This window comes from Corvus hawaiiensis, chromosome 5 (genome assembly GCF_020740725.1).
Source record: "Corvus hawaiiensis isolate bCorHaw1 chromosome 5, bCorHaw1.pri.cur, whole genome shotgun sequence".
NCBI lineage: Eukaryota > Metazoa > Chordata > Aves > Passeriformes > Corvidae > Corvus > Corvus hawaiiensis.
The window spans coordinates 40,778,407-41,355,122 of NC_063217.1; the positions used below are offsets into that span (position 1 = coordinate 40,778,407).

General features: G+C 37.8%; 5 protein-coding genes and 2 long non-coding RNA genes across 15 annotated transcripts; 4 read left to right on the plus strand and 3 right to left on the minus strand.

Moving 5' to 3' along the window:
* The first annotated feature begins 79,179 nt into the window (after positions 1-79,179).
* On the plus strand, positions 79,180-108,025 carry LOC125326360. The gene is made up of 4 exons (XR_007203782.1): positions 79,180-79,288; positions 81,155-81,211; positions 103,887-104,075; positions 106,835-108,025. It is a non-coding gene; the product is annotated as an uncharacterized LOC125326360 (long non-coding RNA).
* A 10,431-nt stretch (positions 108,026-118,456) lies between these two features.
* MARCHF1 (membrane associated ring-CH-type finger 1) lies at positions 118,457-349,597 on the plus strand. 7 transcript variants are annotated; one of them, XM_048303001.1, is made up of 9 exons: positions 118,457-118,537; positions 195,524-195,602; positions 218,902-219,110; positions 301,802-301,852; positions 313,961-314,040; positions 314,324-315,055; positions 326,823-327,003; positions 343,024-343,171; positions 345,440-349,597. In XM_048303001.1, exons 3-9 carry the CDS (start codon positions 219,012-219,014, stop codon positions 345,739-345,741), a joined length of 1,593 nt encoding a protein of 530 aa, XP_048158958.1. In that variant the 5' UTR covers positions 118,457-118,537; positions 195,524-195,602; positions 218,902-219,011; the 3' UTR covers positions 345,742-349,597. The 7 variants fall into 7 exon arrangements, with proteins under 7 accessions (XP_048158958.1, XP_048158954.1, XP_048158960.1 ...); XM_048302997.1 differs by lacking the exon at positions 218,902-219,110 and adding an exon at positions 258,719-258,858; XM_048303003.1 differs by lacking the exons at positions 218,902-219,110; positions 314,324-315,055 and adding an exon at positions 258,719-258,858.
* Positions 349,598-355,296: 5,699 nt separating this feature from the next.
* On the minus strand, positions 355,297-373,238 carry TMA16 (translation machinery associated 16 homolog). Of its 2 annotated transcripts, none has more exons than XM_048303006.1 (7): positions 373,142-373,238; positions 371,853-371,965; positions 364,572-364,609; positions 363,704-363,788; positions 362,433-362,581; positions 357,018-357,060; positions 355,297-355,662 (listed from the first exon to the last, which is right to left on the minus strand). In XM_048303006.1, exons 1-7 carry the CDS (start codon positions 373,142-373,144, stop codon positions 355,491-355,493), a joined length of 603 nt encoding a protein of 200 aa, XP_048158963.1. In that variant the 5' UTR covers positions 373,145-373,238; the 3' UTR covers positions 355,297-355,490. The 2 variants fall into 2 exon arrangements, with proteins under 2 accessions (XP_048158963.1, XP_048158962.1); XM_048303005.1 differs by lacking the exon at positions 373,142-373,238 and adding an exon at positions 372,268-372,549.
* A 6,218-nt stretch (positions 373,239-379,456) lies between these two features.
* Positions 379,457-395,964, minus strand: LOC125326787. 2 transcript variants are annotated; one of them, XR_007203998.1, is made up of 3 exons: positions 395,228-395,964; positions 386,417-386,508; positions 379,457-382,947 (listed from the first exon to the last, which is right to left on the minus strand). It is a non-coding gene; the product is annotated as an uncharacterized LOC125326787 (long non-coding RNA). The 2 variants fall into 2 exon arrangements; XR_007203997.1 differs by lacking the exon at positions 395,228-395,964 and having other exon boundaries at positions 379,457-381,079; positions 382,801-382,947; positions 386,417-393,270.
* A 5,255-nt stretch (positions 395,965-401,219) lies between these two features.
* Positions 401,220-408,905, minus strand: NPY5R (neuropeptide Y receptor Y5). Its single transcript, XM_048305251.1, has 2 exons — positions 408,365-408,905; positions 401,220-403,584 (listed from the first exon to the last, which is right to left on the minus strand). The coding sequence occupies exon 2, from the start codon at positions 403,573-403,575 to the stop codon at positions 402,244-402,246; it is 1,332 nt and encodes a 443-aa protein (XP_048161208.1). The 5' UTR covers positions 403,576-403,584; positions 408,365-408,905; the 3' UTR covers positions 401,220-402,243.
* A 7,007-nt stretch (positions 408,906-415,912) lies between these two features.
* NPY1R (neuropeptide Y receptor Y1) lies at positions 415,913-432,352 on the plus strand. Its single transcript, XM_048304902.1, has 3 exons — positions 415,913-416,246; positions 418,201-419,035; positions 419,156-432,352. The coding sequence occupies exons 2-3, from the start codon at positions 418,337-418,339 to the stop codon at positions 419,612-419,614; spliced, it is 1,158 nt and encodes a 385-aa protein (XP_048160859.1). The 5' UTR covers positions 415,913-416,246; positions 418,201-418,336; the 3' UTR covers positions 419,615-432,352.
* A 33,259-nt stretch (positions 432,353-465,611) lies between these two features.
* On the plus strand, positions 465,612-485,450 carry NAF1 (nuclear assembly factor 1 ribonucleoprotein). The gene is made up of 8 exons (XM_048304327.1): positions 465,612-465,856; positions 467,558-467,690; positions 469,581-469,674; positions 472,718-472,800; positions 473,744-473,904; positions 477,572-477,623; positions 482,088-482,193; positions 484,753-485,450. The coding sequence occupies exons 1-8, from the start codon at positions 465,642-465,644 to the stop codon at positions 485,160-485,162; spliced, it is 1,254 nt and encodes a 417-aa protein (XP_048160284.1). The 5' UTR covers positions 465,612-465,641; the 3' UTR covers positions 485,163-485,450.
* The last annotated feature ends 91,266 nt before the right edge of the window (positions 485,451-576,716 follow it).

Here is a 576,716-nt window from a genome sequence, read left to right on the forward strand (position 1 = left end):
AGCATGATGCCATATGGTCTGGAATATCCCTTTGTTTAGTGAGGGTCAGCTGTCCTTAATGTGTCCCCTCCCAGCTCCTTGAGCACCCCAAGCCTCCTCCCTGGTGGGGTGGGGTGAGGGGCAGAAAGGCCTTGGATCTGTGCAAGCCCTGCTCAGGAGTAACAAAAGCATCCCTGAATTATCAACACTGTTTTCAGCACAAATCCAAAGAACAGCCCCACATCAGGTAGTGTGAAGAAAATTATCTCTAGCCTAGCCTAAACCAGCCCAATCTTTTATCTGCATCTCAACAGCAACAAATTTGGTTTACAGTTCTGTAGATAAAGAAAATACTGTATCATTTTCTCAGTGTGTGTCAGTAATAATCTCAGATAATGGTAAAATAAGGAAACCTTTATACTGCAGATATATTTTTTCCTGTTTGGTTTGTATGAGAAGACCTGAGAAGAACCCAAATAAAAATTCAAGGTTTATTAAACTCTAAATTAAACTTAAATGACTTATAGTGTAATATTTATAGAACTGTGACTACACTTTTTATATAGAATTTTTGTAGAGATTTTAAACTTCTTAGAGATTTGCAGCTATGTTCTTGAAATACATTATTTTCAGCACTTGTTGCAGTTGTTACACATTAACTTAGATTGTTCTAACAGCTAGGTAAATGTTTGGCAACTGATTAGAAGCCCTAAATGACGTCATAACATATGGAGAGGTGCTGAGAGGTTACAATTCCTGTGTGTCTCAATTAATATTATAGCTAGTAAGCATTCTTTGCACCTCATAGGGTCTGATCCAAAAGTGTGCTGGAGTGGAAGTGTATATCTAAGCCAACAACGCAATAAGTAGATCTGTCAGCTTCACTGACGATGCTCATATGCTTAGAAACGTGTTCAGGAATGAATACTTTGCTGGGTCAAGGTATCTTGGAATAAATAACTGTTTGTTGGGAAAGCTTCAGTACAACAAGCTGAAAGACTTGAAAAACATCTTTTTCCTGAATGCTAAGTTGCAGCTCATCAATGCGTGTTAGCAGCAATAGATTTCCTTTATGAAAAGTGTTGTTTTCTATCTGATCGCAGCTCATTTAAGCATGAACACATTTAATATATTCTTGCTTTATCCTTGCCTAGAAGTTATCATTGTAGCTGACGTGATGAAAGCAGAACTGTAAAAGTAATGATTTTAGGCTAATAGGCATATTTCTTATGATGTTAAGCTTAATTGAAAGCCAGCTATTCAGCCCAGCATTTCAGAGGGGTTAGTTTATGTTCCTTTCACATCATCTCTCATTGTTTTGATATTATTTGGATCAATGGATTGACTGATGTATTTCAGTGGCCACTAACTGGCATGATATGTAGAAATGCGCAAAAAATAAGCACCTTTGTTTATTTTTCCTATGAAATACCTAGGTATTCTATAGGAAAATACTGTCTGAAGTATTTCATTTTAAGTAGAGAATATCTCACTCTTTGCAATTTGCACTGGAAAGCTGGTGACCAATTCTTAAGATTGAGCAAACCTAAGAGAAATGAAAATGTGACTTATTTGGACATTTGTATGAGGTGCCTCTCTGAGCGTGTTGTAGAGACAACAAAAAATACTGTTAAAAACACAGAAAAGTATTTTCTTGAGTTTTTGCTGACATACTATCAGTTTATTCAGAGTTTCATTATCTCTTCTGTTATCAAACAGGAAATCCTTTCTTTGCTTTTACTGCCCCTGAAAGCTAGTCTTATCAACCAACTGTTCTTTGCATGTGGCTCCCCAAAGTTTCTTCCACTTCTAATATCTCACAGAGCGATTTAGCTCTGACAGAAGCATGCAGAGCCAGACTGTGTTTAGCACTTGTACACACCACTGGATATTTCATTTGCGTGAAGACAGAAAAGATTAGTCTTGACTCACTGAAGCTGATTAAGAGTGGCCTGGTTTTCAGTTTGTTCAGGATTCCACTTACTGAAAACAAAATCACTATTTAGAAGGGGCCTTGCATCAGAGAGGTCAGAACCATGTTTAATACTACCAGTTTTATCATAGTGAAGTACTAATGGTATTATTAGGTATACAAAACCTACTTACCTGTAGTTACACATCTTGAACTGTAATGATTTTGGGAATGTGTTTTGGGTTTTGTTGGGTTATGAGTTTGATTTGGGGCTTTAATCTGGTGACGGTTGTTTTCTTGAGGTGGTGTCTTTTTGGTGAAGGAAAAAAAATTGTCTTAAATGTAGGGTACTTTTTGGGTCCCATTTTTCATAGATCTTATTACAACTGAGATTTTGTCTTTTCATGAAGGTCCAGAATATATTTTGAGGGTGGTTTTTTTTTTTGTTGTTGGGGTTTTTTTAACCAAACTTAAGAAATTTTCCATTGACTTAATAGTGTTTTTTCCAACAAAATCATTTAAATGAAAATCCCAGTAACCTTTATTTATAACTAATTTCTCCCGGGATCAATATATAGGTATAACCCCATACTAAATAGCAACCATGAGCAGTGCAGACTTGAAGGATGAATATGAAGCTAAATCCTCATAATAATTTCATCACGGGTTGTAATGGGTAATGCTCATACTTATTAGCTGTTTGTAGCTCCTTCGTTCATGTAGAAAGGCCAGCAGAAATACAAAATCAAATGTGAGATAGATCTTATACTCATTGACTGCATTAAGACTGTCCCTTTACTTGAAGGAATGTGTGGAATTGTGATTTTTACCAATAAATACACATTTTACTTCACACTTGTAAATTGCAAAATATCTTAATTCTGTAATATGGCATAGTTGTGCACCCATTAACTTGGCATTTAAGAACTAGCTTTTTACAGATTTCAAACAAACAGCAAAGTTCTAATTATTTTCTTGATTCCCCCCACTCTCCTTGGTGTTCTTGTCTAGCCATAAGCCCAGTGGGTATATTCAGATAGCATAACAACTTTGCTTCTGTTTTCAGTTTATCCTGTAGATGTTTCCAGGTGATGAAAGGAGACCTTTTGAAAATTGCATGTTGCTTTCTTTTTTGTTAAGTGATGAAAAGCACACCACGATGCTGACAGAGACTGCTTTTGTCTCGTTGACATGTACACATAATTTATACGGCCTTATAAATCTTGGCTTTATGGGACCATGTGTCTTATAAATGAGATGAGGAGTGTCCCTTTCAGAATGGATTTGTTAATGCTGAGAGAGAGTGATATTCTCTCCCTCTAACCTCTTGGCCACCCCTGGGTAAAATAGCATGGTTTAGAGTTAATGGACTAATTTCATGTATAGGAAACATCTTCATTTCCAAAGTCAGTGCGAGCTGACACCTGTATCGTCCTGATTAAAAATAGGGTGATGTTTCAGAGAAAAGAAATAGGGAGGAAAAAGTTGGTAGGGTAACTTATACAGGAAAGTATAATTTGTTTAACAGAGTAAACGTTGAAAGGCCTTGCCTGTGTTTACATCTGTTATGATAGTTATAGATGATTATGGGTGTAGTAGATATGAGACAATTATATCCCTTCTAAAATATTTAAGAACTCTTCAGAAAACTTTCCATTTCTTGATATATTTTTAGATTTTTTAGATAAAGGGTAGCTTAGATCCCTAGTACTTTGGAACTATTCTTTCCAAAACTAGCTACAGTATTTGAATTTTTATTTTATTCAGATCAATTTAGATCAATTTAAGAAGCATTCTGTATGGAGATAAAATCTGTCCAAATGACAATGCATTTTTTTCCTCTATTTTTGTGGAAAACTGAAAGAACTGGGGTATCCATTTGTTTTAGTATTTCACAGTCTTTTTTTCTTTTGCCAATAATTATCTTTGACAAAAGTGGGGGATCTCAGCATCACATATTAAGCAGAGTGCCCCAATTAATCAAAGACAACTCTTTTCAATTCAAAACATATACATTTATTTTTTGTTAAAAGAGATTTAACATTAATATGTTAAATTCCCCTCTGAACACCTATGCATTAACAAACATAGTAAAAAATATTTCCAATGCCCTTTACTAAGTCATCAAAAAACTGCTAGAGGTGAGCTACCTTCAAAAAAGTAAACATAAGTGAATATTTGATACCCTATATAAATAGAAGGTTAGAAAGAAACAAAAACATTAAACACAAGTCTTTTAATGAGAAAAAAGACTCCAAACCTAATTAAGTAGTCAAATTCTAATTATATATTAAAAGTTAAGATTCATTGATTCCTTTTTCTCTATGACTTTTTTAAAATCAGTTTGCTACAGTACTGCTTCATTGGGTTTAATTGCTCACACAGACCTAGAGAATATGTTCATTTGCTGTGATTCTTGTTTATACACAGCAATTGTGCTAATTTAATTCATTTAGATTCTGCTGTAAATTGTCACCGCTCCTTTTTATAACAATAACAGATGATTTAATGTTTTCTTATAACATCTAAATGCCAATTAGCTACTAATTTATGCAATTCCATGTGTTTCTCATTAGATTAGGCTTTGATTTTTTTTGTCACAGTTGTTGGTCCTTGGCTATACAAACCCAAAAGCTTTCAGCTTTAGGAGGTGTAACAAATTCTGTAAGAACTCTGCCTCTTGGCAGCATTGGTCCATCTAGTCCTATGTTCATCAGAAGTTTATCCTGCATCTGGAAGACCAGTAAGTAGGAAAGAAGTGATCAATGGAAAAGATGATGTCACGTTTTGTGTGTATAAAAAGTACAGTGCCTGAATATATTCAGTGAGCATCAGGGGCACACTCGCTCTGGTGTAGCAGTTACACATGCCCCAGCAAAGACAGCTGAGGAGGTTTTTATACTGTGACAAAACCTCATTCAGAGCAAGAGCTCCCAGTAAGGTCAAAATTTCTGGTGATATTAGCAGTCTAATACCTCTTCAGCTTAATATTTTGGTTGGGTATTGAAATGTGGCTCCTAACTCCTCTAATGAGATGCAGTGCTCATCTATAAGTAAATGAGATTACAAAGAGGCAGTTGTAAGGACTAGTGTGGATGCATACAGCGAAGGAACACGAGTGGCTGCCTGGTTCTGTCCTTCATGCAGTTCATCTGGGGCTGCTTACACCTTGAGCCACAGAGATAGAAGTGCCCTCAGGGAAAGAGGTCTCTTCCTAATCTGTCCTCACTATCTCTAATTCATGTCTCTCCTGTTACAGATTTTTCACAAGGTACTCTTTGCTGCCTCCCTTGTTTTCCTTTTTTCTTGCTCTTTCTGAACTGCTCCACATAGCAGTAAGATAACAGTAGAATGTAGGCATTGGTAAACTTTAGCAGTATCTGCTGAACAGATTTTTAAACAGCTCCTGAAAGGTGGTTTCTAAATACTTGAGATATTAATAGGGGAAAAACTACTATGTAAAGCAGCCCTGCCAAACTTACCATCATGTGTGCCAATGTGTGAAATGATTTCTCCAAAATTATTTTTCAAGTAGGGTAGCAATTTGTGGCTGTGTCATGAATTTTCTATATGCATCTGATTGGATATTTTAGAATTTGGATTTTCTCTCTAATCATTATGTTTGATGGTGGCTGGAAGATAAGAAAAAAATCATTGTGAGAATGAACTGTATTTACAGTTTTCTAGACTTTTAGTTACCCGGACTAGAATGCAATAGTTCTGCATTTTGCCTTTTCTGTATTTTATCTGACTGGAGATCAGCCTGAAATGTTCTGGATGCTGTTATTCCTACTCCACAAAACTGATATGTGTTGATGGGACAGATTAGTATAGAGATACATGAGTCTGTTGGTAAACACAAAATTGGGATGCAAGCTATTTTGCAACCTACTGAACTTTTTTTGGTTGATTGTGTTTGCTGGTTTGGTTTTTAGGTTTTTTTTAATGTTCAACATACACAACCAGTTCAGACAAAAGGACAGTAGCAGATGAAAGTCAATGACACTTCAAAAAGAGTCTAAAGGTGGGAAAACTATTTCAACCAAGAAAGGTAACCACTGAAAATCTAAGACTTCTGGAAATCATCACTATAATTTCAGTTATAGAGGTGCAATATTGTCATTGTCTTAGGGAAATATCCAGCTTGAGTGGAGCTATGGTTGCTCTCAGCCTCCTTTCAGTGAGCTGTCCTTGCTCAGTAAGCATCTATGGCATATAATCAAGGGCTTGCTGAAGAGAGATCAGTTTAAGGACTTGCTTAACAACCTTCCTGTATGAGGACTTTCAGTCTGAATCTGCATTTACTCGTCTGGCTTCCTTCGCACGGTTTTGGCCAGTCCTAGTTCCCTCCAGTGGCCAAGTTAAGAAGGCATTGTACGAACTTGTCAAAATCAAATAGGTGACACAAGTTCTTGGGGAAGACCTGCTAAAGTCCATGCACCTTTCAGGCGGTCACTCTCCTAGTCAGTAATGCTTTCAAGTAAGGGAGTAGGGTTCTGTGAAGAGTAATAGTGAGAAAGGAGCCTAAATTGGAAAAGCTGTATCACAGATTGCACGAGCCTCAACCCCTTTCCGAGGAGAGAGGACTGTTCAATATATTTGTTATCTACAGCCAATGCAGCTAAGCAATAAATACTAATGCTTTAGTGGGACCACCTGCCACCAAAACACCAAAAGCTACCTGCTTTTTAGATATCCACCTGAACAAAGCCAAATATTTTAAAAGCAAACCACACATGAATATGAATTGCTCGCAGTGGGAGGCATGGACAGCTACTTTCCATACAACGAGGCATTGATAAAGACACATAATGTAAGAAAACTAGTTGAGAATTGCCATTCATATTCCCACTGCACTTTTTATGTCCTTTCCTACTTGCAAAGTCAGTGAAAGATATTTGGGAAGAGGAAGTGTAATAAGAGATGTTTTGAATGCAAAACATAAAGAAATTGATGAAAGGAGATAACTAAACATAGGAGATAACACATAGGCAGTTTTTTGCCAAAAGCAGGGGGAAATAATTAATTAAATAAATGGAAAATAGAAAAGAATTGTGGAGAATTTGATGAGTATTAAGGAATGAGGGAATGTTGTACTTTCTTCAAGCACTGAACTTCCTGCACTATGAATGAGCAGCAGTGAATGCTGATGTCCACTCCAGTTTTCTGGAGTATGCAGAATGTGTCCATTAATTGTTTTTCAAGAGGTATATCATATCTTTTTCTGTCTCAGTTTCTCTTTCTTTTTACAGTGATTTCTTTCCTCTGCTAGAATTTCTTCCTCCATGTTTTTTAGTACTGCTGAGTGTGTGTTCTGGGACTCGTTTGGTTTTGTTCATGTGACAAAAAAAGAAGCTATTGTACTTGCCAGTTGTGCCTTCTGGCAGCGCTGGCAAGGAAATGTTATGCCTGGCTGAAACTAACTTATGAAAAGAAAACCAAAGTGGCACAAAATTTTTCCACTGCATGTATTTAAGGGCAACTGTTTAGTCAAGGATGGTAGTGCAAACTATTTCACTGAATAACAAAAAAAGAACTCTAAGAACCTAGGAATACAGACTAAGAGCAAAGCTGTAAAGAAAAAATCTTAAATATACAAGAGTCATTTAAGTGATGCATTTTGAAGAAAGGTAGTTCTTTTACTAAACAATTAAAAGAACTTCAATATAATTGTTCCTTTTTTTAGTACAAGATCAGGAGTAACTACTGATTAAAGGGATACAATTGAGTAAAACCTGTTCAAAATCGATTTCTTTCTTGCTTTTCTGCTTTTTTCTTCATTGTGTCATTTTCTTCCTTCCCTAATCACTCTATCCATAATTCTTTTTATATTTTTCATTTATTCTTGTCCTTCCTCTGTCTTCCTCATTTTGTGTCTCCAACTCTCATCCTCCTTCCAGACCCCATTCTTCTAGTCATGCCCTTGTTTTCTTGCCATTTTCTGTAACCAGTTCAGATGTGCCAAGGCCACAGCAACTACCGTGATAGTAGCTTACGTCATCCCCAGTAACTCAACTGCAGGACTTAAAAGGAGAAGTAAACCCAAATCTCCAACTTTGTGTCGGTTTTGGGCATGTGACTATGCAGAGGTTTGTTCTTCATTTGGTGTTCATTTTTTAAGTTCAAGTGTTATCATTCAAGGATAAGCAGTGTTATATCTGTCAAGTAGGAGGGGAGCTTAAGGAATGTTCAGGAAGAGCCAACTCTTGGAGTTTTTGTTTTGAACTTAAGTCATCTTTGGCTATTTGTTTCAAATTTACAACCAAAAATTGTTCAAACACAAAAATGAGTTTAAATCAAATATATGCTGACTGAAAGCTTGTTACTTAAATTTCAACAAATTTTCTTCTAAACCATAAATGAATCAGATGTAATTTATTACAATTTGAAACATCTTAATAAATACAGTAGTTGTAACAACTCTAAAACTTATGATTTTTTTCTTATACAAAAATACATAAATTAATTTGCTTTCACTACCAGTTTGGATCTTAAAAAGATAAGATAGTATTACCCTTTACTATCATTCAAGCTATACAACTAGTGTTAACTCAGGGATCTGAATGCTTTTCTGAGGCAGGGGTAGAAAAAAAATGAAAAAGATGCTGTTGAAATAGGGAAGTATTTTCCTGAGAATTCATTCCTGCAGAAAGTTAGAGATTCATAGGTGCTCACAGAGGCTGTGAGTGGGATTGAGATGGGTAACTATGGCATCTATGACTACAAATGTATCTGACTGAAGACTTCAGGTCTGAAAAGGAATTAATGCATGTGCATGCATAAGTGGTTCAGCACATTACAATGTCAATAGAGGTGTTCTTAAACAGGTGGTAATGGCCAATTTTAAGAGGAGCTAGATGTTCTAGCGTGGTAAATGTGTAGCATAGAAAAAAAATCATGAGTATTTGCTGTAGAGAAAGCTTTGTTTCAAATACCATATTTAAGCAGAACCACTAAGTCTCAGAATGATAAATCTTGCATACAATAATTCAAAGAATGGCAAGAAAATCCACACTTTTTACTTAAGGGTTCTAAAAAAATACCTTTGCAAGACTGGAGTAATAATTAAAGGTTGATAAAATTATATAAAGTGTCATTTTGGCAAAATAAATATTTTATATTAAATATATAACAAAACAAAAAGCCACTGCAGTCTTTCAAATCATCTCTGGGAAGAGTGAAAATTTTAATAAATTATAAATAAAATGCATTCTTGTTGATTGGAAGAGGAGGAAGAACAAAGAGTGTAGAGGAAGAGAAGAAGGAAGTAAGAGGAGAAGAATTAGTGGGTGCCCAAAAGCACCTATCCATATCATGACCCATAATACCTTTGTAAATATGTTTTTGTTACCTTCATGTTCCTTGCAAGCAGACCGTAGCATGCTGTGCTGTGCTGTTAGTGCTGTACTTTCATCTCTGTGGGCCTGGAGCAACAACATCACAGAATTTATATCTGCATCATTGTCCTTCAGGTCTGCTAATCTTCCTCAGCAGGGTTGTAAATAACAGCACTCAGATTCCCTTTCAAATAAAAAACTCAATGAAAAACAGAAAGGGAAGATCTGCAAATAACTCCTCCCAAGGCCATGACCTCCTCCATCTATCACAACCAGAGCAGGTAGATAAGGAGGTTTGATATGAAAGCAGCCATTCTGAGTGACTACGTGTTAAATCAACCTGTAGATGAAGCTTTGACAGGTGCTGATATGAAGGGCTGGCAGAGGCCACGTGAGAACTGTGTGCTACTTATCCGTTATTTTCCTGCTTCCTGAGGGTATTTGGAGGAAGCAGAAAAGATGAAAGTCTTCCATCTCTGTAAGAGGTTCTTCACTCCTCTCTCACCAATGTCTGTGCAGCTCTTCTGAAGCATTATATTGTTCTGAAGCCATATTTCACTCCAAACAATCCTTTGCTTGAGAAAAAAAGACACAGGGACATACAGCTAACATCTGAAGAGCTATGTTTTCATCAATTATAATTCCAGTCATTACTTTGGGCTCGCATCCAAGTGTAAATTGCTAACATTTTATGCAGTTTCCACATTAACAGATAGCTAAACGTTACATCTAATAAATCAAAGATAAAATTATTAAATTCATAAGAGCATTTCTTTGATGTACAGTTCAAAATTCTCTATGCTTTTTTTTGATGCTATATTGAACCAATATGACCTTTACGACAGTCATCGTCCCATTATAGAAATGAGCAAACATGAGTAGTAATAAAGAAAATTTCTTATCAACAAACCCTGCCACCCAGAAAAAATGTCAGGTTTTACATCTGTTTCACTCAGTTGAAGAGAACATACCTTTGAATTTGATATATTATGTCTTTGTAGAAAACTTTTATGAAGAAGGTTATGGGTAGATTAAAAAAAAAGAAAATATACATCAAAGAGTGATCTTAAAGTCTAAATCCGCAGTAGTAGCCCAAATGGAATATGCAAATTGAGTTTTAAGCTTCCAGCATGACTGCTTCCAAGACTAATTTGAATTCAATGCTTTAGAGCCAGAATATGTGAAGCAGAGTAAAATGTCAAATTTTAGGGCTGAGTACTTTGCGTGAATTCTAACAAAGAAAGTAAGAATATTAAACTTCAAGTTTTTGTGCCACTATGTTATTATGTGCATTCATAAAATCATACCCTGTCCAGGTGCTTGCTCAATTTGGGATTTATATCAGGAGTGCACTTTTAAAGTGGCTATCCCAGTCATTCCCAATTACTGTGCTTTACTTCGTGTCATGAAGCAGTATCAGAAATTGCTAACTGAATTCTTTTTGAACTAATTGTGAATTGAAGATGAGTACAACAGTTGCAGTCCAACTGTTAAGGGGCATTCTATCTGCAGAAGCTGATTATCAACCAGTCTGAGTAAACACCCCTGAAAGACACGTAGTGTGGATGTTGCATTCCTGGTACCAACAGGTTTGCTCTACAAGTCTTCTCCCATGGGGCTGCGCTACTTGCTTGTGCAGATATAACTTCAGTCTTCTGAATTAGAACTTTGTCTTTTTGCAGCCAGCCAGCCTGCTTGTTGGGATTTAAAGATAAAATTTGGCATACTCCCTTATAGTCTATGGCAGTGAGTCTTAAAGAAAATTAGAAAATAACAAGGAGCCCAAGTACATTATAGAATGAGATAAGAAAATCCCAGCCAGGATATATATATATATATATATATTTTTTTTTTTTTACACAATACTCATTTTGTGATTGGTCTGTCTTGAACAACCTCAAAAAATGGTACAGGTTGTAAAGTTCAAGCTAATGGCCCATATGTGCACTGCATGGCTTCAGTATTACTGTACTTTGAGTGTTATTAGGAAAGGAATGAGAATATATCTTGAATTCTTTACCTTAAATATAGGTGAATGCTATTTTTAGCACTTTTATATGACCTTTTTTTAGAATATGTAAACATGTAGTCCCATGAATTTACATCTGTCAATTACCTTTTAATAAACACAAGATTTACATGTAGTATCTAAAACAAAGAAAAAGGCTTAATCTTCCAAATAACTCATTCAGACTAACATACAAAGTTTGGTTCTTAGTTGAATTAGATATACAATTTATGTCTATCTTCTTTCTTCTTGTGTGGCTTTTTCTTCTGTGTTCAATTACAACAACATCATCTTTGAAGACATTATTGCTGGAATTAATTACTTTGCCATATACTAGAGCAGTGGCATCCTGAATTTGTTACATCAAAGGACATTGGCTGAGAAGACAAATAATTAAATGACCCGTAACACAGGTAAATGGTATTCCTGGGATCAAAGGGATCCCCTAGGAATACTGTGTGCTGCTCTGTTCAGCCAGTCGTGGAAAATGTCATTTGGTTGCAAGGGCTGTAGTGAGGTAGCTTTTGTCAGTCCTTCAAAGTAAGAGGTTTCCAAACAGGATCTTCCTGTTTGTTTCCCTTGTTTGCTAATTGTTCAGAAAATACTAAGATGAATGTAAGACTTGGTCAAATATCAATTCATATGACACGGGTACTTTAGTACTTGTGTGCCAGGCTTCTGAGCCACTTCCAGTGAAAGAGAAGACAGTCAACAGTGGTCTGTTATGGAAATGAGTTGCATGGCTTACTAAGAATTTTCTGGTGCAAAAGGTATTACCTTTAAATCTTAAATTAAACCAAGACCATTATTTTTAGTCCTATTAGTCCTATACTGCTACAATGATAATCTGGTATGATTAATTCTTTACATAATTTCATGTAAAATAGTTGTTCACTTTTTTCTTTTTCTTTCTTAGTGTTTTTTTATTACCTCATTACCTCATTTTTATTACCTCTAAGATCATGGCTTAGATACACACTTTTGGCGAGGTACTTCCCATTGCTTTCTGAAATTAACTTCCTAAACTAATGGTACTCTTTTTTTTCTTCTTCTTACTGTTAACAACCTACTAAAACTTAATAAGGAGGACAACAATTAGAAGGAGCTAGACTTGTCAGTCAGCGCAGAAATAGTACACTTTATGAGTACAACTAAGGAACAGTAACCACTAAATCTCAGAACAGGAAAATACTTACTTCACCTCTATGGTGTCTCTTGGAAAGAACTGCTTCCCCTATGGGGAAGTCACTATTATGGGAATTTTTAATAAAATACTAATTTACTTCAGCCTTGAGGATGTGGCCATCAAGCTGAACAAGTCACTTCCAAAATTACAGGTCCTCTTCCGTAACTTGTGCCCTGAGCAGGAATGGGCTAGTAAGTCTAAGTTGTTCCCTAATTAGATTCAACTTTAAAAATTTTCTGACTTCTACAATATCAGGTTTACACTATATGAAAGACTTGCCTAATGCCAGGATCTTTTCTTGGGTCCACTACAGCTGGAAAACTTTGCCATGTGTCACAGAAGTTATGGTTTTAATATGGCGGGAGAAGAAGGATAGTCAGGAAAGGCAGAAACTGCCTGCAGGGAAGTTTACAGCTTCAGTGTGGTAGATGACGTTATTATGTCCTCTTACAGAGCAAAATGAAGCATAATTAGAACAATATCTTGGAACTGTGCAAAAGACAGCACAGAATTTTAATCTGATAAAATATAACTGCATGTTCCTAGTAAAACATCTGCCTCTCTACTGTGTGTGCATAGCTGCTTCCTGTTTCTTAATGTTAGACAAGTAATTAGGTGAGGATTCTATGATACATTAAATGTTCCGATGTTTATACCTACAAATCATTAAAATTAGGTTTGTTGTGACTGGGCAATAATGCAAGAAGTGATTTTATCTCCATATTTGGGATTTGCCGCTGTGTCTGTGAAAGACTCAGTCTTTGCCTGTATAAGAAGGCTAAGTTGATTTACTATGAAAAGTTTTTAAAGTAATACAACTCCTGTGTGGACATTCTTATTTCAAAGTAGTTTCTGCACAGTTCAGCTTAAATGGGTTTGCAATCAGATTTTTAACTAAGAAAGTGTATGATGATCTCTGTTCAGAGGATCTCCTCATGTGGAGAGAAATTTCTTTGTAGTATTTAATCCTAGTTTTTGTCTAAAGAGAGTCTCCAAGATGAAGTTGAAAATTATCTCCACTTAATAGCAGCTTCTGTTCGCAATAGCGGTTTAGTAATAAGAAGAGCACAGTATTTTTTGCACACTTATAACTCTTTTCATTGTATCCATGTCCTATTATACTCTCCCCTTTCAAAGTGGGATTTTAAATCTTCTTAAAGCCATGACTCACTTAGCGTGTAAAATAGGAACACAGGCCACTGAAAACATTGATTGGGAGCATACACATAGATTTTCAAAATGTTAAAAAAAATATTATAATTTAATTAGTACACATGATGTTTTTAAATGCATTTACTATGCTGGGAGGTTGATCCTGTAGATCTTCTATTAGTTAAAAGAAAGTTCATTTTAGTTTTGTCTAGAATTTATGCAAAAACTTGGACCATTATTCCCAAGAAGGACTGAACGTTTATGCTTCCAAGCCACGATTCTGTTAAGTGCCCTCTTAGCTTTGTGTTAACACTGAAGACTTTTTTTCCTGATTTATCTCCCTACAAACATGAGTCGTTTTGAATGAGAACACTGGATGAGAAAGAGTGGTTTCTTTTTAATCAAAATAAACAATTTGTAGATTAAATGTCATCGAAGCTGTAATTAAAAAAAATCAATTAAACCCCAAAGAAACTAGGTTTACAAAGAAATACACTTTACAGTTGCTTTTAAATATGAAGTGTTAGAATACGGATGTGTTAGGTTCGTTCATCCTAGAATGACTTGTAAACAGCTCATGACAAATGCCTATTAGAGCACTTTCTCTTAGAAAGCTTTGTTTACATAGAGATCCCCCACTAAATATGTTTATGACACCTTTATGAAGATGAAAATTATTTGTTCTGTTTTATGTCCCCTATTTACTGAAGTAGTATTGAGTTGAAGGACGTTATTAAAACAGTGGGTCTTTAAAACATCATTCACCTGTTCCGTGGGTGGTTTATTGACTATGTTGTTTATGTTCTCTGAATATGTATTTGCAAAAATAATTTGATGTTTATACAAGGCAGATGGTATTTGCAGCAAACACTATTTCAATAATTTTTAAATTTTGTGACTTTTTAAACTTCTATTTTATTTTTTCACTAGTTCGACCATGTTTTCAATACCAGTAACATTTAATGAGCTCTAGGAAGGTTAAAACAAGAAACGAACAAGTGAAATAATGAAGACAAACCTGAACTTGTCTTAATAATAGTGTGTACACTAGTAGAGACAGTTTCAGGGATTTTTGTTACCAAGACATTTAACACAGTGTGAAGCACTTTGTTTTTTTTAATTGAGAAAACTTGGCTAGAATAAAATGGTTTATTATTTAAACTGCTATTTAGGCTATGGAAAAAGTATTATAATACAAAACTCTATGAGCTGCTTCCCTTGAAAGGCAATGACTCCCAGTGAGGTCCTGCACATACCACAGACACTTCCATGTGCAGGAGCAAACTGGACTCTTACTTCTCAATGGTGGTTTTCTTCCAGTTCAGAGTTAAAGAGGCACTGGCTGCTGAGATGTCTTTGCTTATTATAAAAAGAGAGGAATAATGTGTTTTACTGTGGGAGGCTTTGACAAGGGCTATGCTGGACAAGGATTCCTGGAATTGTCTGCTATTATCAAAAAGCAATTGTAACCTAGATAGCAGTTTTCATAGTGATTTGATTAGTTTTGGGAAAATTTTTGTGCTAACACTGTATACACATCAGACCTTGGCTGACCAATAATGTCGTAACAAAGTACACTCTTCTTCCAGCAAATGGCTCTAGCAGTTATTTGGTCATGGATTAATATGCGGATTGACTGTTTTTAAAATTAGTCATTAATATCAGAAGAAGGCACACTCTGCTTTCCTGAAGAATACTGACAGTCTGAAAGCATCATAATTAGGCTGCTCAGCTACTGCCATCTGAAGTTTTGTGATACAACAGGGTCAATTTTGTGGTATTTTTATTCATGTCACTGGGGTGAGGAAAAAAATTACTTCTTTCCTGTGCATATTATACCTTGTAGTCCAGCCCAGAGCTCTTCCAGTCATCTCCTAGTATGCAAAAGGGAGTTTTCTAACAATTAGTCTATGAGCTACTTTGTCCTTCCCTTTTCTTCTTTTTGCTTGTGGACAGAAGGAGCAGTGTGGGTATAGCACTGGTTGAGACCTAGGGGAATGAATAGGATCCAAAAACTGGAAAACTGCAGAAGTACTTTGTCCATAAGGCAAGAAGGATCAGTTCCAACCTCATCCTTAGAAGTTCAGCAAATATTCTGGACTTCAGGGAGGAAGAGCTATCACTTCATTAGTTATTTCTGCTCTGTGAAGAAGCTGAAGACGTCAGTACCAAGTCTAAGTGAGGCACTCTGCAAAAGCAGCAAATCAACCTGGTTTTCGTAAAGCACACTATTCCTAAATACCTGAAATCAAAGGCAATACTTGGATATAGATGCCATTGTACTGGACAAACAACACATTTGCCTGGTACTTTTCAGTCAGCTTCAGCAGCTTATTAATGCTAATGCAAACTAAATAACTATTACAATAATATTGTTTTGTTGTAAAAAAATTATCTTCCAATTCTGACATTCTGTTGACTGAACAGATAGAAAAGTAAATACATTGCTGTTAAACATTCTTTATACATGACTTAAAAGTGGTGAAGAAACAAAAAAATAACTTCTGAATGCAAAGTTTCTCCTTTGGGAATTTAGAGCAGATGTGCTCTGTAAAATAAGCCCTGGTACTTTTACGGAGGCCATGAAGTGGGGCTGTAAAAAGGTGCTGAAGCTGCTTCATGGGTCGTGGTTCATTAACTCTAATTGTCACGTCTGGATTCCATCTGATGGATGACCAGGTCCTTCCTTTCTCACATCCGTTTTCTCACTGTCTTCAGTGGACTTGGGTAATATTCTAAACCACTTCAGTCATATTTGAATGCTTCTTTTTCTTGCTGGATCTACTCCTTTTCTTGTGTTCTTCCTGTGTGTAGCTTTCCTCTGGAGAGAATAAAGCCATCATTAATGAAAAACATTTTAGATTTTGAGGGATTATGTTGCAGAAAAGTTTTCCTGATTGATGAGACTTATTTTTGAAGGTCACACAACATTTTTACATACATCAAAAATAGAAAATGTAAAAAGCCTTCTCAAGTAGCACGTGCCTTCTGATTTCAGGCTTGCAACAAGGGAGTGAAGAAGCAATGTTTTACATACCGCCCACGTAAGACAACCACATAATTTATAGTATGGGGCCATCTGTGTGTTTCCCAAGTTCTTGGTTTTTTATTAGAATTAGCTCTGAGCCAAAAGCAGAACATTAACTCTGAGGGAGAGGAAAAGATGTGGAATAAGTGAAGAATGTTCCTCCCTTTATTTCAGGCTATTTGTGACTGAAACTTGTGTCATGATTGTTTGGAAGAGGAAGGAAAATCAATTAATTGAATTAATGGAATTAATTAAAGTAATTAATGCTTTCAGACCAATGTTGAACATCATTTCTCTTTTTAGCAGTGAATTTATTTCATATGTACATAAAACTACCTGTTTTCTCCACTGAAAATAGTAAAAAAATTTCAGAACTTGGAATTTTTTTGGCAAGTCTAATTCCAAAGCATAACCAAATCCTCATGTCACGGTAACAGAAGGAATAATCTTTCATTTCTATGAGAGATTACAATATGATTGCTTTGCAGTGTGGCTTAATTACTGTTCTTTAAATTAAGTAAATAAATAATGATGTGGTTTTAAACAATAATTTCATTAGCATGATTGGTAATTGGGAATTTTCTGAAATTAAGAAAAATAACATCTGTAAATCTGAACACATTTTCTGTGTGTTCAAAGTCTAAAATTCCATAAGGTTGTACCTTCTTGGCTGTTAATATGGTCATAAGTATTCAAACCATCTTTAGTTTTATATCCCTGATATACTGTGCCAAAACAAAAAGTCAGTAAGCTCTGTGTGAAACAGTTGCACCACTTCACATATTAATGGTTTTAAATGTATCAAATTGTTTATGCATGTAGCTAAAGTTTTGAAAAAAATTCTTACAAATCCATATCACAATTAATAGCATACCAATAACTTTCTAGAATTTGCCAATATTAAATACCTGTAAGTGTATTTATTGTTTCAATTTTTTTTCAAGCATATTCAATTTTTGTTAATGATTTTTTTCCCCTCAGAATCCACCATCATAGGGTATGTCTATCAGAATTGTCTGATACTGATTTCTCAAAATCCTTTCAGCATTTATATTTCTTTAAAAGTATTTCCTGTATTTTAAAATGGGAAGAAATATCACAGATAAACGGAGTATCTGACTTCCCACTTCTGTTAACTTGTTAAAAAGTTCGCTTTACTTATTGATCAATGCACTTGCATATAGCTCTCTATGTAACCTATCAGTGTTACCACAGTATTATTCACTCTTTGGGGGTCTATTACCTGAGCAGTGTTCTAATGCTTTTAGTTATAATCCTAAAAAAACACAATATGCCTAACAAAATAAAAACAGCGTCTCTTACCTCTGTTTCATTGTGTCTTGTGACTTTTATTTAAAGAACCTTCCTATTTTCTTTTGGTTCGACTCTGTAGTATAAAGTCACCACTTCATTCTGGGCTCTATATACTTATTTAATTATTTTACAGCCTCCACTTTTTCTTTATTTATTCCAAGTTGGGATCAAACTAATCCTGGTTTAGCCATGGCATGCTAAGCGCATTAATTTTTAAGTCTGCAGTTTTCTACAAGGTGTCCATGTGCCAGAGGGCATTAAACAGAGATGAAAGCTGGTGACTTATTCAACAGCATCTCTGTTCTTTATTCTCACCATAGTTTTGTATTTTTATTGCCTGAAATTGACTTTTTGTTCTTCTGTGTTTTGTCTATAGGTACGGAGCTCACTGACTATTTTCACACTGCTATATTTAAACTTCAGCCTGTTGTGGGCCTTTTGAATTTTCTTTAATAACAGAAGGGAATGAGAGGTGCTTAAATGTACTCATAAACCATTTTTATACAGAGCTCTCACTTCTTCAATCTCCAGTGTTAACTTATTTCTTTGGTTTCCACTTTTCCTTTGGGAAGCTCTACTACTTTGCTTCACTTTACCGTTTCATGTGCATCCCAGTCTATGTTTTCAGATGTTTGACCTTTATTAGCTGTATAAAATAGAATATAGTTTCTGCTTTGATAGCATTCAAATCCTGAAATTTATCATTAGGGACTTACTCCATTTCCAGCTCTCTTCTTCTGGACCACCTCTAGTGGTTTTAAAATTGCTGTCTTGCATAAGCTTAACCTACTTTAACTCTGATATCTGATCTATACAATCTGCCATCAAAGAAAACAAGGCCAATATATATATTTGACCTGTTGCATAAATTTGCAGCTGGGAAAAATTATTGTATTTCCTGAGAAGACTGCTGGTGCCTTTAGATGTTGTGAAGTCTAGTTTGAATTTCTTTCTTTCCTTTTTTTTTTCTATTCTCTCATCTCCATCTACTCCTCCATACTTTCTCTATAACTAACTGGTCCTGAAGTCCTTAGGCATCTATGTTCATACCTTTAAAATATGCACTTTTGTTTTTGCAGCCTTCCAAATCACAGTTATTCAATACTTAAAATATTTGTCTAACCTGTTCTTTAATTATCTTCTCCTATATTTGAACTGTTACTAGATGGAGGTCTTTGCTCTGGCCTTGGTAACATACCTTTTTAGAATTGTTCTCTCTCTTTGGGCTCATGAGTCTCATTTGTCTCCTTTAGGCTATGGCCTGAGTCAAACACAGCTGATTTATGTGAGCAAAAGAAGTTCCAGATGAGCCATCCTACCTGTTCATGTAGAAGGGGGTGCTTGGGATTAGATAATTAGTACTAATTTCTAATGCCTTTGTTATTAATTGTCTCACAGTGTTTCCAGTTTTTATAAATATTTTTGATATGAAGAGATCACTGAAAAACAGCTGTGCTTTCACCATAAATTCACCTGATTTTGCCTTTTTGCTTTTAATTCTGCCTCATTGAGGGCTAGTATTTTCCCTTTCTCCTTCACTTCCTGATCCATTAGGTTATCTTCCATTGAAATCACAGTAACAATCTCTTAATGTTGTTGTTGGTTTGGGTTTTTTTAGAACTCTCTCAGCTTCTCTCAGGTTGAAAAGTTTTCTTGAGGTCCTAGAAGTCAGGAGCATCCTTTTACATGGAACAGAGAGTACAGAAATCTTTAACTTAGAGGTTAGTAAATTTTGCCCTGTATTTCAGTGAAAGTTGCCTGAAATTCAACCATAATGAGGAAATATATTGCTTTATAAGACCTCATATATTTAAAAACATGTTTTATAAGTAATTTTTTCTACTTAAGCTTAGGTATCAGTGTTAGTAGTGAAATTATCTACAGAGAGGGAGATTTTATTTTTAAGCAATGCCACAAACCAGTTTAAGGACCGATTCATTGCTTTTTTTTGCAAAAATCTTACCCCACCCTTTCTTCCCACTCCATCAGCCACAAACAAAATCTATATCAAACTCAAGGCTGTATAGTGAGGAATACAGGAAACTAAAGAAAACAAATTTTATTTTGAGGTATGTTTGCAAGATTCCAGCCAGGTCAGGCAAAAACCTGCCTAAGGTCACTTATCTATGTTTCTACAGTTGCCTCTCCACTTCACAGGTGCAGTTAAGGGCTGGCCTGAGAGAGTTGCATGGGGTCTGTGGGGACAGAGGCAGAATGAGAGCTCAGGGGAGTAGGGAACAGCACATGGGAGCCAAGCAGAAGCATGAACTAATTTCAAATTTCCCTCACATTTCAAATGTTTCTAACTACAAGATGTGTCTGAGTGCACACTCACACACATGGCTTTTTCATATTTTAAGAATGTTCTAGGGCACAAAGCCAGGAGACATCCCTGAGATTGGTCAGCCCTTTCTTTCTATGTTCTTTTAGATGTGAATTCTCCCACACACAGACAACTACTTGTAAAGCATAGTCTTCAAAAAGTCTTTTCTAGACACCACTCATATAGATGGGGTGCAAGAGTATAATTTTTTTAAGGGGAAAATAGAATTAGTAGACAGAGAACAGGAGCTGGTGGAGTAATCTTATTTATTGCCTTCTTTGAACCCAAACTTATTTTTTTAATTTGGGAAGGACTACTTAACCTCTCTGGCACTTACTTTGTTATATATGTATATATCAGCAACTTTTACCTCTCAGGGAAAGAAAAACTGTTGCATACTTCTGAGTTTACTAAGAATATCATCCAATCCATGAGTGTTACAAAACATTTTAAAAGCAATCCTACGACAGCAATAAGGCCTGAATTTAGTCCTAAAATAATATATGCCAGTTCCTTAGGGATTCCTGGGAAAGTCTTAGTGTTCACTCTAACTCCCACATTATTAGTTTGAAAACACTGGGCTGTTTTTTCTTTCTTTTTTATCCTCCCATGTAGGGCTTTTCAAAGGTGACTTATTTTCCCTGAGTTTTGCCACTGAAGGGAGTTATTGAGCTTTAAAGTTTATATGTTGGGAGGCAAAGGAGTGACAGGAAAGCACCCTGGTAATGTTTTTGTATGTGGGAAGACTTGCTGTAGGCCTATTAGGTTTCTCCAAAAGTTTTCTCAAAAAAAAAAATCCCAAAAAAACCCAAGAGAAGAAATAGAAACATCTCCCTGATCTCCCTGGTCCTTACATTGAGTGAACAGGAGGCAGGGAGGAAAAGCACTTGTTGTTACAGGGTTTTCTTCTTGCCAGCTGAATTATAGAATTTTCACTTTCATCTACCTCTTCCTTTTCTGGCCTCTAGACCATTAAGTACTTTCTCACTCCTATCAACTAAAATTTTTTATAAATTACATTCAGACAAAGGAGTCACTATAATTATTTCAGATTAAATATGCTCTTTTATTTTATTATTCAGCAATTAGCTGCAAGTTTTCACCTCTCAGACCATGCCTGTGTTGCCATACAGATGGTTGTGCTTCACCAGTTCCTGTAGTTCCATCCAGCCAAGGTGTTACTGTCACTAAATCTCTACACTATGAGTGGCCCCATACAGATTTTTTTATCAGAGTAAAAAGCCCTACATTTTCATTATGCAGTGGTAGTCTGGTTTTAGTAGTACACCTGCAAATTCTGCTATAAGCTATATTCTTTCCCCCAAAGCTTCATGACTCTTAAGAGAAAATTCTGTATGTGCAAATACATATAGTACAGAAAAGAATATGAAATATAAAAATCCTCCCACAATAGCAGGTTTAATTCTCTACCATTTTTAAATACTTCATTTTAAGTAATGACATTTGGAACAGAATTATAATATAGTCTCCCACTTTCAGTGTCTTCAAGTGGTTGAATATTTGGGTTACTTAAATTTTGAGAATGTCCTCTTTTTGCACTGATCTTCTATTATGTGTAACACTAGTCTTAAGTACACATTTGCTATTTTGGCTTTAGGGCTAAAAATTGTTTTTCTGAGCATAAATCACATACACTTTTATTACTGATTTGTGAACGGGAAATTCAGATCAACACAAGCTATCTCTCAACTTGAGAAATTGTAAAATGCATACCAAGCTTTTTAAAAATTACTTCAGAGGGAAATTTATAAGGAATCTTTAAATTATAAAGCAAGAAATGAGGAAATGCTGGAATGTACCTCCATCCTCTCATATATCTGAGGATGTCATAACCACTTCCTTGGTGTTCTGATAATATTCTTAGGTGACACATGCTGTGTTTGTGGTCAGACATAAACATGGTTCTGGATGGATTCTTATTCTGAAGCCCAAGTGAGTCTTTACCCCCATAAACTTAGAAATTAAGTGCTGCAAGCAGTAAAAGGGACATATGGCACACACTGAGGGGTCTTAAATGTTGTCGTGATTTCATTCAATTTAAAAATCATTATTAAAATATCTGCTGTGACACCTAAGTAATACTTCTAAAATCCTTGATGTAGTGTAAAAAGCAGCAGAGTTAAAAGTTATTGAAAAATACCTTTCCTTTTTTTGCCACATTTTCAAACAAGGTGGTAAGGAGCTCACATTCATGGTTGATTTTAAAACGAGGAATATAAATCCCAATTTTTCTTTCATCAAATTAACTGGAATTTTACTGTAATCTCACTTAAGTAGGTAGGATACTTCTGAATAATTTATAATACAAGTATAGTTTTGAGTTCTTATTAGAGAGATACACAAAGTATTTTAAAGAGTTTTCACACAGGGCAAGATCAAGCACTAATGACAGAAGGAACACAGGTGCTAAAGAGAAGTGCTAATTGTAGCAAAGCCTACAAAATACTAATTACATTATTCTAAGCAGTGACACAATCTTTAATAAGATGTGAAAGCAGCCTGAGAACAGTTAGGCAGCAGAGAAAAAAATCATTAAGTGACTGTGTAATCTCACAGTCTTTTATATTATTAACTCTGCCAACCCATGGGGTGCAAAAAAAGGCCCCAAACTAAAGAGCCTAAACCTGATCATTTTGCTGGTTTAGAGTTTGAAAATATTGACCTCTAGAGCAGAATGCATCAAGCATGTGAATTGTGCTATTGCCCCTTCTCATGGAATGAAACAGATACTAAACTATCAAACCAGTGCAGGTCACTAAGAACTGTCCCCAAGATGGTGAAGTGTCCCTTTGTGAGTAAGGGAAGGTTAAACATTAATTCTCCAGGCTTCCTCCTGCAGATCTAACACTGTTGTTATGTGCTTTAATTTTCCCTAATAAGAACAGGTGCATAGCCAAGGCTTCTTATTCCTGAAATTGTACTTTGTAGGTAATGTACAGGTGAAGATTGATTCAGCTGGGATGAAAATGTGTAGAAAACTTTATCATTTCATGCAAAGCTTTTTATTCAAAATTATTCAGGAATTCCTAGTAATCAGTTACAAAAAATTGTGGTTTTGTAACATGATTACATATTTCCTTTTTTATGGTGTTTTGTTCTCCAGTGTGATCAGATTTATTGATTAGTAGGAAATAATGTTACTCTCTTTCTTTCTTGCAGTGCTCAGGACTTGGCCCATACCCATCTCATTCTGTGAAATAGTAGCTGATGTACAACATTCACTGTTCCCTTTGGTTTGATTTTGAAAGTTTCAGCAGATGTCATTTTTCTAGACATAATCTGTTTGTAAATGAGTGATCATTAAGTTTACTTGAGCCTTTGTTTTTATAAGAAAGAGAAATAGAAGGAGCTTTGTCTGCAGACTTGGGTGCTTGCAGTATTCCATATGACTCCACAGCCTCACAAGGCTTACCAGCAGTTTGTAATCAAAATAAATTTTCTTTAGAGAAATAATGGAAATATTAAACTTTCCTAATATACAACATATTAAAAATATTAGACGTATCTTAAACATCAGAGGATGTGAGTTCTTGAGTGCATTATTGTTTGTACTTATCACTGCTTAGTATGTCAGTACTCAAATCATTACAAGTGGAGTCTTCAAAGGGGTCAGCTCAGACACCTCAGTTTTTAGCATCACTATTCTTAAACATAGAAAAGTTTAAGTAGTTTTAAATGTGAGTAAATTTTTAGAATACTGGTTTTGTGTAGGCAATCCTCCCTTTATTTCCACTATATGTATAGTTGGGGGGTTTTTTTCCTGAAAAAAAAAATACAGATAAGGAAGAATAAATTTCCTGGGGGAAGGAGTTTTTCTTGCTAGTATCTTCCTTGTGGTCTTACCATTTGGATTATGCTGTATAAGTGGAGCAAACCAGTAAATTTCTTCCACTGAAATTCAATTAGTGCATAGGAAATCAAATTTCCCTGAGGCAAAAATCTGCTAAGTAGAACTCCCTTGTGTGCACCTGTGTTTGGAATAGCTTGTCACGCAATGGAGATATGAATGGCAAAACAGGCATTTTAATCTTCAGACTTGAGATTTCAATTCTATCAGATACTGCTGAAAGCAAGACTTCCCGGAATTCATGTGTTGCTTCTGCTCTTTGCAAGACAATTCTTCTCCAAACAGCAGAGCTAGTGGCTCACGGTGACTAGACAACTCCCTCCAGTGGGGGATTTGTTGCATAGACTCTGCTTGGAACTGTTCTAATGACAGTCTGTTCTTGGCAGCAAATGCACCACAAGTTCTTAAAATCTTGCTCTCTTTTACCTTTTTACAATAAATCTGTCATCTTTTATATTTCTTAGACTAAAACTCTATATAGCACATTGTACTTCCTTTAAGGAGCTGTTGTTTTGTTCCATGCTGGTCAAATAGTGGAAAGAATTAAAGTCAAGGCTTACCTGCTACGCATAAGAAAGAATCCTAGAAAATCAGAAGACTGCTTCCTCACTGTTATTCCACATATAAAAGAGCTACAGTGGCACTGGGGCACGAAAATTCAGTTCCATATAAGTTGTGACAGTGGGTTTAGCCTCTTCTGAAAGGGCAGCAGGAAACACATGCTGCAGCCTCCTTCAGAACATCCCACCACTATAGATTTCCAAAGAGTTTCCATCCTTGTCAGCTTTTACTCTAATCTGTGTCCTGCAGCTTATGCCAGATGCTGGCCTGTTGGCATCTAACTGTAAAGAACAATATGTAAGGTGAGCAAAAAAGGCTTTGTAGCACGGGCAATAAGTATATTCTTGATTTTACATTTAGGTTTTCTGTAGGCTTCTGTGCTACTTCCAGTGGCTACTATTCTGCATAGTATAATGATACACGCCTTAAATTTAGTTTTTCCTTATGAAAAATTTAGTGAAGCATTTCTGCGTTTTTCAGTAGTGTCCTTCTACTTGTTCAGTGCCCTTCCTCAAGCCTCTCAGTTGTCATGTTAATCAGGAGTTTCTCTTACTTCCACCTCAATTAATGAATAAATGCTCTCAGATTTCTTATTTTTCTTCCCTGAACAAGGGAACATTATTCCAAATACTCTGCTTCTCTTCTTCAGATAGATACAGGCTTTTGAAGAAAGGCATTATTTACATTTGCATGAATTATTGCATTTGCTCAAAGGTAGAATAATCTGACAGAACATACCCTCATTTTTCTGAGGGAGAAAAACTCTTGTCTTTTAACAGAAGGTGAGCATACTTCTCCTCACTTCCTAATTACTCTATTTGACATGTCAAGTTTGCCACACTTGGCCATGCACACTCCTCTCTCCCAGTCCCTTTCCTCCATTGAAGTGGCAAATCTGAGCACTGGCTTTTGAGCTGGAACAGGAACAGCTGATTTGCACTGTATCCTCTCTGCTATATATTACTATGATAAAATACTGTAATACGTGGTGAGATAGTTTTTTTAGAACAATATCCCTCAAAACTTGACTTAGAAGCTTGAGAAATACAAGATAATATTTCAACTTCTCATTTCCTTAATCTAAATAAATATCTGAAAAATACACACTGTGTTCTGTGTTGTGGGAAAAGCAAATGATGTGCAAACTTCCTGGCCACAAGAGAAAATAAACCAGGTACAGTCATATTCCCACAAAAAAAGTACAACTATCTCCTCTTAAATAACTGAACTAACTGGAATATAAATTGGAATCCTCCTGTAGCCCTCCTTTTCTGTTCAGACAACATGCAAGATGGCAATCAAAGGATACTTCTTCCAGCTGTGAGTAGAATGTGCTGGCCCAGTGCTGTATGAGTGTGCTAAAAGACCGATGAAGGACATCACCTCACTGAAACATGTCTCACTTAGCTTTTCTAACCATCTGTCAATGTTAGTGCAAAGAGGGTGTATGGTTCTCATTCTCCTGTTGCCACTGTCACTTAGGCAGCAGGCTTTTTATAGATTCCCTGCTTTCTGGTCTTTCCTCTAAATGCAGATTAAAAAAAACATTGTAGGAGAAAGGCATAAACATGGTTACAAAGCTCTGTTATTGCAGAAGGAGGTTGCCTGAATTCAGGGGTTATTTAACTAGAATAGTAAGCATGATTTGTTCTCACAACAGTTCTGTTCAAAATCATTGCATACAAAGTTCCTTGAATATAGTTCTAGTTGGGAATGTAAGAACTAGGCCAGCTACGGGCACACCAAGTTTTTTGAGATGTTTGGCACCTATGAGCTCTTAAATCAAGATTCTGCTCTTATATAGTGCTCAGCAGAAGATTCAGCTTTCTCTTTGCAAACTGAAAGTGTGGTTGTGGTGGTATAAACAGGACAAGTGAGAAGTTCTCATGCGGTTTTGACACTAAGGAGATGCTGTCAGAGGTACTCACTCTACAACTCTGTTGTAAGTTATTGCAGAAGCTGAGGGCAAGGAAGGGGACCTAACCTTGTCTTTGCACAATGGCAGACATAAGCTTAAAATCAATGATTCTATTAATTTTCCTTTTTTATCTTGTAAGATATATGTCAGTTATAGACCAGTGAAACAGGGTCTCATTTTGAACTTCCTGCCAATGCAGAATTTGTTGGCTGCCATGAGGACCGCGTGCCTTATAGCACATGCTTCCCCCATCCTCCTCAGAGCATGAGGAGTTGCTGTTCTTGTCAAGTCAGGACAACAGACTTGTCCCAGGAAAAACGGCCTGTGTCCACGCTGTCTGAATGAGGTCAGTTCTCATGGCAACCACACTTTATCCACAGAAATGTGCATTGTTTTCAGGCCCTTTCCCCTTCTGTGTAGAAGTGATGCAAAATCCAAGGGAGCAGAAGAGCAAGAAAGAAACCTAATTGACATGCAAGCGACGAGCGCTGCGATGCTTCCTTGCCTTCTATGCTGTTAGCTATTTTTTCACAAATTATTAGGCAGGCCAGAGTTTTACAATATGAGACATATGTTAAGAGCATTCCACTAGGGTTGCTCATAAAATGCTCGTAAAATAAATATTTTATTTCAGACAGAAATCAAGGTAACACACGATAAGCTTCTGTCAGATATGGCAGAAAAAAACAGCTATATTGCTGTGGTCCTCAGGAGTTTATTTCAGTCTCTTTCTCCCTGCCTCCTTTCCTTCCCCCCTTCTCCAGTTCAAGGAAGCTGAGCAGGGGTAGGGTGATCCCATGGGAGGCTAGGAAGAAGAGAGGAACTCCTCTGTTGGTAGCGATGGCCAGAACTCCCTGCTCCCACTCCACTCCAGCAGCCTCGATGACACTCCTGCCAGCAAGAGATTAGATGGCACGAAGGTGTCTGTGACAGTTCCCGTAACACGGCAGTTCTCTGCTGATGGTGTAAGGTTATGTTAAATCTCCTTTGTCGAAGTATCAGGGGATTTGGTTGGGGTTTTCTTTCAGATTTCAAAACCTTTTGAATGGGAGAAAGAACCAACCCCCCCCCTCACCCCCAGCCCCCCACCGCGCTTTTAATGGCATTTCCACTCTCCTAAAAGGGAGCAAATACTTGGCTTCAGCCTGATGAAAACAAACATTTACCTTGATTACAAGAACATCCTCAGTTTTGCCAGCCTAAGCATTTCATAACTCCTCAGACCATGAAGCAGAACTGCTGCCACGAGAAAATCTTCCCCTACAGAGAACAGAGGTTGCTCACAGCACGGATCTCGGCTGTGTGGCACAGCTCTGTCCGAGTGGGCAGACCCAGCTCTAAAAGGTCTTGTTCTCACACCTCATGCAATTTCTATGCTTGTGACTTTTATTGACTCCTTAACCACTTACTCTCTGCCCTTCGTGGGGTATTCCTAAAGCTAGTGCCAGGTACTGTAAGTCTACCGGCAAGGTAAATCGCAAAACATGTAATTAGAGTATCAGTTAGTAAAACCTGTAAAGTACGACATTTATTTTAGATCATTACCTTTTTTGTTGTCATGGGAGTCACTGTAGATAGAAGCCAGGGTAAACAAGGTGAAAATGACAAAAGCCAGCAAGATGAAAGCTGCTTCAAGGTTTGTGAAGGGCAGCTCCATGAGCTGCTACTGCTTCGCCTAGGAAAAAGTGTAAACGTTTGCTCATCTGACTGGCTGTGGAAAGGGACTGCTCTCAATAGAGTAGTTAAGTCTTTACTCAGGAGGATACTAGATCCTGGTCAAACTGGTTAAGTTACTTTGGTGGTTAAGAGAGAAACAATGCTGCTGGCTCATACAAGAATGTAAGCTCAAACCCTTTTTGCCGAGTCTGTGCTGTTGCTCTAGGGGACACTTAGAGCAGTTATTAAAGCAAAGCTGCACTTAACTATACGTTCAGATACATCTATATGCTATATTTATTTTATACGTTTTTGTGTGCAATGCATTTAGTAAGAGAAACGTACTTGGACTCTGAAAGAGTAATAAAAACCCACTTACTAAAACAAAAATAATCTGTAATGACCTGTAGGAAAGCATAGATTTTTCTTAATAGAAAAACTCCTGGAATATAAAACCCCCTGCCTTCTGTGTAGTGGAAAGTTTAAAATGTATGAGAGAAAGCCCGAACACTACCACCAAATTGCTAATCAAATCCTAATAAATAGTCCAGGAATTTTGAAGCCAGTGGAAGTTTAAAGTGTTCAGTTGCCCACAGGATTTAGCTCTAAAAAGCACTCTCCCGGAAATCTTAAAACCAAGGAGTTCAATAAATTTCTACCGAGTTTTGTGGGGTAAAAAAAAAAAAAAAAAAAAAGGAAAGAAAAGAAAAGAAAAAAAAAGAAAAAGAAAAAAAGAAGCATTAAAGAAAAAAAGAAAGACAACAACTTGTAGTAAATCAAGAGAAGCTGGCACTTACTGATTGCCAGCAATTTGTGTGTATATTCCATTGGGTTTTCTTCAAAAGCTTCCCAGTTCTATGAAATGGACTGAGTTAATCACCCGAAGCTGGAAGGATCTAACGTAATGTGATACCCTGATGCTTTTCAGCTGCCGCCTCGCTCTCAGCAGGTACAGTCCACACCAGACCCCAGAGGGTGGTGAGAGCGGCAGGAGAAGCACAGCGCGACACGTGTTTCTCTTGTACCTGCCGACAGGATGCCGGGATGTGCAAGCAATCTGAAGCCACAGAAGTTGTAGCAATGCCTTTAGGGCAGTCAAGACTGAAGTTTGCACCTTATAAACTGTGCTGAATTTTAAGCCCTAGTGAAATATTAACATGATTGTAAACATGACTAACAAGTATAAGAAAGAAACCCGGCTCAGAAAATGTATCAGCAAGAACTTTGAAATTCAGATCTACACTGATATAAGCAATAATTATTAGAATGATATCATTGTGTCAGCAAAAATCAAACCTGTATAGGTGCAACTTATAAGAACAAAGATCCTTTCGAAGGACCTTTCTGATCGATTTGTGATGTTCTTTTGCTGTCGAGTCTTGGTTTGAAAAATACAAACATAATTTATACAAACTAAAGCATCAGACACCTTGGATTGCATTAACTACCTGTTAATTAAAAAGGATTTCTAAACTATACTTTTAATAATCTGATTACTCTGTTATTTAAAAATATAAAGTATTTTGATATTGCTATTTCTGGTCTTTTGTATAGTGATCTAAGCTGGAATATTTCCACAGCAGGCAAAGGAGGATGCTTATGAAACCCCATGTCAATACACAAAAATAGAATACATAAAATAGAACCAGTCTTAAATTAGGAGAATATGGATATGATTTGAATATTGTCACACCCAATGTATCTTTCACTGGATCATTTTTACAACAAATATTTCACTAATAACTGTAAATGTCTCTTTATGGTTTCTAGGAGTGAAAATACAGTTACACATATCACAACTTCTTTGTCTATATGATGGATTAGTTACCCCATTTTATTAAATAAACTAAGAATTACCTATTCCAGTCAGAGGATAACTTAGACCTGTGTAAATATTGAAAAATCTTTAATTGACTGTATTTATGCATTCTTGCTCTTTCCTACAGATATTTATATCTGCCTAAAGTTAGATGTGAATTCAAAACTTACAGCTATACAGAGAGTTAAATTCTCCCCCCACTTCCCTTATCTCAATAAAGCTGCTGAATCTTTCACGCTCTGCTTAACTGATACAAATAAATTTATGTGCATTTAAAGAAGGGGCCTGTTTCCTGAAATCATGCTACAGTTGATGAGAAGGTTTTATATAATAGCCTGCAATTTCTTTAAGCAAAACTGGTGTATATTTTATTGCTGGGCATATGTGTAGCATATTCATTTATATAAATGAATAGTTTACCTATACATCATTAAATAGTTAAATGTCAGTCTGTTGTGGTTTAACCCCAGCCAGCAGCCTGGCCCCAAGAACTTGCTTGCTCACTCCCTCACCAGTGGGATTTGGAAGAGAACCAGAAGGCTAAAAGGTAGAAAACACATGGGCTGAGATTAAGACAGTTTAACAGGGCAACTAAAAGCTGCACGCACAAGCAAAGCAAATCAAGGAATTAATTCATTGCTTCCCATGGGCAGGCAGGTGTGGAGCCATCTCCAGGAGAGCAGGGCCCCATCACGTGTAATGGTGACTTGGGTAGACAAACAAAATCACTCCAAATATGCTCCCCTTACCCCTTCTTCCCCTCACTTTATATGCTGACCATGATGTCACATGGTGTGGGAATGTCCCTTTGGTCAGCTGGGGTCACCTGTCCTGGCTGTTGTAAATTAGCATCATTTACTAACTTAAAGCTGCTGGAGGATCTGATGAGCAGCTTCTTCACTGAATTATAACCTGATCAGTCACGTGCTGTGGAAATAAAGGAGATAATTTATTTAAATCTTCTTGGCTATTTATGCAGCATACGTATGTTCCTGCTCATTAGCTCAAGAATGAAATGAAATAGAAAAAAATAAATGAGCTATCATGAAAAGGTAAGAGAATGGCTGTGGAATAAACAGCCAGAGAAGTACCAGTAGAAAAAAGTTGCCAAAGGAGTAAATGACAACATGTGTAAAATGTATGTATCAAAGAGGATACAGCCTTTGGATATACATATCTGTAGCTGCCTAGTTATCTCAGTATACCCTAAGTTCATAACGGGTATGTTCTAGGCTCTTGTTCGTTGAATCTGCTCATTTTGTTTCCTTGTGTTTTAATCTATCAAAGCATAACTTAAGCCAGGTATGTTAGCTGTGAAAAATGCAATAAGGTATAACTTTAATATGGTATACTGAAAAAATAACTAGTCCCATGTAAAGCAAGCCATTTATGCACTTCACAGGCTCTATCTTTTTAAACAGTTATGTGAAAATGTGATATTATAGAGATTAACTGGCTTTCTCCCTGGGCCTTGCCGCTACTATGGCTGTTGACTGAGGGCATAAATCCTTCTTTGTTATTTCGGTAAAGAAGTGAGCCAACAATGTTAGTGAGTCAGCAAGAAACATAAAAAAGCTCTTGATAATAATAATAAAAGAGGCTGTTGTATAACTATAATGTTGTTACCAAAAGTATTGAAGTTTCTCTGAGTCTGCCTTTTTCTTACCTATGTTTGCAGCTAGACTGTGTTCAGTTCAGGGGTGTTTTCTGTTTGCAGAAATTGCCAGTGACAGGTAGTTTATCTAGATACCCTTTTGTGGGTTTTTTTATTGTGTTGGTTTGTTGGTTTTCTTTTGGCTTGTATTTTTGTTGTTCTTTTGGTTGGTTTGTTTATTATGTTCTCCACGTTATGTGCATTGTCTTTAATATTAAATAGACCTATGTGACTTAAACTTTGCTGTCCACATGTTCCATGTTTTCACCTGCCTAAGGAACTAGCACAGATTAAAAGGTGAAAGATCCTGCTGTATTTTGTATTTATTTCTGTGATATTGATGACTTCATAACAGCAGCGAAATGAAATTTTGTTTGTAAAACTGAACCTAACACTGCTGATTTACAGGAACAATTCTAAATATGAGCGATTACTTCTAGTATTTTTTGTTAATAACAGCTTGAAATCCTCATAGATCTGAATGCAGATGAGTTCAATGTAAAACTTGATTACTTTTGTTCTGGTTTATATGCCATTTCAGCTGTACATGTAGTGTTAAGCACATCTTTATAATTTCTTTCATAATGCTTGAAAACATTTTCTGTGCAAGAATATAATGATAAATAATTGATACATATTCTATTACAAAGGAAAGACATGTTCAATGTGAAGTGAATATGTTGTAAAACTTTTAGAGTGGGAGCAAGGCTTTCCTTTAACCAATATAGGCTTGAAAATGTCGGGGTTTAAGCCACTTGAAAAAAAAGATTTGTCAAAATGGAATTTTCTATATCCCAGTGACAGTCACATATTACATAAAAATTTGGGAGGGGCTTGTACACAGAGAGGATGGATCAGCTCAGGGCACCTCAGCTCCACAGGCCAGGAGAGTGCAGCCCATCCCTGTGCATGTCTTTCCAGAGCACCTTGTGGTAAACCAGTGCCAAATTGAGACTGTCATCATAGCCTGAGATGTTCAGCTGGTTTTACTCCAGGAAGAATCAGTCAGCAAAGCTCTGCCACAAATACACCTGCAGGGGAAAGGGAAGGGTTTCTTTGTCCTCTGTAACAAATAAAATTGCAATATTGTTTTAGCATATGTTTTAACCAAAGTGAGCAGTGGGACTGTTACTTTGTGTGCAGCTTCCTTTAGTGTGTTTTGGAGTTATACTGAATTCGTATGGAGTGATATTTCCAAAAGTATGTGTACCAAATATTCTTTCTTTTGAAATACTATGAACAAAAGAGCAGACAGTAGACCTCTCTTCCAGGGAAACTCTACCTTTCAAATTAACTAGGCTTACTTGGTCAGAATTTTCCCTTATTTGTTTTTTGGGGTTTTTTTGACACTAGCAATAAGGATATATAAGTATCTTATTTAGGAAAAGAGTAACTTTAGTTTAAGTGAACTATCAGGAAAGAAAGAATTCAAAATGTTTATTAAAATGTTAATTAAAATACAAGATCTTGTTTTCATTCAGAATCTAAACTTAAAAAGGAAAAAATGTAGTTAAAAATGTTTTCTAAATCTCTTGTTTTGGGCTTGTTTCTCTTTCCCTTTTAGCAACAATCAGAAAAAATCTCTTCCCATGTGTTTAAGCATCTGGAGGACTCTACTTCAGCAGAGGTTCTTAGTGACCCAGTCAGCCTTTCTAAGACAAGCTTGATGATTTTTAATAAGCTATGTGTAAATTGTGGGATATAGGGTACACCAACAGCTGAAACCCAGCAATTTGCCAGTTGTGATACTTACAACTGTGATACTGTTGAAGTATCCTCTCTCCAGTGTGCATTTCTTTGGTCCAGCTTTTTTAGGGTGTATGTATCATTCTTATCACACTACATTAGTCATGGGCTTTCCATTGAACAGCAGGACTGTAATTCATCCTCTGCCCCTCCCTTGATTACAGGTGAATAGCATGTGCAGCAGAGCCTGGGTAGGGCTTTGGTTTGCTCCTTTTCTCCAGAGACACATTGTTGCACGTTTCTCTTTAGAGAACTTGTATTAAATAGGTGGCTCTAGGTCATTCCTTGGGCAAAAATTGGTAAGCTTTATGGTGGTACACATGATCTCTTGGGCTTCAGTAGAGGGACTTTGACAGTTGCATGAGGACGGCTTTCTGAGCTCCCTTCAACATCCTATGTGTTCGGTTTTTAGGTTTTTCTTTTTTTTTAGTCAAGAGAGAAATCTGAGGCCATATCAGAAAGCATGCAGATCCTATCTTGTGAGATATTAGAAGCCATAAAGGGGAACTACATAATTTCCCATTCCAAGTCACTGCTAATTACTCAATCCTTTTAATATAAAAGTTGAAAAATATAGAATTATGACCTCATTTTGCAGGGCAGGACGCACCTAGCTTAACGCTGTGGTGAGGTGGGGAGTTGGCTTTGTCTCCCAGGCAACTAGCAACAGGCCAAGGAGAAATGGCCTCAAGTTGCACCAGGGCAAGTTTGAGTTGGGTATTAGGAAAAAATTCTTCACTGGAATAGTGATAAAACATTGAAACAGGTTCTCCAGGGAAGTGGTGGAGCCACCATCTCTGGGAGTGCTCAAAACTACAAGTGGTCATAGCACTTCGTTACATGGTTTAATGGCCATGGTGGTATTTGGTAAAGGTTGGACTTGATGACCTTGGAGGTCTTTTCCAACCATAGTGACTCTGTGAATCTATAATAAGAGCTGCTGTTCGTCACTTTACGGGGAGCATGACTCACATCCCAGTAAACAATTTTTTTTCAAAGTAACTCATCTGAATATGAAGTTTTATGGCTTGTGTAATCAACAGATAATCTTTACTTTGCCAAATCAGGTGACTGCTTATCTACTGACATGACTAGGAAGATTATGCTTAATTTTTCATGGCTAGACTATTTATTTGTGCAGCACATCTTGTCTGTGTTTAAAGCCACAGCTAAAATGAAGTAAGGACTTGGTAAGAGCAAGTTGAACTTGAGTTCCTTTTTTCCCTTCTCTGTTTTCTCACAGTTGTCTAGAATCTGATTTTGTCTCACTAAGATTTGGAACTGAGAACACTTCATAGCATGGAGAAATCTGCAAGTATTTAACTGCTTGGAATATACATTTACAGATACATTTTCATATTCACAAGCATATCCATATGCAATGCAAGTGATGTGTGTATATCACATGAAAACAATATTTGAGTTAGTAAGTAGATGTATGTCAATTTTCAAGCTCATCGTATCACTAAAATGATGAGGTAGAAAAAAAAAAGCCTGAAAGGTGAATTTTTTTTAGAATTAGTGGCGAGTGACTGAGGTTCAGTTTGACTCATCTGCTTATCTCAGGGGTGTGGAGAAGACATAAAGTAGCTGGATATGGACAGCGCCAAATCCTCCTGTGCTGGCAAAAGACAGCAAAAATAACATATTTGCTTCCATTATTTGGATTACCAATAGTGGGATATACATGCTGATTTGATCTTACAGTCCCACACATTTCTTCAGTTGAATCCCTCTTTTCATAAAACATTATTATACCTGTCAACACTTTGATATCTTATAACTAGCTCCGGTTCTGTAAAAGCTTAAAGGAGAAATTTTGGAAACTTGTTTTATGCCTTGTACCATCTGGACTCTAGTTTTCACCTTTCTGACTATTTTAATGGTAGTATTTTTCTGGTAAATGAATATGAGGGAGCATTATGATTTATCTACTTCTCTGGGTGCTTAAAATATACAAGGATATGAATTAACATGCTGGATTATCTACTCTCCTTCATTTATTGCCATTATCCTAGGAACAATAGGTAAAGTAATAGTTGACATAAACACATACTTTATAGTTTTCTCATAATGCTAAAAAAGTCTGTAATTATTGGCATAACTCAGTCTTGTGTTTTTATATATATTTTGGTATCTCAAAAGGAAGTCAGGCTGCTATCTCCCCCAACTCAATGTTTTAGAAGTTCCCTCCTACATCAGTCTGTGGTGTTTTAATACAAATACATGGTTTTTTTTTTTTAAGGAGCTTGGGACAGCCTATCAGTTTAGGCTCCTTGCTAAGATAAGCATCCCAAGGTTAATGTGCACATTGAAATCAGTGAAATAAAAACAGAAGCAGCGCCCAATTATTTTCGTACTCTAGTTTCCCTTTTTTACCTCTTTATAGTGCATATAGCCTGTTGTGACCAAAATGCTTGTCCAAGGTCTTCCTGGACTGAAACTTTGCAGCCATAAGAAATTTGATCGAGATAGCTGGGGCTTCAGATTGGCTCCAGTTTTAGCTCTGCTGCTGCATCTCTGATGGCAAATTTGTTTGGAGGTGGTTGCCTTCTTTCGTATCCGACTGAGCAGATCCTATGTACCTTGTTCAAAAATACATAGCTGGTGATGCTTTTATAGAAAAATCTGTTTCCATTTGACCCAGTTTAGATGTAATTCTGTGTGCAGTCATAATTTTTGAGCTATTACTATAGAAATTGACACTAAATAAGCTACAAGAAGGAGTGGTAGTAGGATACATATGTTGGAGGAATAAACACCTTCATGTTTCTGTTGTGAGAAGTAACTATCTGGAGCTGATGAAAGCCTTTCTTTTCCACGAAGACAACATAGTCCCAATGTTAGATCACTTGAGGGAGGCAAATTGATAATGACAAAATGGAAGAACACCTACATTTCATGCAGCCAGCTATTGGATTTAGATGTTATTTTAGGCATACACTATGGTATGCCAAGCTTCTTGACACTGACTAAGTCATTCAAGTTACTCTGAGCTATCTGTATGCATCTTTTCAGTTTGGCTTTTATGCTAATACTTTCGAGTCTATGTCATATGCAGTACCTATAATTGCAAATGACCAAACCAAAATTGAAAGGGATAATAAATTTTGTATTACTACAGTACTGACATGCTCTAATCAGCTGAAAGGGCAGCGTGTATTCAAGTAACCTTCTGCCTGCAGTATGTAATTTCCATTTTCAATTAGTTTACATTTCAGGCGGTGGGTGAAATTTGGTTTTGCAGATGTCTATGAGAGCTCTAGTTTTGTTCCTTGGTTTTGACCTCTGAGAGGAGAAAGCATGTAATTCTAGAAGAAATGTTTATTCAGGAGTCGCAAATTTCCTAATGCCCACAGACATTACTGATTTTGTTTTCCATGATCTTTACTTAGGGAATTAAATTAACTTAAACCAATATGGTGATATTTTTCTATTTGCCTGAAATCAGAGAATGGCATTTTAATTATTTTTGAAAGGGAACGAGACAATTTGCTCTTAATTAAAGGATGTATTATTGGAAACTTTGTAGAAATAATTTTGGTAAGTGCATGAAAAGAGAACTGAATTGAAATAGAAGCAGTTGTTTAAGAGCTCTGTCCATACATAAGCACTTTGGAAAAAATTCCAAACAAAGATGTTGTCATTAGTAAACCCTCATAAGTACAATTGTATATATTTGTTAAAACATTCATATTATTGACACCAGGCTACTTTACTTTATATCCTCCTGAGCTTTTAATTATTGGATTTTTATTTATATTGGATTTTTATTTAATAAAGGTATAGGACTCTTCTCATAATTCTTGTAACAATCCACATTTATGTGAACAGTCATGTCATTGCATGTGTTTTTCTTCCTAACTTCAAGGTTCTCTGCATTTTTTTGCATAGTTAGAACAAGTGTACACATCTCCAACTTCCAGGACACAATCCACTTGACATTCCCTAATGGCTTAGTGAAGCATTTCCACTCGTAAAATAATAGTCCAGTCCAATGCCTCAGAATTAATCCAAATTCAGTACAGTATCACAAGAGGGAGCCCTTGTCAATACCAAAAATTCACTACCTGATTTTGCAGAGCTGCATAAATCACCTTCCAAGTAAAATGTGGGTTCTGTGCACTCAGAGTAAAAGTAGTTTTGCACTAGAAGAGAACCTTCCAAGACAGGTTATATACAAAGATTGTTACTTTTATTTTTGGGATAATTCAATATTACTCTTTTGTCAGTTGCAGAGTATCAGTGGGAATCTAATCTTTGTCAGTTTAAGGGATTAATACATTCTTAATTATGTTTCTTTAAAAAATTCTTTAATTAATTTTTTTCCTACTTTAGGCACTACTCTGCAGGGGTAAGTATCCAGTCCGGTTTAAGTTCAATTGTTTTGCTTTCAGTGAAAATAATTATACATCTTACAGTGTCATGGTGCTATCTTAGTGAAATTCTGCATGGTGTTGACTGCAGAATAACTTGAAAATAGAAGAAGATAGTTTTAATTTGCAGGTTTCTTAAACGTGTATCTAACCACTTTGCTAAAAGAGGTCTTATACTAAAGATTTCACGTAGATTCCAAGTATTTTACGGAAAGTCAGAGCATTTCCAGTGTCTCCTCTCTATCAAGTCAGTAATGTTTCCTCACCATAGAGAGCTATTTTTCTTCAGAAAATTAAGGTGAGGTTCCTCTTCATCTAGACCAGAAAAAAAAAACCCTGGTGCTTTATCTTTTTGAATATTTTAATGTACTGTGAGTGTAAAAAAAACCACTGCACTAGTTTGAAAACAAACCAGTGGGAGATTGCAAGTCAGAATTATAATTTAATAAGAAAATTAAAATAAATGCAACAGTGCAAGAACACTGACAGAGTCAGGATACAGCCTGACACCCTGTTAGTCAGGGTGGTGGTAGCAGTCCAGATGAAGTGGTCCTGTTGAAGCAGTGATCCTGTAGAAGGGTCTGCTCTTCACCTGAGAGTGCAGTGGTAGCTCTTGTCCTCTGGGAATCCGCTAGGTAGGGCTGACTGAGGTGCTCCAAACCCCAGATTATATCCGGGTAGGAATGCTTGGTTCCTCCCCCTGGGTGGAGCATCTCACAATGGGATGATGTAATTCTATGAGTCATGCAGTGAGGCTTGATAGCCCATTAAACAGAGATAGTCCCCAGAGGGAGTTATCAGGGATGAGTCATGGTAGGAGATAACAAACACTGCCCCACCTGCTTTAACGGCTTGTGAAGATGATAATAGAATACATGCTTTTGGTTACATCTTACATTGTAACCTAGGACAAACACAAAGAAAGAAAAAAAAGGAAATATTCTCCAGAAGTCCAGAGGTTTGGTGGCTGTTGTTGCTGTTTGCTTGTCTGTTTTTTTAAAATAACGTTTCATTTAAGGTGTCTGAGGGAATGATTTTCTCACCTAGATACTCTTCAAAATCACTGTGATGGTGAATGGACCAAAATGTTGGTGCAAAAATCATTGATAATGGACCACACTAGCAGAGACTGAAACTGATGCATTGCAGCAACTCCGGAGGAAACATTATGCTGCTTTCTCCTTTGTTTGAGGAAATTATGTTGTTAATATGGTTGTAACCTACAGCATAAATTTAAATAAATTGAAGTGTTACTCTGTCTATACAGTAGAAAATTTAGTTTTAAAACACTGATTATGTAGCAACTTCATTTTTCTTTTCACATTTTCACACAATAAAGCAAATTTTGAGTGTTGACTTTAGTATTAAATATTCATTCTGAGGCAAGGAGATTTAGTGATACAATTTCTTTTGTTATTTATGGGAGATTATGTGGTTAACCTCTGTTCAGGTGTCATGATTAATTTACTTTTGTGTTTCTGAAAGAATCATTTTTAGTCTAGGAGAGTTAAAGGCTACAATTCATTGAATTGAAAAGAGAAAGAATTACAAGTGACTTCACTTAGAGGTAAAAAACATTTGGAGAAAAAATTGTTTTGACATTCTCAAGGAGATGCTGAAGCCAAGTAAATATTAGATAATAAACTGTTTTAGCTAAGCTTCTTGCACGTAATTTTATATTTTCTCCTTCTTTTCCAGAAAATATGTACATTTCCCCACCAATTTTTCAAGGTCGGAGTGTTTGGATGTAGAATCTGATTCTTTTGGGTGATGGTTTGGGGTTGAATTGCAACATTAAAATTTTTTCACCTAATTTTTGTGAGTTATCCTCAATGGCAAATTTATTACAACGATCTAGAGCAGAGACAGATATGGAATACACCACTATGCTACTGGTAAATCTTTTGCTTCTTCCCTCCCTTTCCCAGGCCTGGACTTTATAATGTGTATGGCTTTTACACTGAAGATTTGCATGCTTTGGAACTTAAACATTACCTAAGTGTCTGGTTTCCTGCTTTCAGATGGGATAAAGTTAATTTTCTTTCTAGTAGCTGGCACAGTGCTGTGTTTTGGATATAGGATGAGAATAATGTTGATAACACACTGCTGTTCTAGTTGGCACTGAGCAGTGCTTACTCTATGTCAAGGATTTTTCAGCTTTTTACACTACCCTGCCAGCAAAGAGGGTGGGGGACACAAGAAGCTGGGAGGAAGCATAGCCAAGACAGTTGACCCCCACTGACCAAAGGAATATTCTACATCGTGTCATTGTTCTGAGCCATGAAACCAGAGGAAATTGGCCAGGGGTTGGGGGCTGCCTGGGCATTGGTCAACAGGGGGTGAGAAATTGCATTGTGCATCACTTGTTTTGTACCTTCTTTCATCATATGTATTTTCATATCTTTTTCTGTCCTGCTACACTGTCTTTCTCTCAATGCACAAGTTTTACCTTTTTATCCAATTTTCTCCTGCCTTGCACTGTGGGGAGTGAGTGAGCAGCTGTGTGGTGATTGACTCCCTGCTGGATTAAACTGCACCACCAGATTCAGTAGAGCGTAGTTTGGCTTTTAGCTGCATTTTGTGTCTTCTTACCAAGGATAGAGACTGCCCTAACTCCACGTGAGTGCCATATCCATCACACATACTTTGTTCATAGCACTGACTGCACGGAACAGAGACAAGTCCTCCTTTCCTCAGCACCAGGTCACTGGGAGCAGCTCTATCATGAAGCAAAGTAGTGACTGGGGGGTTCATTGAGGAAATGGGTCTCAGCTGCCCTCAGTTTGGCTCAAAGTCCTGCTTAGAAACAAGACTGGCCCTACGGCCTTCTTCTCTGGAAGCTTATGATTAAAGAATATATATGAGGGAAACTGGCTCTGTGTGCTCAAATTGGGCTTATGATCTCAGAAGCTGGGCTGTGTATTGTGGAAGAGGAGAGCTGCTTGGCTTGGCTCACTGGATCTTGATGGGAACCATGCAGAAGAGCAGGAGGCCTTACACGATCTGTGCCATTGACTCAGCTCCACTAGGGAAATGTACACTTGAGCAATGGGAATCAGGAGGTTGAGTTGATACCTTCTAAGCTGCCTAAGCTCTCTGTTTATCTCTTTACTCACACACAACATGATAGTATTAAAAGGAACAGATGTATACATTGTGTTCTTAAAGGTTACCAACACTTTTAATGAAGGGTAAAAGTTTTTCATTTGTTACAATTGCTGGAGTAAGGAAACCATACTATGCTATCATATGTGCACAAGAAAAAAGAGAAGAAAAAGTGGTGAGGTTTCTAACAGAAATACTTTATGTTTCTTCTTTATATCTGTGCCTCTGTGGAGGAATTTTGCATGTGTGGGAGATGACAGAAATATAATATAGATGTTCAGCTGAAGGGCCATGACCAAACAAAAGGAATATCACAGGACTAAAATACAAAGATTAATAGTAGCAGAAGGATGGAAAGGTCTAACTACAGTTATTATAGTTAAACATGAAACATTTTTCTCTCAGGTTTCTGTTTTCTGAAGACAGGGATGGTAACTCATTCCCTAGCCACTGTCACACCAGATAAAATGTTCTTTTTATCAACTTCAGATCCAGCCAGTATATCTCTTGTAAACTTGCTTCTTGTTTGTACTCTGCACAAAATCATTTTCCAAAAGAATGACTTCTGGGAAGATCAAGTGGGAGTTGCTTTTTTGCAAGCTAGGATCAATTCAGCTATCTTTTTCTGAGCTAGTTCAAAGTCATACTGTGAAAAACATCCCTTTAGAAAACTTAATTTTTCTTTGGATAAAGACTTAGTTAAAATTTTAAATGAGATGGCTTGATCAGGCTTACAAAGTACTTGTCAGAAAAAGACAGAATTAGCTACATTGTGGGCCATATCTTCCATTTGATTTAATTTGTGAATTCCATGTTGTGTATTTACCCTAAATAAGTGAGTAAACTGGATTTGTCTCAAAAGCTGTAGATTAAAGATATATCTTTAAAAATATATCCATATAAGCCACACTTTTTAGTATATTTTTTGAAAATTGTTTCCAGTTTTATGAACACATCAACTCCAATTAAAGGGCCTGAATAGTGTCTCAGTATTCCTATGTAAATCAGAAGGTTATGCTGCTAAATTCTATCATTTGGTTGCCTACAGTAGCTAGTAAAATAACTCAGATTGAATTAATTTTTTACTTTTCTTAAATTTGTTCTTGGTTTTACTAATATAGGTTTTTCAACTTACCTAATTTTTACTGTTACACAAGGACATAAAACTTCTCTAAAAATGATGAATTTAATTCAAGGGTTATAACCAACTTAGGCACCAGAGATAGAAGATTTCAATCTCTTAAACTCTTTGGATGCTTAGTTCTATTTGGTTTTATGGTCTGTACCACTGCAACAACATTCACATCCCATATTACTGTTGCTCCAATGATCTGACTAATTACAACAGATAAAAGGGGGATTCTAGTAGCTGTGGATGAATCTCTGAATTTTGTGAATAGGGAACTAAATTTAAAATTCTTCATGCCACCACGTTCCGTTGTATTTTCACTGTAGATTCCAAGTATAGCAAAGTGGACAATTTTCATCACAATAAAGATAATGGCTGCCATTTCAGGTCCACATGAGGCAAAAAAGTCCTTTTGTCTCTTGAAAAATGCGAAGCAAAAATGGTGTTTACTGTATAATTTTTACTTTTTAAAAATATATTATATTTAGAGATGCTCACAAAAATTAGTCTTAAGAAGTGGTACCTAATCTTCTATACTAATTTCCAGTGATAAATGTATGCTACAATGTCAGATCTTAAATGGCAGGGTGCACATTGCCAGGTGATTCTTATACCCCAGGGTAGATAGAATGTCAAGAGATGATCTTAATACTCTCCTCTGGCATTAAAATATGAGTCTCTAAATTATATATGAGTCTCTAAACCCCCTTCAAAACGGTGTGAACATCTGACTGTACTCATCATCTACTAGTGGAGCAGAGATACATTGTGTATTTAGGCTTAGTTATTAAAAGAAATGCACATGAAAGAACAAAATATAATTTCTTTCATTTGATTCTCCTCAAATTGTGACTGGTAGCAATACAGAACGCTCACTTTTCTTTCTAGTGAGCATGCTCAATGTTTCCAGTTTCCAAAGCACTATTTAAAAATAAATATTAAGGGAAAAAAAGGAATAAGTATCTGAAACAAAAAAATGATTGAGGATAAATTTCCCTGCCTACTGAGTCCTTGCAAGCTGATACTTGTCCTCAGTCCAGCAGCTCTTCAGTGGCTTCATGAGCTGCACAACACACACACAACGCTGTATAGGTCCTACAAAAGGCTTCTTTACGCTGATTCTCATTTGTGAGTCTTTTCCGTGTCACAATTAAACCTATTTCCTGTCAGGAGTATCTGGCTCTGTCAGTCATGGGGGAAACCCCTGTCAGGAGTATCCTAGGCCCAACTCTTGGTGCATGTACCCATTCTTCTTTGCCCCACACACCAGAAGTGTCTCTAGGCTGTGTATACTTTTTGTTTGGTAGCCTTGTTGAGTAACCCTGTTAATACATTGGGTACAACACAGAAATCAATTGAATCATTTCACAACAAGATGTATTCTGTAGATACTGATACAAGACTTAGACATTAAAAAGCTGTAAATTCAATTATTCCATATGCTGTGCTTTCCTAGAAAGGAAGGTACACAGATTAGGTAGGTTAAGGCCAAATGAATGATGAAAGTATTAAATCCCTTAACTGAGATAATGTCTTAACCACTGTCTTATGTGTGCAAGGAAGGACTGACATATATAGCACTTTTGGCAATTGAAAAGGAGTTGATCTCTTCCTCAACAGCCAAATCATAGAAGAAAATAATGCTTTTCAGTAATATGACAAAGGGCTTCTGAGAGACAAATATAGAACATAGTCCAGATTTCTTCCAACCATTTAAAAAGGGAAAAAAGAGAGTCTCTCTAAGTGAGAAACTTTCAGTATTATATTCTCTTTCTACCTAACATAAGGGAGAGGGAGTATGTATGACCTTCCCCTTTCACCATTTTCTTGGCTGTTAGTGTCAAACCACACAAAGAAACAGAAAAACAGCATGAAAAATCTTTCAGAAGCAAAGGTACTTTAAATCTTGTATTGTGCTGATTGTTTTCCTTGATTTACTTTTCCCATCTGCCTCTAAAGGGTTGAGATAATGATGCTAGCATGTAAGAGGTCAGCTTTGGAAACATTTCTAACTCTAATGCACATGGATGCTCTTTGTTACCATGGAGGCAGCTAAAACCATTGATTGAGAATATCAGCAGTTACCAGTGCAACTACCAGCCCAATAAAATAGTTAGATAAAGCAGCCAGTAAAACCAAACAACAGTGCTGGAAGATGCTGCAACAACTGGTATCTGATTTGCCCCCTTTGTCTCAGCTGTTGTAGCAGGTTTCAGGAAGTTTTCTCAAAGTGAAAAATTATCTTTTGCAAAGTCAGTTGTTGTAAGTAGTTGTCCTTTGCTTTCTGAGGGCATATGCTTCTTTCTTCCATAGGAATTCCTAATTCCTGATGGTAATCTGGATTATATCATCTGAGGTCAGATTAAAGAAGCAGTGGAGATGTTGCTATTATACCATATAGATACCACCAGAACCCTTCTTGGGTTCTTGACAAGATTGAAGTGCTAAACAAAACAGATGTGTGGGGAGTTGGGGTTGAGATATGTGAGGATAGGTAAATGCATATATTGTAATAAAACAGTTTTAGATTGTGTTGTGTACATTTACAGGCAAACATGACCTAGGCCACAGGGACACTATGGTTAGTTTAAGCACCTGGTCTTGACTAGTGAAAATATTTTATTAAGATTAGTGATGGTTTTCAGGGTTTTTCAGGGCAGGAATCCAAGGTAGGCGCATTTGGATTTCTGCATTAAGCCCTGAGTGAGGTTAGTTCTAGGAGGTCATCATGGTGTGCCATAACTTATGTTTGACAAAGTATGACTTTGCTGTCTTGAATGGTTAATTCAAAATTTATCAGTAAAAAAATTTCTGAGGAAAGTAATAATAGAAAGAGGAAATTGAACAAAGTAGGAGAAAAGAAATTTGAATCTGAAATAAAGACAGAACCTCATACTTCTATCTCATCTTCTCATTTCTTGATTGTAAGATAATGAAGATGTCAGAACTTTTCCTTAAAGACAAAATGTTCTTTCTTTCTTTCCCATAGAAGTTATAAAAATGTCAAGAAAAATCAGAAACTACTCAGAGCCCATAAAATAGGACTGTTATAAACTCCTTGACACGTTTATGAAGATAATTATTTATTTAAAATATTTTTTTTGGCTCTAACTGCCCAGATTTCTCTGCATGTGATATTATAGCTATTTTTTGATGATTTCTCCCTTAGCCTCAAATAGTAAGGTTCAGAAAAGTAGCTACCTTTTACCAATGGGCAGCTTTTAGAAATGGGAATTCAGTGACCTGAGCAGGTGAGGATCTCCTTTCGCATCATGATGCTAACATACGAATGGTACAGTGTAAAATGAGATTTTCCCCAGCTACAGAATCAACCCCTAAATTATTCTTCGAGTTGACTCTTGTGCTGGGTTGAAACACAGCTGGATGCCAGGTGCCCACCAAATCTGCTCTGTCACTCCCCATTTGGACAAGGGAACAAAAATACAATGAAAGGCTCGTGAGTTGAGATAAGGGCACTCACCTATTACTGTCATGAGCAAAGCAGACTCGGTTTGAGGAAATAAGGTTAATTTATTGCCAACCAAATCAGAGTAGGGTAATGAGAAAAGAAACCACATCTTACAAACACCTCCCCCCGAGCTGTCTCTTCTTCCAAGGCCTGACTTCACTCACAGTTTTCCCTGTCTCCTCCCCATCAGTGGTGCAGGGGGACAGGGAGTGGGGTCTGCAGTCAATTCATCACACATTGTCTCCACTGCTCCTTCCTCCTCAGGGGGAGGACTCCTCACAATCTGACCCTGTTCCAGCATGGGGTCCCTCCCACAGGAGCCAGTCCCCTACAAACTTCTCAAACACAATTCCTTCCCACAGATTGCGGTTCTCCACAAATTGCTCCTGTGTTGGTCTCTTCCACAGGGTTCAGTCCTTCAGGAACAGGCTGCTCCAGTGTTTGACCCCATGGCGTCACAAGTCCTGCCAGCAAACCTACTCCAGCTACTCTCTCCATGGGTCCACAGGTCCTTCAGGAGCCTGCTCCAGTGCAGGCTTCCCAGAGGGTCACCCTCCTTCAGGCATCCATCTGCTGCAAGGGCACAGCTGCCTCACCATGGGCTGCAGAGGAACCTCTGCTCTGTCACCTGGAGCACCTCCTGCCTGGCACTGTTCACTGACCTCAGTGTCTGCAGGGCTGTTTCTCTCACATATTCTCTCTCACTCCTCTCTTCACTGGCTCAAAGTGCCATTTGTGCAGCTTGCTTCCCCCTTCTTAGATCTGTTAGCCCATTGCTGATGGGATAACAGCCTTGGCCAGTGGCAGGTCCATCTTGGAACTGGCTGCCATTGGCTCTGTCAGACATGGAGGAAGCTTCTGGCAGCTTCTCACAGAAGCCACCCCTGTAGCTCCCCTGTCACCAAGCTCTTGCCACATAAACCCCATACAACTCTTTTGGTTTTAAGCTAGCCAGCTGATACGTCTTTAGCTGTTAGGTTTCTCATCAAGCTGGATTTTATTAATGGCGTCTCAATATATGTGTGAGAGTGCATTCTGTTCCAAGATCACTTTTAATTGTTTATGATGTGTAAGCGGAACATCAGTGACATCCTGTGGCAGCACACAGACAACCTGTGTTTTGGACACCTTGAGGGATGAGTTTCATGAATTTGCCTTTGTTTTCTTATGATTTGGCTCAAGGGCTATTTCTAGAGACCTCAGGCACATTTTGGCAGAATCTGTGTTTTCTGGCTTAAATAGTAGGTGAGCAAGCTGTTACTGCAGCATCATTTAACAAATAGTAAAGGATGAACAAGATTAATCTCAATTATCATATACCAACTCAAAGAATAAGTCATCTCATATACAGTGTTGTGTCATCCTGGGGATTTTTTTTTAAATACTTGAGCAGAATTTAACAGAATTGTCAAACAATAAAGAACTGTGTTTCACAGGAGTGTGTTGGAGAAATGATGAACTGTGTTAGAGCTGAAGTACTATTTGGCAATACCATTGCAAAATTTTTTGTTTATTTTCTTAAGGTGACAGACTTTAGAGACTTGAATGCAGAGTATAGTAGCGCGCTATTTGAAAAAGTGATATTATTTTAATGAATAAATTTATATGTCTTTCACCAGACAGTGGAGGCCATTGTAAACATGGTAAATCAGTAATTTAAATTATCTTCTAAAATAAGAAAGCCACAAAAAATATTACATTAAGCATTCAGGTACGTACCCTGCTGTGTCTGCATTTGGAGAAGAGCTGATTAACTACCATGCAAGTAAAATGCAGTTATGCTGCCCAGTTTGCATAAGGAGAGGTATCAGATACAGTAATGTCCCTAGTGCAGGCAGCAAGTCAGGACTATCAGATTTTCTTTCTCAATAATTTAGTCTGAATGCTGTCAATAAGACTTGACTTCTCTACTTCCATTATGAATTATTTAAAATGTTTTTAATTCAACAAGGGTAGGTGAAAACAAAGCGGAATATGGCTGTTAATCAGTGATTATTTTGCTCCTAAATTTTTCTATTTTATGCAAATAGGGAAATATAACACATCCAGTGTATTATGCCCAAATACTTTGTTTTCAGTTTTTATAACTACATATTCCTCGCCGCAAATTCAGATATATTAAGAATAATTTAAAAAATAGTTTTTATTTTATTTCAGTAAAGGACACCTACTGTTCTCTTGAGTCAATGTAAGCTTTTTGATATCAATGTAAACAAGGAGAAATCCTCTGACATCAGCATTAGATTAATGAAAATGAGATTGTTAGAAGAAAACAGAGAATAATATTTAACTAACATAAATTTTTCTTCAGGAACATTGCTCCAGCTCAGCAACAATTTGTCCAACAGAAAAGATCAGGAGATATTCCCGGTACCTAGAGGCTGTTTGTCCTCTCAGTGATGGAAAATGGCCTCCACCCATCATGCACTGAAAATTCTCTTTCCAGGATATCTCAACAATCAAAGTTTTGCTGTTCTTGTTGGGAGGAAAAAATAAAAAAGATAGTTTTGCAATGATCAAAAAAATGGGTAAACTAGACTACTTTTATGTTCCCAGAACCTTTTGCTGATTCTAAAAGAATGTGCAAGGTACTTCATAGATTAATAAAATGCTTAGAATAAATTGTTCTGTGTTGGCCAAAAAACATGTTTGGCTGACATTTTTCTTACTGTTGTTTGGTGTGGCAATGATGCAAACAGTGATGTATGAGTGGGAAAAAGATCAGATTGGTGAATTGAATATAAATTAGTATCTTTTTAGGTATCAGAGTATCAGAATAGAGATTAAGGAAAAAAACATGCCTTGAAGGGAAAGTCAGAGTAAGAATGAAACACCACATGTTTTTTCACTCTTCTGTTTATATTGCAAAAATACATAGAAGGCCAATCTAAGGAACCAGTTCTATTTTGCTAGAGAGGCTCAAGCTGATACAAAAGATGGCTGCAGCATGGAAGATAAGGTAAAAGAATGTGACCACAAAAATGGACAGAATAGTTCTACAATATTTTAATTTTTATCAGAGCCAACATCATAAAGGAAATAAGCCCATGAAAGTTCATTTCTCAATTCTCAAGAGAACTCATGGTCAGATTTATTCCATGTGCTATGAAGATAAATTCTATTTTTCTGTGGCAAACCACTGTTTCTGTTTATAGGAAAGGAAGATGCAGTCAGAAGAAAAATTCCGTGTTATAGCTGCATTTGACAGACTCCTTGTTTTACTCAGATTTATTTGAAAGAGTGAGGAAATAATGCCTGATGAATCCATATGAATATGATATTATGTGACGATGCAGAAGGGAAAATTAGAAGAAAAATCCAAAACAAACCCCCAGGCAACAACCAAGTATGATGCAGAGGGTGGCAGAAGCTTTTTTAGGGAGTGGGAAGTTCATAAAAATATTTACTAAAATTGTTATCCATCTGTATTTCTTTCACTAAACCAAGGAAACACCTTTTCATTTTCTTGCATGTAAGGGGAAAATCTTAGAAACACACCTGTCACATCTACTCTCCCAACTGATTCATAGTTTTTACTACAAATGCTTAGCATCTGATATTGTAAATTTTAGACTGTCACTGTGATTTCCCTTCTTTTCCCCCCTACCCTCTGCTGAATCAACCTATATATGTAAAAAAAGAGTGGATTTTGAAGGGTTCATTATCAGTACAACTTAGTTTCTCACTGTATAAGAATTCAGCTTCTAGAATTTGCATCTCCTATTTTGCCAGAGAGGTTGCCCAGAGACATTGAGGACTCCCCACCCCTGGAGATGTTCAAGGCCAGCTGGATGAGTCTCTGAGCAGCCTGGTCTGGTGGAAGATGTCCTCTGCCCATGGCAGGGGGGTTGGAGTTAGAAGATCTTTAAGGTTCCTTGCAACCCAAACCATTCTGTGATTCTATAATTTTTTTTTTAGATTCCCACAATTTTTCAGGTTCAGAGCATGACTTGCAAAATCCATTTCTGAGCATTTTGAAACATTTTGTTTCTGCAGGAATGAGTTCCTTTGGACCTTTTGTCACAAGGGAAAAAGGCTGATACTGGTCATTGCTTCATAGAAAGCATTCAATATCCATACTCTCACAGCACAGCTGAATTGCCTACATTTTCCTAGGTGAAGACAAACTATCCCTTTACAGCTGCTACCAATGAGGGTACCTGACTACATTGATCAAGAGCAAGTGGAAACCACATTTTAATGCCTTGCCCCTTTTTCAGGTGTATTTCTATTTTTCTGATGAATGCTGTCAATCAGCTTCTGATATGTAGACTGTCACAGCCAGAGGTGATCCTGTCCTCTGTTCTAGCAATATGAAAGCTGTGATATCAGAGCCATTTTTATTCAAAGCTTGATATAATGAAGCTTAATCTAGATGAATTATTGGTGTTACCACAGCATTCCAGAAAAATGTGACTGGGAGAGATATTTTCAGCCTGAAACTCTTTCTGTTCATTGTGGTGGTTCTGCAATCATGTTTGTCTCTCTAGAGATATAATTTGTTGGACTATGAAATTTGGCCTCATTAAATACACCTGTCAGGGAATTAGCTGGAGGGGTGAAAAAAACCACAAAATCCCATTTGAATCTTCCTAGGCCATGTCTTAAATAATCAAAGGCAAAGCATCACACCTGGAATGCAAGAAGACCATTTTACTTTCTGTAGGTGCTCTTCAGGTAAGAAAAAAGAAACTCTGGATGCCTGATAGCACAGTGTCATGTGATTTTTGCATTATCCACATCATCTTTAGATGTGGCTTGTTAAAGTTATAAGCTTGAAGTACAGTACAGGCACTTTGTACACTTCGTACAGTATGTGCACTTTGTACAAATAATAACAGACACTCTTTATCCTGAAAATTGGTAAATATTTCTTAAATGTATAAGTTCCAACTTCTATGTTGTGAACTATTTGTTATGTTTGAGTGCTGATAGAGTCTCCTGTAGGTAAAAGAAAGTACTTTTGTTAGAAAATAGTCAACTGTATACCTGAATAATAGAGGTCAGAGTGAACTGGAAATCAATTATAAACCTTTTGGGAAGTCTCTTAATTTATACTTGATTGTGGCTCCTTGCTTTCAAAGATTTAAGTAGAGAATGGACTGGAGAACTTGTTTTCCTTTTAATCCACCTAACTTCCATCTGTCTGTGCATATTTTTGGTGAAAGAGCATTTCTTTGCGCAAATCCGTAAAACTGCCTCTCTGCTGTATTTCATAACCCTGACATTTAAGAGATTATTCTGCAAGTTACTTTCTTTCTTCTAATAATTAATTTTTTAAAAAATAGCCTTTTAGTCTAAAAATAACCTTTTAAAAACATATTTATTAAAGATATGTTTAATGTTAGGTGAATGATGGCTCATAGTGAAAAAACTCTTGTGCAAGAATGTAGGTGCTGAGCAAGATTTCTATCACAGTTGTTTCTTGGGACAGCTGTAGCAAACCACGTTATTGAATTCTTGAAAACAAGGAGGTGTGCTCCCTGCTTTTACTCATCTCCTTAAGTCTCATTAGAGAAAAGGCCCTCTTGTCATATTGCCATAAGGAATAAAAGACAAAAACAGGTGAGAGGGAAAGGTTTATATTGACAAAAACATCATAGTATGTTAATGGTTTAATGCAAAACAGGTCCTGTAACTAGCCTGTGCTAGGAAGAGAAAAGCATGAGATGCTTAGGTTTGGAAGCAGGAATAGGAGAGGCTAAATGTCCTGGTTCAGAGATGGAAATGAGAGACACTGAGACTGGAGTAGGAAATCAGCAAAGGAAAAAAATGTTCAGAAAGGCCAGAGTCTGGGTTAAAAGCAGCAGAAAGGCTCATTACTGGATTCAATACTCACATCCAAAACCTGTATGTAACCTGACTTTTCACTTGTCACTTCTCTTCTCCAAAAGAGTATTTTTACTGTAGGGAGAAGTAGTTCCCCCACCTCCTTTTTGTGACTGGTTTACAGTAAATATTCTACTACTGTAAAACCAATAAAATTTGCTACTGTTATAAGTTGTTTTATCTGATTAAGTAAGAAAGATCTGTGCAGTGGTTTTAAAAGTTGCATAGTAAAGTAATGAAACATATAGGTGTCAATGTGGTACATGAAAGAATCTGAACTTTCAGTATAGTGTTTTGTAACATATATGTCTGAAGAAAAACTTCATTTAAAGAACACATCAAGACTGAAAACATTGGAAAGATACGAAATGCAGAACTCAACATGAATGTTTATTTTCCTCTCCCACTTTAACTGTAATTACATACCTTCTCCTCAGGTCTCCTTCCCTCCCTTACTGGTGGGAAGACTGAGTCTGATTATAATTCATAACTCTCTCTGTGAAAAGAAAATGTGCACTGAATCACACATTTATTGCAGAAAAGCTAGGCAAGAGCCCCCTCCCTTAATACTTACCAACTTTACTAATAATGAAGAGACAGAAAATACGCATAGGGGAAAAAACAGTTTTTCTGATTCAGCAAACTGTGTTCCTCCTCATTCAGGACAGCCAGTGGTACCAGGGCAGTGTTTAAGTGACTAGAATATTCCAGCCTTAAGTAGTTCATCCTTTGGCATTTGAATTGGATGGAAGACACAGATTGAAATGTTTTGAGATCACCATATCAGTGAACACAAGTTACATATCTAAAGAGTATGTGTCTGGATATCTTCCCTGATTTCAACCAACATGATTTTTCAGAGACCTAGCCTAGATTCAAAGCCTTCATGATCTGAGGCTGAAACAGAAACCTTACCTTCCTGACCCCCTGTTATCCAGATGAACGACATTCCTTATTTACCTTGCCCTCTGGAAGAGAGGATTCCTAAAGGCACATCTGTTGGACTCCAGTGTTTCAGAATGGGACGTACATAGGCTTCCTTGTGGTTAAAATGGTTCTTTGTCATAAAATATCAGAGGGTAAATTTAAAAGAACCCTTAAACATTTAAAATAACTTTCTCCTGCTTACCATGAGCCCCATTCTAGTCCCATCAAAGCATGGCAAAATCTCAACGACTTCAGCACCATCAAGAGTAAGATCTGCATGTGGCTTTAAAAATCATATTAGTACTATCTTACACTTATACGGCATAAAGATTCCCCAGATCCCACAGAGCTTTTCTGCAAAAAACCCTGTTTTTAATCACAAGTACAAACAGGACAATAGGATGATACATAACCTGCAGAGCTGAATAGAATAGAACTTTACATGGTCATGCCAGTATAACAGTTCTCACAGCTTGCAATTTGCCGTAGATACTGCTACTCCAATAAAGAAACAGTGCTTTTCTCTTCAGAGAGCACAATACCAGCACAGAACAGGAGGCTGCCACACAGTCTTCCTGCAAGATGGAGGGAGACTGCCACTGGATAAAGCTAGGAGCCATAGGTACCTCAGTAATCATGCTGTGAGCAGCGACATCACCTCTCAGTCAGGATTATGTATCTACACCTCCCATCAGCTCCTCAGGAACCATAGCACATTTGAAGGGCCATGATTTTGTGGTGATGTATTTGGAGAAGATGAAAATTCTTAACGCACTGCAAAACTGTGAGGAATATAGATGTGGTGACTCCCACTGAGAGAGAGAGGTTTCGTATCTCGGCTAAAATAAAATAATAAAATGGTGAAAAGTAATGGAAAAATCTCATAGAGAAGGAATCTCCAAAGTCTAGTTTTTCAGTATAAATATGATTTGGGGGGGGATTGCAGAAGGGAAATGTAGATTTCTTAAACTTTCTAGTGTATTAACACTCCATTTTTTTTTTTTTTCTATATTTCCATCACATGAAGAGGTGAAATACAGTTACTCTAGCCCAGCCACTTCATAAGTTTGTATAAATATACATACACAAAATTCTTTTTAAAAGTATATAAATATTTGTAAGTCTCTTTTATAAGTATAATTTACTTACACAAGGTGAATTAATGATTACTTGATGAGTAATACTACAGCCAGTCCCATCAATATCTCATCAGAATATTTTACAGGCCAAGTATTAAGTTAAAGCTTGATATAGTGTGGAATCATCAATAAGAGACAAAATAGAAAGTAACTCGTCAAAATATTCATTTAATAACTTCAGTTGTTTACATCACCCATGAAAACGCATTCAGAGCAAAAATTTCTATAGTCAGATTAGAATTCCTGCTCTGCCCTCCCTTTGTTTTGCCCTGCAGCATCCTTTCCAAATCCAGTGTATCAAAACAGAAATGGATAATTGTCTATACTGGTCACTTGGACTGTTCAAGGTACAGACACAGGGAATTTGTATGGGATTAACCTGACAGATAAAACCTGTTTCAGTTACCACTACAGGCTCTTTTTCAGGGACTCGTAATGACTTTGAAATGGCAGGGATTTTGGATAGAGTTTTCAAAACAAAAGATTATTTACTGATCTTTAGGAATATAATAAGCCTGAAAGATGGTTAAGTAACAAAAGCTGGTGTGTGCATTGTCTTAATTAAATTGCTAATTAAATCTTAAATATATTTGAGCAACCAATAGTGGGACTTAGAGACATATATTTCTCTGCTGCTGCACATTCTTTTCAAGACTGACTTCTTGTTTTGAACTTTGTATAAATCCATCTCTTTCAAACATGTTTTATCTATCTCAAGGTCTTTGCCAGAAGGTTTTTTAAGATCCTGACGAGGAATTTTAAAGCTGGTCAGACTGTTTTACACAGTTGATCTAGACGGCATATAAAAATCCCATGGCAAATCTTCATTTTGACAACTTGGATAGCACACATTTTAAATAGTTGCTTTGAGATTTCTGCATAATCTAATCTTCAGATTAAATTCTGGAGTTCAACCTCTGGATTCACAGAGCTAGCTGAACAGAGACATTCATCTCACTAGTTTGATTTTAAACCATCTTATTAAAAAAATAATAACAATTGTTCACTCAAAGTCCTAATCATGCTCCTCATTTTGCTGTGAAAATAAGTCTTCATAGAACACACGTGGAGAAGACATGCTTATGTTATTGCTTTGGTGGATCTTTCTGAATCAGTTGTTCTCTGCATGGCACCAGACTGCCTAACTAATGGCACTGCAACCTGGCTTTGCATCCTGCTTCCTGTCCTTAGGAAGCTGGGGACAATATTTCACTGTAGCAGCATATTTCTGAGCCTGAGAAGGAGGCAGATACATCAGACTTAAAGTGAGAATTATTTTGAACTAATTAAGTCTCGGATCTTAATGGGTTTAAGTATCAAACTTTTATTAATTATTGATTATTAATGACTGAATAGTGAGACATGTAATTCACAGATTGCCTTGAAATCACCTAGGTAAGGCACATGATTTTTATATGCTTTTTTTTTGAGAGAGAATTCCTACCATGCAAAAGCCACAACTAACAACAGAGTAGTAAAGCATCAGTTAAATTTTTCCTTAGAAAAATCCTGACAGAAACTTACCCAAAAACCAAATATTGCTGTTGGCTCAAACCTGTCCCAGAGGGTTTTTGGCTAAAATAGCAGAGCTTTTTAATTATTCTGAAATTGATTTATACACAGATTTATGCAGCTGGGAATTTTGCAGGTCTCTGCACCATGACAAGCAGTTGAATTCTGAGTAATTGCTTCCCTATAACTAGCATTCTGAAAGAATTGGGTTAATTTCTCCTCAGTCTTGAATGAATGTTTATACAAGTATATCTAATATTTGGGATAAAATTCCCATTTTTAAAATGGAATGCCAGAAAAATAAATGGTCCCAAAAATTCTCATGGTAAAAAAAGTACATTTTTTGAAAATCTGTGAATTTCTTGGAGAAACTAATCGCACTTTTTTTCATTTAATTAATTTTAAGTATACCGGATACACATTGTAATTTCTGTTATATAATTTGCCTGATATTATATTGATGTGTATCTTGGGAAAGGTCATAAGCAAAAAAATATGGCTGGAGACAGCGCTTGGCTAAAATGATTATATTACTTGTATATTTTGGCCTATTTAAAACCTAGATTCAGAATAGAGCTCAAGACAGGTCTCACGAGAGACCAAACAAAATGTGTGTAGTTGACACTCTTCCAACTGATCGATAACTATGTAGGAATCTAAGGAACAGACTTTTACAGGGACTTTTCAGTCCGATTCACACTTGCTGATGCATCCTGAATACCCTGAACATCCCTGATACTTACTTTCTAGTCTTCATTTGTTCTGTTGATTCATGCAGTCCAAATAGGAGCCTTAGGAGAACAGAGCTCTTTACCAGCTCTCACAAGTGGGACGTGTTCCATTCCTGTGTATAGCTTTGTCTCTAGGTACATCACAGCCTATGAAAGTTGACAGTGGCACCACAATACAAAAAAGACCTTAAGCCATTAGAGATCATCCAAAGGAGGGCCACAAGGATGGTGAAGGGCCTTGCAGGGAAGCCGTGTGAGGAGCAGCTGAGGTCACTTGGTCTGTTCAGCCTGGAGAAGAGGAGACTGAGGGGAGACCTCACTGCAGTTACAGCTGCCTTGTGAGGGGAAGGGGAGGGGCAGGCACTGATCTCTTCTCTGTGGTGCCTGCTGACAAGACCTGAGGGAATGGCCTGAAGTTGTCAGGGGAGGTTTAGTTTGGATATTAGGAGAAGGTTCTTCACCGAGAGGGCGGTTGGGCACTGGAACAGGCTCCCCAGGGAAGTGGGGACAAGAGTTGTCAGGAAGCATGACAAGAGTTCAAGTGTTTGGACAATGCTCTCAGCCACATGGTGTGACTCTTGGGGTGCCCTGTGCAGGGCCAAGAGTTGCACTTGATGCGGGTCCCTTCCAACTCAGCATATTCTGTGATTCTGTGACCAGAACCGAATTGAATTTGAAGAGTGGCTGTCCTTTATTTTTTACTGTATTACTGTAGTGAACTGTATCTTCATCCCAAAAGCTAAAACAGAAATGTTTTCACCATATTAAGTATAAACTAGGAAAGAATATTCTTGTTACATGTAACATGAGCCTGCCTTTTATATTTAATATATCCAGCAATAAATTGCCATCAAAATCCATAAAAATTAGTTTGTAATTAAGAAGCAGCTTTGATTCCATGAGTAGGTTATTTCTAAGTGTATGCATATACTGATCAATAGTCAGTAGAGCTCTTTCCCTTCGTGCCTACACAGCCAAAACATCCAACATTTAAGCGTGTTAAGTTCAACACACACTTCAGCAGCAGTTTGCTTAAAAATACGCAGGTAGAAGACAGGCCAACAAAGGTCAAATGAATTCAAGCACTTCAACTGAGGAGCTAAGGACAAGAAAATAAATGTTGCTCTTCAACATGGCTGTAAAGTAAAGCAATGTAGGGAAGACAAGATTATCCGAAAGGGTGCCCTGAGTGGATTGCTCTTATGTCACTGTATAGCTCATTTTCACATTAAACTACTGAGTTAATGAATAAAAAAAGACTACCTACAAATTATAACAGTGCATTTAATGAATTGTAGGATGCTGAAAACACCATAATTTTGCATCTGAAATGTTGGATATAATGTTAGAGCAATGAAGAATTATAACTTGACCAGGCATATCTTAGAATACAAATGAAAAGAGATGACTTACTACAAATCCTATCAATGATACAACATTGTTTAAGTCAATTTTAGGGACAACATTTTAATTAAAAATAAAGAGAACACTTGGCTGTCTTGAAAAATGAATAAACTTACGGTTTGACCTGTATAATCACAACTAATTGTTTTGACAACCATTAATGCTACCATAAGGAACACAGTGGTTTTATGCTCATCACATTTAATAGAGGAAGATGTATGTGGTCATTCATTTGGAGTTGTATTATTCCTTCATTTTGATTATAACTTTCCCAAGTAGCATCCAAATTTGACACATAGAGATTTTGAATGTGCAGATCTGTGGTAGTGAATTTTTTTTTACTTAAAATTCACAGAAGGGGAGTTTGGTTTAAATGCTGAACACATTACCTGAACAACCCCAGGAGACATCAACAGAGTATTTAACAGAAGCATGGTTCGGTAAGCAGAGTAGAATCTGCCTTGTCCCTTTTCTCTCCTTTTGAATGTAGAGAACAGTCTATTCTTACAAAACTTGAAATATCTAAATCTTGGCACACTGTTACAGTAAAAGGAATCATTCACTGTGCATTTGCTGGAAGTAGCCCTCCTGTTACCATTCATGCGAAATCCCTTATATCCACTAAGATATAAACACATTGGTTTAGTCTGCATCTGTATTTGCTAGACAGGTAAAAGGTGACAATGAAAAGAAAAGAAAGAAGGCAAGAGAGAAGGTACAGCAGTCTAAAGCAAAATCCGAAATCGAGCTGAGGACCATCCTGCCTTACCTGTTACCACTAGCACTTTTTAGTAGTCCTCTACAAAATCCTCCTCTTCCTCTTTCTCCTTTTTTGACTGCTCCCTTAGATATCTATTACCCTTCCGTTGTCTCTGCATCTCTATCCTGCCTTCTGTACCCATCTTGGTTCTTGCTCCTCTCTCATTCATACTCATAGCCCATTTCCCTGCTCACTCCCCTCATTCCTTCCTGTTTCTTTTCTACCCCAGCCTTTCCCTGCCTTCCTGATACCACCAACCCACGCTGCCCACTCTCTTTATGAGTGCTATTTTCTGTTGCCTCTCAGTTTTCTCATTTCCTTTTTTTTCTGGACTTTTTACTTTCTTCCTCACTCTGAATTTTCATTCCGTTTTTTATATTGTGTCCTTATTGCTTGTCTAACTTCTTCATCAAGGTTCTGCCTGTTATCTTCCTTTTACGCCCTTTATCAACCCTTTATGTTTTTATTCCCTGTCCCCATTCTCTACCAATAACTACACAGGTTGTTTTCCTCTTTTTCCCTGTTATCTTCATTCTTTAGTAGAAAACCATTGAAATATAGGGCAGATTTTATCAGCACAGTTATGTTGCAGACCTGGTCCCCTCTGTTAAATAGTAATTTCCATTTCAGTGTATGTAGCCTTTTACTACTAATTCCTTTGAAGTGTGAAATCTATTGTTCTGCTAAAATACTGGAGTAATGCATTGTAGGGGGGAAAACCTATCTGTAATGAAATTTTAACTCTCTAAATCAACATCACAATGTTGGACAGCTATGTAAATAATGAGTTATTTATGCTACCTGTCACTCTACCTTATCTAGAAAATAATTCATTAGTTCTTATACGCAATTGTGCCTGGTATGTATTTTGATGTGTGATAACTGTAAAACATTATCAGTGTCAGGAACTGTGCATACTCACATCATTTTCCACTTTAATGGAGCTGAAAGTGCTGAGAACAAAGCCTCACAACTGATGCAAATCTTGTGATAAACACAAAGTTTGAAGGATGCTGTGCATGAGAGAGACTGCCCAGCCTTGTTTCAGAGCCTTGTTTCTGTAAGCATCTGAAAACAAGAAGGAAAAAATATCTAGTTTTTGGAGTTGATTAGGCTTGTATCTAACTGGTTACAGGTGTTCTTTGTGTGCATTAAAACTGAGCAGTCAGAGAATGAGAAGCATATTGCAGCAGTTTGCTAAATATTTGTTGTAACTACATTTTCTTTCCTTCTATTTAAAAAACCCACCATAATGTAGACATTCTGAGTAATTTTATATGTTTGCAGAGACTAAAAGTTTGCTGCATTCTTGGAACATATGCTCAAACAGTTTTATCATCTACCCCTAGTTTTCTTCTTTCCCATGTCTGTTTGCTTACAAATGTTGTCTACACTAGGAAGCACTAGGAAACCTCTGTTAAACAGGTCATGGAAAAGGATAATATCAACTCTCAAACTGTGACTACATATGTGGGAAAAGATCTCTATGTCTCCCTGTGCAAAGAATACGGGCTATCTTGGCTCATTTTGTCTTTGCACATGAGATGAGGTAATCAGGAGAGCAGTTTGTGCTGTGGAAGGACATGCCTGGATGAGTTCCACATCCACTTGCTGGCATGAGCTGCAAAGCCTGCTCCACATTTCCTCTGCTCCACACTCACTGGGTGCAGTTACTTTTCTCCAATGCTGCATCTGTAAGAAAAAGACTGATTTAGGATGTGAAGAGGTAGTGCAACAACATCAGGGCTGCAGATTTCTGCTAAAATTTAACAGTAAGGGGAATGTTGAGTGGAATGGCAGAACAGAATTCCCATGTGTTGTCCTCTGGTGAACGTAGTCTCCTCTCCCACTGCCCATTTTAGCTGCCCGTTTAGAAATATCCAAATGTCATACAGTTGATGCCGAATCTTAGGAGTGTCATATACCTCAGGGGATAGATGGCATACATGCAGAATCTTGGGAATGCTATATATCCCAGGGGACCAGGATCAAGATGGAGCTGGTCCAAAATGCTCTGAATCCCATGAGGTTTTTTATATGCACTCTAACACCAATTTATAGAGGTAAGAACTTTACACAAAGTAATTATACTGTATTTTAAATATCCTGATTGGATTTCTTCAATGTCACCCCACCTACTGTGTTAAAAGTATAATCAAGCCAAAGAATCTAACCTGGAAAAAGAGAATAGAGAGGCAAGTTATTGAAATGATAATTCTCCTGAACAGCAGCAGAAATTACTGGCTTCAGTAAGACAATTTCAGTCCATAGTCTTTATTTTGAAATACACTTCTAGGCTTGTTTGTGGCTTTCATTTACAAAAGTTGAAATATTTACTGTACAAAAATTATTCAACAAAGGATTGTTTTTCTCTTACACTTTCTATTACAATGGGAATGGTGCAGGAACTTGTGCCACCCCTCTACAGAAGTGTATAAAATGAAATTTTCTGATATGTGAAGCATTTTTGAGATTTTGAAGATTTGTTGATTTGCCTTCATACTCTTTCTCAAGAGAGATAAGAATGTAATTTCAGATTAATGAAATTAGTAGCATGGCAGGTTCCCACTATCTCAGCTACCTATGGAAGAATCAGATAGAGCAGAGATAAAAGATTTACAGGATGTACTAAAACACCTTTGTTTTCTTTAGTGTGAGGGTGCCTCGAACAAACAAAAGAAGTACAACTATATTTCAATAGAAATGTACAAAAAATTTTATTTTTTGGAATTAGTATTTTGTTTCCCAAGGTCTACTCTTGATTCTAACCTGCCTTCTCTTGAGTAGGTGTGTAATCCTTTTTGTGTAGCCATGCAATCCTGCATGGCCCAAGACAGTGAGCAACTTGCAGAGTGCACAGGATTGTTCTCTCACTTTGAGTATCTTGTGTCTTTTTTTGCCTCCAGTCCAACAAAGCTCCATGAGAATACTTCTGTAGATAACTACCGTAAGTTTGTGTGTCATTGTTTTAATTTTTACAGGATGCGCTTTTTCAAAAAAATACGTGAGTCAAATCTTTCTCACACCATTTTCACACTCATGCAGCAAAATTAAACTGTCACAAAATGTTTCTCTGCTTTCTCTGCTCTGAAATGGAGAACTACATCTATTTCTCCTTTCATCTGTTGCAAAGATGCAAAATGCCCTGAGGTTCAACACAGAGATTTAAAACCATAAGGAGTTTCTTGTGAGCTCAGAAATGGTTCTTATGTGTGTGAATATATGTATGCATGTGTGTAGGTGCATCCTGTGAGAAATGAACCTGAAGGAAAAAACTTAGCATGGGATTTTCTGGGTTAGCATCTGCTTTGCACAAAGGGGCAGCCTTATGCACCATTTCTTGTTTTACCCAGATGTTTGTACGAACTCCCATGCTCCCTGTGGAACAAGGTCGTGATGTCGGTCAGTTCCTGGTCAGTAAAAACTCATCACTTCACTTTTCCCCTTCTTTTGCAATAGTGCCCTGGTGTTTTTCAAGTGCCTTCTGCTATGCACTAGATAACACACAGCATTAAAGGCAATCATTTTTAACTCAATGACTTCCTCCCACCATTCTGTTCTGCTTGAGATAGGAGACAGAACTGTTTTCATATTTTTCTGACTTATTGTCAGCTGAAGTTGAAGTTATAGGCACCTCAGTAAATGTACAAATGTCTCTGCTATACTCTCCTTGAACCCACGAAGTACTAAAACCTAGACATCCTGGGAACACCACTTTTTTTTGTTCATATTTAGAGTGATGAAAAATTAGGATGGTTGGCTTAAGTAACAGTAGGAAATATCTGTGTGAAAAGTCATCTACTGTTTTCTTCATCTGTGCAGGATGAACTCTGCTTTCCATGATGAATCATTTTGTTGCTTTGCAGTTTTTTCCTCATATCTCACAAGATCCCACGCAAGCTTTAAAAAACTCACCAAGAAGGAAAAAAAAAGCCAATTCAAATAACATACCCAAGGCTTATTTTCCTCCTCCATTTGCTATGAAATCCCAGCAAAAAAAAAATTATGTATGAGCAGTTTCCTATAAATCTCATGCTAACTAGCTGTTAAACAAGAGGACTAAATTCCTAAGGACGAGAGCATGCATACCCTAAAGAAGTTACTTTTTTCTGAGAGATCTTACGAAGTTCAAGGAAACTTTCTAAAGTTTCAAAGTACTTTGAGACAGAATATCTTCTTGAAGTATCCATGCTGCTGCTAGGCAGCAGTCATAAATTGCAGAAGGCATAGATTTTCAGTTCTCACACCATTTTTATGTCTGACAGAATAACTCTATCTGTTATATCTTGTTGCTACCCAAGAAGATTTACTGAGGTAAAAAGCATTGTATCCCTACTGAAAGAATATAGAATACACTGACTATATATATATATATGTCCTATCTAAAGCAGTTTATATTTTTTCAGGAGGCTTATACAGTGTATTTTGTCCTGACTTAAGTGATAAATTTTTGAAAGTTCTCAGGAATAATGAACTGGAAAATGTATTTTCCCCATAAGGCTCTAGCATATTTTTAGCTGGTGGTTTCAGGATTCTATAAATGATACACATTTTTAGCAGGTATAAAGCAGTTTTGGAGACTGACTGGTAATTGCAAGCCGTGCACCGAAAGATGAGATAAAAAAATCCTACGTACTTTTTCCTAAACTTTTAGTGTTGTGATATTTTGTCAGAGGGTCTGAAAACAGCCAGGACCAAAATGCCTTAGGATATTCCCCGGGGGATGTGCCTGAGATAATCATAATTTTGATGATAGTAATCTTCACCAGCAAGATAAGTTTCTAGGAAAGAATTGGTTAATCCTCTTGTGCATTACAATATGTGGTGAATAAAATTATTGTTCTCAGCTGTACCTACTCCTGCCCTTTTCCTGTCCCCATAAAGGTGACTGGAACAATACCTTTTGGGAGGTAAAATAAACTAAGACTAACTTTTGATTAAAATGTACAGTATATAGCTTATGTTGGTGTCAAGATGAGGTGGTTAATATAGTTAAGTGACAAATAAGAACTGAGATTTTTTGATTAAACTGTTTTATTTGAAAAAGTGAGGGGAAATACTTCCCCTCATTTTGTAACTTCTCCTACTGTCTTTTCAAAGAAAATATACTTCTTTTGCCTAGGAGCCGATTCTCTTGTGTAGCATCTATTTAGCATAAACTAAAGAAAAATTAGAGAAAAGACATTGACCAAGAAAATTAAGATTTCTTAGCTTTACTACAGTTCTCTTAACTACTAATGTAGATTTGTCACCATCCCTGGAGGTATTTAAAAGTTGTGTAGAGCTGGTGCTTAGGGACAACATAGTGGTGGATTTGGCAGTGTTGTTTATCATTGTACTTGATGATCTTCAAGGTCTTTTCCAACCTAAATGATCCTATGATTGTGTACAACTTATTTCACAAAATATTTTGTTTATTTTTCCTCTGCACACATCCCCACAAATCACTCAGTTGTTGGGCGGCATTTTAATTTTTATGCCTTCTTCAGTGCCTGCTTGCTCTCATTGCTAAAATATATATTTTGTCATATGAAGCACAGTTTTATAGGAAATACTTAAAAAGCTAAATGCCAAAATGGTCTTGAAGGCATGACAGTTTTTCAACTAGACAAATGTGCTTTCTGTATTTTTCCATCTACGTCTCTTATGGAAAATGAGAATGTTAAACAGCAGTAAGAAAAAGGCCATATGGAATAGCTGCCTTGAGAATTATTCTTGAATAGTTTTGCCCTGATGAGGTATTTCTTCAATACATCAATAAAATGCAATTTCTCTGAGGTGGTTGCTTTTCATCAAATGCTGCATTCCAGGAAGTAATCTCTGCTTGGTTGCAGCTGAATGATTTGGGGAGGAGAATGTTAGTGGATAGGCTACAGAGTTCTCCCAAATTAATTTTTATAAATATGGTTGATAAGAAGGCAACTTTTCGAATTTCAGACACAGTCCAAGAAAAAGCATATAAAAAATTTAGATGATTAAACTATTTTTTTGTATTTACTAAGCTGCGTTGTACATACATTTCTCCAACATAAGTTATAGTGTGATGAAGTCAAAGATGGATTTTTACAAGCAAGCTATTGCTTGAAAAATGGTTTGATGTGAAATATGCCCTGAAAAAAATTCCTACCTGGCCTTTTAAATATCTTATAATCAAAACATAAATAGATTTTAATACTTTAAGTAAAACTGAGGCTACATTTCAAATGGCATATTGTACTGTGTCCCAAAAGAGGCTCTGGCTGACTGAGGTAATTAATACAGGTTTGCTCAAAGTAACCCGATGTACTACTGATTATTTAATTTAATAATGTCTTAATTTTATAGCACAAACCAGAAGCAGTGATGGCTTTACTTACAATTAATTACTTACAATTGATCTCTTTTTGATCTCTCATGCTTTCCTTCTTCCATATTCACTCTTTTCCCCTTACTGCTCTATTGGCTTTTCCACCAAATTGCCAGTCTTATCTCAGCCATGACCTCTGTTTCCTATTCTTCTAGCAATTCCACCTTCCTGTATGTAGCTAGAAATTCCCACATGATATCACAAGAAGTGCTTAAGAACAGTCAAGATGGTTATGCACTTTCTTGGTTTAGAGGATTAGTTTATCAAACAAAGATGCCTGATTAGTCTGTCATCATATAGCAATGAAAAACTGATATAATATTTAATCCTTTTTTCCTATTAACTTTTATATTACTGCACACAATATATCTGAGACTTGCCTACTACTAAGGTCACATTAAAAGACATGTGGGATCACGTTCCCTTTTTTCAGCTATAATTTCTATGCTTACTGTTTAATAATTCTATACCTAGTTCCTGATTTGGTAGATTTATTATTAGCCCTAATAGGTGATTTAAAATTATACTAGATTCATTTATTGTCTTGAGATGGAGAGTCTATGGTATTGTCAAGAGACGTAAAATCCTCTTCAGTTTGATCTTACTGTATTATAATTTGGTTTTCAGTGTTATTAAACTATTTGCCCTTGCACCTTTGACACCCCATTGGGCACCATAATCCTTATGAAAAACTGATACAAAGTTTTAATTTCAATTCAAATCATAAACCTCAATTAACTTCAGGTTCTAGGCTCTTTACTGAAAAAATGCCCCAGTTCTTTTTTTCTTATTATTTTCTTTAGTAAATTGACCACTTTCTTTTAGCTTCTTTCACACAGTTCAGTTCAGCTTGTTCTATAGTTACTTCACTTTCCATATTCAGCTTTCATGGCACACTCTTTTTTATTTTTTTTAGTATTCTTTTTTCCATTAAAATATATTTCACTATCTGTTTGTTGAGATTTTCAGTCTTCATTTAACCAATTTTTGGTTTTAAAATTTATACTTTGCAAATGTAGATGTTTAATTGATAATTTTTTTCCTCTCTGTACTAGTGTTGACGACCACATAGATCTTTTCAATATAATGCAAAATTCTCTCTGGCTATCTACTTTCTTGAAACAATATATTTGCTCTGCCTCTTCCTACATGGCTTAATGGCAAAACAGGATGTCAGTATAAGAGTCAGGAAACAATACATATGTGTGTATATTTTCAGGTGTAGTAGGAATGTAAAACAAATAACTAAATTATGTGCATTTTCCAGGTGCATAGTAGATGGAAAAAAGATTAAAATAACAAAAAAATCACTTTTTCTTCTTTATTCTAGTAACTGTTTGATTCTTTCCCCCCATGAATAATATATTGGTGATACTTGATACCTCTATGGGAGAGAAAATTCAAATACTTTAGATGTATAAAATTTGTTCTGTTCTACCCTGAAAAGTATTAGCACCCTGAAAAGTATTATTACTCTGCATGTTGACACTAGAAATCTTTTGCCTCCCCTAGGTCCAAATAACTTACAAACAATGAAATGAAATTAGTTAATCACTTGCCGCTGAAATAAATATAATGGAGCACACCTGGGAATTTTTGTATTAATGTCTGGGCTTGGATCAGGAGTGTGCTTTTGAAACACATTTCTTGCTCATTCTCCCCTATTGAGCCTTGGCTCACATCTCACAGCAATCTTGGACCACACGCAGTGAATCTCTTTGGGATAAAATTAAACTGGAAGCTGTGATCTGTGAGCCCATGAAGTGCACTCCAGATACAACTGGGCATGCAATCCATTGCACCATGTCCAAGATAAAGCAGCTCTGGTGTGCAGAGTACAGACCTCAGCTCTTCAGCTCCATTGTTCCCTTCCTCCTGGCCTAGATTATGAACTAAGGTAGGCAGAGATGCTGATCCTTTGGAAAGCAGAAGTACAAAGTTTATTTTAAAAAATCCAGGAAGGAAACATTTCATAGGAGACTAAAACACTCAGTGTTAGCCTCATGACCATATTTCTGTTCTTCCAGAACACTAAGCTGTTTTCTGAGGTGCACTATAGGCTTTCAGAAGCATTACTTTAATTATGATCTTGTTCGAAAAAAACTGGAACTTTCCCTATTCAGTTGAATGAAAATATTGATAAGTGAAGTACTGACTTGATATCTGTATTTTCAACATTAGATTTAATGGGCACCAGTATTTAATTTTATGTTCTTAAAGTAAAAATGCTTTTTCAAGCTCTTCAGGTCAGAGAAGGTGTAAGAGTGAGTAGAAGAAGGTAAGTGCAGGAAGGGAAACAAAATCTCTAAGTGATATGCTATGTTTAAAACAATTCCTGCATTCTAAAAATCTCTGTAGCAACATATTCTTTTAAAAATGGAATCTATGAAACATCTAATAATCAAATTAAATGAATTAATTAAATTGAATTGCATGGTAGTCTAATTATAAATGGATGCAGACTAGAACTACCACCTCTGAAAGGTATTTGAAGCCTGAATACAAACGTTTGTAGTTCTGTATTATCTGAAGTGTGAGATAAGTACAAAAACAAGTAAAAACATGATCAGGAATAGAAAGATTTTTTTTTTATATAAGATCTTGCTTAGATTAGCAGCTTTATTCTTTTTGAAATGAAGGATTGGTAGCTAGAGAATACTGCCTGAACTTGAAAGAGTATACAGATTGTTTCATGGTCTGGGTAAAATCTTGATTATATTGCTATCTCATTCACCTTATTCACCTATGTCTGTATCAGTGGCATGTATGTTGTGAGAAAAAAAAAAATCACAACAGATTAGAACAGTGACAGTTGTAGGGAATAGATTGCTTTCTAGATTTTTGGAATATAATATTTTGGGGAAATTCTGTAACACTACTGACTGACCATCTGTAGGGCTACTGAGAAATGTACTGCAAGATCAAAGCAACTTAATTTTTATATTGATCAGAGCTTTTAATTCTTCAGAATAATTTGTCCTTTGATTGTGAGTTGTGCTTTTCTTTCTGTCATGGGGTTGAAAAAAATGTACAAAAAAACCCTCATAGAGTTGCAGCGATTATTTACAACATAAAGTCCTCAGAGATTATTTACAATGTCTTCAATTGTTCAAATGTACACATAGTGTGTTATTTATTATTTCTATTGCTCCTCTGAGTGATCAGTGGTCTTCCTTACTGACCATCATTTATCAGTGATCCTGCACTTCATTTTTACAACCTTCTAGATAATGAAAAGCAGTTTTTAACCTCCAGGATGAAACACAGCACAGTCAAGGCTTCACACTGCCATTCTGGGGCAGAGGGGAGGTGGTCAGCCTGCCCCTAGTGCTGCCCAGGAAGGGAGCAGCTGTCAGAGGATGTGGGAATCCTCATGGGGATTTTGTGGAGAGGAGAGGCTGACTGGCACATCTGGAGGGTCAGTGAGAGACTGGGGGAATGTGGAGGAAGGCTGGAGGCCTCGAATTCTGATGGAACAGGGGCAGCTGCTTGTCTGCCCACAGACCTGTGGCTGCAGGCTGGGCTTGGTGAAAGCCAAGGTGCAGGGGTGCAGGAAAGGCAGGTCCAGGACTGCAGACATGGGCTGCCTGGGTCAGAACCATGCACCAACACAAAGAACCCTCACTCCTGGTTATGGGGCTGGAACTTGGACCTGCAGGGGACCTATGGTCCTCTGCAGACCTGATCATGTCACCTTCAGAGGTATTTTTCTGGCCAGAGGCTCAGATCCAAGACTCTGAAGAGAGACTGCAGAGGTTTGTGGGGCCCTCAGACTGTTCATTTTCCTCTGTGCCTGTGTGGGCACCAGTGATAATGCCTGGGGAGAGCTCAAGCTTACCAAGAGTGACTGCAAAGGTCTGGGGAATGCAGAGAGGTTGGGAGGAATCTGTTTGTTCAGCCTGGGGAAGAGAAGACTTTGGGGAGAGGAGTAACACCTAACAGCAATTGCCTGGTATGCACAACAAGGTCATCAAGAGGGATCCAGGCCCTTCAGAGCAGGGCAAGGTGGGAGGATGTGAGACAAGATTGTAAGCTGAAATTCAAGACTTGGGTGGAATAGATAGAAAACCTTTTCCCTCATGGTGAAAAGTCAAGCACTGGAATAGGTTGCCCACAGAGGTTGTGCAGTCTCTGTCTCAAAAGTTTTCAAGACCTGAATGTGTAAAGAAAGCCCTGAGCAAAGTTGTCTGACCGTGTAGTTCACCCTTCCTGAGCAGGAGGTTGGACTAGAGAGGTTCTGAGGTGCCTTCCAACCTGCAAGCCTGGTATTGAATCATGATCCTATGTACTGTGTAGGAGTAAAAAGTAAAATAAAATCTCTGAAATGCAACAGGATAGAAATGATATGGCATGCCAAGTGCTGTTAGCTTAATCTGTCGTGTGTTGTCATATCACAATGAGCCATAACGTAATATGACTGAAGCAATCCAAAGGTACCTACAATTCACCTCACAAGGTGATAGATTTGATGGGAAGTATGAAATTTGACTGGTTTTCTGCAAAGTGAAAAGCATCTTTAGAACAGCTTCTATTCTAAATACTTTAAAAACAGATTTACTGTTACAAAGAGAAACCCCTGCAAGCTTTCATATTTGCTGCAGGATTTAAGTTGCAGTCTTCCCCAATGTAGCATGTTTTCAGTGCTGCCTATTAGGGATGTTTTCAGCTGAACAGTTAGTTCTGGCAGGAAAAAAAAGTCACTTCTCACAAAGTAAAAGGTTTCTCTTGACTCTGTGAGCAAAGCATTACATAGACTAAAATCTGGGCTCCTGTTAGGGAAAAAAAACCCCACCAAATTTCATTGGTTTCACAGGAATAGTTTGCATTTAATGTTCCTATTGAATCAGCATTGCCCTTTCACCAGAGTTGCAAAGAACAGACCAAGTACACCACCTGAAAGTTACTGTAAATGTGTAGCATTGAAAAATTATTTTTTTCTTGCACTAAGTAAGTGTCAATAAGACAAGTTCAGGTTCCACGGTAATCTTTAAATTTGCTTTCTTTGGGGAACCTAGTAGACTCTGTGTGTCATTGTTTGGATCTGTGAGGAGCAGTTTAAGACCAAGGCATGGAATCTTGACATATGGATGATTTCAGCTTACCTATAGGTGGAGCAGAGTGCACATACCTTCCTGCATGATAAACTCAACAGCTGCATACCAGCTGGCCAGTTACACTGTATGCTCACAGCATGCCCACTCTCTTCTTTTCATTAAATGAGTGGGAGAGACTTTGGCATTTAAAACATGTAGAGATCTTATGTGCCTGTCCCTTACAGGCAGTGGAAATTCAATTTTTGTGCATCCTTGAATGACTAAAGGGCTAATCACAATATTAGATGGTCTTGTGTGTTTCTGGACGGTAGAACAAACTGACTGAAGTTGCCATGAGTTATGGTAACATGGAACTTACCCCAGTAAATTTTAATTCTTTTTGTGATGGTAGATGGATGTATACATCATCTGCATGTTATTACTTAGATATAATAAAGAAATTACCCAGATAGGATTATGCATACTGTAGTCAGACTTATTTGTTTCTTCAGGAAACAGTTTGATGATTCAGAGGATCTAAAGGACCCTATATAGGCATGCTGTAACCCATGCACTCAGAAGTTCAGTCCTAATAACTAATTGTTAGCTAAAACAGTTAGTGTATACATTAATTTTCTTGTGTATATGGGCAGAAGATAGCAGAAAAGTCCTGGAAGTTTTCAAAGTTACTTGTGCTCAGAATTTTATGCATTCTTTACTGATTCCAATATACATATTTTAAACACCCAAAACAGGAATTTGTAGTAATTTAACCTCCTATGATTTCTAAGTTTATAGGGAGCACCTTACTCAGAAATTCAGACTGGACTTACCAAGAGCATGCCATACAATGTGTAGGTATGATTGGGTATATGTTTTTCTTATTTATGAGAATTCCAGCTGTTTCATGCAATTCTTTGACAATCTCAGAGCACCCACTCACCCTTTCACAAAACCACATAGGTACAAAACATTATTAGTCAGTAGTTGCTCAGTGTAATCACCAGAAATGCTAATGCTTTCTTCTTTCCTAGATGCCTGTAACATGCTAGGAAGATCAGCTATTTTTGTGACTTGAATGACTAAACTGACTGGATCACTAATAAAATACAAGGTGACAAAACACAAACAGAAAATATCTGTGGGTGTTTAATTGGAGGATTTCTCAGGATTTACATTTTAGTTAAAAGCAGAAGCAGGACCTCAAAGGGAACAAATAACTGCTAGGATGCTGTTCCGGTTTGGCCAAATTTAGAAATATATATATATTCTGAGAGAAGGCACAACCACCCCTCCCCCCACCAGGTTCGGGAAAAAAAAAATAAATTTTCCTCGAAGGAAAGTGAAGAAGATAAAACTATTTATTTAACAAGCACACGGGAAAGGAAAATAATGTTAAATGGTAAAATCTTTCGCTGTAGAGGAAAAACCTGGGAAAGTGTTCGAGTCCTCCCTTTGGTCTCCTCGGAGCTGGGGCTTGGCCCAGGGCCAGGCCCTCTGTGCCCGGTGGAAAGTCCTCCCGATGTGCTCTGATGTTACAGCAATCAGGCAGTCCAGTAGAAAAGGGAGAAAATCCGAAATTCCAGAGAAGGAAAAGTTCAGCTCTCAGCCTCTCTCCAGAGAACAAGGAACTGGAAAAAAACTGGCCAAAAACTGACTGGAAAAGCTGCCAGCCGGGTGCTTCCTCGCTCCCCCCTGCCCCAGCTGGAAAAAAACCCCTGCTATCTTTATGTGACCTTGAACAAGTTTCAAACTGCTTTGAGAAAGTTTTGCTCAGTTTTTCTTCCCCCTCTCAGGCTCCGTTCAGAGGCATAGAAAGGCCAATAATTAATTTTTGGGCATAGGCAGCGATATGGGATACACATCATAAGGTCACCCCAAGACATTCCACCCCTTATCCCATATTGTTGGCTCAATGTCCAAACTAAGATATTCTAATTCTCCACACACACATTAATACATAAACTTATATATATACACAGCTATGTACGAACAGTGACAGTGACACTCAGCAAGCAAGGGTATTCTGGCATTTCACACTACAGGTGGTTTTCACACAACAATCAGATCTCCCTGTGGTACACAACGTGTTGTGCCATCTTTCTGCATTACCCACCATGTGCAACCAGGTCCCTGAGCAAAGACAACCCCACGGATGGGTTTGTCTGTACTCGAGGCAGAATTTATCCACACAGTCTTTCCTAACAGACCTCTGACATGCACTACTGGGACCTTATCTCCATCTGTTGTATGCAGGGATTCAGATTGGGCTGGACCAGCTCTATTGGTGGAACCTCGGGTGTTAACTAACCAGGTGGCCTTTGCTAGATTCTGTTCCCAATTTTTGAAAGTTCCCCCACCCAGTGCCTTCAAAGTGGTTTTCAACAATCCATTGCACCGTTCCACTTTGCCTGCAGCTGGTGCATGGTAAGGGATGTGGTACACCCACTCAATGCCATGTTCTCTAGCCCAGGTATTAATAAGGCTATTCTTAAAATGAGTCCCATTGTCAGACTCGATTCTCTCAGGGGTGCCATGCCTCCAAAGGACTTGCTTTTCAAGGCCCAGGATGGTGTTTCGGGCAGTAGCGTGAGGCACAGGGTAGGTCTCCAGCCATCCAGTGGTGGCTTCTACCATTGTGAGCACATAGCGCTTGCCTTGGCGGGTTTGAGGCAGTGTGATGTAATCAATCTGCCAGGCTTCCCCATACTTGTATTTGGACCATCGCCCACCGTACCACAGGGGCTTCACCCGCTTGGCCTGCTTGATCGCAGCGCATGTCTCACAGTCATGGATCACCTGGGAGATACTGTCCATGGTTAGATCCACCCCTCGGTCTCGTGCCCACTTATAGGTGGCATCTCTGCCCTGATGGCCTGAGGCATCATGGGCCCATCGAGCTAGGAACAACTCTCCCTTGTGTTTCCAGTCCAAGTCTACCTGTGACACTTCTATCTTTGCAGCCTGATCTACCTGCTTGTTGTTTTGGTGTTCCTCATTAGCCCTACTCTTGGGGACGTGAGCATCCACATGGCGGACTCTCACAGCCAGCTTTCTTACTCGGGCAGCGATGTTTTTCCACTCTGCAGCAGCCCAGATTGGTTTTCCCCTACGCTGCCAATTAGCTTTTTCCCACTTTTCTAACCATCCCCACAGAGCATTGGCTACCATCCATGAATCAGTGTAGAGGTAGAGCTTTGGCCACTTCTCCCTTTCAGCAATGTCCAGGGCTAGTTGAACAGCTTTGAGTTCAGCGAGTTGGCTTGATCCACCTTCTCCTTCAGTAGCTTCTGCAACCCGTCGTGTGGGGCTCCATACGGCTGCTTTCCACTTTCGTTTCATCCCTACGATGCGACAAGAACCATCGGTGAAAAGAGCGTAGCGTGTGTCTTCTGATGGCAGTTGGTTGTACGGTGGAGCTTCTTCAGCGCGTGTCACTTGTTCTTCATCAGCAAGACCAAAGTTTTCACCTTCAGGCCAGTTGGTAATTATTTCCAAAATCCCAGGGCGATTCAGTTTTCCGATTCGGGCGCGCTGTGTGATGAGAGCAATCCATTTGCTCCATGTGGCATTGGTGGCATGGTGGGTAGAGGGAACCTCTGCTTTGAACATCCACCCCAGCACCGGTAGTCGGGGTGCCAGGAGGAGTTGTGCCTCAGTGCCAATTACCTCTGAGACGGCTTGGATTCCTTCATAGGCTGCCAAGATCTCCTTTTCTGTTGGGGTGTAGTTGGCCTCAGACCCTCTGTAGCTTCGGCTCCAGAATCCCAGTGGTCGACCTCGAGTCTCACCAGGCACCTTCTGCCAGAGGCTCCAGGACAGGCCATGGCTTCCGGCTGCAGAATAGAGCACGTTCTTCACTTCGGGTCCTGTCCTAACTGGGCCAAGGGCTACCGCATGAGCGATTTCCTGCTTGATTTGGGCAAAAGCTTGTTGCTGTTCAGGGCCCCAATGGAAATCGTTCTTCTTGCGGGTAACCAGGTAAAGAGGACTCACAATCTGGCTGTACTCGGGAATGTGCATCCTCCAGAAACCTATAGCACCTAGGAAAGCTTGTGTTTCCTTCTTGTTGGTCGGTGGAGACATTACTGTGATCTTATTGATGACCTCAGTGGGAATCTGACGCCGTCCATCTTGCCATTTCACTCCCAGGAACTGGATCTCTTGGGCAGGTCCCTTGACTTTGCTCTTCTTAATGGCGAAACCAGCTTCCAGGAGAATCCGGATAACTTTCTCTCCTTTCTCAAACACTTCTGTTGCAGTGTTCCCCCACACAATGATGTCATCAATGTACTGCAAATGTTCTGGAGCCTCACCCTTTTCTAGTGCAGTCTGGATCAGTCCATGGCAGATGGTGGGACTGTGCTTCCACCCCTGGGGCAGTCGGTTCCAGGTGTACTGCACGCCCCTCCAGGTGAAGGCAAACTGAGGCCTGCACTCTGCTGCCAGAGGAATGGAGAAGAATGCATTGGCAATGTCAATAGTGGCGTACCACTTCGCTGCTTTGGACTCCAGCTCATACTGGAGCTCCAACATGTCTGGCACGGCAGCGCTCAGCGGTGGAGTCACTTCATTCAGGGCACGATAGTCCACAGTCAATCTCCATTCTCCTTCCGATTTGCGCACAGGCCAGATGGGGCTGTTGAAGGGTGAGTGGGTCTTGCTGACCACCCCTTGGGTCTCCAGCTCGCGGATCATCTTGTGGATGGGAATCACAGCATCTCGAGTTGTCCGGTACTGTCGGCGATGCACTGTCGAGGTAGCAATTGGTACTCTTTGTTCTTCCACCTTCAGAAGGCCAACTGCAGACGGGTTCTCTGATAGCCCAGGCAAAGTGTTCAATTGCTTAATGCCCTCTGTCTCCACAGCAGCTATTCCAAAAGCCCACCTGAGTCCCTTTGGGTCTCTAAAATACCCGTTCCGGAGGAAGTCTATGCCCAAAATGCACGGGGCCTCTGGGCCAGTCACAATGAGATGTCTCTTCCACTCCTTCCCAGTCAGGCTCACCTCAGCTTCCACTAAGGTCAAATTTTGTGATCCACCTGTTACACCAGAAATAGAAACAGATTCTACCCCCACATGCTGCGATGGAATTATTGTACACTGCGCACCAGTGTCAACCAAGGCATCATATTTTTGTGGTTCTGATGTACCAGGCCAACGAATCCACACAGTCCAAAAAACACGGTTTTCCCTGACCTCCACCTGGCTAGAGGCAGGGCCCCTCTATGCCTGGTTATCCTTCTTTCCCTGGGCCTGCACCTTAGAGGTTCCTTCATGGGAATTGGACATGCCGTCGTCTTTTCCATCATTTCCGGCAATTTGGCTACAGGCAACTGGAGCTACTTCCTTTTTGGTAGATCCTCCTTTCTGAGACTTGCGCTCCTTCAATTCACTCACTCGTGCTGCCAGAGCAGAAGTGGGTTGTCCACCCCACTTCCTCATGTTTTCTCCACTGTCACACAGGAAATTCCACAGCTCACTTCGTGGGATGTACCTTCTCTCTGGGGAACGTCCACGGAGAAGGCACTCTTTAATCTCCTGGAGACTCTTTTTCATTTCATCTTCCATTTTCTGCATATGTGCTTCCACAGCTGCGATTCTTGCATGTGTTGGGCCATGCACAGAGTCTGCATATGCTCTGAGCTTCACTGCCATATCCCGCACGGTCTCATTCGCACCGTAGTCTGGTTTCATTATTGCTAAAGCAGAAGCGTATTCTGGTGGCCCAAGCTGTATGAGTTTTCGCCACATGTATGGAATAACTCTGGCCCGGTCTGGACTCCTCAATCCTGGGTCATGTGTGAAGACAACCTCTACCACCCCTAGTTCTCTCAGGCGTTGGATCCCTTGTTCTATGGTCTTCCACGGCGTTTGCTGCATGTAGAGATCATCTCCACACATATATCTTTCCATCACGCCTGTCAAAACTCGTCTCCAGAGACTGGTAGAGTTAGCCTCCCTTTTCATCTCTTGGTCGATCACTGGATCTTGTGACAGGGATCCCAAATGCCTCGCTTCAGCACCGTCCAGCATCACATCATCACCTGCCGCATCCCAAATACGGACCATCCAACTTATTATGGATTCATCGGACCGTCGGGTGTAATCCTTTCTTAGGCTGTGAAGGTCCTTTATGGACATGGACTCAGTAATGGTTTCTGTGCCTGAGTCCGTTGGTGGTTTTGAGGTTCCTTCCCCTGCATCTTTTGAGGTTCCTTCCCCTGCATCATCATCATCTTTCACTGGGCGATCAGTTTTGGTTGTGTGCTTTTTCCTCGTGACAGGAGCCACTGTCAGTGGCTTAGACTCTCCATCTGTTTTGGGCTGGCTGTCTGGTTTATCTGCAGCCTGAGTGACTGGGGTGTCTGCAGGCTTTGCTGATTGATCTTCTTGCCTCTCTACCTTTACTTGCTGCTGCAGTGTGCGATAGGCATATGCCAAAGCCCAACATATTGCAAGGAGCTTGTTCTCATTAGAATTGTCATTGTATCTCTCTTTCAGATATTTTCCCACCTCAGCTGGTTTCTGAATTTGTTCAGATGGGAAATCCCAAACTATCGGGTCAGAGAATTTCTTTAGGGTTTGGCCGATGTCCTCCCATTCCCCACACCACTCAGGATTTTCCACCTCTGGGTCAGGTGTCTCAGCAGTCACCCTGGAAATCTGAGCTCTTATTCTAGACAAGCTGTGAATCATATAGAGGAAGATTACCAGATTAAATACCAGGAGGGTGGTCTCTTTAACATCCAGGGGATACTGAACATTCTCAAAAGATAACCTGTCAAATTTAAAGGCAAGGGAAACCCCATCTCCTCCTCCTCTAACAATCTGGGTGCAATTACTAATAAATTCCCAAAACAGGCTACTGAAGCTAGGACTGGGGTTAGGACGGAGAAACCACTTATCATACACACCTCGAACAGCTGCCTGTACCTCTATCAACTTCTTATAAATCATTATCACTGAGCACAGCAAAATAGAAATCCTGATTCGTCTCCCTTCTCTGTAAAATTTACATACCAGGGACAAGATTGGAGCAAGTTGTGGATAGGCAAACAACCCTAGGGACCAAAAAAGCACTAGTACCTCAATGAAGCCTAAGGACCAGAAAGACATGAGTACATCGAGCCAGAGAGACATTATGAACTCAACCAGCATGGTGACTACTTTACTCCAACACAGAATAAGTAAATTCAACCCAAAATGTAATTAGCACAAGTTTTTTCACTTTCCTTCGAGCCACACAGTTGGGTGCCACTAAATTTGTTCCGGTTTGGCCAAATTTAGAAATATATATATATTCTGAGAGAAGGCACAACCACCCCTCCCCCCACCAGGTTCGGGAAAAAAAAAATAAATTTTCCTCGAAGGAAAGTGAAGAAGATAAAACTATTTATTTAACAAGCACACGGGAAAGGAAAATAATGTTAAATGGTAAAATCTTTCGCTGTAGAGGAAAAACCTGGGAAAGTGTTCGAGTCCTCCCTTTGGTCTCCTCGGAGCTGGGGCTTGGCCCAGGGCCAGGCCCTCTGTGCCCGGTGGAAAGTCCTCCCGATGTGCTCTGATGTTACAGCAATCAGGCAGTCCAGTAGAAAAGGGAGAAAATCCGAAATTCCAGAGAAGGAAAAGTTCAGCTCTCAGCCTCTCTCCAGAGAACAAGGAACTGGAAAAAAACTGGCCAAAAACTGACTGGAAAAGCTGCCAGCCGGGTGCTTCCTCGCTCCCCCCTGCCCCAGCTGGAAAAAAACCCCTGCTATCTTTATGTGACCTTGAACAAGTTTCAAACTGCTTTGAGAAAGTTTTGCTCAGTTTTTCTTCCCCCTCTCAGGCTCCGTTCAGAGGCATAGAAAGGCCAATAATTAATTTTTGGGCATAGGCAGCGATATGGGATACACATCATAAGGTCACCCCAAGACAGATGCCTACACCGGGATTGCCAGGGTTGAGGTATTCTGAATAAAAATCATAAGAATAAATTTCCCATTTTTCAGATAAGTGGGGTTATTGTATTTTCTAGTTAGCTTTTTTCCTAATGAAGGAGTTTTGGAAGGACACTTATTTTGATGTGGAACAAATTATAAATCAAATCAGCTGAACTTAAGAAAATAGTTCTGTACTTCCCAAGTAACTCCTCACTGAAAACCACCCAGTGCCCGAGCTGCCCCTGTGCACCCCACCTGCCTGCCAGTGCACCTTGACTCAGATGTTTCCAGCGCTCTTCTTTTTCCCTTCAGCCCATACCTGAAATGCCAGGAGTCCACTCCCTCCATGTTTCCTTTGCTGTTACTGGGGAGAGATGGGCTGATGAAACCTGTTCTCTGGCTAGTGGCAACCAGCCCAGCCAGTGGCTGCAATCTCAGGGCTCATGCAGTGACTGCCCAGGAGGCCCTGATATCAAGGGCCCAAATTTTGGTCTCTTGTAGTTGAAGCACTGAGGGTACTGAATTCAGCAACTGAACTTTATTAAATATGTGGGAAACCAGAGATGGTGGGACCTCTAGATCTGATGAAATTTGAATGTGACTGGTCAGTGGATTTAACAGGTTTGCGGATTTCTATGAAAAACATTTCTGGGATGTTTCTAAGCAAAATATCTGGGATCAAGTTAAGATGCCAGTAAAGATGATTGGAGAACTGGAGCATCTCTCTTATGAGGAAAGGCTGAGGGAGCTGGGCCTGGTCAGACTCAAAGGGACAGCTGAGAGAGGAACTCATCAATGACTACCAGTATCTGAAGGGAGGATGCCAAGAGGATGGAGCCAGGCAATATGAGCAATAGGACAAGAGGCAATGGGGCAGAAATATGATGTGCAGGAAGTTCCAATTGAAGAAGAACTTCACTCTGCGGGTGACCGAGCACTGGAACAGATTGTCTGGAGAAGTGGTGGAGTCTCCCTCACTGGAGATATTCAAGGACTGTCTGGACCCAATCCTGTGCCATGGGCTCTGGGATGACTCTGCTTGAGCAGGGAGGCTGGACCAGACCCACTGTGGTCCCTTCCAAGCTTGCCCATTCTGTGATTCTGTGATCCTGTCTCCTGTTTTTCTAACAATAAATGTGAAATGGTCACAGCTGAAGAAGTGATGAAAGAGCAGGCATGGTTCTTCACACACATGTGCACTAACATTCAGTCTATGTGGGAAGCTTGCTGTGTTGGGAGGAGGAAAGAGGAAATAATGTTTTCCAATGTGTAGGCTTGTAGTGTCTGGAAAGCAACAGTTTGTTGTAATGGGTGATTCAATGGACCTTCACTGAAGCAGTAGCCATGGCAACCCCTTTGCACTGGACTAGTAGCTCCAAAAACCATGAGAGCTGAATGAATTTATCCAGGATATTTGTATGCATTTGCTAAATTCATGAAGATTTCATTTCACGTTTCAAAATTAAGTTTCTAGTATTGGTATTTAAACGCATTCAATTGTAAAGATATAAGGACATTATGTATTTTTAATCTGATAAATCTAGCTCTAACACTTTTCCCAGCCATGTATATTCTGGTGTTTGTTATTAACTGAATTAACATTCAATCTGTCAAGCAACTGAAAAAGGAATCCAACTTGTAATTTTCTCAACCCACTTCTCTATGTATAACTCCTTGTGAAACTGTCTCAGGATGTCACTTACTGGCAGTCACCATTCAGTATTGTCCACAACTTCTGTAATGTGAACCTTCTGTAATGTGAAGCCCTTACTCGTCCTTATGATCCCCTGCCATATGAAAATTACATTAGTGTTGATGCATGCAACCAACCTGTAGAAAATCTACCTTATTACTGATTACTAGAGCTGCCATTAAAAAAGGAGCCCTGAAGTGAATGAACAGAAAGTAGTTCTATTTTTCCTGGTGTTGTACATGTAGTACGAACAAGGGACCAGAAATATTCTGAACGTATTAGTTCTGATAATCCATTTCTTTTATGTTATGTTTCTAGTGTTTTCTGTTTTGTGCAGGAGGTAACCAGCAGAAACACTTCTGTATTTTATTTAATACAATTACCATTGAAAGAAAAAAATTTGAGTCTATTGAAAACATCCCCACTTCACTCCAAAAACAATCCTTGAGGTAAGATTGTATTTTTATGAGACATTTTTCATGTTTTACTCTCTTGAGGTCAAAGAATCTTCAGCACACAATTGTCTTTATCATCCAAAAGTAATTTACATTTAACAGGAATATTTAATTACTTCATTGCTTAAAAAATAAAACCCCAAATCAAATACAGTGATTTATGCCTAATCTGACTGAAAGTTTTGCTTTTAGTTATTCCCTATAATGAGCTAGAGATCAACCACTGTTTGAAATTCTTAGTTTCAGTTTTATTTTTTATTTTCCTAATACTCTTTAATGGTTTCTACTGTAATCAAGAAATGGAAAACAATTATATTTAATGGTGGAAACCCCTTTATTTACAGGTAAAAAAATGGAACTTTCAGAATTCTTCATCTTGCATCTGAAGTAAATATACAACAAATTTTTTAGCTTCAGATCTTTTTTCTATACCTAGGCAATATCTCATCTATGTTTTTATTTTACTTCCATATAAATTTAAAGGTTTTGCCTTCAGAAACGTGCATTCCCCACTCATGCATTCAAGTGGTAGCTGCATGGAGTGGCTGAGTTGGAAATTTAAGATCTCAGTTGTCAGCAGAAATAAAAGGTCACCTTTCATTTTGTGGAGCAGGATTTTGAGGGCTAAAGATGTCTGTGGTGGATATTAGGCTGTGTTTCCTTGTTTGTTAGAGCTTATGTAATGTGAAATCACTTGCTTTGACTGTTCCTTACATGTTCTGCGTGACAGTGATGTTGATCGTAAAACCTTCCAGAAAATATAGGAGAGGAAAATGGGCAGGGAGGCATGCAGAAAGCTACTGCTGATTGTGCTCCTTCACCAGTCAACATCTGTTAAAAATAATCCAGCCCCAAAACAACCAAACTTGAAACTGGATTCTAAGTTTTAAACAAACTAATCTGTTTGTGTGTGCTCATGGGCATACCAAGTAGGGATTCTTCAGGGCTCTCCTTGAATCTGAAAAACATAATGAATTGGCATGTAACAGAAGTTGACAACTAATTTTTTAGCTGATATTTGTCTTCTAATAGCATAGAAGACTCCCACATAGGATTTACTGTAGATAATACAATGCAATTACTATCCAAGTATTTTATGGACAAAGTACCGTCTTGTGGGGATAGCTCCATACCACCTGAATTAGAAATTCAGCATAGAAAGCTTTGTGCTATTAAAAAAGCACATGTATGTAGGGTCCATGGCTTTGCATATGATAAAAGTCAGATCCATCCTCCACCTGGATATCAGTGTCTGACAGAAGAAATGTCCTACAGGACCAGAAACATGGCATGTTTGATCATTTGCTTCAAATTTGGGACCATAACAGCTCCCGTGACCACAGTAGCAACAATTATAATGCCTTTATTCTGAATTTTTGTTGCAGGAAGCTGCAATATACTTTAGTGTGTATTGTGGTAATGCAAGTCACATTTTCTTAGCATCAAAATTATTTACTGATTCCTTTTTGACCTAGCCTGGTTTTGGTTTTTATTGCATGTGAATGAAACGTTTTGATTTGATATAAAGCATGGGAGGTAATACATTGGAGAGGCTATGCTGAATAAACTATTTTACACAGAGTTAAACCACAGCAGGTTTAAAGCTTTTGTCACTTTGGGTTTGATAAAAAATAATTATGTATGTCTTCCTTGATTTTTCTGACTCAATGAAGAACTTAGATCTTGAATTTGCTAGCTGGACCCTTTAGTCAGACTGTGTCAAGGGTTTTATTTACCACTGTGATTGAAAACCCTTTCTTTTCTGCCTTAGGGCTTCTATGCATAATTTTGACAACTTGCTCATCATCAAACAAATTGTGTCAATCTTTAAAACTGGTGCTTTCCTTATTTACTTGCAAGGTTTGAATATCCAGCTTCAAGAAGAAAGAAGAAGCCACATGTAAGAAAAATGTCAAGGTAATTTAAAACCAAAGGGAGGAGGTTTATATTTTTCAGGTCTTTACAAGATTTGCTATTCACTCCTGTTTTACCTTTCAGTTACAGCTCTTTGTGTTCCCTGTGGGCTATGCTGGTGCAATATTCTCTGCACTCTACCTCGTGTTTCACTTGTTCCACCAAAGCAAGAGGAAATCATTATTGTATTTCATACGCATGTAATCTCAAATCCATCAGATAAGCTTCTTATTTAGCGGGTTTTCTCACTGGTCTCCTTGCTCAGGACTCCTTGACTGCCTCATTACAAAGTTTCCTGTGAAGCTAAGAGTAATATTTTTGATCCTAAAAAATCTCACTTGATCTGGAATCCCATGCACAGTGGTACTGCCAGTTGTGTAATTAATGAGTAACTGGCTGGGTATTCTGTGGTCATAACTGAGGAAAATAAGTGTATAATGGTTCTTAAGTTGAGATCTATGAGAAAGCACTGATTTATGCACTGAGCTTTCATTGATTTTATTGGAGCATTTCCTTTTGAAGTAAGGATGTGTTCCTGAATCAGGGTCGCCCCTGTTCCAAAATAGTTTGAAATCCAGCAGCCCTCAGGGTTGATGATATGTTGATTTTTCTGTAAGAAAGATTCCTTGGCTACCACAAGTATTCTCAGTCACAAATTAACCATGGCTTGTGTGAGCTAATTTGCTGTATATTTCAGAGCACAAGCATTACACAGTAAATGACTATGTCTGCCACAGACTAACTGCTTCTGATGCCCACACTTGTGGTGTAGATATGGTCCATACAAATCCTTGAGCTTCAAGCTGTGCTTCAAAATCAACTTAATGGGGAGGCATTTGTGGGAGGCCAAAATACAGAAGTGCTCTTTGAGGAAGCAGTTGGGTGTTTTTATTATTGCATCCTTTCAGTAGTGTTCCTGTCTTATGAAAGATCTGAAGTAACATTGCATGGTGATTCGATTTGGTTTTGTGGCTAAGAGCTGATTTCGACAGATGTCAGATCACTCTTGGAATTTTAAAAAGTTGTATCAAAACATAAATAAAACTGAAATCAGTGTAAGGGAGGACTGATAATTAAATGATAGTAACAACATTTCTTTATTTATTGTAGTAAAGCTAAAAAGTATATAATGAATTTTATATACCTGAACTAGTAACATCAAAGATCATTCTGTGTATGAATCACATGTGTGATGATACAGTCCTTGTCTTAAAAATGCATTAAGAAAAGGAAGTAAGTGCAGAAGGTAGCTGTAGAAGTAGTGCAACTCTTTTTCCCTTTGCTAGATAACAATGTATGGAAACCGAGGAGACTGACTCAAAGGCAAATAATTGTAGATAGTGATACTGATAATGAAACTTTTTAAAGTCTATATTTAAAATTGCCACTTTCCCTTAGGCATGTACCCATCAAATTCTAAGCCTATATTATAAACCATTAAAAACCTGTAATTTTCTTTCCTTTTTGCAGTTCTTCCCTAAAACGAAATTTTTATAAAGACCAAATATGTAACTAATATGTAATTCATAAAAACGAAAATTAATATTATGTTATATATATATTATAACTAATAAAAATTAAATATTTTTCTGTTGAAGGAGAAGGGATGGGAAAGAAAAAGAAGGCATCAGTGGTACCAGGTACAGTCATAGAAAAACTTATTTTAGATACCTTTAAGTAGTATTGAATTAGACCCCATATCTTGATGTCGATACCATGACACAAAATATCCTTGCGTCATCAGAGTGATATGAGAAAACTCTAGAATTTTCTGTAACCTGAGTCTGCTCATGCAGTTATGTTAAGATGTTTCCTTATTTCTCTGCATGTCTCTGTGTGTGTGCGCATGCTCATGAATGTTTCTGTTTTTCATACTGGTGTCAGCTCAAAGCAAATGTTAGGAGCTAATACCTACACTCCTGGAAAAGAAAGCTTTTAATTTTTTTTTCCCCTAGTTCAATTGGAAAAGTCAAATCAGTATTGGATGAAATTCTGAAACATTTTTAAGTTGTTTTATTTTATTTTGCTCTTTTCATAGTCATTATTTGGTAACCCCTTGCATTACCTAACTGCACGCACTGAATCCTCTTCTCATTGTAATTTATCACTGCTGATTTATTAGAAGGAATTCAAGGTTAGTCATTAGCAAACACTAGCCATATTTTCTTGCTGATACAGTACGTAGTTTTCAGCAGTGGGAGGAAAATTCCCCGACAGAATTGTCTGCTCTTTGAATGCCTCCCATAGAGAGGCAAGAGGGAGAGAGAGATTCTCTGAACAAAAGAATCAAATCTGCTTTGACAGCTGCCAGTGCAGCAGTGTAGACCACACCACTTCAAAGCTGTGATGCTCTCTCCCATCAGCATCACTATCGGTGCTGCTGGGCTTTCTCTGGTCACTCTGCAGGGAGAGGATAAGTACCTGAATTCTTAAGTATTTTCTATTATTCTCCCTTCCTCCTGGCTCAGGTGAAGACGTGGTGCAGAACTGTTATCTGCAGTCCCCCCTCACTGACACAGGCAGGTAGATTTGTAAGGCTGGTGTGTTAGCTGGTGATAAAGACTTTTTCTGGGCAAGCAAATAAATGGCAGGTCCAGGACATAAACTCTAATAATGAAAACATTTTTCACCAGTATAGTTGATATCAATAATAATCTATATTCAGCTACCTAATAGAAAATATTATTTTTACTGTGAAATAGTTGTAATTTCTATTCTTCCTTTTTCTGTCTTGCGTGAAGAGCAAAAATGTTTATTGGCAATTAATTCTTTGAGTAACTCTCCAGTCTTCATAGCTGTGTAAGTTAAGAAACTACAATGCAAGCTGCCAAAATTGTGCAGTGAGCCATGTCTACTGGCTCTCTTAAGTCCTTGTAGTGAAGTTATCAAGGCAGGAGTGAAAAACACCCTAATGTCTTCTGAACTGCAAACACTGCATTGGGCTCACATTACGTCACTGTCATGCTCTCCATCTATGCTTATGAAATATAAGAGAAACACAGAGCATTTGTCTCTTTCATCACCTAACTCAGCTCTCTCAACATTGCCAGTAGCATGAAAGCACGTTTTAAAAGAAAAAGGAAAAAAGAAAGAACTGTGACTAAATTCTAACTATCTGTGTGGCTGAATCTATTCCTGATATTTGTCAGACCTGGGTATTTTCCAGCATACTTTTTCAGTATTTTCAACTCCATTGTGAATAGACTGGCTATGCCAGAAAAAGGAGATCGATATAGAGGGGCAAAAATAAGGGAGGGAAAGGCTCTGATTCAGAGATTCTTATTATTAAGTATACATATGTAAAAGTAGGGCAAGTTTAACTGGCATATTACTCAGACCACAGAGAGTAAAAATGACACTCATTTCTTTAGTGGAAATAGCTAAAGAAATCCAAGGTGATCTGAATTACCTTCTGTAAGATATGCTAGTAAGTAGATTAAACATTTTAAAAACCACACATCTCTGCATGCAGTATAAATACAGAATCCTAGAACGTTTTGGGTTGGAAGGGATCTTTAAAGGCCATCTCTAGTCCAATGTCCCTTCAATTAGTAGGAACACTTTCAACAAGAACAGGTTGCCCAGGCTCTATCCAGACTCACCTCAAAGTAAATATGAATAATGTGAACACCCTGAAATTGTCAGTTCCTGGTGTCGTTCACTGTAGGGAAAGGCTGCATAGCATGTCTCTTCTGCTTGGTGCTTGAGATTCTCGTGCTATGAGAGATTCAGGTTTGTAAGTCTCCATGTATTTGTTTGCACTGGATCCACCCTTGGGTGGAGCAGCATATCCTGGTTTTGTGTGTAGGCTTGAGTATTCCTGCACCGTGTTCCTCCCACTCTTTCAGTTCTAGTGTTAGTGGCAACACTTTCTGCCTCCGTACACACTAAATCAATATATGTCTCTACAACCAAGAGGCTGACAGGAAAATGTAACTACACTTGATAGAGCCTTCTGGTGTTCCACCGCTCAGAGGTGTTACTTGGAAAATGGATCGTAGTTACTTTTTTGCTTGATGCTAATAATGACTTGGAAAGAGATTGTCACATGCAAGGTATTATAAATAAAAATGTGTTTTCCAGTATTCAGTATTATCCATGTTTTCTAGATCATTAACATAGGAAAAACTATTTGTTAAAGAGAGTGATTCTCTGTAGAAAAAAAGAATATCTAAGGCAAAGCTTTTCCTTAGCTTGGTCTGTGGGGTACAGTGCTGTTTGTTTCTGTATAAAATGCTTATGTTTGTATTGTGCTGTAAATGTATTTTGAATTGGGTTTAATACATCACATTCAGTTCGGAGTTGTGCTGTGTGTAATAGCAAAGTGACCTGTCTGTGCAGGAATACTGCCTGCTTACACCTGGAACTCTCTTAGGGCTTACGAAATAGTTTGTGTTTCTGAATTTATTCTTTCCAGAGAGCTAGCATTTCTCTGCACTTTGCATGCCTAGAATGTGTAGAAAGGATATTTAACTGACGTGTAATGTAAATAATATGTATTGTTAGTAGATGTCAGGATAGTGTGATACAGAGTACAATGGAAGCTGAAAAGCTATAGCTTGGTGCTTCTCTTTTTTTTGCCTTGGGATTCAGGAGATGTAGGTAAGTTTGGGGGTTTTTTTGTTTGGGTTTTTGTTTTTCTGTTTGTTTTCTATTTCATGTATTATCTGTGTGCCTGAGCACTGCTTTTGAATCCAGGACTTGTTTTAATACCACCAAGATAAATGCAAGTGTTCATGTTACCTTGGCAGGGCTTTGTGCTTAAGCTTTTTATCTGTGAAACAGAGATGTTGAATAATGGCTCACCTTGTAGGTATTATAAGGACAAATGCTCTAGCCTTTGTGAGGTAGAGGTACATGGATAACTTCAGGTTTTGGTTGTAAAGTATTTTTTAATTTTATGTGTAATGAAAAGCTGGTTGTCTTAAACCGTGTTCTTTGGGGAAAAAGTAGTGGTTAAGAGCACAGAGATAATCTTCATTTACATCACCTTTGTATTCAAATCAAAAGGAATCTGCAGCTAGAAGTGGAACATGATTGGTCATCATGCTGTGATCAAAACAGACTTGGGACAAGGCATGCAAGATGAGCTGTCAGGGTGTATGACTAAACACAGGAACAGAGAGGGGGTAGGTCTGAATTGCCTCTGGTCAGCTGTAATCAGGAACAACTCACAGTCCTTTAGCAAACATAGTTATCTGTATTACCTCTTTCTTGCGACTACAAAGGTACAATGGGTTGTTTTAGCTTCAGCAAATACACCATGCAAAACTCCCTGCTGGAGAGTGCACTGAGTGTATTTTGAGTCCATTTCCAGCTGTATATTTTGATTACTATTGACTGAATCACAAACCTCACCTGGTTAGTGGCTGAGGCAGGTTTATCATGGAAAGTGGATTATGCCCCACAGTACAGACATAAGCAAACCCTCCCTTCACCCCATCACATGTGCAATTTCTATGAATATATCATTTTATCTTTCTAGACTTTTTAAATCTTGACATATGAAGATGGAACACCAACCTCATCTCTGAAAATTGTATGCCAAGAGAAACAGCAATACGCTCTACCTCCTGTTCCTAGCCCTAGTTTGCCACGATTATTTCAAAAGATCAAATTCATCCAGAAACCCAAGTATAGGTCTGCTTTTGTGAGAAAAAGAAAATATGATCCAGTTTTCTTTCAAAGCAAAGGACAGCATAAGACTCAAGTCACAATTGCATTTTCAAATTCTAGTTGTGGCTGTAGTACAATTAATCAGTAGCTGGAGATAAAAGTAATTGCATTTTTCTGATTTTCCTAATTTGTCAGAGCACTTTTGGCAGTTACTGTTAGCTGAGCAAGAACTGTGTTCTCAGAAATTATTCACTGGGGTATATTCCAGTTACAAAGATGCAGTTCTGGGTCATCTAAAGGGTGTGCTGAAATGAAGTGAGGGAAGCATACAAAAGTTGCTGCTGAAAAATAAACTTACTGAACCAGAATAATGTGGTGTTCAGAGGAAGGGTTTTTTTAAATGTCTAACTTTAAACATTACTTTCCCATGGATCAATGACTAACTGTTTTCATGATATAACACATCAGCTATTTTTTATTATCTCATAAAAAGAATTATTTCACAGAAATACTGAAATTAATTTTATGAGGCACCCTATTTTTTTAATTTTTAAACTTTACTGAACAATAAATTTACATAATATATAAATTATAAAATATATAATTATATATATTATATATTATAAAATATATAATTTTAATAGAATTTATAATAAATTATATTAAAATTATATAAACCCAATTTTATCAATCTACTGAACTGTGGAGATCACCTCTCTTATTTGTGTAAAAAATTCTATTAATTAAGATTTGGCCATAAATTTGATGATTTTTAATAGGTGTATATATCAAAATATGGAAAAGGATCCTCCAAAGAAAGAATCTAGGAACTTTCCTCTCTAAAGTCTTAATAATGCTGACAAAACAGGTTTTTGGTTCTTTTTGTTGTTGTTTTGTTGTTTTTTTTTTTTCCCTGGACCCTCATCTGAAATAGATTATTTCAGAGTTAGGATTATTTGTTAACTTTAAGAGCTGCATTTTAAAGAGTAAAAGATTCTAGAAGTCTTTCCTTTTAAGAATATGATGGCAGAAGGACTTAAATATTCCTGCAAAAGAAATTCTATACTTGTGTAAATAATTCTGACTGCTTGTTTACAAAAGGAGCAGACTCTTAGGAGAACCGTGATAAACTAGAAATTCTTTCACTTTGCAGTCTATTTTGGTGGCTGTAACTTGTTGCTAACTGCCTTCGTGTGGCAACATCCTCACTTTGTGGTGCAGGAAGGAAATAATTTGCTACAATTGAAAGGTCCCTTAAAACACTCTACAAACTTCCAGCCTCACAAGGAACTCTGTGCATTAAACAGTTACATCAGATTTTAATCTTTGTCCCTTGCCCGTGACTTCTGAAGAAGTTGTAATAATTCATGGCCAGTTTGCCATGCCATTCTGTGGAGTGCAGAACATCTGATAATTCTCTGTCTGCATCCTGCTTGGATATATTCTGAATAGATGTTGCAATAAGATTAGTAGCATTGTTATTGCAATCCACACGTGGTGATTGCTGTACTTCCTTCTTCCGTAGAACTGTCCACAATTTTCACAAGTTCTTTGGAAGTGTGTGAATATAGTGTAATATTCATGAAGTAAGGCAATTTTAGTTACTACATCTGTAGTACGAAAGAGAAGTTCTTTATTTGGAGTGTTGAAAAACTGGTGCTTGTGTTGGGCAAGAAGATGTTTTCTTCAAAGAAGTTTGATTTGAATCTTGATATCCTAAAGCAAGTGTCTGGGACCTTGAAGTGATTCACAAAGTCTCACTCAACCTCTTGTTGAGGAAACAAATACCAATTCCAAAGCAGTGCCTAAAAACTTGTAAGGAAAATGCGGAGTGGGGTATTGCACAGATTGAAAAGCACTGAATGCAAGCACAGAGTCTGGAGGACTCTAAATTTGAGTACTCATGTGACCCCTTTTATTCAAAAATATGCAGTTCCTGTTGCAGTGTGTGGATCAGCATACCTTGCTGATCTGTGTTATCTTGCCTTAAACCACACCAAAAGAAACAGATTCTAAAACTAGAATGTTTTGAGGTAATGCTCTAATGTGTAGACAAAAAACAGTTTTGCAGGCTGAAGCTACTAGGTCTTACTTGTGATATGATACTTGAAAAAAAAAAGATGCTTGTTATAGTATCCTTCCTTGTTTCAGATCCTAAAGGTTTCTAGACATGATATTACATCTATCAAAAGTTTGTGTTTTCACATGTGTAAGCCCTTTATGCATTTGTTGCATTAAAAAGGCATAGACAATAGAAAGGTATCTGAAGATACTTCATGTTAGGTTGATTTACAGGTTCTAACAAAATTGCTGTAGGTTTCTCTTTGACAGAACTTTTGTTAATTCTTTGTGCTGTTTTGTATTTGCCCCATGTGGCTATCACATTCAGGTTTACTCAAAGCAATTTTTTCTTCTCTTCATTTACACTGAGTGAGTTTCCAGGTTTTGTAACTTGACTTTTATGAAAGCAATAACATCTGGCCATATTTATTACCACTGTTGGCACAGTCTAGGATTTCTGGAAGCAAAAGTTTGCACATGCATTTCTGTCTAACTTATATTTTTACATAGATTCCCTTTCAGTTTGGAGGGGGGAATATTCTTGTAAAGTCTAAGGGGATCCCTGGCTCTGCTATAATCTTTGCCTTTAAATTCTTTGAAGAAATGTTACTGAAAAAAACGCAATTAGTCTCTATGGATGAAATATAAGTGATAGTTTACAACAGAGATCTAGGATATATGATAATTATGCAATATATTTTAGCCAGTAATAATAAGGCTATATAACTCAATAAGTATTGTAACAGGAATAGTAAGGTCAAGGCATTTCTTTATGGCCCAAAGCAGGGCAAAAATCAAACAAATATTTACATTCTCATGTTCTCTGTCTACAAGACAAATGTTCTTATTTTTCATAAATAAGAACAAAAATGTACTTTTTTGGCAAATATCTGGTGTCCTAAATGTAATTTTGAAAATAGCTGTTAGATTACCATATAACAGTAAAAGTCAAGTTTATTTAAACTAGCAAAGCAAGTCATCACAGTAAGAAAGAATGTTTGTAGAGAATATTAAAAAAGAGACAATTTTCAAAGCAACCTTTATGAAAAGTTTATAAGTTTTATAACATACTAAACTTCTATAACATACTAAAACACACCTGGATTCCCTGGATCCTGTAGAACTGATCAGAGGGATCCTAAAAAGGAATAAATTTTTTTTCTCTCTGGTGTAATGGATGAGATAGAAACAAAGGAGGGGAAAGAAGCTTACAAGCCAGGAAGCATTCCTTCTTGACAGGAGTCAGGCTGTCTGGGAGCCAACATTCAGGCTTCTGTCTTAAATGCCCTGGTGTCTTGGGGATGCAAAACATGGCATTTCCTCTCTTTCTGTTCTTGCAGATAAGACGCTCTTCTGTGAGGAATTCCATCTCCTGTGTATGTCCTGCTTGGGAGATGTGATCTGAATGTCTGTACAAAAAATAAGTACAGTAGATATCCACATGCACTGAATGCACAAGATGAACTGGAATAATTTTTTAAACTAATCTAAGACAATTTCTGGACATTATTGTATCTGGTCTGCTAACAAAGGATTTTAGAGTTTAATGCAATGGTTTTTATTCTGTTTGAGTTTGTTGTTTGTCACACTGTGGGGCTTACAACACCCCTGACATATACACAACAATCAGTTAACTAAATATTTTTATTATACTGATGTATTTTTTCTCTCAGTTTCTCAAAATTCATACAGATTACAGATCAGGAAGTGTATTCCCTTGGTGTGTAGATTTATGGTGAGGAAAACACATAAATGATACATTACATGGCTATTGTTTCCTTTTTTCTTTTTTTGAAAACACCTCTTATATTTAATGTCTTTTACTTCTCATCACTCTATTAGGTTAATGTTTTTTAGTACAACCACAGTTACAGTGTTGGCATCTACACTCTTAAGTTCCATGTAGCATGGATGAACAATTTTCAGCTACTGCTTAGGTAATTTTTTTTCTTTTTACTTGCCAAATGGTCCTACTTTCATTTTAGTTAGTTTTTTGGTAGACAGATTTGATCAGCTATGAACCTACCATCATTACTTGTGTCGGTAATGAAAGGCTTGCCAGGGCTTTAATACCACTGATTCCTGTATTTTAGAGTTTACTGGATGGCAGCTGTCCTAAAGGATGTTCCAGAATCTTGCAAGGGAATTATTTTAATTTACCGTCTTGGCTTAGTGCAGATGATGCTTACTATGTGGGAACTGGCAGATGTGTGTGAGAAGGCATAACTTGGCTTGCCAAACAGTTTAGAGCTCTTTATTGGGTAGAGATACAGTATGTCTCTGTTTGCCACCCAGCCTAGAAACCAGATAATGCCCTTAGGAGCAGTCTGTGTGTGACACAAGAGGGTTTCCTTCAGATAAACCTGTTGTTCACTTCAAAAACAATAGTGAATTTTAAGTGTCAGTTTTTATTCCTGTCTTAAATGGAATTACCAGAGGCTTTGCAGTAGGATGGACTTATTATGAATGTTTTTGTTGTTAATTTAGGATGGGGAGAACTTTCCAATTCAAAGAGGAGATAAACATGTCTTAGTGAGAACGACAAGAAAAAAAATCACTATTTCCAGAATCTGAATTTTTCAAGTTAGTTTCCAGATCCTTGGGTACTCTTGGGCTGTGAGTTTTCTCAGATTATGTTCAATTTAACCTAGAAGCCCCTTCTGGCAAAGTGCTTACAAGTAGCTAATATTTAAATGCACATCCTCCAGCATATATAGCAACTTTGCAAGCCAGTGAGTTCCATCCAGTGGTCCCTTCCTTGTGTGCAAATGCTTGGTAGTACTGCAAATTACATCGTTATTCAACTCTGTTTTGGCTGCAATGAGCCAATTTGTAACCATCTCATTAGGCAGCACTTTTGCCTCAACTTCCATGGTGGTTAATCCCACATATTGCATTGGGTGCTAAGATATTACTCTACATGGCTTGGGCAGAGGTGAGGGAAGGGTGTTACTAGCAGTGCTGCTATCAACTACCACATTCTAGTGCTTAGATCTGCACTATTATTTGGGCTAAATCCATCTGGAAATACGTTCAACTTTGGCAGAGGGAAGCCGAAGCATTCTCAACTCTGCTGCACATGCTTATTGTGGGAATTCAACCTTGACCAAATATTTGTCAAAAACAATCTGGGGAAAATTGAGGAACTCTAGGCAAACAATAGGTCGAAAATTCCTATGATTTTGGGAATGGGGAGGCTGTTTTATTCTTTTTACTAGAAGATGTAAAATTTACAACCAAATGCACATTTGGTTTTGCAGTTAGTAGCCATGCATGGTAGCACTGCAATTTAATACTGCATTCACCGAAGATTAAGCCTGAAGTTGATAACCAGAAATAAACACTTTTGGGTTATATGAAGACTCCTGTAAAACATTTTATTAATTCTTTAAGAGTGACCATAGGAGACAAGGTGTACCTTCCAACATCCTGTATTTCATACAGCTGAAGTAAAAAGCTTTTCCCTACTTCTAAGAAGAATACAAAATTCAAATTTCTGAAATGTTCCAAGAGAAGTGGATCACAGAAACAATAGTCATTTCATTTAAAATTGTTATGATATTACTTTAAAATTAGGTGATATTTATGTAGGAGTGACTTACTCTAAATCATAACATTACCCCAGCCTCATTACATTTGCTGCTGAATTCAGAGTGCAGGGATGGAGGGGAAGAGAGAGAGAGAAATCCTGCAGAACCTCAGCATAAAATTTGTAAGCAAATGTGTGTGTCCACGTGCTTACGTATGTATGTATGTATGTATCTATCTATCTATGTATCTCCACAGTTATTTTGAGATCAGATTATTTTCTAGCTGCTGCAAGAAAGTTTCATTTGGTTTCACATGTAGCATTTGGTTTTACATGTAGCATTTTAAAAATCTTCTACACTAATGGAAAGCAGTTATAAAAGTGCTTGAAAATCAAAGTGATCACTGAGCTCATTTTAAACAGCTCTACAGTCAAAATGGTTTGAAGATACCTCACTTGATTTAACAATTAAACTCAAGAGTTAACTTACATTCTAGCCCATCATGGGTTCATGAGGTATAAAATAAAGTACAAGGGACAAAAGTTTTCTTTTAGAGGTTTAACAGATATGTCAACTGCTGAAGGTGTGAAGTTATTGGAGGACAGAAATAATCTGTGCCCTTGGGTTAGAAAAGTCATAGTAGTACTCTTCTCTTCTTTGGTGTATATTAATAATCTGGCATTCAGTACCACTACTGTCTGTGTTCTGGCCTGCAAATTTTCTGTCAACATGCACAATGGGAGCCCATGGAAAAGTTCATAAACAGCTTCTCTTCCACCAGCTGCAATGCACATTGGGTTAGAGAATTTTTCTTCTCGTAAAGATGCATGGTGATGGCTATAAAAACCTGGCAATTTTATGTCAGTTAGACCACTGCATTTAACAGATGCAGCATCTGCCTTCATTTGCCTTGGGTAAGAGCTTTCAACATCTGAGTTTTCTAGGTATGTATGCTATGTATTGCTTTTTTGCTTTTGTTTATTGCTTTTTTGCTTTTGTTTGTGTTTCCAAAATTTTTCTGTGATCTGTACCATCAGATCACAGAAAACCAACTATCAGCATTGATCATAATTCTGGTGGGTTTTGTTGTGTTGTTTTTTTTTTTTTTAAACTCTGATAAAATGTCAATAGTGATGCATACGCTGAGTAAGCTGGCTATATGAGTATATGCACCTATGCACCTACTTTTCTCAAGAATGTTTTGCAAGAAAAAGATTTTCTGTCATCTGTGGTTGCTCAGTAAAATTGTCAGAGGGTTGTGCAAAATTGGTTACAAATTACTCCAAAGTAAATGATATAAAGGTTGCAGAATCCAATCAGTAAATGTCAAAACCTAAGGACCACGTTTGAAATGAGATAAATAAAGTTAATTACTAACCTCATTAATTCAGGTGATTTTAGGAGGATTGTCTCCATGGCAATGCAGTTTGTGAATAATTATTATGATTAATAGATTTGATGAAAATACAATGTTTTGCCTACCTTTTATTGGCTACTGCAGTAGTGGCTGGCATCACTCTGTGGTTTTAAATTGATCTGTGGATTAACCGCCAAGCAATTAATAATTCTGTTAGGTATCTATCACTTTTATTAGATTCAAGACCATTAAAGGAAAACAAATGATCATCAGTTTCAAGGGAAAAGAAGGTAGTACAAAACTTTGGCCATGGCATCCACTGAGTTTTCAAAGCACAGGCAACACTATGACAGGGAGAACAGAGATGCACCTTGAGAAGTGGTGGGGTTGTGGTTGATATGAAATACAGCTGAATAACTGCCACATGGTCGATGAATCTGATGGGTTGGTTTAGGATTTTTCTAGTTACCTTGATATCCTCTTTATTCCTTCCATTACTGCCTGAAATCCTAGTTCTGGCTGTATCAAAAGCACAGGATGCTAACCTTGTATGCTTGTGCTTTGGGGATAAACCTGCTGTACTTCAGCAAGAAATCCAGTAACGATGGCCTCTCTGTGGAGACTGATGGAGTGTCTGTCTGTCATTCTGTGACCTTCTGCCTTCTCTTTGAATGACAGCCCTTTGTTCATCCTCTCTGCTAGATTCATTCCTAAGGGAAAACCCTGGCACACTCACACCCACACTATACGGAGCAAAAAAAAAGGAAAGATGGGGACAGAGCAGTAGCCTCAGAGTCTTGTCCCATCACATGATTATGTGATTATGCTAGAGGGAAAAAAAAAGTATTGAATGTGATTCCGTGGCCAAAACGGTCCTTCTCCTCCTTCATACCATCTGCATCATCTGAGAGCCAGGCTGTTTTGAGTTACAGAAATTTGAATTAACTATCTCAGATAGTACTTGTTTTGAGCCTTCTAAATTGTGACAAAATTTCTCACTTTAGCAGGCAAAAATGATAAAAAGAAGCACAAAAATCTGGCTTCCAAAATGTCAGAAAAAGGGAGCAAATACTCTGCTAGGATTTCAGCTGCTTGAAGTAGAAATAGTAAATTCATTGGAGTAGTCAATATTTTTTTGTAGAAATTTTTTCTCACAGCCCATGTATTTGACTCAACTTTGGCAAGTAAAAGTAAACAAGAGGATACCAAGTCATTTGTCCAGATGAGGATAATATTTATTTAATGTAGAATAATCTTTCGTGTGATCTACCAGCAGCAGGCACCTATATGTGTGCATTTTCTTCATTTTAAAAGAAGAGAAGAGGGCCACACATTTTAACACATTTAATGTGGTTTGGGGTTTTTGGTGGGTTTTTGTTTTGTTTCCTTTTGGTTTTTTGTTTGTTTTTGTATTGCCAGATGTTTAAACTGGCTGGCCTAATTGTGCAGTGTTCTTTTTGGGTGTCGGGGCTGTTTACAACCTTGGGGAATCTTCTCCCTCTCTCCCTCCACATCACATTGGCCATCCCCTCACAAACACAGGCTCAATGCCAGTCATTACATTTTTATGTATGTTTTATATTATATATATATATACATATATATATATGCACAAAAAAAGATGAAGCTATGGGTCTGTGAAATGGTACTGTGAAATTTCTTCTTGATTTTTTTTTTTTCTGAAAAAAGCGATAAAATTAAGTATTTTTAAAAGGTTTTATCTTGCCCAGTTCCAATCTCAGCAATTACCTTGTGGTGGAAAATATTTCGTGGTATTATCATAGGACAAGCATTCAGACAAGAACTTTGTGCAGGTATCCTCCTGTACTAGTGCAAGTTCATGAAGTCATGACTAGACTGATACTAGAACACACATTTAGTTTGGGGTCTTATGCTGCAGAGATTTGAATATAACAAGGAGATGTGTTTTGAACAAAACATGAGTGCCCATGACAGTAGCCAGCATTAAGAGTAGAGCATTAAGGAATATAAGTGATGTCTATAATGGCTGTGGTACTGATGACCGATGAGAATTTGAAATTAATGGTTGTTTTTCACATTACTGAATGTAAAAGGTGCTCTTAAAGCTCTGCACAGGAAATGGTAGTCCTTAAAATATCTCTGTTTAAGATGTATCCAGAAGCAGAGAAACTTTCTGTCCAAGAGGCAGTAACCATCAGGCCTAGACTGTATAGTCCAAGAAGAAAAAAAAAATCCTATGAAATTTTCCCTAGGAAACTCTGAGTTAGAAAATCTGTTATCTAAAGAGAAGGACTAAGGAAAAGATACTAGTTTGACATAGGGCCATCTATAATCCTCTATACAGTGGACTCCTATGAATTATTTACTATGTATGTAAATAAGGGAAATGGAGCATGTAGAATATTGTTTCTTTTAGTAAAGTAACATCTTGAAAAAACAAAGTTTCCTCTGTGACCCTTGAAGTACTTCCATGAAAAGGTAACTAGCAAACAGGTAGGTAGAGGCAAACTCCAAATGTCATAGGCCATAGTAAACACCAGAAGGATGCTAAAGACTAATCAGAAGTCTGATGTATTCTGAATTTTTTTATAATGTGGTAAATCATCCCTAGTCTCCCTGCTAGATGCAACAATATGCTACTTTCCTAATTAAGCAATTTAATATAAGAGATTAAATTTACTCACATCTGGTTCAGCTACTAAAAATGTAACTGGTAAATTCTGCAGATCTTTTGACAACTGGGAAAATATTCTGACTGTTAACAGGAGGATCTGATTAATTTCTCAGCAAAATATAAATACTTTTTGAATATGGGAAATACTGCAACCTCATTTTGCGTCTAGAAAACTTTAATCAATGGCTAAAAATTAGGTTAAGCAGTATAATTAAAAATGTGCTAATTACCAAATGGATGCCATGTAAAAATATGAAGTGACTTTTTCTGAAGGAGAAAGTGAACTGTAGTTTCAGCTGAACACCTACAGGGTACTCAATGAAAGCTACAGCTGGAGATCTTGATAACATTTCTGCTGATCTTTAATCCTTTTCTCCTGCCACTGTCTATGTTATGCTGTGATACAGATCAGCTAAAAATCAATGTTAAGGCTGAAAATTCATGTCTATGTGCACACATGATTTAGGCACCAAGTGGACTGCACTGTTTATGATGACAGTCATTGCACTGTGGAACTGAAGCACAGTGTGGATGACAGAGGCAAAGATGCTGTAACTCTTGACATATTTTCATACGGGTAGAAGCAGCCAAGGAAAAAACTTGAAAGACTATTTTAACATCCATATCTCCCATCCCACACTCCTTCAAAATGTTGGGTAGAGAGCTACAGTGTTGGAAAAGTAATCTCTGCAATAGCTGAGGTACAAACCTTTGCATATAGCAAAACCTTGCAGTCCAACATTCTGATCTGTAGAGAAATAAAACATTATTTGCATTGGTACAAATATTTGGCAGTGTACAAGACATCTGTAACACTAAAAAAAGATAAAAATTGATCAGATTGAGTTCTTAAGGACAAGATGGTATCATGATATCAGCATTTGACATAGTAGGCAAAATGAAGTGTCCACAGCTTTAGCAATCCAGACACTGTGTAATAGAAATCTCAGAAATAGAACAGTATTTATAATTGAGTTTATTATATTAATTAGATAAAAATCTATTATTACATCTCTATACTGATATTAATACATACTTAACAGTAATGTATTTATATTCATAATTAATTTTTATATCTAGCTGAGAATACATTAATTGCAATCTGTAATACAGGAAAACATCTGAAAATGAAACATGCAAAAAACCGCTTTTGTTGAATCTAGAAACAGTAAAGGGAAGTGGAATTTAATAATCTCATAATCATGCTATTTTCCATCTATTATGTTCTCCATAATGACTGTGATGAGCACTTCTAATATTCCAGTATCCAGAAGCCAGTCTGAGTAGACTGGATTTCTCCATCATCATTTTGTGGTTCATTAGATTTTTATATACTGTAGTAGCCAATAAGGAAGCATTGGTAACTCTTCCAGGAGCTAAATCAGTGCTTCATTAATTTTAAGGCTGTCTTTCAGCCTCATGCGTACTTGTAAAAAAAAAAAAAAAAAAAGAAAAGAAATCCTTTTTCTCTGTGGAGTAATGAAAGAAAAACCCTCTTACCTTTACAAGGTTGTATCTTTTTTTTCCCAATAGTATATTCTTTTCTGAGCTGAAATGTACAGAAAATTGTGTCTGGCTGGAATTCTACACATCCAGGTTATGGCCTTAAATATAATGTCCATTCAAGTAATTGAGCATTTGATATGAAACTATCAAAGACAAGTTTACATCCAGAAGTGTCAGTGGCATTATAAAAGTCACTGTTCTTGATGCACAGTTAATGGCGTTACAACTTACTGAGAAAACAGTCACAACTGAGAAAATCGTTGTCTGTGAGCACCATGCACACTTTCATTAGAAAGGAAATGAATGACTCTCCTTCAGCAAACTACCATGGGATGCATGATTCCCCGCCCTCCCCCCTTCCTCTTTCTCTACCTCTGGCCCGCTCTGCACCTCCTCTAAAGTTTCAATAACCTGCTATCAGGCCTTGTGCAAGAGCTTGGTGGTGAAGCATGCCTTGATTGTACTGGGAGTTCTTGCAAGGCTGAGGTGCCAGCAGTACTGACAGTACCAGGAGCTCCTGCTGCTTGGACAAGATGGGACATGGGAGCAGAAATGGTGAGAGTCACCCCCTGATAGCTTTGGAACTTTTCTGAACTGGAAGGGACCACAGTGGGTCACCTTGCCCAACCTCCCTGCTCAAGCAGGGTCATCCCAGAGCACACGGCACAGGAGTGCATCCACTTGGTTCTTGAATATCTCCAGTGAGGGAGACTCCACCACCTCTTCAGACAATCTGTTCCAGTGCTTGGTCACCCACGCAGTGAAGAAGTTCTTCCTAATGTTCAGCTGGAACTTCCCGCATCAGTTTCTGCCCCATTGCCTCTTGTCCTATTGCTCAGGACCAGCAAGCAGAGCCTGGCTCCACCCTCTGACACCCTCCCGTCAGATACCGACAGACACTGATGAAGTCCCCTCTCAGTTGTCTCTTTTCATGGCTGAACAGGCCCAGCTCCCTCAGCCTTTCCTCATAAGAGAGATGCTCCTGTCCCTTCATCATCTTCATTGCCCTCTCTGGAGCTGCTTCAGGAGCTCCATGTGTCTTTTTTACTGAGGAGCTCAGAACTGGACACAGCACTCCGGATGTGGTGTAATTATGGGTGAGTAGAGTGGGATCCCCTGACTGATCCGTCGCCTGAGAGTAGCTGGACGGGTCTTAGAATGAACTCTGTGTCAGAGTTTTTCAGACTCTGAATAGGCATTTTTTCCCCCAACTCCTCAGTATGTGACAAAGCCCACTACCATTTGTTAAAAATAATTTTGAACAGAAAATAACCATTCTGAGATCCCCTTTTGCTAGTTTTTTTCCAATTCTTTGGAACTAGAAAACCTGGGCTAACATTTCCCTTCATTCTAGGGAAAATTTTGGAAAAAATAGGTAACAAATGTAAAGGGTTTAGATATTGAGTTCTGCACTGAAATCCAAATATCAGAGTAAAAACTCTGAAGAACAGCAGTTGCATCCAGTGCACCCCTAGCGTTGTTTTGCCCTTAAAACTCACCTTAATTTTGCAAGCATAATTAAATGGTATTATCTCTCTGAAAAATATAATCTTTACATTTTTGCTGAGGTTTACTTAAATTGTCAGTGACAGTGCTGAAATATTTAAATAAGGGATTCAGGGTTTTGACACTTGCCTCGCAGTCTATTCTATCAAGTAAGAGAAAGATAATCATGATGGTTAGGCATGTTCAGGTAGTGCACTTTTCTGATAGCTAATCATGTCAGAAATATTTCACCATGACTTGAGTATAACCATCAACTATAATTTCCGTTCGGTTTAATGTATTTGGCTCTGAAATAGTGATGTAACAATTTCAGAAAGATGCTCTCTTTATTTAGTCAACTATGTGAATTAGTAAGAACCCTCATGGGTACCAAGAGGATGTGTATCACTCAGTGATGTAAATTCATCTTTGCATCCACAGAGTGAAGATAATTCTGGTGGCAGATTAGAATAACATTGTTGTGATATTTTCTCTCACAAAAGCATGAAATTTGTCCTCTTTACTTCACTGCAGTTCACCTCTTTGCCTGAGCTTCACTTGAAAAATTATGAAGAACAACACACAAACCCCCAAATTTTCACAGAAATAGTTATCATACAGTGTAGCAGCCTCCTGCTTCCTTTGATATGGGTTCTGTCTCTCACTCTCAACATACAGGCTTATAAACCTTATTCATTCATATATGTTTTGGCTGTTCTGTCAGGGAATTTTTTTCTCATTATGCTTATTTTAACCTCCTGAATTCATCTTACTAGACAGCAAAAGTGTACCTTATTCCAGGTGAGGTTTCACCTCACCTTTTAATTTTACTGAAAGCATCTGTAAGATTAAAACCAAGGGTATACCATTTAATTTGTCTTTCAACAAACACATGTGTACCCCAGGTTTTTTCTTCGTCACTTCCCTTTGACAGGAGGTTTTCTTACTTATTTTGATGCTTTCTATTCAGAAACTGACACTTAATACTGATAGTTTAGATACTGTAATTCTGGCTAATGTCTGTTTTCTCAGTGAGATGGGTCATATTTGGCAGGCCTGTGCATGGGCTGCTGTTGACTATAGGATACGGTTGCTTACCTACCTGTGCTTGTCAAACAATCAATGAACATTTAATAGTGTTTTAACAGACTCTTACAGGTGTGAAATGTTCTGTAAAACAATGCATTTTCCATTCTATATTATGGGAGTAATTCCAGCTACATACTGTTTAAATATCCCCACCAGCATCATGCAAAGTAAATACATACCACACTTGAAACTGGTGTCAGAATTAGTTGTGTTATACTGCTTGACTCCTCAAACCTCAAGATACTGACCTTATTACTAAACTTCCTACAGGGAGATTGATGCTCTGGGGCCTTTTATCAACCAGGCACCTGCAGTCATGGTCATGATGCCAGGCCAGCTCAGAGCACAGGCAGAATTCAAGACTAGGTATCAACCTCTTCAATTCTCTGTGTGCGATGGCTTCAGACCATGCTGAAGATTTTCTTTGCCTTCTCCCAGCCCTTTTTTTACCACAGATTTTAGCCTCCCTTTTTGCCTTAGCTCCCACTTCTCCTGTGTTTATCATTAATGTAGTAGTATCTTAAAAAAAATTGAAATATAATTGAATTATGTACATATAATGTATGTGGGGTAACTAACACTTCAGACTATTTCCTGTGCCAAGACAGTGCTACTTTTCAGGAATTCAGCCTAGTTTTTGAGACTGTGCTGGTACATTCCTGGTTGTATTCTCATTCTCCCAGCAGTGTCTTCCCAATTTTCATAGATATCCTATTTTCTTCCTGTAAGTATACAATCCTCTTTGGCAAATGACATAGTATTATATGCAGACCATTATATAGCCTTATAAACAAAAATTGGCAAATTTGTAATGATTAAAGGCATTTACATTTAACATCACTGAAAACCAGGCTCCTACAAAGCTCATACAGCAGTTCACTTACAGACTCAGCATCTAAGTAGAATAAATCATACAAATTGTCCCACCTTTAATTTTCAGAAAATGATTTAATGTAAAATGTAGTTCAAAAAGAATGTGAGGTGCCTCTGGTTTTCTCTCTAAATGCTTTATTTTCTTATTTTCAGAGATCGTGAGTATGCTTTTTATTTCAAAGTAGAACTTTGGAATGTAAATCTTACTATGTGCTGCATATCAAACGGCAAAGTAACACTTGCTAATTTCTCACATGTTGGGAGATTTATACAGTTTTCCACTGCTCCTAAGTTGCAAGTATTTGCATTACAAATAATGGACTGAAACCACACTAAGCAAGAGTTTCTCAGAGCAGAGGCCCTGCAAAATGCAGTTGTACAAAGGGAATTAATTAGCCTTTGTTACTGCTGTGTTCTATAATATGAAGACACATTGCCAGAATGGATTGTAAGGGGCAAGGAAGTTTTTCTTCGTAGGCAAAGTGTCATGCTCCTCTGACGCTTTCCTTATTGATAAGATTTAATTCAGATCTTCAGGAGGTGGCAGTTTTGCTTTCATTTAATATGAGACATTTGAAATCACTCCCCAGAAAACAACCATGGTATGGTAATTACATAGATGAGTTGCTGCCTCTGTAATTGAACCAATAAAGTCTTTGTCAATTTTCATGCTTTTAACTGTTTTCTTTTTAGAGTTGCAAAAGGGAGGATTATGTTATTCTAAATGTGGCCTTAAGTAATGCACATTTTGATTCAGAAATACACTAATTTGAATTGTTCCCTGTGGTGTCATCTCTTTGTGTTACACACTGAAAACAACAAGTAGTTTGTTTCCATAGGTTTTATTGTTTATATTTACAAGAAATAATGTGACAACAAAAACTTCAAACAAACAAAAGTGTAGATATTTTAAGGAAGAATGTTAGTCACATACAATTACAAGCCTGTTCCTTTCTAAAAGATGTTTTTTATGACATGGTGTTACTTTTCAGCATCAATAATTTTTGAGCCCATTTAATAGATGATCTGTGTTCCACTCAAAAATTATAGAAAAGTGTCCAGTTAGAGTAGAATATTATCAGATTTTTCCCTTGGGTTTCTTCACTCGGAGAGAAATCGCATAATATCCTTATTTAATAAACGATTGACCTAAATGTTTGCAAGATAGAAATTTCATGCTGTGCATTCACTTATTTGTATAACCCCCTGGTCCTTTTAATCAATACATGGCATGGCCTTTTGGAATCCAAGGTGATTTCTTGATTTAGATTTGCAGCCCTGCTTTTCATATCTACCGCCTGTGATAATTCTGGTTTATTCAGGCACATTTAGATAGCATTTGGCAAAGTGAGAAACGTGTGTAGCACATAAGGTGTCTCTCAGGCAGATTAAGTACAACTGTTCTCTGGAGCTCCTGTGGTAAATTTTCAGACTTGCTACAGAGCTGCCTTAACTTGGTGGTGAATTGATCAGGCTGGTTGAGAAAGCCATGAGCTGGACCCCTCAGTGATCTTGCACCTGGCTCAAGCAAGGCTGGACAATGGAATGATGTCTAGAGGGAAGCGGAGGCCTTGCAGCCCAATGTTGGTTCAGTGAGGCACAAAGGAGCACCCATGGTTCTGTACCAGCCATTGGCCTCACTCTTCCTTCACACTGAAAAACAAGACTTGTTGCAAATCTGGTCCGTTAAGGAGATAGGGATGTGCACAAAGGCTCTGGTGAGGCAGCCTTTACTGCTGCCTCAGTGGGTGGAGGAGGACCAAAGTGTTTATTTTACCTCTTATATTGACTATAAATTCAGACTGAAAGTAACCAAGACCCTCATTAAGCCCTGTTTGCATATTGACTTTCACACCCCTTACAATGCAAATGAGGAATGACATGAGACATGTTAAACATGTTTGACCAAAGTCACCAAACACCACCTATAACATGTGATTGCTCCATCCAGCTGGGAAGGGCCAAAAAAATTTGTAGTATGAAAAGAAGGGAGATTGCAGGGCAAAAAGTGAGATGAGGAAACATGTCTGCTTTCTTGGGATCAGTAGATGGACATTGTCCATCCTTCTCCACTGAAGGATGCCTTTAGGTGAGCTTTGCATATCCAGTGGTGTTGGAGTAGACCTGGGAATATTCATTTATACATATATAGCACTAAAAGATGTCTGTTACCTTAACTCCCATTGCAATACATACTAACACTCTTTAGTTAGTGCTTTTATCACTGGCAATCCTGAATCTGCTTTCCTGTTCCTTCAATAAACCATCCTTTTTAGGAATGTGGAGTAAGATCTTACTGAATTTAGCCAGACCAGTGTCAGATTGGTAAAATACATGTGCAGGTTTTGGCTGGGGTAGAGTTAATGTTCTTCACAGTAGCTGGCTAGGGGCTGTGCTCTGGTTTTGTGCGGGAAACCCTGTTGATAGTACACAGATGTTTTTGGTTTTGCTGAGAAGGGTTTGCACAGGTCTAAGGCCCTTTCTGCTTCTTGTACCATCCACCAGCAGGGACTTGGGGTGCACAAGATGATGGGAGAGGACAAATCCGGGACAGCTGACCCCATCTGACCAAAGGGATATTCCATGCCATATGGCCTCACGCTCAGGATATAAAGACAGGAAAAGAAGGAAGAAGAGGGAGTTATTCAGAATGATGGTGCTTGTCCTCCCCAGTAATCGTTACACAATAGGAAGGTGAGAACGAATTGCTTGTTTTGTTTTGCTTGTGTGCCTAGCTTTTGCTTTACCTATTAAATTATCTTTATCTCAACCGATGGGTTTTTCTACTTTCCAGATCTCTCTCCCATCCAACTGGTGGGGGAATGAGCAAGTGGTTGTGTGGTGCTTGTTTGCCTGCTGGGGTTAAGCCACAACACTGCACTATTTGTGAATCTTGTGCAAGAAACTTGTGCAAGTTCTTACTGAGCTCAACCAGGCCAATAATGTCAAATTAGCCATAATCAGAAATTAAGCCAAGCCACATGCAGCCCTTCTCATGTCTGAGTACAGCTGGAATGCTGGGGGGTTTATTTTCTCCTAAAATTCAACAGCCTTAATGCAACAGCTCCCCTGGGTGAACTTTAGGGTGTCTGTTGTAACAGAGGAACTACTGGGCTACATGAACTGCTTTGGCTCACCCTGCACAGTGGGACTGCTGGCATTTGCCATCACCTAAACCTCCTTTCTTCAAGGCTTATGGCTTCAGTTATTCAGAGATTTTGATACGAAATATGAAATGCAAAGCATTAGGAAAACTGCTTATGCCTAGTCTAAGGACTATTTAATCTGCACAACTAGTCAAAAAAACAGACTTTATTTAAAAAAAAATAGAGGGAAAAAAGGATAATTCAGTATTTGGATAGGACAGGATCCAAAAGGATTCTTTCTTGTAAGTGAAGGAATCTGGTTGACAAATATGGGTAGTGTAACCAGAAATTAAATGAGTTTAAGATTCAGAAAACAGATTCAATCATCTCAGACAGTCCACAGCCTGAAAATACCCTTGATATTTTGTAATGAAGGGTTTGTTAAACATCTGGTGTTTCTTTTTAATATTAGTGTTTGTGGTTTTATATTATGGTATCTCAGTGCTGTTTCTGACAAAATGTAGGTGGTGCAAATGGATAATAACATTGTAAGTTAATAACAATTTAGTTGGAAGGTAGAGAAATAAATTGGTGAAGAAAAAAAGATAGCTAACATTAACTTTTCAAAATAAAAAAATGTTCAGCTTGGGTTTGAATCAGGTTTGAACCTGTTCTTATATTTTTAAAAAATAACTGTTTTCCATTCACCAGTTTTACACAAAAGGGGAAAAGCTTTTCGCTGATGAAATATAGAAAATCTTCAATATTATTAATTGAATTTATAGTACATTAAAGGGAAGATATTCTAATGAAAATCATTTATTTGCTTTGAAGTTAGTGTTCAAACTGATACTGGAAATAGATGGCAATAAACAGGGAAAACTTATCACTTTATCACTTTATTCATGAAAGAACTAATTTATCTTAGCAATTAGTAATTTAAGGGAGGTGGCAGTAACTCATATGTCTTAAAATAGTTTTATTTAAATATAAAGTGGTTGGAGGGAGATAAGAGGTTTTTTCTCCACACTATTATATCCCTTATTTCATAGTCAATACACAAAGAAAACGTAGGAATTTGGTTTTTTCTTACTTTCTTTCTGAACAGAGTTTGGAATTAACCCAAGGTTTTTGACATATAAATGGCCACTTTCAGCTGCAAAAAACTGTTGTGAGTGGATCCCAGCCAGCAGCTGGGCACCCATGCAGATGTTCACTCCCTCCACCACAGCAGAAGTTGGGGAGACAGTAGGAAGAGCAAACTCAAGAAAGCTCCTGGGCCAAAATACAATCAGTTTAATAAGAGCTTTGCTTAGAGTTATAAGTTCTTCCTAACAAGAATGTGGTGCTGGTCCCTAGCTGAGTATAAAAGGACTGTGCTCAGAAGTTTTGTGGCAGCTGTACTCTCACACCTGAATTTTTAAAACTTAAAAAGTATTATAAGTGAAAAAACACCTCTTGATTTTAGATGTATATTAATGATGAGTCATTTATTTTGATATTGTATTCCATAAGGGGGCAAGAGAGAGTTTCTATTAGGCTTGTAAGGCAGCATATGAAGTGAGGGCTGGATATGAAGTGCTGTATATTGCTTGTATGCTAAGAGATCAGCTATATATTTTTCAAATTAAAGGTGAAGTTAACTGGCACTTCTGACATTAATTTTTTTTTCCTTATCATGTAACTCACAGAATAGAGCAGCATAAGTGTGCTTGAAGCAAAGTTCAGCATAAAGAACAAAGACAAATATATGGAATGAAGTCTAGAACTGTAAATCAAAACTCTTCTCTCCTTCTCACGCCACATAAACTCTGATTCTATAAATGCTTGCCTTTCTTTCTACTTTTAAGATCATAGGCTAACAAGAATATCACCCCACTTGAAACAGTTTGTCTTACCTCCAGCAAAGATCACGATAGTAAGTGACCCTCTTATTTGAGTGTTGATACAGGTCTTCCTTTTCAACACAAATGCTTTGAGCAGGGAATTTTTTTAAGTAGAAAGGAGGGCCTGAGGTTCAAGCCTTGCCCCCAGATACAGCAATTCAAACTTGCTTTTCAACACAGTCAACACTTTGGGTTGAGACACTTCCTAGCTATGAAGTACAGCAGTTCTCTAGGCTCTTGCTGGGGGACAATGAAATCCCAGACTGTGACTTGTGCTTCTAGAGCTGTTTCATGTATCAGACACTTGAATAAAATATGTGCTTGATACTGGCATCAGGATTGTGTGGTTTATAGTAGCTTGGTAATCAGATTACTCACGTCAGCGTTTGTTTAATTTCTAAATCTCTGTTGTTTTAGTCTAATTGTAGATCTGTTGAGTTTTGGTTTCAAGTTTTTCATCCAAGACTCTGTTTCATTATAGGTCAGCTTAAAATCAACAATAAAACTCCATCTGCTGACAGGAGATGCAGGAATTTCTTTTGAAGAAGCTATGTTCTGCCCAGGCTGCACAACAACCATCCTACTCCTGTTGGGATTTAAACCATAGTGGAGTTCCTCATCAAGTGATTTTCAATGACAGATCTGAACTCTCTCCTCAGGAACTTATTTGGAGCATGCAAGTGTACAGCAAAAAAAGGCATGTGTTTCATCTTTGCCCATGAAACTGAAGTTCTCCCTCTGCTCATTATCTGATGAGAAGCTCTCATCTTCTTGGGCTATTATATACTACAGGCTGTTAAGCACGGAAATGCATTCTTATCAGCCTTTACTGGACACATGGAGAACAGTTTCACTTTTGCATCTTGATAGAAAGCAAATGAGATTGACTGAAAGTATACTGTACTGCATGCATAATTCTTGTTTACTTTTTTATCTGTCTGCATTGTTTGGATTTGGCTGAGGGTTTTCTGCAAAAGGATGGTGGTATTAAATGTTCCTCAAGGTAAATAGAGATTTGAGAAAATGCGTTAACATCGGAATACAGTTTATCAGAAAAGTTCCCACATAGTTCAACATAGGGTGGGGGTTTTTTTAATGACTGTAGAAGCCTCCCACTCCTTATAAAATGCTTGTTACGTTAATTATGGGGTCTGTTAGACAACTGATTTCCCCCATATCAAAACAAAGGAAATACTTCGGAGAACATGAGACAGTTTCTGAAAATCAGTATCTGTGCATATCAGTTGCCATGCAAACTAGTACTCCAGTACTCTGACAAAATCAACAAGCAATTAACTAATTAGTGTTTGTTTCTCAATATGTATGAAGCATGTGGATAGGAAGAAAACTGGCTACAAAACATTCAAAACAGCATGTGCTTTGTAATACAAAACAAGCTTATAAAGGTATACTAGTCCAGAGAAAGAAAAATGCTTTAATAATTCATGCCATGACTAACTCTTTCAGGGTTGTTTCTACACAGCCCTTTTCTAGAGAAAAATTTGCCTTATTAATCCTTCTGTCATTAGCTCTTTATATCTTTTGTCATAATTTTATTGGGATATCAGCTGTTTTCTCCATATATTTTCATGACCTAATTTTTAATTCTTCAAGATGGAGCTTCACTTTGTAGTGTATGCTTAAGGCAAAAATAAAATTAAATATACTTAAATTAGATTAAATGTATTAATTGAACATTATATTAAATATTATTAAATTACATTTCTCAATCAAATAATATACTTAGATCTTTTTGGTAAGAATGGTGTGTATTACATGGAGATAACTTACTGTCAGAGAGCAACTACATTTCTGTTCATCAGTAATATATTTGCAGGAAAGAAGATTCACAATTCTCCCTACACACATAGGTGATGGCTTGGCATGTCTTCTAATTTAAACTTCTGTTGGGCATAGGCTTAGTTTTGCATGCCCAAGAGTATGTAAACACATCACAGTGAAATTGTGAACACAGAAAAGAAATGACAGTGAACACTTTATGCAGTCTTTTAAAGTTTTAACCTTGTAGTGAGCAACACAGAACCGTGATGGATGAACTGGATCCATACTGTCATATTAAACATTAATTAATAATTAAATTTAAAATTAATTAATAATTAAATATTAAATAAAATAAAAAATAATTAATATTAATACTATCATATTAAACAAAAAAAACCACAAAACCAAAAACCAATAAAGAAAATACTAATGGAAAAGTTTGGATGCAGTGATGCATCTTTTAATTGATACACATGAATTCTAGTTCCCTTTGAATCAACTGGAGAAAAGAAAGGTTCTGGTTCCAAGAAGCACAAATTATGTATCTCCAGCTTTTGAGTTGACTGTGCTGTTTCTTTATAAAATGTATCTTTTTAATGACTTTTTGAATTATCATTAGTGTATTAAGAAAACCTGTAAAACTTGAGTCCAAATTTGGATCCCATTAAAAACCGTATCTTTCTGTCTGAGCCCTATTTCCTACAAAATGGAAGAGTTAGGGCTCTTTCCTGCAGTTCTGCAGGATGGGTAATAGCTCTGCTCTTAGGTCACATTTTTTGTAACCTGCTGTGCACAATATCTGCCACATCATTAATCTCAACAACTTTTTGGGACCTGGATTCTGGAGCAGGTTCCCCTCTAAGGAGCCTTCCTGCGGTGAGTAAATAAGTTAAAAGATCTCAGTGTATTCCAACATGTTTTTGACTTGTGGAGGCAAGGAAAGGTCAAAGAAAATGTTTCCCCAAAAGCAGTAACACAGATCCTTTAGTATTTTCTCATGATTGGAATGAAGAGGAAAATGGACATTGTATACAGTGAGGATATTTTTTGTGTTCTCTGCATGAATTATTAACTAAAATGATATTTCTAAGAATACCAACAATATTGCCACAATCACAGTAGAAAGGTCTTATCAAAGAAGCTACAAAATTGGACACTGAAATATTTATTTGAGGATAGTTGCTCTAGCTTTCAAAGATTTGAATGTAAACCAATTCAAGTATCTGAAAAATTCAGCATCCTTCCAGTGGTTTTCAATAAATTCAGGTGTGGTAGACCAAGAAATTGGAGGATGTAGATGCTGCCTGCAAAATCTTTATTCCATTCTGTTTGGGCATTGCTTTCTGTGTCCAGAACTATGACAGTCTCCCAATATTTGATCTGCAAAGACAAAAAACACCTTTGAAAGAGTAAAATACAATAGCCATCCCCCAAAATGGGTCTGTTCACCCTTTTCTACCACAAACTTTTGCTTACCCCTCAAACCCTAAGGACTTTCACCACTGCTGGAATACCATGTGCCATTGAATAACCTTTCTCTCAGCTACTGAGGTTATCTGTTCCCATGTGGGCATGTCAAGAAAATGGTGTGAGAATTGATGTGTTCTACTTAAGAAGCTGGTTTTGGTTTGCTTGATTATTTTTAATGAGTTGTATACGTCTGTAAAGCTGGATACTACTAGGCAGAATTTTTCTGAGGGTTTTGATTTCCTCTTCGATTAAACTGTCATTGTGTATTGAAATAATATGCATTTGTAGTGGCTAATGGTGGGACTGTGAGAAAGAACACCCACATAGCTTCTTCTCTAAAACCCAGATTCCTGTTATGTGATATTTGCATTATCCAGAAGATGCAGGGTGTCTGCATATAATTAGACCTTAAACCAGGAAGAGAAAAAATTTTTCTTTGGTCAGCCATGTACCTAAATCTTAATAAGACACTAGATCTCTTGGGGACTTGTTGAACAAAGGTTTCTCCTGGGCACAAACACCCTCCAAGCTTTAGCTTTGTTTTGAGGACTATGGGGAGAAGGAAGGCTGCAAAAGATCAGGGATCTGTGTTAACTATTTTAAATGACAGAAAACAGTTACTAACTTATTCCTGAAAACTCTAAGGTAATGATAATAGCAATTATGGAGTCATTAAAAGCATCAGAAGTGACAGTTACAGTAAAATTGTTTGGAAATCTAACCTGTTTTTAATTAGGTGATGCAGGTTAGTACATGCTTATCCCTATAAGCAAAGCATGATATATGAATGTTGCTTTGTGGGTATCTGAAGCCACAGATGCTGTATTTAGAATTTGTGAAATAGCTCATCTGTTGGTTCCTTCTGTGTAAAATAAAGATGCATTTCATCTGTCTTAATAACCAGCTCAACTCACTCGGGGCTTTTGTTTTGATTTATAGGGTGATATTAAGGCATTTGTTCTTTAGCATGAGCATATGTAGTTTCCTAGGGTTACTTGTGTGAGTGATATTACAGCAATCAAACCAATGAATGTGTGGCAGGTTCACTCTTCAGATAAATTGTTATTATAGATTTTTTTTTTAGGTTTTGTTGTGGTCTGAAAATTATTGTCTTCCACTGCCTGAACAGTGGATGAGTCTTGTCAAGAGCGGGAAGAAAACTGAGCTTTACACATCAATTCTCAATACAGGCGGACCTAAACGAAAATACACATCTGAGCATATTTAAATGAGTTATTGACAGACCTTTCCTTTCTTTTCTGTATCTTGCAAACTTCGTCAGGGAGCTCTTTTTCATGTAGTATTGTGTTGTCAGGCTTGGTTACATTTTCACCAACAGGTAAAGATGAATGGCATACTTTTTCAATGAAGAATTGAACCTCAATTATCTTTAATCAATTCAGAAAAAACTGATCAATTGATTTTCCAAGACCCACATTCATAGAATATCCTGAATCAGAAGGGATCCAAAAGATCATTGAGTCCAGCTCCTGGCCCAGGACATGCAATATCTCAATAATTACACCTAAAATAGTCATAGTAACATGAAACGAAAAGTGATTCCTTCCATATCTTTCAATTCTGGAGCTGTGAGCAAGGCAGATCTATGAATTCTGGGTGAATAGGCTATTAGGCTTCAGTAAGTTATATAGGTTATTAGGCTTCAATTATTACCTTTCTTAAAATGAAATGAGAACAAGGCATAAAGGAATACTGAGTTATCTCATCAGCAAGACACATATACAAGAAAGACTGAAGGGGTTTCTGTTGCCAAAAAGACCCTTTTAATTGAGGAAAACAAATCTAATGAGAATCAAGCAATTTCAAGTATTGAATCATAGTGAAATGCAGTAAAAGAGGCAAATTGGCTCATGTAGATCTAATAGTACTCAACTCAAGAGAAAGGAAAACATCACAAACTGTGAATGCAGTAGCAGCATTCAACAGTTTAAATTACAGCCCACTGCCAGAGTAGTTAAACTCTTTACTTTACGGGATATTTATACATCTTCAGCTCAAGTACAAATGTGAAAATTAGAAACCAACCAAGTGAACTACACCACAGGTGTGTAGCCCATCTGTACACAGGACAGTAAATCCCAATTAAATGAAGTTCAGTGGCCAGAGTTATACAGTGGAATTGGTCTTCCACATCTGAATGAAAGGGAAACTGGAGTATCCAAATAGAGACTTAATCCTGATAATGTAAGTGCCTGAGAGAACAAGGTAGATGTGACACTTGCAGATGGAATTTGGGCATGCAAGTGTTTAGCAGCTCCAGCATAATGACAGCCTATAAAGAGTTATGAAGGTCCTGTAGAGCATTGATTTATTGTTTCAACACAAGAGCCGCTGTCGAATTCTTGAATAAGATGTGGTTTTAAAAAGCACTTTTTATAGTGCTTGCTCTGATTTAATATGAAGAATGAAACCAATAGAGCTGCTGTGGTAGTCTACAGCTTAGCTTTGGAGAATGTATAAGGTACCACATCTTTGACAGTTATGGCATGGGGCAGTACCTCCTTAGAGGAGACAAGCCCCTTCTCCACGCATGGCTGGCAACATGGTGGCCAAGGGCTGTCTGGAATGATGACCCAGACGTCTTGCTGGAATGCAGATATGACTGTAAGCCACTCTCTCTTACTCCATCAGTAGTGGACAGCCCAGGGCCTGCTGAGCTCTTCTTCACAGCAGTGTATTGCACAACAGGAACTCCCCTTGAGCAGGAATACCTCTCAAGGTACTCCTTGAGGCTGAGGGATTCCTTGCTACCACAGATTCTTGGTAAGTGATTAATAGCATGCTAAACTTTGAAATCTTAGCTAAGTGATATAAAGGATTGATTGTGCATATGTAATTCTTTAGGCATAAACTGCTGACCAAGTCTGGGACTAGCAGTGGCTCCATCTGCACCTAGACTCCTCCCTAAGAAGGAGTTTCGACCACAAGGGGGTCCTTTCTGAACCACATGACTCAACAGAAGGGTCTCAATTTTGTCTGAACCTGTCCTCTATGCAGTGAATAATCAAGCTTGCTGTTGAATCTTGTTAAACCACTGTCGCATTTACCACTGAACTTTGTTAACTCTCTGTTTTACATCAATGCATTCAGAAATCTTGATAATTGAGCTCTGTACTTATAAAAAAAATAATACAACTGAATAGACAGTACACTTCAACCCGTTGCACTAATTAGCCACTTTTCTGAATCATAGTTTAACTCTTCCCCTTAAGCTGCTAAATGCAATGTAGAGGACAAATAACCCCACGAGAAAAAATCAGTACAGTGTACTTGATACCTACCTTACCAAGAAATCAAGACATGAAAACACTTGCTAGTAGCTTTGGTAATACCTAACTTACTCTTTCCATTAGATCATAAGCGTTGCTCAGGAGCAGAACATTCATCCTGGATTGTCATGATAACTAATTTTTTTTTTTTCAGTTCTGTAAAATCTGTTCATTTTTATTCACTGTTTGAATTAGGATTTCTTTGTGAAGAAAATACACATTAGGAACTGTGTCATGGAGTGAAAGTTCACAAGACAGAAAAGAGTACAAGTACCAAAGTGTGCTTACCTCATAGCATTGTTTTGCTCAGTTTCTTATTTTTTTTTTTTTTTATTACTTGGTTTCGGTGGAAGGCAGGATTTTTATTCCTTTTTGTCGAAATGTTTGGTGTTTTTGTAGAATTGGTCATCTTGAGCAACCTACCAAAACACCATTATATTTGCAATCCAGGAGTAAATGCTCAGAGAAGAAAACACTTGGTGTGATACTTGTAATGTGAATTCTGGTACGAGAGCAGAGAACAAACTGGCAGCAGGAACAGCCTGAGGGATAGGGAGGTCTCATGCCTCTTTAAATGTGAGTGACAGATATTCAACACACCTGTTAGTGGGGAACCAGTGCAGCATCTTCTCATCGTGCGTAGAACATGAAGATCTGTAGGTCTGAGTTAAAATCATATGAGAGGCAACTTGAAGTGCAATGCTTGTAGGCATGGTATTGCAAGGATAAAAGGGGAGGGCAGCTAGCAGGAGACATGATATTTCACACTTGTGATTCTAAATTACCAAGACACTTTTCCTGTTAGAAAGTCCTTACATATGTGGATTTATGTATGCTGTGTTTTGGTAGTACATTAATATTCATACTGTATCTTTTTATTGAAATGCCTTTCAAATTGCTAATAAGGACACTTCAACAGGTAACACCTTCACCTATAGAACTACATAAGGTACAGATTTTGTATTAGCACAACAGAGATGACTCAGTCCTCTTCAGAGTGGACCTTGCATTGCTACACACGACAAGTATTTCCTTACAGCCAGATATCCTCTAGTCCTCAGTTTGAAGTGATTTGTTTTACAACAAACCAATGTTTTTTGCATTTTGCCCCTTAGGCTCTCAGTAGACATTTGTAGAATGAGGAAAAGCATATGTCTGGGCTATACAAAGTTAATAAAACCAGATGATATTAAGAGTTCACTGAATCAGTATTCCGTGCACCAATGTAAGCACTGGTTTATGTTGTTTCAAGAAGAAGGAAAAGGAAAGAGCTAGTGTTAGGATGAAATGGAAAAAAATGCATAACTGGGCATAAAATTTAGAAACACATTTTATGAAAGAGATGATAAATTAATTATTTGTATTAAAAATGCTTTGTGTAGGGATGTCTCTGTTCCAAGAACCATTGTGAGGAAACCCATCAATCCTTCACAGGCATAGGGCTATGATGGTGGTCACATAGACAAGGACATCACTTGCATAATTGGCCAAAGTAAAACTGGCTCATTAATGAGCAGCAATCAAGGTCAAAGTGAGAAACCAGAGTTACACCTTAATATTATCATTCAGGTAATTTGACATTCCCTGTTAACATGGTTAGTTCAGGCAATGGGCAATATGCTTTTCTGTTGTTGAATGTATTGCAGGAAACAGGACATGAATTTGGTAGAGTTTTCTATTTGGTAGAGTTTTTACTCAGAGGAGTGAAAAGAACAATGAAAGCAGCCTCTTTCTTTCCCCTGTTGAACCTCTACGGCCATTCTTTGTGATGTGCAATAGCTCCACCTTTCTGCCTTCTCTCTTACCTCCTTCTCTCTTACCTCCTTCTTCTTCTGAATACATATAAACTCATGCTTTAAAGACTTACCAGGCTAGGGGGAGCAATCCAGTAAAGCTGGAATAAGTGGCTGGCTTCTAGCTTGAGGGTTTTTGGTTTAACAAACACCTTTTTTTCTGATCTTGGGGATATGTATTTCTAGCACTGTTTCACTGTTAGCTTTTATCTGAAGTCCAGTGAGACCTTCAACGTGAGCAAATTACACATATTTTATTTCATCCTGAAGAAAATCCTCAATGCAAAAGTAATTACAATGGAAACGAGACTTTATTTTTCTAAAAGCACAAATTCAAAAGTAATGAAAATGATGATGTCGTGAAGTTGCTGTAGGTTCACTAAACGTCAGGAAGACCTTTTCTCTCTTTTTATCTGTTATCTCTGTGACTAACATGCTGGTCCAATCTAGATGTTAAACTTCAATTCCTTTTTCTACATGAAGGTATTAAAAGTTGTGTTCCTCATTTTAGCTTAACTGCCAGGGTGTGGTCAGCTCTGACCACAGCTCTATCTTAGTCCTTCCCATTTTGAAACATTCTCCTGGAAGGTAGGCTCGGTTACCAAGATAGCTATTTTCAACTTACTGAAAGAAGGAAAAATGGAAATCAAGAGAACTCTAAATCTCTGCCTGTGGAGTAACTGCTTCACTCTCATGCATTTTGTAGTTGGCTTGAGTTAGTGTTGCCATATTTCTGCTGGAGGCTTTCCCCTTCATTTTCTCACCTCCGGGCTGAGCTAAGCTCCTGTGACTCTTGTGAGGGCACCAGCGGCTGGTGACAGCTGGAGAAGGGGGTATACATATAAATTTATAAAACATCCAGATTTGTTGGCAGTCTGATAAGTAAACTCATGTTGCTCACCTCATCAGCCGTATATTAATGCTTATACTGGGAGGCTTGGGTATACCTGAAAAGAAAGTAGAGTTACTTTAGGTCAGCACATCTTACTGCGGTGTGAACTGGCAGTGTACCACATTGCGTATGGCAACACCTTGCACCATGATGTTTGCTATTTTTGCACCTGAAGTTTGCTATTTTTTAATAGAAGAATAGTATGGTTGCTGTCTTTCATTTAATGGATCAAGCCTACAAAATCTGACTCAAATTTTTATTACGATCTTTGGGAAAGTTAATGTCATATTGTTATGTAAATTCGAATTTTATTGTAAAATTATAATTAGATACTCATTGTAACTTTTCCTACTTCAATTCCCTTTCTAATTGTATATTTTCCCTTAAATAATGTGCTTACCATGATTTATCCTTTCTTCTCTTTTGCTTGCCATGTCCTCCATGTTAAATGTGGTTTTATATATTTGTTTTTAAACTGAGAATTTGACAAAGAACTTTTATGACATGTAGCTGTAGATGTTTGTTGCTCACATAGAAAAAGTTTGTAAATACAATATTAATTTTTGACATTTGAAAGGATTAAACTAGAAAAGATTACTCTTCTATTTAAATTCTATGTTTCTGAACTCATAAAGCTGCTTTCAGGACCTTCTTCAGCACAAATTCTTCCTCAACTTTAATATCTCTTTAAAATTCTAAATATACTGGCTGCAAATAGACTGCATATTGATGTCCAAGGAAAAAATTCCAGGTATGGTAAGCAAAGAACTCAGAGATGTTTGGTCATAATAAACTACTCTGGTGTGTGGCTCTTGGTTGTGTTAGTCATATGGCATCACGGCAGTTGTAATTACAGAGTTGTTAATGTGCTTAAGGTGTGAAGGAATCTAAAAGTTATTTTTTGCTATAGAAAGCTACAGCTCCCTGTGAACAAGTGTTAACTGATACAGTAGCAGCAATTGTAACTCGCCTTTCCCACTGACAAACTGATGCTCTGCTCTCCTGAGGCATTCACTCTGAAGAAACTGCTTTGCAATGGCAAATTGAGCTCATCCTTTTATATTAACTTCTCTGAATTAATTGCCTACTATGCATATTCTCTTTAGTGCACATCTTTTTTCCGGTTAAACATTACTATTCAAATGTCAGCCTGCCCCTTGGTTTTTGTTGGTAGCAGCCTCATTATTCACTCAGTATCAATCATCCATGTATGTTTAAGGTGTTTTTTGTCTTTTCAGTTTTGTGTTCCATAGCACTGGACTCATGAGATCAGTAGCCTTTACTAGACCCTGGTGATTAGTCCACTTATGCAGAGCAATGAACAAAGGTTTCATGCTACTGCCCCTGCCTGGAACTACAGGATCCCAGGTGGGTGGAAGACTTTTGTGGAAGGGGAGTCTTCATTCCTGCATGTGTGTTCTTACTGATCCAGTTTTATGAAAAAGCCTTCTGCAGATAGCAAGAAACAACACCCAAAAACTTTCTTTGGAAGGGAGGAAGGGATGTATTTTGATGTGGTGAGCAATCATGAAAGTGTGTTAAAATGGTGAGGCAAAGCTGCAATAATTGAGGCTGCTGTAGCTCCATTTTCAATTTTATTTCCAGGGTAAAGAAATAGCTGTTAGAAGCCTGAATAGGTGAGATCTCAATAAGAAAAAAAAAAAAAAAAGATGAATAAGGCAAGATAAAGATTGCAACAATGAGTGAATGTACCTGTGTATAGCTGAGAATTAAGGGAATTTTTAAACTAGTGCCAGAAGGTGAGAGAATTTTGAGCAGCTTTATTTCCTTTTAATTATTTATCAGAAAAGGAGAAGAAATACATAACAAGCAGATATAACTTTAGAAAACCTCTCACGTTTTGATCTTCAGGTCATACACCATGACCCAGAAAAAGAGAAAAAATAGTTTAATCTGCTTGAGTGAGCTCCATAATGCAGAGGTATCTACTTAATGTTTTGATCATGATTAAGGTGATGCTTTGTTTAGACACCTGCCCTTATGGAAAGGCTTGGCGGTCTTCAATCTTTACAGTGGACCTCTCTGGAGAAGCCTGAGGCTTGTACTACCACTCCTTTCACACTGCAGCTCAGACTGATGTTTTCTTTAATTTCTAGGTATGTCAATTGAGCTCAACTAGTGAAAAAAAAAAAAAGTCTGTATGTCCTCTTTCTGCTCTTTCTTGATAAATAGAGGCATTATTTAGATCAACCTGGAATGGTTTATTCTGGTGATGAAGCCTGTATCAAGATAGGTAAATGGCAGAGGTATTGTGGAAATTTGGTCTAAGCTGGATGTTTAATTTTGTTTTATTTTGGCAATCCCACTCTGGACCGCTGCCTCAGAACCTTAGTTTGTTAAGCTGTCTAAACCGTTCAAACTCAGACTCATTTTCAAAGGTGAAATAAGAATCATGGCACAACATGGATTCTAAGCAATGGACATACATGTTGCCCTGTGCCCCCTCCGGTCCCCCGCCCCATTCTCCGTGCCGAACTAAAGGCTGAGGGATGCCATTTCTGCACAACCCTCCGAGAGGAAGGGGAGAACCCAGGCGACCACTCCGGTTTTTGATGCGGAGAGAAATAAACATGCAAATAAGCCCCCTGCCTCCCCTCGCCGGGAGATTCCACGCACGATTTCTGTACTTGCAACAGATTGATTTTTTAGGCTGTTTCACGGCAAAAGCGGAAAGCAGGGGAGAGGAGCGGAGCGGAGGGGGCGAATCCCCCGGCGCGGCCGCTCCGCACGCCGCGGCGCTCTCCCTGCGGGCGGAGCGGGGCCGGGGGCGCGGCGCTGCCCGCGCGGTGGGCGTGGCCGCGGGGTGACGTCATGGGGCGTGGCGGGGGCGTGGCGCGGCGGCGGTGCCGCGGCGGGCGGGCGCGGGATGGGGCGGGGGGCGCGGCCGGACCCGCCGCCCCGGCACCCGGCTCCGTGAGGCACCCGGACCGCCGCTGGTGAGTGCGCGGGGGGCGGCGGCTCGGCACCTGCGGGGCGGCTCGGCTCGGCTCGGCACCTGCGGGGTCCCGGCGGGTACCGGTTCTGCCTTTTTTTTTTTTTTTTTTTTTTTTGGTTCAGGAGGAGTACGGATGGGGTTTGGTTGTTCGGTTGCGTGGTTAGTTTGTTGGTATTGTTTGTGTTGTTTTGGGGTTTTTCGGGGGGAGAAGCGCATCAGGGCAGCCGCGCGGGCTGGTGCTGCTGCCGCCGTCCCCTCGGCCGGTGCCGGGTGCGGGCACGGGGCGAAGGTTTCCGTCAGCCCCGTCGGGCTGGCGCTTGGACGGCAGCGGCCCCGGCTACCCTCGTCCCTCAGGGGCGACTTCACACCCTCCTTCGCTTAACATCACCGTAAATGCCGCTTTAATGGTCAGGGATTTCCGAGTAAGTGTGGGATGTCGCGACAAGAGGGAACCCAGGTTAGAAAACCCTGGCGTGGGAACGCAGGCGAACGTGGCCTTTGTTTGTAATCATGTTTCAAGTAATTTCTTTTTTAGTTGATGCTCTGTGTGTGGGAAGGTGGATAGAAGTACCAGCCATCACAAAACGAGACACTAAAAGCTGTGGAAATGTGAACGAAGTTGTTCAGGTTCCCACTGCTGTCAGCGTATCTTGCTGACTCTATCTGGACAAGGTTCCTCTTAATCTGGCAGTTCTCACTTTTCCTCTATCCCATACATTTTGTCCGGACTTCTTGAGAGCACAAGCGTCAAATGCCTTCTCTTACTTCTTCCCCGTCTTCTTCTTTCTTGTATTTGCAAGTTGTGGCCAGGAACGAATTGACAAGAAGGAAGCACAACCTTATACTTTAATGTGATGTAAATTGTCTTCATTGCCTAGCAGACAAGTAATGAACTGCCTTGTACTTCTCAGTTCGAAATGCTACAAAGTTCATTTATCTTAGTGTGTATGGAGATGTATAAATCTGATAGTTATTGTTGTGTGTTTTCTTAAATCCCTCTGACAGTGCATGGATTGAAGTAAATAGACAAACTGATGTACTACCTGAGAGAATGAGCTTATCTTGCAGAGCATTTCCTTTTTAATACTGAACAGCTAATATATACTCCACCACAGTACTTCATTAAAAAGTTGGGAGCTAATTAGCTGTTTCTTACAGCTAGAGTTCCCGATTTTAATTAGAGTTCCTGTCTTTAAGTTTAAACTTATTAAAGCAATGCCAAAGCCACTCTGGTTGTTTTCAATGTTTGTTTAAAAAAAAAATAGGAAAAAATGAGCAAGGTCTTTGTGCTTCATGTTGAAAAACAAACACTTCTGTTTGGGGTTCTGTCCCCAGTTCTGTTGGGTTTGGGGGTGAGAAGACGCATGCTGTGTTTATCTGTGTTTATCTTGACTGAGGAGGGAAACTAACGAACGGCAACGAAACTCCCATGTTTGTTGTTCAAGGGTTATTGGTTTCAATAGGAAAATCACTACTTGAGAAGGAAAACTAGAATGCGTTAACTAACAAAGATGTGGATAACCTGTAAGCACTCAGGTGGATTTCGCAATGTTCAAACAATGTACAAGAGTATGATTGGAGACACAGTGATGGTGATTCCTAGTAATGGTGAAAACTCTACTGCTGTCTAATATTATTGTCCAGGAGTCTCATCCAAACGTACATAAATCTGTCATGGTGGTTAAATATTGCCCTCCATTATGTCCTCTGTTAATCTCATGTGTATACTTCAGACTTCATTCTGCTGAAGAACAGTTACTTGCATTAGACTTAAAAAAAAAAGGAGTGGCGGGGCAATACATGGCTCTTTCATGGGTACCCTGCTATATTTTTAACAACATTTTAAACCCTATTAGGGGTTTGAGAGATTTGCAAATTGATAATTCCTGAGGGAGTTGTTATGCTGATAAGACTTACAGTGTCTTTATTCTGAATATTTCACAGCACTCTTGACACTCTTTATGGGAAGTCTTTAATGTTTGTCGCACACTGCTAAGCACTTGTGACAAAATTTAGCAATGGGTGCTTTAAAATACAAAAAATGAAGTTCTGTAAAATGCACAGCTAAATGAATGAAAGCTTTTAAGGTGCATGGATGGACAAACTAGCAGTGCTCAAAACTCTCCTGTAGACTGACAGCTGACCTTGACCTTAGCTCTGTGAACTTGTTTGCTTTCGTGTTTGTTTGACCCAGTCAGCACTGTGATAATACTCATGTTAAGACAGAAAGTTCTCTTGTCTTTTCTGACATTTAAGGGATATTGCTGTTATTATGATTTCATAAGGACTGAATTCTGTGCAAAAAAACTTCTTTGCAAAACCTGTGGTGTTAATTGGCCATGACTAGATATTTGCATTCAAGGTGCTTGAATGCCCTGGTGTCAGGTATGCTGCCAATGAAATACAATCAAATCTCTAAGTAATTGTGACTAATTCTTCCATACTATGATTTCCCAAGTGTTTATTAACTACAGAGCACATGAACTAATATGATGTCAGCATGGATGATGAGGTAAACTGTCATCTGTGTTTTTATATTTGATGTGGCATGTTGATATTTGGCTGCTGCAATTTTTAATATTCTCAGAATAACTGTCTGACTTAGACAACTGGCTTTTCTTTTGTGGGGGAAGCAAGTTCACATGCTAGGAATACCTATGTGCAAAAATTAAAGCACTTTGTAGATATTTAGGAGACTTCATTGGTTAGACAGTCCTCACATATGATCTAAGAGAAAAATGCCCCAAATACGTATTGCTACATGGAAGCATGGAATGATTTGGATTGGAAGGGATCTTATGGATCATCTAGTTTCAAACCCCCTGCCATAGGGACATCGTGGGAATTAGAAGTTTCTCTTTAGTCTGTGGAGTCTTACTGGAACGGTCCAGCTAGGAGTCGATACATCTGCTGGTAGTCTGTCCCAAGCTATATGCATCTCCTTGTAATTTTGGTCCTCTTCTCCTTTTTCAGTTCTCTCTGGTTTCTGCTGCCACAGCCGTGCTGCTGCCAGATGCTGGTTTGCTGTTTTTGCTGCCTGTTTGCATTGCTGCCTTACCCCTTCCAGTTTTTAAATTTCTATTTTTTTTTTTTTTTTGTATTTATGTAATACATTTCTTAATCCAATAGATGTGCTAATTGTGTCCCTGCCCATGGCATGGGGTTGGAACTAGATGATCCATGTCCCTTCCAACTTAACTCATTCTATGTAGCATACAAGACAATGCAATTATATATCTTGACCTGAAAAAAATTAGGATCTTTAAAGAGAAACATCTTGTTATGTGAAATTAAATCCAGAATAGTCTCATCATCTTAATAGCAGTGCAAATTCAAATAATGACTTAATAGAGGAACTTAAACCTTTAATGTGATGAGAATAACCTTGTTAATTATCAGGGTTAATGAGGTGCATTCCTTTAAAGTGAACCAAGTGATCATAAGCCAGAAAAAAGGATCTCTCTTCTGCTGGGTAGTATTTTTCCAATTCATTGGTAATTGAAAAGGGGATTTTGTTCCAGGCAGGGGTGTGATAATACAGCAATTTATATCAGATTCTTCAGGAAAGAGGGATAAACACCTGTTTAAAAAGTAGACTTAATGATACAGTTAATGCAATAAGGAATGGTAAGCCACCTTTACCTTGTTTTCTGTGCTATTTTGATGGTTCAATGCCTTTTTTTTTTTTTTTTTTTTTCAAATTCATTGGCAACCAGGCATACAGTGAAACTTAAATCTCATTGACTGGAGTTGCATGATTTGGAAGTAGTAGGGAGTTTGATAATATTGTATTATTCAGTGTAATTTCACTGCTCCTTTGGGTATTTCCGTACTGCTTGTAACTTTTCTTCTATGGAATGATTTTTGGGATGCAGAGGCATTAAAGGTGCTTTGGGTGATTGTACTGCCACAGGTACTGCCACAGGTATTGGTTTTGGGACAGGTGTACAAAATAGGTCTTGTACTGTATTGTGAGAGGCTTTGGCAGTGCTGAGCTGTGGATGGGTGTAAAGTTAATTTCAGACTAGGTGACTATTGAGAAACAAAGTTTCTAATTTTACAGTGAAGATGACACTATATTTATGGCTCTTTTATAATCTTATAAAATGAATATTTTTTCATGAGGAGTGTTGCTTTCAAGGTGTTGAAAGCATTTCTAGTACCTCATGTGGAGGAGGAGTTCTAATATTCCTGCCTGGATTTTTTCCCATTAACTTTGCTTGTCCGTTGCCAGATTGCTTCACAAGAATGACTTCCAGAACTGACCCATCTATACCCATCCCTCTGGCATGTGAACATGCCTGCTTTGGGACGGTGGTGGGAAGTACAGCACACTGGGAAACCCCAGCTTGTTAGATGCTGCCCTGTGCTGGCTTGGCTGAACTCTTTATGCTTTGGGGTGAGGTAGAACTTCATCTTGGTCACAACTGCATGCATTTTTGCAAAGGCAAACTGCATGATATCAAGTTGGCTTTGTTTCATTGGTAGCAACATGGTTGTGCTTTGTAGAACAAAGAATGGTAGTCCAAACCCTCAGGTTTCATTAGAATAAAATATATAATTTAAGTCTGGGAGGTCAAGAAGAATGTGATGTACTGGGAATGTTTCTACAGTTGCCCACCAGCAACTAAAATCCAAGTTTGGTCTCTGACTTTCAGGTAGACAAAATTAAATGTCAAATGTGATTTCTTCAAAAATGTTATGTTCAATTTGACTGTATTAAAAAAGTGGGCAATGTGGGGTACAAAGTACTTTGAAACACTGAAAAATTTAATTGCTTCTAATCTATTCAGCAGGTGAATTTCACCGTCTAAAAACCAGAGGCTTGTTTCATTTGGAACAACATTCTGCCTTGCCTATTTATCTCCATTGCAAAATTAAGTTCTTTAAACGAGGTAGTGGTCACTGACTGATTTCTGTTTTTCTTATAGGAACAGTTTCTCTATTTTTTTATGTCTCTGGAAGTATTATAATTAACTGATCTCTTGCATTGCGTTATATTTTTTACTTCATGTTGTGTTACACAGCTGTAGGGGGGACATGCTGCAGAAGGGAAATGCATCATGGTTCTGCAGGAACTTGTGCAAATGTCATCATTGTGGCATTGTATGGTTAGGTCTGCCAGTGAGGAAATGCAGCTTCTGTGCATGTCAGAGTTGTTTTGGTTGTGCTGGGTCATTGAGTGAAAATGTCTTTGAGGTCAGGAGCTTGCTTATCCCAGTTGTCCAGTTTCTGCCTGTTAGCTCTCTAAAGCAGAGAAGACATTCCAAACGGAAGCATAGTGAGGGAAAGCCAGGCCATCTTTGCAGTCATGGGAGCAGCTTCCTTGGCCTCCATGGAGCGTAGTTTACATTGTGATGGCCTGATGACTGTGGGTCTCATAGGAGATAGGCTTCTCTCTCCCTTCCCCAAGGTCATCTTCTCTGAAGTCTTTCCCAGAAGGAAAAAAAAAGTACCAGTGGTATTAAGGAACAAAGGAACTTGTTTAGCATGGAGGAAAAGTTCAAAGCTGAAGCAAATTATTAATACATTGCTTCAGAAGTGAAACTGGTGTAATGTGAGCCAAGTTAAATACATACCTAACCTAAGGGACAAAATTTTGGCATGAGCTAAAGTAGTAATAAAATAGGGACTATGATGAGATTTCTAGCCAGTGGGGAAGTGAACTTTTGGAGCTATCTTCTGTCAGGACAGAATGCATGTGTTACATGCTTTCTAAAACTTCCTCACTACAGGAAGTAGAGGGAGGGTCAGGCACTGATCTGTTCTCTTTGGGGACCAGTGACAGGGCCTGAAGGAATGGCATACAGCTGTGTCAGGGGAGGTTTAGTTTGGATATTAGGAGAAGATTTTTTTCACCCAGGGGGTGACTGGAATAGGCTTCCCAGGAAAGCAGTTGCAGCGCCAAGCCTGCCAGTGCTCTCAGGCACATGGTGTGACTTTTGGGGTATCCTGTGCAGAAACAGAAGTTGGACTTGATGATCCCTGCAGGTCCCTTCCAACTCAAGATATTCCATGATTCTACATGGTCAAAGTTTTGTTCTGTGTAAGACATTTTAGGACTTAGTAAGTGTGATGAAAGGAGACTGGGAGAATAACAAGGAGTGCAGCATTAATCCTGGTGTATTGCTGGAAACCATCAGTTGGTACCCTTTTCTGTAGCAGAAGGACATGGGGTGAACTCCAGATCTCTGATTTTCGGGGTTGGCTGAGTACAGAGGCAGCCATCAACTGGAGTAAGGAAATAAGGAAAAACCCTTGCTCAGAAGCAAGCTGCACAGTGAAAGTCCAGCGTGCTAGCAACAAAGCAGTGTGTAACAGGATGAAATCTAATCATGCTTCCCTGATCTTGGGTCATCATAAGAAAGAGATGATTATGGTTCCCAAGGGAAGACCTTGTACTTCAACAGTTCTAATGTGTGAAACTGGCATCAGTCCTTGCCGTGTAATCTATGAATGCAGGCACGTTGCCCTCCTGGCCTGTGGTGGATAATGTGCTACTTTACCTCATTGCTGCTTTAGGCTCAGAGGGTCTGTGCTGCTACTTTGGAGAGAAACCGACAGCATGGCTTCTGAGTGCTAACTCCCTTCCAAAGATGTTCACTATCTCCTCACAGTGGTGTGATCTTCTCTATTTAAGGTCTGTCTGCCAAGTGCAGCCAAGCACAGATCAGCTAATGTGACTGAGTTGTTTCTCTGGTGAGTACTAATAATTTCAGTGCCATGTAGAAAATTTCTTTATGCAATGTCACTATCAAATTGTCCTTGTCTGTGCTTGCTCTCTGTGTGGGTAAATGGCCATTAAAGAGCCATCTGATGGGTATGAGTTTTTGTGGAGACAGATGCTTTTCCATAAAGTTGATAAACATAACTCTACAGGATTGAAAGTGTTTACTGTGGAAGTTCCTTGTTTATATAGTACCTCCTTGAAAATCAGACAGTAACTTCAGTACCTTAGGTTAGAGGAAGTCCTAACAGATGATATGAGGTGTTGGCTGGAAGGTGTCATACCTGCAAAAAGGCCAAATTAATCCCACCTCCACATGCCTCTCAAATGCTGGTCTTCACAGCCAGTGGGAGGCAGTATTCTGTGGAGCTGGGAGGAAGGGACTGACTGTCTACTGGAGGCAAAATGCTTCAAAAAGTTAAAAGCTCTTTGATAAACTCCTACTAGAGTGAAGAACTGAATGCAACTCTGCAATTTTACATGGATAAGCTGAAGTTGGCAAGGTGGGCGACTTAAGGTAGAGCTAGAGCAAAGCCGGAGAAATTAAATTCTGTTGAATTCTATTCTTCTGCAACCACACAGAGTGGAGGAGGAGACAGGATGTAGATAACCCCTGAGTGTTTTCTTGGTAAGTTTGTTATGTGAACAGTCCTTTGCACTTTGTGAGTAACTTTTTCCCATCTTTTTGTGTCTTTTGAGCAGCATTGATAGTACTAGTCTGCTGATTCTATTCTGTCCTCCTGTGAAAAAACCTTAATGCAAACCCTGTTCAGTCAGTAAGTGTTTGAAAATAGCTGTGTTTTTTTTAACTATGAACAAGAGGATTTCAAATGCATGTGTTTTGCTTTGAAAGAGAGTGGAAGGCAATGTTACAAAGAAGGAATTTTGGCCAGCGGAAAGAATGCTGAAGGGAAGTGATAGAATGTGTAAGGGGCAGTTTTTATCCCTACTGAAAGGGTGGTTGAGGAATTTAAAGAGGAAAGGATAAAAAGAATTTTGTGGAGGGGAAGACAAAGGTAAGATTTTTGGAAATGGAAAAAGACCTAAACAAGCTAAAGGAGAACAAACTGATAAAATCTGTAATGGTATTGGATAGAAGCAAAAAGGAGGAGAGAAAATATTTATGGTGAGATTGATAGAAGTGGATGAAATGCCCAGAGTGGAAAAATAGTGGAAAAAGGAACAGAATCGAGATACAGAATGAAGGATGATGATCACTATGTGTGGAACATGAAAAGAAAATCTTGTTTCAAACACGTGCTGTGTTTAAATTTTCAAAACTCTTTTCTTCCCTTGTGCTGGAGGAAAACATTGGGCCAGTTCTGCAGCCTGAGAGGGGTGAGACTGCCACAGGTCCATGCGCCAGTTCCAGCCAGCAGCCAGGCAGAACACATCCTCTCAGTACACTCACACAGTGACTGTGCTCCCACACCTGCTCCAGGTGCTGCACTGCAGACAGGTGTTCCCATGGCCCAGCTCAGGCTGACACTTTCAGTCACTTGCCCCAGTCTCTCTGGTGGCTGGCAGTCATCAGGCCCCTGTGCTCACATGCAGAATGAGCAGAGCCACTCACCCAGAAAAGAGCTAGAAGGGGTTTAATAAGCAGATAGGGCGGACTATGCTAATCAGGGCAGTGCGCAACCAGGCAAGTGAACCAACCACCAAAATATTTGCATGCAACTGGCCCTTTTTATCCACTTACTCCTCTGTTACCTTGTGCTTGTTCTTCCCCAAATCCTGTAAATCCATCTCCGTTTCTGCCTTTGGTTTGCCCTGTAAACATCCCGTAGCAAGTCCTGTGCAATCCCCAAATGTCCCTCCTTACGTCTCATGGTACATCCCGCACCCGTGGGCGCTTGTGATGGATTTCAAAACTGGACAGTGTGACTGAGGTCCTCTTTGGGACTGTGCTGGAAGAGTGTGGGTGTGGCCTCCCTTCCTTCAAGTCCCTAATTTGTGTTCCTGCCTGTCATTCTGCTGCCCCGTGGTCCTCTGGCTTTGTGGAGAGAATCCCTTAATGGGCTGATTGCTCTTGCAGTGGGCCTGGAAGAAGATGGGCAAGGCATAATTTGTACTTCCCCACTTGCTGCTGTCTCTCTGTGCTCTGTTATTGGGATGCAAATGGGATGTTATTGTATAGTCTTAACTATATAAAACCATCTTTATTTGCTATGGGAATTTTAAAGACTAAAATTGTGATGAAAATTCTTTGTTAAATATGTAGGAATGAAAAAAATGTAATTGTTACAGAGCACGTGATTCTTGCCTCCTTGTTTGTCTTTGTGCTATGGAATACTAAATGTAATGTATGACCTGTGAAATCTAGTCAAGTTAGATTTTTATTTTAAAACTTGAAAGGGATTATTGTTCAGCTAAAGGACTAGTCAGTAGTAATAAGCTACAGCGCAGGTTACAACACTACTTAAACATCTGTGAGGAATCTAGGTAATGGTAATTGTTACAAAACAAAAACTGAGGGAGTCCTTTTGATTGCCTGTGGCGATGTTGTACCTAATGGAATAGAACTAATTTTTTTTCCCCAGAATCGCCACCAGCGTTTCTGTATATGCCTTTCAGAGCTTAGACTACTTCTAAAGGCTGTAACCATTATAATTACTTCTTTTTAAACCACGATTAAACATATGTGTGTTCTGAAAAGCTGTCATTAAGATACTCTTGAGTTCATGAAAGAATGATTGTGTTCATCATTGCAACTGCATTTTTCAGAGCCTTAGGACTGAAGACAGGAGCCTGCACAGAGAAACTGTCAAGCTGAGTTAGACCCTGCTAAGGGTATTGGGGACGATCACAAAGTTCATCAGAGATGTTTCCAGGAGTGGGAATGGGAAACACTAAAAGTCTAGGTTTGTCTAAAAACTTCTTTGAGTGCCGTGTTTTACACCAACTGGTTCCAGTTGCCTACAGGAAAAGGAATAGAAGTATGGAAATGGAAATTAAGGTGGAATTTGAATGCAGATTGGCTGTGAAGTGAGGCGGCTAGCTAATTAGGCATTAACAGGGCAGTGTACTTTTTTTTAAAGGGGGAGAAACTAATCCAAGGAACTGCAGGATTATGGTTTTGACGTCAGTGTTAATCAAGTTCTTAAACTGCTTTTGTAGGAAGGGATATTTCTGTGCATAATGGTAAAAGAAAATTAGGAAAAGGTACTAGGAATTTATTTATCAAGGAGAGTGCCACTATAAGGAAGTGTGACAGATCAAAGGCCCCTTTGCCTCAGCTGTGCTTATATAGCTGTTTTCATCGCTAAACTCTAAATAAGATAAATTTTGTTTTTAAGAAACAAAATGCACTGTCAACCTTTTCTGACTTGTATCGTATCATTATTTGGAAGCTTGACTTCTTTGGCAAGATGAATTTTATAGAGTAAGTACTCTATAAATGTGTGGGGATAATCACAAGGAAAGAATTACCTGGAATAAGACCATGCTGATAGCAGAGCAAATAACCTTGTTGGCTGTGTATAAATTTATTCTAGAAATTAAAGTAGGATTTCTAATCAATAGAATAGCCTCTCAATTGAAGGAATTTTATGTCTAGCTATATCTTACTGCATAAAAAATACCATCTCAGAGATTTCCGAAGAAGGTTCCATAAAGATCATGAGATGCCTGTCAGAGCAAGGAACTAAATTCATGGAGCATGGAAACTATTTTCTGTAGTATTTTCCTAAAACAACGTTCAGAAAAAGTGAATGCACCAATATCATAGAAAATATATTTGACAGCAGATGCGTGTCTCTGTCCATGGTGGTATGGAGAAAGGTTTTTCAAACAGAAACAACCAGTTTCAACAACTACAACAAAGTGAAAACAATTTGGAGATAACAACGTTTTTCCTAAAGAGGTGATTTCAACGTGTAGAAATTTTAAATTGCTAAAAAACTAGAAAGGAATTTTCTTAGGTAAAAATTCTGAAATAGATAGTTGAAATGATAGTTGAAGAATGTAATGTGATAAATTATGAATACCCTTCTTTTACCCTAATCATCTATTTAAAGTCAGCTCTTCTTGATATATGTTGTTGGTCATTGTTACTTATGCCTTGTGTTGGGCTTTAAACTCCCTGTGTGATGTCTGCTAGTCTTCTGAGTAGAAATTTTTGAAGGTTTTAGCAAGGTTAGAGAGCTGAGCTGGCAGGCAGAAGATAACTGTCAAATACTTTTTGAAACTCTCAGACGCTGATGTTTCAGTATAGGGGCCTTGAAATAAAATAGATTGATTCTTGTTCAAGGAAAGAGTTTCTCCCCTTCCTAAGAAGATTTATTTGCTCGTGGAAAATAGTAGACTTCAAAAACACCTGTTTTTATGCTCAGAAGACTTAGACTTTATTGGCTAAAGCCTCTGTAACATTTCATGGCTGGGCCAAAGGAGGATTACTCTGAAATCACAAATGTGAGTCATTTGGGCTGTGGGAGATGAGGATGTGAGCAGACAAACTGATGCTGCCTGCTGCCCAGGAGCTCTGGGAGAGAAAGCTGCTTAGAAGTAAAAGTCCTGAGGAAAAAAAAAACAAGGAGGAGAAAGTGATAGGGAAGGGAGCAAAAATCATGAGGAGATGAATGCTTGAAACCTGAGGAATCAGACTGTGCAATGGGGAGGTGATACTCAGAGTCTAGGCTAGAAAAGTGACATCCTAAAAAATAAAATAAGAATTAATCTGGTAGGATGTGATTCAGATGTGAATACTAATGAGAGAGGATGACAAGGAGCTAGTTAACAAGAACAATACTGCTTGTGTGATTTTGAGATGTGAAGGCAGATAGGCAGGTGTGTCCAGCTGAAGCCAGGTTGAGGTGCTAGTGTGACAACAGTGTAGACAAAATGCCCCATCGATTTGGGCTCTTGATCACAGGGGTAGTAATGCCTTGGCACTGTTGCCTACTTTGGCTGTTACAGCAGACCCCAGTTACTCTGCAGGTTTCTTTGGTGTTTGTGGGTATGTATTACAGCTGCATGTAATGCCTTTCTCCACACTTTTCTGTCCTCTTTCTGTAGAACCATTGCTCAAAATTCTGATGTGCTGGGGATAAATCAGAGCTGTATGACATTTTTATCTGTTGAGCTCTAACCTCATTTTATAGTGCATGCTGAATACACAATGGGGGAAAAGTGTTTTTGGTAGTTAGGCAGCTAAATGTTACCCTGGAGATATGGCTTATATGGCTTATGCCTTCTTTAGCTACATAGGTCCTGTTTGAAGCTGGAGCTATTTTTTTTTTAGATTTTTTATTATTTTTTTTAGTTACAGATGTGCATTTTCATTGTGTCATTCTCTCATTTTCTGGGTGCCCAATCTGAAAATCGGGAGCTAATCTGTAGAAGAATTAGATGTTTGCTTCTGAAGCCAAAGGAGTTTTAGTGCTTGCTTGCTGTAGAGACTGTACCAGCTCTACCTGCTAGTGTCTGGAGATATTTCTGAGCCAGGTAGCCTGTCTGTATTTAACAATATTAAGCATTATTTAGGAAATGATGTTTTATTGTAATATATAATTTTTGTTTAGGAGGTTCATAAAAGAGAATTCTGCTCTCACTTTTAATAATTTCGCCTCAGACCTATCTTCTTACTTAAATACTACTGTAATAATATTAGTAGTTCAAAGCTTTCTCCAGTTCCCTTTCTGCTTTACTCTGTAGTATTATGGTCTGTGTAGGACTGCAGTTGTATGAGTTTTGCTTTTATTCCCTGGAAACAGTCATTGCAGAGCTGGAAAGTTATCCATGCTTTGTTGCTGTATTGGCTATGCAGGTCCATAATGGTGCTTCATGCGTTACTGTGGCTGTAATTCCTTGTGCGAGCGTCACAGTTCTTGCTGCATTACTTTAAATGCACAGAGAGAATGCAGATGGCTTTACTAGAAATGGAAAAAATAACCCGTTTTTCTTTTCTCCAGATATTACTTTTCCATTTCACCTTTAGTTAAATAGGAATTGAAGCCTATTTTGGGTCTCTAAATTACAACTTTATGCCTCACCATCTCTACAGTAATACTGTTGAAGTATAGAAAACTTCGTTATTGCAAGGCCAGTGGATTACACTCTTCTGTGCTGACAAACAAGTAAGAATTGTGACAGGCAGTGTTGCTTTTTAGGCTAATAATAGGATAATTTCTTTATTTCATGAAGGAACAAATAAAATAACAGACATCTGAGAACATGATCATTAAAATTCTGAGGGAAGGGTTTCCTTTGTCAATGTTATAAACAAAAAAATAAAAACGAGAATAAAAATGCTGTTCAAAGTATAATTAATATCCTGTGTTTTATTTGCATCTTAGGATGATTTAAATCACTTGCCAAGAGGGGAATGCCAGGAAATAAAACAGATGATCGCTTGCAAAATTGACAGAGAAACTAGGCAACTTCTGGTAGTGTTTAAGTGGTAGTATTCTGGGAGAGCAACAGTGAACCTGATGGGATCCCTTAACTTCACAGAAATTCAAATGGAGTGACTGTTAACATCTCAACAGCTAAAAGTTGCTCATGGTTAAGACTTTTTATCTTGATTGCTTTGCAGCACAAAGAGATTAATAATCCTTTGTGTTAACAAAATATATAGAAATAAAGTCATTTATGGTAAGGTGTTTTGGAAAAATGTATCCTATACTTTCTTAAGCTACTTATAAAGTAATTTTTTAAGGAAAGATTTTTGAAAAAATTGGATAAGACTATAAGAAAGAGAATATAGGGATGATGTGAGCTTATTTGCCTAGGCTATAAGATGATGAGCTGAAACAAGATGTATCTTCCCTAATTAAGCACATTCAACTTAGAATTCATGATATTTTTTCCCTTTGATATTAACCCTCCCCTCCCACAACTGCAGTTATTCACATCTCATGCATCTTTTTTCCCCCCTTGGTAGAATGATTTCTGCAGCGTGTGGTGCATAAAATAGTGTTAAGCAATGCTTATTGTAAGCCAGGAAGCTTAATGAAATATTTACATGAACACTTAACTAACAGACATAACTTTTAAGATTTAACAGACCCCCTGCTCAGCAACTGAAATAGAGCAATGCTGTTTTCAAAACTAGTTAGTTATTCATGGCCAAGGAAACATCCTGGGTAGAGCTCCCAGAAAGCTGTTTTCTCATCCCATTAATTCTTTTAAGAGTTTAAAAAAAATCCAACAAACAAACTCCAGAAAAAAATTGACAAATGATAAGGCTTCCAGAGAAAAAAGAAGAAGGGAGGTAGGGAGGAAAAGAAAGAGGAACAGAAACCGGTGAAGAAATGCAGTTTATAGTAGCATCCAAGAGTGCATTCTCTTAACAGGGTCAAATCTTTCAGATCTATACCTTATTTAATAATTGGCTACTTGAACGCATTGTTCTTCTCCCCGTATTCAGAGCTGTCTGTGCTCTGCCTTCAGTCCAGAAGCTATATAAAGCTCTGTTACTGTAACTGTTACTTAATTTGTTGGTTCCTTTTCACAAGCCTGATAAAACACAGCTAGTGCTGGTTCTGAAGCAGTTTGTGTGTACTTGTCCGTGTAGATGTGTTTTGTGTACTGGAGAGGCATGTGCTAAACTGAAGTTAACCTCAGCCATTGCTGTGATCAGAAATATCGCTGCTTTAACAGCTGAAATTTTTCTCCCAGCTGTAAAAATCTAGGAGTAGACAGGCATATCAAAATATTTGTGACTATATCTGTTCCAGCAAGGACTTTATCTGAGTGAAATAGATGCATCTTTCAAGTATAAAATCAGATAGCGATTAAATGCAACATTTTGCCTTGCAGAGGTGAGGGTTCCTTGTCAGACACAGTTGCTACACTTCCATTTTTGCATTTTAAATGGTTATCAAGTTTGTTCAGTCTGTGACAGTGGCATGGCCTATCCTCTGTGCTTGTGTCTAGAATGAGATGAGATACATGGAGTTAGAAGTCAATGCTGTTTCCACAGCTTTCCCCCAATACGTACCTATTTCTTTATAAGTTCACCTGCTCAGACAGGCAGTGAGGAGAAGACTGCAGAGAAGCATCAAAATCTGAATAGTTGTATGGGTTGAAAGAACCAAAAGAATTAAACATCCAGATATAGCCTTGATAAATTTACTGTTAAGCAGTAGGTGTGGGATTACAGACAAACCCACAAGTTCTTATCTTCACTTGTACTAGCCTCTTTGGTTGTGAACATGAAAATAATGAAATTTTTTTTTTTTTTTTTTCTGGTGAAATGAAAGTAGTTGGTCTCAACTAGACCTGAGAGGGTTGATCTTTCTCCTAGGCAAGAAATGTAAAATAGCTTCATGGTAGATCAATTTTTTCTTTTTATGTTGAAGCAACAAAGAACATATTTTCCATTTTTTTCGATTAGGTGAGAGGTTTCCCTCCTGTCATATAGCTGCTTTATCAGTACCACATATAACAGAAATTATATGATAGTAGTAAGAACTGGGCAAGGGTGTCATTCTCCACGGGAGCGTAAAAGTCACAGTCAGTGCTGTAAGTGGTTACTCTTTCTATTGGTGGACAAATGTAGCATCCTCACCAGACAGACATCTCAGCTTTGAGTCTGGAATAAACAGGCACAAGCACCATGCTTCTTAGAGGACATGATTTGAATGTTTCCTGTCTTGAACTTCATCATGCTAGAAAGTGAATATTCTGCCACAGCTCTCATTATTACAATGTTAAGCAGGATCTGGTTTTGACAGTGTTCAGGTTGAACTAAGTTACTAATTTTTGGCGTAATATTCAAACTGTTACAAATCAAGCCATTTTCTCTGGCTTTGAGTCCACATCTTACGCTTAGCCTTTCTGTTTTGTCCTGTGACAAACGGTATAAGGATTGTGGAATTGCCAGGTACTGCAAGTACTTGGAAATAAGAGGCCATTTCAGGTAGTGAAACATTTGGCAATTGTGAACATTTCTGCCAGGAAACATTGCTTGCATCCCATTAGGGAATATTCTGTAACAAGAAGAATGCCTTGAATAGTTTTACGTTTAGGTTGGAAATTGTTTGATTGGCACCATACCTTGTAAATAACGGAATAACAAGTGGTTAACTTAGAGCTTTTTTGAAAGGCCTAACTAGAGCTAGTGGTCTAATCCCCTTTCTGCACATCAGCATTTATTTACTTACAAGAGGATTTTGGAATCAATTTGATGTTCATTGAGACATACCTCCTTTTGCCTTCACTCTCTATTTCATCTTTTTCCAGTTACTTTGGCTTAGAAGACTCTTCCTTCATAGTAAGTCATCTTTCCTAATTTTTTAAGTTTACGTACTGTATAGTAGAGAATTGTATTTGTTGAGAACTTGTGTTCTCAGTGGAAAGCATGAAGTGTGAAGCTTCTTAGCTGTTAGAAGAATGTGTAGTTGTTAAACAGTTGTTGCATAGATGCCAAAAACATTTTCTTTAGGGAAAAGAATTCCCTACCTGCATATCTGTATTGGTATTGTGGAAAGTTCTGAGCACACAGTGTGCTCTCTGGTTCATGGCCAAAATGAAGACAGAGGAGACAAAGGCTGTAAAGGCAGGAAGTAAAAGTATTCTTTATGAGGAAAAATGTAAACTGTTATCCATAAAGATACTGTTTGTTGGAATTTAATTATGCCTTGGAAACCTTCCCATATGGTATATCATCATAATGAAAGACTAAAACCTATGATTTATGAGGTAGTGGGGAATGGTCTTTGCAGATGGACATCTAGAAAACAGAATTTAAACAAAGCCAACTCCTGGCCCTGCATGGGACACCCCCAAGAATCACACCGTGTGCCTGAGAGCATTGTCCAGATGCTTGATAGTCATCAGCTTTTGGCTTCCTTGCTGTGATTTCCAGGAATAACAATTGGGACTGCTTGTGACGACTTGGCTTACCTTTGTCAACCTTTTCTAGAGACCTGTAATAGAAATATTAGGGTTGGTATGAATGCAGTAGAAACGGTGTGTTTAACCACCAGAAACAGCAGAAAGGTTAAAAGAAAGGCCTGTGATAATGAAGAACAGCTCTTCAAGAATGCAGCTCCCAGGACGCCATTGTCAGGGGTAAGACTGAGGAATGCTTATGTCAAGACCAGGATGCCTGCTCTCTGAAAGAGCAGATGATTTGTCAGTGAAAGCTTATTATGTGTACTAATACTTTTCCTACTGGCCCAACAAATGAGGAAAAACAGCCTGGCTTAAGATTTATGGAGACTGAGATAAGTAAGGTTGTAGTGTGGAGGACCACCCCACCCCTGGCTCCTAAAAGCTATGAAGGTCTGTCCAAGAAGTAGTTTATTGTTGCCAGTTGAGAAACCCAGAAACATAGGGAGGATTTGGTAGCTGGTGCCTCTTGTCCTTTTCGTCATGTAGAGGTGATCCTGGCAAGACCACTTGGACAGATGTGTCACTTGTGTGTAGGTGAGTTTGAGATTGGGAGTGAATGAAACCTCTGGAAGGATGAGCATGAGTGGGATATTTTCAAATTAGTTATCTTCCCCTTTTAAAAGATCTGATGTAGAATTTTGCTGAAGTAACTTTTACCAGTTTCATTCTGAAATGAAATCACTGTCTAGTCATAGACTGGAACAGCCTTCAATTTCCTTGTCAACATGAGAACTGTTGGAAGCGTTAGAAGGTGTCAAAGGAAGAAACATCTTGAACTAATTTAGAATTTAGAAAAATCTTCTGTATCACCAGAGTACTAAAATTTAAACCATAAGTGAAGAATGGGTCAAAGGGGAAGGAAAAATACTGGACAGTGTTTATTACTGAGTATCATGTATTAATTAGACAATTTCTTTTAAATATAAATAGTTCTGTTTTTATCATATATAGATATGTAAACATTATAAATAATAGTAAATTGATAACAATTATTTTTAATACGAGCATTTTTGAATGGGTATACAGGATCCCTAAAGGTACCAGCATCTTTTGGTGTCATTAAGAAACCTTGGAAGTGCAGGAAGCAGTTTGACCTTTTTTCTCCTTGGCTATTTCAGCGCTGACGTGTGGCATTATCACTGTTGGGCTCCCTTTTTTTCTGAAAAGGTGTGTTATCACTGCTGTTACCCTCAGGGGAGACAGTAAGTAGAAATTACGGAGAACAAAAAGGAGGCAGCAAGAGGAAACTGTTTTTATAGAGTTCAGGCAGTTACGTCAGGTACAGGCTTGGTAAGCAAGAGGTATTTTGCAAGCCAGAAGAATACCCATGTGGTACATGCTATAGTTTTGGGAAGTGCCTTTTCAGGCTGAGAATTGTAGGCATCAAGATAAACATTTGTAGTTCTGTACTTGAGTGTGCCTTATATTTGCTGTATGTTGGAGCGTATGCAGGAAACCAGTGGGAAAGACTGCACAGGGGACAAACAGGCTCAACTGTCCAGCAGTTTTGTTTAGGTTATTTGTAGGATGTGTTGCTATTTACATATTGTTTGGTTTGTATCTTTTTTTAATATTTAGTAAACTGTAACATAGTACTTTTTGTGCCTGGAAAGGTATTGTTTTCCAGGGCCTTGTATGCAGAGTAATTACCACCCTAGAGTGGAGGGGGGAAATTCTTGGATGTGGTACTTGATAAGAGCTATGCAGACTTTTAAGGAGAGTAGAAGGAGAAACAGCAAAGTACCTGATTGCTTCCATGTGTCCCTACAGCTTTGCCAGGGAAGAGCAATGCTTTTAAAACAAACCTCCAAACTTTCCTTATCTTGTTCTCTAATCTTCATTGGAAGCCTCAAAAGTAAAGATGACTTTTTGTTTTGTTTTGGCTTTTGGGGAAAAAACCTCATATTCATTAAACTTCATGGATAATGATACTGGGTTGTAGACATACTCAATGTGTTTTAAGATGTCTTTCTCTAAATGTTTATGTAGCAAACCTGTGGCTTGTTCTGTGTGCTCTTTTTGCAGTGACACAACTGGAGGCTGTGCAGTAATTTCACTATATTAATACTTTATTTGGATTTTATTTTGTATAGAGGTGGTTTGGATTTCTTAATTTCTAAGGGGGAGTGCAGCTGAATCAATGAGCTGGGAGTAGCAAGAGAATAATGCCTTATTTCATGCTTGTAGAAGTGGTGCCTCCGGTGAAACTATTGTCTTTAATTTGCCCATTGAAAGAAGTGGTGTGTTAGAAGCCCTGACCTTTGACTTAAACCTAGAACTGAAGTCTGTATAATGAAAAAGCTGCCAGAAATGAAAGTTATACAAAATGTGATGAATTTTTTAACTCCTCAAGAACGATTTCTCAAAGTTCTCTACTCCCCGTTGATTTGCCTAACCAAGGCAACATTTCTGTCATTGTTCACTGAACACCATTTTACTTTTACTCATCATCACCATGCAAATATAAAAATTCTAAGCAGAATATGGCTTAGGGAAACAGTCCAGCCTAAACAAACAGTATATTTGATTCCTTAGGAAATATGTCAAATTGGGTCAAAAATTTTATCAGCCTGAATCAATTCATTAACAGCTGACCTTGGATATTTTACTTCCTGTTTCTTAGCAACAGGAAACTTTTCTGCAGCATGGCTGTTTAATATCCTAATCTGTTTTAGAAGCTTTTATACCTAAAGAGGAACAGATGGTCTAAGGAAATGTTATTTGTAGAAATACAGAAAGGGAATATCTATAGATTATTTTTTTTTCTCATTTTATTGTCTTGCACTTACAATTATACAGTATTACTTTGATGGTTGCAAAAAACTTCTTTCAGGAACAAAGAATAACAGTAAGTCTTCGGATCCTACAGGTTTCTTTTTTTTCTTGGTGCATGATGCAGGAAAGCATCATGCATAAAAATATGTTTACTCTTACATCTGTGATTGCATTTCTAATACAAAGTGAGAGAATTTCTATAATTATATTCTGGAAGTGTTGAATTGTACCTGAGTGAATGAAGAAAGCACTATCTACAATGTGATTTTTTTCACTGGCATTTGCTTACTCTCTTAATCTTAAAATCTATCATGTGGAATGGTTTCCTTTCTCCTTTTTGATAGATTCTGAAGGTTCTTTGTATTTCAGTGTAAAGAGTCTTTTTCGAAAGGTTACTTCTATGTGACTTAGTGTTCACATAAATATAATGAATCTGTAGCTTTGAAACACTGTGTTGGGACTAGTAAGGGCCCAGTAAAGAAATAATCTGGTTTGTTTCTCTGGTGGTGTCAACTTCCTTACTGCCAAAAAAGCAGGTTGTATGCTTGTAGGAGATTGGGCAATCTTGATTTTTTTTCTACATTAATTTAAAATTAGTACAGAATCCTTGATTATGACTTTATTACCACCTCCTGTAAAGGATAGAATAGCAAGACCTGTCCTCTTCTAATTCTTTCTCAAAATGCTGTGTAGTACCTTTCCTTCCTTGTTCCTGAAGGATCTCATGCAAGTAGAAGGACCTTCCCTGCATCACTTAATTGCTGTCTTAAGAATCATCCTGTAATGATGCTCATAAATGCCTGACAATGAGATGTCTGATTTTCTGTGATTTTTGGTTTGTCACAGAGACAGTTCTTGACATGCAAGTTCCAGTTAGAAGGGAGAGTGCTTTTAGCTGCATAGTGGGATATGAGATTCTCCCATCATGAAACCTCCTAACATCTTGTGTCCCTATTGTCATATTTGTATGTTTTTGTCCTGGTTCTCATCCAGCTCAGTGGGAGGGGGCATGGCCAAGACATTTTGTTATTCAATACCATCTTACATCATGGCCAGGGGTGGGGAAAGGGAAGAAAGGGCATGGTTTCAGTTGGGAGCAAGCGTGGTAGATGGAGTGCTTGGGGTGGGGTGCTGGCAGCTGTGGTTGTGGTGGGTCAGGCTTTGGTGAACGTTTTTGCATGTCACCAGGGGCTCACCTGACTGGCAGCTGAAAGCTTTTTGGCCGTCTTGCAGCTCTGGGGTTGGAGATGAGAACCCCATCTCATTACCAAATGTAAAAATTGTGGGTTTTTACTGAAATTTACTGAAAACAACGAGATAAGAAAACAAACAGCAGCAGCAGCAGTACAATTAACAAAAGTGTACAAAGAGAGGGAAATTTACATGCAAAAATGTTGACCAAAGCATGATGTGACATGACATGACCGCAGCCAGCGGCACCCCACCCCGCGCTTGCTCCTGACTAGTAACCATGCCCCTTCTTCCCTCTCCCTTGCCCCGGCCATGACATGAGATGGCATCAAATAGCACAGTGTCTTGGCCATGCCCCCTCACACTCGTCTGGGCCAGCACTAGGACAGTGGTGTGCTTCCTTATTTTAAGAGTTATCCTGGAAATATTTCTACTTGCAACTTTCCCTTGTTGCAAGAGAAGACAATGCCATCTTTGTTTAGTTTCACTTAAGTTTTTCTGACTTCACACATTTTCACATGAAGGATTTTGAAATGAAACTGGAGTGTGGAACTTTACTCTCTCTTTTTCAAAACTCTTTGCTTGGAATGTTTTGTGTCTCCCAGTGAATCCTTCCAAGTAGTGAGTCTGTTCTAAGTCATACATCTGGTGATGGCATACTCAGTCCAGGGAAGAAAGAGGTATGTTTTGAAAAATCTTTATGATGGCTGCCGGCAGTCTCCTAAGAGAAGCTGGAAAGAAGCCGAGACAAGTGAAAGTTGGAAATATTTTGTTTTCATTTTATTCTTCTTTCTGTCATCTTTCCCATTATCTTTTAAAAGGAATGATAGAAAAGGAGAAGAGAGCATTTCTTTTAATATGTACTTAACCTAATGTTAAAAAAAATTTTGGTTCCTGAAATCTGTACTGGAAAATGACCCTTTGTAGCTGCCTGAATAAGTGAAATGTCTATTACAATATCTTGCTTTTCTGTGGTTTTGTCTTTCTGAGAGTTCGCTCATTAATGAGAGAAAAGGTAGTGAATCTCTAGATTCTGTTATTATATCTGACTCTTTTATGCAGAAATTATAGCCCTTCATCAACAAATGGTTGGTATATTTTGGTCTTTGTATAACTAGGAAGGTCAGTCCAGGAAGGAAGAACTCTTCAGTCTTAATGGAGTATTGTCACGAAGCACATATTTGAAATTGGAAGAGTCAAAGAAGTAAAAGTTAAAGGGTCTTTTTTCAGGAAAAAAGAAAAAAAAGGTTTTTTTGGACTTCGTTAAAGCTCTTTATGAATGTTTTATTGTGTAGTACTCAAGCACATCTGGATAGTGCAAATGGCAGAGCATGTCTGCTCATTTGTGATGTTCATTAGTAGACCTCTGTATTGTTTAACTGAATCTCAGTAGTTGCTGGAGGAGTTTAGGATTTTGAATGTCTTAAGTCACATATTAGTCGAGAATTTAATTTGATCTCTATGGGCATTGCTAGAACTAACTAGTAATGAAATTAAGTGTATAACTGTGTTTTTCAAAAAACAATTTGTTTCTGGGACAGATGTGGTAGTTTTGTTGTGTGTGGAGTTTTTTTATATTTATTTATTTTATTTTTATTATTAAGTAAGGAAGTAAATTTGAGCCATTTTGAAAGACTTGATAAAAGGTGTGAGTGAACTCAAGTTCTGAACTAGGTGGGAGAAAAAAGTCACATCACTAAAACTGTCCAACACAGACTACTATTTACTCTTGCATGCATCTTTAATTGTGTGTCTCTTTCTGAGGCACAAGACTTTTATAGGCATGGGGTTGTCATTTCACTGTGACAAATAATGTACAGGCTCTCACCTGTTGGCTCACTGAATTTCAGTTCCTCCTTTTCCTTTCCTGTTCCTCCTTTTCCTGGTCTTGCTAAGTCAATAAAAAACAACCAGAAAAACCCAAACAAGCAAAAAAACCCCACATCCCCCACCCCTCAAACAGAACACAACCAACGAAGTAAAACTCTCTATAACAAAAGAAATAAAACCTTAAGAGCTTATTAAAAGTTTTGCCCTTTAGTATTATGACAAATTCAAAATCAAGAGATAGCTGTTGCATTACATTTATGGTTTAATCTATATCAATGCATAAACTTAAAAAAACCCAGATCAGAATGCTAAAGTAAGGGAGAACATGGATTGATATCACAATCTACAGCACAGTAGTATCTAGTAGTAGTATTTAGAGTACAGTAATTTTCTTTTCATGCATTATATTTCTCTTTAAACATGTTAATTCCTAGGGTGACCCTTTTTTACTTTGCTTATTTTAGATTTCTTAATCAGGAATATAAACTACTCCCACTGCCCTCTATAAAAATAACCTCATGGTGTCACAGTTCGCTTTTTAATTTGAAAAGCTGAATACCATATGTAATCCATTGTAATGTTACTCATCTGTCACATTCACTCTGACTAATGTACCTTGGCATCTGTTAACTGGGTCCCAGTAGATGTCATCATTAATGGAATTTGGGATTCTTAATTCATGTTTCATTTTTCTGTATCAAGCAGGCAAAACTTAGGTTGGTTTTGTTGAGTGTTTTGCACAGAAGAGCAAATATAATAGTAGTAATATCAGCAACAATAATGAAAAAGGACCCACTTTATTGATGCAGGTGAATTTCTTTTTCTGAGTTTGTATTTGTGATTTGTCTTCAAATCCAGATGTGGCAACATAAATCTGCAGGCATTTGATTTTCTGCAGATGTCTATGAGCAAGGCTGTCAGGAATTGATAAGTGTTTTCCTGCTATAAAATTAGATCATAATGTTGATAGCATGTGATGATCTGTTGGAAAGAAGTTTTATAATCCAAGAGCCCCTAAAAGCCTGTCTGGAGAATGTTTCAAGTTAAGTAAGCCTACCTGTGTTGTCCATTTGTGCCTATGCTTTCCAACCTTCTGCATCTCACAAATGTGAAAGCAGCATGTCTGTCAAACCGTGTAAAATAAACATGCTCGTTAAAGTTTTTTTTAGTTTTCACACATCCTATTCTAGGTCTGAGAAAACTGTCTGAGGCATTTGTAGCAGCTCATTAGACTTTTCAGAACCAATGAGACACTGTACACCCTTTTTTTCACCCCTGCATGCGATAAAATAGGTGGTTGGCTATAAATAAGTAATAGGGGAAAAAAATCACCACAATTCTCCCAACTTTAGCCAAAATAAATTCCCCAAATCTTAACCATCAAACCTTGTGATTTATCTTACTGGCTTATACTTCAATTACTTGCTTTGAGGTTTTTTTTTCTTCCTTGGGAGGAGAGCAAATCCAGTGCATCTGGCAACTTTTTTATTTCAGTTTTTATATTACAGCAGTTGCTCAGCTATCTTCCGTGAACTCCCACAACAGTAAAAATGCTTGAAATGTTTAAAATATGTCAGAATTCACACATACCCACATAGAAGCTTGGAGTGTGGTGTGTCATCTAATCATTCTTCTCAGTTTTGCTCCATCTTCCTTAAGACTGTTTCTCTCTCCTTTCACTTTTGAGTGAATATTGATGGGAGGGATAGGAAGGTAAACATACAGATTCTTGACTTGTAACAGTTCATCTCTGGCTCTCCTGGGATATTAGCCAATACTGAATTTGTCAAAATTTCACATAAAAAAACCCAAACAAAACTTCAGAAAATTTGGGACAGTCCAAAATTTTAACAAGAAACTTCTTCATCACAGCATTATGAAGTGCTTTTTGACACCTAGAGTATGTATGAGAAAGACATAAGAGGAAATATCATGGAATCATTCAAGTTGAAGGGCATCCAACAGCCAAACTTCCCCCCCCAGCATCTTGCTCACTCCCGTCTCCTGTGCGGGGAGGAGAAAATAGAAGGATGGATTGAGATAATGACAGTTTAACAGGAAAAGCAAAAGCATGATGCTTAAGCAAAGCAAAAAAAAAAAAATTAATAGACTAATTTGTGTAGTCAGGCAGGTGCCCAACTGCTTCCTGGGAAGCAGAGTCTCTGCATGCATTGCGAGTGCCATAACCATGGTCGTTCCCCCTTTTTCCTCCTTCCCCTGAGCTTTTTTGTCTGAGCATGACTTTGTACAGTATGATCTGTATGTGACAGATGTCCTGCTTGTGTCCTCTCTCAGCCTCTCGCTTGCCCTTAGCTGACTGACTGTGCTGGCACAGTTCAGCCATAGGTACAATGCTGGTGTGTTGCCAACACCATTTTAGCCACAAATAAAAACCAGAACATCGTAAGGGCTGCCCTAAAAAAAATTAATTCCATCCCAGCCAGACCCAATGGAGTCTCCACCCCTTATTCCATACCATTTCTGTATCATCTAGTCTTACTGCGTGCTCAGAATAGGGAGGACTTTGAAGGTACGTGGGCTACTCTGGGCCTTTCCTACTTTTTCTGTATATTTTCAAGAGTGAGGATTCCTCAGTGTTTCTGGGCAACCTGTTTTGGTTTTTGACCATGTTTACTATGAATGTTTTTTTTCCTTTTATCTAATCTGAATTTCCCTTGCTTCAGTTTACATTCATTGCCTCTTATATTTTTGCTGTGCATTTTCCAGCAAGTCTGACTCTGTTTTTAGATAGTTGAGTATATGATCTCCCCTGAGCATTCTCCTGTAGAGGTTGAACAGACACAGTTCTCTCGGCTGCTCCTTATACATCCCATACTCCAGCCCCAAACCATTTTGTTTGGCTTTCCATGTGTACCAATATGTCATATACTAGGGAGCATAAAATGAAATATGGTACTCAAGATGTGGCCTGGCAGGTGTGGATTAGAATAATAATTTCCCTTTGGTTGCTGCTTCGTCTGTAGCTTGTGCAGCCTAGTGTGCCCATGGCATTCAGTTTCTCCAAGGGTGCATTTTTGGCTTATATTCAAATTGTCCATCAGGACCCGCATGTCGTCTTGTGCAGAGCTGATTCTGCTCTCTTAGATCTCACGCTGGACTATTGCCTGGGGTTCTTCTGTCACAGTTACAGTATTTTGCATTGTCTTTTGCTGTTTTTTCTTGAGATTTGGCAGCCCATTTCTCCAGTCAGTTGTGATCTCTCTGAAGCACAGCTGTTCACCCTGGTCTGTGAACCCCTCCCCTCAATGGCCAGTGAACTTGATGAGGTGAGTTATGAAAGGGTTAAATAGAGAATCATGGAATCATAGAATATCTCAAATTGGAAGGGACTCATAAGGATCATCACGTTCAACTCCCAGCTCCTCACAGGACTATCTCAAACTAAACCATGTGACTATGACATTATTCATATGCTTCTTGAACTCTGACAGGCTTGGTTCCCTGGAGAGCCTGTTCCAGCAACCAATCACCCTCTCAGTGAAGAACCTTTTCCTAATGTGCAGTCTGAAGTTACCCTGATGCTGCTTCATTCCATTTCTATGTGTCCTGTCACTGCTCACCATGGAGGAGATTGTTTTAAGGAAACTGCTCATCTTGTTCTCATAGGGTCAACAAGTTGAAGGGATGATGGGGAAGCTGATGGTTGAAGCCTGCAGACTGTAATTTATGTTGCTGCTAGAATGCAGTGTCTTACAAAGCAAATGGTGACTTAAAGTTTTAAATGTCACTTGGGCTTCATTTGTGATCATATGGTTAGAGTTTCTAAGTTGTCAATCCTTACTCTTTTGATAGATATTGAATGATGGGAAAGGGCTGAATAATAGCAATATGGACACTAGCAGGAGGAAAAAGGGGACTGTGAAAACCTGACAACAATGTAATGTTTCCCTGGGACAAAGGAATATTTTAGGTTTTTGGATATATTTCTCATTTGTTACCTGACCATTCGCAAATCTCTGTGTTTAGAATAATTCTGTTGCATTTCTTTTATTTAATTGGTCCAGCTTCCACAGAGGTACAAGCATTTCTGCAAAATATCTAGACTTTACCTGGATAGATTCAATTTATACCTGGATAAGATAACCAGAGATAGCACTTGTTTTGCTGATTCCAGATAGGATAAAACAATAGAGTAAGATCAGACAATTACTTTAAAATACTTGCAAGATTTCATTTCCTAAATGTTACATCATATTTGATCTAATCGCTGGCAAAATCAGCTAAGCTTTGGGTATGCTCTTTTAAGTGCTGCTTTTTTGTTGTTTTGCATGCTGGTTTTTTTTCTTTTTCTTGCCTTTATACACCAGTACAGAGAAAATGTTGTTTGAAATTTCTTCTGTGTTTTTATTAAGCTGTATGTAATTATTTTTCCTTCTGTAAGTTTTGTGTCACTTATGAAACATTTTGCAGTGGTTTTTGATGTATTTAATGACTTAGATGGTCTTTGAAATAACAAGTAAAACAAAAAATTTGAACAGTAGAGAGGTGTTTTTTTTTTTATTCAGAGAATTGGTTATTGCATATTTCATTTGTATTTTGTCATTTGTATTTTGTGTTTATTCACCTCATTCCCTTTTCATAATTATGGTTCCTAAAGCAGAGATTAGTTCTTTCTCTTAGTAGTTCAAAGAGAGTTTTTCAATAGGTTTTCTCTTCTCTCAGCCCCTTGGAGATCCTTACCAAAGGCACCAAGAGAGAAATTTTTTCAGAAGTACCAAAGCCGAATAAAAGCACAGTGGCAGTTTAAAACTGATGGACATTTTCCTAAATCAGGATAATTTTGATGCTCATTTGACTTCTGTGGCTAATATATAGCTGAAAATTCTGCAAAGACTTGGTTAGCATAAGTGCTACATAATGGGTGGAATTCATGAACAGAATTAATACTAGTAGATATTTATTAGAGTCTGTAAGATTTTTGTAGGAGAAGCTTAACTAAGTGGGAAGTGGTAGAAAGATTTTCAGCCACAATGTTATCCATAAATGTCTCAGTCTTTCATTCCTTGCTGTTATATACTTTAATGGGAATCTGTTGAATACAGAGTTGCTATTTTTAGTGAACTTGAGGGTATTTTGCACTCTGAGATAAAATGCTCATTTTAATTTTGAATTGCATAGCTGTAATATGTAAGGTTTACTGTCCCTGGGGATACTTTGCTTTCCTTACAAATGGTTTAGAATCTCAACACTAAGTCATAATTGGCCTGATGAGTTCTTTCATGGCTGTCACAGAACAAATGGGTGGGAAGAGCACACGTTGGCTTTGACGTCACCCCACTTGAGCATAAGCTGGAGGAACATCTGCTGTTAAGGCTGTTGATTGCTGTGACACTTCATTGAAAGATTGAGAACTTTTTTGTCTCCACCTTATTTTTAAACTAGAAATGTCTTCCTGAAGCTACAAATTATCACGTTGTAGCAATACTATTAAGTTGCTGTATATGTATACAATTCATTTTAGATATATTTTGATTTTTTGAATGGTTGGTCAGTGAATGCCGTAATCATGTTTCAAATGCTTGGTAAGTGATCAGAAACTTTCATGCCTCTCTTGCATATGCTTCCTAAATTATTGAGTAAATCTCTTTTTGGTCCATCTGTTTGCTAAATGACTGCTGAATCAGAGAATTCAGAATTTGGCAGAAGTGCACGACAAATAATGATACCATGTATTTTTTTTTATGTATGTACAAAATTATGCTTGATTTTTGACTCAAAAAACTAGCAGCTTTTCCATAATCTTGTAAATTGGGTGTAAACCTTGATTTCTGGAAGCTTGTCACAATCTTTAGTTGTTTCCCCGTATTGCCACTATCTTTTCTTTATACACCTAAATTGGGAGGGGAAGGAAAAAACCTCACAAACTTCATGACAAAGAAAACCTGCAGAGAAGCTTGCCAAGTCTAGTTAGTTTTTTTCCCTCTTCTTTGTTCTCTAATTATTTCTTTTCTTCCATGCTTTCAGAAGTGAAAACCATTGCACTTTATATTTTTCTTTCCCTTCTGTCTTCAGTCTCTACCTTACAGTCTGTAAATGACAGAGTCCAAGCTTTTTTGCTCACACTGTTATTTCCTTTCCCTGACATTTTATTGGCTTTTCACTGATAGTATTAGGCATTATTCCACTTTCTTCTGTGTTTGTTCCTCAGAATTGAGTTATTTTATTTTATTTATTAAAAGTTATTTGGTGCCTTTAGTTATGAAACCATCCATCTTTTGTTCAGTAAACCTACCAAACTGTTTTTCCTGTGTGGAAATGATTTTTTTCTTTATGCTTGATATATTGTAGGATTTTCTGCAAAGAAAAATTTTTCTTATTTGTTCTTTGTCTGTTGGGAAACATTTCAATGACTCCCTTCGCACTTCCTAGCTTTCCGAGCACTTGTGCCAAGGCCTGCTGTAATTTTCTGTGAAGAGCACTATTTGAATGTAGAGAGTTGTCAAACATATGACTAATCTTTGCTTGCAACATTTCTGTTGTGTCTTGGCATTCAGACAGACTTCATTTTCATATGTGTCTAATGCTATATATCCAAGTCCGCAGTGTTGTTAATTTGCAGCAACCTTGGTTTTGGAATAGTTTGGATTTCCTGTTTGTAAAACTCATAACACAGTTGTCTGACTTCTATTGTTTTATTTTTTTTGCCTCTGCCTCCCAGGTAACTATATCAAAGTACAGTTTCCCAAAATCTGGATGAGAGTTACACAGAAAAAGGGATATGAAGGTGTAATTTGTAAACATGGGTAGGACTTTTGAGAAGATGCTCTGCTACTGTAGGCACTGACTTTTCTACAGTTCTACTTAGTGTGTGCTTGAGATCTTCAGTACATAAATTAATTCAAGTAAGAATTTGAGCAAAAGGATTGTGCTTTTGTTAAGTTCCAGTTGAAGCTGTGTGAAATGGAAAAAAGTCTAATCTGGTATTTATGGAACTAGTTTACGTCAAAGGAGGAAAAGGGAAGAACAAAAATTGGTCCATCCATCTCTCTCTTTTTTTTTAATTGTCTGTGTCTTTACTTCAAGCATACATTATTCTTTTTTCCACTGTATATTTGTTTGTTCTTTGTTCTATGAGGGACTTGTATTTTTTAATGTTGTAATGTATTTTCTGGTTAGATAAGAGGCTGCTTTTTGGCTTTGGTTAAATTTGCTTAAAATTCCAGTCTGGAATGAACACTTGTAAAGTATGCAACAGGCAAACTACATTGTATCCATTTTTCATCCTTATTGAAAGAGTTCTTTAGGGTTTCTTTTTAGTCACAATATTCATGAGGTTTGACTTGTGCATTTGGTTCCAAAATAGCATTGGAAAACTGATCTTTAATGATACTCTAAGGCATTCAAATTTGTTGGCAGTGCTAATATAGTGAGGATCGAATGGAAGTTCTCTGCCTTCCTGCACTTAATGGTGTTTTCTAAGCAGACTTAAAAAAAGGAAAAAAAAAAGAAAAGCTGCATTCTGGGGAAGGAAAAGCTTATATTTGACACTGTACCATGCTGCATGACAGTCCCTCTTTTACCCCTATTTCTGTAAAGCTTTCTGATGAATATTAGATTGATTTTACCTTTTGGGAGCAAAGTGCCTCTGCATGAACGGCTGTAGAGTGCTTCAGCGCTGCCCCATATGAACATCTCTTCTGAAACACAATCTCTTGTAAAATATTGCAGTTAGAGTTGATCCTCTATATACTGTCCAAGGAAGAGGTCAAAACCTCTTAAATCTTATCTTTCTTTTTATGCTGCAATAAATCAATTTATTAATTTCATAAACATTTGACATTTTTTTATTTGCCTTTTTTCTTTCTTTTCCCTCTTTTCCCTCCCCCTCACATCTTCTCTGTCAATGTTCAAAGATGAAGAACATAAAGTTAGCAACATTTGGATGGGTGGTGGAGTGGAGAGTAAGATCATGCACAAGGGTGCATCGATAGTAGCAAGCTGTCTCTCCTTTCCCACAGTTTGCTTAAAAACTTGACCTGAGGTGTGTTTGTCTATTTCAACTGGCTTGAAAAACACACTTTCATGTTCTCAAGGCTCCAGTTATATCTGGGAATAATTCTGTACATTATGTGCGTGGAGGTACCTTGACTGAATCTTGGTTATGTTTTACCAAAAAACCCCACTCATCTCTTCGATTACTTTGTTACTGAAAGGAGGCTTATAGTTGAGGAAGATGGCAGTGCTTTCTGCCAAAGAGTAATTTTATATTTTCTGTTACAGGCAGTGATTCCCTTAGAGTTTAGACAGACTCTTTAAAACTGTTCTGTGGATAGAACAAACCAAGGAGAGGAAATAATGCATTCTTGCCCTTTAATACAATCTAACAAGAAGCTCTCTGCTGGCAATAGATTTCATTCATATAATCAATGCATGGAGCTGTGGAAGAATAAATTGATGTCTGATTACCTAATTCTACACAAGGAGAACACAAAGACATGAAGAGCTTGTTCTTCTAATTCATCTTGTGTTTTTGTGTGGGAAACCTGCTGTACTTGTTACCAGTACGTGATAGTTCAGAAGAGAGGAAAATTCTCTTGGTATGATGACTTATTGTTATCCATTAGTTAATTCAAAATGAGAAATTTTTAGAGGTCAATGAAGTGCCAGGGAAAATACGTTTTTTAAGGGTGTAATTGTGTTGACTGGTTGTTGTTTGCCACCAAATCTATGTTCAGCATTTTTTTATTCTATTCAATCCTGTTCCAATTTATTTTGTTTGTTTGGCCACACTGCTTTCCACAGAAAAGCTGTTTCCTTGTTGAAGGAAGGGATAATTTATACAGAACATCTGAAGCTCCAGGAGCTGCTGAAAAGACCCACTGTGAAAGTAAAAAAATCCCCATACCCTACGTAGCCAAGCAGCTTTTCCAGTATCCAAGTGTTTGATACCTCTCGAAGTTTGATTAGTTTCTTCATGTAACGTCCATGGCCTTGTATTTTTGAAATGCTGTTGTAGGTGAAAGAAATTCTTAGCAATTGGTTTCTAAACATTTTTTAAAAACTAAAATTAGAGGCCTTCTGATATATTTGTAAGTTAGATTTCAAGTTGGTTTCAGGCTGGCGTATAATTTTCAAGAAATAAAGCAGTAACATTTTTCAAAACTTTTAAGTATTAGGGGGTTAGGAGAATTCAGATATTTAGCTTTGGTATTTAATTTAGAATTTGACCTACTGTAGTCTTTTTATGTTAATGGACAGTCTCATTCAAAAATTAATTCAGAACAGGCCTTTAGGTCTAAACCTAACGTCTGCAAAGAGCCTGTCTTTCAACTCTTTGTATGCAGATGACTTACTTCTGACTTGTTTCTGCATCACTGTGAGGAAAACCTGGAGTCAGATTCCCTCAAATGGAGGGAAGGGGAAGAGGCAAAAGCACTACAAAACACTGTGGATAGTGGTAGTGAAGTGGATAGCAGAAACTACTCGGGGCAACCCTCATTCACAGCTGATGAATCCCAGACAAATGTAGGTTGGCAGGTACTTCTGGAGGGCCCAAGTCCAGCCTCATGTTCAACATGGTATAGGCCAGAGAAGGTGCTCTTCCAGGCAAGTTTTGAGTGTCCTTTTTGGATAGAGTTATGCAGCTTCCCTGCGAAAGTTTTGGGAACTCTCAGCTGTCTGGCAGGAGAAGGTTAACTACTACTAATAGTCAGATTTACAACAACAAAAACAAAGAACAGTGTGATTTACTCCACTGTATTTAGCCTTGAAGGGCTGCTTACAAGGAGAAGTTGTATTTTGATTCTGTTATCTGTTGCATTTTCTAAAACAAGACCAAGTGATTACATGGAAGAGTAATTTTATCACAGAGGTTCCTCTGGATGCTGTAAAATAGCTGTTCTGCTGCTTTGCTTTTGTTATGTTTGTAGTCTTCTGTGCTTTTTGGTCAGCATTCTTAGCCTGGACTGATGGTTCTTGTCCTATTCCAAGTTATTTCCAGTAGTTAGTGCTGACTGGTAAGATTCCAATCTCCATACAGTTACCTTATTCTGCCTTAATCAATTCACATACACTCAGGTATTAAATTCAGTCACAGCTAGTGCATGGATTGCTCCTGATTTCTTGTCATGATAAATAACATAGGTTAAAACTTGCTGTCAGGATCCTCTGTTACGTGACTAGTGTGAAATGCTTGTCTAAATAAAGTTATAGAGCACTTCACAGCTGTTGTGTGTACTGGTAGAGTAGTGCTCTTGCTGTGTTCAGTAATAAAGCAGCAAAAGTCAGGCACATGTGGCTGCACAAATCAACTACAGCACAGTTGTGTAGATAGATAAAACTTCTTACAGCGACGTGTCAACCCATAATGGAGCACTTCAAGGGCTCCGTAAATCTAAATGGGTTAGTGACTTTGATAAACCAGCAGGATGGTTATTTCAATTCAGATTTTTTAGGCTGAGTTGCCCAGTATTTTTGAATATTTGAGAGCCATCAGTGTCTGCCTCCTTTTGAAGCTCTACTTGAAGGGTAGTAAACTCTCTGGAACAGTAAATGCCAAGTGTTTCAAGTTGCTGCTTAATGGTAACAGCAGCAAAAAGTTTATCTTATTGTGCATGAAGAACTGTTAGAATTGCTGATTTATGTATCTGTATTATCTACATATATAAATATCTATATTGTCTACATACCTGTATCTGTCTACATGCTGCAGGTTTTTTTTGGTTTGGTTTTTTTTTATGGTTTTTTGGAATCTGTCATATGTGTGAGTCAGCTCTCAATGGAATTCTTGCAGCCTATTTGTGGAGTGGTTTGTATTAATAAAGTGGTTTATTACAGCAGTGTATTCAGCTTCTCTGTTTAACTGGCTGAAGTGTTCAAAGGAATTGGTGTGTTTTAACTTGCTTACTGGTAGGAACTGTCTGGTTTTCCTATTAAACAAAAATTTGCAGACTTAAAAGTTGCAGCTCTCTAGGTACCTACTAGGTATCCCTTTATAGCTAAGTAAATGTTGTCTTAAAAATAAAAATACTGTGGGGAAGGATTGAGAAGACACTTTTGAATTTTACTTTCTGGATGGCTATGTGTAAGATACTGGTAAAAAAAAGAAAAAAGCTTTAGTCCATCACTCCATCTTCCTATTTGGGCAGCCATTAACAATGGGAAGGTTTGGCTGACTTTTTTTAATAGAAAATACAAATGCTAGAGGTTTGTCTCTCTTCAGTAGTATCTAACAAGTCTTAGGTTTCAATTTCTTTTCTTCTCCCTTGATAAACTTTATTCAAAGAATTGGTTCTTTCTGAGCGAACAAAGGTCCTGTGAAATAGGTGCTTGTAGCATTGATTACTCCATCAGCCCTGTTATTCAACTCTGAAACATTTTGAAGGTGAGATGGATTCTGTAGCTAGCTCCATATTCAGTTGCTGAAACTCTTTGCTGTCCTGTCTCCTGCTGTTCTTCATGGGCATTGTTGCCTCAAAATGTCACAAATCCCCTATCTCAGTCACTAGGGAAAAATATTTATGGAAAATTGCAGTGGCTTTGCAGAGGCTTCAGATTTATAGTCAATTTTAGACAATATTCCCAGGAACTGTAAATGGCATCCTTTCTGTTTGTTTGTTCTTGGCAGGCAGGGACAGGTAGCACCAGTATTAATCTAGCAGCATTTCAGCTGTAGGTACTGCAATTTGTGAATACCACAGAGCAGTTAGGACATGCACAGACTCATTGAGAAGACCTACAGCTGTAAGCCACAAATTCTTTAGCATAATGACATTTTGTCTAGAATTATTTTGTTACTCGGAAACAGCCCAAAGTAATGGTAATGTATTGTTCTTCGTAAAGTTCATTGTAATAATCCAGTTTGCCATTAAAATTGGAGTGTTTAAAAAGGTGTTAAAGGAAAAAAAAATCTAAAATGAATTGAAAATTGGTGGGACTATTTTTGGACTGAAAAATGTTCCAGTAATTTAGTAGTGTTTTATTCCAAATTAATTTGATTTTTTTTTTTTTAAAAATCACGTGAGAAGAAGATTCTGAGGAATATGGCTCTAGAGATATTGATTTTGACACATCCAAGGCAAATCAGTAAGTTGGCTGACACCCTGGTGTTTCCACATGGAGGTAGGAGCCACTAGAAGCTTTTGGAGGCTCATTTTAAAGTACACTTTAGGGATGTTGTGCAGAGAGAAAAATGCAATAGGATTATACCACAGAAATCCGTTTGTTATCTCCTTGGACTGAATGTGGAAAGTGGATGGCAGGCAAGGCAAGCAAATGAAAAACTTCTAAAAAATATAGCTGGGGAAGCAGCTGAAGGGAGGAGTTTTGGATGAAGCAGAGAAAGCAGACCAGGTGGAAAATGTCTTTTTCAAGACAGGCTGACAGAGGGATGAGTATTTTAGCAGAAAGAATGACAAAGGAGGATAGACTTAAAAGACAGAAGCAGTAGAGTTTAGTGAGAGTATTTGCAGAGGAAGAAAGAAAGGTGATGAAAGATGAGACAGCCTGAGGAATTGGGTAGTGCTGTCATGGAAGATGGCGGAGTTGCCTCCAGAGAGTGTGTAGATGGAAATATTTAAGAACTCAAATAAATATTACATGCTTAGGCAGCTGAGAAGACATCCCTGGGTTTTTTTTGGCACTACTGCCTCTGGGGAAAACTGCTAAAAAGTTCATACTGTGCATTCTCTAGATGAACTGTGGTGCAGAAAAATGCTGGTAAACTTTCAAGCTTCTGACCTATAAGTGAGCACAGATACTCTTCTGAACCTATTCTTCAGAGCATTCAGTCAATGGGGAAGTGGGTTCTGCTGCCATTTTAACTGCATGTGCTGAAAATATTAACTCTATGACTATACAGTTCAGTAGCTAGAATTGAAACAATAATGACATCAGATCCAAGATAAACACGGTTTGTTTATACCACCAGAAGAACTGGAGTGACTTGAAGTTGCAGGGCTATCTGGTCCTATTTTGCTCGCTAGTTCCTTATATCCACAGATACTCCCACTCCTTGTAAACAGTCTTCCTTTGTGTCTGGTTTCACTTGTCTGTCGTGCATGAATCTTTTAGCTCTATGTTGTTCTGTGTGGAATTCAGTGGAAGTGTACAGTAAGGAACCAATACATATTTATCACCTTGCACAAAATCAGTTTTGTTATCTCCATTATTGAAATTATACATGAAACCATACATATACAAAGTTAGCGTTTGCAAGTTTTATTAGTATTTCTAAGCTAGATACTTTCTTACCAGAGGCTTTAAAATTCTAAGATAGACTTGGTCAACTCTTTAAAAACAGCCATGGACAGCTAAGTGATTTGCATACCTGTCTGGATGTTCTGTGGAGGAAAAATGAGAAGCAAATAAAGCTACAAAAAATTAAATCAGGAAAAATGGTTTTTGAATGTTATGAAATTAAAAATAATAGTTTTCAGAGAAAATTTTATACCCTTCTAAATTTAAGTGTGATAGTTTTTAAATAAAGAGATAAGTTGGGTATGATGAACTGATATATAAAGTTTATAATGCACACAATATTTGTTTAGGGCAGCGGCTTGCAATTTGTTTCAGATATTTAATTTTTTGAAAATCTCTACACTGTTGTGCCAAAAGTTTTGGATAGAAGTCCTTGTGAAAATATGCTTAATTAATAGCAACTCTACCAGAGCTTACATACTGCAAGGTAATCAGTTATTTTATTCATCAATAAAAATAGGGGGAAGAAGTGAGCCTGCATCCCAGTCATGGATTTTGTTATCTTTTGAAGGTCCTGGAACCTGCAGCATCTGCCATTTTCAAATTCTGTAAAAATGTGCCTTTTGAATTTCTGGTACTTGATAAATTCCATTTGTGTATTTTCTACATATCCTCATGTAATGAAGATTGTATTTACAACACTGCAAAGCTGGAAGCTCTAATAAAGATTAAGGAGGTAGGAATGTGCATAATAGTGATTTTTAACTTTCCGTAACATAGGTAATTCAATTTGATGCAAGTTCAGTTGTAATATCAGTCTAATACAAATAGAATAGATTAATATTAGTAAATGTTGCATCAAGTAATAATGCCAAGGGAATGACTGAAGTTGCAAATTGGAAGTGTGGGCTGTTAATTACCGATTGTCTAGTTCCTGAGGTGAACATTAAGTATGCATTGAAAAAACATATTTGTAAGTCTATTCAAAGAGCAAAAATCACTCAAAATTGAGGCTGTTTCTTTTCAAATTAGGCAACTTGCATTCTTAAATTTTCTTTGTGAAGTATTTATGAATGCCTCTTAAAGACAGGATTCAAAATTTTGCTTTTGTTCTAACGAGTTTATCTTGATAATGCCCTTAGGCACATAGTGTTATTCTTGGGATGTCCTGTGCAGGGCCAGGAGTTGGACTCAATGATCCTGATAGGTCCCTTCCAACTCAGCATCTTCTGTAATTCTGGTCTGTAAGGAAAAACCTGGATATTACATGCCCTTTTTATCTAAAGGATTCAAGTGACAGAGACTTTTTGATAATAGGAGTGATGATAAAAGATGATGATACGAACAGAAGGCTGGAGTCTATTCCAGGAAGGATATCTAAAGATCTGTTTTAGGGGCAAAACAATGCAAAATAAGCTGGAAGAATGTTACATCATGTAATTTTTTTAATAGTGAAAGTGATGAGTTTGTATACTGTAGAAAGTGGTATATTTGAAGAATGTTTGATTTTTCTAAATTTCATCCAGAGGGCCGTTATACATAAAAAAGAAACGAGTCTTTCCTGTGAGAATATTGAATACCTATGAATTCTTCTGCATAAATGTGATTACCAAGATTGCCATCCTAAAATAATGATAATTGTGTATGCAAATACAGATGGCCTTTGGGATAAAGTTCAAACAGGTGACTTTTTCAAGATAGTTAAAATTTAGATTTAGTTTTCATCTATGTATCAAGTCATTACTTAAATGGAAAATTTCACTTTGCAGAGTTGCTGCAACAGATCTAGTACTGAGATGCTTCTTTCAGAAAATGAAGTGGTTTGTCTTTCAAAGACATTCCAGTGTAAATTGAATATTAGTTACTATGAGGTACATTCTATATGTGTCTATAAGTAAATTTGGAGAAGTATATTCAGAACTCTTCAATTTTCAAGTAAAATTTCCCACCTCAGTTCAATTTCCAAAGCATGCTCTACTAATCACTTGGCTTCCTAGGAACACCTGTAATTTAATATAGTTAGTATTGTATGGAGGTAAATTCCTGTTCCATCTTCCTTTGGTGTGTGTCTATGTCCATAAAACATTAAAGCCTTCTGAGTGTTATAAATGGCCATTCTGATAAGGATACTATTTATGACTTCTTCAAGAATAAATTATAATGTTTCTAAAATTAAGGAGAGACTGAATACTGGTGTGCTTGTAGATTAACTAAAATAAATGTTTGGCTGCTTTTTCAATTTTAAGCTTGGTTGTGTTTTATTTGGAGGGCCATTCAGCTCATTTAAGATTACAATAATGAAAACAAATCACAGTAAGCCTTGATATATGCAATCTCCTAAATTTACACTGAAAACTGAAGCTAAATTATCCAGGTGTTTTGAAGGTAATGAAGTTACTGTATGGTCTCGTTCATATTAGTGTTATAATGAGAAGCTATATACATTCACAGAAGGAAAATAGCAGCAGTATAAATGTTTACAGCAATGCTATCACTTTCAATTTTGATTCTCTAGCTCGAATTTTTAGTTTTTTTCACCGAAGGAAATGAAGTCAATTGCCGATCTGTAACGGTTCTATTTCATTTGTAGGTAAGGTGTTGAGAAGACACAAGAAATTATCTTAGCATATAGGACTGTATTTTGATTTCACTGACTAGCAAAACAGTGATAGTTTTTAGCCTCTGGAGGGAAAAACATTTATATGAAAATAAATATTTTAGTTGTTGAACAATGTTTTTGTGACAGAATTTTTACTTTTTATGGTCATAGTTTTCAGAGTAACTTAAAACCTGCTTGTGTATTGCCGAGATAAACATCTTCAAGATAACCTATGTTTTAAAAGGCTGTTTGGTACCCTTTTTCCAAGGGAGAATACCAGCCAGTGAAAATAATAGGTTGCTTAAGGTCTTAAACAAAATGTGTCTAAAAAATGTTACATATTTCTGAAATATTAAGAAACAGCTTGGTCAGTAATGAAAATTTATGAGAGAAAATTTTGAGTTTATTGTTGCTGTCACGCCTCTAAACCCAGCAACTTGGTATACGCTGTGTGTTACACACATTCACACCCCCTCCTTCCCCAGTACAGAAATGGAGTACATGTGTTCGCTTGTTTTTTAAACTCAAAGGACACCATACACATCTTTGCTAATTAGAAATGAGGGCATGGCATGGTGGAACATACCACAGTAGTACTGTATGCTGTACTATGCTGGCAATGTTGCTGGCACAATTCAAACCTCGGTAAAGTTTGCCAAAGGTTGTTGGTTGAGTGAACTTCTGATCCAGGCACAGGGTAGGAATTATTACTGCCTTCTGATTTGTGTGCTTGTAAAAGAAAGATTTGAAGAAAAATTATTTTAAAAAATTGGGACATAAAACATCTGTGGTGTGGTTTCAGGATGGTTAGGATGCTGTGAATGAATTGCAAAGGGCTTCAAAATATTTGACCATTTATTCCTCATGCTAATTCTTCTGGGGAATTGATGATGTACCTTTAAAGTAGGATGGCTGCACTGAAGGGTATTTTAGGTGTAGCTGACAGGTGTGCAGGAATACTACCAGGAAAGGGGTTTCTGCTTCTGGCATCTGATGAAACAGGTCGCGGCAAACTGGGATATAGTGGCTCTTTCAAACACATGGGCAAGTATGTATATTTTAAATGGAATACACGTAATGTTAAGACAAATTCTGTTTCAAGATTCATGGTATCACATAGCTAATTAATTGCTTTAATTGCGGTTAAGATATGTAAAAATCTGTGACCTGATATTTGAAGAAACAGGTGACTTGGAGGAAGAAAATGGGATCAAGTATGTAGCAAAAGACTAGTTTTTGCATGGTAACTTTAAATGTCAAGTATTTTATCTAGCTGTCAAAGATTTTCCTCAGTGTAAAATCAATATTAAGTTTTGTCAAATTGTTAGATAGGAAATTGGAAACAAGAACAATGAATCAAAAACTTACTCTGCCCCAGAAATTATCTATTTTGACATCAACAGTAGCCTACTTAAGGTATTGCTTGACTTTATTCCCCTGAATGTGCATATGAAATAAGTGAGTCTCCATTAGTGGTTTATTTGGGTACTTTGTCAAAGCAGCTGGTTTTCATAGGAGCGTTGTAGGCATATTCTCCACACGTGCGTAGCTTGTGTTGCTCAACCAGAAAGAGTGGACAGATTTTAAATTCTTACCAAGGAGATAAAAGTAGGAGACATTATAAATACTGGTGTGTTACTGATTTAGGTCCTCTGGTTTTACTATTTCCTTACAAAATCATGTTTTCTTCATCCTTTATAGTAGTTCTGAATTCTGGATTATATTGTATGTAAAGCCTGTGTGTTGGCTTCATTTGTATAACGACATAAAAGTTCTTGGTTATAGACCTATCTTCCAGCTTGTAAAATATGTCTTCCCAAAAGATTAGATGTTAGGTGAGTTAACACATCTGGAATTGAACTACCTCTGCCATACTACCTTTATTCAGTTCATTTCACTTCACAAAGATGTGTGGTTTAGCTTCTTGCTGTAATGAGTAGTTATTTCGTAGAGTTTCTGTAAGGATTAGTGAGGTACTTTTATTTAAGATGGCTGAAGGTAAAAGTGTTGAGTATAATCACATAATGGGAATAATACTTTTTTATTGTAATTAATATTCCAATCCATGAAGCAGAAATTTCTGCTCTTCCAATGCGTAGGTTTAGAGCAGCTGTCTCCAATGAGTACAAAGACAGAGGAAGCCTCCATACCTACCTGGTTGCTGGAGGATGTGCCTTAGTGATACCTGTTTGTCATTTGGTCCCAGGAGGACTGACATCTCTAGCATTCGCAGCAGGGCTGTGAATTAAAGTTCCTGACCACCCGCTCTCCGTAATTTTTATCTCTGTGTGGTTCCCAGTCTGTGTGCAGGATAAAACAGGACTTGAAGAACAAAAGTAGATTTTTGGGCCATGCAATCTTACTGTAAGAGGGGACTTTGCTGAAGACTCTCATAGCTGTACCAGTTTATGTAATGCTTTAAAAGCTAGAAAGCTGAAAAAAAATTTAATTATTGACCATTATTCAAGCATTCCAATTTGATTTACATATAAATATGACATTTGGTATCCAATAAGAAATATTTTTGAAAACAACAGAGATGAAAGGTCCCATTCTGCCATGAATTACCTACATATTAAACCTTGTTAAAATCGTAAATTTCCTTTCTATATGAAACTGATATTTTAAAAAGATAACTTGGCTTTATTTAAACTAATTTTTTAGTGAATCTGGCTCAAAACATTTTTCTAATATTTTGTATTATTAAATGTGACCTAAGGTTAGAATGTTAGGATTTTTGTGTTGTTAGTTTTCATGGTTGATGTTCCTACTTAGAGTATATACAGCAATATTCCTATCCTTAAAAGGTTTTCCAGTATTTTATAAATGTATTTATTCTGTTTTAACAGGGTTTGAGTAGCTTACCTGTGAAAACCTGTATGTGTGTGAAGCTAAAGCTGTTTTATGGTAGGTAGTATTTATAAAATGAGATCATTCACTTTGGGTGCTGAAAGCTGTTTCAGTTTCATTTAGAAATCGTAAGAGATTTTTTTCTGGTTCTTCATAGCTCATCTGAATACCTCATGTGTAGAATTTTGCCTAGCAGGGCAAATTGTGGTTTTGTCAAAAAATTATGTTTCAGGTATGAAAATCTTGCTGGTTAGAGGCTTCTTACAATCACTCCTCAAAATTTGAGAGAGAATGCCATCCACAGGCGAAAGAGGGGTGGTCTGGGCAGCATTTTCCTCCCCCTGGATAAAGCTCTCTTGTTTGATTGCCAGGCAGTCCCTTTCAGGGGGCAGGTTTTGCTGTTGCAAAACTGTTGCTGTTGCTGTTGTAAGGGTCTCCTCCTCTGGCATCACCTCTGCAGAGGGAGGTGAGCTGCAGTTCTGTAATCAGTGAAGGAAGACAGTCGCAAAGTACATCACACCTGAAAGATGTAAACGTAGGGAAATCAGCTTGAAATCACTACTACATCCTGTGAATTGTTGTTAATTAAAATAGCTCTACTTTCAAATGGCTTAAAGTTTACTTAATTGGTGACTTACACTACTCAGCTCTGGTGTGGCCACATCCGGAGTGCTGTGTCCAGTTCTGAGCTCCTCAGTAAAAAAGACACATGGAGCTCTCGGAGCAGGCCCAGCAGAGGGCAATGAAGATGATGAGGGGACAGGAGCATCTCTCTTATGAGGAAAGGCTGAGGGAGCTGGGCCTGTTCAGCCATGAAAAGAGACAACTGAGAGGGGACCTCATCAGTGTCTGTCGGTATCTGACGGGAGGGTGTCAGAGGGTGGAGCCAGGCTCTGCTTGCTGGTCCTGAGCAATAGGACAAGAGGCAATGGGCAGAAACTGATGCACGGGAAGTTCCAGCTGAATATGAGGAAGAACTTCTTCACTGTGTGGGTTTTTGAACACTGGAACAGGTTGCCCAGAGAGGTGGTGGAGTCTCCCTCACTGGAGATATTCAAGGACTGTCTGGACACAATCCTGTACCATGTGCTCTGGGATGACTCTGCTTGAGCAGGGAGGTTGGACCAGGTGACCCACTGTGCTTGCTTCCAGCATTACCCATTCTGTGATTCTGTGACTTGCACAGTTTTCTGACAGAATGGTGTATTTTGGAAAGAGGAGGAAAACAGAAAGTGTCATCTTTCCCCATAAAAATGTGTGCTGGAAGATCAGTAGATTGTTCATCTTGTACTTTAGTTCCTAAAATGTTGAGAAATCTTGCTGCTACTTGCGTTTCTAATAAGTTCTGCATAATATAATTATCTCAGCCCTCAGTTTTGAGAAGGTGGCAATCCATGGCTGGCAGGAATGGCACATTATCATCTCTCTAATCACATTTTCTTTTATTTTTTTTGTGAAGAATGTTTCTTGATTCATATTCACCAAGCTGTTTGTTGTTTCAAACATGAAAATTGTTTGTGGGTGGTATACTCTCTTATTGTGCATGTGTATCAGAAATCATCTGTCATCTGATTTAAACTTCAATTTAGTCAGCAGAGCATCTCAATTTGGAGAAAATTGGACTCCATTATGAAACACAATTGTGATAGGATTATGTTTTTATGGTAATGCATGTAATTTATTGCTCTTATTATCACGCAACAGATTGTAGAGTAATGTTTTGACTTACTCCTTTAAAAATGCTTTGGAACATGAACATTATAATATTACTCTTATGTGGATTATTTTCTTTTTTTTTCTTTAAAACTTTAAGGGGTCTTACATTAGCCTGACTTTCATGGTTAACATTATAAGGAATTTTCAAAAGGTATTTGTTAGCATGAGACAAGTAAACAAGGGATACAATATTTGAAGAAAAGATGGCGAAGGTGTTTAGTCAAGAGTGAAATGAAGATCTTTTAATTAAGTTACGGAGTTCCAGCTGGTTTTATTTACCATAATCTTGTATTTTGCCTCATGCACTTGGGTGGTATCATGTCTCTGAGCAGATTAAGTGCTAAAGTTGTGAATACACAGTTGTTAAATCAAACAACCTTCCTTTCCTGGGAGGAACTTCATAACACTTTCGCAAATATTGAGCTATAATAGCAATTCCAGTTTCATAAAAACTTCTAATTGAACCTACTAGCCAAATTCATGTAATCCCCGGGAAGCTGCATTCTATCATTTTGGATTTGCTCTTCTCTCTTGAAACACGAGGACTCATGCTGGTCAGCAAGTTCTTCTGTTCCAGAAGTGTAAGGTCTGAATCTCTTACGGTTATTTATTGGTTGACTGACAGCTTCCCTGCAAAATGGAAAACTTCTTTCCATCCAGAAATGTCCTTGATAAGGGATGGCAATCCTATGAGACCTCTCTTCTGTTTGTAATTATCAATTTTAGTTTATATGCCCAGTCTATTCTATGATTAGAATACGAGAGATATTCACATACTCAAAATTGCATGTAGCTTAGGGGTTTTTTTTAAGAGGATAGGAACAATATGCATTACTTTCCTGACAGAAGAAAAAGAATATTGTGTTTTTGCCAACGCTTCTTACTTGGCATCACCGTGTCCTGAATACAATTATTCAGTTGACAGCTAGGAAGAACTGTGTGTGTGTAGGTCAAGCACATGCATTCAGAGTCACCCCATGTTTTCGTTTGGTTTTGTTTTATTACAATGGGATACAGTGCAGACTAGGTATCTTTCAAATCTAAAAACTTAATTTTCAGTGTGATTTGTAAGTGCTTTATTCTAAATATTATTACTAGAAGATAATGAGGGAATTTCAAATTATTAAAAAAAACCCTAAGAAATGTTTAAGTGAGGTTGAAACAGTGATTATTTGAGCCACTGACAAATTTACTTTTTCTTCTATGTGGAGCAGGGGGAGCTTCAGGAATTATGTACAGACAAAATTTAAATCTGATTTATGCAAATTCATTCTTAAAATGATATGTTAATTTTTTTCCATCGTTGTTGGTCCTCTGGCACCCTCAGAGTTGTTGCTGATATTCATGTGCATTGTTCTAAAGTTGGTGGGTGAATGAATAAATTATGTGAAATGTTGTGTTCTTTAATCTTCATAGAGCAAAATCTGTGATGTTGGTGATAAAGCTATTAATTTATTTGGAGTTTTTTACATTATATGGAATAGTTCAAGCAACAGGTTTGCAGATGAGCTCTGCTCATCCTGAAGGGCAATGCTGCTTTGTCACCCTGCTTTGTTGTTACCTTGTGAAGGTGGGAGATCAGATAGGACGCTTGATAAATGTACATTTTGATGGTAACATTGTAGCTGAGAGCACCATCAGTAGGGGAGAACAGTTGTCAATTTTTTTTTTAAGTTAGCCTTTTTATGAATTATTTGACAGACAACATGGGAAGCTGCTGCTAAACTGTTTCTCGGACAAGTTTTTGTTTTCTTCGTTCAAAAGACTAAACTTTAAATTCAGGTTTAATCACTCTCCCGATTGTTTTAAAATCTTCCTTCTTAATACATGCTTTTCAGAACACAGTCACAGAGAATACTTTTGGTAGGGATTCTGTATTGTTGTTGTCCTTCCCTTTGCAATCCACAAGTATGTCTGCATTTTTCAGCTTACCTCACAATTAACGTTACTGGTCTTTTTCTGCTTCTAGAACATTTATTCTCTGAAAAGTGCTTAGTGCTTCATTCTGTTCTTTGCTGTAATAAATGTTGTTTCTACAAGATAGCAAAGTAAATGGACACAAGGAGTGAGATCTTTACTGAGATAGCTAAAATTAATTTTAGAGTAACAGAGGTGAGCCACATAATGGGGTGCAATACATGCCTTTTTTACTGTAGTGAAGCATTTGGACAATATGATGTTGAAGCTGTTTTCTTGCTCAGTAATTTACCTAATTATGAAGTCTCTCCTTTTTTAACAAAAGGAAACTCAGATTTTCTCTGCCAATCTTTTTTGTATTAGCTTGCAATTAATTAAATTTATACAGGTTGTTTTATTCAGATCGTCTGCCTTTTTTATAAGTCCAATTATTTATCGCTTCATTGCTTTGCAAGTTTTTTCCTGCTGTAAGCATTTTTGTCAAACCGGATGTAACTACAGCTTTAATAATGTCTTTCAGTGTAATGGATTATAAAAGATTCTGAAGAAATTGGTGCAAGCAAAGTTATAATTCTTTGTGCTAGTTTTCTTTGCTTATCTAATGACAGCTCTTTCTGCAGAATAGACAAGCTTTTATGTGTCTCTACAGCTTTATAATGTGACTGCCTTACTATGAGCATATTTCTAGATAAATTCTCAATATTAGGGAACAGCCTTTGGTCTAGAATAAAGGGCTAAAGACTGCATAAATGGCAAGCCAATTTACTGAGGATTTTTCTTTGTCTACATCCTGCCTTTTTAACCCAAATGTGCATTTTTCTTGTCATAGGCATTTCATTTTGGGGTTTTGAATTTAGTTTCTTTGGAGGCTTATCAGCTTTTGTGATGCCAAGACCTTAAAAAATGAAAGGTATAGAAAACAAACCCAAAGTGGCAGCAGCAACAACAAAAATAAAACAGGAACAAAGAAAGTTTTTCTGCCTGGAAAATTTGCAAACTAAATGAGAGACAAATCGATAAATACAGATAGGTGAGAATGAACAAAGACAAGATAACAAAATTGATATAAAAAAAGAGGGGGTCAAAAATTGGTTCAGTTATTTGTTGCAACGTCTTACATTCTCATATTCTTAGTGCGGTTTCATTTACTCAGTAAAGCATGTGGCATTAAATGAAATCTGTTTTCCATTTCCACCAGAGAGATCTGGTGTTTACAGGAAAAAATATCTCCCAAGGAAAGGACTGTGTCTTCAAACCTTTTGGTTTTCCTCCTAAGATCGTATCATTCACGGTTAGCTCGTACTCAAATCATTCTAATGCCACCTTCTTCTCAATTTCACTTGTTCTGAGGAGAATATGGATCAAGGTAAAAAGACATCAGTTTGATTATACAGAGTGTGATAATGAGGAGGAAGAAACCTGAACTGAGTATGAGGCATCTGTGAAAGTGGTTCTCAGCTAAGCATGTATTGAGTCATAGGAAATCAAAGTCTGTTGGAAAGGACTTCAGGGGTTATCCAGCCTAAACTTTGGGCAGAGCTGGGCTGTGGCCATCCCTAGGTCAGGTCTCTCAGGACTCTGGTCTTGGACACTTTTAAGGATGTCGAGATTCCATAGCATCCATGGACAAAAAATGCTGCATTACTTTTCTAGGGAAATGCTGACTCACTAATGTTCAGCCTGAAGCTCTCAAATATCAGTTTGTGGCTGTTTCCCCTTGCTTACCTGTCTGCCACTACTGAGAATTTGGCTTCCTTGTCTTTGTGGTTCCCCTTCACTTCAGCTTGCCCCTCTAGCCTGCCATCCACCAGACTCAACAAGGCCATCATCCTTAACCTCTCCTCATGAGTCAGGGGATCTGGTCCCCTGACCATTGTGACAGTCCTTTTCTGGACCTCTCCACACTGCTCTTGTGAGGCTGTAAAAACTGGCTCTACAGTATGCCAGGCTCATCGCTGCAGAGTGTAAGATGGGAGTAACCTGTTCTTTGGGCCCTCTTTTAGATGATGCTCAGGGTGTAGTTTGACTCATTCATGACAAGAGGGCACTGCTGGCTGCTGTTTAACTTGGTGTCCCTGGTAAGTGCTGAGACCTGTGTTGGCTGCTGGTCCATACTGCAGTTACACTTCTGAAAGTGTAAAACTTTGCCCTTGTCTGTGTTGAACTTCATGAGGTTCATGATGCTCAGTCCTCAGTTTTGGTGAGGTGTCTCTCAATTGAAGTTCTGCTGTTTATGTCAGTCATTTCTTCTGCTTCAGTGTCATCTACAGGTTTGCTAAGGATACAGTCCGGGTAGATCCGTAGAGTGTTGTACAGTGATTGTAAAGGATGTAGGGGACCAGCAAGAGGAAAAGGATGATAATTTTGGCATTAATAACATGAATATGACCCTGGTGGGACTTATTGAGGTCATCTTTTGAATGTACAGGAGAATGGTTGCTGCTAGTTTTTTCCAGACACTGAACTTGGAAAAACTAGCTGGGGTCTGCTTAAGACAGTATTTATTGTAGGGAAGAAGCTAAAGATCCTGATCTCTATCCATTGACTCTGGTTTGGTTTACTGTGTTTCAGAGAAACCCAAACTCGCTCTTGGGAAGTATTCCTTAGTGAGCTCTGTCCCAAAGAGCTCACTGATCTTCAGAGCAACTCATAAGTCCTGTTTTCTCTGATATATGCTCTACCAGTCTAGCTAGCCATGTTCTTGCTATTCTGCTTCAGTTTTCTTTTTTTTTCTTTTTTCTTTTTTTAACTCTTACCACCACATTTCCAGAAGCCTCATGAGTAACACAGTCCGTTAGGATGTGGAGGATGTGCTTAACATGGACTTAGTCTCCTCAAGTTCAGGAGGCAGTTAAACATTCTCTTGCAAGCTAGACAAGTTGTCCTGCCAAGTTGTTGTATGAAGAGAGGGTAGTGTCTTCTGTCTTTAGGGTTCTAATAGTTTTAAATATGGGAGTCTTACCCCTATTCAACAGTAAGGATTCCTGGGCTCATAAAACAACTCACTGCACTCTTGAGGCAAGTGTCTAAAATTTGAAGATAAGACTTAAAACTGCACTCCTGCTCCTCTTGACCTTGTAAATAAGTGTAATTGTAAGACCTTGTAAGTAAGTGTATTAATAATTATGTTGAAATAATTTTATTATTTCAGAAATAGGAAGTCTGTTAAATCTTTCCAGACTTGATCAGGAAACTCCTTGAGTTAGCATTATGTTCTCTTGTGCTCTTCCATTAAAAAGTGTTAAAACTCACAGCTGACCTGAAATTTAGCAGTTATCATATAGGTAAGAATCTTGTCTTCAAGCTTAAATTTTAAACCTGTGAAAACTCAAGGGAAAAAGTAGTCATCTATACAACTTTTCAAAATTTCAGCCCAGTTTCTGAGGGGGCCTATTCTATGATTGTCAGAATAAGATAATTAAGTAACCAATAGATATTTGCACCATAATTGTTGAAATGAAAGAGCTTTTTCTGTTGTGTATCATTGAAGCATTCTCCTCTCAGTGGAGGAGAAAAACCAAAAAGACATTTAGTAGCTAGCTGTGTACCAGAAGCACAACTTTGCTTGCCAGAGCACTTGGGAAACAAGCCTGTGTTTGACAGCTCTTCTGGACAAAGGAGATGCCTTCAGAGTAGATGCTGATTGCAGTACATTTGTTATAAAAGATTGAAATTCTAGCATAAACTACCCAGATGATTACCTTCCTCAGAAAATTTAATTATTATTTTCTGTTCCTCTGTAGTCTTAAATGTTTGTAAAGTAACCATTTACACTTTTCTTCTAGTGAGATACTGTCATTTGTTCTCTCTTTCTGATGCAGGGCATATGTGACAGAAGTTTCTCCTGCAGGCTCACTTGCTATCAGCTGGTTTAACAAAAATGTACTCTTCAAACTTTTCTTCTTTATAAAGCATATTGCTTGTTTGTCTAGGGTGGTGATTCAATGGCATTATAGTATAATTTGTTGTAGTGCCACAGCAGACAGTGAGAAGATGCAGGTTTTGAGTGTGTGCAGTTAATTAGATTAAATGTATTTCGACAGACACCTAGTAATTAGACTTCAAAATTTGTTTTCTTTTTGCATTTAATTATGTTTTATTTCAGCCCTTTGCTGAGAAGCTTTTCATTAGCTGTTAGGAGTTTGTGTTACTGAATTTCACTGAATTTCATGAAGAGATATAAGTCAAGTCATTATGAGCTTGTATGTGCAGAGCTGTCAGTGTGTTTTTCTGAAATGATTTCCAAGCTTAGGATGCTACATGTTTATGAAGTGACTGGGTTTAAGAGACAGTTTAAGCACAGGGAATAAGCTCAGATTGCATGTGTAGCTAACCGTGCTGCTCTACTATGATTTATGCTGCCAGTGCTACTTGGCACATGACTTGTGTTGAAATAAACAAAGAAATATAGTAAGTGTTTTACTACATCCACCTTAAGTTATAGTAAACCCTTCCACTAAAGTATATACTTAAATGTATTTCCTCAGTTTGGCAGAGTTGTTTCATAGAGGAGATCAATAACCTTCTGCCACTGCTGGTCCTTTTCCTTCCTCAGTACTTGTTTTGTGAAATTGGTACTGAAGCTGTTCGGTTACACTAATGGCATAATTTTTCCTATTTGATGCACTTTATTTAAAACCAAAACCCCCACTGGATGTAGGACTTCTTCTTCTTACCTGCTTTTCCTTAAGTCCTGGCATGTGAAGATTATTTTTATTCTGAAAGAATTGATTTGTAAGATTGTTCTCACACAACATGTATCTTCCCATGTTGTTCCCCAGAGAGTGTTGTGAGGCATTCATCTTAACATCCTCTCTCAAGCTGTAGCATAGCTTTTGGGAATGTGGTTTTTCTTCTGTGAGTAGACACTGTGTAATATTTTACTATATTGATGGATAAATGAGAGAGACAAAATAAGGGGTATGTAGTGAAGCTCTTAATCTTTAACTCATTCCTTGAAATACCAAGTTTTCTTGCACACTTAACTCTGTTGGCATTATTAAGCTCACCTATATGGTTATGCCTGGCTTTATGCATTTGTGAACACTAAACATGAATGGAAATTTGATGACTAATGGATTAAAGGATAGATAAGGAGCTACATGCTGAACTGCCTCTTCACTGTAGCCAGCCCCCTGCCCATTTTCTCTCTTCACTACACTTTGGAGCACTGAAGAACCAGTGCTCATCAGACCAGTGCCTCAGGCTCTTGCATTGGATCAGCTGGCTTTATTGCTGTGATCCAAATCTTTTTATCATCTCTTTCATGTGGACTGATTTTTTAAAATTTGTTGGTCAGAAATCATGATAGTTAGAGTATATAATGAATTTAAGGTTTGAGGTATTGCAAAATCTTTCTACTGTAGCTGTTCTTAGGGCAAAACAAAACAAATGTGCCTGTAAATGCACAGTATTTCTTTTGAGTTACTGTGGGAGCTTAGGACTGGTAAAAAGCAGTGCTGACAGAGAAACAGCTCTTCTGGGGACTGAAAATAATGCTAGGCTTTACTTAAAATGTCTGAAAATCTTTCCTGAGATTTTTGTAATGAGCTTGTCCTGAACAAGCTGAATCAGTGGAGCTGGAAGAATCCTCACCATGTTTCTTCTTCTAGGGAAGAGTGAACATAGAATATGTTGTCTGGGCCATAATGCCTGCATGGAGGGAAAAAACTGAATTGTACCTCTGACATTTTTAAAATATCCCAATACACAGATTTGAGTGTTAGTACTGCTCTTGATATTGGGGAGGTGGAGGGGTTGTTTGGTTTGGTTTGGTTTGTTTTTGTTGTTGTTTGTTGGTTGGTTTGCTTTGTTTTGTTTTTATTTTCTTCTGGAATTCCAAATAAATTGGTAATGTGAAGTGCTCATTTTGGGAGTTTTGGTTCGTCGTTTCAGTGTTTTTCTTGCTGTTTTTTAGGTTTTTTTTCTCTGATAGTTATTCCTTTTTGTTACTCATATCCAGACAAAACACCAGTATAGCAATGAGAGATATCCTATGTGTACACATGGTAATAGCCTTACATTTGTTTCTTCATTATTTTTCACCGTTCTTGACTCTGTCACTCATTTGTAGGGGGAAACCTGAGCCAAGTAAAGGAAGTGCACAGAAAGCATACTTGATCGTACACTTACAAATCAGCAACTTCTTTGTAACAGACATGTTATGAACATCAGGATTGCATCTACATCAGGGTTTCGTGACATACTGTCCTTGCTGGCATATCTTAGTTCTGGTAGGAGAGAGGGAATTCAGATGTAGCCATTGAAAAACAGAATACAGTTGATGACATCTTAGTATTGTTGCATTTAGAGCATTTATTCAGTAAACCCTCGGTTTGTATAGGTCAACTCTGTTATTTTTATTTAACAATGCAAACAAGGAAAGTGTAACTATAAAAATAATAAAGCCATAGCAGACTACAGGAGACATTGTTATCTGACAGTAAATATCCACATGACTGTAAGGGTAAGGTAGGTGTGTGATTTAAGTTACGCCCTTAGATGTCAAATTTTACCAGTTTTTGTTGCAACAGGAATAGAAAGACATGACAAAATTACTAGAAAGCTGGCAACCACATGAGGCTGAATGTTCATTTGTCAAGCAGAATAGTCTTTGAAAGAATATACCAATGTAAGCAATTTTGCATTTGCTTTTCCTTCAATAAACAAAAATTCCGACCCCGAGCATTGAGACAGTTTGTCACTATTTCTATTCTCTGCATAAATGCAGCTTTACAGCCATATTTCTTAATTAGATTTTAGAACTTAGATCTTTGCCAGCCATTCTTTGTTTTCACATTCTGTGTTTGAGCAAAGCAAAGTACTGTCTGAATTTTAGCTGACAAATGTTTGCTAGAGTAAAACCACCAGAAGCTACTGTATGTCTTGATAGGTAACATTTAGGAATGTGATAAAATAGCAAGCAGTACGTTTCTAACAGATGCCTAGCTCTGGCTGGACTTGCATTTAGTATGTACCTTTGATTTCTGAGTTTCTACTCAGACTTTTTTCTTTGCCAGTTTTTATTTATTTAATTCACCAAGATGTATGATTCTTTTTACCTTAATCTGGGATTAACCTTAGCTTTTCAATGAATAAAGTTTTTGTTGTTGTTTTGTTGTTTCTGAGAGATGCTGTTAGCCTGTATCTCCATGACAGTTTCCTTTTAACTTTTAATCAAACCTTTCTTCAGAAGTGATGTCTGCTGGCACTGTTTTCAGTGTGGTCTGTTTCAGTGCGGGACATGATGTCTCTGGGATTTAATTCCTCTAGCAGTTCTATTTAATCTCTTTTTTTAATAGGCTGTCTCATTTCTGTGTCATTTTCCTTTTGGAAGTCACGTACAGTTGTGGAGGATTTTTTGGCTTTTGTAACTCTTGTAGGGATATTGAGTCTGAATGCATTATCAGTGTGCCTTTCAACAAAAAGAAGTTGAACAAGATCCTGCACACACTCTGGGACCATATTTCTAATGGTTTCCCCAACCAGCTCTCCATGAAATGATTACTGTAGTGCTAAAAGTTTCTTCTCTGGTTTGTGTCCCAATGTGATGCTTGCCCGATACTCATGGGTATCTGCCATTACAATTGTATTTCCTTCCCTCATTGCCTCTTTGATTTCTCTTAGTGGATCATTGGTGGTCAGTGGTACCAGTCCATGAAGGCAGTTGATAATACAAAGCTGCCTTGAGCTCTTGCATTTGAATCCAGGAACACTAAAATTTTCCTTCTTACAAAAATTTGGTCAAAGGCAGAATACTCCACTGGACTCTTACTGCGGACACCTGAGAGCTGAGACTTTCTGCTTAGAAAACTTCATTCTATCTAATACCCTGTTGTCCTTCCATTGGAAGAGCAGTGCATCAAGCTCCAAGCCTTTTATAACTGGTCCACAAGATCTGGCTTTTCACAGGAACAGGACGTAATTACAGAATACTTCAAGTGTGTCCCTATTCCATCACAATTGTTTATCCCTTTTTCTGAACACGACCTCATGCTTTGGTGGGGAAAAAATGTACATGCTGTGGACATCTCCAGAGCTCTTCTCTAGTGTAATCATGTATTTGTTGGTTTTTGTCGTCATGCTGGAATAGTACAGATATCCAAAGGGTGTACGAGGTAAGACTGAATTGCATCACTAATTGAAATTAACAGGAATCCCTGGCTCTTTTTATTCAGCCATCTCCATCATTCAGCCATGCTCCGGTTACCTCTGCATGTATTTGTTCAGAGTATTGTCCATTCAGATTGCTGTAGTACAGCTAGTAATAATTGACTGGTATTTTAATGCTAATCTGTACTATTCAGCTTCTGGGTCCAATTGCTTATTGTTGAACGGATAGAGAATCAATGGTGATTTTTCTCCACCTCTCCCCTGGATTATATGTACTACATTGTAGCTATTTAAATATTAAGAAAAACTGCAAAGTTCCAAGAATACGATGCTATTATTGTGCAACAATAACACAGCTACCGACTCTTTAAATATAGAGTTTTTGTGATGGAATAGAACACTTTTTTTTTTTTTTTGAAGCTGATACTTTTCATAGGTTTTGTTGTTTAGCCTCAGTTTAAAGTGATAGTATTTGTAGTAACAGCAAAAAAATTCAAATAATGTATTTTGCTAAGAAACTTGCGTCTTTCATATGTAGGTAGAACTTTATCTAAAACCAAAAGCAGCTCTTTGGCAGAATTTTTTTCCTGGTGGTATTCACAAGGTTAAGTCATAAAAATGTTTTCCCCGTCTAGCTTTGTAGATGTAGCTATGAAGTGCCAGTTAGTAAATAAATAATTCAGAAAGAAGTCTGTTGAATTAATTTTGCTTGGAATTAGACAGCTAATTCTACTTACTGTGCTGATAAGTTGTTGTATTGAATGGTAGAATTGTTTTGCTTTCTTCCATGGGGGAAAAGTAACCTTAAAATAAGACAGGGAATCACTGATTTTATGCATAAGATTTATGAGTCTTTGTTACATGATAAATGAAAACAGTAATATTTGGCTTTTACGTGGGTCCTTAACTGTATCAGTAGTTTTGGTAACAATGAGGTTTATCTATTAAGTGATTATGATAACATAATCCAAGTGTAGGCCTAACCACAGATGTAAATACCCTAGTTGGAGTGAAAAGAACCAGGTGGAGCAGAGGGAGGAAGGTGAGTCTTACTGTTCTCATTCTTACACTGCTGCAAGACTGTAAACACCACATCAGGGCTAATCTTAGTGCCTTGAAACTATGTTCTATAAAACTGTATGATCAGTGCATTTATTCTGGTTCGATCCCCTGGCATCTAAAATGCTGAGTAGGCCAAATTTAGCCTTCTGTGTTCACCTGTGTGCATTTTAGTCTTTGTCTCCAAACTATGGTGCTCCAGCTCCCCCAAACATACAAGTGCGGAGGGGGTCCTGAATTTAGTGACTCTTTCTTGGTTGAGATGCCTGCCGTGCAGGCGTCCACTCTCAGAATTTTGTCAGCAGTCTACGTAATGGTAAATACATTTCTGTGTTTACATTTTTATTTGGTGTAATTGCATGGCTGAATTTTGACTTCATAGCTCTAGAGTATATTATTCCCAGAAGATTAAGAGAATTCTAGGTGTAAGGAATGCAACAAAGCAGCAGTAAGTTCTGTGTGGAACAGTGACGTTGCTTAACAAGATAGGCTTGTTTTTACAAAAATGTTATGAAACACAGAAATTTTGGCTATACAAATAGTTATGGAGTGGGAAAATTTGTTAAAAATGTAAGGGTATATAGTGAAACTTGTACAGGATGAACTTGTCATAGAATGATGAACAACTAATTCTTCCTATTATAGTTAGTTTTAGTACTGCTGCTATTATGGAATATCTGGTTGATGCACCTGAATATTGTACAGTCTAGAAGAAAAACTTCTAGAGCTAGAAGTTTTCAGAATAGAGCTGAAACTTCTATTTTTTGTAGTTAAAATCTTTACAGTTACTTTTATAATAATTAGATAATTTTATTTTCAAAAGGGTATCACATAGTGTTATTGGACTGTTTCAAGTGCTAAAATGGTGCCTGAGTAGTATGAATTTGAGTATGATAAGTGTTCCTGCATCTTCCCAGGGCATGTGTCTTTTTCATAACTTTTTGAATACTGAGGAGTAAAATACAGATTTATTGTTTTATATATGAATTTTATATGAATAAGGAAGGATTTTGGTTATTTTCTTTTCAAATTTTTACTTCAACAAAAAATTATAGAATGAATAATAGATATCAGAGGTGGAAAATAAACTTATTGAGCTGTCATTTGCGTGTTCATGAGTATGGCATTAAAATATCATGTATATTTATCTGCTTTGTTACACTGTAAATTCCTAGCTGTTTCAGCTACATGCTTTTTACCAGGTATTTTTTATAGCCTAATAAATATCAACATCCTAATAAATATCAGCATACGAAAGTTTTCCTTCGCATCCCATTTATTTTTGTTCTAACGTCAGACTATTATTTCTAGTAATTGTTATTTCCTGAGTAATACACCATGTTTCTTTGTATACATCATACGGGAGTAATCCTTTTCTTCTATAATCACCTTATTTCTCTTTGTTCTCTAAGATAGGGTTGCTTCTTTATGCTGCTTCTCAAAACTTTTCTGTTTTTCTGATAACTAAAGAACTAAGTTTTAGCTTCATTCATTAATTAGTGAAACTCTGAGAAGCAAAAGATACATACTGTATCTGTCCAGTAGTGAAATAGCATCGTTACTGATAGGGACCTTTGGGGGATCAGGTTGGACGTGTAGGTTATTTGGTGCTGGATTCACCCTGCTTGCATTTCAAGCTGTAGTTGTGAAATAGAAAGCTGTTGGTGGCAATATCCTACATGAGAAGGATTTTCTTTATGAATATACTACTGATATAAAAAAAAATTTGGAAATTGTGGACTGACAGTAGTAAAAATTTGTCCATGAATCATTGTGCTAATCAGATACATGCAATGGTTTTGCATGCTGGTATAACAGCATTCGTGGAAGAGTAGAATTTTTCATTGGCAAAACTTGAACCTTTTAATAATTGTACGTGTCTTCTGGGAAATTTTTTCACTACTTGAAAAACAGCTGAGGTCTTCCCTAGCCTAGGGGCTTTGTAGAAGCCTGAATGTTAGGGCTAAAGGAACTTTGGATCATGAACTATCCATTTACTGCAAGCAAGCAGATTTTTTTTCTGAATGAGTCTGTCGTGGGTTAGCAAGCATAGTCTCGGAAGTGATGTTCTTGCAAAGGGGTGCTTACAGCTCTTCTGTGACCTGACAGAACCTATCAGCTGGCCAGTTTGAATATGGACAATTCTTTAAGCCACTTAAATTGTGACCGCCTCTGTGATCCACGCTTAAGAATAGACAAAGCCTGATCAGAGCTCCCTGTCTCGTTTCCAGTGCTGGGACAGGTGGCTGCAGGCCCTGTGTGGGGGCCAGTGGGCCCGGCCCAGGCCCTGCTCAGGCCAGGCCGGGCTGGGCCACGGCCATCCTGGAGCCAATGGGCCCTGTTCCACCCGTGGAACCCCCCCCACAGCCCTGCTGTGGGCAGCCGGAGTGGCTCGGCTCCCCCTCTCCAGTGTGGCCAAGATTCAGCTGAAACTGCCCTGGTGTCCAGCAGAGATCATGTCACCAACAGCGATAAGCGACATTCCAGCTGCAAGGCCGAGGTGAGTTTAACCCTTTTAGTGCTATGAAGAGCTGAAAACCTGAGGGAAGAGAAAGAGGAGATGCTTAAAGCTGAAATTCTGTTGTAAAGCTATGATGCATCAGAGTACCCATTGTAATTTCATGAAGGCATGGGGGGTGGAGCGTTCAACTTGTACTTGTGAGCAAAAGCGCCTGCGCTGAGATAGGCAGATGCTGAAGCAGCTGTAATTTCATGAGAAGTTTGAACAGGGAGAGATGGAAGCGATGAGGACTCTTACTCCACATGGAAAGGGGAAGACCTCAGTTCCTAGAGATGCTCCCAGAGATAGTCCTAACGATGAAGATGAGGAGGACCCTTTGCTCCCAGGGAAGGAGGAGGGCCTCTGTTCTTAGAGATGAAATGTTCCCAGAGATGGATGAAGAGAATTTTTATTTCTGAACAGCTCAACCTTCAATTTATACCCCAGTAATTCAAGAGTGGACCCTCGAAAGCAGTTGTGGGAAAAGCAGCAAGTCGTGGTAAGGGACTCACATGCGAGCAGAGAACCAACCCGGGCGGCTGTCTCGTTGTGATAATGTTTTCATAGCACGGGCAAGAGAGACTCCTCTTCTTAAATGGACTGAACAAGGTTATTATGGAAGTGGTAAACAGACTGAACATCTCAAGGGTTGTCTTTTTACATTGTCAGTGGGAGAAGGGAGAAGGGGGGGGGGAAGGAGAAGTGTTCTGAAGGTGTGGTGGTTTTTTTCCCTTCTTTTATGTCTGTTAATAAACTCCTTTATATTTCTTCAAGTTTGGTGCCTGCTTTGCGTTTCTCCTAATTCTTATCTCACAGAAGGTAAATAGTAACGATTATTTTAGACCAAACCACTATACTAAATTGGTGCTTTTGCCCAGTTACAAACTGAACCCGCTACAGAGTCCTTTACCATAAACCTTTAAACCCTCAGCATGTTAATAACCCAAGCAACAAGTTCCCTCAGCAGGTTGCTCTCCTACCAATTTGACATGATGATTATGAAAACATATAACCACATAACCATATAGCTTCACTTTTTCTTATTCTGAAATATAAGGTCAAAGTCTATGTGACAAAACTGAAAATATTTCATAGCATAAAAATTATTTTTTTTCTTTAGTTGATAAGGGTGATGGCATATATGTGAGTGATCTGCCACCATGCTTTTAGAAAGCAAGTTTTTTTAAAAAAAACTCTGTGTAAGTCTTTTACTCTGCTGTGAACATTGTAATGCTCTATTAAAGCCAAAAAGCATAACTGTTCCCTGAAACAGCACACGATTTGCGATTACTTTGAGAACTATTGATTTTAAAGTTCTTAAAGAGTGCCTGTAATCAGCATAGCTGATGACTTCTTAATTAGACTAGTCCTGTGAGAATTTGGCTCCCCATACAGTATGTTTATGAATCTAATCAACCAGGCAGTGAAAAAAACAATTATAGATACTATCTTTTTTTTTAAAATCACAAAGGAACAAGAATTGCAACACTGGAACTCTTGCTTCTGTGATAATTAAAACACGGATCTGAATGAATAGAAATAAAAAAGTAAATAAAATAAAATACTGCTGTGAAGAAGTCAATTCACCCCAAAATGAGGTCCTTGGCAGCTAATAGAAGTAAGACAAGGCCATAAGAAACTCTTGGACTGTGCCAAGACTGTGCCATAAAATCCAAGCTACCTGCTGGACTAGTGTGCATCAATTTCATTTTTTTCCTTTGGGGATTTCTCAAGGCACAACAAGTCATTTTTGAGAGTTTTTGGTTTTATCATGGCAGGTCAGTCAGTCTGTTGTCTATATTAAAAGAGGAAAACAAGTATTGTCTAATATCAATTAATGTCCGTGGATTTGTCTTGTTTCTTACTGACATATATGTGTTACAAATTTGTCATTAGTTGTCCTTTGTGTATAAAGTGGTTTATAGTGAAAATAGCTAGAAACAGTAGTTAGATTCAACATTAACCAGATCTGTTATTTCTTCCATTTAGTTTTTCAATAGGTTAGTTGTTCATTCACCATCCATTTATGACTGCCAAGATTTCGAGCTCTGTGCTTGCTGTTCCAACTGTGTTGGCAATTAAATGGTGTATTGTATTGTGTGAACACCTTGCTATAGTTGTTGTGGATGTCAGTCTGCCTGGTGGCTAACATCTGTCTGCGGTTCAATTATTGCTTTTTCTTTCCTTTGGGAAGAGGTTTGTGCATGGATTTTTTTCTTGTCGTTGATAGAAAAGACTTGGGTTTTGGTTTTGCACTACGATTATGTGGAAAGGTTGAGTTCATTAAATGCCTGTGAGAGAGTTCTGATGAGTCTAGGTAGGTCAGGAGCTAGAGGCTTTTATAACTAGAAAACTTTGTTTGTGCACAAATAAATCTATCCCATGGGGCAGGCAATTCTACTTCACTTTTGGAGTGGAGTTGTTATTTTCTTTTATTCCAGACCTCTTTTACATCCTTGTGGCTCTGTTTAAGCTAGACCACTCACTGATTGCCTAAAGCTGTGCTCTGAAACCTGGCACTCAATACTGTGCCAGGTACAGAGCAGAGGGACAAAATTTACATTCTCACAGACATGATTACCTTATTGTAAATAGCTGTAATCCACCTATGAATCTTGCCTATGAGTGATTCTCAATTATACATATATGTGTGTATATATATGTGTGTTTTAATTACTGAATCAGTAGAAAGTTGAACAGTAGGAACTGATGTCAGAAGGCCGCCTGGGACTTTCAAAGATGAAGGTATTTATTACTTTTTTCCCTGGTTTACATCTTCAGGTTTCCCTTTCCTTATTTAGCAGCGATTTTTGTGAGGGACTATTGGCAGTAGTGGGGCAGGTGTCCACCAGGCTTACTGGGTCTTGTGGGGAAGGCCCACCAGAACATCATTTGTAGGTGTATTATACTCTTTGCCATATTCAAAACAGTTTAATATCTTTTTCTTGATTACATGAAAAGAATTTGGATAAAATAAGGATATTCCTCCTAACAATTGGAGAGAGACTTTCAGAGTTTAACACAAGATATCTGGTATAATAAGATGTGTTGGAAAGTGGTTACTGTGAGAAAAAGTGTTTATGGTTAACAAAAAGACACCTGATGGCAGCTCTAAGAATTAGAGGTATTTTCTTAATTTGACAAGAACTGCCAATATATCATGTTAGGCAAGATGCAGCCACAGGATCATGAAAACTACATCCATAAGGGCATGACTCCCTACCATACTTGCTCTCTTGCCCTTTGACTGGACTCTGTCTTGGAGGGCAGGAGCATGCTTTTGTACACAGAGTGTGTAGGCTTTTCCGATTGGCATTCTGGGTAGCTTTGCTTTAATGATAACTATGTTAGTAGGTGGGTTTGGGTTTTTTTTTTTTATTTGCTGGGTTTGGTTGTTGGTTTTATTTTCCTTTTCTGAAGGATCTAATCTTTATTTTTCTCTGAGGTTTTACATCTCAGCAGGGACCTGGAACATGATGATCATTTTCTTTCTCAATTCAGTTCTATTTCAAGTGAACTGTAATAGAGGGACAATTTTCAGCCTCTACAGATGACGTGGAAAATATGCTTGATGATGTATCTTGGGGATATTTACTTAAGTGCAGAACAGTGATTGAGTTTTGAGATGATGAGCTTTGAGTTGCAGAACTTGATGTCTGAAGTAATTAATGACAAAAAATGGGATCCTTAAGTGTATTTTAGCCAGCCTGTGCTAAATGAGTGCTTCAATGAGGCAGAGTGTATTGGAAAAACACGCGTAAGAAGCAGGGAACAAATGCAATTTAGATAGTGGGAAAGAATCTACAGAAATATATGTTTCTCATATGAGCTTTACCTCAAATCATTGCAAATTTGCACATCTCTAGAGATGTTTTCTACCTAATCACCTAAGAATCTTCATGGATGTGTGATGGTTGTTCTGTACAGTTTTTTTGCAGTTTATTACCTGCTCTGTATCCGCTTCTGCTGAAAGAAATATAGCTAGAGCATTGTAGAAGAGGGCTGCTTTCCTTCAGATGCTAAGAAATATTTTTTGGTAGACATGATGGTGAGGAAGGAGTGACTGTTCCTTGCCAGCAAGCAACTCCCCATATTTGCCTGGGGAATGGCTTTGGTAGTCTAGGTGGAGCAGGTAGTCAGAGACTCATTCAGCTGCTAGAAAGGCTTAAAACAGGCAGTAAGGTGGGCTTTTCAGACACAGGCAGGCTTCTGTGGGTTCAGTTTTTAAAGATGGGTAGAAAGGTCTTCTGAAAAAGAAGTGCCTGGAGTTTGTTACAAACCAGATGCTTGCCAGAATTTCCGGCTTGGTCTGAGACCAGTACAAAGAAACTTGCAGTGCAGGGATGGGGGAAGATGACTATGTGCAAAATGTTTCATTCTGCTTACCCTTTGCAACCAAATTCCTTATTCCAAGATTTCATTCTTCATTTGAACTAATTTTCAAGAAAAAAGTGCTGCATCAATTTATAAGAGTTTATCGTACTTGATGACTTCAGCTTAAAGCAGCAGTGTGGGTAAATCCACTGAATGGATTTTGGATTCTGGCAAATTTGAGTGACCATTGCAGTGTGCAGCAACACACTTGCAGAAGAAGCAGAAGCAAATGCCAGCCATTGTTTAAATTAAAGAGCTTACCTTTTTTCCCTTTTTTTTTTTTTTTTTTTCTCCTTAAGATCTTAACAGCCTTTTTCAGTTCTAGTGAAGCTCCTTTGGTCTTCAAAAGTCAGCTACTGGAAAAAGTTTCGAAACAAACCGATGATTGTATTTTCATGTTTTCAGTGGCCAAATAGTATCTTGAGTTTATGAAGTTTAGAATACCTCAATGTAGCAGTGATTGAGATGCTGGTATTCCTTGAGTATTTACTAGGGAAAAGGTCTGAGAAGATACACCTTGCTTGTGCATAAGTAAAATAGAGCGGGGTTTGATTTTTCGTTAGGTTGGTTTGTTTTCTTTCTTTTCCTGAGAAAGGTGAAAATAAAAGTTTCAGCTAAAAATGCTTTTGTTCCTATGGCAGTTTCTTTATTAAGATTTTTCTTAGAACTAGCCATTCACTTCAGGAATTCAAGGTATACATGTTGTCTTAACATGTTGCACAGTTTTTCTAGAGCACTTATGGTATTGTGGCTTGGTTTAATTAATGTAAAGGCAGTATAATAGTGTAATATATAATGTAAAGGGTACATAGTAGTGCACCTTTCTAGCAGAGAAAAGAAGTAATGCAGTGGAGATTTTGTGAATATAGGGTACTGAATTGTGGACTAAAAATGTTAAGTGAGAGAGGCTGGTACTGGTCAGACAGTGCCTTGAATGTTTCTTCTGTTTTGGAAATTGGATTGCCTGAGGCATGAACTTAAGTGTTTTGCTTCAACTTTAGGACAACAATTTCATCATATTTGCATCTTATATATGCAGGAACTCCAGCTGTACTTCCCTTAGCTTGTTATGTAAGACTTTGTCAGTTTAGCAGGAGGCACACTAGGATAGGCAGTCCCCTAAATGTGCCAATGCTACTTCTGGGTGGCACCATCATGGATAGCAAATCTTATTTCCTCTTTGCAGAAATCATAGCACAGAAGCTAAAGGCTATGTTATGACACCTCTCTGTCTTACTTCTAAGTCATCCCCAGTGTATTTTATTGTCGTAAGGAAACAAGCACCAGATTCTCTGTGACCTAGTGAAGTTTGTGCACCCTGGTTGTCTATCCTTCACCCTGTGTTATACTTTCTTTTGGTTTCTGCAGATGTAGATTCATAAACAGTTCTAACTCAGCAATACGTCAAAAATACTTCCTTTCTTCTGCTTTTACTTCCTTCCTTGATTTTAGAAAAAGGATCATTTGAGCAGCCTCCTGGTAACTTGGTTTGGAAGACACCAAGGAAGGTTTAAATGAACTCAGCATAAAAAAAAATAAGCTAGTGATGATTTTAATTGAGAAAAAAATCTAGCTGGATTCATAGGTGGGAAAAATTGTTTCCAGGGGAGGTAGAATGGCTCCCAGTTGCTGTGTTAGGAATGAAGGTCTGTAATAGGATACAGGATTTGGGGACAGAAAGGTATGTGTAGTACTTCTTCCTCATGACAGCTTGCTGAATATCACTTGACAACTAGGTACTATGAATTCTGAAATTCATGAACTCAGAGAACTGAGTTTTCTTCAATTAAATATTAATTTAAATGATAGATTAATATTCCATTCACAAAGTGTTGAAATAGAACATAAAAGAAGGTTATGGATGAGTTGACATAACATTTAAATTGTAAAACAGTCATCCCATAAGTAGGAAATGCAAAATGAGAGATACAGCTCACTTCATAGACAATTTCAAAATTTGAAAATTTTTTTCATATTTTGAGTGATATGCAATACCTGTTTTGTATAGTGAATGAGGATGGCAGGGATTGAGATTTATTAATGGCAAAATCTACAAGAACTGGGAAAACAGATGGTGCTTTGAAAAATTTACACAATGAAATCCTAGTGTTCACATTATGAAAAAATTATAGTGTAAGGCAATTGAAAAAAAAATCGCAGAATACTTATTCCTATAAATACTTTTGCCTAGTTCATTTGTTTATTTTAATATTTTTTTCACCACTAATTGAGCACTAATGTTGCTGATGGATATGAGAATAATTACTTTCAAAGCAACAGACATAATGAGAATGTAGTGATTCGGTTGCTCATGAAGTTGACTCTATGCAAGAACATAGTGGACCATAACAAAACGCTGTGTAGACACTTTAATTCTCAGTGTAGGTGAGAAGCTTCACCTGGGTTCCCTATTTTAAAATAACATGTGTTCATTCTTAAGAGAATCACGGAATAGTTGAAGTTGGAAGGGACCTCTGGAGATTGTCCAGCACAACTTCCCTGCTTGCAGCAGGGTGACATTTAGTAGGTTGCACAGGGCTGTATCAAGTCATTTTTTGAGCTTATACAAGGATGAAGACTCTGCAATCAGCCTTGGTGACATTTTCCAATGTTTGCCCAATCTGCCAATAAGAAAGGCTTTCCTGATGTTTAACTGCAATTTCCTGTATTTCAGTTTGTGTCCATTTCCCTCTGCCCTGTGACTGGGCACCATTGGCAAACACCAGTCTCTCTCTTCTTTTTATGTGTCCCATTAAGTATTTCTAAGTGTGGATAGGATCCCCCCGAGGCTTCTCTTCACCATGCTGAGTGCCCCCATCTCTCTCAGCTTCTCATCCAAAAGATGCTTTTGTCCCTTAATCATCTTTGTTGTCCTTCATGGAACTTCCTTCACTGTGCCCTCTTGTAATGGGGAGTTTGGGGCTGGAGTCAGCCCTCCAGATGTTTCTCACTAGTACTGAACAGAAGGAAAGAGCACTGCTTTTGACCTCCTGAAGAGGTCAAGTTGCTGTGAGCCTCCTTTGCTCTGAGGGCACACTGCTGGCTCACGGTCAGCTTGTCTACCAGGACCCTCAGGTCCCACTTGGCAAAGATGCTTCCCAGTGATTTGGCCCCCAGCCCATACTAGTGCCTGAAGTTCCTCCACAGGTACAGGACTTTGCACTTCCCCTTTGTTGCATTTCATGTCTTTTGCTCTTTTCTCAGCCTGTCAAGGTTCCTCTTAATAGCAACACAACCCTCTGATGTATCAACTACTTCTAGTTTTGCATTGTCTGTGAACTTGCTGAAGGTGCACTCTGTCTCACCTTGCAAGTTATTGATGGAGGTGTTGAACAATATTGGCTCTTATATTGACACCTGGGCTGTGTCTTTGATGACTGGCCTACAGCTGGACTTGTGCTTCTGATCCACAATGCTTTGAGCTCAACACTGTGGACAGTTTTCATTGTTAATCACTGTTGATTTTAGATGGAGAACTTGATTAATACTAGATGTTTGTGTGAGCACAATTGAATACACATGGAATGTGATAGTCTGTGCACAGAGACCAAAATATTTTGCAGAAGGCAATAGTGTGTTGTTAACATAATTCACCTAAAAAGCTAATCGGCAAATACAGAAATCTGGCTTCCTGATTTCTGAGGCTCACGAGAAGCATGAACATCTGCTTCACCTGGCTCTAGATAATCCACTGATCTTCCAGTGTCCTCTTGTTTTCATGCCAGGTAAGGGTGGAAATTTTGGAAAGACAAAAACTTTCCTGGTTGCTCTGTCTACGTGGGGAAACCTGAGATCAGCAGGGTTAGTGCCATCAGAAGAGTAACTTAAAAAAATTTGGCCACATATAAGTGAGAAAGATGCCAAACATACCAAGTGGGGAAATAAATGCATCTATGGCAAGGTGCTGGGCTGTCACAGATGGCTTTTAGTCATTGTTATTCTAAGGTTAAAACCAGTGTGTAATCTTCAAGCATGTTCATAAAGAGTGCAGTTTTGAGAGATAAGGAACAGGGTGATGCTGCTTTGCATATGAAAGATCACAGGATGAATATGAAAATAACCTTCTCTCACATTTGATCCTTAGTGTTAACTGTTGAGCTCGAGATGCTCTGTGACAAAAAATTCTGATTTGCAAGTTTATGTATGCTAATAAGTGGATGGATATGATGTTTTCATAACTCCATTAGGTCCCTTTCCCTGTTAGCGTCATATTCATGTAATCCAGATGGATTCTTGTCATCTCATCATGTTCTCTTTTGATTTGGGGTGTAGGAAAGACAAAAGTTGAGTGGCATGTAAGGCATCTGATCTAACAGAATAGAACAAACTGAAAGGGATGTAGTTTATTCTGATTTGTTAAAAGAAAATATTTCAAGTTATTCAATCTTTACCTTATATTTTTTGTGACAATCACATATTTGGAAGTTAGGACAGTTTCTGTAATCATGTGTGTGCTTTTCATCTGTAGGAAAAGTAGGGAGAAGAGTTTTTCTTTGGAAACTTCTAGCAGGGTCCAAGGACCCAACACTGCATTTAGTAAATGTAGATTAATTTCTAGTTTCAAAAAGTTCTGCTTCTTGGATAGATGCAATGTGTACCTGAATTTTATATATCAGTCAATAGACAGTGATCTGTATTACATTAAAGGTTTCAAACACAGCACAAAATTCCCCTAAGCAGAGTTCTTTATATTCCCTAATCCTTAAGGGCTAAGCTGTGAGACCTCATCCAGAAGTCAAATATATCTACTTTTGTTTATTTTGAGACTGTAGTTAAGTGACTTACCTGTTATGATCATGACACCTGACATACAGATTTTCATCACTATGGTTTGTCTAGGCCATGTGTCAAGCTCAGGAGAATGCTTTCTGATTGTGTATTTTGTGCTCATGGCAGCTGTGATGAAACCATCTATGGATGGTCAATCTGTAAATGCTATAAGACTCTGGTTCTACTTACTAACTTGTGGTTTAGGAATTTTTAAGGATTTTTCTTTGATATTTTTGGAATTTGGAAAGAGGAGACCTGATTCCACTTGGGTCACCTTCCTTATTTAAAACCATTTGAATCATAGTGAAAATTGCATGTCGAAATTTTTAGAATATATTTAATGAGTTGTGTTGTGATTCCAGTTCCTAGACCTTCATTCGCTCCCTATGCTCTCATTGAGGCTGAAAGTTTGCAGTTCAGCAAATGAAATATCCAGTCCTCAAAAAGGGGCATTTGTTTCAATGTGCCTGGGACCTGCCAGTCTTCTAGCGAAAAGTCATGGCAAAAATTCTGCACAAATCTTGAAATATTTTGCGAACATTGACCCTTTGGGGATTTATTGAATGTGAGGTCACCGCTCACAGTGTGGTCATGCAAAATGGTAACTATGGCAACTGCAGAATACTGGAATGGAGAGCAAGCAGAGGGGTTTGTGTGAAGGAAGTAATATCATTGGACATAGAAAACATCCTTACAGAGCCTCCTCAGATGAAGATGATAAATGGGCATTTTTGTTGTGTAAGGTTCTTTTGTTTTGTCATGCCAAGCAAAATTAGACTTCCAATGACTAGTCCTCTTCCTAGTTTATTTTAATTTATACTTCAGGTTTTAAAGAGAGGCTTAGCTTGTATTCCCTCATAATTTAAAACTTAGGGCTTTAAAGGCATTAACACCTTAGAAGTAAATCCAGGGGAAACCAAAGCTATGAAAATACATGGCTTAAAATTTAGGTGTCTCTCTTAGTTTAATGAGAAAAAGAAGGAACAATAGGATTTTGACATTTTTTAATTTTGACAACAATTTTATGGAATAAATGTACATGAATGTTAAAGTTACTTAAACAGGCATGTTCACAGACAATGCTCTACAGTATTTTGATTTAAAGCCTGTGGGAACAGAAAATTATTGGTGTTTTTCAAGGCATTCTAAGTGGGGTTTCTTGCAAAAGCTCTCATTGGATTCTGCAACACTTGCAAGGCTATTGGGAGCACCTACACCTCTTTACACTGTATCAAATCTCCAGCTTTTCTGGTTTGTTGGTGGTGGTTTTTTTGTTTGGTTGCTTGTTGGTTTTGGTTTTGGTTTTTTTTTTTTTTTGTAACTCTATTGTTCTGAATGCTATTCAGGGCTGGATTTGATTATTGTGACTTTTACCATCAGAGCTTCTTCCCATTACAAGCTTTTCCCATCCAGAAGACTGGGTGGAAAAAGAAAAGGACCTGTGTATCTTGTTCTCTTCTAAGATTGCAGTTCGTGTTCTATCAATATGTATAGAAGTACTTTGTCCTATAGCCTGGTTGGATGAAATTGTACAGTCACTGCTAATGACAAAGGGTGTCTTGTCAAAATGTTCTGCTAAGAACATCCCTGCCTTCCTCAATATGCTTACAGTGTTTTGAAGTAAAGGTGAGCCTCTGTCAGTTCTTTTTTGAAAGGCAGAACCAAGAATACTTGGAAAGAAGCATTTTGTGCATCTTTCTTTGAGAGTCGAACTCTCAGAAACTGTTAGTGTGCTTTTACACTGTGACTTCTAAAATGTGCTGTCATTCTGGTTTACACAGGGCCAAGGTGATGATCACAGAATCCTTGGACCAGTCAAGTGTAGGGGCTATGATGACAGTCCTCAGCTGTAGTGACAGAGAAAGCATGACCTTTAATCGTCTCTTATGTCATCCTTGTCATTAAATATACATGGGGTGAAATCTTCACCCTACTGAAGGTTATGGTGGTTTTGCTGTTGACTTCAATGAAGTCAGGGCTTTACAGGTTGTGTACTAAAGGGAAAAAGGAGAGGGTTTAGATTGAGGTGACTCACATGATTTTTTTTTAAGTTCTATTGAATGCAAATATGAGTTCATTTTGCAATTTTCGTGGTCTCTTAAAAATGATCCTGCAGTCTTTCTTTACCCTATATGATCACTGCCTTGCCATTCTGTCCTGTTGCTTGTTGCAAGAAGGGCAACAGCAGGATGAGGAACTAGAAAGCAGAAATAAAATACCAGTATGGATTAATTTTCTCTTATAAGCAGATATCCTCCCTTCCCCCGGCCCATATATGCACACTTCTTGCCATGGCAGATATTTTATCTTTGAATCGTGTTTGATTCTAATATAATGCAGAAGCAAATGGAATTTGAAAAATCAGCAGACATTGAACTAACAGTAAAATAGCTGAGGAGGCAATGAAAATTTTCTGTTAAGGAATATGGTATCCAGTACAAAGACTCAAGGAATTTGTTTCTAAATTAATGGTTAGTGGAATATATTCCTACTCTTCCAGATTCCAACTGCGGAACTTGCAGAAAATGTGCCTCCTCTAAGTTACCAAGTGTAACTTCTTGTAATTAGGATTCAAGCTAACAGTGGTGATGTCATTAGCTTAGTTGATCTGTAACCCATGTCAGGACTGAGCTGGCATTTGAAGTTGTTTAGTGCTGTTGTGACTAAAACAACATCCAAATAGGACACAGGAGAGCTCTTATCCTAGTCTTCTGAAATATCTGCCATGTTTCAAAGTTGTCTGTATGGAATAAGAGTCCAAGATTTTCCATTTCCTGTTGACAAAATCCTTGTCCAATAGTGATCTGACAGATTATTTGTAGTCTGTCCATATTGTCACACAACAGATCCTGTAGCAAGAAAGGTGATTTTTATCTTTTGTGTGGCCTTATCCAAATCACAGTGCAAATCCTGGTCTGCCTTTCTAATATTTGCAGCCCAGTCTGCTGTCAGAAAGGGAGTGAGATGGCAAGGCTGAAAGCTCATCTGTTGTGCTGTTTCACTGGTGGCCAACCAGCAGCACTGACTGACTTAATGCAAATGAGAGCTAGTTTTGCTCAGAGATCTAGTTTGAGGTAGTAGTGTGTAATTCCTGATGGTAACCTAGTTTTAAAATTAATTTTGAATTTATGTTTTGATGTCCTTTTAACCTTTTGGCTTCTTTCGCTGTTCTGTATAAAACATAGATATGCAGAAATTGCTTTTAAAAGAAATGCTTGTCACTGACAATCTTTTTCTTAATCACATTTTTTTTTTGATCTTTGGCTTTGATTATGGAAGTATTGAATCCTAGATTGAAACCAGCTAATGGATTTTGCAGAGAAAAGGCATAGTTACTATGGCTACACAGCACTCTGAAAGCTTAAAAGGACAAAGCAAAAATGAACACTGTCCTGGCTGCTTAGCCATTTGCAGAATAGATTGTAATAACTTAGTCTTTATAGCCTTACAGATTGTCAGAAAAAGCAGGATGTTAGTCCTGTAAGAATTTCTGTTTTATTTTGAGATTAAATAATAACTTTTGAAGTAGCATGTTTGAAAAATATTTTTCAAAACATGCTCTGCTTTTAGCCAGTTCATTTCACATGTATCACATGCAGTAGCATGTGATGAAATTTACTATTACTGGTCATTTCATCACTAATGTTTTTACTATGGTATTTTAAAATGAGTCAAAATCTAATCCTCCTATGGAGAGGTAAACACAAAGCACCTGTGGCTTGATGAAAACTTCAAGTAATGCACTTTTTATAGCTTTCACTGTAATTTTGGCTGAAATGTTTTTAACTTTGATTTTCTTACAAAACAAGAAAACCAGCCTACACATTTAAGCGAAACCCTTTGTATACAGTGAAGAATAATAAAACACGCTCGTGGTTAGGCGCATACAATTAAGGATTGACTTAGCAGTTTTTAGCATGAACCTATTGATGGGTGGAATCAGTGCTACCACCTGTCTTTGCTTGAAAAATAAAATGCATTAGAATCATAAATATATCACTCATAAATTCACAGGCTTATTTTAATGACCTATTAAAAATGCAGAATAAAGGGTTTTAGAGTGTAATGATAAAATGCATCTATTGTTCATCACAAATAGTTAGAAGTTCTGTCTATTGATAACTGTAGGCTGTGTACTTTGGCTGATGGGTAGTAAACCATAAGAAAGGTAGCAGGTGAGCTTACAGGTGCTTTTGTAAAGAGGTATTTAATGCGCTCTTATTTGCAGGCAGAGGGCTCTTGTGTTTGTATTTTGGATTTAACTCTCCAGCAATATTTGCATATATTCATAAAGTGGACTGACTTGCTGCATGCACAACAGACCAGCTGAGTTGTCCTCCTACTGCAGATCTGCCCTGTGCTCTGTAGAAATGCCATAATGCTTCATTAATCCATGGTGTCATTTATGTCTAAAACAGGTAAAGAAGCCTTTCTAACTAAAAATAGCAAAATCATTGTACAGAATTTCACCATAGAGACCAGAAATCTAGACTAAACTGTAAAACTTGTTTGGGCCAAATTCCAAGGTGAGCAGAAGAGAGTTCCTGGGAAAACCCAAGAATTATCCAAGGAAATTATAGGGAAAAGTAGTTTTTGTTATTTAACCTCAGCTGGCAACTGAGTATCAGGCAGCCACTCATCCACACTCCCTGCCTCTACCCTCCAGTGGGGAGGAGAATCAGAAAAAAAGTAAAGCCTATGGGTTAAGAGCTTATGGGTTTAATAATTGAAACAAAATAAAATATAATAATATTAGTAATTATAATAATAATATTAGTAATGAAAAAGAGGGAGAGGACTGATCCTATGATTCTATGAATAAAACCCAAGAGAAGCAAGTAATTCACGGTACAATTTCTTTCCCCCTGCTCACCAATGCCCATCCCATACCAAAGCTGTGACCAGCCCCTTCCAGCCAACCTCCCCCAGTTTATATACTGGGTGTGACATTCTATGGTGTGGAATATCCCTTTAGCCAGTTGGACCCAGCTGTCTCAGCTATGCTCCCTCACGGCTTCATATTCAGCTCCTCACTGACAGAGCACGAGACAATGAAAAGTCCTTCATTTAGGGTAAGCACTTCTGGGCTACAGCCAAAACAGGAGCGTGTTATAAACATTATTCTCATATTGAATCCAAAACACAGCATTGTGCCAGTTACTAAGAATACTATTAACTTTATCCCAGCCATAACCAGGACAGGAGGGGTTGCTGGTAGAAAATTATTATGGGAATTTAATCCTGTTGTTTATTATGGATCTGAGATTGCTAAATTGTAGTAGTTCTTAAAGTAGCTCTAGGTTATGAACTACTATAAACTAAAGTATGGTGGTGTAGGAGTGACCCAGAAGGTCTGATTATCTTTCAGATCTCTACAGGACTTATTCCTAGTTGATTTTGGTGGTTTTGGATAGACAAATCTAAAATAAAAGATATCAGACTTTGAAATTCAGTAGGCTAGTTTGCCTAAGTTTAAACATTTATTCTTTAATGTACAGCTTGAACAACGCTTTTGTTGCAATTTCACACAGAATCAGTGTGCTCAGGACTAGGGTGATATTTTCTGAAGAGTTTGGGATTTTTTGGGTGCTTACTTTAAGAGAGTTTTTCAGAAGAACTTCACTTAAAAATGTATATTTCTCCCGTGTCTTAATTTAGGGAAAGGGGGTTCTCAAGATAGAATCTCAGGTAAAATAGGAGTTACTTTCATGAAATCAGTGTTATTACTCAATCTTGAATGAAAATATATTGAGAAATTTTCCTCTTATTTACATTTCTCTGGTGATTATAAACACGAGGGTGTAAAAATTAGAGGGGCTAGTAATAATTTGTAGTTGATGGTATCTATCAGAAGTTGTCCCACAGTAAGCAGCCATTGTGGCCTTTTCATTACAAAACTTACTTTTCAGCATATTATTTCCTTATTCTTTAAAACTTATGCACAATGTGTTTTGCTATATTCAACATAATGATTTTGAAATTTTAATCAAGTAAAAACTGCCATGAGGTTGACAGGGTTTTTTTAATAACATGTATCTCCCACCTCACCTTAGATGATTTAAATGTAATGCTCTTGAAAAATGAAATTCTTAAAGCAATAAAATAAAAAATAAATGCCTAAAGATAGTGGCTTACTCATGGGCATTTATTTCATTTATGTGGCTTTTTTTTTTTGCTTGAAGAAATACTCTATTATTTACTTAAATACAGCAGAAAAATATGCTGCTTGAAATTCAGAAGTGGATCAGTTAAAAGGGCTTTGACAGAAGACTGAGACTATGTGATATTTGATGTTGCCATGGGAAACTGCTTTGCAAGAACATTTGCAGAGCAGATGGACCAAGATAAATAAAACAGGTACAGGTATTGAATAGAGATTGTTTCCTGTGAAAAAACAGGAAAACAGGAACTTAAATCTATATAACATAGTTCTTTGATTTGCCCTTTTTTTAATGGGTATGCTGTTTGATATGAGTAGTTCCATAGTGAAAGTTTTCTATAAATTTTGTTTCCAAGAAATCAAAGAAAATGTCAGGTTTATCTGTCTCATCTTCAGTATTATGCAAAACCTGTAGTGTCCTAACTTTATGCCATAATCTGCTGCCTTTTTGGGCTAGTCTCTGAAGTTACATTTAAGTACACAAACACTATGAAATGAAAAATCTTTGTATTGCAGATGTTATAATTTTGTTAGCGTCACATGCTCTTGACTGCTGGCAGCTCTTCTATAACCTTATAAACCAGTTTTTTTCCTTGATTTAGAAAGTAAAAAAAGATAAGACACATACCCTGTTTAAGAGCTAGAATGTCTTTATAATCACGTTTGATTATAAAGAAGTTTGTTTCCATAGCAACATGAACACAAAAGATACTCATGTGACTATCTATATACAACATGCCTTTGTGTGAGTACTTGTGTACAGAAATACACTGTATTTCTGTTTAACGTGTATTCTTTGTTCTGCCTGGCAATGAATAAAATAGGCAGGTGCTGTTTGCTTTTTCTCTAAGGAAATAGGTCATTAGAAAAATTTAAATATAATTTTTAGTCATATCTTTTCAAAATTTTCAAGATTCAAACTGGTAAAAAGAAAAAGTTTCTGGAAAAATAAAAGCTTAATCTGCTTCCTTGAAGATGTATGATTTCAACTGCTAAAGGATTTTTTTTCCTCTAAGAAATATGTTGACTATAAAATATTTCTTTGGATTGTCTACTGTCTAATTGTGCTTCTGTTCTTCATGACTTAGAAAACTTACTCCACAGGTTGATGTCTCCACATGAGTGGAACAATTCTTTGGGGGATGCTGTCATAAACCCATGAATGCTCACATAAGTGTTGGTGTTTTCATTTAGTATAAAATGCCATGAAATTCTATTCCACTGAACACCATGCAGGTGATGCACATTTTTAGAGTGCATGTTATCCAACTTTTTTTGAGGGGTCAGAGCAATGTTTGTTTGCTTTTTAAGTATATCTTTCCATTATGAAAGGAAATACATTAGATGGATTTGTTATGAATCCATTTTAAATATCAGGTGTGAATATCTGCCTGAAGTTCTATGTTTATATATGTTCTTCTTTCTCATGGGAAACTAGGAGCTTTAGAAGCAGGAATTATTGGGGAAAATTTTTATCTTTTACGATGACAGAATCACAGAATCGTTAGGCTTGAAAGCGACCTCTGGAGGTCGCCTGGTCCAACCCCCCAGGTTACACAGGAACACATCCAGGTGGGTTTTGAGTATCTCCAGAGAGGGAGACAATTAATTGGATCCGAGTATCCAAATTTCTTCTGTTGCTTTTAATCTGTGGTTTTAGAATCTTGCCGTTAACATCCAGGAGTCCAAAAGATGTGTTGGCATTCATTAGGGTCAGGGTTACTATATGTTTCTAGCTTTCAGCTATAACCTTTTCATGCCTTTTAATCTAGGTGAAGCGCAATAAAGTCGATTGGACATTTTTTTCCCATGCATTGTGGAGAAGAGATTTCATGGGTGATTAATTTAACCTCTTTTCAATTTATTTTAAGCAGCGATCAGTTAAATAAAACACTTTCCAGAATCATAGAATTGTTGAAGTTGGAAGGGACCTCTGGAGACTGGCTAGCCCTTTGGTCAGAGCATGGTCACAGGGTCACCTAGCACATGTTGCCCAGGACTATGCCCAGTGGGGTTTTGAATATCTGCGAGGATGAAGATATATCTTGGGCAACCTGTGCCATTGGTTGACCACCCTCACAGAAAAAAAAAAAAAAAATCATTATGTTTAAATGGGATATCTTTTATTTAATTTGTGCCTGTTGTCTCTTGTCCTTTCACTTGATACCACTGAGAAAAGTTCTGCCTTCCTTATTCTGCCACTGACCAGGTATTTACAAGCATAGAACAGATCCTGCTGAGTCTTTTCTTCTCAAGGCCCCCATCTCTCACAGCTTCTTGTCACACAAAAAGTGCTCCAGTCCTTTACCTGCCCCCATAAACTTCAGCTGGCCTTGCTGCAGTAAGTCTTTGTCTCTCTTGGGCCCTGTTCTGGGCTGCCCAGTACAGCATTCAGGATGGCTCACCAGTGCTGAGCAGAGAGGAAGGATGGCCTTCCTCAGTATGCTGGTGATGCTCTTCCTCATGCAGAGTGGGTTGCTGTGGGCCTTCTTTGCTGTGAGGGCACATTGCTGGCTCGTGGCCAGCTTGTTGTCCCTTGGGTCCTTTTCTGCCAGCATGGGTGGGATTATTCCTGCCAAGTGCAGCACTTCACTTTTTCCCTGTATTGAACTTCATGAGGTTACTGTTGGCCCATTTTTGAGCCTGTCAAGGTCTTTCTGAATGGCAGGACAACCCTCTGATGTATCAACTACTCTTAGTGTTGTAGTATCTGGGCATTCTGTCACACCTCGCAAGTTATTGATGCGTTGCTGAGCAATATTGGCTCTTGTATTGACACCTGGTGTGTGCCTTTGATGACTGGCCTCCAGTGAACTTGGTGCTGCTGATCCTCAACATTTTTTGGCCAGCAGTTCAGTGAGTTTTCTGTTTGTCTTACCCTCCATTCATCCATTTTGTGTTTCATCAGTTTGTCAGGGAGAAGACAACTGGAGGCTGTGACAGAAACATTATTTAAGTCAAGAGAAGCAATGTTCAGTGTTCTGTCCTTGTCCACTTGCCCACTTGCGAAAGGCTATCAGATTGGTCAGGCGCAATTTCCCCTCCATATATTCATGCTTACCATGTCCAAACACCTTCTTATCCTTCCTGCATTTGGCAATGGTTTTCAGGTTTATTTTCTCCATTCCTTGCCTAGGAGTGGAGGTGAGGCTGGGGTTGAATTTCTTGAATGTATAGGTGATATTTATTCTCTTCCAGTCCTCAGGGTTTCCTCCGCTCACCTTGACCACTGTGATCCTTTTTAATCTTTCAGTGATTGAGTGCTCTCACAATGACAGCAGCCAGCCCTCAATACCTGTGGTGCATCTCATTATGGCCCATGCATTTGTGTGTGTCCAGTTTGTGTAAATGCTTCCTAACCTGACCCTCCTCCACAGAGAGGAAATCTACCTTGCTCCAGGCTTTCCCATGGTTTTCAGGGACCTGGGATAGCTGAGGGATAGTTTTATCAGTAAAGAGTGAGATGAAGACGGCATTCAGTGTATCGGCCTTCTTCATATCTTTAGTGGCAGTCTCCATCAGCAGGGAGACCATTTTCCATAGTCTTCCTTATGCTGCACAACACCAATGGAAACATTTACTGTTTCCCTTCACTTTTATGTGGGTTGTCTACCTGAGTCTGTGATCCCAGAGAAGTTGTAATTCTCCAACTGCCTGCAGACCTTTTAATTCATCCTGTTTGCTCTGCTGTGTGCATTAGCAAACAGGCTCTTTGGAGAGGTACAAAAGCATTCTGTTTTCCCAGGAGAGATAGAATACCTTTACCCATAATTCTGCCTGGTAGGCATTTCCCTGTGTACATGTACACATTTGGGGTGGGACCCCTACAGCCCTGTTTTTTTGCTTACAAATTTCCTCCTGTTGACGCTGTCCCATCTCTTTGCTTGCCAACTTGGTCCTTTACTTCCTCTCTTGATTGCTGGTCATGCTCTCCTACTCTTGTTATCCCTAGCTTGAATTCTCATTACTGGATTGGCCAGCCTGTTGGCAAAATGTTTTTCTCCACTTACATGGACAGCATTGCTGCTAAACCATCCTCTGTCCTTGTAGAACATCCCATGATCATTTAAAATCTAGAACCCTGTAGCCCACACCACCTGCACAACAAATTCTTGGCTTGTAGGATCTGTCACTTCCTTCTTCACCCTTCTGCCTTTCTGGAGGGATTGAGGAGACAACTGTCTGAGCTCTCCATGCACTTGACTCCCCCCCACATAACCTAACAGCAGTGTAATCAGTGCTCAATGCTTTCGTTGTCTCCAGCGTTACCTTTGTGCTCATATGGGAGAGCAGCAGAGGGTCATAGTCTGCAGCAGCCTTTTACAATGTCCCAATGTGAGTCTCCAGCAGGCAGCAAACCTCCCTGGGCAGCAGCTGTGGGATTCAGTCCCCCCCAGCAGGGAGCTTTCTGCTGCAAGTACCCACCACAGGTGCCTGTGCAGCTCAGTTCTTTTGCTGGCTTGAGTCCCTTGCAGGACAGAGCTTGTATTTACAAGAGAACTATTTTATTTAAGTGTTTTATGTATTTTACTCTTTGTTTTGTGAGCAAACATGCGTAAAAACATTGCTGGAGAACTAATTACATGTTTTGGCTTTTTATTTTTTTATTAAGCTTTGTTTATTTTTGAATGTTATACTGCCAATGCCATATGGGTTAGCTGGCTACACAAAGGCTTTTTGTGCTAGTGTGGCTGATAGAGGGAAAATCATATGGGGTATTCCTGTGCTCAGGAAGATCAATGAGTAATCTCAAATCAGTCTGAAAGTCTACAGAAAGATTAATGTGTATCAGTATCTGGTACAGGACTCAATAAAAATTATTTAAGATTACCTTTCAAGTCCAGAATTTTTACTTTAGGTTATACCATTGATGCCTTAGGTTTTAACTTTTATGTTTTTCAAATCCTATACTGCTTAGTGTGTAACTCTGAAACATCATATAGCCTGTTAGCTGCTGTGCTCTCATGCTGGTTAAACATAACAAACCATTTCTGGGCCTGAACTCAAGGACACCTTGTTGTCCCAGGCCCCAAAATATGTAAACTAAAGCCTCTAAGGGGGAGCAAACTTGTGGTAATTACATCACTACCTGAAATTATAGTTGGAGAATAAATCCTGATATGCAAATGGACCAAACTTATAAAAGTGTGAAGAACCCCTGACCCAGGGTCCTTCTTGGGTGGAGCCCCTTGGAGGCTTTTGACTGCCCAAGGTGTACCTTTGAAGGCCCTTCAAATAAATACCTGCTTTTATTCTCTTAATCTCTGTTTTCAGGGAGCCACTTCAAGGCATCACCAGCATAAAAAGTTTTCCCAAACCTTGCTTCATAACCTGTTTTAAATCAATGAAATAGATGCCATTTTAACATTATAACTGGTTTCACATGTGTCTTGTTTCTATTTGTTCTAGGAAATGAACGCCGGAAGTAATGTGAAAGGTCATATGAAGCTCTGTCATAGAATAAATTTTCTAAAAGAGTGCTTTACCTGTAAGTTTTTCTTTTCTGTTGTTAAATATTAAGTTATATCATACTGTAGGGGAAAGAAAAGGACTTTATTTTGGCATTTTGACTTGCAGCTTAATTGTGAAGAAAACCTTTCCAAGTGCACTGTGCAACACGTGGTATTATTCACTTTCCATATTTTGGTAAAGCCCAAACAAACATTTTTCCTCTAAATAAATAACTAAAACTAACATTTTCCCTAAAACTTATTAAGGTTTTGAATCCAACGAGCAAGGTTTTCATGCTATTTCATTACAGATTATACATCCACTGTGATGTATGCTAAACTGCAATTGCTTATTTTTCAGAAATTCTTTTTAAAGTGAAAGGTAAAAATTATTTAAACTTGTATGAGAGTGTGAAACTAGCACTAAAAGCTCTTTGCAAAGATTTCATATGTGGGTGTCTGCTGTGACTGAGACACCTTTGGGATTCAGAGTTATTAAAGTATATGATAGTGCCCTTTACAATTGTGTCACTTGTGGCAAAGAATTTTCTTCAAGCTAAAGTGAACTCATTTAATTTTGTATCTGTCTTACAATAAATTCCCCTTAGGGATTTAAACTATTGCTCTCATCTTGAGTGTAATTGTCTACATCAAAACACTTAAATTGGGAGATATAAATTTGCTCTCCTGGCAAAGTTGCAAGAAAAATATTAAAAGATCCATTTTACACAAGGAACCAAAACCATTAGGCTTGGTCTTGGCAGATTCACGTGGGTGGTGGCAGAGCTTTGAACAAAGTACAGAAGTTCTTAGTCCCTGTCAAGAGATACAATTTAAAAATATGTAAATATGCCAAAAAAGTGTATCCTGAAGGAGATTGGGAGTTTGCAAGCTACAATTTCGGCATTATGTTAATTTTTTTCCCTTTTGTATATAATTATCATTGTTCAACTAAGCATCACCTAGATAGCAAGTTCTTGAAAATTATAAGGGGGAAAGCACTATTGAAAAATGTTTCAAAACTGATAGTAGGTATTTAATCCTTTAAAAGTAATAATTTCAGAATTTTTTCATTATCTAGCACTCTATTTTAAAGCAGCAGCAACGCTTCTGCATGGGCAGCATAGGTAATTTAGTTTGACATAAAATCTTCAACTAAATAAAAACTTGCAAACACTAGTCCTCCAGTATTCAAGCTCCTTACGAAGTTTCAGAAAATTTCCTGATGGTTTTTTGATTTTCTTCTAAATGTGCTTCTTTGTCTCAGTATTTCTTTACTGCTCTGATGTAACATGAGACAAACATAAAGTAACTACCAATACAAGCAAATCTGTTAGAAATTAGAATCTTAATTCTGCACTTTGAGTTGTAAAGTAGAGGCGTTATTGTCTTTATTATATTAATACTTACACGGTACTGGTGCAACTTCAGCAATTGTCCTGTGTTATCCTAAGTTTATTAAAATTACTCCAACATTGGAGCATTTCTTTTGGTTTTATCAAAGAATCTGGATGGGCTATTTCAGGATAATTCAAGGAGACTTACAATTAGCCAAGGAAGAGAGAAGAAAAAGTGCTGCTCTGATAATGCTGTCTTAATAACCAAATTAGTCAGATTTTCAGTATTATTCAACAGGTTTAATTATTTAGCACTAGTCAGGTGGATTTCCAGTATCGTAACAGTAGCCTTAAAAGAACACAAATGATAAGAGGTAAGATTGAGTTAGAATTGGGTAATTTATTTCAATTTTGTCTTCTCTTTCAATTAATTGCTCTGTTCATCTCTTCGTGTCTCCCTGAGAAGTGCTAGTATTTGATTTGTGTGCACATGTATACGTATATGTGTGGGTGGGTGTGTATCCATTAGAGATATTTTTAGTCAGTGAAGATAAGACAACAGTTGGGACAAAAGTACAGAAGTGGCTTGGAAAAATCATAGGTGAGAACATGGAGAAAAGTCCTTGACAGGATGCAAACGTTGAGTGTTGTGTTGCATGCTGAGCAATAAAGTACATTTACAGCCTCCCAGGCAACAAATGCGTTATTTGGAATCCTGCAAAATGCTGATTTTAATACAGTGACTGCATTTGAGGACAAAATAGCAGAATTTTTTTTTTTTCCTGATCTAAACTGTTTGAAACATTGTCTATTACTATATAGTTATAGACAATTCTGAAGTCTGGTTAAAGAGCTGGCAATATCCAATAATATTTCTTCCTGTAGACTGCAATTGATTTTATAATTCATGTGTTCAACCATTATATTGGTATAAACAGAAAAAACAATGTAGGGAGGATAAAGGATGTTGTTATTATTATTATTATTGTTCTTTTATAAGCACAGGTTGCTTATAAAGCTTATAAAACAAGACAGAGAAATCTAACATTTTTGACCATTACATAGTTCCAACTTATTTGTCTTTTTGCTAGAAATAATTCCATACTGTTAATTTTGATATTGATCAGAAGCATTTCTGTTACACGTTTAATGTACCTGCTAGTATTCTGAATTAATTAATCGGTATTGTAAAACTGGCTGTCATGATACACAGACAAGCAGTAACATAACTCATTGAGATTTGTAGATTGTGGTGGCAATTACTTAATTATGATCAGTTCTTTGATGGTTGTGTTTTTCTTCCCAAAGGAGTTTCCATGTATTATTTTTATTAATATTAGTTGGTTAACAAATCATTGCATCATAGAATAGTTTGGGTTGGAAGGGACCTTAAAGATCATCTCGTTCCAACTCCCCTGCCATGGACAGGGACACCTTCCACTGGACCAGTTTGCTCAGAGCCCCATCCAACCTGGGCTTGAACACCTCCAGGGATGGGGCAGCCACAACTTCTCTGGGCATCCTGTTCCAGTGCCTTCTTACCCTCTGAATAAAGAATTTCTTCCTAACATCCAATCTAAATCTCCCCTCTTTTAGTTTAAAACTCTTCTCCCTTTTCTTATTATTATCCAGTTGTGTAAAAAGCTACTCTCCCTCTCTTTTATAAGCTCCCTTTAAGTACTGAAAGGCCACAAGTAAGAAAAGAAGAATATTTTTCTACCTTTCTTTTCTCCCCCACAACTGGATTGTTCTGTGTTCAGCTAATCACCATCAAAATAATATTTCAGTCCTGTGCTTATAAAAGATCAAAATTTTACCCATCATAATATGTTCTGTGTAAAATAAGGAGTAGCAAAAAGTCTACTGCTATATGTTTATAGAAGAACCAGAAGTTCTAAATATGATAGCCATTCACCTTGACAGAAACTGAAGAGTAGAAATGTTCTGTTTACACATTAGATTATTCCCCTTCAGGAAAGGCATGTTTGCTGCTGCACAGCAACAAGTGCTCCTCATTTTCTTTGAATAATTCCCTTGCTGGATCTTGGAGAACTTAGCTTTTTCTCCTATTCTTCTCATGCCCTCTGAAAAAAAAAAAAATTATTTGAAATACCTTCTCTTGATTCTCAACTACAGAGTTGGATCAGTTATGTGGAGATCCTGATGAGCGTCCTGTGCAAGTATGGCAAAAGGGAAGAGTAACTGGGTTAAAAACCAGAAACACACTACCAAAATCAGTAGTAAGGATTGAAGTAATATCTATGGAAACTGGTGAACACTAACACAGATGTTTTTGTTGTAGAAAATTCCAAGACCCTAAGACCACATTAATTTTCAAAGAGTGTCATGCACAGCTCTAATTAAGGTTTCACTTATCACTGGGAATTGAATCTTACACTGCTCTCCCCATGCCTGCCTCTTGTCTTTCTGAACTGAACTTAGACTTGAACTTTAATATCATGTGTTGCCTGTTTTCATGTCAGCTTCTGTCAATATATTCAGCAGAATACAAGTCTTAATTGTAGCATTTCTGCTTACTGTAAGTATCTTCCTGATCATAAGTTTGTGCAAACCTAAATTGCAGAGTAAGGAGAATAGAATTATTGCAGAGGTCTTTCATGCTTTGCTTCATTACTTATTAGGTAGATTTTTTTTTTAATAGGGGGTATACTGAGGAATATAAATAGATATATCTGAACTGATGACACTAAAAAATACAACAGCTGTCCCTGTTGTTGCTTGTTAATTTGCTGTGCTGAGGTGTAATTTCATGCTTTGTTAAAATCAGACATATTAACTATGATTTGCTGATGGTGAAATAAGGAGACAGGCTCTGTGAAATTTCTGTGTTTTAAAAAATATATGGTACCTAATATTCACTGAAAGTAGTGGTCAGGGAAAAGTATCCTGTAAGTTAAATATGTTGACACAGTAAAGAGCATCGATGAAACTAAACTGAAATATTTTATTCTTTACAGTCACTATGCAGTTAATATTTTCTCTAGGCATAAACTTCCTAAATCTCAGGTAGTGTCACAATGCATGTGTAGATATCAAAATGGTGCTAGTCAACAAGTGCACAGCATTCCTAATCCACCAGGCATGGCTTCATTAGCTGCTGAACATAAGGAAAACTGGAGGATTCTGTGAGGTGCCTTAAAAATTAGGAGCTTGATAGCTCCTCATGATGTAAGCAGTGCTAAATTTGAGAAAGTGCTGATGGGAAAAAAAAAAGACACATAAAGAGAAGAAAAATAGTATTGCAAAGAATTCTCGCGAATTGAAGATAAGATAGTCTGTTTCAATGAGTAAAATAAAATTGAGGTCCAGTGGGAGAGAAGAAAGGGAATGATACAAGCAGTGAGTACCTCTGAACAATAGTTGTTATTTTTGATTAGTCTAATGTTTTTCAAATTCAGTAGAAGACAACTTCTTAGTTTATTTTAGTTGTGAAAATATACATTGATTCTATATATTTTTATCATTAATAAGTCTCTGGTTAATTATGTGTAGGTTTAGAGAATGTATGTATAAAAGTTGTAAATGCTTTGATTCCCTCATTTAGGATGGTGTGGTTACAATATGTGCTTCCAAATAGCACAACAAGATTTGGCTTCACAGCCTCTCTCGAGACTGAATTTGCATCTATTCCTCTTGACTGTCTTGACCATGCTACAGAAGTAGCTTGGGAGGAAAGGAATGAGCATTGTTATATAGCCCATCATTTTTACTTCACCTGCTTGTTACACTTGTTGGATATTACTCCACAGTTAGTCCATTGACAGGAAAGGTTATCTGGGATTAAGAGCCAGTGAAAAATCTTTTTTGCTGACTTCGTTTGCAAGTAATTGTTTGTCCTGAAAATAAGATTAATGCACTTTAGAGCAGGAGTCATAATAATATTAGAAAAAGTACAAAGAAAATTCTTTATAGTTTAATTCGTACCATTTAACAGTTACAGCAATTTTGGGTGAGATATGGTATTGTTATGTTATATGTCTGCATCTCATACTATCTGGCTTCAAGCAGAAAACTTTATTTCAGCTTCCCAGCAGCAAAAAAGTTCAGCTCCAGTACCAATAATTTACAGTGTGGAAGGATTGTATTGTCATAGAGGTGCAAGGGGGGCATCAGGACCTCCAGAGTGCCCACACAAGCACACTTCTCTCTGGGGAGCCTCCTTGGACCCACTGAAAGCAGAACACTCCTGAGAAACCTCACATTGGTAGAGGAGCAACTTCTGTTTTTTTCCTTTGTGTTGCCTAGGAGTTGATGTGTCACTGAGCGTTGTGTCTCCCTCCTCTGAAGGCAGGTTTTAAGTGATTGTCTCAGGAAATGTCATTCAGCAGGATTACTCTTGCCATAGACTACTGATATAGTCTGAAAGACTGTCATGATTGTGGCCTTCTTGTGCCTTCCACAGAGCTAGAGAGGATAATTATTGATTAGCGTAATGAACCAAAGATGGCCCAGTTTTTGTGGGCTGATTCATGCGAGAATGGTCTAAGGATTCACCATTTCCACTGCCACCTCAATAGTTTCCTGGAAAAAAAATGTGTAAGCTCTTGACTCTAAACTTCAATGGGAGAAGCAAATTCATACTTACGTAATTACTTTGATTGCAGTTTCTTGTTGTAGTCTATTTCAGGTAAACCTACACTGCATGAATCATAAGAAATTGCTAGCTAGAAAACAGTTAGAATGTCAAGAGGTGCTTTTGCTCCTCAGTTAACTAGTTTAGCATTAATGTCAGGTCTGTGTAGCTGTAAGATTAGGGTTGTTTTTATTTCTTCTTTTTTTAAGTCATCTGTGCATTGTGAGAGCATTGCCTTTCAACTGTGCAGTAATCTCTGATAGTTTGCTTGTATTCTTAGATTTTGTATGACTTTTGTACTCCTCAGGCTTCAAGATACCCTCTTTGTGTGTGACTGTGATAATTAGCAGGTTTATTTAACAGAAAACATCCTAAAGAGTGACATTAGAAATTACTGTCAAACAGACAGGAAGGCAGTAGAAATACTGATGTGTTTCCTGTGTATGTTTCTACTGTGATTAGTCAGTGAAAGAAGTCTATTCTAAAAGTAAAACTTGCAAAACAAGCAAACAAACAAAACTTGTCTGTGCTGCTATCTGCAGCTTTCTGTTGACTAGGAGCTGGGAAGTATCAGCAGCTTGTGGGTTTTTTTGCTTAACTAGCCCAGCAGTGTACATAGGCATAGAGCTGGGTAGAAGATCTTGAGAAAACAAGGTTTTCTGTGCTATTGCCACCTCCCATTACTAGCATTGCATAGGCGTTGCTGCAATCCTTGGCCTTTCCAGGTTCAATTGTCTTGTTATTAGTGGTAAAATCGGAAAAATAGTCCCGATAGGTGGTATTTTGTGTGTTTAAATAGCTAAAATACATAGTTGTAACTGTAGCTACAGCTAGAAATTCTTAGCAGGTACACCCTGCAGCATGCCTTGTTCATCTTGTTCTGTGGTTGGAGACATGACTGGACTAGAGCTAGGTGTGATTCTTCCTGTGCAGGAGGGTTCCCTGCTGAAGCATCTGGCACCTGCATAAGTCAGAGAGGAATGATGGGTATTAATCTTGTATTCATTTGGAAGATACATTCCTGGAATGTTTTGCAGAAATAATTTAAGAATTCCTTAATTCCTTAAAAGTGGAAACTTCCTTTGATAAACTTGTTTGTGTAAATTGTCCAGAAACTTAATTCCTGAGGCTAAGTTATCGCTGACAGCAGTAATTTTCTCTGTTAATTTCAGAGCATGAAATCTGCCCAGACATCTGGGCTTAGTAGAGGAGAGTTGTTGCTTTGGAGGGTAGGCTGTGCCCACTTAAAAGTGGCTAAGGTTAGGGGGTATATATACACTCTTTCTATCCATCAAAGAAGCAGGATTGCAGCAACTTCCATTTTGAAATAAACTTGGCTTTCATATTGAAATGACCTGTTGAAGAGGTGGGAGTAGTGTGCATGTAAAAGAAGTAGATTAATTATCTATAATGACTCCGTTTGGCTCAATTGACACTAGCGGGCAGGAAGATCCCGGAATGACCCTTACAGCCTCGGTTTCATAGGTGCTCCCATCAGGAGTGTCAATAATGGGCTGGCTTCCACCTACTCAAACATGAGCAGCCCCGAGAGGGGAGAGCTGCTGAGCCTTCTGCTGTGCTAGAGAAGGAGCACGGCTGTGACGCTGGAAGGTTGGAGATGAGGGGGTGCTCTGGAGGGCCTCTGCCCTCACGTGTACTGACTTGGCTGTGGCAGCATTTGTGTGTCCGACTGGAAGTGTCTTTGTGTGAGGTGATAAAATGACGATATTTCCTGAGAGCTGACAAAATGGAACTGCATTGCTCACAAAGAAAAATTGAAAGCTGATGTTCAGTTCTTGAGAAAGCAAAATGACAGCAATTCTTTTCTGACCATAGACTAACTGAGACTTTTTTTGTTTTGGAAGAGATTGAGTGTATTTTATTTTAAATTACCTTTTTTCCCCCCTAAATAAATCACATTGTATTTTGATGGAGTTAAATACACAAAATAGAGAAGACCTATGCATAAGCAGAGTTATGAGACAAAAAGATATAAGAGGAAGCTATTAGTTTTTTCTTTCCTGGAAGATTTCTCTGAATTGCAATGTTTTTAATAGTCCACATAAATAAATTTTCAAAGATGTCACCATGAATTAGAATTTTGTTGTATTTGAGATATGCATTTAAGTACAGCTATGCTGCTGCTGCTACTACTACTACTACTATTTTTAGGTGGAATGATAGCATGTTGAACACTTTGAAACAGGCAAATGTGAACTCATCTGGAGAGATGTATTCATAACCAATAACAATTAAAAATTATCTTATTAGCTCTTATAAGTCTCATCTGAGACCTAAATTTGGATTTTGCTAATGTATCCTATAAACAATTCTATCAACAAAGCATCTAAATATATTCTGATTCTTAATGTAATTATGATTTTAGTTACAACCTGTAACTGAATTATTTAGGCTAATTTGATGCTTTATGAGAATGCCAGCCTTTTGCAATTTATGAAATTTCTTCTGTACAATTTCATTTAATAGGCTCTTGCTTTCTGTCCTGACAAAGTTCTTCATCTACATTTTCTGTAGGTATTTAGTTACATTATTCACTTTTGTTCCTTGTCATTCATTTCCTCCAGCTGGATGGTCTGTCCTTTTCATCAGTGTTTCTGCAGGTGGAAGTTTTGTAGATTTCATGCTGTTTAAGTGAACCTGATGGGGTGGGAGTGTCACAATGAATGTTTATGACCTCGCAGCAATTGTTTCTGTGAAACTGGTGAAACTTTCCACAAAACAAATGGAGAGCAAGTACAGTAGCAGTTTTGGGTTTGTTTTTTTTTTTTTCTCTCCTATTTTTTAATGTTGGTTATGCAAAGTTTTAATTTGATCCTATTAGTCTGCACCCATAATGTGCTTACTTTATGTTAGAATAAGTCATAGCAATAGCTTCCTTTGTTTGTTTCAAGAAAAGTACCCCAATACCCATGCTTAGTTGTTTTCACAATTGTGATCCCTGAATGGAAGAAAAGATGGTATTTACACACATAAACTGAGCACTGTTTTTATTGCAAGGAGTGTGAGGTGGGGAGGGTTACAATGATTCTTTGAAATCAGAGAATTTTCATCCTTTTGTTGTTTCTAACAAATGTCATTTTATATTAATATAGCCTAAATGTTCTAATTTTATTAAGACTGGGTTTCTAATTTTCTAGACATGGCACACATATAAAGAAATATTTTTTTCCTGTAGGAGTGCCTAACGTCTAAATATACAAAGAACACGCGGGTTGAAAATGGAGTTTTACAGCAGTAGCTTTTTCTTTAAACATAGCTTACTTGTCCATCCTTTATCCCCTGTTTTCTGGTTGAAAGAAAGTTTCTTGTCGAGAAGCTTACAAGGAAAGTTTTAATGAAGCGTTTGTTCACTTAGAAAATAATAATAATAAAAGAAAGATTATTAGTTAAATGAAGAAATTGCACCCATAGCTGAGCAGACAAGCATAGAAGGCAGATGCTCGTACGTGCGTCATGCTCGTAGTCATCCGCTGCGCTGAGTAAACTGGGCTATGCAATTCAGAGAAGGGCAGCTCTCAGCTTTTTGTTATGTACTGCCAGGGACTCATGCTCAGGCAACAGTGGGAAATTTCAACGCTTTTCTAAAGCAAACAGTTCCAAAAATTGCAGCTGTAGGGTACTTGATCTAAAAACAGATTTGTACCTGCTATTAATTGGATCCAGGGTGGACTGCACAGTGTGCAGCAGTAAGGGAAAATTTTGCCTTTGCGTCACAAATGTAATGAAACTCTTGACCCAGTGCCACTAATAGCTGTGGCTTAGTTGACACAATCTTGTAGCTTTTTTAAGCTAGTAGGACAGCAACAGCTCAGGGCTGCGATAAGTATTTCATCCTTAGCTGAGTAATAGGAGAGAACAAAGCTTCTTCATTCATTGCTTTGTGTCTTATAGACACCAGCTTTTTATTCCTCCTGGTAAATGCATGTTACAGTATTGTTGTTATAGGTCGTATTCTTTTTTGTGTCACTTCAGTTTTCCTTACTGCCAGTTAGGGAGAATCATCTAGCGAGGGGTCATTTTTTAACTGCATTTTCTATCTGAAATGAGAATTTCAGTGAGATAAGAAAGCTCTGGGTTTTCGGTTAAGTTGGTTTAAGTTTACTATTATATCAGAAAAGTCCAGTGGGATGAGATTTAGGTGATAAAATACCGTGTCAGGCGGCTGAAGAATATTGGAGGGAGGGAGCAAGAGCCAAGTAGGAGGAAGTTCTACAGTCTATTTATGAGATAGAATAGTAGTATAAGATAAATGATTCTTAAAATACTAATATCTATGAAGTGTTTATCAATGGATGATGTTATAAAAAGTGATAATAGAACAAGATGTGCCTCAATAGTTTTTGTGAATATTTGAAGGTGCAGACTTTGTTCAAGGTGCTTTGAGACTCATCCTTCTGGGAAGCAAGGAAATGTTATCTTTGCAAACTGTCCTGAAGGAATTTTAAAAATCTCCCCCAAATAATGTTTGTCTGAAATGGAGATTTTGCTAACTTCAAAAAATATTCAGTTTCTGCTTCAAAAATATTTTCTATTTCTAGATTTCCGTTATTTTGACCTGGAGCAGTTCATTACTGTCATGAAGCATGTTTGATATCTAGTGTGTCTTTTTTATGGTAAGAATAAAGTTTTACTAAATTATCTTTGAAGAAAACAAAGAACAAATCAAGAAAATTTTTCAAATATATTCAGTGTAGGATAAATTCATCGCTGGAGTGAAAAGGAGAGTTTTAAAATATGATTATAGTGGATTTTCTAAGGAATTTGTTGCCAAATCACATTTGAAATTTAGCAGCACAAGGCTTTTAACTTACTCAGACTCTTCAGAAAATCCATAACCTAATCCCAGTTAAAGTGGCAAAGTAAGTAGCACCCAGAGTAAAGGATCTTTAGGTGCAGAATTTAGAAATATTCTTAGGAAAAAGACAATTTTATTGGTTTTGAGGTATTTTTGTTCTTTTTTTTTTTTGCTTTTCAGCTAACATTTTCTCTAATGTGCCTATTAAACTGGCATGGTGTAGTTGAATAGTCATAGTGTCCAAAGCCTTTATTGATTTTCCCCAGCACTGTGCATTTTCCCATTTTTTCAGTCATTTTGTACAGGGTTTTTCCTTGTTACTTAGAAGTATTTACTTCAAAGTTTGTGTTGGATTTCCCTATGCAGTTTCAAGTAGTTTGCCAGTGGTATAATCAACAGTTTTAAAATGTCACCAATGTATGGGCCTAGTTGCTAAACCCAGTATTTCTGTGCACTGGAGAAACAGATTTTCCATATCTATCAACTGAAATTTGTGTATATGGTTTGCTATCTGCGTATAGTGTCTGCTTGGAGACAGACGCTACCCTTGTGTTTTTGCCACACTGTGTACCTCAATGAGAATAAAGATTTATTCCGTGCTTGCAGTGTTAGTTACTAGAAAATGTCTGTAAGCTTATGCTCTAAATGGTCTTGAAATGTGTGGCTTTTTGTAGTTTCCCACTGGTAAGAAGTTTCTCAAGGGGGACAAAAACCCCAAACTGGTTAGAATTCAAATAGAAATAGTGATGTCCTGTTCTGTCATTTTCAGTTTGTGTATTTGCCTAGTGACAGCATCATTTTAAGGGTGGACCTTTGCTGGGTAAGAAACATGTGAAGCTTGTGCCAAGGCTGTGATTTTGCTCGTATCTTTAATGGTAGCTTTTAAATCCCAGAAGGAGGTAGATAGGAGTGGTTTCACATCTTGGAGGTGTTACAGTGTGATCCTAACTTTCAGAGCTGGGGTATCTGCTGCTCAGAATGGGAAATGAAGACTCTTCCTTTCATAAAGCTGAGCTTTATAAAATTGGGTTTTCTTTTGCAGAGTATAAATGGGGTGTGAACTGTTGCTGGTGTTTGGAAGTTGCTCCTAGTGAGTCTTAAACTGTTGCACTATGAAAAAGTGTGTGATAATTGGTAACATGGTAAGATACTCAACAGTACAAAATAAACTTTTAATCAGTATGTGATGTGAAGAAACTGGATATCTTTATAGCATAAGGGGGGTGAGAAGTGAACCTTATTTCAATCCTGAAGATTAATTTATTAGCTGTTTTTAACCAGGAGATTGACAAATCCGACCCTTTGTTAATTTAGGCTCTTAATAACTTCTTCGGACTCTTTTAAAAAGTGCAGGTTTTCACTGAGAAAAACAAGAAAAAACTTACTTGTGTCTGAAAATATTCCTGGAAAAGATGACTTCAGAAAGTGTACTGGAGAGCAATTGTAACTTTTTTCCTGATTGTTTTTGATTGCTATGGGCAAATGATGAAAAATCATGCTCACCAAAGGTGAAATAGCTGTGTGGAGGAGGTGGGCACTCTGAAGTGCTTAGTGGAACTTAATACTAGTTACAGTATTGGATCTTCTTAGGTTGGATTTTCTTCCAGTGCTTAAGTAGGAGTGTGATTACAGAACAAGTGCTTTTCAGAGTATCCTCACATTGCACAGGAGTTAACGCCAAAAAGTACTGGTATTGGTATTGGTATTGGTGAGAATTCAGTTTTTTATTGAAGCCTGAAAGAAGAGTTAAATGAAATAGCACATTATATTTAATCTTATCTTCCAAAGCAAAGCATGCAGGCAGAGGTAAGATAAAAGTATGATCAAATCAATCTTGCAATGTTTAGAAAGCTGGTAATGGAGTAACACAAAGAAATATATAATTAAATCTGTGGAAGAGGTGTGTTAATTTGGAAGGAATATTTAAAACCCATAATCTTCAGAAATACATAGGGAGAGTTGCAATGATAAGCCTGGGAGTTTATGTTGGTGGGTGCTTTTCCTTTAGGAAATAATTTTACTGTCTTTCTTCTCCTGCATGCCTCCCTGCTGAATTACCACTGTTAGATGCTAAGCTCCATGGAAAGCAAGAGACAAAGTAACTTCCTGGAGACTCTTGATTCCCTGATCAATTAGCAACATGCAGAAACCTGAATAATTTTTATTTCAATATTGCTTTTCAAAAAATGTTCACAGGTTTGAAAGTAACCATTGGATCCTTCAGAGCAGGAACTCGAGGGATTTGTTTTCTGAACCTGGGTCTGCTACAATTTAAAATGAGAAAGCTGTATTGTGATAATAAACTCAAAGTTAGTGTAGCAATGTCCACCTAAGTGTAATAACTAATTACAGAATTAGGTAAGCATCATAATACAAAACTGTATTTGATTAGAAATTAATATCTTTGTACTAGTTATGTGACTCTGCTTTTGGTATACTTTCACAATTTTAAGATTAAATTACAAAGTTAATCCCATATTTTTTTTGTCTAGTAGTTTAATAACATTTTGAAATTCTTGTTTTCTGGAGAAAATAAAGAGGGACAAAGGAAAGTCTTCTGTTTGTTTAGAAAAATGCTGTATCACACATTTCTAAACTTAATTATCTTTATTTAATCAGAAATACATTCCATGTTTGTTAAAGAAATAACTTTTTCTGATTTCATTAGCTTCTCAGGCCTGTAGAGTTTCAGCCAGGGAATGTGCTTTGTTTTGAACTCAGTCAGTGACCCCTGTAAAAGTGTTTAATTAACTTTTGCCAATGTCAATATACTTCTATTATACTCAGCAGGCTGGATGAGCTCCCTCTGGTGGCTCATTTACATTGAGGTTCTGTTCCTTCCTTCATAGCTGTTTACTCAAGCGAACAAGGCTGCTGACCCCAGGTATCAGTCAGGCATCAGTTCCTTCTGGGCTTATACTTTAATTGAAAAACATCAATAATTTCCTTACAGAATGAAACAAAAGCATTTAAATTCACAGGAGGTTCAATTCGTTAGCAAAATAAATAAAGAGCTACTGGGTAACAAAGTAAGCAAATAAAGCCGAATTACTTCCTTCTAAGTCAAAATCACACAGTAGGTGGATGGCAGTAATTTAGCACTGGCACCCACTTACAAGAGTGCTTATTCTTAAACCTAAGAAATATTTGGATATTAAACCAAAATATTCGGACATTGACTGTGAAATTGTAAATGGCGTTCAGTATCAGCAAGGAGGAAGTAGGGCAACAAGTAAGATTACAAACATGGGCTTCAGGAGAGAAAATTTTGGCCTCTGAAGGGATATTCTAGGAAGAACCCCATGGGAACAGGCCTTGCAGGGAAGAAGGGTCCAACAGACTTGGCTGATAGTCAAGAATCGCTTCCTCCAGGCTCAAGAAGGATGCATCCCAATGAGCAAGAAACTGGGCAAAGGCGGCAAGAGATCTGTGTGGATAAATAACTCCTGTCATTACTCAAACAGAAGCAGGAAACACACAAGTGATGGAAACAGGGTCAGGCCACTTAAGCGAATATAGAGAGGTTGTCAAAGTAGAAATTAGACAAGGAAGGTCAAGGCCCATCTGAAATTAATTCTGGCCAAGGATGTCAGGGAAAGTGAAAAGGACTTCTTCAAATACATCAGTAATAAAAGGAAAAATAATGTGGGCCTGTTACTACATGGAGGGGGGACCCTGGTAACAAAGGACACAGAGGGTTGAGTTACTGAATGCCGCCTTTGCATGGGTCTTCACTGGCAAGACCAGGCCTCAGGAATCGTCGACTCAGGTGACCAGGATAAAGGAATATTGTAAGAAAGATTTTCCTTCAGTCAAGGGGAATTGGGTTAGAGAACACCTAGTGGTGAAGACTTGACATACACAAGTCCATGGCCCCTGATGGTATGCATCCATGAGTGCTTAGAGAACTGGACAGCATAGCTAGACTGCTCATGATTGTCTTTGAAAGGTCTTGGTGATAAGGAGATGGGCCTGAGGACTGGAAGAAAACAAATATCACCCCAAGGAACTACTGGCCAGTCAGCCTCACCTCAGGCTCTGATGTTGTGATGGAACGACTTATTCTGGAGGCCATCTCTACCCACGTGGAGGACAAGGAGGTGATCAGGAGCAGTCAGCATGGATTCACCAGAGATAAATCAACAAAGATGATGAAGGGACTGGCACATCTCTCCTATGAGGAAAGGCTGAGGGAGCTGTGCCTGTTCAGCCTCAAAAAGAGACAACTCAGAGGGGAACTCATCAATGTCCATCAGTATCTGAAGGAGGGTGCCAAGAGGATAGACCAGGCTCTGCTTGGTGGTGCCAAGCAACAGGCAAGAGGCAACAGGAAGAAACCGATGCCCAGGAAATTCCACCTGAACATGAGGAAGGACTTCTTTACTGTGTGGGTGACTGGGCACTGGAACAAGTTGCCCAGAGAAGGTATAGAGTCTCCCTCACTGGAGATACTTAAGGACTGTCTGGACACGTGTTGATGACTCTGCTTGAGCAGGGAGGTTGGACGATATAACCCCCTGTGGTCCCTTCCAACCTGACCCATTCTGTGATTCTGTAAAGAAAATTATTAAGAATGTGAAATCCATGTTTTTAAAGTGGTTTAATCCTGTAGATGAACTACAATATGAGTTAAAATGAACCTTGGTATCAGAATTCATTTAAAGTATTTCACAGCATTAAAGAGAAGCATAATCACATTTTTTATAGTCTTCTTAAAATTAAGAAGCCAGGGGAATTTGTGTGTCAAAACCACCAGCAAATTTAAAATGAATTCTCCACCTCTGTAATGTTAATTCCTACAGATACTTTCTAATTCCATGCTGTTATAATTTAATGGCATCCTTATCATACTGGCACTGAGCCATCTTCTCTCAGAAGCAGTGGAAGCTTTGAAGCCAAACAACATGCAAATTGGACATAAGATTAAAAATTTGTTCAATATAGAAGATTTTTTTTTATTAAGATATTGTCAATAAGCAGGTTACAGAATTTTTTTTTTTTTTATTAAGGTATTGTCAATAAGCAGATTATAGAATAAAATATTCAAAAATTAGAGAAATTATAGTTTTTGGAATATGAATATTTAGGCAAAGATGAATTTTTTCTTGGAGAAAGATGAGATTAGGAGGGAAATAGCAGTGTTTATAAGACGATCAGATAGCCATGTGAAATAAAGGGGAAAATAGAGTATAATCAACAATAGACACCTGTAGGAAGTTGAGAAGAAATACCTTTTAAAAAGTGGTTTAAATTAATATTCATTTGCATGTTTAATATCTTGCATTTTTTCATGTTCCTTAAAGATTCTAGCAGCTGAGATTCACAAAACAAATAATGCTTAGCAAGCATGAAAAACCTCTAAATTGAAAGTCTATAGACTTTCAATATTCACACAAATTGACCTGTTATTTTTTGATCACAAATTGTTCATCTGTCTGTTTTCTTTGTCAAATAACAATTGAAAGCATGGTTCATAGCATAATATTGTGCACCTGAATATGTGCATTAAAAATAAACAATCTAGGTCTTCCAATTTAATTATATATGGCTAGTAACAGAAGCGGGTAGGTTAGCAAATAATTTTCTTTTATGCAGGTTTTTTAGAACAGTTTCCTACTGTGTTCAAGTCCAGAATCTCTTTGATGTTGGTGATCAGTCTATGAAAAATAAAAAGTCTAGTATTTGAGGAAAGTACTGGTGTACTTTGTTCAGGACTAAGAAGAATTGGTAATAACTTACTTGGTGCGCCCTGGGACTATACTTACATTTTTTCAGCTGATGGTAACTAGCATTTTCCAGTCATCCTTTCATAAAGGAATACGTTGATCCCGACTGATCCTTAAATCAGTCTGTACTCCTGGCTGCTACTGAATTTCTTTTTCCTGTTCTACCAGTGCCATAACTGGGTTTCTTGTACTATTGAACTTCATTCTGTTTCTCATGCTCTCATCTTAGAAGATTGTCCAAGTCTTCCAGCATTATGCCCTGGTCCTCCTGTGTTGAGTGACAGCTTTGAAAGTTGGCCAAGAACTTGAGTCCCTTCTTACCAAACACTGGAACTCTGCAAGATTAATGGATTCAGTTTTGGAGCATTTAACCCAAAACTAAGCAGGTGAATTCCACTGCTTGCTAAATTTTGATGCTTCTATCATAAAGACTGTCAACCACCTTATGTTAGAGAGCTGTTTAGATAACTTTTTCATGTATGTCATTTAGAAGTGGGAAATAATACTTTGTGTGGCAATGTCTTTAGTTACCTCTTACTCTGAAGAGGCACATGGACAACACCATTTCAATTTTGTGTGCTGGTGGAAATAAGCAGCTAGACAGCATGGCATCAACTACAAATGCAGGAACATAATTTTATAGTGTAATGTTATGAAATGATACTGCCTTTACGTTGCCAAAGGCCAGCAACATTTGTAAGCAGAGGAGTGCTTGAGAGGTTAGTGTTCATCATGAAGGTAGATGTTCATCACACCTGAACTACAGAGGTAATAGGACCTCTTAGTACTTGTGGGCATACACACAAGTTGGGTACTGCAAATTAGAATAAAGACAGTGGGAGTCCTGTCTGTGTAGTGAGTAGCTGAGTGTTTCCGTAGTATAAATAATTTCTTCAGTGGACCCTTTAACAGCATAATTTCAGTTCTTTTTTAGTATAAATCGGTTAAGTACATAGTCTGCCCATTCTGCCAAAAAGTTAGTAATTGACTTTTTCTGATGGTTTTTATAAGTTTTAGTTACATTTGAACAAAAATTCTAAATTCTAAATGAGCTGTTCAAGTTACTGGCAGTTTGTATAACTTTGCAAGTCTTCCCTTGTTCCGTATTTCATGGGGACACTGTAGTGTGATGAGTGAATAGTATGCTTGGTTTAATTTAGATAAGGTAAACTTAGTGCAAACACCACACTGGAGGCATCCATGATGGTCTTTGTGTTCAGCAGTGAAAATCAGTTGGTTTTAGTTCTCTTATCTAGGAGATAATGAAGATAATTGTTTTTAATAGCTGGGGGCAACATTTTATCCAATTTATCACCATTCTGTCTTTCCATATCTCACTTTCATCAATCTAAGGTTTGGCTAGGTAAACTTTTTTTTGAGGTACCAGTCATATTTTAATTCCATCTCAGCTATTACATTTTGATTTTTAACTTTCTTTTTGACTTAGAACATTTCTAGAACATCTGAAAATCCAAGGTCATGGAATGGTACAAGATGTTCTACTTAGGTAATAGATCTGTTCAGAATATGCAAGTGGCAAATAGATTCCTCTGTGTTTGCAGTCACTTCTGTTAGTCTCAGTGGAAGAGCAGATTACCCATGCTTAGTAATGCTGTTGATGAAATGATGTGTAATAATGTACAATATTCAGTGAATGGCAACATAGAAAAATATCCAAAGACGTTAGTTTGAAATTTTGAGTTGATTGCTTCCTTAATACCTTTAATACACCTCTATTGCTCTAATGTACCATATTACATTATGTGGTACTTCTCAGCACTTCAGTCAACTGCAAAACTGAAGGAGGCAAGGCAAAAAGCTGCCAAATCCTCCCTGAGGATCTAGTAATGTGATGGCTGCATTCAAGTCTATAAGAGCTCCATGTGGCATTTAAAAAGCAACTTCTAATATGGTATCTCACAGCCATTCATTCTTATTTGTGAAGAATGCAAATTCTATTCAAGTTTTTAAAATAAGTTTTGAATTTTGATTCTGCTGAGGACTTACTTGAACATGAGTTCTGCTGAAAACTTGCATTCCTGATGCTCCTCCATTTGAAGCCAGCCCACAGTGCAAAATAGTATTTAGGACCTACTCATTCACATAGCAGAGAACAACAGGTTTTCCCATTCCCATCTGGAATACGCTGCTTTGGAATATTTGTGTTTGGCTAAAGATATCTTTCATATTTATCCTAATTCCATTACTAACTTTGTGCTTCTGTAGGCTTAAAGGTTGGGAGAAGATCTAAAGGAATTTTTCATTTATCCAAAAACTTCATTTGGTTCTGGTGTCAACTTCAGGATGCTGTGGAAGCCCAAGGGATTGGTTTACAACAGTCCTGTTTGTTCTGCATTAGACTACTGCTAGTTGCACTTTTAATTTAGGTTTTAGAAGCTTCTGCTAAAATGACTGTACTCATCCCAGTTGATCATTATCTAGCACTAGTATCCATCTGCTTCCACAGCTGCTGTAGAGTTCAGACTTTTGTCTCTGTACCTAAGTTGTGATTACAAGAGAAAAAATCCCTGTAAGGTAGTAAAGGGAGCACAGCATGTACAGTGTTTGTAACTCTTCTGTTTAGTTTTTGAGGGAAGTGAAAGTCATTCCTTAAACTCAGGACTATAGGCTATAAGTCTGTACTTTTTGTATATTGTGTATTCGTAGAAAATGTGGTTTTTTTGACAAATAATGTGGAGTTCAAAAACCAAGTTGTAAGTATTTTATGTCCACAATGATTTTTTTTTTAACTTCATAGTTTTGGCTGAAAGATCCTATAATAGCTGCAATACCTCTTATCTAAAGATGATTTTATGTAAGTAAAAAAGACCTAGAATTACCTGTTTCTGATAGTGTTATTTATGCAGGTATACTTATTATTATGGTTTTTCCGATTCAAGGGTCCTGTAAAAAATTTTCTGTAAGTGATGGCAGAGCTATTATATATAAGCAGAGCTATTATATATAAGCTGCCAGTGAACTGGCAGTACACTAGTACATTGTTTCCTTGCAATTGTGTTACAAAAGAGTTGTATTACTGTCTTTCATTCTCTCATTGACACTTGCATCACCATGGTTGAACCACTAACCGTAGCTGATCAGATCCTCTTCATTATTCAAAGTAGTAGTCTCGTGTAAATGAGTATGGTGAGAAGATAATGTGCTCCTTATTAAATTAAACTAAAAATGTAGTGTGTGTATATAGGGTTATAATTCTGATCCCATTCTGCTGTCAGATTCTTATGGAAGTGCTGCCAGGGATGTTTTGTGCAGGTAATGTATGTGTCCTGAGTGTCAGAGAGGACACTTGGAGCCATGTGTGAAGGGAATAGATGAAAATATTTCATGTGTTGCAGGCAAGAGCAGAAGCACACAGAGTAGTCCACAGCTCAGGAGCAGACCTACATTGTGAGACACCAGGAAATAATTCCTTTTGTCTTAGTTTCCTTCATGATCACCAAGATCTGATTGGCACTGTTCATAAAGTCTGTACTGAGGGGAATGTGTTGGGTGACTGAAAATAGAGTTGAGTTCCTTGGCTTATCCGAGTTGGGATTAGTAGAGTTTCAAGTAATAAGTGAGAGGAGGAAGGGGTGGTACTTCTCTTTTCTGTAGTTACTTGCTTCAAGAACTGTGAATGATATTAATGTAAATCAATTACTAATGCACGCCCAAAACATAGCTCTCTTCTCTGCCAATGTCATTTTCACCTGCTCCAGGTGACCAGTTCTCTTCTGTTGTTGTTACCCTCCCGAGACTGCTATCATGCTGCTTGGCACAGCAGCTTCATACTTCACTGAGCAGCTGTCACGCTGTCCTTCAGGTGAGGCATTGCCCTGAAATTACAACTCTTTCAGTGGTACGTTTGCCAAAATTAGCGTTCTTTGAATAGAACACCACAGTCTGTTCACCATGGAGGATGAGTGGAAGTAGATACATTTTCTAACAAAGAAAATGGGTTGTGTGTATGTACGTAAAATCACTTTGTTTACAGCTTTGGGACTCTGGGAGCTAAAAATACATTGTAAATTGAGATCAATAATTTTGTTGCTTCATTAAGATGTGCTCTGATGTTGTGCTGCTGGTGTGAGATCACAGGTGTACTAATGCCTATGCAAAAGTTTTATGTTTTATAATTCTATCATGTAAACTTGAAAAAGCAAAGACAGAAATGTAAACTAAAGTTTAATGAAGAATGATCCCAGCCACACCTCTGCTACTGACTTGTTTAGTGTGCACCTGGATATGTCCTGTATTTTCTAACAGCTTCCTTACCATGGAGCAGTGGTGTTCTCTATATTTCTAGGTATAGCAGTATGAGGCTTGATTGTTTTGCCACTTGTTTTAGCACTTAGGCTGAGAAGAGCCATGTTCAGCATATGTACAGGGAAGGCAATTGCACGTTAATTTGAAGTCTCCACATGGTGAAGAAATGTAATTAGTGAAATAGTTAAGCAGAATGCAAGCATGGAACTACCTAATGTTAAAATATAGCCCTTGTTTGGAGCAAGGGCTTTTTGTTACATACGTATTAATGTTATAGGTTCACTTTAGGGGAAAAAAGGGGCCACGCATCATTTTAAAAAGAACTAAGCACATCACACCCTGTAAGGTCTTTATTCTAGCTAAAACAGACATAGAGATAGGATTTAAGAGATTGCTGGTTAACCCAGAAATCTCTGACTTAAATCTTAAGTTCATATGATTTCAAATGCAGAGTTATTGGCGCAATATCAAAAGGCAGGTTGACTTTTTTAAGCTTAACTAGACATGAAAGCACATTTACAGGAAGGTTCCATTTTAATACCACAAACCCTCTACTTTTCTATCAATATTTTTCGCAAAGAGGTGAGTGATTATCATGACAAAGCAGAGTCAGGTTTAGGAATTCTTAATCTGGTTGTGCCTCAGAGGAAGGAAAAGAGCTTTTCTGTAGCTTTAAAACTTTCTATTAAACTGAAAAGGAATTTCCTTTACATTATAGTCGAGTTTAAGATTAACAGTTAACCTTTACCAGCCTGGTATATGACATTTCTTGTCTTTGAATACTTCTGGAATAATTTTTTGATTTACCACTGTCTTGGTAGAGCTGGAACTTGTCTTTTTTTCTCTGTTTGTATTCAAAATTCAGGAAAATTTCCCTGTGTACATTGGAAGTTATTTAAACTTACATTCAAACTGATTTTGGAATATTAGAAATTAAAAATGGAATAAGCATTTTAAATATAACTAAAAATGTGTAAAAGGAACTGTGTAAATGCCAATAGACTTAATTTTATTCTTCGTAAATCTATTCCATGACTATGTAGATATAAAATGTGTTATAAATATATAAATATAAAAATGTGCACATATACACGTGTGTCTTGCAGCATCTCTAAACTCCTAGCACAGATTGTTTCTTTGTTAATGCATTTATAAACTCTTCTATTATAGCCTGTCAATATACCTTAATTTAAATCAGTGATGTAAAACCGGGATGGCAACCTGAACCAGATGCCAATTTATCTCAGGCTAGTCCCTTGTAAGCTCTATTAACTCAGACTGAGAAATAGTAACTAAAGTGGCGGAGTAGTGAATCAACAGTATTTTAAATCCTCCCCACTGGCTTTGTAAGAGAATCCAGGCTCTTTATAATGCTATTATTTCTTGTCAGAATTCTAAGTTCCACTCTGTACAGCTGGAAATAAAGATGATATATTTCAGGGCTTGGGTAATATTTTTTTTTTCTTTAATTGACAGCATATTAAAATGTTGTTGGTGCTTGGTGTGGGTTTTTTTTTTCTTTCATTCCTGTATTATTTATACGGTGCTAAGAATTTGACTTCTGATCTAATAATTTCATTACTATTTTTAATCAAGATTAGTTTTGCTGGCACTCCCAATACTTATCAAGAATAATAAATTTTTTAGAGAAGTATAAAAATTTCCTTTCTTCGTATTCATTTTTGTAATACAGCACCTGGGACTTTCTTCTATTGTTTTGAATTTTAAGGGGAGGGGAAATGCTGAGTTTTCCTGAGTGTTTTGCTTCACCTTAACTGCGAGCACTGAAGCTGCTGGGAGGGAGAAGCTCACATAAGTGACATTCTCAGAGTGTGTGTGACTATTATAAAGGCATGTGTGTGTCTGCCTCTGGCTCGTCCTGCTGAGCTGGCTTCTGGTGAAGTCTCGGGAAGAGACGAGCGCAGCAAAGGGTTAAGTTTTTACTATCAACCCCAGAAAGGCACATTTGCAATCCCTCCCGGTCTTGTCTTCCTTTTTACACCTCATTTGCTCACCGATACTCCTCACTTCAAGGCAGATCCTTTGACCTAAGCAGATTATTGTAGACGCATGAAGGACACAGCAAGCTATCCTGTGCTTTTAAAGGAGGAGATTTTGGCTCCAAAATAGGACACTAAGCTTTTCAGCCTTCTGCTGCTGTACCTAGCGAGCACGAGGCAGTGTCTGGAGGTGCTTAGTGGACTCCTGTGGAATCGGATGGGAAACAAAAGCAGAAGTGGCAGCTGCTGCAAATGGGGGAGCCTGTGCCGTTAGCGGGAAGCGATTGCTAATAAGGGCCTGTGAGACCTGGGTTTCCTTGGTTTCCATGACACTTATTAGGTAACACAGAAATTGAATTGTCTCCCACAGTGCTCTTGGGGGATAGTGGTATGACGGGGTGCTCCAGGGACATAGACTTGCAGCAACTCATCACTCTAAGCATGTGAAACTCCCTGGATTGTTGTGCCTTACTTCTTTGTTTGCTGTGTCTTGCTTGTGTTTGCAATTTGCTCTGCTTTGTTGATTTTTTTTTTTTTCTTTTCATGGAAGACCCTGGCTACACCGTTTCTCAAATAATATTTTCCCCTTTTTATTTAGAGCTGAGCTTGGCAAAGAGAGGATATGAACAATTATACAGGTGGGCTACTCGGGGGGAGTGAAGATATAAGGCATCCAAACAGGTACTGGCAGCCTGCAGCTCTGTAAAAATGCCACTCCAGCAGATTTCTGTAGTTCCAGCGCGGGAGACTGCCAGCAATGGGAGAAGTTCAGTGGGCACAAACAAAGAGAAGAGCAAGGAAGTCGAGGTAAGAGGAAGGTTTCAATTTGCTACGACAGGGTGAGGGTGCCTTTGGTAGGCAGTGGGTCTGGCTGCGGAGCAGGATGCGGCGTTGCTGGAGCGTTGCAGAGGGCTCAGGGGTGCAGCTGTAGCACACTGCAGGGGATGCTGTGACAGCAGCACCTCAGCTTTACAGAGACAAGGACCCTGCTTCAAAAGTAAAATAAATAAATGCGGGAAGTTACAAATTGCGTTAGGGGGTTTTAACATTTTCATTTAAATGAGTGCAGCCTGCTAGTACTGGCAGTCATTGTTCCTTATAAGCTGTCAAGTAGCAGTTTCTTTATAATAGGTTGGATGAAAAAGTAGTTGGAGTAAAATCCCTGTCTTTTTTTAAAACCAACAAAAATAATGTACTAAAGCCTGTCTTTCTAATGTGCATGTACTATAGGCATGAGCTCTATACCTTAGTCTTTTTACCATTTAAAAGGCATCAGTGTTTCATTTTTTATCTCTTGACTGACTTTCTTCGATTAATAAACATACAAAAGTGTTGTTTCATCAGTAAATACTCTATCCTGTTGTCTCCCAGTTAAGAAGAACCTGTAGGTTCAGATTACATTAATGGTTAGTACAAAAAAAAAAACCTGTGCAATTTTAATGGTATTTTTAGCTGCAGAAATCTCTTTTGTATGTATAGATTAAACATGTATTGTGCAAAACCAAAAATAAAAAGCATCCCTTCCAAACCCAAAATATAAGTCATCTGTTGATAGATATAGCAGTAAATGTATGTAACACAGACATCTGCTTTTTACAGACAAGTTTCTTGTCTCTGTGCTTTTCTTTTCCTCTTGCTGTATGGAAACCGAGGAATTATCAGGAAAACAAATATGATGTCTTTTAAGTATTGTCTGAGAGACTGTGACAAACTTCATCCCTGAAAGAAGTCTTTCTTCTTGTGGATTGTGTGACATAGTTTTCCAGAAATTGTTAAGTTCAACAGATGGTTGATATTTGTAACAGGTCTGTGTGACTGTGGAAAAGTATTTTTGGGGGTTTTTTTATTTTTAAATGTAAGATAATATTTTTGCTCAATATTTGGCTATGATTATTATTTGAGTATTCTGGTTTTTGTTTGAGCACTTTGGTATAAGTAGAGTCCTTCCCTGGAAGTAGTCTCCAGTTGTTAACTGGTAGCAGAGTCATGAGAGTTCATAATATTTTGGGATTGTGTCCTGAAATGGAAAATTTTGGTTTGGTTTTATTCTTCCATTAATTGGTTGAAGATTCAGGTGAAGACTATTCTTTGTTAGGGCTCAAGGTGTGAAAAGCAGAAATATGTTACCTGGCTTAAATTTTTCTCTGGCATTCTGTTTTTTAACTTGATCATTAGAGTTAACTGAAGAATACATGTAATATTCACCCAGGAGTCAGATAAATGTGAGAGTTAATTTAGAGGGGTGGGGGAAGTGTGGAGATTCTGAATTGTGAGAATCATCTAATGCACTTTTCTGTTTGGTTTTTTTTTCCTATGAGGGCTGGGTTGTGTCATTTCAGCAAGACTCCAGTGTCTCAGAAAACAGTTTCTTCTTGAATGTTGTGGAAGTTATATATCAGAAAAGAGCAAAATGACACGGATAACTAAGTTCATTAAAGTTCTCTTCTAAACTTCGTATAAAAAGTACCAAACACCAACCTTATAAAACTCCCAACCAAACTTCAAAGTACATGGTACTCAGTGAAATGTATTTGCCAAACTGCTCTCTGCTGGTCAGAGCCTAATCATTCTGATCGAATTTCTACTCATCCTATAAGGCTTATGGCTGGAATTTATACAGTGTAAAAACTCCCTGTTGCTATTGATGGAGATAGTAGCCCTAGAAGTAAAGATTGTTTTTCCCATAATGTCTACTTATGTAAATTATGATGATGTTCAGGTTTGTTTTGTGGATGTAATTTGGGAGTAGTGAACCAGCCTTTTTATTGTCTAGACAGAGGTTGCTCAGGCTTATGTAGATTGTGGTCTACCCCTGCAAATCCTGCAGTTTGGTTTTCACAAAGGGAAACTTCCTAGATGGTACTCAGTGTTTGTATCTTTGCTGGTGAGGATCTTCTGGGTTCTTGCTATTCTGATATTATTTCTGCAAGTACCTGCTTCCTCTGCCTTTCCATTAGCAACCTTTTTTAGGTGAAAGCTAAATAAAGTAGTTAAATGGGCTTCTAGCTGAGAGCATCAAGCTGGTTCAGGTTCAGGAACACATGAAAAAAGGAAATCTCTGAAAGGTCTTCCAGTTGCTAGGATAACAATTGTTAGGATTGTACGCCAAATCCTGTTATTGCTAAAGAATGTTATGCAATGTCCATACAACAGCATTAAAATTTATGAAGAAGAGTTCATCTTCTGTCTAATTGCAGAGCTCGATGCAGTGAACTGTTTCCAAGTTCATGGTGAATTCATAAATCTGCCTGACTTAGTCACATACAACCAAGGTTCTCAATGATGCAACTCATTCTATAATGCTTTTCTGTGATTTTTAGATGCTTGTACACATGCTTTACTGAAGGTTTTAATATGTGTCTATGCACACTTGTAGATGATTGCCAAACACTGATCTGTCATTAAGAATATTAAGTGCAGTAGCACTTAGGAGCCACAAGTGCCCGTAGTGGACTTCTGACCAATATTAGGAGTAGAGTTGTACTAACAATGGCTGCAGGGAGTGTTTACAGGTAATCTTTCTATGCAGTGTCCTGTGTGGGAGTAAAAACTTTAGTGCAAGTCTATTCCTGCAAATTTTCAGTGATTTGCCTCAATAATTAGTGGAAGTTGTAGCTAACAATGGAATTTCCATCAAATTTAACTACAGAGCCTCTTTGAATATAGCCTAAAGATGAGGTGGGTTTTTTCCATAATGAAGCAATGAAGATGCTTAGGTGTTGAATAACCTGTTGCAGCAGCTGTACACTACATTTTGATACACAGGTATAATCTTCTGCTAGTTTGTTTCACTGATTTTAGCTTAACAGTCATTAATGCTACTAATTTTGCCCCAAACGTTTAAGTGTACAAGCTGTCTTTCTTACTCTTTTAGTAATGTGGTTGGAAAAGTTTGTTGCAGAAGACCAAAGTATAAAGTGCATTCGCAACATGATGTGGGCTTTTTTTATTAACTATTAAGTAGTTAATTCAGCTTTCTTCAATATTTGAGAAATATCACAAATTTTTAGTGAAGTGTGGAATTGGGTTTCTGTGACAGAGAAAAACCCTTGGGTGTCTGTTTTCAGAAGAGTTTACTAATAGAACTGTTGTTCAAAGTGAATTAAGTCAGTAACCTAAAGATCAAATTATGTCATCAGGACTCCAAATTTATTAAGTTTTTTGATTAGGCTTCAGTGCCTTGAGAACAGTGTCGTGTTAATATATGACCCCCATTTTATTTGTGTATAATATTTCAACAGTTACCTTGAACTTCTCGTTGATTTTCTCTACTCTAATAAAAAAGGTGCAAGAAATGTATAAGATTCCTGAGGAACATGGTTAATGAAATGCCTGCTCTGGCTCATAATTTTATTATTTAGTTGTGAACATACACTGTGAAGTTCATAAAGTAGCCTCAGTTTGCATTGTCTTGTGTCTGTGTGGGCATGAATTATTACTCTAAAGCATGTTAAGTACAGAAAGAAAATTTCATACAGTGAGAAAATTGGACAGGGCAAATGAGTGAAGGTCAGCAAAAATACTAACACTAACCAAGGGTCATTGAATAAACTGCCATGACTACTGTAGAAAGCCAGACTTGAATGTTGTATAGTTAGAGTGGTAGGAGTAAGTTTGTAAAAGCCAAAAATTGTCATGATATGGCAGAGAAGATGTTCCTTGATGCCAAACTAAATGTGTAGATACTACACCTTTTCAGCTTAACCAGATTTCAGTACATGGTACTGGAAAATTTACATGTTATCTGAGTGTAAAAACTCGGAGTAGAAGATACCTTAGTAAAGAACGCAGTGGCAGATATCAGTCAATCTTGACTTGGTTACCTTGCAAGACTTCGATTAAAAGAAAAAAACCCCAACAAAAGAGTCTTTGTAATATGGTTTTTCGGACACATTCATATGTTACTTGTTACAGTGATGAGTCTTACTCTGTTGCCCCACCCAAAACCAAACCCAATATCCTAAAGGTGTTACAAAATTTGATATTCTGTAGTTAACAAGTAACAACATAGACATGTTATTGTTGCTTTATTTTTAGGTTTGATTCTTTGCTTATAACTGGTAAATGTTTTTTTTCTTATGCCTACTGTGTTTCTCTGGTCTTAATTTCTTTTATTGTTCTGGCAGGAGTGATGATGACTATTAGTTTCCTTCACAGAACTTCACAGAATGTAATAAGATGCAAGGAGGAATCCTCACTCCACTGTGTATTGTACTTTGGCATGAAATTTAGTTCTGCACCCTGCGCAGTTCTGCGCTGTGAAGGAAACTTTGGACCTCTCTGTTCTTCACCAGTGTTTTCATGTTCTGCCTTCTAAAAGTAGAAAGACAGAACGAGACCTGTAACTTTGGAGGCTTTAAATGTTACCTGGGAAATACTTGGCGTTTATGAAGGAGTATGGTAAATTGAATTTGAACTTGATGGTTTTTCTGTATAGTTTGTACCTTAAAGAGAAAAAAACCCCCAAGAATGTGTTGCCTGAAATTATGTATGCTCATTTGCTGTGTAGAGCATGCATTTTTTTTGTAAGGAGATCTTTGAGTCAGAATTGAGACTGAAACCTAAGGGGCCTTCTGAATGCCACTTTTGAGTAGCTTCTAACATTTATTTTAAGCACCAGACTGGAGTAACTGCTAATGTTTACCTTAAGGCTTGTAAGTAGTTTAGGAAGTATTGACATGTTTTTTAAAGGAGGAAGCAGTCGCTAAATGTTTTGATGGGAATGAATTGTTTTACATTTATCTATGTTATCTCACTTGTTACTTACTTAATTTTAAATAGATGTAATGATAGATGAAATATTTTTAAGGACATACACTTCTTTATGTGCTACAAAGAAAGCCCTTATACATTTTTATTAAATGATTTTCATGGCAGTTGTGAAATACATACAGAGATACTTGATACTTGAAACATGTCTGTAATTGAGGCAAAAAGGTAAAGGCTTTGCATGTTGTTGTTGTTTTATTGCCTTACAACCTTTAAGTCAAGCAATATACTGGGTTTTGTTGTGGTTTTTTTTTTGGTCTGGTTGTTTTATTTTTGGGGTTTTGTGTGTGTGTGTGTTTTGTCTGGTTTTGGTTTGGTTTGGTTTTTGCTTTTACATAGGGAGACATAATATTTAGCATAGTTAAATTTGTTAGTGGCTTTGATCACTTCATCAAAGGTTGAAAATAGTGTAACTCCTAATATGTTACAATTTCACTTATACCAGTGATAATAAAATGGCTTAAGGCATGTAATACAAGGAATAAAAGTCGTAGAATTGCAGGATATTGATGAAATAGTTCATAAACCAGATAGGTGGTTTTGGTTTTGTGGCTGATTATCTCACACTCTAAAAATTTCTTAGGTATAACTTAACAGATAAATAGATATGGTCATTTATTACTAAAATACACTGGGATTATTCTTTTCTGCAGGAAGGGTAAGGATGTTTGTTTTCAATGACAGCTGCGTGAAAAGAGTCATGTAATTACAGTCTTTTTAGGAGGTATGATTTTTTCTTCAGCAAGAGGTGTGGGGGTGGGAGAATGGGGAGTGGAAGCTCCAGCATATGAATCAGGTTACTGATGTACTCTGACATGTATTGCTTTCCCTTCATAGATTTTCTTAATGTAAAGCTCTTGTTGAGCATGATGTCACATACAATATACGACAAAATCTCTAATCCTGTTTATTGTCAATATTATGTAGTATTTCTCAAAAGGGAACTTATTCTTTTCTTGACATGACCAGTGTGGACTTCTGTGCTATATTTGCATGGAAATCCAACTGCATCTACAGCTATAAGACACTTCCTAGTGAAATTGTTCTGCATTTTTGTGATGATAGATTGCTCCTGTGGTCAGTGGTTGAAGTGCTCCCAAAGTACACACATAAATCAGGCTGGGGCATGCTTAGTTATCTTTAAGATGCTTTAGAAAATTAAGTTCTTTATCAGTAAGTCTTCTGGTCCCTGTTTGGGAATTGTCATTATTTTGGTATGCTATATGATTCTTATGACAAGCAGTTTTATGACAGTGAGAGAAATGGGAAATATTACCTAATACATGCTAGGTGTGTTATAATAATTTTGAAACATTGTTCCTTTTTTATATTTCTGTGAATAAAAATCATTACTGTGCTACCAGTAAGAAAAAAAGAGATTCCTTGCTATGCTTTTATTAGCATGCTTTGGGATAATGCAATTCTTTATAGGCTGCTTTTCCTGATAAGATTATACAAAGGCTACTTGTTGCATAGTATTTTTTGTGGTCAGGCTTTTAATGAAAAGTCCATAAAAGCATGTTTCTCCAATTTGGGTTGCTGTATATTGACTATGCATCCAATACCAGTATTGATTTTAAAGTTGATCTTTTCACTGATTAAGGATTTGAAGCTTAAGATTCTATATCTCAGTAGCCTTCTGCCTCTTTATGTTTGTAGCCAGTGCTTACAATCTGCTGGTGCATGTCTTTTGTTGCTGCTGAAGTCTGACTACAAGTCTCGTGATGAAATCTTTTAAAATTCCTTTTATCTCTGGAATCCCCAGTTCTAATACATTGAATTGGGCTTGTGTGTGTATTTTTCCTCTCCTACTCTAAAATGCCTCTGAGTTTCAAATATTAGGTTTCAGATTTCATTTAATTTGGATTTCTCTCTAAAGGTAATCTGAGGTTTTACAGAGGAAGAATTTCCATATTAAAATTAATTGTAGAATTTTCTTGCTAAATGGTGTTTTAAAAAAATAAATGCAAAACCCCAACAAACGAAAACCCCGAACACAAAAATTTTCCATTTTTAATTAATAGTTGTTTGTCTTGTCTTCAGCTATGAGCTTCCATGCTTTAGTTTCAGGACTTACTCGGGTCCTGAAATATATTGAAGCAGTGGCTGTAATTGAGACAGTTTGCAGAATGCATTGTAGTGCCTAAACCTGGTAGCTGAACAGGGTACCAGGAACTGAATACAGTTCAGGAAGCTGAAAAACAGATGATTTTCTTGAGGTACCTTTCACACTGATTTCCATTATGAAGAGTGTTCTGTGAGCTGTTTGCCCTGGTGCAGATGCTTTTCTTCTGGGGGGTTGGCATGTTACAAATAAAGTTCAAATAAAAGTTACGGAAGGCAGAACTTTGTCATCAGCAAAGCCTGTTTCCCAAGACTCATTTTAAAGAAGTATTCTTGAATCTAGTCAGCATTTTAAAAAACACCTTCAGTAGTCACATATACCCCAGCATATCTTGTTCTGTTTAAAGACAACTCTCAGGCATTGAAATCTGGTTGTTGGCAACTATTCAATTAGTTAAGAAACAATATAATAGAGGGTCAAATTGCTTGAATATACTGCCAGCTTTGCAAAACTGATGCTAGCCTGTTAGGTTTCTCCAGCTTTGTCTGAATCTAGCTATCTGAACCAGAAATTTTAAAATCCTGTGTATTCAGGCATATAGAATTCTATAAGTTTATTATTTACAGTAATATTTAATTCTTCTTCATAACCATGAACAAAATAATGCTGAGTTTGGTATGATTTTTTTTTTCTAAGGCAGAGAAGATTTGCCCAACCTGAGGGTCTTTCTCAAAGACACTGTAAATGTTCCTCAATCTTACCATGAAAGGCAAAGATTATTTCCTGTATAGTGGAGACAACACTTCCAGCTCATATCCCCAGCTATGGAAGGGGAAGGGTTTTCATTATGCCTTGCTTCAGATAATTGTTACAAGCATATTAGAAATACAGTTCTAGTTTCTACAGTGTGCACATGTGTAAACTACTCAAATTGCATAAGGCTTGTTGATTCTTCTCCTTTAAAATGAAGTGGTTATTGCAGATCTGCTGAATTCTGTACTTACAGATGTAGGCATTGTTCTACCACAACAGAGATCACTCAGGGTCTGTCACAGCCTGTGGCCTTCCCTCTGCTGCAAAGGCTTTGCTTGTCTCTTGAAACAATTTTCATAAAATACACACATTTCTTAGCTCCTATTTAGATGTACATTTGTAACTTTATTATTTTGAGGTTTTCTTCTTTATTGGTTTTTTTTTTATTTTCAATAAAAAGGCAAGATTTATATTGGGGAGTGTAACTTGACAGTGTAACCTTACTTTTAATGGGAATACAGACATCAACTGTTTAACATTCTAGGGTGGGATGATTCAACTTTAATAAGGAGATGGAGGATGGCTCTCAGCCTACTTTGAAGTATTAGTAGATGTTTCAGCTCTTCTCCTAGACTTTGAATACATGAAATTCATGACTTAATTTCTCTATCAGTGCTGCCTTTTCAAATTGTGTCAGCAGGAACAATATGTGTAGACTGGAAGCATTTCCTTGTTCAGAATATGTTTCTTAAGACTATCCATGTTGTGGAATGAAACTTTTCAGTCATTAGCATGGTGGCTACACCTTCATTTATCTCAGTTATCAGCCAGGTGTGTCCACCTATGTAGTCATAGGATTATGTGAATATAAAAGGTTGGAATTATTTTAATGTCAATGATAAGAAAACTGTCTCTTGGAGCAATTAGGTGTATGTCTGAACCCACTGACGTGATCTTAAGGAAACCTTTTTAGTTTACTCACTAGATATATTTGAGATTACAGCTGTATTTTACAGTACCATCATGCTGAAACAGTTTAAAGTAGTTATAGTGATGTCTTATTGATTTTAAAGAAATCTTTGTCTTATTAGAGAGATTTGTTGTCTAGTGGCAGCCCAAATAGAAAGCCCCCACACTGTCATTTCTCTTAAAATATCGTGTTTGCAGATGCTTAAAGGGAGACTTTTCCATCCTGTGCTCTACCATTACTGCAGTAGTCTGTTGCACTGGCTTTGTTGCTCTGAGGAGGATAAAGGTGCAGCAAACCCTTTGTCCTCTTGGTACTCTCTATGCTTCTGGGCAAGAAATCAGAAACCTTCATTTCAGTATAGGATATAAATGACAAATACTTGGTGCAAGAACAAAACGAAGTGGGGGTAAGGGTCAGACAGCAATGCCATAATTAGTATTATTAGTTAGTATTAGTTAGTTAATATTTCTGAGTTTTAGCTATGTTTGCCTATTCCTTCCATTTACTTCAGACACTCTCTTTCTTTGGGAGGAAAACAAAATGCTTCTGATGACTTGACTTCTCCAGTGGCAGGCAAGACATTACCACAGGGCAAATGGTTAACTGATCAAACCTTGTGAAAATAGTGCACTGTGTTGGTGAAATACATGTTTGCCTTTTTGGCAGTGAACCCTGCAGTGATGGTGAGTAGGCACCAGGATGTCTGAGGATGCTATATCACATACTGGATGCAGCTAGAGACTACGGTGGTTAGGCAGCGTACATGGCCCAAAGAGGAGTCAGTTTGGTAGCTGTGAAAACTGTGTGCCTGGAAGGACACTGTATCTGCAGTTTTCTAAGCACTTCCAGACTTTTTCTCTGAGTACAAGAGCTCAGACACAGGTGGGAATGTGAATTGGCTTCCCTGAACCATCTGGCAGTGCCGTCTCACTCTTACAGATGAGCAGTGACAGGAATGCCTGTTAAGACCCTCTAATGCTGCTGCAGTCTCCTCCAGTGAGGAAAGGAGGTCACAGCATGCACAGGGCAGTGCTGCTGTGAGCTCAGCCTATCCACATGCTGTGCCTGAAATCTGTTTCAAGTCTCATTAGTGAGGAATGCCCACTGTAGCCAGTGTCTGCAGGTAGTGTGGTTTGGCCCTCCTGAGTCACAGTGAAAGTACTGAATGCTGGTTCGCTGGTGGTACTCTTCACACGATCCATGGCCCACTGTTTAATGCATGAAAATAGAGTTATTTTTGATGGCAATTTTTCTGCTGTATTTCTTCACTCTCCCTCCATCATCTATGAATGCTGTTCTTTGACAATTTGATGGACTAAATTTGATGGCCACCTTGCAGTGCTCTGATTTTGGTTCTAATTCCAGATATAATTTTCTGTGCTTTCATTTTTCTCCTCTGAAGTTAGTATGGCACTGCTCCTTCTGCTTTCACAGAACATTATGAAATCCCCTGGTGAAGTCCATTTTCTAAGGGATGTGGATGTGTTGTGTTGTTTCCTGTGGGTGGATCCTGTAGGTAAAAAGTCTCCATGGAAACAATAAGCCCTTACACTTTGACTGTTCCCTTATAATCATGAAAGTTCTGTACATACGGTACAGTTTGGATCAACTTACTTCTCATGCGGAGGCTCCATGTTTTTTTGCCATTTTAAGCTTTGTTTAAAGTACAAATATTAGTCACTTATCTCTTGTGCAAACATTAAATGTGGTTGAGCATTTGGACTACTTATTTCACTGTCCCTTTAAAATTTCTGAATATTAACACATAAGAACTAAAATCATAAGTTATAAAAAATTGGAAGAATAATAGTAGAATTTGATGTCTTTTGATTGTGTGAGTGTTTGGGGATTTTTTAAATTCAGTAATACAGTCTTTATTTTGTGTGGTTTATATGGCCATAAATCATGTTACTGCTCTTCTGTGCTTTTAGCAGATCAGTAGAAGGGCAGTTGAACATTTTCATAAATTTTTCCAAGGTTCTGGTATTCGAATCAGACTCACAGTCTACATTTCTGATAAAATAAAACACTCAGTAGACTGGTCATGATAGTGCTGTCAACTCAAATGTGCAAAGAGTTAAAAAGAATCACCATTTAAAAAGATGGTGGGCTGAAAGATCATAATTCAGAATTGTCTGCTTCAAAACATTTCAAACTATGTTTTGCATATTTTCACAGATTGTGTTATCAAGTTTTTCTCTGCAATCTTAATTGCAAGGCAATGGCTTGTAAGAAAAATTTGGCATTCTTGCTTAATAAGACAACTTTAAGAATGTCCATTGCTTTTTTTTGCTTCCAGAGGCTTCATGGTTTCAGCATCTGCCACCAGCCAACCTGGACAGAAGATTTTGAGTTCATTTAAGATCTTAATATAGAGCTCTCCACTTTTGAATTGCTGCTGTCCAGGTGTTATAGGAGAAATATGACAGAATCACTTTTCTCTCTGAAGCTAATCTAACCTTTATTGTCAAACAGCTAAGCTTAACCAAATAGATTATGGCATGACTGGGAATAGCTACTCCGCTGCCACACTTCACAGTGTTGCCACACACAAGTGTCTGACCTGTTCTATAAAACTTTGAGGTATCGCTTTTGTGTCTGTTCTGAAAAAATGGTTAATCTCCAGCATTTTGCTAAACTCAACTTTTCCTGAATTAGGGACAAATTTAAACATCTGATGACTGGGTTGTTGATTCCTATAATGTTTTTTGCTAAAATGATTACCCCAATCAGTACAGATGTCTCTGTATGGTAACAACGTACAGATAAGTGCAGGTAAAGTGTGTCTGGCTGAAGTTAAACTAAGCTCTTCAATGTGACATCTGTTTTGTTCTTGTTTTTTCCTTTGGAAGCCCTGCATTAAGACTTGATACTTCCTGGTGTGCACAAGCATATTCTGTTTGTCATTCACTTTCTGGCAGAATAGTGTTTGGCACTGAGTAGAATCAGACGGGTGGAACATTTAAGATACAAATGCTGTATTCTACTACTACGGAAGTATTCCTGTGTTCGAAATAAAACCAACCAAACCCTGCTGATGTTCTAGCTCTTCTATGAAGTAATTAGTCAAAGTAGACCTAGCCTTGAAATAAAGCATTTTGTCTGCAAAATAGGTTTTATATCTCCTTACATTACTGATAATGAACGTTTTGGTGACACTGAAAATAATAAGGTAATATTATGTGTCATGTAAGTTTAAGTGGCATTATATGACATAATAGCACGTCTGAGTTCCCATGTCTGTAGTGCAAATACCTATTTCCAATTTTATGCTACTTCAGTGTAATGAGAGAGCAACTAAGCGGTATTTCTTTCGTCTTTACTCTGCCTGAATTGCTGCTAAAATATTTAATGGTGAACTACCATTTCAGGTGTAATTTGTAGAAACAGATTCACTTACTGTCCTACCCATGATGATGAAGAAAAATAACACTTTTATCACTATTCATCTCTATGTTTTCTTACATTATTTGCTTTGCATGTGGGTCTGTGTGCTGGGGGCTTCTCAGTTGTTAATTGTGCTTTCTTTTATGGTCCAGATTGACTGCTGGAGCTATGTTCAATATATTATCTGAGTAATTAGCTGTTTTTTAAGCAAAAAGTTTTTGAGGGGCTGTGGTGTTCGGGGTTTGTTTGTTTGTTTGTTTGTTTTGGTTGGTTTGGTTTTCATTTTTTTTTCACATGATGGGCTTTGGCTGTTTTACGTCATTGGTACCTTTGTTGTACCTAATGGGCTTGATTATTTCTGTTTATTGAGTACTGTATGTAGGAATCATTTTGGTTAAAAAATTATTTCTATAAGGAATGTTAAATCTGTCCTATGCCAGGGGTATTTTTATATGGTGTATGGATTGTTTTTCTGTCTCTTCCAGCAATTTGTAGGGTCTTGTTTTTCATGATATTCCCAAAGGGGTTTTTTTATGCCTCATGCAGCTACCTGTAATAAAATTTCTCTTAAATTGTAAAAAATGGAGGCCATCATATATGGGCTAAAAGCACCTCCAAGATAATCATTGGTCTATATGAAAAGTATTTACTTGTGAGTGACAGAGAATCAAGTTTTGCAAAATTTGAACCTCAGTCAGAGACTTGCCCAAATTTACTCATTTTTTGATGAAAAAAGCTGGTTTTGGAAAATGTGGAGGAAGGGTGGCAGTTTCAGGGTAAAGAACACGTCTCTTTTATGCACAAAGCAACAGGGAACCTTTACCAGGTGCTCTCATAAAGATAGCTACGTTTGGTATGATGTTAGGGCCACCAAAAACCACATTATAAAAGATTGGCCTTCACTTCTGCACCTGAAAATAGTGTCTGAATAGCAATTATTTGTCATGCATGTAAAATTGTGGATATAAAAACAGCAGAGCATGTCACTAGGAAAATCAATTCTAAACACTTTGTGTTCTGAGTAGATGCTCCATAAAATTTATCTTACACAAAAGGAAATAAATGCATGGGCTGTAAAGAAGTGTGCAGCAGAAATGCCAACTGTAATTGTGTGGATTTTTTTTCTGTGTAAGAACAAAAGGTTCAAAGGAAAAAAGCTATCAAAAAATCCCCACTTTGCAGAGCTGAGCAGCTGGTAGAAGGTGCCTCTTGACAAAGCTGATCCTGTTATTACTATGAATTTGTACAACTTTTGTGACTGTTGGAGAGCAGCACTCTGCAACTGGAAGATGCCAGGTGTATGTGCCTACAAGTCTCCAGAGTCTGACTTCTGTGAGCAGAAGGCTCTGGTAAGCATCAGAGAATATAGTAGTTCCCTGACATAATTACTTTTTCCCAGTGTAAAGGGCATCTGAAGCTATTTCTGCAATTACATTTAAACTTCTTTTGGGTTTTGTTTGTTTTAATAGGAAACTTTATTGAAGAAAGACTGGAATTATGCATAAAAAATGAAGCAATAACTCATTAAATAATTAAAGATAGATTGAAAACTCCCATTTCAAACAGAAAAAAGTATTGAAGCTCGTGATCAAGCATTTAGAATATCTGTATTATTTTTATGTAGCATATGCGGAATTGATGAGTGGGAAATTGTTTTCAAATATTTCTAAACACCAGTAATGTTTGTCCATTCTCCTTATGTATCGTCCATGACTGCATAAAGTCAATACCTCTCTTCCTATATGACATTTAGAAATGAAGCTTAATGATACCTATTATGTTCTTAGCTTTCAGATTTGGAGTAGTTGTTCAATGCAGAGTTGTCTTAGAGCATGAGGTGTTTGCAGAATTTTCAGTTAATACTAAATACCACTTGATCAGTGTCAGATATGTTTTAATTTGCACAACTTTAAATAAGAAACATATAGACTTGAAACAGGGAGAGAATGCTAGGGATTCTTGATTGTAATATTTGATGGTCCAGTAGTTCCCACCTCTCAGTAATATAGTTAAAATGTGGTGATGGCAAAATGTATTTAACCTGAGTGATTTTTGAAGTATGTATTGTTGTATTCTGAGGTCCCCCAGAGTGCAAATTTTAATTGTTATTTCTTAGAGATATTAATGTGGATTTAATGTGGGAAAGTTCTGCACATAAAATAGATCCTTCTAGAGAGGAAAAACCATGTATTTTCCCAGGGGAATATAGGGAATGCAAGAACAGGGGCGCACCATGGCATTAAAATATTTGGTAAGAAAATATAAACTATATCACAAAACAAAATGTTAGAATGGGTTGACAGCAATTGCTGTTGTAAGAGTTCTTCTCTATGAAATTGGCAGGTACTGTAAGGACACTGATCCAGGCTCCTACCCCTCTGCCCCACTTGAGTGGCACCATAGGCTGGGGGCAGAGGGCAGCTGCTCTGAAGGGTTCATGTGCTCAGTCTTAGCTTACAGCTAGCTTTTTTGAGTAGCCAGGTGCTCCACATCAGCCATCTGCATGGTTTTTGGCACCCATAGAGGGCTTCTCATTGACAGGCACCTTTTTGCACTTTTTATTGGTTCCTGACTTGAGTGGTCAAATTAAGATGCCAATTGCTTCATTGTTGTATGGCCCCAAACTAATCTCTCTGATTTTTCCCATGGATCTGAAGGCAATCAGTGGTTGTTTCCTGGGTTACTATGACTCTCTGGCCTCTCACCATGAAGATGTTAAAACAACATAAAGTTTTAGGACTGCTTTATTTTCTTTTCCTTGCACAGCTAACCTGTGAAACAAAATAGACCCTCTCATATGGCAGAGATTTGGGTCAGCCTTCCCCATGCTGTTTACATGTGTTATCAGTGACAATTGTATTTGTTTTTCAAATTGTCATCTAATTGGTTCATACCTATGGTTCAGAGTTTGTTTTATCTGAGTGATGCCTTCAAGTAAGCTTCACCTCATGACACACTCGTATGTGTGTATGTACATGTCTTTTTTCAGGAAGCTTGCTAAAATAACAAATTGGCAGTATTCATAATTAATGTTGTTCAACACTTTTCATTATGAAGGTGTTTTTGTTGCTAACAGTCTTGCTGAACTTTAACTCTTTGGCCCAATTGCTCTATGCTGTCTCTCAGTTGGAGAGATTCAGAAGAGATGAAACAGGTATGTCCCTGAATAAAACTAGGAAAATTACTTGCTTTGATCATGTTAAAGATTTAGAATAAAAGTATAGTTGAGGTTCCTAGTCTTTGCTTACCTTTTGTTGATAGTATTTGCTATGTAAATCTGCTAAAGCAACAATGAAAAATTACTGCAATGAAAAAAAATTAAGTTACTTGTTTCCCTCTGAAAGCATTTATTAAAAACTCTTTTCAAAATACCTTGAGAATACAGTCTAATTATGATTAACTTTTAATGGTTTTTTTTTTAGTTTCATCATACAGTGGCAAAAAATTTCATTCTGAAATGAAATATAATATGATTTTTGAAGTTTCCTAAATAGGAAATAGGCAAGACAAATTTACATAGTAAACAGCTCAAGGTGTATTTTCTTTACTTTTTTTTTTCAGTAGGATTCCTTCAACTTCTGACATTATCTGTCTTTTTGATTCTTTTGTCAAACATTCAAATTCGGTGGTTGCCTTTTTGCCATAATTTAACACTGAAATAAGTCGTGTGTGACATGTAGCGACTGACAGCTGTTTAGATAATACTGTTGTTTAAATTGTTGCATGAGCCACAAGCCGTTGAGTAATTTATGTGCTATCCCTTTAATTTCCTTCCATTTAGTTGTAGTAAGTCACATACCAAAATTTGGTCTTTATTTAAAAGTTTGTCTCATAATTTCCTGGCTTACTTTCGGTGTATTGGCTGTTCTGACAGTGCAGATAGTGCTGTTAAGTCAAAATGGTGGTATTTACTGTGTGGAGTATATATTACTGATTAATAAAGTGACACCCATCTACCTGTAATTGGTTTCTATCTGATTTCCCTATCCTTTCTCTCTTTTTGCCTGTTAGAAAAGGCTGTAGCAGAAGGCTAAAAGCAAGCTCACATTTGGTGTTATACACATTTTATTTCTTTTTTCTTTTTCCTTAGGAAAATCAGATGAAGATGTAGTAAATCAAGTCCATTAAAATTCCAAGTGTGCAGATCATTGCAGGGAGTGCAGGTTTTGTTTTTGCTTCAGCAGACACCCTGTTATTTTACACAAAAGAGTACAGTATTTTATATTCTTGGGAAGTCATTTGGAAATACTGTATGAGTTTTAAATTTGTTTCAGTATCACTAGTTGTAAAACTCCTGTCTTGCTCTCCACAGTTTGTTATTCAAAGACTTTAAACATCATCTGCCTCTAAAGTGCAGAAGACCATGATGCCATTTAAGAGTGAACAATAAAAACATGGACAGGTAAACCAGCAGAATTTACAGCCCTAATAAACTGCAACACATCTGAGAGGATACAGATTTTTATTTTCTTGCACTAGGAATGTAATTCTGTAATCCTTACAGCAGTTCCTTACCATGAATCAGAATTGCTCTAAATTAAGACAGAATACAGTTTTGGTAGTTTTGAGTGCCTTTTAATATTATTTGCTAAATACAAAACTGATAGCTCTCTAGAAAGGACTTTAAACTAGACAGTAATAAACCTTCTGTTTATCCTAGATCTCTGCACAAAGAGTATCGTTTCTGAGATTCCTTTTTCCATATATCCAGTGACAAATGTGATAATGTTGATCCTACAAACATTTTCACTGTATTCCTTTTTTCATAATCACTGTACATAACTACAATGACACAAAGATAAATATAAACATTAATTTCCTCTATATTTCTAATAAATAGAAACATAGAGGAAATTAATGAAGAATGAGGAAAAAAGCAGTGCAACAACAATAAAAAAATAATTTAGGGAAAGTGGATCCACTACTGCAGGCCAATTTTACGATTTTATATATCTTCATTTTAGTAAGATCTGTTATTTCTTCTTACATGTGAATGTGTATTTATATGAAGACAATCCAAAGCCTTCATACTAAGCAGAGGCTTAGTGAATTTGTTGCTTGTACCAGTTCTCTATAAGGATTTTTATTTTCTATTAAAAATTCAAATGCTCTTATGCATCAAGGTGTAAGTCATGCCACGTTACTACTAAAACATTGTTAGTTAATTAATGTCCTAATTAAAAGGATTAAAACCATACAAGTTCACTGTTTGTTAAAGGAATTTGTTTCAGCTGATAAAAGTAATGGTTTCAAGTTCAAGAATACTATGTTTCCTCAGAAAAGGTTGAAGTCCTGTTACAAAATAATTGTTAAAAAAGATGTATCATAATTAGCTCTTTTGAAAAGTGGTGAATCTTTAAAAAATGTACAAGATTCCTTTCTTTTTCCCTACACATAAAGTTTATTGATCAACATCTTTGGGAATCAATAGCAGCACAATGCCTTAATTCCCCTGTTGATTAACAGCATGATTTTAGTGAAGCAGATGAAGGGAATCTTCAGTAATTCCTCAAGTATCAGTGTAAGCAATAAATAGAAATCACGAAAAAAAAATCGTAATTTTTGTTGTTGCTGCTGTTTGGGTTTAGTGTTTCATTTGGTTTGGTAGTTTTAGTACACAGTAATTTCTTTTCTAATTAACACCCCATCTTCAGTAAATACTAATTAAAACATAGCAAGTGCCGTATTACTGTTACATTAAATATAGCAAGTATGACAGATTTTTTGTTAACAGCTTTGTTATTGTGCCTTGAGCATTCCTGCTTATAAAGTGCACTTATACCCATGTTCCATCCTTCATGGGACTGTACTCATTATTCATTGTTGCTTCTAATGTACCTGTGAAAGCAGCTCATTTTTTCTGCTCCAAATTAAGTGCATGGATCCCTGGCTGTTTATGATGGTGTGAACATGAAGTCAACATGGAATGAAGTAAAAGAGCAGAAAAATGCTTGCCCAGCCAATACAGAACGCAGCTTCTGCAGCCTCACCAGGATCACCAAATTCCAGACTTGGAAAATCTGAAGTTTGGGCCAGGGTTGTGGCAGTTATTTTGCCATGTTATATCCAGGATGTGATGTGGTCCCAAAATCTAGACCCAAGTTAAGGTAATATAATAATACAAAAATAAGAGGAGTAAATAGGACTTGCAGTAATGAAGAATAAAGGGTGTAATTTGAATGTGCGTTGCTAAGTTAACTCACTGCATCTAATTTTCAAGAACTGATGAGGGTTAAGTTCAAATGAGCCAAATATTTTGGTGCCAAAACACCTTTAAGTTCTGTGACAGGCATTTAGGTACTAAATGCCTTTCAAAATTGGAGGTTTTGGCATAGTGATGGTTGTTTGGAGATGCTTCTATTATTATGTAAAGGCATGACTTATAGTTGTGTTTTCTTTCCCTTTTTAGAAAGTAATGAACTGAATTCAGCAGACAAGTTCTCCAAGCCTAACAGTGCTCAAGATATACCTCTCTTCATGTTTGCTAGAATTTAACAACCAGAAAGTGTGAACAGAGTGAATAATTAGGGAAAGAGTAATGCTTAAAAGGGTATTACTTTCTCCATTTCTAGGTTACTCTGAAATACATTTGCTTCTTTGTTGAAAAAGTAGTTATGAATGTGGATTGTATATTGAAGGGATTCTTTTATAAGCAGAAAAACCAGCAAGAATCTGCTCTAATTGGTCTGGAGTAGTATATTTCCAAGAAACTAGATTAGACATAATTATCTTGGGAGGTTAGGCAACCCTCTTATCCCCATTAGTGTACTTACATAATATATGTTTTAATACCATCTCACAGTAATGCTACTGGTAAACCATAGGAGATATGCAGATTGCCAGTGTTGCCTTTTCTTTCTCAAAGGCACAGAAGAGATATCACTATTCCTGGAGATATGGTTTTCTTTCTTGTCCTCTTTTTGATACAGCTTATTATGGGCATTTGTAATTTTCCAACGTGCTTGGCCTTGGGTGTTGGGTTGTTCTAAAGGAAAGAAAAAAGTGATTGTGAACTGCTGAGTGTTTTTCCATTCCTTAGAAGAGGGTTGTGCTGCTGTTGATATCCGGTTGATTTGATGGTAGAAATCAACAGTAGGAGGAGAAGATTCCTGATTTTACATGCTTTTTTTTCACTAGTGAAGGAAGGTGAGCTTCTGTGCAAAACCTGATATGCATGGGAGTGGTATTGAATGTGTAAAGTTCCATGCTAATTGAAAATTTCTGTATGATGTTACCATTGTAATGATATAAACATTGTTATTGATGTAAACATATTAGTAAAAGAGCCCATTAGGTTTATGGATTCAAGCAACCCCTCATTAAATCCTATGAGCACAGCTTTTTAGTTGTTTTGAGAAGGAAAACATTTTCTCCATGTCCCCATGAGTGCATCACTGTCAGTAATGTGTGAACTTCTTGAAATGTCTTTCAGTGGCTCAGTGGAAGATTTTTCTTCTATTTTTATTTCTCTGTGGTTGAACACTGTCAGTTTTAGTGATCTGACAAACATGAGGACTTTGCAAGTGTTGTCTCCTTTTGTTTCAGCTTTCTTGCTAGGATATAACCTATTTAGAAGCTTCTACTTCTGTTTCATTTTTTTTTCTTTTTTTGTCTTGGGTTTTGTTTTTGTTTCTTTTCATGTTTGAATCATGAATAAAATTTCTTGTATAAAATTACAGTATAGGAACCACTACCCAACACTGAAATAAAAAAAAAAAAAGGCATCCAAGTTTAGAAATTCTTTATTTCTTGTATGCATTTTAGATTGAATATTTTCCTGTAAGGTATACACTTACTGATATGGCCAATAGCCAAAATAGTGATAAAGAGGCTATTAGGATGAATAATATTGACCTGAGGAGGGATGACTAATAAAATCTGTTTTGTTTTAAAAAGCAGCAACAAGAAAGCCCACAATAACAAAAAAAACCAAACATTAACAGAAAAACCTACTTTTTTTTGTTGGCACATTTTGCTAATTCCACTCCACCTTTGGGTATCTATTTGAAAAGCAATTCTTGGACATGCAGCCTTCTGTGATGGGTACTTCCAGTAGGTACTTACTCAGCTTAGAGAAGGTTTTCTCCCCCACTGAGCTCTGTGTGAGCTGAAGTTATTTCGAGCAGTCTGGATTGGCACAAGGTAAATCATTAATATTAATGCCTTTACAACTTTTGCATTTGCAGCTTCATGGATCCTTCTGGGGAGAAGTGCTGAAATCCAGAAAGTCTTGATTTTAGTGTGATCATCTTGAGCTTTGCATTCGTTAGAGATTGCATGTGCTTATTAAGGAAGCAGGCAAATTCTTGCAGAGTTGGACTGAACTTGTAAAACCATCTTGCTTTCTGAACTTCTCTGATAGGTCACAGTATGGACATCTCTTAGTGATAGGAATAGCTGTAGGTGGTACTAGAAATTACAGGAGAATTGTTTCATGCCACTAACTTTGCTAAGAGCTGTCTTCTTATATACACAGAACTGTACAAGAGTTAACCAAGGATTATGCAAGTCAACAAAAATAATCGTCAAATGGGATTGCATATTTTTTCAGTTTGTCTCATTTCAGTCTAAGGCCTGCAGGACCTTTTGTTTGGCAAACCCCTGGATTTTGCATTGAATTCCAAGTTGTGGGTTTATAAAAAAACACTTCTTTTTTTCAAAACAGATGTCCAGATATTAGTGGATCAAGTTTTCTGTATTTGGAGCTACTGCATTTAATGCATTAGAATACTATACTCTGTGTTTGTGTGTATGTAGTTGAAACTCTCAGAAGGCATTCCAACACTTGGGACAGTGCTGCAAAGATTTTATGTGAACATTGCTTACCTTGATATCAGTATTTGCTTTGCTTTTAAAACATATTTTAAAAAAAAATCAGAAACAGTATAGGATGTGATCTTAAGGAAATAAATAATTCACCAGTGCATCTGTTTTTTGAGGGTTTGGAGTTTTTTAAAGGGCAGAATGGACTTGTCAAATATGTTAGGCAATTTAAGTAGTACTTTTGGTAGTTTTCAATAATGGTAAGATAGTAAGAATAAGCATAGAATCACAGAATGGCCTGGGTTGGAAGGGACCTTAAAGATCATCTTGTTTCAACACACCCAACAGCTTCCACTAGACCACGTTGCTCGGAGCCCCATCCAACCTTGGCTTAAACACCTCCAGAGATGGTGACTCCACAACTTCTCTGGGCAATGTGTTCCAGTGCCTCACCATCCTCACAGGAAAGAATTTCTTCCTAATATGTAATTAAACCCAGTCTCTTTCACTCCCTTTTGTCCTGTCACTGTAAATAGTCTCTCTCCATCTCCTTTGTAGATCCTTTTCAGGTACTGGAAGGCTGCAATTAGGTAACCCTGAAGCCTTCTCTTTTCCAGGCTGAACAGTTCCAATTCTCTTAGTCTTTCCTTATACAATTTCTGGTGGACTAGATTTTAGAAGAGGAGAAGATATTATCTGAAAGGCTAACATGATCCAAAGAATTTTGGAATAACTTTTTTAAGAATTTATTTGCAGCTTGAGGTTTTGCTTTTTGTTTGAATGAATAAGCTATGTAGCAGTCACGTTGGTGATAATTTTATCTATATTTTTTGTCATCTTTAATTCCCTGCCATTGACATTCATCACTGTGTGAAAGCAACATAGAATTATCCTGTCTTAAATAGAGAACATACAAAACAACCTACAGAAATATGTGAAAATGTTATTCTAAATAGTTAAAACAGTTTAAAGTACTTGCTGTGCCTCTCAGCCAATTGCTCAGCTTTTCCGATGAGGCCAGTATGGATAGGAACAACTTTACAGGTGCACAAGTCAACTGCAGAGCTCTCCTACAATTGTTCCTACATGTATAGGGATGACTGCATTGATATATTTTCCAGTCTGTACTTGACTTTGACCTTACCTATCACCTGTGATGCAATCATCTATCACACAATAATTTATTGTTATTTCACAAATCTCTCATTTCTGCCCCAAGTGTTGTTTAATTGGACCAAGTTTTGCAATTAAACCCAAGCTACTTGATTTTTATCCATGTCTAATTACTTTTTATTGCACAGTAAAAACAGGAGATGATGCAAAGAAATAGACTGGATTCTGGTTTTAGTGTGCAATTAATATTTCTTTCTGAAATTCCACATGCTTTCATCTGTGAGAAAAAGAGTGGAATTGCAAAGGTATGAAGAGAGAGCATTCTGTAATGTGCTGGGTATTTTTGGATAATAAATTAAAAGACAGGAGTTTCTTTTCAAAGCCTAGGCTGATTTGTCAACATCTACATTTGGAAAATTTATGCAATATTCAACATTTCTTAGCAAACACTGAAAAAGAAGTGCTGAACCTGCAGCACCATTTTTATTGGCTCTAATCAGAAACAAATTGCAGTATAACTAAACTTTGTACTGTGTTTACTCTGTGATATGTAACTAGCAACTTGCCATCTGAATGCTTTCAGTAGTGAACTATCTCAAGGGGAGGAAGTATGAGATTTTTTAAAAGTCACTTTCACTATGGGATTGGCTTGCTGCTGTCAGCATGCCAAATTTGAAACCAGATTGAAAGTCGTGAGTGCGTTACAGATCCTATTTTCAGCAATCTTTATCTACTGCTGAGGAAACATGAAATAAATCCTGCATGGAGAGTGATAGAGGAACACCTTGGAAGGCATCCACTGAATTGAACACTAAGCAAAAAAGCACACACATCTACATTTTTGGACAAGTTTTGTAGCTTCCTTCCTCAGTTTAGTATTTCTCCATTCCTTACAAAATGTTTGGTAACATTTTAGCCATTTGCAAATCCCTGAAGTACTAAAGTGCATTTATAATTCTAGTATTTATAAAATTTGCTTTACAGAAGTGAGTATACTATTGCTAAATGTGTCTGGGAAACAGGTTTCTCATAAGCCCTGGTTATTTTTTTCTTCAAACTGTTGTCTGTCCCTGTGCACCAACAGAAATGTTACATCTTCTTTCCTTTTGTCATTGTGCTGCGCCCACCCAGCAGACTAGGTTTCTTCCTTACTAACATATATATGGACACAATCATGACTGTAAGGAAGAACACAGACGGCTTATGCAAAAGGGAGAAACAAGTCTGATCATATATACTATTCCTGACCATTCCTCATTCTTTTACAGCTGGGCCTGTTGGCAAAGTATTTATTTTCCTGGCCAAATTTCAACTTGTTCTTCATTTCTAATCTAAGTTTGTCCTTAGCAAAGACGTGCTTTTCTGCAGAATCTCACCCTCCCTCCATTGGCTTTGAATTTGTTAAAAAATATACCTCAAGAAACTGTATTTCCTTACTTTAGGGGTTAAAACTTGAGTGAAAGGATTTCAAGAGAATGATGGGTAGATATTGAGTATCAGCTCAAAAGCTACATATTTCAAAAAAAATCCACTACCTTAAGAAAAGAGAGACATTTATAATTAAAGGTTTTCTGAATCACAGCTTTAGCTGATAATTTTGTTGTGCTACTGTCTGAATTATCACACAAGAGGCGTTATATTTTAGGTTGTTTGTTGATTTCTGATCTTTCATGTTTCAGAGACTTTGGTCCAGCAGGACATGCAAGGCGGGGGGGGGGGGGGGGGGGGGGGGGGGCTCTGCGGGTGGAACAGGGCCCATGGGCTCCAGGATGGCCGTGGTCTGGCCCGGCCTGGCCTGAGCAGGGCCTGGGCCGGGCCCACTGGCCCCGCATGGGGGCCCGCAGCCACCTGTCCCAGCACCAGAAACAAGACAGAGCTGTGGGGGGGTTTCCTATTCTTAAGTGTGCATCACAGAGGCGGTCACAACTTTAAGTGGCTTGAAGAATTGTCCATATTCAAACTGGCCAGCTGATAGGTTCTGTTAGGTCACAGAGGAAGGTGTAAGCACCCCTTTGCAAGAACATCACTTCCGGGACTATGCTTGCTAACCCATGACAATCAGTCAAATGCCCTACTCATGCAATCCTTGAAATTCAGGAAATGACAGATTTCACTGAGTCAGTTCTTGAAACAAATAATATAATTTTGCTTAATTAGGTGAAATATAATATTGAAATATGAGATTTCTATTTTTTTCAAATTCTTAGAAATCCTTAAATAATTAAGCCCATATGTTTCTCAGTGCTGCGCAAAACTGTTCAGAGGGAACAAAGCCAGTTAAAAATTCAGGGATCTAGTGCAACTAGATAGCTGAGGAAGATGCATAATATTAAGGGCTGGCACCAAGTTTTCCACCTAGAATTAGGGATTGACAGGATTTGAAAGCCCCAAAACCCTAAATTTTTACTGGTGAATGGAGGATTCGTGACAACTTGGGTCAGATCTTTCAATGAGACATTGTACGCTGGCAAGGGCAAACCTTTCGGCACATAAAACTCCAGGTCTATCAGCCCCCTTAAGATCTGTAAATTATGTGTAGCACTGCTTTAGCCTATGGTTATGGTAGGATTGAAAAGATATGAATGTTCTGAGGCAGGTTTTATTCTCCTTCCAGGTAGTATAAAATACCATGTGTTGCAGAGGTGAAAAACAAAGCCACATATCTATGAAAGACCTCACAAATTAAGTTTATGGATGTCACAAGTTTAAAATGAGTGCTTAACATTAATGAAAAAGTCATAAAAGAATAAATGTCAATATATTTTTTTCCAATAAAAGAGCCAAAGAGGGAGAATACTTCAGGGTGGAAATTTTCCTTCCTAATTCTCATTCCATCCAGTCCCAGTAAAGGTTGCTCATTGCATAAATCCTGAAGAAGTGATTATTAGGAGCATATCCCCTTAAAAGTTGTACAGGACTTGAAACAGGTAGGCACCTGTATTTCACAAGAATCAGAACAGTAAGAGAAGCTTAATTCTGAGCTGTCAACGAAATGATTTCTGTGAATTTTTAAAACTAATGTCTGTTAACTTATGAAGCAATCAGTTTTTCATTGAAATAAAAACACAGATACAGGAATGCTTGGGCATCCTTTCACAAAATCTTCTGGTGCCTCAAGTTTCAGACATGTTTTTCTCAGCTTATTGCTGTTGGTCACACGATCTCTGCTGGACAGCGGTGCAGCTTCAGCTGAATCTTGGCCGCAGTGGAGAGGGGGAGCCGAGCCGCTCTGGCTGCCCACAGCAGGGCTGGGGGTGGGGGGGGGGGGGGGGGCGGTGGTTACGCTCACATGTTCTTGCTGTGGCTTTGCTAACAAGCCTTTGCAGGCTGTGGCTTCTGAGAAGGGCAGTACTCCTGTGGCTTTTCAGAAGTCAGCTTTTATGTGGTTTTGGTTAATGACCATTACACACCTAAACTGCTTCCAGGCCTTGAACCCATATGTCTGCAGTCATATTGTATTTCAGCAAAGTAAGTTTTTGGAGCCAGGCTGTCTCTGTCACCAACTCTGTGAGTGTGTCAGAGGAACAAGTAATTTGTAACCTGTATGGTGAGGGATATGTGGGTAATGGAGAGTTTTCTGAGTGTTAATTGATGCTGTACTAAAACCTATGAGGAAATCAAAATTCATCTTTTGAAGAAGGACCTGGACTGTTGGGGAGGATGAAAGTTTGGTAAGAAAGTTTCACAGATATGTAGGCTTGGCAGAAAGATCTCTGAATGTAAAAACTGAGGATGAGGTAGAAATGGAAGCAAGTTTTGCTATAGGGTAAAAGATGTTTTGCTGAAACACTGACTGCTGAGTAACTGAGAAGGCAAAGGTTGGAGATGAGTTGGAAGGAGATTTTTATGAATAGGACAAAGGTATGTGACTACAAACAAAGACACGTTTTTCACCAAGTAAGTAAGTCTCAAGAAGAGCATAAGTAAATAGAAAACATGTCTTTACCAAAAAGAGAGATATGGCAGGCAAACAAGAAATGTCGAAGTAGGAAGAAAAAGAGAGGTCTGAGAATTTTCCATTGTAAGCTTAAATTGTAACTTACTTACTCTTGTGATTGGATAATAATGACTATAATATGGTGATGGTAGTAGTTATGATAGGCTATAGGCAAATGTAAAGGTGTTGTGTATGGTGCTTATTGGTTGTTATGTGTTAAGATACTCTGCAAAGAAAAGTATATAACGCTTTGTAACTTGAACAGAAAGGGGCTTCAGGTATGCCTACAGCTGGAGCTGGCAGCTGTAGGGCTGGCTCTGGATACCCACTCCCTGAAATGCTGTAACTTCGCCTATGCAATAAACAGCTTTCAAGAGAGTCACCTGAAGTCCAGACATCCTTCGTGAAACTTTCTCCTATACTGGACAGTATAGTAAACATGGTTTCATGTTGTGGGGTTTTTTTCTGCTCTCTTTTAAGTGATTATTTTCCACTTTGAATATGATGTAATGCAAGGAAAGGCAGCATGTGACCCTATCAATGAAGTTATAGTTCGTGTATAATAGTCTGTTACAATTTTGGTGTTTTTCTCTACTTATTATTTGCTTTGTCAGCTTCAGCAACTTTCCTCAAGCAAGAATTCCTAGTGTTCAAAATTGGAAAACCCTAGTGTAAAACCTTGAACATGTCTTCTCTTCACAACAGAAATAGCTCAGCTCATATATTCCTGTTTTGGCCTACTGTTGCTCAGCTGAGACACATTTTTGTCTGACACAGAACTTTGCATAATGCCTATGATTACTTACTTTAAATATCTTTTTCAGGAAGGTATGACCTAAAGTTCTTTGAGAGTCCAGATAGATAGTGATTTCTAATCTTTGTTCCTTATACTGGTGACTTTCCGCCAAGAACTGTAAGGGGTCAAAGAAGCAGGATTTACCTTATTAGTATTCTGCCCATAGTTTCCTGTTACCTCATGGTTATCTGTTTCATTTTAGATTTAGCTCATTCTGAAGGTGCCTGGCTTAATTTTTCTGAAGACCATTAATGCTGTTTTTTCTAAAGGTAGTCACAGCATGAGTTGCTTAGGCAACCTTCACTTCTTGTGTGAAGCCGAAGAGTTGAGGCCAGGTTTCTTCTCTGCATGAGTAATAACTGATCAAAACCCTATAATGCAATAGGCAATATTTAAGAATAACTTAAAATTTACTTGCAGTTTTTGTTCATTTTAAATATAGTTATGCCTCACTATTAGCAAGCAGTACTGTCAAGCAAACTATTTTAAATGTTCAAAGTGAAACCAATCTTCTGTTAACCTGAGATTGCCCATTATAAAACAAATGATAAGCAGAGTTTATTGATACTGTAATATCAATAAACTTGTGGAAAAGTGTATTTTGCAATATAAATATTTAGGTATACTGTGTCTTCAGATTTAGGTTAAGTGTATGTCTGAAATTTAGATCTGTGACAACAATAGCTCTGTGCTGATTCATTCTGCCGTGTTTTTATCTTAGTTACTTTGTTAGCATTATGTAGTTCGGCAGTTCTGGATATAAAGTTCAAGAAGGGTTTGGACAATGCTCTCAGGCACATGGTGTGACTTGGGGATGTTCCTGTGTGGGAGTTGGACTTGATGATCCTTGTGGGTCCCTTCCACCTCAGCATAGTCTGTGATTCTGTGATATGATTAGTGTGAAATCTACTGGAAAAGTTTTTAGTGATAACAATGTATTACTGCTGTAAGTAGCTCAGAAGTGTTTGAAAGATCCTAATAGATTTCCCTCCAAGAAGTATTGTTTTTTAGCTAAACAGACACAAACTAGAAGAATAGAGAAATGGCAGAAAAAGTCAGTGGGACAGAGTTGCTGGGAATAAGGATCTACTACCTTGTGTGTACCTATCAAGTAGTCTGGTTTTACCAGTCTCTGAATATGAAAAGTGTACATTGTACTACTCCAGCATGGGAGCACTTCAGTGGCAAACAAAAAAAGAATGTGTAATTTTCATGCTTTTGATACCATACCTCTTCATAGTTGCACTGAGCTTACATGAAGCAAAACATTTTAATTCCCTGTATTGTTTCTTTTCCAGGACTTCTTTGTTACTCTTGTAAATTTAAGGACTGTATGGTTCTTTCTGTAAAACTGTATGGAAATCCTTCCATAGTGAAGCTTCTGCTCTGCTGAAAAGCAATTTCGAGCTGGCATCTTCATTCTACATTGCAGTTGTGGGCTTTTACTTGCTGGGAAAAAAACTTTTTGGATGAAATTTTGCATAGACGATAGCAGAAGGATGTATTTTTTTTCTGTCTTATGATAGAACTTACATTTAAATGTCATTTTTAAAGAGAAGCAGAAATTGAAACTATGTTTTACTTGATATTGTGATCTAAAATATATTCTTAACAAAAATATATTTTTTTATTACAGTGCAGGAAACATAAGACATAAAAAATGCATAATGTTTGTATTAACAACAACTGGTAATTCTCTATGCGAACTCAAATCCCATGGGTTATCAGTAAAGACTTAAGTAAATACTTGTGCATGGAATCAATATATTTTGTGTCTGAGAATAGTCTGCCCCATCCTGACCCACCATATTGTAGTGCTTTGTGTTGGCAGAGCTAAATGGATTGTCATTGTAAACATGCCAGTGCATCTCCTCTGATGGTCTTGGAACATCCTGATGCTTCAAAATGTGACATAGCTTTAGCATGGACATGAGATTAACAAGACTGTCCTTCACCAATTGCATGTTGGGCTGTAAGACTGCTAAGGTGCTTTGCTTTATTACATGCTCTGTGCATGCTTCATTTTTCCAGTTTTCTCATCACAGATGAGTGTGTCTGACCCCATTGTTTGAGTATCTTGTTTGCACTTTGCTATTTGTCTTTTGCTTATTCCTACCAACTTCCACACAATTATCAGGGGCCTGACCTGGATTTGCTATATCCCAGATATTGCCTAAGCTGAGAGGGAGGTTGGGCTCTTCATTTTGTTCTTGGAGTCTCTTAAAATTAGTACTTCAGTAGCAACAACAGCCTGTATGTAATAATTTTCACCAGTGCATTTCTTTTCCCCTCAAGAACTTGTTGAAATGCTCCCTAGTTTTGTGGGTGGCTGACCTGCGGTTAAATATGGGTTTTACTTTCAAAGTTAGTTTTTCTCTGCTTAGCTTTCTAATTAAGTGTTAAAGTTGAATATAGGCCAGCTACCTACATGTGCTTTTGCATTCATCTCTGTTTTCCATCATTTTGTGTTTCCTGGAGCATGCTTATTTTGTCTGTGGAGCTGTATATAGAGGAAGGGTCCTTAATACAATCTCCATCTGTTGAGCTAGTGCTTGCTAAGTGTGTGTTCTTGATCCACTCATGCATTTGAGGAAGAGAATGGAATGGCTTTGGGAAGTCCAGCTATCTTGTTGAACTTTGTAGCATGTTATCTGTTTCAAAATTGTGAACAAGTCCTGTGATAATGTACTGAAAATTATTTGTTCAAGTTGTATGATTTTGTAGATGAGCTTTTCTAAATGCTTACTTAATTTTATAAGTGTATTGGTTCTACCACCTTGCCAGAATTTTATTGGTGAAATTTTTATTTATTAACTCTTTCAACAAATATTTCTAGTTTAATTTATTTTTCTGAAGATAATGAAAAACTTAACACTAGAATGGAAGGTTGCTTGCTTGTTTACTTCAAATGAGAAAGCTTCATGTAAAAACACTGTGATTAGAGACATACATATATATGAAAATAAATGGTGTAACAGAGAGCTAAGTGTCAAAAAACTACAAACCTTAAGAGAACCTTAAAGAAGCAAAGATGTCTGAATTCAGTGTAAAACATCTAAATGTCTAAATGAATAAAATTTGAGCTTCAGAGAAGCTAAAGAAAGAAGGTATAGCCTATGTACCAGCTCAAGAAACTATTTTATATTGGAGAAGTGTTTAGGTTTTAATAAATATTTTAGTGATTTCAACAAAAAGTATACACTGATTAGTGCTGAATGCAGAAGAAGCCAGAATCGGGAAATGAAAAGGGAGAAATTCCTAGAAAATGGGAAGAATAATAGTGTGTTGGGAAAAAAAAGCTGAAAAAACAGCCAGCTGGGCAAGTACTTATGCACAAGACAGATTCCGTGTTAGTGAATTACATCAGGTCCATGGAAGACTTTGATTCCAGATCTTGTTGATTCAAAAACATGGTTACCCTTGAGGAGGCATTTAGTACAGGTCACAGAATCATAGAACCCCTCATCCAAGCTGGCCTTCAGCACTCCCAGGGATAGGACATCACAACCTCTCTGGGCATCCAGTTCCAGTGCCTCACCATTCCCACGGCAGAGGAGTTTTTTCTAATATCTAATCTAAACCTACACTCCTTCAGCTTCAGCCCGTTACCCTTTGTCATATCAGTACATGGCTTTTTAAAAAGTCCCTCTCTAGCTCTCTTGTAGGCTCCTATTAGGTCGTGGAAGGTTCTCCAGGATCTCCTTTGAGGCTTCTCCAGGCTGAACAGCCCCAATGCTCTGAGCCTGTCTTCATAGGAGAGGTGCTACAGCCCTGTGATCAACTTAGCTTGCTCTAGCAGGCCTACATCTCTCTTGTGGTGGAGGCCCCCGAGCTGGATGCAGCCCTCCAGGTGGGTGTCACAAGAGCAGAGCAGAGGGGCAGAATCCCCTCCCTCAGCCTGCTGCCCATGCTGATTTGGATGTAGACCAGGATGTGGTTGCTTTCTAGGCTGCCCGCACATGTTACCAGGTCATGTTGAGCTTTTTGTCCACCAGCATCCCCACGTCCTTTTCCTCAGGGCTTCTCTGCTCAGCCTGTGTTTTCCCTTGGGATTGTCCCAACACAGGTGCTGGACCTTGTACCTGGCTTTGTTGAATATATGAGGTTTACACAGACCTACCTCAAGCCTGACAAGGTCCCTCTGGATGGCATCCCTTTCCTCCAGTGTGTTGTCAGGACTACGTACCTTGGTGATGTTGGCAAACTCGCTGAGGTTGCCTCAATCCCAGTGTCCATGTCTGGACTATGTGTTGCAATTGCATTGTCATCGGTGGTGTAAGGTATCTTAGGAAAGCTAAGGCTTGTCTCTGTTATGCCCCAGCTGTAGAAGGGACAAATAATTGAAAGTTTTCACGAGGGCAAGGCTTATGGTTTAGCTGTGGAGCTGCTCTTCAGTACAGCAGCTAAACAGGTTTTGGAACAGGGCCTTTGTATGGGGCTGGAGGAACGGGTGTTGCACAGCTGTGCTAGGCTGTGTTGCACAGCTGCACAGGCATCTCTGTGCCATGCTGTGCTGCATTCTCTTGTCTCAGTTTCAGCACCAGGGTTCAGCATAGCCTCGTAGAAAGCAGTACAAGTGGTGGCAAAGTCAGGGGAGGGTTGTCAGAGGTAGAGATCAAACCTTCTGGATGGCACAGGATCAGACTCAGTTGCCTGAGCTGCTGCACCACAGCCACTGCAGAGTTAGAAATCTTTGTGTTCACCCTGTCACTGAAGAGAGCCAGGGAGCAATGCTGTGCCATCAAGCATTGTGTTTGTTTTCTGCTGTACACTCAAGATTTCAGTTTTATAACTTTATGTTTTGTCAGTATCCTTGCCAATGTCATCTTCCTTCAAGGTTCTTTGGAAAGACTTGCAAGAGGATGAATACTTACATTGTGCTTAGTGTTATTTTTAAATAGAAGAGACGAAGTGATGCTGTGTCCAGTTTTACCCTTTAATTAGCAAACACAACAAATACTACATCTTTAATTTTTTAGAAATGTTTTGTGAGGAATGGCATATTATAACTGTGATGTGCATATGGTCTCTGTGAATCTTAGCTTGCTGACAGCTGTGTGAGTTGTGGTTTTAACTGCATATACTGCATTGCTTTCATCTCACAGAGAAGCCAACCCCAATTTTCTCTGTGGAAAATAATTAGTAAACTATTATGGTCTGGCATTATAATAAATTAGGTTCAGGCTTAACTTGAAACTATTGGAAGACACTCTTAAGAATCCCACTAATTTTAGTTTAGAATGCCGTGCTGATATTCACCCAATCTTCTTGTACCTCTCTAGCTTTATTAGTTATTCAGCAAAACTTTTCTGGTTTTTTCCCAACTACGAACATAAAAACTAGAAGGACTACATAATCCTTCAACTGTTTTTTTCCTACTAAATTTCAAGTTATTTTTTGACAGCAACCAGAGCAAAAAGAATAATTGCTTACAATAATTTTGCCACCATTATTATTGTCTAATGGGAACCCATTTTAAAAAAGCATTATTTCAGCTATTTGAGTCATACTTTTGTTTCCATGCATTCACTTCTAAGGCCTACTTTTGTATTTGTTTTCTGGAAGTTTTGATTTAAAATCATCAGAGTAACATTATTCAAATGCTTATTCACATAATTATTAGCTTTTAGGTTAACATAATCTTTACTTATGTAAGGGACTAGTTATTTAAGGTGTTACCAGTAGCTGCAGCGTTAGGCCAGTAGGCCAGTAATTATTTATAACTTAAATCCGTTCATCCTGAAAAACCCTGAATAGGCCATCTGCCATGGTTTTCTACTAGCACAGGTCAGATCGTAAGTCATGATCTTCACAATTTCTACTAGAAGGGGGCAGTATGAAAAAGAGGTACTTGCAATAGTATATTTCAGTTCGTTTAGTGTTGAACAGCTATTTAATGGGCTTATTTAATCATTATTAAAAAGGATTCCAAATTTTCTCCTTTGGTAAATCTGTCACAAGTTTTCATTACACATTTGACTCTTCTGTCAACTTATTAGGTGGTATACCCTTGATGACAACAAAAGTCTTCCTCAAAATATTTAGCAGAATTTTCTTTATTATAATGCATACAACTTAACTTCAGTAAGGGTTCTAAATATCTTCCAACAGAATATCAGGTTTCACATTCTAATTAATTAGAATTCAGGTCTGTAGTTTTTATAAGAAAATAGCTGCACCTCAGTTTCCAGAGATGACCCTGAATTTTCTACCAACTAGCATTCAAATTAACTATTTCATGATATTGATCAACCACAGATTATCCACAGATTTGTATTGATGGATATGGCTGTAATTTTCACTAATCACAGAATGGTTTGGGTTGGAAGGGACCTTAAATATCATCTAGATCCAACCCAACTGCCATGGGCAGGGACACTTTCCACTAGACCAGGTTTCTCAGAGCCCCATCCAACCTGGTCTTGATCACTTCCAGGGCTGGGGCATCTGCAGCTTATCTGGGCAACCTGTCCCAGTGCCTCAACACTCTTACAGTAAAGATGTCCTCCTAGTATCTAATTTAAACCTACTCTCATTCAGTTTGAAGCTATTCTGCCTTGTCCTGTAACTGCATGTACTTGTAAAGAAACCCTCTCCATTTTTCTTGTAGGCTCCTTTCAGGTACTGTAAGGCTGCAATTAGGTAACTCTAACCAGGAGTAAATTACTTGCAAACACTGATTATTAAAAATAAGCATTAGCTACTTGCAGCCAAAAACCAGTTCAACAGTTATGTTTTATAAAATTATAAACTGGAATATGAGGGCAAATGACTAATGCTAATGATGGTAATGACGACTGATGCTACTCACCCTAAAAGAGGTTCTGAAAACTATCTGAAATGAGGTAAGAAAAAATTAAGAGACCAGCAAAGATAAAGTAGCAGTCGCCTGTCCTGCCCTGGAGTTGTTACAGATTGTGAGCAATGATACCCAAGCAAAAGGATAAGCCCTTCTTTCCAGCAGTGATTACCGCCGTCTAGTGTGGGTTCTACATGACTGACCTATTACAGGAGCAGTATCTGAACTGCTCACAAGCAAGGGCTTTCTTTGTTTAGGGTTGTCAGTGGAAGATGGTTTATGACTGCCCAGGACTTTGTATTTGACAGAATTTCTGTTAAAAATGCTTCTCTGACAAAAGGGAGATACTTCTTTTGATGGACCAAGCATGGTCTTAAGCACATTTTGGCATGTGTTTCTGGTACTTCAATTAAATCTGATTTTCTCTTTGTTCTTAAAAGCTAATTTAAATTCCATATTAATTACCTATCCTTTGATACAGCGGTGTTTAATGGTTAAATTCTGTCTTTAAGGTATTTAACCTTTATTGGGCTTTTAAAAAAAAGTTACTTCTGTCTTTGTCTTCTTATTTCAATAGTGAGCTCTGCCTGATTCAAAGTGGATTTGATTTTACAATAAAAATATACTCTTCTTCTTCTGTAAATAAACCACGTATGAATGGGAAGAAACATAAGGAAATAACTTTTAATTTTACATAAGCAGAACAAAGTCCATTAAAGAGTTACTGTAACTTCTTATGCCCTGTTCATTTGGATAATTGCATGCATAACTTCATAAGGTAGTTAATGCTTTAGCTTCACGTGGATTTTTTGCATGTTAACGTTTTCTGCTATTTCTATAGCTTCCCTGAAGAGTTTTCATCTGCCAAGTGCTGGGTATGGTTTATCAGGTGCATTTACCAGTCGTGTCTTTATTTTAAGCTGCTTGGCAGTCCTGTATGGCTAAATATATGTAAACTCACAAAGCAAAAACATATACTTTGTTCTTTTTCTCAACTCCATGATCATATCAAGGCTGTTCGCCTTTCTACCTGGGAGTCTGATGCATCTGGAATTTACATGGAGAGATCCTGAGGGAGGGGTCATTGCTCACCTGTAGCAGGAGCACATACAGTTGCACTGCTTTTTGAAGGTCTGAGGAAAATTCAGTGGAGACGTCTAACCTTTGATGAGCAAAGCATTCCTGAGAAGAGAAGCTGTGATATTAACAGCAATAACCTTTTAGAAAGCAAAGTCATATTTGAGGATGGAATAGAGGTTGCTTATGAAAATAGTTCAAAAGCTGTGCATCAGTAAATACAGATTTTTTTTTGGTATCTACATGTATAAAAGTTGGGGGGTTTTAAACATTAAATCAATTGCCATAAATGTACGTTTCTCAACATTTTCTTCTTGAAGTCTTCACAAATGCAAAATGGCATAATTACAATGCTAAAAATTTACCATGGGGAAAAAACCCTATTGGGGGTTTTCTGAAGAGCCTTGAGTGATTTAAAATTGCTTTCTGCTGTACAAAAGAGATACTCTTCCTTGTGGGGGAAAAAACCAAGTATGACTATGAAGGCAAACATACCCACAAATTTTAAATCTTTAGTAGCCCAAAAGACTAATTTCTTTGAAAACTTTTGTAGATTTCTTGTCATGCTTTGGGCATAGTAGTTAAGGAGTGGTAAACAAAGCAATATTAGGTGCAATAATTTTTGCACCAGTCATCTTAAATTTATTTATTTTCAGTGATTGAATTGTTTGAAGTGATAAGTGAAATTTGCATCTTTAGTTGCAACAAAAAAGAATCAAAGTCTTAAAGGACTAAGGACAACTTAAAATACATATTAGCAGTATAAGAGAAAAGAACAAATCAACAAAGGCTGGATTTACTTGGAAATAATTATATAGTTAATTATGGTCCAGGACCATCAAAGTAATTCCTGAAAATTGATTAGATAATATAGGTATTGATTTAGGAATATGTCATAGTTGAAAGTTTGCAAACTTAAGCAAGCTATAAGTTCTAGAAAACTTGGTTATAATATAACGTCTGCTGCTTTAGAGAGGGGCGCTGATTCTGCGATGGTGTTTTGAAAGGGCTGCATAGCTAAGTTAAATGGCAACTCTGTTTTGTCTTTACAGGTAAGGAAAGGCATTTAGATGTGCATAATTGGGCTTACTCTTCCAATAGTGCTCTGGAAGCACTTCTGAAAACAGTCATTAATAAACATGACATGTTTGAATTCAGAATATTGCATACACTTAATGCAGAGGTGTTTGATTGTGTATGTCCAGTAGCTATACAAGAAAGCTGGTACCATTATAGCCTTGATTGGTACCATCATTTTAGGTGTCAACTTAATAATTTTTGGGCATGTGTGCTTGTTTTCTGTTGGTCTCTGCATTGTTTTTAATGAGGCTAGAACATTGGCTATTTTATTAGCTATTATATAGGTATTTTAGTTGATTGCTGCAGGTATCAGTCAGGAAGGTAAGACTTCTCTAGCTTGATGGCCTTTCATGCTATTTTAATTCCATGCTGGACTCACAAAATTATTCCTGTGTTTGGAGGGGCAGAAGGAACTCAGCACTTCTGATGATAAAAAATTTTACACGTAGTTATCACATTTGTATGTGGAAAGTAATTTTTTCCCCCGACTTGAAAGAACCACAGCACTGAGATATTACTGGACTTTTACAGCTGTTTACACAATCACATGTATTTTAATATGAATTTATTTATTTATTTTCAATATAGAAGTCATTTTAAAACCTGAGGTTGAGCTTCTTATTTGTAGAAAGTTTTAGTGTCATTATGTTATGCTATGGCTACACTGAATTGTCCTTGTGAAACACAGCAGCCACAGGATAATGACTGGCTGGTTAAGAAAAGCCAGTTGCTCACTTGTGACACAGAAATAGCAGAAGCTATCAGAGATTTCTACTGCATCCAACCCATCAATTCATGGTTTTATTCAAATTAGAATAATTGATTAGAAGTCACAGCTTGATAAGGCTCAGACAAGAGATACACAATGAATAACAGTATTTCTCTTAGCGGAGCTCAGTATTGAAGGCTATTTGTATTTCAGTATTCCTGTAGCTCTACTCCTGGAATATTTTGATGATCTGCCAAATCCTGCAGCGTATTTAGTTGGCTAGACAAATACCATCACTTTGATTGCTGTTGGGAATCTTTGAACACGAAGAACAAAACTTAGCTTAGATAAAGAACAGTGTGCTTTTTGTGTTCAATTTCCTGCTGTTCTGTGATAGCAGCTAGATTCTGGTAAGGACTGAAAAAGCGTAACCTTCTCATGTACTTCATCTTAATGCAGCCTTTGTTGAGGCCTTTGGTACCTGAATCTGATTATGATTCAGAATTAAGATTATAGATTATTTTCTTTTCATCTCTAAATTAATGAACTCTTTTTTAGAGATATGATGCTTTTATTTCATACAACTGGCTAGTTTTTAATACATCATTCTTAACTAAACCCCTTTTTTTTTAGCATTGCTATTGTGCAAGATGAACAAAAATTATGTGTCCCTTTGCTTGGCTAAATTATAAGTAAAAATTTTCTCCCCTGAAAAAAATATGAATGAAGTAATTCTTCTGTTTTTTTAAACAAATCTATAGAGGATGAATTAAGATTGTTTTCAGGAAATTTATTTGTGGTGGTGGTTCTTCAGATGTATGAACAAGAGCAAAGTTTTTCTTCCAGTTATGACCGGGACAATGGTAGTCATTTTGATTGCTCAGGGCAAAAAAAGAAGAATTTCAAAAGTTCCAAAGGGTTCTGCACACCAAGAAGACCAGAATAGGACTGTAACTATATTCAGATGATTCCTTGTCTTCACAGGTACAGGCAGTATAGAAAGGATTGATTGATAACTTACTCAGCATGTTTTTGTATCTCATGTTAGATTTCAAGAGACCAAAAAATTGTAAGAATTGGTTAATCTGTAGTGTCACTCATCTAATCATCTCCAGTGCAGTAAAACTCAGGCTAATTTCCACTTATTCCTATCAGTTCCATGAGGTTGTGTGGGGGATAGAGCTTTGTGCATTTCATACTTTGAAAACTATCTACTAATGGTTAAGCGTGGAAATGGTAGAGCTGTAGTTATTCAGGAAGGGCTTGTGGTTTTTCAGACTCAGAACCTGGTGTCTTGGTTTGAAAGACAGTTGTCCGCTAAGAAAGGCAGGAGCCCCCCTTGGAATGGCAGATGCGACCCCCCTTCCGAGTTACAATTTTGAAATCAAGGGGCTTTTAGGCAAGGATGTGGAAAATAGGAATAACAGTTCTTTACTATTATATATATAACCAGTCAAACAAACAGCAATAACTATGGCAGTAACAGCAAACAATCACAAACCCAGCCCCAGCCTTCTCGGCTGTCAGGCCCTTTCCCCTCGGGTGCAGTTCCGCTCGCAGCCGGCAGGGGCGCTGGCGGCTCCCGGTGAGCAGGGCAGGTGCGATGGTTCCCCCGCGGCTGCAGGGGGCGCTCCGGAGCGAGCTCGGGGAGCACGCGGCACCGGTGCCCTGGGATCCCGGGAAGGATGGAACAAAGGCTTCACAAACCCCTGGGCAGCCGATCCCGGTGTCCGGCCGGGCCCTCAGGAACGGCAGGCTGGAGCAGCAGGCTGGAACAGCGGGGACGGGCACAAATCCCGGATGGCAGATGAGGTGTATCCAAACAGGGAACCCCTCCCCCGAGGTCTGGGCAGGCAGGATGAGCAGGGCTACAACGTAGCAAAGGCTCGAAGCAATGGCAGGAGCAGGGCAGGGAAGGCAGGCTTGGGATCCCGGGGTTTTTCTCCGGCAGAAGGAAAAGCTAGCTCTTTGTTTTTCTTAAGTATCCAGCCATTTGTCCCCCTAGCAACACGTATGGGGAAAATTCCTTTAACAAAAAAAAAAAAACAAACAAAACAGGAGAGCTCCTAAAACCCCAACACCTGGGAAGATGAAATCTCCTGTAAATATATGCGTATTTTGTGTCCTGCATGGAGATGTATTGCAGAAAAAATAAACCTGTGTTACAAGTGAATAATATTCAGTGATGCTACGTGGTGCCATGGAAGGTCTTTGGCTTTATTGTATTTATGTTCCAGTTTTATTCAGTCTAGTGCTACCCTTGTTTGGAGTACTAGGCACTCAATCTGGCAGGTTAATCTTTCTGTTTATTATGTCTCATGATGCTACAGAATAACACATGTTAAATTACAATATGTTATAAACAACAAGATTAGAAATTGCTTCAGATATTGAGGAGAATAAAATTGCTCAAAGTTGTTTCTGTAATTAATTAACAAAGTTTTGCACTGAATTTTGCACCCCATTATCAATTTCGATTGGGAAAAAGCAGATTGTGAAATTTTAAACATATTTATGAAGGTTTCTTACACTTCATAGCACACTTTACTAGTACTACATTTCCAGAATGTGGTAGTATTACATAAAAGGTATTTTGTTATTGTTACAAACTAGAAGAAAATTCAGAGATAATTTTACAGTTGGCACACAGCATTTATTGCTGGTGTGTGTACATTACTTTTTTCTATTTATAACACATCCTAGTGTAGCACTTCAAGATGAGCTAGGTATTCTGGAGTGTCTGGGTGTGGGTACATACAGGTTTGTGTGTTTTCACACTGTTTATTTGCATCTAGTATCTGCTACTCTGTTAGGGCCATTTCTACTTGTTTCAGTCAATGTGGGGGTTTGTAACCAAATGTTATACGGTTTTTGTGATGGTGCTAGTCTCAGGTATTCTATAATAAAATCCCTTTAAAATAACACTTTTTAAATTAAAGTTACAACTTGAGAAAGATTTAACGTGGAGAGAAGGCACTATATTTGCTGACTCTGAAATAGTACTAATGCATGTAAGGTTTGCTGAAAGTGCTCAGATCTTTTCTAACCTTCAGGGTTTAACACTTTGGGATAAAGATGTATATGTTTATTAGCTTGTTCAGATACAACTTTAAAAGCTGTTTTTAAAGGCATGCATCCAGAGACATGCACAATGAATTCAAAGTGTCAATGTTTCAGGGAATCTAAATTATTTTCAGAATTTCAGAAATTGAGAAGGGATAAGTGGAAGGAGAAAATGTTGGGCTGGTGCCAAGCGATAGCTCGTAATCCTCACAGACTTCCAAACAGCACAAGAACACCCGAGGTCTCAGGTGATGCTTCACATAACTCTACTTTGGTGAGTGAAAAGTTGCATTTCTTGATGGTGGCATGCTCAGATGAACTTGAGAGGTGTTAAATTTATTTTTGAAATTGTGCTGTTTGCCATTGCTTGCATTTCTTCTGTGTGTGAACCCTTTGATATTACAGATGTTTATTCTTTCCATTTGCTTTTTTTCGTCTTTTATGTTACGCATGGTTCATTCTGACTTGCATGCTGTGTCTATAAATCAGTATTGATGTTTTGTGAACGGTAGAGTCTTTGAGCAGGAGATGATCGAATGTGGATCACTTACATTCTTTGTGATCTTAATTGGTGCAATGGCATTTGGTCCCTGATGAATACATCTGGGTGTTATCTAAAGGCACCTGATTTGCTCTTTGTTCCTGCCAGTAACAGGAACAAAGTATCATGTCTAAACTTGTGTTAGACAGCTGGATTTTAAAATTATCTTCATATATTAAATGTGCTGTTGCAAGAGATGGTTGAGTTTCTGCATGCAAAGCTGTTGATAGTAAGTGTTTAGGCATTATAAAGTCCACAGTTTACACGGTGGAATTAAATTGTATCATATGGGATTGAATTAAGTTACTCATTGATAAGAATTTTAATCCTCCAGTTTGATTCATTGGAATAAAGCCATTTACATCAATAGACCTGGCCAGGTGAGTAAGAATTGGTGCTTGTATGTAAAGGCTTCCGACTGCCCCGACTCTAAGAGCAAAAACTGTCTCCCTGTCTGCTTGTTTTAATTCAACTGACATTTTCAGACTACAGAAAGACTGAATATTTGAAACATATTGAGTTCAATATGCCTGCTCCAATTTCATTAATGAGTGTTAAATAGACACTATATTTCCCTATCCTAAGAAACATGAGTGATCAGGAAATACTGCCCTGCAGTTGTTGAAACATGGACTGGATGACATCTAAGCTGAACGGTGAATACTTGTTCCTAACCACTGAGGAAATGTGGTAGTCCAAATGAAGAGACAGGGGTCTGCTTGAAAGCTGTTGAAATTTTGGTGAAATAAAGCCCCTACTTAATGTGGCAAAATTATAATGTTCTGGGGTAAATGATATAGAATGTAATTTTCTGCTACAGAAGAGAACACAAAAAGGCAGCATTAAAAGCTGCAAATTTATAGTTTATTATATATCTTAGATTATTGTTATAGCTCACTTTCATCTAGAATACTTTGCTTTCAGAGAAATAAAAGAAAATTAAAAGTCAATGAGTCTATGAAACAAAGATGTCATGTATATTATCCCCACATTTGATTACTATTGCTATTTTATTTTTAAATTTTTTAATTGATTTTACTATTTAGGTATTAATAGTAATAAGAGGTAGCTATTAAGGAATTAAGTGTAAATTTGCGTACTTTTATTTCTGCTTTACTGATAGTCAACATTTAATTTGGTTTGATGTGTATGAGATAAGCATTCCAATCTACCAGATGGGTTTTAGAAATGAACTGGAAATAAAATTCAGAACTGGTGAACCCACAGACTTAGCATCTTTTAACCTTATTAATATTAAAACTTGTTCAAAAATAAGTTTGCGTGTAGACTGCTGCTTAGTTGATGAAGTGTGTAGGAAAGCCAGAGAAATAAACGACTGGGGAAGATACTGTGTGTCATTTAATATCGTGACTGGCTGTAGAACAATAATCTTCACAACAGGAAATAAAACAATAATGTCTCGAGGCCTGTCAAGCTTTTCATTTTCTTTGCTTCCTGCTCTTTCAGCCATGACTTTTTCTATCCCTCACTTCCGAAGAAAAGGATATTCAGCTTTTGTTGACAATGTGTTTCCAACTTGCAGGCTGTTGACCAAAAATCCTTATTTCACTTGTGAACATTTTAAATCTGAAATTTTGTTTCAAATCAATTTTGATTTTGCTTAGTAGTCTCTGCCTTTCTATATCAAAAAAATTTTCTGTCTGGTCTTGATTGAAGACACAGACTTCAGCACTGGAAAGTGAAAAACAATGAAACAATAGAAAGTAAAGAATATGGCAAATTATTTGTTCAAAGTGTACAAAGACACTTCTGATGAGCTATTCAAGCCCCTTCTGTCTGAATTACACTTCATTTTTCAGTGCATTGCAGCTCCTCTGTGGATCTGATTCCCTTAGTATGAGTTTATTTGGTCAGTCTTGTTTCCACAGTTATGGGATGAAGACACCGCTCTTTGCTTCCTTATACTGTAGGTGACAAGTCTGGGTTTGGAAGGAAGCAAAGTGGAATGTAGACTACATCTTTTTTTGACCTCTGCCATATGCCTTTTGTGTACACTTCTGATTCAGCAGGATGTCTTCTTTATTTGAGAACTTCAGCTAAAGTATTAAAGAGTACTTTACATTTAAAACTAAACCCCAAAGTGGGCATTTCACAATGCCACTTTTCCAAAGGAAAATGATCTGAAAATTGCCAGCAAGTCTCATTAATTTTTCACGGAGTTGTAGAATACCAGGATGGAAGGAATCTCAGGGATCATCTGGTCCAACCTTTCCTGGCATAAGCACCATATAGACAAGATGGCATGGCACCCTGTCCTGCTCAATCTTAAAAGTATTCAGTGTTGGGGAATCCAGCACCTTTCCTTCGGAGATTGTTTCAATGGCTCCTTGTTCTCATTGCAAAACATTTTCCTCTTGTGTCTAATCAGAGTGTGTCCAGAGTGTGCTCAACTTGTACGCGTTACTACTTGTCTTTTCCTTGTAACTCCTTGTAAAAAGGGAATCTTCATCTTCTTTGTAGCCACCCTTGAAATACTGGAACATGGTGATAAGGTGTCCCCTAAGCTTTCCTTCCTCGAGGCTGAGCAAACCCAGTTCTCTCAGCCTTTCCTCATGTGGCAGACTTCCCAGTCCATTTTTATGGAAAGAAGTATTTTTCTCTCTTTTTGAAAAAAGGAAGGAAGCTTATGGAGCAGGAGCAGGTTATGATCATTAAGAAATTGCTTTTTTCATTAAGCAAGTAAATGGAATACAGAACAGTAGTGGAGTAAAAATTACAAAAGAAGTAAGATCATGAAAACATTGGAATGTATTTAAAGAGTTTAATAAAATCAGTTGCACTGTTTAATTTTATTTGATGTTAAGATGTTCTAGCTTCATCGAAATCAAATAAATTCTGAAATATTTTAGGAAAACTCTACTAAGGATTCTCAGAAACATTTTTCTGTTATTGTTGTCAACCTAATTATAATAATATCCCCAAGCTTTATCACCTTAGTCTACTTTATTTGAAGATTAAAACCTTTGTATTCAGTTTTAGGTGACACTCTAGCTTCTTGGTTCTGAGTACCTTAAAAATTTTGAATCATTCTATCATCAAAGGAGGCATAAGTTGTCAAAAAATATTGTTTAAGATTGCAGTTTATTGGCTTTGGGAGTTTGCATTGATAATTTTAGATTCATAGTGAGTAAACCTTGTTATACTCAAAACAATTTCATATAGTCAATTGTAGTGGTGTAGTGGAACAAAAAGCTGGAATTAACTTTGCTTCTCTGATAGCTAGAAATCATCTCTTTTTCAAGCCAAATTTATTATCAGTTTGTTTCTGTATACATGGTTTCTAAACTTTGAAGGTTCATCCTTTCTAATGTTCATCATATTTTGAGAGACCTGTAATACAACTTTCCCTTTTGTCATAGTTTCCGTGTTCCCATGAGTATATTAAAAGGTCTTGTATATTCCTGCTCCTGTTGGAACAGGAGTGACCAGTTGTGCACAGTATTCCAGATCAAGCTTTCTCTTCCTGACAACTGTAACACTATTGCCTGTCCAGTAACACATTTATCATACTACGTAGGTTTAGAATCACTTTATTGATCCCTTTTTGTAGCTGCTGTTTTAGTTTTGAGACCAAACCTCTAGACTCTGTTGGTTTTTGATACATGAAGACTGTAACAATTCCAATTATTAATGCTCTTCTATCCTTTTCCATTCACCAGGCAATATGCAAATTCATATCTTTTTGATTTTTCCCTTTCTCTGTTATTTTCTAGAGTTGAGGAAGGAATTGTTTTTTTCTTTACTTGAAAAGAATCTAGATCTTGAAAGCTCATAATTTTATGCAGTAGTATTTGCAGGTTTTTTATCTTCTGAAAAGATAATGGATATAATTGAAAATAAGAAATTTAGAATTATTTCTTCATTAATCACTCTGTGCTGACAGTATCTATTTATACTGTGATTCTATGAGCATATGTATATGTGGTGAGTTCAAATGATTTTGATGGGAATACATAAATATGTATTAACATTGATTAAGCCATTTGCCTAGAAGCAGTTCTGTTTCTGACTATCATTGCACAGTGTCTAGTGCTTCTCTGGGTCCTAATTCAAAACTTGAGCATTATTATAATCTGTGTTCCCAATTGTTATGTGCAGCCTCTCCTGCACAGGGCATGGACTGGTCCTTGACTCAGTACAACATGTTAAACACGTGAAGCTAATGGCACAAGAGCACATACTTAGTGCTGAGTTCTAGTCATTAGTATAAACCACTTTTCCCCATTTTATTCCCAACCAGAAGTACAGGTAAATATATGTGAAAGTATAGTCAGGTGAGTAACTAGATAATTTGTGTTTCTACATGCAAATGCAATGTAGAAGTCATGGCAAGTGATCAAGCATCTAATTTCACTCTAAGGAGGGATTTTTTTTTTTTTTTTTTTTTTTTAATGCGAGCAGTCAATACTATCTGCTTCCCCAAGAGAAAGTAAAATATGATTATGAATGATCTGTTGGACATAGGTAGATCACAGGCTGCCACATCTGATTTTTGACTAACTAATAGTTAGTTTCTTCTGAATTATCTCCTTATTTGTGTAACTATTAAGTAGATTTTATGAATGAGGCTGCAGAACCAGCTAGGAAATCCACAATACCTTACCTACAAAATTCTTTATAGGCACTGGTTTTAAAAATATAGTAGTCAAGCAATGTGTAGCTGTGAGTGAAAATGTGGAAGTGAGGGATTATACAGAGAAATGTAATTCTAAAAGGCACAGAATTATTCACCAGTATAATAAATTTCATGATTTCCTGAAGTATCTCTTCATGTTAAAGTTATGGAAACTGTTCCTTGTACTGTAGGTGTTCCACATCCTTTTGCACAATGCAGCATGCTGCCCAGCAGGGCAATTGTTTTAACTACGTATTGCTTTCCAAATTACAGGATCAGCCTAAGATGCCAGTGGCCTCAGGAGCCATGCTACCCCAGGCCAATCTTGTTGATTTCCTTATATTTAAAGCCAATTAGCAGTTGTAACCTTGGTTACCATTGCCCTCTACCTTCTCAACATGAATGTGTTAATAAGGATGTAAAGTTGTTAAGAGGTCATTTATGTTCCTTTTCTATGCATACATAAACAATCAGAGCAGGGTAGATGTAGGCCAAAGCTTTTGGGTAAGTCTCCCCCAGTGTCATTAATTTAAGAGTGAGGCAGATATGGTGAAGTTTTTACTTGTTTGACCAGTGATTTCAGTTAGATTTCCCCTGTGGCAGGCTTAAAATGACAGTCCTCACTTAAAGAATTTGCATTTTGCTTTTTCTGACCAAAAATGGAAGCTACACAGAAATTTAATATTACTTTGGATTTGTATACACAAAAATAACTTAAATGTAGGAGGAAAAAAAAAAAAGCTTATCTGAATGCTGGATTCAATAAGGGAATAAGGTTTTATTGTTGTCATTATTATTATTAATAATATTATTGTTATTTTAAACTGTCATGTTTTATTTAGCTTTATAAGCCAAATGATATTTAAGTTTTTTAGCTGTTAGGTTTCTGCATTTATTATCAGTGAAATTTGCAAGAAAAAAATTTTTTCTAGATAAAATTACTACAAGACATTGAAATAAAATGTATTAAATTTCTGTGTAGCAGGAATAGTTTGAATAGGTTGTATTCAACCCTTTATTTTCCCCAGAATATTTCGTGCATCTTGTGTCTCACAGCAACATGTGCTCACAAGATTGGTTCAAATCTATTTCATATAAATTGTTCGCAATTTGTTTCTTTTTTGTATAATTGAAGATCTCATTAATCTTTCACTTAGGGAAAAGGAGCATCATTTCGATGTAGAATTTAACACCTATTAATTTTTTTTAGTTTTGAAGAGGAGAGAAAGTCTGACTACATTAGGGTTAATCACATGAATTTTGACTGAAAGGTCAAGAAATTATTTTTCTAGCAATTTTTGGTACCTTCATAAAAATCTTACATTTAGTTTAAAGCATGTAAAACTCCAGGTTATGTGATGTAGGGTTGCAGACAGTGAAACAACGAGGGAACTGCTGGATCACAATTTAGTTTCTATCTGGCAAATGAGTTCTTGAAAATGAGAAAATCAGACAGGGCCAAGTAATTAACCTAAGTTTTTTATAAGGTGAAATGGGTTATTCTCATTCTAGCTCAGTGAAGCCTTCAGTTCCATCATTAATTGAACAAGTACACCGCAATGGGGAAATCAGGATGATAGGAAGCATCAAAGAAATGTCTCTGCTCATTCATTTATTGCCAGAGTAATACCAGCAAGGAAAGCTATGAAAGCATATTTTGTTAAAAAAAAAAAGAGGAAAAAAGGTAGTGGTAGAAGATGATAACGCAACTTTACCTTGTTAAAAATGTTAAGGTAATATTAAATGTTTAATTTAAATTGCAAGTTTACTTATAGTCCCATTCCTGAGGCTCCCTAATTTTTATGTGGTATTTTGATGTCCAATAATACTTGAATTACAAGATCCAGAAACAGTTTAAGGATACACTCTCTACTGTGCTGACTACTGCAGTTTGTGTATTTCTGTGAACAGAAATATGTATGCATAATTTGTTTAAATATTCTGTACTTATACCATTTGCATGCTTGCAAATATGTGCATATGTGCGTGTAAGTTTGTGTAGTGTGTATATATATATATTTCAACCCTGCAAGTTTAAATTGTACCTAATCATGTAAGTTTGTGCAGTTTCTGTAACAGGATTCATTCTCACTCCTAAGTGGTTTGCAAAGTAATGATTACTGCAAAATATATTCCAAAATATATTCTTAAGAGGAAAATAGGGTTGTATGTGCACACCTAGAAACCATTTTATGCACTCATCTTAGTAAATAAGTTTTGTTACAGACAGGGATGGAAGAAGAAGAAAGTAGTAAAGCTACAGGGATCTGTATACCTCCCTAGACGCATTTGTAATGTATTCTTCTGCTTTGCTGTCCTCAGGAAAAGTCTTCCCAACACTACAAATGATTTGGTGTTGGTTTTGTGTCCTAGGAGGCTAAGCAGTGCAGCACATCTCTGCAGCTGTTCTTCCACTGCAATGCTGTGCCAAAGTGTCGTGGAGCCATTTCAGCACACATTCAGCACCGTGTTCCACCCAGGCTGTGGTCTGGTTTTCCTGCAGATAATGAGCCTGCACATATCAGGGCTGTCATGTGAGCACCTAGCCTGGGTAGAGACAGCTTGAGTCCTCATTGCAGCTCTCTGTCATTCTTCCTTTTATCTAATAGAGGCATCTGTAGCATAGAAGATTAAGTAGGGCCTCTTGAAATCTTCGGCATGTACTATTTCCCTTTTTATATGATTTTGATGGAGAACTGAAGTGGAATAGGGTCTGGGGGGATATCAGACCTTCAGATAAAATATAACCTTTATAAGCTGATTCTTCCAAAAATATGCTCCAGGAAATCTCTGAAATCTAATGTCTCTGTTTCGTAGTTGTCAGTGTCACTGAATACTTGCCATTTCAGCTGGAATTGTGGTGTCCCCTTTAAACAAAAAACTGCAACAGAAAGTGCTGGAGCAGAAAAGGAATCATAATTGTTGTGTAGGTTAAAGCACTGACTTGTGTTGTATGTAACTTCCATGTAGCTTTGTGAAAGTAATTTCTACTATTATTTCAACCTCATTAATGTGAACTAATGAACATGCGGGATGAAATTTCACTTAAAATTGTGAGGTGCTTAAATCCTCTAGAGACAAAGGTGTTAGACTTATCCTGGTTGGTAGTGGAAGGATTTAATAACTTGGGATAATTAATACAAGGAAGGAGGAGAAAATATAGCCAAAGACCTGGTTTTTTTCTCAAGATTAATCAACGGACGGGCTGCAGTTTAGTGTTTTCTCCACAGGAGATGGAGGTAACAGCCTGAACCAAGCACCCTGCTGCAATATCAGAGGTGTTAGTTCAAATCTTTGTCTTCAAAATGCCAGTCCTATCAATTTCATTACAATGGGCACGTGGTCAAAGATGGTCTTACGTGGATGCTGACCATATCACTTGTGTTGGCTCTGCTGACTGAGAAAACTGCTTGTGACCTTGTTAGGCTAATTTCATCTAGGGTTAATCTGTTATTCCCTCCCCCTTGCCCTTTCATAAAGTATGAGATGAGAGTAATAGGATAAGGTTAAGAAGGGGAAATTTAAATTGAATGTGAAGAACATAATCTTGCGAACAATATGTCTTAGGCTGCTGTGTGATTTAGTGTTGTGGGTTACAGGAATTCCATGTCTGTGATCCTTGAATTTGGAATGGAAATTGAAAGATTTGCTATGATATTTTTGTTAGCTTTTTTTCTGTTTCTCATTTTCTGTGCATGTAGGCTTTTTTCCTATTTCTAAAGGAAGTACACCCTGGCTTTTCTTGCCCTACTAATTCTTTAGGAAAAAATCGATGGTATGAAAGGTACAACTTCTGTACTAGATCCGTTGACTGATTTGTCTGATAACTAAGCATTGTTAAAATAGAAGTGTTTGGGTTTCATCCTTTGCAAAGATCTTTTTGTTTCTGATAAAGTGTTTGTTTTCTATTTCTGTGCCCGATATTTCAATTTTTTTTTCTCTTTTTCAATCTGCATTGACACTGGCAATATTTACTTCTTAACCGTGTGGGTTGCAATTTGTGTAACTGAGGTATTGGTTTTTAAAAGGTATTTTAAATAGCTCACATCATTACAGTAAGAAGAGAGGCACCAACTGTAGCTATGCTTTCAGCATTTTTATACCTAAATGTTAAACACTAGTTCTCTTTCATGATGGATGGGGAGAAAAAAAGTAATTTTTTTTTTCTTGTGACAGTTTTATCTTTTCTGTTGTTTTGGAGAAACAGAATTTTATGACATACAACATAATCATGACCTGACAGAAAAAGATGAAAAGCATGACAAAAATTGATTTCATAGGTGTATTGATATTGCAAAGAGGAGGTCTTGTTTTCTATTTATTTTCTACTTATGAAAAAATGATACAGTCAAATTTTAAGAAGTGTTTGTTATTCTTAGCTTTAATGTGGTATTTATTTCATGTAAAAGAATCACGTTTCAAATTGCAGTGGGATATGCTCACATGTGTATTCTGCACCTTTATTATTCAGGCTGTAAATGCCTCGTTCTAGCAGTATGTATATGTGATAATAAATGTATTTTGAGTTTTATTACTGAATTGAAATACTGTACGTTTTTTCTCTGCTGTGAGAGAGAAGAAAGATTTTCATCCTACACATATGTTGGATTTTTTTCATTTAGAACTATAGAATCATTTGAGTTGGAAAAGACATATAAGGTCATTGAATCCAACCATAGACCTAACACTGCCAAAATGGAAAGTCTCCCAAAATGACTAACTTTTCTGTCAGTTTGAGCTATTCTTCTTCTTTGATATTTGCTAGGATACTAAACAGTATTCCTGGAAAGACTTTGGGTTGTTAGTTTTAAGATTAGGATTCTAAAATATATATGGGAAAACCACATTAAAATTTCTTTTTTTAAAATGTAGCTGTAATTTTTTGTAATAAAATATTTGAATTGGGAATGACAGATTATGCCATTTTTCTATAAATTTGTATTCCTTCCACAGAAATCAATTTGGTAGTGTATAGAAATTTTGCCTCCCTTTGTTTCCTGTGTTAAAGAAAGGGAAAAAAAAGGTCAAAAATGAGAAGGAACAAATACTGGGGGAAAAAAGTAAAATTGAAGGACATAGAAGACTGTATTAATTCCATGTAATCCCATTTTACTCTTCTTGGGTGTGATTTGGCTCTTTACATTGTCTTGAGTCTCAGAGAAGGATCTCTTCTAGGGCTATCTTTACTATCAATCAGTCTGTAATTGGCATTTTCAGTATAACCATTGAAAGAAATATGTAAGGGAAATAGGTAAATTAGGGGAAAAGATGTATTGTGGAACAAAAAGTGATTGTAGATAAAGCTCATTTGCTGTATAGGCCGTTAATTTGAACTTGTGTTCTCCCTAGACAAAGAACCCCCCAAACAAGCAAACAAAACAAAAATCCTCAAACCTGAAATATCTGCAGACTTGTTATTCCTTGTGTTTCATAGAGTACAGGCTTTGACTCGTGTAAATTTGAAGGGAGGCAGAGTAAAGTTATGTGTAGGGAAATTTATGGTGATGAGATCATTGAGCAGAGGTGCATTGATGCTGCTCCATCTAATGACAAGCTCACGGTGGGTGAAGACAACAGCAGCAGTGCAGGTGCTTCTGGGGGCTCCCAAGGTGCTCTGTTGGTAGTGTGGTGCAGCAAAGCTGTGTACTCAGACTTCATGTTCAGTGAGGAACTATTTTACCTATTTGATGCTGAAATAATTGAATTCATTTTTGTATTATGGGAAACTTGTGTTTATTTAATCACGTTTGATGTTTGTTTTCTCTGGGTAATAATATTTCAGAATGTGTTAATTGCTTCATGTAAACTTTTTAATCTATAAATATTAATGCTTGTGAAATGTTAATAACAGCTGATAAAAACAAAATGCAGAAAAATGAGCTATTCAATTAATCAATTTTTAATTGCTTGAATAATTACTAAATTGTCAAAACATTAGTAATTATGTGCGTTGAACTACAGTAGTGTGGGATAGGTTGGGTATTTCATACCGACTAACTATGATTTACCTTTAATTTTCTTGCTGTTTTGGGTTAAGGCCATTTTATTTAGAACTGAGATTATAAAATGCTGAAGGTCTCATCTTGTGAAGAGCCAACTCAAGACAATCATGTCATTTTTAAAGAAGTGCTAATGTCCCAGTACTTTAAATGTCTCATGGTGCTCCCTATCTGAAAATCCTGGTCTGTAATCAAAAAAGGTGTTTTCAAAAGTGTGAAGATAAATTTTGCTTTTAAATCACTGTTTTGGGATTTCAATAAAAATGGGCTGATTTTCAGGGAACCGATAGAAGTTACATGCTTAGAATATCTGAAGGGATGCATCTCAGAGTTGATGTTACTGATATCAAGGTCCTACACTGGAATTTTTTGAAATAATGAGAAGGTGATTAATACAGGAAGGTATTGTGATGATGATGATGATGATGTAAAGGAGAGAGAAATGGAATGAGGAAGACAGTGGAGGAAAAAAGGGAAAAAAATGAATACTGTATAAATAGAGATGTCAACTCCACTTTGATAAGTATCTTGTACAACTCTGACTTCACTTGTTCTCAAAAGAAAGTTTATTTTCTTCATGCTTTATCACACCATATTCGCAGTTCACCTTGGCTTCTGTATTAAGCAATATAAACTAGCTGAATATTCACTGTGTTGGCACTTCCAGCTAAGTGCAGTTTTAATGTTCTGTGGGTGCATACCCTTTTGGCATGCAAGTATGTTTAAAATACAGTGTAAAATTTTTTTGAGATATCTATCACTAATCTGTTGTTTTTGAAGATCTGTTCTAAGGAAACTGAGTTTTTATGTGCACCATCATTGACAGGAATCACTAGTAGTCATCTTGCTGTACTTCAGTCGTTGGAACATTAATTTTTCCTGCTTGATCTTGAATGTTGATCATGTTTCTTTCTCAGAATAGGCATAGAGAGCATACAGCATGACATAATTAATATAAATGTGTTTTTTTGGAAACCTTTTTCCCATGGATCCAAAAAGTGATTAAAATACGAAGAATTCTGCGAAGTGCAACATTAAAACTTCGCTTTAATGCTGTAAGTGACCTAAAAGCTTTTTGTTTAGCATGCACAACAATTTTTCATATAATACATCTCCATTTATAGGGTTGAAACAAGAAATGCTAACTACAGTACCATCTTGAAAGTATGGTCTCTTCTTCCTTAAAAGAAAAAAAAAATCATCTTTTTCTTAATGAGTTCAGGTGTGAAAGATTTTTCAACTCGATGTTTAGAGTTTGAAGGACCATTTGCAAAGAGATAGGTTTTTAACAATGTGGATTACAGTACCATGAGTTAATGCTTTGGTCAGTCGGTGCCTGCCACGGAAAATGCGCTGCTCATCAGCTTCTCAGATGCATAAGATGTGCAATTACGGTAGCAATTTTGTATATTTATTCTCAATTCAAAGTGGTTGGTAAAGCAATTGGTTTCGTACAGGGGAAAAAAATAATTGAAGTGATTTAGTTTTGTACATGAGAAAATTCAATATGGTTTGGCTATCTATGTATTTATTTTTGGGGGGCAATTAACCACATAAAGGCCAATCAGAATGGGATCTGTGCATTCCTACATATTCATGCATTCTGGAGTGACTAGCAAATTGTCTGCATTAAAAATGTGGTTTGGAGTCCAGAATGTACTTTAATTAAAAAAAAAAAAAACAACACTACATGCAAAGGGCCTCTTTTGTTTTTCAAATCTTTTAATTTTTGTCATCTAGAGATCATATTATTAGGAATTTTGTTTCTATGGGCCATTTTCTGGAGGTTTTGTGTTCTATTTTTCATTTTCTAATTGCATGGTACAGGTAAACTCTTTCTTTACCAAAATATGTATAAAGGTGGAAGAATATCTGAGAATTTTGTTTTCTGTTAGCTCATAGGGGATCAGACCAAGTTCACTAGTAATTTTTTCAGATTTGAAACAATGTAGTTGGATGGATGTGACCTTACCTGAATGCTTTTTCTAAATTGAGAGGTTACTAACCCAGTATATGAATTTATTTGATTACAGGTTTTTATTTTGCTTTAATACAGATTGTCTCCTGCAGAGAAATAAGCTAAAAAGCATTCTGGCAAGCTTGCAGACTTGCTGCATAGCTCTCTGGTAAAGTAAATATAATTTTTAAACAAATCTGTTAGAACTTCTCTTAAAAAGGTAATGTATTTGCTTGAATTAAATAAAGTAATGCACCTTTGAGTATTTTTCTGCATTATTTTATTAGATACAGTTTAAAAGCAAAGATAAATGGAGTAGACTTTGTGGAATGAATTCCATTGTGGCTTCATGTAAAATAATAAGCAGAATGTATTTCTTTTAATTGAGTATTGCTAAAAACATAGCAAGACAGTTCTCCAATGCAGCTTGGTAGCTTCTGGTTTACCCTGCAGGTAGTAGAGTGTCTACTTTGATTAACAGCATTTTATTTTTTTTCCAAATAAATTGAGCAGCTTTACCTACCAAATAATATCTGTGTTACCACAAAATTGTCAGTGGTGGTGTAGACATTCCTGTTCCAACAAGCTGAGCACTTCTTTTAGGGCTTTCTGCACACTACCACAGCCTTAGGTTTAGTGTTTAGACCCCTTTAAAAACCCAAAAAATGATAAAAAAAACCCATGACATAAGATAACCGAGACTCAGTAACTTGTGGCAGACAGGAATGATGTAAACTTTTGCAGTTTTTGTTTTAGTTATTTCATAAACCTTTCATTTGCCTTGGACTGGTTGCAGCCACCAAGAAATGTAACTGCTTCAAGATTTATTGGCTGAGTGTTTACATTATTCCATTAAACATCTCAAGTTGCTTCAAGGACATTACTACTGCTAGTATTACTGTTGTTATAATTATTGATATAAACCAAGAAATCAGAATATTTGCATTATTTTTTTGATAATGTTAAATTTATAAATACTTTGGGAAAGGACAAATATTTCCATATTAGATGTGAGAATTAAATTACTGCTAAGTATTCTGTGCCATGAGAAAGAATGAGGAGAGAAACTATATTTTACTATTCTTTTTTTCTAAATGCGGTGTGTGAGGAGAATTAGATGTGTGATACTGAAAACCAGGGGGTTTACATGTTCACTCCTTTCCCTTTCAGCCCCAATACTAAATGAAGCCCAAGACTAAGAAAGGATGGCTTTTTAAATACATTATTTAGAAAGCTGAGACTGAAAATTTAATGTATTTCAATGCATTTGACCTGTAGGTTATCTTTAAAACAATATAAAAATAAATCCAATTCAGCAGGATGTCTGTGAATAACATGTCTGCTCAAGAAAGCTTATTAGTTTTCTCTAACGGCCTTCCAGTCACTGCCTCTGGATTTGGATGTCCTGAGATTGTTATATTAATGGAAACAATATAGTTAAAACTGCTTTATAATCTTCAGTAAAACCTATGCTGTCAAGAGATATCTGTGATGAAACTTTTCACAGTCATGAAGCTGTTTTTGACATTCATGCAACTGCTTTTTTCTTGGAAACATACATTTTGGTATTGTGTTCTGTAAAGCTCACCTTTTGAACAAAACCATGAATTTTGCTTTGTCTTGTAAGAAGTAAATTTATTTTTAATAGAAATCAAGTAATTGTTGAGGTTCTTTGCTTAAGAAAGTTTTTTTAAAAAATTAATTGAAGTCCAAATTTATTTTAAGTTCTCAGAATTGTTCTAAGTTCTTATTTTAAATAGCAAAAATTAAAACCTTTCAAATATTTTGAACTTGAAAATCACATTTAGAATATATATATGCTACATTGCCTTTCCTGATTCCCCATCATTCTCCATCCCATCATTTCCCATCCCAGTCTTGGCTGTGCACATCTGTCTTCCCCAGATCTAAAGGTCTTTTTCAGGAGGGAATTATTGTAGAATTTGATCTTTAAAATTTCAAAGCCTCAGTAATGGACAGCACAGATGTCTTTGGGGGAGAGGGATGAGGGGAAGATTTTGAACACAATTTTCTACTATTCTACCTTTCATCTCATCAACTGTGTACAATTTTTCAATATACTTCAAGTCCCAGATATGATGTTTTCAAGATAAATACATTTTTAAATGAGCCTCACTTTTAATCAAAGCTTAAATACTAAACATTAGAAATATTTTTGCTCTGATTTGAAAAATCTTGTCTGATGTTCAGATTAGAATAGATTTGGGCTAAACCACTATGCATGAAAATCCACTGTAGAAGGATCAGTAATTAAAGACACATGGCTGATTTTGATGGAGCACCCAACTCTTTCTTACCTGAGTAGTCCTCTTGGTTGCAAGATGGTAATCATATTAATGCTTGGTGAGCTAAGATGAGAAATCTAACCAAATGTTCATTTTAGTGCTGTAGAGGGGCATCTTTTTCAATGGATCAGGTAAATAAACATGTTCGTAACCATATTCCTTGGCTGTTTTGTTGAAAGCGTGTCTCTAAAATGGTATGCACATGTGACCTGAGGGATGAGAAAAGCTGAATATACTTGGACTTACCAGAAGTACTTTTATTTTTTTAAATTCCTTTCCTCTATTCCATTTCTCTCACTCATTGCAGTAGCAATGAGCACATTAACAAAGGAAATGAACCTTTTATATTGCCATGAGGAGGTGGAAGTTCAGTGTAAATAAAAACTGCTGACTTTTTTTAAAATTATTTTTTTACTGTGAAAGTACTGAATGTGTTTGGGGGATGATTTTGGATTAAAATTTAACCAAGACTTTTTGGGTTTTGAAAATGTTTAGGCAGAAAGATTCTTGGAATCAGGTCAGAATCTCTGGAGGAGTAGTTTGTCCTTGATTATCACTTCTTGTAAACCTTTCTCTGAATACATGCAGGAAGAAGTTAAATTAATAAGTTTGTTCCCAGGTTAGTTCTTTAGGTGCTTGGCGGTCGAGTTTCTCACATCAGGCATAATCAAAGGTGAAACAAAAAGGTTCGTGACTCTATTTGAAGACAGATCTTCTATGATTTGTTTGTACAAAAAGCATCAGTAAAAGACTGATCCTGCCTTCTATCTGTAAATTCAGCAGGGCAGAATAGCCATATGTGTTTCAAAAGTAATTGTTGTGCCTCACATAGCCTGAGTTTGAGATGTCTGAGCATTCTATGTTGCTTACAGAGTTCTGGATTCTTTGGCATTACACAGTACACTTAGCTAAAAGTCAAATTTTTATTTTGGTGTGGGACAGAATAACTTATGCAGACCCTCTGCAATAACTATGCACTGTAACACTTGCTGGGAATTTATCCTCCCAAAGTCTGATCTAAATCTTAGTTTCATTTCAAAGTAATTATTTTTATATGTTACATATTTATATGGGAAGTAGTCTTTCATTTGTCTTCATGATTTAGGCAAACAGGTGATTTACCATGCAGACATGGAAAAGGCTTTATATTCAAAGGCTTTACTGGAGTCACGTGCTGTCATTGAAAGCTCTCTCCCTGGAAAGCAATAATTAACATTTTTTATGTGATTTTGATGTGATGAAAAGCTAAAAGGGTGGAGATCAAGATGTGCAGCTGTGCAGGGAGAAAGAACTGAATGCAGGGTGTATATGAAAGCTGCAGATTATTGTCAGACTACTTCTGAATCCAGGGCTGCAGGTGACCTGTTTAGTTTACATACTTTTTAACTTAATTATGCCTTACTTAGAGGCATGATTTTTTTCTTGTTTGATAAACTTGCATAGGCAATTAATATAATATCACAGGGAAGAGTTTTTCTACGATTCCATGTCTTATGTTGTTTTTTTCTGCCTCTTCTTACTTGAAGAGTCCTTTAATTAGTATCCTTGCACTTAAAAGCATATTTTTATTTACACCTTCCATTAGTTGTGTGAATATTATTTTTGTATCTTTTAACATCAGCCTCAGAATATTTTAAAACTAAAGGTTTTAAGTGGGATAATAGCAATGAGATGCTTATGTTTTGTCACTGGGTGTTCAAGCACTTTTGAAACATTCAACCTGTTTTAGAAATAGCTTGGGACTTGATAGATTAGGAGAAATGTTAAATGTGCTTTTTGTTGTTCTCTGTCACACAGGCATTAGGATGTATAAATGCAAGTACTTAATAAAAAAAAAAACCACTAGATGTTTTTTAATAATTTTATACTTATGTAATAATATCTTGTTCTGATGTATGCTTATTATGCTGAAGTGTGCTGGGTTCCTAACTTCCAAGTTAAGTTGTCAAGGTTCCTGTTAACCATAATACTATTTCTTTCAGGTATGCAGTAAGATATTGGACTATAAAAAACCTATTAATTCCACTAATTTAGTGAGCTAAAAAAAAGACATTAAGTTCCTGATAGATTGCTAAATATGAACATATGCTGTATTGTTTGTGTGTGTTAAAATGTCAACACTGATTTGTAAGTAATGCTGCATCCAGCTATGTGATCAAATACTTTAAGTAATGTAATACTTCAGTGGCTTAAAAATAACCCCACAAATAAACTATTTGGGTATACATTGCTTCTCTTTATGACTTCTCTTTTCAACTACTCAAGTAGTTGAAAGTAAGCTAAGATACAAATTTTACATTGCTTACATCTAGTGAGAAATTTGCAATTCTCCCATGGCACCAGCAAGATCATCTATCCCAAATTCCCAAATTTATCCATGAAAATAAGAAATAATTTTGCCATATTATATCCTACTTTTTAAAGCTCAGTCAGCACATGAATTTGCAGAGTGATATAAGTACATTTTTGAAAAAAAGGCATTTTTGAAAAAGGAAAATTATGGTTTTGCATGAAGGTAAACAAAACCTTTTACAAAAATAAAACATAGGAAAAAATAAAGATTCAGTTTACTAGGGAAATAAAAATTAACTTTTGAAATTAATATTCTAACTTTAGTAGCTTTAAGCATGCTTAGGCTGTCAGAGTAGGGGTTAGGGTATGTTCAGAGTCATTAATTATTTTTTTTCTTAAAAATGTATCTCAGAGTTTTCAGGTCATGTTCCAGCCTTCTGACGGCGGGCTGGCACAGGACTCATTATGAACACTGGTAGCAGCATTCACCAGGAGCATGAGTGTATCATCAGGCACTTTCTATTATTTTGTGTGCTTCCAGTATGCCGAAGACTTCATTACAATTTCGTGTCTGTCTAGCCATGCCCACATAGCAGGGTTCAGTTTACTAGTGAAATAAAGGAAACCAACGATAAGCAGTTCACATCATTCGAGCAGAGGCTTTACACTGAATGCGTAGATTTGCATTAAAACTTTTGATGTTGCTACCAAATTGAATGGGAATTTTAGATGTTATTTTCTCTATTGAAAATCAAGCCTGAATGAATCACCATTGCATTTGGCTGATAAGATAAGCAGAATGCTGAGCATAGAGAGGAGATAATGCACTAATGGACAAATCTTCACGTGTCCAGCATTGCAATCTGCACCACAACAAGGCAGTATATATCAGCAGAGCTAGTTCCAGTGCTGCAGATGTGGAACCAAGATTATCCTAGAAAAGAAAAAAAGTCACCCTTGCTGGATGTCCTTCATTTAGAGAAGAGTAAAATGGGTGTTTTTTCAATTTCTTACTTCATCATATGCTGCAGTCATCGCAATCTCACATCAGCTGTGTGTATTCAAACACATGACATCAGCTGAACTTGTTTATTTGTCAGAGACTGTAATTTTGGAATTCTGCTAGGTTAAAGGAGTGTTGTGATGCACTGGCCATTGGACATGGTTTCATTTGGAAGGCAAAATTAACTTTGCTGCTTATAACATTGCTCTGGTGTCACAAGTTAAGCGTGTTTCTCATTTCATTTCTGGGTTAGGTTGGGGGCAATCCGAGTTCTAACAGCATGGCAGATTTCAATTTTTTTAATTGAGTGCTCATCATTGCACCCAAATCAAATGAGGAAATCCAATGTTATATCCTATAACCAAAGCTGAATAGAATAAAGAGATTAGAGTTTAGATATTCACCAGTATCCTAAGGTACAAGGTTTATGGTTTAACTTGCAACTTAGTATGTTTTATATCAATATACTAGTGAAATGCATGGTGTTACAAAATCAAAGCGGATTATTTTGGTGTTTGCATCATTTATGAAATTTGAATATAAAGTGATCCAGATTTTGTAACAGTTTGTGTTTATAACTTCATGTCAACTGAGCTGACAGTTGTGGAATCATCTGTGAAGTATAGAAATACTGCAGGGGAAGAAGAAACTTTTCCCCATAAATAAAATACATCTTTTTTATTAATGAATGAATGTGCTCTAGTGAAGTTTCTCTTACAGGGTTTTTGCTGCTTAGTTTCTCCTATAGGTTGAATTGATAATTGTGCTCCTTCAAAGTATTGAAGTAAGATGTAAAATTCACTACAAAAAATTGGGATTCAGTCCAGTTGGTCATATTTACTCAAATGGTGGTATTTAAAAAAGAGCAGGCCAGAATTTAGTTTATTTTTATACCTTTTAATAATAGCTTCTTATAGTAAGATTTAAATAATGGAATTAATTGTCACTTTCAAATGAAGAAGGAATCAAGGATTCATAGAGTTATAAAATTTTAATGGAAACAGCTTGCAAGGTGCAAATGTTGTGTCATAGCTGGGGATAATTTTGGCGTAGGGAATATTTTGAATAAAAATGTCTATCTGTATAAGAATAGTTTTATTGACAACTATTCTAAGGAAAACTTGAAAAAAATGCATATTTGTTGAAAATACTAGTAATTAGTTTTAAAATTTAACAGTAAATTGCTGTACAAGGCAATAAATATTTAGCTAGCTAAAGTAGCTAAAGTCTCAATGTTCATTTGAGTGAATATTCACAAACTCAGTTTTGAAGCTCAGTTTTGTTGGAGTACTTAGTGTGTGAAAGGCAGAATGAAAAGTCACAAATGTGTTTGAGAAAGAAAAGGTAACAATGAATGGAAATAGCCTTTGGATGAACAAAGGGAAATGACAGATTCGAGAAGCCCAAATCCTTTCTGTAACTAATAAGGTCCTTGAGCAGTTCTGAGAACACTGAGGAGATACAGAGTTAAGGATTATGTGTTTGTTAATTATTTTGATACTGGCTAACTAAAAAAAGGGATAAGTTCTGTTGATACTAAAGGATTATTCAGTGTACAGGAAATAATAAATTATAAAAGAATTAACTATTAATCTCAGGTTTGATTTAGTACTATATTTCCATCTTGGATACTGTATGTAATTTTGCGTCATGTTCCTGAAGAATGCTCTTAGCATAATACCTAGTGTTAATTAATGTGGGTTTCTTGCTGAAAGCGCAGCTCTTCTGCCCAGTTTAACAAAAAAGTGCATCTAAGCTTTCAGTTGAAAATTGAGCTTCTGTGTTTGAAGTAAAGGAACACGGAGCCAGGTTTTTGATATTCAAGTTAGTTGCCACAACTGCCTTGCTTATACTGTATTTTGCATATTACATCAACAAAATCTTTAATAAGCTGTCTAGGTACATGTAGTCTGAGGTCTGAGAGGTCAGACTTATACACTTGCTTGAGAGCAGAAGGCAATAAAGTGCTTGTGCCATTTTGTGCTTCATAGGAATTTCAAAACCAAAACTTGCGTCATTTTTGCATTGGAAGCATTGCTCAGGCCATTCATTCTTCTAGATATTGCCCAAGTTTGAAACATTAATAATTTGAAGCTTTAAAAAGTTGTATTTCTGGTGGAAGGTTGATTGAAGGAAAAAAATTTCCTACTAAGCAGCAATTTTGGTGAAAATGAATCGCCCTCTCTAATGAAAGCTACAAACCATTCTTTCCAAAATAAAATATAGGTTTAGATGTGGCTTACTCCATCATGGAGTCCATTAGTGTGCTGTTACAATTTTCGTGTTATTCTTTGATTTATTGTCAACAGTCACCTTTTTTTCTCCTCTTACTGGGAAATTGTTCTTCTAGAAGTTAAGAATATTCTGTGTCCTGCCTAAATTTACTCTGTGAATATTTTAAACCCATTTATTTTATGCAAACTGTTGTTTATCTTATATTTTCCCACCCCTAGTTACCTATTGCAGCCATACCTTTATACATATCAGCTATCCCATTTTGGCCATAATTTTATTAATCTAAACCAGTTAAACTCTTTAAGCCTTTCTAGGAGAGTGCTTTCTCTAGTGATTCTACTGCCTTTCTGCCCCCACTTCAGTTTCAATTAAACTTTTTTATGTTTCTGTCCTTGCACATGCTATTATAGACGTGATCTCATCAGTGCCTAGCACAATGATAACATTTCCTGTCAGAAAGGATGCACATTTTTTTTAGTATCAGTTAATAAAAGGGTTATGAAGAAACCTGTCATTGAAGAATTTGGATTAAAAGTTGTTATATATGACATACTGTGCTAAACCAAATGTGTCATGTAATAAGAATGGCAATTACCATTTTAATCTTGAAAAGAAGGAATTGTTCAGGCAAGAAAAGAAGTAAAGTTTTCAGCTAGAAATTAGTTGCTTTCGAAGATACTGAAGCTGAAAATTCAGGAAGGAGCTTCCATGAGCTTTACATGATATGAAAAGCTTTATATGATACAAAAAGTGAAAACAACTAGGACAAAGCTAGTTAGGTTTTTGTTTGTTTGTTTTGTTTTACCACTGCAAATACTGAAAGTTAGATATGGCAATTTAAAATAGGTTTTATAGCATCCAAAATTAACACTTTCAGAAAAATGGTCAGTATGCCGTTATGAATTCCTCAGGAGAATCTTCGTCATGATTAAAATCTAGATTCTTTGAAACCGTAAGTATGAGAGTAAATCACAGGAATGAGACCATGTAAATCAGTATTAAGGCTTAGACAAAAATTCTAGAAAACTTTATACATTTTTTCCACATTTCAGAAATTGCAACTCAAAAAGATTTAGATTAAATCTTGAGACTCGAGCCTAATCCTCAAGGCCTGGGGGGGAAAAAAAAAAAAAGAAATAGGAGCAAAATTGGAAATAACAGTTCAGCTCAAGGAAAGATAAGGATAGATTACTTCAGCAGCAGGGGAAGACCATGCACATACTGGATGTCATAGCAAACTGGTTTAGGAGTACAATAACTTTCTCATAATGCAGGATTTTCTGTTATGATCTGATTAACAATTTCAAGATGCTACTCAGCTTGGGTAAGGATGGAAAAACGTAGAGTTCCAGAAACGGCAAGTTGACTAATGAGCTATAATTCAGTTCCCGGAAGAACGAGTTGAGCGGTACTGTATGGAGTGCATGATTTAATTTCATGGTTGGGCTGAATTATCGTTTTGTCAGTACCAAAATGTGAAGGTCTTTCCTTGCTTTACATGGAGTTAATATTTTCTTTCTTTCCCACAAACAAAGTCAAACTTGGGGCCAAGAGGCTGAAAAGACAATTAATATTTGTCCATATTGTTGATAGTTCCCTTTCTTCTCCCAAAGCCCCTGAGACTGTATATCCTTCCTTAAATGTTTCATCTGAAGTCTCTTTTCATCCTAGGGGCTTGTGGGGCTGCAAATTAAGTCTCCAGGACCAATAGAGGTCTTTAGGAGTAATAAAGATCAGCTTTTTCTTTTATTTGTATTTTATCTTGTTCTTATTTCTTGCTTGTTCATTCAGTTCCTTCAAGTTTTCTGTACAATACTCAGTGTAGTGTCTAATTAAATTTTATAGCACTAATCTACTCACCAGGGTTTTCAGAATAATTATTCTCAGGAGTCACAACATGAAGCATGTATGGCATAACTCTTCTCCCCCTCCCCTCCATCCCTCTTTGCCGGCATCATATAAAATTATATTCCCACGTCACTGTTTAGCATCTGGTTTCATTTATCAAAATGTATCTGGAAATCTTTTCTTTACTAAGTTCACAAATTCAAAGGTCTTTTTAAAAAAAAAGTTGAAGTGTTTAAGTAAACCTTTCTGAAACTTCTGCTAGATGAGTTAAGGACATTAAGAAAGGAGGGAGTTATTAATATGCTATGCACTAGTTTTCTCTATGACCTGTAAATTAGAATAAGAAGGAGAACTACTATTCTTGATTATCCTACCAATTAGCAAGGAACTTATTAAGTGGGTATAGTTTCTGATGATGATTCTCCTTTATCTCATGCAGAAATGATATCTAAATTCAGGTTAGTTCAGAACTATATTGGAGTGTTCAGTAAAGCTTTTCAGTGCATACTATGGTGAAAAAACCTTGCTCACCTCCGACAACAACAAAAATAAATCTGTTCAGAATAAGATGAAACTAGGATTCTTCTGCACTTCCTCCTTTATTTCTTTCTTCCCCAGCAACAGAGTGGTATTATCCCAGGAGAGCTACTAGTTTTGTGGTTTGAATCAGACCAAACAGGGAGTGTCACAGTTGGATAAACTGATTCCACCAACTAACCTCTCTTGTTAGGTGAGTGGGAATCCTTTCCAAATGAAATTTTCTGCAAACTTACAAAATGGTTTTGTTTCAAGGAACATCTAATACATAGAAAATCAAAAAAGAATCTCAACCATTTTTAGTAATAACTCAGTGTATTTATGTTTTTGTGATGGTACCTACATGTGTTTATGTGAGGTTTTGTTGACTAACTTCTGCATAGTAATCATAGGAAGGATGGAAAAGTTGAGTTATTCTTTATATAGGTCCTATTGCATAAATGTTATACAGTATGATGAAAGACTTAGATACTCCTTGCTGTTCTTTGAGTGGTGTGCAGAATAAGGCCTGCCTGCTGTTGTAAAATTCTTTACCTACATGTGCATACTGGGAATTTAGGCTTCCACTGGGGTATTTAGTTTCTGGTTTTGGTACCTGAGATCAAAAAAGGCTATTCTCTACCATGTTACATACCTGGTAATTTTAAGTTTACCATCTTAAGTGCAAGAATATGCTGTGTAAAGTGGTACCCTAGGTAGAATGTGCAGAGATATTAGCACTGATAAACTATTGTGTCACAAGTAGGCTGAGATGCTATCTTTTTTGGGTTTGCTACAGGCCTAATACAGATATGTCAACATGCTCATAATTTTTTTTTTTAACTAAAACATTTTTTTGATTAAAAATTGTATTCTAGACAAAGAATAAAATATCATATATCTGCATGCTTGAAAATGTGCATGACAGTGATTTGTTTTCTAAGAAATGTGTATAGGACATTTTGTAGATTTCTCCTACCAGTTTAAAGAAGTAGTAGTGTGGATAATCTCAGTCAGAATCTGTAGAATAAGTTTGTTTACTACAGCCTTTGACTTTTTTATAGTTTGTCAAATTTTTTATGGTTTACTGTGCATTTTTTTAAATTGGCAATTGAAAGAGATCTTGTTATCAAGCACTAAATAGTGGGACCACACTGTCAGAGATGAAGTATCTTGTGTAATAGTATACTCGCTGGTTTGAAAGGAAGAAAATAAACTTCTGAAAACCATGCTTTGAAGAAATGAAAAGCTAATCTAAATGACAGAAAATTAACTAGTCTGTTACTAAAGCTGATCTCTAGCTCTATTTTTTCCACTAAGGACAAATTGTCCAACTGACTTCGAAGTAAAAATATAATCAAAATTAATCCTAGTTACATTATGCAGTATTTGTAACCCCTGTATATATTTTGGGTGTTTTGCTCAGCTCTTGTAAATCATTGAATTTAGTTTCCTGTAAATGGTAAAAAAATTTCAAAATGTCTTAAGTTAAGGACAGTGTTTTATTTACTCTGAACTTACTGAGGAAAAAGTGTAGACATAGCTACAGATGAAGAATTCACCAGGAATTTCCCCACATATAGAAAGATTCACATCACATATGATTTCATCTTACCTTTGGACAGTCTGAATTCATGAAGGTTTTGTTGTATTGCAGGTTTTCACATTTACATTAAAAAAAAATCTCCTCACAGTTTTCAGGGCTGTTGAATTTCCAGTTAATAGAAACTAGTTCCAGTTACTTCCACTAACTTTAAGTTAATGGGAGCTAAATAATTTGCTTTACATTTGCAAAGATGTCTCCCAGGACTGAATTAATGAAATACTGTCATGCATAATGTTGCACAAGAGTTCTATTGCGTGAAAAGTTCTCATTTATCCCAATCTAGGTAATTGAAATGACAAATTTCAGTCTGATAATTATCCAATTTATGTCTATTAATGTAAGAAGGTCCAAATGAAGACAAACTAAATGCCCACGTAGCTAGTGTGCTGTCTCAGACAGTGGCTCGTTGTGAATGCCATAAGGGTAAGAGGGGAGCTGTTAGCATGACTCCCCAGAATATTCTCCTGGCATCCAGTACCTTGTAGTTCAGCAAATTCCTAGCCAAGAAATAATTATTTATGTGCTCCCCTGGAATGAACTTTCCTTCTGCTGGTATATTCAGCCACTTTTTAATCCCCTGTAAGCTGTGAAAAATTTCTGATGTACTTATTAAACATTACCCACGTACAGTATTTACTTCGTTGTAAATCTACTGTTACCGTGTATGATTTGGTGTTCTCTAGTTCTTGTACTGGTAGACTAGAAAATAATTTCCTATTTTCTACGTCTCTTATTGTTTTGTAGCCCTATAACGTATTTCAGATTATTGTCTGTCTTCCACTTTGAACGGTTATTTGGTTGTTTCTTGCGCAAAGGCCTTTCCCTCTATTAACCACACAAATTTTCCAGCAGATTTCTCATTCTCGGGGGAATAAAGAGGATTACTGTTCTGTTGCTTATTGTCTTTTTTTTTTTCCTTGGCTCATATCTTTTTACATGTAATCACCCGGAGTGATTCACACCCAGAGATATTCACATTTTCATCACATGGACACAACTTCAACTTTTTGTAGGTATCCTTCACAGATGTACACTGAGTTTTTTCAACACTAAAGGGGACTGAATTCAATGTGAAGATTTACCTGAGTCTCAAATTTTGAAGTCAGAAGCAATATATGTTTGCTAAGGCAAGAATAAAAAATATCTTTTCTAACTGCTTCATCAGCAAAAATGCAGAAATTTTGAGCTTCAAAGATGTATAAATGAATCTCAATAATTTTCATATGAATTAATATTTTTGTTCATTTCTCTACAGTTTTGGATAGATACAACTTTTTTGTTAGATCTGAATTTGACTTGACAGTGCTAAACAGAACATGAAGTGCTGCAGAGACGTAGTCAGACCTGAGTAGGTCACTCATTGCTCAACAATTATTCTACCAGCTAAATAACAGAGTAAGGCTCCAAAAATTTTTTTGTTTGTCTTGGTTAGTTTAATTGATAAACTGTTTCACGGGAAGCTCAGAGCATAATAGAGGAAAAGGCAACTGGTAGCAAGAGAATAGTTTTTCATGCTGGCTAAGATGAATTTGTGAAGGTAAGACTTAGGGAAAGGCAAAGAGCCTTTGAGAGGAAAGTGCCTTTTGTTTTTATTTATTTTTTTTTTAATTTTGTCTACCCTAGGTAAAAAATATATTGTACAGTGGAATTTCCGTACAGCAGTTCTTACAGCCAAGCTGACGGCTTACAGTACATTTTGAGTGTATATTGAATAAATATGAGTCTTATCATAATTAATTAATTGAAATAACTGAAACATTTTGTTTTAAAGGTGGTTCTGTTTTGTGTTATTTTCATCATTAAAAATATCATGAGCCATTTATCGTATTTGTCATTATTTACTCTTTATGCTTTTTAAAGTACCTAAGAGTGAAAGAGGAGACTTGAATTTACCGTTTTTTTTATTTGCCAAATATACAAACTTGTTGTCATGGAAATCAGTGCACAACTCAGATGCCTGAGTCAGTGCTGGTAAAGGGAATACCGCAGTGGATTACCAGGTAAATGTTTGACTCTATTAATAGGTAAATAAAGTACAGGTGTTTGAACACATTTATTTGAGGATGCAAGGGAAGTTGCTAATATCCCAATACCTGCTCTCAAATTCCAGTAAGTACTTGTAAAAACACAACTTTGCATTCACTGCTCCTGTTCCATGTCACAGATTCTTAGCACCACAAAAGAAATTGTACCAATTATAGCCCTTAGAGAAGTGCAGTGTGAAACTGAACTGAGAAGCTGATGTAAATATGAACTCAAAGCTGCATCCACAGGGACACTCAAAGAGCAGGAGTGTATTGCAGAAGTGATTTGGAGTGGTGTAAAGGTATCTTTTCTTTTTATGTTTAAAGAGGAACAATAAATTCTTGGTACTGACTGAGCATCTCAGATGCAGGATGGAGAGTTCTTCCTTGGATCTTTCACATCCTGTAGCTGATTCGGGCTCCTTCGGTGCTAATTTTTGCCATGACACAACTCAGGGACTGACAGCAAGGCCATGTTGTGTTTTTTTACTGTAAGTATTCCCTAACATTTCTGCAATTAGGAGCTAATCTCACTTGTTCTCTGCTTACATTGTTGAGATTCTTACTGATCACCTCAAGTACAGATTTGAGAAGGGAAGAAGATCCAGCTGCACTGTTTCTTCTTTCTGGTTACTTGCAGAAGCCAGTTGAGATGAGAACATATCATAGTCAGAGACTGACTCCAGGGAGATAGTGTTATCTGTTGTATGAGGGAGAGCTGGGACATGTACATGACTTCTCTCCCACGTGGATCTCCTTATACAAAGAGCTGTTATTCTTTGCCTTGTAGATACTTTGCATCACAGAGGCTTAACATATTTTACCTGTGTAGCACTTAATCTTCTGCTTTTATCTGAGCCTTCTGAGCTCATTTTAATCCAATTTCCCTGAAGCATAATGCAGGGAAGGAAGTGATCTCACTTCGTGCTTGCTGTGAGTAGTGCAGGCTGAGAGAATTTAATGGCTGAGATATTCACAGGGACTGTAGTTGTGACTGTCTTTTTGCAAATAATGGGAAGGGGAAGGGGCTTCCACTGTCCTGTCCAACTAGACCATGTGTGCATTGATTTTAAAAGAGAAATCATATCAGAGCTGTTATTGGAGATTATATTTTCATCTTTTTTCACTACTAAAGTTTCTCCATGTAATCACAGTATGAGGTTATATTCATCATCCTGCTAATTGGCACCATTTTCAGAAGTCAGTTTGTCCTTATCTTTCCTCCTTAGTTTGTCTCTGAAATGGATGAGTAAGCTGAATTATGTGCTGTAGTGCTTGGATGTATCACAGTTCAGTGGCTTTAGCACATCTATTTTCTTTGAATGCAAAAGGTTAATTTCATTTTAGTGTACGTTCAATCTGGATACTGACCTTTACAACTGGAAAAACAGATAGAATCATAGTTTAATTAACTTTCCAACCAGGACACATATTTGAAGCATACTCAAGAAGCCTTATGTTTTAAATACTACTGGGAGTCACATTGGAGTAGTGGATCATTGATATCCAGAAACATTATCATTGTCCTGCATTAAACAAAAAGAGAAGTTTATTACTGAAATGGTGAAGCACACAGCTGAGCTTGGAAAGAACTAAGGTAAACTGAAAACAGAATATTGAAATTACATCTTCATACTTTGTCTTTATTGTGAAATAGGAACAGCAAAGAAGATACTGAAACTGTCTCATTCTCTATTGACATTTTCTCTAACCTGTCCTCTTTCTCAGATCATTGTTGTAGTTTTCCATGGCCCTTCTAAGTTAAAACACAAACATGTTTTGTGGAATTAGATTTTGTGTGCTATTTTTAAAGAAACTCAGCTCTGGAAGCAAGTAAAGAAAAACAAATATAGATTTAATCCCTTTGCTTTCTGCTTGATCACTCATCATTTCTAATCAGTTAAATGCTTAATAAAAATATCAGGACCTAAAATTGAATCCTTAATCCTTCCTCTGAGGCTCTTCTCTATAATAATTTATTCTCTTTATTTATTTATTGTGAAAGCTTTGTTTTGCTTGTTTATAGTAATAATTGGCAAGATTACTGTTTCTGTACAAGGAAAAAAGTTCATTTTGAGCTAAAGATGGTTTTTTAGACCTAAAAGAGAATCACCTGAATACCATCTGCATTTTTATATTTGTATAAGCCAATGTTTGCCAGCGTTGGGAGGTGAGGTTTCCAAAAATCTGAAAGGTAACATGTTGCTGAGGATGTTCTATGAGCATCAGATTGCAAATTGTGGACCACGACCTGAGATGAATGAGCCAAATCTTCAGTGGACAAGTCTCCATTTGACTATGTCTAAGTCACCAGTTAAATACCTGCTTCAGATACAAGTGGCAGGATATTGTGTATTTTCTTAAATTGGTATAACTGTGCTTGAACATAGACTGCTGGAAATCTGGAAATGTACTGAGCAATGAAAATCGAGAGCATTTATTACAGTGAGGTCTATTGAAATGTGAAGAAGTATGGTACTTATTATTGTGGTACTTATTATATTTAGAAAATGACGCTAGAGATTTGGGTATAATGTTATTTCACGTTGTGTAGTGACTAAGCAGGGCAGGATTCCTTGGTGAGAAAGCACAGAAAAGAATAGAATGAAATCACATATGCTTCATTATTGCCTGCAGTAATGGAAAAAATGAAGAGCATAAGGTATTAACTGATGTCAAAGACAGTAATTAAAATGTTTCATGAATAAGAGACTGGATCATTTCAGTGGTGTTTTTAGCAGCTACAACCTTGAAGACAAACACAAGTAAATGCATGGAATATTGTGTGCAAATGCTAAAGTCAATTATACTGTCAGGATGTTACTCCCAACACATTAGTCTAAATTCTGTGCAGTAATTAACAGATATTAATAAAATGAATGTAGCCTATTCCATATTCTGGTAAGTAGTTATTTATAGCTACCCTGGGAAAGTTTGAATTATTGTCTGTCCTAATTGTTCCAGGGACTTTTTTTTTAGGCATGAAGGTCTGACTGGGAGGAATTAATAACTGCCTGCAAAGTCTTTGCATTACAGTTAATCAGATATCTTGGCAGAGCTGCTTCTTATATTTTGGTCTTATTTTTCTGTTCCTTCATTTGTCACATCTAGAATCAGAAACTGTGCTCTAAACAGTAAAATCTTCTCTTGCTAGTGTAACATTTTGTCTCCACCAGGACAGCGTCATTATTATCTGTTTTCCCCAATCTTCCTCCTCCTTAGCCTCATGGTGTTCCTCTTCACATCTAAGAGATTTCTGTTTATAACACAAAATCTGCTGAGAAGGAGTAATCAGTAAATACTTTGCTGTATGTGCCCATCTCTCAACACATCTTTGAGTCTAAATGTAGGTCATGTCTGTCTGTAGAAACCTTCTGTCATGAATATGTATAACTCGCTTGGCAAGTTTGCTAACAAATAGGTGTATTCTGTGTTCCTCACTCCTTTTTGCTTGTATTATTTTATGTGGAAAAAAGAACCAACATTCAGCCTTTTAATTAAACATTAAGGTAGCTATAAAGGAAAAGAACCAAAAAAATCTTTTGTGTAATAGTTTCCTTCCATCCCCTGACTGAACAAATGAATATATAGCAATAATTAGGGCTTGTGAGTAAGCCCAACTTACTGGTCATTTCCACAGCATCCTTTAATTAATGAATATAATGAATATTTCAGAAAGCAGAGGGGAAAAAAATTGCTGTCCTAAAATATTCTAGAGGTAACTGAAACAAGGATCAAGCATTGGAACAGGCTGTCCAGGGAAGTGTTTGAGTCACCATCCTTGGACATATCATCCCTGGAGTTATTTAAAAGTCTTGTGGATGTGGTGCTTGTGGACGTGGTTTAGTGGTAGATAAGGCAGTGCTGAGTTAACAGTTGACTTGGTGATTTTAGAGGTCTTTTCCAACCTAAACAATTCTATGATTCAGTGTTTTATGAAGGATGGATTGAAGTACATAGAAAGAAGATTTAACTTCAGTGTTAGTTCTAAAGCAGAGACACATAGGGTATAGAGAGACATTTTAACTTGAAGCTGTCTTTTTTCAAATTTTCTACACCTTTTACTGTGAATACATGTATCACTCCAGGAGCTTTCATACAGAGCTTTGTTGAAAATAATTTTATAGAAATTTTGTCATTCAGGCCCTAAAGTTTTTATTGCTTTGATGGTTAAAGAGACATGAGTTGCAATGTTCACATTTATGTTGAAAATTACAAACTACATAATAACGAAATGAATTCTATTAAATGATAAGCCAAAATCTCCTTAATTATTTATTAACCTAATCTCTCATTAAGATGAATTTAGGGATTTCCAGAAGAAGTAGGGAAGTTGCTAATGAATATATCTATGGAATCTATGTGCATCTTGGATTCAACTGGCATAAAGTTTCCTCATGTTCTTACATTTCTTATTTTCAGCTTGTGATTGTAAGGTTTCAGGAATGCTAAGCCCATAACACCAAGATTTCCAGGGCCTGCTGGTAACATTTATGGTTTTTTGTCTGCATTCACAAGTAGGAATCCTGGCCACCAATGTACAACATAAAGACATAAAACTTTAATTAGATATCAGATATAAAAAGGGTGATATTGAACATACAGCACATAATCAAGTAATGTTTTATAGGTCTATTGTAATTGAGGCACTTTGTGTATTTAATTAAACTTTTGCCCTTTGATAAACGCTTGGCTGTTAGAAAACTACTTGACCACCCAGACGCTTTCATCTCTGGTACTAATTGATTGGAATACAGGAGGTCACAAAAACACAAAGTGATCCCTGAATTCCAGCTTCTGAAATGTGTTAGTTGGTCTTTTCAATTAAAAAATCTGCGTATTTTCATCCTGAACAGAGATAAATCAGAATGCATACCATGCTGTGAAATAAAAGTAAATTACGTGGTCCACACACCACGTCTACTTTCTTGTAAAGAACTTAGAACTATTTGCTGAAATTTGTATACTGACCACCAAGAGTGTTCTTACAAGAGAGAGGTTCACTGCAGAGACCAGATGTTTGGGGTAGCATCCTGAGGGATGAGAAAGGATGTTACTGACAAGAGAAAAATGAAGAGCATTCAGACTGATAATGGAACACACACTGATTGGAGTTCAGCATGGTGATAAAAAGCCTTCTCTTCAGATTCACTGCATCTTATGGAAAAGCAAAGTTGTGTCTTGTACTGAGAGGTTTGGAAAATAAATAAATGCTGTGCCTAGTGTATGTAGGAGGCTGGAGAAGCAGTTGATCGGCTCAAAACAACCAGGTGGGAAGTGCCTTATTCCATCAGAATGTTCTGAAGTTTGCAAGTAAAAGTTGTTTTGAACCTCCTGAGAATTTTGTTGTTTCTCTTGCGCAACTCCCAGAATAAATCCAATTACCTCCTCCCCCTAAATCCACTTAGCAGACTGGGGATTACAGTGTACTAAAGTACTGTCATGTTGTACAAGATGGAATGAAAAGACAGATCTTTACTGATTAAGGATGGAAATGCTTAAATACATCATCTCTAAATGATAGTAATGTGTAAATAATATACCCATTCGATTTAAGAGTGCTACAGTGAAATTTATTGTGTTGTGTTTCTGTTCATCCCAGAGAAAGACAAAATGACAGCTTGATGTCATGGTGAGGAGGATTCTATTTCATTTTCTTGTTCTGTATGTCAAACCCATTTAGGATGGGTAATATGGTGTGAAAATAAGTGATAATTAAAGAGTTGCTTTATTTCATGTCTGAAACCAAGATATGTACAGTGACATATATACGTGTCACACCTGTCCAGAAGTAATAAAACTAAGCTGAACTCCTAGTCTGACATGAGAAAAACAGATTGACAAATTAAAGCCTGCAGGCTGTTAATTGCACTTGTATTTTAGAGAAAAAAAAATCAGGGAAGTGGTGGTTGTCTTCATTTTCTATAGCTGAGAAATTTCAAGAAAAAGAAGTATAAAACATTTTCAGTTTTTCAAAGCACCTTTATCAACCACAACCAAACACAAAATCCCCATAGCATGTCTCCAGAGTTAAATAAATGTAAATCAAGTGTTGGTGCAATCATGCAGGTTGTTTATAAGTTCCAGGTAATTTTAAAATTAGCAAAAAAGTAGCAGGAGGTGGTTTTGACGTGGAAATCTATCACAAATCTTATGGCTTACCTGTTTTACCTAAAGTGCTCTGATTAACATAGTGAGATGGTAGAAACTAAACAGAATGCTGTTAGACATTGATACAATATTAATTAAAAGCCCTGTGTTTTTGCTGAAGAGAATTGACTTGGCAAATAGCAGTGGAAAAAAAAAAAAGCATTAATAAGATATTTGTAGGCTAAGATGTGTTTCTAAATGTGACAAGTAAATCTGCAGACACTATGTGTTAGAGAAGCTGGAGCCTTGTATTGAGTGCCAATAAGTGCACATTTCTCTGGTGAAAAACTTAATGGTAATGAATTAATGCAATTTCTCAGCCTCCCTGTAGGTTTCTCTTTTGTCTCTAAAGAGCAAGCTTTTTTAAATGCCTGTATGCATAGAGGAAATGTTTATAAGAGAAATAGAGAAAACTCTTTACATAGTTCCACATTTTGACAAAACAGGGGAAACATTTTCCCATGTCTATTTTTCATTCCATCTCTTTTCCCTTATATTTGCCCTTTTTTTTAAAATTCATTTATTTTCATAGTATTTTCTTCAGTTGTAATTAATATCATCCCTCTGCATTTTTTTATTTAGTAGCCTTTGCAAATAGTATTCTATATGTCTTGATAATACCAGAGTATGTCATTAGGGTACTGACTAGCAGTTTATTGATTTTTAAATTATAGGCTTCCTATGCTTTTTCCTCTGTGACTTTTTAATAAAAAAGTAATGGCGAGTTTCACTTGTCCAGTATCTGTCTTTGCAGATTTTAATTTTTAGCTATATGGTCAGCTTTGGATAAAACAGGCACCCAAAGGATAATGTAAAGGGCACAGGCAGCTAATTTTACTAGGTTTTTCATGCAGTGCTATGCTTAATGCCTGGTGTTCCACCACCCAGTTCCTGAGTCAACAAGGGCAGATACTATTTTAGGTGTGTATTTTTTGCATGCTAAGTATTTTAGAATGCCTAACCACAGAGAACAACTGTAGGTTAGATGCTTGTGGTTTTTCTTAAGGTTAAGGTATGGTCAGTCAGCTGATGGATTCAGTGAGTGAAACTAGCGCTGTATGAAAATTTGACATCTATTTAAAGAATGAAAACAATCATGTGAAACTATGAAGGGTTTAGAGTAGGTTAACCTAGAAACTGGTTAGGATATTGCTGTCCTTAGTCTCTGGTAGATTGTGTCATTTGGAAGGGAGCTGGGTGTTATAGGACTGGGGTTTATTTTAAAAGAGGAGTGCCACAAACTTCTCTGCCAGTAGGTTCAGTCTGCTGTATTGCCCTAGAACAAGGAAGTAGAAAGATCCACTGTGACCAGGCTGTTGCCACACAGCAGTGTGCTGCTTATTGCCCAAGTCAATCCTTAGCCTCCTAGTAGAGCTGAGTGGAGACATTTGTCAAAAATGTGTCGCATTGTATTGAATAATGCAAATATTGGTACTTCCTACTGGCACTTGTTTCTATGAATCCCCTCAATTCTTTTTGTTATTTTAATAATTTGATGCTTTGGACATAGAAATATATCATGTTTCATGACCCTTCAAGTGAGGGTGTGATAGCGTCTTGTCTGCTCCAGATTTACTTTTCAAAGTATGTTCTATTGCTGAAGGATATGTATACAATTTGTGATACTTTTGATACATTAGAACTCAATCAAATAGCTTACATTGAAAACTTGTCCTGTGGTAACTTCTTCAAGTGCTCAAAACTTAAATCACGTGGAATTGAGGCTGAGGCTGGATTGTTGCACAGTATTTTCTGAACTTGGATGAAGTATGTAATCTGAAGCAGGAAAATGTGGAAGATGGTTCTTAGAACAGTTTAATATTCATCCAAGTTCTTTTCTTCGGTGAGGGAAAGGAAATCATCTCCTTCAGCCTCTGAACTGAATCAAGTGGCTCCTCTTTGCATGTGCAGAAGGACATTAGAGCTATTTCCAGCCCTCAGTTCCTGGTTATCTTAATTGCAGTAGGACGAAGTTCACTTTGCTCCTAGAATGCAGGAGATATGAATGAGCAAGACCTTTTACCTGCTTTGTATGACTTCTTTGTTTTAAGACACTTGCTCACCCGTACATGTTGATCGTCTGAAATCCTGGCCTTTTTCTGTTTTGTTCCTTTAACCTACTGTTGTTGAAGCCCAGCTGGCAACTAAGCTGCACACAACCATTCACTCACTTCACCTGTGTTGGGATGCAGGAGAGAATTGGAAGACTAAAAGTGAGAGAACTTTTGTGTTGTGGTAAAGGCAGTTCAATAGGTAAAGCAAAAGCCACACACACAAGGAAAGCAAAACAACATTTTCTCCTTCATGACTTTCCGTGGGCAGGCAGGTTTTCAGCCACCCTCTGGAAGGTGGGGCCACATCATCTGTTTAACAGTTACTTGGGAAGACAAAAGCCATCACTCCAGACATCCCCTCTTCCTTCTTCCCTTAGCTTTATATGCTAAGCATGACTCCATATGCTATGGAATATCCCTTTGGTCAGTTGGGACCAGCTGTCCCAGCTGTGTCACCTCCCAGCTTCTTGCGCAACTCCAGCCTCCTCACTGGCAGGGTGGGGTGAGGGGCAAAAAAGGCCTTGATTTTCTGTAAGCCCTGCTCAGCAACCAAAATGTACCTGAATTATCAACACAGTTTCCAGCACAGTCCAAAACACCCTCCCATACCAGCTACTGTGAAGAAAATTGTCCCAGCCAAAACTAGCACAAACCTCATTCTCACTTGTAATAGGCACTGCCAAAAATAATTGTCCAATAAAAGCCTCTGACTAGATTCTTACCTCGCAATCAGTCAAGGGCAACTACGTGACACACGTCTGTTAAGTGATTTGTGTTGAACAAATTCCCAGCTTCATGGTTATTTAATTTGTAATTTTGGCAAGGATTTCTAGGACCTTTTCATTTTTGCTACATATGGTAGAACAAATTAAAATCTGGCCCTTTCTGTGATCTGAGAAAGGGATTTCACTTAGGTCAGGTGAGTGTTTAGTATACTGTTTTCTGACTATTCTGTGCATGCCTGTGCTTTGTTTCAAGGTTGATTGAATGCTGCTTTTTTTTTTTTTTTGTAATGGTGCATTTCTTCCCATTTGACAACAGCTTTGACCTTGAACATCTGTGCAACATAGAGAAAGTAACTGAATGTTGTAACATGGAAGATATGCATGTGATTGCAGGTAAAAGCATCACTGTGAAAGCCTTAACAAGAAGCGTGCTATTGACTCATCTTGGCCTGGGATGGAAAGTGCTCTGAGCCTCACTAAAGTGTAATTAGCATTTTCAACTCAAAAAGAGGGTGGATCCAATTGTGATATACTTAGCATGCTTATTAGCAGCTTACACTGAAAAAAACAGCCATAAGTAACTCAGCAATATGTCTGTGCCATGCAGTTGGTGGCATTGTAAATTTTTGTTCAAAGGATAAAATGCTGAAAAAGAAGATAACTTCCTCAAAATGTTTGACTCTGAACTATATTACAGTGGAAGTACCAATGTAAAAGTGTTATGGTCTTATGGGCTGCGAATCTGGCGACGAGGATTTCTTAGTTGCACAATAAGTGACAGGGCCTATGACAAGTAAAGCACCTCTACATTATTCTTAAGTAAGGTTACCCAATAGACCATGAACAGGTGGGTCCCTAGGATCACTGCTATGTACTCTTCTACCCATGTATAAATGTGGCAAAATACAACTTCTAAGGTAAATAAACTTTTTTTTTATGTCACACTGGAATATGTAGTCTGTTTCCACAGATTACTGTCAGAATGGCATTTTGAAATGCTTCAGCATCCTCAGCAGCTTTGTTTGTGATAATTAGCTGGTTTTGCACAGTTGTGCTTTACAACAGAGACCTTCAGTCTGTTTAGATTTGCCTTCTCTTTCTGCCTTTCCCCTAGGGACCTTGTAGGTGATTTGAAATTAATGTTGAACTTCTTAGTAAAGTTAAAATGTCTTAGAATAAGCAAGTTATTTGTTTACAAAGAAGGGAGATAGATTTTCTTACATTTTTAAATATAGATTTGACTACCAATAATTTTATATTTGGTGATTTAGTGGTATGATCCATTTGTATGAGGAATTATATGTCTGACTGTTAAATACTGGAAAGTATGAAAAAAATAGATAAAATATGTAGCAGCACAGAGAATGATTGCATGAAAAGAGATAACTGCTAGCTGATAATAGGCTTTTTTCTCAGTATTATTTTAGAGCCAAAATCTTCTTTGACCTCCTTTCAGAATGCAAATTGCCCACATCAAACCTGTTTAGGTATTGCCAGTTTCTCTAAGTTTTCTAGGATATCACCAGCAACTGATTTCCCCCCTCTCCTTTCCCATGGAGAAAAGGCTGTCCAGGTCCAAACTTGCCTAGAGGCAGGGTGTATGCTCTGTCAGTAGTAACATTACCATTATCTTCTTGGCATAAATAGTTACAAATAGACAGTGATTTGCTTGTATTTGTTTTAAAAATGTGGACTCCCAACACAAGAAACTGCAGTAGGTTTTGGGTAATGTAGCAATAGCCACACCATGGGAGACAGTGTTATCCTGGCTCTGGCTATTCACAGTAGCAGATAACTAGTAGAGAGTAAATACATTTGCATATCTATTCATACAAATAAATTAAGAGATAGTAATGTATTTTTAGATGTTTATATATGTGTAATACAGTATATGTGAATAATACAAATGGTAATATTCCGTGTATTTTGTTGATATTTAATTTCATCAATAGATTCTGTTGTCTGTACTTCATTCTTTTCATGAAAGGTTGCATCTGTATCACAGTCTTTAATATTCACAGTGAGCTTTTTTTTCTGTCACCTGGCACTTTGAATCTAGCAGTTTTGTCATATTGAAAAAATTCTGGGTTCCAGTAAAATTATGCATGATGCCCAGTAATTACAGGGTGTTTATGTCTTAGTTAACTATGGGCATTGGAGTTTTTGGTTAACAGTTAAAGCAGATGTTCCTGGTTTGTGATTTTGTCTTTCCATTTTTATGTTGAGATATTGAAATAAGTGTATCAAGTCCATACATTAATTTTAATAATGTCAGTTCCTGCTCTTTCAGCAGCTGATGTTCCTGCTTGAGATCATCTACATATGTGATAGGTCAGGCCATAAAGGGAAATCAGTTTCTGCTCCCGTTCAGAATTCTAGAAGTGAAAAGGTGCCGAGAGGAGGCTCCTGTGCAGATCCAGTGAGGGGGTACTATGTGGAGAGGCACTTCAGGCAGGCAAAACTGTGTTCGTTTGGCCTGTGTTGTGCTTACACTTAGGAGGCATTTATTTTTGTGACATGAGACATGACTTCCAGATGAAAATCTGTTGTTGCAGTCATGTGTGGAACTCTAAGCCTGAGGACTGTGCGCACATGTGAGAAGCAGCATGTGGCACCACTGGGATGCAAAGATTAGAGTCCACAAAAAAGAAAAGTAAGACAAAATATTTTGTAAAAGAGGTTTTTTTGGGGGTGGGTTGGGTGCAATTGTATGACAGAAGCTGTTGCTTAAGATTCTCCTGTGAACTGAGATACCCTGATTAATTCTTGATGCTTTTGTGCTCACTTCAGAGAGATGAAGTGCAATCCATTAGCAAGGTGCTTGGGTCAGCCCGAGTGATGCTCAAAGCCAGAGCAAAACAAGGGGCAGCTGAGGAAAGAAACCAGACAAATGGATTAGTTTAAAATGTGTTGTGCTGCCCAGCAAGACTTAAAATTGTTAACCGTGCATATGAATATTTATATATGAGCCAGAAAACAACCAGCTAATCTCCTACTTTCCTCTTTTTAATGAGAGCCTGAACTGTTCACAGCAGTATTTTAGAAATTTGCTATTACTAACATCTTCCTCTACCCAGTCAGAGTTTTATCTCTTGCTTTAAAAGCAAAAATCTGTAAACAGTCCAAGTCACATTTCCAAATTGAAAAAAAAACGAAAACCAAGAAGCTGTATCTAAGTATTAGAAAGTTTAATGGGCTTAGATTTAAGATGGTGACTGAAATTAATATCACTTCAAAAACCCAGTCTTGGGCTGAAATGAAGTTTTAGGAGGTTGTAAAAACTGTTGTAAAAAAAAAGAAATTTTGAAATTATTTTTAAATATTTTAATTACTAATTGCATACAGAATTTTTTTTATTATGTGGTGGGACAGGTGCATGTAACATTCCTCCCAAAGCACGTTTATGAACATGTCATAATCTGAAATTTTGTGGTCTTATTTCTCCTTTGTCTTCCTCCCAGAATTTATATTGAAGGCTGAATTTAATTTTCAATTATATCCTTGTAAGTGATCTTGGTAAAACCGAATTCTTGGGAAATTTACAAACACAGACTGATTCTTCTTGATATTCGAATGGAATAGTTACAGGAACTTATTTTTCTGCTATCACATCTTTGCAAAGATACCTGATGACTGCTTGCAGGATGTAGTGTAGGATACAAGAGATGAGATACTGGTGGTACAGGACATCTGATAATAAGGAGAGGCATTTCAGTGTGGTCTTCATAAGACAACCCAAAAAGCTTGTGCCTGTCCAGGTGGAGTCTTGGGAGGAGTTGTGTTGCTATTTTGTTGACTGGAGGAAAGCACAGTTTAAGAATTTTATTGAGAGGTCTCTGAATATCTTGTTTTCACTTTGTTCAAGGGCCAGAACTGTGTACGTATAAGTTTAGAAAACTCAGTCACGGAGATCAAAAATCCTCTTTACAGACATTAAATAATTCCTGCTGAGAAGTGTAATTCTAGAAGGTGAATGCTACTTTCTTTGAAATAATCTGATTTGAAGATTAAGGAAATTGAATCTGATTTCCTTGATGCACAAAAATATGTATAGATATTTGAATATATATGTCTTTGGTTACTTCTTTCCTCTGCTCTGCAGTGCTGTGGCCTCACCTCGAGTCCTGTGTGCAGTTTTGGGGACCACAATATAAAAAAGATATTAAGACTTTAGAGAGCGTCCAAAGGAGGGCCACAAATTTGGTGAAGGGCCTTGAGGGGAAGCTGTATGAGGGGCAGCTGAGGTCACCCGGTTTGTTCAGCCTGGAGAGGAGGAGGCTGAGGGGAGACCTCATTGCAGTTACAGCTGCCTTGTGAGGGGAAGAGGAGGGGCAGGCACTGACCTCTTCTCTGTGGTGACAGTGACAGGACCTGAGGGAATGGCCTGAAGTTGTGTCAGGGCAGATTTAGGTTGGATATTAAAAGTGGTCACAGCACCAGCCTGGCAGAGCTTAAGAAGCATTTGGACAATACTCTCAGGCACATGACACTTGGAGAGGTCCTATGTAGGGCCAGGAGGTGAAGATCCTTGTGGGTCCCTTCCAACTCAGCATATTCTATGTTTTGTTGTTAACTTTAAAAATGTAAATTAGTGTTGAATCTGTACCAAAAAAAAAATCTTCCCATTTAGCAAGCTTGTAGGGAAAACATTCTTCAATAAAGATAGTTCCTCTTCATGTAGTTATAACAAAAATCAATTATTCTTAACAATGTGAGTACTTCGTAAACATAAATCGTTAAAACAGAAGTATGCAGACACTCTTTAATGACACATTTCAAAAGTGATTTTGCCATAACTTTTCTGTTCTGTTCTTTTGTTGTATGCATAGTCATGCAAGTTGAATAGGAACTTCAATGAAGAATTCTGTATTTGATTTATGTACTGTTATTTAGTGCAACATTTTTTGTTCTATTTGTACTGTGCTTTTCAGGATAAATTACCGTGAAATTCCTGAACCTAGCAATCATGATTAAATGTATTTATTTGTTTTTCAAAAAAAATTGTTTAGACTGCACTCTTTTTCTCAGTTTAGCCCATTCAGTGTATGAGCAGTACTTTGCAGAGCATGGATGCTCTAAATTTTCAGTTGGAGAGTGAGAATCTTGTTGTAACTCAAGTGAAGGAGATAATGTGCCGGAGAGAAAAATGAATCATGTAAAAAGCCTGGAGAGTTGTAGTCAAGAAACAGATTTTGAAAATGAATCTTGAATTTCAGATTGTTGAAAGAAAAGAAGTTAGAGTTCCAGGGTTCGCTACAGTGTCAGAAAATACAGCGTATTTTTTAGTCCAAGTGATGGACAATGAAGGCTACATGCTTTTAGCAGGGAGTCTCTCAGCTGTGATCTCCGTTCATAATTTCTAACCACAAAATGGGAATTAATTTCATGGGTCCATAAGTTCTATTATTTTGAGGTCAAAGCAGAGCTCCTCTGAATGATGTACCCAGAATATCCAAAGTGTATTTTCTATGGATATAAATGCAGACATTCAAAACTGTATATATTTAATGTTGTTGAGAAAGGATAAGCAATTATGAATTTATTACCAAAGCTACAGGGGATAATATACCACAGAAGTAATAGTTGAATCATATGATACTTCAGGTCAGAAAGGATCATCTACTACACGTCGCTGTTCAAAGTGGGGCCACCCTCAAGGACAAAATGTAATAAATGAATGCATAACTTAAATAATTTATTTTTTCTAAATTTTTCTTTTAAAAAAAGATGAGACTGACAAACCTGAAGGTGGTTAAGTTCCGAGAATTAGTTTCTACGATAGAATAAAACGGAAAATGCTGTGTGGTCAGGGAGCTCAGTGGTGCTCATTTTGATGACAAGCGTCCATTGTGCTACTTAGTGCTAGTGAAGACAAAGGAGAGAGAGTTCAGGATATTAATATTTAAAATACAAAAAAAATGATGGCACTGAGGGATGGAATAAAAACATAAGCCACCTACAATCTGGAGGAAGAGAGATACGTAGGTATATGAAACAACAAGTAGTTTTAAAACTATTTTTTCATACGGGTGTGCTCACTGGGATTGAGATCAAAGTGGCTTTTTAAATACAAAAATGACAAATAAAAGTGGGGTTTTTTATGTTTGCTGATAAATTACCTAAGGTTTCTTTTGGGTCATTTTTGCCACTGCAAAGCTGTTCTGTGCTACAAAGTATTGGGGAAATACTAATTTCTGGACTAGACATGCATTAACAGAGGAGGAAATTTAGCCTTTGGTAGCTGTCAGCTTCTGTATTTTTCTGTAGTTATATTGAATACAGGTTGAGGAGAGATGGGTTGAAAGCCTCTTGTGGACATGTATGCATATATGTGTTTGCATGATGCATGAATTGCAAATAAAGCTACAGAAGTGAAAGCTCTGCTTTGGGTTTTGACCCCCTGTTTCTCCAAGTAGGTTATCTAACAGACTTACACATGATACCTAGTTCAACTCCTTCTAGGTAAAAATCAGTCTTGTTGACATGAGTGTTTCACGTGAGTGTTTGAACGTACATTCTCAAAAGCTGTGAAAAATATTTTCTTGATTCTCTTAAGATACAAGCATTTACTAAGGGGATGAGCCCTGTTTCTGAAATATCTTACCTTTTTAGTGTAAATGAAGCTGAATCAATTGCCAGGGAAGTGTAAATACTGAACAAATTTTTGAACCCCTGCTCCACTCCCTCATTTGGATTGCTAGAAAAAATCCCACAACCAACATGTGCTCTAGAAAGGTCGCTCTTTGACATACACTTTATTAATGTATTTCAGCCTGTGGTGTTGGTTTGTGCATATGTGTTGTTTGCAAGAGTGAGAGGGGATGGAGGAGTAGGTGTTAATTGAACTGCATCTCTGCATGCTTACAATTTGTTGTCCTCAGAACATATCTGTCCAGGATGTCATCTAGTACTGTTGATTTTCCTGAGAGGATTAGTTCTACTTTTTTTTAAAGCAGGAATATGTTCAGTGTGACTAGGAAGTTTTTATTTTTGTAATGAAACTTTCCTTTTCATACATAAGTACCAGTTTTCATGAGGAACACTGATTATTCATTTCATTCAAAATGGTTTTTCTAAAAAACCTCAAAATAAACGGAAATTAAATGCTAGCATTAATTTCTTACAGAACCTTTTAAAAACTTTTACTCATGTAATTCTCAAGACTATTGTGGTGGTTTATTTCTTGAACTGTCTTCCAGTGTACAGTTGGTAGCCAAACTGAAGAAAATAGAGGAAGAGAATCTCTGTGCATTCACAATCACAGAAAAGATTAGGTAGAATCCGAATGACATAACTTTTTTTCATCTTTTAATTTTGTTTTCCAGAATGACAAATCCCCAGGGCGTTCCACAAGTCGATCAAGTAATATTTCAAAGGTATGTGAAATCTGTTTCCTTTTTCTAGGATTTAAAGAAAACTACGTTATTAAATATAATACAGTACTTAAATCCATTATATTCCTTATATAGTATTTTATTTACAAAACCCAGATATTAAAGTTTTGCTGCAGAACATTATGGTTACCCTGTAAACTCCGTCATAAATACACAATTAGTCATTACTGTAAAATGTGTAATAATAATTAGCAAATAACACATGCACTTTTTTCACCTGCTTTCCCCAAGTGTTTAATGTTACCTTAACACTTTGGCTTAAGATAGAATTACTACTTCATTTTTCTCCTCCTGCCCTACCCAAATAATAACAGCTGTAATGTGTAGAGCTATGAATCTGTCTTCATTTCAAACTGAATTCTGAATTCCTTTTACAGGGATATATGGTTCCCTGAAGCCAGAACTTTACATCTAGATGCTTTTTGGTTTCTAGGAAACAGAGAAAGGAAACATTAGGAAAGGCAAAATATGATTTGTACTGGAGTTCTCTTGGCTTAACCCCATTTTTTTCTGTATTTTTGGTTCAGATGTGGCTGAAATCTATGCCAAAAAGCCAGTATATACAGGAGGTAAAAGATAAAAACTCAACAGTTTTTTGAATCCAAGCCTAAACATCTGCCATGCATTATGCTTGATTATAAATATTAAACATTTTGCATTCAGGGTAAGCACAGTATCCTTAAACCTCTTCCCTACAATATTTTTTTCTGTGGGGTACCCAGTGTAAAACCTTTTTCTTCTCAGAGCCATAAAACAAAAAAAAGACAACAAACCCCAACTATGATTTTAATTTAAAATACTAGTTCTATGGTAAGTTCTGCTGTCTTACATAAAGAAGGGAAAAAGGAAGACAGGGAAAAACATGTAGAATATATCCAGCCTGCTGTAGGATATGGCTGAAACTCTCCCAGATTTACTGCCTATCTTTAAAAATTATATAGTTATAGACTTACAAACTTGATCACTGGGAATTGTAGTAATTACTTTAATTAAGAGTTTTAAATGCATGTCTCTAGCTATAGTTACTGTAAATCTATTATGACTTAGTATGACTTTTTCTGCTTTTTTGAAATACAGGTTCATGGGTTGCACTGTGACAAAGCATAAATGTATTCACTGACATGAGAAACATGCCAGTGCCTAACATTTATTTTGAAGTGATTTCTGCACAAATCAGTATAGTTGCTTATTAGAAAGTGATATTTGCACTGGTTTTAGTTGCAAGCTAAAAGAACAGGTTTTCAGTCCTGCACTCGATCTTTTTCTGATTTATAGCATCATTCATTGTTTTGGATCAATTTTTCTATGAGAAGCTACCTGTCAATGAAGTTTTTCAAATGCTGAAAGACATTTGATTAGCATTCCAGTTTCATTTGCTGTCTGACTCAAAATGCTTTTTTGATAAAGCAGGTTTTTATAGGTGTGTGTGTACATAGAAAAGCAAACACCTGACTTTGCAGGTTAATATTGCATGGCAGAAAGTGATAGTAAAATACTGCTCCTCAGAACAAGATTGAAAGCTTCTAGGCCGGATAAACTACATGCCAAAGGCAAGAGCTGTGTTCTGTGCAGTGTCAGATCTTGCACACAATAAAAATTTCAATGGGCAGAAAAATTAGATAGTCTTTATGTAAAACTATAAATTAGTGTCATCAAAACATTGTCTTTCACTGTTTTCCTTTGCCTGTATGTGTAAGTTAAAAGGGTCAAGTAGAATTATATTTTAAGAATTACTGTGTGTTGTGTATTCCACCCTTGGCTGGATGGAGCTCCTGCCCCAGAGCAGAGTAGCTACCACTGGATTTTGTATATTTCATTTGTGAAATGAAATATAGCATAGATTCTGTAAATACAGATTCATATTTCATAATGCTCTTAAGTTGTTTATTCGGAGATGACACCTGACATTTGCAGTGTATGCTTGGGCAATTTTGCATGCTAGGTACATTAACTCTGAATTTTGTGGTATTACAGATTAAACTGAATTGCTGAACATTGAATATGTCTTACTTAGTTATAATGAGAAGGAATGGTTTTGATTTGTTATTTTCCAGATATTAGTATATACCTATCCAATCCAGAGATTTTAAAATCAAACATTCCCTAGAGGAGTGGATGTGGGGGGGAGAGGGGGGGGAATCAACACTTCGATTTTACCATTCATTTTTGCTGTCTGTTGAGAGTACAGGAGTTTAGCATGTTGCAAGGACTTTTCTTATTATATATATATATATATATATATATATATATATATAATTTTCTGGCAAGAATTTCAGTAATAGACTATTTAAGGCAAATGAAAGAACAAAACTTAAAATATTTGACTGACAGCTGTGGCTGTCTTCAGTGAAAAGCCACCTGGGAATTCATTCATTCATTCACCTCAGCCTTTCATTTATTTATATCAAGGAAACTGCCCTGGAACTCCAAAAGCAACTGCTTCTGTTAGTTTTCCAATCAGAGACAATTAGGAAAATGTATCAGTGTCTGGTTTTGCTGCACTTCTGGTAATAACCTAGATTTTTCCTGTGCAATCAATAAATCAAGAAACAATCCTTTTGCATTCTTCCCTGCTAGCGTTAGATTATTAAATCATATTTTGGATTGATCAGTATTTCACATTACTTTGTATGGAAAAAGTGTAGCCCTAGTTAGTAATTACAGCTTTCAAAACCTATCTACATAAAGAAACCTACACATAAATAAAAATATAAAGTATTTGGAAATGTGAGTTATGAACCAGCTTTGATGATTTTAAATTATTACTATTTTTTTAAGCATTAGACTTTTTTCCCCACCTATTTCCTATGTTGCTGGTAGCAGAAGGAACTTTATTATTCTTTGTAAAAGATAGTATTTTGCAGTGTTCTGGATTTCAGAATTGAAATTGTCCTATCTGCATGTGTTTAAAATCTATGTAAGTGAAAAACTTGACCTTGTCCATTACCTACTTGACATTGCTTAGTTTTCTGTGTGCTGTAGCTTTTTTCATTAAAATTCTTATGTCTTCCTAAACACATGTATAATTTAAGAGGAAAGCTAGTCAGAGAAGGATCTGGTGGATTCATTGTTTTCTGTTGTGGTTAACCAGTGGAACAAATCTCATGTCTGAATTACAGTCTGTAGAGGTTATGCTTTATATGTGTTTCTGAGGCTGCTTGGTTATGTTAAAATGCTTTCTGGAAGAAATGTTTCTAAAACATTGTAATTATCTTTCTGTATGTTAATTATGATTCAAGAGCTCATTAGAGAAGGATGCTCTCTCAGCAGCAAGATTAGAAATTCTCTGATGGGAACCTTGGGCTTATTTTTCAGTGCAGGGAAAATCAGGCTTGGAGCAAATTGCCTGATTTTTTTTTTGCCTCAATTACTTCTCAAAAACCTGGAGCAGGCGTTAGAACACTTTTTATTTACAAGTCTCTGAAGCATCCATCTAATAAAACTCTGTTGAGTTATATCAGGAAGTGAGGTGCTTGTTTTGGAATATTCTGTGTGATAATGTTCACATTTCTAATTTAGAATATGAATAACAATAGAGGAAAGAAAGAAGGAAAGAATTGTTTTTACTGTATGTTAGCAATTTCTGATTTCTTGTGTTGGGTGGGGCTCCTCTCAGTAAGATACAAACGAAAACCAAAAGGCACCAGGATGCCAAAGTAGTGCTCACTAAAGTTCTAGATGAAAAATTTATTGTTGCCAATGTATTGATTGTTGATTTGAGCCACTCAGTTTGTGACTCTGAAATAAATTTCACAAACTGGGTATCAAATTCTGTAATAAGTAATATAATATTTATCCTTTTGAATTATAAGTTACCATTTAATCTCTTCCATTAAGATTGAATAATCTTTCACATGGGTTTTGATACTCTCAAGTATTTCATCCTCTCTCAGTACAAGGTGAATGTATGAGGAGTCCTGTATGGCAGTGTGGATGGTTTACACAGCTTGAGGCAGAACTGACTATTACCCACTGTAAGTGTGTAATGGGCCAAACATGCCACCATGTCTGAGGCAGTGACACCAACAGAGAGCACATAATGTCTCCTGTCAGCATTATTGTAAGGAGGAATGTTTGGTTTTATGGTGAAAAAAAACATAAAGGAGCTCAAATGTTCTTTTTAAAGAAGTTCTTACCATGGACTTTGATTGCCAGCACCAGGATTGCAGCATTTCCAAGATCACCTGTTGCATGTCTGAATCCTAAAGACTGGCTGTGTGACCCCTTGTGTTTGCTACAGGGAGCTACAATGCTACAAGTTGATCCATAGTTTTTACTGTTCTCTGCCAATTTCACATTAATCATAAATGAAATCTCTTCCAGATTGGTAGTTGATTTTTTTTTCAAGGAACCATATAGCCCCATCCCTTCCAAGTGTAGGTTCTAGATTACTGTAATGAGCAACTGAGAAGAAAACTTAGGGCTTTCAAAAAAGAAAACAAATCAAGCAAAAAAATAAGTCCTTGCTCTTGTAAAGCGTAAAATGTCATCCTTCAAAAGTGCTTTTACAATAAATAATACCAGGTATACAAAACTGGCATTAAAATATGAGTATAAGTGTTTTGTTAGTCATCAAATCGTTCTTCTTGCTCATAAACAGAATCATTATTATGAAAGGTGAAGCCTAACCTAGCGCTTAGCTCTCATTTACTGAAAACAGTGCAAAGTAAACAAGTTAGTGAAAAGATTTTGTTCATCAAAACAGAATTTGAAGGCAAAAATAAAAGGCAGAAAACCAGAAAAACTAGACTTAGATCCATTGCATAGTAACTGTTTCCGCACTTTTTAAATTCCTAGATATGAATGTTTAATTTTTATGTGTAGAGAATGCTTTGTGGTTTGTCCATACAATTTATTCTTTATTTACAATTAGCTTAACAAAAGGCAGGACAGCAGAATTTATGTAAGTCTGCCCAAAACTTGAATTTCTGAATAAAATTGCATGAATATATGCTGATAATAAGCACATGGGGGCAACTATTAGAAAATAATTCAATTTCAGTTTACTCTTGGATACGCTTTTTTTTGGACCTGTTATAAACTCATGTTCTACTGAGAGGGAATACATAAAAATGTGTGATTGTATGTATACAAGAATGTGTACAGTTTTATTAAATCACTGTTTTTATCAACAGTGTTTTCTGAGTATACCTGAATGTGTCACACTGATGCATCCAGATAAAACTGCATATATGTGTGGAATGGGTTGTGCCACAATTTTTGTTTTTATACAAGCTTACACAGTGTGTAACGCCTGTATATAATTTTAATTTCTGCTATCACAAAATTCAGTCCTATCCTATGATAGCCAATATCATACAGAAGTAGCTTTGTTTTGTTTTCAGTAAATGGAGGATACAAATTATTACCTATGCTTATTGTGTATAATTATTATAATTATCTCCATAAATGTAAATAATAATGATGATCTGTTACATGTATGCTCCTGGAAGTGTTTGCATGGCATTTAATTTTTCACCATGGCACTCTGAAGCCCATTTCATGTATTTGTCCTAAAAACAATTAAGCAAACTTTATCTCTTCAGAGTTACAAAATTGGGGGTGTTCATGCAGATTTAGGTTTATTGCACTTCATAATAAATATGGTATCTCCTGTTTTTTGCAGTGATGCATTCTCAGGGTTTCACTTATTTAGTTTTAGTCATTTTAATATTCTTACTACAACTCTTTTGCCTTGGCACATTTAGACTTCTCTCTTCCCTTAGGGATGGAATAAATAGACATCAAATACACACCAGAATGGAGTTGTTCAAATGTAACTATATAACAAATATAACAATAACTGATATCCTCACGGATGGGAGTTTATCCAGTCTGCCTCCCGTGCAGTCCACCAGTCCAAAGGAAGAGTATGGTGGGTGTGTGCACCCACATGCATATGCACTTGTGAGAGCATGGCAGGAGCATCATCTGAGTGGAAGCTGTGCAGTATATAGGAATGTTTTGAGGGTTGCAGTCTTGCAGATAGAGAGACATGTGAAAACAGATGTCTGCTTTGGAATAGAAATTCTGAATGGCTCTCTGAGTACTGACTACCTCAGAAATAAAGGGCTGCAAAATCCAGTAACAAAGAAAATACATGTTTTGTGCTTCACCTTTCCTATAGGCTAAATTTCCTTTGAGTTCCCTCCAGACAGTCAAAAGCTGCTGGTCTTATGGCTCTGCACCTTTTGCATAAAATCTGGTACATCCTTTGTTCCAACTGCCTACATTTTTTTTAAGAAGTATGAAACATTTTTATTAAGAAAGTGGTAATGACTAGAATGATGCATCCTTGAAGAGACTCATGAATGAAAAATATTGTGTTGCTACAATACAAAGAGTTTTGCATACTATAATCCATCTGATAATTCAGAGTTTAGCTAGCAGTGCTTCTATGCCTGTAGAAAAAGTGGATTTTTTAGTTGAATCTGTACCTTGAAAATAAAGATTAACATAGATTAGTAAGGCAGGAGAAAACAACTTAAGCAAGCTGATTGAATCTACAGGTTAAAGTCATAATTACTCGTTTGCTTCATTTTTTAAATGATAGTATAGATTTGCCATTTGCAATTTTGATTTTAGATTTCAAACCACTTTATAGCGTGATCATACTGACTTTCAAAGGTGCTGAATGGTACTGCTTGGCAGAATCCTAAGGATATTTCTGTTCCTTCCTTGTGAGTTACTTTTCCCTTTATTCCTTCTCTTCAGAGGCAGGTGAAAGGAGGGGAAGGAGGAGAGAAAGAAAAGGTTTGGAGAAGAAATGTGCAAGGAATAATTTACGAAAAAAAGAAAATCTGTGAAAGATAAGTTAACAGAAATTCATTTGCCAATTAATGTAACAGTTGCTGTAAAGGCATCAATCAGATTTAAATAACTTTGAAATCTGAGCACAAAGCAGGAACTCCATCATGAAGAAACAAATAAAGAAAAGAAAAAAACCAAAAAACCAAACAAACCAAAACCCAGAAACCCCCTTCCCCAAACCCATGCACATAAATTTCAGTTGCCATTGAGACCGAGCTTGTAAAATAACACCCGGCTTGGGTCACCTTCACCATCTTTTTGAACTTTTTAGACCTGAGGAAATGTCCACAAAAAAAGTTCATAGAGGTGTATTTTTCCACAAAATGTTGCATTGTTTACAAAGGAGAAATTTTCAGATTAAAATACACAGACTGGGTCTCCTGCTGAGCCTATTGCTATACAAACTGCTCTAATCTTCTAAGGTGTCTATTCCTTTGTGTGCTGTTTTTCAAATAGGATAGAGTTTCAGCTTTTTAACTATAATGGCTGGTGGGATCTGGAGTATTCTGTGATGCATCACTGCTATTAGAGCAAACTCAGCAGGAGAATAAAAGCATTAGACATATTCCCTGTCTGCCCTATCACCCATCAGTTGGCTGCAGCTTTCTAGTTCAGCACTGTTGTAAGTTGACCAGCTTTTGGAAATGCCTCTATTCAGAACAGAGACAGGAGAGGATTCACTAGCCTTTCTGGTGGTATCTGAGAGGCCATTTTATATAAGCTGTCCATTACATCATCTGGTTCGTTAATTTAAAGCTTCACTCCCTTCCTATGGGAATCTTTGCACTTCTGGAGTCTGTTTTTACTTAGCTTTTCAGTTAGGCCAAAGTAGAGCCCTTCTCTGTCCTTAGGCAGAGCACAACGTTTCTCATGTTCCTGCACTAGTTTCAACAGGTTAAGCAATACATGGTCTGTAAGGACTCCCTTTTTTTTCTTTTTTTAAATTATTATCTGGAAACTTCTATCAGATCCTGAACACCTAAGTAAAGGCAGTCTTGATGTGAAATTCTTACTGTTTTTACCGGTTGAACTTAATTTTGTCCCCCATATCTGTCTTTGCTGGTCTTTTAACACAGACACATGTGTGTGACTGAAGGCCCCTTGTGTTGGGTAAGTGATTATCATCTCGCTTATCCTGAAAACTCTGTATTTACCAGTATTCTGTTTGAAAAGCACACTATCAACATACCAAAAATAATTATGGATGAGTGCCTGTCATGTCTGTTAATTGAATTTCATATCCTTGACAAGAGAGTTCATCTAAACTGGCCAAGACAGCAGAAGGTGGTGACTGGGGAATCTCTCTCTACTAACAATCTTTTTTGAAATGCCAGACCTAATCAGCTGGAGTTGGCATTATCCCTTAGACCTCTTTCTTGTGTTGATGACATAGAGAAATGAGTTGCCTTGCTCATAAATGAATTGTGAGACAGCTTTATTTTGAATTACCACATTTAATTCTGCTACTGATATAATTCGTTGTGATAGAATTAGTACACAGCTTGTTTAGTTTTCTCATTCCAGTGAGCTGTACAACATACCTGTCTGAAGAAGACATTCATTCAAGGAATACTATTTTTAAAAATTTCGTTATTCTGCCTCTCAGATGGAATTGGAGTCCTCAGCATCAATCTGATCCCTCTATTCACTAAATACAGTATCTCAAAATATTCAGTGTGCTGCATAGCAATATAACAATGGGATAGCAATTATAGCAATAAGATCTGTCCGCTTGAGACTGTTTCCAACATCTGGTGCAAATACATTCCCAAAAGAGCTGGACCGATAAGACGTGAGCAGAATGTATTTAAATTATCATGTTCTGGTTTGTCAGATATGCCTTGAAAATACACAATTCTCTCTGTAAATACACTACCCAAGTAAATGCCCCTTTAGGTATCTTTGCTCTCAGACTGGATTTAAGAGATACAATTATTTAAATTTTTTAAATAATTTTGGGATGTATAGCTTGTAGAAGAGATGGCAAAGAGGGAATATTGCCAAAAGAATTGGGGTAAATTCAGAGGCTGTGCTGGTAGCAGAAAGCAGATACAGTTACTGCTGTCAGAACAGGGTAGGATGAAAATGCAAAGGGGGTTGGGGATAGAGGTCTGGACTAGGCATCCAGCTGAGCTGAAATTTACAGGTTCTTAAAAAGAGCTCATCTAGCTGTGAATTATTATATTCATATGAAATGTGGTAGCAAGGGCAGACCTGATGTTAGGTCTTTCCACTACTGTTTAATTAAAAAGACTGGACCTAGTTAAAAAATAAGGGCCTCCATTTCCTGTGAAGTACACAAATCAACATCAGAAAATTAATATCAGAAACACTAACATTTTTGATTTTAGAAATCACTCCATCAGTTCATTTTTGTTTCCACAACATCAAACACTTTTAAGAGTCAGCTAGACAGGGTGTTGGGACATTCTGTCCACACTGTGCTTTTGCTGAGAAAGGTTGGGCTCGGTCCCATCCAACCCGATACTCTATGATTCTATGATTTTACCATTAAAAGCTAATTTAATGTAGATAAAAATCAAAATTTGTGTCACAAAGTTGTAGAACCAAATGAATTAAATTTGATCACAGGTAAGTATCTGAATTATCTTGTGTATAACTTGTCATGTTGGAGTTTTCATGCTTTGTTTTTGAAGACTTAAGTGGCGCATTGGCTTTTTGCCTGCCAGTTGTCGTGTTTACTGCAATAGGGTTTAGACAAACAAGCAAAAAGCATTCATTTTTGCAAAAGATATTTATGTAAATTGGTTTTGAAGGAAATAAATTTTTCTCTGAGTTATGTGCAACTAAACATAACAACATTATGCCTGTAGATTTGACTGAGCAGGGCTGAAACAGTCCAGACCTCTTGACAGTTGAAAGTGAAATGTAAGATTAAAGTAGTCAAACTGGTAATGTAATTTTTATCTTAAAATAATTAGATTTCCACCTGTCTGCAGTTCCAAATAGTAAGTGTAAAAGCTTTTCAAGGAGTTTGTTTAATTTTTGGCTTTATTTCAGCTCTCTTAAGAGCTGTCTAGCTGGCTTCCTGCTTTAATAGCTGCTGAAAGTTTCTTGAACTTTTGCAGACCTGCTGTATGGTTACTGGGCCAGCTTAGCCAGTCTCCTTATCCCTTCAAAGGGTACTGCTTGTAGGAAGGTGATATAAAAATTCCTTTTGCCACATGGAGGTTATGTGACCACCACTTAGGACCAGGCCAAGCCCCTGTAGTACAGGGATCCAAAAAGAAGCAGTGGTAACAGTCCTGGAGCAGTGAGGGGAAAAAAGAAATGAACTCATCATGAGGGATGAATTCAGGAGTCCACACTCGCCTCTGGGGCTGGATTTCTTTAGCAGTCCTTTGCCTGAGGTTTAGTCTGGGGAGATGTTTTTTCACACAGCAGCAGCATGTAACCCAATAACATTAGTTACTGGCGCTGATGTCTGCATCTTTCCTCATTAAGTAGCTTAAGATATGCCTAATTACTTAATGCTAATCAGAGAGGCTGAAGTGGAAGAAGATTATGTACCCAACCATGCATATAACATATGTTTCTAATATGCATGTAAGAAAAATTCATATTCTGTCACAATACATATAATTGAAATATTGCTTTTGTAGAACAGGAGATACAAAGTACAATTTCTCTTTCTGATACTTGTCCTTTTCTTCCAGCATGACACTGCATGTAGACACACTAATGTTCTTCCTTTGACTGGTGAATCCAGACATGGCAAAAACTTAGAACAGGAGGATTGTGTCCAAATGCTTTATCAATTTATTTTCTCTTTTTGGCTTAGTTGTTGTATCTCTGAGCTTCGTTCATGGAACTGAAAGCAAAGAATTAGTAATATTGTTGGTGGTTTTGGTGTATTTTTGCAATATTAATCAACAGGTAAAAATGGTTACTTGAATTCCAAGAGCTAGAAGATTGTTTTCATGCAAAAGCACTGTTCTTAAGTCTCAGCTCATATCCAAATAAAAGCAAAAATGCGCATAGTGGTGATTGATGTTTCCAAAAGATGTCTGCATTAAATATAATGGATATTGAGAACCTTGGATAAAAGTGAAGTGTTGGTAGGTACTTGCTATATGTAATTATTTTTGCTTGTACTACTAATTTGCAAACACCTTTTTAACACCACAAAAGTATCTGTGAAAGTTGAGCGGGAAATAATTTCAATTATCTGACTGAATTTGATTTGCTCCTACAAAAGATTGGGATGACAGGCTTTACATCTTTGCATGATTTGTACTTTGTACTCTTGCTTAATAGTCATCCTTCCCTTGCATCTGGTGTATGATCTCATGGAATTCTGAGGCTTGTAGTATCTTGTCAGCATTTGGTAGTGGTGCTCCCAATGGGATGGGGTTGCATACTAAAAGCTAATACTCCTGATCAGCTACAGGAAGGTCATGACCTTTAGAATGATTTGTGTTGAACCCACTTCCCACAATACCATGTCTTGTGAGGGATCCTGAAGAATCACAATGCTTTACATTTGGATTCCGTACAGTTCTGCTGCCAATAGACAGCAAGGCAGATTGAAATGGTTTGCTGTTAACACCATCAAAATATATTTTCAGTGAAAGTCTTGGGTAATCGAATCTGCAATTTGTAGCAACAACCTTATGAGCAAAATGTCACATACGTGTTTTATATCTGTCATTTTAAAATGTCATACACATGTTTTATATCTCTTCTGCTGCTTGAGAATGTGATCAGCTCTGTAGAGATGCAGCCTGCACTTTGGATTTTTCAGGATCATCTCAGTTTAACTTTTTCAGCTCTTCTAGAAGATCTGATTGCCTTGAAAATCTTTTAAAACACACTCTAATCTTCCTGCTGTCTCATCAGTCCACTTAACCTAGGTTAGCTTTGGGTTCTTCATCACTCAAAGTATCGTAAATGCACTTCACGTGATTTGGAAAGGAATCATCATGGTTGTTTGCACAAAAGAAAACCAGTATTTTTTCCCATCAGACATGTCCAATAGACCCAAATGAAAATTCAAATGTTGAAAGCTGCTTCCTCAAACAGTGACAAAAAGTAGTCATGGGCGAATGAGAGCTCAAACACTTCAGTCGTACTTAGTTCCACAAATAGGTTTCACTTTTGTTCAAGCTTCCTGTATTTTGTGAGCTTCTGTGCATTCAACAGTGTGCTATGAACAGCAGGAACAGTTATTTTAATTTTGTGATCATGTGGCAAAGCAGTAAAATATCTGCGATGTATTTCATGGACAAAGATTCCAAACTGTATAACTTATTTCAACAGGCAAGCAGTCCTACAACAGGAACAGCTCCCAGGAGTCAATCCCGGTTGTCAGTCTGCCCCTCCACTCAGGACATTTGTAGGTATGTGCTGAGAAAAATATACTCTCATCTGGCTGATATTTGTTAGTTGTTTTTATTAAATGTTATGTAGCTCTTGCTTCTGCTTAACTTTATTCATAATTGACATAGACTAGTTTTCTTTTGATCTCTCTTTGTTTTGGTTTTGTTTTTGCTTTTTAGTCTCATGTTTTTCTATTAAAATTCATGTTCTCATTCTCATCCTTTTTTTTTTTTTTTTTGTAATCTCTCTTTCCACCCACCTTTACCATTTCCATCCCTTTCCTTTGCTTACTGCTTTGTCTAGATCTACTACCTTGCATGATTTGTCAGAAGATGAGCTTGAACATGCAACCCCTGTCATGGTGCTGGCTCCTTCTAATAGGGAGCCTGGTGGTAAGAAGCACATAAAACGAAGGTTTAGGCTGAAAAGAGAGACTGGAGAAAATGGTGAGCACACAGAAAAACAAGGAAAGGGGAGAAACTGTAAATTGCATCCTGAGCCTCCGAGATCCAGCTGGAATGCATCCGATTCATCATCATCTTTGGATGAGAGTCAGTGGGCTCAGTCTAGGAGAAGAGCAAGAGAGAAGGCCAGGATGGCCAGGAGAGGGAGAAGAAACAATAGATCATGCAGTAACCAGGATGGCTCATCAAACAATAATGCTGTTGAGCTTGTCACCTTGGGGACAATGGGAAAAAAGAAACAAGAGGTATCTGACCCTGAGAATCCTACTTTAAATCACCGGCGAAGGATTCCAAGGCTTAAGGAATCTCAGTCTTCAGCATCATCTCAGGAAGCAAGGATTTCCTCAAGAAGATGTGGGAAAAGCAAAGGCAAAAGCTGCCACAGAGATCAGCAGCCTGCACCTTTCCTTAGACACATGAAGGACTCCTTTGCAGAGGCAGGCTCTGGCAGCGATGCTCGGGCAGTCCCAGATAATGGAGCACCTGCTGGGGCAGGGCCCACTGTGCCTCATGCTGCTCAGAAGGCTCCAGTATTGTATGATGACTGGTCTGATGATTTAGAAGTATGCAGGTTAGTCCCTAATAAGTATTTAGCATTCTTAAAAGGAGTTTCTCCCTGCCACAGTCTGAGTGCCTTTCCCTTGACTGCTTTCTGTCCCTATTTCTCAGTAATAAACTGCTAGGCAGGCCACAGGAAATAACACAAAAACCTTTGCTACAGAGAAATTAGCATATCTCAATCTGAAGACATACTTCTCTTACTTAAAAAGAGTAATCCTACAAAGGAACCAAATGTTTGTCTTTGCTCCATGAAGATGTGCCCACTTTGTCCTCTGGCTGAGTATTGCTGTGTTTTAAATGTCCAGCCAGAGGCAGAGAATGAAGCAGTGTCAGATAGCTCAATACAATGGGATATGGAGCTTTTCATCCTTAAGTGATCAGTTCAAATCCAGCTTTGGTCCCTCTATGCCATTTTTCAATGACTTATATGAAATAAATTTATGTTCTTGATTCGGTGTCCTCCAGAGTTGCCATTACCTCAGGAATCCCGTGGATGGTGCCTGCAGAACACTGTCTCCAGTGCAGCATAATTTGTCCATGACTTCGCAATGCCAAACATCTCAACACTGTGAATGTGTATGAGCTGTTAGTTCAGTCACCCCTCACAAGGACTAGAATAATACAAAAGGATGATTGGGCAGAATAAGCAGTAAAATAAAAGCTTTGAGAAAGAAAAAGCAACACCGAGAGTTCTCTTTAGTTCAGAAGTTCAGACTTCTGACAACCTGATGCCCTTGGTGTGAAGCATGCAACCAGAAGGTAAGGATTTTACCCTGGAAATGAGAGCAAGTTAGACACTTCTGGGCTACCATCCAAATTTGGACTACACAGCCAGGAAGGCTTGAGTTACTTTGTTCAGTGGTAAATGAAAATGCACCATCCCTTAAGTCTAACAGAACTGAAACAAGTATTTCCTTTTTTTCTCTCGCCAAACTTGTGAGCCAGCATTGACTCTCATCTACAAAGTGTCAATCAGGCTTAGTTTCTTCATATGGTAACCCGAAACTTCTCACTTTTCTTTGCTGGGAAGAATTTGCGTGGAAATGTAAACAGAGGATGAGGAAGTTCATGATGCCACATCATGCAATTTCACAATGTGCTTTAACTTAGTAAAACACTGCAAAGATCCTATTTCTGAAAAGAAAAAAGGTAATATGCAGTCCTTCTGTGTTTTCTCACAGCAGGAGATATAAGTCATTACTAATGCAGCTGGTGCTATGCACTCCTTGTACTTACCAAGCAAAAACACACATTTCTATTGTCTGACCATTGTCTGTCATAATAATTTAAGGTTCTTCAAAGTCCAGCTGTGTTTGTGCATGAGCTTGTATATCAGGAACAGGCTTGGGATCTCTCTGCCTTATAGAAATGCAAGGAAACAGCAGCACTGGTGACCATGTTATTGAAATGTATCTAGAGGGCATGATGCAGACGTGTGCACAGGTAACTACAACAGCTTCAGAGTTGTCTTAGATTTCTGAACTACCCAGTCTGCATGTATTGAAGATCCCCTGTAGTACACGCAGTACATACAGAACAGGTAATTTAATCATTATTAAGAACATGAGCTACCCAAGACCTGAAAAAAAATATTTCAACATGGGTCTTCATATGGGCTTAACTATATTGTAGTAAAAAAAATACACAAATAAATAAATAAATGTGTGTGTATATATATACACACACATACTATATACAAAAAAAAAAAAATTCTGTTATTGCCTTATGTAGATTAGTCCTAACTGTTGCTCAAATCACCAAACTTAGAATTTACTTTCAGATGGAAAGTAGATTCCAGTCTTTTGTTTGTCTTCTCAACCCACTGAATTTCATTATAATTTTTCAGGCGCTTTTTGCAAGACTTGGAGTTTGGTTCAAGGATGGACCTTTTGGGTGCCCATGCAGACTTTTCAGCCAGGCTCTTGTTTAGTTGAGAAAGGTTGAAAACTTTTGATAAGTATGTGCCTCTAGGCTCACTATCAGTGGAGGTGTTCTTTTGAGCAAGCAGCATTAAACTCAATGTGGTTGATAATGAGACCTGTTCTGCAAAATTTCTCAAGACAGTCATAATCGCATTTTTCTTCATGTCAGGGATAATGCTATTTTTTTGTCATCATTACGATACAATACATCGTTATGGTACGTCATTAACAGATGTATCATAGTGACTGTAATACATCTAGGAAAAACATTGCAAAATCAAAAGCAAGTTAATTTTTCATAGCTAATAAGTTATCTTACTTATCAGTTTGCAGACAGCTGAAGAAAAATGAAGACATGTTTTTACTGCCAATTCAGACTGTAGTTTCTGTTTCTCAGGACAGGTCCATGCACTTCCTTGATTTGTGTTCTGTGTTATGGGGTTTTTTCTCAAATTCACAACCTCCCATCTGAAACAAAAAATAAGTAATTACATGTCAATAGACTTCTGCAGATGTACACCATTTTTCTGCATGAGAAATAAAAAAAGGAGGGTGGTTTTGTGATGTTTATTCTAAGACTAGGTTAGCATAGCTGGTTGTGATGTGGAAAATTAGTTTTCCTGGGGTGTTTCTTCAAGCTTTTCATCCTAGCTGTTCATGTATTTTAGTTGATATGACAGCATTGGCTGAGAGGAATGGCCCTCACCTAAATAGGATTGTGTGGAAATAGCAGAGGACTGGGGATCATAAACATCTCTTGGTGACAGTTATTTTGTCTTTAAGTTTCTGGGTAGACAGCCTTTTTCCTTCATTTCCTCATGGATTGCTGGCAGTTTCTTCAATCTGCATTTAGCAGCATGAGCAGGAATGTGACAGGACACACCCAGTTCCAGCATAGGCACATTAGTCAGATAGAGTACCATTGTGCAATATGTTCTTCAGCTAGTCTGAGGGGAGCCTCTTGGTCACTTCAGCGAAATATTTCCCCGTCTAGTGTCACTGATCCTTTCCAAAATGCTGAAACAATGTCATGGCATCAATGCTGACCTTTACAGTCTCTTCCCTGAACTACTTTCTCCTGGAGTCTGTTAGGAAGCAAGGTTTCTTCTGAGATACAAACATAAGTTCTGGCCATGCTGAGTTGTTTTGGCACCTCATTTTATTTAAGTTTTTTTAAAGATTCACAGGATATACTTTCTAAATCATAACAGTTGGATTCCCCTTTTCCTAAGTTGCCCTGTGTTTGAGATTTTCTACATATATAATTTATCCTGGAATTTGCCATGTGGCTTGAGACACAGTCTCAGAAATAGCTTTCTTTGGTCTGCATGTGGATAATCTCCCTGAAGGGAACAGCTCTGTATTGGACATGACAAAGTGAATGGATTGTGAGAATTTCGTCACATGGATTTTCACATGGAAATTACTAAAAAAAGAAAATCGGTTAGTTGATATTACCACTAGTGGATCATAAGTGCTTTATGTATTGATTCTGAATATATCTTGTGGTATTTTTATTATTGACTATATAGTTGAAAGATATTTTATGTTTGACTAGTTAGGCTTTTGGTGTAAAATCTTTTTGTAGTACTGATTCAGTCATTTCAGGAAAAACACATGCACTTACATAAAGTGGAGTTCCTCACTTTGAAAAAAAGATGCTTATCAGAAGTTGAATTTTGTTTTGTTGGACTCTGAATGACTCCTTCTGCAGTCAGGTAATGGCAGGCCCTCATTTGGGGAGTAGGGCATGTGAGAAAACAGGCAGGGAGGGGAGGAAGTAAAAGAGATTATGGAGTTGATTCATGAGATCTGCAGAATATATTTCAAGCATAATTTTTAAAAAACAGTTTTAAAAATCTAGTGTGTGTTAATTAAAAGGCCATTATAAACTTAGGAAAAGAATAATATGGGCACTTTTGTGTGTTAGGACAATTATATATGGGAAGAAATAGAGTATGTGTATTGCATATGACAAGAGGCAATATGATTATCTAACTTGTCTCTGTGAAATCAAGTGCTGCAACAGGGTGGGGTTTTTTTTCTTAATATTATTTAATATAAATTTTAAAAAAATCTTTCATGAAATTATTTACGTTCTGAAATATTCATGTAGGGGAATGCTCAAAAAATCAGCAGAGAGGAAGGTGGTTGGTAGGAAACAAATCCTTGAGGAAAAAAAGAGAAAGTTGAACAGAAGATAGATATATAGGTTCAAATTCTACCACTGAAATTTAACACTCATTCTAAATACTTATGCTGAAACCTTGAAGTTGGATCCAGTGAATAAAATGTAGTGCAGAAAACGTAGACTTGAAATACCATCCAGAGCCCTCTAAAACCACCATAAAATGGAAGAAGCTCTAGTTCCAGACTGGTGTTTGGCTGGAGGGTTTTTAACCTGTTTCTCCCTGGGATGTTAGTGTGTACCTTGTGGTCTCAGGATGACATATTCCTTAGGAACTGTGTCTCTGAATCCTGCCCTGCATGTTCACTCCTCACCCCTTCCTTGAAAATAACTGTGACTCCTGCTTACTTTCCCATTCAGAGCTTTACTTTTGCAAAGTGACTTTTTGATAGGAATCTCCTGCTTTTTGAGGAATCTCCTCCTCTGCATGATGGTCTGGTGGTTCATCAGTCTTTGAAGCAGTATGAAATTCTGGTTAATTCTGTTCTCTGCCTGATGGTTCAAATCCCCATCTGTCACCTCTTCAGCCATCTGGTTATGCAGTCTCTTTTGGAAGCTCTCCATGATTCACAAGGATGCAAGGAGAACCAAAGTAAGGCAAGCATGTCTTTGTTGTGATTAGGATCACTTATCTGGGGGAGAACTGAGTCCTGGTTTCTGCTTGTTTCTCTCAGAACTTATTATTATTTTTAATGAAAATAGGTGAAATGGCACAGCTTCCTTAGAAAGTTACCCTCAGTTTTAGGGGTCCTGTTATTGAATACTTAAAACTTGCATATTTTCTGTATGGAGTTTAGTTCCTTAAAGCTTTGACTTTCATTAGGTGGGTGGGAGGAAATCTTTATCCTGTTTTAAGATGTAGTTCCTAGCTCTTTGAACTTGTTCAGTGCAGTAAATCTTGTCGGACACATATCTTGCACTAACAGCACATCTGAGGCAGCAATTATTTGTAACTCTTTAGATATCCTATTTATCACCTATAAAGGAAGATTAATAGAAAAACAAGAAATGTTGACAAAATAAAATATTTATGTGCTTTCGCTATGTTGTTTGCTCTTGGGTCTCTTACAAATTCTGACCACTTTTGCAGAAATGAAGAGAAAGCTTTACTTAGGTCCTTATGAAATTCCACTAGTGTGGCACAACATTTTAAAAATGGTTTTTCCTCTAGTCAGGTAAAGACAGCTGACTGTAGAGCATAATGGAAGGGCAGGAGTGACAGGGAAGAGATATACATATGGATTACATTTGGTATGGAGAATTAATGTGCTTCATTCACACTGTGATTAAGTGGAGAGGAAGACCAATTTGTCATTTAGATTACTTTGTGATTTAGAAGTGAAAAGAATGGAAATGAGATTTAAAAAAAAAAAGAAGCCTGTAAAATGAAAGCAAGAGAAACATGGCACTCTGTAGCCTATTGCAGGGGGGACATATTCAGTGAATTTAACCTTTTTTTTCCAAGTGATAAACTATGCATTAGCAGAGTTTGGTATTTTTGTGGGTGCTTTTTATGAATGACAATTACTTGCTGTGAGTTGTTAACAAAGTTGTTTAGTTTTAGGCTCGAACTGTCTAAAAGTACTGTAAGCACTTTATAAATTGGCAAAAGAGAAAATGACCTTTTTTGGACTGAATAGTTTTCCTAAGAAAAAATCAAACAGTAGTGACAGCAATTTTCTGCATCCTTTTGCAGTCCTGGGGAATTGGAGCCTTTTGGTCCAATTAAGATAACCTAGGAGCTCATGGCATTTCATGCTGGCAGCTAATACTCCTCACAGCCAAAAATCAAATCCAGAGATTCACTTGCTCCAATACTTTTCAGCTCTGCTGTTTCTTCCTGACTAAGCTCCCTTTAGCAATAGTGAGATATAGTGATGAGATGTACGCACTGAACAGAGTAAAAATTTTTCTTTGCATAACCATTATGAATTCGTATGTGCTTTCCAGTGAAGGGCCAGATTTAACTGCCTTTTCAATAATTTCTCACCAAAAATAATACTTCTGGAATAGGCATTGTCTTCCTGGAGCATATTTATATGGAGAAAATATTTCCCTCTTTTATTAAGGAAATCTGTTCAAAGTTCGAAAGTATTTCTCTTGTACTGGTATTCTTCCATCTTCAAGAAAATGACATTATGGTTATTAGGCATCTGTGTTAATTTAGTTCACATTGCCTAGAAATTGCATCACAGTTGCTGTAAACGTTCTGCAGTCACAAGGCTGTAGCTTGTCCTAATTTTGTGAGTGAAGGGGCCTCCACTAGTGCTTTAATTCAGATAAGAAGCCTGCTTTTGAAGCACATCTGATCAACATTACTTTTCCCCTGGTTTAGATCATGCTGAGAATTTGTCTCAGGGTTCTTCAGCTGTATTCCCTTTGAGTGTATTCCTGGTCCAACTCAAAATCAGTTTCAAATCAAAGAAACGCCGCCAAGATGTGTCTGGTGTAGATACCCCAGGTTTTAGCACTAGCTGTTTTCTTTCAACAGATTTGCTACACTTTCACTGTAATGCTTGTTAGCATGGAGAGCACCCAGAATATTAAAGAACAATGCAGGCTTTACATAATTACATCATTTATAGCCCTTAAGCATAATTGTACATCATTATGAGTATGCCCGTGCCCCCATATACATTTCTATTTTTTAAAGCCTCAGAGGCATTCCCCTACATTGTAAAATTTGATCTGGTGTATTTTTAAGGAAGTCTATAAAAGCATCTGTAGCTAAAACCCTTGGTCTATGTGTAATGGCCAGAAATCCTTAAAAACTTTACCAGGTACTGAGATAAGGTGCCAGTTGCAAATATGGGATCCACAGAAAGAGTTCTGGTGGTGCAGAATTGCTGTAAACACTTTTCCACCAGCACTGCTCCTAGTGACAATGTTCTTAATGTGGCTTGAAGCAGAAGCAGGGACATGCTGATTGATTCTTGTTCTTTATCACTTTCCTGTGGCAGCAGTCATTCATGGGAATCAGCTGGACAGACGCTGTCACAGAGGAGCACTTGCTGGCTGGGTAGGAGTGGAGCACTAAGCCTCACAGGACTCCTGCAGAATAAGTGTGTTTTCCACTTCACTACTGAGGCACAGGGATCAGACTATTTTCTTAATTTCTGAAGTCAGGTGGATTAGTGAAGGACAGGTTAGGAAAACTGCTGGGTTTCCAATGAGGTTGGAGATTAGCAGCTGTTCTCTGTAATGAGAGTAAAACTGTTAACTGCATGTGAAGAAAAAGCTACAAATCTGTTGGAATCTGCCTGTATCTCTAGCAATAAGCAGCTTAGATGCTAACCATCTAGATTGCAATTTCAGTTGCCATGATTTTGCCAGAATAAATAACTGTTGGGAAAACCTGAAAGTCTTCCAAGTGACCTCCTTGTTCCATACTGATTTTAGACCTTTTAAACTGAGATTATGCTTGTCTGTATGGAAAAAAAAATCTTAATTTGATGAGAAGTGAAGGTTAGTCATCCAAGATAGCTCTTGCTGTTTTTCTTAAAATCAGCCAAAATCCAATGAGCATAGGAATGCCTACAAGTTGTAGACTGTTTTCATACTTCCCTTTCTGCCTTTTACCTTTTGCAGTGAACAGGACTGTGGAAAAGATGGGAAAGCAATTCATTGTCATGGAATTTAAGACAGTATGACAACAGTACTTTCTGAAGATGCCTCACTTCTGAGTGTTTTCTTTAGCTGCATCTCATTATGTTGGTCTGATAAGAAATTCGTTTTGTTTATATATGTGTGGTGGCAATATGTTTTGTTAGGAACATACAAGAGCTCTGCAACAGTTTTTATATGAATTATGAAAAATCTTTCACAAACAGTGATTTTTTCAGTGTTAAAATTTTGGGGTTTTTTTCCTGCAAAATATTTTTCTTAATTTGTTGCATTATATGTGAACCTGATGTTTAAGAACATCTTTAAAGAATTTTTGTGCATTTTTTTTCATCTCATATATGCACAGTGTTGGCATTAATTTCTCTGTTTGGTACATCTGTTAGCTGAAGGTGGTAGAAACAATTCTGTGCTAGAAAAATATGTGCTGGGTAACTAAAATACTGGCATATAAAGCAAAAACTTATACATAAGGATGACAGCACTGTTAGAGTATTAGTTAATAAGGACTCACAGTGAGTTTTATTTAAAGAAATACAGATATTCTGTGATCTCAATGTGTAGGGATATGTTTGTAGGTGTATACACGTAGACACACAAAATTTTGTATATCTGAATCAGAAGATCAGCGCATGGCTCATCTATCCTCTATTGTCTGGTGTACACATGATTCATACAGCCATAGCTCTATGGAGTCCTGTGCTCATCTTTTCCCCTGGAAAAGAAAGGTCCTGTTCATAGAGAGGAATCTTTAAAGCACTAAGCTGTCAAACCTTAAAAAAAAAAAACCACCAAAAAAAACATAGGCTCAGTTTTTGAGAATTTGGTCAAATTACTTCCTTTCCCTCCATTTCCAGGTAGTCGAAGGTGTTTCTCTAAAGTGAACGCCATTTATGGAGTAAAGGACTAAAAAGTTGAGAAAAGCTGAGCAGGTAAACTCTGTAGATGTGTCTGAGCAGCTAAAACTGCAGCTATTAACAGTGATCAGTGCTGTACTACAACTTGTAAATAAATCAGTATAGATTTAGCAAATTATATGTTTTTTACTTTATGGTAAAGAGTGTTTTTGGGTTTTTTTCCATTCAGTTAATTTCTAAAGTATGCAAACAAATTTTACTCTCAGGACAAGTTCAGTCCACTAAATAATCAATCTGATGCATGAAAGTTTCAAACAGTTGTGATCATTTGATAACAGGAAACTAGAATGAAAGTTCTCTGCCTCCAACTTGGTTTAGATATGATTCAGGTATGCCTGTGGTTTGTATCCCTACCTCCATTCTGTTTTCACAACAAACTTCTCAAAACCATTATTAACAATTTACTCTCTATAATTTGTGATGATTATGATGTACATTATAGATGAACACATCAAAGAGCAAAGACGCACAAAACTGTGGTTCAGTTCTAACAGCTGAGGAAGACAGAGCAAGTTATCTGCTCCAAGTCTTTAAAAGATGTTTAAGCATTTAGCCAACAGTCTGTTACCACAGGTATTGGGCACCGAAAAATCTTTAGACTGTCACTATGAGTTTAGGTAGCACAAAGGTCTTTTAAGCTAATTTCTTCTGGTTAAACAAATAACAAAGACTTAAATTGCACCAGAGACCAAAGAGTGTTCAAGCTAATGAAAGCCATGCCTTTGGTCATTTTCTCTGGACTTTAATTCCTACTGAAGTTTAATTCTCATTACATATTTCATGGTTAAAATATAAGCTGAAAAAGGCCATTAAAATATTTAGTTTGAGCTTCTTCATACTGTAAGTTCTTAGTGTCACCCTGTTATTTATACAATTTTCTTGTGACTTATGTACAAGGAAACCCCAAATAGAATGTATAATGTGTGTAGTGTTCTTCTGTAGAAGTATTTATACTAAGGATTATTTCTATTCATTTCAAATTTGCAGTGTCACTTTATTTGAAGATCCCATTGGAATTTTAGGCTTGTATTTTAGGTCTGAAAATAATTTTAAACAATCTTGGCAGTAGTAGAAAAAAAGACTATTGGGTACATAGCTTAGTTGTCTAATTTCTAAATAGTTTAACTGCTAAGGCTGTAAAATAAATTATGTATGGCTTGAATTTAAATGAACAAAGAGTGCTGGTCTTCCTTTGGGGAATAGCTTTAATTTAAAAAGAAAATTATGTTTTTTATGAAACTCTCAGTTGGGAATGCATTTGTTAGAAAAATAACTATTCAGTGTTTTGAAAATATAGTTCTGTTTAAGCTAGAGGCTCAGTAAGAAATCACCATATAGGCAATTCCCATCTAAGAACTAAGCTGCTGATGCACCTAGCTCAGCTGGATTAGTAAAGACAAGACTGTAAATTGAGTTCTTGTAAAATGTGTCTCAAAAAATGAACATGTGCAAGAAGGAAGTTGTGGGTAATTTGTTCTCCTCTTCACTGCTGGGGGGCATGAAATCCTGTGTGAGCACCACTGAAGAAATTGAAACCTGGCTTTTGTGGACCAGGTGTTCAAAGCTTCATTTATCTGTTGGATTTTTTTGGTCTCTTTATTTCTGTATGTCCAGCAAAGCAGCTTTGTTCTGCTTTCCCATTATCATAGATTCATTTTCTCGTGGCTCTGGGCTACATTGTGGAAGAATAGTGGAGCTGCCAGTTTTGATCTGTAGATCTTTCCTGTAGACTTTGGAATTTCCTGCCCCCCTGCTTATAGACATGGCAGCCTCAGAGCTGTGCAGTAGCCAGTCTTGCCTGGGACGTCTTTGCCAGGTTACCTCCTGACATACGTCAGGAGCTCCTGTGTGAGGAAGGTCACCCCTCTTCCCTCAGCTGCCCAGTAGGAAGACAACCACATCCTAGGGCTCTCCTACCCCTTTTCCTACCCCAGGAGTGGTGCAGTCACAGTTTTCTGTGTAAAAGGGTGTCATTCCTCAGATGTGTTCAGACACTTCTGCATCTGCGCTGTCTGAGGGTGCCATTCCTAAGTACTGCGTTTCTAAGGCCTGTGTTTCATTTGTGTGACAACAGGATCTGTGCTGTTATTGCTACTTCTCTGTTTTGAAATAGCATTTCTCAGGCTTCAACTTCTGGGGTTTTTTTCCTCTTTTTCTCTTGCATGCTACTTCGGACACTTGTTAGGCCTTGGGTGCTTTGTTGTGTTTTTCTCGGTTGGGGATGGGAGAGAATTACTCTTCATTGAGGTGAACCTCCTTAACTTCAGGTGTTTGGTTAAGCCTTCTGCTCGCTGTAGAGATTTCTCTGCCTTCAAAGAGATGCTTGCCAATAAATGATTGGGTGAATGTTTTCCTGATGTGATGAGGAGGCTGTTTGGAAGAGGGGAAGATCAGCAGGACATTTGGACACGTGTCACAGAAGAAACCCTTCAGATGATGATGTTAGAACACTGATCACTTTATGCAAAGCCACAACATGAAAAGCTCTGTATCCCATCGTAAGGTAAAACAGTTCTGGGACCAACGTCTGTCTTAGGGTCTGCTTACCTCTGTTTTCCTAGATAATGCAGCTGTCTGCTTCACAGGGAGAGTGAAGAATAAAAAAATTGACTTTTCAATACCTGCCTCCTAAAAAGTGTGCATGTGTGTACACACTGTGCCATATGCATGACTCCAGAGTACTCAAAACTGCTCTCTGATTCTTTTAGTTGTGTAACTCCAAAGAGATATCCTAGGAACTTTTTGTACTTCTCATGCTGGATATTTTCAGCTTGGGTTAGATTTCTCTACCTTTGAGGATTTTATTGGCATTACTCACAGACCAAGAACTATTCCGTTCTGGTATTTGCCTTAAAGGTTTTGCAATGCATAAAAGGGAAAAACTGTTATTTCTATTGATTCACCTTCAGACCACATAGCCAATTCAAAGAGAAATAACTAAGTGAAGAGAAATTACTAAACGGCAGAAAGGAACAAGGAATATGTTCCTGGGCCTCTGTCTGAAAGGTCATATACCTGGCATCTTTTGAATGTCAAGCCTGAAGATGAGAAAGCACTGTAAATAAGCCAGTGCCTTTGCATTGCTGGTTGGCAAGCTGCCTCACTTGCTCTTGCTGTCCTTCCTGTCAGGATCTGTCACTGTGAGGGAGATGATGAAAGCCCCCTCATCACGCCGTGTCGCTGCACGGGGACCCTGCGCTTTGTTCACCAGGCCTGCCTGCACCAGTGGATTAAGAGCTCGGACACGCGCTGCTGCGAGCTCTGCAAGTACGACTTCATCATGGAGACCAAGCTCAAACCTCTCCGGAAGGTAGGGTGTTTTGGGGTTTAATTGTCCTCAAGTGTCAGAGCTCCAGAATGGCTGTGAAAAGTGCAAGCACTGTTAAAGAAACATCTGTCCAAAATGGCTTTGTAGTTGCTGTTGTTAATCAGTCCCAGTGATTTTATTCTTACACTTAAGTTGGTTAATTTTCAGCAGCAGAGAGCTTGACTGAAGACTCTCTTTCATTACACATACAATATAAATGCACAAATAATAGTCTTTTGTTTTAGACTTTTTATCTTCAGCTTTTTGGTATTGGTTCATCTGCCTATTTCATGTTTTGCTCTAAAGTAACACAGTCCAGTTCACCCAGTAATTTTTACATGGAGCCCATAACTTTAGGTGGAGAATGATGCTTATACCAATGTGGAGACAGAAGTTATAAAGTAACACAGTCAATTTAGCTGCATCTGTTGTAGCTGTTACACTCATGGGCAAATTAATCACTTCTATATTAAAATTAGTTAATGGAATTTAAAATACAGGGTGACCTTGCATCCTGAATGTCATATGTATGTTATCTGCACTCATCTGTTTTCTAAGATAAATCAATATAATGTAACGCAGACTGTCAGTATAGGAGAGGTGAAGAGTTTATTAAACATATGTGGCTCTGTTTTCCTGGGAGTGGATAATTTCTCTCCAAATTTTTATTTTAACATGCTCTCATCCTTCTGGAGTTTTGTTGAATCTTTGAGTCAATCTGGAACTGGGCAAGTTTTGATTTAAAATAAATTTCAGAGTGAGAGCCCTTGACAAACATGTAGAAACTATTACTTATGACTACCATTTGCCTATATAATAGTGTTTTAATGGGAAAAGACATTTTGTTTTTGTCAGCCTTACACACGTAGCAGTAGTTCAGAAAAAGGAGAATCAATGGAATTCCTTCACATTTCCCATTCAGAGGAATTTTCTAGTAAGTCCCTGGTGATAAAACACTTCTGAAGAGAGAATTTGGGCTAATTTGGCAAGCAAAGCTTGTAACAGAAAAAGACACAGTTCTCAAATGCCAGGTAGATCTGACCACGTAAGCTAGAAATTGAAACAGATGTAAATAGAAAAAAAAGGTGGCTAAAAACTTATATTTTATTGACTTCAGTTTTAGTAATTGTGGATAAATTTTAACTAATGTGACAGGATGAGATAATTGTATAAAAAACCCTGCCTGTTGCATATCTTTGGGGTATTTTTTCAATATATATGTTTCTATTTTCAAACCAAGTTGCTTTAAGATCTAACATCTAACAAGTACTCTCACAACAGTTATTTTTCTCAAGAGAATACACCGATATTGGTATTTTTAACAAAAGCCTTTTCCTGGTTTTGTTAGATAATACAGCATCTTTTATAAAAGGGAAACAAGATTTATAGCAATCAAGGAGAAAAGGAATGAAAAATGTGCATATCTTGATATCAGAAGTAGGCACTTTTAACTCTGTGTGTGGTCAGTGCCACATCTCCTCCCCCATTTAGAGCGGTAATGCAATGCCTGCAAGTCTGTAATTTCTTAACTGAATGATTGCCACCTTATTCAGCTTATCATTGGTTCTCAGGTCTGTTTTAGATTTCTGACATTGGAAAGATGAACCTCTTCTTTCAGGCAGGATATTTTTGTTCCTGCTCAAAGCAGTACTCAAAAGTAGTTTATCTGCCTGGCAGTCTATGCTGGCAACATTCCTCCCTTCAAATGCAATGCTAACAAATACCTGTATGTGTTGAATGGACCCAACATATAACTTTCTTGTAAGTCACACCCATTTCAGAAACCAAAGTTTCCAAAGATTTCAAAGTTAAAATTAGTTGTCCTTTGGCATTTATAGCATTCAGGTGTGACACCCTTCACGTGTTACATTTAATTAAACATATGATCCTTACTAAGTGTGAGCCATCGCTATCATTCACAAATTTATGAAACACTAAACAGTTTATGAGAAACTGTTTTGCAAACCAGGTGTTTTGACAGCTGTAGCAAAGACAAGGTAAGGGAGGAAAGAGTGATCATGAGACCGGCCATATGAGTAGAGCTGACTGGTGAATTTCCACCCAAACATCCTTTATAAAAATCACTGAAACTGTTTTGTTTGGTTTTTTTGTTTGGTTTGGTTTTTTTTGGTCAAAACCTATATATTTTGCAAAAGTGGAAAGTCCCAGTGGAACACTGTCAAATTTCTTGGCAGCTTTTATGAAGCCCAAAATCTCACCTTTGGGGCACTCCTTGGAAGTCTGTTTTCAAAAGATTGGCACAAAGGGTGGTTACCAGAGACCGAAGTACTGTGGGACAGGCAGCTCCTGACACAAAGCTCTCCACAATCCTGTCTCCTTGATGCAGGATCTGAAAAGCATTACGGACTCTGGGATTTCCAGACCTTGAGAGCTTTGGGTTTTGCTAAGGCTTGGTTCTGTACTAGACCTCAAGAGCCTTCAGGCCCTAGCACTAAATCTGGCCTGTCTGCAGTGAATCAAAATTTCCAAACTTCTGAAATTCTCTTGTCATGATGGCAGGGACATTATGAGTAGTTATATCTGAAAACAAAGCAATTCTTGTTAACTTTGTTGGATGCTGACTGGAACAGCAAAATTGACCCAAAAACGATTATTAATTTTGCTAATAAGCTTTGAGGAATTCTGAAAACAGATTTCTTTTCAGTGCTTCCTGAACAGAAGATGACATATTTTGTTTCAAGAAAGGAGTGCCTTTTCAATTCCATAAGAAACTAATTTATTAAAAAAATAAAAAGGAATTTGTTTCCCCTAGAGTGAAAGTTCCTGGCCAGCTCCAGATGATGCAATTTCCATTGGACCCGGCTTTGAAGTAACATTCTACAAGTGGAAGGGCTGCATCTCTTAACCAGTTCTGAATTTTTGATTCTTAATCTCTCTCATCACTCATGATAAGAGATTCTGAAGTTTGGTTACTGACTGTGCCTTGTTTCATTATGATGAATTTTATCATAATGTCTTTTTAAAATTCCTACTGCTGGTCTCCTGAAGGGAAAAATTTACAGACTACCAAACTTAATTACAGAAATCTATACTTTTGCATTTTGCAATATCACAAAAGCATGATTTAAATATAAAACAAACTATTTAATTCAATAGTGAATTACCATCTTTATTTATGCCTCAGCCTTTCATGCACCCTCAATGTTTCATAACAGATTTTTTATCAAAGTCTAAGGTTTTATAGCACAAGTGTTTTAGAATATCATGCCATATCTGTTAGCACCCATAAGTGATAATGTAGAGCATACTAAGTTAACATAAATTAAGATAATTGCTATTAAATCAATAGGTTTGTGCCAATGTGCAACAGTTCTTTAATTAGAGAATCCCTGAAAGCACCAGACATCAAATAAAACTCAGTTTAATCATTTTAGTGAGTCTTTGCATTGAGGTAATCCTTTTAAGCATTGATCAACAGACATTGCAAGTGTTTCATACATTTGGACAGGTCTAATTACTCAGCTCAAGATAAATATAGAGATTAAATATTAATCATTGCTTAGTGTTTCTGGTTTATTTCTCAGGGTCTCTGTTACATCTGTCTGTCATTATAAATAATACAGTTGCATTTGTAGCTTTGCCTCTCAGCACCTGCAATCCGTGATGCAGAATTTATACAGTGACTTTATCACAGAAGGAATTAGAAAGTGGTGAGAAGCTTGTGTGAGTTCCTTATTGACCTTGCTCAGGTAAAACATTTTTTCTTTCAAAAGGTGCAATCCCAGAAACTAGCACCTGCATTTCATATCTCTTGAATTTGGTGTTTGAAGACTAATAGAAACAGAAATTAAATGAAAATACCATGAGTATGAAATGGATTAAAGTAAATTAAAAGGAGCTTAAAATGGAGAAATGTCTTTAAATAGAGATTTCTCAACAGTGTCTTGCTATACTTCAAAATACTTTTCATATTTAAATTTTTCTATCCATTTAAGATGTCTGGTGTCTGATGCGATGTCTTACTTTAATGCATTATCCCAACAGATTATTGTGTGGTGTCAGAGATGTCTATTTTCTCTCTCAATTTTATTTTTGAAATGATTTACAAATAGTGTCTTATTTATGTGAGGCATAAGCAATATTGCACATTGTTACCATGTGGTTGCTCTTGGTCATTAAGGAAGAGCAAGTCAATTTTTTTGTTTGCAGAAGCATTATGTACCAGTTGAGCTTAATTTTCTGTCTGATAGAAAGGGTATCTGAATTTACCCCTTTTAAAAAATACAGGACTGGGAATTTTCTTTTGGTACAGAGTGATATGTTTCTATTAAATTAAACAGAAGCAAAAGCAAATGCTGATAATGAAATAAACTTGATCTTATATTTTGAATGTGTATATATACCTTCTAAGTGCTTACCACTCTTGTATTCTGTATTTGCTTATATGCTGATATAAAAAAAATCTGGTAGCATGCCTGAAAAATTCAGCAATGGCAAAATAAGGGTGGGGATTTTTACTTTTGGTTCAATGGTAGCTGGGTAATTCATATTTACATTCCTTATTTAAGGGTATGGTGATCACTGCCAAAAGCCATAGAACCTGCAGAGAAATTTCTGTGATATATTGCTATTAAATCAAAAGTGCTTGCTGTTAGAAACTACTTCTGCCAGAGTAAACTCAGAAGTGACCAGAAGAGTCGCACAGGAAAAAACCCCAAACTTTTGAGCAGTCATTACCACAGTGCTTGCTGTTTGATTCTTATTCCCTGTGCTGTGAGGTATGAACCACCTGGCTTTCTCATCACTTTTCTAATAATGCTCATGATAAGAAGTGATACCAAATATTGCATAGGACTTTCTGTGGGACAAGTTTCCTTTTAACCCAATTTGATGAATATTTTGCCATCTTCAACATAGAAAGAGCTCCTGCTTTTTTTTTTGTTTTGTTTTTTTATTTCTGGTGCAGTTATGTATTGTCGTCAAGGCAACCTGCTCCAGCGTTATCTTTCTTCCAGTAAACTCTCTCAAAACATCAGTAGCCTCAAATAATTGCCTGCAATATGTGGGGTCAGACACTTCACCAGTATGCACAAAGGCACAATGCTATTACTTTCTTGTAATATCATGGCTATCATGTCATTATAGCAAATAACTTTGGGCTCAAGGGGCAATGTGTATATTAAAGCTTGTAAAGTAAAAATAATTCTATAGCATTTATATCCTGTTCTGATGCCCTGGGGATGCAAGGGACTACTTTGTTCAGACAGTTGTATTCTTAATTTTTGAGGATAATAGAGCATTGCTGCTAATTTATCTGTATCTAGATAGCATGCTGTAGTTCACAGAATAATGCTGTCTTGCCTTTTCTGCCACAAGAGCAATACTAGAACTTAACTTTCTTACAGTGGTAGAATTTGTGCTAGCCTGCCATCTCCATATGTCTTTCTCTTCCATTCAAAACACAGCTTTATTCACACAGCTGTTCCAGTTCCCATGGACTTCTGACAAAAGATTCTCGTACCTCTTACCTTGAAACCATCATAGCATACCCTTAGGCTTGCTAAAAGTCATCCTACCTGTGATGCTTTGCTGGGACACCCCCATGTGCAGCATCCTTCCTGGAGGTGGATCAAGATGTTTGTACTGTCATTGCTTTGAACTTGCATTCTTTTAAGAAGCAAATGAAAAATATACAAGAAAATTAAATGAAAACTCTGTCCTCTTCTAATTAAATGCCAGGAACCAAACTGGCTACTTCTGCTGCTCAATAGCATTTACAAAAGCAAAGGGAATTTGGGAGATTGTTCAGCTCTGGGTATTAGTAGTGTTATCCACCATCGCACAGAACCACAAACATGAGCTCTGGGAGGTACAAATCTTCTGTGCTTTCTGAGGCTGAAATAAACAGTTTGATTTGAGCTGTTTTACAGATGCAACTTGCATCAAAAGATTCAATTTCCATTTTAGTTTGAGAGCCCTATTCCATCCTGCAGTTCATCAGCCTCTCTCTTATTTTTTAAGAACTTGGGGTCTCCTTTTCATTTTTTTATTTCAGCCTTCTCAGTGTTTTGTTTTACAGCTTGACCTCATCAATAGCTATAGCCAAGGAAGGGCTGGAAAGCTGAAGCATTGAAAATAATTAAGAGAATCTCTGGCTTTACAAATAAAGAAAGTGTAAATGGAATGCTGACACAAAATGTATAGCTAGTGATAGGAAATTTAAAGAGCATAATCAATCCAAGCATTGACCTAAACCAGTCACTGTTATTGATGGAGTTTTCTGAAAATGCCATTTTTACCTTTTAATTTTGAAGTAGGAACTTTACCAACTCCCATGGGAGAGGGCTGCTATTCATGATCTGATTAATGTGCGTAATTAACACATACAATTTGGTTTTTACCTCAAATTTATTTTGCCTGGGACCTATTGGTGTGAGAATGATCTGTTCACAGGTTGATTCTTTCTGGTGGAATGCATGCTAAAAATGGCTTAACACAGTGATGTTCTCTTGAGCACAGAAATTCCAGTAATGGATCTAAATTATGATCAAAATGGGATAACTTTTAGTTTATTCGGGTTTGGTGGTTTTTGTTCATTTAATTTTATTCCTGTAGCATTTTATTAAAATTATTGGGAAAAAATTAAAATTTCCCCCTTTTGTCAGAATGAATAGCTTCCCTTAGCTCTTTACTAGAGCACTAGGCTGTAGTTTTGTGTTAATTACTGCAGCTTTCCTCAGCACAAATTTCCTCTATTTTATTTTTATTTAATTGGATCGAAAGAATCTCTCTTGTGGGAAAATTAAAAGACAGAGAAGGCAACTGTAGCTATACATTGGGAAGTCAGAATTCTTGCTAAAGCCACATTTATAGATAATTAAAAGCATCAGCTCCTCTTTTTAATCTTTATTTCATGGCCATTGAGACATATGCATAGATACTGTATAGATAGCTGCAAAAATAGGTTATGTCTAGGTATGTTTAAACAACAATGTATTTAAAAATACCATGGTTTTGGCAAAAAAAAGGACATTTAAATCAAACCACATCTTTGTAACAATTTGGACTGATTCTCAGCAGGCTGAACAATTTGACATTGACGAAATTAAGCACTGTGATGAATACTGGAGAGAAGGCGACTGAAGTAAACACTCTCTAATAAAACTGTGATCATATACTACAGGTATGGTTTAGGTACCTAAAACAACAGATCTTCAGAGAAATTCCCTTCAACTGGACATGACTAAAAGACTAGAGGAAGTGGAGAGGTGTACAAAACTGTCATAGGATGTTGGTCTCCAGCATGTTGCTATATCCATTTTTCTAATTTCTCTGCTTTTCCAATTTCTACCATGCTGTCCGAGCCTTCTGTCCACATCCATCACACTATAAACACCCAGATGTGCAAAGGGAACCCATCCCACTTGGTATTCAAAGACAGAGACTCAGGCACGGACTGCTGGGAGATGGTTTGTTATGGCTCCTGTAGTGGAGAAAGGACTTGTGGTTGCTTTGACCCCAGCAGAATCCCTCTCAAATTCACCACTGAGCCTGTCTCATGGCTGCTTTTGTATTGCCTAAAGAATACATACCACAAAATGCAGCAGCCCCACCTGCTTTGGTTGGAAAGGGAAATCCCAGCATAACTGGTCTTGCAGCAAAATTATGGTCTGTGCTCTTGTGGTATGGCACATCGATTGTTTTTTTTATGGTTTTCTCTGTGTGTGTGTGTGTGTGTGTGTGTGTGTGTGTGTGTGTATGTATGTGTGTCTAAGTTGTTTGAGAACCAGACTGTGATTTAAAGGTATTTGCTACTCAGTGACTGGAGCAAATGTCATGCCTTCAATTAGATCTGCTGCTCTTTTGGAAATACAGACTAGACAGAGGCAGGAGTCGACAACTGCTAAAGGAACAAAAGTGACAAACTAGATCCTTTTGATAGAATGATTGTAGAAATACTGTTGGGAGAGCAGACAACCGCAGCATCTGTTTCTGTTCTTGCTAACCGTGATAAAAGTTAATGGAGACATAGATTCTACCCCTTTTATCCATGTTTCTTTATGGGTTACCAACATGTAGCTTGTTTTTTGATTTTTGAGTAATAAAGGCATGTGCCCAGGTATCTGAAGTAAATATTTTCGAGAGTTCTACATGGGTGCCTGTTGTTCTTAGTACAAGGAATTCCCCATAGTTTTACATTATGGTGGTAATTCACTCTTGATCAGTGGTTTAATGTTTTTCCTGCAGTTTATCTGTTAGGATTATCTTTTTAGATAAGGTAGCTGAAGTGTACTGTGCTTGGAGATAATGATCTTTTTCTTAAAGGTCTTACAAGCCAAGAAAAGAAAAGGTCATTGTAAAAGAGGAGTTCATGATAGCACTGAAGGCTCTATTGAACAAAAAATTGGTTAATGTCTTTTCAGCATTCAAAGAAGATACTTGGAAACTAAACACTTTGTCAAGTACTTCTGCATTCTATATATTGATGTAAAGCAATTTATAGCAGATGGGAGCTAGAAAGAGGCTCCCAATATGGAGAGATTATGCTATAATTACTTGCCACGGGGTTTCTTTCACATCTCTCTGAAGCATCTGGTGCTGGTCTCTGTCCGAGACAGAGCATTTGATGAGAGGGACATGAGGTCTAGCTGTTCCTGGATCCCCAAAGCATAGCATTTTTTTTGGTTTAGTCTGTGTTGGGATCATTAGGATGCAGGTACTGAAGTTCTTTCAGTAGGTAAATGACAAGTATTCTCAATACTACTTTCATATTGCAAAAACAGCTACTTCATTTTAGAAATTATACTCTTGAATTACTTAATTTTTACACTTCTTAATTTCTACACTTCTCTTTTACACCTTTTAAGGGTTTTCTAATTGATGTCATGCACAGCTAAAAATTGCATAAGCTTGTGAAGAGTCATACTGATTATATCACTTAAGTCCAGCTGTTTTAATTGTCACTTAGAAAAGAAATAACGTGCCATCTTGATTACGATAAAACTGAATTATTAGTTCTTTGCAGATGATAATCTTAAGGTGTTTATCAAAGTAAGATTTTTCATTCTGTATTTCTTTTATTACTCTACATATGCATATCACACAAAAGTGAATTGTGTTTTTCTTTAGAAATGAAGCATTTCTGGTTCAGTTTTAAATTTTTAATAGGTGTTTTAAATACACCACAGAAATTCTCTTGAATTCCAGCCACGTTTGTTATCTCCTAGGCACAGAAACAGATCTTGGGCAAACTTCAGACAGGTTTACCAGACAATGATCTGTGCTAAACGTCCAATGGGATAACTAGATCAAGGTAAGGTTGTGCACAGATAGGGCCATATGATGCACCAAGTGACATGGGATTTTAAAAATTCATTTTATTTCCCTGTTCAGTGATTATCGTAGCAGGGGTCTAGTTATGGCCTTCTATTCTTGATCCTTAAAAGAGTTTCTTCTCTGGGATACATTTTTGATAAAAAGCAATGACAAATATTGACTGAATCTGCTCAGTTCTTCCTTCTCTCTGGATGTGTCTGGGAAAAAGAACACAGTATAGGTGTTTTCATGGCTCAAACCCTTCTCTTGTCATACATCAGACCTGGCACATTCTGTTGGACTGTCTGAGGGGCATTTCTCACCTTTGAGCAGGATGTGGGGACACATGCCTTGTCCTTTAAGACACAGTCCCCACAGTAGAATCTGCAACCACATGTTGTTTAGATGGCACAGAGAGGCCCAGAATGCTTTTATTCAAATAACAAGGTTTGAATTCTCATCTCCTATGAACTCTTCAAATCTCCACGAGGCTATTTTATTCTCCCAAAGTGAGTGGAGCCCTGTTGTCCTTTATTACTATTATTTCTTCCTCTTCCACCCACTACACAAATTCCCTTCCGCAAACTACCATGGCAGCTGCTTTCCTCCAGCTGCTAGGCTGATAGCAGTGAACAGCTCACTGTGGAGCCTGAGCCAATTAGTACTGCAACAAGTGACCAGAAAGCCCTCCCTAATATAAATGACTCTGAGCTACATGTTCAGACTATTGACATATCTTCACTGCTCAGCTCACTTCAGCATACACCGCTGAAGTTCTTTTTCAAAAGTGCTGGCTAAATCCTTTGGGTCGAGTTTCGGTAAGATCTTTTTCTGTGTTTTTAGTCTGTGCACAGCGTGCAGTTTCTACAACAGCCCGTAGTAAGTAATTTTAGCCTTTATTTTGCAGGCGTAATTACTTTAAGATAAAGGTTTTCTCAAAGTATTTCTTTAGAGAATTCTTTAGAAAGAATTCAGGAAATATTGCATGATGACTTTAGCTCTAGGCGAGAGCAGAAGTCCTTCCATCTGTGGGTGTTGTTTACATACATTACAATACATACATAGTCATTTTTTTCTGCTAAATGATGGATAGGGAGAAAAATGTCAGGAAAAATATTTAATATTAGCAGTGTCATACCCCTACCAGATTCCCCTGTCAGACCTCCTTACATGCAATTTTTAAAACAGGGTTCCTGAAAATACCCAGGAGTTAAAAGTCCAGGCATTCATAGCATATTGCAAAGCAGCCCATTAACTTCACCTTCAGTATTTGACATCCTCAGTGCTGAGCCCCTGCAGAAGAGAGACCGTCAGCTCTTAGAGGTGTGAACATGCAAACCTGCAGTAGAACTGCAGTTGCTTCAGGACATCAGTGTAGACAAAAATCTGTAGCCAGTGCGACAGAAGCTTACCATGAGCAGGAGGCAACGTGTGGACACAAAGTGGAGGATGGGAGCAGGCAGGCACCAAATCTATAATGTGAAGGTGGGGAAAAGAAACACAAGCAGCAGAGTTTGCTGAGTGCCATTGTGAGGTGTGGAAACAGCTTTTGTGTGAGCAGTGTGAAGCTTTCGGTTCTGCATTGGGCCATCATGAAACCACTTTGCAGAAAGCGTAATGTATGGGAAGGAATTAAAATTGCAGATCTGTTTCTGTTAGGAGAGGCTGTGTTGGAACGTAGGATATGAAGCAGCATGCCCACACTCAGAAGGAGTGTTTTCAGAACATACTGAACAAAATATCTGTAATTATTTGTTGCATATTGATTAATCAAGCTTTTATTAGAAGTGACATGCAGGGAGGCAGATTTTTGTCCTTTAAAATAAATATGAGAGATTTTCTCAAACTACGTTACAGGAAAGGGAAGTGGTTGGCTACACATGATTTACAGTTCCCTGTATGTTATTAGGGGTTTTTTTTCTTTTTTCTTTTTTTTTATTTTCCCAGAAGACTCATGACTCATAATTACGGGAGTGGGATTTAAAATCAGTAACCATTCTCTTGAAATTTCTGAGTGAAATAATCTTTAAAAACAAAAGCAAAATGCGAGGTAGAAACCTAGAACAGGGTACAGTTTTACAGATGCCACTTTAAAGATTATTCCAAATTTCTCTGGCAGTAAAGCATAGGAATTCCGACTGAGGTTCACGTTGTGTTTTAGAAGCAGCTGTAAGTAGTAGTTGGGGTGGGACGAGTGTTTCTGATCACATTGACAACCCAGTTTCTTTCCATTCTGGTTTCTTGATAGGAACCTGTGAGTCAGGCAGTCTCCTACCACCCTCCAGTGGTTTTCAGAGCACAGTGCAAGCAACGTGTTTGGAAAGCTTATTCAGAACATAAAAAGGGGGCTGGGGATATTCCAAGCTTTCTAGTGGGGACACATATTGTTACACTTTGGATTGGTGACTTGTGTAAAAGGTCTTTTGGTCCTGGTTAGATGTTATAAAGTGTTCTAGCACACCTGTTCTGTGAAGCATTATGATATTCATGTGGTTGCTTGCACATTAAACCATTTGCATCTGTGATGATTTCCAGTCTTTCTTTGCATTGCTGCCAGGATTACAGAATCTGTGGGTGTGACAATTGGATGTACAGCAGTGAAGGGGTGCTTTGTAGGGGGCTGGGCAAAAAGCTACAGTTTTTCTATGAATTTAGTAGCTCAATAATTTGCAAGTCATGATAAATGTCTCCTCTGGCTGTTAATCTTCCATTTCTTTCTCTTGTTAGTCTCTAGAGCACCTTAGGAGTACTAACATCTACGTTTCCAAGGAAAATTGCATCTGTGTACTTAATTTTGTGCTATTTTCTGTTCTTGGTGGCATCTGATATTCTATCCATGGTATGTCACAGTGTCATCAACCTGATGACATTTTTCTTGGAGACCACTGACCAAGGTAATAAAAAACATGACACAATTTATCTTGCTATTATGAATGTAGCAAGCCGTGAGAACTGCAGGACCTTGAAAACACAGCAGAGATGAATTTATCAGTGGTTAAGGAGGCATTAATGCACTGTGTGACATGAAAGGTAGCACCTGCCAAACCTCCCCACACAACTTTAGGCTGTATCAAGTCCTGGACTATAAAGCACAAGTAAAAGGGGCCGATGCTTTCATTGCTCAGTATATTGTTGTCTCGTCCTTTGTTATGGATTTTAAAGCCATTTTCATTTCACATAACTGTGCTTTTGTCCAAGCAAGTCTGTTCTAAAACTAACAGTTATTTTTTTGATATAATTCTATCATGAAAAATGTAAAATAGGGAATTGCACTTTCCTGCTCCAGGACAACATAAATTGCTGGCTCGTCTACTAACATCACTCATCTAGTAGAGAGTGAGAGTAGTCACAAAGTACTCTCTGCTCAGCCAACCTAAAATATGTGAGTAGGATGGGGAAGTTACATCAGCTACAACTGAGATCACCAGAAGTATAGCACAACGTTTAATTGAATTTTCCCTTCTGAGTTCAGCCCATAATCACCAAAGCTGAGAGAACTGGGACTGCAACAGGGCAGGGCAAAACAGAAGAGCAGCTTTGGGTCACACTAAGAACTGTAAAATGCTCCCAGTTATCTGTCTGTGAGAGATGGAGTCTCTCCTTGGACCTTATTCCTTTCTTGAATCCCAAATTGGGAGTACAAGATATTCTGCACAGTCTTCCAGTCCCATAATCACCCATGCCCTGGTGACCTCTCCCGGTGTCTTGGCAGCCCCCTTCTGTCTGGTGTGGTAATGTGTGCGTGGATGGAAGAGACCGACAGGCAGGCAACGAAGGCAGGTAAGGAAAGGCAAGGCAAGGCAGGCAGTCTTGTGGGAGAAGAAAAGGGGCCAGTTAGAGGAAGCAGAGTCCAGTAGGCCTTGGCATGCTTTCTGGCTGGATTTGATCATGGGATGTTAGGAAAAAGGCCTGCTTTAGCCAATTTCTGCTGGCTCCCTCTCCTTATATACTTCTCTTGTAAATCTCAACAGAATTCTGTGAGCTTGTGCCTTTATTTACCTATCCTGCCTGCTGGTTGGTTGATTTTGTCTGGGTTTTTTCCACCTACAAAATGTTTACCTTTAGACTAATGGGACCAGCATTCATCTTTGACTGGGCATTCAGATCAACACTAAGGCTTTTGAGTATGTTAGAGAGTAAAATAGCTATAATGAGATTGCACATATACATGACAATGACAATTTTGCACAGAGTCTTCTCTCCAAGAGACCAAATGGTGTAGCATCAAAGTTGAGATGACAGACAAACTCTTTTTTTAAGAACAAATCACTCTTCTTCATGTTCTATGTTGATCTCTCAAAAAGCATCCACAGGTGAGTGAAGAGCTAGGGTAAAACCCTTTCTTCTATCTGGGCAAAGACAAGGTTTCTTTCTTTGGAAAGACAGTCTGTTACAAGACTTGAATTGAATTTTCTCTGGAAAAAGGATGAAAGTCTCCAGGTGAAAGACTGTGTTACCTGGTGACTGTAAAGATGTAAGACTGTGATAATGCCACATACTGTCTGGTCTGACCACTGAATATTATGTACATGGACTACAATGAATATAAAGTTTTGGAGTTTTATTACTTAAAAAAAAATCTAATACTTTTTTTAAATCTCCCATTTTTCCAGACTGCCATACAAAACCCAGCAAGCTCAGTTTTCACTCCTAAGTAGATGTATCAGAAACTGCAGTGAGGTCTCAGCTAATAAATAAACTGATGGCTCTGACTCTTTGTATATTACTCAGGAAATACTTTCATCTTTTCTAAACAGTTATTTTTGCTTTGTGTTCATGAAGCATGATCAGCAGGTCAGGGGAAGTGATTCTCAAGAGACCCCACTAGGATTGCTGCATCCAGCTCTGGGGTACCCACACAGCACGTTGGAGTGAGTCCAGAAGAGACCACAAAAAATGATCAGAGGGCTGGAGCACCTCTCCTGTGAGGAAAAGCTGGGACAGTTAGGGTTGTTCAGCCTGGAGAGAAGGTGGCTCCAAGACCTTATTGCAGCCTTCCAGTACTTAAATGGGGCCTGTAAGAAAGGTGGAGCAAACTTTTTAGCAGGGCTTGTTACAGTAGGACAAGGGTTAATGATTTTAAACAAAACAAACCAAAAAAAGGGTAGATCTAGACTACATTTAGAAGAACTTTTTTATGATGAGTGGTGAAACAGTGGAACAGGTTGCCCAGGGAAGTGGTAGGTGTCCCATCCTGGGAAACATTAAGGTCAGGTTGGACAGGGCTCTAAGCTGTTCTAATTGAAGATGTGCCTGCTCATTGCAGGGGAGTTGGACTGGATGACCCTTAAGGTCCCTTCCAACCCAAAATATTCTGTGATTCAGAGAATTTTGTCAAGGGCTAGAAAATGTTCTAGAGATTGTGTTTTGAGGCAACAGCTCTGAAACATGTCTTTAACTGCCATTAAAGACTGTAATTTGTTTGGCCTGGTATGTCCTGCTCTACAAGCAGGAAGAAGTATTTCTGAGAGTTCTTCCTCTTGGTGATGTGGCACTGACCCTCCCCACGTTTTTCTGCAGTTGTGCTCCTTCAAAACGTAGCGTGACAGCAAAGAGTGTTCAGAGTAGAATGGCCATGTTGGTTCAGGTTGAAGGCTAAACATTTAGCTTGGATGGCATCTCCAGCTCTAGCCTAAGGAATTTAGAGAAATTTGTTATTCCCCAGAAAAAAATTTTAAAAAAATCCCAAACGGTGAAAACAGGTAACAAAACCAAAACAATCCAGAAACCTAAACAAGGGAAACCAAGCCAAACTCACAGCTTGGCAGTAAATGTACAGCACAGCAGTGCTCTGCAGTGGCTGGGGTTGCTGTCCCAGCTGTAGCAGGTGGCAGCAGTGCTGTGGCAATGAGCTGAGTGCGGCTCAGTCGGTGTTTGCAGGGCCACAGGGAGGTGGCACTCGTGTCTCGTGCTTTGCACTGCTTTCCTTCCTCAGATGCCAGTGACTGACTCCAAGATTATCCATCGGAATTGAGGCATTTTGCTTTTAAGTGTCCTATTCTTTCATCTGTTTTCAAAGGCAAACGTTTTAGGAGAGAAGGGTTTTGTTTCAAAGAAGTGTTGGGAAAAAAACCGTGTCACAAGTGAGATTAAAAAAAATCGCTTCAGGGGCTGCATTCTTCAATTGCAGAGAATAGTGTATTTCATCTTAAAATAGCCATAACTTAAGCCAGGATTTAGCACTATAATTCACAAACAAGTGCCTGGAATATCCTCCTTGCATTACTGAGGCTATTTGGCTGCTATCATATATGATCATTTCCATGTAATCATCTTTTCAAGTTTATTGAATTTACTCCTCAATGCAGTTGCATTTCCTGTGCTTTTATTTTATGGGAAGACTGTTACATAACTGCATTCCCCTCATTTTAATACATATTACAAACTAATGTTTGGGCTTTTTCTTCTCTCACCACCAGAAACGCAAATTTAAAGTAAATATTCATCTTTTTACCTGTCTATTAACATGTTTTGGCTGTACTGTAATGAAATTACTTAAGATATCATTCACAAGCAGACACAAACAGAACAGAGCTCTTCATTCCTCTGAATCTCTGAAAATGAGATCATGGTGAACTTTACAGGGACAATGCACGTACTCCTGTAATGTGTATAACCAAAACAAAAGGATTTATTAATTTTATTACTGCTTATGTTTTTGGTAGAAAGAGCCACAATGGCCTAATCAGTTTAATGTAAAATTTTGTAAGTCAGATTTTTTTTAATTTTTTTTTTTTTTAATTTCAGTGGGAGAAACTACAGATGACAACAAGTGAGAGGAGAAAAATCGTGTGTTCAGTCACATTCCATGTAATTGCAATTACCTGTGTTGTTTGGTCATTGTATGTTTTAATTGATAGAACCGCTGAAGAAATTAAACAAGGCAATGATAATGGTAAGTATCTTTTACCTTCTTTGGTGCTGTTGATAATGCAATGGCTGGCTTTGAAAAGCAGCTCTATAACCAGTCCCATTCTGTTCTTAAATAACAGCTCACATGGCTACACCAAAGACTTTAATACAGAAGTTCTGAATGCGTTAGTATGAAAATCTTATCTTATGCCCCTGCAGAGAGAACTCTACTTCTTGTAATCATTACAACAGCTTAACTAGCCCGGCAGTTCTTCCTGGGTTATCTCCCATTATCTGGGTAATTCTAAAGCTCAGGCAAAAAGATGAGTCAAATTCAAACAGCTCAGTGCAAGTTCAGGTCCTTAAAATAGCAATTTATTCATATTACTCACTTGAACCTTGATAGGAAGATAGGAAGTAAAGTACAGGAGAGCTGCTTCATTAACAAGCTTCCTAATATGAACTTCCAAGAGACAGTTTTCCAGTTGTGTTAGTCCTTCATGTGGGACTTGAATAGCATGGAAAGCCATTCCTGTGTCCTTTCAAACAGAATTTCACTGTGAATGTCCATGTTCCAGCTGTATTTATTGGTTAAGCACTGGAACAGAGAAGTGATGGAGTCTCCATCTGTGGAGATATTGGAAATCCAACTGGACATGTGTAACAAAATGCATGCTTAACGTAAGTAGGAGCCACACTTAGCATATGTGGAAAATACATCTGAAATTGAACTACTGTTTTCCATTTCAAATCTATTTGGTCTTTAGTCTTAAATGCAATCATGATGATAAAAAGCTTTTGAGTTTTGATCTGAACTGAATTTAAGCACCCTAGAGGAACAAAGGTCTCTAACTTCCTGTTATATTCTGAAGTTAACATGGAAAACAAAACAGGAGGAGCTTTGTTCCTTGCTAGTTAGATAAATATTTGATGATACTCCTGATGCTTGCCTTTCTTGCCTCAGAGAGGAAAATAAGCAACAAGCCTCAGTAAGTCACAGATGAATACACACTACAAAGTCTTGTTTTGCATTCTTTCAAAATGGGTAACCTTGTTTTTTATCTCAAAAAACCTGGCCCGCAGGACAGGACTAGGAATGGCTTTGAACTTCTATTTATGAATACAACTACATCACCCTACTCATTACAAGTAGGAAGCTATTTCTGTAGATTAGCTGAATTTACATAACAAAACAGCTAACAGGCATTTTTGTTGTTACACACAATGCAAAAGAATCATGTTAATTATTCCTGGTAGGCTCAAAAAGTATTTATGATTTGTATAGCATTCAGTATTTGCCAAATGTAACAGCTGATTCTTTACACTAAAAAATGGACAGATGCCCTGAAGCTACTTAGAACATGCAGAAGTAAGTGTTTGTGCAGAGGATGCTTTTGCCCCAAAATTTGCTTGTTGCAGGGGAGAGTACTTTTACAAAAGTGAGTGTGTATTTGGGGGGAGTAAGAAGGACATATATGTAGTTTATTTTCTTCTCCATTTTCTCCCTTTAAATGGGAATTGCCAAGACAAAGACAGTAAGCACTGCAGAAAAAACACTTTTAAAACATATTTTGAGAAGGAGAAAAACTGAAAGCCCTCAATAATACTAGTACTGTTTGTTAATATTCTGAGTTTAAAAATCCCATTTTTAAATGGGTATCTCAAATTATTTAAAGGGTTGAGGGGTTTTTTTCTCTTTAGCGAAATATTTGATGCAAACCCTTTAATTGCTAAACCTTATACTGGCTTATAGAAAAGCCAGTTTAAAATATATTTAAAATATTCTAGAATCTATATGGCACCAGTGGTAGAGAATCAAGTTTCACATAAATTTATTCTGCTTTAAGAAACAGGTCTAGGTTCAGCTGAGCTTTCTGTCCTAGGAAAGCTCAAGTCTGAAAATTTGGCAATCCTGGAAAATATGAAAGACACAAAACTCTCTGTCCTATACCAGTTAATTAAAAGAAGATGCTTCCTGTATTACCACGGAAGCAGCAGCAGCCTATCTTTAATGTTAACAGGTGGAAGAAACCCTGAAGGAAAGCTTCTGTGAGTGGCATTGAGCTTCTTGTTTGATCAAATGGGGGTAAAATCAGTTAAAAGTGAGAAGCAGTTTCCTATTCCATAGGCAGTTTCTTGGCCGACCTATGGAATAGGAAACCCCGTCTATTTTCTAGAGCCACAGAAAGTGTGTACATGCCCCAACAGTGTGTACATACCCGGTCATTCTTAGCAAGTGCCTTCTTTTCAGTATATGTGACTGAAACAGTGTTTGATATTCAATATATAACACAAACTTTCTATTTCAAAGGTGTCCTTGAATGGCCATTTTGGACAAAACTCGTTGTGGTGGCCATTGGATTCACAGGAGGCCTGGTCTTCATGTATGTGCAGTGTAAGGTTTACGTCCAGCTGTGGCGCAGGTTGAAAGCCTACAACAGAGTGATCTTTGTTCAGAACTGCCCAGACACCATCAAAAAACTGGAGGAGAAAAACTCCCCGTGCACTCAGCCCTCGGAGGTGAAGGACGCGGTGGTGGTGCCAGTAGCACAGACAGGTACAAACTCTCAGCTGGCAGCGGAAGAAGCGACATCGGAGGTCATGCCAGTTTGACACGGACAGCATTGCTTCTTCCTCGCAGAGTAAGACGTAGTGTTTGCTACACTACAAGTGCTACAAGAAAGTAGAAATGACTGTGCATTTTTTCAGTTAAAAAAACCCCAACCAAACAACAAAATAATACCCCGTACAAAAACCAAAACCATACAAGGAAAATGGATTCAGCAAAGCAACTTGTTGCTGTATGGAATGTGACCGTTCGTGACGTAGTTTCGCAACTAGTCAGCAAGTGTAGTAGAAGTGGAAGTGTAGAAAGTGCAATAGAGAACAAGTTTAACAGACAATGCCAAACCAATGTGACAATGTACTTTTTTTTTCCTAACTGGGCTGGCTGGGAAAGTAGAAAACAGAACTGTTACAATAATTTTGTTTACAGAAGACGCAAAACCTTTCATCTGTTTACTACTAAAAGTTGTATTTGCTATTTACCTTTTCAAAGATGTGCTTCAAAGGGTACCAGTCCAGTTATATGCATTAACAGAATTCCAGAGAGCTGTATTGCAGCACTCGCTCTCTCAGCCTCGTACAGTAACACCTTCATGTGACTGTAGCGGAGCCTCAGTGTTTGGGCAGCTGTGTCAACTATGGATATTTGAACCAGCTGGTTTTAACTGTGGCTGAATTTTTGAAAAGTAAGCAGTTCCAACCAGTATAAACTCATGTCTCCATAAGCTACAGTCAGTCTTTTTAAATGTCAGTGAAGTAAGTACAGGAAGGAGAGAGTATGTCGATATGCATTTAGAAGAGCAGCTCTGCTGTTTATTTTACTTTACAGGAGTGAATTAGACATAAATTGGATATGCAAAGTATTGAGGCAGAATTGTAAATTTTAAAAAAAGCAGTTTACTGCAGAATCACACAAAAATAAATTGTCTGTTATCAAAGGTGTGGAAAAGGATGACACATAGTAAAGATGGAAGCTATTTTTGGTTTTATTTTTTAAGATTCATGATACAGAAAGGTAGATGTAAGAGAACATACCTACCTATGTATCTTAAGAAAACATTAGTTTTTATCTCCTTGTTCTAAAAAGTTAGTTTTTATCTTCCTGACTGAAAAAACCAAATCAATGGTTTCCTTCTGTACAGGTAAACTTAAGGTGTTAGAGATTCAACAGTTCAGTTGTTAACTTCATGTTTTGAGCACTGGCATATAAAAATGAAGTGTGAATAGCATTAAAAGGTGCAATAGATAAATGAATGTAGATGTAATACTGTGTCCAACAGGGTGAATTATATAAAGAACCAATTTTGTGATTCACTTTGCAAAACTGTGGTGTTTACTTCAAGGACACAAGAGCAAGTATTGACTTGGAGTAGTTACGTACTGGTGTGGACGAGTCTGGGCCCTGAACATATATTTAAAAAAAAAGTTGAAAGTTCTTTTTTTAATATTGTATTTAGTAAAGGAGGAAAAGCAAAAAACAGCAAATAAAGAACCAGAGTAATAAGGACAGGAGAGTAGAGATTCACTTAAAGTAGGGCTATCTGCCACAATTACAAGTGAACTAGAATTCTACAGAAGCCTTGAAGTTTCTACTGGTAAATTTTCTCTTTCTACACTCACATATTTACAGTGAAATAACAGATTCATCCCATTCTTGCAAATATCCAGGCTGCTGGGCCTAAGATGTATTGGAGTTTATATACTAGGTATTCCTTTGTGAATGTTTACTGGCTTAAGGCTCAGGGAATACTAGAAGTAGCAGTGTTAGCAAGAAATGTGTCTTTAATCAGATTATTATATACTTTTGTATTGGATTTGCTCTCGTAATTTGGCTGTGACTAAGTGATTGTTATCTGGCTAGACAGGACACAAAATCTTGGTGCTTGAATGGGTCCTTAATATACATCTATACTTGCTGTAAGTTACTCCAGGTGAGTTGGATTAATGTTGAAATTTCTTCATGTAATGGCACGCACTTTTTATATAAAATAATTTCCCAGCTATACAACTGCAACTTCCAATTGTAGCAGCTTCTTATTTGAAATTACATGCAAGAGAAACCAAATCATTTCTCCATTTAAAATTGTGGAGGAGACTTCAGAAGGTCTTCAGAGCATGATGACATGACTAAGGAATGTCTTGTAACTGCACATGCTTAAGATAGTCTGCAATGACATGGTTTTCAAAAAGCTACTTGAAAGGTAAATCTCATTATATCTGAAGTGAGACACTTAAAATTACTAACTGCATCTGAATGTTTGGAAAGATGTTTACAATAAACCTGAGGAATCGGCAAAATTTACCGGCAAGGAACATTATTATGAAGGATAATTAAGAGCTTTCTGAAATAACAGTTTCTTACTAAGTGAAAGTAACCCTGCTTCTTTAGCCAGCTTGTTCTTTGACTGCTGTAGCACCATGACCCCATTGAAAGTACTTTATCCCCTCTTTTGTTAGTTTACTGGAGACTAATTCAATTGGGGTTTTTTTCTTGAACAAGTACAAAATTCACCTCAAAGAAGAAAAAACCTGAAGATTCTGAAAGCAGAACTGTAGCATCCAACAAGATTTTGCATTTTTTAAAAAATATACTGAAGAGTCAGCAACACAAAAGACAACGTGCAAAATTTTATACTAATGCCTTCAACTTCAAACACTGTTCTGGCACTGAACCATGTATGCAACTGAGTTTACACTTAATTAAATAAAAGAAAGGAGAAAGACTTCAGTTGAAATTCCTCCTCTCCCTTGGAAATATTTAATGTGGACAGCAGGAAAAGGAGCAAAATGGGACACTGTTGAGATGGACAATGAGACAAGTCACCAGCAAGAGAGATTTCAGCTGGCTTGAAGCAGCCTTTAACCTTTTAAAGCATTACAGCGTTAGTCCATGCATCCCTTTCTCTTCTTAGGTACACTGGATTTTCTAGAGCTTTCAGGGATTTCATGCAGGATTGGAATTTGTTTCTGAAGCAGGGTACAACCTCTTCAAGAGGGCAAGGAGCTATTCATACCACCATGCCTTGGATTCTGGTCTTCAGTAATAAGAGAAACTAGACAGATCCTTACCAACCAATGCTTTTTCATTCCCACACAAAGTACAATTTTCTGTATTAATTTATTAACCACAGTATTCTAACCTGAAAAAAAAAAACTAAACAAAACAGTGTACTGAAGGTTATAAGAAAAAGTCTAAAGACTTTTCAATGAAGATGCCATCTCAAATAAAGAACTGTATCAAACTCCTGTGTAGCCACAGTGCAGCTCTGGCAAATATGCTGACAGTGGAATTTGGCCTGGCTAAACCTACAAGGGCAGAACCTGGCTCTGAGCTGCCATTAGCAAGAACAGCTTAATCTGCATTCTTGTTTAAACAAAGTTTTAATAAAGGTAGGTGAAAGTAATTTGGTGTCAGGTCAGATCTGGATGTTTAAACAAGATACTCCTGTATTCACTCCTGTGAACATGCACATTTATTTTCCTGTTTTTAAGTTACAAGCATTATAAAGTTTATTTCAAACTGGCGTAAATATACCACTTCTGACTATCAGTAGCATTACAAAGATTCTTGACTAGTCCAACTGTGCCATTCACACAGTGCTATCTGAAGGTAGTGTTTATTTTTGTTGTGTAGAAAAAATAACAACCCCCCATCTCCAGAACAAACAGTTAATAATTTCCAATAATGCAATGAAACTTACACTCTGATGAAAGTATTTTACTGTGTATAATATTTGGAACTACGAGTTTGTGTTACTTGTTTAACTCCCTCTCTTTTGCAAAAGAAAAAGTGTATGTTTTTGTGGGTGAATGTGTACTGGAAGACAGAAGGCAAGGAAAACAAAAGTAATGTATCTGCTTAATGTTGTGAAAAAATGTATTTGTATTAAACAAATTACTCAAACCACTGTAGTATTCTACATTTGTCACCTTGTTACATAGAGCATCACATGCTGAACATGAATTGGCAAGACCACACTCTTGCAAGAAAGATGAACAATATATTCTGCTACTTACTTAATACTGATAAACCTGCTAAGCTGCAAGGGGCTACTTTTGGGTACCCTGCCTTGCAGAATGCTCAGGAAAATAACTTGTAGTACAAAAACACTTGAAAAGAATTATAGTTACTTAGCTTGCAGGCTTCAACCCTATAAAGAAGCCTAGAGCAACTGGTTTTACATCCATAGAATAATGGACAACTAGTACTGGGTTTCAGCTCCAGGAGGGTAAGAGGATGAAAGCTTCCTAAGAAAAGCAGTGCCTTGGAACAAACTGTTACAGTGATTTTGGAATGTCCAACACATAAACGCTTTAAATATGGACTGGACAGTTAAGTACTTTAAAGCTAATCCCAGCCCAGACTGTCAGCATGGATCCTGTTCCTTTTTGTATCATTTTGTACTTTGACTTGGTGAGGTTTTCTCCTTTTTAAAAACCCTAAGGACATTTTTTAAAATGAAAAGGAATATTACATGTTTGCATTATAAAAAAGCCTGTACATTTTCTGAAGTGTAAAACCAAAGAAAATATCTTACCTTGACTAAAACAGAATGTTCCAACCAAGGTCCAAATTTAGTTTTCTACAGATCCACCTACCCCATACCTTTCTCCTAGATGGCCAGCTGGGGAGACAGTGGGCTAAGTTTCAAAATACCACAATTCTAGCTGGAATAAGTCATCATATGGCTGATGATTGGTAAGAATATATGTTCAAAACACAGAAGTAGTGTTCTAATTAATTTCATTCTCTACATCCAAGGCTAACCATTTGTTCACTTTCTTAAAGCTGCCCTAACTAGCTCACTATGTAAATAAAAATGAATTCACAATGCAAGACACAATACCAAAGAAACAGCATAACCAAAGAAGTTATAGTAATAAAGATATATTAATTTCTGTTTATTAGCATATGGAAAAGTGGAGCCAAATTTGGTTTCAGAATTAAGAGAGTAGAGGTGTGGGTCCCTATGCCTTTTTTCTTTGCACACAAGTTTGAATGTCTTATGAAGGGTACCATTAGAACACAAAACATGCTTCTGTTCAGTTTGATGTCCATGTACACACATCCAAGCCAATAAAATATTAAGGCTGTTCTGCATGAGCTTTCCTAAAAGTCAAAGAAATTGTCAAAAAACTTGCCAAAAATACTGACTGGTGTAGCACATTTCCACTGCCTATGACACAGTGCTAAGAAAATAACCTTGATTGAGAACAGAATGATTCCAGTCTGCCGGAGAATGTGGGCTCTGGGACAAATACTAACTGAAACACAAGACTTCATTTTTTTTTTTTTTAAACACCTGAAAGATAAGAGATATAATACTACAGTAATCAGCACTATTCCAAATAAAAACCAAAGAAGAAAGGTCACAGCAATTTTTAAGTGTGTTAAGTAAATTACTAATAATTTGAGGAAATACTTCTATAATGAAACATGGATCACTACATCTGTGTATGCACATGCCTGGGAATGTGGCGAACAACATGATCAACAAACTTTAATAATGGCACACAAACAGCATAGAAGTGAAAAGCAAAGTAGCAAGATTTAGATGGGGTCATATTAAACTCAGAAAAAAGTTCACGGCTCACAGAAGAAAGACTGCTACTTACAGGAGCCCCGAAGATACAGTCAAAAGAACAAATCAGTCTAGAAATTCAGGCAAAGGCTTTAATGAATCTTCAAGTGCCACTTTACCTCTAAGTTTGCTACCAAATTTTGAGAGCTGGGGAAAAAGAGTATTTCATTAAAAAGCATGGGTAAGATTTTTTGAGCATTTTGTATCTTAGCAATGGGCATTATCACTTTATCAGTTTTCAAATCAGCATGGTACTGCCTTGGTTAATTGTGTGAACTCGAGTGAGAGCTGCCATTAGTAGGATGCTTCCATCTTTATTTAGAAAATGCTTCCATTTTTAAAGTAATGCTGTCATTTTAGTCTAATAACTTGATTAGTTTTATTTTTCCTTTGTAACAGGTAACTAGTTACATATTACACCCTCCATTTTAATGAAATTGGACAGTATTTCCAATCCAGCAGTCAAGGCTTAGGGAAGTTGATTACAGGACCACTATGGTAAGTATATCACCATCAGCTTATTTTCAGTTTCATTACAGGAACTCTCACAGGACCTTACCAGCTGTTTTTAAGACAACAGCTTAAACTGTAGTGCATAAATCACAACACCGCATGAGCAAAGTCTCTTACCTTCTGAAACACTTCTTTTGGGGATGCCTGGAATCCAACTATAATGAATTTTTACTCTTGAAAGAGCTATAAGATAGAAAGATAATGTATGCATTGTATCATTCTGAGACTGACCAAAGAAGCCAATTTGACATAATTCTGTACTGCAGGCATTTTATTGTCCTTTATTAGAAAACTAAACCTGGAAGGTTCCTTAAGCAGAGAACTTCTTCTGATGAGAAAAAAAAAATTTTTTTTTACTACCCTTTCCTATCTGCCAGGTGTCTAGCAAACCCCATTTTAAAAAAAGTTAAACTCTAATATACACGTTTTTGATCCCCAGACTCTGTCCTCACATATGGCAGTGTAATCACAGAGATGAGTAAATATGCTATTGCACTGAAAGACAAACAAAAAATCATGACACTCTATAAGTATATTCCCTTATGAATGGCTTAATTTGTTTCCAATGCTAAAGAATTGTAAATTAATTAATTTACATTTCCTGCCTAGAACCAGCTTTCAGAACATCAGCATCTTCTGCTTGGCTTTGGTTTTTTCTTTTTCTTAAATCACATTTGATTTGTTTACTATGAAAGAAAAAAGTAATTATTTCTACTGGACTTACAGTCAGCTGGTTCTTTCCAGCTGAGACCATCAATAGGGTATGTTTCACAACTAACAATTCAGCTACTGAAAGTTTGAATGTAATTCTGCCAGTTCCTTAGAGAAGTCTTAGCTCTACTCCAAGGTTGGCTAAACTAAAAGTATAACCTGGTAAGAACACTGCAACGAATTGGAAAGTACACTAAAAAACCCTCTTCTTATATGAAAGTGACTTTATGTGTAAAAATATTACTTTTTTGTTTGAAGTGTTGTATATTTAATATGAGCTCTGATAATTAAAGAAACATGAATTTTAACTGTTACAGCTTTGAGTTGAAAACTAAAAACACACAGGAACATTACAAAACAGTACCTGACAAGTTAGAATCAAGAAATCTCTAAAATTAATCCTTTACTAGAAAAAAAGACCTGTAAATTACAGAGAATTATAACACAGAACTAAACATTAAAATCTGAAATCCTTAGCTCCAAAACAACAGAATTTTAAGGTATTCTCCACAGCACCTTTGTGAGAACAGAGAACATCACATAACCATTTCGCATTCCCACTGTTACCAGCATCTACTTTCTAGATTTTAAAGAAACAGAATAACAATTCAGAACTCCTGAGAGCATTCGTCTTTTTTTCACCTGTAGGGAAGAAACTCATCAACATACAAAATTCTAATAGCTGGCTATAAAGCATGACTGGTTTATGAAATTAATTGAAGAGATTCCAGCAGCTCATCCGTGAGGCAAAAAACTCTCTCTACATGCCCCCCCACTCCAGTTCTGCCAGGACAAAAAACTCTCAGCACAGAAATTATAAATAAATACATACATACATACATACATACATGGCTTTGGGGGCTTTTGTTCTTTCCCACTGCCACATTAGTATTCTGCAACAGCTCATCTGAGAAATTGGTCTTGCACATCATCAGTTTAAGCCTAGATTATTTGCAATTCAAATATGAATACCTGACAGCTACATGTGATTTTTTCTGATAATTCAGTGTAAAAAGTTCACATGCAGACACTGTTTTTTCATTACTTGTGCAGTAGGTTAACAAAAGAGTTTAAAAGCCAGCTAAACAAGCAATGAATATATGGATTTCAAGGGAGAAAATCCACAAAGTCAAAAAGGTCTGATCTATAAACATGTTCTTGTGGTCTGAATGAAAAGTGTTAAAAAAAACATAATTTCAAATATTTGACTATCACATTAACCACATTTTTAAAACATCTTATTACTGGTTTGTTTCAAGGAATATAGAATATATCATTCTTCATAACTTTGCATGACAATCTTTTTGAAGCATTCACCAGGATGTCAGCCTAATATACTGTAATTACTATGACACCTTCCAGTTATTATCTGCTCATTTTCGATCCGTATTTTACAGAATGTCATGGGAAAGTGACTCAATGTTTCTACTTGCAATTTCAAACATCAGACTTTGTATACAAGCAAGAATTCAAAATGAACTTTTAAAAGGCAAAATCTGTCAAAGCACTGAAACAACCACATACACAATTTTAATTCAGTCCAATTACCCTGGCTGAGTTTCTACCACAGTTTAACACCTCAAGTTTTATAAATCAAAACAAGATAAATTCCACCACCCAGCTCAATTTAACAAAGACATAAAAATATCAAAGCCCTGCCCTGAACTTTAGCACACTTATCTCTCAAACACAAGCACAAAGCAATGATGTGATGGCCTGGAGATGTGCCTGGTGTCAGAGGGTAAGACATAGAGTCAGGTTTACGACTTGCAGTCCTCCTGAAGATGAATTAGATCACCCACCCATGCTCCAAGTCTGTTAAATTTATTCAGGTTTCTCTTTAGATTAATTTAAGGACAATTGTTAATTCTGTATAACCTAAACAGATTGGTTTCCTAAAACGTGAAAGGATAGCACAAGCCTATTTGTAAAGAGGGAAGAACTTCATATACATAATAACAGACTTAACACTCATCAGTAACTCTTGCTGCACAGCTATGAAAATACACACCTGGATGTCTGTAAAGGAAATCTGGGAAACCCACGAAACTATTTACTATGACAAAGACTTGATTGTTTAGCACACAGAAGTGTACTAGGGATCACATATTAGAAAGATCATCCACCAGGAACAATTATTTCCACATAATTTACAGGCATCTGAGCTGTGACTACTACCATGTGTGCAAACAGTTCAGCTGAACTGTGACTTCTGTGCCCAGACAACCTAATATACAGTGAGATCTCCTACTTAGTGCCTGCTGTGAAATTATCCCTAGTTTTGCCCTTGCCCTTTCTTCCTCTGATTTTTATTCACTTTACAGCTTTTAAAGTGATGATCTGCTACGAACTTCCCTGAAAGACACATTTAAAAGCATCTAAAGAGTTGCTTCATAAAGCAAGCCTGCTATTGAAAAGTCCTGAGCAGCTTCAATTTAATTCTCAACAGACGGGTTGGAAAAAGAATATGGACTAAGATAAATTTAAAAACAGACTGTAGGGACTTTGAATGGCTTTTGATCTGAATTCTGCAATACAGATTGCTGAGGACAGCAACTCTTTCAAAATCTCTTGACAAAACATAAAATACCTTATCTTATTGAAGCATTTCCAGCTATGATCCTGACATAGACTCTCAAAGAAAAGACGGTACAAGAGAAGAGCTCCTCATGTTTAGCAGATTATTGCAATTACCACAAAAAGGTAAGGATTTCTGACCACAAAGTATTCCAGTCTGAATCTAGGCAGAGAAAAGGTACTCATCTAGTTGGGATTTCAAGACATAAACTTACACAAGTAAGATTTTAAGTATTTATTTATAGTAAAAAATTTTTATCCAAAAATATACAGCTTTACCCAGTAATAATGTTTACTCTTTACCACAGGTACACAAATCATAAAAAAAGCAACTAGCAAAGCCTTCAGAAATATAGTTAAATTTTATTTTTGTTTCCAGTGATAATTAAAATATGTTTCTTACAATTTGTTTCACTATTTCAGCTCTTGAATCAGCTGGTGCTCCTCAGGGCCCACCTCTTCTCCTTCATTCAAGTCTTCTTTTGCTTCTTCATCTATCACCTCAGGATGACTGCAGGCAGCATCCCTAGCTGAGAGCTTTTTCATTTTGATGTTTGGGAGTTTCCTCAGATCACCATCCCATTCTCTTAGAGAGAGAAAAAAACTAATGAAAACCAATTACCAACAGAAAGGAAGGAATGGCAGAGTTAACTCACATATCCTCAGTGAGGCTGCTTTTCTAAGTTATCCTCTCTCCTACTGTGGTATGAATAAGCACCACAGATTTCACCTGATTTTGTACACTACAGAAGCTGTAATTTCTCTATGAAGAAATACGTACTTTCAGATGTGATATTCTGAAACAAAAATATATTGTTCACTTTATTCCCACAGACTTATTGTATCCTCAGTTACTTTTGGCCACCTGCTTTTAGGTTTGTCTCATTCAACTTGCAGTCTGGTAAGCAACAGAAAAGCAGGTCAGAAGAGTTTCTTCATCTGGATGCTTGATTTACATATGTAATATCACATGTACATGAGTCCCTCATGATTTATGGTAAATGTTAACACGTTGTATGACTGACTTCAAGAGAACACAAAGTGTTCGTTAGCATTAATTCACATGGTCAGTGTGTTATTTCCAAAGGCTGGATGAAGGAGAAAAGGTTGTTTTAAACATAAGTCAAACCCAGTACTCACTTAATAGAATGCTTTCTTGATTATAGTAAGTGCACTTCATGGATAATTTTTCCCAAGGGCAAAGACAGTGTTTGCCAATTGTAAGATATGTTTTTGCTCTACCAAGGCAATACAACAACACTCCTATCTGATGTCCCAGTTCAAGAAGTCAATTGCATATTTATAAATACAACAGTCTTTCTTTGAGATTTCTGGCTTTATTCCAACATCCTGTATGTATGCCTTCTGGCTACATACCACCCCTGGGAGTCAGTGATATATCATTCTTTGCAACATAAGCATTCTTATATTTTTTTTTTTTTTCATAGATTTCATTTGATAGAGCTGTCAGCAAAAATGTTCATGCAGTCTATTGCCAGGACATACCAACATGCTGGCCCAGATGAGCCAGTTTCACAGCTCCCGGATCTTTTAACTGCATGCAAGTTGTACATTCATTGAAGATTTTCAACTAGTACATGCACAATACCAAAATTACTGTGAACAGCTGAGGTCAGCATTTTAGGTAAAATATTATCTAAGATAATGAGAAAAAAAGTTACTTAAGTTAAATAAATGGCATTCTAACCGTTGACTCTAAATCTTCCAATGTTTTAATTAATAACTATCACCAGTGTTTAGCTTGTAACAGCTACGAAATGCCAGAATAGTAATGCCATACCTATTCTGCTTTTTCAAATGACAAATTCCTTGGCAGTTTTGCATCAGTTCCTTTTTTTATGAAAAGAGACATACAACAGGTGAACTTCAGAAACACTATTTTGCATAAACAGATTATTAGTGATAATAAAAAAAATTTACCTGAAAAATTTAAGATGCTTTCTGTTCATAATGTCTGGGATTTCTAATAGGAAAGAAATTAATTTCTATTAGATCTGTTACATTATTCAAGTGAGTTTCATTTCAAAGGAAGAAATGTGAGCTAAATGGCCTCTAACCAAAATGGCTACATACCTCCTTTCCATTGCAACCAAATTGTTCTAAAAGAAACCTGCCATACATATATATACAAAACCACCACTCATTAAGTGTTGTTTCACTCTAATCTGCCCCAAGAGATCTATCAGCAAGAATCTCAGTTACCCTCACCTTCAGGGCCTGGCCATAACATAAAGTACTGAACACAGAGAAACTAACATTCCAGTTACTGAAAATGCCTTTTAAATACTGCAGTAAATGCAACAGAACACTTATAGAGACTGTTGGCATCTGTCTCCTCTCAGTAGTTCATGTTCATCTTGGTTGAACAGAAACAAACACCAATAATTTTAATGACTGAAAGTTTTCAGTCTTCCCCATTAACAGAAATAAGTACATATACTCATGATAAATCTGTACTACCTTTAGTAGTAAAAAGAAAGGCAAATGTTTTGTATTGAGACCTGTGGGACAGACCATTTTGCTTTTTTCCTCCTGGAGTAGCCAAAATCTTCCCATTAGATGTGTAACATATAAATTTAGGCAGATTTTTACATAGGATGCCAAAGCTGCTTTGCCTCAATTCAGTGTCATTCTCTTCTTGGTTGGTCCTGCAGTGTTGCAAGCGGCCCATGTTTAATATCACCACTAATTTATGGAGATTTATGCCTTAGGAGCCTTGACATCTTTCCACAGTAAAGAACACCTCATTACTGTCTATGAACTGGACAGATTTCACAGCCAGCAGGTTTCTCAACAAGACAGATGTTTTCTACCTCTGTAACATTAAATCCACTTTATTTTACCTCTTAAAATGGTGACATTTCAGCAACTTTTATATTGTCCTTGAACAAACAGTTCTGCCTTTGTTCATCTATTAATTCTCTCAAGTCTTAGAGTAATAAATGAGATCATGCTATCAATGCAGGATTATGGATGATTCTGCTCCTACAAAACGTAGGATGATGATACCTCTGTCATTTATCTTTGTGGCCAGGCAGTCCTTACTATTCAGAAACCTATTCCCTCCTTTCACACTTGGTTATAAAGTTACCAGTTGAAGAACAATAGAACGTGCAAAATGTTTTGATAACAATTACAGTGATTTCTGCAGACTGCTTCTCGGTAAACAGAGGAGGTGATACTACTCACAGCTGAGCTGGGCAAGGCAAAGAAACATTTACCCTAATGCTTTTTTAGTCTGCTGATTCCTTGGTTTCAATAAACATCCATGCCACGTTAGGTCCATCCTTCTCAATAAAGCCTTGAAACAAAGCCATGGTTGCTCTTGCTTTCTTTGCAGTCCCTTGAACTGCACTCATGGCAAGCACAGTGCCAAACGCTGGAACATCCAAGCTTCCACAAGAGAAAGAAGTTCTTCCCTTCTCCCAGGTATTTTACAAGATGCAATCAATGCTACTCCGTTTGCCTCTAGTAGTGCATGTAGTGATGTAAACAGTGAGTTTGGCAGAAGTGGCACCACGCTGAGATTTGTATTTGTTCCTTTTATCAAAGCACTGATTCAACATACAGTTCAGTGTTCTTGTCAGACAAACCAGGACTAAATGACAAGACTTTCAAATCCAGCCCTTTCACTTGCTTTTCTCTCTTTTTTTTTTTTTTTTTAACATTTAATGGGTTTAAGTCATGCAGGACCTTTTCCAAAGGGAATATTCTAACAGTTTTATCTAGCCCATCATCCAGGGCTCACCAACATCATGAGAAAGCAGGCACTCTAAAGAGAGAAAATTCTGTGACAAACCAAGATTTGGCACTGAATTCATCTTTACTGCTTTGGCAGTGGCAAAATTTTTAATCTGCACTTACATGTGTGTTTGCAATATGTTACACAATAAAAACTACTGAGTTGCCAGATTAAGATTAGAACTGTGTGTAGAAATAAACTATATACAGCACAGTAACTGATTTTCTAAATTATGCTGGATTAATAACTCTTGTCCAACTCAGCTGCATCTCCTTAGCATGCACTGATGCCATGGTTTTTGCTGCTGCTTGTGAACTCCTTCATTTGCTTTAAAATGTGAAGTCACAGGAACATTTTTTTCTGAACTAAAGATAGAAATAAATGTAAGAAATACGGCGCAGGAGTTAGTGGGAAAGAAATGAAGACAGTATTTAGGGGGAGTAGATTATTGTCTGGCCTTTCTAAGACTTAAGTATTCAGCAATTTATGTGCTTTAGCAAAACAGCAGTGATGATGCCTTAGGATTTTAGCTTCTATATTTTTCATATATCTGTAATCCTGTAATTCTTTAGTGTATAACTCTAAACTCCCTATACAGTTTTAGCTACTGCTCTCCCATTTTGGTCAGACAAAACAATTCCTCTCTAGGCCTGAAACTCAAGGACACCTTACTGTCTCAGGCCCTGAGAAATGTAAACAAAAGTGAGTTGAGGGAGAGCAAACCTGGGGTTAAGTGACTTCACTACCTGAAGCTGTAATTGGAGAATTAACCCCCGATACGCAAATGAACCAAACTTACAGAAGTATGGAAACCCATGACCCCATCGTCCGGTTCGGGTGTAGCCCCTGGGTGGGCTTCGTCTGCCCTAATGTACCTGAAGGCCCTTCCATAAATGTAACTGCTTTTATTCTCTTAATTTTGTCTAGCCTCTGTTTTTTGGTAGTCCTAACAAGGCACAGTGAAAGATTTAAGTAAACATTTTTTAATGTTTCTGACCCTTTCAGACAGTTCTACTTTTCTTTCTTTGGAGGAAGAACAAACAGCCTGTTAAAAAGAAGGAAAATGTAGATGCTCTTTAGGCAAAGAACCGTTCAGCTGTACAATAATGTTCACTACAGAAAACAGAAGCTAACAAACAGTAACAGAAATTACATTAGCAGATACATGGAAATGATACAGCTTTCATCTGAATTAAATTGATTTCCCTGTAATGTGAAGCCTCCAGAACTAACTAATAAAGGTATTTCGTTTTAAAAGCCACTTTCCCCCAAGATTAATATTATGCGTCTGAGAGAACATGCAAGGTAATTAGAAGCAAATTATCAAAAATGGATGATATTCAGATGAAGTAATTATGCTTTTCCACTGAAAGCATGCTAACTCTGGGTTACAAATAAATAGATAAATATCTAGCATTGCCTTTCAACAGCTTTGCTATAAACATGTAAGACCAGATTAAACAAAAAACGCAAACACAAAAATGAAAACGAGGAAGAAAACTGCAGTAAAACTATGGTAGATATATTTGAGGAGTAAGGACAAGGAGCTGCTAAACCTCAACAATCTCACTGATAATGTTCCCTGTATAGCTACTGTTTGTTTAAAAAAGACTAAAATTTATATATTTTAGGATGCCTACCACTTTTGTAAACAAATTTTTACATTTTATAAAGAATTAGTTTTTCATTTACATGTATCTTTGACAGGATAAGAGGAAATGCCCTCAAGCTACACCCAGGGAAGATTCATGCTGGACATCAGGACAGATGTTTTTTCACTGAAAGGGTGGTTAAGCATTGGAACGAGTTGCCCAAGGAAGTGGCGGAGGAATCAGCAGCCCAGGAAGTGTTCAAGAAATGACTGGATGTGGCACTTGGTGCTATTAAGCTGACGTGGTAGTGCACTTAGTTGACACAGTGGTGTTTGCTCAAAGGTTGGACTTAACAATCTTGGAAGTCTTTTCCAACTTAATTGATTCTATGATATAAAGAGACTGCATCCAATTTTAGTAGACTTCCCTAAATGAAAAGAATACATATTATGCAGTCTCTTCATAGCAAATGCACACACATACAAGAAATAACTGAGTTCAAGAATGGGGGGGTGGGGGGAGCCCAACAAATCTGTTATAGAAGCTCCACACACTAAAGCTTCCAGGATTAATAATGAGCTAGAGGCATAAAAGCACTGTTTCCAGCTGATTTCCATTTATGCCCATCTGTAATTACAGTATTTAGTTGCTATAGTACTTAGCAGCAACTATTTTCTCTAAATGAACACTGTCCTAGACAGACAGCAAAACCTGCAGCAGCTGTGATAACAAATAATGAATGATTTGAAAGTGTATTTAATATGTGACGTTGCACTGTGCTCTCTGAATGCTTTACTTACTAATTCTATAATAACCTCCAATTCTGCCTACAATATTTCTAGCTTCTTCATTATTTTTATGTTGTGCTTGTGCATTTGCCATCTTTTTCTCTAGCCCTACTGCTTTTTTCTGTCAGTTTTCCACAAAGCAGTAAGGAAAAAAAGAATTAAAACTTAAAAGCAAAAAACAAAATGAATACTTTCTACAACTGAGCTATTTGATAACAATCACAGCATCTATTTTCCTATTACTTTTTTCCCCTCCTTCTAAGAAATCAAAGATTACACATGAAGTCATACAGATATTCCTAAATTTCTCTGCCTCTGCAGGCTGCACTGGCAAATTTTAAAGTCATTAATAATAATTTTTTCTTTATTTGTACAATACATATCAGGGTGTGCTGATTTTGCTGGGGTAGAGTTAATTTTTTTCACAGTAGCTAGTACAGGGCTGTGTTGTAGATTAGTGCTGGAAACAGTGTCAATGAAAACAGGATGTATTCATTATTCCTGAGCTGGGCTTGCACCAGGAGCTGGGAGGGGACACAGCAGGGACAGCTGACAGGGGAATATGATACACAACCCAAACCTTGCTGTGCTTTGTATCCTAACTACAAAATAATGTCGATTTTTCATGTCTTCCATGACATACTTTTACTATTAGAAGGACTGATTATGACTAGATAATACTTTAGCATTAAAGCCAAGTTCACCACTCAGCTTCAACATGCATATCATTGGTTAAACCAAAACACACACACTTCACTGCTTGACTATCCTCAAAACAACTCTTCACTTTTTGCACTTTCTTTATCCCTTTGTCTTTCTTCCTTATTTCACCAAACTATTGCTGCTTCCCTTCAGCCTAGCTCCAGCTGTCAAATGAAGGTCCAAACAAGCTGCTGAACAGTTTGTATTCAAGACAGCTGCATTAAAAGCTCACTTTAGTTTCAAAAATAGGTTACGTATGCCTGCACTGAAAAGACAGTACTAGCAAAGATGCACAGAGACAAAAGCAGAATATATGTCAGACCTCCACAATCTTTTTTCCTCCTTTTCTTCACCCTGCCCCTCCTCCCAAACAACTCTGCAAGGCATAAGCACCTAGCACTTAGTTAATTTCTTTAAAGAGAAAAATAAGGACAATGCCTAGAAAGTTTGCCTAGATTCTGGCCTTGTGAGCAGGGGTGAGCACAGAATTCTTTCTAATGCATTTACATACCTATTCCATAGCCCTCATAGAGTTGTCTTTCACGTTCTATTGTCTGCTTGATGACAGTTTCCCGTGAACCATGCTGTCTTCCTTGTCTGCCTTTAATACTGTTTTGTAATTCAATCTGCTCCAATTCAGCATTGAATCGACACATGTAACTGAAAGAAATAAAATGCATTATAGCCAGATGCAGTCATGCAAAAAATTGCAAAACAGAATTACTGATAAATTATTTTACTAATTGTATTTATTTCCTAATTTATTTTCTAAATTTGAGATATTTCTTAGACTTGAACAACTACTTTGATCTTCAAAGTGGAAGCTCCATTTGGAACTTCCTTTAAATCACACGTGGCTTCCAGAAGAATTTTTTTTTAATTTGCCTTTTTTTCTTTAACTATGTTTGCATAAAACAAAACTACCTCATTATTGTAATTCACCTGCTCTGGAAGACCCATGTTTAATCTGAGTGAGTTAAATTCCAAACTTTTAATTGCTGGATTTCACCACCTCAGTTGTATCTTCTAAAGCAAAATTCTTCTTTGGCATGTGTTCTACATCTCTTTGCAAACTTCCAACTCAAATCCTAAGAGTAAGCTTTCATTGTCTTTGAAATATCACTAGCATTGATGAGCATGTAGAACATGCTGTTCATGAACAGTGTAGGAAATACGTCAGAGCTTCTAAAGCAAACTGGTACAATACACCTGGGTAAGAATACGTATGTATCCCATGTTATTTAGCTAGCAGGTGAGAAACGGTGACAAGCCACAGGCATTGAAGAAGTGAAGAAATAACAGAACAGTAGTGAAGAAATAACTGAGTTTTTTCTCATCAGATTAAAATTTGGTAGTTCCTGCCCTACAAATTGACCCACCTGACTAGTGTTTAATCTTCTCAGTGACGAAAATCGGAGACTAAAGGAGTAAGTAGTGTGAAAACTGTGCATTCAGGTGTCACAGAATAATGCAACAAGCAAATGCATGTGATTACTACTGTCCAAATCATTTACAGTCCTCCACACACTACAAAACTAGGGATATACTTCAATGATTTAAAAAAAGAAACTGTAACACATGACTTATTTGAATAATTCTAGTATGACTATACACATTTCTCAATATATGTCAGTGGTAACAAAATCAACTACGTGGTATTATAAAAAGCAATATATAAAAAGTCCTCCTCTGAGTCATCATCACTTTGCAGATCTTATACTAAGAACATTATTTTTAAAGACAAGTCAAGCTTTTAAATCTTGTTTTTAACACCAGTCTTACTTTTCAATTAGCTCGCCAGCTTCCTTCTTTGTGTACTCGATTTTACTGGGGTCAAGGTGACTCTGAAACCATTGCAGTTTTTCTCCTACAAGAATAAACTTAACATTAATGATTACATCACCACTGTAGCATCAATACAGATTAAAGTTTCTCAATGTTTTTTAAATGCCTCCCCATTTTTCAAGATTTTGAATGGCATCATAGACTCTGATACTGTGGGGACCAGATATAAAGGTAGCTGCAATAGAAACATTCCCACATGATTTCAGATTTATTTTATACCTTCCACAGGAAAAAAAATACATTAAGCTTTGTTTTACTGGAAATTAATTAAAATATCACTATACCAAGTGCTTAGGAAGGAAACTAATAAAGGGGAAAAAACCAACACAATGGCTGAGTAAGAGTTCTGATCATCACAATTTTTAAACAGATCAAATTGAAAAGGTGCAGATAAATCATATGGAAGAGAAAAATATTCCAGGTTGTGTCTCAAAGTTTTGAATTTACTTGCTAGCATAATGTGTCTTTTAACCTACATATATCATCTTCTTTTACAAGCAATTATAGAAAGCATGGAGGCCAAATACAATAAATATGTGTACAGATGTACAAAACACTAATTTGGTCTATATTACCCTTTTGTTGGGCACAGTGACTAAAGATTAGCTATGCTCAGCCCCAAATTCAATCCTGTATATATTAAGTAGACGTCAGGTATTTCAGTATTTCAACCAAGTCTATTTGAAGATTGCAGAATCAGATTATAGAGAAAAAAAAACTAAGTGGACATCTAAAAAGTTGATAAAACTTAGACTCTCTACTAAGAAGCTGAATACCGTACTCAGTAATAGAAGTTTCTGCTTACCAATAATACTTAAACGTAAAGCTTTGTCAGTCTTCAACCTAGCAGAGAAAAACCAGATATGTTAGCCAGGAATGAGTACCATATAAATAATGACCTCAATTTTATTCTCAAAAAGTGGGTTTTTTCAGTCACAATGAAAGTCAAGGTAAAATTTCAAATGGAAATATTTGACAAATTCCAAACAATGTAAAACTTACCCTGTTTCACCCAAAACATCTACTTTTTGGTAAAACTACTATCTGAAATTTGTCCAGTTTACCTATTAGTCTTAACAGTTTCTTGGAAGAAATAAGGACGCAACATTTTTCTCAGAGCACAACAAAAGGAATTTCACCAAAGAGCTGCATTGTCACAATTTCACTGAGTGTTTCTGATATTCTTCTGGCACATTTAATGAATTTGGAGATTTCACTGCACTGCACTCTTGCAAATCAAGCATGCAATGTGAAAAATACCATTCTATTGCCTAAAAACTTAAAATAATTAAAGTTTGTGCTTAGTGAACAGTAAAAGTTAATGTGTTAAGAAACCAAAGTTAACAACATTATTAAAAAAGATGAAAAAAAACCCCAACTCTATCTCATAGTACTTTTAACTCCACCTCAATCTCTGGCAAAATACTCAAGGTCTGCTGTACTCTATGGGATGTATGTACACAATTTTATTTGGGATTAATTGTTCTCCTAATTAGGAGTTCTGAAAAGAGACAAGTTCTCCAACAGGATATCCTGTGCCTTATGCTCCTTTCTCCTCAAGGTGTCAGATTCGATCTGCATCAAAGGATGTTGCAATGTTCTGTTGTTTCCAGAAAGGAAAATAAGACATTGTTGGGGTAAGTATGAAATTTGTCACTGGAAAAAATATCTTAGCTATGCATATTCAGTGTATATAATCAAGGACCTCTGATAGAACTGACTTTTTATTATAAAATAGGCAAATTGGTAACAGGTTAAATAAATCATAAAAGATATAATTGACGAAGAATAAATAATGCTAAAAGTCACCACAGTTCAGAGCTACTGTGCTCCTTTATTAAATTCCTTTTACTCAATAAAATTTAATGAGCATTTTCGAGCTAACTGAAGTAACTCAGAGCACAGCCTGTCACCTATCACAAAATCTAGGATCAAAAGATAAACCCTTACTTTCCAGAGACAAACATATTGTGTCACTTGTCCACAAACCTACATTATTTAAATAAATATCAGCTTTTTCAAGAAGTACTTCATCCTCTGAAGACTGTCTAAAAGCCATGTAAAAGCAAACGCACAGCATGCGGGAGCTGCTAAGAATTCCACTAACATATTCAAGAAATTTTTCCTGCTATGGATACCCCAGCATGTGCAGAAAAAGCCTTCAATAAAAGCTGGGCAGGCTTTTATTCTCAGAGGACTTACAGCAGGGAGCTTTGGATGGTAACTGTCCAAGAAAAGGACACATACTCTGCTTCAGTGGAACTCCCCATCAGCAATCCCTGCTGGGAACCCTGCATGGCAACACTGCCAGACATCAAGAAAAGCTGCCTAAACAGAATCATGTCATGCATCTATGTTCTGAAACACTACAGATTGCCATTTGCACCTGCTAGGGTCACTAAAACATTTATTTATCAATGCAGCAAAGTATAGAACCACCATTTTCTTATGGAAGAAAAACCTTCAGTCTCCTGGTGCACACAACTACTTTCAGTATGAGAAATAATGAATGATAGGCCTGGATGTTTCCTTATTGTACTTTTCACAAAAACCTCACCTCAGTGACTGCTACAAGACAATAGTGTTAGCAGTGAGGCTAATCAAATCAGGTGAGTCAAAGAAACTTCCTCTCATCTCCTTCCATACAATGAGTAATAGCTTTTGCTCAGGGGAAGGACAAGGATACAATCTTGTGGCAGGCTGTTGTCTCTTGATGATTTTCTCCTTCTCCCACCTCCCAGAAATCCTCTGCTTAGGCACTGATTACTAATAAAAATAAGTAGCTTTCTTGATGTCTACTAGGTACTTAAAAAGTAAATTCTACCTGTTCCTTCAGCAGATCTTTATCTGTGATATTGTATTCAACTGTTCTACTCTAAATACTAACAATGAATAAGTATTTCCCAAATCAGTTTACAAACTCAGTATTTTTCCCTGGTAACATCCACACATACAAATGCCACCTATGGCTCTGAAAACTAAGACAGGCTATTCACTAAGAAAGAAAGAAAAATTAATGGTTCATAAGACGTATTTCATTGTTTCAGACTGCTAAATACCTTTCATAATATTCCATACATGTCTGTTTTTGTTAGCTGGGTTAAGCATTTTCCATATGAAAATCCCTCTACAATGATGCCTTGATGGGGCTACCTAAAAAAAGAGGCTAGACAAGAGAATAAAAGCAGGTATATTTATTGAAGGGCCTTCAGGTACACCTTGAGCAGTCAAAACCCTCCGGGGCTACACCCAAAATGGACAACCGAGTCATGGGTTTTCATATTTTCGTAGGTTTGGTCCATTTGCATATCAGGGGTTAATCCTCCAATTACAATTTCACGTAATGAAGTCACTACCCCAAGTTTTTTCACCCCTTAATTCATTTTTGTTTACATATTTTGGGGCCTGAGACAGTAAGGTGTCCTTGAGTTTCAGGCCTAGAAAGGATCTGTTTTCTCTGACCAAAATGGGAGAACAGTAGCTAACAGGCTATATGGAGTTTTAGACTTACATACTAAAGCATTACAGGATATGAAAAATATAAAAGCTAAAATCCTAAGGCACCAACAAGAATTAATTTTTTTCTCTTTTGCTTCATTTATTTCTATAAGCAAAATAAATGATTTTAAAAGCTAACATTTTTTCAGTTCCTCATGAAGAATCTGCAAGAGCATGTCACATAGCCATCACTGCTGCCAGAATGCAAGTAGAAGCATAGTGGGCCAAGAGAGATTAGGAGGTTAGACAAGGGAAAACCCAAGGAAAACCAACCAAACAAAGAGCTATACCAGGAGACATTGTAAGGTTATTGCTTACTCTCAAAGGTAACTTCACGCCCCATCACTGTAAAAACTCCTTAGCTCTCATATGTCAGAGCATGTCAGTTTTAGACAGGCTTATTTGTAATGAAAATGCACTGACTCCTGAGAAATTTATAATGCATGCACAATAGAAAGGGTCTATTTTGACTCGGGGGGGAAAATGACAGATAAAAAAATCGAGTGTTAGGTTTGCTTTAGCTACCGAAACCAGATAGGTATTTCTGCAGTTGCAGGCAAAAGATGACTGGTGTTGGTTCATCACTACTACAGAAGTTCCATGAATTTCCCACTATGGTCTGGTTTCCTTAAGTGTAGAAAAGTCAGTGTTCTGCTACTGCCAGTGAGGCAGCTATTGCTGTCTCATGAGAACAGCCATGTAATTATTTAACAGATCAAACAAGCTGCCTAAAGGAATAAGGACTTGCATGTAGATTAAGAGAGAATAAACTGGTAGTAATACACTGGAAGTTGTTGCTGCTCATTAGACCTTGAAGAGAACTGAGAGGAGAGGGATGCAGGCAAGCAAAAGGTGTAATTCAAGTGAACAAGATGACTTAAGATTGTAGCCAATTTTCTAAAAGCAATTGGTCTGTCTCCTCTTATTATGGTTAAGGGTTGGTCTTTCATAGTGCAGTCACAGTTTCTGAACAGTAAACTTATAACTGCTGTCATATTTCGTTATGAATGCTTGCAGTGAAGAGTGGACAATGGAGGCTGTAAAAGACTTCTGCAACTTAATGCAGAATTGCTCCCTCCTTTTTCCCAGTGTTGCATTTAAAGTGTTGAAATTCCTTGTGGATAATGTCTTTTATTTTATCTAGTTTGGGCAACAGATACCAGAATATGCATCTCATAACTTAATGCAATTTTCCTTCCTGTATAACATAAAAAGGAACATTCACAGCAGTTATTTCTTTTTTCTCCATCCTGTAGGAAAGTTAATAAGTAAATAAAAGCCTAAACTGTCTCCAGTCCTGAATCCTGTCTCCAGACAAGTACCAAAGGAAAAAAAATAACAACAAAAACCAACCAAAACAAGCAAAACGAAAAGAAACAAACCACACAAAACCAAAATCATTGACTGATATTTCTATAAAAGACATTCTCATCCTCCAGTAACATGCCATTCAAGGCCTTCCTACATCCAAGGTAATACCTTTGTATTAAATAGTAATCAACAGATCAAATGTACATATGTTCAAAAAGTATTACTTCACAAATTTAGCCAGCCACAATTAGAGCATCTTTTGGCAAGGAAATCCACAGCTTAATAAAAATAATACAGATAAACTTTATGGACTTCCAACATTCACTGACTACTCTAATCCAGTTTATCCATTCTGCAGAAATGCATGAGCCTGTACAGAGAAATGACCCCTTTACTCAGGCCTGGTGAGATCATATTGAGCATTCTGTTTCCAGTTTGGTGTCCTATTCATACTTCAAACAACTTACTTCTACACAATAACAAGCATGGCCAAAAAAATACCAGATTTGTAGATGGGACGAAGGAAGAAAATTCTGCAGAGATTACAAGGCAGCTTCTCCTATTTACCACCAAAAGATGTATTAACCTTCCAACCAGAGAAAAAGGCTGTCATTCAATAGAAGTAATTTCGAAAATTGTTTAAAAACATTTAATAGACTTGCAGAAGCAATGCGAATGAACAAAACTGGTATGAGCTATTTCTTTTTCCTGAGAGTGTAGGAGTGGAAAGCTTTCCTCTATCAACAGCATCAGAAATTTGTCTTTTTCAGAGCTATACAAAATGAATCCAAACCTCAGCATTTTATTACAGAAACTGAAAGCTAAGTAATTACAATAAAAAGTTTAACACATATTTAATTTCCAATATTTAAAAAAACATTTACCAAGCTGATCATTTAGATAATAGAGATTCAAAAGAAATTGGAACCCTTAATGAGTCTCTTAAAAACACTACGGAAAGTAAAAAAATACACATTATTCATGTCTTTCCAATTAAATTGTTCTTCAAGCCAAGACAATAGAGAAAATAGAATATAGACAATTGGAGGATGTTTTCAATGCAACTAATTTTTAGATGTATTTTTAGAACACCACAACGAAAGTGATCTACAAAGTGCAGATCTGTGAACAACGTTAGTTAACTGTTTAGGCCCCAGAACCGTAAGATGTAGAGATCTTATTTATTTGATAAAAAAGATGAAAAATATACGATCATTTTGCTATCAAAATATGCTTTGGATGGTCAAAACTGACACACTATTCTTGGTGGAATAGTTTCCCTATGCAAAATGAAAGGCTACATCTTCTACAATCAGCCTAGATTGAAATAGCAAGGATAGGGCTTCTTCAAACACATCAGTAACCAAAGGAAAACTAAGGGTAATGTGGGCCTGTTACTGAATTGAGGGGGACCCTGGTAACAGGACACAGAGAAGGCAGAAATACTGAACACCTTCTTTGCATGGGCCTCCACTGCCAAGAGCAGCCCTCAGGGAGCTCTGACTCAGCAGACCAGGATTAAGGAATGTTAGAAGGAATACTTTCCCTTGGTCAAGGAGGACTGGGTTAGAGAACACCAAGGTAAACCTGATATCCACAAAGCCATGGGCCCTGAGGGATGCATCCACAAGTGCCAAGGAAGCTGGCAGACACCATGGCTAGACAGCTCACAATTATCTTTGAAAGGTTGTGGAGATGAGGAGCGGTGCCTGAGGACTGGAAGTAAACAAATGTCACCCCGGTCTTCCAAGAGGGCAGGAAGGAGAACCCAGGGAACTACTAGCCAGTCAGCCCCACCTAAATCACTGCATAGGCAACAGAGCACCTCATTCTGGAGGCAATCTCTATCGACGTGGAGGACAAGGAGGTGATCAGGAGTAGTTGGCATGGAGTTACTAAAGGTAAGGCATGTTTGACCAACCTGATTGCCTTCTATGATGAAACAACTGCCTGGAGGGGTGAGGGGAGAGCAGTGGATATTGTCTACCACAGCTTCAGCAAGGCCTTTCAACTTTTTGCTGTTGCAACAAAAAGTATCACTCCAAAAAGAAACATCAGCACAGGTCTTGGTATCAGTGTAACTCTAACCACAGGAGACCATCACTAAAAGATTTGAGTGTGCCATGTCATAATGAACAATCAGTAAGTATCGCTCCCTCTAAAACTAAGTTTTCTTGTGCACGTTTTTCCGTGTGATGAAATCACAAATGCAAGCACTAAGAATCAAGTAAGATTAAGTCATCTGTTGTGATTAAGAGCCGTGAGTGGCTGCTAGGACACAAGGTGAAAGAGGTAAGGGACAAAGTGGTCAATTTAGCAGTAGGAAAATAATCTCCAATAAAAACTTACAATCAAAACATACAGTCAGAGAGCACAGAAAAAATACGAAGCAACAGGGAAGACTTCTTGCATATTAGGAAACTGCCCAATCCTCAACACATGCTACTTGTGAATTCTTGCAGCAGCTCTGCTGGAGGCTACAGGACCCAGCTGTGGTAGCAAAGGCCCCCTTTCTAGTTAAAGCAACAGTGCAACTGCCATGGATAAGGCTGTACATCAAACCCAACAATAAAACTGCACAGTCTCTGGACCAGGAGCTTCCAATTTAACACCTTCAGACAAATGGGTATTTGGGCTCAGCTCACACTGTCCATCCAGACCCTACAATTTATATGGCATTATACAGTTTATATAGTGCTATATTATACTTAGACTGAAAATGTTTTAGTAACTTCCTAAATAAACATATTTATGCATAACAACAAGAAAGATGAGATAATGTAAAATAAAGGACAGTCTTCACCAGCTGTCTTCTCCCTCTGTGGAAGGGGGAAGTAAAACTTAAAAGCAGAAAAACAAACTTGCCATGGAACAGCAGAAAACCACGAAAGAGGTGTTAACTGTACAGTCTGACTCAGAAGTCTCCTGCAGGAAGGCTTCTGAGTTTTCTTTTCTATTAACTCAGCCTTTCAGCAGAAGCAGTTAGACCCTAAGCAGGATTCTTACCGAACTTGAAGTAAAGCCAAACTAGATGACTTACCTTCATGTGAAATCACCAGCATCGTGCTATTCAGACTATCAAAGGCAAGAAATCTGACTTGTAAGAACAACACCGGAACTGAAGCAGCAGAACTACAGACTTTGTATAACCTGATTTAATGCATGCAACCTGTCACTTCACATGGCCCAGCGGCAGTACTAAGTTATACAGGCCTTTCTGTTATCTTATGATTATATCAGCATAACGGCCCATGTCCACTACATGCAATCAACTTACTTTTCTTTCTTTTCCTGTTTGTGCACTTCCCTTGCAAGCTGTGCAGCTTTTCTGCTGTACGGATGGATAACTTTTTTCTCTTGCTTCCCTCCTTGAGGTTTTCGTAACTTTGGCTGAAAAGAAATCAAAGATACTATGCACTAATAAGGCTGAGTAAAGTATGAAAAGGAAGACAGAAATACACATGGTAAAGACTTAAAAGGTCATGCCCTGCTATCTCAGAAAGCCCTTAACTTCCAGTAGCACATTATCAATTTCACCCACTTCAATAATAAAATTACTTGAAGTCTGTACATGCTGTAACAAAACCACTAGAGTACAGGAAATGCTGTGAGAAATCTTACATAGTGACTGCTGTCAAACTACCTACTTTGTAGAACTCTGCAGCTAGGAAACTAAGATTACTTCTCTGTACCTTTGCAGTAAATGTCCCCATTCAAGCTTCTATCAGATTGTTGCATCTGGGTTTCTGACAAGGGCCACATGTAACTTGTACAACACAACAAAAGGGATTTTCTTGTTCCTCTCAAGATATCATTGGAATGCCTCACACCAGGGAGCAGACACGCGCTTTCCTTCTCTACCCCTTCATACTGCACAGAGAGGGAATAGTACTCAAGAATTTCAAAAGTTCGGTAATACTACTCTAAGTTACGCTACTTTCTGGTAAAAAAGTGTTTGAACAGAACTGAAAGGCTTTATGAAATAATATGCTATTTAACTGCGTGCAAAACAAACACCTTAAAGGCTTTCCTGCATCACAACAAATGGCCATCAACAAACGGAGGCTTTAGTACGTCCAATTCTGTGTGATCGCATCAGGGCTTAGAGCTGCGAAAAAACAGGTGATGTCAAAGACAGAACTAGTGTGAATAACTCGGCAAATCTCAGGCGGCGGCACCTCGCACCTGCTCCCTACACGGACCGCGCCTCCCCCCGCCCGTCCTCCGGAGCCCCCGGCGCTGCCGGCCCCGCTGCCCCCGCCCCGCGGCCGCCCTGCCGGGAAGGCCCAGAAGGACGCGAACCCCTCCGGGAAGAAATGCAGCAGTTTTTAAACGCAAGGTCGGGTCACCGCCGGTATCGGCCCAGAGGGCCGCCAGCCCGCCAGGGGACCCGCCGCAGACTCCCGAGGCCTCTCCAGGGACGCGGTGGGGCCGCTCCCGGGGGGAATGAAGGGCCCGGGAGCACCGCGTGAGCAGCCACCGCCGTCCCCAGAAGGGGAGGCTGCGGAAGCCGCACCCCTGTCCCTGTCCCTGTCCCCATTCCCATCCCGACCCCGCCGCACGCACCATGGCGAGCGAGCCTCCTTCCGGCACGGCGGTGCAGCAGCCTCAGCGCTCCGGGCGGGCGGCGCGGGCGGCGCCCGGGCGTTCCGCGGCTGCCACTCGCCCCGAGCGGGGCTGGCTGCGCCCAGGGCAGCGAGCTCCCGGTGAGACCGTGCGGGTGCGGCCACACCGGAATGAAAGCTGCATAGTACCTTGACAGCAGCTGGAAATGTGTAAAAATTCTTCCCCTCAAAACACTGGAATCAGTTGCGCTTCGACTTTTACTGCAAATATCCCCACCATCCGTGAGCTTGACAGACAGGCGTTGCTCTGTCTCAAGGGGAAAAAAAGGAAACCAAAAAACGCAGCTAAAAAGCTCGATTCAGGCCAAATCACTTTGGCTACTGAAATGGATGGGGCTGCTACTGCTACCCATGAGCTTGAGATAAAAGAAAAAGTAGAAGTAGTCCAAGAACCTGGTGGTCATTATGAGGAAGAAATTCCACAACTGGTGCCTATGCAAAGAAGGAGCTTTGCTGAGCTGAAGAAAATGGAACAAAGTCAAGAAAAAGGTGACAACCTGTATGAGAAAACCAACCTTTCCCTTGGTAAGAGAAAGAAACAACCTCTACTTCTGGAAAGTCCAAAATCAAAACTTAAAGTTACAGGAGAGTTACAGGAGAGCATAACTCTCCGACAGGCAGACATCACCAAAACAGAAAAAAACCCACCCCATCTCTGTCACCAACACTCCTGTGACACCTCAAAGCAGATCATCACCTACACTATGGGCCTGTAGAAAAGCAGTTGTGACTGTACAGCTCCAGGCATCACAGGCTCAAAGGAGACACCAGCTTAAGGCGTTAATACTTTTTGCTCTTCAGACACCGGTAACTCTTATAATGTATAAAGAAACCTATTAATTTTAAAGATCGTCCCTAAACAGCAAGCCCCCAAATCTTTTCCTAAAAACATATATAAGGAAAGTGGGATTATCTAAAGCAACGTCTTCATTCAGCTTGTATTGGAACATCACCTATTTGTGCGCTTGCAATAAAACTATTTCAGAGTTTTACAGAACTGCTACAGGAGGCAGTGACAGTAGCAATTTTGATTTTTAATCTAATAATTTAGGATGTAGCAGTCACAGACAGGAAATTGAGCATGGAATTTTAAATAGTCCATCCAAGTAAATAGATTTAATGCTGTCAAACAGCGCAGGAATCATAGTAGCAAAATGGGGAATAGCTCTGTTTTAATACTGTTTAAATCTGCTTGGGACCAGCAACTCACGTTTAATTGAGGGATGCTGAAGAAAGTCAGGCAATAAGGTAAAGTGGCAGTGAAAACAATTTGGCTATGGGGCCCACTCATGCATACAAATGAGAGATAAAAAAAGTAATTTGTGGATTCTTTCTTCATTTGGATGAACAGCTTGGAGGCTTTAGAGCATGCATGCCTGGGAATATCAATAGGTATGCCCCTCCCATCAAAATACCACAGAGAAACTGATGTGGTCTCCATCTAGTTTTCATTGCACAGAGAAATGCTAGGTGGGAAGCAGATGTATAACTGGCTTTACTTCTGAGCTGGAGGACATGGTTGGGACAGAAGCTGGAGCTGAAAGGTACCCACAGTAAATTTTTATTTGGAACTGTAAGAAAGAAACATAGACTCTGTAGATACTTACACTTAATGGGCAGCTCCGAGGAGCCTTTCAGCTGGTCTTTTGCTGCTGACTGTAATGAGACCCCTGGGTGACGATGCATTTAATTTGGTGACCTAGTTACAACCCAAAAAGTATTCAGTGTAAATGTGCCTTGCTTTCTAGTCTGGTCTTGTTCTTTAAATAGTTTGTAATCTGGAAATTTTTTTTTTTTTGCTTTTTAATACTTCACTGTGTTCATCTACGAAAGATCTTTTGTAAAATGTCTTGACAGCTGTGTGGAGTAATTGCTGTGTAAGTTCTCCTAAGTCATGTATTTATCCTGGGGGGGAGGGGCAGGGACAGACACAAGAATCCAAATTTGGTGTGTTAATAACTGGATTTTAATTTGCATTTTTTGCATTAATTTTACTGATGTTATTACAAATGCATAAGTTAAAATAAAAGAATATCTGGCTGTTACAGTCTTTCTTACAGTGCTCAGTGATGCAAAATAAAGTAGGTTTACTAAGTACAGTTTAATTCTTTCGTCCTTGATCTGATTTGCTATGAAATTCCAGTTACATTCCATGAAATACTATGTTAAATATTAAAAAGCAGTGACTGCAGTATGGGACTTAGGATACAGTAGCCATACAATTCTGAGAAGGAGGCCCCATGATAATGACAATAGCATGTATCAGCTTTTCAGAAATTCTGACATTTACGTGTCATGAATTAGACCAATTGACAATAGATTTTGACTGATTTCTGAATATTCTTAAAAATCTCATTTACAGTGTTATAACTGCATTAATAAGAATAGAATTTAAAATCGTGTTTAACTTAGTTCTAAGAATATACACATTTCCTGAGTTCAAGGGGAACAGCTAAAGGTTAAAGCAATTAACAGCTGCATTTAGACTCGAGAAAAAAAAGTAATGAGCAAGGAAAACTATATCAGTGAGGGGACAGTGGGCAGTCAGAGTTAGGATCTGCCATAGTCTGAAATGCATCTGTAGTAGGGCTTTAGTGGAAAGACACATGTAGAATTTCTTGAGTATATTCCATGTTATCAATAAGACCAAGCAGTACAGGAGAAATAGAAAACTGCAGTTATGCTTGCAGTTGTTTAGTGGATTTTTTAGGCTAATCTCTCTTAAATTGGTGATTTTTGCATGTGCTATTATCTTAATGAATAAAGGATATATCCCCCTGGATCACTTAGTGTATATTTATTGCGAACTTCCCGATTCATTTACTTTGAGAAAATCAGAGTGTTCAAAGCAGGCCGGCCGCTGGCATACTGCAGCTAGGAATAATGGAATAGGACTCCGGTTCCATTTTGTTGGTTTCAGAAACGGGGCCATGATTAAGAGGGACAGCGGGGGGCATTCATATTGTGCCGCTAGAGGTGAAATTCTTGGACCGGCACAAGATGGCCTAGAGCAAAAGCATTTGCCAAGAATGTTTTCATTAATCAAGAACGAAAGTCGGAGGTTCGAAGACGATCAGATACCATCGTAGTTCCGACCATAAACGATGCTGACTGGCGATCTGGCGGCGTTATTTACTTCAGGAAGGCCTTTGACACTGTCTCCCATAGCATACTCCTGGAAAAGCTGGTAGCCCATGGCTTGGACTGGAGCACTCTTTGCTGGGTCAGGAACTGGCTGGATGGTCAGGCCCAGAGAGTGCTGGTGAATGGTGCTGCATCCAGCTGGCGGCCAGTCACCAGTGGTGTCCCTCAGGGATCTGTGCTGGGACCAGTTCTGTTCAGTATTCTTATTGATGACATGGATGAGGGTATTGAGTCTTTCATTAGTAAATTTGCAGATGACACTAAGCTGGGAGCTTGTGTCGATCTACTGAAGGAAGGAGGGCTCTGTAGAGAGACTTGGATCGATTGGATGGATGGGCAGCATCCAACAGGATGAAGTTTAATAAGTCTAAGTGCCGAGTTCTGCATTTTGGCCACAAAAATCCCCAACAACCTTACAAGCTAGGGACAGTGTGGCCGGACAGCTTCCTGGCAGAAAGGGACCTGGGGGTGCTGGTCGACAGCTGACTGAACATGAACCAGCAGTGTGCCCTGGTGGCCAAGAAGGCCAACGGCATCCTGGCCTGCATTAGGAACTGTACGGCCAGCAGGAGCAGGGAGGTCATTCTTCCCCTGTACTCGGCACTGATGAGGCCACATCTTGAGTACTGTGTCCAGTTCTGGGCCCCTCAGTTTAGGAAGGACGTTGAGATGCTTGAGTGTGTCCAGAGGAGGACAACAAGGTTGATGAGGGGCTTGGAACACAAGCCCTATGAGGAATGACTGAGGGATCTGGGGTTGTTTAGCCTGGAGAAAAGGAGACTTAGAGGTGACCTTATCACTCTCTACAACTTCCTGAAAGGAGGTTGTAGACAGGCGGGGGTTGGTCTCCTCCACCAGGCAGAAACTGACAGAACAAGAGGACACTGTCTCAAGCTGCGTCAAGGAAGGTATAGGTTGGATATTAGGAAAAAGTTTTTCACTGAAAGAATAAAGTACTGGAATGGTCTACCCAGAGAGGTGGTAGAGTTACCATCTCTGGATGTGTTTAAAAAAAGACTGGACATGGCACTTGGTGCCATAGTCTAGTTGAGGTGTTAGGACATGGGTTGGACTCGATGATCTTGGAGGTCTCTTCCAACCTCGTTATTGTGTGATTCTGTGTGATTAATTATATGTTCCTGGGAATTCCAGTTTCTCTCTGCATATGCAGAGTTCAAACTTTCTCACAGCAGTGGGGGTATGAATGAAACTGGTATTGTTTAAATATAAATAAATTGGTCAGAATCATAAAGCACTGAAACTGATACATAACCTGGGTTATTTTAAAATCAACCTTTATGAGAATAAATCAGCTAACAACTGAGCTCATTTTTGTCACAGTTAGGTGACTGACAGCTTCAGCAAATCTGAGGATGCATTCATTGGTTTAAAGACAGACCTTAGTATTTACTGTATCCAGAGCTCATAAATAGAATGCCATTTGCTTTTAATTTAGTCAGGCTTATGCTTTGACATTAAATTCCCATCAATTCAATCCTACTGTTTATGTCCACAGTTTGCAGACTCTGAACATGCATGGCTGAGGTAGTATTTCTACAAATTCAACTTAAATTACTCAAGAGAGTTTTAAATGAAGGCAAGTTTTAAAACCTGTTGTAGCGGGTTCAGTTCGTAAACCGGGTGGAAACACCAATTAAGTGTAGTGGTTTGGTTCAAAATATCCATTACTTACTTATTTTCCTTCTGTGAGATAAGAATTAGAAGAAAGCAAAGCAGGCACAAAACTTAAAAGAATATAAAGAAGTTTATTAACAGACCTAAAGGAAAGAAAAAAAATCAGACCACACCTTCAGAACACTTCTCCTCCCCCCACCTTTCTCCCTTCCCCCACTGACAATGTAAAAAGACAACCCTTGAGATTTTTTCAGTCAGTTTACCACCTCTATAATAATCTTTTTCAGTTCACTTAGGGAGAGGAGTCTCTCTTGCTCGTGCTATGGAGACATCTCCACAAGAAACAGTTCTCTCATGGCTTCAATGTCACAGTGAGACAGCCGCCCGGGTTGGTTCTCTGCTGGCATGTGAGAGTCCCTTCCCTCGACTTACAGCTTTTCCCACAACTGATTTCGAGGGTCCAATCTTGAGCTAATGGGGTACCATTTTAAGGTTGAGCTGTTCAGAAGCAAAGGTTCTCTTCACCCATCTCTGGGAGCATTTCATCTCTAGAAATAGAGGTCTTCTTCTCCCCTGGGAGCAAGAGTGCTCATCACTTTCATCTCTCTCTGTTCACACTTCTCATCAAATCACAGCTACTTCAACATTTGCTTATTTCAGCACAGATACTTTTGCTCACAAGTACAGTTTGACCGCTTCACCCGCCCATGCTTTCATGAAATTACGGCAGGTACTCTGATGTTTCATAGTCCATCACCACCATAGATTCAGAACAGAATTTCAGCTTCTAGGTTTGAAGCATCTCCTCTTTCTCCTCCCTCAGGTTTCAGCTCTTCCTTCTTCACTGACTTTGGTGTTCTTTATGGTATTTTCTTCACATGCCTTCACCTTTCCTCTTCCTCTGACTCGGGAGAGGATTGATGTCTGCAGGCTTCATCTGTTCTGGAGAATCTTACAGCACTAAAAGGATTAATCTCACCCAGGCCTTGCAGCTGGAATTCGCTTATTGCTGTTGGTCAGATGATCTTTGCCGGGCAGCAGCCTCAGATGAATTTCGGCCGCACTGGAGAGGGGGAGGCCTGGCCGAGCTGCGCCGCAGGCCTGCACGGAGCAGGGCCATGGATGGAGCACGGCCACACGGCTCCGGGGTGGCTGTCTCCCGGCTGGCCCAGCCCGCACTGAGGGGGCTGCGCCGGGTGTCCAGCGAGCAGAAGCGGCTGAGATCTTCAGCCAAGCCTTGCCGCGGCCGGCCCTGCCGGGCCACGCCGAGCAGGGCCCAGCCCAGCGCCATGCCCATGGGCCCCCCAGTTACCGGTCTGAAAGCTGGAAGCAAGAAAGCTTTCCCGGGATTTGTCCATTCTCAAATGTGGATCACAGAGGCGTGTCAGGCTTCTTAAGTGGCTTTAAAAAGTTGCCAATATTCAAACTAGCCAGTTGATTGGTTCTGTCTGGTCATAGAGGAAGCTGTAAGCACCTCTTTGCAAGAGAATCACTTCCGTGGCTGATGGAGCCTCTTTACTAAAAACCCAAATATGCTAAACCATGACACCTGTGTTCCAGATTTTCTAGCATTTGTCTGAAATTTTCTTTAGATTTCTTATATTCAGTAAATTTGGTTTTACTTATGCCATTGATACTGATGCATTTTGCACTGATACCTTAATTTTTCTGCTGACAAACTAAGAAAAGGTATGAGAGAAGTACCTATTTATATAACTCACTCTTTCCTACATGGTTTACAATCATTTCTAATCTATATTGCACAAGAAACTACTAAAACCACCTAATATACTCCTTTGATTATGTTACAGGCTACCTATTTCTGCACTTCCTAATTTTTCTAAATGCTTCTACTGTTGTATTTCTTTTAATGTCTCCATTTTAATTACACTCAGGCTCTTCCTAATGGATTCCTGCTGCTAGTCAGAACAGCAGAAGACCACTTACTCCTTTTGACAGAGCCTCCTTTTATCAATCTCTCCGACCTTTTAAAATGAGAGCTCTGGCCGCTTCATTTGCTGAGATTTGAAGAGGCTCTCTGGTGTGCTGTGCACTTGGAATATGCTTCACCTTTTGCAAGTCCATGGTAACATGGTAGCTATGTAGCATACTCTGCAAGTTTCCAGTTTCAAGATATCAACTGTAAAAGTATCCACGTTTAAAACTTTCTGGAGAAAAGAACCTGAAATGGGGCTTCAGAGCATCAGTATAACATGCTGTCACTGTACCGAATGGCAGTGTCAGCAAAAAAAAAGAAAATCTTTCATACTAGATCCTTTAGATGCTCTGTTTAGCAGACGCCTTTCTGGACCAAATTATTCCGGTCAGGGTGCATGTGATTGTGTAAATATGCAAAGATTTTCAACAGATTCTCTGGAACCCACAGTTTCCTTGGGGCTCGTGGTGTGCCCAGTGGCTTAATGCTCTGATAAAATGATCAAAAGTTCTGTGTGGGGGCAGATATATCTGGGCAATATGCCTGAAGCTTAGAGAATAAACACTTCTGCCTCTGCTTAGACTTCTGTGTAGCCTGTCTGGGCATCCATTTGAAGAATTCCTCCTTATAACCATTCATTCTCATTTGTGAAGTTACAACCAAAATTCACGATTTTATTCTCGTGAGACTTTGTTGTGACTTTTTTCTTTGATAGTGAATGAATCTACTCTCCAATAAATGTATCAGGCCCATCCTTGATATATCAGGATATTTTCACTATACATACACTGAGAATAGAAAAACAAGGATAAAATTCTCTGACAATACAGAAGATGGTTACTGAGTTAGCCTAAAAAAATAGTATTTCTGTGTGAAGCAGAAAAACGTGAAAAGATTGAAATCTCAATGCTTTCATTAGAATTTGAGTGACAGTATATAATTACTTAATCTATCTGTCTGGTTTGAGTGGTTTCTTTTCTTCTTGTCCTTTTCAATCTTCAGGCCCTGTAGCTGCAGCAGTTGAGGCTATTACATGAACATATTGTATAATATTTTAGATGAGCTGACTCCAGAAATTTAATCTTATCTGGGATTCCATCAGGTCTCAGGAGGTTTTCTTCAGATCTTCTAGCAGGCATATTGTGTTGTCAGGTGCCTGTGAGGCTACAAATAATTTCTGATTTTGTTGTTCTTACTGATTTTAATTCTTTTTTATTTCAAACTTGGAATAGACTTTCTCATTACTGCTGTCAAAACATGTCACAGTGTTATGCAAAGTTTAAATGTACGTGTATACAACTGTCTGATGTTTTCAGTTTAAGTCATGTAATCCCCATAAATTCTGTAGCAGTATACCATGTTTCACCTCTCCTACAATTTTTTTTTTTTTTCAGTAGATATTCCGCATACTCCTGAGTTTCAAACTGTGTCTGCAAGAGTGATCTAGGCGTAGGCCGGATAAACATGTTCAGGCTCACTGCGATATACCTGTATCGTAAACTATATCTTTTTAAATTTGGGTTGACTTATTTGGCTGATTGCCTAGCTTTCCTCCTTAAATAAATATAACTTCTCCTTGTAAACCTTCCACAATCCTAATAATTCTAGTTATCTCTTTAGTCCCTTTAATGTTTTCTATTTTTCTCCTGTGATTTCATTAGTGTTTAAAGGAATTAACCTTTCAGAAAAAGAGGAAATAATGATGAGCTGGATTGTTTTCAGCTTTTGGTGTATGTAATTGGTAGACATTGGATCATTTCATCTTCTGCAAAGTGTAAAAAATCTCTAAAATCACTTAGACTGCGAAGTACCACAACCCATATCCAACAGTGTGCTTATTCCTTAAGAAAATCTTACCCTAGTTAATAGTAATGTTTGTTTTGACAGAGGAGACTCATTCAAGAAAGTGGGGGACTAGTAGCTCCTTATTAATAATATTTAGAAAAGTTTATTGTATTATTATTGATTATATTGTAAGAAACACCGGGAGCACAGACTTAACAATTAGTGTGATCTAAATCATTACTGAACGCTGTTAGTATAAAAGCCATCACCATGTACCACAGTGACTGCTGTGTAATGAAATTCTGTTGTGTGAAACTAAAATTGTCTCAAGGCAAAGATCTTCAGTGACCTCTGTGTAGTTTAATGGCACTGAATCATGGTCATGAAACCCTGTAAAACTCCGCCTCCATGTTCAGAGCTGTTCCTGTCTAGTTCTGAATTGATATAACTGCACCCATCCACCAAAGGCAATTTTTCCACTAGCTGTGACCTGACACAGCAAATGTGATGACATCCTCTGCAAGGTGGGTACCATACTCTTTGAGTGCTAAGAATTACTTCAGAAAAAAAAACCTCAGTGAACTTAAAATTGTTGTGTAGCTTCAGGTATTTAAAGCAGGATAAAAAGAAATTATATTTGAGTGTAAACACTCACAGTGTTACAAGACAGCTGTACTAAGTGATATGCCTAAGAGGCTATGGCTCTGATCTTTGGTGTTGTTATTAGTCATTTGTTCCTTTCCCTGTGAAATTATGAATCTCAAACCAAAACAAAAAGTTTCTGCAATAAGAAGTAGGAAAGAATGTTTCTTTACAAAATAAAGGAAGTTATTTATAAAAATAATTTTGAAATAATTTTAGCTCATTTCTATAGAAGCTCTTTATATTAAATAACATTACATTCTACAAATCAGACTCTGATGCTGTCTCTCAAATTAGGCCTCTGAGTTCTCTTGCTCACTGCTGCAGAGACTTGGAAGCTATTTTGGAGGGACTCTGGAAAAACCGTGTTCCCTGCCCCAGAGTCCTTGTTGTAGTGTTCATGAGCAATCCTGCCTCCAGCATATATTTCCTGTCATGCTAAGTAAAAGGTTACTTACTTGGTGGTTTGTTGGTTGGGTTTTTTTCTGTCTAGATGGCCTTCCAGGTTGCAAGCTCAGGAGTATTCACATCTGTATTGAATTCCACATTATATCAATTGTAATCTGCATGGCCAGGCCAGGAACCCCGAAGTTCTTGGTTTGATGCTGGTGGGAGAAAGACAAAACACTGCAATAGAAAGTCCATTCCAAAAAGCTCTCCAGCCAGACTTTCAGCTTTTATAAGCTGTCAGTTCTGTGTGTGGAATGTGATTTAACATTACCTTTCCTTAGGGACAACATTCATTCAAGCCAGTGTTTCAAGTTACAGCCCCTGAGGATTCAGGTCTTTATTATTTACCTTGTAATATGACATGCATGGGAAACATAATTCCGTTGCTTGGGCTAAAGCAAAGTGAAAAGCCCCATTATTTTTAAAATTAAGTGTCACTACATAAAACTACAGGAATAACCAAATAATTTCCGCATTTCCAGTAATACAAAATGTCTTGAGATCTAAACAAACTAAAAGGCAGCTACTGGTGACATTATTTCCTTAGGGAATATAATTATGATTTCAAGATGCTAGTTTCTCTACCTTGCTTTTAGCTTTTGAATGACAAGAGAGGGAAAAAATAATTAAAACTGGGGATAAGAAACAACTAAAACAACATTAACTGAAGTGACATTAACTGAAACAGTACAATAGGCACTTATATGTCTAGAATACAAAACCATTTCTGTATGTCACTGTCACTGGCAGAGCACAGGAAACTGAAAAGTCTTTGGCTTAAAGTGAGCACTACGTAGCAACAACTAAAACATCAATGTGTCCTCAATATTGTTGTCATGCAAAATACAAAATGCAGACTATACCAGCTACTAGGAAGAAAATTAACTCTAGCCTAGACAAATCCAGCGTGGTACCCACTCCTTATTCCATACCATTTACATCATGCCCATGTCCCACACTTCCCAATACATCCCAGTTAACCACCATCATCTTTCTGGTCATTTGAGAGATACATCTATCTATCTATCTATCTATCTATCTATCTATCTATCTATGTATATGTGCACACAGATATCATGGCCTTAGTCTATGGACCATCGCTGTAAAAGTCCACTGACTTCATTTTGGCCCATGACTTTGAGTTCCATCTTCCATAACTGTATTTCAGGGCAGAAAAGATGGTGCATGGTGTTGGATTGTTGCATGTTGAAGCAGTTCTGGTTCCATCCCTGCTGTGCTTGTCCAGTTTCACCAAAATTCATTCCTCTTCTGGGTCACTGTGATGTGATTTTATGAAATTGAATGATGTCTTTTGGAGCTATGCAAAAATTTTACTGACAATTGCTGCATTATGTCATGGTGTGATGTAAGTGGAAGTTACAAGCGATTATGTAGTGCTGAATCTGGAGCCAGCTTTGGCACAACTCTTACTCCTTCCCATACAAAGATCCTGCCCCTGTCCATATTTAAAACCCATTCATGCGTAGGTGTTTCTCAGTGTTTGGATCACAGAGGGTTGGTTTATATGGCTAACAGAATGCTGTCCAGTAACAACATATACGGAAATAGGAGGCTATGGGGAACTGAAAGGGTCAAGTTCATCCCATTCAGAAATCTTAATGTCCCATACGGTGATAACCTGTAATCTGTCTTAAATATGACCATGTGTCTTCATGAGGTTGAAATGTAACCCATAGGAAGGGCTCCATAGGCACCATCCTTTGTTGTCTGTAAGTCTCCTTACACCAAGAAACTATGGGAAACTCTACTGTATCTGGAGGTGCCCAGCAGATAATCAATACAAAGCGGTTTACCCAAGGTTTTGAGGGCCTGCTGCTATCAGGTACAAACAATCCACAGAAAGGCCCTATGGTAAATTTGCCAGGAGATTTGCAAACAGTCTAGTAATTCCCTGCAAGTGATGTTTGAGCCTTGCAATTAAATTCATGCCTATAAACTTGCAGCTGAAATTTATTATTTGTTTGCAGCAAACACTTATTTGAAACCACGTTGTCTATTTGATTCCTGGTGTGTCAAGAAAACAGAAAACCACGTATCTTCAAATTATATTTGCTTTTTATTTTTCACATATAGGGAAGAAATATAACCTTGACTCCGATAAATCTAGCTGGACTGTTAGGCATCACAATTAACTAAGTTCAAGCTGTAGCACAAGTCTGGCTTGAAACTTTGTCAGTTTTGAAATTCATCTCAAGGCTGTGGACCACATACCCATCTTGGAGTGTCCACCATTCAATGACTGAGTTGTATAGTCACTTAGCTGTACTGCTGCCCCCCAGAAATCCTGAAATACTTCATGATGCTGAGCATCATAATTTTCTTTGCTTTACTAACAAATGAGCAGATGCAGTAGTCTTCAATTAATTATTCACACCATCAGTTTATACCATATTCAGAGTAAAATTCAGAGCTCCTGAGAAAGAGAAGCATTTATTGTGAAATCTGCCTTGTGTGTCCGAATGTCTCCCAAACACAAGTTTGTTGTGAAACATATTAATTGATTAATTGTATAACTCTTGGTGATTTTTCATGAAAACAACCAGATCTGGTAGTTTGAGTCAGTGTTCCATGTCTACTTAGGTACACGAAGTGCACAATCTACTCAGGTCACACTAATTATTAAATATTGTTGTTAAATAATGAATTTAACATTTCAATGAATTTGCAGGTAAGTGTAGAAATACATAGATTAATTTGAATTTCACTTTATTTTTCCCCCCTGATTAGTAAAGCCAGTTACTTTGGCTGACCCTTCCCTCCTTTGGTTTACAGAGAGCTATTATTCCTAATGAGCTTCTGGAAATAATTTCATTTGTATAGGCAGAGAAGGAAACCAGATCAATTAGTCAGACTGTATGTTTGGTACCACAAAAAATGAGAAGAAAAAGCAATTAATCTGATTTTCTTTCAAATTTTCATTTTTTTAAATTTCCCAGAGATAATTGGAAGGGTTTCAAAATGACATGGGCCATACTGTAGTCTCAATTAGTTTATAGTGAAACAATGCCAGAGCAAGAAGATACAGTTTTATTGCATGGTATCATGTGGAATCTAGGAGCTAAATTAACTTGCTATTCTTGTTTCTACTGATTTTAAAAAAAATTTACAACACAATGGAATCTGAGTGACTTCAAAAGGAGTGTTCCTTTGCTTTCTGATGCTTCAGTGTTATATCCTGTTGCATGCATTTCACTTCTCTGTGCCTGAGTAGATCATCAAACAGATCTAGAAGCTCTGCTTAGGCACATGGAAGACATAAGGGAGGTGATTCAAGACAGCCAGCATGGCTTCACCAAGGGACTAGTTCTCTTTGTCAGGCTTGAGCCTATTTTCATCTTCAGCTACTCCTAACTTAGTGCCTGCTAAATAGAAATAATCAATACAAAGGACTCATGATGAAGTGCATGGATATTACTCTTTGTTGTACACATGTAAGCAGAATGTCTTGTGGACTTGGTGACTTCGCTGCAGCTCCTGGCTTTTGAAGAGTCACAGCAGCCCGTGGGGAGTGTGCAGAGAGGCTTCACTCTGCATTTAGCTCCTGTGGTCATAGTGATCGTTAGATTTTGCATTTATATTACAGATAAAGGTATTTATACATACATTTCTCTAGAAGATGGTTGGGAGTAGCATTTTCTCAGGTCATGAGAACCAGGTTTCTTAGAAAGCAGGGAGGTGACTTTTCTCCAGGCCGACTGTTAGAAGGAGATAGACAAAAGTTCTTTTTTATGACAGAGGAATACCCTTTAAAAACCCAGGCTAACTAACTTGAAAGAGAATTTTTTCCCTATTTGGCAGGGGAATTTGGTCCAATTTTGTTGCATCTGTTAAATAAAATCCTGTTGAAACAACTTATCAGCATAATTTCTGCCGATAATAATGAGCATAAAAATATTTCAGGTGTTTACCTCTAAAGAGAGAGAAAACATAAAATGATCCTCTTAGAAAAAAATTTTCATAATGTTTCACACAATGTTACGCAAGTTCAATAATTGCCTAGTAATTTTTTGATTTTGCATATTTTGCCCTCTTTCAAAAATTTATAGTGCAAAAATAAGGATATTTGGAAAGGTGTTGGTTTTACCATCTTTGATAGATCACAAAGTTTTCTTTTTCAGACTTTCCAAAGAAACTCTATTCCTCAATGTGACAGTTTCTATCAAGAAGAGTTGTTTTAGTTTGTAAAAGTCTGATGTAATGAAAAGCAGTTTTCTACTTTGTGGGCATTTGCTGCTTTCACTATGAAATTGTTCTTTCAGTTCATCTGACACTTCAAATAACCCATTTATCCAGAGCTATTGCCATCCACTATTGCAACAGAAAAAAATTAAGAATGGTTACCTAAGGACATGGCAAAAGTAGGCACTTTTAAAGAAAAGCTTTAATTGATGCTGTGGGTCACATTTTAGGGTTGCAATTCTTGTGAACTTAAAACAAGCAGATTTTAAACAGCTTTAGAGTATGGCAAAAATCCTTTTCAGAGGTGGTAGAGGGGAAATCTGCAAGTCCAAAATAAAATGGGTTTTTAAAATGAGTACTGGCATAACTAGGAACATGAGAGGGAGGTAGCATTGCCATATGTAACCTGAATGCTCACAGAGATGTAAGAAGGAGAGAACAAGCTGGGCAGCTGGGCCAAGGTTGGTGTTGCAGCATACTGGTGAGTGCCAGGAGGCAGGAGAGATTTATGGCTTCCTTGAATCACTAAGGAGTACCTGTCACAATAAATTTTAAATGAAAAGGCATTTCCATGCCCACTATGACTTGCCTCAGCTTGCTTCTTGACGCTCTGTTGAGCAGTTCAGTTACACAGATGCATTGCTAACCAGGCAGGTACATCTCACTGACAGGAGTGGGAAGACAAGATGAAGCTCTCTGGTATTACTTGATGCTTCTCACTGGGGTACTATAGTTGGAAGAACCAGTATGAAATGCCTGTCCACTAAGAAGTGAAGGTCTTGCTATAAAGAAAAACATCATCTACTGCAAGAGGCTCAGTCTTTGGAAAACTGTTTTCTTTTTTGTTTGTGCTGTTTTTCTTCTGTAATGAAGCAATTTTGTGGGAACATTGAGCTGTCTTGTCTCATACACGCTTGCTGTTGTGCACAATGTCAAAAATATGTTTTAGCAGGATCTTTGATAACGATTTTTTTTTCTTCTCCACTTCCATGTAACTTTAGGTTTTTTAAAAATTTTAGTGGTAGTAACAGACCTAACACTTCTTCAAAAATATCCAAGGGATCTAATGATGTTCTCCATATTTGAAAGTCTGGGTTACAGTGCCTAATGCTTCCTAAAATAGAATTACTGGGCATTAAACTTCAAATGTTTTATATTAGAAGGGCAATACCTCAATCGAATTCAGAAATAGATTGATGATGGAAATGAGAATTTTTTATACATTCCTTTTGCCAGTTCTTGCACTGGCATCCAGTTATACTGGTTTCTACAAGAAAAAGATGCTGTTAGTGATGTACTTTTGTGCCTTATTTTACTCTAGAAGAAGAATTATTTTAGTGAGTTAAATTTTAAATCCCTGGGCAGACCTCGTTAGGCAGGTACCATGAGCAGCATAGCTGTTTTATTATGACAGTATCTGCCTAATTGGTATCTTAAGTTAATTGGTTCGGAGAAACTGAACTGGTAAAGGCACACAGAAATAACTCATTATCATCATTTTTCTTTTGATCGTTTGCCATTAGCTTTGTATAAACATTGTATCAGAAAGTATTAGATATGGTGGGGGTTTTTTTTAATATGTGTTGTCTTAAAACTTCAACTTTTTCAGGTGAAATTTAGTAGTAATTTATAAGTGGATCAGACCAGGGATTGGTGTAGCTTAGAACCTCCAAGTGTCAGTCAGAGAATATTTTATTCATGTATTGTTTTTTTTACAACTAATTTACAACTGAGCCTGTGATCTTATGATTAAGGACTTCTATCACTTAGCAGGTGTAAAAATATGTTTGTGTAAAAATGCTGTTGTGTTGTCATTAAGTGATGCAGTTCACAAAGATTTTGACCTTTGCAATACTTTTGATAATAAATTTACAGATTAATTATGCATTGTATTAATAGTGTCCCTTTACAGTCTGCAGTTTCTGTTTGTGTGAGAGCCCATTTCTGTAGGTATCATTCAAAGGGATAACTAGGAGTTTCTACTAACTTTTCATTAAAACTGTCTTTTTATGAAGGTTACCAACTTAACTTTTTTCTGCTAGTAATGTATTTATCAGCTAGAGATCATCTTCTCTTCTGCTCTATATAAATACAGATGATCAGCATGATACATGTGACTGCAGATGAAAGCATACCATTAATTTAAAGGACTGCATGGCACATTATTTGCCACATTTTAATAGATTAAAAATAGTAATCTCATATAATCCCTTCTGAAATAACACACCTCATTAGTTTACTGAATGAGACACACAACTTTGAGTTTATTGAATTAGAGAAGGCACTAAGTAACTTGTTTTTCTTTTTTTTTTTTCTTTTTTTTTTACCTGCTACCTAGGTGAGCTGGTGCTTCCACTGATTTACCCCAAAATAATTTTACTAGATAAAATGAACTGGGTTGAAACTAGATTTCTTGGCTGAACTTAGAAATGGTATATAAGGTATCTGAGCAGTCATATCTTGTGTCTTTTTCTCCTGTTATTCTGTATCACCCTGTGGGCCTTGCTCTTGTGGTCTGGCATGGGGACATGACAAGAAGGTGAGTTCAGACCTGGGAAGTACTCTCAGGTATTTCTCCTTAGATGTAGTACAGCAACAGAGAGAAACAGGGACAAAACGTCTACAGCTGTACTTCATTTCTTGAGGGCCTCACAAAAGTGGAAAAAAATGGAAGTTAACATGTGCACCCTGCTTTACCTGCCTGTGAAGCATGTGAGTCGAGACTGTAAGCATAGCTCCAGAAAGCAAGAGGCAGCCAGCAGAACCCTCCTCTTTCCTCACAACTCCTGAATGGAGGTCAACAAGAAACATGTTCTCTCTTTGAGGTTTTTCTATGGTTTCTCCTGTCCCTGATTACACTGTTGTCTGCAGAGCATTTATCCCTTCTGAAAACTTGCCCCAACTTAGGCATGTTAATTTAGGGTCCTTAGGGCTCCTTTGATAATTTGGGAATTATTCAGTATTATCAGCAATCTGTCTTTTTTGATACAGCAAGGCTGGTCAATGGCTGAGAGAAAGTTCTTGAGTTCTCTGAGTGATACGAGTCGTCACACTGATCTTTTTAGCTTTGCAGGATACATGTCCCAGTTTCCACCTCAGAATACAAATGCTCTGAGGTGATTTGCTTTGTACAGCATTTCACTGCAATTATTCAGATCCAGACTAGCAATGAGCCCTCTACCTGCTGGTGTCATTTGAGCTTACCCTTAATAACACATGATTTCAAAGACAAAATATATTTATTTAAGAAAAAGACTAGGGTAGGAAAAAAAAAAAGGCAGTGAAGAATGAAACGAAAAACGTCATCTTGAAGTCTGTTTCATATAAAAGTGTTTTCCCAGTTGTCACTTTGAATCTTTACAGCACATTTCAGCTGTAGCAGCCTAGGGATCAAAGTGGCCAGCACTACTCTGCCTCCAAACATTACTTCTCCCAGTTGACGCCTATGTCTTGTGGCTATACTGGATTCTAGCTTATAGCTGAAGCTAGAAATAGCAGGGTTAATGTGCTTTGCTGCTCTAAAAGAAACGGAGGAGATGAGATCTTGTATTAGATCATCTGAAATGGGAATCTAAGATACATATTTATATAAATGCATTTCCTTTTTAATAATGAGGCCTTACTGTATTTCAGCTTCTTTGAGCTCTACAAGAGATAGCAGTGATAGTTCAAGCTGAGCTGGGAGTGCTTGTCTCTGAAGTCATGGAAGGTTCTTCAACATAATAACTCACTGCTCGTGTCCTCCTTCTTGCTGAGGAGAACAACCGTGTGCTAGCTAAAAATTAGAACTTCTCTTTTCAAGCAGAAAAATTTACATTGTGAAACACTTGTTTTTATAACTGATTGAAAATTGCCTATCATAAAAGTTATCCAGTGTGTAATAGTTTCATTTGTATATAGCTTTTCTGGTTCGCTACACTGACTACGCACCACACCTTAACCAACCATGTGTCAACATTAAGAGCAAAGTACGTATATTAAACTCCTTGTTTTCTGAACATTTCTTCCACTAGCAGTTGCTACACAGCCAACCTCTGCCATCTCCATGCAAACTCTTCAGATAAGGCAACACATTTTATGCTAGTGCACAGAAAAACAGGCCCATAAACCTCTCTGGGTTGCTTTCAGCCTGGATAAAGCTCAGCTTTCAGCTGAGATGACTGATGCAAATTATCAGTGAGTTCATTTTAGGCTGCCTGGGCCATCGTTGCTCCCCAGAAAAACACTTGTGAAACTGCTGTGTGGAGTCTTCTGCTCCCTGAGACGTGGGGGTGTGATCACTGCTCTAATGCTTCGCTCCCACAGCAATGGAAGGCTCTTGGTTGCCTCTGTGTATTCTGAAGCTCTCAAACTAGGAACTTTGCTTTAAGCATGTATGCATTCTTATTTTGTTGACATTACTTAAACTGCCAGTGCCTCTGAACTGAGGTGCTTTCTAGATAGTAAGCTGGACTCAAGCATGTCTGGTAGTTCATTGACTTAGTCTGATTTGAACTTAAGATTTTTTGAACTTAAAATTCTTTTCAGACCTCAAAAGTGATGGAATAGAGAGACACAGTGTCCTTAAAATTCATACAGTAAATCAAACTAAGTAGATAAGGAGGAGAACATATGCAAGTGAAAGAGACAGTGTTTCAACCTAAATTAAGTGCTTGCTACAGAGAAAGGGGAGGGCACAGCAGGAGAATAAGCCAAAATCATGTTACATGTATAGGTATTAAGGAAAGTGAAAAATTTAATAACAGCAACTATAGACAGGGAAAAGTGCATGACAGGATATTATGTATAATATATGCTCGTCCCCTTTCTGAATAATATGGGCAGGCTACCTCATAAGTGTGATAAGAGAAGGGGAATGCCTAGAAAATGATTCAGTTTTGGTAGCATGAAAGAATAACTTGTGAACCCAGCACAGGCCATCTCTGATTGGTTACACAGGAGAAAAAAAAGGTGCTCCTGCCTAGAGCCTTCCTCTCCACTGCCCATCTCAGAGGATCCCAGGGCTCCTTTTAGATGCCATGGGGTTTTCAGACTTTGCTCGCTCATTCATTCCTCATCTGGGGAGTGACTCCGTGTGTACAACCTTCTCAATACCTATCACTAATGAACAAGTCTTTAAAGTAGCTTTATTTAAAGCATTCCAGATGGATGTCAATCTTAACCATGCAAAATATGTACTGGTGTGAAAGTATATTGAAGCTAGTATTTCTTTGCAGATAGCAGGTTTTTGAGAAGTATTTTCCTTGACTTTCTGCTTCACTTTGTAAGGTGGTATTTGGAAAATAAAGCCTTTGTTTTGTGACTTTTTACACTTAAGTATTAATAAATTAAAAAACCATGAGAGTACATTCTAAGCACTATCTTCTTTTACAGCTGGAATATCTGTCTCAGAATCTCTGGTTGGCAAGCAACAGCTGGAGGGAGATAAATTTTGTTCACCAGGAGAGGGCTCTCACAGTCTTCTGTTATTACTGAACTTGGAAGCAGAAAGACCAAAAGGTGAAGCTACAGAAAAATTCATGCAAGACCTGCTCAAATCATGTTATGTGCACCAGTGTGTTATAGATACCATAAATGTTAATCTTAAATAAATAAGACCAGTTATACTTAAATGCTTTTTTTAAAAAAGTGAAAAATAAGGATGCTGTTGCAACTCGGCTCTATTTCTTTCTTAATAACGCTGTTGTTAAACAGCACTAAAATATTGTAGAAATCAACTTTCTGAACAGCACCACTAACATGCAGATTAACTCTCCTATTGGCTTTGCCAAGGAGATCCCAGAGACGTAGCAAGACCATTCATTTTGGGGTGCTTAGTATGGTTTAAACACTGTTATGAAAATAGAAGTAAATGTTTCAGAGAGGAAACAGGGGTTTTTTCCATGTTGTTTATTATTTTTTTGCTATCCTTCAAATAACCTTATGTATCATGAAGAATTAATTTATAAAGTGATACAAACATAGCATCAGCCTGCCTGTATCTCCTCTTACTATACCTCTTATTTGTTAAAAATGAATGTGTAAAATCTTTATGTGAATGCTATTGCATAAATAGGGTAACAGATGCCGTCTTCATTTCTGCTGTAAACAATCAAAAGCAAGGTTATTTGGGTTTCTAACAATAGTTGAATGAACTCTGCTTTTTAGTTCTTGTTTACTATTGTAAATTACAGGTTTAGTTCTGCTTACAATCTACTCTAAGCATTATCTTATGAAATTCATGCATGGAAAGTAGAAACCAGCTTGCTAGAATGCTTGCAGTATGTACTAGAACCAAAGAAAATAAACCATTATCAATTTATTTTGTGTTCTTTACATAAAAGCCTTTTCCAGCCTGTTTTCTTTTTGTGTCTTGTTGTTGGTCATAAAATTCTTAGTATAGCCTTGTCTTTTATAGATGTTTCTACTTACGGGGACAGGCTGGAAGTTGTATTCCAGCAAAAACAACCACAAAAGTGTGGAAAAGAAACCTTTATCTTTCAGGTATTTGAACAAGTGCCAGTATGTTGCAGTATTTCCATAGCCTTTTAGGGATATCTTGATCTAGTCAACCTCTCATTTTGACAGACCTAAAAATTTTTTTCTAATGCTATTCTTTGTAATCATTTTCATGGTAGTAATTCAACAGAATCTTGAATCAGGATCAGACCTGTTGTGCATGGGGCTATGTTTTGGATTTGTACTGAACAGAGTTGATAACATAGAGATGTTCTTGTCGCTGAGCAGGGCTTACACCGAGCCAAGGCCTTTTCTGCTTTTCATTTTGCCATGCTGCAGAGGCAGGTGGGTGTGCATGGGAGGTTGGGAGGAGACACAGTCAGGCCAGGTGACCCAGACTGACCACAGGGATATTCCAGACCAAATGGCATCATGCCCAAGACATAAAGTGGGGGAAGAAGGGGAAAGGAGAGGATATTTGGAGTGATGTTGTTTTTCTTCCCAAGTAACCATTATGCATGATGGGGCCCTGCTCTCCTGGAGATAGCTCCACACCTGCCTGCCCATGGGAAGCAATGAATTAATTCCTTGATTTGCTTTGCTTGTGTGTACAGCTTTTGCTTTCCCTATTAAAAGGTCTTCATCTCTACCCATGAGTTTTCTACCTTTTACCCTTCTGGTTCTCTCCCCAGATCCACTGGTGTGGGAGTGCGCAGCAGCTGTGTGGTACTTGGCTGCTGGCTGGGGTGAAACCTCTACATGGAATAAAAATGGGGTGAATAGCTTAAAAGCAAAGTGTAGTTTGGTGTTGGAGCTGTATTACAAGGTGAAGTTGCTTGGGTTAGAGCACATATCAGACTATAAGACTCTAAGGACTTAAAATAAATTTATCTTAAAATAATCAAAACTGCATATCCAAATATCTACTTTTTTTCCCCCCCATACAATTAGTAAGGCTCTAAGATCCTGGATGTATTGAATTAATTATCTAGTCCTGCACAGACAGATTTCTTCATTCCACTTCATCTCTGTGAAGTGATTCCTTGTTCTCTCTCTAGCAGTCTCACACAGGTGTCTTCCACAACTTTCTGGAAGGTCTCCAATTTTAGACTATTTCAGATCAAGAGGAAAAACAAGTACCACAGAGTTTTCAGTCTCATTCACTGCTTTTTTCATCCATCTTTTCTGTGAAAAGAACAATACTGGAGGGCCCCTGCTGACTGCAGGTGTGCTGATGTGCGAGGGGGAGATTGTGTTACGTGCCCCTGAGAGCTCCTGGGTACTGACTAATTTTTCTGACATAAATGGCCTTGCAGCAGCTTTTCTGAGGAACGGCCTCCCACAAAACCAGTAAGATACAAACAGTGCTCTGAATAAGCTTCGGTCCCTGAATGGTCTTAAGGAGCAATCTCAAGTAGAGCATATTGCAATTTAGTTCTGCAGAAGGAATGAGGTTCTGAATTTCACCCGTTGTGATTTGCACTGAGGATCAGATGAGGCTACACTATCTGAAATGTGTTCTCATACTCTAGGACATTAATTGAGAGAACATATCATCAAGGCTTCAGACAATTACCTTTATGAGATGTGCCTTGAAATTGATGGAGTCTTATGAAATACGTAATTGTTTCGCCTGTATTTGGTCCCAGTAGTTACATAAAAATAAGTTTAATTTTCCTGCAGTAAACAGCTTGCACTTTTCCCAGTTGTGCTAACATCACAGAAAAGAAAAGAAAAAAAAAGAAACAAAAACCAACACAAAGCCAGCAGAAAGTAAAGATTAATTTATATTCTGACCTCTTGTGCAGCTTCTTAATCCTTTGGCCAAGAGGTCAAAATCCTTATGAATGCTAAATGAACCCCAATTTGGTGGAAAGACTCATAAAGCCAAGGGAATTACTAGGAGTTAAAAGAGAGTAAGATTACCACCTTGTTCAACATAAGAAAATCTGGACGAAAATCAGATGAAAATCTGGTAGAAAGAGAAACTAAAATTTACTCTTGTGGTAAGGATGGTTTTACTTATTTCCTTGTTTATCTATTTTTCTCTCAACAACAACAACAACAACAACAGAAAAAAACAAACAGATTTATAGTTATAATTAATGGTCTTGCGGTCTGTCATAAAAAGGGATTTTTGTCTTTGTGGGTCCTACTGAGTCTGAAGAGATGAAAAACTGCTTGAGTATCACAAAGTTACTCCTCTGGAGAAATTTTGCACCAGAAGTGTCTTTAAAATAATTTTGTTCACAAGGGCAGTAATAAATGTTTCCTGATCCAAAAATGTCCAATAACGTCCAAGTCATAGAGATATGAGCCTTCTCCTGCTAAGACAAAGCAAGTATTTGTTGAATGGATGTATGAGCAGGGCCAATCTACTTTAGTCCCAAGTGTCAAATCACTATTCTGGCAACTTCTCAGAGAACTATTTTTAAGCCTTATTATTAAAAGGATGATCTTAAAATGTGACTAAAAGCACAAAATGAAGCATTCGTACTTGTTCAAAGGAAATGAATTTGGATTGTAGCAATATTTTGTTTCACATTATTTCCTAAGATTAGCATGTAATGAAGTAATTTAATAACTTTAAAAATGTTTACAATATTTTCTCTTCAAAAGGAAACAAGATTAATAAAAGTCTCACTTGTACAGTTATATTAGATTCATAACAATAATGCATAGCTCAGCTTTTAGAAACACACTGTGACCACATCTTCCTGCCTGCACTTAGAGTCTTTCTGAGGAAATCAAGATTCTGACAAACTGTGTTAGAATCGGTACGAATTTTTTACCAAGGACAAGCTATATCAAAGTTTTGGGGTTTTTTTATAAACTGAGATGAATAAGGGGGCCAGGAGATCGTGGTAACCTGGTAGCGCTCATGTTTCTAGTATCCCTGGGTCTGAGAGATTTAGAAATAGGTGCTGTGGTAAGATTCACTGGCCCAAGTGTATGCTCTAGTATGATGACACAGATTGTCTTAATGGCACAGCATGATGCACTCTGAGTGATCTCAGCAAAGCTATCTTTATCAAATGGCTGGGAAGAAAATGCTTTTGCGTTAGAGGAAAATTTTGAGAGGGGTAATTTTGAGCTCACCTAAACCCATGCTCACTTAGCTGTTACTTCCTCAGATTCAAAAAATGTGCAATAGGCTTCTGGGTCACCTGTGGGATTAGTTATGTTCAGTGGTACTGTCACATATTCACTGTTCATGGCAGGTACTTGAGAAGGGTCTGGCTTTGATGCATTCCTTTGTCACTGGCAGAATGTGGGTAAATAGTGTTAATGTGGATCTGCTTTCAGTTCTCTTTCTCTCTTTTGTTTCTCTTCCCGTGAAAAGTTACTTCAAGTGAATACGAACACTAAAAACAGCTCTACCTATCTTCAGTGCAAGGGCAACTTTCAAGCAATATACCTACAAGAAAGATATATATTATTGGATCAAAACCAAGCAATTGCAGGAGTCTTCATTACATACTGCATGTAAAAGCCTCTAGGGGAAAAAACCCAAAAAACAAAAGAGGAGTTTGCATTTAACTGTATAGGAAAAAAACCCCATGAAATGAAAGAACAAGAAGCCTGACCTCAGAGATTATAAACCACATATGGTCAAAAACAGTTCAAAAATTTACCTAATCATCTCTAAAATCATGAGGATCATGATTCTATACCATTATTCCAGTCATGTGGGGGAAAAAGGAAGCAACATCTCTAGGACAAGAGTCCTGCCACTGCCCCAAAACAGTTCCAGATTGAACTAATCTATTTTCTGGCAAGGACTTTTAAATGCAAATAGCAAAGGCATAATTTAGCTTTCAACAAAATAAAAGGGTAAATTCCTGGACCCAACAGTATTTCTGAAAGACGTCTTTCTGGAGACTGTGATGTTTAACACTGTTTGTCTTGTATGCTGCAGAGAGATATTGGGACTACTGTGAAAATCTATTGATGTCTTTTTTTTTTTTCAAACGTGCAATAATAGCTGACAGACCCCTATGGATAACAGAAGGGGTTTTTAATTTGTTACTACTTCTGCAAAGGAGAACTGGATCCTATCTCAGCATGATTGGAAGTGTACACTTTTATTCCTGACTGTGCTCCTCTTCTTGGTTCTTACACGTCTGCAGATCAATGGATTGTTATTTTCCCTCTTCTCAGGTGTTCATACTTCTGAGGAGGAAACATTTGGTCATGAGAGTTTCCAGCCCCAGGAACAGGGCAACCAGCTGCCAGCACAGCAGTGATGTGGTTTTCCTGTCCCACTGTGTCCCTGCCAGCTCCCCAGTCCCCACAGCCCTGCCCAGGGCTGGCTGTACACCCAAGGCACTTGCCTGGGATGCAGTTCCCCCGGCAAGAACTCAGTGCTGCCTGCGGAGGCTGCAGCTGCTCTAGACCCATGGCAGCCACGCACAGCTCTCCCAGACACTGCTGCCATGGCACCGTGGGCAACCACAGAGGCTCCAACCCCTTCATCACAACCTGAGTAAATATACTCCAGTGTCAGCCCGTGCAGACCTCCTATCAGCCATGGTCACTGGCCTGGCTGGCTCAGGAGTGACCTGGTCATCCCAGGGCATCTGTTTCTTCTCCACTGAAAGAGAAGGGGAAAAGGTGAACTTTAATCTCTGACATTTGCAAAAAGTCAACTTTGTCAATAATATTTTGTAGTACTAGAAAAAACAATTTACGTGATGTGAGTCTTCTTAAGAATTTTAACATTCATCATACACAAAGACCAGCTGTCGGAGAGCCTTTTTTCTTTTTTTTTTTTTTATTAATAGGGAGGAAGTCCTCTACCAATACAATCCATTCTTCTAACTCCAATGGATACATGGCTCTGCAGCTGCTGCTTCCTGATTGATTTAGTGGATGCTATCAAAACAAAACTCCTATTTTCCACTTCATTTAGATCTTCAGTTACAGAAGGGGTAGACTTTAGCTGGCCAAAGGACTTGATTATAGTTCCTACTTGAAAATCCATTTTAATGTACTTTGTTTTCTAGGAAGTGTGCATTATCTCTATCTGTACCTGCACATATACCTATCTACATATAAGAAGGATAAAATATCATTGGAAATTGTGGTGAGATAACGTTTTCCCAACACATATTGGAACAAACAAGACCATACTGCCAGTCACTGTTGGACATGAAGCCACAGGGGCATCTACTGCAGCTCAGACCAGCTGAGGCCTAGTAAACACACGGGGGGGAATATCTTCGTGTTTAGAATTTTTTTTTTTAAATGTTCAAGACTGGGAAAATGTTAAATGGATGGTTCAGTTGTTTCTTGTCCCTTTTATAGAAGTTACTCTTTTGGCAATTGCCTAATGCCTGATTTCACTTGCTACTGCTCCTGTCTGCTTCATATGTATTCCTTGTTGATACTGGGACCAAGCTACACTGGCTGTTGAAGTAAAGTGGAAGGTAGAAAACTTGTTTTATTTTTATTTAACATTTCAGAGGAAAGACAGGGACATTTTGGAAATTTCCAAATAGAATGCTAATGATTGCTTTATAAATAAAAAGAAAATACACATTCTCCCACTATTGATGGACTTAAAAAAAAAAAGATGACAGATGTATTGGCACAGGACTAAAGAAGTTCAATAGCTGTCTTGATTTAATTCTCTATTGCCAAATTACAATTTGTTGTGCTTTGATCAGTGTAAAGAGTAGGGAGTACAGTTACTGACTTCATCCAGGCTAATAGATATAAATATAAAATCTCCGGTGTACAGACTAATATTTGTGCAACTCAGAAACTAGAGGAAGGCCTTATTCCAGTCCCAGCATGATTCTGTTTGCCATACAGAGGGAGTACAATTTGATCTGGAAAGAGTAATTACTAAATAAACATTTAATTAATATATTAATAATAATCTACAATGTAGGAGTTAAAAATGGTTAAAATTCTGAAAGAGAGGAAGGTACAGAAAATAAACAGCAAGTAGGAAGGAAGATAACAGTAAACTGAAAAAAATTAAGTCAGAAGGAATATTTCAAGATGAAACAATGACTGCTTTCTTATCCTTTAATATTATTTAGTTATATCACATGGTATAAATAAGATTACATATTACAGTGATGCAAAAATTTGTGGACAGAAATAGGGCAAGAGCTACAGTAACTTCTGTAGGACTACATAATTGTGTTCTGACTGTAGATTTAGTTAACTTTTTCCTAAGTTTATCTACGAAGATTGGTCATAAATATTTTTAAAGTATTTAAAACATTTTAAAAGCTATTTTAATATCTATTGTTCCAGCAGTATCTATTCTGTACCATTTGTACTCTACTAAATGACATATTATAGGGCTTTAGAAGATAATAATCTGTAAAATGCAATAGTCAATGTCCAGGAAGAAACTATTAAAGTATATCACTACTGAAAACAAAGAACAATGGGTTACTGGGAACTAGATGTTAGAAAAATTCTTTAAGGAGAGAAGCTATTACCAATTGGCATGTAATAAACTCCTTAGCAGATAATGGCTTAGGGAGAAAAGGTCTCAGAATCATAACAGTGTGATAAAAATGAGTTATGATTCTTCAAAATAAAATAACTGCTTTCACTTTAAAGACTATCTGGAAAGGAAGTATCTTGGGGGGAAAAAATTGCACAATGACTGTTTCCAACCACCCATTTATAAAAATAATAACTTTATTTCTCGGTCTGTCAAAGCTATGTACAAAAGCCTATTGGATAAAAAATCTTAGTTGAGAGAAGGAAATAATCACCAGCTAGACCTGGGGAGAGGTGTTACAGCTTAAAACTCAAAGCAAAGGCTTTGTACATTTACTGAATCCTGAGGGAAGAGATGGAATACTAAATTAGAGTAATCTGGGGCGGGTAAGTATATATATATATATATACACTTTGCATTTGTGCTGTGAAATAGAATGTGACTTAGGGAAGATGCCTGCGATTTAAATTTGGAAGGAAAAGTACTGGCCTGGTTAAAAAGGAGAAGAGGAGAGAGGGGAGATGCTGAAAACGTGTGTGTGTGTGTATATATATATTTGTGTATTTGCACACACACACAGAATGTGTGTTCACACACACAGAATGACAGCATGGATCAGGTTTGGAGGGGCCACAGGAGGTCACATCTGGTCCAGCCTCCCTGCTCGAGCAGGGTCATCCCAGAGCACACGGCACAGGAGTGCATCCACTTGGTTCTTGAATATCTCCAGTGAGGGAGACTCCATCACCTCTCTGGGCAACCTGTTCCAGTGCTCGGTCTCCTGCAGAGTAAAAACGTTCTTCTTCATATTCAGGTGGAACTTCTCGTGCATCAGTTTCTGCCCCATTGCCTCTCGTCCTATTGCTCAGCACCACCGAGCAGAGCCTGGCTCCACCCTCTGACACCCTCCCGTCAGATACCGATAGACACTGATGAGGTCCCCTCTCAGTTGTCTCTTTTCATGGCTGAACAGGCCCAGCTCCCTCAGCCTTTCCTCATAAGAGAGATGCTCCTGTCCCTTCATCATCTTTGTCGCCCTTCGCTGGACCCAATCCATGTCTCTCTTGTCCTGAGGAGCCCAGAACTGGACACAGCACTCCAGATGTGCCTCACCAGAGCTGAGCAGAGGGGCAGGATCACCTCCCTTGACCTTCTGGAATGCTCTTCCTAATGTGCCCCAGGACACCATTGGCCTCTTGGCCACAAGGACACACTGCTGGCTCATGGACAGCTTGGTGTCCACCAGGATCCCCAGGTCCTTCTCCACAGAGCTGCTTTCCAGCAGGTCGGCGCCCAGCCTGTCCTGGCGCAGGGGGTTATTCCTCCCCAGGTGCAGGACCCTGCATTTGCCTTTGTTGAATTTAAAAATAATCTACTCTACCTATCCCTCCCACCTGTCAAGGCACACATGCACATGTTTATTTGGAAGTTGTTACACCTTTCCAAAGCAAGTGGGTCAGCTATAATGAAGTGCAGTAAGCTCTTGCTTTTTGGTAAAGGAAGAGAAAAATTCCTGACACATTTCCATTTTCTTTTTCTTTCCGTTATCATTTGTTTAGACAATGAAGGCTTACTCTGATCAGAAATGTGTTGTATGTTCAGGGGTGTCATCACTGTGAGAATAAAGATATAACTAGATAAATTCAGGCTGGATGAAAATTACATAAAATGACAAGCCAGAGTGAAAATTACCTGAGGAAATCAGAGATAGGTTGTACTGGATAAATACAGTGAGATGGAAACAATCAAAACAAGAACAACAACCCTCAAACCCATTCCAGGGAATAAGGCAACTTAGGAATCAACAGCAAAGCATCTCACAAAGATATTGCAAACTATGTGTCAAAGAGCTAAGAAAAAATATTTTCCTAAACACATCCAGAAAGAGATATTTAATTATATTAGAAAACAGTCAAAGTTGGCACTGAAATAGTCTCAACAATAATTATTTAGTAAATGATATGTATTTTATTATATTTTATGACAGTTAATACTGATATGTCTAAGTAGTCTGTCTCACATTTATTACTCATTATATATTCTGTATAATTCCAAAGTACAAGTTGCCAACAATTTGGGTAATGAAAATGATTTTCTGGTTTTGTACACTGGGCATGATTTCCTACATGTAACAGATAAAAGAATATAACATATGCATATATTTCTGCCCAATGCAAGAAATACATGCAGCCATAGCACTATCCATCCACAAAAAAATGCTACTAATCACAACCAAGTCAGACTAACTAAACTTATCTAAACTAATTTAGCTTTTACAGCTGTACACGCCACTAGGCTTGAAAGCCATATTTGTTTGTTTTGCTTTATCTTGGGGCACATAAAATCATGGTATTTGGCAGCACGGAATAAGGGATATTAAATCAGCTTTTATGCTGTTGTTAAGAAACCCATAGAGGATGGGATTCAAGCAGCAGGACATCATACCCAATAAATGGCATATGCAATATACTAATTTAAAATGCCTGTTGGAAATGAGAGTGGCATTAAAATCTGTCACAATGTGGAAAAGGTGAAGAGGCATCCAACTGAAGCCAAAAACTAGGATTAGGACTGTCAGTCTGCAAAAAACCCTCCTTGATCTTGTCTTAATTCTGGCGATGGAGTGGGATACTGTAATCATGTTCTGGATCTCTGTATTTTCTTCTGGTTTCATTTCAAAACAGATAGGGATCCCAGGGATGAATTTACTGGAGGAAAAGAGCTGGCTTTTTTCTGTGTCAGAGGTTTCTGGGAGATCTCTGGAATGAGTCTCCTGATGATGCCTTGAAATAGCTGGCATCACACTTGAAGTCTTTCTACTGTATCTTCTGTGGTGCCTTCTGCCAAAGGCACGGCTCCACCTGGAATATCTGGAGGGTTGCACCTGCGTGCCAGTGCTCCTAGAGGGGTGAAGAGTTAGATTTATCATCTCCTTTTCTTCAAACTTGTTTTCCTTGTTTGACAGCCTAGCGCCTATGCTCCTGCAGACACTGGTGTGACTGGCGGTCAGGCACGCCAGCGGCAGGATGTACTGCATGAACAGCAAGGCTATCGTGAAGGCAATCCTGTAGGAATCAGAAGGCCACGACTCGATGCACAACAGCCTGTTCTCCAGTCCCTCTAACTTCAGAGTTTTGCTGAGGTCCACGGTTTTATGGAAAACTGGCAGAGGGGAGCAAATTGTGAAGCCAAAGGCCCAAATGATCACTATTAAGAAATAGCCTTGTTTTGCTGTGAGATTGCTAGAGAGGGGATACTTTATCATACGGTACCTGACTGCAGCAATAGATATTAACATCAGAGTTGAAACTAGGACTGACGCACACTGGAGGAAGGGCATTATATGGCACATGACAGTGCCAAACATCCACTGGTCAAGCAGGACGGATGTCAGTGTGAAAGGTGAACAAAACAGCACAACCAAGATGTCAGAAAAGGCCAAGTTTCCAATGAGAATGTTTATTACTGTCTTCTGCTTGCACTTTAGTAGGGCTGTTAGTATAAGCAGATTTCCCACAAAGCCAGCCAGACTTATAAGTGTGTACAGCCCAATAAGAAAGTACTGCATGTCATCAACACTACTCTTATAGTCTTCCCAGGCAGAAAAATTCTTTGTTGTAGCAGAGGTGTTCTTGGTGTGTGTCCTGTTGTTATGGTCTTTGAATCCTAAATCCATTTTACAGTCCTGCTTAGAACAAGAAAGGCATTAATTAGCATCTGAAGAAATGATGGTATTACTGTTAATCTAAATGTAGAAGTTCATAAATTTAACTTGTATCACCTCAATGCAAATAAATTACTAATGATGTTATTCTACTGTGAGGCAGATCCTGCATAACTTCAGGTCAACGTGAATTAGCTAAGTAGGTTTTATCATCTGGTGTTCAGCACACCTAAGCCTCCTACCTAGATGCTCATGTGGGAAAATGGCAGTCTAAAGGTCTGCATTATGATGCTGCCTTTTAGCTATGCTTTGCTACAGAACACATTGTCAGGCTTTCTGTGAGGGAACAGTTAGCTACAAAAGCAATACACCTCGAGTCAGTGAGATTACTCATGTGAATAACAGCCCATTGAGATGAGCAAGGAAATGACAGTCACCATCTGGGCAGATGCCTAATCATTATATCATTGCAAATTATAAAGAGGGCACCTGAAAATACATATGCTAACAACTGCAGTAGTATTTCTTACCTTGCTAGTATAGAACTAACACAAAATAGGTGAGAGCTTTCAAAAAGGATCAGGAAATGCGCTGTCAGTGATCCAAGATGAATTTCCTAATCTGGTGTGTATAGAAAACATCTTCTACTAAGTGCTGAATATAGTTTAACTGGTGCTCAAGCAGAAAGGAAAACTACCTACAAAATACCTAAAGTAATTGGATGCAATACAGAGAGGACAGTGTTAACTGGAAGCAAACTCCACACAGCCATTTGAAAATTCAGTGAAATTTCTTATTCAGCACAGAATCATCTAGTGTTAAACCTAGCTCAGCACAAAGTTATTCTGCCCACTGAATCTTCATATATTAGTCTTCACTTTAGAACAAAGAGAAAGACATGAGAATTCAGTTCAAACCTCAATTTACCTTAAACACCTGTGTGTACTAGAGGTTCAAAGTCAAAATTCCCCAGAGTGCCAATGTCCTGTACAAAATTGCTTGATGTTTAGAAATCTTACATAAGAGAAAACAAAAAAGATGTACAAACCCAAAGCATAGATAAATAGAGCAGAAGACTAAACCTGTCATCTAAAAAAGGCCTCTTCAAGACTGTAGCAATTCTCAGTGAGCTGTATGTACCATGCTGACACCTTCAAAGTGCAATAATATTATTTGGTTCCCTCTACACATTCAGATGTGCTCCCTCCTTCATATCATTCCCTGTGAGCCAAAGGGAAGCTCAAACCATAAAATAACCTGAGAATATTCACTGTACTGTGATGAGAAGGTCCTTCAAGTAAGAGTAGGGGGGGGAAAAAAAAAAAATATATATATATATATCTTGCAGATAATGTGTTGGAAAGAGGTGAAAAGAAGTCAGCCTTGCCAATTTCCCTCAATGTTAGAGTGCTTTTTAACAGCTAAAATAGAATTAAGAACTGACTACATGAATTTAGGTAACCTAAATATTATAATTGTGTGCATATGAGCAGAGAGGCATTAATGCATATTATTTTTGTTCAATTTTTGCTAGTCTCTAATGAAATGGTGGAAAACTATACAATAGACAAACAATGCTATCTGAGACTACCTTTGCCTCTGGACCAACTTTAAAGGACCAGAGTAGGGAGTCTGTAAGTGATCATATCTCTCTATTTCTATATTGATAACACCAGAAGTTTTCATTTTGGCGGGCTTCTCTTTATACAACTCTTAGCTGATGAAGTAAATAGCTTTTTACTTATTTTTTTCTGAGCTAATTTCTGAATTGCTAGTAACCAACTGAAAATGGTATGATCTGTGCACCACAGTGACTTCCAAAATCTGCTGAAATTTCTTTCTATTCCCTAAGTGTGACTCTACATAAGTTTTTTACTTTTGCCCTGGAAAAGGGAATATAATGCTAAGAATAGGACCAAGAAACAAAATTTTATGTGTTGTTATACTGTAACATGTTTAATAAATTAATGTTTACTGAGTTCTTCTTGAAGAGGTTTAAGTGAAAGACTGTTGCCAGGTTCTGTGTATTTCTACACCTCCACATACAGCTCTGGCAGTATGGATTTAGAAGAAGGGTTCATTGTGTTTTTAATAGAATTCTTTAAAAACAAAAAGTGAATATTCAGGTTTTCTGAAGTAGACACTCTGTTGAGAGGCATCAATACTGAAGAAGTCCAGCATGGGCTTGCCAGCTCCATTCCTTCTGTGCTATGGCTGCCTTCTGCCTTGCGGGAGAGATAAGATGAGCCTTTCCCTGCCACGTGTTGTCATTTCCATGAGGAAGGAGCACTGGAAGAATTAACAACATGATCTGTTCAGACCCTGGCTAGACCTTATGGCACCACTAGAGTCTGAGGTGCACAGAAACCCCTTCTGCACCATCTTCCTATTGTCACAGTTACAGAGTGACAGAAAGACTGACAGGGAAGGAATAACACTGGAATCTGCTGGTTTCAACAGAGAACTGCTGCGCTGACACAAGTCCCCTTTGTAAAATGCCCAAAGAGAAGTTTATTTTCATTTTGGATGTGTAAAATGAAAGCAGACTTTCCCCCCTAATTTCAAAACATACCAAGTGGATCTCTTGCTCTGTGAGCTTTCTCTCCTGCTCAAAAAGAAACCAGTTACTGTCAGTCTGAGTGCCAATGGCAGTAAAGATGCCAACAGAAGTTTTCTTCCCATATCATTGATCTCTAGTCCCCAAACTCATCATTCCACTGATTTCACAGGGCTGTGTGCACTTATTGGCATTTATCTTCCTGCTTTGTTTTAACAGCTGCTTCTGTTCTCAGAGATTCGCTCACCCTCCCTCATGTTGGTTGGTCAATCCCAGTGCAGCACGTGGCCATAACTTTCAGGGAAATGGAAATTCCTGAAAATCCCATTGTGGAAAACAGAATTAATTAATACAGCTTCTTTTCAAAACCTTCTCCTCATATTTGAAGTGTATTTCTAAACTAAATGCACTGTCATGCCAGGTTGCTCTTGCACCTGTTTTCAAAGCTCATATTTAGTCAGTCTGAAGGTATCTGCTGGAGTTTTTCTAGCTGTTAGCTCCAAAAGTGGGATAACTTTCATCTCCTGCATCTATCAGTCAAGCAAATGAAGTCCCCATTCTGTAATGCTGGTCTGCACACCACACAGTCCCGACTGTGCTAAGCTACACCTGTGTGAGCTCATACCCATGAGCTCTGTGTGGGTTTGCGTAGGTCTCCTTTAGTTTCAGTGGAATGCTTGAGGCAGGAGGCTGGGCTGCACAAGGCAGTAGAGACAGCAGTTTTGTGGCAGGATCCAAGGTAGATTTGAATATGTACTGTAAGAGCCAAATGATTGCAGTTAACATTTAGCTGAGGTAGAAGCACCAGATAACCTATGCTAATTTAACATGTTTAATATCTTGTACTTAACATAATTTTTTAACTGAAAGCTATCACTTAAATCACAAAATCCCCAAATCATAATTTAGGACAGTTAATAGGCTGGATATTTCTATTTCTCTATATATTTAAAGGGACATTTTCAAGAACACAAAAGTTAGGCAGGCCACCATCATCCTCTAAAGGCAATTGTTTTTTCAGAAAATGCTCCTTCAATTAGATGAGATACTTATATTAAGGTTTATTCATGGATAAGAGCTTATATCCCACAATATTAATACCTATTATCTCTGACTGGCTGGTCCTTGTATAGTCCAGTCAGTTCAATCCTTGTAACAGGGCAATTGATCTTTATAGCTGTGAACGATTCACAGTCTTGGGTGACCTTTTTCTGTGCTAAAAGAAGAACAAACCAGCCAGAAAAAACCCACAAAAAAATCCCAAAGAAACAAAAACCCCCTAATCCCATGGTGAACACATACAGGGAGGAAGCAAAATGTGTAAATTCATAAGAAGTGCAACCTTTCTGCCCTCATAATACAGGAGCAGTATCAAGACTGCATAGAAAAAAGTCAGAGAAGGTTTTTAAAGATCTACACAGACGTAAGTAGTTAGTATGAGTGGCGGTTACTGCACGACCACCAAGGCTTTAGGAAAGCACTGAGTTGTGTTGTTACAACCTGAGACATAATGCCCTCACATCAATACAGACTGAGATAACATCGGAGACAAAATCTGAAACCACTGAAGTGTTGCATTTGCAACACAAGCTACAGATGAAAAGCGGCTGATTCTAATACTCCTGTTCATAATGTGCAGCAGCAAAAACTAGCCTGAGAATCTGGGAGAATTCAACAGATTGAACTTACTTCAGAAGTCCAGAAAAACGATTTTTGTACGTATTAATGGTATGCCTATTTCTGTGGCTCACCAAACGAATTGCAACATTATCCTGGAAAACAAGAATACAACTTCCCAAATTATGCCAAAGCCAACTAATAAGATTGTACGTCCACCTCCAAGGAAAGGCTATGGAACATAATAGGCTAATTGCTGGTCAGAACAGAAAACTTGAAAAGCATGGCTACATTTTTTTTTCCAGGAAGCACAGCAGCTCCTGGCTCGCGAAGGCAAAAGCACCAAACCACCTCAAAACGGGAACGACTGTTATTTTTGCCTTTCTACGCTTCTTTCGGGAACCACTCCGCACGCCCGCACCGCCCCGCGACCGAAATCACGCACCCGCTCTTAGCCCGAACCCCGGGCACCCCGCGGCCGCCGCGACACCGTCACCCCTCCCCGGGCTGATGTGCTTTCCCCATCCCCGACACCTGGTGCCAGGGCGGGGCCCTGCGCAAACTTGCGCGGCCGCCCCGCGAGGGGAGGAGAGCTGCGCCGAGCCCGCCGCGCCCGCCCCGCGTTACCTGCGCGCGTGTCCCGCTGCGGGCGCCCCGGGGGCAGGAGGGCGGCCCCGGTCCGCACTCACGGCTCCGGCACGGGCGGGCGGAGCGCGGCTTCACGGGAGCGGGGGGAGGCGCGCAGCCCCCCGGGCTGGCGGCGCAGCTTACGCGGGTGCTGCGGCGGCGCCGGGACTCGCCCGCGGCCGAGGGCCGGCCTCCGGGGCTGGGGGTGCCTCCGTCGCTGCCGCAGTCGCCGCCCGCTCGGCGGGGCCGGGGCCGCAGGGCGGGCGCATTTCGGGAGACTGCTCCAGGCGGCCCTGGAGCCCGGTATTTCAGCGCTGCACGGTGTGACAATTAGAGTTTCCATGGAAATACAGCGAGACGGTAAATAACCCCCGCGCTCGGCGCTGCTTACGGGATGCTCTCAGTGCCTCACCCGGTACTCAGGGCACGGCATTTTGCAAAGGTAAAACGCTCTGCGAGTCTCAGGACGTAGGGAGGTGCGAGCACAGACAGGCAATCACAGAACACTGACTGATTAGAGCTCCCCTCGCTTCGGCTGGAGAAGAGCTACTGAGGTTTTTATCCACGCTGCTCGACCACCCTTTAATTTTTATTTTAGAACAGGTGGGAGGCGATGGATTTCCCCCAAATAGTTTTCCTTGCCGAGCTGAGTTAGGTTCTTACAGAGCAAAATATCTGAAGGGTGGTTAAAATTTTATCTGAACAATCAGTGGGAAAGCAGGGCATTTTCTTATGTGAGCAATATTTTAAAGCCTAAAAATTGTTGGGTATGTCATAGTGCAAAGCATGAAAAGACAAGCTCTGCTGCTCTCACCAGCTGTTAGCTCTAGCACAAGAAGAGTCATTGATCATAGTCCTATTACAGAGCTACCGGAGAACTCAGTGACATGCGGGTCCCTGGGAGCACAAGTGGCAGAAGAATCTGACACAGAAATGTAATGACTTTCCCATTTGCCAAGGTGCTACTTTGACAGTTGATATTAACACAGCACTTCAGAAAAGCTGTGCATATAAGTAGCCTGTGAAAGACTGTACCACACAAAGACAAAACTGGACAATCATATTGTAAAATGACCTTTGAAAAGTCCAGGTAGGTTCTTTATTTAACTTGGGTATTGGGAAAATACTCATTGAGTGATCCAGGAACAAATCATCTTCAGCAGAAGAGCTCAGGATGGCAAAGAAGATTTCATCCTATCTTCTTTTGAAGATTTCATCCCATCTTCTGTCGCCTGCTTCTGCATAATTCACCACCCACTGCTGGTGAATCACTGCATGTGCAAGTGGAGCACAGGGAGCTGCCAGGTGGAAGTGATGTGCCAATCCATCCCGTCGTATTAGCACAACTCTCCTGTTAGTCACAACGGAGAACAGAATTAATCCTTTTTAGGCCTGAACAGCTGTTCTTAGCATTTTTGACCATCTTCCCACCTAACACTGATGGTTTTGAAGCCTTTCACGCAAATTTTTGACCTGTAGATACAAACCCGCTATAGTTCTAACACATGATGGGGGTGATTAAGAATTTCCCCACTTCTCTTGTTCAGGAGAGCTCCCCACATTACTGGCCCCACTGCTTGAAGTGGAAGGGCCCTCCTGGAAAGAGTGAAGTTTTAAAGACACAACATCTTTCTATGGAAACTGCTGGCTACAGGCTGATACTGTCTTTAAAAAGAAATCTAAATTTGCTGGCAGAGCCCAGTGGGAAATTAAAGTTTCTTACATTGCACAACTGTGATTTATGTGGGATGCCATTGTACTTTCATAAAGGTGCAAACAGCCTACCATCATGTTAAACCATTTCTAAGGTGGGAGGTCACCTCATATAATTTCCCAAGCAGCCTCTAGAAAATACATGCTTCTTAGCAGGAGCAGTCAGTAAGACAAGTATTCCTTCCTCAAAGCAATTTTCTCTAAGATTAAAACATCGTACTTTTTTTGTTGGTTGTCTTATTTCAGGAGGGTTCATCAGCCAGTAATGTATTGGCAGGTGTGAGATTGTTTGTTTGTTTTATTCCCCACAGACCTGTAAATAACACCAGATTCCTCTCAACTGTGTCTTTACATTTCATCCCTGATACTTGCAGAGATCAGAGAAAATTACTATTGAGAGCATTATAATTTTTTTCCTTTTCACTGTTTGTGTACCTCTGTCTTGACAGTAATACCACTGAATAATAAAATCAGTAATCTAGAGATAGAAAAGGTATGGGCATTAGAGATATCAAATGTCAGGAGGGACAGCAGATCATAGTGCAAGTTCCCCAGAAACCAGCCACCACAGGGTTGTTGAAACCATAGAGGAGTCCTCGAGGAAGTAAGAAATGGTGATGGTGAAAGATACCTCTGCTGGAGGAGCTGGGGAAGAAAAAGGGTGCACCAGAGAGAGAAGGCTGGGATTTCTGAGTCAGAAGGACACAACAGAAAATACAGGAGAAAACTCTGTGGCTATATGAAAACTAAATTAGTTTTGTCATGTTTCTTACCACAGTCCCAAATGTATCTTTCTTTTGGGAGAATCATTCAAATATCTTAGAAAATTTAGCCTCTAAAGGCAAACTGTGGAAGATATGAAGACTCAAAGCTCCAGTGGAAATCCGTGAGAACTGATAAATGCCACAAAGGTCTAAAGCACCTAATGTCCAATCCCACTGCATGCAGTCAATTGTCCTGAGTCAAAGGACGCCATGAGACAAAGTCTAATGTTATTGTGAAGTCTGCTGCCAATGGAGCACCTATCCATGGGCAAAAGAGTGTAAATGGTAGGACATAGCTACTACAGAATTTGAGAGATTTTGTGAGATACATATAAAGCATTTCTGTTGGTTAAAATTCTTCACCCAACCACTTCATGCCCAGAAAAATTCTATTAAAACATTATTAAAAATACCGCTAATATCTGGCTTCTGTATGGTCCATCCCTTCCACAGATTCTTAGCTTGCATAAAGCAGCAAGCCTTGGACTTCTGAAAAGGTGGCAGTGGTGGAGATGTCTTTCCAATGAAAGACAGGACACCTGATGGTTAGCTAATAAAATACTTCCAAGGGTGAGCCTGTAGTTAGTATGTTTTCTTTCCTAATGTGTCATTACATTTTTTGGCTGGTGTTATACATATTGACCTGTCTGGATGATCGTGTGTGAGGCCTATTTCTGCTTCATCTGGAGCCAGATGAGAGCTTGTGTATGAGCGCACAGGAGTTTGAATCTGTAAGAGACGGTCCGAAGATCCCTCATCTGCCTCACGATCATCACTGAAGACAGAGACTGAACACAGCAGTCCTGGCCTGGCTGAGGTGGGATGTCTGCCAAGAGTTGCCTATGGGTGTGCCCACTGGGAACTGGTACGCATTCCTGAGGAAAATTAGTGCAGGTCCCAATGGACTGTGCCGTTCTTGCTGCCCAGGCGGGAAGGACTGCGCCGAAGCGGAAAGGAATGACCTGTCCTGTACACCTCTCCGGTACACCTGTCTTGTACGTCTGTCCTGTATCTGTTTCCCAAAGCAACGGACCCCACAACAATGGCTGTAGATTTCCCAACCTCTTGGCCAGTTGCCCCGCGCTTCTGAAAAGGACTATAAAGGGACCTTCTGAAATAACCTAGTCCGAGATCTCCCCGCGGAAAGAAGATGAATCTATTGGCGGAAGACCACGAGGACTTCGTCTCATCCGTTGGTAGCTATTGCCCCTCTTTTTCCCCCTCTCCACTTTGTTTTTCTCTCTCTCTCTCTCTCTTACTCTCTTCTATTGCATTACTGTGTTGTGGGCACTTAATAAAGGTGCACTGTTTTGATTAAAACTGAAATCTCTTGTGTCCTTTTACACTCTGAGATCGATAAACGAACCATCACGACCCCCGCTTGCATTAGCGGATTGTGACAGAATCCTGAATGGACACGGTGGGGTGGCCGTAGCAGAAAACATGACTTAGTGTTTTAACCATAATTTAGCCATAATTTAGGTTATGGCTCAAGCAGCCTTTAAGCAATATTTCATGTGATCAGGATAGAGTTACACTAGTCAGCTTGGCTGTATTGTTGAAAATGGAACTTCAGCAGCACGACTGTCAGCAGAGATTAACCACAAAATCATTCATGCAGCTTCTTTGGGTTTGTGACATGAGCAGTCAAATGAAGTGTTGTTATGTTTGGTTTCAGATGCAGTTATGTCACAATAAACATGTTCTTAGCCAAAGAGAGAATTTGCTGCAATTCAAATTATACTCAACAGCAAAAGGCCTATTTAGTCTACTGATGACAGACTTTTGCCCCAAGGACCATGAGTTCCCTTATCTTTTAACAGAGTAATGTGAAATGCAAGTATTTCAATGGCACTGTTCATTACTGGAAAATAAAAACAATAAAAAATAAAGTTAAAAAACCTTTCAGAGCATGTTTACATTCATTTCCATAGTGGTGACTTCAGTTTGTTTTATACAGAACAGAAGATACAAATGACCCTCCTGGTGCTCTTTCACTTACTGGATTTTAAGTTTTAAGGAGGGATTGCATTGCCTGAACACATGGCTATACATTGCAATGAAAGTGACAGCCTCATTTTACAAAATCTTTTCTATTTTTGAGTTTTGCAGTGAGAAAGAATTGTAATGGATTTATGTCTTGGTCTATTTTTTCTACATGTTTTTTGAAAACATCTCATTCCCTTCTCAATGATTTTGCTTCAAAGCATTTCTGTATTCTTTTACACAGGCTCTGTTCTCTTTCCTTCCTTGAAATACTTGTGTTTATTGTACTTACTCTCTTTTTGCAATGTCATGCCTTCACACAAATAAAGACATGCACACAAAAAAAAGGTCTTCAAGTCCAGGGTTCCTTTGATGTACTGAAAAATTTATACCCTGGAAGAGGATAATCTTTAACATAATGGTTATCTTACTTCTCCAGTGTTCTCATGTCCTGACAGTCATCATCAATAAAACAAGAGTTATGAGGAACTATTTGACATCTTTGTGAGCTTGGAGCTCCAGATGGAGACTCTCAGCTTGGTGTTGAGATTGGAGACACAGAATAGCCAGGACCCACTAAAGACTGATTTTCCTACAGAGCACACCTGATGCATAATATGTATTTTATACTGCTATAATAGAAAGTTTGAAAAGAGTCAGTATCTGTTTATTAGAGTGATTATTTTTAGTGTGTATTAGTGCTCACATGTATGTGAAGACCCGTATAGCTCCAGCTGATTTAATCATCTGAGGTGGGCACTCAACAGTACGGTGAAGCAGAAAGCTCGTAGAAAGGCTTGGGTTGTAGCATGTGTCCACATACATATACATATCTATGTATGTATGTATTTATGTATATACATTTATATGTAGCACAGGTGTTTGAAAGACTGAGGGACTGAGGCAGTCCTTTTCATTGCTCCACTGCACTGTTCAAAGCCTGACCTTGCATCTCTCTACAGTGTGAATAATCCTATGAATATTTGTTGTTATCACTGTGAGTTTGGGTCAATGAGTGACACCTAGGCTCTATTTTCAGTCTTTTATAGGTAGTCATTATATTTTTATGGTATAACAGGGGCATTGTGAGGTTTGCTTTGCTAAAGTTTGAAATTCACGTATGTATTAACCATTATAGAGTGAAGTATTATGAATCACTTCTTTTGCTGCTGAGATGGAGATCCTCATGACTAATGACAAAATCAAGGAGAAAGAAGATCATATGTATCTGAAAACTCAGAAATTTCTGAAAATTTGGCATTTTGCTAAGATAGTAAATGAATGGCTCTGTGGTACATTATCTATTTAAAATAGAATAGGATGGTGAGAAACAAAGGAAAATTCACAACTTCCTACATCCCTGTCTTCCCAGGCTCAACATCACTCTTGCCTTCCAACTGTTCTATATTCCCACCCCTCTGAGTGGTGCAGGGGGACAGGGAATGGGAGTTCTGGTCAGCTCCCCACACGTTGTCTCTGCTCCTCCCTCCTCATGATGCTCCCCTGCTCCAGCATGGGTCCTTCCCATGGGTTGCAGTCCTTCAGGAACAGACTGCTCCTGTGTCCTCTCCGTGGAGCACAGCATGGATATCTGCTGCACCATGGTTCTGCATGGGCTGCGGGGGAGCAACTTGTGTCACCATAGTTCTCACCACAGGCAGTGGAGGCAGGGGGAATCTCTGCCCTGGCCAGCAGTGGGTCCATTTTTGGAGTCAGATGAAAATGGTTCTGTTCAACATGAGCGTAGTCTTCTCACAGAAGCCACCCCTGCAGCTCCCCAACTTGCTATGTAAACTCAAGTCTCTTATTCTGAACTGGTCCTAAAAATGTATCTCTGCCTTGGATACCTGTTGGATACCTTGGATACAACAATTCTGTATCAAAGAATGCTTATTTTAATTTTTTTAATAGCCGTTTTGATCATATGGGTAAGAACATTACAGGGAAGTAGTGGGAACACCCTTGCATAACAAAAAAAGGCTTTTTCTCTGCCTAGCAATACATCTATTGCCCTTAAAAATATCTATATTGGACAATTCTTTTTTTTTTTTTTTTTTGTAGTGTGGATGAATCATTTCACATCCATAGCGTTGAGAGGTCTCAGTTGTACATGTCCAAGAGCGTCACTGCTTCAGACAGAAATATGCTCTTTATGAGACCTTCAGCTTGGATCCCTGCCTGAGTGTACCTACCTTTGCTCTGCTCAGTTGAAGACAGACGCATGCTAATGACCCACATAGGACTGAAGTTCTTAAGAGGCATTACACACAGCCTGTACTTCCCTTCTGGCTGCTGCTCTTAAAATGTCAGCAGCACCACAGCTACTGGTTAATAGCAACCTTGCAGTGTGCCTGCTGTTTTCTTTCTTACACCAAGGACTGCAACTACAATGCAGTTGAGCTGAGCTCCTGCAAATATAGTGTAAACATCAGCCTTATTCTGGGTTCTGAAATCTTCCTGTGCGGCTCCTTCTACAAAAAATGTTACAATCATTTACTATGTGCAACTGATTTTTTAGCTATAATTAACCTGGTTTCTCAGTTGAGAGTTTTTCATGACACAACAGTGTTGCCACGAAATAAGTGCACGCGTGAAGGTAAGAAGGTAAGAGCATGCAACTCCTTACCCAGGAAAATTTAATCTGGAACCTTGGAAGTATTAGGGAACTTCTGTTTTCCAAGAAATCCAAACTCCTATTAAAGTCTGCAGGTTTTGTCAAGGCATTTTCAAAGTGTTGCTTACGTTTATCTGGGTCACTTCTCATAGACTTCCCAACTTACTGTCTTTTATGCCCATTGAAGTAGATCAGTGCAGTGCTCTTTATGAGTGAGACAGCAAGGTGTTTCAGCAACTTGACATTTCTTATCGTTCCGGTCATAGCTATTCATGACAAATGCAGATCAGAAGATAGCTGTACTGGTTTAAAAAGCCAAACCCAAACTTTGTAACTTGCTCTTATGCTTAACATCTCTTTATCGTCCCTTTTCAACAGTTTCTATTTCCATCTTTAGTTTGGCCACAAGATGGCAATAACTTGCAGACAAAATGAAACACGCAGACCGATTTGGAACTGTCTCCCATACTGAGCTTTTCCCTGCGCTCTCCCCCAGCCCCCCTCTTTTGTTTCAATATTTAATTGCATTTCTTTCGGAATTACTAGGCAACCCACCCCCAGATGTGCAGTTTAAAGGTGATGTGCTTGCAGTGTGATTTTCAGGATCTACTCCGTAGAGCACCATCATGTGATACTGGGGTAAGGTGGAGTTCAGCTTTAAGGGGGAGTCTCCAGCCTTCCTCACCAATCTTTAGGATCTGACTGGAGAAATACGAAAGGATCCTTCTCCTTTCCCTGATCTTTCTCCGTCCAGCGTCCTGGGCCAGCCCCTGAGCAGACCAAAGACAGGCAGAGCAGTAGCAAGGTGAGTTTCCCCTGTGGCTGCTTTTTCATGACTCTGGGTGGTTGTGTGCCAGTTAGGCTGGTGTTTGCTTGCTGTGTTAGGTGCAGGTGACAAAATCCAAGGGAGGGTTAGGCTCCAGGTAGAACTTCTGAGCAGCTGGGTGAACCATCAGCTTGGGCTGACAGCATTTTGTGCTCTCTTTTGAACAGCTCCGATAGTTTTACTGCGCATTTCCATTCACCTCCCAGCACATTATTTCACCCTTTCTGTCTCTTGGTGCTAAACTTTCAACCAAATTTCGCACAGAGAGTCGGGAGGATGTGCTTGGTAGGGGAGACTGTGAAATCACCCAGAGGGGTCTGCAGAGCTATGGGCTTTCCCCACCCCAAGCCAGCACTCAGAGTGGGGAGGGATTTCCTTCCTGACTTGGAGCTGGGGGTTTAGGAGACAAGGAACAGTGCAACTGTTCAGGAGATTGAACTTCATGACCCCCTTTTGTCTGGTCCGTTTTGCAGATGGATGGGAAAGAAGGACACCTTGTCACTTGCCAGCAGTGCTGTTTCTGAGCTGGTTCCTAGATACGCTCTTAGGTTGCATCTCTGCTATGGGAAAGATGAGGGAAGAAGGAGCAGTAACATTTTCTGGTTTTGAGCTTGATACTTAATAAATAAGCAAGAGCAGAGCTTGGCTAAGGGAGTAGAAAAACCAAGAGCACGAAACCCCGGACACCTTATTGCTGGGGGCAGTTTGGTCCCGGCTGGTGAAAGAACCCGCCCAGTTCCTCCTTGCAGGACACGGCTCCTCGCCTGCTCCTGCCATCATTCCATCAAGTCACAGGGCTGGAGTGCCCACCTCGTGCTATACAAGTGATGGTAGAGTTCATGATTAAATCCAGATGTTGATTTTCAGACTATGACAAAGTTACACTGTGGGAATTGAGGAGCCCTGGCTCTCCATATCACCCACACACTTTTCCTTTGGGTAAGAAGTTGGGTTTGAAAGCCGCTTGTGTGAATTTTAAGTGGCATTACTTTCATTACCATAACCTAAGGTTAAGTGAGCAATAAATTTAGCTCATGGGAGTGGGCAGAGAGAAAGTTCCAGGTTCAGTGTGGAATGCAGTGCCACTAATGATGCCCAGATTCAGTGCCACTAATGGCAAGTGGAAGTAAAGGTGTCAGGTTATTGATTAATTGTTTTTTAATTGTTTATCAATTAATTTGATTTTATTTTTTTAATTTGCCTTCTGAACACATATGCTTGAATTTCAGATTTTTAAAATCCAAGGCCTTGCAAAGGGGTGGTTATTTAAGAATGCCAATTTCCCTTGCATGGCTAAAGAAATTTTCTGCGGTGTTTAAAATTTGCCATTTTTTGTCTTGTTTTCTTCTTCCTGTGCTGCACAGCCCTGCTAGCTAAGATTAAGGTGTTCAGAGTTCCTGATTTACCTTTGACTCAGTGCCAGTGCTGCTGAGGGCACTTGGCCGCTCAACATCGTGTATGCATTACGGAAAAGAAAAAAAAAAGCAATTGAGTCATTTTTCCACCCGTCACACTAGTCAGATGGGCTTTCCCCCCTCCTCATGTGATGCCTGGATATAATTTCACTTAGAGCAGTTCGAAAAAGCAGACGTTTGCAGATTAAACTTGTGAAAAGGAGATGTAAAACATAAAGTGGAGGCTACGCTGGTGGGAAGGCTGAAATTGCTTCCCGGCTCGCTATTTCGTGCGACTTGTGCCGGCGGGAACGGGCCGGGCAGGGCTCGTGTCCCCGCTTGCCTTCCTGCGCCTCGGTCCTGCCTGCTGCCTCCTTGCCGCAGCCCCGCAGCCGCTCGGAGCGGCGGGAGCCCGGCGGCGGCGCGGGACCGGCGGGCGCGGGGCGGCTCCGCTGCCGCGGGACACGGGCGCCGTCGCTCCGCCCGCGGCAGGCGCCGTGCCCGGCGGTGACCGGCCCTGCTGCTTCCCTTCTCCCCAGGTGGTGCGAGGGAGATGCGGCACTGAGGAGCGGGCTCGGCCCGGGCTGCGCTGCGGGGCTGACGGGCGCGTTCTGCACTCGGAGCGGTCTGGATGAACGCGGAGGTGGTGAAGGTCGACGGCGAGTTGGAAACAACATGAATACCTCGGTTCTCGCCCCACTGGGAAATATTTCTGGCCACCTGAATTTTTCGGAGATGAACTCGCAGATCTTGCAGTTTGAGGACGAAGATTGCCATGTGCCTTTGGCCATGGTCTTCACTTTGGCCTTGGCTTACGGGACTGTGATAATTCTGGGAGTCTCTGGGAATCTGGCCTTGATTGTCATTATTTTGAAACAAAAGGAGATGCGCAATGTTACCAACATCCTCATTGTCAACCTGTCGTTTTCTGATCTCCTAGTGACTATCATGTGTCTTCCCTTTACCTTCGTGTACACTTTAATGGACCACTGGATTTTTGGGGAGGCCATGTGCAAGTTGAACCCTTTTGTGCAATGTGCCTCCATCACTGTCTCGGTCTTTTCTTTAGTCCTCATTGCTATTGAGCGCCATCAGCTGATCATCAATCCCCGCGGCTGGAGGCCAAACAACAGACATGCCTACATGGGGATTGCTGCCATATGGATTTTAGCCACAGCTTCCTCTTTGCCTTTCCTGATCTACCACGTATTAACAGATGAGCCCTTCAGAAATGTAACATTTGAGGAATATAAGGACAAATATGTGTGCTTGGACCTGTTCCCCTTGGACACTGCCAGGCTTTCTTATACCACAACGCTTTTGGTGATTCAGTACTTTGGACCACTTTGTTTTATATTTATTTGCTACTTGAAGGTAAGATAGAACCTTCTTGCAATATGCACTTCTTTCTATCTGATGTTTGTTTATCCTTGCAAAGATGACAGTGGTAGGTTAATTGATCCCATGTGTTTCTCTTTGTTGAATTTCCTGCAGATATACATACGGTTAAAAAAAAGGAACAACATGATGGACAAGATGAGAGACAGTAAGTACAGATCCTCTGAAACCAAAAGGATCAACATCATGCTGATATCAATAGTGGTTGCATTTGCAGTTTGCTGGCTGCCTCTCACCATCTTCAATATCGTGTTTGATTGGAATCATGAAATTCTGCCTGTTGCTACCTGCAGCCACAACCTGTTGTTCCTGATTTGCCACCTCACTGCCATGATCTCTACCTGTGTGAATCCCATCTTCTACGGGTTTCTCAATAAGAACTTCCAAAGGGACCTGCAGTTTTTTTTTCATTTTTGCCACTTCCACTCCCGTGAGGAGGATTATGAGACTATAGCCATGTCCACCATGCACACAGATGTTTCAAAAACCTCTTTGAAGCAGGCAAGCCCCGTCATATTTAAAAAAATAAATAGTGATGATGATGAAAAAATATAAAGAAGTAATAAAAAATTCTACACCGAACTGCAAGAAGTGTGATTGCAGGTGAAGTGTGTCCAAGGACAAGCACAATTACATAACAAGTACAAAAAGGGTAATGTTTTTCTTCCTTTTCCAAGGAACTTTGATTGTTGTCACTTTGAAATTATGTGCTGTGCATTTTTGCCCCTTCTACTGCTTTAATGTTCACAGAAGTTATATCTGAATTTTATTATAAGACATAGTCAGACCTGCTACTACCTATGGTTTTCATCAGCCATTTTTGTTCTGTTTTCTTTGTACAGTTCTGTGCTTTAGCACAAAGGTTTATTTATTGGGTTTTTTTCCAAAGAAGTAGTTCTCAGGAGTGTCCATTTAAGACCATTAGAAACAATATGAACCACAGGGACACTGTCATTACAGAAGATATCCACCAAAGAATAAAATTAGGAAATTCTGATTTGAAGAGGACTTCTTTTTTTTTTTTTAATTCATCTTTTGATCAATGTTAAAATCCTGTAAAACCAGTGTAGGTATGCAAAAAAAAAAAAAAAAAAAAAGGAATTCTGTGTAACCTGTAGAATATGTTTAAATGGGTACATACAATTGTCTCATTCACAGAGGCAATTTAGGCTGTAATCACTTAGTTTCAAAAAGAGGATTAAGAAAGAAATTCTGTTCTCATTTACAAGAATAAAACCCTACAGTAATTCCACAGAGCACAATGGGATAACTGATGTTTCAGCACAGCAAATGAAAATATAAATGGGCCTCCAGTCCCAAATGATTACAGCTGGTTTTAATAACACAGGCTTTTTAATTTAAAAAATCCAAACCCCATTTTCATCTGCCATCAGTGATAGAAGTTAACTGTTGCTGGGATGAAATGCACCATCTGTTCCAAGCCTATGAACCACGTAAATTCTCCTTGAGACTTATGTCCAGAATCTAGAGGGAGATGGGACTGTTTGCTATCTGGACAAGGTGCAATTCCATCCTCACAGGTGACAGAGAAATTCAGGTCTGGTATTAAAAAAGTAAGATTGAGCTACCTGAGTTTTTTCATAGTAATTAGTGCTGATCTATATAAATTATGTATAGCCTCATAATACTTTGTGTTCAGATGCAATGGCATAAACCTGGATAATCTCCAAGACAATGGATGGTTTAATCAAGACCCACAAAATTTAAAAGAAGGATACGGATATAATTTGGGTATAATTGGTAAGTTTAGCTTCCAAGTTCACAGTTCCCACAGTTGGCTGAAGTGTGGAAACATTTGCCAAATATACACAATAGACCTCTGTTACTGCTTAAAATATATATCCTCTAATTACCCAAAATATTCATGACTAGATCCCAGTTGAGGGAAACCATATAACTTGACTACTGTAAATGAAATTACAACAATATCAGCCAGCTGAGGTTCAGTGTCATACAGTGTACTTTGCTATATCATCAATGTCTTTTTGAATAATCAGCTTTTTAAAATACAATATAGACCGTACTTTCTTTCAACAAGGTCACTTTAAATCATTCGGGCAGACAAGAGGGTCTTTAAAATGGATATAAATGTAAATGCAGCATAAGTGGAAATCTGATCTGATATATTTCTAAGCAAAAGTATCTCAGAATGTTATAGTGAATTTAATATGTTCTAAATTTGACATAGATAAATGCCTAAGAAATTAAAATTATTTGGGTTGCCAGCATTTAAAAGTGAAAAACTGTGCCTTGTGCTGTCTTATAAATAGTGTAGAATATTAAAGTAGCAATGTGTTCTTGTGCATTATAATTCCATGTATTTCTCTACTGGAAGATAATTTAATTTAAAAGGAGCTTTCTGTGCTTGAGAACAGAGACAGAATGTAGAAAATTAATTATAAGACAAAAGGTTCTTTTAGAGCTTTGGCCTTTTGTATTTGATGAGATTTCCTTTTTATTTGTCCTTCTCCATGGAATGTGTTGTTAATAATTTGACAAGGGTTTCCCAAAATTATTTCCCTCTCACTTTGCAACAATTTTCATATTTCAAAGGATGTGTATTTTCACAATGAGATACAATGTACAAAAACAGCCATGGGGGTTTTTTATTAATAATGTCACAGTGGGTTTTTCCCATTACAAAAAGTCACTGTGAATTTTATGGCTTTTCCCCCCCCTTTTTTTTTTAAAGCACTTTCTTTCAATGTAGTGCAAAAAGAAAATTCAGTCATTTGAGAAACTTTACAGTTAGTTTGCTGGAAATTTTTGATCAAGCTGAATTAGGTGCTTATACAGAGTAGGTGTAGAGCAACTTTAGAGGAGCCTGCTGGTGCTCAGGGAGCTGAACCAGGTGTGTCCTAAGTTTTGGAGGTCTCCAGTGGAATAGCAACATAATTCTTCCTATGTCAACATTTCTCCTGCTTGAGGTACAGTCTCAAATCATGCAGCCAATCTGACACTGTGTTATAGTATCTCCTGAAAATGCATGTCAGGGGTTTTTTTTGCCCACCAGCACCTGATAGACAGGAGCATTCCTTCTGCTCATCCTTGTTAAGCTCAGAAACAATTTTTCCTCTGCACTGCTGTCCTAGGATCAGGCTTCTTATGTTTCCTCACTTCCCTGCAAGAAGCCTTTCTGAGCCTCTGCTAAGGACGCAGGTTAGTGCGTCGTCACACAAATAGCACAGGGCACACTGCCTGTAATGACAGTGGAAATGAACACAGTGTAAAGACTTCATTTTCTGCAGGAAAATGCATTTGGAGAATTTCAGAGGCAAAATCATTGCTCTTCTGAAGAACTTGTTATGAGGACAGATAAAAGTAGTCTCTCTGAGGTGCTGACCTAATATCTGCAGGGCGTAGATCAGATCTACTGAGAGCAGTATTTTTGTCTTTGGTTTCATGACTTGATGCTGGAGTTTGAGTCTCAAAAGCTGCAGAAGACTTTCCCCTCCTGACAGCCAGCTACAGTACTGATCCTCTTTTTCATTTTCAGAGCTCCAGCATGGCTTCTCATCCTCTATATGCTAAATTTCTTTACAGGATAAGCTGACAGGTTTTGTGTTTCACTATAATTTTTCAATCATTCTCGTTTGATATTTATTTCTTCTACGTGCTGTTTTGTCAAGCGTCCCACACTTCAGCACAGACTGATTCCTGTCTCAAAAGCCTGAAGATCCCTTTTATTCTTTCAGACTGGTAGAAAAGTTTTACTGACAGAAAAACAGAACAGTGAGTGATCTATAATGTATCTTATTATTTATGTGTCATACATTTCATGTCAAATCTCCAGCCTTAAATGACAAATATGACTATTTAATAAACATCAGTATTTACTTCATTTGTCAGTTATTTCAGCATCTTAAACATCACTTTGATCAGCCACAAACATTTAAAGTTTCTGCATAATCTAAATAAACCAGCATATTTGTATATCATGTTAATAAATGCGTCTGTATTCCCATTTTGCTTTCTTTTTAAAAAAATGGTTGTGTCATTGTTACTATGTACAGTAATTCACAACTTTCACGTCAACATTAAAAAAAGGATAATAAGAAAGGAAGTGATAAATTGACAATAAAACCTGCTTTTGGTAGGCTAGTACAGAACTGAAAATTAAAAGCTATATATCTATATGTATCTAGTCAACACTGTCTTTATGACCACATAAAGAGAAAAGATTTAAACCAGGAAAATAAATCAACATGACAGAGCGCCCAAGGGACTTGAGCTGATGCTGACTGCATCTCATCACTGATGAAGGTGTGAAGGGTTAAGGGCTCATATATTCTGACTCTGTGGTCTTGTACTACAGTACCAGCTATTATTAATGGATCCTAAAGGGAAAATTTGATGCTGATTCATATTCAGACTGTAAATCAGTATGTGTTTCAATCCAGGCTCGTATATCAAATTCTCATTTTGACCTCAGAGAAACATTCTCAGATCAATGAAATGGAGAATTTTCTTAAAGTTAACCACTTGCCTAGGCATTCTACTGAATAAAACTGCATTGCTGGCTGGCAGCTCAGACTCTTTCCTAAAAATCAGATTTTGGATATTAGCTTTTTACAGAAATAAATTAATGGCATATAGTTGTTTGATCTTTTTTTCTGGATTCTTCTCTGGATTTTTTTTCTTTTCTGGGCCTGATAATGCTTCAGTTTAAAGCTTTCCTTCCTACTTCTTTGTATCAAAGAGTTTACCAAAGCAGTGCATAGAGAATGAAGACAATAAGGAGATTTTCTATCTTCTTATTTTTAAAGCATACAAAACAGTAGGAAACACGAACTTAAGTAACATCTCTGCCTGCAACAGATTAAATTCATCCAGTTGAGTGGAAAAGGGAGAGGAATAATAATTACAACCAAATGATAAATTTTGTTGACAGTCATTTCTCAGTTGAGGGATATATACAACTCCAAGATCTACCATGCCCTTTTCATTCTTGTGTTCTTTAGTATGTGGTATCTGCGTCCCTGAGTCATTACTAAATAGCCAAGCCATTACTTAAGTTAACGTGAAAGAAAGTTCTTCTATCCAGGCTTTGCAGAATTTAAATGTGTGAATATAACATATAAGATGAAAAAATGTGATCAGCTTTGGCTTTTACACTTTAATTAACCTGTGGTCAGGTTATTACTTCTATAAAATTACTTCTATTCTGTATTTCCGCCCACGCAAAACAGTGTTAATGGTCTAATTGAAGTCGATATCTCAAATATTCATGAGTGTGTTCACAAATATTAACTTCAGCTTTCCTAGCCTCCTCTGGCAGCAAGCCAAGGGCATTCACACCTGCAGTACTCTGGTGCTATGCATTACCAAAATGTCTTTCCCTCAGTTGTGTATACAGGCTGCTAAGTGGGAGGACTGCCACCTTCCAGGGCAGCACTAGGCCTGGTGGCTACTGCCTCCCTTCCTCCATCTTCCATGGTGCCTCTGCTCTCACTTCATATTTCATCCCTTTGGTAGCTGCTTTCTGAGGAAGCTGCAGAAGTTTGTACTCTGATTTTGTAAAGTGCCTGAGTATATGATAAAATTCAACTCTATTCAGGACTGTGCTTTAAATAGTTTCTTTCATTAAAATGGTCTTCCGGCAAGTTTCTCATAGGCAAATTTCTCAAAATTTAGAAGTACATAATTTTCAAAGCCTGTGTAGGAAATATGTCCATACAGAACATCCAGCTCATGGCAGCAAAACTGACAGCACACACTGTCTTGTGTTTTCCAAATAGCTGAATTGATGATCTGGTTATTTATCATAGGCAGGCTTAGTTACAAGATACTTGCCCCAGATGAAAACATGTTTGAAACTGCTGTACAGGAGATGCTCTGCATGGTTAACTAACTTGCCACCAGTTACGCAACATTTCAGATATACAGGGAAATAGAGTTTGGAAGAGAGACAAAAAGCAGATGGTCCAGATGAAGCCTTGATGCCTCCTATCAGATATACACAAAAAGACCCAAAGGGAGACTCAGATATTTATTTGCTTGGGGGGCCAACAGACTGACAGGTAAATGGTTTTTCTGAGCAAACTGGTGGTCAAAGAAGTATGTATGATAAACAGGTTCTCTGCTCCCATTTCCAGAAAAATAATATGGACCTTTATAAATTACTCTGAAAATATATATTTTAAGACTCTTTACCTTGGATTAATCTAAATTGTTTTTTGAGACAAAGGAAACAAAACAGTTTTGGCACAATTGAAAAATAACAGCTTTTCATTGCATCCCCCACTGCACACAAGTCCATTTGCTTCCACTTCTGCACAACATGGAGAAGGTTTATTTATGGCAGGAGGAGTAACCTGATCAACAAAGCCCTCCTTTTCCCTCTTGGCTCATATCCATGCTGACACTGTGCTGCTGTTTTTCCCTTTGCAATCTTCTCCCTCCTGCTCCAGCCTCTCCCAAGCTATGAAGTTTTTATTATGCTGTTTATATTGTTTCTTAATAAAAGCTGTCTGTGAAAAGATGTCCTTGAAAGATCCTCTTAGATGTGTGCTTGAACATATGGGTGAGAGGCCATATAGGACTTGTAGAAATATGACTGGAAACGTGAAGGTGTTTCAGGCAATAGAGAAGTTGAAAATGTAGTTGTTGCATAGTTATTTAGCTCTTTTCATTTAAAGCTGTTTTTACAATTTTAATTTATGTAATCTAAATGTCAGCTTACTTTACCTATCTAGAGTAAACTTTCTCTTGGTGATGAGCCACCAGAGGCATTCAGCGAGAGGAGACACTGGGTAACCCAATTTGTATCCTTATTTAGCCTTATAGCCTCTCGCTGTTGCCTACAAGCTTCTCATTGTACTATACTTGAAGATATATATGGAAAAGTCTTCACTTCTTTCTCTTTAGGACTAGTAAAAGTTGTATAATTAAGAGATGTAAGAGATAGTACTGGATTATCTTTTCTGATTTTTATTTCCATTATTATTATTATGACTGTAATGTTTGAGGCTCTTCAATTAAGCTTTGACTTATTATGTCACCATGCTGACATGCAAATAATTAGACAGGTGCTGAAGTAAGAGCCTTAAAGCTTCATCTAAAACACTGCAAGTTTAATGAAAAGCTTCCCATTGACTTCAATGAGCATTGGGTGAGGTATTTGTTTCAAGTGATACTAAGGTGCAATACAGGTCTGAACATCTGCATTTGTCCAAGGGACAAATTAAAAAGTCATCTTCAGCTGGTCCTTACAGAATGGTTATCCTCGTAAGTTCTTCTGTGAGTTTTACTCTGATGTATTTTCTTGACACGGTTACAAGTTAAATGTGTCTGCTGAGCTGCCTGGCTTACTGATTTAAACCAATTTGCTTCACAGAGAATTGAAGAGGGTACTAGCAATTCATCACTAGTAAGAGTGTGGGCGTTTTTTTTTTTGATGAGGATGATGATGATGATTACTACTACTGCTGCTTTTTTCACTTTATACAAAATAAAAACCAAAAAAGATCACTGACAGCCAGACAGCATAGTTTTGTTTACATTTGAAATTCACTTCAGGAAGTAAAGAATCTCAGCCTGCAGCACAGGCTGTGGATTTACCTGGTAGAGGCACAGCTTTAGCAATCATGAATAAAACCACTGCAAATAGTTGGTTAAAAACAAGTATCTTCAGAGTTGGATAAGGTCACATTTAAGTCAGTATACAGAAACTTGAATCAAATATGAATGTTTTTTGTGGTGGACATTATGCATTCAGATAACCAAGTGACTCAATGAAATTATAAAGCCTGAGCCTGCTCTCATTCATATTAGTCAAGTGCTTCAGGAACATCTCTGATATTGTTCAGAAGGTTATGGCATGGATGAGGCAGGTAAATGAAATCAATCTGTGAAGCTGTCAGATTGGCTTTTTAGACTCATAGATTTTATGTTACCTAGGATTAGGGTAACATAAGGAAATGAAGTACCTTGGCTTTTGAATTCCTTGATAATTTTCACTCAGTCCTGACAGATTTGCTAAAGCTTTCTGAGGGTGAAATGGTATTGGATAAGCTGAGTACCTGTTATTTAAATAGCGTTGTTCTTTTAAGCAGGACATACACATTACAGGTGTTAGCATCCGAAGTCTTACATTCTACACAGTAGAATATAGATATACATGTTTACTATCACTTATAGAAGGATTTTAAAATGCTGACTTCAAGCGAATTTTATACATTTACATAAAACCCTTAACCTTTAGCAGTTCTTAGGTTCAGAGCATGTTTTGCAGAATAAACAAACCAAGCAGTGCTGACTGTGCAGTTTGTTTTAGTGAAAGGGTTTTGGTTTCTCTGACTCTGGGACCCTGTCTGAGGATCAGCATCTGCTTGGGAGACATGGGATCCAGCTCACTAAATGAGGTAAAGGTATCTTTGCCAGCAGGATGTCTGACTTCCTAAGAAGGGCTTTGAACTGGGAGTGATGTGAAATGAAGACCATTGCCAGCAGCCTGTGAGGGAATGAGGGACAGAGCTGTCTAGCAAAGGACCTAGAGTGGTGTGAGTGAAGGCAAACACCAAAACCACAATAAAGAGCTTAAATTACCTTAAGCATTTTCAGGAAGAAAGGAAGTGCCTATAAGACACCAGTTTGGGAAAAATTCCCCAATCCTTTCTGGGAAATGGCATGTCAAAGTGTCTCTGAAGTGCCTGTACACCAATGCATGCAGCATGGGGAACAAATGTGAGTAAGTAGAGAAATGCATGGGATTGCAGGGCTATGGTCTTGTTGGGATCATGGCAATAGAGTGGCATGGCTCCCATGACTGCAATAATGCAATGGAGGGATACAGGCCCTTTAGGAAGGACAGGATAGGAAGACAAAGAGGCGGAGTTGCCCTTTATGGGAGAGAGCAGTTAGAGTATATGGAGCCCTTCTGAAGATGGATGAGGAGCCAGCTGAGAACTTATGGGAGAGGATTAAACAACAAACAGTATGGATGACACTGTAGGGGGTGTCCGCCATACGCTGCCTGCTCAGGGAAGCAGCAGATGATGCCAGAAGAAGCCTCATGTTCACAGACAGGCCCTGATCCTTGTGGTGGACTTTAACCACCCTGATAACTGCAAAGCATTTAGTAATCCAGGAAGTTCCTGGAGAGCCCTGATGAAAATTTCCTGACAGACATGACAGAGAAATCAGTGAGAAGATCTGATACACCTCATACTTGAAAATAAGGAAGAGCTTGTCAGGGATGTGAAGACTGAAGGCAGTATTGTCTTCAGTGACAGTGGAGTTCAGACTACTAAAAGAAGAGAGCAAGGAAAACAGCAAGATCCCAGCCCTGACCATTAGGAGGGCAGACTTTGGCCTCTTCATGGATCTGCCTGAAACAGTCTCACAGGATAAGGCTATGGAGGGAAGAGGGGACCAGGCTGGCTGTTTGATATTCAAGGATCATCTCTTCAAAGCTCAAGAACAGTCCATCACAATGAGCAAGAAGTTAAGCAGTGATAGCACAAGGCTTGCATGGATCAACAAGAAGCTCCTAGGAAAACTCAACCATAAAAAGCAAACTTAAGGAAAGGGGAAAAAGTGACAGGTAACATGAGAAGAATATAGAAACAATTCTTGAGCATGCAAGACAGGATTAGGAAGGGCAAAGCTCAACAGAAATTGAGTCTGGTGAGAGAACAAGGCAACAAGAAAGGCAGCAGGATGGGCTTCTGTAAGTACATAAGCAGCAAAAGGAAGACTAGGGAATATGTGGGCTTGCTGCTAAGTGGGATAGGGGCCCAGTGTCAGAGGGCATTGAAGAGGCTGATGTACCAAATGCTTTCTTTCCTTCATCTTCATTAGTACAACCAGCCTTCAGAAATCCCAGGACCTGGAGACCAGAGGGAAAAGCAAGAACAAGGAAGGCATACCCTTGGTAGAAGATGTTCAGGTTAGGGAGTACTTAAGCAACTGGACATAAATAAATCCATTGGATCTGTTGGAATGCAGCCGTCCCTCACAGTTATTGAACAACAGATCCCGAAAACCATTTCCAGGTTCGTGAAGGACAGGAAGGTGATCAGTCGTCAGTATGGGTTCTCAAAAGGGAAGTCATACTTAACCAACCTGATAGCCTTCTGTGAAGATGATTATCTTACCAAGCCAGCTACTGGCATGGTAGATGAGGGGGAGCAGTGGATATTGTCTACCTTGCCTTCAGTAAGAGCATGTTTAAGTTTGAACAGCAGCCCCAGTCTCTGAAAAAGCCTTTTTACTTATTTTGCAAATGTTTCAATGCTGACACATTGTCATGTATTGCTTTTACTAATCCATTAAGGATTGAGCCAAGCAACCTTTCATATAGAAGTATGGCCACTTACTTCACTGTTGACCAAATTTGGTGTAATAAGCTTTTAGATAGACCTTTTAAACTATATATGAGTTATATAAGCACTGTTAGAAAAGCATCGAATATAAGAGTAGCTTGGTGCAGCTGTAGTCTTTCAAGTTTGGGGAAGATTGGGAGCTATGCCGGTAAAAGCATTTTTATCAGTGCCCAAGTAAGGAAAATAATGGAAGACCCACACTTGCCTGCTGTATTTGGCAGCAGCCATCCAGCCATGTTATCAATAGATAGGGCAACAAGTATGCTGTTATGTCTGAGCTAGGTAGTGCAACATGGTAAGGAGGACCATGGGGCTCAACAGTTATGGAGCACAACCAAGAGTTGTGGTAATGGAGTTTTAGCCCCTATGGAAAAATATGAGGGGAGAGTTGAGCCAAATTTTGTGGGCTGAGAACAGGCCATGGAGACATGGAATCTGAATGTTAATAATTTTGTTATTTAGAATAACCTGTAGTAGGAAATGTATGACAATTCTCAGTTCCTAGGCTAAGCTTTAGTACATGTGTTTGTCAAAGTTTGTGTTTGGAGCATTTTTATTTTTTAAATAAAACTCAGAACTATTTGGATAGTAAAATCCAGTTTATCATGGTTCCTGTTTTAGAGAGACAACTTGTCATTGAAGGTGCTGAATGTACAAATTATTCTATTGCAACTCTAGAGCTGGTTGAATTTGAAAGAGTTCTGATTGCTCTAAAATACTTTGCTTACTAGGTACGATACATCTTTTCAAAAAAGCTAAAGATGAAGTAATGATTTTGATGAGAATATATGCCATGCTACTAGCTTTAAAATAAAGACATGAGTGTTATTCATTCATTTTAACTAAAAATTGGTGCTAGCCCTGTCACACTGGGTATTACCACTTGATTTCTTGCATGGTTTTCTTAGAAATGCAATGTCGTTTGTACGATTACTATGATTACAGTTAGGCAAAAAAAAAAGAGCCAGACAAAACCTCTCTGCCCTGAACATACATTTTGACATGATTTCTTAAACCCCTCTCTATCAAACACCACTTCAACCTGTGTTTTTAGTTCAGGGTAGCAGAGAGAGAGTTTTGATGCCATAAAAATCTCACTGAAGGCTTCTGCTGCTACTGACCCAATCTGAAAGCTATGCTGATTTTTCAGTGCTCTCTGGAAGCGGATCCCTGCTAACAGGAGTATTTAATTATACCTGAAACTATTCTGCTACTGTGCCCTATAGTTAGCCAGAATTCAAGATCGGTTGAGGCTGCTCTGATTAGACAGAAGCTGAGATAAACATTTAAATTTCTTTATGCAATGCTATTTAAAAACTCTTTTATACAGTACTGTTTCCAGAAAAACAGGAAGACAAGTTGCAAGTGAGCCTGGGTTTAAGAAGCTCTCTGTTTCCTTTCAGTGTTGTGTTTGCAACTCTTTACACTGACCCTCTGTATTCACATTGCAGGCAGCCACTGCTGGGACCACAAAAATGACAATCACACAGACCTCTTGTAGGTATTGTACAGGATTAAGCAATCCCTTTCCCCACCTTTCTCTCTTCCCACACCTACGCATCACAAGCACTTGTCACACTGAAGGGTAAACTAAGCTGTGGCATAGATCCAGCTTAAGAACAATAAACCTAACAATAAAGAAGGGATTTGGATGGAGGAATTGGTCCCATTTGTCAGCTGGTTACACAAACACTTGTTCTGGTGTGAAGGGCAGAGGTTGGTGGGAGGAATGAGTGAATGTCAAAGGATGGGAATGCACAGTGCTTAGGCTGACATGGCCACATAAATGTATTAGTGAAACTGCACCCTAACTATTTAATAAGGAAAGTACTTCTTAATCCATCAGTGTTAGCTCTGACCTGCTATGAGGTCAGCTATTTTGGGTGGCCCCCATTGTGTGAACAGCTGGTTTTGCCAAACAAAAAGGCTTGGTTGGACTTTGTCTAGAGCCTGAGTACTTGCTGCTTTAAAGGAGCCTGCTCTTGTCTTAGGATTTAAGCTTTGCATTCTGACAACCATTACTGCTTTTCCATACAGAAACACCTTTCATGCCCACTATGCTATAGAAGCTGTTACCTCTTTCCCAAGAAATATAATAATCATGGAAGTTTTCTAGTAAACTCTACAATCATGTGCACTGATCCATGGTGTGAGTCTTTGGATTCCAAAACCTGGTATTTCTGTGGGGTTTTTCTCTTTTCTTCACCTGGAAACTGTGTGGAAGAGACAGATTGTTGCAGGGCTACATCCAATGATAAAAGAAAGAATTATGTCATTGAGTCAAAACTGAATTCAAGAAACTGCTGTGGTCAAGATTCCGTTGATTCTGTGAATAGGCTAAGCAATATCATTAGCCCTGATATTTGAGCTTTCTCCAAGCATATTCTGGTGTGCCAGTAGGTTCAAACTGTCTTGCTAAAATCAATCACCATTACCAGCAATTACTGTGTTGAATCACTGTGAACTTCAATTTTCAATTCACTTTCAAAGTTTTAACTTAGAGGGAATTGTCTTGATTCAGCTAAGGTTGACTTATGAAATCATATATGACTCAGCCTGTATCCCCCCTTGCAAAGTGCTCAGAGACTGTGATATTTGATACTCATAAAATGAGAGAGCTTTTTTACTGTGTTCACTGAAGCTTGTTTGCATCAAATATTTAAGTTTGAACAGCAGCATTTTCTTGAAAGAGAGAAAAAATAACTAAGATCTGAAATGTGAAATTGTTTTAACTGAGGTTCAGTCCATATAGATATAGATGTGCACGTTGTATTAATATCCGGTCTGGAGATCTTTTAACTGACTGTATTAGCAAGTAATTGCAAAGACATGTATCTGGTTTACACATTACAACTTTTGCATATAAATGTGTAATAAATGCATACAAACCCATTGTTAGACATATTGGAAAGATTACTTGGAATAAAGTGACTGAATTAAAAATCTAGAGGTTTTTAGAATACTGTTACTTCTTGACTTTTCAGAAGTTTCACAGTAAGATATAATTTGACTTTGACACAGTGTATTCTGTCACATTTCTAAAAAGAAATGGTTGTAGCCTGGTATTTTGACTAACAGCCTTTTTCTCAGTAAGTATATAAGTATGTAAGTATATAAGATGGATATAAAATACAGGAGATCAAACCTCTCTGGGTTCATGATGAACCTTTTGCCAGAGGAGAGGATAGTAGGAGGTGCTGATTTTTCTTTATGTTCCAGGCCTATTGGTATTTTGCTAACACTGGTGTACTCCTGGGTGTTCTCATTTTATTCTGTGGAGTTAGTTTCATTATTTCCCTTCTGCTCTGTTCCTTTTTTAAAAGTATATTACTTTCTCTGACCAGCCCTCCAGATGATCTTATCAGCTCTCTCACTTAAAACATGCAAAGAATTTGATGGCCAGCTTTCAAAAATCTAAGATTTTCATTACAGTCATGGAAGGTAACTGTCTGATTCATACAGTATATGAAAGGAACCAAAACACTATAACATTACTTTTTAATGGAAGAAATTGATTGTCATCACTAGCCATTCATATCACAGTCTTACGTTTTTCCCTGCTGATCCCCTCTGGCAGTTTCTTAGAATTGCTTTGAATGTATAATTTGTGATGCTGGGAGTTTTAAATGTAATACTAGGTTAGATTTGATTGACTCAGTATTAAATACCAAGGCCCTGCAAGATGTGCATTCTTTACTGCATTGAACATTCATGGTGTTGCTGCATATAAGCTGTGCTCCATGATGTATCCCACATTTTCTCGTGTCCTGATTATTTCAGAAAACCTGCTCAGAATTTCACTACTCCCTTTCAATGACAATTAGTGCACTGCCCTTCAGATTCCTGGATTCAGGGTTTTGGAAGAAATCTTGGGCTGCCTTCCTCTAGACAAAACTGGGAAAGAATGAATCTGAGAAAGATAAGAGATAATTCCAACTGCTTAAAAAGCTGCTTAAGAGAAGAAACTCATAGGTTTTTCTAACTTGCAGATAAAATATATATATATATATATTTTTTTTTTTTTTTTTTTTAATGAAGGCCCTGGTCATTGTATAATTGTGTATGTTCCCGGAGCACCCATATCAGCCATGTTGGCAGGATTCTGGTCTTCAATTAATCATCTCAGCTTGGCTGGAAACAGTTCAAACTTGCCTGAGATAAGGCACTGCGATATTTATACATGTTTATATGTTGCTCCATGAACATCATGCACATCAGTTATCTTGAAGTTAGCTTGAATAATTCCAAGCAACCCACAACATAAGACATAAAGTAACATTCTTAATATAGTGAAGATCAAGGAAACCGTTGTAGCAAGTACTGAATAATACAAGTGGTTTTCTTACAGCTTAGTAAGTAAATGTAATTATAACTTTGAAATCTCACCAGCCTGTCTGCTAGTTCTTGAAGCAGTACAGGTGGTACAATTTGAGAAGTGAACCTTCAAAATATGGTGGAGGTAACAGGCAACAACTGGAAGTGTCAAGATGGGAGCTCTCTCCACACGTAGGTGTTTTATGCTATCCTGATGTAATGGACAGAACAGTTCTCCAAGGGACAGGGTATCCATACAGACAGCCTGCCTTTGCAGTAATGGCTCTTTCAGAAAATTTCTGCATGAATCTGAAAGAAATTCTTCTATATCCAAGGAAGATGAGTAAGGTCAATCTGCCAGGGTAAGTGCTCAACCCATGAAGTCCCATTGCGACAATTTTGTCCAAAAGAAGGCAAAAGAAAATCAAAAGTCAATGAAGGTGGCAAACAATAACAAGCTGATAGAGCACTGAGGATAAAAAAAGTGGCTTTGGCAACAAAGTTACTGATGTAGTGCCAATGTTCTTTTTGACTATGGGTTAGAGAGAGAAACAACATTTGCAGCTATCTGCCTCCAGGCACCAGATTGCTAAGAGAGGCAACAGAGCTTGCAAATGTTTTGGTAAAGTTCCAGTGTGGTGAATGGATGAGGAAAATGTGTAATAGCTTCACTGAACACTGAAACTGGAGTTGAAATAATAGCATACCTTTTTTTTTTTTCAAGATCAAAAAGAAAATTAATTCAAGGAGAAGCATGGTTTTGGTTGTATGTGAATACCAGTTTGTACATTGTTAAAAACCAAAAAATTTGTATATTGTTCAGGTTTATAAAAAGTTTTAAAACATTCTTTTCTCTTAATCTTGATAAAATTTTGATGTAAAATGCTGTTGTGAGATGAGAAAATTACATTCTGCCATTAAATGTTCAAAATTAGTTGTTTCAGCTTTTTTTTTCAAATAAAACATAATATTTTGATAAGATTAAGAAATTAAGCACTAAAAGGCATCTAAAATCCTCTCCTCCCCTGTGGGAAAAAACCCATGTTGGTTGAAAGAAGCCAAATTTTATTAATAACATGGCTCCAAATAAGTGACATTTTTGGTTGTTTTGGTACTTTATAAAGATACACTGATAGCACTTCTCCAGTTCTTACACATTCTCATAACATCCTAGATGTTACATGTGACTTCACAACAAATTACAACCCTTTTAATGTAAATGGAAACCATTTGTCTTCCTTCATAATTTTGTAAGGTCCCTTTACAATAATTCTATGTAGAATGGGACTGGAGAATTAGAAAAGGATACAGAATGTCTGTAACTGAACTATTTACTTTCTCTTCCTTTTTCACTTCTCAAGTGAAAAACTGCATAACTGGAGGCACTGCAAAGCAAAAATAGTAGGGAAGCTTGGGAGTGTGACTTTTAGACCAGATTAGTTTTAGAGACTGTAATAATGTTTGTTACTTTAAAAAGTAAGTTTGCAAATTGCCTAAGATCAATATGACTTCAGAAAAATCAGAAAAGAAGTCATATATCTTCACTTTTTAAAAGCATAAGATGAATGCTAGAGAAATTCATGAATCCCTTGCAACTGATATTTCTCTTTCCAGTAAGCTAACTCCTATCTTTGTACATTTTTCCACAGCAGTTCTCACCACACACAGAGGTCACACTCTTTTCTGTGATTTTTAACAAAAACACCAAGTATCTACTGTACTTATTCTGTGGTACTATGTATATTAGAATGTTTATTTGAGGAAGAATAAGCAGAGAGATGTGTGGGTGATAGCTTTGTTATTGTAGAAAGACTAAGCTTGAGAAATAAGCAGTAGTCACTATGGCAATGAACTTAAACTCACCATGTGCCATTGTAAGGTTTTTAAAATTCAGTTTTTCTTTCCCCCCCTCTTTTTTTTAATTAGATGTAACATACAAACAATGAAGGAACAAGTGAGTCTTGATTTACAGTCCAATTCTCCTAACTACATCAAACTCAATGCACAGATCCTGGGGTGCTGGAACATGAAGAAAAACTGAAAAAGAAGGGGCAAGAGAAAAAAAAAGAGAGGAAGGAATGAGAAAGAATAAACGCGTTATTCTTTATCAGTCTTTCTTGGCAATAGTACTGTTATCTTGGTATAAGCTTTAAGTTAATTTTGTTCAGCAGTTACTTAACAACTGACTTTACTCTGCAGAAATGAAATGCACTTTTCTACTCATGGCTTAGTTTCAGGCATATGACTGAATGTCATAACTCATCCACTGAAAGCTGGGACAGTCTGTTCGGACTGTTCATAGGACTACTAGTAAGCTTTCAGCTATTTAAAAAGTATTCAGTTGGATGAAAGCAACTGAGAGAATGTAGAAAAAACACGCATGCTCTGTCTTTAAAGCTGAGCCATATAAATAGCAAACTGTCAGTGGGATAACAGTGTCAATCATTAGTCATTAAAATAAGGGTGACTATATGATTTTATGTATCCTCATATATGCATACGTACAAGTGCGTGGATATAGATATAGATTAGATATAGATAGATATATATACACACAATGTTATAGAAGAGTTTTTCCTGTTTTCTTTTAGGTTAATAACCATGAATGCATAACCCTGTAATGCAATGCTGTACACAGATACTCTCTGATTGATTACACTGCCATTGTAAAAATTTCTTAAGATCAATTTTGGAACCATAACAATTCTTATCACTTACTCTTTTAGGAAACTGAAGGCACTGCAGTTCCAAGGCTAGTTTACTGCATCTCATTTAAATTTGACCACACCTATTGCTAGCATTTAGATTTGTTAAACAGTGAAAAAAATTGCAGTACAAGATTCCTAAAAATGCTCTTCCCAAGCTGTTGTGCTTTCCTCTTGGCTCTTTTGGGGGCATACAATACTAGAAGACACCACCTGGGATATCCATTCAAGTCCTCTGCCATAGCAGAGTTGTTCTTTGTTCTACATGTGAGCCTTCCTGTTGATTCCTAGGAATGAATTTCTGTGGCTACTATAAATGGAACAGTTTAGTCAAAAGTACTAGAGGTAATCAAAAGTAGCTAAGAGATAACAATTTGCTTTTGTATTAGCAATAATTTAATTTCTGTATGTCAGCTGAAGAGGAAAAAAACCCCTAGATTAAGCATTATAAACATTGTCATTCATTCTAACAAGTGATACAAATCCTCAGTTTTACTATACTGGAAGTTCTTCCTGAATTTTTTGAAAGGAGAAAGAGAACCGGACTATGCTGAATATGTATATGTGTGTGGAATGAAATGTAACAGATTGGAGAAAATACGAACTTTTTAGTCCATTCCTGAAATTCTGATGCTGACAAATGGCGATTTGTCTTTGTTCCAAACGCAACCTTTACAACATTTTGCAAGAACAAGCTCTCTAATAAAATATAACACAGCAATTAGTAATCGCATTGCCAGTGAGCTGCTGGAAGGCACTTAGATGCCACAGTAATGCTATAATCAGCACTCAAAAAAACCAGCTATAAAGAATGTATAACTTAGTTAAATTGAGGAAAGTGCATATTTTTATAGTATTGCTTTCTGCTCAGACTTAAATGATTATTTATAGGATCAGAACTGCCAGTTACTAAATAAATAAATGTAACCGGTCCTTCGTCTCCTTTGTTTCCCTGGCTACTGTGCGTGCAGTGCGTCAGCAAGGACAGTTAATATCTATATATCCAACCTACTGCTTTCTTCCCTCTTACCTCCTTTATTTGTGGACTCACAGGTGATATTTTCATTTTTTTTCCATTAAACTACGGTTTTCATTATACTGACAAATGCCATTAGGTAACAGGGAAGCTAATTGCTGAGTGTGGTGAAAATGATTTGTTACGAGTCCATCAGCCCCATTTAGGGGAATAATTGTGCTTTCTCTGCTTATTAGTGCAGAATTCAAGGGGCCAATATTTAGGCACTCCATTTTTAAAATTGAAAATAAATTACTGATCTGATTATGATCACCTGGAACTTTTCTGAATTAAAGCCCCCTAAATCAATATTTTGCATCAGTAATGAGAGAATGACACATTTTAAAAAAATCTACATAGAACAGCCATTGCTTTTCTTTTAAGGTTACAATTCCTGTTTCCTATTGTGTACCATAATGATTTTGACAGTTTCCTCACAAATCTTTTACTACTTAAAGGTACCCACACATCCACAAAACCCTTTGAACTGAAAGCAACAAGAGGTTCCTTGCAGGCCAAGTAACATGAAGCCGTTATTGATGATGGTTTTGGGGCAAATAGCTCATGACTGATATATGGGAAGTAGAAAACTGATGATTTGAGTTTTAAGAGAAGTTAAGATTTTGATCTAAAAATGCATACCTTTTCTGTTTTCTCTAATAAATTTAAATTTAACATAAATTCCAATTGGTTAGAGTACTCAAATGGTAAATTCAAAATCTTAACTTTTTAAATTCATGAATATATTAACTGACATTCAGATAGTAAAGGTTAGGAAATCATGCTCTCAGTAATATAATGTGAAAAAAATCCCCATCCCCCATTGCTTCCACAGGGATTTTTTTCTACTTTGTGACTTTTCTGAAATCTTGAGTAACTCATAGAAAAGAGCAAAGCTGAATTTATGAACATAATGTAACTGTCTTACCTGCCTCCATCATAAATAGATTGCATTCATCTTAGCTTCCCTCTCCTTGATTACATTTCATATTTGAAATTATTATTATCCTAAATTATTTCCTGTTTGAAATACAGATTTTTCAATTCAGTCTGGCACTGAGGTGCCTAATTGCCTTTATACTGGAAGAAATTGCTTGAAAATCTTGTGCTTTCTAAACCCAGACTGATTCATACATACGGAAACATCTAGACAAGATTATTTTTCAGCATGCAACACATGGCATGAAAGTGGTAGATCTGAAGACTATAGAAATTAAATCCCTGAGCACCTAAATATCTCATGTTAATCCTGTAGGAAAAGGCCTTCTATATCGGGATCTATATCTAAGTACTCAATATTTCAGAAGAAAGAGTAAGGATTTTAGGGGCTCAAAGACTGTGTTTTGCCTGATCACCCCAACGGGGACTGTAACTGATGCAGCTGTTATCCCATCAGATAACAACCCAAGGAAGTCTGAATAGGGACTATATAGAAAGCATCGCCCTTTGCATGTTCCTGTTCTAAAATAAGACTTTTGGTCCAGGGCTAAAATATTTTTCAAACATTTAGTTCACTTACCTACTTTCACTCTTCCTTCTGTTGCTGAAAACCAACCACTTTCTATTCAAACTAAATGTTGCAGTAAATCTCAGTACTACTTACTATCTTTGCTGTTCAAAATAATTGGTTGTAAGAACATAGCAGAATTAAAACATGCAGCTCATGCAGCCTTGTCTGTCACACCCCTAGGCTAACATCAGAGAGGGTTGAGGTGCAACATAAATCAGTCCAGAAGTGGAGTTCAGGAAATTTATAGCTCTGAGGCAACTTTTTTTTGTTGTTTCCACATGTGGAGGGATCAAAAGAGCCCAAAGGAAAACGAGTCCAGAGCAATACATGTTTGCCTGGCTAAGTCAGTGTATCTCAGGAAAGGAGCAGGCAGCCATGACACAGATGCATAAGATGCTTGTATTCTCTTGCAAAGTGTCAGTAGTTCCAAACTCAGTCATGTGTAAGACCAAGAAAAATTCTCAGTGATAATTGCCAGGAAAACTCCAGGTTACCTTTAACTCCAGTGGGACCTAAATATCTTATTAAACAGTATATGTTTGTGGAATCATATGAAACTCCTGATAACTTGCTTAAAAAAAAAAAGGTTTTGTTATCTAAGCATGTTTGACTTCCCATCAATAAATGTATTTGCACATTTGGTTTCTTATGAGTGTTTCTACCATCCTAGTGGAAAAAAATGTCATAAGATTGTTTTCTTATGCTAAGTTAATATACTGATTTTGCAGACTGGAGGATGTTTTCTCAGCAGGGAAATAATTATTCTGAAAACAATGGATTTTTCTTAATGACATCTAAATCTCCATAAGATACCCAGGGCTTCAAGCCAAACCATCCACAGCATGAGTTTGACTCTCTTTCGTCAGTGATTGTGTTGATAACCATGCATCTAAAATGATCCTTATTCTACTTAGAGGTGTATAATGTATAATTAGATAGATCCAAAAGCTAGCACAGTTAGTGTGTTGAAATAAGCCCTTTGTGCACAATAGCCATCTGCATGCTGGTGGACACAGCATTTCTCAGAGAAAAAGATTGTGTGGGGCTCTGGTACTTTCTTCTTGCAGCTGTGAAGCTTGGTATGGATTAGGGCCATGCCATCACTTGGACCATTTTGACTCCATGAGCTGTGCTGTACACCAGGTGATAAAACAAGTCAGAAATTACAATTCTAGGCAACATGCAACATGCAGCAAAGAGGGACTTTCAATGATTTAGTCTCAATTTTTATAAGTGCAAATAAATGAGGGAAGTCATGTAGCACTTAGCCTTTTCCTGTCTAAGAGCTACTTTTGATCTCAATCCTGCCTCAGTCATTTAGCTTTAGGATGCTTCAATGCCATTAACTGAAATTAGATAGGTTACATTAGGCAAAAAGATTGCAGCAGTTTTCAGGAAAAAACATGCTAAAATTCCATTAACTTGCCAGAATTGAACTTCTGTGTTGAACTCTAACTCTTCAAAGCTTCCTCTTGATATGCTTTCATAAATGCAAGACTCTGGCTATACTGTTTTAAATAATGCTTATTTAGAACTTTAGATTTAATTTATAAATATTTTATTGGGAATATTTCCATTTATCAGTCATATTTTATTGCTTAATATAACTATTTAATGTGACATTTAAGAGATGCTACTGACTGTAACTTCTATAAATTCCCTGAATCCAGCTGTTTTCATCACTGCCAAACTCCTGCTATTTTTTTACCTCTGAGTTTGACTGCTGTAGCTGCTGGAACTTATGAACAGAAGCAGGAATCTTTTAAGTCCTAAATTATGACAATCCACTATTGTAAAAACATTTTTCTATGTTAGATAAGTATTGCAACAATATTTGTTTGCTTAGATCAAGAAAGGTCAGAGAAAAACTTTGGAGACCCTTCTTTGCCAGAAGAAATGACTTAATGGTAAAAATAATTTTAATAACAATTCTTATTTTGTAGAATACCTCGTGCATTGAACACATCTCCATTTTTATCTACTTTCGTCTACTTAAATAATTCTAATAGATTAGAATAATGTGTTTTTTCTTTGGAAAAAAATTTAAAATAATTTTTAATTGTTCTAAAATTTGACTTTTCTTATTCTACAAACTTCTGCCTTCTTCATTCAACTCCTTTTTAAAGAAACCTTAGGGGATGGTAACTCTATTAAAAACGTAGCATTTGCAAATCTCTTATTTCAGACTGTATTTTGTGTCAAGACTTTTCTACAAGTAGGTCATTTTTTTCTTAAAAGGGTCTAAAATCAATATTTTGATATTGATATGTCTCAAATGTACTGATTATTTTATTAAGAAAAAAACCGAGAGTGCAATAAATTGTTTTTCAGGGGCCTAAGTTGCACAAAGGAATCTTATTTCATTTAAAAAATATGTCTCTCAGTACCTTGATTAACAATGCCCAGATAGGAATTGAAGCAGACCATTAATTTAGTTTAGTTTTATGTTATTTTAATCATGCCAAATTGATATAAAATACAAATAAATTTGAGATTATTTCTCATTCTTCCATGGTTGCTAAAGTCCACACTTCTCACATGTAACCAGCACACAGACAGAACAATATAAAAGCATCCAAGTTTTTTTTTTTAATCTCTGAAAGCAAGCTGTTGCTTTTAAAAGAGTTTAGCCTCACAGTTTCTGGAAGTCTGGAGTTCATGATTAACGTGGCTATGTATCAAGTTGGTTTTGCAAAATTATTTTAACACAGGATGGTGTACACTTCCAAGTGGTAGAAAGTAGAAGAGCTTTTAATATTATGTGTCACTGATTTTATTTCAATTAGATTTTTTAAGTATTTGACACCCCTAAAAGTTGTTGGTGTTCTGATGTATGGCTACAGCAAATGACAATTTTTCAAGACTATGGAATCTTATGCCTTGCTCTGCAGTAATTTAATCAAAGGAGAACCACCTTTTAGAGTCGGTCTGAGAAAATTTGTCTAATGTCATGTGGAATAGTCTAGGTGAGTGCATATGGCCAAAGTACCATAAAAACAGTAATCTCCCTACAGAGGAGAACTTTCTGAGCTGAAGTTGTATGGTTTACTGCTGTTCTTTAGTGCTACAACAGACATTAAGATACCTCCATCTGTATTTCTGCCCAAGTCTAAGTTCCAGAGCTAGAACTGATCGTCGCCTATTGAAACTGATATCTCTGTCATCATGTGCCCCTAGAATGTCCCCTCTGTGGTTCTTACCATTACGGTATAAAATACAGTAGGGAAACATTGCATGTACAATAGAACAACAATCGACAGAAAATGTGCAAAAAGATCTTTCTGAGAATTACAAAGTACCTTATAGACACAGCTTGTTGTAGCAAGCAACATAATTTATTGTGCAGAAAAGTTCCTCTTTACCCTTCCTGCCTTTATTCATGTTGTAGATTTTTTCCAAGTTCGGTATCAGTGTAACATTTGGAAGCATTAATCCCTTTGAATTACTTTAAATGACTGACAGGTATTGATAGATCCTGGCTGGGGAGGGTTTATTGGGGTTGGGGGGAGGTTGGTTTGTTTGTTTGTTTGCTTGCTTTGGTTTGGGTTGGGCTTTTTGTTTTGGTTTTTTTTATATACGTTCCTAATTTTACAGAAAGGATGCCTCTAGAAGAGCTGATAATGTACCCATGGGACTGTGCTCATATAAATCCCAATTGTCACGCAATGCAATGCTTTTTCTCTAAACAAAGCAGAAATGTTGCATGTAGAGTATTTTCTCCAAACATATCCCTGGGGAGACTCTTCCAGGCTTTGAGACCTTACATCTGAGCAATACCAAATGCTGTCAAGGAGATCTGCTGTGAATTCTAATGTTTCAAGTCTTGGGCAATATGTCATGCTAGTCTTTATAGCATCTGCAGTCCAGCAGTCATCTTCAGCAATTAAAAAATACCCTTGTGTCTGTCTCGTGAGATCCCCAAACCTAGAAATTAAGAAGCCTTATTACTTTCTATTCAAACATAGTCAACAGGCTTCAAATCCTGCTTAATTAATAGATATCACTTTAAATGAGGTAATTCATCTGCATAATAAAAAATATTCTTATGCAGCTTATGTCTGTCTGGGAAGGGGAACATTTCTCTCTGCTAATCCTTCAAAATGCTTTTCAAGTTTGCTGACTGCCATGTCGAAGTTGCACAAAGATCTCTATGGGATGCCGCTGATCGCCCAGGGATAACGAGACACACAGCTCACTGCCATTTGTAATGTACTGCTGACTGACCCATGCACAGACTTCTAATAGCCTTATGTGGACACTGTAGGAAAAACTGATGAAAATAGATCCATTTAAGAATGTAAAGATTTGACTTTTGAGGAAGAACAGCTTTTGTCCACCATTACTTTCAGAAAGGTATGCTGCTGGTCAAACAACATACTGGCATTTCAGCATGCACCTCTTCGAAATGTATAATGAGTTTCCCTGTTCTGTACTGATTTGCAGGAACAAATGCCATGGTTTGAACTCAGAAACTGAATGATAGGCATTTAATGATTGAAGTAATATAAGCATACCTCAGTCTGGAGTGTTATAATGAGATAGGCAGTTTGTGTCCAATTCTATAACACACTGCAAATTTTCCATTGTTCAGTATGAAAAAGAACATTTAAATAATATGTAAAACATTTCTATTTGTGTAACAAAGTGCCCATTTTGTCTTTCTAGCATAACTTTAGAGTGATGATAATTTCTATTCAAAGACTAAGTGGATCACACTTGGGCTTGGGGTCTTTTTGTCCAAGCTCTGTGTATATAATTTTTGTCATAAAGACTCCTGCAGCATTGACAGGAAGATTCCCTGACACTGCGAGAAATGGAATAAGAAAAGACACAAGTATTTTCATACAGAAACCTCAAAACTAAGAACATATATTTCAAGGTTTGGCTTCTCTGATTATTAAATAACAAGAAACAATGGTTTCTGCAGAAGTTCCAATATTTCTACATTTTGCAAAAAGTCAGTTTCAGCCCAGTATTTAATTATCTGAAAAAAAATTTGTTTCACACAACTCTGGTATTAGTTTTATAGCCCTTAATAAGAAATACAATTTTGGAACAGTATTCTCTCAATTTAGGCCATAATGGAAGACAGCTTTCTGTGGTAGTTTATGTCATTATTACTATTGGACACAACCTCATATAGCTTCAAAATCTTTCACCCACCTACATTTATTGCAAGCAATTAAAATTGATTATTTATAAAATATATGTAAGGGAAAAAACATATGCTGCCTTCAAGTATTTCCAAGGCTACAGAACCGAAAAAGGATAATGGATGACTGCAACAAAATAGTTGCTAAAATACAACAAAACATTTCTCTAGAAAGTGTTTTACCTTAGCTGAACTGTATGCAGTGTTGCTTATGTAAAGAAAGAGCCCCATCCCAAAACGACATCCACGACACTCCACAGTCATTTTCCTTCTCCAACTATCTCTGGTAGCATCCTACTAGCTTAACTGAATTTTGCTTATTAACCAGAAATAGAAGCAGCTGAATAATACAAATCCTGCCACTCCAATGGAGGCAATAGCCTCCCTCCAGGAACATGCAGATGGGGAGGACCAGGTCTTCATCTTTTTGCAGGTATTTTCACTTAACTACCACATTTATCTTCTTGATGGTAGGAAAAGGTAAATGAAGTAGTAAGTATGCCATGATTTTGAGGGGAACATTGGGAGAAGAAACTTCGAGGCTGTCCTTACTCCTGACTAAGCTCCACAATGGAGACAAGGAAGACAGGATATCAGAACAGACAAAAATCCTCTGTGATTCTCTCTGACACACTGCTGGAGCAGCCAGCAGAATTTCACATTTGGGTAACTCAGCACATTTTCATGTCATGAAAGGAGGAGGCAGGTCCACTGCAGTGGCTACCCAGGTATCACCAATTCAACCCCATTTTGAAAGAAACCTGAAAATCTAAAAAGTCAAGCTAATTAAAGCATTCTGGGAGTGGGTGCTGAACCAACATTTCCTGTTATGTTATCATTAGGATCTGATTTAGTGTATGGGTTATAATATGATACTGTATCACGCTATATTGCAAACTGATTTTATAATCAGTCTATATAATATAATATTATTGGATATAATACTTCCCATAAATGTCAGGCTTCACCTAAGAGTTTGAAGTATGACTCCACATCTATGTGTAATTTAGCAATTTGTTATGTCCAATGTCTTCTGCTGACATGAAATATCAGTGTCATCAATTCTTAGAATAACACATATATTTATGTTTTCAAGGCTTTTTTTGCTCATTTGTTTCATTAGAAAACCAATATTCTCTTTCACAAGGCCAAAGATCAGTTATTTTCTCAAGGGCTTTCCATGAGTCATTCTACTCAGGAATAATTTCTCTGGTATCTAAAATGTCACTCATTCCTTCTTATCTCTGATTTGACCATGACTAAATGACTACAGACTGACTGTGCACTGAGCAGTGTTAAAAATGTTATCAAAAGATTTTTCATCTTGAACAATGTGATTCTCTCAGGACACAGCTCCATCAGCAAGGTCTGTTTATAGTCCTGAGTGTTCAAAATTTCACAGTGAGAGGCAAAGGGCAAGGCTCCGTCATATGTTGTGGCAACTGCACAGAAACCATCAGGTTATAGTACTTCCAGGAATGAGAGGAAGGATAGGGGATGATGTGTTAAAACTGTGCCAGCAGCAATGGATGATTATCTCCGAATTCTCTCAGAATTCATGGGACCCAACTTTCTCTGGCACTAATGGAAATTTAGGATGTGAAAACACGTAAATGGTGAGGCTTAACTTCTTGAATATAAGCTGACATACAAGATGGAATTCTAAGTTTCTCTTAATGAGTATTATAGAAACCAAGATATCACTCCCTTTTCATACTGAAAAAAGAGGAGCAGAGCTCTATCTTTCCTAAATGTCTCTAACCTTCCACTGTCCACATTGCTTTAGGCCATTGTATACATATCTCTTTGCAAATGCACAGCTAAACAAGTGCAAAATGGAAGCCTTAGTGTACAAGCATCTACAACTCTTTCAGATTAGACTTTACATGCAAGCTCACCGTACCTGTTTCAAACAGGACACCACCGTTGTGCACCTCCTCCCTTCTACCACTTTCAAACCACCTCCTCTCTCTCTATTACATAAATTTTAATATCAAAATAAAGTAAAACACACACATTTTATTTTTTTATGACTTATGCAAAGTCACACAAGAAGCTTTCTGAATTTAAAGCCTCTGTTACATAAAGTAAGTTAGGACTTAAGGGATTACAATTAGGTTTTCTCAGGTCATGAAAAGGAGGTGTTTATTCCATTTTCACTGCAGTTATACAAGAAAAAATGAAACACACCTGTAAAACTTAAAAAAAAAAAATCTTCTCTCTGAATTTGGATTAACGTCAAATAACATAACAAAATTGAAATAATTTTATTTGCTAATTCACAATACCTTCTAGTGAAATTAAACCTCTTCACAGTTTGTGAAATAAACAAGTAGCATGTTTATTCCAGTGAGGTCTAGTCAAGGGAGAATTTGCAATTTTTTAAACAGAAGTTACAGCTCACAACTGTATTTTTCTACAATTCTGCACCTTTATGAATTCATGTAAATTGAAGCTTGCTGAGGTACCTTCAGTTACACGCGGCCCTCTTCACACGCCCAACTTAGGCAGATGAAAAGGGACTGAAGTTGCCAGTAAGATGTTAAGTGTCTCAGCAACCTTCAAAATTCACCCGATTAACTTTCCACATCAGTCAGATTGCACCATACATTTCAGCTTTGTCCTTCTACAGCACTTAAGTGTCCTCTATAAAATTTTGATTTTCACCTACTCACACTATAGACTTTCCATACTGAAACTGAAGGATGAACTGTTAAAAAACCTGATAAAAACCACCACTCTAACAGAAAAACTCCATTGACAGAAAATTTCCGAACAACCAAAAAAAAAATTCCAAAGTTGTGCTAGAAACAAACTGCTAAATGGCAACTTCCAAAAGAATCCTGAGAAGACAAAGAAACCTTAAACCTACAGCAGTCAAAAAAAAAGCTAAGAGTTGGGGGAAAATTAAATGTAAATGTGAAGTGCAGTTTTGATGGCATGAGTTAAAGGAGAGTTGCAAATTGCTTTGCCATTTGCTGAGGAATGAGTGTTCTTCTAGGAAAAAGGTGGGCACATAGGCCATTTTCCTGTATTTTGACGTTAATGGCAATCTCTGGTACATGCACTGAATGGGAAATATCTATTGGTTCTGTTAACTTCCAGTATTGAAAGAATGAGACAATACAAACGAGGAATTTCAGTTTCAACTCCAGAGTTAATTCAAGCCAGCACTGGGCCTGAAATCTGATCCAGAAATTTGCCAAAGCTCTCCCTTAGACTGAGATACCTAGTTCCCCAAAGCCAGTGCAGCAACCTAACTGCAAGTATAAAAAAGAAGTTTAAAAAAAGTTCTTGATGTTAAAGAGCTGAAACCAAGGAATTCATACATGATTCCACAGGAGGATAGGAAATCCCCAAATCTAGCACACCAAAAAAGCAGGCATAGGTCTGGTTCAGATCATGACGAGAGGGATATCTCTCAGAGCACACACAAAAAAATCAATCTATACCCAGGCCTTCTGCTGTGGGCATAGTGACCTAAGGATGCCCAACCCACCTAACTCCCAATTCCAAGGCATATCCAGCAAAACTCACCCCTGCTGCTGCTGAGCCATCTGCCCCTCCTACGGGAGGTGTCCCAGTGTCTGACGCGTGTGCTGCCCAGGGCCTGCAGGAGCTGAGGCTGGTGCTCTGGGCACATGGAGCTGGGCTTGGCAGCAATGCCACAGGCTTCTCCCTGCCTTGCAGAGCTCTCAATCCACGACCTTCAAGCATGTGGCCACAGACCCAGGGCTCAGCCAGGCCCCCACTAACTGGGCAGCATCCCCTCCAAGCACGGGGGACACACAGAGCCCTATCGACAGGTGATTCCCCTTGCTGCTCAGAATGAGCATAAAATATCCCATAAAATAAAATAGTGGGGGATGCTGCCCAGCATCCTGCTTACATGCTGCCCACCCAGAGACCTCAACTCCAGCAGTGGGTGGGCCCACCAGGAGAAAGCCATAGCAAAAACTCTGCGCCCCTCCAAGCAGAGCACTTTCTCAACCTGCCCTGGGGACGTGGGGCAGCAAGGGCTCATTCGTGTCTGCTGCCTTGCAGGGCAGTAAGTTGTTCCAGGTGACAAAGAGCTCCACAGCTTGTCACACACAGTCCTGTCATGCTGAACTGACTCTGACAAGAACAGCCAGCCAGAGTGGCACTACCAGCCCTCCTACCAAGTGGGCTAATGCTGTGCCAAAGTGAGAAGGAACAAGCCTGAATGCTCCTTGGCCCTGGACAGAAGGCAGGATCGACCTGCAGGCATGCATGAGGTTTGCATTCCAGGCCTGGGAAACCCAACTAATCCATACTGCAGTGATTTTATTAAAAAATAAATCAAACAAAAACCCCACAGACACACCACAGGCACACTACACTCACAAGTTCACAAACAAGAAAGGGAATTCCAGAAGAGGAAGACCAACCTGGCAGCCAGAGACGTAAGTCCAAGCCTCCCAGACAGGCTGATGGAGCCCAGAGTTCTCAACATGTTGCCTCAAGAGGGCACTGCTGGGGTAAATCCTGATTATGGGCTTGTCATACTGAGCATGGAATTGATGCCTTTTCCCGGTCTCAAAATCAAGAATCAAACACGGTGAGAAAGGAAAAAGGGATTTTACCTTGGTATTTATTTTAAGGATCCTTAGGTGCACTACGTCCAGGTGGAATGCACCCAAATGCACACCGCAATGCACACCCACAAACGATCTGGTATAACATTATAGGTCTTACTAATTAGCATATCTATCAAAAATTCCCCAACGAAAGGCTTGAGTGAGCCCCCCTCCCCAAAGAGCCTTCTCCTGGATGGTTCTATCTTAGTTTACAAAATGTGTTCTGGAGAGGACCTTGGTGTCTGGGGCTTTCTGATCCCTAACTATGAGGCTTCTAAAATGTTTAGTCTCCTAGCTTAACAAAGTAAGTCTAAGAATGTAGGCTAAAAAACACTAAGAATACAAAAAGCTATAAAAAGGTATATAAAAGGGGTATAAAAGAAAAGGCAAAAAATCATCATGGCAATCAGAATCAGCTGGTAGAAAGCTGCCAGATGAACAGTGACCTCCGTTACAGGACCAAGGGCTTGGGTGAGCTGAGGTTCCCCCTCAAGCGAGAGGAGAGGGACTCTCACCCTCCTTACAGAGCCATCACTCTCCCCACATAGCCAAAGAAGCAATGTGGCAAATGGCCCTAGTACCTCAAACCTCACCTTGTTTACAGGAAGGTCACCCAGCTCTGAGCAAGAAAGGTGACAAAAGGCCCCTCCATGGGCATGCTCATATTAGACTGAAGCCCTATGCCCAGAGCACCTCTCTTCTTCTGCCCTTCTCCACTCTTTCTTACCCACCCTTCTCCCCTCACTCTCTTCCCTCAGTCTTCCCAGTCATTCTTCCTTCTTTTTGCTTCTCCACAGCCTGTGCCTTTCCTCCCCTGCTTCCTGCACTCCCTTCCTTGGCAGTGGCTCCTGCTGCTGGGGAAAGAGATACAGCACAGGTTAGCAGTCTTTTAACTTGGCTGAGACTCTGGACGTATGTTTTAGGGCTTGCAAGGTGAAGCCCTGTAAACAGGGACAGGAGGAAGAAGCACCTTTGTGCAGAGCTTTGCTCTCAGGGTGTTTCAATATGTAATTTTTTCCTGCACCCAAGGATTGTGCATTGGTTTTTTTTGGTTGGTTTTTTTTTTTTGGTAGTTCCATTAAGATATAGATTATTTAATTATCAGATGCATTGTATGTCTTATTCCAATAACCTTTCCTGTTCAAAAAGTTGTTTAAAATGTAAAAATCCATGTCCCAAAGACTGTGTGACTGTCACTGAATTTTCTTTTTATAACCTGTTCCAAACCTGCATTCAAGACTCTCCATTGGCTTGTATGGCAGCTTTTCATGGGAAGCACAAGTAATTCCTAAAGCAAAGAGGATTTTAAAGTATTTCCTGCTAAAATGATTATTCTTTGCTTCTACTTCAGCATATTGTTGCACAAGATTGTTTCCTCACTTACTATCATGGAAAGACTCACTCCACTCTCTAGCTCTTTCTTACCTCAGCTTTTCCCACCTAATCTCTAACTCATTCTCAGTTGTACCTTTCTCTGATCCTCTTGTAGTGAGTCAGTCTGCTTTCCCTTTGGAACCCCCGAGGATGAAATGAGTATTTTTGAAGGCCCTTTTAGGATTTTTTTAAGAACACTTCCAATTTCCCAGTAAATTCTAACTCTCCTTGCCACAGCAGCCATTCTGGGAACTCAGCTACATCTCAGTAATAGTAATATTATAAATAGTGTGAGCTTACTCCTTTCTTTTTTTTCAGGAGCTAATTTACTGCCTTCCAAATCAGACTCCTTTATTGCTGGCTGCTACTGTATATGTAATCTCAGCTGAACATTTTTCCACAAAGTCTTGAGCTAGTGTCCCTTAGTATTCCCCTCCTCAAGTCTCCTGCTGTTTAGAAATCCTTTCCTTTTCCACCTACACCCCTCTGTTATCACTTCTAAAGTACTTCTACCCACCTAACTGAAACCCTTCAATGCCCATATGAGGGTAAACCTCTTTTTGCTTCTGAAATCCTCAAAATACCACATCTGGGATACCTCAGCATTTCCCAGCAAAGCTTTCAGCTGTCCCTCAGACGAACTTTGATGCGTCCAATCTGAGACTTCATCAACTCTCCCATGAATTAACTTGGGTTTTACCAGCCAAAACTATTCGGTCTTCTTTCTGAGTCATATTAGCACTTCTAACCAAATCCTACACTGTTCCTTCAGGTATTTGGGGGTGGTTACCCAACTCCTAAATTTCACTATCACCTTGAGGCACCTCACCACTTCCTACCCATGTCCCCTTAAAATATCTGAATGTCCTCTACCCTCAAGAACCTCCGATGTTCCCTCTGAGATACCTCAGTTTTTCTCCTCAAAAATGGTCTGTCACCTGGTGTACTTCAGTGTTTCCTGCCAAAAATCTCCACTGCCCAGCTCATACTGGGTTGGGTTGTATCCTGTCTCCTCCATGCACTGCTCCTTCTGCAGGAAACCTGTGACAAACCTTGCTCAAGGCCTCCACCATCAGTACTTGCCTTCCTCACCTAAGTTTCTCGCTGGAGTCTCACACCTCTCCCAAGCCCTCTTAAGGACCTCAGTGTTTCCCACAGAACAGCCCCTGCTCTCCCCAGACACACTGTACCTCATCCCCCTCACCTGAAGTATCTCAGAGCTCCCAAGGTACCTGAGCATCTCCTCCTCTGAGGTGACTTGGCATTTTGTCCTACAATCCAGCACATTTTACCCAAATACCTCCTCTGTCCCCCTTTGGAAACCTCACACAAAGGGGTATTGTGGACTTACTGAATTTTGAGCACTAGAATACTAAGCAATTCTGTCTGGCACTGCAAAATGAATGCCTGTTGAGGTACCTCAGCACCTCCTGCACTGTTGTACCTCAGAGGCATGTTGAAACATATTTTGTATAAAATACAGCCAAGAGTCTATAGTGGCCAGTAAGATTAACCCTAAAACTTGTCTGCATCATCTGTAAAAAAGCCTTAGGACTGTTGTTCCAAATTGCCAGCTCACCCACTGAGTGGTCATGGCTGATTTGAAGTAAATTATATGTAGAGAACAGTTACAAATTCTGAGAAGCACTGTAGGAAAATGTTCCATTGAAGAAACTTTATCCATAAATTACACTGCAAGAAAATAGGCCTGTAAATTAACAAAAACCCAAACCAGCAAAACCCACCTTCTATTGTGAAATAGCAAACTCCTTGATGTGATCTGATTATTATGATTATTAGAGAGATGCCTCTGCCAGAATTAAGGTGCAAATGACTCCATATGCCAAAGTCAACAGTAAATGTGAGGTAGAGAGAGAGAGAAAGAAATAGAAAAGAGAGAGGGGTGGAGATAAAGAGAGTGAGACAGACACTCATCACCCCTGTGGATCCAGTGGTGTCCTGTTGGTCCTCTTCTGGTCTTCTTGGTGGTGCGGGTAGCTCAAACCACAGAGTTCAATGGATTAATATAGGTTCAGGTATAAGTGGGAACACCCCTGCACCTCCCCTGCGGGGGGTTTTACACTGTCTTTTGCAACAGACTCTGGATCTGTTGCAACACTTGTGGGTCACGTGCAGTCCTCCTCTGGAAGGCCTCAGAAATTAGTCCAGGGGGCACTTCGGGGGTCTTTGATAGTTTAGGAATCTTTTTATGACATGACAGCTGCCTCTCATGTGACTGTCCTGTGTGAACGTGACCTTCCTGAGGCGGGGGAGTTTTACAACTGAGACAACTGAGTTTGTGTAAGGGAGGATTCTTTGCAGGGTCTGCTCCTGATCTAGCCTGCGGCCTCCAGTGATGGATGTCCATCCCCTCTGTCTTATGCAGACCAGAGGTTTCACCACTACACACCCAAAAACTCTCCTCCTTCCCCTCGTTTGGGGGGGATAGTGTGCAAACCTAGCCTCAGCAAATGAGTCTAAGGGCTATGGCCAGCCCCAGCTGGACTCAGCCAGAGATGATTTTCAGCACATCTGCTAAGTTTGGCTTTCCTTGTGGCTACACTCTTCTCCCCCAGCTTTATTTACCCCTCCTTAGACCTGAGATAGTTGGACAGTATCTTATCTCAAGTTCCCGTATCAGGAGGCATATTCAAGGGGAGGGAGGTCTCTTCAGTGGTCACAGAAGAACAGCTCTTTCTTTGAAGTTTCCTACAGTGCGCGAAGCCCTTCGCTGATTTTAACAATGTTTGAGCTATTAACCATTTCAGTCTCTCACACTCCTGAAAGATAAAAAAAGAGGTATGGAGTTAAGCAAGTGCCTTTGATGCATACCGACACTTCTGATGGCAAATAGATCAAGAATGTCAAGGTCAAGATGCTGACTGCATTCTTTGAGGGCTCAGAATGTAAAATATTAGAAGTAGATATTCATGTTCTTGGTCTAACCCATTTCCTGTGACATAGGGTCAAGAGGAATATTGAACTTACACAGAAGCAAAAGAGGTGAGTTTTCTTACTGTAAGACACAGAAAATGTGCTACAGATGTCAGTGAATATAACATTTTACGGAACTGTTTCCATGGCAATTCCTAGTATTTATGCTTAGCCTAAGTATGAGTTTTCTGTTGAAAAACAGATCAACCATTAGGACCAATGAATGCCCCATGCCAGTGAAAAACATCTAGAAGGATTTGGATCTCCTGCTCATGTAAGTGGTCAAGAGATAACTGAATCTCCAGTCCACAACTGATTGAAAACTCCATGCTGGGCTGTAAGCAGACTAGGAATTGCTTGCTAACTTCCTTATTACTTAGCCTTTTATTTTCAGCTGAATGTCAGTAAACATGTGACTGAAATATACATTTTGATTTGATGGACACTGAGAAGATTTCTCGGCAAGCTTTTGTATCTCCCAAACAGGAAACACAGTATTAGAAAAATCTGAAAAGTATATCAATATATAAATCTTCAAAAGGTGAAGAGCTGGTAAAAATTTATCTAGAATATATGTTAACTAAATGGAAATCACAAAATTAAACACTTTACTGTGACAATATTTTAATGAGAACAAATAACTGTAACTGGTGGACTTGTCTTCTGAACATGCTTCACATAGGACTGTACCATCTGGAGTTACGAGCAATTTGATGAAATGCCAAATTTCTAGTTTTGAATTCACTGATATTATTGTAATCTATTTGATATATTCTTTATTTTGGATTCATTACTAACATCACAATGTGCTTTTTGCAGAACAAAACCTACCCAACAAAAGCACCTAGCTATTTCTATTTTGGGTTTTCCTATCCTAGAATTATGAATCATCTAGGAATATCTAGCTGAGTAATCACTATATTATCTAAACAAACTCTTTTGCAACATGGTATTTTTTTAATATTATTAATGATGCTGGTCAGCATCACAAAGGACATCAACCCCCAGAAATATGGTTTGGTAAATACATAATACAAATATACAAACAAATACAAGTCACAGAGTAGTTTTACTATGTTGTGTAACAGAAGATGACAAAGAAGGAATTGTGTGAAGATTACATGAATGTAAAAATAAAGTAGTAAAGCAAAGAAAATGCATGCTTATTGGTTTAGAAATTGTCCTTCCAAGCACCTTTGTGTTTGATTTTCTTGTTTATGTACAAGATTATAAGAGTAGAAAAAATATATATTATATATATGAAATATAGAAATAAATTTTAATAAGATAAAAAAAAGAAGAGAAAAGCACTCAAATAGTCTAGTTGCAAAATTTCTGCTTTATCTTCTTAGCTCGAATTTACTCAGTCCTGCGTGTGTAGCTTTGATTTTTAAAATTCATCACTACTATGGCTATGTGAACCACTAAAAAATATTCTACTACTTGATCATTGCTTCCCTAAATACTCTAATATATCTCCCTTCTGCTGTTGCATATTACCGTTTCCCCAACAGTTTATTAGGTAGCTTAAAGTTAGTTTGTCCACAAATTGGGGTTTCATGTGTCATTGTGACATACATCATAATGTCATAGTCTAAACTCCTTTCTCATTCACAGTTATCGCTTCTCTTTCAGCCTTTACTAGTGGCAAGATTTTCCCCTTGCTACCATGGGCACAGCCTTATTCTGCTGTTTGATGTTCTAGCATCCCAAGTCCAGTGTTTTTCTCTATGGAAATAACTGCCCTTTCACTCTTTCCTTTATCTTAATAACTTTAGGTAGAAAATACAAGGAAGTGAGTGAGGAAATGGCTTCATTTATAAACTTCCAATTCTGAAGTTTCTCTTCCTTTTCATCTGCAACTGAAACTCCTTCCTCTACTCTGACACTGAGCAAACAGGGTGGTGACCTAAAAAGACCAAAGAGCAGAGACACACAGCTGCCTTTCCTTCGTGTATGTCCATGTATTTGGTGTATTCAGCTTTGTGGAATAAGGAGCTAAAATCATTTGCAATAAAGAGGCAGACCCAGATGGTTGGAAAACAACTGAGCATCTCTAGAATGTATTTCCTTTATTGCTATTATATTTATGACTATATATCATGCTTAAAATATGATATATTTATTATCTCTACATACGATATATAATTGATATTAATATCAATTGAGTTTTCTGGGTAGGCAAATCCAGTCTTGTCTTCTACCAGAAACAGCCATGATTATTCATAGCTCTAGAGCAGCACTTTCTGGCCACAAGCTGGAGAAAGTCTTTCTCCTTGCTGCAATTAAGCACTTATTATTTATCAAGGAATTCATCACAGGGCTTGAAATCATATGTCCTGTCTCTCTAATGTTTTTCTTCCTCCAACTTTTTTTGTTTCTTGTAACAGTCTGCTTTTGGATCACCTTTTTCCTCCACTCCTTCTCTTCTTGCTGTCAAGGAAAACAGGGCAAAGCAAAGTGACCTAGTTTCTAACAGCTATCAAAGTATGATCTTGGATAGGGACAGTATACATTGGTGAACACATTGCTTTTGAGTGGGAGGGACTAAACTTCTGAGAAGTTTTCTTCCTTTTCCACACTCTCCCAGAATTATGTTTCTGGTGGAAGTATACTGGCTTATGCAGCAGGTTTTATTCATAAAATAAGGTAATGATAGTATTGACATGCATGTGGAAGACAAAGTCTTAAAACCTTTACATTCACAATAACAGCTTGATAGAAAACAGAATCTGGAGAAAAATATGATGGCCTACTTCCAGCTGTAGACTTACTGCATGGTCAATGAGGATAAATCTGTTCAGTTGAAACTTTTGCAGCATATGACCTTTTTTCTTAGCTTAATCAATAAAGCAACCAGTATTCCAGTTTCCTCTGAATCCATTTTGAACAGCAAAACCAATTTGTCTATGGCATATCTCCAATATTCAGAAAGCAAACCTCAGATACCAACTGACAAGTGGAATTTTGAGATAATTTAATCAATCTAAGCAATAATAAAAAAAATATTAAACGATATGCAATAATTCCTGAAATAAATTAAAATTCAATCTGAATGTACAGAATGATGTGTCTTGTAGCACACTTTTTTTTTTTATGAGAGTCATCCACTAATTATCATCATTAAAATACAACAGGGAATGCAGGGAATGCTATATTCCTTTTTTCAATAAAATTGGTTTGTGCTTTAAGTGCCATTTAGTGAAATTAGTCTTTTGACTAGGAAAAGTAAACCATTTCTTAAAAGGATTAATTTATTTTTATTGTTGGGTAAGATTCCTGTAGGTCTCTCAGGAAAATTCTGCACATAAAAAAGAGTAAATACATCATGCAGCCACATGTATTATGTCTGTTTATTAGGCAATGTCAAGTCAATTGTGTACATATTAACAAGTTGACTGAGAAGTCTCTGTGCACAATAACTGAGAGCATCCCTTCTGAATGTGACTTAGTGAACCCAAACAGATCAGGAAGAGAGTTCTGTGCAGTAGTCATTGCTTCAGGAGTCCTGTATGTTAGGATGTCTCAGAGGAATCAGGAACTACTGATCAGGAACTCTCTCCCTCTGAGAGAACACAAAACCATCTCTGTTTAGACAAAAGATGCATCTAGGTGAATATCCTGTCTGCATCAAAAGATGACAGCGTTTATCTGAAAGAAAAGCATAATTAACAAAGCTAGTGTAGGTGCTCCTAGTCTGCAGCAATCTGTGGGCCAGGGATTTTCTGAAGGCAGTGATGTTATTTTTATAATTATTAAAAACTTCTGGTATCCAAAACATTCTGTGGAGAGGAGTTCCATAGCTCAATCTTATATGTTGTGTGAAGGACCATCTTTCTTTTTTTTTTTTATTTTGACCGGCCACATGAAGGTTTTAATGTTTTAATGTCAGTGTTCTAAGCCTCTTGTTATTGCCAAGCGTTGTTTCTTATTCATATGCCTCATAAATCTGACATCTGGATTGTCTTTTTGCAGACTGAAGAAAGCTGTCTGTTTAGAACAGAATCTTCCCTACATTTGCTCCAGTTCTACTATATCCGTTCTGACATTAGGAATTGCATACGGTATTCAAGAGACAGAAGCACAGTCAATTTATTCTGCAGGACACTATTTTTTCTGTTTGGTTCCCTGCTTATTTTTTTCTCTTTTTCCTTCTCCTTCTTTGTCTTTCTCTTTTTCCATTTTTTTTTTTTTTTATTCTTACTGAGTGCTCAGCTAATGCTTTCATAGACCTATTTATTATAATCCTAAGGTGTTTTACAAGATTTGTAGTAAACATCTAAGAATCTATTTTAGTATCTGTAAAGTTAGGACTGTTTTATCTTGTATGTTTGATTTTATAAATTTTGTTTCTGAAATTTTCCTGCCTTCTATCACCCAACCACTCTGTCTTTCAATGTCCATCTGCAATTCCTCACAGTCACCCATAAGTTTACTACTGTTATTTGTGTAAAGGTTAGCAAATTTTGCCACCTTATTGCTTTCCAGATCTCTTGTGACAATAGATAAAACACAGCTTTCATATAAAGTTTGTCCATGCCCATGTATGTCCATTCTCATGCAAGTTGAGAAGTATCACAGGCAGATTAAGCACTTCAGCTCTTCCACATATTCATAATTAACTTTTAAAAAATTAATCAGTAGATCAGAGATCTGAATTCAGAAGTTCTCCCAGAGTTTCCAGACTCATGGTTCAGGATTAAAATTAATAGCAATAATAATATGGATTACTTGTCATCAGCTTAAATAAATGAGGACTTGATACTGGCACTGTTGATCCCATTTGCATGGTACCTCTCCCATTGCCTGGTCAAAACTGAGGTAATTTCTGCAACAAATGGCCACTCAGTGCTACAGGGAGAAAGGTTTTGATCATTTCATAAGGTCTATTTTACTTTCTTTCTGAGGCACTGTGGTAGCATTGCTTTTTATTATTGTACAGTTCATCAAACAAAAAGAAGTATTTTTCCATTTTGTGATGTGGAGAGTGGATGTTTTCTAGTCCTTCTGGACCAACCATGAGTCACATGATTGTCTGAGATTGCAGGAGACTGAATATAATAAGCCACATCCCTTTATTGTGTGGTTTGAGACCCAAGGAACGATTGTGTTCATTGGTTCACAAAGAGCCTATCAACAACAACAAATTACTACAAAAAAGAAGGATTAAGTCAAACAAACGAGAAAGAAAAGGAAAGGAAGGGAACATGGCATGGTAAGAGAACTCCTGAGACAGATGGACGGGCAGCACAAAACATTAATTCCCTGAATGGGAAACTGGAGTGTAGGAGGAAAAGCAGAGGCAATGAATTTCAGAAAGGCCTGTGCAATATATATTCATTTTAGTTTCTTTTCCCACTTTCTTTAAATAATTTTGGAACTTTGGGTACAACTTGTGTATGTGATGTAAAATGTTCTCGCTTTATCGGATTACTACTTTCAGAATAATCACTGAGTAAGTGATCTCAACTGTGTTTGTGTCTTATTGGTGACGTTATGAGAAGATTCCATCTGCAAGATTTTCAGTTTTGTCGGAAGACATTGAGCTCCTAGGCTTTTTCTCTCAAGAATAAGATAATATTTTATCGGGCAGGTTTCCAAAATTACCTTGTTCTACAGACAGTTTTACTTTAATTGACTTGCAGCTCTCATGAGGGACAGCATGATGCAGATCTTACCTATCAGTGCAGAATCGTAACAAGAGTTGAGCACTAAGGCAATGTGCTTTCAGTAGCCATTTTTGCAGGTAGACATGCTTGCACTTCCTGAAACTTTTTTTTTTTTTTTTTTTTGAGTTTCAGGTGTTGGAGAGTTTTTTGTTAGTTTGATTTTTTTAAGAGTACAGAGAATTATAATTAATCCAAAGGCTTAATTGATTCCCTGTGGTTCAGTCTGAATGCAAGGGAAAGATTAAAACAGTGTACTTTGTGGAAGGAACTCCCTGAATACCAAATGAAATATGAAGGCCAAATGAGCATGCATAAAATTCTTGAGGACATAATGATTTCCTAAAAGCCACTCAATGAGTCTAAATATGCAACTTTCTCACCTGCTAGTCTCCTGTATCTTCTTCTTATCCTATGCTATACTGCTTTCTTCAAACTCCAAAGAAGTGTCTATTTATGGTTTTCCATACAAACCAGTTTTTGTTTCAAAGGGACTTTTTAGCATTTTTCATACTCCTTCTGTTATCCTGTTTCTTAACACTTATCTTTTGGAAAAAAAAAAAATCCAACACAAACCAACTAATTCCTCCTCGTGAGTAGGAGGAGGTAAAACTCTCAGTTTTACTCATGTCTGCAAGGACAGAAATGCTGGCACAGTGGAACAGACAGAAAATGAGAACTGGAGAAAAGGTAAAACCACTTGTTTTGCTTGCAGTGCCCGTTTATGCTGCATTGAAGTTAAGAAAATACAATGGAAGAAATATAGTCTGAGACGTGAAGTGTGCAGAAATCTAGAGCAAAACATCTGAATAAAGTGAGAAATATTTTAGATTCAATTATCATAAGTGGATTGAAAGTACAATCTTTAATTTGTTCACTGGTTTCATGCTTAATGCCTGTCATATATTGACACTTTAATGGGTGCCTGTCTACCCAAAACATTATTGCAAGCACAGAAAGAATGCTAGGCTGTGCAGGCAAAATGAGATGGATTGGTTGAGAGCATACATCAGGACAGAAAGAGAGAACTTCCAGGCTCTGGATAGTTGATAAAGTCCTCTGTCAGCTACAAAAACTTCACTCAAGGTTGTGGAAGACATGACTGAACCATGATAATCAGATAAATACCCAGTTCACTAAAACTTCTATTTCGTATACAGAGGTCACTACAGGGAAACCACATTCACTTTTACTTGAGTTACTCTCTCCAAATGTGACTGCCTACAAACTCCAACACACTGACTTCAGCTATGCAGACAGTTGAAATTTCTGAGCTGTTTACACATACCAGAATAAATCACATTTATAGATGCAGCTTGGATCCAGTTGGTTTTGTAACTAATCAAATTATGGTTACATTGGTATAATTCAAAATACTGACTGAAATCAACTAGGAAAAGAATGCAATAGAGTCCAATGATAAATTGACTTCGTTGATAAATGAACGTACAAACTCTTAGAATAATTTGAGATGAACTTGTCCATCGATCTGTGAAGGGATTTGGAATGCTACTGTTGAAATTGGCTGTGGGCAGCTCAGTCATCAGAAGATAACTGGCTATATTTGGAAAAATAAACTAAAATAAGAATATGGTAAATAAAGTTGTACAATTTGTCCATATTTAAAAATGTATTTTTTGGGAAAAAAAATTCCTTAGAAGTCATATTTTTTCTTTTCGGCTAGTTATAAACTGCCCAACTCTTTATATGAAGAAAGAACTAAGAAATTTGTGTCATTTAACTCTATATAATAATTTTAAGCTTTGAAATGAGTAAAACATTCTGTACCGTGGCTATTTTAATCTTGTTTCTGTACCAGATACCTCAGCTGTGCAAGCTACAATATTGATTCATCTGGGTAGAATGAAATATGACTAGCAATAGTGATACCAAAAATTCTGTTGATCTGATTTCCTTTCCCTGCTACTGCTCCTGACCTTGAATACCTTAGCTTCCAATAGTTCAGCCGAAGAGTGAAAACAAGTTTCTGAGATAGGAGCAGCAGCTTCAAAACTGTTGCAAATTTAAGCTCGTGGTTTCCCTATTGTGGTGGTACAACTCCCCTTCCTCCTTGGAGCCACTCTAGAATCTCATAGAATCACAGAACAACCTGAGTTGGAACGAACCCACAAGGACCATCGAATCCAACTCCTGGCCCTGCACAGGACAGCCCCAAGAATCACACATGTGCCCGAGGCCATTGTCTAAATGCTTCTTGAACTCTGCCAGGCTGGCGCTGTGACCACTTCCCTGGGGAGCCTCTTCCAGTGCCCAACCATCCTCTGGGAGAGGAACCCCTTCCTGATATCCAGCCTAAACCTCTCCTGACACAACTTCAGACCATTCCCTTGGGTCCGGTCACTGGTCACCAGAAAGATCAGTGCCTGCCCTACTACCTTCTACTCGTGAGGAAGCTGTAGACCATGATGAGGTCTCCCCTCAGTCTCCTCCAGGCTGAACAGACCAAGTGACCTCAGCCACTCCTCACACTGCTTGACCTCCAGACCCTTCACCATCTTCGTTGCCCTCCTTTGGACACTCTCCAGTTGCTTTATATCCTTCTTATATTGTGGCACCCAGACCTGCCCCCAGCACTCGAGGTGAGGCTGCCCCAGTGCAGAGCAGAGCAGGACAATCCCCTCCCTTGCCTGGCTGGTGATGCTGTGCCTAATGCCCCCCAGGACACGCTTGGCCCTTCTGGCTGCCAGGGCACTGCTGACTCGTGTTCAACTTGCCACTGATCAGGACCCCGAGGTCCCTTTCTGCAGTGCTGCTGTCCATCCTCTTGTTCCCCAGTCTGTACATACATACAGGGTTGCCTCACCCCGGGTGCAGAATCCAACACTTGCGTTTCTTAAACTTCATAGCCAGTTAGCGATTGCCCAGCTCTCTAATTTGTCTGTGTCTCTCTGAAGGACCTCTCTGACTTTGAGGGAGTCAATGGTTCCTCCCATTTTAGTATCACGGGCAAACTTAATATACCTTAGAGTTCTGTGCCCAAGTTGTTTATGCAGGCATTGAAGACCACTGGCCCTACAATGGAACCCTGCAGAACCCCTTCAGTGACAGGTTGCCAGTATGATGTCACCCCATTCACTATGAACCTTTGCACCCAACCCATGAGCCAGTTGCTCACCCAATGTATGACATGTTTATCCAGGTGTGTGCTGGACATTTTGTCCAGAAGGAGCTTATGAGTATTGAAAGCTTTACTGATATCAAAAAATATTATATCAACTGGCTTACCAACTGCTTATACTGCCTATAGTACAGTGATATAGTGATATATATATAGCGTACAGTCATTAGAATATGGAAGCATAAAATATATAAATGATAAATGTCACTGTGAAGAGTGTCTGTTTTCATACTTAAAATATATAAAGAAACATGACTTCCTTTCTTATTCGTGCCTTTTCCTCCCAAGACATAATAAGCAGCACACTGAAATCTCCAGTCTATTTTCCATGTTCAAGTCCAGGAGTCAAGACATCATGATGAAATGATGTTTTCAACAGACTCCTTCATTGCATCCAAAGAAATTCAATAAAACATTGTAATAATAGTTTGAGTGTGTCTTGGGGTGACTTTGTGATGTGTATCCCCTATCGCTGCCCCATGCCCAGAAATTAATTTTGTGCCTTTCTGTGCCTTTAAACTGAGCCTGAGAGGGGGGAGGAAAACCTGAGCAAAACTTCTTCAAAGTAGTTTGCAGTTTGTTCAAGGTCACACAGAGATAGAGACTTTTTTTTCAGCTGCGGCAGCAGAGCAAGAGTGGGGAAGGCACCTGGCTTGCTTTCAGCCAGTTTCTTCAGCTCCTTTTTCTTTCTCTGGAGAGAGACAGAGAGTTGAACTTTTGTTTTTCCTGGGACTTTTTCTTTTTTTTTTCCTCTGCTGTTTCAACATCAGAATACATCGGGAGGAATTTCCACTGAGGCCTTGGCCCTGGAGGTGGGCCCACCACCCCGTCCCAGTTCCAAGGAGGGAGAGAGAGAGATCAATGGAAGGACTCTGAATTTTCCCCCAGGTTTCTCTCAGCAGACTGGGAGGTTTTATTATTTAGCATTATTATCCTTTTCCTGAGTGTTTACTAAATAAATAGTTTTTATCTCTTTCAGTTTCCTTTGAGGAAAATTTATTTTTCCCAAACCTGGTGGGGGAGGGGTGGTTGTATCCTGCCTTCTCTCAGAGGATGTATTTCTAAATTTGGCCAAATCCGGAACAGAGTGCCATCACTTTAGCTTTAAAAGTATGATGGGAACAATTATGCACACCGGTCTTAGCAGCAAGGATGAAGAAATAAATGTAGGAAACAATACCTCCAGAGAGCTTCATCAAAGACCTGGAGGCAGAAAACAGGGCTTACAATACCTTTTATCCCAGCCTTGACAGATGACGTCAGATTCCAGTCCCAGCAGTGACATTTCTTAACTGCTCAGACCTTGAAAACATGCGTTGGAACTACTGTGAGTCAAGTGTTCATCTCTGAAATGTTTCTTTTCCTAGAAAATCTCTGTGCTCATGGTGTTACATTGCAGATTATTTACAAATGCCCTGGCTGAGTGGATGACGATGTTTACTCTGCATCAAGCCTTTCAATACCTTCATTCTAAGAGCAATGCTATCTTAAATGTTAAGGGCTAAACTGCAGCATTCAGATGAAATAAAGTATCTTTTTTGTTTGAAAGATGCTGCCAGTTCTGCACAAACACAGAGGAAACTGTCATAACACAATCTATGTGCCAGAGTAAAGCTATAAAACACTTACTAAAAGACATGGTTCATAAGACAGTTGAAGAAATTTACTTACATAAATCCAAGGTAGAGACCTGACTATCTTTTTACATTTATAAGAGATGTGTGTTTAGCAAATAAAATTAATTTTCATTCAACTAATTCCATCCTGCATTATGGCATCAATTATTTTACCTTTTGTTAGGAAAGGATTTGGCTGATACAAGGGCTTTGTCTGCTTTGGGGAAATTATTCTCTTCCAGTCACACTAATCAACTTTCTCACATGAACTCACAGATCTTAGAGCATAGTCAATTTCAGATCTCTTTCAAAAAACAAATGAATAAATTTTTAAAAACCCTCAGACTAATAATAAACTGTCCTTGCTTAGTTTTAAAATAAAATCTGGTTTTGCAGAACCTGTTTTTGCAGAACTGGATTTTAGCAGGATTCTATTAGCCTCTATTCATTCTTGAATTGGATATTTATTTCATTTCTGTCACTTCCTTAGGGATTAAAATATATTTGACAGTGAGATTCAATATAAACCATTTTTATGGTTGTTCAATATTTAATCTTCATGCAATTGACAACTAACTGTGGTTGACATTTAATTGCTTGATTTTCTAAACATCTCACTTGTTAAAGAGCTTGTACTACAGGTCAGTAATATTCAGAACATGCTTCCCACGTACACTCATTTCAGGATCCCAATGCTGTCACTGAAGATGAAGATGATTCCTGCCCTAGGTGTTCTGAGTAATCGTGCAGTGAGAGTTTACTGCTGCTGTTTACACATACAGCCTATACAGGCTCCTCGCTTATGACAGTGCAAAACCTATAATGTACTTTTCCTGCTTGACATATACATAACTGTAGACAAATAAAAAAAGTACTGATGAATTAAATTACATACCAATTTGGATACGTACAATTTTCCTACTAAATAAAATTTTGCTGGTTGCATCTGCTGTGTCATAATGAAGAGTGGAACAACCAGAGAATGACATCTTCTGCCTTCAGATGCTCCCTTCAGCCTGTGTGGGGTACTAGTGAAGCACTCTTGTGATGGTGCGTTCAATGTAGCCTGGACATTCTGAGCAAGAATAAAATGTTTTGGGTGCCCTTTGAGCTGTGAGGCACACAATTCTCTCACAGCTGGAGGGGAAGGTTATTACATGGGAAACATAAAATTCTCTGTTCTCATCAGATATTCAAGTCCCAGCACTCTCTGGCACTTCCAGCAATATTACATACAACCTTTTCAAGTATTTATCTATTTTTCTCTATCCTCCTCAGGCCTGTACTGTACTCTGCTGCTCACTCTGTTGCCTGGTAATGAAGACCATTTGGAAGGCTGTCCAAAGGACAGTGCGATGTGGTCAGGAACACACAGTGCTGGCCCAGGAGCTCAGCTGTCAGACTGCACTTTGGAGGCTGGGTTAAAGGGGCTAGTCACCTTAACAGTGACCTCCTGAGACTGTGTGTCTTTTGCATATCTTTTGGCATTTCCCATGGATAAATTGTGTTAAAGAAAAAATACGGTGCTTTTTCTGCTATGTTACCCTCGTGAGGAAGAGGTTCGTCTCTGCGACAGACAAATCACACGGAGGGTGGTCAAGAGGAACTTGAGTCTGGTCTCTCCTATGGGTCAGGGACACCACGTGTGCCACATCCCGAGATGCCGAGTCCTTCCCCCAGCCCCAGAGAGTTGTGTGAGACATACCAAAAACACCCTCAAGCTCCAAAACCATGAGTATTTATGGCGGACCTAGAACACAGACATTTAACTTGTGGTGAAGGACGTGGCTAGGTTTTGCATTACTGGCATTGTTATACAGCCACTACCATTATGGGCTACAAATCACTATTAGTATAACAATTTGACATTACGCAGCTTTTTTTTTTTTTTATTTTAGTTTTAATTACACGATTCTGTGTGTTGTCAGCACATTTAAAAAATACCGGAACTAATCCCTCCCAGCAGGTCCTCAACAAGAGCAGCCATGAGCTCTAGCTTTGTGTTTCACGCAAGGCCCACAGCCACAGAGCTCGGGTGCTGGCTCGAAGCCAGCCCGAGGCAGCGGGAGCGCGGGGCCGCGCCCTCAGGCCCGCGGGCAGCCCTCGCCCCTCTCCCAGGATGCCGCATTCCGGCGCACGCGCCCGGGGGCGGGCAGGCGGCGGCCGGAAGTGGCGCGTGCTGGGGGCGGGCCCGCGGGCCGCGTGGCGCGGGAATGGAGGCGCAGCGGGAGGTGGTGGAGCAGCTGGAGAACCTGGCCGTGGGGCCGGGCGGGCAGCGGGCGCCCGACAAGGAGAAGGCGCCGGGCCCTGCGGAGGGCGGTGGGGAAGCCCAGGCCCCGCTGCCCCCAGCCGCGGGGCTGCGCCGCTCGCCGCCGCCCGCTTGGCCCGTGGCAGCTGCTGTCGCCGTGCCCTCCTCGGACTCGGACAGGTGGGTTCAGCCCTGGCGCTCCCCCGGCCACCCCTTGCTCGCTGAGGCCTCGGGCGGCGGCGCGGGCCGCTGGCGCTGTGGCTGAGCGCCCGAGAGCCCGATGTGCCTGCCTGCCGCCTCTCCGCCCCGGTGTTTCAGCCTCTAGAGCTCTCTCCTTCCCATCAAAGGCGGAATTTTCACTTACATTTCGCTAGGAGTCTTAGCTGTTAAATTACTTCTCCAAAACAGTGCATGTAAGGGTGTAGGACTTGGTGAAAACATGAGTTTGCTGGCTGCGGCCTGGAGAGCGTGTTGGGCCACCCCACCGTGCTCGTTTGGGTGTCCGGCGTGACGTGGTGCTCTCAGTGCACCTGCGACTCTTGGGCAGGACACCCGCAGAGTTACTGCTAAAAACCGAAATGTAGGACTCAAGGTGGAGAGTCTGCACGCCGTGTACCATGTGCTCTGATGTTGGCATCTTAGTGGAAAAGCTCATTCTCAACCTGTTTTTTTTGTTTTGTTTTGTGGGGTTTTTTTAGAAAAGGTTACATCTTGTACTTGCTGCATCTGTGCTTTGATGTTCACTGTAGCTGGTGAAAGGTAACTGGTTAAATGTGGGCTCTGTTGCAGTGTTAGAAGTCTGCACACTTTGGTTGTTGCAGGAGGTTTTGTGTTTCTTATTGGGCCGGTGCTGCAAGATGGGCATGTGCTTCTTTTGACTAGAGGAAGCTGAAATAAAGTCTAAGAATCTCTTCTTAAAGATACAAAGCTTCATTAACAGTTAACTGATTAAAGTTCCCCTGGTTCAAAGTTTTCCTAGAATATCATGAAGTGATGGAAAATGAAATTCCTGACTTCAGGGGCTTCACCTGTATCTAGTGATTTTTACTTCCAAAATCTGTTGTGCTGGTGAACACTAAAGATGAAATTTTGGTAACTTGAACTTATTTATCTGTATGCATGTATCTCAATTTGTTCTTTTTTTAACTCCCTCCACTGATTGGTCTTTTAGTCTGATTTTTTTGTTGTTTTTCTGTTGTATTGATGTTGTTCCAAGAAGTCCATGTTTAACTTTTTCAAAACGTTTATTTGGAGAGGTGCTCTTACTTGTCATTACTATGAGCATTTGTTGGAATAAAAAAAAAGGACCAACAGAAAGCCATCTGTTCATTTGGGAAGGAGACTGTGATATTACAAGAACCTAGAAAGGAGTGAGGGTTTTTTTTTCAGGTAAGAAAGGCTATTTTGCAAAAGTTTGCTTGTCTCAGTGTATTTTTTTTTTTTTTTTTTGGTAAGGTTTGTATTGTGTTTTTTCAGTCACCCTGATCAGTTGATCCACATTTATTTCCTCCACCAGCTGTTGAAGAACTTGGATCTTTGCTTAAACGAACACATTAACATGAATAAGGACTGGTTTCTTACTCCACTCCTGAAGTATTAAGAATCTAAGACAATAAACATTTCTTACATACGTGACAGTGAGAGATATTGAATTATTCTGTGTGAATGTGTACTGGGGGATTTGGACAGGACACGAGTTACGAAACTAATCCATTTTATTTACAAAAAGTACAATTTTTTCCCCTTCATTGTGCAAGATGCATTGCTTGGAGTAAGTATTTTCTTAACTTCCACTCAATGTTATGCTGATGTTGGGATTTTACAAGAACAGTGACTCTGAGAAGGCAGTATTCTAACTCTCATGTTTGTTTTTTCATTCAGTGATACAGATTCAGATAGTTCATCAACTACACCTTCCTCTTCATCTTCAGCAGTATCTGATGAAGATGATCATCCAAATGAGAAGGATAACAGATCTTACTGTGTTAGAACAAAGGATGAGTTGCCTATTGATGTAAGTATGATATGGTATTTTTTTAAACCCTTTCCTACTAACCCAACTAAAACATAACTAAAAGTTTGTTTTAAGTCACACCTCCTGTGTCAAGATGGGGGATAGAATAATAAAAGAGAAACTCCAAGGCTGAGCTAGACACAGTTTAGTACGTGAAGCAAGATCCACACACACAATCAAAGCAAACCCAGAAATTAATTTACCACTTTCCATGGACAAGCAGGTGTTCAGCCATTCCCAGGAAAGCTGGGCTCCATCCTGTGTAACAATTTCTTGGGCATACAAACACCATCACTCCAGGTGTCCCTCGTTCTTTTTCACCCAGCTTTGTATGCTGAGCATGATGTTACATGGTGTGGAATATTCCTTTGGTCAGTGCAGGTCACCTCTCCTGCCTGTGCTCCTCCCATCTCCTTTTGCACCTCGTCACTGATGGGCTGGCATGAGAGGCGGAAAAGGCCTTGACTCTGTGTAAGCTCTGCTGAGCAATAACAAAAACATCTCTCTATTAGCAGCAGTGTTTCTAGCACAGATCCAAAACACAGCCCCATAACAGCCACTGTGAAGAAAATGAACTTTGCTGCAGTGAAACCCACCACAGTTAATAACTTAGAAAGTTATGTCTCTCAGGTATACACATTAAGGAGTGTTAGTGGAACTGTTTTAGAAACCTCTTGCTTTGAGGCAAGGATTGGCAGGTACTGTATATAGGGTGGCAGAAGGTACCATTTTGAGATACAGGATCAGAATTCTACCTTCCTGCTGCTCTTCGGCCTTTGAATTGCTCTTAGAAAAATGACTCAGTTAAGTCTTAGCAGTGAACTTGATTTAATGTTGGAAAAATCACTGGCCTGTAGATGGGTGTGGTGTTTCTATCTGAATTAATGTCTTGAGTTTAATGATACAACACTTGTGAAAGTTTTGGCCTTTTTGACCTTTGTGGTGCTCTATAAGCCTTTGCCAAATGCTTTTGTTAGGTGAAGATTATCAGGTGAAGTGTTAATAAACCAGGATAAAATTCTTCTGTTTGTGTGGGATTGTATTTCTAGTTGTGGCCTTCAAAAGTGCAGTTCAGTGCTAAGATTTGAACTCTTATCAATTCACAAGGTGTTGAATTTGAAGATAATGCTTACTCTAGTTGCCTTGTATTTTATAAAGTCCATACTGACTTCATAGCAGGATAGTATATATATATATATGATGAACTTGGTGTTAATAAGTCTTTGATAGTAGATTTTGATCCTTATATTTGAGGAAAAAGTTTGAATATTGTGTAGTACTCATTTTTGTATCTGAAGTTTGGCTTTTTGTGTTCTGTTCTCTAATTATCCTCTTGTACCACATGCAACTATCAGCAAAAAAAAATTTCTTTGTATAGGTTGTGCTGTTTACATCTTCTACAATGATCCAAGTCATAATATGAATGGACAGACACCATTTTGTTAAATCAGATGATACACATCTGGTGTATTTTATCTATATTACCTCTTGCTGTGTACATTTTTCTTCTAGCATGCATGGAATGTTGTTGCAAGTGGTCTTAATTTTTGAGGTCTGATTGTTTAATTATTGTGTTGTACATTGAGTTTAATCTAAAAAAATTGGATTAAATTCATGTCAATTATTGGTTTTCTCCAGTTAAATAAAATTGGTTTCTGCTTTAGTTGTGATGGAAATATGTAGAGTAGCATCTCTATAGGACATGTGTCCTCAAACCCCAGATGAGTTCATCTAGGATGATTCTGAAAGAGGCAGATAAAACTAGATTTTTTTAAAAATGAAACCTTCAAAATGCTAGGAGATTTTTCCAAGTTGTCAAATTTCTGCAGTGACAAAGTGATGAATGCTTTTGTGTGATATTAAATCTAAATATTGACTTGTTGTTTGCAGGAGCTACCCCCTGTTGAAGACTTATCAATAATTCTGCCAGATAATGTTGAACTGAAGCTCTTTGGGACAGTTTCCAGCATCATTGAGCAGCTAGGTAGGCAAGATATATTTGCTTTGTTTTTAATTAATATAATTTCTGTATATCTCTGCGTGAATTGTGTTCTTAGCTGTTCTTCAAAATGTCAGTCCTGCAGTGTCGTATTTCTGGGGATAGTAGGTTGTTGAGTTGGAATTCAAGCTAGAAAATGACATTTGTGTTGAATTACCTTTTATTTGGCTTATATAATACTAGGACTATTATGCATGTGTTTCTATGTGACTTCCATGTTTAATTTTTTGATTAAAACCCCTTTTTTTCCACAGTGTATTATGGTTTTTATATTGATATTGGCAAGAGTTCTTGTATTTTAAGAAAACCTTCCAATTGTAGATGCTATTTTTGAATTATCCCTGAATATAGAGGAGCTGTATAACTGAAAGCACACATGCAGTACAATGCAGTCCCAAGTGCTTGCTTGTTAATATATGAGGACAAGAAAAAGACTTGTTTCTTCAGCAGTGCAAGTTCTTTTATTTATTTATTTTAATCTTTATTCATCCCACTTCTGGCACCTTGAGCAAATGAAAGCTGCCCATGTCAGCAGTCAGAGGATGGTATGACTAACATGATTTATAGGTGGGAGGGTAAGCTTAATGGGATTGAGAGATAGAATAGGCGTAAGCTTAACTCAAGGCACAGAGATTTAGGGATCTTTTCGGATGTGTGTGGGACCTCAGTATCTGATATATGAAATAAAAGTATTGCTGAAGCTCATATTACTAAAACATCAACAGTATGTATTTTAGCTATTTCAAGTGTTCCATTCTGCTTGAACTGCTTTCAAAGCAATTTGCTTATGAAAATTAGAAATTGAGTTCAATTTTGAAGTTAAAGTATTTATGCTGAATGTAGTACAAAAGAAAGCAAGTAACTTTTTCTATTAATTTTTCTTTTAAAAGGCTTCAGGTAGTACAGGCAATTCCTCTACATTATCTTACTGGAGTGAGATTTAATTTCATTCATTTGCAGGAAGCGGGTTGGAGGGTGTGGAAGGTAGTAGTCTGGTTCTTTTCTACTTTGGCCTTTCTTGCTTATTGGTAGTAATGAGGACTTCAAGAAGTCTGTCTTCAGCTAAAATGGTAGTTTGAAAACAAGTTTTTAAAAAAAGTTGAGTCATACTTGCTATTATTCTTAGTTTTGGTCTAAAATGTGAAAGTGTAAACAAAGCTGTTTTAAAGACTGCGGTTTTGGAAATCATCCTTAGTTCTAATCCTCATTGGTGAGTATAGTCTTTTCAAATACCAGTTTACTGGTAGGTGAATTCTTCAGGCTGCATCCCACTTTATGTAATGTAAATGTATGAAGAGTTGAATTAGGTTTGTTGCTGAAAGTTAGAAAACAAGCTAATAATCATAATAAAATGAAACCGCATGAAAGGCGTAAACCCCCATGACGTCTGTTGTGGAAGGTATCTTTATCCCCACTGCAACAGTCTGTGATTATTTTCTTGCTTTTACTGCTTTGCTTTATGACTTCTACACATTTTAGTTTCTTCTCAGTTGTTCTGGAAGCAGGCCTCCATCTCAGTTGACTTGTGGCTGTATTAGAGATGTCAGCTAATTGGTTTTTGGGGTTTTTTTGATTTTTGAACTAAATTGATACCTCTGTATACCTGGTTTGTATCTAGTCTGAGGGGAGTTGATGTCTCATTTGGAAACCACAAATACTATTCCGATGCAACAATCAGTATTCTTTTTCTGTCCCTTTGATGTCTCTCAGAATCTCTGCTGTTCTCTGTAGCAAGCTTCCAAGTTCATCAGTCTGCAGTGAGTGATACTTGGAAAACTTGGATATTTCATCCTGTGAGGTAAATTTGAGGCTAGAACAGTGTAGGTTCATGCTTGCCCTGCAGTAGCTAAAAGCAAAATGACAGTACTTTTTGTGAACTTCTGCTCAGCGTATCAGAATTTAACAAATCTTTTGCTGTGTTTTGCTTCAAGGTACTTTAAGAGAAGAGAGTAATTCCCTGTGTGGGTTGTGGCCTGGAAAGTAAACAGCTTTGGTATATATGAGAAGCCTTCCCTGGGGCTGTACTTTGTGCCCTGCAAGAGTAGAAGCTGATAATTTAGGCTGGGTTGGAGTAGGGAAAGCTCCAAGTAAAACAGGCTGGAGGTGGTAATGTTTCTCCTAAGTTTCATGGGACTGGCATGTATAGTTTCTGAATATATTTTCCTTAGCCTACTGAAGGCTGGGGGCTATGTGTGGTGAATCAAGTTGAGAATATTATGTGAGAGTTTTTGGTGTGTTGTTTTTTGTAGGGTTTTTTTGTTTGTCTGGGTTTGTTTTTTTTTTCTACTAAGGTATATTTCTCATGAGGTTTAAACAACACATTGGGTACTTTCACTGTATATTTTATCTTAAAGGTAGGCACAAAAGAAACTGATTTCACAAATTCTCTTGAAATTCAGTGAACTATTAAGCCTGTAGAATTGTCATATACTTGTTTGGCGTGTTAAGGTTTTTGCAGATGGAAGTAGTAGCAGTAACTTTTAGCTTGGTGACATGTTGATTGCTGAAAGTCCTGTTACGTAAGTTTAGCAGTGATGATCTTGAACTTGTTGGAGTCTGAGTGACACTGCGTACTTGAGTGACTTCATTTGCTGATGGACAGGCATTGAGAATGCTTAAGTGAGCAGTGTGCTGTTTTACAGGTAGAGAAGTTTAATTATCATTGGGCCCAAATGTACTGTGAGACTTCTATGGCATTTAATTGCAGGGTGTATATCAGATTGTGTATGTGCATATGTAAACAACACCATCAGTCGCTACTGTGATTGAGCTGCCAGACAGCTTTTGTGTTCTGATCTGATTCTTAGGATTCTCTTTACCCCAGAGAACAGTAGTTCTGTCAGCAATGTAAGTATTGCCACTCATGCACCATTTGAGAAGGCGTGTGTGATTCTAAGTACTTTTGTATGTGTGCGAGGATATTTGGTTGCAGCTCTACGAACTTAAGTGGAGGTGTGGTTTGTTAAGTTGGGATTAACTACATGCTGTTGAAACATTGTTTTAATTGATTTTTTTCTTTCCATTTTAGTAATAATTGAATCACTGAGAGGCCTACCTCCAGTAAATGAGGAAAGCATAATTTTTAAAGAAGATCGACAAGCAGCCGGAAAGGTGTGTGTAAAATAAAATCTTGTTATTCTAATATAAAATTGGAAGTATTCTTTAGTGCTTCAGAAAGTAGAGTTGAAGTTGACTAAATGAAAGATAATGTTTCCATGATACAATAGTTTTTCTTTGTGCCTTTGACTCCTGCTATATTCATCTGGTTTTTCAATCTTAAGAATTTGTAACCTGGAATTAATTGCTTCCTTACAGAATTACAATATCTGGTGAGTTTCCAGTATTTGATGAGAGTGCTTGTGGAGAGGAAGAGGTTGCTTTCAGATGTATGATGTCTTGAAATAACAGGCTGTGCTCTTTTACTGCCAGATAGGGGCAGAGGTTAGAGTGAAGTTTCATGAAAAATGGAGGGTATTTTCTTCTATGCTGTGGTTTTCTGATACAAGGCCAGTGAAGAATGTTTGCTGGGAGGGTTGTTGCATTGAATTTTCTATTTTCTGTAGAAGGAAAGCCATCATCTACAGTGGTTACTGCTGAAATATCTTTGAATGCTAGATGTGAGTGAAATGAACTGAGCCTGAATTGCAGATGTTCTGTAAAACGTGGCAATATTCTCTGCTCTCCGTGGATTTGGGGAACAAGCGATAACTGATGTAAAGGCTTCTTGTAAAGATGAACTTTGCGGAAAAAATGATCAGGAGATTGTTCCAGGTGTTAAGAGACTTGAAAGCGTAACAGGCACAGAAAAAGAGAGGTTTGACGAAAGGGAGGATTACTAAGGATGTGAGAACTTACTTTTCCGCATTATAAAAAATTGTAGTTGGGGAATTACACGGTCAAACAAAATCCAGCAATTAAACTGAAGTGTGAAAGAAACTTTTATTTGATGCTGCATTTTGAAAATATATTGGACTTCTTAAATACCATTGTCTGCAATGAAATAGCTATCTACTTGTGGTAGTTTGTTTAAACATTTTAATTTTATTTCTTTCAGATATTTGAGATATTTGGTCCTGTTTCTCATCCTTTTTATGTGATAAGATTTAACAGCTCTGAGCATATCAAAGCAAAAGGTATTAATGTACAGGATAGCATGTATTTTGCTCCATCAGTGGAGGACTTCACCCAGTATATATTTGCAGAGAAACTTAAACAGTGAGTCTGATTTCTTTTTTAATCTGGTTATGATGGTTTTTTTATATAGCTGAAAGTGTTGGATTCAAGTTGAGTCTCCAGTGAGAAACTCTAGTACTAAGCTTGACACTAAACTTTATATTTACTTTAGATATTTTCAACTGTGTTTTAATAACAAGATTGTGTACTGTTTTGCCTTTGAAAACAATAAAGAGTAGCTTAAACGGCAAGCTTTTTAAAGTGCTCTAATTACTAAAGTTCAGCTTCTTATTTTACTTAATATACTAAGCTTGCTTTCTTTTTATGCTGCTGTTAACTAAAATACCACAACCAGAAAAGTTCGTTGACACTTCTTCCACACCCTCTTACACACATATGCGTAAGTATAAAAAAGGACAGTTTTTCAAGCTGAACTTTCCAGATTTTGTTGTTCTTTAGATTCTTGTGTAGTTTCAGAACTGGTAATAAACTTGTTTGCATTCTGAACAAGTTTGTATTAATTTACTTTTTTTGTTTCATATTACAAGGCTAGAATTGAAATGTAATCATCATTAAATCTATTATATAGTTGGAGGATAACAATTCTAGATAAAAATTACCCTGTGTAAATTTGCAAGAGAGGAGGGATTTGAGTAACAATGAAGTATGACATTCAGAAACTTCTCAGTAGTGTTTGTGTATCCCAGTCTGACTGAGGAAAGTAGCATGAATAAATAGGACTTGATGCCATTTAGAGGGAGGTGTTCTCAAAGACAGACTAAGAAATAAAACATAATAAATGACAGCTAGGTATTAATGTTCTAATTACTGGTGGATAATCATCAATATGTTGATCAAAGTTAAATATCTTTTGTCTTACAAGTGACTTAGTTTCTGTTTATTAGGATTAGTTCTCAGGGGTTGGTTAATTGTCTGCATTCATTACAGCTGTGCCATTATTCATACTGAATAGTTCTTTCCTTTAGTCAAACGTGTAGTCAGACCTGCAGGAGTCTTTTTTTTTTTTTTTTTTTTTTTTTTTTTTTTTACTTCCTCATTTCTGTGCAAGCAACAAGCATATTTTTTCCCCTTTAGTGAGGACCGGAATAGATCACTTTCTTGCTCTGATGCTTGTTTGTTTTTCTGCAGCATTTTGATGCCAGCTGGTCTTTGATTTGCGCTATTAAACTTTGTTGCTTAGCACAGTAAATGCACAGACTTTAATCATCTGCTTTCTGCATCAATAACCGTGTGCTGTACTCAGCATCTGAGATGGGAGACGTGTGTTTTAGTTTGTTTCATGCTTTGGAAATAGTTTTGGAAACCATTTTTCCTGTGATAGTACTTCACTGCTGTGGGTGGTAGAAACCTGAAACCTAGGCAAGATACTTCAGACATCCAGGGCTTCCCAGCACAGCTGAACAGTGCTTCAGATGTTGTTTCTTGCCTTGATTAGGATAAGTAGCGTGACTTGCGTTATAGCGCACTGAAACAATATTTTATTTCTGGGATTTGTCAGTACAATTTTTTAAGCTTGTGTGAGGGATTTGGTACTATTGGTTGAAGCTGCCTTTTCACTAAATAGGTTTCATTAAAAACAGATGAAGAACTTCTGATTTCTGACTTGTGCTGTAATGCTATATGAAGAAACCTTAGTGCTATAAGAAGGTGGCATGGATAGTAGAAAAGTCAAGTTTTGGTCAGTGGTCCACTAGAAGACTTTTGGACCTTGATAAATGGCAAATTTGATAACCAATAATTTTTTTTCTGCTTTTTCTTAGTTTGACTGTGTGCAGACCAGATTGTGCAATATTACAGGCTTAAAGTTTTAAAACTGCTGTTCAAAACTGTGATGGTACTTTGAAAAGGAAAGGAATCAGGATTAAGATCTGAAAGAAGCACTGAGTTTGAAGCTTTTTCTGAAATCTGAAATGCAATCTGCTTGCATTGTACAAAGTTGCAGTTACATGAATAAGCCTTACACTTTATAGAAAAATAAGTGATAGTGTAAAACTTTTTGAATGCAAAATAATGTGTTGCTAAAGATGGACTTGGTGTATTGCCTGAAACACAATTCTGAGAAGCTCATGTATTTTCATGATTCCTCTGAATTACCTTTTGTTAGACTTCCAGATCTTACAGTATTTGACTTCAGAAATCAAAGAATTACTGTATTGTTCTTTGCAGAAGATATTTACCTTGGAGAATGAAAAGCAGGGTTATTTTTTCTGAAATGAAGAAGGCTGCTTTGGGAGAATGAGATAAGCTGCCTGACCTGGAAAGGTTTAAAGTTTGTAGTCAGTGGTGTTACATATTGCTGAATGACCACAGGTCTTGGAGATTCTTGTAAGCTCTGGTATTTCTGGCAGGCATGTGTTGCTCTAAAATAACAAGATGAAAGGAAGAAACAGTTCAGTTCATAATAATAAAAATAAGTTTTGCAGCTGCGAAATTACTTGTATAGAGTCCTTATCTCCTTTTTCTCCCTGTAATGTTTTCTTCTAATTGAACTTTAAAATGTCTTCTTTGCCTTCCTTTTGCTCGTGATCTCAAAGGCTGGTGTCTCTTTATGGTTTTCTTATGACATGTGGAGGTTGAACTTCAGTTTTATGGTTAGGGATTGAGGCACGATGTACCTCCAGATGACTTGCCAGTGCTCTCATGGGTGTGACTAAGGACCTCTGAAGTCCAGGCTGCTGATGCTGATGGTTATGTAGTTTTTTTGTAGTTACTACTTATTTATTGTTGCTGACTTGATGAATACATAAAAACCCCTTGGTTACTAGAGCACTGACTGAAGACATTTCACACTGAACACATTGATGTTTTTAACTGTCTGGTTCCATTTTGCAAGTAAAACTTTCCAGTATTGCACTGTTTTATACATTTTTTCTGCATAGATAAGGATTGTACCTTGATATTACAGACCAAAACACATTAAATTTGTGAGCAGTGTGGAAAAAACCTTCAACAGACTACTGGCAACATAATTTAAATTTATTTTACCAATTCTTTGTTAAGCAAAGAAATTACTTGATTATTAGTGAAGGGCTTACCAGTAGGTGAAATAAATTCAACTAATCCAAATTTATTTTGATGCTTGTCAGGTGAGACAATTGAGTTTTTGCTTCTTTAAATGTCTTTTGCCTTGCAATTTAATATTGTGTTTACAGCAAAATAGAAGGTGAAACCTAGTTATCTAGCTACCACTGTCTTAATAGGATTGTAAGGCAAGCATTGAGGGTCTTTTGGTTCTCAGTTTACTTTGCTGTAGTTATACAGAAAGCCTGTGTCCTACTGAATGAGTTTGTTGTTCTTTTTAGCTGAAGATACATGTTCTGAAACCAGAAGAATAAGAAAGCTTGTGATAGTCGACAGCAGTTAGCATAAGAAAGTTGCTGTGAACTACCTCAATTCAGGTTCAAAGCAATTAAGGTTCAAAAGGATTTGCTGAGAGAATATTGACCAAAATTTAATATAAGCTGGACAAAATGTTCAGTCGTCGCTCCAAGTAGGAAGATTTTACAAGTATAGTGAAGTCGTAAGTTGACCTATACATTACTATTTGCTTATAAACAGTATTAAAAAACAAATAACTCTTTGAAACAAGAAGCTCCTGTTGTAGACCTGATACCTTATAGAAAGTGTTAGTCTTCCTTTTTCTGGATTGTCTAATTTGTGTTTTGTGTTGTTTGTTTTTTTCTTTTAGGGAAAAAGGTTCAGATGCATCTTGGAAGAATGACCAAGAACCACCGCCTGAAGTAATTATAAAGGATTAATTTGTTTATTGTTTTTGATTACACAAGTCATATGTGGAAAAAATTCTGTGCAGAGCAAGTAATTAGCAAGCTTATCTTTTTATGTAAACAAGAGTTGAATGTACCTCTTCATTAAAAGAAAGGATCATGCTTTTCTTGGAGAGGTCTTGTAGTGTAGAGAGTACTAGCTGTTTCTCTATTTACTTTTTGCAGCTGGCAAAATGTGTATCTTCAGTTCATCTAGTCCTTCAAGAACATATTTGACAGCCTGAGTGTTTAACTTCATGTAGCAGTGCTTTTACCTTGTCTAATAATTTTGCTTCTGATAGGCAATTTTTGACCCTGTCATTCTTCCGCTGCAGCTTTGTCTTCAGTTTGCCAGAAGCGATCGTTTACTAATACTAATTGCTTACTAGTACTCTGCAAACTTACTACTTGGAGGTTTAAGCTGTCTGCTCTTCTAGATTAGCTTGATACTTCCTCTGTTGCATTCTTTGAACGGCTTCTTAGTAAGCTTTCCCTACAGTTTGCTGTTATAAAACAGTAGTTCCACGAGAGGAGATGGGCCCTTCCTCCCTAGAAAGGCTCTCATACGGGATCGTGTAGAATTGAGAGCTCCTTGTGACCATTGACATCATTTGCTAGAGAATCTGTAAGCAGTTCTCCAGTGACTCACAGGCTTTCTGTCAGTGGTCCTTAACTCCACTGTAGCTATACATTTTGTGATTATTGTCTTCGATAAGAATCACAAGGCTGGTAGTTTTATTGAGGTGTTTTCATGAGTTTTGTTTTACAGCACAACACCTGAGTCAGTTTTCCTTGCAATTCCTACTTGAAACATATCTTATCCAAAGTAGCTGAAATTCCTAGAAGCCTTGTGTCTACCCTAGTATTCTAAAGAGATCTGTCTGCTTGCTTTGAATCTTCCAGTTGCTTGCCTTTTTAGCATAATTCTATGCTACATAATACGTGTTTCTCACTCTATAATTTGGTAGGAAAGATGCGTTTTGTGGGGTCTGGGGTTTTTTGGGTGGGAGTAGTTGCTGTTGTTTGTTTGGTTTTGTTTCTCAAGTGTTCTAACTGTTGTTTAGGATGGAATAGAATACACTGCTTCAGTTGCAAGGAACCTACAGCAATCATCTATAGTCTGACAAGTTCAGGGCTGACGCTGAAGCATAAGCTGAAGCATGTTGCGAAAAGCATTTTCCAAATGCCTCTTAAATACTGACAGGCTTGGGATGTCAACCACCACTTTAGGAAGTCTCTTCCAGTGTTTGACCACCCTCTCAGTAAAGAAATTCTTCATTATTTCCAATCTGAACCTCCCCGGTGCAGCTTTGGACCATTCCCACTCATCCTATTACTGTGTACCAAGTAGAAGAGATTAGCATCTCCCTCTCCCCTTCCTCAGGAGGCTGTAGGGAGCAGTGACGTTGCCTGTCGGCCTCCTTTCCACCAAATGTGGCAAGTCCAGAGTCCTTAGCTGCTCTTCACAGGACATGCCTTCCAGTGCTGTCACCAGCTTTGTTTCCTTCCTCTGAAAGCCAAGGACTTTAACATTCTTGACATGTGGGGCCCAGAACTGCACAGAGCACTGAGGGTGAGGACCCCAAGGCCGAATGCAGCGGGACAGTCACCTCTGTTGGTTGTCTGGTTGTGCTGTGCCTGATGCACCCCAGGATGGGGTTTTGCCCTCTGGGTGCCAGGGCACACCCTGCTGACTCACACTGAGCTGCTGCTGACCAGCCCCCCCAGATCCCTCTTGGCAGGGCTGCTCTCCAGCCACTCCTCTCCCAGTTTACACTTGAGCCTGGTGTGTTACTTCATCCTAGTTGTGCAGCATTTTGACCCATTAAATTTCATCCCATTAACCAGGGCCCAGGGCCCCAGTCTATCTAGATCCTTCTGCAAGGCCTCCTGTCCCTCAAGAGAGTTGATGGCGTGTCCCAGTTTGGTATCATCAGCAGCTTGCTCATGGTGCTTTTAAATGCTGCATCCAGATCATTTATACATATATTGAACAGAACCTGCCCTGAAACTGAGCCCTGAGGAACCTTGCTGAATGACTGGTTGCCAGCCAGATACAGCCCCATTTGCTCTTTGAGCTCTGCCACTCAGACAGTTCTTCACCCATTGCACCATGAACCTGCTCATCCCGCAGTTGGACAACTTGTCCAGAAGGATGGTGTGAGGGACAGTACAAAATTTTTCATTCACAGTCCTTATCCCAAGATGGTTGTTCTGGCTTGAAGGAGAGATGTGACATGATCTTTTCTGTGCTTAGAGATAGGTCCTGTAATGATGTGTCACTCTGTCAAGTTGGAATGTTGCTTTTTCCACTGTAGTGAGTGAGGGTGATGCATTTTGAAATACTGGTTTTGTTTCCCATAAATGAAACTGAGCTGTGCAGTGTTAACTTCTTAGACAAGAGTTCTTGTCTGTCAGTTCTAACTGTAAATTGCCTTCCTTTCTTGTGGAGCCATTATCTCACAGAGAATCAGAATTTGAGAATTTGAAGTGTTGTATAAGAATTGGACTTTGAGGTATATTGTCTATAGAGCTTTGAAAGACTGTACTTAAAAACTTTTGGCTAGTCTTAACTTGCTTTCATTCAGCAGTTTTCTTGTAGTGATGATACAAAATGGGCTTATTGGCTAATGGTGAGCACTTCTGTTTCTTAGACATGTTTTAAAAGCTGTTCAGGAGATAAGCTTGTAGGTACGTAATTTGAGTTTGTAGGAATCCATGAAATTTTATTGGCCAAATACAGTCAGTTAACTCTGCAGATACAGATTCATTGCCTTTTCCAAAGTTGGTTGGGGTTTTTTTTTTGTTAATTTTTCTTAGTTTAAGGTCGCTGTACCTCACTATAGGAAGGACCACAGGAAGCTTGAAAAAAGTCAGTGATGACAAGGGTGAGCGCTGTTCTGACTATGTGATCTGTCTGTGTGTTCTTTTTTGGAAAAAAACACATCTAACATCTTGTAATCCTCAATTAGAATAATCTTTGGTTAGTTCTAGCAGAGTTTATACCACACTATCCCTAACTGTGACAGTTGATGAGCTGATAGAAAGTAGCTTGTGCTGTAAAGGTAATAGCTGTTGACAAGGGCACAGATCAAATTTTATGCTACTGATGCTTAAAATTGTCTCGTACAGCAAGACCCTTTTAGAGACCTCAGATTGCAGCTGATTTCTTGCTAGCCCCTGTGATAAACTGTGCAATTGTTGGAGTCAGTTCTTTTTGTGATAGTGTGAAGCTTTATTTTTGAATGAGTGTTAAATTAATCCATGTTAGGCCTTTCTTACTTGGTACTTTAAGGTATATGGTAAGCATTCTTTTTCTGACAGGCTCTTAAATAGCCCAACTTATTTGTAGGGCTCTTGATTGTAATACAGTTTCTCCTAGCTTTGTCTTTGGAGTCAGAGGATTACAAAGTATAATCTGTAGGCTGCAAGGCTAGCAGGAGCAGATAACTGCAGTTTTTCTATGGGGTGACTTTTATGGGATGTTACATGGAAATTAGGTACCAGTAAAAGGTACCTGTTGCTGTTCATTGTTTCTGCACTACTGGAGTATGGTGTACTGGAGTTCTTAGAAAAAGCAGGAGTTAGTGAAAGACTTTACTTCATGGTATATGTCGTCTTGCTGTATTTCTTGTGGCTTTTCTGAGTAAGTATGTCATCCAGTTATGTAGTAGAAGAAATAGTTGTATTCAGCATTAACTTTGATGAGGCTTTTAAAGCATGTTTTGGTGCAGTGTTTTTGAGATCCGTGCTCTGTTTATACAATAGATACAAGTAAGCAGCAAAGCCCCTACTTTGAGAATTGGGAAGAGGAGGGTGGGAACAAATCTGACTCTTTTAAGTTGCAAGAGTGAGCTGTTTTTCGGAGAACTAATTAATGCTGACTGCTTTCTTCCCTGTCACTGATAACTTATCCTCATTCTTGTAAGTTAGGATTCAAAAGCTAGCAAAACTTTGTGTAACAAGAAGAAAACGTTGTAGGGACATTGAATCTGTTGTAAATGACAACATTCCTCAAAGCTGAAAATTTATTTGGAATAACATTGCTATTGCAAATTCAACAGAAAGTGTTATTAAATATACTACAGAAAATTCCAGTTTAGTGACAATTTTAGAGTAGAGATTATTTTAATGTAGTTTAACTGCTTTATTATGTATTGGTTGCCAAGTTAATTTTTACTTACTTTAAAAATTCATTTTTTAATTCACTCAGTCTGCAGTTCCTCTTCGAAAGCTTTTTCATGGCAGTAACCAGCCAGCTCCTTTTCTTCCTAACATATAGGCAGTCAAACATTTGTGTTCAGCCCTTGAATGTTGTTCTTTTCAGGAAAATTAGAAAGGATAACTGAGTCTTGAATTAATTGTGTTATGATAAATTTTTGGAGTATTAACTTCTTGCTTGTGCTCAGAAGCCAGCTGATCTTTATTTTTTTTAACCAGGCTTTGGATTTCAGTGATGATGAAAAAGAAAGAGAGGCAAAACAGAAGAAAAAGAAGCCTCAAAGTCAAGGAAGGAAGAAAGTCAGATCAGAAACACTTCCATCAAGTGAGTGAATGCTATGTGAATACTTTTGTCTGTTAAACTAAGTTTGGAATGCACATCTGTAACTATCTTAATGATTGAGTTTTCATACAGTTAATACTAGTTCTGTACTTTTTCAATGTTATATTTGAATTTGTGGCTACATTCTGTATTTATTCTTTTAGAAGAAAAATTCAGTTGTATTCTGTTGAAATACAAACCCTGTGGAAGGGAAGTGGTATAGCAGAAGAGCAGTTGTCAGGGGAGAGTCAAAGGCTCTTAGAACAGTGTTGGTTGACACACAGTGAAGATACTGAACAGATGCCACCACTTGGATGGGGTTCAGCTAAAGCCTTGGAGTGCTGGGAGAAGACAGAGGAAGGCCATGTGCAGTTTTTGGAAACCCACTTCTTTGGTAATCAGGGGAGGAGACATGGATCTTTGATGGAGAATTTATTCCTCTGTCTGAAAAGGAAGCTCTTCCTTACCTATGGCATATAAATACTCTTCAAAGTAACTCTGCCTTGCGTATCTTGCTGAGAACTTTCCTGTTTACCTAATGCAGTCATTAGATGAACAAAGCTGTGTATAGGTTTTCATAATATGAATAGCTTTCTTCACCCTCCTTTCTCCTGCTGTTGTCATATCTGTTCCAGGTGTATGCTTGCAGCTGTGCTCTGTTTACAGTAACCACATTTTCTCTTCTGTCATGCCTCTCTACTGCCAAAACTTCATTTTTTGATTGCCATTTTGGTTGAATAATTCATATTGCATCCCTCTTTTTCTGTTCTCACTGGTCTACTTTAGCTGCATGCTTTTTATCCCCCTCCCTTTAAATACGACTGAGTCTCATCCCTTACCCTCTTGTACTGCTTACTTACCAGATTGCTTCAGCTATCTGCAGCATGGTGCTTCCCCCATTGAATTTCTCAGGCAGACTCCTCCTGTGAGTTTGCTGCTCTTCCTTTGTTAAGCTGATACACACTGTGCCCCACTGAAACCCTTTTCTCTTGATCTGGGAGATCAGTAGCTGTCCTGTAACACTTTCTGCACAGTACAATCCTCCCTTGTATCAATCAAATAAAGCCACAATCTTTCTTGGACTGGCTTTTGCCCTATGGTTTTGACAGGGTTTTTTTCCCTTAAGAGATGGATCTGAATTGTGCTGTACTTTCTTGTCATTACTGATGGTTATTTTCTCCTGGTTTCTGTTTACCTAGCATATGTATGTTTTCCACCACATCCTTGTTCTGCCGGCTTATTGCAGACCTGCCTTTGCCTAGGGCTTGCTGAAGATGTTACTGAACGATGGGAGTCACTATGTTCCAATAACTGAGAACTGGAGGAACTGTTGCACTCTGTCAAGGGAGATAGGTTTTGATTTGCTGTGGTTTTTTTGTAAACAACGTGGCACAAATTGAAATTGTGTGCTATTTGTTTTGGCTGTAGAGTTCAACAGCAAGGATATGTCACAAATTGAGGCACAAAGTCATTCTCAGATGGAGATTTACATGAATATTTAAAACTGTCTCATTGTTACAGTATTTGATAGGAGAAGAACAAAAATACTCATTCAAGTACTTTACTTAAGTGCTTCCAAGAGGCCTGCTTGTATCAAAGGAGTCTTAACTCCTAATCCCCCATGAAAATGAGTAGGAGTTCGGGTATCCAACTACCCTTCCAGACTTAGAAATATTTTAACCTTTGAAAAGCTATGTAGTCTAGTGCCAAGGATGAGGTTCACACAGGTTTTTAAATTTCAGTGATTTTATGCGGTGTTATATTCCTGAATACCTTGTTGCTCCCAGCCATTAAATCCTTCTGAGGGTTTAAGTTCTGCAGCTTTCTTAATATCTTAGCAGCTCTTCGGAGCATTTTTAGTATTTCAGTGCTTTTCATTTTATAGTCCTAGTCCCATTAAAACTCCTATGATATTTATATAAAGGGGAAGTATAGCTGTTACAAACATTAAGTATATGCTTACAGTGAGCTGTACAGGGAAAAATTTGTCTTAGAAAGATGAATGCTGAAAGCTAATTGGCTAGAGGTACAGACTGTTCTTTTTCAGATAGAGTAAGTTAATTTTATTAATCTGAGCTTGAATAATTTCTTGTGTCTTATGTCTATGCTGTAATACCAACTTGGGACTGAAAGTTGAATACCCCTTCAGTGTAATGCAGTGTTGATTTATGTTTAGTTTTAAAATGTGTTGGTTTTAAATCTTGTTTTAAATGAAGGCTTCCAAAATACTAAAAATCTGCATTTTCCTGAGATCCATTTATACAAATGGAAAGTCTGGAGGGAAAGAAGGTGAAATTCTCTTTTAAAGACTGAATTTGCAACTCTCAGGATCGTCCTTTTTATATTACTCCAATCAATCAAGATGAGATGAGTTACTAAACAGCAGATTAGCTGGTATTATTTTGTCCTTTATGTATTAGTTGCCAGTATTATTTGTTGGTAAGATTACTTTTCAAATTTCCTTGACTTCTTCTTGAAAGATTTGTGAAGACTAAGCTTGATCTTTCCAAAATAATATTACAGCTCTGTGCATGTGGGTTCTTGTATTTGTTTATTCTTTAGGTGAGAATAAAGGGCTTGATCAGTCAGTGCAACAGCCTGCTTCAAGTTACTCAAGGGGATACCGCGGCAGAGGGTTCTCCAGGGATGTATTTCCTCCTCCATCAGGCCCTCGAGGGTTTTTCAGACCAAAAGTAAGACCACCACAGCTATACTCTTCAGACAAGAGGATACACCAGGAATCGCCAGTGTTTCCACAACCTTATAGAAAAGAAAATCCAATGATGCAACAGTATTCCTTTCCTCCTCCAGTTTTTGATTCTGTCAGTGGTGGGCATCAATTCCACCCTTCACCTTCGAATATGAATATGATGTGGACAGGCCCAAGCATGTACAATTCACCCTACTCATTTCTGCCACCACCGCCGCCACCTCCTCCCGACAGCCATCCTCCTCAGTTCAGGCATTACTAAGTTTCCATACACGTCCATGTAGAGCACTGCAGTTTACAGGGAGAAAGAACAGGCTGCCAAGACTGCTTTTCCTTATTTTGGAGATGTTCTCTTTTACTGCAGCAGTAGACCAAATGCAGAGTTTTGTGCTATATGGGGCATCCGCAGAAAATGATTCTTTTTCTACATATGTTTTCTGTTTCCAAAAAGAAATCTATATGATAAAAGTAACTGAATATTAAGTAATGGTTAATTTTTATAATATCTGCTACTTTAAGATGATAAATAAAAGCCTTTTGGAGACTGGTATGTGGTGGTGGAAATCTACTTTGTAATAAATGTAAGATATTTTATATAACTGCTGTTAAGTACCGCTGAGGATATTTCACATGGACAATATTTTAATATTTTTAGAATGGTGGTGTATTGCTGTGCTAAACCATTTTCCTCCATTTCTGCAGATTTTGAAACCTGTTTGGGAACTGAAAATCTGACATCTAAATTTTGAGCTAGGTTTTCCACTATATGTAAGGCATAAAACACTGTCCAGCTTCGAATACTTCACTAATTTCGTATTAACTAAAAGACTGGATCTGGATGGTTCTTTTTTTAAAATAGCTGGAGTAGCTAGGTCTGAATTTGGACCAGCAGCTGACTTACTGTGTCACATTTAGTGTTCTGCAATGGTATTAGATCAACCTACTCCTGAGATGTTTTGCATTTAATTTAGAATTAAAAACCAGCATAATTTCTCTAGCTTGCCTCTAGCTTCTCTAGCTCCTAATGCAGAGATGCCTATAAATACCTACTAGAATGTGCAGTCAGCCTTTCGAGGAAGGAGTCATCGGGTCTGTCAGGGAGAGGAAGCCATTTCAGAACTCCCTTGTTTAAATTTGTAAATGCAGATGGCACTAGATTGCTGTTTGATTACAGTCTAAACTGTCTCTTCTGAAATTACGAGGTTCATCAATTTTTCCAGCTTGTTGGAGGGAGGTGAAGTTGTCAACCAAGGATCATTTGGAACAACCTCCTCCTGTCCAAAGAGTTGGTCCTACAATTGCACTTCCTAGTCTGTATGGAATTGACTCTGCCTGACTAGGAGGGAAGGCCTTAGACTGCATCAATATTTTATAAACAGGAGGAAAAAGTTCTTGTGGGACAGACATCTTAAAGATTATTTTTGGACTGAAAAGTCATTACTAGTTGTGATGATTTTTGGATCTTTACCAATACAGTCACCTTGAACTGATAAAAGTGTGCAGTATGTATTTCTGTTCTCAAACTCGTTTTGGTCTTACTACTTTAAATACGCAATTAAAGGCTAAGTAATCTGTGCAGGTGTTGCTTAGACTTCAATTCCAAAGAGCTTTAAGAATGAAGCAAAATTTTAATGCACAGAGGTGGGGACTGCCTTGTCAAGATGGTGCGACTCAGAACTAGAATTTAATTTCAGACTTGAAAGTTTGCTGTAATATATTTTAAGTAATAATATTCTTTGCTATATCTAGAACTGTTTCACAGGGGTGCAGCTGAGAATGTTGTATAGATGTCCGTTTATGGCAAGCAGGTACTGTGTAGTGGCAACAAATACTTTCAGAACAGCAGCATTCTAGACATCAATGTTTAACTCAGGTCCTGCAGATTATTTTTTTGTAGTAAAAAAAATGTCCAATTCCAGTTTGTGGTAAATGTTTGTTTCAGGGGAAAGGAGAAGGGGCTGAATTTCTAACTATTAAGCTGTAACCCAGATATTACCATTCCCAGTGACAGGGGATGTTAACAGTGATAGGGATATTACAAGTGGATTACCAAATGTGAAAGTGTTTCCAAGTCAATTATACAGTAAGGAGGAAGAAACTGTCAACATCACACTTGCACTTGGGATGCCAGTGGCTTGCTGTTTGTCCTGGGCACAGACATCGTCAGCGTCGAGATCCGAAGGGGCGATTGAAGAGTTAACTTCCAACGTCAAGAAAAGGAGTGAGGTACTAGAAAGTGCAGGTACAACAGTCTTAATTATTACTACTATTGCAACTGGTGGTTTTTTATGTATAGTAATGTTCGCTTTTTTCTGCAGTAATTGGATCTGGACTAATAATTCTTTGATTAAGCTGTTAAGATTTCTCTTAAACTGTGTTCTCCTTTCCCATAATAGTATTTTTGCATGTAACAAAAATGTATGCAATATATTGCAGAAATATATTGCAATTTTTGGTTTTATTAGTTTCTCTGAAAGATGCGCAAAGCAATTTCGACATCAGAAAAGTCTTTGAGTTCAAGACAATTTTCAGCAGTGACACCCAGCATCTTGCCAAAAAGTAGCAGAGATTGGTAGGCTCTGGGCTGTGATGGGTCAAATGTTGCAAGTATTTTCTAGTAGAGAAAGTAGAGAAAATAAGGGTATTTTCTAGTAGTTGAGTATTTCTCCATTTCTGACTCCTGTTGTCTGTTTCCACATTTGGCTGCAATAGAGCTCTGTCACTTCTGTAACATTTTTAGTTATTCCCCTTTTTTTGGGACATTTTTTCATGGACTGCTTTCCAGAGAAAGCTTAAGGCATGGGATGGAGGGGAGAGACTCAAGGAAAAGAGGCTGTGGGAAAGATTTGCTATGATTTTTCAAAAGGCTGAGACTTAACTGCACACATACTTCTATTTGTAAGCTGTTGGAGTGTATAAATTATTGTGACTATGATAACGTGGGAAATGAAAAACTGTAATCGCACATTTGACAACATTCCTCTTAAATTTTAAACAAGGGTGGTACTTTCACTGGCCTTTAATTTAGACAAGTCAGGAAGGGGATGAACTTGTCTTGGAGGTGAACAGGAAAAGGACAAACAGGCTTCTGAAAGGAAAGTTCTCACAAGTGGTGTGGGAAGCAGGGCAGCCCGTGCTGCCATAGCTTGCTTGGAGAGATGATGGAATCTACAGTCTTGGAGGGATTCAGAATTTGACTTTGGACAAGGGTCTGTGGGATGTAATGTCCAAGTTAGTCTTTCTTTTAGTGGAGAGGTGGACCAGGTGATGTGTGAAATCCATCCAAGCCCAAACTATTCATTACTGTCATTCTTCTGGAGTTCTGTCTTCTCACCAGAGATTTTTTTTGTTTCTAGATGCTGAGAGGCATGAATAGCCTAGCCTGAATTACTGTTTTTTGGGAAGCCTAGCTTTTTATTTATGCTATTGTAATCCTTCATTATACCTCAGATTTTTATAAATAAAATATCCATGCTGTACTAAAAGTTGGACTTGCTGCAGAAGATAATGACTGCTTCCATTTCAGTGGATGTAAGATGAATTGAAGAATGGTTTCTTTATTAGTTGTTTGGAAACTAATGCTAATGAGAGTCTTAGTTGCTGTCATTTTCCCTTAAGGGATAAAGCATTCTGTACTGTACAACTTATTTTGAGAATGTTATCAAGGAATAACTATCCAACTTTTTTTTAATAAAATACAAGAACAAAAAAACCCCTGAGAGCTATTTTTAACATACATTATAATGTTCTCTAAAGTAGGGGTTTTTGCCTTAGAGGAGACCTTTTTAATAATGCAAGACACTCATGCCAGGATGCATATTAGTGACATGCAGATGAAAACAAGAAATAAGCAGGGTTTTTTGTAGGTTGTATTTAGATGTTTCCAGGTTCCATTTTCTATTTCTTTGCAACTCAAAGGTATAGTCAGTTATTCTTGTCTAGTGAATTTAGTGATGCACATAATCTGATTTAAAGGATTGATGAATCTGCACTGAACAGTTGGTAATAAATTTGTTATAGTGACAGGTGGAAAAAATGGAAAACACTGCCAATGATGACAAGACTTTAACAGAACAGTTTACCTGTCAGGGCAAATACATAATTCTGGAAAGCATGAATAATGATCTTTCTTAATCACTGTAAGGCTTAGTCAGAATTATTGTATGTGGGGTAGCCTTCACTTGCTGTAAATGAAATCTGTTGTAACTATGGAAGAATAATATTGTTGATTTTCCTGTGAATCTGATGCTCTGCATTTTTTAGGCAATGTTTTGCGAAAATGCTTTATTAGAATTTGCTGTTTGGCTGCTGAGGTTTGAAATCAATGGAAATTATGAATCACAGAGTTGTTTGGATTGGTAAAGATCATCTGGGTCCAACCCTTCTGCAATGGGCAGGGACACCTTCCAATAGACCAGGTTGCTCAGAGCCCCATCCAGTCTGGCCTTGCTTAGTGCATAATGCTTGCTGTTTATTAGCAGAAAGCCAGCCAGTTACACGCAGGAACAGGAGTGAGCAACTGTCACATACTCCAGCTTTGAACTTGGACACAGAATCTTCTCTGACTCTTCTGTGCCCACCTGAGTAGCTGTGAGTTCTTGGGTAGAAAATAACTTGCTCCACAAAATGCTGAAACTACTATGGGAGCAATTACAGTTATGAAGTGTCTTAAGTTTGCTTATATTAAGTCCCAAAGACTATTGTTTGCATTCTAAACAGGAAGATTTCACTCAGTGAGTTTCCTACTGTGGGAAGTAGGAGATAAAAATCTAGGAACTTCTTAATTGTCAAGAATGAACTGCTGCTTGATGCCAGAATTAGTTGTTGTGAAGGTCTGTCTTTTGGAAGAAGTGGTACAGCTGATATTTTCTTTAAAGAGAAGAAAAATATTACCTATATCCATTTGATACTATTAGCTCAGTTTTTAATATGTACATTAGGTGGTCTCAGATCTGTTTTGTGAGAATTGCATGCGAGACCTGTAAAAAAATTTTTTTTTCTTCAACATAGACTCAAGAAAAGGGAGTATATTTTGTGAGATTTCAGTTGATTCCTTTATGTGAATGTTTGACCTCACATAGACTTTCTACAGTATTCAGTTTGCAACTGAAAATTATACCTAGACTATAAAGGCTTGTTAAACCTGCCTACTGGATCTTCAGTCTTGATTCCACCTTTCCTGGGCTGTCCTGTGTAATAGTATGCACCTTTATGTACAAGCAAACCTTTATTAAATGGCATTTTTGTGAGCACTTTTTGCAGAAATCATGGTCGGCATTTAGTTTCTTGGTTACACTCTTCACTGTGATGTGTTTAATTCATAATTTTACATTATTTATGCTACCCTGCAATCCTCAGTCTCCACAGCTTGGCTTTGCCACATATTGATGCACTTGATCATTGGTCTTGGTTAATGCTTTCTGCAGTGTGGAGAACACAGGGGTACATTACACTTTTTCCTACTTCTTGACACTGCAACACTCATCTCTGCCACCATTATATCCAAAAGAGGTACAGTACCACATGCATTGATATTCTGCTCTTGGTGACTAGCGTTTGGTTTTCCCCTTGCAATGTACCCCATATATACACAGTATGCTCTCTTTATGGTATACCTCATTTCTGCTCTCAGTACAATTCTGACTCTGAAATTACTTGGACATTAACAATTTCCATCCCTCCAGCATAAGATGATGAAGTGATGATACTAGAGTTTGAGATGGAAACAATAACTGCACCCTAGAGAAAAAAACAGTCTTGGGTAAGTTATGTAGGTCATGATGCTCCTTTGTCTGTGAGCAGAGAATCCTGTTTGCTGTTTCATTTCGCAGTTCCAATGTAGTGAAAGAAGAAAGGCTTATTGACCTTAGCAGAAAGAGGGTTATCGTAGCCTCCAAAATTGTGTCTGGGTGTGACAGTGTAGAACATTCAGATCATCTAATTGCCACCATGAATCTCAAGAAAATCAGCCATTTCTTGTATTGGAGAAGCAGCAGGGGAAAACCACCAAAAAAGGCATAGCATTTATAAAGATACGAATTTCTCAGCAAAATATTTCCTATTAAGTTCAAACTCATTTTGGTGGAATATGTAGCACACTGGAGATGGTTTTATTATAATGAACCTAGAGGGACTGTCCTTTTAGAGAACAGACAATTCTAGTTAGGCACAAGTTAGGTCAGTGTCTCCTGTGCTCTGTAACTGGTTTGGAGATTTTGTTTAAAAAAGGAATTTGGGGCAGAATCAATCCATCTAGTGTGGATGTCTGGAAAACATTAAACTTTGGATCGTAAGAGGAATTCAGCTTGCATTTCAGAGAGAATGTGGGGTCAGACACTAGGCTTCTCTTATCCCAGGCTCATGAGTCTAAACCAGTTTAAAATCTTTTCAAGTCCCGTTTTTACCTTTCTGTGTGGTGCAAGGATATCATAGAAATGAGTGTAAAGTGCTTTTACTTAGTGATTTTTTTTCTTTTGATTTTATTTTTAATCTTGAGCTTTTTTACTTTAGACCCAAAAACCTACACAAGTGGCTGCCTTCTTACAGGTGGTCAGTAGCTAATCCAGTTAGGTTGTGCTGTTCTTTAGTCTCAGAAGAGAGGACAAGAGTGAACAGTAATCATGACTGACTCTGAGCGAGCTTATAATGTAATATAAGAGGAGACATAGAAAATCTTTAAAGCTATGTTTTATGTCTTGCTACATTCTAATTTTAAAAAGTAATCTTGGGAAGCAAATCTTTTAATCAAGGAAGAATTTTTTTATAGTGTCTTAATTATCATCTGATGTTTTATTTCCAGGCAACAGTTGTAGTATCAATATAAAGAAAGCATGCATGTATATGTAATATAATAAATAATGTAATAATACATGTCCTTTATAAATATTACATTATCATTAATTATTATATATGTGAGTATATACATATAAGCAAGTATTAGTTATTCTGAACTACGATAATTTTACCTGCTTCGTGCTAACTTTGCAGCAGACAGACAATTGTTGAGTTGGCGCTGCCTAGGCAGTTACTGCAAGGCTGCCGAATCAAAGCAATTGAGCATGTTAATGCTCTTATTCCATTGCACTGTGTTAAGTAAAACATTAATTTAAATTATCTCTTGAAACGGAGAAAACACTTAATTTTTTGGGAGAATCTGTTCTTTTCTTCACTTTACCTGTGATGCTAGGATGGCTGTGCCCTGTGTTTTCCCTGTGCAAATGACAGATGGAGGGATCCACACTCAAGTCACTTTCTGAGGTAGTTCATTGTTCTGCTTCATGTGATGTGTTGTCACGTAAGGGATTTACTGTCATACAGGAGCTCTGCCTGGCTGCATTTTATTTTTTTGTTTAAAGTTTTTAAACAAAAGTTTATAAAGTTAAAAGTTTTCAGTGCATGTTTAGTGAGTGGTTAAGTGGATGTAGAAAGGCACTGAAAAGGTGGTTGGCACCTCTGCACTATGTTACTGTGTGTCTTCTAAAAATAAGTGGTCATGTTTCAATGGGATCAGTTTTCTGAGTTAGCTGAAAAGCAAACCTAGTAGTAAGACAAAAGGTCTTGAAGGGATCTGAATGATAATGTAGCTTCCCATACCATCTTGAAAGGCAAGGACCTGTTGGAGTGGGTCCAGAGGAGAGATGTAAAGATGTTTAGAGGGCTGCAGCACCTCTCCTGTGAAGACAGAGTGAGACACTTTGAGTGGTTCGACCTGGAGAAGAAAAGGCTCCAGGGAGACCTTATTGCAGCCTTTCAGCACCTAAAAGGGTCTTAAAAGAAAGACAAAAAGAGACTATTTAGTAGGGCCTGTAGCAATAGGACAAGGGTTAAGGGTTTTAAACTACAAGAGGGTAGATTCAGACTAAATGTAAAGATGGAGTGTTTTATGGTGAGGGTGGTGAAACACTGGATTGGCTTGCCCAGACGAGCTGTGGATTCCCTGTGCTTGGAAACGTTCAAGGCGAGGTTGGATGGGGCTGTGAGAAACCTGACCTCATTGAAGATGTCCCTGCCCATGGCAGGGGAGTTGGGCCAGGTGACCTTTAAAGGTCCCTTCCAACCCAAACCATTTTGTGATTCTGTTAAAGTGGATGGTGTTATTGTTTTGGAAGTTTTCAACATCCACACATCTTTATGATAAAACTACAATTTCATTGTACTAGAATATTTTTTTTCAGATTGTTAGCACTGTCAAATGTCAGTGATTAAAAAAATAATAATCTGGAGCTTTAACCTTACTGCTTATATCTCCAAAGTGATTAGTTTAATTTCTCTATCATACCCTGTTTTCTATATTCAATTCTTTTGTCGTGTATTAGTGCATTTCAAATTCCATTAAAGTTGTGATTATAAAAGAGTGGGTTTTTTTAAACTCAAGAAGCAATTTAATAACTTCCAGGTGTAATTACAGTATCTCTTGACGATCAAGTAATTTAATTTTTAAAAACACCTGTTGTCAAGTATTTTCTTGCCTTCACTTACAACATCATACAGAAGCCAAAGACAGTAAAACAGATACTTTGACATGTAAGTAATACACTTCAAAATTTCAGTAAGGAAAGAGAGCTAAAAAAATCTGTTCTTGATGTTGCTCATTACTTAGTGTGAAATTTTGGATCCCTTAATGTTTATTAGAGTTTTCTTTGTATGCAATTGAATCAGAATCAACTATCAGTGTTTTTTTCTTTAAAGAAGTCCTTCCTTATTCCTCTGGCATGTAAATAATTTTCTGAAACAATAGTGTATGAGATAAAAACACAAAAGAAAGGGGTCTCTACTTGCATCCGTCCAAAAGAATCAACAGATTTTCTCTACAGATTTTCTGAACAAGGCCTAAGGAAGTTCAATATGACTGAGAGATCAGATGCTTGTACTACTTCGAATAAAGTAAAAAGCAATTGACAACACATACCTGTGAGTAATATTTATTTGCTAGTACCTCTTGAATTTTTATTTGTATAGGCTAATAAATAGTGCTACGCTACAAATGTTTTGTATGCAAATGTCTTATGTCTTGTGCAGGAGACATGAAAGTGGAAATGAACTTGGAATGGAGTATGTTAAAGAGCTTGTTAGTCAGCTGTAAGCACAATAACCATCAACCAACACTGAGGTATTAAAGTTTCTGTTTACACTCACAAATTGTCCCGGTACTAATAGGATCTCGCTTTTAAGGCTTTAAAACTGAGCAGTTTTGATGTGGCTAAAACAGAAAGCAATGTGATTTATTAGAGCATAATGACAGACTACAATCTTTGATAGCCTTTAAATACAATGGCTACAGATCACCTTCATCTCTCAAGCGTGAAAATTGGAAGCATCATCATTATATGAGCATTATGAGTAAATGCTTCAGAATACACTTGAGCTGAAAAATGATGCATAGACAATTGGTCACATGGTTTACTATTATAAAAAAATGCTCTTCCATTTTTCATTTATTACAGGGCTTGTATTGCTAGTAAACGCTCTCATTTATGTTTGCCCATCTCTGCTATTTGCATTTCAGTGCAATGTCATCCTAATTATTCATGCCTTGGGGTTCAGAATCAGAAGAAATAACTCTTTGGACAGGGAAAAGCCTGCTTAGTCTCACCAGAGTTATGCAACATGCTGAAAAAATACTGCAATCCACTTTAAATATTGTAGTATCTCAGTGCAAACCACTGTTTTCCTGTAATGACAAAACTAGGAACTAATAATATCTAAGGTGGGTTTTCGGTAAGTAGACAGAAGTTTGCACTAGGGAAGTATTTGTTTTTAGACTGATGAGCTCAGTAGTCCAGTTTATAACTTAGTACTTCTGTGGATACAAGAAGTCAAGAGTACAGGCCAGAACCAGAGAGATGAGCAGGATAACCTCAAGAATATTTAAAGGCCTGACTTCTGACTAGATTTATGTTGGGTAGCACTTAGTCACATCCACATACATACGTGCATACACACACAAACATATTTTTGATTTGCAAGGATGGCAAAATTTGTTTCTAGATGGAGGAAACATGTATGTATGTCTTAGATATATTTTTTAGAGATATATGTGATAAATATTTAAATATAATAATATATCTCTATATAGAATATATCTAACAAAATGTATAAAACCTTTTAAAATGCATATTTAAAAGTGGAGATTGCTGTTGTGTATCTGAAAATACTGATCTGTCATAATGGAAGCATCTATTGAAAAAGTAGCATTTGGAGAAATTCCTGGGACAATATTCTGAATACTTGGAAGCTCTGAAAACTGTGTTTACTGCTCAGAGTTCATTTTGTGGCCAAGGCTGGGGCAGAGGAGGTGGCAGGCCCTAAGGCAGCTGTGTGGCAAAGTTACCTGGCTCCATCAGAGGCCTCCTGGAACTGAATGCAGATATTTTCAGTGTTGACAGTTGGAAAATTGTGGTTTAGGGAATTTTTAAAAATCTGCTGCAATGTTCTGCCTGTTAGTTTGGCAGCCTTTGTATGTGCTGGATTTGTGTGAGGTTCCCTCTATGTGAGACTGCTCTCCTCTTTCTTGCCTGCGCTGGCACTTAGTTACATGGAAGGAAGAGTTCTTCTACGCTGTAAAAGGCAGCAGCACCACTGAGGCCAGACTAAGTTGGAGATGGTCTGCACTGTCTGCTTGTGCTGTGGTTAAATTCAGCTGGATGTTCAGGAGTGGATCACCGTTACTTGTGTGAACTTTATAACAAATTCCCATTTCATCCTAGGCAGACAAAGCATTTTTATAAGGGCTTGAGACCACCCAAACAACAGATACCCCCAACTCCCTGATAGTTTGTGGTTGAAACGGTTTGGTGCTGCAGAACAATGTGATGTTGTCTTAGCTTCTTGTCGTTCTATTCTGAAAATTATTAAAATGTGAATTATTTTAATCCTGGAAGAATTAAAGAGGAAGAACACTGATTAGAAAAGTTATTAAATACTAAGAGAAAAAGCAGGGAATTAGAACTTGATGACTCGGTAAGATTGAGGATTACCCATTCTGAGGAGATCAGTTGTTTTCCACTGAGTGATGACTGCTATGAGAACGGGAGAGCAAATTAACTTCTGGATACTGCTGGTTACACCTTGGCATCTCTTGTGTGTATTCATAAGTAAATAATTGCTGTGTTCTTCTGAACTTTGTATATCCTGATTTGTGGATTCTCTTGGCACCTGGTAGAAGATGCTGAACGAAGTGACCTAGAGAAGGAGGGTTGAAGTGCTAACAACTGAAAAAAGAAGACTGTGTAAGTATAGGTAAGCAAGGAGGGTTGAAGTGCTAACAACTGAAAAAAGAAGACTGTGTAAGTATAGGTAAGCTTGAAAATGCCATATGCAAGATTTTGGTCTAAATAAAAGCACAGACTTAGTTAAAATAACAAATGAATAAAAAAGGTTGTTTTATTTATTTTGTTTTTATGATTTCTGTGTTGCTTATCAAAAAACCAAACCAACCAACCTACTAGAAACTACCAAAGAAACCTCAAAAAGAAACCCTTTGGGCATTCTAGGATGAAATTTGGTCTATAGCTTTTCAGGGGCAATTCCAATACAGTCTTGCATGCTATTTTGTGCTGCTAGACGTCTTTTTTGGCTTCCTTAGTGCCCTAGTCTAACTCATGCGTAAGTGTATCAATGCTTGTGCTGGCCTATCACAGAGCAAGGAGTAAATCAGGAAAGCATTAATGCATGTAGGGTTAGAGCTAGAGAAACCACAGAGGACCAGGAGTGGAGGTAACACGTAATGAGAACAGACCAATTTTTTATCTTGACATATGGTTCTCTGGAGTGGCGGCTTTGGGGATTTCTGTACACAGAACTGCATCTTTGATTGTAGATATGGACTGCTGGGAAATAAGATTGAATGCATTGTTATTATTGTTATTATTCCTCATGGTAGAAGAAGTATTATGATCTTATTTTTATTATTATCTTACTTAGAAATAAAGTTATACTGTGTAATATGTCTTACTCAACATGTAATTTTGCTTTCTTCTGCAAAGGACCTGGGTTTGCATATTAGCTCTGTGTTTGAACTATAGGGAGTAATATAGCTGAAAATCTACTAGGTGTAGTAGAAGAAGTGTTAACTCTACTGCTTCATACAGAAAAGACTTGGGAACAACAGAGCTTCAGGTGTTAGTAAGAGAAGAAAAATGGGATTAAAGAAAAAATTTCCAAAATATATGTTGAAATCTATTGTGCCTATTGTATTCAGTAATTATATCCAAAAGCAAATATCTATGAGGGAGATCCAATCACAGGACTGGGAGGTAGATACTGATGTTTGACAAAAACAAAGAATAAACTACAATTTTCAGCTTTCTTAAATACCTTTTGAGTTTTCATGCAATACTCAAGACTTGTTACCTTATTATCTTATCATAATGCTCTAGGTAGTTGCAATATGTACTGTGAGTCAGTATCTGTTCAAAATCCGTGGGTTTATTTTCTCTAGTATTGCTACTCTTTGGTGAAGTCACTGGTCATTAGCTGTAAGTGCAATCAAAACTCTGCATGATGCAAGAAACATCAATTTGGGTTTTGTTGAGAATGGTCAGTGCTCTGATGGTTTTGAAAAGTGTTAAGTCAGTTTTCTTAGTCAAAGTAAAATCTGTTTGAAAAATGAACATATTTAATGTTTATTCACCTCTGTAGACAAAGTGAAAGTAAAGGAATAATATTTTTTCTTAATCAGTTTGGAAATGGTGTCATTTACTGTGGTGAGATGCCTAGATTGGTAATCTCAGATAAGATCTTTGTAAGGTAAACCAGAGGTGAGGAAAAACCCTCCACACACAAAAAAAACCCCTCCTGCCCTTGAAAGACACCTGTAGATGTAAAACAAACAAAAGATCAAAGGGATGAAGCAGAGCAGAAGGCTGAAGAAAGCTCTTATTAAAGGGGAAAAAAAATAGAATCCTTACCTGAGAAGACAGGGATCTGAAAAGCAGAGAGTCATTGTAATGTGCTGTAGTTAAACAGACAAAAATGAAAAGGTAAGAAAAAATAATGTTACCTTGCACAGGTGCAAAGAGGTGTTAGAATAATTAGGAAAACAAAAAGATTAACTGGCTGACACTAAGTAAGATGCTCCTGGGCGTTTGCAGAAGAGGAGCTGCATGCCATGTAAGTATTTGATGAAGCTGTACATGTAAAAACTAAACATAATCATGTGCATAATAATCTCAGATACTTTCTAGAAGACAATGATACCTTAAAAAGTTAGAGAAATAATTTTAAGGACTAACCATAAATATTGTACCTGTAAAATGGCTTTCATTACAGTGATCAAGTCTTGGGACTTCGCCAGAACAAGGTGGGTTTCTTATGAGATGGTTTAAAAAACAAATTCATGTTAATGTGAAGTTTGAGCCATAAAGGACTTGAAAAAGGTTAGTAATATGGACATATTTTTCCAAGATAAATTTTTAATCCTACTGAGGTAATTCCTGCCCCACCCTTTCCTAGGTGTTACGAGCTTTTCTTCTCTCAACTTCTTAATCTGTGATTTCTACGTCTTCTTTTTTTTAATCATGCTTGCAATGCCAATAACACCCTGCTGTGCAAGTTTATCTGTAAGTTTATGAACTGAAATGTTGTGTATATGTGTGCTTTACTGTCCTACCTCTCAGGACCTGAATAGTTGGTCATTGCCACGTGTTTGGGTGGACTCTGGTAAAAAAAACAGCAGTCATTAGACTGATGCCCTGTTGCTGGAAATAATCTCCCTCTTTATAGTTCATGCCAAGAGAATCCCTATTCACTTAATTTGGTCCAAATTTACTTCTGCTTTTCTGCTCCTTTGGACCGTAACTACCATGTAGTAAGTTGTGCTTGTTTTCCAAAATACGTAGCAAAATATGTAGTTTTCCTTTTTGAGTGTGTTTACAATATAGAAGACATCAGTTTTAGGCATGAGAAACATTCCATAATGACTGCTGTGTAGATCATGAGGAAGATCTGGCAAAAAAAGGATCCTCTACAAGATTACTAATCTACAAGATTGGTTTCTCACAAAAAATATGTGGAATAATAGTGTGTCATTTCTGTTCAGGAGCTCACTTCATAAGTATGATAAATGCAGGAGTATCACTCTGTCCTGTATATTTTGAGCTGAATTCTTCCACAGCCTTGCGTGGCCTCAAGATGTAGATGTAGTGTCAGAGGGTCAGTCATCTACATGCTTTTTAGATATGTTTTCTCTCTGCCGTGGGATATTATTGCCATCACTCATGGATTCCTGAAATTGTCTTCACAGAATGGGTAAGGTTGGAAGCGACTATGGTGCTCAGGCAGGGTCATCCCAGAGCACATGGCACAGGATTGCGTCCAGATGGTTCTGGAATATGTCTGGTGAGGGAGACTCCACAGCCTCTCGGGACAATCTATTCCCATGTGTGGTCACTTGCATAGTAATGAAGTTCCTCCTCATGTTCAGCTGCAACTTCCTGTGCATCAGTTCCTGCCTGCTTTTCTAGTCCTATGGTGTAGCAGCTCTGCAAGGAGATTGGCTCCTTCCTGTCTTCTGAGTCGTCTTCCATGCTTGGTCAGTAGCCTGTGTATGTGTTAAGATGTTATTGCTTGGCTGCTTGTGTGAATTTAGCATTGTTCTAAGAGCATCTAGATTCTGTGTTCAGTGCTGGAAGCTAAAACTGTCAATTTTGGATTATCTTGACCTGATAATTATTGCAATTAACTTATTACCTGTTTAGAGGCTGAGATGATTCCAAAAAGCTTTTATTGGCAAGCCTCATTGAATTTTTTTCTTCAGTTTTCTGCTTTTCTTCTATAATTCAGAATGCATTGCCTCATTTTGGGATGTGCTGTCATCCTGGTGGTTAGGTTTATGAGTTCTTTCATGCTTTCTATTTTGTTAGGCAATCTCTTGTTTATATCTCTTAGACTCCTAAGTGAAATGAAGATGGTGTTTAAAGGACTACAGCAATGGAAGTCCCATCTCTCTGAAGACAGAATACAGTACACTTGCTGTTGCAGTTAGATGTAATATAACAGCAGCATTTAGGTCTGTAGCAGCTGCTGACTTTCATTATGTTACAAGAAGCAACCTATTCTCCTGTTAGAGCACAGCTTCAGTCTGAGAGAGGGTTCACAGCATGGAGCTGAGAGGTGAGTGCATTATTCAGGGTTGCTCAGCAGGTCAGAGGGTGTGAGAAGCAGCCCGATACTGCTGGGAAGATGAGCCTTTGAACAATTTACTTCCCTACAAGCCATGCTGCTCTGTTCTTTGACTTTTGGTGAGCTTTCATTTCAATAGGGCTAAGATTTAACCCATCGCATTTACAAAAGAGGCTTTACGATACAGTTCTGAAGTGCCTGTCGCTGTGATAGTTTGGTTCCTACATAGTTGATTCACTGGGATTTGATCTCTGTTAGGAGTGGCAATGACATTATTCATACTCTGCTTGTTCGTAAGTGTTAAATTCTGAAAGGATGCTTTCCTTAAGTGCTACCAGCAAGTTGCAGTTCCTGGCTTTCAAAGCATCTGGGAGTTGAATTCTTTCAGCTTGAGCTGGCAGCTTTCTCACGGCACCAGAATCTCTAGTTCTGTCATGAATAGCAGCCCTTTTCAAGAAAGAGCTCTGCCTTTCATCATCTTTGTCCTTGAGAGAGCAACCACAGAGAAAAACTAGAGGTTTCTGTTCACAAACTGGAGAAGGTTTTAAGCAATTTGGAGAAGAGTGCAGAGAAAGGTCAGAATTGTTTCTTTCTGTCCTCTAACCCTTAGAGTTCAGTTTTTTCTCTTCTCTCTTCCCATTCTTTCTGATGGATACCAGGTCTGAAAAGGGGCTGTCTTTTAAGTAGATGGACAGAAAAAAGTTTCTTCAGACAACTTTTACTCTCAGCTCAGCAAAAATGGGCAAATTTGTGTTGTTAGGGATCTGTAGACTGAAAAAATATTGTTATTAAAATGAAATGTTATTAAAAGATGTAATGAAAGCAAGTGCAAGTGGTGGGCAAAAGGTTAAAGTTAAATTTATGGACATTTGAACATATCACCTGTGCGCATGTAAGTGTAATTGCATGTTGCAGTGTAGTATTAACACCATTCAAAACTCAGCTATAAAATTCATTGCACAATTTTATTTTTTAACATTTTTCCAATAAGTGTGATCTCTAGAGTATTTGCACTTTCTCAACCCCTGGCAAGAACTCATGAATCATAGAATGCCTGGGTTGAAAGGGGCCTTAAGGATCATCTACTTCCAATCCTTTGCCACGGGCAGGGACACCTTCCACTAGACCAGGTTTCTCAGAGCTCCATCCAGCCTAGCCTTGAACACTTCCAGGGCTTGGGCCATCCATAATTTCTCTGGGCCACCTGTTCCAGTGCCTCACCACCTAAATAACTTCTTCCCAATATCTAATCTAAACCTGCTCTCTTTCAATTTGAAACCACTCCACCTTGTCGTGTCACTACATGCCCTTGTGGAAAGCCCCTCTCCATCTTTCTTGTCGTCTCCCTTCAGGTACTGGAAGGCTGCCATTAGGTCACCTTTAAGCCTTTTTTTTTCCAAGCTGAACAAACCAAATTCTCTCAGACTTTCCTTGCAGGAGACATGTTCCATCCCTCGAGTCAACCTGGGGCCTTCCTCTGGACGCGCTCCAACAGGTCCATGTCCTTTCTGTGCTGGTGACCCCAGAGCCGGAGGCAGAACTGCAGGTGGGGTCTCAGCAGAGCAGAGGGGCAGAATCCCCTCCCACACCCTGCTGCCCACACTGCTTTGGATGCAGCCCAGGACACAATTGGCCTTCTGAGCTACAAGTGCATATTGCTCAGCTTGAGGAAGCTTTCAGGAAGTGGAAACAAGCACAGGTGGCCCAGGAGGAATACAGGGAAATTTTATGGGAAGCTAGTGAAAAGATTAGGGAAGCCAAGGCCCAGTTAGAATTGAATCTGGCCGGGAATATTAGAGGTAACTGGAAGGGCTTCTGTAGATACATTGCAAACAAAAGAAAGACTAAGGGATAATGTCCTAAGGATGATTTCTTTCCTCTCCAGAAGGAAATGGGAGACCTGGACAAAGAAAGGCTGAGGTTATTAATGACTTCTGTGCCTCGTCAATGGCAAGTGCTCCAGCCACACCATCCAAGTCCTTGATCTGTGCATCCCCAGCCTGTGTTAGTAGCGGGGATTGCCCTGACCCAGGCGCAGCACCTTGCACATGGTCTTGTTAAACCTCATGAGATTCCCATGGGCCCAATTCTCGAGCTTGTTCAGGTCCTTCTGAATGGTGTCCCATCCTTCAGGTGTGTCAACTGCACCACTCAGAGCTTGGTGTCATCTGCAGGTTTTCTGACAGTGCATTTGATCCCTTCATCTATGTCATTAATGAAGATATTAAATAGCACTGGTCCCAGTTTGGACCCCTGAGGGACATCACTTGTCACTGATGTCCAGTGAGACCTGGCAAGAACTGTTGTTACAGTTGACTGTGTTTATAAATGATGTTACTTTGTATCTAGTATGTTATAAGCCATCCTTAATTATAGATTTCATCAAATTTTTAAGTGTATAAGTTATTGGATTTGGAAATTTACTTCATAAATCAAACCCAAGCTTTTTTCTCAAAGAGTCTCTGAGAATTGTTGTGTGATTTTTGTTTGTTTGGGGTTTTTATTTTTAGCATTCTGCTGAAATGCCAGTGTTTCAAGGAAATGATAAAAGAATTGAAACCTATCCTAAACTAAGACTAGAATTCAGTAATACAGTGCTGTAGGAATCATCTTTTCTGGGGTCTTCTAAATAACAGGCATTCAGTGGTAACCTGCAAATCTAATTAATCATCACAACAACTGAAAAGCAATCATTTTTTCAGAAGTTCTATATGGTTTTTAATCATTCTGAAGTTTTTTTATTACGTTTTTATATTGAACAACGACTGTAGGTGCTGTGCTATCATTTTTAGCAGCAACCTTAGCTCACTAAGAGTTCTCTCCCCAAGGAATTAAATGGATGAAATTTTAAAGATTACTTTCACCACTGTTACCAAGCTACCTGACTCCTTTACACTGTGCTGACTGATTCAGCACAGTTAGAGATTATTGTTTTAAAGATATAACCCAATATCTTAAAGTCAAGGTATGATTTGGATTTTTTTTTTAAGTTCACTTACGGTTCTACAAGCGCTTTTTCAGGGGCAGAAAATGGAATTTTCTGGCTTTGTGGGTGCATCGTTCATTACCTCTCATTAATGTCTGGCAAATAAGGCAGTGTTTAGTTTGAAATGTATATTATTGAACCTTGCTCTTTTTTCGTGAAGGAATGTGTGTGATTTCTTAACTAGTCCTTAGTACTGATCAAGGTGTCCGAGAAAAGCTAAACCATTTTGCCCATCAATCCTGTGACAACTTTTACTACTTGTCTTGTAAATTTTATCATCTTTTTCACGGGAGCTGGCATTTATTTGGTATTTATTCAGCATGTAGAATAATGAATCACAATTTACATGATAGTGTGAGTGGCACTAAATCCAGGTGAGTAGGAACAATAATTCTAATAATTCTAATATACTATCTATGTTGAGCCAGAAGAAAAAAAAAAAACTGCTTCAGTTTGAGACACTTGACCTTTTATCTACAGCATAAATCAAACCCCAATAGGTTAAGTGACTCGATTCTTGGACAAGAATTTGGTTTTGAAAGCTGCCAGCTAGGTTGTTCTTATTTTTGCAGATGAACATGTTTGTGTAAGTTGTTCTGAATGTTTTCTTAACTGTGTGATCTCACAGGATCAAAAGGTAAATAGTGAAACCCAAACCTTTTTTGATCTCCTAACAAAAAGTTTCCCTTTTATTCCTGAAAAGGAGAAGCCAAGTAGTCGCAAGTTTTTCAAAAATACTTCAATCTTTCTATAAATATCCCTTCAGTATTCTAAAACTTTTGCTCGTAAAGTTCCCATTGGCTTATTTCAGACAGTTTGAGATCTAAAAAGAGTGAGCCTGATGTCATGAACCCTTAGACACAGGTCATGAATCACGAGATAAAATTTTTCCTACACGTTTTACCTCTGATTCAGCTGCAGAGGGCAGTTCAACACTATTAAAAAATAGTTAGCACTTAAAACACTTTTAATTTAAGATCAAAGAGAAATCATATAGAAAATAAAATTCTTTTTCATAAGGAAAGGTGTGGGAAGCTTTGTTTTTGTAGGTGATTTCACAGCATTTCCTAAGGACCCATTTTGTATTCTGAGGTGACTGCAAACAAGCAGCAAGACTGAAGATGATCACTGTGAGGCTTAAATGCTACCAAAACTCATTTTTGTCTTTCCTTTTTTTTTTTTAAGGAGCAGACCCGAATGCCCTCAAGTGGTTGAGGAGCATATCTGAAATGCTTATACACCAACACATACAGCATGAGAAACAGGATGAACTGGAACATTTGGTCAGTTCCCAGAACTATGACATCAACAGCATTGATGAGACTTGGTGGAATGCATCCCATGATGGAGTGCTGGGATGGAGGCCTGCAGGCTGGGCAGATGAGGTGGGGGAGTGACACTGGGTGCTAGGGAGAAGTTTGGCTGTACAGCCTTGGCGGTTAGTGATGGTGTGGGTGGGTGACCTGCTTATATGCATGCTAAAGGTGCTATGAAACAGTCCAGGCAAATTCTTACCTTTTTTGGTCCAGAGCCTTGAAACCAAAGTGATGGGATTGCAGACACACTGGGTGCTTGCCATGGGAGGTCAGTACCTTCTGTCATGATCCATGTTTTCAAGCTCCTCTGCAGTGCATATCAGCACCTACGCTGGCGGTGTAACCAGGAACAGTGCAGTATTATCGTGTGTTTCTGTGCGTGAAAAATGTTTTAGTAGTAAAATAAAGGGTTGCAGAGAGTGTGTCCATCCCGAGCTGTCTTTCCTGTTGCTCCCTTTAAGACTCTGCATGGTGCTCAGCTGACACCACCCTGTTCTTTACAAGCCTTTTCTGAAGCAGAGTCTGAAAAGAAATCTGTCCCTTGAAAATATAAGGTGCTTTCGGGAAGAAGCATAACTTCACATTAAAGAAATTGAATTATTTGCTAAAGCTAAATTCATAGTGAAATAAACTCAGCAACTGAGGATTCTGTTGTAATGCTTGTTTGGAGTTTGCAGTTGGCATCAGTAGACACGACCATATCTTTAAACTGTATCTTCATGAGAGAAAAAACATAGTTATTTAAAAAGATTGCCTGAAACTGAATTGATTCAAAATGTTGTGTATGTTATACTCCTGTGGTCCTTATGGAACTAAAATGAGAAGCTTCTTAAAAATGTCACACTCTTTGGAGCCTCAGCGCATACCTAAATTACGGGTCTGATGTAAAGCTGTTTAAGATTAATGTAAGTAGCTTTTTCTCTTTGAAGGCTATGAATTGGCTTCTTAATCTCCTTGGTGTAATTTGAACTAACTCTTTCTGGTGGAAATATCAAAACTGAGTCTGAAGCTTTCAGGCAGTGACTATCCCATAGCTGGGGTCATACAAAAAAATTATAAGGTGAAGAAACACTGCTTTAAATACCAATTTTTACTGTTATGTGTAGAAGAGCATTAGTATGTCTTCAACATGACATCTGAGATCCTAAGCTAGCTGGTTTAAATGAACTGAAACATAACAGACACCTTCGTATTTCTAGTATTTCTAGTAATCAAAGAGTTTATTAGAGTAAGCTAAGTGTATTGTCAATAAACTTGAATTTAATATTTGTGTTCATCCTAAGTAGAACAAGTCCATTATTGCTTGAATTGTACCAATAGAAGAAAATCATAATACTCTCATTAAATGTGAGAGAGATGGAAATAATTTATGTATAGAAAATAAGCAAGGCAATTTCATGGGACCACAGGTCACTTAATTTGGGATTTTGTCACTTAATATAGGAAAAAAGGGAAGATATTTAGAGTGGCAAAGCAGTATTCTTTGTGTGAGAGATAATACAAATCATTGAGTACCTGTCTTAAAAAACAGCTAGTTAAGATTTCATGTTGCACAATTAAATCAAGGTGCTTTGAAACATGAAACGCCTGTTCTTAGATTCTGCTGTGATTTATAGGATCGCACAGAGCAGAATAACTTTTCAAAGAATTTCCATGTGGACTTACAATGCCTATAAGCTTTGACACAGCCATAATATCTAGTTTTGATGTAAAATTCTCAAGCAACGAAGAATTAGCTACCCCAACACTTGCTTTTGTGTCTAATTACCTTAATTTTAACATGTGCTTTGTCCCTGCAATCCAAGTAATTTTTGGTGGGATATTTTGGTTAGCACATTTTGCCAAAAGTAGGTTTGTATTAAAAAAAAAAGTGATGTAAAAATAATAATATAGGTTTCTGTGAGACCCAAAGCCAAGCTTTCATGCCAAAGTATGGCGAGGAAAATGTAAAATGCTCGGATGCACAAAGATTAGCTCTGTGGCAGATGTTCCCCTTGGCTGGAGCCTCCACTCTCTCCATCCTCTGATTGCCCTGCCCTGGGATCCTGCTGAAGTATCCCATGACTTCTAATTCAGGATTTCCACACGAGAAATCTATTGTGTGTGGGAGAATTTGTTATTCCATATGTTGTCCTTATACACTGTTCAGAGCTGGCAATAATGACCCCCGAACCTGAGAGCTGAGAAATGTCGTCAGGTGCCATCCTCAGTTGAGGCTGTTACAGCACAGTGTTTTGGTCTGATTCTGCATTTCCTCAGTGGAATTGTACTCTTTCCTTGCTCAGTAAAATCTGTCAAGGAAATTTCATAGTTATATTTAATCTAGCTACTTAACAGGGCTTGCTCACCACAATAAATCCATTTAAAAATTTTCATCTTTCACGCTTGCAGAAAGTGATCGCATCAGGCAGTGCTCAGGTCAAGGGATGTGGTCTGAAATAAAGAGCAAAAAGGGAAGGTGCTTTTTTCTATTAGAGGTTTTGTCACTAGAGGTAGTATTTAACAGTTCTAGCACTATGAGTTAGTGTCAGATATGAGACTAAAGCTGGAATCAGGTAAGCAATAAAGAGTTCATCCATATGAACTCTCGCTCCTTATTCTTTCCTCAATCTTTCCTCTTATTCTGCCCTTACTATATCCATGAACAGTTGCTAAGGCTTGGGAAGAACAAAGGTGCTGCTCAAGAATAAAGGCTTCTTTTTATGGATTGTTTCTTGGCATCAAGGAAAGCCGTATGTTAAGATCACAAGGGAAAAAACTCAGTGATAAAAAGGGATTGGATGTCTTTATACAATATGACTTAGTTTTGCTGCACAATTGAGCTGTCGTCTTAGTAATTTTTTTTCCTTTCAAGCTATTGTTAAAATATCAGGGTGGGAAAACTATAATGTAGAGTGGCAACACCTGATAGCTTCTACTACTGAACACTTCTACTTTTAAACTGCTCCATGACCTATTTTATTGGAATTTTCTTCATAGAAAGTCTTGGGAGACTCTATGTACTATACATTTCCAGTACCATAAATGTCTGTTTGAGTCTTGGATGAAGACTGAAATGAGTGTTTTATCATTTCAGCCAACTGTGGATATGCATTTCAGTTTTGGAGAATGTATTTAACAGAGGAGACAACTACTCCTGTCCAGTGCTCTGTCACACGGGGGTGGCATGCATTGTGTATTAGTCCTTGAAGCAGTTTTGTTATTGTGTAGATAACCTATGTTTCAAGAGCCTGGAGAATAAATCAGATATTTCAGAGAGTTCAGTAGCTCTAAGAATCTGAAGTGCATCATGCATGCTAAATATTTTTCCTACTGTATTTCTTGGAGTAGTAAATTAGCCAAAATCTTTATAGACACGCAGATTTTCTGCTCTGCAACGCAGTTTAAGCAACATAACAAAGTTTTATGATCATAGTAAGATGAATTAAGTGGTTAGCCCATTTAAACCTGAATGGAATGGATTGTTATTTTGTACATTTTTTAAAATAACAATTGGATTACAGAGAAGAATTTAAAAAAAACAACATAAAAAAATCCAACAAACCCAAAAAACACCCCATGCCCCCAAATAATAAAATAATAAATTTGGCAACATAGTTGCATTATAAGTGAAATAGTCTAACAAATTCAGATATCTTTTAGGAAACTTCACTTTTCCTTAATAAGTCTCTCTTCTGTTTGTGTGAATACTGATAAATCATAGAATCATAGACTGGTCTGGGTTGGGAGCAACCTTAAAGATTGTCTTGTTCCGGCGCCCCTGCCATAGGCAGAGACACCTTCCACTAGACCAGGTTGTTCAGAGCCCCATCCAACCTGGCCTAAAACACTTCCAGGGCTTGGGGCATTCACAACTTCTCTGGGCAACATATTCCAGTGCCTCACCATCCTCACAGTGTATGTGCAGAGTATTTTTTTCTTGTCTTCTTACAGTAAGTTTTCCAATTGGAGAGTTTATATAGTATAGGGTTAGCAGCATTAATATTAAAGGAGTTTCCTATTTTAGTGATGGTGACTAGACATAATCAAGGTCCAAAGTGAAAAATATCGCTGGCAAGATTACTGCATTGACTATAATTTTTCAGAGATAATGTAGTTTTGATTTTCTTGCAGAGTTATTCTTAATGTCTCTTTTTGATTTCTATAGCTGTAGAATAATCTTGTCAATAAGTTTGACAATACGGATAAATAATACACGAACGTTTCAATACTATCTGTTAAAACAAAAACAAACCACCTCCAAACTGTGATAATAAGTACAGTGCTGTCTGGATATTATTTTAGATTCTTTTGAGAAAAAAAGTCCTCCTGTTTTGGGGATATAAGGACATCAGGCAAAACCTTGAGGAGACCAGGCCAAGTGCTAGGCATTATTTTTACATCAGTTTTCTCCACGGGTTGCTAGTTCTGAGGAGTGGGAACATTAGGGACAGCATGTTTGTAGCCTTGGTTTCTCTCTCCATAAGGCAGCTTGGATAAAGCCTTTGAGCTACCTGTAGCAAGTGGTAAGAAATCCAGGAGGTGAAAATGAACTGCTGAATTTCATTATGGGAATGGTATCGATGAGAACCTGTCACATCAGAAAGTGCTGGGGAAAAAGGCGGATTTCAGGCTGAGTAAAAGACTGCTGGTGAACCACCTTAGTATCCTGGGGGTTGTCTGAGCTCACTTATCAGAATCAGTATGAAAAATTGTTATTGCAGAAGATGCTACAAAAAAAACCAAAAAAAATGCTACAAAAAAAAAAAAAAAAAAAAAAAAAAATCTGGACCCAAATAATTTGAAGCTGGAGAAACAACTCTGCTTCCCAGTGCTGATATACAGTTAAAGAAAATATCTACCATGCCAGGTTTAGGTAAGGACAGAATTAATATAAGTACATCACTAAAATGTGACATTTTCACAAACAATATTCATATGATCACGGAGTATTTTTGTTTTAATGTCTACCATATTTCAATTTATATAGAAAAATATTGTGTACCAGGGTGGCAAGAGCTGAAGGAAAATTTGGGCAAATTGACCAGATGTAAATTGTCAGTTTCCATGCATAAATTCTTGTATAGCATAGATGTTTAAACATAGAAAACTCATTATCAGAGGGAGAACAGCTATATGTAAAACCCATGTACCTCCAGAAGTAGTAAAGTATGAGCCAGCATTCAAATCCTGAATATAAAAAGAAAAAAAACCCAAAAAACCTAGGCTGAGAGCAGTGAATGTAGTTTTAAATTACCCTTAATAAGAATCTGCTATTCAAGCATCTTGATTTAGCTAAAATTTTACAAACTTCCATTTTTCTGTGAATCACCATGGGCCCTTCTGTTAACTCACATGGCCTGTTAAAGCCTGAGCAGGATGCAGCACTGAAGAAACACCATCCCTCTCCCTGTGATTTCTGAGCGATCCTTTCAAGACTAACAATAAGTGTCAGTAATTGTTTCTTATCCTGTTTTACTACCGATATTCATTTCTTCTATTTAAGGTACTAATTTTGTCTCGTGAGAGAGCAGAGATGAAGGGCAGAATCATGCCCCATATGAGCACAATTTTTGGAGTGGGGTAATGATGGTTGTTACAGAAAAGTGTGTCCTGGCTCATGCTGCATAAAATGTATTTGGACTCTTCATTCTTGGACCAGGTACTGTCAGTGCAACCTGCAGGAGGAAAGGAACAACTAAATAATATTAGTAACAATTTTGTAATTAATTATTCTATGATTATTTATTACATAATAAATTATATATAATCATATAATATCGTAATTATATAATTAAATTATATTAACAAACAGTGATGCATCTGAACAGTTATCCATTAAGGCCCAATTAATCTGCAACATTCAAACACAAAATTCTTGTCAGCAGGTAAGAACTTATGCTGTATTATATTTCTGAATATAATATAAAATTATGAGGGCAGAAATGGCATGTAAATGCTGCAGTAAAAAAAAATCCAATGAAATAGGTGCAAATAGTCCAAGTTGATAAATGCTTAGTTTAAGAAAAAAAAAAATCTTAAAATTGCAGAACTGGTACTAACACAGCAAATGGGAGTCCTGTGTGGTTAGGAGGAAAAAGAGATAGGAAACACCCAATATAAATAAAGGTTTTTTAAATTTAAACTGCATGTACTTAGAGGAATGTGTTTGGGGACTGGAGCATATGCTTTTTCATGATAATCAGAAAATGTAGTCAGCTAATTAACTTTTGTCCTCATGCTATGTTGAAAAAAGTAGAAAACAATATTTTTTAAGCTCTAGAGTCTTAAGTAATTAAAAACCATGTTAGACCTCTCCAGTACCCCTTATAAAGACATAATATTGAATTCAAGAACTTCAGAACTGAATATATTAGAGAGCAGCAGCAATGTATTTTAGAGGCTTTCCTGTCAATAAAGAGCATTATTAGGTTTTTTTAACGGCCTCTTTCTTAGTAAGCTTACTCTAGATGCTGCTGGATAACTACTTAGCTTATTTCCTATATTCCTAATCAGAAAAATGCATGCCACACCATGCTCTTCCTAATGTTTGATGTATACAGCATTATGGAGATTTGACACGTCATCATCCATAGCAATCAATTTTCTAATTTCGACTCTTATACACAGGTCCCTTCAGATTGCAGTCTGTAAACAAATTATCTTTTTTATTGTCCCTTTTGATTAATTTTAAAGTTATGAATATTGCTCTGCGAGGTGTTTACGAGACACTCATTTCGATTTTTTACAAATTCAAAAACCTTTGCTTTGGTGCGCTTTATATGGTTACATAAAAGAGAAAGATTTTCAATTTTTTTTATGAGTCAGATTATTGCTATGGGGTCTTTTTGGTTTTTCTTCAGTTTAGTGTTAAATGACTTACCTTGCTGCTAGTTGAATTTTTTTTGTTTTATTTCTTCATTAATCAGCTATTTGAACTCAATTCCCAGGGTATTTTTAAAAAAGCCTTAACTACTATGTCTAGGGTCTGCTCACTAGACTGGTGCCCTGCATGTTTATGGATCATTGATGAATCTCCTGGTACCTTTGGAAAACAACCTGTAAACCGACATCTGTTTTTCATTGCTACCCTGTGAACTGAAAGCTGTGAGGATATGCATTTGGGGTTGGGTTGTAGCTCATTACTGCTTAGTACGAGATGCTGAGAGTCAAACTTCTCCGAAGACTTGAGAGAATAATGCCATAGCTTTGTTTTCTTTCAGGCTCTGATGAAACAGTGGTCATATCTAAGCTTGAGAGTGATGTTAAAATAACATCCAACCTTCAAAAAATTAAAACTAAAGCTGTGGATAGTAGTACTCCACGGATTCATTCCAAAATTAGCATCCCAGGTTTGTTATTATTTGGTGTTGCAAAGTTTGGGAAAAATAGAAATGCAACAACTGCTATATTTAATAGAGCCAGTTTACTGTGCCTGGATGCGATAGCCGCCTGTCTTCTGCTGTGGGCAGCATAGAAATGGAAAGTTAACAACAGTTTTGGTTTTTTCCTCCATACTCTAAAAATGAAGTCTGTTGTGGCAAACTCAAATTTATCTTTTTCAGTGGGTGAGAAGTGATGATTTTATTTTTTATGTCTATTGTAGTGCTGATATATTAAAAATAACAAAATCACTTAGTTTCACTGAATTTTATATATGCAAATCTTCCAACATAATCTGTTCCTCTGAGATTTTGCTCAAAGTAAGTCTCTCTAGAATCTTTTCACTCTGCAGCTTTGATCACTACTTGAGATTAGAAATGTACCTTCTTGAAAGAAAAAAATCCTTAAAATTGGTGTTTTGGTTTATGTCTAGCAAACTCAGTTTCAGATATGCTGTTCAAATCATTTTCTTTATTATGTTTTTCTATATAGTAAATTCCCATATCTTTAAAAATCTTTAGGCCACCTTATTGAGGGTGCAAAATAATAGCTTTCTTCTTCTACTGGCATAGTTTTTGTCACAGAAGGGAAGTCAAGAGCTTTGTATATTCTTACTTTTTCAATATTTCTTTGCAAATAGCATTTTTTGCTGGAACAAGCTCCCCAGGGAAATTGTCACAGCACCAAACCTGTCTGAGTTCAAGAAGTATTTGGACAATGCTCTCAGGCACATGGTGTGACTCTTGGGGTATCCTTTGCAGGACCAGGAGTTGACCTCAATGATCCTTGTGCATCCCTTCCATCTCAGGATACTTTGATTCTCTGCAATCTTTATTGTCCTTTTCCTCATCTGCGGAATGCAATTCATTGCATCTATGTAGGATATTGGTTACATGTTTGTAGATGACTTATTGATACATCCTAGGAATTTTTAGAACAATTAGCTTTATACTTCACTGAATTACTCTTTTTGTCATCTTGCTATCAGTAAAGTGTTAAAATTTTGATGCTAAGTATCTGCAGCACTAGGGGGCAATTCTAATACCACCATCAGTGTGCTTTTCCACTTCAAGAAATTTAGAAAATGACTATGCTTACAGAGCTGTAAATACTCAGATCTGCTCAATTTCACTGTGCTTTGACCCTAGAAGGCAGATTTTCTGCCAGAGCTCCCAGACTGCAAAGTTAAATTCCAATTAGAAGATATGCTTATATAGTAAGGCAATTATCTTGAATATTTCAAAGAATAAGTTTCAATTTCTGATGCACTGGAGGGTATTTCTTGGTCCAGGTGTATTGATTTTTCTCAATATTCGGGTATATTAATATTTAACAGGTAATGCTTCTTTGGCACTTCAAAAGGAATTCTGAACTGTCAGAAATGTCTCCATTGTATGTCCAGTAAATATAGCTCAGTTCTTTTCAGTATGATATGAACTCATAAGTAACAGTTCTGCTTTAGACACACCAGCTCTTTGGTGGTGCGCTGTGGACAGCACAGAAAAAACCTAGACACAGAAACACTGTCACATGCTCTAGCAGTCCTATCTTAGGTTTGCCTTTGCCACTTATTTTTAGAGACTCAGTTTTAAGAATGTATTCCATAAGTAGTTTATTAATGGTGTAGTGCAAAGCTGGAATGTGGTGCAGCAGAATGTTTACTTGACTGCAACATAAAAGGATAATTAAAATTATGATCAGTGTAAGCGATCATAATCACATATTTTATACCAAGAATGATACCCCAAATAATTGCCCACACTTTATAATGTGATGTATTTCTTTGCTATTAAGAAAATTTTAAGATCTTTATGAATCTTTACTCTGTGTACACGTGTCTTAAGGATGTGAAAGATAATCATGTTTAGTAAAGGCTTTACCTTAACTCCAATTGTGTTGGACTTTGAAAGTATAACAGACTTCAGAAATTACCAGATTCTGGCCGTGGAGTCTTCATGTTCAACTTAAGTAAAGATCTTTGTTTCACCTTAAGGTAGGTGCCAACCTTCTGCTTTAGAATAAGACAGATCAGACAGAATAATTCTTCTCTAATTCTCCAGTACTACCTTTCCATTCTGAACATCCTCATCTTTTAAGTTCTGCCAGCTTGTTTCTGGTCATGTGCAAGTAAAATAAACAGGAATATGGTGGCTTACTCAAACTCCTGGAGGTGGCTGGGAGACTTCCTGGGTGATGGGAGGGGACAAGCAGCCAGGGTGTCCTGGAAGGAGAGGAGTAGCTGGCCTAAAGGTAGGCCAAGAAGTGCTCTCAGGGGGTCCCATGTGGTTTCAGGAGCTGGACCTATTAACAAATAGTCACGGCACTCAGTACTAAGCAATGTGCAAGGTCTAACATGTAGATCCTGAGGCCAGCAAGTAGCTAGATCACCCCTTCAGAGATGTGTCCCAAGTAATTAAGAGTGGAGGGAATCTATTCACCCACAATTCAAGCTTAATTAATAGTATGTATGGAAACGGGACTTGCTGCTTCCCATAATGCAGAACTGAAAATTATTGGAGATCCTGCTCTAAAAAAAAAAAAAAGACTGAAATAAGGAGGTCAGGTCTCTACTGATCTGAATTAAAAATCATTGGAATTAGATCTTAAAATAAAAACACTAACAGAAGGAGGTCAGGTCTCTACTGTTCTTATTTAAAAAAAGAAAAGTAGAAAAATATCGCTGGCTAAACAAAGTTATTAATAGAAATAGGAAGGGAAGAAGGCACTTAAACCCCATTTCTCAGTGGTATTTAAATATCTCGTTCTCACTAAAATTCTGTGAGTGTTATGCACCAGTATAAAATACCGAAGAGGATATGGACAATATTCTTCAAGTCAATTAGCATTTTTATGTTCCTTCTTCTTAAGACTTTCTTTAGAATGTAAACATTTTTAATCTTATCCTCAGTCTATAGCACCCAGAAAACTAGTATTTTCCCATGCTTTTATATGCCTCTGGACAAACAAAAAACAACCCCAAAATTATTACCAAACTTCTTTTTTCAGCTAAAAAACTGTAACATGTTGCAGATTATTTTTCAACTACAGAACAACATTTCCACAAATTCAATCTTTTTCTAGGAGGATGATAGCAACTAGTGCAGGTGAAACCTGTAAATGTTTTCCTTTTTTCTCTTTTTTCACTCACTTCATAATGTGACTTTTTTAAAAAAAATATTTGGTTATTTTGAGAAAGGAAGAAAATGATTTGCACTAATGCTTTTTCTCAAAACACAATGAAAATATATCCACATTTGTCTCCTGGAAATACGGGATGTCAAAACCCTTTCACAGCAGGTTTAAGGTATGATTGTGTCTTGAACCTCCATTCTTTGTGGAGTATTCTGGAATGAGAAAAATAATAATGTAACAGGTTGTGAGAGACTGTAACCCACAGGTCAGAAAGCCACCTGTAATAACAAGATTTAGAGTTGACATAAGCATTGTTTTGTCAGATAAACAGAGAACTTTCTGAGAAGAAAGTCCATCTTGATCATCTTTATTATTACTGATCTTTCATTAACACCTAGGAAGACTTCTTACCATTTTAAAAGCCGAAAGAAACAGCAAATAATTTTTTGTTTTACTTGAATGGAATGCCTATAATAACTAAATTATGTAAAACAAGTTTCACTAATTCCACCCTACTATTCGTTTGAACAGCAAAAGATAATGTGTGGTACAGACTGGGGTAATTGTTGACAGTGCTTTTCTTGATTTTTCTCTGTATTCTTCTGTTTCTATATATTTCACACTTGATTGGAGCAAAGGGTGAGATTAGAAATTGTTAAAAAATTGCTCTGGATTATCACCTTCCAATAGCAACTTACTGGAGTTGAACAGGGGAAATAAAAGGATCTATGAGGTGGCTTTTATTTATTTGCTTCATAAAACATAATCTGTATTTTCATGAACCAGTCAGTTTGTAGCAGAATGAGTATTGAATATAAGAGATCTTAGAACAAATGAAGCTGAAATTACAGGGCCACAGAATTTCCATCCATGCAAATAAATGACATCAATATGTGTAATGTTTGATCACACATGATGTTAAATTGCACAAGATAAAAATTTGAAGATATCAAAAGATCTCTCCTATATTCGGTACTTCTCCCACAAATAGTTTCTCTGCCCACACAAAATCTTCCATTGCATTTTCTGGCCAGTAGCAGAGCAGGAAAGGGAAGATTAGTGAAAGAAACTTCAAGCTGATTGCAGTTCCTGTAGGGTATTGAGAAGGGCATTGAGGAAGTTCTTTTGAATTCTCAGTAATGTCCGGAATCTGTTAATTCCCCTTTCTCCCTCTCTCAAATACATTAATATTCACTGTTCATACCCAGAATTCACTGTCTGATATGACTGAATTTTCAATTAACCTTTTGCCCATTTTCCACTGTTATCTGTCTTTAGGGTAGACTTCTTGAATCTTCTTCTAGTTAGGGTAGAAGACTAGACGTACACATGTCCAAGTAATAGAGACAAAGCAGAAGTACTTATCAAACATATTGGTTAATTTAGCTTGATTCTGTGTTTTTGTGGGAAAAGTTAATGTCTGGCCCTAAATTCTATGAATACATTTCTATGTAGAGTTGAGTTATAGTACCCATTTAATGACAGGATAAATGTTGTGTCTATTTTATTCTCCACAACGAAACAGTTATGGTAGTTACGATTCTTAAAAAGGCATCAGTTTGTTGTAGTGTGTTTATTCTCTGTGCCTGACAGAAACTAATGACAATGAAGTCATCAAGCCCACATAAAATCCCTCAGGCACAGTCTTTGTCATTTGTTATTATTTCTTCTAATGCTTTGCAATGAGTGATGAGAAGGTTTGAAATAACACAAAAGAGAGCTCTGAATTATCTAAAACTGTCTAGTGCAGTTGGGGCTTAGTATTTAAAATTACCTCTTGAATCACTGGAGGCATTAATGGGATGCAAATGCATTTCATGTGCCTATAATTCTCATAAAGAAAATGTTAGAAGTAAAGCTGAGATGGTTTGGTAACTGCTTGGGAATCTGAAGGATTAAGGAGAAGATAATTTCTTGCATTATTTATCAAGTGTAAAATTGTGGAGAAAATTTTACTCTGCAAAAAGGAATTGTATAGAGTATTTTTAAATAGCAGTAAGAAAGTGGTTTTGGAATGAAATGTTGATGCTCCTCAGGAGATTATTTTTCAATGGAGAGAGTACATTTTTATGAATCTGTTTTCTTTTTGTTCTAAATTGATTTAATTACATCGAGATTTTGTGTTCTGTTCCACTGAGTAAATTTCTCAAGGCCTTTAATTGCTGGGTAGAATGACTACTATGTGGCACGAAGAAATGGGCATGTTAAATTTTCAGACTGTTGATTTGCAAGTAAGATCATGAAAAGAATGCATGTTTTTAGCACCATGATTTTTAAATTCTGGGTCCCCTCACTGTGCTTTTCAAGTGCGTGTTATCAATTCTTTTTTACTTGAATACACTCTGCCCTCAAGCAAAAGCAACTGAACCAGCAAACCTCTCAATTATTCTGCCGGTTGCACCCCAGTTTCTTCTGTAGATTTGCTGAAGTGTCTGCAGCATGGGCCACAGTGGATATAGGACTGTTGTGTTCTGCTGCTTCTCAGCAGGGAGTCATGATTCTGTCTAAAGCTGTAGAAACCACTCAGACTGCCATTCTGCTGAATCCTAAAATCAAAGAGGAATGCGGGTGGTGTGTGTGCAGGTGGGAGGTGTACACACAATAAAAAATAAACAATAGTAAAAAGCAAGGCTAAACTTCCGAGGGTGCTTTCTTGTACACAGCCCTCGTTAACAGGTGATGTTTCTTCAGGTATAGTATTTAATTTTAGATGATAAAAATAAAGATGAATTTATTTTGTCTATTTATTTTGCTAACCTTCTCTGACTATTATTACTGATATATAAGTCATACATCACAACAAAATGGGCTGCAACAAAACACAGAAATCAAGAATTTGCTTGCGTTATCTTGTCAAATCTCTCCTTCATCCTGAAGATTAAAAAGACAAAAGGGAAAACCTTATGATTTTCATTTTGGCATTCTGCTTCCTGTACCTTCCCACATTTTGTATTACTATACATTAGTGTATAGTAATACACTATATATATGTATTAAGAAATTATTCAGGGTGACTCATATCTTCATTTGTTATTAAATTATTTTTTTGTCCAGTTCTATCTAATATTTTTGCTGGGAAATACATAGCTTTAGTGGGTTTAGTATTATTTAATTATTTTTAATCAGACTTTTTAGACTATTAATATTGATCTCCTAATTCCCAAGCAGTAATTTCTGTGGATGGGAGAATCCATTGAATTCTTGGTTCTGATTTCAGCAACAGTTGTAAAAATGGGGTCGTAACACAGACCTAAAGCAAGGAAGTTGAAGGATGGAAGTTTAAGGTGTGATATGGTATTATAAAAATTGCAATAGCACATTTCATACGTGTCACAGCATGGTGCTCCTTTTCCTTTTTCTGTGCTATCACCCCTACAAAATGTGACATTTGGTACTGAGCATCACAGCTCAGGAAATAGCATAGTTCACTGGGGGGGGTTGTATTTTTTTGTTTTTCTTCTCTTAATTTTTAAGGTAGTCATTGACTTTTGCTGGTCTATAAAACCTGCACCTGTCTGAGTAACAGAGACAGAACAGAAGTACATATTTGTATTGTGACAAACTCCGGCTCCAAAGAGCCCTCCCTTACCCAAAGAACTGATAAGAGATCAGATCTTTTCAGATGGCAAAGCAATGTGTTGGGAATATTGTGTGATAATATTTAAACTGAGAACTTGCTTCCTGAAGAGCCACAGGACTGCAAAATCCCTCATGTGCTCAGGAGTCACGTATTTCCTAGCTTAACAATGTGATTTCCTGGATTTAGAAGTAACTGCTGACAGATATGTGTAGGAATTTTCTTTGGCAAGGCAAAGCAGTCACCAATTTATTTACTAGTGGAGCTAAAAAATGTAAATTTATTTTATGGTAAGAAAAAGAACCCTCTAGTTAAAAAATTGCGTGAAACTACTTGTTTTGCAACTGGGGAAAGAAATTGTTTTGCAATGTAAATAGCACAACTATTTTGAATTCTTCTGAATTATTTTCAAAAATTTCAGAAAATATTGAAGAAGGTTGGGTTGTTTCTAAAATAAGATGTTGTCTTCCAGCTAGCATGGCACAATGGAATTCTGTACAGAGAAGGGAATTTTAAGGAATTTATAGGAAATTTTGTCTTTTTTTTTTTTTTATATTCTATTTTTCTGCCTGCTGTTCTGATTTGTTTACAGTTGCAGGCCCCTTAAGATGTATCCAGCAGGAGTTCATATTAAATATGATGTTTAAAAAATTACTTAGAAGTTGTAGTTTTTATAAGCCATTAATGGAACTGTAAGCACAGATATGTGGAAGCATGGAAATATGGACAAATACTGGAATTCTCACTAGGATGAAACAGCAAACTGTGATCATGTGAAGTATCATATGTATATTGCTTTCGTATTTTTCTCAGATAATATTTCCAGGTACTTGTTCTTGTCACCATCTCTATAAGGTCTGTACAATGTTGTCAGTTATGCCTTATTTTCTTAGTGTAGAATAATCTTAATTTTTCATCTAAGAGTGTTGTTCAGAAAAACTTCCCAAGTGACAAAAATTTAATGACTTTATAACTTGTTTATTTTAAATACTAAGCTTATTTACCCCACTTCTCAAGCTATTGGATTCAATGTTTGTAAGGTTTAGACAACCCTTGGAGAATTCTAAGACTCCACATTCTTCATGAAAATGTATGCTGTTAACTTTATTACTGCTTAATTAACTGATGATTTGTTAATAGAAAGAAATTATTAATGCTTTCTCAGAGGACTGAGAAAGTGCTCTAGCCACTTATTCTGAATTTAGTAACTATAGGTGATGTCAGAATAAAAATCAGTGCTCCCAAATGGATTTTTATTACTTGGGCAAAATTGAAAAGCTGTAATTAATTATACTTTTTTATTAGTAGTACAACATACATATGGGAATTATAAGCTGATAAAAACCTTTGCAACCTTGGATGTCTTATCCTGCAGCCTTGCCAGAACCATGCCAAAAAAACCATGAACATGAACATGTTTGAGAGTCAAATGTCATAGCTGTTATACCTATTTCAGTTTTGGGTAATAAAAAAATAAGTTCTTGACATCAGCAAAAAGTTAATGTCTTTCATTGAGCTTGCTAAAGAATCTCTGTAAAATTCAGGAATTGGAAGAAACCATTGGAGAGGTCTAAGAATTTGCTTTAATTAAATGTAGTCTTAGTTTTTTGTATGTGAAAATGAACTAGTCAGCCTTTAGATACCAATGATTTTTTGTATCTTGATTTCTCCCTTTTATCTGTTCCTACCCAAAATAAAATTTTCATATTTCCTTTAGGCTGTAGCTTTTTCTTCGCCAGATACTTTTTGGTGAACTTTTTTGTAAGATATCCTGTGTTAGTGGGATGAAAATATTGGAAGTGAATTTTTTGTAATTTCAGTTAAAGGCATGACTTTGATTTTTACTATAAGACTAATATTTTCCAGTTCAAAACAGAAAGCTTATCAAAGTATCAATGGCACCAAGAAAAGGTTCTGCTCAGTTTACCTCCGCTAGAAATGCTGCTCAATGCTATCATTACTATGATTTAAAAGGTATTTTACATTTCCTTTACAGCTGTGTCATACCTTTAGCTGTTACAGATCCAACAAAGTCTGCAAAAGTACACTGAGACTTAGTTCCGACTACCCCAAAGGCTTCATTTTAAGAGTGATTTTGCAATATTTTTTATTTAATGTGGGTTAATACATACAACTGCATAGAAAATAAATTTCAATATACATGCAAAAGTAATGCTTTTTTCATGCTTTAGTAATGTTTATGGCAGTATAGGAGCTATTTTAAGATGAGCTTCAATGTGATAAGCAGGCGGGAGAAGGGAAAAAAATATGTTAATATCAACACCTCATGGCTACAAAGGATAATATTATGAATAAATATTGTGAAAGATTTATGATTCAAAAATGGGAACTTTCAAATGAAAAACAAATCTAAAAAAGCTCCCAGCTCTCAATTTTTGAAAGCTCTGTGGGACTGGAATTTAAAGGTAATGAAAGCACATTGAAGATCAATGTTCCCTTCCTGCAACTTTTAAATATGCCTATTTGAGGACTACCTCCATCCTTCAGTTTACGTGTGCAACAAAGCGTTTATCATTTTTTTTCCCCCAGGTCATCACTGAAATGGGGAATCTAATTTTACTGGAAGGTGTTCTGAGACTCCCGTATTTCAGATACTATGAAATGGATGTGTATGTTATCACTGGGCTTCCACCATGTCCCCAAGGCAGACTTCTGACATGCACTGTGTATCCCTTAGCTGTATTACAGGTTTCTACTCTTGCTTCAGGTTTGGAATTCCTAGGAATCTGCAGAGTTGATCACATTTTTGCCGTAAGTGTTGTGAGTGTTCCTGAATTTAAATAAATGATGGTAAAGGAGACTAAAACTGAAAGTTAATTTAATTCAATACAACAGCAGGCTATATAGACTGTCATATTTCTCTCTTACAGTTGAAATATTTTACTGAAGCTGAACCACGTGCACTTGAGACACAGATTTATGTCAATTAAAATGTATTCCAAAACAGGTGTGAGAAACACCAAGGGAAGATTAAATGAATGTGCAAGTAAGAGTCTAGGTGTTCCTGCTGAGTTTCTCTCTCTCTTCCTCTCTCTCTCTTTCCCGCATTCCCTGTTTCCCTCTTTCCCCCTTTCTCTCTCTTTTTTCTTTTTCTTTCTTTCTTTCATTCTCTCTTTTTATTTCTCTCTCACTCTGTCTCTTCTCCAGAGCTGTGCCGACTGCTTAATTTTAATATCAAGTGGAAACTCAAGGAACTGGAAATGGAAGTTGGTGGGAAATAATGAATAAAATCTTAAATATTTCTATACTTTTATTTCTTGGAAATAAAGCTAGCAATAAAAACTAGCTAAAAGATTTTCAACACGGTGAAAATGTCATGGGGCTCTAAAATGAGTCTGTAGATGTAGAGGGTATTAAATTTGCAGTGGCCAACCAACTACTTTTGAAGCACTATTTCTTTGGGTGAATTGCCCTAAGACTTCTGTTTTAATCGTGCTGAAGTCTTTACCTTGAAATTTTTCAGCTAAAATGTTTTTGATACGGCAGCATTTGTGTGTAATACAGCAATAACCAGGTTCAGCTGTACTGGTGAGCTAGATATTGAATGAGTGCAGGAGTAATAGATGCTGTTGTGTCTTGACAAGCATTACTTGAATGATTTTTGTGTCAAAGACATTTTAAAATTTTCTTTCTGGCTTGATGTCTTCCACCCTTGTGTAAAGCTTTCATGTTTTGTGTTTGACTAAATGTACCTGACTGAAAACAGAAGCCTTGATGTTCCCTTAACAATCACAGCCATCTATTCGGTTGAATTGCAAGCAGCGAAGGGTAATACTATCAAAAAAAGTGCAATGGGAATTTATTTATTACAGTTTTACACCTTTCTGAAAGGAAGAATTGTGTCAACAGCCACTGTTAGTCACGTGCTCAGCTCAACAATGTTCTCAGTTGTGCCTTGAACAGTGCTTGCTTTTTAGCAGCCAATGGGGCGGTTCTTCACCAAGAGAATGTCTCTAAATCATTCAAAAGACCTATTATCTCTAACAGCATATATGGGTAACACCTGCTAATAACTGTGCCTATCCTGTTGAGTGCATTTTCCCAATTTGAACGATGTTAGAGAGGAAGGAAACAAATCCGTGCTTTTCACTTGAAGATAAAATGTTCAAGGATGATTGAATAGCTCCTCTCCCTGTTAATGTCTTTTTCTCCCTCAATATGTAATTGAATGGGCAGGTATGAATGCAGCATAGATAAAACAAAAAGCTTTGGTTTAAAAGAAGATCAACTTTAAAATTGTATCAACTTTAAAATTATGTCTTAATTTCAGCAGTGGTCTAGGTGATGAGGACTTTAGCTGTGCATGTTTGTGGAAATCACTTTGAAGACTCTGGTACCTCATCTGTATTCTTTTTAGTATCCAAGCTAGGATGGTTAAAGTTAGCTTGGGATTGCATATAATATGGCGTTACATCTTTGCAACATATCCCGGATGTTAACTTTGACTTCTGGTATTCGGATTTCAGCATCTGAGAAACAGACACACTACACAGAAATTCTATTTTTCTCTAAGAAACAATCAAGAATTCAAAATACTCAAATCAAACGCTTTTTAAATCTCTATAAAACAATGTCCTATTAGATGAAGATCTTTTACATTTCATCTGGAGTAATTTTTTTTTTTTTTTTTGCTTAAAGCACAGGACTACACTCATATTTTTCAGTGCTGACACTTATACTGCAGGGTATTATAAATATTTACAGGGCTACAAGTGATGAATTGAGAAAAAAGAGAGATTAAAAAAAATTATTTCTGCATATCACAACTAGGAAGGTATCTTTGAAAACTTAAGAAGAAGTGTGCATTTTTCACCCAATGGAACCTTTTATAGATTCCAGCACAGTAGATGAGCAAGGTCATGCAGTCACAAACAGAAGATGAAATAAAATTCTAGATACAAGCATGAGAGTTTGGATAGAACAGATATATTTTGAAAGGTAAGGCTTTCACATATAACAACAATATTCAATAGTTTCTTGACTATTATAAAATTTGTTAAGTACTAGGCTAAGTCATTAGCAATAACTTAAAATATCACGATGTTTATCACTAGTAGCCTATTAAAGAATACTGAAACTAATACAGATCTCTCACAACTGATCACTTTAGAAACTTGTCTTTGATTTTTCATAGTAATGTAACCTGTATTACTTTTCTTCCCCATATTTGTCATACAGGTTCTTAACCAAAGCTGAAGTAATTTTCACAGGTTCAGATTCCTCCCAGTCGGTGAAATTTTGCAGCGCCTATTCAAACTGAGAATTATCTCTGCTAGTAATGTATGTTCAGACTGCAGTTAAACATCTACCCAAATATCAATATTATTACGTGATTAAAAATTCAATAATGCAAAGATCCCTTTAAAATTCTTGTGATTAGCTCTTTATTATGCAGAGGTAATAAAAGACTTAAGGCAGATTATTTCTTTATTTCAATAAACTCATGATTGATAATTGCAGAACTCTGTTGCTGTAGTTACCATTAAATGAGACTGAAAGCAAACTGTCAAAGACCAATTTACTGCAATCCCGGCTGTAGTAATTCTGCACTTAAAAAGCAACACTGAATTTTGAAGTTATGCCATCTTAGAGAAAGATACCTAGTCTCTAGTCCCCTAAGGGTTTAAGAAATTGAACAATTCTTGAGGGACTGAGTGTAAAAATATTCTTATGGCCCGAACAAAAGGAAAAGTAATACTTTGTCCTCTGCCTTCCCAGGTTGAGCAAGTGGTTATTGAGGTTTAGACTTCTAATTATGTTTCAAACTTGGAGTTAAATTCAGGTTCACTTTGATCCCATTTAAGTCATAGAACTATGCCTTGGCTTCAGAAGTACTACAGACTGTCTGGGCAAGATTTCCAACTGTGTTTAAAAATGATATTTAGTTGTACTGCCCAAAATCTCAGTTTCTGTCTTGTTAGAACTTGATAGTCTTGCATATTGATGTGACAAATGTTATGCTTTTGTCCCTGAATGATCTGAAGAGCAGCTAGATGTGCTATCAATGGAATACAACTCAGTTGAGCCCAAAGCTCACAAATATTTCATTGTGTACAATTTTCCAGTCTTCCAGTATATTTTGTGACTAGGCGAGAATGTTGACAGGGTGAGTAAAATGCTGAAAATTAATAAGCCCTAACTCACAAGCCTCATTATGGGTTTTTAGTTTTCATTTTTTTTTTTTAGGTACCGTTGGCAAGAATAAACAGTATCATTGGGAACGAGTTGGTTGCATGATGCCACAAATAGTCATGAGCCTTTCTTTTCTTTCCTTTTCCATAGCACAATTTCAAATTTTCTTCCTTCCTTTCAGATGAGGACATCAGCCTCCTGCTTTCACCCTCCTCACTTTCCAGCCCCCTGACATGCACCCTTGCGCCATAGTCCCACTTTATAATCTTGCTCTTTTCCCCGTTTACCCGGTGCCCTCCTGCATTCACCTCACCAGGAGTGATGTTCACTGTCTTGCTTTGCTTCTCTTTCTTCAGGAGCTGTTACCGATGGCATTTTTAGAGCAGCCACTATGGAAAGAACAGCCTAGGGAAGGACTGAAAGAGTTATCTGACTCTCACAAGTGATGAAAGAATTGAAAGAATCATCTGAAGTTGTTTACAATCAGAATACTGAGAAAAAATACAGCTTTCATTAAGTTTGACTATGTTCCAAAATGTTCAAAATTGGGGTAAAACAGCAGTATCTACAAAATACCAGCAGCCTCTATTAATGACTTACGATGAACGTTTCAACATTTTGGCTCTGAAGCACAAAAGAAGGCCAGGCACTTGTGATTGCAAAGCACTGGAATATTTCAAGCACTATCTTTTTCAAGCACTGGCTTCTTGTTGATATATTTTAATGGAAAGAAGATTTATGCAAAAGTCATGATATTCTTTCAAGAAAAAATATCTGAATGTAAGGCTGCTCAAATACTTAGAAAAACCCACTGAAGTAGGGCAATAACAATGAAAAGTAGCCAAGTACATCTTGTGCAGACCAAGATTATAGAAATTCTTAGTTTTTTGCACAGAGTTGTTGATTCAAGAAAAAGATGGCTACATAAGTAAGAAGAAAAAGACAATGCAGAACAACAAACAAGGGATTTTGAATATTCACATTTATTGTGAGAACAGGTAAGTTGTACAAAACAAAGGAAGAGAGAGAAGTAAGGTAAATGCTAATAAATTCTATTGGCTTTTTTATGACTCGGTAGTGCTCTGAGGAACGTTAAATTGGTTGAGACTGGTGATTGGCTTTTTAATGACATTTCACAAAATATTAAAAGGATAATCATGTTGGTTTTTATAACTAAAAGAACTAAGCACAAAATATTAAAAAAGATTTAAAACAACTGAAGTGTGATGGCTGGGTTTAAAAATCAAACCATGTACTAAAAATGTGGAAAAATAGAAAGGAAAGAAAGTGATATTATTTGCTCCATTAAAAGTGAAAAATTAAAGGAAGAGAACTAAAAAACCTGGAATGATAGAAAAGAATAGAAATAACAAAGCAAGCAAAATGTTACCTTATTCCTTGATCTGGAAACCTCTCCTGTTTTACAGATGAAATTTGATTTGTGATACTGGAGCAGTGCAGTTTTGTATCACTTTTTTTTTTTTTTTCTCCCCCATTATCTGATGATGTCTATTTGTCAGATTTCTGTGATTTTCTTTTGTGCCTTCTTTTTTCTTTCGTAATTTTTCTTTCTGATTTCTGCTTATGGTTTTTTTATATAGAGAAATATGATTTTATATATATATTTCTAGATATATTTCTATTGTTTTATGTATTTCTGTAACTATTTTCCAAATGCACAATATTTATCTACGTACTCCATATACAGACCACTTACATGTTTCCATATAAAGTTTCTCTGTATTTGTAGATGTTAATGTAATATTATATATGTAAATTAAATGTTATTGTGTATATAAATATAATTCTCTTGTATATATTGCATACACAGATATTTCAACTGTAATTTGCAGTCATTTATCCAACCATGTTTTACCCTAATCTGGCTCTCTTGTCCTTGTTCTGAGACATTTCCAGGGCCACCATTTCCAATGAGTTACAATTAAACTGATGTTTAGCTAGATTTTTGTAGCATTTTCTTAGCCAAATAGACATTGTGATGTTTCTGTAGATATGAAGTATGTAATGGTTGTTGCTATAGGCAGATTAAAGCTCATCATGTGCATTTGCACAATTGTGATTTATTTGCTTCGCTCTATTATTTGAAACTCCTTGGTCAAGAGATGGGAAATATGTTTCATTCAAAAACTGCTAATTGATTTCTTAGTCTAATTCTGGACAAGAGAGTCCCAGATTCACACAGGTATTTAAAAAATGTCTGGATTTATGTGCATTAACAATTTTTTCTGTTACTCTGCAAATTTAGTGATCCCTAGGACATATTCGAGAACGATGATGCTCTAGGCTAGAATACAGTGTGAACTCAGAAGTGACAGATCAATAATTTATTTATGGCCTAATTGCAGGCACAAGCTGTGGCCCTGCTGTGGAAGGGCAGCATGAGGAAAAGCAGGCACTAATGGCTTTTGCCACCTGCTTTGCAGAGCGCGTACTGTGGCTGTCAATCAGCTCTCCACATGTACTGGTCCAAAAAAGTCACCCGACTAAATTTCATCTGGTGGTTTTAGAAAACCTGCTGTGAAGATTCTGTTCTTGAATGACAGAAATAAAAACAGGACCCAGGGCATAAGCAGAAAGCAAACTGTATCCCTTGGGTTTTCTAGCTGCTTCTTCTGTTGACCTTTTGGGGAAACCTTTAGCTAATTAATATTTTTAGAAGTCTTAACTCCTATGAAAGAAGAAGAGGTTTGTGATCGTTTTTGTTACAGAAACAAATTTGTTATGCACAAAACTTGCTTGTGGTTTAGCCGTGTTATCCATTAATAAAAAGATCCTCACCTAGAGAAATACACCCAAATTTTTTAAAAAATGGCAATATTTCACCTTTTAAAAAGCCTTCACATGTCACACTTTTAAAAGTGATAAACCTAAAAAAATAACAAAAGTGTTATCCTTGCTATGGTACAATTATTCTACTTACTTTAATATAAACATGTTAGAAACATAATTTTCCCTACAAGCCTGAACTGTAATTGAGGAGGTTTATTCAGAAGGTTACCCATTCTGTGAAGTACTTTTGTCCTTGAATATGGCATGGTTTAATGCCAGTCTTGCCCCAACGGGCCTCTTTGATCTTTATTCTATTAATGATAAAACTGCGTACTCAATATATTGATTGTTTTGTTTGAAAAATGAAAGCCATTGCTCATGTTGGATTTTGAGTTGGCTCTTTTAGCCTGTGCTTTAACTACTAACAAAGGGACCTTGACAAAATTTTTGCGATTCATATATACTGCAATGCACACAGTTTCCATGAATGGATTTTGGAATACAGTCTTACACCTCCCAGTTAGAAGCGCTGGGCAATGAAATGTGTAGGCAAAGTGGTTCCCTTGATTTTGAGGGGAGCTTTCTGGAAAAGAAAAGCACACCAGATATCTATGAAATGTTCATTACCATACAAACCTTATCTCTGACTGACTCTGTTTTTATTACTCCTGAAAGGCTGAACCACACAAATAACCGATGAAAACAATAATGATTTTTAATAATTTCTTTTAATTCTAGAAACCAGGTTGGACTCGCAGGGACAGTGTCCACCCATCTTCTATTTCTTATTAGTCTTATTTCTGTTTTACTCATTTTCATATTCCATTAAAAAATGGTATATTTTAGCTGTCATTTAGTAATGTGCCAGCATCTGGCATGAGGCTTTTTTTTATTATTCGTTTTCCTTTATCACCAAGGGAATGTAAAATGAAGTGCCTTGTTTTGATAGAGTTTTTTAATTTACTGTTTTCCTTTGGCAGATGTGATTTATGTACCTGTAGCCTGCATGGTCTATGAGTGTTGGAGTCCCTTCTCGCCCGCCGTGTAGCCCTGGGAGAGGGGCCCTGAGGGCACAGACACGGGGCTACCCTGTCCCTGCTCAGCCTCGTTCCCATTGGTTGGTTTGTGTTCCCTGCGCGGGCAGAAGGACCCTTGGTCCCGTGACTGGGACAGTTCCTCAGCAGAGCTCCGGCCATGCGGCTGGAGAAATAAACATCTCTCTGAAACATCTAGCAACAATCTGTCCACATATATATTTCCTTTCCACGGGACTCCTGGTTTGATATATGCGTGTTACAGTAATCCCCGCTGTAACAAATGGTGGGAATTGAGAGCAGAACGATCCCCGATCCCTAAGCGACTGATTTGTGTGAGTAAACCCTGGAAACTTTGAATTCCTCTTCTTGGTTTTGCTTTGCTATTCCATATCTAAACTATGGAGGAACCGTGGGAAGACTCTTGGCTCTCAGAGCCGCATATGGACATTTATCTTAAACTTAAAATGATTCTTGAACAACGATTTGTAAATTTTAGCTTGATTCAAGCTCAAAAAGAACTGAAACACTTCCTGGCATGGTTGTTTAAGAACTTTTTCTATGTTTCTTAGGATTTAATTCTTACCAAGGGCTTTTGGAAAACCGTTTGGACACAGTTAATACTGGAGTCAAAATACATGCCGATGGAAGAATATTTTCGTGAATATTATTTAGTTACCGAGACTGTTGAGCAATGTCGGCTGTGTCCTGGTGAAGGGAAGCGTGGCGCAGGGACCGTGCGGCCCAGGCCACGTGCACCGAGCGCTCTGAGAGCAGCAGCGAGGCAGTTCCCGCGCGCGGGCGGAGCCACGCGAGCCGCAGTGTCGGTGGCGGAGCGGGGAGCGGCGGGACCCGGCGGGACCTGCACGGTCCCGTGCAGCGCGTGGTGGAGCGAGCCCCGGGAACGCCCGACCGAGAGGGGCGGTGGTGGCGGTGGAGCGGAGCCGCGCCGAACCGAAACGTGCGCTGGAGCGGGGCGCGGGGGGGTCGTCGCTCGGGGGCCCGGCCGAGACGTGGGTGCAGCGCCCGGCATCGGCAGCGAAGCTGCGACCAGAGGAGGCGACGCACGGAGAACTGAGCGGCGTGGCCCGGCCCGGCCCGCGCGGCCCCGAACGCGACCCCGGGAAGAGCGCGCAGGCACCAGCAGCCCCGACAATTCCAACACGGGAGCGACCGAAAGAGAGAGCAAAGACGCAGCGAGACAGAAAACAGCAGCCACTCGGAAAAAGGAAAAGATCATAGTAGCTAACATCTTAGGGATAGTAAAATGGTATAATGTTAAGCAAAATTATGGTTTTATAACAAGGTATGACAACCAGCAAGACATATTCGTGCATAGAACTGCTATTAAAAAGAATAAGCCTGAAAAATGCATCCCAAGCTTGGGAGATGGAGAGGTGGTGGAATTTAAAATTATACGAGGTAGAAAAGGGTTACAAGCATCGCAGGTCACTGGGCCTGATGGTGTTCCTGTAAAAGGCAGTATATATGCAAAAAATCGTAGTCATGTTAGACAGTATCTCCATTGTAAGCCCCCCCTACAGTCTCCCTTTCCTAATCCCACCTTTCCCTTTTACCCTATGTCCTATTACCCCCAGTGTATTCCCAATCCGTTTTTTCATCCATGGTTTCCCTCACAAAACCATGCTTTTGCCAATTGTTTCCCCAAAAATCCCTTTCCAATGCCGAGTGGGGGATGAAAAGGGGGAGGGAAGAAGTTAAACCCTCTCCTGCCTCAGTTTCCCCACAAAGCATGCTCAGAGAGTTCGGTCTCCCTTCTGTCAGCCCTAAGATGTTCCACAGAATCTGTTTGGACATTTAAAGACTCAGGAGGGTGGCTTGTTTTGTCTTGAAACTGTTCTTGTTATGTTTATCCAGTTGTTTTCATTCTTCTTTTATTAAAATAAAACGGGTGAGGTGTTGGGGTCCCTCCCCTGCCGTGTAGCCCTGGGAGAGGGGCCCTGAGGGCACAGACACGGGGCTTCCCTGCCCCTGCTCAGCCTCGTTCCCATTGGTTGGTTTGTGTTCCCTGCGCGGGCAGAAGGACCCTTGGTCCCGTGACTGGAACAGTTCCTGGGCAGAGCTCCGGCCATGCGGCTGGAGAAATAAACATCTCTGAAACAGCTATCAAGAATCTGTCTGTCCATATATATTGCCTTTCCACGGGACTCCTGGTTTGATATATGCGTGTTGCAGGATCCCCACTGCAACATAATGGTGGCGATTCAGAGGAATGAGCCTTGCACTTGGAATATGGTTTGTACTGTCTCAACTGTAATAGGGGAATTCATTCTGTTGTCTTGGCCCTATCCTTGAGAAAGAAATTCCATCTTTTCTGCTTGAAAGGACTGTTATGTGTGAAGAGCTGAGTTACTAGTCATAGGCTCATGAGATTTTTAGCGTATTTGTTTTTCTCCTTTTGCTCAGGATTATGGAAAAGTAAGCCTTTGTGGATATTTTCTGCTATATACATAATCAATATTCTGAAATGAACAAAAAGTGTCAATTTTTTTTTTTTTTTTGCAGTGAAAAGAACTTTTTTACCTTAACTTTAAAAATCATTATGCTGAACTAACACATGTGAAGTACTTGAGAACAAATTCATCCATATGTATATTTACATTGTAAATTTACTTTGAGTAAGGCATATATTCACCTTCCAAATGTCAAAGGGGGCAGAATGGTGCTATCCATGTTATTGCAGGTGTGCCTTCAATCTGTGTGAAATACAGATATGTATTCCTTGCTGCTTGAGGAGTCCTTAGGTATTACACACCAGACCTAACAGAAGTTAGGTTGCTGCAGTTATCTAGGTGCAGCATTTTGTGCATTGCCTCTTGCTCCTTTGGCTTTTCCTGGTTTAGGCTCCTCTTTGGATTATCCAGCCCAAACGACCGGGGTGATACGAGCAAGCTGAGTCTGGTGCTCCAGGTTTCACCTCTAATATGTTCTGATTTTATAATGTGACACAGGATTTCAGGGAAGATGTTTCCAGAGAGTAGAAGTTATCAACTTGGCGTGAATAGTGCCCACACAGTTTGGAACTGTAAAAAAAAAAAAAGTAATCTGCAAGTGTAGGTGGTCTTGAACAATTATTAACTTTAATAGTGTCCTGATGGTTGTGTGTTTACTGATAATGTGTATTTCTGTCTATACAAGACAACTGAAATAATTATAAAATCGCATCTGTTTTGCAGCATGTCCTGGTTGGTTTTTCCAGCTCTTTAAGCACTTGCCATATCATAAACAATTTACATGTGTAATTTAATTACATTTCAAATAGTAGAAGTTATATTAGTGGCTATAGTTATTTCTTTTATAGGAATTTAGAGGTTTTATAATAAAGAGAATAAGGAAAAACTTAATTTTCACAGCAAAAGTATAAACTAATATACTTTATAAAAGCCTGAAAATTCTTTCTACCCCAAACTTTTCCATTTACTATTTCTATATAACCTTAATTTTGGGGGAATTTTTTTCCCTCCCATTGGCTGTATCAGTAAAAGTAACATCTAGTTTAAAGAAGATATAAAGTACTATTTACCAAACTACATTATGCAGTTAAGCAGCTTTAGGTACCCAGATTGCTTCTGTCAGATTCACAGATTTCAAACTGTGATTTAAAGTATATTTTCTGCAATTTTGACCTTGAGGAATAGTAAAAGTAAATTCAGTGTAAACAGAAATCTTCCCCAGATGGATTATGCAGAATTGCCAAAGGGATGTGGCTGTAAAAGGCAACATTCCTGCAGGTAATTTTTGAGACATGTGTAGAGAATAAAATGTTTGCTACATCATTTACTTCTGACAACAGAAGCAAAGATTGTAGGACCGGATAGGCCTTTTAACTCACAGAACCCTGTACCTTTTTCTGTTGTATTAGAAATGTATTATAAGTTAGCTGGCTGTATTTTTGAGACCTGAGATTTTGACTCATAGCATACTTTCCTTTGGTTACAGGTAAGCAGCTTGGTGGCATTTCGAAGATGTAATGCTCTAATGAACCACCCTGGAAACAGATGAGCGGACTTGTACAAGAACCCCTCCTTCCCCCAGGAACATGAGAAATTGCACACTGCTTTGGAGAGTTCAGTAGGCTTTGATGCTTGGGAAACAGCATGAAGTGGACTGGATCCCACCACATGATATAAGAAACATTTCAGTTTGGAAGACAAGCCATATGAAAATACTGTAGAAAACCGTTATTTTCTGTGACAGCTGAAAAGTAAGTTTTTGAATGTGAAGCTGAACTTTTCTAATATGTGTGGGTGACAAAATGCTGTCCTCTGTGTAATGGTGTACTGAATTAAAATGCAATGGATTTTGTTATCCCCAAACCATCTTGTTAGCAGAGGTTAAAGCTGGTGGTAAGTTCAACAGTTTATGGGGCAAACTTTCTTGGCAGTGCTTTAGAGACCTGTGCCAGAAGAGCGTGATGAAGAAGAATATCAAATTTAAATGATATATCACAGTTTTATTCGTTTGTACTAATGTCTGCTTTCACCAAACAATTCTCCAGAACCCCACATTCCCATAGAAGCACCGTTATTCCATTTTAGCTAGCCTGGGACTGGAATAGATGGGGGTCTTTTTTGGAGCTGCCTTTCACCCTACTTTATGAAGAAAAGTGTACCTAACATCAAAGACTTCTGTTGAATGAAGTTTTCTGTCAAATTCTGTTTTGTAATCAATGCTTCACAGGCCAGTAATTGGTATCAATAACTACTATAATAACCTAAGAGAGCCTGCTAATGGTGCTACAATGATACATAGCAGAGTCTCATGAGAAGGAACAACTGTAGCTTTGCCATTTCTCATGACAAAGAAGAATATAATCTAGGATTTGAGTCGTGGAAATATTTTATATTGCTATTTTAAAATTGAAGAATGGGAAGAACTACACCTGCGTAACTGTGAATGATTGTACTTTTAGAAATCTTTTGTCATGGATTAAAATTTCCAGGGAAAACTGAATCTTCAAAGCTTGCTGTCCTGGAGGTTTATTATGCTTCTTAAGGGGGAGGTAAAAAACAATTTGTAGAGCAGAAAAATTAAGACTGCTTACACATGCACATAGTTGTACTAAGACTCAAATTGCATTCTGTGATTTCAAGGTTATTTGGACTGCAGGTTATTATGTTCAGTTTAGCTTTTACTGGTAGAACAATTATATTTTAGGCTTGATGTTTATACTTGCTTTTAAAGGATTAAATGAAAGCTACAGTTGAAGGGATGAAAGTCACCTGGCTTTTTTCCCCCCACATTTAATTAATTAAAATTGAACTTTGAGGTTAAAACTTATTAATGAAATGTAAAATTTAAAATTATGTTACCCTGGAAAAACAAATGTGCCGTGCCAAGAAGTGCATTAGTTGAGTTTCTTATTTTCTGCTGAAATCCTTGGGGTTCAAAGGACATTCAGAGAGAAGCAGATCTGGGCAGAGGATTTTGACTAACGATACAGTAGGAACTGTAGTTTCCGGCTATCATCCTGTAGCCGCCTCCTTTTTTCACACAATTTGATCACATTTCCTTCAGTGTTTTTAAGGGATATTAAAGATGAGGTGAAGAAATAAACAAAGACACAAACCTGAGTCTTTAGATAAACAATAGTGTATCCTAGTTTTTATTTTGATCTATGCCATTCTTCTTTCAAGACAGTCACACATCAAATGCTCCAAGATTCAGTCCATCAGAATGCACAGCAGCATTAAGGTACAATAAATCTTAGTACACAGCACTGAGAAAAAGAGATACAATTTCCTCAGGCTAAGAATTTAAATTTGAACTGCAGGTTTTCTCAGAGTGGTGGATTTTAAAACTATTTCTTCTTCCTCTACAGCTTCTGAAGAATTTTTCCAGACAAAGGATATAATGTAGGAAGGTGATATTTCCTGTACACCTGAAGCAGTCTTGGTAACCCAGTTTAAAATATTGCTCTACGTCCATACAGCTTTTTATTGTCTCCTTCACAATGTGTGATATTTCATCTACAGTCATTGCAAAACCATTTTTGTTTTACATAATACAGGTTCTTCTTTTATAAGTTAAATTAAATAGAATTTATTGTACTTTCAACCATGTTGTTGAATTAAATCTTTTTGGAACGGTTAAAAATACCAGGTGTTGTTTTGCTACCTATTCAGCTCATAATGTACATCTTTAAATTTAGTCTCTTGTATATTCATATCTTAAAAAACTTGAACCATACTGAGTCTTTATCTCTGATACAAAATGCTGTTCTTTTTTATCATAATGCCATTTATCATTCTTTTCGCCTCACTGGTGTGTGAGACATCTGAAACCATACTTCTTATTTTCTTGCTATTAATATTTCTTAAAACCTTTTTTCCAAGGACCCTGTCAAAAAGAATTTCAAGGTCCCAAGGAATTATATCTGCTTGTTTCCTTTTGTGCATCTTGTCTTAGCGTTCTGCAAAAAGGATGTATTTATAGAATGCCTGCTCAATGACACTGTTTTGTGTCTATCGCCTGATACTTTCATGTTTTGCTGTGTGACTCTTGTTCACTTTCTTAGTATGAAGTAAGTAACTTTTGCTAACTTTGAAAATCTTTAAATTCCTGTTAGACCAGTTTGCAAATAACTAGAGAAAATACACTGCACATCTGTCTGGAATTAGGGACGTGACATCACACTGATTCTGCATAATCCATTTGCTGCTTCACTGCTGTTAAATTTGAACTTTGGAATCATACTTTTCTACCAACAAAATCTTTTAAATTTATAAAAGATTTTTTAAAAAAAATTATTTTCTTGTCTAACAAGCTTTGATCTGTTCTATCCCAATCTTTTATGTGTATTATTTCAAAAGTTAATTTCATGATATCAAATCTATTTCTGGACACAGCTGTGTGATGCTTAGCTGCCTACTGAGGTTAAGCCACATTATGTGGAAATTCGATTTATTGATACTGTAAGGCTTGTTTTGCCATGATAAGGGAAACTTTTGCTACATCTGCAGTGTTAGTAGGGCAGGCTTCCTTTATCATTGCAGCAACAGTCTTAGTCCTGGAGAGAGGTGTTGGCTTTTCTTGCAGATTAGCAGCTCTGTGTTTTGACTCAGGTTATTTTTGTCCGACATTCACTATTCAGAAAAAAGTGTGATTGTGTAAAAGATTTAAGCAGGAGTCAATATATCTTTAGTGGTTATTTGACCCTTTTTGTCTTTAAATGATTTTCTTTAAAGCTGTTAGCCAAGAGCTTTTCATATTTAGGGTCTGGTTTGATGTTGGTAATAGTCACCACAAAATCCACTGACCTAACTTGATGGTTTTATGTCCCCTGCTAACTCACTTCAAAAACCTTTGAAAAACTTATGTGGGTTTTTTTTTTTATTTCAGGGGTTGCAATCTGTGCTCTCAAAGCTAATAAAACTGAAATAGCTGGTACAGGAGCTTTATCCAAGTCATGACAGCTGAAAACTGATGAGGGCCATCTGATTACATGTGGACCAAATCATGCCACCTAAGTGCAGGAGGACCGAAAGGATCCTGAGTGCACTGTGGCTTTTACATAGCTGAAAGCTTAATTCAGAACTCATTAAATCAAGCGAATTATCTACTGATTTTGGTAACCTGTAGTAAACTTCATTTGCAAAAAACCTGCTTTGCAGCATTTAAGAGAATTAGACTTTAAACTGTATGTAACACAACTGCAAGAGAGTGCAGGACAATTGAAAAAGTGTTCCAAAGAAAGAAGGATGAAGTTATGTGTAAATACACAGCTTGGATGAGAGACAGAAGTACAGCTTTGTGTGCCAGAAGCTGCGGAGGAAGAGGTGTTTGCACCAACAGGGAGCAGATTGTGTGCACATACTGCTTTAGAAAAACAGGAACTGAGGACTCCCTCAAAGACCATCCTTTACAGGAACAAGCCTTCATTTGCAGCACAGTGGCTCTTGAGCTATCAGGCTTTTAATTTAAAACACGGTTATTAGGAGCCGTGTTAATTTTACATAATCTTGTCAGGTTTTAAATTGTGTTGTTATTTCAGAATCAGTGACTGAAGGGTGCATTATTTCATAAAGAGAAAAACAAAACAACAACCCATCTGCTCACCTAGGTAACATGAATCAACAGTTAGTGTTTTTATTTCCTGACATAATTTGTGAATATGGTCCCTATTTATTTCTGCTGAGGTTTCAAAGTTAATTTTATTTCAGGGTGTTTATAGCTGACATATTTTCCAAGCCATGGGATCACATTTTCTCCTATTTGCAGTTTAATTTTTTTGGTTTTTTTGATTCACAGTTCTTCCACCAACTCCATTTGTGTACTACTGAGCAATCTACACCCATTTTGAGGGGACTGCCTCACAACAAGATTATGGGCTGTGAGCAGAGGTGCAAAACTTGAAGCTTAAAGCAGGAATAATTCAGGCAATAACAACTGCATGCAGATGAGCAGCCACAGACTTTGAAAACATAAGAAAAAAAGAGGCTGTGTGGAGACAAGTAAGTAATCAAAAGCCTGCTGGTTCCATTCTGATATGACAAGTACTAAAAGGTCATCACTGGTGCAGAGCTGATTTTTTTGTTGCTTCGAGGCATCACAAAGTTTCACAATCAGGACAACTTGACTTTGTGCCTTGTTATTTTAGATGTCAGCAGGTTTAGTTATTTCCCTATTCATTATGAGAGTCTAGAGAGAAAAGTTCATACTTTGTTGTAGTCTCTAGTCATACTTGAAGTGATAAGTTTCTACTAACGGCTGAAGTTTGTTCTTTTGTCAGCAGTTTTAAGACCCGGAAAAGTCTGGGCTCTTGCACTGAAACATTCTGGTTTATTTTTTAAAAGAAAAGGTATTAAACAGAAAGGGTCACAGGTTTTCGGGCTTTTTATTTCATTTTATTTTTTATTTTGCCTTTGCATACTGAGATGTGCAAAGAATAGAACAATTGAGCATTTTTCAAAGGGAAACGACCCAGTAATTAAAATCAGACACTGGACTGTAAAGCATACGTAGACAATAATACAGGCTTTTTTTAATAACGAAAAATACTTGTCCCTCATCTTGATAAGGAGGTTACTAAGAATGAGAAATACTTCAAAGTGATGTTTTAGTGTCGGCATAGGCAGTGTTAAAAGGGTCTGGAAAGATGGTAAAGTATATTGGTTCTGAACAAACACTCCTCTGATGTAGTACAGAAGGAAAATCCAGCTAATTTTGGGTAAAAAGTCTAAACGAAAACATGCTTTAGGATAACTTGAGGAAAAAAAATAATTGTGGGTCATTAACAATAATAACTGTTAGGAACAGAAGCCTCCAGAACAACTGGATTTGGTGCGTTTAAAGGTTTTAAGACTGTTTTAAATGCCTGTTTGTTCATTATCAGATTCTGCTAAACTTCATCCCACTGAAGGATCACTTACTGGGAAAGGCAGACCTGTGTCTCTAAGTGCTGCCATTGTACATCCATCTCATGGTTTACCATCAAAGGCTGAGAATGGGCAAAAGCATTTCTTGAGCTGTTCTAGAGATGACCAAGCCACTTGTTGTTGTCCTGTTCTAAAACTTTGTGCTACGCTGCTCTGTGTGTAAGCAGCTTCTTCTGTGTGGACACAAAAATATAAGATCTAGATAGCAGCAGATTAAAAACTGATGATGAAAACTAATTAAAAATACTAGGTGCATGTTAAATACCAATTTGAATTGAATTTACGTTAAAAAAATGCATGTCAGTAATTGAAAATTTTCTAAATTTGATTAAAACTAAAGAGACTAGAAGCTAATGATAGAGAAGTGAACAAAAAAAAGTCCTAGAAATAATGTTCTTTGATTATTTATCGCCATGCTCTAACATAAACTGTTAGATTAATACAGAAGAACCTGGAATGCATGCTCAACAGAAAAAACAGGGCTGATTTCTTGAGATTTCTTTCAAAGTGCTGAATCCTGGGGAAATATATTTACAGATTTTAATGAAGTATAGTTACATTTTCCAGATGTTTTATTGAAATACATTTGGATGTAAAATAAATCAGTAGGCTGTGTAATGAAATCAAGGTCTATAAAGCAAAAGAGAGAAAACCCATCTCGCCAACAGCACAGTTTCTAATGGTCTATTCTTTTTAAATTATAAATACACCAAATTTCAATATTTATGACCTTCATGTCTAAAAATAATTCCCTAGCCTTGCCTGTCATCTTGCTGAACTCTGTGATAAGGACAGATGCTCTCTGGCTTTATGACCCTCTTGATTATTTGTCCTGAGTAGATGATAAAAGAACAAGTTACAGCGTGGATGAAAGCCAGCTGTAGTTACAGCAGGAATATGAGGATCCAAAGCCTGGTGGCTGCAGTTTGCAATGGTTTAAAAAAGAATAGTTAAACTTCAGAAGCCTCCTTTTAGGTAGGCAAAAAATCTAACCACCCCTCTCTCTGCTTTTCTTACAGCTATTACAATTTATTAGTGTCATAAAAAGCAGGTCAAATTGTGCTTACTTATTATTGCTGTCTCTGAGGCCATCTACGAAGTTGGTCCAGAGATCTGAATTATGTAATTTCCCTATGTTTATTTTGTAACTAAGATTTCTACTTCCTTCTGTTATTTGACTTCTACTTTGCAGCTCTTTCCATCTTTATTTTCTAGGCATTTAGCATGTTACCTTGTTAGAAAGGGCTAAGCATTGAGTAGCTATGGTCATTCCTAGTACATCCAGGTCAACTTGAAAAATAGATTGGGCATATAGTAAGGTTCTGGGGTAGGACTCAAGATTCGTTCTCCTCCCAAATCAAAGTTGCAAAGTTTTTACAGTGTTATTTAAAGTTGTGCTTTAATGCGTGGTCCACTCCCTTCTTGACTGAAAATGTTAGATTCGATCCTAACCACTGTTCTTTCTACTCTTTGAACTGTTCAAAGGGGAAAATGTTAGAAATAAGGACCCAGCTGGGTCCCTTCTCTCATTCATGCCAGTAATGCTGGTCAAGCAATAGGCTGAAGAGGTTGTATTATTTCAGAACATGCGGTCCATTTATAACCAGATAGATTGCTTTTCTGTAATATTTTAGCATCTTTGGAAATGTAATGATTGCAGACAGAGATTAAGAAGAAAACAAGATTTTTAGACATTGTGTTGGTAGAAATCTGAACAACCACTCGTTTTGGGGATAAAGCAGCAGAATGCACTAAATATGACATGTCAGGCTCAAGGCTGTGGAGCTGTGCAGTAGCAGCAGCCTGGCATTTCTTCTTTTAACTTTAGTTCTTACTACAGCTGCACTGGTTGCTTTTGCCTCTGTTTAATCCCATTTTTTAGAGCAGATCCTGTTGGTGAGCCTCAAGTTTTTGAGTTTGGTTTTGCATTTTTACTTCATTGATGTCTGTCTTCAACATATGCTAGCGTACTTAAAATAAATGTCTTTGACTTCAAAAAGAGAAAATACAATGACTTACCCACTGTAGAGAATTCTATGCATTCCAAGTGTATTCCAAATGTATTCTAAGTATACTATAGAAAACTCTTGTCATATTTGACTTTTTCTTATTATTTGAATTCAGAAATCATGTACAAAACTAATGTTTGTAGAGATTAAATATCTCAAAAGCATGTTCTTTATTCTGTTCATTACTTATTATTTCACAAATTTTTCCCTAGTCCTCCTTCAAACTTGAAATACTCAGGGAATAACAAATTTTACTCAAAGGAATAAGAAGTGTATTGGCATAACTTCAGTAGCTTCACGTTTAAAATACGGGAACAGTGGTGGTTAGATGAGATCTCTGCATTTCTTCATCACACTGTTCCTTAAATCACTCAATGAAAATTTAAATACTCTACTGCAATAACCGTTTACAGCCATTGTAGCAGTGTAATCTTCAAAACAGATCACTGCTTGATAATCCTGTGCTGTATAGTAACTATATGTTTTAGTAGTCAGGAATGTTAATACTTTATCTTCTTTTGTCAACACTGTTGTTTCTTTCTTCAGTATTCATGGCAGCTTCAGGACAAGGTTAAAAGCCCCGGTGTGTAAGATTCTCTCCCCTCTCCTCCTTTCTTCGGTTACTACTGATACCAAATTAACATTTTTGGGTGGCAGGCCATATTAAGAAAATAAGAGTGAAGAAAACAAACCATAGCATTGAGCTGGATATTCCATATAATTACTGGCCTGAAGAGGTCTGCCTCATGAATATCTAGGACCAAATTTTAAAATTTCTGTAGCAGTGAGGTACTTTAGTAAACTGTAAACAGGAGCTGTAAAACTGCTCCCTGTTGTGTGCGATGAACAAAGGCAATGGCTTGAATTAGGTGGCAATTATTCATCCCACACATCCAAGCACCTGAGCTAAGAATGAGGCTCTTGGGATTCCTCAGCTCGACTTTCTGCATTACAAGGGTCATAAGAATGCTGCTAGATTATCTTTACAGTTTGCTTTTGTGTTTAAATTAATTTTTCATTTTGATATTTTAAAAGGAATTTACTAGTAGCGTATTTGTTCAGTGTATTCTTGGGGAGAAGGAAAAGAAAAGCTGTTATATTTTCTTATTGGAAAGGTTTTTAACCTTGTTAAAGGAGTACAGCTCTATTTCCAATCTTAATTCCAGTTTAAATAAGAATAGTTCTCTTTGTTGGTTTTTTTTTCCTCCTGTCAAGTAGTTTTCTGAAGAATTCAATAGGTACATGTTGGAACTCCTGATCTGAAACTTTGTATAGTTATTTTTAAGAGAAACCTATCTTTATTTTCTTTAAATTTTTTTGGTAAAAGCTTGGATTTTGGCCTATGAAACCTCGGAGATTTATGTGACAGCATTAAAAAGGCATTCAGCGTGAAAATGCAAGTGCTTATTCCCTTGAAACATAAAATTCTTTTTAATTTTGTTTCAAAATCTTGTCATTCTAGACAAAATAATAAATGGAAAATTATTTTCCTCCTTCATTTATGAAGTTATGTGCCTCACAATCAGAATTTTCATTGTGGGGTTGAAAATCAGAAGGGACAAACATTTCACAGTAATCAGTTATGTCTTCATCTTGGCATTAGATTATTTTGTTGGTTTCAAATTTTCTCATGCATGGAGAAATAAATATGAACACCCTGGGATCAAATACACAGCATGGTTTTTATCAAGTTCATAAGAAACGGGGAAAGACAATAATCCTAGAAAAAGATGTTCTGATCGCAGTAAGTACTGTAAGGTACGCTTATCTGAAATGAATTTAAATGTCTTGTGGATCTAACCAGTTACTTTTCCAATGTAGATCTTTTCAGAAGAGTAGGGGTGTGTCTAATACATTGTTTTTCTAGTCTTTCCAGGGTTTATAGAACAGGTAAATATTCTCCTAGTATGTTATACTCACTTATTTCATCTGGTATCCACATTGCCTCATTAGGAAAGGCTGCTTTTATTTAGATGATGCCTGGTATTTTGCAATGTCTGGCTCTTTCCCAGGTGAATGTGCTGAATGCAAAAATAAGCATTCACATCTGTGACTGTTTATCAATGTTGAACAGAAGATTTTTATTGCTTAAGGAGTCATAACTTTCTCTTTAAATTGACAGGAAGGACAGATATGATTAAAGTGACCATCTGTGATTTACTGTGCTTCTGTCAGCCCTGAAGATCTCCTGGAAATCGGGTGTGCCTCCTTTTTTGTGTTTGTGTTTTCTTCAACCATAATTTATTGTCCATGTCAGAGTACAGTGTAAAAACAAGAAATGTGCAGAAAGGAGCACCCCAGCAGTGGCCCTGTACACTCACTTCTTTCTCGTATTCACTGAATAAGAGTGAGCTTTGAGGCTAAACCATGTGCAATATATACATAGAATCTTCTACAGACAAAGCTGTATCTACTCTAAATGAAGGAAGAACAGTTGCAGGTTTTATGTTAAAGCTGTGCCATGGCCAAAGTTTTTCTCTTGCATTGACAGCAGAAAGGTTTTATTTGGGTGAAACAATGGATTCAGAGCTACACCATATTTGTCTGATTGCAAAATAGTTTTAGTTTTAAACTGAACTATAAGGAATATCTTCTTGTTTGATTTATGCCACAAATGCAATAGTTGAGACTTGACTCTGATCTCTAAAAAAGAAAATATTTGAATAATGTGCAATTATTCTTAGTTAAAATATCCAGCGCTTACAAATTCATTTTAAATTTCTTGATGTAGAAATCCTTCATCTATTTCTTGATGTAGAAATCCTTCATCTATTTCTAATACCAAATATACTAAAATTTCATAACCCAACAGCACATTCATTGAATCAAAAATTCATAATATTTTAACATGAAAGACTTTGGACTAGAATCAAAGAATATTAGTCCCTTCGAAAACTTCATGTCAACTTACGAACAGGTAATTTAAATTTACATAAATATAAATTATATATGTGCATAAATACATATTTATATTAAGAAGCATAACTTATGTTCTGCCACTGATAAGAAACAGATTGTATAATAGCTTACTTACCAGTAGTTCTTTGAGTAAATACACCAACATTTCAAATTACTTATGAAACAAGAAATCTCAGTCTCAAATACATTCTAGGACAGGTGTTCTCATATAGGTCTCCAAAACAGATTAAAATTTTCTGAGTCAATTAATAAGACAATATGGTGACAAGAAAGCATTTTTGAGCTGATGTGTGTGGCAGAGCTGATTTCACCTTCTGGTGCTAAAACCATGCTGGAGTGAGTTAGCAGTGACCTTAATGTCAGGGGCTGGTAAATGCATCTGCTTTCCATGCACTCAGCATTCCCTCTCGAGCTCTGAAACACTGCAGCAGCTTTTGTCAACATTCAGGATGCTGACACAGTGCCAGGGGAAGCTTTAGTTCAGGAGTAAGAAAACATTTGCTGGACCTATATCAGGGCAGGTTGTAGCTATTTGCAGATTTCCATGAGAGTTAATGTTGTCAGGTTAAGCATGTGGTTATGCAGACCTTTTTCTCAGTAGAGTTTTCTTGGCATAATCATTTGGCTCACAAACTGGAACCCTGGAACCAGCTAAGGAGTGCAGATAGAGAGCTGCTTGGGGCATCCCTGAGAGGTTCAGGAACTGCATTGGGAGGGCTGGTGGCACTGCTACACTTGGGAAGGACTTGGTCTCACTTTCTGTGCAGCAGAGATGACCAGAGAATGTGTTGTTATTGCAAAACTTGCCTGTGTTAAAAGTCTGCCTAATTGAAAATCTCTACCACCACCATTTCTTCTGTATGTCTGCTTGCTTACACTGGCCAGAGAGAACCCTCTGTAGGCTCGTAACGCTGCACTTATCAGCTTGCCATGGGGCTGATGCTGCCAGCACTCTTCCTACGGATGAAGTCAGCTGCAAAATATACCCTTTGCTGCAAAGCAACACTTCAGTCAGAGCCATTCTTCTAAATGAAAAGAAAGTTTCTACTTTTCAGCCACCCAGGTAAATAACTGACTATAGAAATAAAACATTATAATTCAAAGGCTGCTAATGCTTTCCAAGTTGTTCCAATACTACCTGACAAATTTAAAAGCAAAAAGAACTTAATAAGAGAAATATCTGCTAATGGATATGAAGTGTTGAAGAATCTTATATTTCTATTTGTACCAATGTTTTAAGTGACGTTAGAAACCACTTTTACAGTTACAAACTTATGAGTAAATCCTATAGAAAACCAATTCATGGTGCTTAAACCAGACCAGTTTCTTGGAATCCAACTCATAGGGTCAGGAAATCATGTGAGATAATAATGCAGGTCATACAGGGCATGAATGACAGGAAAAAACTCCATGGATTCTTGCCTTTTATGTCCAACATTGCACATATTTCCTTTATAATTTTAGCTTTTCCATCCTTTCTTCTACTTAGTTTGTTTCTTCATTTTTTAAAGTCCTATGGTGTCTGTTGCTTGAAAGCTTTAGGTGTTAAATTATTCAAATAATAAGTGGCTATAGTAGAAAGTTTATACTCTAATTTTCTCAGGGAAACTGAAATTGCCTTTGAAATTGAAGTCACACTTTTTGTAGGCAAGTTTTTTTCATCTGATACACATTCATACATATGCATGTATGTGTAAACTGGTCACGTTATTTTTGTCTGCATAATCCCACCCCACACAATCAACTTTATTTTCCGGATATTAATACAAATTTTGTAACAACTTCATTCTCATTACAAAATGCTATTCTGCAGTATGAGCAGTATCCAAATGGTGGTTTGATTCATATTCCCATTACTTAACCTCTTAGAGAGAAAAACATAAAACTCCCAAATGCTAAAAAGATTTTGTAACTTGCAGCTAAATGGCCACTGTAATAGCTTTTTTTTTTGGCTATTAAAAATGTAAGAAAATCATAGTTCATTGTGGAACTGAAGGTCAGTGTGACTGACTGATGGCTGCAAGCTATTTTTCTATACATTGCCACCATGAAAAGACAAGTACCTAATCCATATTTGGACTTTCTAAGGTGCATTTGTATTAATAGGGACTTCATACTCAAGCTGGAACTAAGAGCAAAGAGCAAAAAATAGAGAGATAAGCATGTATTGAGGAGGCAGGGATCCTGCTTTTTAATAAGCACTTTCTAAAATAATTCCTTGGGCTGTTTATGAAGCTGAATACCCATTTCATGTGGCAGGGAGCGGCAGGCATAGACTGCTTTGCAAGGGGGGACAAGCTGGGAATGGGACGTGACAGTAAGCCAGGTTGTTTTGCTTGGAATCTATTTTTACTAGTTCTTCATGGTAGTAATGAATAAGAGTAATCTAACTGCAAGGGAGTGTGAAGATTGCATGAGAGATATGCATATAAGATACTTTCTTGTCCAGTATTGTTTTCTGTTTTAGCCTTTTGCTTTTCGTAGTGGCAATTCACGCTGCTGACACAAACAAGTTCCAGCAAGGCTTGTCACTGCAGAAATCACACACACCTGAAATTAGATGGTATTTCTGTTTGGGCCTGTCATTTTTTACTTGAAAGGACACCCCATCAACCATAAATCATAGAATGGTTTGGGTTGAAAGGGACCTTAAAGATCATCTAGTTTTAATATCCCTGCCATAGGCAGGGACACCTTCCACTAGACCAGGTTGCACTGAAGTTAGACACGTGACCTGCATGAAGTGTTTTGTTTCTTTGTTTGTGGGTTTTGGGTGTGTTTTTTTCTTTTGCTTTAATATAATTTTTACCAGCATTTGGGAGAACTAGAGAACTTCATTGTAATCTAAAAGATCCTGTTTATTATCTGTTATTTTATTGGTGTCTTCTATTACTGCAACTTTAATCACATTTGCTTGGAGGAATACGGCTATTCTAACATTACCCTTTATTTCAGTGTGTCAAAATGTGCTTGATGGACAAATTTTGGTGGTTGAAAACATTCTTTAAGTAGCTATATGTGTAAATGAAGTCATTAGTATGAGATTAAATATTCATGTATCTTTCTGGTATAGCTCTAGTGGACTAAAGGAAGACGAGATGACTAAATATCCCATTATTAAAATGAAACTGCTCCCTTTCAAAGCTTATTTATTTTTTTAGAATCACATTTTTTTCCCCAAGGTTTTATTGTGTGGTTTATTTGGCTTTTCTTAATGATGGTAGGTATTTTCCCCTCTCTTCTCCACTCCTCCACCCCCTGCCTTGTCCTTCCCAGCCCTCACCTTGGGGGAGTGAGACTGGATATGCAAACACTTATGTTTACCAAACCAGGTAATTTTTAGCTAACATTTTGTGACATTTTTAATAAGATATTGTGGACATTTTTTCCTGTGATATTTCTGATATTGATTTGTTTTAGTTTGTGCTTGGTTAAAATATTTTACTAATTTTGAATGAAAATTAGTTTATAGACAACCAAGAGGCAGCGTCCTCAAGGTGGACATATGCCAATTGCAAATTGGAGCAGAGTGAACATTTAGGAAAAGCACTGAAAAATATTTGCTTTTATATCTGGGATATTCCTAGAGACTGTGTTAGAAACTGCCATCTTTCTATCTATCAGCCTTGTGGGAACCCAGAATGCAAAGAATATTTCTCTGCCTGTTTTGAAGGGTTCTACCCCCCTGGACAACACTGTTTTTGACCTTCATTCATGGAGAAAACTGCCTACCCTTTGGGAAGAATTAGAATCCACACTGGTGTGAATTAGGTGATAGAATATTATGTAAGATTGTCACAGGGTGAAAAACTTAGAGGTCTTGGGTTTATTAATATAGTAAGTAGATAAAAGCAAAAAACTTCAAAATGGAGGGTTGTTGTTGTTCTCCAGACCTTTTTCTTCTTCTTCTACTACTCCATATTCTGCAGTAGAAGTAGTTTGGGATGATTGGATAAAGAGTTCCGCAGTTCCTGTCTGCGTGACCAGACAATTTCCTAGACATTGGAAGAAAAGTGAAAATACCTTTCGTTTTAAGCTTTTATTGGTTAATTTACCTTTAAAAAGGCTGTGCTATCTTGATAATTTGGCATTCTCCTGCATTCTCTGCTTTGTGCTATGTCTGGGTCACGTTAGTGGCTCTATTTCTCTGATAAGACTTAATAAACAACTATCTGAAAGCAGAGAAGGCCGAAGGTCCCGTTCATCTCTCGGACTCCTCACAAAGACTCTAAAAAGGCTCCCCCATCAGGGGAGGCACAGTTAAGGCGCTGGGCTGCATCAAGCCTCTTCTGTTTACATCACATATTGGTATGTCTGCTTCTTTCTAAAAAGTGACCTCTAGTAGTTATAGAAGCTTGTTACGGTGTTGTTTGTTGGCAATCTTAAGGCCCTCCAGAGATAGTGTTTGCTCTGATAAAGCTATTCTTTCAAATTACAGAAAACCAAAATAATAACAAAAACACCAAAACCCCCAGACATAAAAAAAAATAAAACAGCAGACCCACACCGAAGCAGTAAAAGTAGTGTTCCTTTTAAAACCCTTCAGCAGAAGAGATCATACATGTACCACTTATCTTTCAAAAGGAGTGTCAGAGGAATGCTTCCTAAGAGAAATGCCTGAAGGAATAGAAGCCTTTTTGTTTCATACTAGAAAATAGTACTTACAAAATGCAGTGGATCTGTCTATTCCCTAGTCAATAGTTGCCAGTAGAACCACATACCCTGTAAGTAATTCAAGCTCAAGAATTCTCTCCAGCTAAGCATAGCAAAGTCACCTGTAAATCTGGACTTCCTAGGGAGTATTTTCTCTTAGAGGTAATATGGTTCTCATACAGGATCTCAGCTTTAGCATTCCTCTAGGGTGCAGTATTTTCACCAGTATTATACTGGTGTAATATAAAAATAAGTTAGAGTGCTGCACATTAAATTAATACTTTTTCTACTACAGCACCAGAATGTTTTTAGGGACCAGACTGTTAAAATAACCATCATAGCTATACCACTAGGGAGATTTCCCAGATTAACAATATTTTGGCTTCTGGTAATATTTTTATGCTTATGTGTAAACTTGTAAGTTTCTCTAAATGGCTTCTTATTTTTTCCTTTCCTCCTTTTAAATGTTTTTTTAGATTTCTTTTCTCCCCATTCGCTCTACAGAGTTATAGAACGCTGTAGAATCAGAGTAGTTTGAGTTGGAAGGGACCCTTAAAGGTTACCAAGTCCAACCCCCCTGCCAATGAGCAGGGATATCATCAGCTATATCAGATTGCTCAGACCCCCATTCAAACTTGAACATTCCCAAGGATGGGGAATCCACCATCTCACTGGGCAACCTGTGCTAGTGTTTCAGCGCTGTTATTGTAAAAAACTTCTTCCTTACAGGTGATCAAATCTATTCCCTTTATTTTAAAACCTTTACTCTTTGTTCTGTTGCAACAGGCCCTGGTGAATGTTGTTTCCGTCTTTCTTTTACACCACCTTGAAGTACTGTAAGGCTGCCACGAGACTTCTTTTCACCAGGCTGTACAACTGAAGTTCCCTCAGGCCAGCTTCCCAGGAGAGGCGTTCCAGCCTTCTGAGCATCTTCCTCTGGACATGGTCCAACAGGTCTGTCTCTTTTCTCCACATTCCTACCTATTCCATGACTACTATATAAGAAAGCATAGTTTATAGAACAACATTAACTCTGGTTAATCTATTAGGTTGACTGACCTAATAGATTATTTCTGAGTAGTCAAAGGATCATTTATTGCCATCCTTTGTTAACAAACGGTAGCAGGACGTCTAGTTTTAAGTACCTTTTTTTTTTTTTTAAAGCCTAGGCAGAGAAGCAGAAGAAACAATGACTTTTGAAGTTTTTCCTGAGTTATTACCAAGTGTGAGCACCTTGATCTCACATCAGAATACATTTCTACTTTAAAATACAGCATTTCACTACTGCAATATTTACATTATCCTATTAAACTGCTAGGATAAGCCTTTGTGGCAGTAGTACTAATCGAAAAGATAGGGACCAAACACAGGCTCTGAATCTTGTTTGCATTGCAAATAGGTAGTTTTTGCCCACCTTGGTTTTGGGGTATTCCTGCTGGCTTTCTCCCGCATGAACTCCTCCTGATAAGACTCTACCAGGTTTTTGTTTTCTGCCTCCTACAGTCCCTCCCTACTCCCCTGTATTCATATTTTGTTATCTGAAGCCTTCTTTACACAATTCTGTCAAATCCCTGAGCATGAAGCTCATAAATACTGGCACTTTCTTGCCATAGAAAGACCACTCAGAGTTGCAACAGGGCTAGCTCAGAGACTCAAAAATGAAACTCTCTTCTTTTTACAAACACACCAGCAGGCATCTCTTAGATATTCTTTAATGTATTTTTTATTCATTAAAATTTTTTAAAGGGTAGCAAGCTTTTTAGTGTAAGTGACTAATATTTAGTCTTATCTGTTGGAGAAAAAACGGTTTTTTAAAGCATCTTTAAAAAAATAATGGAGTGTGACAGTTATATAAAGCTTTTCAAGGCATGAGATTCCCAAGGAACCTTAACCTGAAACCAGAAGTACATTGAAAGATTTAGTTTTGGAGGGCAGTGCCCTCTGCCAGCAGAAACTACAGCAGAGAAGCTGAACACATTTATAACCTACCAGGAAATGAAGACTATCCATCCAGCTAGAGCTACAAAGCAAGGCAGGTACACAAACAGATTTTCGTTGAGGCCACTGGGCACAGTAACTCTACAGTTTTGAAAGAGTAATGACCAATGATAAAGCAAATTACATTTTGTGGCCCAAATAATTGCCCTCAAATATAATTTTAATTAAAGTTTAGATTTCAACTTAGTGTTTCCTTGGAGATGTTATAGGCATCGTATCTAAGGTCAAAACACTTTAGTATGTAGAAAGTAATTTGTCTCATTTCTTCAATAGGATGTAAACATTTTGTCAATTTGTGTTTCTGGAAAGGATGAAAAGACAGTAATTAAAGAGAAAAAGAAGCTCTTGATTGCCTCTCAAAGCACTAGGAGGAGAAAATGCCTCTTGTAAGCATTTAAAGGCTAACTGTTAATGTATAAAAGGACCATTAATTTTTAATTAGGTTTTTTTGGGATTAAATCAAGGTTTTTTAATCGAATATTAGAAATTAATTGTGTAGGGTAATGTTTAATTTTAAGCCAGCTCTAGATGGGTGCCTCTGGAGAGGTTCCCTGAACAAAGAAACCCCTGGGTCTTTATACCCTCTTGGTATGTGCACCCAGCCATCATATGCCCTGCATGTGCCTCTTGGTGTCATGGCGATTTGTGGTCTGGGGTCTTCGAACACCTCTTTGGATTCTTTCTCCTCGTCCATGTGGACAGGTCATTAACTGTTCTTATCTTCCAGCTTGGGCCAGCCTTGGCCCAACCCTTATCTGAAGATAACCAGTCTTTCTGTGTTTACTCCTCAGCTCAGCCATTTGTGCTAACAAACTGAGTTCATTTCAAGTTCTCCTACAACTTTGAGAAGGGTCCATTAACACTAAACTGTAAGCAAGTTACTGTTGCACTTAAACCTATTTTGATTCATTTGCAATGTTTTAAAAGGAAACAATTTAATTCTCAGCATTCAGGTGTTTACTTTCTATGAAACGGTATTAATGAATTGGTGAACTCTATTGAAAGCTCCCAAGTTTGAAAATCAGATCAGAGAGGTTTATAAGTCTCTCAAAGACCAAACATATACTAATTATGTAAACAAAAATAAGTTGATGTATTTTAATCAAAATTCCAATCTTAAAAATGCCAGACAGATTTGAAATATTTCAAAATGGAACCTAAACAATATGGAAAGATACTTTATGCAAATGCTATGCATAGGACTAACCTATAATTCCTCATAAATCCTGGTGATAGGATATCAGAGTGAGAGGAGTCATATCGAGACTTCCAGTGGCTTAAACATTTTGATTTTTAAAATATTCATAAATTAATTATTAGGAGAAAAAATATATATTAAATTTCACTTGAAAACCTCCAATATTTGCAGGAGGTTCTTTAAATTTTTTAATATGATTTTATTTCATCTCACACATAAGAATACTTCTGCCTTAACTGGCATCTTTAAAATTAATGAATGGGCTGAAATTTTCTCTCCAAGCCTAAAGAGCTTTCGTGACTTGTAAGAAATGTCCTGTGATTCTTGGTACCAAGATATGATGAAAGAGCTGGTTGATGTATGTATCAGATAATTACAAAAATTGCTCATTTAACGGCAATGAAAAATCTATAGAGGGTTATTTCTTCAAGCAATCTTGGAATTTAAACATGATCTGAGTCACTCGGGCATGACCATTGATGCTTGCTTTAAAATTGGATTTTTATACTTCTCCTTGATTCTTTTATTTCCCCATTGGAGAGTTACTGTCTTCATCTTTCCTCATAGCTCAATTTGATATCGTATCTTAGACTAATCATATGTGCATATGTGGCCCAGTTTGAGATCACCCCAAGACAATATGTCATCTGAACATAGTCACAGAAATTGTACGTGGATAATTTCCAAAAGATAAGCTCCCACATTTGTGTAAATTGAAAATAAATTATGCCATTAATCAACATACATTTATGAGATAACAGGGAACGTAGTGATTTCAAGCAAGAAGAGTGAAAACCAGATTAGAAAATATCCTGTTTTTCTTGCTCTGTAAAGGCAATTAACAGTGGCCTTGCCCTAACAGTGATGGCCTAGCAAAAATAAAGTGCAAGACGACTTTTTTTTTCCTGGAATGGAAGGATGTCACATTTATTGCAATAGGTTTCAATTTACAAAATCAAAAATGTATTCTGATCAGTAGTTTTTAAAAGTGATAACAACACAATCTGATGTTTACTTGATTTGGTTCATCATTATTCAGATGAAGCATACTATTTGTAGACATTTGCAGGGGAACTGCCAACAGAGTTCACAGTTACATTCTAAATGTGGAAGTTAATGCAGCTGCATTTTTTTTCATTAAACATCAGATATAACATCTCTCCCTTAGTTTGCTCAATCTGCTTTATTTGCTCAAAATACCAGTCCACAGACTTCCAGTTTTCATTAAGTGGTTAACTAACTCCTGCTGACACCTTTTCCTTTTTACTAAATGAATTTCCCATCTCTTCCATTACGTGTAACTGTTCCTTCTAATTGATGTATATAGAAAAGTTTAAGGCCTAATGCAGGTGTGTTACTGACAAGCCAACCAAATTTCTCCAGATGTACCTTAATGAAATAGGAATTAGACTATTTTCTCTTACCTCTCTCACCATTAGGAGGAACCTTTTATGAACTTGTTGAGGAAGGCCTGTCAAGAAACAGAAGATATGGCCTTGCCTAGTGACTATCTCAAATGTCCAAAAATCTCTAGAATGAAAGAGTTTTCTGAAAAGTCACTGATAGGAAACATTAACTGAATGTTCTATACCAGCTGGTGTAAAGATCAGCCTTAAAGAAAGGAAGATAAAATACATTATATACTGTGTTATTTGTAGAATTTTCACTGATGTGTAAAGGAAATGCATAACAATCAGAGTAAGAACTTTTTTTCCCTCTTGGCATAGGAGAAAATAATCAGCATCTTCTGCTGGTGTCTTCTTGATTCAATGGTGCATTTACTGTCCTTCTGACCCATCTATCTTGCAAATGGAAAGAGCCAGAGTAAGTGTTCCACTTCCTTTGTTTTATTTAATGGTCTCTGCTAGTACAAAAACATTTACTAAGCAGATCTGGTAGAGGCAAACACATTCTAATCAAACCAGCAAAAGTACAAACAAGACAGAAAAAAAGGAAAAATACTCACTGCAACAGGTAGAAGTACCTATAAAGAATATTTCATTCTGTAGGGTAAAAGAAGATTTCTCATCTCCCTGAGCAGCATGTTACATTTTGCTGCTGAAGCTGCCAGCTCTGCAGTTCACAACTGCTGCTACAGAACATCAAATTCCTTTGTGCCTGATGCCACCTCATACTGTAGTACAACAGGCCCACACTGCATCTTTGTGGTACAAAATCAGCAAAATCAATCTCAATTCCCAAACAACCAGGGTTACTAGAGTGGAAAATGACACAATGCTGTAGTCTGTGATGTTGCTGGAGTAGTGAGAGGACACGGGCAGCAAATATTGGACGTATATTTGCAATCTGACCATGTACTCCCACGTCATTGATCCAGTTCCTCCTGGCTATAGTGCAACTTAAGTTGAACTTAACTAAAGGCAGTGGAATTTGAAGCTGTAGTCACTATATGTACTTAGCTGAGCTAGACCATCTGCTGCATTGGGGTGCTGGGGGAGAGCAAATGCACCGTAAGTGAAGAGGAAGAGCTTGCATTAACACCTTTTTGAAGATTTTAAAGGTGAACTGCTATATACTACCTTTAGATGCTTGCAATGGGACAGATCATTTTGCTGGTTTTTTTGAAGCCGCAAAAATTCCTTTCAACAGGTGGGTTTCTTACAGGGTGAGGTTAAGCATATTAGCTTGAGATATTTTGGCTAACAAAAACCAGTCAGAACATCACTAGAGGAAAAGTGAAAATCTGTAAATACTGGTTCACCGAGGCTGAAATGATTTACAGCAAAATCTTCAATTTGGCAAAGGATTTTTGAAATACAGTCAGTTCTGAGGGCAACCTGTCTTTCTTTTGAAGTCTTTTGTTTAGCTGCCTTTCCCTCTTGTTCTTCTCTCTGCTTTGAGGACTGCACAAGAACCCTGAAGTAGATAGGTTTGCCAGATGGGTTGAGGATCTCCCTTGAAATGCCGGGATGGCTGCTCTGGGAATATTATGTCCCAGGTCTCAGCCCCTTTAACCTCTTGCTGTTCAGACGAATCTGTAAAGCATCAGCTTTAAAACTATCTTGCTTTTAAAAGTGCCAGATGCACCTTTGTCTGAGGGGCTGAGATTGCAATCCCCGGGTAACGTAACAACCCTTTTCAGTTTATACATGAAGTGTGCACTGCCAGAATGAATAAGGTGGTGACAGGGCAAAGGCGCTGGTTCATGGGCTCTTTTCTGCTCAGTTTTCTCTGTCTTCTTACATTTCTCAAAATCCCTTTTCCTTTAGTATCAGAAATTCTCTACTAAGTGTGTGGTGAGGCACTGGAACAGGTTGCCCAGAGAGGGGCATTGAGCAACCTGATCTAGTGAAAGGTGTCCCTGATCATGGCAGGGAGGTGGGACTAGATGAACTTGAAAGGTCCCTTTCAAACCTTTTTGGATATTCTGCTTTATGGAAGACACTGTTATTTTAAAAGTGTTTCCCTGCTCATTGCCAGTAGTTCTGAACCCTTGAATTAACTTTTTCTTTCTTCTTTTGTTTTCTACTCTTTCTTCTATTGTTCTAAAACAGATGTGCTCCTCAGGTTTACCCTAGCTGCTTCACAAAAATAATTTTTTTTTTTACCGATTTCACTTGTGAGCTCACAGTACTTCTCTGGACTGCCAAAGTTTCCCTGGGGTTATGAACCCTCAATCTTTAAATTAAAAATTGCTGCCTTGACATCTTAGACGGTCAAAGGAGCTGTGTTCAAAAGTTACAGAAATCAGGAGCTTGCCATTTAAAAAAAATATTTGCAGAGTGCAATTTGTCATTGCTTTTACATTTGAGTTTGTTTAAAGACAACATGCAGTATAAGTACAAAGTTATAGCAATGAATTCTCTTAATAATGGTGTTGTGGGCTGAGTAACAGTGGAGGGATTGAGGCAGAGAAAGAAAGGCACAGTATTGTTAGTGTTACTTGAATCTCTCTAATGAGTGGCTCAGCCTTGCTTTTCATTCTTCCATAGAATGTCATAGAATATGTCAAAGTATAGATGGCAGGAGGTTGATTTTATTTGTGTCTAACCTCAACCTTCCTATGTCCTGGTGTATCTAAGAGAATAATCTACAGCTATATTCTATAGAACTTTAAAGGAAGGGAGCCTTCCAGAATATAGGATGATTAGATGAAAACTATTTACTTTTACATGTTACAAGAGAATTTGATTAATTTCTCTGACTACTTATTTGCTTTTAAGCTTGCAGAAAAATTTTAAAAGGATTAAAACTAAATATTTGCCTATGTGTGGCTTTATGTACAGCAGATGCACGTGAACTGTGTGGTTGTAGGGTTTTTCTATACTGGGATGGATATCGTTGAATAGATAATTAGGGGTTGGTCAAGCACGGAAATCTCGAAGTGAAGTTGCTGTATAGAGGGAAACAAAACAAAGTTGTTGAGTTCAGGTATGCAAGCTGTCTGTACTGTAGGTTCACAAGAAACTTTTTTCAGCAAGTTTTTAGGATGAGTACTGCCCATTGTATTTCTTAGAAGATGAATTTCAAGGTGAACTGAAAAAAGCTGTGAAATAGCACACAGAAATTGTCATTGTCTTTTTTTTCCCTCAAGTACTCTTCCACTGATGCATTTTTAATACTACTTTCAGAGTGAGAAAACACATTATATCAATGTGATTTTAGCCTCAAGAAACTGCAAAATAATGAGACAAACTGTTTATTAATGACAGGCTATTGGCATGACTTACGATATTTTCCATCATTGCATCAGATTTGTATTGAGTTTTCAATGACAACAACTGGCCTAGAAGAGTTATTCTTTTTATTCTTTTTTCTCCTCTGCTGAAAGGTGTTAGCTCATAAATTACAGGGATGTTTTGTGTAAAAGTCTTAAGATTGAAAAATGGGAGCAAAAGTTCTATTTTGCTGGATGCTTACTTCAGTGTCTATACTCCTTTATTTTTGTCTTTTTTTTTTTTCTTTTTTTTTCAAAGGAAGAAACCACATAGCTGGCAGGACTTACTGAGTGAAAAATAAATTAGCTGTTGCCACTCTATGAATATGCAAAGTCTGGATTTTTTTTGTTTTCTACCCACTGCTGGTGTGGTTTTTTGGTGGTGGTTTGGGGTTTTTTTGTGGAATCCTTTAAATTAATTTCAGGGTTTTTTCTTAGTTTTGTTTCCAATTTTATGAGATATACTCTCTTATAAGAGGTTTAACAGGAGCTCAAGTTCATGTTTTAATAAATCTATCACTAATAAAATAAAACATTTTGTTAATACAGAAGTGGGCAAAAATTACTTCATCTACATTTTAATATCTATGTATTGTAATTTGTGTAGGAATAGTTAGAAAAGCTTTCAACTACTGATCATAAGGAGGAGCTGCTAGCGTAATCACTTCTTAAGGAAAATAAACCTTCAGGTAAATCTAATTAGAGATGAAAGGCTACATGTAAATAATTGCCTAGATCACCACTGTCCAGGCATGGTTGTCTCTAGAAGCAGTGCACTCAGCGCATCTGCTTCACTGAACTGCAAAGTTCGCTTCTTTCTGATGATCTGCACTTCCAGTCACTGAGGTCTGCTTTTGCAGCAGTTAATTGATGGGAGGGATGGAAATGTTCAAAGGTGGTCACTGTCATGGTTGAGCATGGTCTTCCCCAAGTATCCTTCAAGAGGCAAGGGCTACAGCACTAGCAATTTCTGTTGAACTGAGACAATCTTTGAGTTAAAAGAATTTGTTCTGACTGAAGAGTAGGACGGCAGTCAAGCCTGACTATTTTTCCAAGAAATATCACTTAGGCCTGAACTTTTCTGAAGGCACTATTTAACTGCCAAGTGACTTGTGCATCACACATCTGGGCACGACACACTATCATTTTCATGATCATTTGCAAATGGCATGATAAGTCTAAATGCACAGATCCATATAGATATGCACACAGTGCAAAGTTGCACATGAAAGTTGGGAATTAAGTGAGGTTTTTCTTAAATATACCATACCCCTGGTTTCTCCTCTAGGATGTTTGGGGGTTTTACCTCTTTCTGGACAATTAACTATTGCAAAGTGACAGTTGATAGCTAATTTGTAAGGAAGTGTAAGTGCAGCTGTAGGACTGTATTTCTTTATGATAGTGTGTATACCGGTTTTGACAGCCTTTTCAAAATCATATTTGCAGGAAGTCCTTGAAAGAGCTGCTTCCCTTCAAGCATCCTTGTCTGAGGCACTTCTAAGCATCTTCAGACTCATTCAAAACACTGTTGTCTTTTCTCCTGTCTGGGCTAAAACTTAAGAGGGAAATGCGTGTCAAAAGATGCTCCCAGCCTAATCTCTCCTTTGTATTCTGTACTGAATGAAAGGATTTAAAATCATTTTGTCCATTAACTATAGGCTACAGACTATTTATCTGAGCTAGTTATCTACCAGTCATAGTGGAAATATAATTAACACAGACACAAATTATGATTGCTGATTCTTTTGGCAGTAAAATATCACTCATAATGCACATTTATTGTGATTGCTATTACTAACCATATTGATTCCCAGCATGCTTAAGGAACACAGCAACAGGAAATATTGTGTGAGATGCCATGCAAAAAGTCATTGCAGAGGCTCCAAACAGTGCTACAAATGTGCTGCCATTAAACAAGGCTGTTATCTATGACAAAAATGACACTGTGGCTCATCTTTCTTAGTGGCAGGACTAGCAATAGTGTTTATGTGCAATTTTTCTGGAGAGGCTGTTGCTGTTTGTCATTAATACTTCTCCTGTACCCTCACTTACAGTGTGACAAGAGTGTTGGCAATTTTGGTAATTTTCCCTGATTAGCTGTGTGGGTTGCACAAGGTTTACCAGCACTTTTTTTCTTCACCTTTTCCTTCACTTTCATGTGAGAGCTTGAAAGTTCAACAGAATATTTTAAAACATATATGAAAGCATATCTATTGACTGGTTTTAATCAAACTGGCTTGTGAACAGGTAGTAAGATTAAGCAAATTATTAACCAGATGAAAACATTGCAGAATGTTAGCAGGGGTCTATAGACATATGTAATTATTTGGGTCATTCTGCACTTGTCTTCTCTTCGTATCCCATTTACTTAAAATAGAAACAGTGTAACAATCTCTATCATCCCTTAACTTGCAAAAAAAAAAAAAAATAGCCAAAATAGTTTATACAAAGTGATTCTCTTTGATTTATTTATCAATTTACCTTTGTTCCAAAAAGTGGATATTTTCAGACTGATTGTCTGTAACAATAGTTATTGCATTAACTTTGTTCCTCAAGTCCTTTCCCAATTTTTTTCTAATGGTAGACCACATGGACTAGAGAAAAATTTTTAGTTTAATTTTGCAGTGTTGTTTGGAAAGGTCACAAACACAGAGTTTGAAACTCAATACAGACACTGCGAAACAAACTCTCAACTAAGCCAAGTCCTTATTCAGAGGAGAGCTACAGAACAGTGTGTGCCTGGTGAGCTCTAAGGGCAGACATGGACTGAATTTTATGTTTCTTCAGATTTTTTGAAAGGTGTGTTTCCTACATAAAAGGAATTGCTATAGAGCTGCCAACTCTCCTTTCAGCAGTGGAGAGCAGACCCTCATTAGTGATGTGAAGGACAATGAAGGGCACAAAGATCTTTTGGATGTTCACTTAGTAACTCTGTTAGAGGACCAGGCTCTTCCCAATGAGAAGAATGAGTCCTCAGCCTGTTTAAATTATTCTGAATGGATTTACATACATTTACTCCAGCTCAGTTCCTGGAATATGCATGTACCATGTAATAGGAAATATATATATATTTTATATTGATAAATATTACTGAAGATTATTAAATACCTCTTACTGAACATTCACTTCTTCTCGTTGATGTATAGACATGATCTTAGGCTATGACAACATGTATTCAAAAGTGATAATGAATGCTTTTATCAGATGTATCTCTAAAGCTAAAGGACTTCTGAGTTGTAGAAAGCCGAAGGTAAGAATTTATCCCAATCATGTAAAAATGTTTTGTTAAAATTACGCCTTATATGAGTACCTGCAAGCAGATCCACAATAGAAGTCAAGCTGTTATGAAAAAAAGCGCTATAGCTTATTATACCTTTAAATTTTTTTTCCTCTGGAAGCTAAATGTATTCTATGTACACAGTTACAGCGTGTGTAAACTACAGAAAGAATCAGGGACATGTATTTCATGGTCAGGTTACCCACTTTATTTCTAATGTATAGACTTCCTTTAATTCATAGTTTAATAAAGTAATTGTAGAAATGACTCTTAAACAGCTTCAAATCTATCTGCCCTGTATTTTGTTAGAAATTTGCTTTTAATTCCTGCTCTGAAAGAAACCCTGGAATCAGATGCAATGCTTCCAGGACTTGAAATTATGTTAATATAACAGAGTTGCTGACATGTCTGAAGTATATTCTCACTTAATAATATGCATTTCTTAGGAAGATAATCATCTTCCAATTTGTCTAGGACAGAAAATAAAATGTCATAGAAGCAACTGAGATATATGTATCTATAAAGTTCCTCTGAGCCTCTTGTTCATCATTATATGTTGTCCTGATCTATAGTTGAAAATTTGTTATAATAGTGGTCTAGCACAAATGGAGATAAAGTATTTCTTAGTATTATAGACCCTAACTGTGAAAAGGCAGCAGTGTCTCACAAATTTATTGTCTAGCCATGCAGTAATGACAGCAAAATATTCAGAGACATCTGTTATAAGGAGTTATAAAGAATTATTAAAGAAATCGCTAACCCTTGAGGTAAAGGGAATTTTTGAGAGTCATTACTGTAAGAAACTGAACCAAAGCAGCAATTGTCCGCTGAGACTAGGATATTCAGAGCTTTCTATCTTCTGAGTTATTTCCTTTTTGCCGTCATCTACCCTTTCTTCTACTGGGGATAAGTTATTATGAAAAATACTTAATAAATTTGGCAATTCATTTATCTGTATTTTATACTTGCATGGTCATTTTCCTGATCATTTTGTATTTGAATTATAGCTAGCTTTTCATAGAAAACTTTGAAAACCTTCTCAAGTATCTAGACACTTTCGATATTCTTGGATGTTAAGCCAAAGCCAAACTCACGGACTGATCCTCCACTTTTTTTTCTAGTATCTTATCAGAATTTGAAATTCTGGTTTGGTTTAAGATCTTGAAGCTCATTTTTATTGCTGGATTATGAAAGGGGCTTGATTGTCAACCCTGAAGCACCTTCTAGGATGTGTTCTAGGTCTGAATACACATGTTGTTATCAATTCCAAGCAAGATTGCAGTGATGAGGTCCATATGTCAGTTATGTCTGAGAAGTGCAGTTTCTAACAATTAGATGAGAACGACATCTTAGTAGAAAACTGGAAAGTGTTATGGTTTTGTTTTCAACAAGTTACACATCATCTCATGGAGGTCAAGCATTTTTCCTTGGTCAAAATGATCTTCTCTTCATAGAAGAGTACAGATTATGTTGATGGAAACATTTGCGTCAAGCAAAATATTTTGTGAATTCATGTCAACATTGCAAATTGTTTTGGCGGAAGAGAGATAAAAGCCTCCCCACATACCCAATTTATATTTTAGGAACCTTTAAATGAAAGTGCCCTAACAATTCAATTGAAATGCTTTGTTCTGAAATATAATTTTCAATACAGATTTTCCCCAAATTGAAAATGAACAGATATTTTTGTTTAGGTTGCACCAGTAATTTTATGATGACTTAGGAAGCTTACCAAAATGTCACTTTAATGAGCTTCATTTGTTAAAACTATACTTTTAAAGGGCCCAAGCAATAATTTTAGGTGTATTTGGTTTTGTGTCAATATTTTGGTTCTTGTTTCCCTCAGGAAACTGGTGAACTTCAGAAGCATGTTATTTCTCTGATTTTTTTATTGCTCAATTTCTTTCCACTAAGTCTAACTTTCATCAAGTTTATATCTGGTCTCCTTTTTGTCCATTTTAAATCAATTTTTTTCATCTGGAAGTCTACATAGTAGGTCTGAACTAAGTAATTTCTGCAAAATATGTAGGCACATGTCTACTGTCTGTACTATCTGAAATGCCTCTACTTCAGATGATAATCTTGTGTATGAGGTACTTGTTTGAAAGTCCATTTTTTAAAAAAGGCTTGACTAAGATACATTTACGAGTTAAACTTGAAAATCTGTGATCATTGTCCAGGCACCTAATGGAGAAAAACTGAACCTTTGGCCTAAGACTGGGAAAAGGAGGTCTTCCATGAGAAAGATAAAGTCAGATGAAATACTATGATGCTTATTAAATTGTCTATATCTTGGAATAGCTAAAGAACAATTGTATTTCATTATTGTGCTCTTTTTGCATATAAAACAACAAAAAAAAAACCTTTGTAAGAAAAAGCTCCTAAGCTGTTAATTCTTTCTTTCTTTTCAAAATTTACTTCCAATTATTGTCCTAGGCATTATGCAAGAAGGTTGCAATGTTTATCTGTCTTTGTCACAGAAGCATCACTTAAATTAGTATAAGCTATTGAATATTTTCTGGATGCCGGGAGGAAAACTTCAGCCATTTGGCTGAGATCTCCTGAGGTGTTAAATAACACCTTGGACATCTTGGACATCTTGGACAAATAGGCACTTGATATGTGCAGATCAGTTTTATATACAGAAAACAGATCAATGTGTCTATGATTGACTCTGTATGTGTTAGCTGGTGTGCGCATGTGTGGTAAGTCAGAGACATAAAGAACGTAGATTTTACTGCGTGGGAACAGTGAGTCATTAAACTTGCTCTCCACAGCTGTAAATTGAGAAGCAAATAAGCATGCGTGTTTTCATGCACGCAGTAAAAGAAGCAAAATAAAGGGAATAGCAGTGCATGAATATTCAAGATTTACTATATTTTTTTATTTCTTTTATAGCATCTTTTTATTTTATTTATACACGAAGTGCAGAGGTGTGCAAGATGATGCACAAGTTTGTTGAGTTGTGGGCTTTTTTCCCCAATAAGAGTTGGTAACACTTCAATTGGAAAAGATGCAGAAACGCTGTTAGCAAACCCCATGCACAGAAGTCACAGGAGCTGCAGGATCAGAATTACCCTGTGATTAGTTAAGCAGCTAATGCCATTGGCTATCAACTTGGGGTGATATGAAGCATCTTGTTATTTCTTTGAAAATATCATAAGGTTGCTAATTTCTTATATATATTTTATGTTGCACATCTCATATGACTGCACTAGTGCCCCCTTCACAATGCATCAGTGTTACCCACAAATTGCTTGGCCTAAGGACTCTGAGCTGAGTCTGGCTTTTCCAGTGCCCGCTTTCTGATGGATAAGTAATGGGAACCATTGCAATGACATCTTAAGCCTGCAGCCCTCAGACAGCACATATAATGTTTTAGTGAAACCAGGAATAGAGAGAGATGCTAAGGAATAGAAAGACTTGGGTCCACATATGCAATACTCTGCAAAGTGGAAATACACTGTCAAAGGGAAAATGGTTCGCCTCTGGGGAAGAGTATTACCCTAGAAACAAGAGAGATGTATGGAAGAAGAGCAAATATCTGAGTCAAAACCATTTCTTGACGGGTTAGGGCATAGTAACTGGTCTCATATAAAGCTCAAAGCACAGACTTTGAAATACGAAATAATATGAAATAATTGTTAGCCTGGTTTGTTTACTTGAGATACTCCTTTAGGCTATTCAAAAGTCAAATCTGTTCTTATTGCATATAATGGTTGTGTTTTCAGTGTATGCATGTGGGTGTAACTTTTTGAACTGTGTTTCCACAATGAAAACTTTGAAACAACAGTAACTGCAGATAACCAACTGTATTTGTTTAAATTAACTTCTGCTGTTATTACAGTATTTTTAGAAACCTAAAGGGCTGCAGATGCAGTTTAGCAGATATTTGTTTACATTTTAAGAGATAATTATGTGATGTCCACCAAGCCTGTGCGCAATCTATAATGGTAATTATCATGCTTGTACAAAAATACAAATCACACTCCAAAATATGTATCCCATGGCAAATTATTCCCTTCTACATTTTTAAACTACTTAGAAGAATAATGCTCTCCTACAGTATTACTGCTTGCACTGTTTCCATTCTAGTTTCTCTTACTTTTGTTTGATTGCTGTTAATGTACTCTCACATTGCATAGCAGATTAACTTTTTCCTCCAGTTTACGTAAGCAGCCATCTCAAATGGAATCACTGATGCAAGAGGCAGCAGAGTCATCTCAATCTATGTACCCATCTACTACTACTAGAAACCCATGAGACCTATTGACAGAAATGATGTGCAGTTACAGTACAGCTTCTCCAGTTCTATCATTTGCAGTTTTAAGGTGACACTATATAGAATTTTGGAGCTCTAAGTGCTTTCATCCTGCTTCTTCACACAGGCAAGCTACAAAATGTTCATTGCTTTTCAACACTTCAGCCTCTGTAAGTGAAAACTCAGATATATAGAAATTATTGTGGACTAGAAACTTTGCTGTGTCAGAATTCAACTTGACTCACAGAAAGAGAACTTTCTGGCACCTTTCTATCATTCTGAGCTTGACTGGTAAGGCAACTGATTAGGATTAATCTGCTCTACCCTGAACTACAATAGTGCTGGGACAGCTCCTCCATAGTTAGCCTAGCTGTATCAAATGCTAGTAGTTTGATGACAATGTTTGTTTAGTCTGTGGCAGAAATCTGAAGAGCCAAGAGTCTTTGCTAAGGGCATAATCTAAGTGCAAATAAACTGTATTCTTGTTTTCCTGTGGCTGTGTTAATCAGGACTGTGTGCCACTCTACTATATTTAAGAAAAATGTATTTATACCTTAAGTTTTGTGACTTAAAGTATTTACAGAATCATCTAATCTGGTCCTTGCTCGCTTTCAAAAAGCCTGGAATGCTAAGGAGTGAACCATGCAAGGAGTTTCCAGCGGTATCTGATTGATCTAAGCAGAATTCACATGACGAGTGGGCACTGAAAGCCTGGAGCATGCAAATCTTTTGCATGGCAGAGAATAAACACTTCAGTGAATCTCCTAAAAGGGCACATTCGGAAAAAGTTACACGAGGTATTAGAAATTGGTTGTTCTTTCACCGCGTTGCGTCTCTATGCTTAGGAAATGCTACAACATCTAAAAATAGAATATGTTTATCCATGGGTTTCCTTAGTTATCTTGGGGAAAATACGATTTTCCTCTTTCTTTTACACGGAAATAATTTCTGATCTGGATGGCCTGAATAATGTGGATCCTTTTTCTCGAGTCTGGATTAGATTGGTTTTGCAAGGAAAAAAGTGAGTTGGGGCAAAACTGGATGTGTACGGTTAGTGGGTTAATTTGACCATGGTGTTCGTAAATCTCGGGATGCAAATCAGAATGGCAACTGGCTGCCAGTTTCCTAAGGTTCAGTGTAGCAAATACAGCAATCTGATAGCCACCGTCTCAAGTCTTTCTCTGCTTCATTGATACAAGGTCAGAAATGGTTGTACTTTTGCCCTTCACTGCAGGGCTTCTCTCAAGTATATTACTCAATTACTCAAGTTCCCTATAACTCAGGCAGTAATTTCAAACTTGGCCAGACTAATAATTTTCTGAGGATAGGAATATACTAAGAAAAGATAGTAGATCATCATGATCTTAAGGGCAGGATGATTTGCCTGATGAAATGTAGATGTCTGCACTTGAGCCAGATGTCTATGCTTCTGTTACAATCAGTGGAGAAAGACAGGGAAGAGTAGGACGTAACTCCACTCCTCTGACAGGGCTAAAACTGTGCAGATAAATAGTTTCCTATAAATGCCAGTTTCTCTACCAACCATAAAAGGAGGCTTGGATGAATAATTTGGAAGTAGGCAAGCAAATCCTCTCCTCGGTGCTCAAAGCATAATAAATCTTTCAAGTGGGACACAGATGAAGAAACACAGCCGATCAAACTAATAATTTGGAGCTCAATAATCTACCACTTCTGATGCACTTTGTTTCACAGCAAAATTTCTGTCTAGCTCTGAACAAAAGTGCTAACATTTCCCTTTAGGGGGGACCATTCCTAAGGTGAGCTCTCCTGGCGGCCCCATTCAAACTGGAAGGGGTTTCCTATTTTCCCGGTAAGGGTTTTTGCCTCCTCAAAAGCTGTGCTATTTGCCTTTTTAAATAGTGTCAGTTGTGTATAAAGTTGCAAGACACAATTAGTGTCTCAGCCTTCAGCATGCAATGTGATTATTTCTGCTACGTTAATATTTCAGCTAATTCATCAAAACATATTATTCACCTCCAATACCCCCAGAGGCTGTATTCCTCCACAGAATTCTAACTGGTTTTGCATTTGGTGAAAGCAGTAAGAGAGGGAGAGGTTTTATATTTGTTATGTTGAAATGAATTAGAGTTTGGGGCAGAATGTTTTGTTAATATTGCTGAAAGACATAGAATTGGTTTTGTGTTTGGCAAATCTTCTGATTCTCTCTGGTACCCTCTCAAGCCTTTAAAAAACCTTGTAATTTTTGTCTCCTCAGAAGAATATAACTTCTGAATAAATTTAGTATAAGAAAAATGGTGAAATATTTAGATAAATAGTACCTGTCATGCGTTTCTGAGAAAAAAAATGAGCCTGAGGAAGGGGATAGGGCTTTTCTTTCCCCACCCAGGCTTAAAATCATCCAGACCTGGTATTTGGGAAAGGACTCTTAGGTCACCCAGTATGGGGTAGCCTGACAGTTACAGGGCAGTCCAAGCTGGCATCACCCAGTGAGCATGTGAGAAACTTTACCTATGAACATAAATCTGTGTTGTTGCTTCAGACTGTGCATAGCAGGTACTTTGAGGAAGCAACTTCTGTATCTGCTGCAGACTTGGATATCTTCATAACTTGCCCCAAATACTTCCTATTTATCTTGTGTCATATGAAACCTCTATTACCTTATTCCACAAACATGAAAGTATTTTCGAAAAGAAAGAAATAAAAATAGAACATGTATTTCCCCCTCCTCCAAAGTCCTTTCACGTATATTTCTTCCATGCAAAAGTGTAGCTTTTGATATACATCATTTTGTAGGGTTTTTCTGGCAGGAGAATATTTTAATCGAAGAAGCACAGCTCCTGCCTGCTTCACGCACTGGTTGCCTTAGTAACTGTGGCATAGTACAGCTGAAGTGTGCTGATACCCTTGAAAGGGAGTTTGAAGGAAGCAGATGGGCTGTGATCATCATCGGTTGGATCAATTAGATGAGTAGATTGTGAGACACTAAAAATAATACATTCAATTGCTTAAAAAATTAATTTTGCAAGAGGAACAGCATTTTCAATGTGACTATTGAAGATATATGTCATTGTATTTGCAATATTTTTGTTCCGTTTATATGATGGGGAAAGACACTCCTGTCTTTTAGCAGGAGATGAACTTGAGAGCTTTACTTTATTTTTAGTGATTTCTTCATTTCCAGACAGTATCTGCTGGTATGAACAAAGTGTGTTAATAAGCTAAAAGGTTAGCTAATCCATAATAAACAGAAGACTGAATTCATAAGCTAGTTACCTATGCTAAGTTTTAAAACAAAGACAAGAAAGGCAGTACTAAAATGTCTTTACAAAAAAAAGACGGGGAAAGGAAAAATCTGATATTTGCAACTTTGATATTTTTGCAGAATATGAGTGCTTCCTAGATGAAAGCTGTGCTACATTGTATCAGGGAGAAAAAGCAACCATGTTTGGAAATAGTTTTGTAAATTATCAGCTTAACAGATTTACAGAGTGTAACTTTATTATCCCATTTTGATTTACCATAAATTTATTCCAAAGGAAATTGAAGTGAGTGACAATATTTCCACATTTTCAAATTTTAAGAGAAAAGTTCTCTTTATTTTTTAATAGGAAAATTTGCAGGCTCAGTGTTAAATATTCTATAACATTTGCAGAAAATTGGCCGCTAAATTAAAAATTACTAATAAGGAAACAGAACTAATATAGGACAAGCATTCTTCTGATATCCATGAGATCTCATAACACTCCCCAAATGTAAAAAACACATCTAGTTTAATAGGAATAGTATATGAGAAGTGTGAGAGATGTAATACTTTTATTGGATCTGAATCCTTTGTATAAAAAGTCTCCATTCTTTGTGTCTTAACTGTATCAGGTATCACAGACACTTTGCAGTCACATTTGAACAAGTGGGGTACCTGGCTTAGTAGCAATAATGGATGCCCCACACACACCAGACTTTGAAAGCTACATTTCTCTAAGGAAGTTTGATATCCCAGGAGTTTCTGACATGATCACCACATTGAAAAGGGCACAGGATCACTTTTTCCTGAGATACAAATTTGCAGAGTTTTCTGTGAGTGTGTGCTAACTCCACTCTGTCATTTTCTTGCTGTCAAAGATGCTCTGATTACAGCTTATTTTCACTGCTGGGATGCCTGCCTGTTTGTAGCACCGCTTTCTATGGTCTCTAAGAAACTGGAAGTATTGTGGGATTGGAGGCAAAGAATAGGCATGGAGTTAGACAAGATGAGAGCAGGCACAGCTCCTGAGGGGCTACTTTTTTTTCCTGGAAGAAATAGCTGTTGGAGAAGAAGATAACAAAATGCAATTACCAGGAAGAGTGTGCTGGTAAACTAAAAGGTATTTAGTTTAACTAATTTAGTCAAACTGAAAGGTATTTAAAACTTCTGTTCAATCTTTTATATATACACCTGTTGGTGCCTGAAGCATCCAGGGCTCTCTGATAATTCTCCCTCACACTTCAAGTAACATAACTTTCTGAGGAAGGTGTGCTTTGCTTTGCTTTAGGCCTACATGGGAAGTGGGGATTGGGGAATTTACTGAACTCCAGATACTCTTTGAGATCAGACAAAATTTTTATTAACATCTCAAAATCTCTGCAGCAGAGAATGCCAGTAAAGACCAGCCACAAAGCCTGCAGGCTGAGGAAGGTGCTCACAGAAATGTGGAATCCTCAGTAACATTCTCCAAGTTTGATCTGCTGTAAAGACAGACAAATAGAAAGCATATGAAATTGTGTCATGTTGTTTCTCTTGTCCGTGGGCCGAGAAATGTGGAGCTAGGTGAGAAGTTCTTATGTTTTCCTATTTTTTACATTTGTGCAGCTCAGTCCAGCTGAATACATGACCTACAATAGTGTCAACTGCTCATGTACTGTTACTTCTTCACTAAATTTGAGTCCCAAAGAAGTGTTCAAGGATTCCTGGCTGTTACAGGGGTCAGCAGGTCTCATTGCCTCTTTAATGGTGTTGGTTTTGACATGCTTTTACCAATTAGCTGATTGATCAGCTGATGAGCTGAGCAGAGCGAAACAGGGCATTATAGTGTGTGCAGAATTCAGATGAGCAAGTTATGAAAGTAAAACATCATAGGACTTTTAATTTTAGGCGACTCAGTTGGCTAGATTTCAGTCCTGGATGTGTTCAGGATAGCTAACACTGCCACAGTACACATGACAAGATGAGTAACATAAGTAAGATGAATCACTTCTTAAGGTTTCACTGCCTCACTTGATTAGAGAGGTATCCATCACTGCAATTCAACAGTGATGAACACTGTAACAAATCCTAAAACAGAAAATCAGAAAAATACTGTTAATATATACAGAATAACAGATACAGCTTCAAATTTTGTGTGTTCCCATATGTGTAACAGAGCACATAGGAAAAAGGACTGCACACAATAAATAAATTGGGGAACACTGGAAATTAAACATATCGGGGCAATTTTAATTACAAGCCCTCTAAGGATTAGATTTTGGCTTTAGTCAGTTCCCTTTGTTTCCCTAGTGTTTAAGAGAAAATTTAATAAAATGGTCTGATTTGACACTGTCAAGTAACTTCTTTTAATTTGCAGTTAACATGACATGAGCTCCCAGAGAGTTTTTTGATGAAATACTTCAAATATGTATCAAAACAAGAAGAAAATTCTTCAAAGAACTTGTTTGAATTAAAGTGTCACTAAATGAAACTTAACAGAACTTTGGCCAGTGTTTTTAAATGCAGGAAGTTGAAAGACTTTGCTTATCAAGACAAATCTGCTTGGAGGCTGACTTACTGTAATTTATTTTGTTAATTATAGAAAAGTTCTTACTGAGACCACAGTGAACTCTCCTGTAATGTGCTACCTCATTTTGTATGTTTGCTGAAACACATAGTTACCCTCAATGTCACCATAATTTCAGAGGAGATCTCTCTGTTTCTCTTGCTCTTATGTGCTAGCAATAGCTTTTGTTTTCTCAGACCTTTCTTTCTGTTGCCACTGGCTCTAATTACATTAGTGGCTAACAGTATTACCTTAATTTCAGGAGCACCTGGCAATTCAATCACAAGTGCTTTAGAGGCTGATCTGCAATTACCCACATCATGTGTTCAAATCAACCCTTGATCCTCTCCCCTCAGCACTTCGGGTCATTGGTCCTGACTTAGCATCCACTGCTCAGCTGCCTTGGATGGAAACCGGGTGAGCTTAAGAAGAGTAAAGACAGTTTCATCTGCCATGAAAAGAAGATTTCCATTTGTTGGCAATTTATTCATGTTTTTGTGTTGCTATTAAGAAGATTCTATTAGCAATAGAGAATTAGTTAAGTCAATAGCTTTCAAACCAAAAGCAGAAATTTGTGTTTAATGGGACTGGTAAAACAAAGCAGTTATTCTGGGTTAAGAAGGCTATAAGAAGAAAAATATAGAGAACATTCATCTATTCCACTGTTCCACAATAATATCTTATATATTTTCATGCGTATAAATTTCTGACAGAAAAAAAAAGATGTCAGTTAAACTAGTACTCATTAAAAGCCAGGAAATGAGTATTATAAAGAATGGGTTAGAAGCAAATTACACACATTATCAAAATGAAATGTCTTCACAAGGTACTCTGAATTTTGGGATTCGTTCTGGCCTGTGAGGTATTCTCTAAAACTCCCATAGGAATATCAATGTACCTTTGAAGTAAAGAATTTCAAACACAAACTAACAATCATTTTTTCCTTCTAGTTCATGGACTTTAGAATAATCTTCAATATTTTCCATAGGCTCCCTGTCTGCTTCCTTCCTTTACAATGGTGAGTTTAGTTTTTTTCTCTTTCTTGCATTAAAAGTAATTTAGCATGAAAGCACATCCTGACATTTTCTGCTGCATGTCCTTTTGTGTCCACACATATATATAGGTCTGGTGGCTGGTGGTGGTTTTTTTTGATACCTGCATCCTCTTCGAAAAGAAGCTTTTGTAGCTAGACATACTGCTACCATTTCTGCTCTTTTAGGGGGAAGCCAAAGGTCTGCATGTTTTAAGGTCACAAGGTAATTCTATAATATTATTTTCTGACTGATACAGCAAAATTTCTGCTGCAAAGTTCAAATCATGATACTGATAAAAATGAAACTCATCTTTTAGAAAGATACTCCATCCTGTCTTAAAGGCTTTTCATAAGGACTCTTATGTTCAAGAGATTTTGTTCTGGCAGCTAACTCCTTATTAGGAGTCTTTGTCTAATCGCAACCTTGCTCACTATTTTAGAGGCTCCTCCGCCACCATCAAGTCATTTATGTTCCACCCTTCCCCATGTGTGCTCTGTACCTGTATGCCCTGTGCTCTATATGAGTGGTAGGAGAATGACACCTGTGGTATTAATGGTATGGAAAAATGCATCATAGAATGTTCTGTCTTTTCGCAGTTTCATAGCACTGTTGTGTTATCCCAGATAAATGAAGCTGTTACTCAGGTTTTCATAGCAGAAAATTCAGACAACTTTTCACTGTGCAGAAATGAACATTCTGATCAACAGCAACCAAGACCCCTGCTGAGTGGTGGTAAGTGATCCCTTCCACTTTCACATGTATCTAAACCACAGAAAAAGCCTTTGAAGATACTTTGTAGGGTAGATGTATTATTTATTTTGTGTTCTTGCTGTTTATATTACAAACAAGATGTACACAGATGCATACCTCTGTTGGTTTTGTGCTAAACACTTATGTACCAATTCAGAGACTCCTAAGCCAGTGCATTCAAGTTTATACAGAACTGGAACCCATTTACAAAGTATTTCTAAGCTCTGATCATATAAGCTATATGAATATGTATGTCTTTGAATTTCAAAAATAGAAAACCTAATAAGATTTGACTTTCCATTTAAAAATCCCAGGGTCATGTTAGATTTGTCCCTTCAGAGCTTGACAAAGCAAGGTCAGAATAAAACATCTACCTTGAAAAAGGAACAAAACCTCAGAACTAATACTGATGATATCAGCAGTCTGTCTTTGGGAGGGATATGTGATGAGTTAAAACTGACCTCATATCCCTTATGACTTCTGAAGCAGCTTTTAAGTTTGGGTTGACAAAGGAAATGTAAAACAAATGAACAAACAAAAAAACCCAGAAAGAACACCAAACCCCATAAAATTATCTCACCTTTTGTGTCTTCAAGAAGTATGTGCAGGCTTTTTTTTTTTTTTATCTTTTGCTTGGTCAGGATATTTTTGCTTATATAAGTTTCATTTGGAAGCTTTAAGTCATAATCTGATTTTATGAGGTACGAGTAGATTATATAATATATCTGCTCAGAAAGAAAAGGTTTTTGGCAGCCTACTTCAGGGAAAAGTCAGTGAAAGGTTGATGCAGATGAAAAACTGATGGACACCTACATTAAGGCTGCTAAATGCTTTGTAACTCGCAGCAGTGCTGAGTTCACAAGGATGATAAAGTGCCTCTAGCCAGCTCTAACTATTTAGTTGTAACAGCTCAGTTCTAGATATGTTCATTTTGGGTATAGGCAGATCTGCATAAGCAGAGCATAATTCTAACAAGCTTCTAAAATTGTAGGATGTCATAAAAGCAGGGGAAATGAATGTGTGAACGAAGAAAGCTATGGAGAAGAGAAAATGAAGAATTAGCTCTCTCAGTGCTTTCTATGGGATGCTAAAGGTGCCAAGGCATTGTCAAAATTAGCATGATTAAAAAGACAGTAAGACTTTTCAGCAAATTTGTTCAATCCTTATGATAGTCCATAAAATATCTTTAATAAATATTTTGTCTAGGATTTTGAAGGACAGTTTTCCATAGAGCCTTTTGAAGGGCTCATTGTCTAGTTTATCTCTTGTGTTCCTTTCCAGACCCTGGACTTTGTGATTCATAAAATACAGTAACAACATACTGACATTTGAAACTTTACAGTAATTAGTAAAGAAAAAAGTAAAAGTAAAAACAGAAAGAAGTAAATAAGAAAAAAAAATCAAGTGGATTCTACAAAAATGTTTTATTTAAAATATCCTGGATAAGAAACCAAAAGTCCTTCAGAAAAATATCTAAGCACGTAAAATGCTTCCTCAGGAGGGGAAGAGGAGGGACAGGCACTGATCTCTTCCCTCTGGTGGCCAGTGACAGGACCCAAGGCAATGGCCTAAAGCTGTGTCAGGGGAGGTTTAAGATATTAGGAAAAGGTTCTCTGAGAGTGGCTGGGCATTGGAAGAAAAACCCCAGAGAAGAGGTCACAGAACCAAGACAGACAGAGTTCAAGAAGCACTAGGAAAAGGCTCTCAGGCATGAGGTGTGATCCTTGGGGCGAGGGTTATATTCAGGGTAACGCCTAGGGTTAGGCTTGAGAAAACCACAAAGCCAGGAGCTCCAGAGACACTGACCACGTGAAAAGCAGGCCAAGGTGAGTGCGGCACAGCCCAAATCTTGCTCCCTCTTCTTCTTTCTGCTTGGAATTCGCCACTGCCCAATGCCCAATTTCTGGCTAAAAGAAGGGTTAGGCTTAGTGTTATGGTTAGGCCTAGGGTTAGGCTTGAGAAAACCACAAAGCCAGGAGCTCCAGGGACACTTGACAATGCAAAAGGCAGGCCAAGGTGAGTGCAGCACATCTCAAATCTTCTCAATCCCTTCTTCCCCCTTTATCCCTTCACTCGTTCGTTGCTCTTTTTTTCTCATTCCCTTCTTCCCCCTTTTTCCTTCACTCGTTCGTTGTTCTTTCTTTCTCGTTCCCTTCTTCCCCCTTTATCCCTTCACTTGTTCGTTGCTCTTTTTTTCTCGTTCCCTTCTTCCCCCTTCTTCACTTGTTTGTTGCTCTTTCTTTCTTGTTCCATTCTTCCCCTTCTTCCCTTCACTCGTTCGTTGTTCTTTTTTTCTCATTCCCTTCTTCCCCTTCTTCACTCGTTCGTTGTTCTTTTTTTCTCGTTCCCTTCTTCCCCTTCTTCACTCGTTCGTTGCTCTTCTTTTCTCGTTCCCTTCTTCCCCCTTCTTCACTCGTTCGTTGCTCTTTTTTTCTTGTTCCCTTCTTCCCCCTTTATCCCTTCACTCGTTCATTGCTCTTCTTTTCTCGTTCCCTTCTTTCCCCTTTTTCCCTTCACTCGTTCATTTCTATCCTTCTCGTTCCCTTCTTCCCCCTTTTCCCTTCACTCGTTCATTGCTCTTTCTTTCTCCTTCCCTTCTTTTCACTTCTTCCCTTCACTCATTCGTTGCTCTTTCTTTCCCGCTCCCTTCTTTCTCCTCCCCTTTTTCCCTTCACTCGTCCGTTGCTCTCTTTCTCATTCCCTTCTTCCCCTTTTCCCTTCACTCATTCGTTGCTCTTTTTTTCTCCTTCCCTTCTTCCCCTTCTTCCCTTCACTCGTTTGTTGCTCTTTTTTTCTCGTTCCCTTCTTTCCCCTTTTTCCCCTTCACTCGTTCATTTCTCTCTTTCTCGTTCCCTTCTTGCCTCCTTCCCCTTCACTCCTTCGTTGCTCTCTCTTTGTCGTTTGCTTCTTGTGTGTTTTCCCTTCTCTCCTTTCTTCCTTTCTCTTTCTCGTTCCTTTCTTCCCCTGTTCCCCTTCTCTCCTGCTTTGCTCTCTCTTTCTCGGGCCCAGTGCTCAGTTTCTGGCTCAAAGAAGGGTTAGGCTTAGTGTTATGGTTACGCCTAGGGTTAGGCTTGAGAAAACCACAAAGCCAGAAGCTCCAGAGACACTGACTGTGCCAAAGGCAGGCCAAGGTGAGCACGACACAGCCAAAACCTTGCTCTCTCTTCTTCTTTCTGCTTGTAAGACACCACAGCCCAGTGCCTGTTTCCTGGCTCAAACTAGGGTTCGGGTTACGCCTATGGTTACACTTGAGAAAACCACAAAGCCAGGTGCTCCAGAGACACTGACCATGTGAAAGGCAGCCAAGATGAGTGCAGCCCGGCCAAAACTTATCTTTCTCCTTCCCTTCTTCCCCAGTGTTCCCTTCACTCATTCGTTGCTCTCTCTTTCTCCTTCCCTTCTTCCTCCTTTTTCCCTTCACTCGTTTGTTGCTCTCTCTTTCTCATTCTCTTCTTCCCCCTTCTTCCCTTCTCTTGTTCGTTTCTCTCTCCTTCTCCTTCCCTTCTTTCCTACTATTCCCTTCACTCGTTTGTTGCTCTCTCTTTCTCGTTCCCTTCTTCTCCCTTTATCCCTTCTCTCGTTCGTTGCTCTTTTTTTCTTGTTCCCTTTTACCCTTTTTCCCCTTCACTCATTCGTTGCTCTCTCTTTCTCATTCCCTTCTTCCCCCTTTCTACTTTCACTCGTTCTTTGCAGTCTCTTTCTTTGTTCCCTTCTCTCTCCTTCTTCCCTTCATTTGTTCGTTGCTCGCTCTTTCTCCTTCCCTTCTTCCCCCTTTTTCCCTTCACTCATCCGTTGCTCTTTCTTTCTTGTTCCCTTTGTTGCGGATTCGATTTGTAACCTGGCGGAAACACGAATTCTGTGTAGTGGTTTGGCCCAAAATACTCATTCCTGTTTTATCTTCTGTGAGATGAGAATTTGGAGAAACGCAAAGCAGGCCCCAAACTTGAAAGAATAGAAAGAAGTTTATTAACAGACCTCAAAGAGAGAAAAATGAATTCTACCATACCTTCAGAACTCTCCTCCTCCCCCCACCTTCCTCCCTTCTTCCACTGGCAATGGAAAAAGACAACCCTTAAGATGTTCAGTCTGTTTACCACTTCCATAATAACCTTGTTCAGTCCATTTAGAAAGAGAAGTCTCTTCCTGCTCGTGCTATGAAAACAGTATCACGAGACAGCCGCCCACTTCCAAATATTGTTCAGTCCATTTAGGAAGAGGTCTCTCTGCTCGCATGTGAGTCCCTTCCCCCAACTTGCAGCTTTTGCCGCAACTGCTTGCCAGGGTCCACTCTTGAAGTTTTTGGGGTACAATTTTAAGGTTGAGCCGTTCAGAAACAAAAGTTCTCTTCACCCATCTCTGGGAGCATTTCATCTCTAAGAACAGAGGCCCTCCTCCTTCCCTGGGAGCAAAGGGTCCTCCTCATCTTCATCTTTAGGCAGGCCAAGTTGAGAACGACACAGACAAAACCTTGCTCCCTTTTCTTCTTTCCGCTCGGAAAAATGCCACTGCCCAATGCCCGATTTCTGGCTAAAAGAAGGGTTAGGCTTAGTGTTATGGTTAGGCCTAGGGTTAGGCTTGAGAAAACCACAAAGCCAGGAGCTCCAGGGACACTTGACAATGCAAAAGGCAGGCCAAGGTGAGTGCAGCACATCTCAAATCTTCTCAATCCCTTCTTCCCCCTTCTTCACTCGTTTGTTGGTCTTTCTTTCTTGTTCCTTTCTTCCCCCTTCTTCCCTTCACTCGTTCGTTGCTCTTTTTTTCTCGTTCCCTTCTTCCCCATTTTCCTTCACTCGTTCGTTGCTCTTTTTTTCTTGTTCCCTTCTTCCCCCTTTTTCCTTCCCTCGTTCGTTGCTCTTTTTGTCTCGTTCCCTTCTTCCCCCTTTATCCCTTCACTCGTTCATTGCTCTCTCTTTCTCCTTCCCTGCTTCTCCCTTCTTTCCTTCTCTTGTTTGTTGCTCTCTCCTTCTCCTTCCCTTCTTTCCTACTATGCCCTTCACTCATTCGTTGCTCTCTGTTTCTCATTCCCTTCTTCCCCTTTTCCATTCACTCGTTCGTGGCTCTTTTTTTCTCGTTCTCTTCTTCCCCCTTATCCCTTCACTCGTTCGTTGCTCTTTTTTTCTCGTTCCCTTCTTCCCGCTTCTTCACTCGTTCATTGCTCTTTTTTTCTCGTTCCCTTCTTTCCCCTTTTCCCTTCACTCATTCGTTGCTCTTTTTTTCTCGTTCCCTTCTTCCCCCTTCTTCACTCGTTCGTTGCTCCTTTTTTCTTGTTCCCTTCATCCCCTTTTTCACTCGTTCGTTGCTCTTTTTTTCTCGTTCCCTTTTACCCCTTTTCCCCTTCACTCGTTCGTTGCTCGCTTTTTCCCGCTCCCTTCTTTCTTCTCCCCTTTCTCCCTTCACTCGTCCGTTGCTCTCTTTCTCCTTCCCTTCTTCCCCTTTTCCCTTCACTCATTCGTTGCTCTTTTTTTCTCATTCCCTTCTTTCCCCTTTTTCCCCTTCACTCGTTCATTTCTATCCTTCTTGTTCCCTTCTTGCCTCCTTCCCCTTCACTCCTTCGTTGCTCTCTCTTTGTCATTTGCTTCTTGTGTGTTTTCCCTTCTCTCCTTTCTTCCTTTCTCTTTCTCGTTCCTTTCTTCCCCCATTCCCCTTCTCTCCTTCTTTGCTCTCTCTTTCTCGGGCCCAGTGCTCAGTTTCTGGCTCAAAGAAGGGTTAGGCTTAGTGTTATGGTTACGCCTAGGGTTAGGCTTTGGAAAACCACAAAGCCAGGAGCTCCAGGGACACTGACTGTGCCAAAGGCAGGCCAAATTGAGCACGGCACAGCCATAACTTTGCTCTCTCTTCTTCTTTCCGCTCGGAACTCGCCACCGCCCAATGCCTGATTCCTGGCTCCAACTAGGGTTAGGGTTAGGGTTAGGCCCAGGGTTAGGCTTGAGAAAACCACAAAGCCAGGAGCTCCGGGGACACTGACCATGCGAAAGGCAGGCCAAGGTGAGCGCAGCACACCCAAAATCTTCTCGTTCCCTTCTTCCCCATTTTCCCTTCACTCGTTTGTTGCTCTTTTTTTCTCGTTCCCTTCATCCCCTTTTCCCCTTCACTCATTCGTTGCTCTTTTTTTCTTGTTCCCTTCTCTTCGCTTTTTCCCTTCACTCATTCGTTGCTTTTCTTTTCCGCTCCCTTCTTTCTCCTCCCCTTTTTCCCTTCACTCGTCCGTTGCTCTCTTTCTCCTTTCCTTCTTCCCCTTTTCCCTTCACTCATTCGTTGCTCTTTTTTCTCATTCCCTTCTTTCCCCTTTTTCCCCTTCACTCGTTCATTTCTATCCTTCTTGTTCCCTTCTTGCCTCCTTCCCCTTCACTCCTTCGTTGCTCTCTCTTTGTCGTTTGCTTCTTGTGTGTTTTCCCTTCTCTCC

Bases quoted from the DNA above. Each gene is read 5' to 3' on its own strand.
- NAF1 (XM_048304327.1), top strand. From the start codon at position 465,642: ATGGAGGCGCAGCGGGAGGTGGTGGAGCAGCTGGAGAACCTGGCCGTG. The intron at 467,691-469,580 runs GTAAGTATGATA...TGTTGTTTGCAG, and splicing joins AGGATGAGTTGCCTATTGAT to GAGCTACCCCCTGTTGAAGA. The intron at 469,675-472,717 runs GTAGGCAAGATA...TTTCCATTTTAG, and splicing joins CAGCATCATTGAGCAGCTAG to TAATAATTGAATCACTGAGA.
- NPY5R (XM_048305251.1), bottom strand. From the start codon at position 403,575: ATGGATTTAGGATTCAAAGACCATAACAACAGGACACACACCAAGAAC.
- NPY1R (XM_048304902.1), top strand. From the start codon at position 418,337: ATGAATACCTCGGTTCTCGCCCCACTGGGAAATATTTCTGGCCACCTG. The intron at 419,036-419,155 runs GTAAGATAGAAC...AATTTCCTGCAG, and splicing joins TATTTATTTGCTACTTGAAG to ATATACATACGGTTAAAAAA.
- TMA16 (XM_048303005.1), bottom strand. From the start codon at position 372,288: ATGGGGACATTTACTGCAAAG. The intron at 364,610-371,852 runs GTAAGTTGATTG...TTTCTCTGCTAG, and splicing joins AAACAGGAAAAGAAAGAAAA to GTTGAAGACTGACAAAGCTT. The intron at 357,061-362,432 runs GTATGTAAATGC...CTTTCCTATTAG, and splicing joins CTATGAGGGCTATGGAATAG to AAATCCCAGACATTATGAAC.
- MARCHF1 (XM_048302997.1), top strand. From the start codon at position 258,757: ATGTTGGGCTGGTGCCAAGCGATAGCTCGTAATCCTCACAGACTTCCA. The intron at 315,056-326,822 runs GTTAGTCCCTAA...CCTTCCTGTCAG, and splicing joins GATGATTTAGAAGTATGCAG to GATCTGTCACTGTGAGGGAG. The intron at 327,004-343,023 runs GTAGGGTGTTTT...TTTTAATTTCAG, and splicing joins AGCTCAAACCTCTCCGGAAG to TGGGAGAAACTACAGATGAC.